Source organism: Lepidochelys kempii, chromosome 2 (assembly GCF_965140285.1).
Source record: "Lepidochelys kempii isolate rLepKem1 chromosome 2, rLepKem1.hap1, whole genome shotgun sequence".
Classification (NCBI taxonomy): domain Eukaryota; kingdom Metazoa; phylum Chordata; order Testudines; family Cheloniidae; genus Lepidochelys; species Lepidochelys kempii.
The window spans coordinates 255714501-256291216 of record NC_136381.1 but is presented as its reverse complement, the minus strand read 5'-3'; the positions used below and the strand labels follow the sequence as shown (position 1 = coordinate 256291216).

Genomic DNA, 576716 nt, shown 5'->3' with positions numbered 1-576716 from the left:
CGCTTTTCATGAAAAACATCATTTAGTCAGACAACCAGTTTTCCATCAAGAACAGTTTTAATGGAAATTTTTTGACCTGCTTTATTAGATACACTGACATTACAATCTTATAATTGGTCTCAATACATGCACACTATGAAATTCTCAGTGCTGCAGAAGGATTTCTATGCAAGCCCTCAGGAAGTGCTCTTGTCCAGTGCTAGTCTCTTAACTTTGCCCATTAGTTCTTCTTGTTCCGGGGGATAATATACTGTTCTAATAGTCTGAGTCACAGTAGGCATCCAAAATAGGACTCTCAGATAACTCAGTAACAACACACTGTGTGTCTGCAGAACTCTAGCTCTGAACGTAGAGCTGTACAGCAGTCAGAAATCCACACATTCAGGAAGGATATTGAATACTCTTCTGAAAATAGAAAAGGACGACTTGTGGCACCTTAGAGATTAACAAATTTATTTGAGCATAAGCTTTTGTGAGCTACAGCTCACTTCATCGGATACAGCTCACGAAAGCTTGTGCTCAAATAAATTTGTTAGTCTCTAAGGTGCCACAAGTCCTCCTTTTCTTTTTGCGGATACAGACTAACACGGCTGCTACTCTGAAACCTGTCTTCTGAAAATGTCTCTGCATGCTCCTCTAATGCACTGAATGTGGTACCTGCAAAGGAAAGGGGCCATTTTCCTATAAGAAAGAAAGAAAGAAAGAAGGGAAATAAAGCTACTACTTTTCAGGATATTTTTAAGTAGCCATAGGGTATTCCATCATAATTTGGCCACCTTAATTATTTTCAGCACGGGAATTGTCAAGCAGAATTTTCCTATACTAGCTATTTCTACTGATATCTATGCCTTAGATAGCACTTTGTTCTAGGGTGACCCTATGGCACTTTCAATTTCCAGAATATTAAAGATCTAAGGCTGGCAGTGAAGTCATCTTCAGTATCTTTTTCAGGGTCTTCCAGTGAACTGTTATGATCTGTTTCTATTTGAATGGAATACCTTTCTTTGGTTTACTTTAATGCAGGCCTCAGTTAAACTAAATCTGATGGAAGGAAAGTCCAGCTCAGTAGAGTTCATCACACTAGCAGCTGGCTTTTGATAAAAGCCCTACACGAATGCACTAATATTATTGTACAATATCTGACAAAGTACATTCAGACTACTGGACAGTACAAAGTCAGCTCCCCCATGCAGAGTTTTATTCTTAAGTCTGAGGGCTCTGCTACTTCATTTGATCACCGGGAGACTTCGGGAAACGGGAGGGGAATATAGATCCAGAGCAGCAAAGCTCCCTCAGAATTTTATAAAAATGTTTGGGTGGGTGAGGAGGAGGAAGGAGCTAAGTTGCACATTTAGTGGTTGAAATGTGGCCCTGTATTTTGACTAGAATATGAATAAAACCCAGTATTACTATTTTGGATATTCCAGGGGTGGATGGAGTAAGAGGGGAAGTTCACTTTCAGGAGTATTCAGGTTTAGATCTGAATTCAAAGCCTTCTCGTATACAGAGTCCCCATATCTCAGCTATCCCAACTGAAGCTACACAAATCCAGAGTGGAAATAAGGTATAAATTTTTAACTGCCAGAGCAATTAACCATGGGAACAATTTACTAAGGGTCATAGTGGATTCTCCATCACTGACAACTTTTAAATTACGATTGGATATTTTTCTAAGAGATCTGCTCTAGGAATAGAGGGAAGTCTCTGGACTGTGTTATACAGGAGGTCAGACTAGATGATCACAATGGTCCCTTCTGACCTTGGAATCTACTGCTGAATAGGGCTAGAAGTGAAGGGCTTAGAGGGCTAGCCCGGACCGTGAGAGACATAAATTCAAATCCCTGCTCCATAAGAGTCTTCCTGTATAACCTTGGACAAGTCACTTAGTCTCTCTTTGCCTCAGTTTCCCCAGTTCTGAAGTAAGTATAATAGCACTTTCCTATCTCACAGGGGTGTTATGAGGATAAATACATTAACGATTATGAAGTGCTCAAATAGTACGATAAGGGCAGGCCTACAAGTCCCTAAGGTAGACATAGCTTCTATTCATGAATTCCAAAGGTATGCATCATTATTCACCACTGACAGATGTGGAAAGTGAGTTACAGATGGTGGAAATGACTTGGCCAACGTCACATAGTAGGTGACTAGCGGAACTGGATATACAGCCCAGGTCTTTGGTGTCCTATCCATTAGGACATGTTGTCTATAATGAAGCAGAAAACCTCAATGAAAGCAAAAAGATGCTGAAGCCAAGCTTTCACGAGGGAAATGCATTCTAAACAATAAACGTGAACTATTTCCAGAGAGATAAGCCTTTGTATGAAGGATGCCATCAGTGTGTGTGACAGTTTTCCTGCAGCAAGAAAATGTAGCCAGACTTGCGTCAAAGTTGGTTAATATACCACCTTTTAATCATAGTTGATCTGATTAACTTGGTATATGCAAATATAAATGAGGCCACGTTTTCAATAACATGCTACATATAACATATGGTGGAGCTGACTGACTGCTGCAGAGATCAAGAGAAGAGACCAACGTTCAGAAAAGCATTTTAATTATTGAGCATTTTTGTTTATCAGGGGAATGAGGTGGGAAGATGAGCGATCAAAGTTTATATCCAAGGTTGTGTCTGAATCTCTGTATTTCAAGAACAATATAAATCAGGGCTTTTTATTTAGTCAGTTGTGTGAGATGCAAATTAACTTCACACTCATTATTAATAAGGCATGAATGATAGGAAGAAGAGAGGAAAGAGATAATCTACACCTTACAAGTCCCTGTTTCCATTGTTGTACATAAAATAGGATTTCTAATATCCCAGTTCTCAGCTTTACCCACCTCTCCTCCAGCTAAACCAGGGGTGGGCAAACTTTTTGGCCTGAGGGCCCCATCGGAGAATAGAAATTGTATGGCAGGTCATGAATGCTCACAAAATTGGGGCTGGGGTGTGGGAGTGGGTGAGGGCTCTGGGGTGGGGCTGAGGGGTTTGGAGTGCAGGAGGGTGTTCTGGGCTGGGACCGAGGGGTTCAGAGAGCAGGAGGGGGATCAGGGCTGGGGCAGGGGTGAGGAAGGGTTGCAGGTTCCAGCTAGGGGTGCAGGCTCTATGGTGGGGCTGGGGATGAGAGGTTTGGGGTGCAGGAGGGTGCTCTGGGCTGGGATCGAGCGGTTTGGAGAGGGGGAGGGGGATCAGGGCTGGGGCATGGGACTGGGGCATGGGGAGAGGTTCAGGGGTGCAGGCTCTGAGCGGCGCTTACCTCAAGCAGCTCCTGGAAGCAGTGGCATGTCCCTTCTCCAGCTCCTATGCGGAGACGGAGCCAGGCGGCTCTGCATGATGCTTCATCCACAGGCACTGCCTATGCAGCTCCAATTGGAGCGCCAGAGGGGGCCATTGGAGTTTGTAGGAGCCGGAGTGGGGCTATGCCACGGATTTCGGGAGCCACATGGTGCAGCCCCCGACCCAGCTGGAGCGCCTGATAGGGGCCGAACCGCACGGTGCAGCCCCCGACCCAGCACCCCATCTGAAGCGCCTTTATCCATTAGAACAAGGTCTAATAAAGAATTCCCTCACATTGGCTGTACCACTTTCTGCGTTAGAAAATTGTCATCTCTAATGTTTAGAAATTCCAAGGTTGTTTTAGTACTGGCAGCATGAGGCCGCCAGTATATATCACTCAACTTGAAGTCCCCCATGATAACACATTCCCCCCGCCCCCTCCCCAAATTGTAGATAGGTGTATAAGGCGGCAATCATACTGTTCCCTACTGTGATGTGGTGAATTGTAGCAGACACCAACTAGTACCCCATCGTGTGCTTTATCTGCTGGACATTGATCCATATGCATTCAAGACCATTTTCTTTGAGTTAGCAGTGACTCATCCTCCTTTCCTCCTCTATTTACTCCTGTGGCACTTGTTTTCCCTAAAGGTGCCCACCACCCTGATGTCTAATATCACCTAAAACAGAATTTGCTGCAGAAACCTTAAGGATGGCAACCAGTAAGTCAGTAACTGTGGCACCCCCTGGGGCCAGCAGAAAAAAATGCTATTGGGCCTGTGGCATTCTTAAATGATGCAGAGAAGAACACATGGATGGCTGGAGCTAGTTCCCATCACCCTGGGGTCAGGGGGATTCAGTATGCTTTGCTGTCAGTGCAACAATCCTATAAGAAAGAGTGTTAAGGTGTCAGGGAAGATCTTTTAGCAGATTGGAAGAGGAGATGGTGGTTATGGCTGAGTTTTTATTATTATATGCAGCTAGCCCACCCACACTCCAGCCTGCATTTGAAACACATCTTTAGGGATACTGGTGACACTGGTACAGTAGAAGGACCCTGCTTAGCTCAGCTAGTGTCAGACATCTCACCTTTGACCCTCTAATTTACAGCCCATTTGCCTAGGCTGAGCAGAGAGGCAGGAGGAAGGCAGGAGTCTCTAGGAGAACCCCAATCAGTTTTCATGTGCGGGGCAGGGTGGGGGGGGAAGGGCTCTCTCTTTCTCTGTGGAACATCTGTGGGGGAATACACACAACAATCTGCTTCTGGCTAGCTAGCAGGGAAATGCAAACTCAGACAGCAGTGAGCTGGATAGGCATAAAGTTACTGTGTGTGTCCATCACTGCCTATCCGTGGCACATGACAGTGGTTGGACTGAAAAGGGAATCTTAGAGGTCAAGAGTGCACAGCATGTACAAATGCACCATTCTGCCTCCAGGGGGCATTCTTTTTCACATCTCCAGAGTGGGTCTGCCTTTGTGCTTCAGCGCCCAGCAGCAGGGGCGAAGGCATCACCACTCGATGGTCTATCAAAGAACTTTTGCGGCACAACACAAACGTAGGGGATCTGTTTTTGACAGCGGAATCCGTAAAAATTGACATGCATGATCGTCAACTGAGACTGGAATTCAAATTGTGCCAAATGTATCCTGGGGTGGCAGACAGGAGAACTAAATCTTGTTAGTAGATTTCTATCAGGGATACGTTTGGCCCATTGTGTTGAAGTCTGCCTTTTCTGGTGTAGTGGCTTTTTAAAAAACAAAACATCAAAGCCTTAGTAAAAATCAAGGTGAGGTGGACACCGTTTTGAAAGGGAGTGAGCTTATATATCAAGTCGTTTCACAGCAGGATTTTTGATGTTTTTCAAAATGCCTGCTTTACAATCAGGCAAAAATAAAAATGATCACGCCTTTCCCAAACAACCCCACCAGCCACCGGAAAGGACCAGTCCTACTATTCAGGTATTTAGGAGGCAATATACCCCCATAGGAGCTAGGCAGCTCGCAAGCAGCGTGTTTAGCCTCTCAATCAGTGGCAAACTTAGAGTTAGTGGGGCCCTGTGCTCAGCTTCACTTTTGGGGCCCCTCCTTGGGACCCACCCAAGAAAAAGAACATTCTCTCTTATTTCCCTGCACCCCTGTTTTTCATTTTTTCTTCTTCATCCTCCTCCTCCTATAAGTAATAGGAAGTAAATGAAAATAAAGTGAGGTACCTTGATTGTTTTTGTAGTCTAACTTATTTTTCCACAGACTACTTGAAAATTGCTGAGGGTCTCGGTGGACCACTTAATGATCTTTCCAAATATTCTTTGTACCGTTAGCTAACTATTGTAAAAGCGCTTTGGATAAGAGTGCTTTATAAGTAAAAAAATGTTGGATGCGGGGTCTGGCCAGGACTTAGAGTGTGGAAGGGGGCTCAGGCAGGGGGTTGGGGTGTGCAGCGCTTACCTGGGGCAGCTCTTGTTTGGTGCGAGGGGTGCAGGTGGGGATGTGGGGGGGTGCAGGAGTCAGGGAGGGCAGATGGCTGAGGGTGTGTGAGGGGGTGCAGGAGTCATGGCTGGGAGCGGGTGCAGGAGTCAGGGAGGGCAGGGAGCTGGAGGTGTGTGGTGGGTGCAGGGTCTGGGAGAGAGTTAGGGTGCAGGAGCAGGCTGGGGGTTGGGGCAGAAGGTTGGGGTGTGGAGCACTTACCTGGGGCAACTCCAATTTGGTGCAAGGAGTGCAGGTGGGAATGTGGGTGTGTGTGCAGGAGCTCCCGTTTGTTGCTCAGGGTGGGGGTGTGCAGGAGTCAGGGAGGGCAGGGGGTACGTGAGGGGGGTGCTCCCAGCCCTCTGCCCCACCCCAGCCCCCTGCCCTGAGCGGCTCATGGTAGGGGAGGGTGTGTGTGTGTGTGTGTGTGTGGGCGGGGGGGGGGAACTGCCTTTGCTCCGCCCTGCCCCGATTCCACCCCCCCCAAGCCTCCTTCCCTGAGCATGCTGTGAAGGAGTACTCCTCCCACTCCTCCCCCTCCCTCCCGGAGTACCAGCAAACAGTTGTTAGGCAGCGATGGCAGTGCTGAGAGGGAGGGGGAGGGGCAGGGGGAGCTTGGCTGCTGGTGGGGACGGATCCTGCAGCAGGAACCCCAGGAGCTGGCAGGACCAAGCTTCTGCACCTGCAGCTGCCTGGCCTTGGGGCCCCCTGTCATTGGGGGGCCCCGTGCCAGGGCACCCTGTCTTTTACTGTAAATCTGCCTCTGCTCTCAATAGAGCTGTGATACAAGGATGTATTATCCCATATTTCACGTGAGACAAAAAGAGCTTAAAACAACTTACCCCAAGTCACAGAGGGAGTCTGTGGCACAGCTGGGAACAGAACCCAGGACTCCTGAAGCCCTGTTGAGATTGCCTTTCTGCTCTGTGTGGGACAATAGCTGGTTTGTTTCCAGCTAGCCACCATTATTTTCACCAATAGCCAACTGGCACAGGGAAATTTTTTCTAAAAGTTTTATAATATTTCTTCTCCTGCCTTCTGTACTACTAAACACCATTAGTAAGACACTTAGCAGCATCTTATGTCACTTCACACCTTTGAAGTGCGGCGCAAACATTCACTAATTAAATCTTAGCTTCAGGGATGCTGTAGACTTTGTGCTTGCAAAGGGACACCAAAAGGGAAGATCAGTGCTGGTGAGCAGCTCCGCTCCTTGCTTACACATTGTGAGGAGGATGCCCAAGGAATGAGTCCGTGGGAAAGATAGCACATTCTCCCTGAGGTGCTTGCTGCTGCAGCAGGGGGGTCAGTGGAAATGGTAACCCTTTCCTTAAGAGGATATTCAGGTCTCAATTGTCCATTTCTTTCACAGAGACCTCAATCCCAAAACAGAATTCAGAGCTACCTTTCTCTCCCAAAATAAACAAAACCAGCAGCAGTAGTTGGTAGTAGTGGGGTGAGGAAGGGGAATATGTGCAGCTGGAACAGGGACAAATTAGAAGTATTTGGGAAAAAAATCCATTAGCAGTAAAAGGAAGAGGATGTTTTAGTAGCCAGCAAGGAAATAATAGCTAATTTTGTTATCATTCGTATATCTCAGCCGAGCACGGGAGCAATGATGTCAATACCTATTAAATCTCCAAGAATGCCACCTGATTTGAACAGGACTTTCCCAGAGGCCTGAAGAGACTCAGAGCCTGAATGCTCAAACTGTTAATAAAGTTCAGTGCCTCTTTTCCATTCAGCCTAACTCCAGAGGGCTTATTGGGATAGTTCCCACCACTAACGGCAAGCACATACTGAGGGCAAAGGGGTGTGTGCGGTGGGATAACACTAGAGAGAGACACAATAGAGCAGCAGAGACTGTTGAGTAGCACACTGCATTGTTGACATAAAGGAGGGAGTGCGCCTTTTAGCGGCGACTACTGTGTGAATACAGGGACCACTGTAAAAACCCAGAAGCAACTTGCTTTGAAAGGTTGAATTCACTCAGGTTACATTTTAGAGGCAAATGGCAAACATTTTATGCTCAGTCCAGCCCTTTTAGTGCTGGCATTTTTGTCTAAATTGTGTTTGGATTAAATGAATCCCTCTCATCTGTTTCCTCTCTGGCTCTGAAATCTCCATTGCATCACTCTACAGAGCTCGGCAACACCTTGCCTGATCTTCCTGCTCTGTTCTGTCAGCATTCTGTTTTGACCCCTTAAATCAAGGGACATGGCTTTTATCTGGGAGACATACGTCTCAGGTGTCTAGCATAAGGTGCCATCCATACAAAGTAAGTGCAGTTGGGCCCGCCAGTAACACACGGTCAATCTAGATGTGGATAAACAGTTTCAAATGTATTTGCTCCCTACCCCGCAGTCAAAGCTAATAAGCACTGGGAATATGCTCCTGCTAGGCATGTGTAACGTTACTGGATTTTGCCCTCTGCACTGTACCTAGGAGACCTCAGATCAGATCCCCAGCTTCTTTATAAGACGCCACTAGGATTAATAAACCAAGAAGCTTGGTCACTTGGGCCTAGGGTCATTGGAGGTTGCAGACATGAGCTGGAGGATTTGGGGAGTGGAGGCTTTTATTCAGCACATTCTCAGTTGTGTTCTCTTGTGCAATTTGGACGGCAAGAGGGGGAACTACGACATCTCCATTAAGCAAAGATAAATGATTAGTGTTGAGTTGTTTGCAGAGAAGCAACCAAACATGGGTAGTTTTGCTTGTGACCTCAGAAAGACCAATATCCAGATCTCATATGCTGGAGCGAAAAAGTATTACTGTGAAGTCTTAACAGAGCTGACACACTTGCCATCATGAATGAAGCTGTCACTGCTCTGAAGAATTCAAGTGGCAGGGCACTGGATATGCTAATGCAAAATAAACTGATCTGAGCTGGTTGACGTTTCCCTGAAACACTTTTTTCTACAAAAGGGCTTTTCTATGGTCAGTGTAGTGGAAGAGCTGGGGGTGGAATTTTCTGTTCTTTCAATGAAAAATTATTTTTAAAAACAAAAACAATTTTTCTCTAAGTTTTCAGTGAAAACCAACATTTTTCTTCAGAAATTTTGAAAAAACAAACTTTTAGAAAAAGTTTCCAGTGAAAAAGAGATTGGCAGACCCATCCCTAAAACATCCTTTGGAAACAGGCTGAGTCCACAGAATTACAGATGGAGAGCAACTGAAATCAGGGAAGACCTACTGGGCCATCTAGACCACCCCCCTTATTGCTAATCCATTCACTACAGTACAATTGCTAGTGCTTTACGGAGTGTCATTTTAAGGGTTCCAAGGAACAGCATCTTCCCTAGGGAAATTATCCCACAGTCTAGGGAGAAGGTCTTTCCTGCGCGGTTGCCCCTGAAGTGCTGAGCTAGAAGCTAAAATGGCTGAAGCCTCTGGTGGGCAGAAAGATGTGCAGGTTTGTGGCACTGGTGATTTTACTCTCCAGTGCTGGGGCCGAGTCACCAAGTAAGACAAGTGTGGAGAAGAGGATGGGTCTGCAGTATTGGTGGCACCTCTGCCGCTTGATAGATAATTGGTGAACTCTTACCCCAGGGTGGTGTGTGTCTGGGGATTCTTTTCTTCTAATCCCTAGGCAGAAAAGCACAAGCAGAGTGCAGGGCAGTGGAGGAGATGACATGCCCAAGGTCACACAGGAAGTCTGTGGTATAGCTAGAACTCTAACCCAGATCTCAAGTCCCGGATGAGTGCCTTAATGAAGGCTGGAAAGAGCACAGTGATCCCACATTGCTCTGTCTTGGGCCAAAGCTTTTTCTAAATGAGGCTGTACCAAGGCACACAGAAACTGGGGTGCCTGCAAAAGCTGATGTCTTGAATCCTCTCAAATAAACAATGAAATAAAATGGGGTATAGACTGGCAAATCTCTTCATCTCGTTATTCCCCAATACCTGTTAGGCTGTACATTGTAATATTATCTAGAATTGTAATATCATAAAGGGAGGAGAGAAAGTCAACCTCTCTGCTATTGCAAACTCCTTTTTTGTTAAAAGAAAAGGAGTACTTGTGGCACCTTAGAGACTAACCAATTTATTTGAGCATGAGCTTTCGTGAGCTTCATGCTCAAATAAATTGGTTAGTCTCTAAGGTGCCACAAGTATTCCTTTTCTTTTTGCAAAGACAGACTAACACGGCTGTTACTCTGAATCCTTTTTTGTTAGTGTTCACTAAGGACTCAATGCAACCAGATGATCCACGAGAGTTTTTTGAGATGCACCCTGACTGTAGCTCAGTTCCAGGCCTCCTTAACGGAACACAGAAGAGCGGCAAAAAAGGGCAAGGCCAGATATTCAAATACTACTTGGCAACAGGGAAAGCAAGAATGCTAAAGAGGTCAAGGGTCAGAAGAGGAGAACTAGAAGAAAGGCCATCTAGCAACAGGCATAGCTTTCAGACAACAGCTCCAAGGCTAAAAAACTGCATGGAAGTAAAATAATGAAGTCAAGGCCCTTGCATGACTTCTGCTGTAGCTGGAAAATGCTTAAGCCTAAAACAATCATATTTAGACCAGGCACAACAACACTATACATTTCAGAGTGATTGATTCATAACCCCCAGGAGTTCTTTGCTGTATTCTTTCTCTCCCCCCCTCCCCCCCATAGCAGTTTGTAAGATCCAGCCCTCAAGACAGATGAAAGAGATCACTTCCCTACATTCTCCTTAACATCAGTAGGTCCCCACAGCATTTAGAAAGGAGCATTTTAATGCTTAATGCTCTAACGAGGAAATCCAACTGCCATCAGTAGAGCCTGTTTTGATGGCCTGGGTAAACAGGATATGCTGGTGACAGGTCATTTTAATACTGAACCGATTAATTCCAGAACACTGGAACAATGGGTTTCCTTCGGCTGCTGAATAATGCATGCCTGGCATTGCAACTGGCATCAGTAGGGTTCCTGGTTAGTGACAGAAATTCACACCAATGCTATTTTAATAAGCCATCACTGCTAAAGAAAGCTATTTACATTATTCATCTCCAACATTTGCACAGACATGTCAACTAGGGAGGTGGGGGAAAATGAGGTCAGAATAAAATACTGTTTCCTAAGTATTTAATTTCATGATCGATATAAATGGAACAAGGCAATGCTTATTTTAAGCATGTGATGTTAAAGGTACTGTCTCTGGTCTACAACTGGGACAGTGTAAGCGCATAAGAAAGTGACAGAGCTTGACAGACAAGGGAAAAGCCAGGCAACGATTGGCCAGTCAGCCAGACCAAAGCTGTAGCAGAGCTCTGCTTGATACACGTGTGTCAGCCAGGTGGCATTAGGACTGTCCCAGGCACAGTTGACTGTAACAACCCTTTTGGGCCATTATGGCAATCAGGGATCATCGGATAGAAGGCATTCTCTAGCCATGGCTCCTTATGTCTGGGGCTGCCATTATACTGACTGTAGGCCACTCAGGAACTGCCTAAGTGACTGGATTTGGCAAGTTTCCAGCTTCTTCATTGGTGCAATCCAGCCAGGGGTAGGAACAAGGATCCAGCCTGGAATTATGGAAGTGAGAGATGAAATGACTAGTTTGGTCAGATATAGTCTCTCCTTGCCAATGCAGGATTGTTCCACTTTAGTTACGAATGACTCAGACAGAGAGAGAAAGGGATGTTTTTGTGGTTAATACTGGATTGGAAATCAGGGGCTTTAGGTTTGATTACTGACTGTCAGACTCCTCATGACATCTTAGGCAAGTCACTTAGGATCAGATTTTCAAACAAGATCAGTTTCTATTTAGGCACCAGCTCTGTGGCTAAATTCTGAAAAACGATCATATTAAAGGCCAAGATTTTTACTCAAATTTAACCTAAATTATGGGTGCTGAGCACTTGAAAAATCTGGCCCTCACTCTCTCTAGGCCTCAATTTCCCATTAGTAAAGTGGAGGTAATACTTCCTGTCTCCCACCGTTTGTCTCTAATGTCTATTTAACCTGTAAGCTCCTTGGGGCAGGCCTGGTCTGTTACTGTGTTTGTACAGTGCCTAGCACAACAGGGGCCTGATCTTCATAGGTGCCTCTAGGCATTATCAAAACATTAAATAGTTTTAAGTGACTCAAGTAACAGCACTTCTAACAGTTGCGCCTCCGTGGAGCCCACTCAAGAATTCCATCTCACTCCTTGGAGTGTACACCCTACAGAGACCTGTAGATCTGTCCTCCTCCACTTCTGGAGCAGTGGGAATGTTTTCTATGAGCTTGTGTCTCCAATGTGGGACTTGCCTCCATTGTGATACTTTATTGTATTATTATTTGTATTCTTAATTCTTTCTTGGGAGCAGAGAGCCCACAGCAGATGTGTTTACAATCTATTAAGTCCAAAAAAAGCTAAACAAAGAAGCATGACCATTTCTTCTTGTTTTGCAAAAAAAAAAAAACAAACTAAATAATAAAACCCCCAAAACCTTGAGAACATGACACCATGGCGCATAGTAATACAATGTCAGGATCAAAGGCAGCTGCAGAGCTAAGTGGGAGAGGCTGCACCCAGCTTTACAAAGTGTAATGTGTTATTTCTATCTCTTGGGAGACCTATAATTGAGGCATATTGGAAAAAAAATTAGTTTCCGTATGGGGCCATTACACTGTATATTAAGAAGTCCAATTGACATGAAGTACTGAACTGAATTTTCTAACCTTTTAAAAAAAAGCCTTCACTTGGAAATTTCTCATGCATGTTCCAGATTAAATCTTCCTAACATAACTGGCTTCCTATTCTCTCTCCCCCATCACATGTAAGCTTCTTGTCCTTGCCTTCATAATTAGTTGTTGCACAGAGGACTGTAGAAACATATAGCAAGAGACAGCCCTTAATCTGAAGGACTTCTATTCAAAGAGATGAGTCAAAGTATCATCAACCTCATCTTTGACAAGTTCTAAGAGGTAGCTGGGATTTTTAAAAACATTTATTCCCTCCCCTTCCTACAAAGTGGGCAAAAGCAACAATCATTTTTTGCCTACAAAAGTCTCCACAATGTCATTTTTTCAATAAAATTTCAAAATGAGAGCCAATGTTTTCCGAAGTGGTTTTTGGTGCCTCTGTTTTTGGGGCTGCATCTTTTGGGTGCCTGGTTTTCAGTAATTCAGCTTCTCATAACAAGCACCCAAAAAGGCCTGAACTTAAAAAGTGACTGGTGACTTTAAGGCCCCTTAAGACTGTAAAGGCTGCCACACTCTACAATGGGATTTTCCCCAATAGCTCCTTGAAGATCACTCCTTCTTAGTAGGTTGGAGGGAAAAAAACCCAAGAAGCCATATTTGAGCACTGAGCCTCTAGGCAAACATAGCTCATGGAACCATCCCATTCAGTTCTAGTTCAGTGGTGCAGATCAATACTAATTATTTAATGCTAACACCTCAGGGTCCTCACAGAGCTCTAATGGTGATCTTTTACTGCTTGTTCTCTAGCTTTCCAGTATCAACCTTCATTACGGTGCACAGAGCAGGAAAGCATCTTTAGACAAATGAACACTGCACTAGTTTTATGGCTGGTTAATACCGCACCAAGCTCAAGTGACCCTGTACAGCCAATGAATATCATAGCCTGGGTGGACTCTGGCAGAGAGTGTTCCCCAAGATGTGTGGGCCTTTGGGGGAGGGTAAAGGGGGGGGGAGTAGAAAGGGCAAGGATCTTGGTTAGCCACGCACTATACCCCTCCCCAGCCTCAAAATAGCACCTGCAGCATTTGTGTTCCAGAATTGAAGGTTTCATTTTAGGACACCAGGTATGGCTCTAGTCCTCACAGCTGTGAAGCTAACCTTGTAAAGGTTTCAGAGTAGCAGCCGTGTTAGTCTGTATTCACAAAAAGAAAAGGAGTACTTGTGGCACCTTAGAGACTAACCAATTTATTTGAGCATGAGCTTTCGTGAGCTACAGCTCACTTCATCGGATGCATGCCGTGGAAACTGTAGCAGACTTTATGTATACACAGAGAATATGAAAAAATACCTCCTCCCACCCCACTGTCCAGCTGGTAATAGCTTATCTAAAGTGATCACCAGGTGGGCCATTTCCAGCACAAATCCAGGTTTTCTCACCCTCCACCCCCCCACACAGATTCACTCTCCTGCTGGTGATAGCCCATCCAAAGTGACAACTCTTTACACAATGTGCATGATAATCAAGTTGGGCCATTTCCTGCAGAAATCCAGGTTCTCTCACCCCCCTCCCAAAAACCACACACACAAACTCACTATCCTGCTGGTAATAGCTCATCCAAAGTGACCATTCTCCCTACAATGTGCGTAATTAAGGTGGGCCATTTCCAGCACAAATCCAGGTTTTCTCACATCCCCCCCACCCCCATACATACACAAACTCACTCTCCTGCTGGTAAAACCCCTTCAAAACTGACCACTCTCCAAGTTTAAATCCAAGTTAAACCAGAACATCTGGGGGGGGGGGGGGGAGGTAGGAAAAAACAAGGGGAAATAGGCTACCTTGCATAATGACTTAGCCACTCCCAGTCTCTATTTAAGCCTAAATTAATAGTATCCAATTTGCAAATGAATTCCAATTCAGCAGTTTCTCGCTGGAGTCTGGATTTGAAGGTGCCACAAGTACTCCTTTTCTTTTAACCTTGTAAAGGAGATCTTAATGTACACCCATGCAGCGGGGAAGGGGGAAAAAGGACACAAGCAGCATCTCTGTATGTCCTCTGCGCAGCCTTTGCAATCCCTGTGCCCCTCAAATGCAAGCACAGATCCCACTGATGCCCCTGTGGGTGCTGGCCACACTCCAAAGAAGGCAGGGAGAAAAGCATATTTCTCAGCCTAGCTGGCTGCAGAGGGGAGCGCGCAGTGCACCTTCCTAAAGTTATAGCAGCAAGTACACTCCCACTATGCAACTTTGCGCCACTCTCATTGCGGGACCACACTCAGGCTGGAGAAGGAGAGTCTTGTGGTTAAGGACGAGGAGATCAGGGTTCAATTTCCTGCTCTGATTCAGGCTGCCTGTGTGACCTGGGGCAAGTCAATTCCCCCCTTGCACCAATGGGATTATGGTGCATCCTTTATTATCCTTCTCCTTCTCTATTTAGATGGCAAGTTATTTGGGTCAGATTATCTTCCTATATGCACAGTGCCTCCAGGTGCTATAGTAGACTCAATAGTTTGTAGAGCTCTTGGAAGATTAGAATTGTTAGCGCAGTGCTAAGTATGCTATAAGATCAGAAGAATTTGTCATCAGCCTACAAAATTACCTTGAAAAGGAGCCTACACTCAAGGCACTGACACGTGCCTGCAACCTTGACACAGAGGCGTGGGCGGGACTTACTGCAGCACATATAAACTTTCTCCTAGATTTCCAACGGCATGAAACACACTTCAGGTGAAGCAGGCTCTCTCACAGTAACAACTGCTCTCAACACAAACTGCCTTGAAGGGTTCTATGGCCATATACCATTGCTGATCTTAGCAGACCCTGCCCGGAGAAGCAAAGCTATCCCAAAGAGTTCTAAATTCAAAGAGCTGTGACCTCAGGATGTCTTGCCAGTTCAGAACCAGATGACACAAGGACATGATCAGCAGGTAAACTTTTATTAACTGACACTTATTTTCAAATGGACACATTGCTCACTATCGATTCAGAAAGCATTTAGTCAGTCCAGTTTTGTTTTGTGTTGCTACTGCAAGCCGGCCTGCTTCTATAAGCAGCTATTTCAGAAATGGACACAAACTGCACGAGCCCTGAAAGCTGCCCAGAACCTTTAGAAAGAAAGTAATGTAAGCCTTCCCCCTGCCTCCCCATATCACTAAGGCCTTGTCTTCATTAGAGTTTTGTCAACAAAAGCTATGCCGACATACAGCCACCGCTTTAACTAAACCGCTCTTTCATGTCCACACTATGCTCTTTGGGTTAGCAGAGCACTAGCAGCTGTTGCATCAACATAGAGAGCAGTGCACCATGGGTAGCTATCCCACTGTGCAACTGGCTGCAGGATGCTTTGGAAAAGGTTTGCTGTGCCTCACGGGGCAGGTAGTGTCACATGATGCAGGTTTCTCAATCCCGTTGTTCCATGGGCATCCTACTAGATTGCCAGCTGCTTTTCAACCGAAATTGGGCAGGGGGAGGAGGAGGAGGAGGAGAGCGTGAGAGACAGGGAGAGTGTGGGGGGAGGAGGGGAAGACAGAAACAGAACGTGTGTTGGGGGGCGGAGGGGAGCATGTACATGAGCAGAGCAGTCACGGTGAGCATTGTGGGATACTGAGGGAGGACTGTTATGGCGACATAACAAATGGCAGCATCTACACGGATGCTTTGTCACTTTAACTTTGCTGCGAAAAGCTCTAGGTCTCTCCTCAAGGTGGTTTTATTTTGTTGGCAGAACAGGAGAGTTTTGCTGCCAAAAGTATCATTGCAGCGTGTACACCTCTACAGTTGCGTCGGCAAAAGCTGCCTTTTGCCAACAAAACCATGTAGCATAGAGAAGGCCTAAAACAAATTAGAGGATTGGGCCAAAAGAAATCTGATGAAGTTCAACAAGGAGTCAAAGGACAAGTGCAGAGTCCTGCACTTAGGACAGAAGAATCCCATGCACTGCAACAGACTAGGGACCGAGTGGCTAGGCAGCAGTTCTGCAGAAAAGGACCTTGGAGTTACGGTGGACAAGAAACTGGATATGAGTCAACAGTGTGCCCTTGTTGCCAAGAAGGCTAACAGCATTTTGGACTGTAGAAGTAAGAGCACTGCCAGCAGATCGAAGGACGTGATCATTCCCCTCTATTCAGCATTGGTGAGGACTCATCTGGAGTACTGTGTCCAATTTTGGGCCCCACACTACAAGAAGGATGCAGAAAAATTGGAAAGAGTCCAGCGGAGGGCAACAAAAATGATTAGGGGGCTGGAGCTCATGATTTATGAGGTGAGGCTGAGGGAACTGGGATTATTTAGTCTGCAGAAGAGAAGAATGAGGGGGGATTTGATAGCTGCTTTCAACTACCTGAGAGGTGGTTCCAAAGAGGATGGATCTAGACTGTTCTCAGTGGTAGCAGATGACAGAACAAGGAGTAATGGTCTCAAGTTGCAGTGGGAAGGTTTAGGTTGGATATTAGGAAAAACTTTTTCATTAGGAGGGTCATGAAGCACTGGAATGGGTTACCTAGGCAGGTGGTGGAATCTCCTTCCTTTGAGGTTTTTAAGGTCAGGCTTGATTTAGTTGGGGATTGGTCCTGCTTTGAGCAGGGGATTGGACTAGATGACTTCCTGACATCCCTTCCAACCCTGAAATTCTATGATTCTTCCGTCACTCTGGGAATTCTTCCTCATGGCTCAACAGAACTAAATTGGGGTCCCTTTAGTCTGCCAAATACAACAAGTCAAGGACTGTGAGCAAAGAACCACAAATGTTTTCTCAAATTTTTAAATGAATTTTCTCCATCCACTTTTTATATGAATCCTTCCCATGAACAATCCTGCTGACCAGTTTTACTGGCACAAATGTTTGCAGACAGCAACGTTCAAAGCAGCATCTGCTAGCTTTCATGGTAACTAACCTTTTAATATTACATATTAATACTGAAAGAGCTTGCAAACTCATCCAGTTAGAAAAACAAATCATACCTTGTGACTTAGCTGGCCAATCAGAACTCACAGGTTGGATTTCACATACGAATTATTCAAACAAAATTACTCGAGGCATTAAGTTTGAACAAATAAATTTGAACAAATGAATTCAAGCAATCACAATCTACTTAATACTCTCCTTCCTCACCACGTAGCGAGCATTCATTATGAGTGCTAGGAAAGCACATGCATACAATTAAGCACATCAAAAGACTACACACTGAAGGAGCTTTGGGCACTGGTGCACCGCAATCCCGCCTGTGGTACATAATAGTTTAGTCTCCTGGAGGCTGGAATACTTTGGTCCAGTTTTGGTTGTTGGGTTTAGCTAGCCTGTTTCAGAGAAATAGGAGCTTCTTCCAACAAACCCCAAAGCCTGTCTCCCGCCCTTTACTTCAGCTCTGAACCTGAATCCCGCCCACACTATCAAACCAGGCTCTACCATTCCTGTCTATTCTGGGCCACTATTTGGATGTCTTCTATGTTAAGTCAAGTCTCATACGTTTTCTCTCTGAGCACTGTTCAATGGAGGTCAAACACACATAAAATTAACACTGAGTTGGCCAAAGGACATTTTTACACAGCAATGGAAAGAAACAGTGACCCCAAATCTGAAAGAGTCAGGCTAGGCCAGGGCCATATTTATCAAACACATTTGTAACATCTAGAGTAAGCCTAGGACAGCATTGGGGATTTGTGCTGATCACCGATCACAGCTGAGAAACAAAGTGGGTGAGGTAATATCTTTTACTGGACCAACTTCTGTTGGTGAGAAGTTGGTCCAATAAAAGATTTTACCTCACCCACCTTCTCTCTCTCTAATATCCTGGCACCAATAAAGCTGCAACAATACCGCATGTTACAGCTGAGAACAGAGTACTACCTTAAAAACAGAGCAGGTAACTAAGCATTACCTCTTAATTCCCCCGCCCCCTCACCTTATTCATATCAAATGCATCACTCACCAGTTGCCATGCATTTTCTGTCTTACATTGCAATTGGGTATCCATCTTGTGGCTGCTGAATAGACATAGGGCACTGGGTCTGTAAAGTAAGAGTTTATTCCAGGGAACTGTTAGGCAGAATTTGCTCTGGTTTGATACCTGCAAGAACACGGCACAGCCCTCCCACCTAACAAGGAGAAGGTGGATAGCCTTTCAGATTGTGACAGCCTGTGTGGCCTCTCATCTAATTAGGTCAGATAAGAGCTTGTATGAAGAAGCAGGTGAAGTGCTGTAGATTCAAGGAAGATGGTAAATTAGCTCAGTTAAAATGAGAGAAGCTACCTCCACTCACAAGCCCTTGTCCAGAAATCAAGCCAAAACTTAAAAAAAGTTCAAAATAAGCATGTTTAAAGGCAGAGCCTCTTCCTTGGAGCAAAGGCAGGAGCAGGGTGTGAGCTAGTGAAGCAATCTGCCCTACCCTCGCCTTCTAGTGAGAATTGTATTTTCTGATCACAGGAAAAATATCAGAATACTTAACCTGCTCAGCATTTCTTACCCAGTACTTTCCAGGCAAGGATCTGCCTCTTCCTTTCTGTTCCTGGAACACCGGCCTTTAAGATGCCCTCTCTTGAGCATCTGTGTGAGCCTGAGTTGCTATTAACTCATTTACCAGGGTCAGAGCTATCACAGTCCCCGTCTGATGGCATGGGGCTTTCAGAGCCCTGCCAGTCTACTGAGGATGGCTGAGCTGGTCTCATCTTGATTTTGCTAAGTCCATTTTTATTATTAATACCACTTAGTTCTGATTAGTGCTTCTCATCTGTAGATCTCTAGGCACTTTAGAAGTTATCCCCAACAAACCAAGGAACAGAGAGATGAAGGTCACACATCAGGTGAGTAATAGAACTCAGGTCTCCTGAATCCTAATCCAGTGCACTATCCATCAGGCCACATGTAGCCCTCAGGCTTGATGTCCACTCATATAAGATTACTATATGTCAGTGTTTCTCCTATGATTTGTTGATATTTCAGGAGCTGCTTTGAAGGTATTTCAGGAGCTGCTTTGAAGATGTATGAAATGTTCCACTTCTTCATGTTCATGGTGAAAACATTAGGGCTTGTTCAAGATGTATTGCTGCACCATGGAGAATTTGCTCATTGTTTTACAGGAACAAACAGTCCGGTGGAATGAGTGTTCAGTGTGATGAACAGTGTTTTGAATCTAATGAGCGTTGACACTCATAGCAGAGCTTTTCTCCTTTGCTCCAAATGAACATCAATGGCCTGTGTTCAGGGGTCCTGCTAAATTCTTTTAGATACTACTTGGGTGGAAGACGTTCTCTGTTCCAAGAAGCTTGCACGTGTCATTGTTGAGACAGAAGCTGGCAATGGTGACATCTGCACTTATTTTAAAAAGTGCATTTTGGTCTTTTGTGTGACTGCTTCATGATCCTAAAAATGTCACTGCAAAACTGTCCTGGGTTTTCATGTTGAAAATATGGTCCCTCAGCTACCATCGCTCTAGCCTGCTGACTCCATTCTCATCCCTTTCACTCACCCTCATGGTCTCACAAACACAAAAAGTTACATTAATCACAAACAACAACTTTCTTTTCTGAGCAAGGAACAAAACATTTGAAATAGACACAAGAAGCAGCAGAGGAATCCTTGAAGATACATGGGTAATAATTAAGCCACCAAGTGCTCTTATCATTCTACCTTTGCCTTCCCTCACCGCTCTGCTGTTTGCTGTTATCGTTTCTATATTATGTTAAACGTAGGGGCTGATCCTGCAAACACAACTGCAAGTAGCGAGTTGTCCTCCTCATGTGGGGTAGTTGTGAGTGGAAAGTACTATGCAGGTGGTAAGAGTTTGCAGAACTGGATCTTATGACTGTAAATTCTTTGGGTAGGTCTATACTGCAGCTGGAAGATGTGTTTCCCAGCCCAGACAGACTCACATCAGCTCAGCTTGAGCTAGCATGCTAAAGTTAGCAGTGTGGACATTGTGGCAGAGGCAGAGGCTTAGGCTGGCCACCTGAGTCCAAGCCCATCACCCCTTCAGGTCCAAGTTCAGGCAGCTATCCCAAGGTGCAATGGCTACACTGCTATTTTTAGCATGCTAGCTCACGTCTATGTACCCATGCTGAGAATCACACCTCCCAGCTGCAGTGCAGACATATCCTTTGGGGCAGAGACCACATGCCAGCACTGGGACTGAAGGGAGGCAGCTGGCCCCTCTCCAGTTCTCCTGGGGCTAATTGGGTATCCACTCCAGGTTATGGCAGCCATAACTGGCAACCCTGTTACAGTAGCCTCCGTGGGCTATAGTGAGCATGAAGAATCACTGGGGTTCAGGACCATCTCTCCTGGTTAAAGTAGATTGGAACAGGAGGGGCTGCTCTCAAGGAAGAGGGGGAGCTGTGGAAGGTGGACTACTTATCCAAGCTGGGGGAACTCCATTCTGCCTTTAATTGTACTCCCCCATCCTTTAAACCCCCCAACTCCTGCCTCAGAGCCTTCTGTAGGAGGAGCAGAGCCAGTACTATGCTTGCTGCCAAGGGTCCAACCTGCTGAGGGATTTCACTGTTGGGGGAGAGGGGGTTGAGTTTCCATAACCAGTGCCCAAAAGTCCTAGAGAACACTGACTAGGGCGCCATGTATTTACTTGGTAAAAGCACCAGACACATCCATTATAAATCATATCAAATCCCCAAGTTTATTTAGTATAATTGCACAACATGTCTACTGCAGTAGCACCAACCAGGTTGGAACCCTATTGTGCTAGGTGCTGTACAAACATAGTAAATGGCAGTCCCTGACCCAATGAGTTTACAGCTTATAAAACTTCATTCCTGCTGACCATACCCCTGTCTCTACTGGTGGGAGTGGCTGTTCTCAGATTATAGTTCTTAATATGGAGAGTTTTATCTGACATTTTGACTACTGAAGCATGACGTTTGTCTGTGTTGTAGAAGCAGATTGTGCTCAGAAAGGATGAAATTCAGCTGCTTTTTTCCTCAGGCCTGTAATCACATCAATGCTCTGTTTTCACTCTTTTAAACTCCTGTAAAGCCACCTGTGAAAAATGTTGCTGATTTTGAGGAGAAACATGGATCTGACCAAGGCTAACGCTGGCTCTTTAAGAGTTGAAGGGGAGACAATTAGGTGAAGTGGCTCAGCTAATGCATAAACAGTTTGTAATTATAGGGCCAGGACAGGCACACATGCGCTACCTGGGGAATATTCTTATTAAATAAAGCAGAATTCTGTCATCTTCTTAATCATGAAATATGGATGAAGCTGTAAGCAGCCCATCTGAGGTTTTAGCCTTTGCCCTCTGTGTGGGCGTGTGTGCCCATCCTGCCATTCAAGAAAAGAAGGGGGGCAGAAACAAAACCCAGCAATGCATTCACAGTATACAAAACTATGCTCTCTGGTGTTGATGGATTTTTTTTGAGTTTGCATGGGCATACGGATTACAGAAATAAGAATTCTACATTATCTACAGCCAGGAGCTTCTTTTCAATTGATCATTAGTAGACAGATGGTTATATACTGTGTATATATATATATATATATATATAGGAAGGTCTTGACCACATTAAAGGGAGTGTTGTCTCAGAATTTTGGAGATATGTGGCCACATTCTGATCCCTTCACTCATGTTGAGTAGTCCCACTGACATCAGTGGGATTTCTGGTGGAATATGGTGCTACTTAGCATCAGAAGCTGGTCCTCGGAGCACCTCCAATGAAGAGCCAGCTTTAGCCCCCTATGCCCTTTCCTCCAGTGATTACAGCCCAGTGCCTCAAAGATATTTAGGTGCCTGATTTTAATTGAGAGTTATTGGGAGCTAGGTACCTAAATACCTTTGAGCATGTGGGGTTTTTTATTGCAGTCCAGACATACCCTTAGAGACCCAGTGTTCTGCAGTGGAGCGATACTTCGTGTCTCTAATCAGCCCCTCCTGCAATGTTGCTGGGCACTGTTTTGAAGGCTGCTCTGTGTCACCCCTTAAGTGGCTCCATTTTAGTGCTGTATGATGTAGCGCTCCCCTGTACGCACCCTGAAATCCTTCAGGATGACAGCTGCTATATAAAGGCTTTACTGTGACATATGGAGTTATTGTTATGTTTGCAGCGGGAGACCCACAGCACCAGCACTACTGGCTGGAGATATTCTGCCTACAGATGAGAGAGGCAATCCCCTCTGTCGGTGCAAGGGGAAGAACGCACAGGGGCAAAGGAATGTGCTCTCTTCTTCAGTGCTGGCCCCAGACTGCTGGCTGGTGGAGAAGTCAATAGCAGTGGCCCAACTACACCCAATTTGTGACATCTGGAGAAGCAGGGACTGTCTTTTTGTTCTGTGTTTGGACAGCACCTAGCACAATGGAGTCCGGGCTCATAGGTGCTACTGGAATACTAATTAATAATATGGGGGGGGGGGGGGAGCATACATTTCAAGACTTTCCCCACCTGGCTGTGCAGAGGGGTCCCTCTGTCCTCTCCATTCTAACCATCTAAACAGAAGCAACCCTTAATCTAGCCCTTAAGTACCCTCCTCCTCCTTGAAAGTACACTATAGTGATAGATAGATAAATAGAACTGACCTAAACCCGTTAATTATTCTCTGCTTTAATCCCCCTCATTCACTTGTACTGCTATCCTTCAGCCAGCCACTCAGTTTAAAGAAAATCAGCCAGCTTGAAAAATGGGGTGTTCTCATGTAAACATTACTCATATTGCTGCAGTGAATTATGCTGCCTTCTGATCAGCAGCCTCACCCACTAAAGCCCACCTGATACAATGTCACATAGCATAACATGGTATAATGGTGTGACTGCAGTGAAAGATGCAGTAGTTTACTACACAACAAACCTGCTTCCAGAAGTTATGCACAAGCCAAAACTCCTTCATAGCATGGCTGCCGTACTCATTTGCAGCACAGCTACCGTCCCAGGCAGATCTGAAAACTCAAAAGGGGGTGTGGTCTGAAGATGTGAAGGAGCCCAGGAAAACCACAAATAAGTTACCACAGCAAACTATAGAATACGTTAGTGCTGCCGTGAACAGTAGAAAGTAACTAAGAGCCAGATTCTGCCACCTTTCCATTGAGCAGAGCCTTACTCCTCCATTAGTTCCATTGCTTTCAATTCGAGCTTGAGGACTTAGGTACTACTCTATGCAAGTAAGAGTGGCCAAATATGGCCCTAATACCCTGATCTGATGCCCATTAAATAAACAGAAAAATTCTTATTCATTTCAATGTGTGTTAAATCAGACCCTAAATTATCCAAAATCCACATCAGTGTAGCCAGATAGTGTTTCCATGGCTGTCCAAGCATATAGATGGTCCAACTGCAAATGCTGGGAGTGCCTGGACTTAATGTCAGGTTACAAGGGATTTGTGAAATTTTGCTGCATCTTTCCACAAGCCATAGCCTGTTTCTGCAGGTTGTAGTAGTGCAGTACTAGACATCTTTCCCACAGGGCTTTTATCTCTCCAGTGGGTGTTTCTAGCCATTCCCAGTATACCACGAATATCTATTTCTCATGGCTGGATAGCAGAACACATTAATGTACACTGCTCAGGTTTGTAACACATTTTCAATAATCTTTACGTTTACCACTCCACTTTACTACAAATGGAGCATGCAGCCCAACATGAGAACAGATTAGAATTGGAAGAAGGAAACATTTGGGGTTAGATTGTGCCATCAGGTTTTAAAAACAGATATTTCTTTTGAAATCAGCAGGGAGCTAGCATGCCAAAACATCATCATAGTGCAATATGTCTCCTTGGTTTGGATAGCAGCTTTCATTTGTGACGAGTACAACAGTGTTCAAGAGCTGCCTTAAATCCCAACCAGTGAAATCCATGGTTTGCCAAACCACCCAAGTTCTTAAAAGATAGATCAGTAGGGGGCTAATCATGCTTTTATTTTGATCTGATCTTCTGCAATGGTTTCCATTAGATATGGACCTCAGGATCTGAGCACTTCCTAGACTACAGGGAATTTCTAATCCAGATCTGAATCAGAACTTTGCATCTCCAGGCCTGTCTCTTGTTTGAAATAAACTCCGATGTCTTTTATAATCTAGGTGGTTATCATCTGGTAACAAGCCATATGTATTAGCCCCAAAAGAATGATGGTGATGCAGAGATAAATTAAAGAAGTCCAGATTTAGGGTGGACAAGGGACAGTGCTTCATTTCTGGAAAACAGAATGCCTAGGTAGGCCAAGTTGTCAGCCAGTGGCTACTCAGGTCCTGATTCAGGAAAGCCTTTTCTGGAACTTAAAACACATGCTAAGTGCTTTCCTGAAATGGGCCCTCAAGGAACAATTAAGCAGCACTCTAGGAAGTAGCAAAAAGAAAGCCTTCTCTGCTTGAACGGCCTTATTGACCTGAAATCTTATACTCTTTCTTTGCCAGTTTTGTTCAGCTGGAGTTGATTTCGAACTATAGCATGTGTCTTATTAAACATTCAGCTGGAATAATCACATGCAGGCCCAGATCCTCAGCTGGCCTAACCAGACAATACCAATTAAACTTTCATGTATGTCACAACGTGCTAAATACTGTGAAGGGTAAATTATTTTCCCCAGGCAGGGTTAATAAATATTCTTAAAAAGGCAGTTACATTTTGTTTGAACCATCCATGCATTAGGTTGCCAATGACAATGTGATGACTTTACTCTAAATTCACCTCCAGGTGAATGAGTTCATAGATGTAATAATTTGTCACCTTGTTCATACTTTCTCTCATTTTGGCAAACATTTCAAAACAACCAATTGTTCAGTTTCTAATAGAAAAGAGAGGCTTTGTTTTGGTTTGGTTTTTTGCATCGAGTAACCAATGTAGAGAGCTTCTCTCAGCAACCTGCTTTAAAATGCAACCCCTGTCCTGTACCTACCCTGTAACTTTCTGTTCCTCTCCATGCTCTGATTTCGCTCTCTCTTTTTGTACGATCACATTATCCCATATTGCAATTGTAAAACCACATTATAAAAGCAGCCGATATTGAACTAATTTTATCACAGGGCTAGTAATAAAGTTTAACACCAACTATAATATTGTTGTACACCAGAAATATTGCAACAGAGCAGTAATATCCTGTTAAATTCGTTTTCCACCCAGCACCATCAGATCTGTTGAAAGATGTTAAGGGTGAAGCATTTTTTGTTTTTTTTAAGCTTTATTTCTGTGGAGCTCTATAAATGTTTAAATTTCATAAAAAAATAGATCAGCTGGTTTTAGAAGTTGGACAGTAATTGTACCGGTGATATGTCCAACACATTTATAGTCTGAGCAGTGTAATTGATGGTCAGTAACCACCCTGCATAACAATGTACATCATTAGAGCATGCCCACAGAAAGGAATGACTATAGAGATTTGGTACTTGTGTGGCTCCCATATGACTGTAGCATCTGAGTGCCTCAACCTTTAATGCATTTATCCTGTAAAATGGGGATAATAGCACTTCCCTGTTTTACAGACAGGCTACGTAACTTGCCTACAGCTATACAGGGAGTCTGTAGCAGAGCAAGAAATTAAACCTGGGGCTCCCAACTCCCAGTCTGGCACCCTAGCCACTGGACTGTCCTTCCTCTACATAGGAGGAAAACAGTGATGGATTAATGTTTTCTGTCACGTAGGGCCATGGCTAAAAATATTAGCCATCCTTCTAAGTAAATTACCCCTGCCCCTGAAGGCTGCATAGGGTATTATAACTAATAATTCATTTACGGTAGCAGCCAAAATGTGCTAGTGTTTTCCAACCATCTGTGAAAGAGCTCTTCTTGCTTGCAGAAGCTCAGAATCGGGGGCCCTGTCCACCTAGAGGTAGGCACTGGATTAATGAAAGGTGTGTGTTGAAACAAATTTACTTAAGCTGGTACCAGCCTGTGTTGACACTTGTTTCACTGAAATCTGGTTTTTAAAATAATTTAGCTTGCATCAAAAATATGCCAATACAATAGTGTCCACTCAGATTTGTGCCTTTTAACTAAATTGGTTTTTAAACTAATTTTAGTTAAATGGGTGCAGAGTCTGTGCATAGAAAAATCCTAAAAGTGGATTTGTCTAGAAGGACAAGTACACAAAGATTATGGGAAGAAGAGAAGAGGTCAATTCAACTAACTGTCAGAACTAAGCAAAATGTATTGCCATTGCTTATTTGTACAATGGTAGTCTCTATAAGCCCCAACAAAGACCAGAGTCCCATTGTACTGCACCCCGCACAAATAGATAGTAAGAGACTGGCCCTGCCCTGAAGAACTTAGAGCTCAACAGACGTTACAGACAAGGGGAAGGAGAAAAGAAATATTTCAATTTTACAAATAGGGAATTGAGGCACAGAGAATTTAAGCAATATGCCCAAGTCACACAGGAAGTCAGTGGTTAAGTTAGACTTGACCCTAGGTCTCCTGTCTCCCAGTCCAATGGATTAAGTACAAGGCCATCCTTTCTCTCAAAGTAGGATCTAGATGCGGGTCTTTAAGATGGTCTTAAATGAGGACTGGGTAGGGACCTTGGGGATGAGCTCTGGGAGGTCATATTATACATAAGGGGCCAAGCGCAAGATAGCATATGTTAGAGTGTCACATCTCATAGCACCCCCTCCTGGTGTGGCCCTGCACATACCCCGCCCGTTACTTCCCCCTTTCAGGGCTTCTCAAGAATACTTCTCCAACACTCTCTTAAGCAATAACACCCATTTCATGAGGTAATTTAGTAACATGGGACATCAGGTCACAAAAGAAAGTCCAGACCTGTAACTCAGAAGGTTTGGACTCCACCACCTTCTGTGACTCCAGGCTCTTCATCAATCTCACTTGGTCTTCAGGCTCAAAAGCTACCCCTCCCCAAGGGCCCTACTAGAGTTCAAAAGCTCAGAGCAATAATGCTCCTGCCCTAGGCATAATAAAAGTCTCCTGTCCCTCCAGGGTCTTTCCCAGCACTCTACCCAGTGTACACGACAGGGGCCACAGGTCCAGTCCTCTGGGCCTTCCTCTTGATTTAGTCTCCTTCTCCCACTAATCCAGGCCTGTCTGTCTCCCTATTCCCAGGGACCACCTATAGAGTTTACTACTCTCCGCAGATTCCCTTAGGCCCATGGCAAAAACCCCACCTCTGTTCTCTCTGCCTGGTTTTCCTGACTGACTCTCAGGCATGGCTCACCCAGTCTGCTTCCCTTTATGGCCCAGCTGCCTTCCCTTAAACCCAACTGGGTAGGGACCTCTGGACCTGGGAATACATCTGCTGCCAGCCTTGTGGGAGGGACCTCTGGACCTGGGAACCAACTGAATATGGGGGACAACTAATGAATAACAGGGTCAGGAGTGAAGGTCACACAGACCTCACAGGCACCCACATAAGCCTTCCTAATCAAGAGTTTCATCTGAAGACTCCCAGTCCCACCTGTGGGGAACCACAGTATCCTGATTACCCTCTTTTAAAGGACAAAGGGCCATAACAGATGTGCTGAGACCAGTGCCTTGTTATACCCACCCTTCCCTTCCTGGCCAAGAGTTTCTGGTGAACATCTATGGAGCATTTGGCCTCTCATAAGTAAGCCTCTAGAGCATCAGTAGTCAGCCCATGGGCTGCAGGCCACATGCAGCCCAATTAGCACACAGCTATGGTCCAGCTGTGTGCTAAAAAAATTCAAAATTTGCCGCTCTGATCTGATAGGGGGCAGGGCTGGCTGAGGGAGAGAAAGCATCTGGCAGCCTGCAGAAGGGCTCCTGCCAGCAAGGGGCTGGCAAGTGGGTCTATGGCAGAAGTGGGCAAACTATGGCCCGAGGGCCACATCCGGCCAGCGGGACCATCCTGCCCAGCCCCTGAGCTCCTGGCCAGGGAGGCTCGCCCCCAGCCTTTCCTCCCACTGCCCCCCCTCCCCCGCAGTCATGCCACTGCGTGGGCAGCGCTCTGGGTGATGGGGCTGCGCACTCCTGCAGGGCAGCATGGCAGTGTGTCTGGCTTCAGCCGGGCAGCACGGCTGCCAGACATGCCGCTCTGAGTGGCATGGTAAGGGGGCCGGGGGGTTGGATAAGGAGCAGGGGGTCCTGGGGGGCAGTCAGGGGTTGGGGAACGGGGGGGGGGGTTGGATAGGCGTGGGAGTCCCGGGGGGCCTGTCAAGGGGTGAGAGTGTGGATAGGGGTCGGGGCAGTCAGGGAGCGGGCAGGGGGGTGGGAGTCCTGGGGGGCCTATCAGGGGGTGGTCAGGGGAAAAGGAGTAGGGGGAATGGATGGGTTGGGGTTCTGAGGGGGGCAGTCAGGGGGCAGGAAGTGGAAGTGGGTGGATAGGGGGTGGGGGAGCCAGGCTGTTTAGGGAGGCACAGCCTTCCCTACCTGGCCCTCCATACACTTTTGCAACCCCGATGTGGCCCTTGGACCAAAAAGTTTGCCCATCCCTGGTCTATGGGCAGGTTGTGGGGGGAGGGGCTTTGGGTTGTGAGGGAATGGGGGATGCTGGGAACCAGGGGTTTGCGGCATGCCAAGTTTTATGTGGGGCTCCATGACTAGGGTCTTGGCTGCCAGCCCACGCCTGCTGCTCCACTCCTGGCCCAGTGCAGGGGTCCCAACTGCCCAGTGCTGCATAGCGGCATCCGGTTCTGGCTGCCAGCTGCCCCGCACCACAGGGTCCCGGTCCAGCTAGCTGGCTCAGTGTGGCAGGGTCCAGCTGCCAGGCCCCACATGGCGGGGTCCACGTCTGGCTGCCTGGCCCTGCACCACAGGATCCCGGGTTCTGGCTGCCCAGCCCCACACAGCGGGGTCTCAGTTCATCTGCCTGCCCCCCCCACCACCACAGGATCCCCTCCTGGCCCCCTCTGTGGAGGGGTCTCTGGGCGGGGTGCTGGGCATAGGGGACTGTAGGGAGTTGGGTGGGGGGGAAGCACTGTAGTTCTCAACCTGCCACCCACGTAACACATTGAAAACCACTGCTCTAGAGGCTGTTAACAATTATGACCACCACTGCTACTATGGCTTGGGGTCCTGAATTTCAGGGGTGATGAGCAGCGGCAGCTCCAAAAATGGGCCCTTTAGCCAGGATTCCCTAGCTACTCTTCACCTGGAACTTAGATTGCATTTGAATCCTTGTTCTTTAGAAATGAAAGACACAGCGTTCCACCACTGATCTCCCACCTCCCATCCTTTCCTTGCAATAAGTTGTTTTAAGTAAGAATGCATCAGAGATGACATCTTCCAGTCTTCCTTTAGCTCTCTAAATGTTCACCAGGAAGAGAGCAGCTCATAGATTTAGCAGGCTCCTGCTTGCCTGACTTCTTCCTGTGCTACTGTTGTTCCTCCCCTTTCAGTGGATTACATCCCTGTCAGGTGCATCCTCATGTTTCTTGTATATAATTAAAGGACAATATGAATATTTTCTTTGACCATTACATCCATTGACAACAGCAGGAGTTGAAATGTCCAAATCCAAGGCACGTCCACATGGTGCATTAATGACCAGCAGCACCAGAAAATCCATGCTGTTCTCCTCAAGGTGAACATATAAGGCATGAAAAGAAAGAAATCAATGCCTAATGTGGCATCTGCAGGTTAATAACAAAATGCAAGCTGTAGTGGAGGTAGGCAGGGAATTAGTGTGACTGGATAGTTTAAGGAGGGGACTGAGTTCGGAGACTGGAGTTCTAGTCCCAACTCGGCCTCTTCAGGTGCGTGACTTGGGCAAGCTGCTTAACTCCTCGGTAATTGTTTCCCATCTGTAAAATGGGGATACTACTTGCCAGCTTTTACAGAGTCCTTTGAACCCTGCTATGAAGAGTGATACGCTCATCCAAATATTTCTATTACTAACCCTCCAACAGCCCCCATCCTCAACTCAAACAGGGTATGAAAATAGAGGGTCAGATTCCTCAGGAACTCAGAGCTATGCTGATTTACACCAGCTGAGCAATTGGCCCATAATATTATCACAGAAGTAAACTTAAAACAATCTATTCAAAGCCCAAATCTACAAGGTGGCAGGGGCTTTCAGCTCACTGGTGCATGCAAGCATTGGACCAAAGGTTAACCGTGACCTTGATGTTACTGGCCAAGATGGCAGCATGCCGATAGGATGCAGTCTCAGCAATCATTATCCACAGTTGGCTCTTTGGATCAGAAGTACAGGAAACTCCCAGCTGGGGACCAGCATGCTGAGCAGACAGATATGAACTGGCAAGTGACTGCTGGGCAGGGGCACTCTCTGCAAGTGCAGAGTGGAAAGATGGCAAGACTGGCCACCTGGGGGAGTTTGCTGGGGGATTTTGGGAAGGCACTGGAGGACAAGCTTGTTTCAGTGATTGTATCATGGCACTGAACTACAGCCATACTGGAACTCTCTTGAGTGAGCAACAATCAATTCAGCATGGTTCAAGATCTACCCCAACTTCTATTATGCTCAACATACACTGAAGGGAAATTTGTGTTTCTACCTCCTCCTGGGTGTCCCAGACCAAGACAGAGACTTCAGTGCAAAAAGCAAAGGTCACAGTACAGGTTAAATCAAAATTCGATTAACCAAACAGAATGGAGTTTGCAGATAGATACCTGGTATATTATACCTCAGTCAATTATTATAGTTCTTCATTATGAAGCATTATGCTGCATACACTATTTACCATTGATGCTACAACGTGCTGGAAAGTGGACATGATTTTTCTGCTATTTTGAGATTATTCTTGTCTTTGTGCCATCTGTTCTTGTGCAGTATTTGACACCACCCAAACCAATCTTCTTGCTGCACTTTACCTTCTTTTTGGTGTTCACGTGGTATTTCCTGCACTTTCAATTTCACGTGCAAATAATGCAACTGGAGTTTAATCATCCCTCTCTTGAATTTTATTCTTATTCATTTTAGCCTGTCTGGCATAGTGGAAGTGGAGGACAGCTTTCAATTGACACCACAGAGGGAGTGAAGGAAGATGGTGTGTATATGTGAGTACAAGAGAGTGAAGCCAGGTCATAGATTTTCCCTAGAAGCGGGTAAACTCTTCTGAACAGCTGACCACAGGGTATGTCTACACTGCAATCAGAAGGTGTGACTGCAGCTTGGGCAGACATACCTGAGCTAGCCTTGTACTAGCCAGACCAAAGCTAGCTCCAGTAACAACAGTTGTGCTGCCACAGCAGCAGGAGCCAGCGGCTCGACTATGTACCCTGGGTCTGTACTGCAGGAGGCTAGCCCTGCTGCCATGGCTACACTACTGTGGCTACTTAACCTAGCTCCTGTAAACACACACTGGCTAGCTTTGAGCACAGGTATATCTAAAGGAGCTTTAACTGCACCTCCCATTTGCAATACAGACATATGTTAAGTGACTTTCCCAAGGTCACACAGAAAGTCTGTGGCAGAGCTGGAATTTGAACCTTGATCCTGTATAGCCTAGTCCAGTGATTTAACCACAAGGCCATAGGTCAATTCAAAATGTAATGCTGGGGTTCTCTTTTATATTACCTCATGTGTTTTATTGTGGGATCATTTTCTTTTTCCATTTTTCACATTGATCTCATTGATCAGTGTCACTACTAATGACTGTCCTAGTGCAGACAAATTAGAAGGGGTTGAAGAGATCAGAGAGAGAACCTAAGCGCTTGTGCAGTCTCTGCTTGTGAGCAGCAGTCGGATTCTCCCACCTTAGCATACAAATAACTCCCCTTGACTTCAGTGACTTCAAAGGGAGCAGGAACATGTTCTCTGTGCATAGAAGCTGAGTGTATTTTTCCCTAAAAAACAGTCATCAATCATTGCCAATGACACAGACTTATATCTTCCTCTATATTGAATCTAGGGGAGAGTCAGACGTTTGAGATTCCAACATAGCAATTCCATATTGAACCAGTTCATGGCTGGCTGAGTCCATGTTGCTTTCTTCTGTTTGTCAGAAAAGATACCACAAGGTTAGCTTAAATTAATTTGCCTTACCATGGTACCTTAGGCAAAGCCAATGCATTGCAATGGAAGATATAGTCCCCTTGGCTGCCACAGGTAGCCACTACCATGGAGAAACAATTGTTTTAAGCAGTCTCCCCCTCCTCTTCATCTTGTCTTGCAGATCTGTGCACTGCCTCTTCCACAGCTTTTCCAAGAATTCAGTCTTGCCTTCTTGTAAGAATATAATTGAGTAGATGGTGTCTTTTTGAGCAAGTTCAGTGGTTCAGGAAAGGACAGTTGTTTTAAAGAGTGTGGCTGGCTGGCCAGCACCCCTTCTTAATGCATTGCACACACACGAGAGAAGCAGTAATATGAAAGCACCAAGAAAAAAAATGAGCAATTTAAAAAATAAAAAATGATTCTTCCCCTCCTGCAGGGAAAGCAGAATTCCAGGACTGCACTCTGAACAACAACCTACAGTCCATCAATTTTGACAGGCTTCTCAAGTAACTTTTGCAAAAAATGTACTTAGACCCTGTACAGATATTGCATTGAATTTTCTAAGCTAAAGTCCTGTCAGGAGAACCTAGAACTTAATTTATCGTATATGTTTACCAGCTGTCTTTGGGAGTATCCATAATGATTCTCTTTTTATCTGGCAACAATAGAGGACAAAGGTGCAGTGATGCAAAGAAAGATACATTAGCTGTCAGAACATAGGTAACATATCTTGCTAACATACTCCATTCTATTTTCCCCACATTGGCTTGGAGCAGTGTTTTCCTTTAAAAGCATCCTATCACCTCTGACAGAAGCATTAAACATGAATGGCATCAATACCTTGGGAAAATGCTACCTGCTAGGGAGCTAGATAAAACTTTGTCATTCAAAAGGTTTTATTTTTCCTATAAGGTCCTTTTTCTTGGAAAGCATCAACCATTTACTTTAAACTTTATCTATTTTTTTTTCAGTGAACACATCTATCCTGACAGTGCTGAAAGGCATGGGCCATGCAACTGCCATGGGTCTTGCTGAAAGCAGGCTAATGGAGGGGTCTGGATCTATAGGTAGTTCTTTCTAGACACCTTTGCCAGCACTGGTAGAGGACGATCAACCTGGTTTAGATGAAATAAGGACCAACATGAACCTTCATCGCAAAACACTAATGGAACCCAAATCTTTTCTGGGATTTGGGAAAGAGCATGGCTAATTTATTATAAATTATTAATTCATTATTATTATGATGGTTATTATTATAACGGTTCTCTGCACAACTTGGTTTTGGTCAGAACCAGAACTACAAATTCTTATGAGAGAGGCTATTCTTGAGTTTTTCTCCAACACCAGACAATCTTATGAGAGAGCCTGTTTTCCAAACCAACCTCAAGGTTTGGAAAACAACAACACAGCATCCATCAATCCATGTTGCTTAAAACATTAGCTGTCAGAACACTAATATTGCTTAATTCCCAAGAAGGCTAAGAGGAATATTATAACAAGCCAGCACTAGAATCAGAACTACAGCCAAGCTTGTGTTACCTACCTAGGGTTTGAACTTGCAAGAGTGCTAAGTGCTCTCGACTTCCACTGAAGTCAGCGGGAGTCGAAGGTACACAGCACCTGGAAGAATCAAGCATTTAGTGAAACAGATCTACAACAAGGCAGGTAAGCAAAATAGTAGCTAATCTACCTGTAGCTGTACCTATATGTTGATAGAAGGAAAGTTAGAACAATTTCAGTCCTTTCTACACAGGACCCACTTGAGGGGTGAAATAAAGAGAAGAGAGGCAGAACAAAGATGAGAAGAGTAAAGACATGAGAAAAGTTGAGATTTCTAAGGGAAGGCCATGAAATCTACTGTACTATTGTTGCCTTAGGGCTCTGGTTAGCTCAACTGCACAGCGTTTACTCTATGCAGGCTCCAAAGCTAATTAGCTGCTGCTAATTTGGATCCAACCTCTAAGCACAGGGCCAGATTTGGATCCAGGGATTTGATTATAAAAACACTCCAAAACAGAAGAGGATATTCTGGATTGGGTTTAACTCTAATATCCACCTTTCCTTCAGTTTTGCGTTCAATGTGGGGGTTTAAACAGCGCAACACAAAAGAAACTCAGGTGATTCTGGCAAGGTTCATGGTGAAGACATGAAAAAAATAAATTCAAGTTTCAATGCAAAGCCATAAATGATCCCAGGCCTGGTTGAAAGCTTTACAGTCAGTCACTAATGAACCTTTCAACTCACCTGAGCTGCAAATTTCAAGTATTCAACGAGATTAGAAATCAGCCATGTTTCTCCTGGTTTCAGGTTCTACCGCAAACATTTCCACAGCTCTAATTTCTGTTTAGGATTCAAGGGGATGATAGAGAAATGCCCTTTTTAAATGACTCAATCTCATTTAGAAGCTACATCAACTTCTCCATTCTATTATCTAGATGATTGTAATGATTCCTAGGAGCATCTCTGAAATTGTAAGTGGCAGGAAATTACTTGTGTGGGATATAATAAAGGACCTAGGAAGAAGAGGAGCAATGTACAAGGGGAACCAGGGAAAATGGAAAGAAGAATCTCAGACCCAAGCATGATCATCATAATAAATTTATGAATGGATACAAATAAGAAACCCAAGGATATCTTATATTAATCATTGCGGGGGAGAGAGGAAATTATGAACCTCTGACTTCCACTGGTGAGCAGTCACTCACACAAGTAGTCCCAGTGAAGTCAATGAGACCACAGAAAGCAAAGCAATTTGCGTAAGGTCTCACAGCAGAGCCAGGTCTCTTAGTCCTATGAGCTAGTTAGTGGACATTTGCTAAACACTCACACCTACCCATTACCACTGTCCTCATGAGCAGGTGTGGAAAGACAGTTCAACTACTTCCTGTGTTAGGGAATTGCTTAGACAGAAGCATGAGCATTACAGAGGCAACATGCCAACCACACCTTATTTTGTAACATGCCACCTTTAGGGGACCAGCTCTGCACAGAGCAGATGACATGGCCTGGCTCTTACGCTGTTGTAAGGTTTCTTTAGAACTTCAGTTAACATCCTTCAACCCATTGTATTACTGAAATCCCTTAGGCCTTATCTACATTAGGCATTTGCTAAAAATATTCTCATCATCGCTAACACAACTTCAGCTTCTTCAGTGTTAGCCACGTGGGGAGTCTTAGGCCTGGTCTACACCTGAAACTTAGGTTGACCTAGCAATATTGTTCATGGCTGTAAAGAGTTTCACACTCTGTATGACATAGTTAGGTTAACCCCCACTGTAGACATAGCTATGTCGACGGAAGAATTCTTCCAACGACCCAGCTACTGCCTCTTGAGGGGTTGGATTTATTACAGCGACAGAAAAAAACCCTTCCACCACTCTAGCAAGCGTCATCCACGTAGCTGCAGCAGTGTAGCACTAGTCGCATAGACATTCCTTTAGAGGATATACAGGTCAAGCTGCCATGAACACAGAGTGATTCTAACTGAGAGAGCTCTTGAAAATGCCAGTGGCAGCTGGCAGCCCATCTATGCTTGGGCTTCCAGTGCTGCTAAGCATGATGGAGCTCAGCTGGTGTCAGTGAAGTTCGAATTTCCTAATGTTGGTAGGGCCTGTAGCTCAGATTTGTAATACTAAAAGGGATCATTATGTTCATCCAGTTTGACTTACTGAATTACACAGCTCATATAATTTCACATAGCGAAATCAAATTCTTCATCAAACTCAACAACTTCTGATTGATCTAGAGTACATCTTTTAGAAAGACACCCAAGTCTTAATGTAAAGATGGCAGTGGTAAATTACCAGCACCACTAAAAGTAATGCAGCTCTGACCGATTTCACCTTATATATATTAGTAAGAAGCTAGGAAGAGTTCTCGTGTGTACACTTTCACAAACAGGGGCTTCCCAAATAAGGTGCCTGTTGTTTTCCTTCATAACTAAGATGCATAATTTTATCAGTGAAGTTATTTTCTCTCTCTACCAACAGAGAAAAAATGATATACCAGCTAAACTAATATCACTAACTGAAATGACAGGTTAAGTATAAGTGTGTATGACTGCAGAATGCAGGATGGTAAAGCATATATCAACCCCTTTCAAATGTGACTATTTAATATTACTGTCATTCTTTTGGAAAAGTCTTTCTCACAATGAAAACGACAAGCTAGTAATACTCACTTTGGGGGCTAAATTCCACTCTCAGTTACACTGCTTTAAAGTGACTTTAATGGAGTTACTACAGATTTATGCTGGTGTACCTGAGAGCTGAATTTGGAGCTTTATGTATTACAATATACTGCTACTTCACTGTTTTATATTCCTGTAATTTTTCAGAATCATGTGAGTGCCCTGCATCTTCAAATCAGTGTGAATGTCTCCCTCCTAATCCTGTGCAAAGAATGAAGGTTAATTAAGCCCATGTTTGATTTATAAATGTTATCCCTTCTGGGGAGCAGAGCACAACTCAAGCTACAAGGCAGTACTATGTTTATTTTTACTGCCCCATGAGACACTCCTTGCATGCAATAATTTTATGGTATAAACAATATTTTAGGGAAGGGACTGTTATGGCTTGTTGAGCAACTCTGGTGAAAACTGTTCTCAAACAAGACCAGCTTTTAAAGAGATCGCATAGAAGAGCAAGCCAAATTTAGCAAGCATCCTTGAAGGGAGCTGTAGTAATTTGTCCTTTAGTGGGTAAGCCATAAACCAAAGACATATCACAATTACATCTGATGTACAAAACATGGGATTAAAGCAGGCAGAATGTCTTACTCAGAAATCCAAATTCTGACCATAGTTACATGGGTGTAAATCTGGAGCAATTCCATTTGAATCATTGTGATGCCTCTGGATTTACAGTAGGGTAAATGAGAACAGAATCTGACCCTTAAGATTGTATTGAACTCCTTTCCCTTCCCTCTAGAGAAGTCATCATGGGCCAGTTCCTAAATTATTGGCACCTGTGTGAATAAAAACAGTTACGGCACCTGCTGTATTCCACTTTCTTCAAGGGCTTCTTTGAGATTGTGGCCATCTTCCAGCTCTGCTTCCATCACACCATCAGCAGTAAGCGTTACTACATGGAGTGAGGTGTGGGGACAATGTGGAACAGTTGAAATCTCTCTCTCAAACACACACCTCCCTGTGAAAAATTTAAATTTACTAAATGCCACAAAAATGGCAGTTGAACTGCAAAAACCATGCCAAAATTCACCTATTTTCTCAATGAAAACAATTCCACTCAAAATGGGCCTGTTTCAGCACAAAAAATTCACAAAATCAGGCCCGACTTTGAATTCACAAAGAAATGGTGTGACAGGGTGGAGTAGGCCCTGAGGTCCCCCGCTGGTGGCCTTGTGGCCCTGTCACACCTTGCCCCAGAAAAGGGCAGTAGAGAATGTGATGGGTTCCTCCCGGGGTGCTACCTGGAACTGGGGTACACTGAGCCCTCCTGACCCACCAGCCTGGGCTCCCTCTCACACTGTGCTGCTGTGACAAGCTCCATAGCCCTCCAAGCTTGCACTTTCACCAGCATTCACACAAGTAGGGACACAGCCAGCTGCAGTTAATGCAGGCTCTCTAACCACCAGCCTCCCTCCTAGGACCCCAGAGCAGTACCATCCTGCCCTGCTCAAATCTGGCCAGTATATGGGTTTAATACCCGGTCCACCTCCCCCTCAGTGTGAAGAGGACCATACACACTTGTGGTAACCAAGCTGAGATTTGCCCCAGGCACCTTAGTCAAAGACGCACTGGTTTGGATTAAAACATAAAATAAGTTTACTAATATCAACCCTTGATATTAGGGTTGATATTAAGTGATTATAAGTGATAGCAAACAGATAAAAGCAGATTACTTAGTAAATAAACAAAACCTCAAACTGAATTTAACACACTGGATAGGTAGGATATGAATTAGCAAATTCTCACCCTGAGTGATAAATGGGCTGGCAGATTCTTAAGGCACACTGCCTTTGCTTTGCAGCTTGGGTTTTCTAGCCTGCGTATGAAAACTGGGAAACACCTTTAGCCTGGGACCATCACTTCCCCCAGTTCATTCTTTGTTCCTCAGGTGTTTCCAGGTGTGTTATTGTGAGGAGAGTAAGATACCATCAGGAAGTCATTTCCCCCTTTTATATCTTCTTCCCACTTGCTGGAGAACTGTGACCTGGGACAAACAGTTCCTATTGTGCTATCTCTGAGAGGTTTCTATTGTACACAATTCCTGGGGTAATCCTTATGCATGTGTGCATTTCCTCAATAAATCATTTATAGTGTTTGGCCTTTTTACTGTTGTACCTGAAAGGCTGCTTGTGGGTGTTTTCACCCTCACAACATGTTTCAGTAACACCTACACAGCCAAACTTCATAACTTCACATAGGATGACAGCACATACAATCCAACGAGATATTAATGTCTACCAGATCAAGACTTTTAGAATAATGCCTCACAAGACATACTTCGTGCAAAACATATCCTAATTATAGGATCACAGAAACCTTGTGAGCAGCACAGAGTGGGCTCAGGAGATTTGTTTTGTACCAGACCCTGTCAAAAGTTCTGAAACCTCAGCAAAGGATCTGGGTTGGATCAGTGTTTATAAGCAACTCTCAGTGGGCTGTTCTTGTGTTGGATCCGTGCTATGGTTTAAGCTTGTTTCCCCATCTCTAGTTTTCATCCTGCACCCTCTCCCAATGCAAACACTGGCCTTGGAAAAAAACAGGGCTGTGATGTGTATTGTGACAAAGTTCCTGCTCTACCTTGGTGGGTCTTGCACTTATTGGCAGATTTGCTTGCCTTGGAGCTTCACGGCAGCCCTCAGCTTGGCCGTTTTTCTGAACCCACAGTCCAGGTTGACTCCTCCTGTGTCTGACCAGGAGCTGGGAGTATATGGGGGGAACCCGGGCCCGCCCTCTACTCTGGGTTCCAGCCCAGGGCCCTATAGAATGCAGCTGTCTAGAGTGCCTCCTGGAACAGCTCCAATTCCTTGGACTACTTCCCCATGGCCTCCTCCCAACACCTTCTTTATCCTCACCATAGGACCTTCCTCCTGGTGTCTGATAATGCTTGTACACCTCAGTCCTCTAACAAGCCACATTCTCACTCTCAGCTCCTAGTGCCTCGTGCTCCCAGCTCCTCACACACCACAAACTAAAGTGAGCTCCTTTTTAAAACCCAGGTGCCCTGATTAGCCTTCCTTAATTGATTCTAGCAGCTTCTTGATTGGCTGCAGGTGTTCTAATGAGCCTGTCTTAATTGTCTCCAGAAGGTTCCTGATTGTTCTGGAACCTTCCCTGTTACTTTACCCAGGGAAAAGGGACCTACGTAGCCTGCTCACCTGCTGCTGCCCTCTGGCCTGGGCTTTCCTTGCTTTTTACCCCTGCTTTCAGCTTCCTCCTGACCGGGCCAGACGCTCTCCCCGCTTTCTTTTGATGTTTTTATTCTTTCTCCGCTGTTGCTAGAGTGCTGGCTGGCTGCCGGCCGGCTGTTAGCCTCTCCCCGCCCACCCACCCTCAGACGCTGCTGCCGCTCCAGCTGAAACCCCGCCCCCGCCGTGAGAGAGGGGGGCCTGCCGGCCCACTTCCCCAGAGGGGGGAGTGGAAGGACCCAGCCTCCAGACCCAGCTGCTTGCTGTTTGTCTGCGGACCCGTCTCTGGTTGAGAGGAATCTTATCACTTGCTCCAGCATTTCTGGAATGCAAAAAAGAAAACCCGGAACAGACAGAGGAACAGCTGTCTACCAGAGGAACATTGCCCGGGGAACTTACAAATCGCCGTGGAGGGGGCCTAAGGCTGAGTAACTTTCGAACTGTGCTCTCATGTGGGGGGAGGCCTTGACTGTGTCGTGACTGTGTTTGTAGGCACACAGGGGGTGTGGCATGGAGCTCCCCCCGATCCATCTGTGTCCTCCCAACCCCCACACTACCATCTTCACAACTGCCACCTCCACCGTCATTGCTGGCTGTTTAACATCTGCCTCTGGACTTAGCTGCTTGCCCTGATTCCACTGTGTGGGCCAGAAGCACCAGCCAACCAAACAGGACTCTCTGGACAAGTGTACGGTGGTTCATGTGCCCCCCCCGCCCTGAATTGCCCATCCCACAGCCTGTCCCTTTTTACCTGACCCCAACTCCTGTTAACCACCTGCCACCACACCCGCTGGGGCATCAGCAATGGAGGGCACCGGGGAGACCTCTGCCACTGCCATGCCCACCGCCTCCCCAGACTCTAGGGGAGCCCCCCCAGCCGGCGGGAAAGGCCAGAGCAAGAAGAAGGGGAAGGACCCTGCTAAAACCACCAGGCCCTCCGTGGCAGGGGCCACCCCCATTGCTGCGGCCCCACCACCGACCACGGCATCCCTCCCCCCTGCCTCCTTCACCAGCTCTGCGGGTGTCCCTCCCTCACCCCCAGGATGTATGCCCCGCCGCCTCGTCATCTCTCCTGCCCACCACCTCCGCCACCATCAACAGCGGCCGGGGCCCCTTCCCCACCATAACAAGGAAGCACGGTGTCCGCTGCCTCCTGGTGCCTGCCTCACCGCACGTGGAGACCTACGTGCGGGCTTTGGCGAGGGTGGTGGGGCCCTCGGCCATTGTGGTGGCCCCCAAAATGTATGGGAAGAGCGTCTTCTTTTTAGCAGCGGAGGCTGCCGCCCAGGAGGCAGTGGAGAGGGGCCTGGTGGTGGTGGTGGGGGGGTTGTCCCCCTAAAGCCACTAGAGGACCTGGGTGTCTACCTGGTCCTGACCTCTGTCCCTCCTTTTCTCCCCAACGCTGCCCTGTTACCCACCCTTTCCACCCTGGGGAAACCTGTTTCTGTCATCAGCCCTCTCCCGTTGGGCTGCAAGGACCCCACCCTCTGTCACATCTTTTCCTTCCGCCGGCAAGTGCAGTTTCTACTGCCGTCGGTGGCGCATGATGGAGAGGCGGTCGAGGGGTCCTTCCTAGTCCCCCACCAGGGGACCTGTTACCGGGTGTATTTCTCCACGGGGGAAGCCCGGTGCTATCTCTGCCGGGCGTCAGGGCATGTCCGGAGGGACTGTCCCTTAGCCCGGCAAGGAGGGGCATCTGGGATCCCCGAGACCCGGCAGGACATCGGCCCCATCATTGCCAACGCCCCTGGCTGCCCGATACCCAAACCCGCCCCCCTTCTCTTCGGACCACCACTTCTCCCGCTCAGGCCCAAGGGGCACCTCCCCTACAAAGCCCAGACAAGTGGGAGAGCCTTGCCCTCGCTGCTGACAATCTGGCAGGGCCTATGGAGGAGGGTGTGGCAGAAATACCACCAAGCATGGGAGAGAGCCTGCCCCAGGGAGAATCCTCCCTCCCTTATGCTGCCCCACCGTCCCCCCGCCAAGTCCCTGAGCCATCACCTTTACTACCTGACACGACCCCTGCTAACCAGCCCCCAGATGATGCCATGGAGGGCTGGGCCCTAGTCCAGGGGAAGCGAGGCAAGCGGAAGGCTTGAGCTCCACCTCATCTACCCAAGGCGGAGGCCCCCCCATAAGACCAGGAAGGGGGGCACGATGCCAAACCTTCCGCTTTGCCCACGAGTGCATCCCATCCACCGGTGTCAGCCGGGAAAGACGTGGTAGCACTGGAAGGTAGTGTCTCCCCTCCATGGGAGACCCTCCCCTCCGAGACCCTCGAGGAAGGCCCTTCTGTCCTGACACTACCCGAAGCCCCCGTGAACCCCGAGGCAACCGTCATGGCAGGTGCCAGCGGGGAGAACCCCGGGGCGATGGAAAGTGTCCTCTCCTCCATGTTCGAGGAGATTGAGGCCCTAGATCTGACCCCGGTCGCCCAGGGGGAGGACAACCTTTTGCCAGCAAACCTCAATTTGGGCGACCTCACTCCACCCCTCTTTTCCCCATGTTCCCTCCCCATAACTGCTGCTTCTGTTCCCACCTCCGAGGAGCCCCTGGACTCCTCCATCGACCCGGCCGCTAATGGCACCCTGCTGACAACCACCGAGCCTGCTCAGGTGACAGCTGGCACCACACGACTGGGACATGAGTCACCGGGGCACCCCCTGTTGGTGCGGAGCAATCGATTTCCTTCCCGGGCGAGGGCCCAACAGAAGATAATCCACCATAGAGCCCGCGCCTGGTATCACTGAGAGCTCCCTTCCCACCCCCTTAACCCTCGAGTCTGATTGGGAGGCGCCACCATCCAGCTGCTTGCCTCCCGAAACCCAGAACCTCACCTCTGCCCCTGCCCCTGCCCCTATCCAATTTACCTCCTGCAATGTTATTACCGCCACTGGGGCTGTCTCCTTCCCTTTCCCAACTGATGACCCCCAGGGAGCGGCCTGTGTGTTCTCCTGCCCTGACCCATTAGGATCTGCTATCTTCCCTCCACCATCCCTTATCGCCCCAGAGCTTGAGGCAGGCCTAGAAGCTCCAGCCCATCAGGCACCCCGTTGGGGGTCCGCACCCTGCTTGTCCATTTTAGTGGACCATGGGGCTGCACCAAGGGCCCCGCCAGGGAACAACCGGGAAACCGTAACCGCACCCCCCCATGAGCTGCGAGGAGAGCTGTGGAAGATTTTAGAGGATGTCCGTGGCTCCCGCAACAAGGTACAGCTTGCTCTCCAGCGATGGGGAGATATTTTTCAAATCCTCTGGGCCACAAGGGCCCTCATGGGGGAAGGTAAAGGGAGGGGGAAGCAGGATGCCGCGGCCTACTGGCGGGTCCACGTCTTCCGTTACCAATTACTCACCTACGGGATGGGTCAAGGACTATTGCGCGGCCCGCTGGGGGATGCGACCATCCCTGCCAGTGAGGATCCCCCCCCCCATGACACCTCTCACCATCACAACGTTGAACACCCGGAGTTGTAGGATGGCTCTCCACAGGTCCCAGGTGCTCTCCTCCCTTCGGGAGGGAGGGTACTCTGTGATTTTCCTGCAGGAGACCCATACGGATCTGACCACCAAAGACGGTTGGCAGCTGGAGTGGGGGGACAGAGTCTACTTTAGCCATTCCACGATTAGGCAGGCTGGATGGCGACCCTGTTCTCCCCCGACCTACGGCCCAAGGTGCTAGGGGTTGCCGAGGCCGTGCCGGGTTGCCTGCTGCATCTCCGGGTCTGTATAGAGGGGCTCATGGTTAACCTCGTTAATGTCTATGCCCCGACATCGGGCCCGGAGCAGCTGCAATTTTATCAGCAGGCGTCCACCTTCCTCGGCACCTTAGATTCTCACGAGTGCCTGGTCCTGGGAGGGGATTTTAATACCACCCTCGAGGAGCGAGACTGCTCGGGGACCGAGCAGAGCCCAGCCGCCACGGACACCCTCCAGGAGATAGCTGAACATCACTCCCTAGTGGACATGTGGCGTGACCACCACCCAGATTACACTTCCACGTTCACCTTTGTCCGGGTGGAAGCCCATCGGTCAAGGCACTCCCGGTTGGACCGCATTTATTTATCATGCTTCCATCTCTCACAAGCCCACTTCTCCAGCATTCAGCTGGCCCCACTTTCTGACCATCACCTAGCCACTGTGACAGCCTCCCTCTGTGCAGAGAGGCCAGAGCCGGCCTATTGGCATTTTAACAACAGCCTGTTGGAGAATGAAGGCTTCGTGATGTCCTTCCGGGAATTTTAGCTGGCCTTGCAAGGGCATCGACATGCCTTTCCCTTGGCGCAGCGATGGTGGGACCTGGGGAAGGTGCGTGCCCGGCTTTTCTGCCACGACTACACACGGGGCACCAGCCGACGGAGAAATGCGGCGATAGAACAGTTGGAACGGGAGGTCTTAGAGCTGGAGAGGCGTTTGGCCGCCAGCCCCGAAGACCCACTCCTCTGCGGATCATGCCGGGAGAAGCGGGAGGAGCTCCGGGCCCTCGAGGACCATCAGTCCCGGGGCGCCTTTGTTCGATCCCTGCATCTGCCTCCTTCGGGAGATGGATTGCGGCTCCTGCTTCTTCTATGCCCTGGAGAAAACAAGGGGGGCTAAGAAACACGTCACCTGCCTCCTGGCAGAAGACAGCACCCCCCTCCCAGAACCGGCGGAGATGTGCGGGAGGGCCCGAGCCTTCTACGCACATCTTTTCTCCCCGGATCCGACCGACCCTAGCGCTTGCAGAGTGCTTTGGGAGGAGCTCCCTATGGTCATCGCGAGCGACCGAGACTGGCTACAATTGCCTCTCACTCTGGCCAAGTTCTGGAAAGCCCTCCGTCGTATGCCCACTAATAAGTCTCCAAGCATGGACGGGCCGACCGTGGAGTTCTACCGCGTGCTTTGGAACGTCCTCTGCCCAGACCTAGTCACCATCTGGGCCGAGTCTCTGCAGAGTGGGGTTCTCTCTCTTTCGTGCAGGCGAGCTGTGCTCGCCTTATTGCTGAAGAAGGGGGACCTCCGCGATTTACAAAATTGGCGTCCCGTCTCGTTCCTCAGCACGGACTACAAAATCGTAGCGAAAGCAAACTCGCTGCGGCTAGGGTCTGTGCTGGCAGATGTGATCCACCCAGACCAGACCTACACCGTCCTGGACCGCAGTATCTTTGATAATCTATTTATGGTTCGGGACCTTTTGGAACTCGGGCGTAGAGACGGTCTGTCGTTCGCCCTCCTGTCCCTAGATCAGGAGAAGGCATTCGATAGGGTGGACCACGGGTACCTCCTGAGCACTCTGCAGGTCAACTGGGTCAAGAACTCTGGCTTGGCGGTAGGAGACTGGCGGCAGGCGAGCTCCCTCCCACCTGCGCTTCAGACCATCCGGTGGAGCGTGGGTCCGCTGCTCTACCTCAGCGTTTACCTTTCTGCCACGCATCCCTCTCCGCCGGAAAACTGGGAAAATTTAGAGGGCGGGGTGATAAAGTGGCTCCAGAAATGGACCGGACTACTCCGATGTCTCTCCCTCCGAGGGAGAGCGCTGGTGCTTAATCAACTAGTCCTGTCCATGCTCTGGTACCGGCTCAACACCTTGGTCCCGGCCCCGGGTTTCCTGACCAACCTCCGGACATCGATTCTGGGGTTCTTTTGGTCAGGAACGCACTGGGCCCCTGTAGGGGTTCTTCATCTACCCCTGAAGGAAGGAGGACAGGGCCTGAAGTGTCTACACACGCAGGGGTCCATGTCTTCCACCTCCAGGCCCTACAGAGGCTCCTCTATGGTGCAGGCAGTTTGGCGTGGAGCACACTGGCGCACACCATCCTGCACCACATCCGAGGGCTCCGATATGACCGGCAGCTCTTTTATCTCCGTCCAGGAGGTCTTCCGCGAGACCTCTCGGGGCTGCCAGTCTTCTACCAGGACCTCCTCCGGACTTGGAAACTGTTTTTAATGACCAGGTCCATGGCAGCCATCGAGGGGTAGATCTCCTCGCGGAGCCCCTGCTACACAACACCCAGCTCCGTGTGCAGGTGGCAGAGTCCCCCTTGGTGCGCCAGAGCTTGATCCTGGCAGAAGTCACGAGAGTCAGAGACCTCCTGGACTATGACTGGGGAGACTGGCTGGATCCCCTGACTCTCGCCTAGCGCATGGGGCTCTCCAGACCTCGCACCCCCCCGGCACGTACTTCAGGAGGCGAAGGCCGCTTTTCCGCCTGCTGCTCGAGCTTACCTTGACCGGGTCCTGCTCAAGGGCACGCCCCGCCCACCCTCTACCCCAGGCCCGCCAGACCTTTTAATTGGACCCCGCTCCGCAGACCCAATCGACCCCTTCACTGCGAGCCAGTTGCATGAACTGCAGCCGGTACGCTTCCAAACCGCGCCAAGGAAACATCTATACATGCTCGTGCTCCACACCCTTCACACCCTCACCCTAGTGTTCCGCCCCGACACAAAGTGGCGAGACCTTCTCCCACCTTTGGATGGTGAGTGGCCCCGGTGGGCCAGCCTATATTCCACCTTTGTTCCGAGGCCCGTTGGGGACATCAGTTGGCGGCTCCTTCATGGAGCTGTGAACACGGGCACATACGTGGCGCGGTTCACCCCCGTCCCAGATACTTGTCTCTTTTGTGGTGTGAGGGAAACCCTGGCGCACGTATATTTGGAGTGTGCCAGGCTGCAGCCCCTGTTCCGGCTCCTCACAAATCTCCTATTATGTTTTTGGTTGCATTTTTCCCCTCATCTTGTTGTTTATGCACTCCCCATCCGTGGCCTCACAAAGTCGCGGGATCTCCTGGCCAACCTCCTCCTGGCCCTGGCTAAAACGGCCATCTATAAAACCAGAGAGAGGAGGTTGGCCGATGGAGTTTCCTGTGACTGTGGGGCCATTTTCCGATCCTCAGTCCGTTCACGTATCCGGACGAAGTTCTTCTGGGCGGCATCCACTGACTCCCTTGATGCTTTTGAGGAGCAGTGGGCACTGTCCGAGGTTCTCTGCTCGGTGTCCCCGTCCGGGTCCCTTTGTCTGACCCTTTGATTGGGGAGAGAGTAAGGGACCCCAGCCCCAGCCATTGCTGCTGCAGACGACATCACCACCTTAGAGGGCTCCTTTCACATGTGGGTGCATGTGCCCCCCCCCCGGATTGTCCACCCCACAGCCTGCCCCTCTTGTTGGGTGCTTTCAGAGGAGGGAATTGTTGGTGACACTCGGGGGTGGTGCCAGGTAACTCGAAGGGGTGGAAGACCACGAGAGTCAATGAAGCCCACTCGCTCTGGGCCACCAGGTAACTCGGAAGGGTGGAAGACCATGAGAGTTGAGGAAGCCCCCCGCTCTGGGCCCAGGCAAGCTTGAACACTTCCCTTCCCTGAAGCTAATGAGAAAACAATTGTGATTGGTTGCTGTGTTACACATTGCATATGCTGCTGTTTTTACTTTGTAAGTGTGTTATGCAAATAAAGAAGACATCTTTTGCTTAAAAAAAAAATTACTCTCCTCTAGCCATCTGGCCTGACCCTGTCACAGTATGAATATGTAACCTTCTTGTAAAATGTCACTGCATCGCCATCTATGGCTGGTCCACAGAAGGCAGCTGTCTGCTACTGCTCCCAGCAAATCTAATTAGTCCTTCAGCTCAAATGGTAGAGGTCTGTTGTTTGGCACTGCTAGGCCCAGGGTGAAGTCCTGCTAACAGACAATGAACTCACTACTGATATTCTTGCAAGCCTATGGGGAGAATTCTTTTCTGAGGTCTCAGGTGTTTCATGTACCACATGCTGGATAGTAACAAGAGAGGACTCCAACCTTCAAAAACTCAACTGGCTCTTTATTAAGAGAACTATTTACAGAGGTGCTGCAACTACAGCTAGGATTCAAGCCTTGTGCACACAGACTGGCTTCCTGGTGCCTTCTCCTAACCCTTCCCTCTTGCAAACTCTGCTTCTCCCTCAAAGTCCTGTACAGGTTGTTACATCAGGCATGCAAAAGAAGAGTCAGCTGTAGCCCTTAGAGATCCATTATTGTTTACTGGGTAAAATGATAAATATTCTGTTTGCTTTTAAAAAGTAATACTTTTTCTTTTTCCCCCTTTCTTGGATAAACTTCTCCCTTAATATATCTCACTAGGGGTGTGTACTGTGCATTCCTTGACTGGTCCATTGACTCCACAGGGTAATACATATGTCAAATATTGGTCTTGTTCTTAGAGCCAGGATAACATCCATTGTACACACTTCCTGTTTCTTCCTTCCCAGTGCTGGGGCTACCGCACTTTGACATACCACCAATTGATTACGCCAGATCCAGTTGCTATTAAACAGATGTAAGCAGGGAATAAATTCTTCCCTGACATCAAGCTGGGAGGGGGAGAGACTTTGGCTGTGTTTATGTAAATATAGTTTGCTCCTGCTCCTAGATATCCAGCAAATAGAGCAGTGTTTTGCTCAAAGTAATCAGCTTTGGCTAATGCTGGGTTACAAATCACTTTAGTACTGAATGCAGGGGTAGTGAAATGCTGTTACCAAAATGTTGCAATTATTGTAGGAATACGGGGAAGCAGAACTGTGCTTAACCTGTCCCAAATGAGGTGGGGGTCACCTTCAGCTCAAAGGACCTCGTTAAGCCAAGGGCTTGAATGCCAGTGCCCTGTGAAAGTAAGAGAGGTGGGAACAGATGTCCTAGCCAGGAGATATGGATTCTCCCTAGGAGTGCCCAGGCTGGTTTGACCTATTCGTCCCCACTGTTCAAAGAAAGAGTTAAATAGACTTTATTAGGAGCCTCTTTTGTTATTTTAAATGCACAATCAGAGCTGAAATCAGTTGTGGGACTGTTTCTGCCCAAACTGCTAAGAACTAAATGTCACTGAGAGCTGAAATCACTTGAGATGGGGCAGTGTTTCTGCCCAGCCTGCAAAGAGCTGAAAATAACTAAGAGACTGATCTGCAGAGGTCACAGCAGAGAGGGCTGGCAGCAGAAGGTGACTGACAGTCGGCCAGCAAACGAGTGGCTGGATGGGCAGAGAGGGGCAGCGAGCAGCCAGCAGGGCAGCTGGCAGAGAGGGGTGGCAGATGAGTGCCCAAGCAGCAGAGCAAGTAAGGTGCCTCCTTACCTTAGGGTGACCAGAAAAAATGGACAAAATATCGGGACACATGGGAGAAGCAAAAAAAAAAAAAAAAAGCGGCCGGATTCGAATTGCTGAAGGAAAAAAAAAACTCGCCGGAGCGGCCAAAGCCGCAATATTGGGACATCGTGCATCGGTTGGGACAGGGGACAAAGAACTAAAAATTGGGACAGTCCCATTTTATCAGGATGTCTGGTCACCCTATCTTACCTCCACCCAGGGTGGGAGGTGAACTCTGCAGATGCACCTCTGAACTTTGGGTTTGCATTGACCAAGGACAGCAACTGTAAGTGGGGTGCAGAGAAGGGACTGGCCTGCTAAAAGGACTTTTGGGTTGCTGGACTTAAGAACCTGAGGGGAAAAGGACACTGCCCAAATTACTTGGGGGGTGGGTCTTTGCTCGTGGTTTATGTTTACGAATCCTGTTTGTGGTGTTTTCCCAAATTAATGCCGAGTTACTTAAATCCTTTTATTAAAAGTTTCTTTTCTACACTCAGACTCTGTGCTTGCGAGCTGGGAAGTATTGCCTCTCAGAGGTGCCCAGGGTGGTGTGTAATTTTCCCAGGTTACTGGGTGGGAGCTAAAGCCAGTTCTGTGTTGTATTGATGGAAAGGAACCTCTAGATATTGAGCCCATCCCTGGTTGCTGCTGGCTTCGCCGGGCAGAAGGGTTAAATAAATGGTGCCAAAAACCTTGGCCAGTACGATGCAGACCTACAAACCAAGCCCCTAATGCAAACCAGCTGTTTGCACCTGGAAGAATAGGAGTTACAGAATGGAAGAATCCCTGGGACCACTGCATGAGGAGCAATAACTAGACATATCCTTTGATTTGTGAACCTCACACAGCCACTTGCTGGCTGACTGATTCAAAGGGGGAAAATAAAGCTCCCACTAAGGCAGTGCAAGTGAGACCAGAAAGCTCAGGCAGCTTGGGCTGAGATTGTCAAATCAGCTCCATGTACTTCAGGGCCCAACTCCCATTGAATTCAATGGGCACCTACCTCCCTTAGATCTCTTTGAAAATCCTAACCAAACAGATCATGTGGCTACAGAGCCTCTGTAGGGTTGGTGGTGGGGAAATCATTAAAATATAAGATTTGACTCACTTGCTATGGAACCCTCCTGCCCCATAGCCATGAATAATCCATTCTCCACAGTTTCCATGGCCTAACACAGTGTGAAAAGCTGGACAAGTCTTTGCAAATGAATTGAGCCCCAGAGTAATTACACATTCCTGCAAATTAGTTGGTACTATAATTGCACTTAGTATTTACCATGTGACCTAAGCCAAAAATAATCATGTATTTACTTTTTATTTATATTGTAACTTGCCATATACTGTAATTATACTGCCACTCCATGGCACTTAACACATCATTGAATGTTCCACAATTATCACGTTAGTAAATAGTGCTTAGTGGGGAGATTTGTGGCCTGTAATTTTAGAGCCCTACTTGTTAAAGGTTTAGTGTAGCTCTGTCAAAAATACTGCATCTCTTGACAAATACATTTTGCATAAAGAGCACCAGATACCAGGAGAGCAAAAAATGAACATTTATAAATTTCAAAATGCATCCAAAATATAGCTGGATTCTTAAGGCTCTTATGTTGAAGTCAAGCCAGTAATCATATTAACAAAATTCTCTAAAGTCTTCAAGAAAAAGACCACCAAATAAATGGAGGTTACTTACCTGTAACTGGAGGTTCTTTGAGATTTGAGGTCCTTATCTCTATTCCACATGTGGGTACACTGCTGCACCATGTGCATGAATCAGGAGATGTTTAGTAAGCGATGTCCATTGGTCTGCAGGTGCACGGTGGTTCTCCTCATGCTCTGAACCAACGTTATAAGGGGATCTGCAGTAGAGGGGCTGAAGGACCGATAGTGGAATACAAATAGGGACCACATAGCTCAAAGAGCCTCCCGTTATAGGTAAGTAAAAAATGGTCATCTATCTTTCCATAACGGTTGTTCTTTGGGGTGTGTTGCACATGAATATTCCACTGGAAATGTAGTGCACACACTTCGTGCACAGCTGACAGAAATTTTTCTCTCAGAGGTACCTGTCAGGGTAGCTCAAGCATCCTCTTTTGCCACACATTCCTCTCAGTTCCTTCAAACTGGAAGATTCCAATAGAGTGGGGAAGGAATGTGCAACACATCTCGAAGAACAACTGTTACAGAAAGGTAGGAAACCATTTTTTCTTCTTCAAGTGCCTGCACATGGCCAATCCACTGTAGGTGATTCACAAGCAGACAAACATGGAGGTGGGCTCAGCGTCTACCTGAACATTATGAATATAGGACAAATCATCCAAAACATCCATAGTCCTGGACTAATGGGGAAACAGCATAATGAGAATCAGATATGTGGACTGATGATCAAGTTGCTACTTTACAAATGTCTATGATAGGTACCTGCACCAAGAAAACTGCTCTAGTAGAATGTGCCAATACTCTAGCTGGTGGGGTTATATTAGCCAATTGGTAGCATAAATGAATGAACAAAGAGATCCAAGATGAGATTCTCTGAGTGGAAACTAGTCAGCTCTTAGCTCTGTCCACAATCACAATAAACTGTGTGGAGGACCTAAAGGACTTAGTATACTCTAGGTAGAGAGCTAAAGCCCTTCTCACATCCAATGAAGGAAGTCTCACCTTATCTCTATGTGCATGAGGTTTTGTGAAGAATGTTGGCAAACAGATTGCCTGGTTAACATGAAGATTAAAGACTACCTTGGTGAGAAACTTTGGGTGAAGGCAGAGATAAACTTTATCCTTATGGAAAACTGTAGAGGGAGGATCAGACACTATGGGTCTCAACTTGTCCACCCTTCTGGCTGAGGTAAAGGCAACTAAAAATGTTACCTTCACAGAGGGGTGAAGCAGAGAGTAAGTTGTAAGGAGTTCAAATGGTGAGCCCATCAACTTTGCTAGGACCAAATTCAGATCCCTAGGAAGGGTAGTATCTTGCACATGTGGGTACAATATGACCCAGCCCTTCAGGAATCTGGTGATGATGGGGTTGGAGAAAAGGGATCTACTATCCACCGAGGCATAGAAGGCCGAGATAGTTTTATAAGAGTACATCTGGAAGCTAATAGCCAAATCTGATGTTTTCGGCATAGAAGATTGTGCAGTTTGAGGTGCAGGGGTGCATGTTCCAGAGATCCTTTTCTGCCGGGACCAAATGGAGAAGTGCTTCCATTTAGCTGGGTAAGTGCCCCTAGTAAAGGGGTTTCTACTATTCAGAAGCACTTTCTGAACATCCTTACAACAGGATCTTTTCAAATGCATTAACCATTAAGCACACATGCTGTCAGCTGAAGGGTCACCGGTTGGGATACAGCAGGTGACTGTAGTCCAGAGAAATCACATCTGGATCCAGAAGAAACAAAGGAAGTTTGATTGACAGGGTCAGTAGGATCACGTACCAGTGTTGTCAAGGCCATGCTGATGCTATAAGGATGAGACAAGCATGGCCTTGTTTGACTCTGAACAAGACGCTGGGTAGAAAGGGAATCTGAGGGAAGGCGTACAGTGGGTTGGGGTCCTTACAGGGCAGCAGAAAAGCATCCATCAGTGAGCCCGGGCTGAGACCTTGCTTGAAGCAAAACTGATGGCATTTTCTGTTGGGTTTTGTTGCAAACAGGTCCACTTGGAGAGTCTCCCAGAGGTGGAAGATTTATCTGACTGAATCTGGGTGTAACGACAACATGTGGTGATCAGAGATGGTACTGCTCTATCGATCCTCCAACATGTGCTGTTTCCCTGGAAGATAAGCAGCCTTAAAATGTATTGAATTGGTTATACACAAGTCCTAGAAGTTAATTGCCTCTTGGCATAGCTGAATAGATGGCACTCCCTCCCTTTCTGTTTATGTAAAACATAGTCACAGAGCTGTCTGTTAGAATTAACAAATTCTTTCCTACTATATGCAGGAGGAAAGCTGTACAAGCTAGTCAAACAGTTCTTAACTTCCTGACATTTCTATGAATCATTAGATTCTGAGACAACCAACCAGAGACCTTGAGTCAGCAGGTACCCCATATGAGGCCCCCAACCCAGGGATGGTGAATCTGTGACTACAGTGAGGGCTGGTAGTGGAGGGATAAACAGGACCCACACACAGACTTTCAGAGGGTCCATCCACTAATCCAGAGATGACAAAACTGGTATTGGCACTGGAATCACCTTGTCCAAATGATGAGAACTTGGGGCATATGCTGCTGCTAGCCATCCCCACAGCTTTCTCTGATGCAGCCTGGCATGTTGAACTACATAGGTACACGTTACCATGTAACCCAGGGGATTAACGCAGCAGCGTGCTATGAAGAGAGGATATGCTTTCAGTCAGGGAACCAGGCCCAGTTATGTTTTGAACCTGGATGGTGGGAGCAGGGCCTTGGCCTCAGATTGCTCCAACACACACTATTCTCTGTACCAGTTTTAGAATTGATTTGTCCCAATTTACTAGAAGCCCCAGTGCATCCAATGTGGACAGGACAGTGAATCCACTGGATAACACTGGAGCCTCAGACTTACCTCTGACCAACCAGTCATCCAGACATGGGAACATGGACTCCTAATTTTTGTAAATGTGCTGCCACCATATACTTTGTGAACATGCAAGGAGCAGCTGAGAGACTAAATGGAAGTAATGTGAACTGATCCTGGGACCCGTTTGCCACAAATCTGAAAAACTTTTGATGGTTGTGGTGTATCACAACATGGAAGTAAGCGTCCTTTAAGTTGAGGGCAGCATACCAGTCCCCCCTGTTCCAGGGAGGGAATGATCGAAGCTATGGTAACCATGTAGAATTTTATTTTCTTTAGGAATTTGTTCAACTCTCTTAGATCTAAAATAGGCCTTAGACCTCCTTTTTGCTTTGGGAATAAGGATGTAGTGAGAATAGAAGCCTTTCCCCGGAGACGCAATGGGACTTCCTTTATGGCCCCAGCCTGAAGAAGTGACTGGACCACCCAGTAAAGGACAATCCTGTGAGAGTGATCCCTGAAGAGGGATGGGGCAAGAGGGTGAAAAGGAGGGGTAGAAATGAACTGGAGGCCATATCCCAAGTCCACCATGCTTAAGACCCATCAATCTGATGTTACTTGGGTCCAAGCACTTAGGAAGCAGGATAAGTGATTTGTAAACAAAAGGTGGGAAACAGGTGGAACTACAGTAGCTGGTACATTGCCCTTGACCAACTCATCAAAATGCCTGTTTGGATGAGGCGGCTGGACAGGATGAGTCCACTGATGCTGAAGAAGAGGTTGGTGGAGGTTGTCTCCTATAACCCCTACCCTTTCTCCTCAGCAGATCTTGAGAATGGGGAGCAAATCCTTGGTATCTGTATGGCTGTTGTGGATGGAACTGTTTCCTCTTTGTGGCTGAAATATAGATTCCAAGTGAGTTCAGTGTTGTCCAGGAATCTTTGAGGCTATGGAGCCTATCGTCCATCTTATCCAAAAACAAAGAGGGACCTTTGAAAGGGAGGCCCCCGATGGTCTGCTGGATCTCTGTGGGGAGCCCAGATGACTGTAACCATCTTCTTATAGAAATAGCTGATGCCATGGCTCAAGCCACTAAGTCTATGCCATCTAAACTGTTCTGGAGTGCAATTCTGGCAACCATCTTGCCCTCTTCCACTGTTACTGCAAACTCCGGCCTACAGTCCTCTGGTAACCTGTCTTTACATTTTATAATGTTTTCCCAAAGGATGAAGTCATGGCGACTCAGGAGTGCCTGCTGGTTTGCAATTCTGAGTTGCAGAAGTCTAAGAAATAAAGTTTGTGCCCAAACAAGTCCAGTCTTTGAATCTTTGCCTTTGAGCATAGATACTTGATGTCTGTGTCTCTCCCATTCATTAGCAGCTGCTAACACCAAGGAACCGGGGAAAGGTGAGAGTATGAATGCTCATATCCCTTAGAAGGGAGGTAGAACCTCCCTTCAGCTCACTTTGATGTGGGAGGCAAGGAGGACTGTGTCTGCCAAAGTGCCTTAACCGGCTCCATAATGGCTTTGTTAATTGGCATAGTCATCCTGGCAGGTGCTGCCAATACCAGGATGTCCACCAACTTGTGAGAGCTTTCATGCTCCTCCTCTGCCTGAATATCAAAAACAGAGGCCACCATTTTCAACAGATCTTGATGAGATTTGTGGTCCTCCGGCAGCAGTGAGTTAGTTGCTGGTGATGAGGAAGAGGATGCAGCAGGCTTCTTAGGTGGTGGCTGCTTCATGACTTGTGGTGGGGAACCCACTTGAGTGACTTCTGGTTGTTCATTACCAATCTCGGTATCGAGTGTGACCTCAGGTGCCTCGGGTAGCCCACACTGAAAATGCCAAGGTGAGAGCAGGCTGTAAAAAGGAAAGCAGATTCTCCCAAAACTGATGGTTAACACTGTAGTTAGATTCACCAACCAGTCACAAACTGTGCTCCTGATCCCCCACTCTGGTTATCAAGAAGTTTAAAAAAAAGAAATCAGACAGCCCCCTGTATTGCATCCCAGTCTCTGGTTCCCAATCAGCCAATAGAGGTCCAGTAAAGTGAGAAGTTATTTAAAACTCTATTTACTATACAAAATGTTCTTCTGATCCCCAAAGGGCCAGCCACATTACCAGGTCATTATTAGTTTGGATCTTACTCGAAATACCACACTGCCAGCCAATTCTTTAGTATCTAAAACGTAAAGGGTTTTATTATAAATGAAAAGCAATCAGATACATACATATGACTTCAGAGTCCATATATCAGAGTCCAGCATTGGTGAGTTTGCTGGCTTTTAAAGTCCCTCCGGAACACATCCAAAGCTTGGATGGGTCTATCAGTCATTCGGTCAAAGCTTCAGTTTGTAGAGAAGTTACTCCAGAGATGAGATGGATTGAAGACAAAATGGAGAAGATGCAGATGTCTTTTTATGTCCTTTGCCATGTGGCTTGTAGATCCGTTGTCCCAAACACAAGATCACAGCACATGGGCATGGAAAAGCACTTGGAGTCCCCTGTCCACAGGCATGTCCCTACATGTCCTGCTGACTCACAGGTGAAGCCCCTGGCTTCTTTCAATAGGTTCATTGAATAGCTGATTGTCCTTGATGGGCCAATAAGCAGGCTGGATAGTGCTCATGCCAGTCTGTCTGGGGGTGTCACCAAGAAACGTAACACAAGTTTGAGATGCAGATATATCACACATTTATAACTCACGATACAAAGATGATACATATGCATAAACAAGATCATACTTAGCAAATCATAACTTTTTCACTGATACATTACATGGCACATCTTGTAAGATTCATTGCAATTTTGTAATACTGGTATCAATAATATTATAAATGGTCACCCATATACCTTACAGTGTCACACCAGGATCTGGAAAATGATGCCTTTGGTGCCGACTTCTTTTTGAGTGGTCTCAATGACCGTGAATGAGATGGTTGAGGGGAGGTCTGAGCAGAAAAAGGGGCTCCCCAAAGTGTCCAGAACAACCACTGATATAGGCCTTGGACCCATCCTTGACTGGGCTATTGCCCCCTAAAAGAAGGCCAGTGCTGTGATCAGTCATCTCCAGTACTCTGATGGAAGCTATGCTCTCTGTCTTGGATGCGACACAGACAAATGCACTTCTGACAATAGAGTGGGGGTGGGCAGAACAGGTTGGGACTGGGGATAGGTAGCCCAAGCCCAGAGAAGGTGATACCAGGGATATCATCAGAGGTTTGCCTTTCAGCTGCATTGATCTTTGCGGAAGCTTGAGAGTTAGTGGTACCTTAGTTTCCTGATGCGGTAAAAGTAGATGCCGCAAGCAGCTATACCAATTGTAAGCCCTCCTGGACCGTTAGGGAAGCAGGTCCATTGTGGCTGCGTATGCCTCCAGGATGGTTGGGAAAGGCAATAACTGATGGCTCTGCTGCAGAGATCGTTCAGGGGATGCCCTTGATGAACCTGGCACAGACCCCAGAGGTGGTGATCCCTTCTTCTTAGCTGAAGAGTGCTTCAGGGAGAGAGACTTCCCAGAATGTCTCATAGACTCTCTGCCTCTACTTGGCTTCAGTAACGACACAAGCAAGTGAGGTACTGAACCTAGAATCATAGACTTTAAGGTCAGAAGGGACCATTATGATAGTCTAGTCTGACCTCCTGCACAACGCAGGCCATAGAATCTCACCCACCCACTCCGGTCACAAACTCCTAAACTATGTCTGAGCTACTGAAGTCCTCAAATCGTGGTTTAAAGGCTTCAAGGAACTCCACTAGTAACCTCCTTCCAGCCTGACAGTTCACCTTTCAGTGTGACCCATTGTTCCTTATCCACCTTTCAATTTTCATATTGATCCCCATCTTTTCCAATTTAGCTAATAATTTCCCATGTGGAACTGTATCAAATGCCTTAATGAAATCGAGGTAAATTAGATCCACTGCATTTCCTTTGTCTAAAAGATCTGCTACCTTCTCAAAGAAGGACATCAGGTTAGTTTGATGTGATCTACCTTTTGTAAAACCATGGTGTATTTTGTCTCAATTACCATTGACCTCAATGTCCTTAATTACTTTCTCCTTCAAAATTTTTTCCAAGACCTTGCATACTACAGATGTCAAACAGGCCTGTAGCTACCCGGATCACATTTTTCCCCCCCCTCTCTTCAAAATAGGAACTATGTTAGCAACTCTCCAGTCATATTATACAACCCCTGAGTTTACAGATTCATTAAAAATTTTTGCTAATGGGCTTGCAATTTCATGTGCCAGTTCCTTTAATATTCTTGGATGAAGATGATCTGGGCCCCCCAATTTAGTCCCATTAAGCTGCTCAAGTTTGGCTTCTACCTCGGATGTGGTAATATCTACATCCATATCCTCATTCCCATTTGTCGTCCTACCATTATCCCTAAGATCTTCATTAGCCTCCATCCTCAGTGTTTAGCGGTCCCACTTCTTCTTTCTTTGTTTTCTTCTTATTTATATGGCTATAGAACCTTTTACTATTGGTTTTAATTCCCTTTGCAAAGGTCCAACTCTACATGGCTTTTGGCCTTTCTCACTTTATCCCTACATGTTCTGAGCTCAGTAAGGTAGCTTTCCTTGCTAATCACTCCCATCTTCCACTCCTTGTGGACTTTCTGCTTTTTCTTAATCACCTCTCTAAGGTGCTTGCTCATCCAGCTTGGTCTACAACTCCTGCCTATGAATTTTTTCCCCTTTCTTGGGATGCAGGCTTCTGACAGTTTCTGCAACTTTGACTTGAAGTAATTTCAGGCCTCCTCCGCCTTTAGATCCACAAGTTCTTCAGTCCAATCCACTTCCCTAACTAATTTCCTTAATTTTTTAAGGTTATCTCTTTTGAAATCAAAAACCCTAGTCACAGATCTATTTTTGTTTATCCTTCCATTTAGTTTGAACTGAATTAGCTCATGATCGCTCGAACCAAGGTTGTCCCCTACAACCATTTCTTCTATGAGGTCCTCACTCCTCACCAAAATCAAATCTAAAATGGCATCCCCTCTTGTTCATTCAGCAACTACTTGGTGAAGGAATCCATCACCTATCACATCCAGGAAAATCTGAGCCCTATTATTATTACTAGCACTTGTCCTCCAGTCTGTATCTGGGAAGTTAAAGTCTCCCATGACCATGATCACACAATTCCCATTAGTATTTACTTCATTAAAAACATTAAAGAGGTTTCTATCCACATCCAGATCAGATCCCAGCGGTCTACAGCACACCCCAAGCACTATCCCAGGGGAGGCTCTAGTAGCTTTCTTCCCCAATGTGATTTTTGCCAGACAGACTCTATCTTATCCATTCCATCACTTCTTATTTCTTTACAGTCTACCTCATCATTGATATACAATGCTACTCCACCACCTTTGCCTTTATTTCGGTCTTTCCTAAACAGCACATACCCTGTGGAGGGCCTAAGCCTTTTCTTTGGTACCAGCGAATGGGACCACATAGCTGCAGACATCCCTGATGGTGCACTGCATACTGAAGCTGATGTATTTGAGTCGCTCTCTCCACAAAATGAGTCCGATGGAGGGTGAAGTGCTGCCTCCACGAATATACACTTGAGTGTCATCACTCTACCTTTCTTGAGTGGGGCTTAAATCCCTTACAAATGTGACAGAATTGTTACTTTACTGGTTGAGGATAGTGTGATGTTGCACCCCATAATGCTTTTTGGAAATATGCTTATGAATGTAAATGACATAACTGGAATATGTTTTATGCTACGTATGCCATGTAACATCTCTCTGCAAAGGTTATGATCTACTGAATATATTCATCCTATTTGTATGCATGTATCATTTTTGTATTTGAAGTTATGAATATTGGCTGTGTACTTGTCTGATTTTAAGTAGCCTTAGTAAGGCATTCAGACAGCTTCTTTAGAAAGGAATTTGCAAGTTAATTGCCCAATCAAGAAACACTTAATGGACAACGGATCTTGGAAGGCTCCAATCCACATAAGAAGTCTACCTGAGGATGTTCAAGGTAGTATGTGAACAATGGCTGCTACCTGTAAGTTCTGAGTCATGCAAGGACATGTGACTTGCCCATGATACTCCAAAACCCCATCTTGTAGCTGAGATTCTACACAGGGGGAGGGAGGGGTGTCCACTCACAAGAGAAAGTCTATTTAAACCCCTGGGAGACTCCTCCATTTTGTCTTCAGCTGGCTCAAGAGATAGCCGCTCCACCCCAAAAGGATACCTAAAAGAAACCGAAACAAAGGACAGTAACCACGGGTGTGTGAGTGATTGCTGGACCCAGACTAGAAGGAGGCTAGTCTGTAAAAGAGGCTTATTGGAACATCTCTGAGGGTGAGATTTTATCTGTATTCAGCTTTTTACTCTATTAGGTTTAGACGTCCGTGTTTTATTTTGCTTGGTAATTCACTTTGTTCTGTCTGTTATCACCTGGAACCACTTAAATCCTACTTTTTGTATTTAATAAAATCACTTTTTACTTATTAATTAACCCAGAGTATGTATTAATACCTGAAAGGGGGGGGGGGACCAAACAGCTGTGCATATCTCTATCAATGTTATAGAGGGCAAACAATTTATGAGTTTATCCGGTATAAGCTTTATACAGGGGAAAAAGGATTTATTTGGGGTTTGGACTCCATTGGGAGTTAGGCATCTAATTGCTGGAGACAGGAACACTTCTTAAGCTGTTTTCAATTAAGCCTGCAGCTGTTGGGGAAACGTGGTTCAGACTTGGGTCTGGCTCAAACCAGGCAGGGCATTGAAGTCCCAAGCTGCCAGGGGAAACGGGCTCGGGGTAGTCACAGCACAGCAGTTGGCAGCCCCAAGGGGGTTTCTGTGATCCAACCTGTCACAGATAGATTGAACCACACAGGAACGTGAACACTCTACATCTGATGTCCATCCAAATACCAGGCCTTAAGTTTCAATGGTCCCCAGTTGTGTTGGATTAGCAGGTCTGAAAATGGTTGGATGTTGATGGGTTTATGGATTGAAAATCTCAGTAAGTCTGTGAACAAGAACTGTCTCACCCAGTTGGTCACAATAAGGATGACTCGAGCCTTGTCATGATGCATTTTCCACAGGACATGTGGTATTATTGGGATGGGAGAGAAGGCACATCTGAGGTGATCCCTCCATGGTTGCAGAAGGGCGTCTCCCTTGGAGCCCCTGCCTAGAGCTCCTCTGGAGCAGTACAGGGGAAGTTTTTTGCTCCAGTTAAGCAAGGAAGATGGCATTCTCCACTGGTGAAAGACCATGTTCAGGACCAAATCATGAATCTCCCATTTGTGGTCTGTGAAAAAATGTCTGCTGAGACTGTCTGATGGGGAGTTCTACACACTTGATTAGCATGCTATTGAAAGGGTTATGTGATGTTTGATGCATCAGTTCCAGAGGCTGACTATCTCTGCACACTGAGATAGAGATCTTATTCCTCCCTGCTTGTTTATATATAAGATGGTTGTCATATTGTGTGACATTATTTGTATATGCTGGGATCAGCTGAATGGAAGGAAAGCATTGCAGGTCCGATGGACCTCCCTTAGTTCCAGTAAATTGGTATGCATCCTGGTCACACAAGGGGTCCAGATGCCTTGGTCAGTATGGATTATCCATATGAGCTCCCCAACCTAAGAGGGAGGCAATGATAGTTGCCTTAACTGTAGGCATGAGGAAAGGAGTCCCCACTCAAACTTTCTCCAGCTTCATCCACCAGATCAGAAAGGCCAGAATCTTGGACAGAATTGTTACTTTAGAATTGATGTTGACTTTTTCTGGTGAAGATGGACTGAAGCCAGATTTGCAGGCAAAGGAGATTAAGCCTGGCAAATGGCATCATGAACATGAGACCACGTGGCCAAGGAGGGAAAGGCAAGTTCTGACTGAAGTCCAAACCCTGAAGTGACCTGTTTTATGAGATCACCAATGGCATGGGATCTCTCAATAAGTAGATAGGCTCTCGCTGTAGTTGAATCCAAGATCACTCCTATGAAGTTTATGGACTTTGTTGGGGTGTCAAAGTGGACTTTTCATGGTTGACAAATTCCTCGGGAAGGTAGTAGAAGGAGCAGGCATCAGGTTAGCAAATGGACATCCTTGTACAATCCACCCATCTGAAGCCAGTCATCGACAAATGGGAAGTTGCTATACCTATTTCTTCTCATCCAAGCTGCCACCACTGAAAAGATGTTTGTAAAGACCCCGGGTGCCATAGCTAGCCCAAGGACTCTGAATTGCTAATAGTTTTGACCAAGGAGGAATTGAGGAACCTTTTTTGGGCAAATATCTATGTGAAAGTTTGTGTCTTTCATGTCAAAAGCCACAAACCAGAAAAAGAATTATTGATGCCAATGTGACCATGTCTGAATTTTCATTTTTGGATGAATATATTTAGTTAGCATAGGTTGAGAATTGGTCTCCACCCCCCATTTTTTGTGGACTAAGACTATGTGGAGTAGAATATTTTCTCTGGATATTGAGGTGGAATTCTTTCTATGACTTCCGGCTGGAGAAAGGAGTTCAAATCTTGGTGCAGAATTTCCTAATGAGATTGGTCCCTGAAAAGGAACCGGGAAGGGTGTTTGTGGGTAGGTGGTAACAGAAAGTTAATCAGATAGCCATAGTGAATAATTTCCGGCATCCATTGTTTGTTAAAGCCTACCAGCTTTAGGCAAATTGGGTAAGGTGGCCTCCAAAAAAAACTGAGGGGAAGAATGATGTGGTATCAATAAAGGGACACAGGTCCCATCAAAAGAAATTATTTGACTGTGGGATAGAATGAGCTGTGGCAGTGAATGTTGTGAACCTGGGCCTTTGCACCATCTGATGTTTGTATGGTAGTTTGTGGAAGAGTTGATGGTAAAATGGTTGAGGAGGTGGTCTTGCTCTGTACCCCTGTTTGTGATGCCTTCTTTTAGGGGCAGGGGCATTAATACCCAAAGAACAAAGTGTTGTTTTTGAGTCCTTGAGAGAATGGAGAGATTCATCTGCCTTTTCACGGCACAGGCTAACTGTATCAAATGGCAGATCTTGATTGGTACTCTGCCCCTCTCTAGAGAAACATGAAAATTGTAACCAGGAATCTCTCCTCATGACAATGACTATAGCCATCCCTCTGGACACAGTGTCTGCAGCATACACGTCAGCCTGGAGAGAGGTTTTTACCACTAATTTGCCTTCATCAATTAAGGACTAAAACTGAGCTCTATCTTCCTAAGGGAGCTTGTCCTTAAAATCCAACAACTTTGCATAATTAGTGAAATCTCATTTAGCTAGACGGGCCTGATAATTTGAAATTCTAAATTGGAGAGAGGCAGAGAAGACCTTTCTCCCTAGAAAGTCAAGTTTTTGGTACCCTTGCCCAAAGGTGTAGTTTTGAGGTGTTGCAGCCTGGATCTTTCACTGCCTGCTCATACCATGAGAGAGTTGGGAGGTGGGTGAGAGACTAGAAACTCTGCCTCCTTAGGTGGAATGAAGTAGTGCTTCTCAGGCCTCTTCGGGGTGGGAGCGCAAGATGCAGGAGTGAGCCATCCTGTTCTAGCTCATGCTCGGAGGGGTGCTGCCTGTTGATTGAGGCCAATGTACAAGGGGGTCTTCCTCGCCTGGATCTGATTGTGATCTCATGGGCTTCTCCGTCAGATATTTTCTAAGTCTTAGGTCTCAACCCTCACAATTCTGGGAGAGAAGGAGCAGCAAATGCTGCACTTAGCCGAGATGTGAGCCTTGCCGAGGCACTAAAGGCAGTGTTGGTGTTCATTGCTCACTGACAAGGAATGCAGGCAGGAAATGCAATTCTTTGAACCCCAGGACTCTAACTAACTGACTACACTAGTGTGATGTTATCTAATTAAAATATGACAATATAGATTACTGTTGCAACAACTGTTCTATATTTGCAACAAATCTTGTACAAGATCTCGACTCACACCTTACGCCACCAGCACTTCCAGCTGTCTCCATGACACCACTGATTTCCTGAGAAAACTACAATGCATTGGTGATCTTCCAGAAAACACCATCGTATCCACCATGGATGTAGAGGCTCTCTACACAAACATCCCACACACAGATGGAATACAAGCTGTCAGAAACAGTATCCCTGATGATGCCACAGCACAACTGGTTGCTGAGCTCTGTGACTTTATCCTCACACACAATTATTTCAAGTTTGGTGACAATATATACCTCCAGACCAGTGGCACCACTATGGGCACCTGCATGGCCCCACAATATGCCAACATTTTTATGGCTGACCTGGAACAACGCTTCCTCAGCTCTCGTCCACTCACGCCCTTTCTCTACCTATGCTACATTGATGACCTCTTCATCATCTGGACCCATGGGAAGGAAACCCTGGAAGAATTTCACCACGATTTCAATAGCTTCCACCCCACCATCAACCTCAGCCTGGACCAATCTACATGGGAGGTCCACTTCCTAGACACCACGGTGCAAATAAGTGACAGTCACGTTAACACCACCCTATATTGAAAACCCACAGACCACTGTGCCTACCTTCATGCCTCCAGCTTCCACTCCGGACACACCACACGATCCATTGTCTACAGCCAAGCGCTGAGGTACAACCGCATTTGCTCCAACCCCTCAGACAGAGAACAACACCTACAAGATCTTCACCAAGCATTCTCAAAGCTATGATACCCACACAAGGAAATAAGGAAACAGAACAACAGAGCCAGACGTGTACTCAGAAGCCTCCTGCTGCAAGACAAGCCCAAGAAAGAAACCAACAGAACTCCACTGACCATCACATACAGTCCTCAGCCAAAACCTCTCCAATGCATCATCAGTGATCTACAACCCATCCTGGACAATGATCCCCCATTTTCACAGGCCTTGGGAGGCAGGCCAGTCCTCGCCCACAGACAACCTGCCAACCTGAAGCATATTCTCACCAGCAACTACACACCGCACCATAGTAACTAACTCAAGAACCAATCCATGCAACAAACCTTGATGCCAATTCTGCCCATATATCTACACCAGCGACATCATCACAGGACCTAACAGATCAGCCACACCATCACCGGTTCATTCACCTGCACGTCCACCAATTTAATATATGCCATCATGTGCCAGCAATGCCCTTCTGCCATATACATCAGCCAAACTGGACAGTCCCTACGTAAAAGGATAAATGGACACAAATCAGATATTAGGAATGGCAGTATACAAAAACCTGTAGGAGAACACATCAACCTCCCTGGACACACAAGAGCAGATTTAAAGGTAGCCTTCCTGCAGCAAAATAACTTCAGGACCAGACTTCAAAGAGAAACCGCTGAGCTTCAGTTCATTTGCAAATTTGACACCATCAGCTCAGGATTAAACAAAGACTGTGAATGGCTCGCCAAGGACAAAAGCAGTTTCTCCTCCCTCGGTGTTCACACCTCAACTGCTAGAAGAGGGCCACATCCTTCCAGATTGAACTAACCTTGTTATCCCTAGCCTGATTCTTGCTTGCATATTTATACCTGCCTCTGGAAATTTCCACTACATACATCTGACGAAGTGGGTATTAGCCCACAAAAACTTATGCTCCAATATGTCTGTTAGTCTATAAGGTGCCACAGGACTCTTGGCCACTTTTAAAGATATGGCATGTAAGATGTCTATGAAAAGGTTATGATTTGCTGGTTATAATTATGCTATCTGTATGCATGTATGATTTTTGTATTTGAAGTTATGAGTATTTGCTCTATACCTAGATTTCAAATATTTGCTCCTGGGGTAACGCCCACAAGGTATTCAGCCTGCACATCTTGGAGGGACTATTCAAATTACATGGCTCATCAAAAGGACATTTAACTGACAATGGACCATGGGAGATGCCCATCTACACTGAATGGACTGTCCTGCAAACGTGCTGTCTGGGGGATAGGTAATAATTTCCTGTGGTGACTAAGCAAAATTATTCATGGACATGTGACTTGCCCATGTGACTCCAAACCCCATCTTTTACCTGTAATTTCCCACTAGCTGTGCTGAGGGCTTTGTTTGAAACAATGGGTTTCCCTCCACACGGCAGAAGGTATAAAAGGCCCTTGAAACATCTCTCTCAGTCTAGTGTTTTCAGTGGTAATACAAGAACTGGAATGCCTAAGGAAACTGCTTTTCTGACTTCTTGTTAGCCAGTGTGGTGAAACAGAAGTTTACTTTTGTTGCTGGTTTGGGATATCCTATGGGGGATTAGCCACCAGTCTTGGGGTGCATCTGCCCTATTTCTCAGCAGTTTGTCCTGAATTTGGCACTCTCAGTTGTGGCCCAAAAAGGCACGGTTACAACTAGTACTTCCGACAAAAAGAATAAAATACTAAAACTTTGTACAATGTATTTACAGATTGAAGCAGTCGAAGGAAGAAGCTGTGGACACAGAGGATTCTGACTCAGGCCATGCAGCGGTAAGAAGGCACTGGAGAGGTGCCACTCCACACCTCCCCTTTTACTATCAGTTAAGAGCAGGAGGAGAACTACGGTGCATGTGCAGACCAATGGATAATGCTTACTAAAATCTCTGAACTCACATGTGGAATACACACAGAGACCATCAAGTGAAGAAGAACCTTAATTTATAGTAGATTAAAGCCAAAATTTTCAAACTTGACTGACTACATTAAGGTATTAATTCCACATTCAGGCACCTACAAAAACAAGATATTTTTGAAAATCCACCACAGATCCCATTTATTTCTGCTGGGATTTGTGAGTGCTCAGCACATATAACAATCAAACCACTTATATTAGATACCAGAGACTCTAGTCCTGAAGACACTTACTCATGCGTTTAGATTTGTACATACAGGTATCTTCCTTTGGATTTCTATGGGGCTACTCACATGATTAATTTAAGCATGTTTTTAAAAGCTTTTGTGGAGTGGGACTTAGCTTCATGCATTCAAGTTTAAAAATATTGGCCAAACTAAACTATTTACGGAGAAAAATTAAGTTTTAAAGTATTCTCAAATTTTCACAATTTCCATTTCAGCAGAAATTGTTTCTTCTTTAATTTAAATATAGATGGACCCCAGCTAAGATCCTGAATCTGAACACCCCCAAGCCTTGGTCAAATTCCAATCTGGATCTAAACTTTGGGGGTCAGCCACACTCCTAGTTTTCAAGGATTTCCTTTTAACAATCTATATGATTTATGATATAACAAAAAAGTTATTGGTGTTACAGATGAGCTACCCAAATTTTCCCACTTGCTTTAAAATGTTTATTTGTAGGTGTGATGCTCTGTACCTTGGGGGAATACCCTGCACCCCCATGTTCATCCTTATAATATGATTGTGTGGTATCCAGTGCAAAGTTTGTCATGTTGGATGTCTTCGGAAGGCTCATGATGCACTGAGCATTGTTGTTATAGTAATATAGTTAGGAGGCTGAAAATGTGTCCTCATGGCTTAAAACAAGTCGAGGCAAAAACTCTCCAGGCGCAGAGGGGCAGTTCACACCTCATCAGGCATGTATGGGACAAACCCAGCCCAGCCTCAGAAGAACAAAGGACACTGCATGCCTAGGTAGCAACAAAGGATCTGTTGGACTCTCAGGTGAGTCACCCCCCTTCCCTTGGTCAGTTTGGGACTGCAATGAGGTAATGGTACCTGACTCTGAAGGGGGAGGGCAAAGCCAAGGGGGAAGAAAGAATATGATAAAAGGGAGAGATTTGCCATGCTCTCTCTCTTCACCTACAGACACCACCACCAAGCGACTGAAGCACTGATCAAAGGGGAGAGCCTGGCTGAAGGACAACCAGCCACCCTGTGGTGAGAAGCATCTAAGTTTGTAAGGGCACTGAAAGTGTTAAAATCTGCTTAGAACACATTTTGCTTTTATTTCATTGAACCAAATCTGACTTCTTGTGCTTTGACTTATAATCACTTAAAATCCATCTTTTGTAGTTAATAAATTTGTTTGTTTATTCTACCTGAAGCAGTGCATTTGGTCTGAAGCGTGTCAGAGACTCCCCTTGGAATAACAAGCTTAGTACATATCAATTTCTTTGTTAAATTGATGAACTCATATAGGCTTACAGTGTCTAGCAGGCATAACTGGGCACTGCAAGATGGAGGTTCCTAGGGTTGTGTCTGGGACCAGAGATATTGGCTAGTGTCATTTGGTTTCACAATCCAAGCAGTGGCTGGCCAAAAGTGCTCGCTCATGTAGTTGGGAGCAGCTTACATGCTAGAGGCTGCGCGTGAACGGCCCGGGAGTGGGGGTTCTCAAAGCAGAGCAGGGTAAGGCTGGTTCCCAGAGTCGAGGAGTGGAGTGACCTAGCAGATCACTGGTCCAGATAACACCAGGGGAACGTCACAGTAGGTGAGCCTAGTGGAAAGACTCCATGCATCTAAACGGAAAACCCAGGTCTAGAAGGAGGAGTTTGTTGCATCATTCACTATCAACCACACTGACTGATTAAAGAATAGCAAAGATGGGCCATTAAGCTAAAATCCAAGAGTGGAATCCTTGCTCCATTGAAGTCAATGGGATTTTTGCCATTGATTTCTATAGGGACAGGATTTCATCCCAGAGCCTGAAGTTCCTGCTCAGACCTTGACCCTGCAAATACATACAAATGTGCTTAAATTTAAGCATGAGTATTCCCATTAACTTCATTAATTAGAACTGGATAAATAATTCCTAATGAATAATTTATTCAATGAATTTTACTTCTTTTTGTGTTGGTGAATTGTCTGCAAATAGATTATTGATTGGACTCTTCATCTAAAATTTGCAGGTTTTTTCCAGTGAATCATCATCAACCTGCAGGTCTCTGGGGAACAGTACATTGTGAACAGTTACTGTCTGCAATTCATGCTGTGTGGGTTGGCTATATAAATGGTGAGGGAACACGTCTGTTCCTTGACAGGAAAAATTGTATGTAACTAAACAGCAGCAGCATGAATTTCAAACTGCACATTCAAGTAGAAAACTCAAAAATTCACATTGTTGTCGACTGCTGTTATGAAATTCAAAATTTGCTTTCAGTCAATATCCAAACATTGGGACTTTCAAATTCCTTTCAGTGCGTGTTCACACTAGTAAGGCTTGAGAAAAGCCAACACAAGAGGCACAAATTCATTCAAACTTTGTGACTATTTCTTTAAGATTTTTTCCATGTGGCTCTACTCTTTGTTCAGGGCGGAGATGAAACATTGCTGAAGCCACAATCTTCTCAATCTTACCCAAGAAAGGGAAGTTAGAGATGGGCAGGAGTTGGTGAAGTCATAATGTCCTATGACTGCTTGTGCATGGGTCAATTCACTGCATTTCTTATAGTTGCAAGGATTAGGCTCTTATTGGGTGAGATGTTGACTTGGTCTTTCAGTAAGAGTCCTCATTATTCTACACTGGCTTTCACAAGCCAAGAAGAGGAAGAGTCCAATCCACCTATGATGGCCCTGGCTTCCACCATTGCTTTGAATATATGAGACTGACCAAAACTCAGCCAGGGAAGTTGCAGTGGTTTCCTCTTTTGGCCTTCAGTTCAGCATAGCACTTAAGCAGGCACTTAAAACCCTTTGACTTTGATGGCATTTAAGCATTTGCTTAATGTTAAGCATGTGCTTAAGTGGTTTGCTAGCTATGGTCCTTGGCTCTGGTTTGGGAGATTGTCGAAAATGCTCAATCTTTCCCATAAAGTAGCACTTCGCAGTAGGAGGCGTTTAATCTGGTATAGCCCAGATCAACATTCATGATGAAAAAAAGATAAATTGGTTACAAACAGGCCCTGCTGTCATAAAGCAATCCCCAAAGTGGGCAGATATGGAGTGGACTTTTAAAAATCAAATCATTGTTTTGTAATGAAAGAGAGAGAGGAAGCAATGAATATGATGAAAAGGTTGTCAGGCAGGCTGTAGATTCAACCATGTGACTGGATGCCCCTTTAATCTGCCTATCAGAATTCAAAGGAAGAGGGTAGTTTTAAGAGCTGTCTCAGAATACAAAGCAAACATGTCGACTGCTGATTCATGTAATGATAAACAAATGTGGGTTTTAGAGTGGAAGTAGGATTGAAGGTCATGCTATACAGATAGGAGAAGAACAAAAGCCGCTACTTAAACTAGCGTCATGTTGTGTACTGGTCCAGTTGGACCAATATAGTGTCCAAGAAGGACCACAAGTTTATGATTTTAAGAGAGTACCAACCACTTGAGAAAGGTTTCATTTGTTCTGTTTCCAGTTCTAGCTACAGTCAGTATTATCAGTCAAGAGAATGGATTCATAGCTTACCATTGCTTGTTCCTGTTACAGCCTTTGTCACAAGAAAGAAAGCGTGAAAAATTTGAGTAGCCTCATGCTTATGGTAAAGATTATAGTAAACCAATTCTCTAATAGCTAGGGCAGGTGTCACCAGATGGCGCTGTTACAAATATTTTTCCAAGTTCTTTCTCTTAGTATGTGAGCAAATGTTCAGTGTTGTGAAGACATGGTGTGTGCTGTTAGTTTTGTTATGCAAGGTTCTGGGGAGTGGCAACTGTATAAGCAGCAGGAGAATTTGCTCTCAGTTTTGGTCTCTGATTAGAGTCAGTTCTTGTGACAGAAGTGTTCCCTAAGAATTGGGCACTGGTGTTGAGCTGAGATTCCTGAAAGAGGGGATTGCCTGCATGCTGCTTGTGACCTCAGCTCCAGGACTGGTGTATGTATGTAAGTAAATAAAACAAGATATGCTGAGTGTATCTCCAGACTCCACATCACTGATTTCTCCTCTACTGGGAAGCCGACCTGCAAAGCCCTGGGCATCTGCTGCCATTCACCAGAGGGGGTAACCCTGGTGTCAGAATGGGACACAGATATTGGCAGAAAGGGCAACAATACAATCTATGGCTGCCATAGAGCTTCAGTCAAAGGAGACTTCAGGTTCCAGTATATAATCACTGATTTGATCCATGTGACTACAGTGTACAAGCCTCCATATTAATGATAAAGACGGAGAACAAGCATTTGGCTAATATGGTGATGTGCACCAATATAAGAAACTGGATAGATTGTTTCATTTGGTGCAAATGTAGTGAGAGCTATGGGCTCCTCTGAAGTTGCTAAGGGGCAAAATGTGAATAGCCCTCCTCTCCCCCCCGTGTGCTATAGTCAGCTTTTCTAGCCATTTGCAGTTTGAAAAGTATGACTGCAAACAGTACCATATGATGGGGGTCTCAACTCAAGATCTCCTATAAGCTTCTACCACTTGAACTAAAGCAGCAGCTTCTCTAGCCAGTAGCTGAAATAGATTCGTATCTTCTATGGACCAGTTACCAAAGGGGACAAGTTACCCACAGTTCATATGTGTTACATGGCCCCTTCTAGCATTTGGATAAGTCACAGCCACTCGCTTTATCCCATTAAGTCTTTCCCACAGCACAACAATCTGAACTAATGAAAATCTCGCATGAACAATGCAGCCAGTATTTATGCCCCATGCATGTGCCATTGATTAGAGTGGCTGCAGATGGTTGTATTTTAGATAATCAAGCCCAGATTTGTCAGTGTTGGAACAAAGGCATAGTTTCCTTGCTCGCTAACCAAATTTGTGGCCAAGACACTTGAACTGATCTCAGCTCTGGTGGCCAGTGAAAAAGTGTACATGGGGGGTGGGGAGAGAAGCAGCCTTTGCACATATCTAGGGCCCTACCAAGTTCACGGCCAGGAAAAATGCATCACGGACCGTGAAATCTGGTCTGCCCCCCTGAATCTGGTCTTGTGTGCGCTTTTACCCTATACTATAGGGATTTCACAGGGGAAACCAGTGTTTTTCAAATTAGGGGTCCTGACCCAAAAGGGAGTTGCAGGGGTCAACAGGTTATTTTGGGGAGGGGGCCACGTTACTGCCACCCTTACTTCTGCGTTGCCTTCAGAGTTAGGTGGCCAGAGAGCAGCAGCTGTTGGCCGGGCGCCCAGCTCTGAAGGCAGCACCCTGCCAGCAATAGCGCAGAAGGAAGGGTAGCAATACCAGACCATGTCATCTTTACTTCTGTGCTGCTGCCTTCAGAGCTGGGCAGCCAGAGAGCGGCTGCTGACTGAGGACCCAGCTCTGCGGGCAGAAGTACAGAAGTAAGGGTGGCCATACCATGCCAGACCATCCTTACTTCTGCGCTGCTGTTGCTGGCAGCGGCTCTGTCTTCGGAGCTGGGCTCCAGGCCAGCAGCTGGCACTCTCCAGCTGCCCAGTAACGTAACCCCTCCTTCCCCTGCCCTACAATAACCTTGCAATCCCCCCACAACTCCTTTTTGGGTCAGGACCCCTACAATTATAACACTGTGCAATTTCAGATTTAAATAGTAAATTTCAAGTTTAACTATTTTAAAAATCCTATGACTGTGAAATTGACCAAAATGGACTGTGAATTTGGTAGGGCCCTACACATATCTAGTCAGGTGTCTCATATCTTACCACAAACACTGCTTTCTTTCAGATCAGTAACCTTATTTTCTAGCTTCTGAAGGGAAAAAAAAAGGCTTCTATTTTTTTAAATATGCCTGTGATAGCTAGGGCAACTTCCTGCAGTATCTTAAGTATGAATAGCTTATGTATCATTGTGGACCAGGGATGGTACACATGTCATAGGAGAGGGTTACCACAGCTCCTCCAGGAAATGAAAACAGGAAGGGGTGATTAAAGCAAATCACGCTGGTTATAACACCTCCAGAGAGGTATCACCTCCTGGGGAGCCTCACCTATAGTACTTCAAACTGGATTCACCACAGGCCAGCCGACAGAGAAAAGACTTTTGGATTCAACTGACTCAAAGCCTTCTTCCTCCACCAGCAAACTGCCAGGACCTGCTGTCCAAGGTGAGCCCCAAACCTTGTGGCAGAATTGGAAAGACTTTGAGCTACTGGGTCCCCATAAGACTGATGGGTGACCTCCAGTAAGCTGTTAGCATGCATATAGGGTCATTTATTATTTGGTATATGTTTTCTCCGTTACCTGAAGAATAAATGTGCATGCGGTGTGGTAACTTGTAACTGCTGGCAATACACTGTTCATAGCCCCCACAGAGAAACAATGCACAGGCACCGGCCTTTGAAGGCAGACTGGCTGGCCGGGGCTATTGCAGTGTATCCAGGGTGCTGTGCAGCCTTAAAACCCCCAGTCAGAAGGGGTGAGAGAGAGGTGGATGGCTGGCAGCCAGAAACCCTCAAGTGGGCACCCTTCAGAGACCCTGGAGGGGGAAACACAGATGCAGTTACCCTGAAACTGCGACAATGTCATCCTGCCACATCTCACCACCACTCTGGTTTTAAAAACCAACAATCCCCCCTCTCCCTCAACACACACACAGAGAACAGAGTTGAAAGTTGTCCTGAGGGATGTTCTGGCCTGTCTCACACTCCTAATAGAACACGCTGCCTCAGGTACCACTTGTCCAGACTGCCACTGTGTTCATGTTTCAAAAGAGTCTCATTATTTACCATGCTGTTTGGCCTGGTGGGGCGGAGGGCAGAATGGGGGAGTATTATTATTTCTGGTAATGAAACATTTGGAAATAGACAAACTGACCCAATAAGGACCTGATCCTGTGAGGTGCTGAGCTCTCTCAGCACTCATTGAAGTCAATGAGACCTGTGGGTGGGTGCTCAGCACCTTTCAGGATCAGGCCCTTAATCCTGCTGTGTTTCTGAGACCTCTTAGTGCTAGACTTGATTCAGTCTATGTGCCTGCTTCAAGGAGTAAGGAACCCCCTTACGGGGGCTACTGGACCTTGGGTCTGGGTGTGTAGGTGTAGGCAAGGCTGATCACTCACTCGCTTGCTTGCCTGCCTGGAGCAAATGGGCAGGGAAAGGACAGGTAGGTGCAAGCAATTGACACAGGCTTGACTCTCCTCACCCCCATCACTGGCCAGAGTATCTGAGGAAGAATGGTTTGTCAACACCAAACTACTGCCCCAGGACCAGGAGGCAGAATTGTACCTTAGAGGTGTAGCCCAAGGTCCAGCATGCTTCAACAGCAGCCATGGGAACTACGAGTTGTGGACTACAAACTGTGGCATGTTGGGAGAACTTCCTGGTTCCTGCAAGGATGTACCCTCTGCCCCCGCCCCACCCAGCAGAAGGTCTTAGCACTGACTGAGCTGGGAGCATGTAGCAGGCAAGCAGAGGAAGCTGCTGGACTGTAATCCTGTTCTATGTTCTTGTTCCTGGTGGTTTGTCTGAGTGGGTCTGGTCTGAGGTGAACACACACTAACACACAGCGCAGACCACACAAAGGACCCTCAAACTTTCCCAAAGTTGTGTAAAAAGCTGCCAGGCAGGCTTCCCCTATCTTGAACACCCTTATACTGGGCCAGTGAACAGGAGGGGTAGCTACAGAGGGAGTAGAGTTATTTCTGGCATGAGGCAGTTTGGGCAGCCCCCTTTGCTCAAGATGTGCCTACAGTCAGAATCTAGCCCAGAGCCTGGGAAACCCAGCTTCCTTCCCTAGGTGTCACTGGCTTTGAGAACAAAGGACTGAGACCAAGGGAGGTATTGCTCTCGCAAATAGTTGCATCCCAGCCCTTTGTTTTAAGACACACTTTGTACAAATGAAACAAGTGGACTGTATGTTAACAAATAACTAAAAAATAGAGTATGTGTGAGAGAGAGAGAGATCAATAGAAAGCATTTAGCAGCCGAGGTGACATAGACAAAGTACATTTAGGACCACAGACACTTGACTCGAGGCTTTGATAGGGGCGTAGTTTATTTTTTGTTTCACTTCTTAATATTCTTCAGATTAATGGTTGCAATTCTCCACTGAGCTATAAGGTCCTAGAGGCAACTCCTGCTGGAGCATTTTGATCAGAGTAAGCCATGGCATTTGCAACAGACAGGTTTATGAACTGATTTACTGCTCATATAAATTTCACATTGCTAAACTATTTAGCTGGCCTCTTTCTCTCCCCCTTCCCCACACCTCTTGACAATTAATCATTGGAGAACTTTTTTTTTTGGCATGAAAACAGCTTCCAGGTAGTGTTGTACTGCTTCCATTCACATCTTATGTGTATGTGACAGTCACTGAGAGACAATTTTTTAGATTTACAAAATATTATTGCTATGGTGAACAGTGACATGGGGAGGGGGGAAATTGTGCTTGAAAAGTGTGTGTCATATCCCCAGCCTTGTGGGTAGTCTCAAAGATAATAGCCTACCACAGCTGCCAGTTAAAGGAGTTACTGTTTTGGCTCAAGTGGTAGAGTTTTGTGCTGAAGGTCCTAGTGTGATTTACATAAGATCTATAGATAAGCTGAACACTAGAGAAAACTCATCAATCAAGAAATGAGTCAGTCATTCTCCTATTCAATGATGATGAGAAAATGTACAGAGAGTAAGTATCACCTTAGATATTTAACCATCACTTTCTGTAATATGTATAATTCTTAAAGTAACATGTGAAATGAAAAAGGTTCACTGTAGGCAGATTGCCTAGGAAAACACGTATTTAAGTACATGGACTGGGTTTACCTGATGAAGAGAAAGTTTTTAAAAATTACCCTCATAATGGACAATATGCTTAATGTTGAACTTCCAGATTTGGAGGATTGGTTTTATGTACTCTGCACTACAGCTGGGGGAAGAAAAAAAAGAAAAAAGAAAAGAAACATTTTGTAAGAAGCTTTTCAAAATTCAAACATTCAAGATTTTGAATTTCCACCAGCTCTTTTAGATGATCAGAAAACAAGGCCAAGGAAGCTCTCTCTGTTTTTTGGAGTGATGATATTTCTAATTTTGAAACATTTCTCTTTTGCCCTTCTAGTAGGGCCTTCAATCCCAGGATCTGAAAGCACTTTACATACATTAATTAACATATTCATTCTTATAAACACCCTTGTGCAGTTAGGAGGTATTATCATTCCCATTTTATAGACTGAGATTAAGGCATAGAAAAGTAAAGTGATTTCCCTAAGGTCACATGGTGAGACACTGATGGAGCTGAGAGTAGCCTCTGGGTTGCCTGGATCTCTGCTGTCTGCTTTAACTGCAATATTATCCTTCATCTCCTAAAAGCTGCTGCAGCGAGACTAAAACTCTCCTTACAGTACGCACACATTTAAAAACTAAATCATTCCTTAAGCTTTCCCCATAATTAAATCTATACCAAACCCTTTCTGGAAGTTCAATGGAAGTTTACTTAATATTTGCATTTTTTTACCCTATTTGTATGTCTCAAGCAGGAGTGTTAGACTACCATAAGGAAAACCATTCTAGTGGTAATTCTGACCTCACTAGAAGCAAGGAACACTGGCCATCTTCCAAAATAGTCTATTATTGCAAAATCTCCAGCCTAAGTTTCTACAGAGGAAATGTCAATAGATCAAACTGGAAGCCAAACCTTGGCTTGCATGATACAAATCAACTACACATGATTGCCCGGTGTATAAGTTGATGCTGCATTTCTTCCAATCAGTTTACAAATATTTTGCTCATGGCATGGACCTTAAAAATGGACCTTACTAAAGTGTAAACTCATCTGACAATAAAACAAAGCCCCAGCTTTCTTCTTTAAGAGGAGTGTCAAATGAACCAGAACTGTGTGTTAACTTATATGACATACTCATTGTATCTCATTGAATACACTTTGCAGTCAAATAGAGACCAGTTACCTCAAAGTGACGCTCCTGGTCGTGGCATAGCGGCTTTTACCGGTCATTGCACTGGTTCAAATCCAGCTCAGGTGACCAAAACTTGTTATATCTGAAGGCCATTTGATTACCTATATCAAATGGACTGCAGGTCTCCATCTGGCTCCTATTGGACAGACGACCACATAACAAAATCTGTCCTCAATCTGAAACCATGGCTGGCAGCCTGAGCAGAGACACTTTTGATATAATGGGCATGAAGAATGGACTACCATCTCTTCCCCAGAGGTGTTCTCTCCAGAAATGGTCTGAGGCAGGTGTGCACTGCTACTGAACACACTGTATCTGTTTTAGTAGATAAAATGAGAACTTCAGTTCCCAGAGCTGTTATTTCAATGCCTTTTAATGTCAGTTTCCTTTTTAAGAAGAGTAGGGGGGGAAAAAAGGCTCTATTCTGAAAAAAAATTCAAATTCATTTTGTGACGTTGCACTCTATATGTTTATGGAAATATGCTTATGAGTGTAAATATGACATAACTGGAATATGCTTTGTGCTAGATAGGCCATGTACCATATCTTTGCTAAGATATTTTTATATCTGAAGTTATGAGCGTCAGCTCTATGCTTGTATTTGAAGTGTTTTCTATAGGAAACACATAAGGGAGGTGTAGAGGGGTGAGCACCTGCTCCAGCCCTGAAGGGGTTGGAAAAACCCTGCAGAGGGCTGGGGCTAGGGAAGGGAGTAAAACCCTGGCTGATTGGGAGAAGTGGCTGCAGCTGAGGGCCACCCCTAGTCAGGGCCCAGCTGGCTCTATAAAGGCTGTGAGCCAGAAGCCCAGGCACTCTGGTTTTTCCTTTAGCGGGAGAAGGGCCTGGCTGCAAGATGCTGAGCAGGACATCCAGATTGGAGCAGGGCTAGGGAAGGGCCAGAGGAGCTGGGAGCTCCGGTCTGGAAAGCCCCAAGCTGCAGCCCTGGGAAGGCCTATTAGGTGCGGGGGTTGCAGGGGCAGCCACGGGTAGGCAAAGGCAGCAGGTCCAAACCCCTTCACTTGGGATGAGTGGCTTATACTGCAGTCTGCCCCAGGGAGTGGGGGCTAGTTGGTGACTGGCAGTAGCCTAAGACTGAGATGAGATGGGGATAGTGGGTGGGGGTTCCCCTGGGAGGGGGAGACCCAGAACGGTGGGGGTATTGCCAGGGGGCAGCACCCAAGGCAAGGGCACCATGGTCTGGGAGGGACACAGGGGCTGGGGTGGTGAGACACTGGCCTGAAGGAGGTGCTCCAGAGGCTGGGTGTTAATTCCCAGATGATGACCAGCAGGAGGTACTGCCAGGTGAGTCTGCGCCCCGTGACAGGAGGTTTGGCTAATATATTATTAAGGGGCTGTTCAAGTAATTGGGAGTACTTAACTAACAAACAATGGACTTCAGGAGATGCCAATCCACATCTGAGCTTTCCTGGGAACTTTCAAATTAACATATAAAACAATGGCATCGTCCTGCAAAAAGCTGAATCATTCATGGACATGTGACTTGCCCAGGTGGCTACAAACTCCATCTTGTTGCTGTGATTTTGCACATAAGAACAAAGGGGTTTCCGCCCACAAGAGAATATAAAAAGCCCTGGAAGCACCTCCATTTTGTCTTCAGCTGGCTCAAGAGTTGGCCTCTCCACCCCAAAGAGATGCCTGAAAGAAACTGGAACAAAGGACTGCAACTACGGGGGTGTGAGCGATTGCTGGACCCAGACCATAAAACATCTCAGGTACATAAAAGGATTATACCTGAGATAACATGAAGGTGAGAAGTTAGTATTTGTAACTAGATCCTTAGTGTATTAAGTTAGCCTTAAGAAAAGGAGTACTTGTGGCACCTTAGAGACTAACCAAATTATTTGAGCTATAGCTCACTTCATCGGATGCATACTGTGGAAACTGCAGAAGACATTATATACACAGAGACCATGAAACAATACCTCCTCCCACCTCACTCTCCTGCTGGTAATAGCTTATCTAAAGTGATCACTCTCCTTACAATGTGTATGATAATCAAGGTGGGCCATTTCCAGCATAAATCCAAGTTTAACCAGAATGTCGGGGGGAGGAAAAAACAAGGGGAAATAGGCTACCTTGCATAATGACTTAGCCACTCCCAGTCTCTATTTAAGCCTAAATTAATAGTATCCTATTTGCAAATGAATTCTAATTCAGCAGTTTCTCGCTGGAGTCTGGATTTAAAGTTTTTTTGTTGTAAGATAGCGACCTTCATGTCTAATTGTGTGACCAGAGAGATTGAAGTGTTCTCTGACTGGTTTATGAATGTTATAATTCTTGACATCTGATTTGTGTCCATTTATTCTTTCGCGTAGAGACTGTCCAGTTTGACCAACGTACATGGCAGAGGGGCATTGCTGGCACATGATGGCATATATCACATTGGTGGATGTGCAGGTGAACGAGCCTCTGATAGTGTGGCTGATGATATTGGGGCCTGTGATGGTGTCTCCTGAATAGATATGTGGGCACAGTTGGCAACAGGCTTTGTTGCAAGGATAGGTTCCTGGGTTAGTGGTTCTGTTGTGTGGTATGTGGTTGTTGGTGAGTATTTGCTTCAGATTGGGGGGCTGTCTGTAGGCAAGACTGGCCTGTCTCCAAGATTTGAGAGAGTGTTGGGTCATCCTTCAGGATAGGTTGTAGATCCTTAATAGTGCGTTGGAGGGATTTTAGTTGGGGGCTGAAGGTGACGGCTAGTGGCATTATTTTCTTTGTTAGGCCTGTCCTGAAGTAGGTGACTTCTGGGAACTCTTCTGGCTTTATCAATCTATTGATTTCAGCCCATGCACGTCAGCGGAAGCACTCTTTGTAGAAGTCCAGTCTGCTGTTTCGACCTTCAGGAGGAGTCCACCCAGAATCCTTTTTTGTAATGTTGGTAGGGAGACCTCTGTGGATTAGTATGTTGTTCAGAGGTATTTTGGAAATATTCCTTGAGTCGGAGATGTCGAAAATAGGATTCTAGGTCACCACAGAACTGTATCATGTTCGTGGGGGTGGAGGGGCAGAAGGAGAGGCCCCGAGATAGGACAACTGCTTCTGCTGGGATGAGAGTATAGTTGGATAGGTTAACAATATTGCTGGGTGGGTTGAGGGAACCATTGCTGTGGCCCCTTGTAGCATGTAGTAGTTTAGAAAGTTTAGTGTCCTTTTTCTTTTGTAGAAAAGCAACGTGCGCGTTGTAAATGGCTTGTCTAGTTTTAGTAAATTCCAGCCACGAGGAAGTTTGTGTGGAATTGACTGACAGACAGCCCCCCAACCTGAAGCAAATACTCACCAACAACCACATACCACACAACAGAACCACTAATCCAGGAACCTATCCTTGTAACAAAGCCCGTTGCCAACTGTGCCCACATATCTATTCAGGAGACACCATCACAGGGCCTAATAACATCAGCCACGCTATCAGAGGCTCGTTCACCTGCACATCCACCAATGTGATATATGCCATCATGTGCCAGCAATGCCCCTCTGCCATGTACATTGGTCAAACTGGACAGTCTCTACACAAAAGAATAAATGGACACAAATCAGATGTCAAGAATAACATTCATAAACCAGATGGAGAACACTTCAATCTCTCTGGTCACGCAACTACAGACATGAAGGTCGCTATCTTACAACAAAAAAAAACTTTAAAACCAGACTCCAGCGAGAAACTGCTGAATTGGAATTCATTTGCAAATAGGATACTATTAATTTAGGCTTAAATAGAGACTGGGAGTGGCTAAGTCATTATGCAAGGTAGCCTATTTCCACTTGTTTTTTCCTACCCCCCAACCCCCTCAGACGTTCTGGTTAAACTTGGATTTATGCTGGAAATGGCCCACCTTGATTATCATGCACATTGTAGGGAGAGTGGTCACTTTGGATGGGCTATTACCAGCAGGAGAGTGAGTTTGTGTGGGGGGGGGCAGAGGGTGAGAGAACCTGGATTTGTGCTGGAAATGGCCCACCTTGATTATCATACACATTGTAAGGAGAGTGATCACTTTAGATAAGCTATTACCAGCAGGAGAGTGGGGTGGGAGGAGGTATTGTTTCATGGTCTCTGTGTATATAATGTCTTCTGCAGTTTCCACAGTATGCATCCGATGAAGTGAGCTGTAGCTCACGAAAGCTTATGCTCAAATAAATTGGTTAGTCATAGAATCATAGAATATCAGGGTTAGAAGGGACCCCAGAAGGTCATCTAGTCCAACCCCCTGCTCAAAGCAGGACCAATTCCCAGTTAAATCATCCCAGCCAGGGCTTTGTCAAGCCTGACCTTAAAAACCTCTAAGGAAGGAGATTCTACCACCTCCCTAGGTAACGCATTCCAGTGTTTCACCACCCTCTTAGTGAAAAAGTTTTTCCTAATATCCAATCTAAACCTCCCCCACTGCAACTTGAGACCATTACTCCTCGTTCTGTCATCTGCTACCATTGAGAACAGTCTAGAGCCATCCTCTTTGGAACCCCCTTTCAGGTAGTTGAAAGCAGCTATCAAATCCCCCCTCATTCTTCTCTTCTGCAGGCTAAACAATCCCAGCTCCCTCAGCCTCTCCTCATAACTCATGTGTTCCAGTCCCCTAATCATTTTTGTTGCCCTTCGCTGGACTCTCTCCAATTTATCCACATCCTTCTTGAAGTGTGGGGCCCAAAACTGGACAGTACTCCAGATGAGGCCTCACCAATGTCGAATAGTCTCTAAGGTGCCACAAGTACTCCTTTTCTTTTTTTGAGAGTCTGTGACTGAACCCACCACACATTTTCAGCCAAAAGACCTGAAGAGCTCTGTGTAGCTCAAAAGCTTGTCTTTCACTAAGAAGATGATCCAATAAAATATTACCTCACCCACCTTGGTCTGGTAAATAAAACCAGAAAGCCATCTCGAAATGCTTTCATCTGACATGCTCTGATCATCTGCAACCCACCTAGTGCTATTTTCACTAGAGAAATTAAATGCTGGGAGTTCTGCTACTGCTTTGAATACTATTCTTAAATACTTTACCATGGAATCTCCCAAAGGAAGTGGTGGAATCATTGCTTGGGACATGCAGTTTTAAGTCTCCTTTTCATCAGACCCAGACGGCATGGTGCTACAGAACTTGGATGAAAGTGAGCTGGCTGAGGCTCAATTCTGCAGAGACAGAGGTTATGTAGGTCAGTTGTAGATAACTAGGAATTCACACGGGACAGTGCATGCCAGTTGTAGAGGCATAAACCTGTACGATCAACATATTGGCTGACTCACAGGCAAATTGTAATTCTTCTATTACTGACTGGATTATATCCAAGTACACACTTTGTCCCCTTGGCTAAAATAAATGCAATCCCATTTTCTCTCTTTTTCCTCAGATCTTGAAAAGTACACTGCATATCTATCCATCATCATAAAATGACCCTTTGCCTTCCCATGCAGCTCTGAGATTTCATATATTTCTATCTTGCATCTTTCAAATACTTTTGTCACAATGGCAATTCCCTTCATACATATTCCTCACATTCCATGCTCCAACTCTGATGGTTAGTTTATGAAGCTTTGGCTCATTCTTCTCCTTGGTGCAACCATCAGACAACGTACTGCCTGAAGGTTTTGGTACAGTATCATCGTAACACTCACAGCCTGCACTCTTAATGGCCTCCCCAGTATAATCTGACATGCCTTCTGGCCTGTGGGTTTCACCATCCAGTGCCACATGTTGATGACATGATTTGAGTTCTATGAATGACTTGAAGAGACACTTCCTAAAACACAAGTTAAAGATATCACTTTTGTTATTGGGAACTTGAATGCAAACGTTGGATCTGTAAGCTATCCTAAAGAAGTAATGGGAAACAATGGCCTGTGTTTACAAAATGAGAAAGCAAGGTATTGAATTCTGCTGCCTTAATCACCAGGCCATTACAAACACCATATTCACCAAACATCTTAGACATTTATACACATGAAGGTCACCTGACACTATGGTAAAAAATCAGATTGACTATATAATGATACAGAAATACTTGAGATTGAGTGTGCAATGGACAAAGACTTTCCTGACTGCAGCTGAGACCATCTGCTGCTAGCCTCAAATTTAAAAAGTTACATTAGACAGGTCCACTGCATTTGGACTTGTCGAGAATCAATTAAAATGATATAATTTCTGTCCAGGTGAATGAGGACTACTACTGCAATGATCTTTGGCATAAAATGAAAACTATTATGCTTGAAACTGCCAAAGCACGCATTCCAAAAAGTCAGTGCTGAATTGCATCATGGTTAATTGAGAAGGTGTTAGAGATTGTGGGGGAAAATGACAGAGTGGCTTGGAAACAGAACATAGGAGATAATATAAGGAATCAAGCACACAGATTCAAAGGCAGTCGAGGCTAGACAAGAACAAATATATAAAAGGGCAAAATGTATGGAACATGAGAATTATAAAGAGTAATACAAAAGGGAGGTTCATAGTGGTCAGACTTCTTACCAATAGATTTTCCCAAGATCAAACAGAATAAAAGATCATGATAGCAGATTCCTTACTGAGGGTGATAACATTAAACACAGGTTGAGAGATTACCATCCCTATCTGTCTTCCTCACAAAGCCACTCATAATATAGTACGACAGAAAAGAGTATGGAGCTGGTGCCATCAATCCTGCAGGAGTACGTGATGCATGCTATTATGAAAATGAAGCTTGGGAAAACACCATTAGTAGATAACAAGCCTAGAGAATTGTTCAAAGCAATTGGTGAACATGATACTGATCTTATACGACCAATTTGTAAAGACCTATGGGTGACCAGAAATTGACAAGAGGACCGGATGAAGGGAATTTTTCTGCCCAGCCACAGAAGAGACGTAATAGAGTGTAGTAACGATTGTATTATCTCCCTGATATTGTACGTGAGCAAAATTTTGCTCTACAGGAAGTTCTGCTCTTTCAGGGTCACATGAAATGAAGTGTAGAAGCAGAACCACCACCACCTGGTTTCAGAGAGGGCCAAGGCACACATGACTAAATTGCAAATATCCATCACATCACTGAAAAAGGCAAAGAGTACGAACACCTGTTGATCATGTGTTTAACTGATTACTCGAAAGATTTGATACCATTCGACACGACCATCTGTGGAGGCTACTGGCAGACATGGGGATTCGAAAGCATCTCACTGAACTCATCACAAGTCTCTATCTTCACCAGCAGACAACGGTGCAAACCTCAGTAGGCAACAGTGACTGGTTTTCTACTGGCAGGGTGTGAAACAAGGATGTATTTTGTCCCCAGCCCTCTTTAATATATACATACATACTAAACCTTGGAAGGTTTTGGCAAGGCGGAAGGAGCTGGGATTTGCACTGGTGGACACCTCAACTAACCTCCATTATGCTGATGATATGGATCCTGTTTACTGCAATTCCTGATGTAATATAACAAATGTTGGTGTCTGTAAAAATAGTGAGGAATATGGACTAGTCCTAGATGTGATTAAAACAATTATGTATGTTGAGAATTAACAAAAACAGGATGCAAGTGGACATCACAATTAACAGAAAAGCTATAGAAGCAGTAGATTTAATGATCTGGGATCATATATATCCAGACAAGGAATCTGTTCCAAAGAAATTGGAAGAAGACTAGGGATGGCTTGCTCAGTTGAAAGACCATCTTGAAATGCATGAAGGTGTGACTGATGAAGAGCCTAATTTCTGGCATAGCAATTTATGGATATGAATTGTGGAAAATTAATGCTGCTGCCAAGAAGCAAACTGAAGCTTTTGAAATGTGGTGCTGCTGCTGGTGTATCTCCTGGATGGAAAAAAGATGAATGCCTATGTTCAGAATGATAGCTGTGTTAGTCTGCATCAGCCAAAAAAAAAAAAAAAAAAAAAGAAGTGTTAGTCTAAGGTGCCACAAGTTTTATTTGGGCATAAGCTTTCATGGGCTAAAACCCACTTCATTGGATGGGTTTTAGCCCACGAAAGCTCATGCCCAAATAAATTTGTTAGTCTCTAAGGTACCACAAGTACTCCTTTTGTTTTTTATGTTCAAAATATAACTGTCAGAAATCAATAGTCGCAGACTTATGTACTTTTGTCACAATAGGCAGAGAAAGTTGAGAGAGTTATTATGGATGGAATGGGGGAGGGTCCTCGTAGGGGGGATGACCAGTGAGGAAGTGGATGGGGTGTGACAGATCACTGGAAGGTCAGCTGCTGAGTGCTTAGCATTAGAGATGGATTGTGAAGGCTTCAGAAAATTCTGCTTTGCCGCCACTGATATTCAGAAATAAATCGATTTACTTGCCTCCATTATTGTGGTGTTTTGCACATCACTATTCAAGAAAGTTCAGTATTTAGGGATTAATTTTGGATACTCAATTGAGCTTGAAATCTCAGGTGGCTTCAATGGCCAACTGTGCCTTTTTCTCCTCTTTGCTTGGCAACCATTTTTAAGGATATGATTATGTTACAGTGCTCACCACTGTCAGGGAAGATGTGAATTTTGCCTTTTATATGGACTCTGCTGCAACACATTAACAATTTGTTCATTTTTTTATCTAGTTTTTTTTTTAAATGAGACTAGATCAAAGCAAGCTAACTAATCATTAGTGTGCAGCAGCAGGATCCAACGGAACAATTCTTTTGTTCGCTTTGATTAACAGTTCATTAGTTCGCTTTGCTTTATTCCTGTTTCAAAGAGGACTAGATCAAAGCAAACTAACAATGTGAGGGAGCTGACTTTTTCTCATCACTATAGCATGAAATTATCTATTGATTACTATGACTATGCCATGAATTATGCTTCATTTTACTGTGACATCATCATGTCCTTAACCATTTCCTTCTGATGTTGACATTGCCACAGTCATCCATGCCACTTGTGACCTTTGGATTAGCTTAATGCAATGCTTGCTATGAGACAGGGTTCTACCATCCTTGTGGAGCAGGGGGCTACCCCGTATAAGTAGCCCCAATGATTTCAATGGAGCCACTAGCACAGTGAGGTGGTGTTCAGTGGTAAGTCATGGAATCTGACCCTACATCAAATCTCCCTTGACAACTATGTAGAAGTTGCAGCGACTGTTTAGTACTTTTAACCACAGGAAGCAGATTCCATCAGTGCTCTCCATACTGCACGGGCTTCCTTTTCGTTTTGAGGTGCAATTCCACATATGCACGTTAATCTTAAAAGCCTTCCTTGACTCGGCTTCTAGACTCTTTAAGAACTTGTGAGAGTAGAACCTGGGACTATGGGGGTTTGGGCCGCCGATGCTTAAGTATTGCCATTGGAAGCTTAGGCCAGGTCTCTGCTGGAGGACCCTGTGAAGATAGACACTGCAGAAAGTAACACCCAGCAGGCCCTGAGGGGCAGCTGCACACGGCCCATTGATTGGCTCATTCTGGTATATGACCAGGAAGACATCATGGGGAGTTGTCTGAGCAACAGTGCAGACTGCTTGCTTGCCACATCTTGCTTTGCTGTGGGCCCTAAACTCGGGTTTCTTACCCTGGTTAGGGCAGCCATTCGTGCATTCCTGGAATACCGGACGTTTTGGTACTTCTGGGAATAGCGTTGGCCTGCCCTGTCAGCTTGACTCCTCCACTGCCATGACCTCAGATGCATGGTGTTTGTGAAGTCATGCTGCATAGGGGTGCCCTGCTTTGCCCTCACTTGACTGTGTGCAAGATCACACTGGCTGGAATGGAGCAGCATGCTCTTCAAAGGGGCATCCGCTGTTCTATATTGGACAAAACCACATCCGGTTTAGTCAGAGTATGAGATGGGAGGACCCCCGCCCCCCCCACCAAAAAAAGGACTTTCTGGTTTAATACCGGACAAGTGGCCTGCATAACCCTGGTTCATCCCTGACTCTGCTACTTGCCTGCAGTCTGTAACCTAGCACCTGATGGTAACTTCCTGGTATCCTGGCCCTGCAACCTTGACCCCACTATTCATCTTGTAACCACAATTTGATAACTCATTGGTACACACAGGCTGCCCACAGCCTGGCCCTGACAATTTACTCATACCACCTTTGCCCCCCTCCTTCCCCCTCCAGCCCCTCTAAAGATGATGGAAGGGACAGGCCACCCTCCAACCGGTGGATCCCTGAGGGCTTGAGACTGGCAGGACCAAGTCACCCATTTACCACCAGAGAATCTTATGCTACAGGCTCAAGCGATGCAGCTCGCGGTCAAAGCACAGACCCTACACTAGCACACACAGGGAGAAACTGCTACACTACGTACCTGAACAGACCACCCATCGCCTGAAGCAGTGCCCAGGGTTCTGCTGCCCACATGGTTTAACGAGGACCATCAGAAATTCCAGAGTTTCCTGAACCAATGCAGGCTACTCTTCTTGCTCTGCCCCTAAACGTACCCTACAGACCAGACAAAGGTGGGGCTTGTAGTCACCCTGATCCCCAGCAAAGTGCTTGGTTGGGCTTCCCCATGTTGGGGCAGAACAGCCTAGTGCTCTTTGACTGGGATGCCTTCCTACAAGCCTCCTTGGCCATCTCTGATGATCCACATTGCATCAGCTCCACAGAGGGTGTCCATTCGAAGCTTCATCAGGGGCAAGGGCTGCCCACTTCCTACACCACTCACTTCTGATGGCTTGCAGCTGATGTGGCATGGAATGAGGCAGCCCCATTACACCAATTCCAGTGGGGACTCTGAGGATGCAAAAGATGAACTATCCCTTGTTGAAAACCCCACCTACCTATAGGCCTTCGTTGTTCTCACCCTGAGCATCAACTTTTGGCTGTGTGAGTGGAAGGAGGAAAGGGGTGGCCCAATGCCCCCATGCCCATGAGCCCACCTGTCCTGAACCCATGCAGGTTGACATAATCACTGATGCCTGACCCCGGAAGAGAACGAATGTTGATGGCAGCTGAACCTCTGTTTTCACTGTGGAGCGCTAGGACAGGCCCTTGCCTGTTTAGGAAACAGTTTAGGAAATAGATCAGCCCAAGGCCTGGCAGGGGGGTAAAGCCTGGGCATCAGTAGTGCTCCACGCTCTAAACCACCTCCCAACCTTCAAATAGAACCCCACATTTTCAATCGTTCCTGTGTTTGTGGGTTTCGGAGCAAGTGAAACAGATCCCCCCACAGCTGGTGATGAGAGATTCCAGGGCTGCTGGCAACTTTATAGAGGCTAATACAGCCCAAATCCTCCAGATCCCTCTCTGGCCAAAATCCACACAATGGATTAGGTTTGCTCCTAACATCAAGACTAGTGACTCAAGAGACCATCCCAATAGTGGAAAGGCACCAGGAAATAATGTGTTATGGACTGGGATGTAGGTGGTCTGGACTAGTAGTCAGAGCAGGAGTCAGGTCTATTGGGTGGAGCAGGTGTCCAGGGTGGGGATAGAAGCCAAGGATCAACACCAGAGCCAACTGCCAGTTCCCAGAGCCAGGGATTGAGTCAGAACCAGGAATCAAAGCTGGGGGTCAGAGCCAAGGTCAGATACCAAATGCCAGAGCCAAGGGTCAAGCTGGACTTAAGAGCAGAAGTCGGAGGCCAGGGTCAGAGCCAGAACTGGTCACTGAGGATTGGAAGTGAGGCGTACAGGCAGGAGGAGAACCAAGGATTAAGCACTGACAGAAGCAGAGTGGGAACAGGAGTGAAGGTGTGAGTAAGGCAGGAGCCAGGAACAGGATTAGGTGCAGGAGGCAGGCACAAGCAGGGTCCAATGCAATCACAAAAGGAAACCACCTTGTTGCTCGGACAAACTTCCTGTTCCTCCTCCTGACTTAAATAGCGTAGGTGGACCAATCAGTGGAGCCGGGCAATCCCTATCAGCTTCCCAGTCCACCCTGTTTCAGTAGGTATTGGGTGTAGCCCAGGATGTGGCAGCTGTCTGGGTACACCCAGGCTTGGGTTCAACACCTGGGACATCACATGATGTAAGCTGCTCTCCATTCTTCCCAATAATTCTTTGCTTAGAGCAGCATGACCTATGTATCTCCTGATGGCAGAAGAGCATTGGATTCTCCTGTGAATATTTCCAGAAAGTTTGCCTCCAACAAACTGACCAATACCCAGAGGGCCCACATCCAGGCCTGAGGATTGGCTAAGACCCCAGATGGCAGGGGCTAACCAGAAGGGAGCAGCTCAAGACCGGAACCTCACCCTCCCTGACAAGTACTGAGACTACCTGGATGTGTTCTGAAAAGACAGATTCACTATCCCCACACCGGGCTGCAAGTGACCTTCAACATGTGACAAAGGTGCCCTATGAACAGACATACGCCTTGTCTGAACCAGAACTGGTCCACTATCAGCCTAGATGTCATTGTGGAACTTCCAGTGTTTAATGGCCTATCAGTAGTCTTAATAATCATGGACCATCTGACTAAAATATCCCAATTCATTCCCTGCAACCACCTGCCCCCGGATGAGACTACTGCCTAACTCCTGGTGCAAAACGTGAATCATCTTCGTGGACTTCCAAACCACACTATTTCAGACCAAAGGCCCACAGTTTACCTCTTGCTTGTGGCACAAAGTGCTTCAGTTTCTGGAATGTCACATATCCACTACCACTGCACACCACCCCTAAAACAGATGGGCAAACCAAAAGAGTGAACAGAGTACTAGAACAGTACTTGAGATGTTCTGTGAATTATCAGCAGGGTAACTGCTCCACATTTCTGCCATATGCAGTGTTTTCATTTTACAATGTCAACCATGCCGTTACAGGTTATAGCCCCTCCTTTTCAAATTACAGGTTCCACCCCATTTTCACACAGTGCCACCAGCAGCCTTCTTGAACCCAGCCACCACTGACTGGGTCCAACAGTCCAGGAGGAGCTCAAGAACAACCAAGAGGCGGCAAAAGAGGCTTACAAGAAACATGCATACCGTCAGCGACAGAAAGCACCCTCATTCACAGGAGGCCAGAAGGTGTGGCTCGCTGCAAAGCATCTCCAGACCAGTCAACCTTCCTGGAAACTGGACCACCACTTCCTGGGATTCTTCCAGATATGCAAGCAAATCAACACAGTTACCTTTAAACTACAGCTTCTCCAGTCCCTCAACATATACCCAGTTTTTCAAGTTTTCCTTCTGAAGTTCTATACTCAGAACCCCTTCCCTGACTGAACACCACCACTTCCACCAGTCAAAATCCAGGGTTGCGAAGAATATAACATGCATGCCATGCTTGATACCTGATGGACATGTGGCCGCCCGCACTACCTGGTGGAGTGGGAAGGCTACAGCATTGAGGAGTGCTCTTGGGAACCTGCTTCCCATGTGCATGCCTCTGACTGGGTGGGGGGATTCTACAGGACTCACCTTGACAAGCCTGGGCCAGCACCACCCCGAACCGGGGCCTGAGGAGGGGTGTAATGTAAGAACATGGGACCACTGGGGTTCTAGGCTGCTGATGCTTCTGTATCACCACTGGAAACTTAGGCCAGGTTTCCCCTGGAGGACCTTGGGAAGCTAAATATTGCAGGAAGTACTACCCAACAGGGCCTCAGGGACAGCCCCACAGTCCACTAATTGGCTCATGCTTGTATATAAACTTGGAAGCCATCAGGAGGAGCTGTTTGAGCAACAATGCAGACCACCTGCTTGCTTCTGCTCCAGACCTTCCAACTTGAGTGTCAATTAACTTCAGCTAACTAATGCAATTGTAAATGCTGCTCTAGACACACTGGTCTTCAAAAACACAAATGTTTGTTTGTAGGCTGAACAGTGATCAAGAACAAACATTTATGGATTTCTAGTTTAGCACTGAGTCATACGCCTGCTGTATATACAGTTTTTGGATTCATCTTACTATTTAATTTATGGGTGTGATTTTTTTAAAATCAGAAAGCTAGAACCCTGTGAACACAATTATCCAGTAAAAAGTGTAAAGGGTAAAAAGTGCCCTATGCTGGTCTAGTTTATTCCCTGTGGGATGAGAAGTAAACTATGCTGCTACAGGCATCTTTATACCAGCATAACTCCATCCATGCTAGGAGGATTATTCCACTTTACCAGGATCAGCATCACCCTGTTGCATTTCAGAGCAATAAACTTATCCTGTCAATGTCAAATGGTAAACTCATTTTGGTTTTGTGAATGCCATTTTGATTGTAACCTTCACTTTACATTGTAAATGCCATTTTGGGATAAGACAAGATGGGATGGCAATGAAAACCAGTCAAATCCCGAGAGGGACAATCTATGCTAGACCCTCTGTGCTCATATCAGAGGACTGGGACACCTCCTAGAGAGCCAACAATGAGAGTGCCATCAAGGGCCACCAACTCTGAATGACTCTTCCCTAGCTGAACAATACGTTTGCCCTTAGTAGGGGTCACTGACTTTGAATGGACTCCACACAAAAACCTGCCTTTGAAGAAGGGGGCTGAAATTCCTTGGTCTAAGCACATGGCTAGAAGAGCTGCAATTGCCCAGCCTGACTAAAGAGGAAAGATTTTATTTAGGGAGGCTTCTTCTGTGAGGATGGCAGCCATTCCACTGCCAGATAACACACAGGCCAATACGTGTGGGAGGGTTATCAGGTCTATGGACTTGGACCAAAACCTTAGGTCTGACAGGTGGTGGTGAAGTTATACAGAGGGAGCTGTGTTCAGGTGTGTGTTGATTTCCACAGATCTGTAACCCTTGTGTTCTTTTTAAGAGTAAAGGAGTTTTGGTTAAGAAATGCCTGTGCTAAGTCTGTGTTCCTTGCTTTACTGCCACATAGTCCTTGAAGTGGTTAGTTGAGAAATCAGAGCTTCCATAGCCAGCTGGAGTCTAAAATGGAATTTGTCTAAGAAACTGGGGGCTCAAGAGTACTGAGGCACTGGTCCTGGGATCCAGGTGGCCAGACTGCAGGGTCCCATTGCTCAAGAAGGGTGTCAAATATGGAGTCTGCACGTAGGAAGGTATTTGAGAGACCTAGAGTTGGGAACAGTTATCAGTCACTAACCAGGCCCAGGAGGTTTAAAGGCACATGGAATTCAGTGATTGGATCCCATCGTAAATTGCTGTCCATCCAGCAAGCAGGACAGGGCCAGGCTCTGACACTATGTAATTGCTGTCTTAGGGCTTGTCTACACCAACAATTAGAAAGCAGCAACCTGGGGTGTGAATCTATCCTGCACTAGCACGATCTAACTGTGGGTATGCACCCTGATGACACATGTTGACAATTCATTAGAGTGTTTGGAGCTAGTCCCATTTCAAAGAGGACTAGATCAAAGTGCTGTAACTAACTGTTAATGCATATCAGCAGGGGCACATGGACTGTCAGACTGTGACTACATCTACACTTGCAGATTTAGAGTGCTGGAAATTAAACCAGCTCTCAGAGACAGCAGCAGGGAAAGCGCTGCTGTGTGTTCCTTGTGACTGTAGAGCATGTCCACATAGCAGCTCTTGCAACGCCACAGAGAGCGGTGCATTGTGGTAGCTATCCCAGTGTGCAAGTGGCCGCAGCATGCTTTGGAAAGGGTTTGCAATGCCACATGATGCAGGCTTCTCAATTCCATTGTTCCATGGGCATCCTATTAGATTGCCAGCTGCTTTTCAAATGAGGGGATGGGGAGTGTGACGGGGAGTGTGTGGTGTGTATGTTGGGGGAGAGACAATGTGTTTTGGGGGGGCAGAGTGTGTCAGCATGCTATCTTGTAAGTTCAGACAGGGGAAGGGGGAAATCCGACAACACCCCCCGCCTCACACACACACCCCTCTACCTGACTCTGTAGCAGGAACATTCCACAGTAATGGTTTGCTTTATGTCCTGGAGCAGATAAGCATTCAGGCTGTCAGAAACAGAGCTTTGAAAGGGGATATCTGCATGCCTGCAGCAGAGTTCAAAACAATGACCGGTGTGGCCACTTGACTTCAGGGAATTATGGGATATTTCCAGAGGCCAATCACAGCACAGTAATGCAACACGTCATCCACACTGACACCCCAGTCCTCCGGCCAGGGTGTCACAAGCAAGCTCTATGCCCGTGGAGGTGGATTACCAGGAGTGCTCCAGCTAGAGTCCAAGCACTCTACGTGCCTTGTCAGTGTGGACACCTCAGGAGTTATGGCGCCTAGGGCTGATTTAATGCACTCTAACTTGCAAGTGTAGACAAGGCCTGTGATATGTTAGTGCAGGATAGATTCACACTCAACTTCCTGTAGTTTAATTCCTTGTACAAACAAGCCTTTTGACTTTCATCAGCACACAGTATCTGACTGCCTTTATCCTGCAGAATAAAATTCACAGGATGGTACATCCTAAGTTTACAGCCTGTATTCAAACCCATAGATCTCTGTGGTCTTAACACAATCCAAAACTAATACAGCAGACAATCTAATGCAATTTTGAACATTACACGACATGGTCAGTAAGGCAGCTCAGCTGGACAGCATCCTGTTTGCATTTGAAAAAGCAATGATCTTGGCATTGCCAGTTCATAAAGGAAAAAGAGCATTTGGTGGGGACCTGCTTTAGCAAACCTCATCAGCCACTGGGAGTCCTTGGCACTTCCTTCAAACCTTTACCAAAACTTCACAACATCACAGGCTCAAATGGCACACCGGGTGGAAAGCTGCAGAGCTAAAGCTTGCTCCTTGTCAGTTCCTAGAGCAGCTTCCAGCTGATGAAGCTGGTACTGTCACTACTTTGTCTGCCATTCAGCTAGGCCATATTCCATTTCTGTGGTGAGCTGTCATTTCCTAGCAGGTAGACTCCAGTTTGAACTGGTGGGTCATTTTCTGTTGAGATATTTAGAGTCTTACTCTAGAGATCCCCCTGTGAGGCTTATGTTAAGAACATAAGAATGGCCCTACTGGGTCAGACCAAGGGTCCATCTAGCCCAGTATCCTGTCTTCTGACAGTGGTCACTGCCAGGTGCCCCAGAGGGAATGAACAGAACAGGTAATCATCAACTGATCCATCCTCTGTTGCTCATTCCCAGCTTCTGGCAAACAGAGGCTAGGGACACCATTCCTGCCCATCCTGGCTAATACCCATTGACAGACCTATCCTCCATGAATTTATCTAGTTCTTTTTTGAACCCTGTTATGGTCTTGGCCTTCACAACATCCTCTGGCAAGGAGTTCCACAGATTGACTGTGCGATGTGTGAAGAAATACTTCCTTATGTTTGTTCATTTCTGCAATAACTGAGCAAAATGTTAAAGGAAAACTGAAGGAGTTGTGGGGGAGGGTGTAAATGAAGTACCAGGATAGACAGGGTGAGGACAGGAATTATTCAGGCAGCACAAAGGAGTATACCTGGGAGTCCTGGGATGAAGACCCTGATTCCACAAGGTGCCGAGTATTCTCATATCCCATCGACATTGGTATGTTTGAGGGACTTCAGCACCTTGTAGGACTGGGTTCAATTCCTGGACCTTGAGCAAGTCACTTAAACTCTCTGTGCCTCAGTTCTCTGTCTGTCAAATGAAGACAAAAATTCTCAGGGCTTGTCTACACATATAGTGCTGCAGCACTTAGAGAAGACACTATCTACACTGAAGGGAAAGCTTCTCCTATCGGCGTAGGTCCACCTCCCTGAGGTTGACTGGAGAAGTCCTTCCATTGACATGGTGCTATCTACTGCAGGAGTTTGGTCAGTATAAGTGTGTTGCTTGGGGGGGGGGGGGGCTTTTCCACAATCTTAAGTGATGCAGTGATACGGACAGAAGACTGTAGCATAGATCAATCTTTAGGCCACATCTACACTACAAAGTTTTGTCGGAAAAAGTTATGCTGTTTTAATTAAAAGCCCTTTTGCATGTCCACACTATCTCCTTGTGTCAGCAGAGCACATCCACACTAACGGCTCTTGCATTGACACAGAGCTGTGCACTGTGGGTAGCTATCCCACTGTGCAACTGGCCATAGGGTGCTTTGGGAAGGGTTTGCAGTGCCTCATAGGGCAGGTACAGTGTATACATGATGCAGGTTTCTCAAACCCATTGTTCCAGAGCTATCCTAGTAGATGGTCAGCCGCTTTTCAACTGAAGGGTGTGGAGGGAGGGAGAGGAGAGTGGCGTGTCTGGGGTGTGAGAGACAGCAGGGGGATACCTGAGACAGGGGGATACCCTCCCCACGTCCGCTCCGCCCCTGGCTCTGCTCCTCACAGCAGTCTCTCCCGAAGCAGCCCACTCTGCCTGCCTGCCTATGGCTCTGTGGTTCCTTCCGAGTTCTCACACAGCCTCCTGGGCTGCTGGGAGTGACATCCGCAGCAGCTCTATGAACTCTCCCTGCTGAGCGATATCAAAGCAGCGCAGCAAACAGCCCATCCCTCCCCCGCACCCCTTGCAGCAGTCTGTCTGCCCTGGTGTTCTAGTGGAGGGCAGAACAGGATTATTCCACCCCAGCGATTTGCTCTGTTTCCCGAGGGAGCAGCACGCTCAGCTGTCAGATACTTCTGGGAGTCTTGAAAGGGGAGGGGCACATGACTGCAGGGCAGCAGAGATCAAAACAGTGAGCAGAGCTGTCACGGCAGGCATTGTGGGACACTGGTGGGAGTCAGTTGTCGACAAAACAAACAGCAGTGTCTACACAGACGCTTTGTCGCTTTAACTGTGCCACAAAAAGCTTTGTGCCTCTTGCTGAGGTGGTTTTGTTGGCAAAACAGCAGAGTTTTGCCTCCAAAATTAGCTTTGTAGTGTGGACACCTCCCGTTATGTCGGCATAAGGCAGCTTTTGCCAACAAAACTTAGTGTAGACAAGTCCTTAGTTTCTCCCTTCCTTTGCCTGCTTAGATTGTTAGGACTTTAGGGTAGGGACGGTCTTACTCTGTGTGTATGCATCACCTAAAACAATAGTGCCTGGATCTGCTCCTGTGCTACAAATGAAAGTCATGCATTCCATCCCCACCTTTGCCATAACAAGGAGCACGTGACATTTTCAAACCAGTTCTGAGACATACCAGCCGTTAACCCTGTATCTGAATAGAGAGATTGATTTCCCAGTAGAAATGGCCATTGCACTGGTGCGCCTCACCAGAAGCTACAGTTCAGTGATACAGATTAGGACCTCATGGAACACCGCTCCTATTTCAAACCTTGGCAAAGCAAGGACTTTCAGCGTTGTTGGAAGGAAAGTTCTCTCTTGTTAATTTAACAAACCACTGCTAAATGTATACTTACATTTTTTCAAATCATACCCTACACTCTGAAAGTACCTGCTTTTTCCTGAATTCTAAGAGGAACTACATCTCCCAAGTCCTACTCTATGTAGTTAGTCTGCCAAGATTTCTGCTGCTCTTTGATGGTTAATCATTCCTTTCTTTTATTATATTTGACATTAAAAGTTGTTTAGTGTTTTACTCCTCTTTGTATTAAATGCAAAGATTAGAATGTCTTTTATATTATACCGCAGGTTTACTCTGAAGATGAAAAGTGCCAAGTATTATATTATAGCCAACCATGATTTATGGGGCTATTATTTACAGTGTGCATAACCTGTGCTTGAAATGCAACAAGATGGACATTCTTCATATTTTCTACAGTATGTCCTCATTGTTCTTTCCATTAAATTTTTGGAGGGAGAGAATCAATGGAACAGCTCCTCAGCTAATGTAAATCTGCAAGGTTACACTGAAGTCATGCTGATTCACACCAGTTGAGACTCTAGCTCTTTGAGGGAAAATTAATCCAATGTCCCAGTGTACTGGCAAAACAGTATGCACCCATTTTTAGGAGAAGATATGAAACTGTAGAGATCACAGATCAAAGCGGCTGGAAAGGCCATTCAGCAAAAACAAACAGGGAGAACAAGACCATCTGTGTCTCAGCCCAGATAAGCAAATGGTAGTTGGCACAGTCATTGACCAGCTGGGGTACCATTACCTTCCATTTCTCAAGAGACGGAGAGTGATTTAAACATCATCATTTAAGCACCAGTGGGTTTTGCAGCTTAACTGATATGAGCTAATAAACCTTTGCATTTGAAATATAGTGTAAAAATGGACACTTATTCTTCCTATATTCTTGTTGCTTTCTTATCTAACCTTCAGCTATTCACAAGTGCAAACCAACAAATCATAATTCATAAGCTAAATCCATCTTTAGTATTACTCTACTGTCTTCAGTTGACTTACACCAGGCATCAGCTTGTGATCACTGTTTTTCCACATCTCCTCTTTGTGATTGTTACTATTAAAGCTGGTCAAGAAGTTTCAGATTCTCAACATGTCAACAACATTTCACTATTTTTCACCCAAGATATCCATGTTTGGATAAGACTTCCTCCCCCAGCCCCTCACAGTTTCCATTTGATCCTGTAGGGTGAAATTCACCCCATATGCAAACATACATAAGAGCTATGGGCCATTTAAGTCCAGTGTTGTCAACTCTGGCAAGGTCATCACTAGGCTCACAATATTTGGAGCTTTGTCTTAAAGCCCCAGCTCCTGGAGTCATGGGATTATTTGAGAATCTCAGTTTTAACTGGAATAAATAAATCCTGGTGTAAGCAGGGTCTGAATGAATTCTTCCCTGACAGTTAGCTGAGAGGGGAAGAGACTTTAGGTGTGTTCATTTAAATAGTTTGTTCCTCCTCTGCTTAGCTAGAGTGCTGTGTTGCTCAAAGTAATCAACTTTGGCTGGTGTTGGGTTACAAATCACTTTAGTACTGAATGCAGGGGTAGTGAAATGCTGTTACCAATGTTTTTGGCAGTATTGTATGAATACTGGGAAGCAGGACTGTGCTTAACCTGTGCCAAATGAGGTGGTCACCCTCAGCTGAAAGATCTCATTATGCCAGGGACTTGAATGTCAGAGCCCTGTGAGAGTAAGAGGGGTGGGGACAGATGTCCCCATTTCCTGGCTGCGACCCTCCCCAAGGGTCCTCCCCATACTGGTTTAACCTGTTTCCCACACTGTTCAAAGAAAGAGCTAAATAGGCTTCATTAGGAGCCTCCTTGTTATTTTAAATAGGCCTGGTTTCCTAAACCTTTCATCATTTTTGTTGCTCTCCTTTGGACTCTCTACAATTAGTCCCCATCTTTGTTAAAGTGGCACCCAGAACTGAACACAATACTCCAGCTGAGACCTCACCAGTGCAAAGTTGTGTGGAACAATTACCTCCCATGTCTAGGAGTATGCTTACACTGAACTCTCCTTTTGGCCATGTATAGAGTACATGCACAACATGCCCCCTTAACATGGCTATAAACAGAAGTGTAGATGGCGAGGCACTGCTCCAGAGAGTAAAGATATGTCTGAACCCTTAGGGTATGTAAGAACATGAGAATGGGTCAGACCAATGCTTGATCTAGCCCAGTAGCTGGTCTTCTGATAGTGGTCAGTGCCAGATACATCAGAGGAAATGAACAGAACACGGCAATTGAGTGATCTGTCTCTGGTCATCCAGACCGAGCTTCTGGCAGTGAGAGGTTTAGGGACGTCCAGAACATGGGGTTGCATCCCTGACCATCTTGGCTAATAGCCCCTGACGAGCATATCCTCCATGAACTTATTTAATTCCTTTTTTAAGGTAGTTATACTTTTGGCCTTCACAACATCCCCTGGCAACAAGTTACACAGATTGACTATGCAGTGTGTGAAGAAGTACTTCCTTATGTTTTAAACCTGTTTCTTATTAATGTAATTGGGTGACCCTGGTTCTTGTGTTATGTGAAGGGATAAACACTTTCTCCACACCATTCATGGTTTTATAGACCTCTATGAAATTCCCCCTTAGGTGTCTTTTTATCCTAAAAGGAACTGTCCCAGTCTTATTGATCTCTCCTCATATGGAAGCTGTTCCATATCCATATAAATTTTTGTTGCCCTTCTCTGTACTTTTTCTAATACTAATGTATACTTTTAGAGAGTGGATGAACAGAACTGCACGCAGTACTCAAGGTGTGGGTGTACGGTGAACTTATATTGTGGCATTATGATATTTTCTGTTTTATTATCTATCCCTTTTCTAATGGTTCCTAACATTCTGTTCACTTTTTTGACCGCAGCTGCACATTGAGCAGATGTTTTCAAAGAACTATTTCCAAGATCTTTGAGTGGTAACAGCTAATTTAGATTCCATCATTTTGTACCTATACTTGGGATTATGTTTTTCAATGTACACTGCTCTTCATTTATCAACATTGGGCAAGAAAATGGCAGATGAAATTCAGTCACCCAGTTTTGTGACTGGGTCTCCCTATGTAAGTATTTGCAGTCAGATTTGGACTTAATTATCTTTTCAATAGTCTGCAAACTTTGCCACCTCACTGTTTATCTTTTTCCAGTTCATTTATGAATACGTTGAACAGTACTGGTCCCACTACAGATCCTTGGGGGACCCCACTATTTACCTCTCTTCCCTGTGAAAACTGACCATTTATTCCACTTTGATATAATAGGCATCACAGAAACTTGGTGGAATGATGATAATCAATGGGACATGGTAATACCAGTGTACAAAATCTTTAGGAGTAACAGAATAGGTCTGACTAGTGTGGGTAAGCACTATATTTAAAAGAAAGCATAAAGTCAAATATAGTAAAACATCTTAAATGAATCCAACTGTACCACAGAAACTCTACAGATTTAGTATTCATGCATGGATTTTCTGAGTGTAGCATTAGGAATATACTACTGACCACCTGACCAGGGTGGGGATGGTGAAATGCTCCGGGAGATTAGCGAGGCTATAAAAAACAGAAAACCCAATAATGATGGGGGAATATCAGTTATCCCCATATTCTTTGGGAACACCACCTCAGGACAGAATTCATAAATAAAATCTGTCAACATAATTAATAACTGCTTCTTGGAGCAGCTAGTCCTGGAACCCACAAAGGGAGAGGCGCTTCTTGATTTACTCTTAAGTGGTACATAGGATCTGGTCCAAGAGGTGACTATAGCTGACTCACTCACTAATAGAAACTACAACGTAATTAAATTTAACATCCTTGTAGGAGGAAAAAGACCAAAGAAACCCACCACAGTAGCATTTAATGTCAAAAAGGGGAATTACGCAAAAATGAGGAAGCTAGTGAAACAGAAATTAAAAGGATCAGTCACAAGAGGGAAATTCCTGCAAGTTGCATGGAAGCTTTAAAATCACCATAACAACTGCTCAATCGATATGTAGAACCCCCCCCCCAAAAAAAACAAAAAACAAAAAACCACACACAGACACCAGTATAAGGACCAAAAATGCCACTATGGCTGAAGAGAGTAAAAGAGCCAGTTAGAGACAAGATGACATCCTTTAAAAATTTACATCAAATCCTACTGAGGAAAATAGAAAGGAACATGAACTCTGGCAAGTCAAGTATAAAGGTACAATTAGGCAGGCCCAAAAAAACAAAAACAAAAAAAACCTACACAAAATAATTGAAGATCAATTAGCAAAAGACACAAACAGAAAAAATTTAAGTACATTGGAAGCAGGAAGCCTGCCAAACCAGTTGAGACCATGTGACAATAACTAAAGGAAGACAAGGCCATTGAGGAGGAGCCAAATGAATTCTCTGCATCAGTCTTCACTGCAGAGGATGTGAGGGAGATTCCCACACCTGAGCCATTCTTTTTAGGTGACAAATCTGTGGAACTGTCCCAGACTGAGGTGTCAATAGAGGCGGTTTAATATATTTAATTATATGTACTCTCTGTGGCTCTCTACATGCCTACCCACGTCTACACTGCTATTTTGAGCAGTGTACTGTACCATTGCCTCCCCACTGGTAGAGTCTTTCCCTGCCACAGCAAGGAAATGCTCTGGCAGCTTCCCACACTTGAAGCCTTTCCCATCTGCCTCCTTTATTGAATTTCATTTTATTGGTTTCAGACCAGTGCTCCAATTTATCAAGATCCTTTTGAATTCTAATCCAAGTCCTCCAAAGTGCTAGCAATCCCTCTCAGAATGGTGTCCTCTGAAAATGTTAAAAGCATACTCTCCACTCCATTATCCAAGTCCTCAATGAAAATGTTGAACAGTACCATTCCCATGACAGACCCCTGAGGGACCCCATTAGACACATCCTGCCGGTTTGACAGCAAAACCATTGACGACTACTCTTTGAGTACAGGTTTTCAACCAGTTGTGTGGCCACCAAATACTTTTAATCTACACCACATACCCCTAGTTTGTGCTTTAGAAAGTCATATGGGACCAGGTCAAAAGCCTCACTAAAATCAATTTACATCATGTCTACTGGATGCCCGCATCCAATCTCATGACTGCAGGGTGGAGGGGAGAGACTGATTCACGGTTTTGGGGTCGGCAATACTGTAAGTGGGGTTTACGTGGTGCATAATCTTGATATAGCCTTCTGCACAGGAGTGAATTTCCTTATAGTGAAGACATAAGTGTGTTGCGGGAACGTACCAATCTGACCCCGAGAAGCCACAAAGCAAGGTTCATGATTTAACTGCAACATCACATCAGATCTGGGCCTGGCCTGCAGGTTCCAGGACTATAACACACACAAGAAGGGAAAATGCACTTATTGTGAAAAGACCTCCCCCAGAACAAAAGTCTTTGTTCAATGAAAAGAAAGGAAAAGGGAAACAAGCTAATTCTGGCACTCTTGGTAAACGTAAGCCACTCACACACAGGGAGCTCATTTTACTGAGGGCAAAGAGGGATTTTATTGATGAACCACTCAGATTATTAATGAAAAAAAGATAAGCCGCTCACTTTTGCAGCTTGAGTCCCACAGGTCACTCTCTCAGATGGGTGGTAGCATCAGAAAGAAAACTACTGGTAATATTATTGATGAGCCCCAGCAAATATTAACCCTATATATATATATATATATATATGGTGTGTACTTCAGAGTCTGATCACTGGAAATAGAGAAAGTTGTTCATTCTACAAAAAAGAAGAATTTAACAAAGATAAATGGCTGTTGTCACAACCTTCTCTAATGACAAACAAAGCTGTCTGGCCAGGTCTTTGGCCTAAAGCATTTGCAGCCTAGATTAGGTCTCGTAAACTAATGCTCACCTGTTACTGTCTTGCAGTTCTTTCATTTGAACCCCTCTAACTGCAGCTGATTTAGGCACACAGATATTCTGGATGGTTTCATGATCAACAGTCAAGTTACTGTACTCCTCTCTCTTCCCAGTATACTGTACAATCAACCTTTCTACAACTTATTATCTCTATGCCTATCCTTTGCTAGAGGAGAGAGTACATAGAGGGTGATTATTTGATTTCACTCTATCACTTTTGAAACCAGAACAGCAGTTGAGAGCGAGACAAGCTCACATGGCTAGCATCAGAGCTCATGCTATGCCAGAAGCCTGTTTGATTAGCAAACACACCACAACGAGCTTCATAGGCCCAGCCTCGGGAGGACCACCAAGTATCCCAGTTCAAAAGGATGGTTCTGGTTTTGAAGAACTGGGCCAGTATCCAAAATGATTATATTAAACATTAGATGTGAGGATTTTAGCACTTCACCAAGCTCCCCACTGCCTCCACCATCTCACGCAACAGAGGGAAAGAAGGAAAGGCAAGAACAACCGTAGCTTTGAAAAATGTCAAGCTTAGATAGTGGAAAGTGGTGGGATTCTCCCAAGTTCTACCTACTTGTGAGGCCACTCGCAGTAGATTGTGCACATCTGCCTAACATGATCATCCCTCTCCTTCTGTGGATGTTTTAATCAGCAGTGAAATGATTAATATTGACATTCGTATTGTCATCACTGGGTTTTAGAGTTAACATCACTGTAAAAGAATATGGGCAGCTTGCACCTCCCTTGAGCTGTCAGGGTCAGGCTGTCTGCAGACTCAGGAACATGTCACTGCAGCAGTTTGCAGTCAGATTGCATTGTTCAGGTTAGGAGTACTTGTGGCACCTTAGAGACTAACCAATTTGAGCATAAGCTTTCGTGAGCTACAGCTCACTTCATCGGATGCATACTGTGGAAAGTGTAGAAGATATTATATACACACAAAGCATGAAAAAAAATACCTCCTCCCACCCCACTCTCCTGCTGGTAATAGCTTATCTAAAGTGATCACTCTCCTTACAATGTGTATGATAATCAAGGTGGGCCATTTCCAACACAAATCCAGGTTTTCTCAACCCCCCCCCCCCCCCATTATGCAAGGTAGCCTATTTCCCCTTGTTTTTTCCTACCCCCCCCCCCGACGTTCTTGTTAAACCCTGGATTTGTGCTTGAAATGGCCCAACTTGATCATACACATTGTAAGGAGAGTGATCACTTTAGATAAGCTATTACCAGCAGGAGAGTGGGGTGGGAGGAAGTATTTTTTCATGCTTTTTGTGTATATAATAAGATCTTCTACGCTTCCTACAGTATGCATCCAATGAAGTGAGCTGTAGCTCACGAAAGCTTATGCTCAAATAAATTGGTTAGTCTCTAAGGTGCCACAAGTACTCCTTTTCTTTTTGCAAATAGAGACTGACACGGCTGTTACTCTGAAACCTGTCATTGTTCAGGTTAGTTTCACAAATATAAGGGCTAGTGACTTACATGATTATTATTATTTTAAATGTGAACTTAGATTCTAGAGCTCAAGACGCAACAACCCGGGGAAAATCCAGGCTTGCCTACATGGGTCTGTGAATTGAGAAGGGGCCTAGCTAGCAATCTCTGGGTGCTCATCTGCAGCAGCTACACAAAATGGAAGACCGTGTGTTTAAGGACACAGGCTGGCTGCTACCATTGTCTCTGGAGCCTCTGCAAAGAAAGCAGGGCTATGTCCTAGTCTTCTGTCCACAATGAGAAGCAGAGCTAACTGGGCAGAGTGAGGAATGAAAGGTGTACGAGATGGAGCTATGGATGTACTGTAGTTGAGGCATTGTATCTGCCTGCCAGAACTTCCATGGGGCAGCAGCTGAGCCACCTTTAAAATGCAGGGCTGCAGCTATATGCCTGGAGAGTTTGCGTCTTTGCCCCTTCTAACCACAGGTTCATGGAAGAGGTTTTATGAATCTCCTACTGCTGCCAGCTGTAGGAATCCATCTTTTAGCTCAGAGGACAGAGGCTTGTGCTTAAGATCTCAGTTCAAACCTCACTGACAACTCAAGTGAGACTGGTTCCACACCATTAATTATTGTTATGATTTGTGTAACAGTAGTGGCCAGACACTCCATGCAGAGATCAGGGGCCTGTTGTACCTAAAGCAGGCTTTCCTGATGGTCACATCTCCAAAGATCAGACTCAGAGCTATTACTGTGGCCGCATGTATTCTAGTAAGGTCCTGCACTACATACAAATGCATTAACTTAAACAGACTAATATTAATTCAATAATTAGGCCTCCAAGTCTCATTTTGCGACTTGGCTGGTTGTTTTAAGTATCTTCTTGCATATATAATTGTCCCCCTTCACCCTAGAAACTCCTCTGTGTGCCTATATTTATGCTATATCTGCTCAGGAATAAGACAAGCAACTGTGTCTGGGTACATTTTAACTTGTTCTTTTACTTTAGATTTCTTTAAGCCTGGATTTTGTACCCCATGCTGTAGAATAAAGTAATAGTAACTTACACAGAGAATCCCAAAGCATCTTAGTCTCTGGGTCTGACCCTATTCCCACAGGGATCAGTAGGAACTGTCCTAACAATGTCAAAGAGGGAAGGTTTAGAAAGGAAGGAAAAGTGGTTTTGTCATTAAAGCAGGAACTCAGGAGACCCATATTCAGTCCTTCGCTCTGCCACAAACTTCCGTGGTGACCTTGGGCAAGTTGTTTAGTCTCTCTGTGCCTCAGTTTCCCCCCCCCATCTGTAAAATGGGGATAATGCTGCTTCCTTTGCCTATCTTCTGTACTTAGACTGCAAACTGTTCCAGACAGAGACTGTCTCTTATTGTGTGTCTGTACAGCACATACCGCAATGAGGCACTGTAATGGGGTGAGCACCCTCTCTCGTGCGTGCCCCCTTTCTCTCTGGCTGATATACTTGCAATCATAGTCTTTTACGTGGGGTGGCATCCACCTCTCATGAGCAGTCCCCTTTGGATGGTTGGGTTGGAGCCTGTTTTTGGTTTTAGTTCTTATATTGGGGTGTCACCCACCTCTCAAGACACCCCCCAGGCTGATGGTTCTCTTCATAGGTCTTCAGTGACTCAGCCCTCCAAACAAGCCACATACACTGTCCCCGCTTTCTGGGGTATATAGTCCAGAGTTCTTATCTCAGCCCTGGTATGGGGCCATAGCTCTAAGGCTTTTCCCAGAGGCACTGTCTTCTTCAACCACCCAGCCAGGGCCCATCTCAGTACCCGCAACTGGTGGTGTTTCAGCAGGCCTCCCTGGGCTCAGTCTTCAGCCAGACCAGCAGGGCCTATCTTGGTACCCTCGCTAGCCTGGCCAGGTTCTGTGCTCAGTCCCCCTGGGCTTCAGCCTGCCCGCACTGACCTTCTGCTGGTCCTGCTGCTCTTCCCACCAGCCAGGCACTCAGGCTTCAGTCCTGTCTACAGTACTGCTGCTCTTTCAGTCACCCAGTCTTCACTCTTTGGGCTCCACCCAGCAACTGAACTCTGCTCTGCTGCTTGTCTTATGTAGGGCCCTTCCGGCCCTGGATTGGTCACTCCATCAGCACCTCTGATTGGCCACTGTTCTGCAGCCACTCTAGGCTGTCTGGAGGACTTCTCTCTGCTCTGTTCTGGGGCAAGGTGATGCAGGGCTGCGAGGCCTCCAGCAGGGGACCTCCGGACCTAGTCCACCCTGCCACATGCCCCAGTAGTAGTTGTGGCCCCAAGATACTGTAACGTTAGTATAAATAAAGATAATAAGCAATGGCAGCAGAAGTCTCAGGCCCTATCAATATACTATACATAGAGCAAGTCCACGACATAGATACATAACTTGGTATGGACATAATTTTGTGCTTTCCAAGCTGCTACATCACATCCTGGCCTCAGATGCAGATGTATTCATCAGGATCATTTTAAAACACTTTTCATTTTATACTGCATGATTTTGTTCATACACCCAGAATGAGTTTCATTGACCCTTACCTAATTATGGGCCATTACTCTGTATTTAGAGAGATAAACTGGTTAGCCAGCTCACATGTCAGCTACAGATCATGCACCTGGAGATTCACTGTAGGCTTAGGTCCAATGGTTCATGTAGGAACCAAGTTTGGTTCAGGATGTGGCCATTAATTTTCAAGATGAATTCTTTGGCTATTGGATTAGCCATTTGGTATTATACACTCACTGCCATATGTAAGATACCTATAAATGAAAATCTAGCAGTTCCTCATTTCTGGTGAAGTAACTCCAACTAACTCACTTGTCTAAAGTCATGGTTCTTAACCTCTTCCCACGCAGCACCCAAAAACTACCCAGGGTTTCTTGCTACCACCTACCTAACTCTCACAATCCAAAAGCTGGTGGAACAGGGATTAATAGCACTGGGTGGTTTGGAGAGCTGGCAGGATGTGGGGGTAGTAGGTGCTGGTTGCTGGGAGATAGCTTGCTGATGCAGGACTCCAGTAGAGCAGATCTGCTGGGACATTGCTGCGTGCTGAGCTAGTGGGGTTACTGGTGCAGGAGAGCAAGTCTACTGCCTTCATGTGGTGACCCCGTCAGCCATGGAAAGCAAAGCTAAAACAGACAAATTGCAAAATCTGAGCTCAAGTTCTCATCATAAAAAGAAAAATACAGGCCAGTGGGGCCACTATGAGGGCTAGCATTATAAACTTTACCACTGGAGTCAGATCACAAGGTACTGCACCTCAGTATCAAGGGAATTTCAGTGGCCAAGAGGGATCTCCTCCTCCAGTTGGCCATAGAACTTGAAGTACAGGTCATCTTTCTTCAGGAAACAAATGCCACTAGTGTTACTTAACTATCAATTCCTGGCTTTGCTGTCATGTCTCACCTCCATCATAGGCAATACAGGATGGCATTCTATATCAGGGAAGGTATTCCAGCAGCTCCAGTCTCATCATCAGGTCCAAATGACATTATTGAATGGCAGGCTACCAAAGTGAAAGACCTGACTTTTATCAATATCTACAAACCTCCATCTGCCAACTGGCCACCTCTTGGCTTACCCATCATCTCAGAATCTTTAGTCTACTAAGCTTATTCAGACCACTCCCACTGGGCATACCCTGATGATGATGATCTGGATGGAGTAGGCTAGAGGACTGGATGTTGACGGTCAACCTGAAGCTTATGTATGCTCCGAAGCAGCCACCCACTTTTCTTAGTAAAATATAAACCTTGGGTTTGTCTCCTGACCTTGCTTTTTCTACAACTGGTCAACATCCTCTAGTGGTCACAGAGTGTAAAATTCTTGATATGCTTGCTCAATCCCACCATCTGCCATGCCTGATCACAACAGGCATGCAAATTCCAACTACAAGGGGCTTCCAGAAACCTCAGAGGAATTTGTGGAAGGCAAGGTGGGATCTGTTCCAATCCAAGTTGGATGCTCTTATGGATATAGATTCAGAATCAGACAGACATTCAGAACAACATCAGTGCCATCTACCAAAGTTTCTGCAATAAAAGTTCTGGCTACTGAAAAGAAATCTAGGCCTCAGGGACTTTGTCAACAATTCATTCCTGGGTGGTCATGTGATGCAACTAGACTATATCAGGAATTTAAATCTGCCAAGAATGAACAGCAGGTTTTTGACAAAAGTAGAGACCTTATTCACCTTCTAAGTCAAACTAGGCAGGAGCGATGGAAAGAAACTGGTTCCAAATTGAACTTAATGCATTCCAGTTGCAGAACCTGGCGAGCTATGAAGAGAGTGAGGAGAGAGTCTAGCCTTGGCAAGAGGGAGTACCCAGGCACAGCAGACTCCATTGCATCCCAGCTTGTGGCCAATGGCAGCGCTCCAAATGGAGATAAAGTTTTCAGCTGTGCAGTTAAAATGATGGTTGCTGAGAGATGACAAGTGTGGACACAAACCTGAAGGTGCCTTCTACTGATGAAGAGCGCGACCTGGTTATACATCAATTGCAGCTTAACAAGGCTTCTGATCTAGATAACATCCACAACAAGTTTGTGTCTCATTTTGGACCAATCACCAAAAGCGGGCAGCTTCACTATCTGAATTGTTATACCCAGGATTGCTGCATCCCAAAGCCTGACACAGAGCAAAGGTCACAGCTGCTCCCAAGCCAGGGAAACCACTGACAGACCCAAAGAGCTACTGACCAATCTCTCTGCTATTTGTTACCTACAAGATGATGGAGAGACTAATCCTGATGCAGATTAACGAGGTAGTTGATGCTCAACTGCCTTCCATTCATGCTGGATTCAGGATGGGCAATGCACTCAAGATGGGGTTCTTTGTCTGACTCAAGACATAACAAATGCATTTGAATCAGGACAGACAGTCGGTGCAGTCCTTATTGATCTGATGGCAGCCTTTTGCACTGTGTGGCATTTCAGATTGACTGATAAGCTGCTGCAATTTATTCCTTGTAGTCCGATGGTTCATCCAATAAGTGATTAGTAACTAAAGATTCATCCTGCAATTTGGGGAGACAATCCTAAATCGTTTCTGCGATGGCCTTCCACAAGGATCAGTTTTGACTCCTCTTTTGTTCAAGATATACACAGATGAGCTTCCTGAAATGCAGGCCAAAAAGTATATATATATGCTGAGGACATCTGTATTGCTGACACTGGAAACAATTTCCATAGGGCTGAAGGGAATCTCAGTCAACACATGGACATTTTGACTCTACTTCCAGCAGCAAAGACTAATACTTAGTGAAACCAAGACAGTGGCAACTACTTTACAGCTAAACAATCATCTTGCCAATCGACCCTCCTCGATCCACGTATAAGGACAGTTGCTGCCATTTCAACATAGGTGGGAATAAAATTCAACCATAGCCTGACATACTGGCCACACCTGGAACACCCAAAAATGAAGATCTCTTCCTGTACCACCTGGATAGGAAAACTATTGGGAACCTCCTGGGAGCAGATCCTTTGGTCCTTCATACATCTGTATTGGCCCTGGTGTTGGCTCCAGCTGAATGCTGGGCATTGGTCTGGAGGTGCAATTGCCACACTCATCTGGTCAACTTGGGGCTGAATTTTCCACTCCTATTATTAGTGGCTGCTTGAATAATAAGCCAACCTCCGATCTGTATGTGCTAGTGTCCATAGCTCTCCAGGACCTTCGACAAGATGCCATTACTTTTAAGCATGCCTGGAGAGCAGTGACAGATGAAACTAACTTATTTCAGTTCAGTGGTGCCCTGTTTTCAGACAGGAGACTACACACAGCACCGACCTGAAGGTCTGCATCTATTCAGGGGAGAAATTCCACAATTGCAGACTGTGTGTGACACTCATAGCTGGTTTCTCCACAAGCCTTTGCTAGGGCAGCTCACATACTCCTGGACAAGAGCACTACTGGTCCTTTACCATGCACAGATAATCAGTTCCACCAGGAAGCTATGTTCTTATAGAGGGGAAGCATTGGTGGGAAAGAGAGTCAAAGGGTAAGTTTACGCTGTTTTAAAACCTGCCGCAACAAGTCTCAGAGCCCAGGTCTACAAACTCCGGCTCGCAAGGCTCGTGCTACGGTGCTAAAAACATCTGAGCAAACATCCGGGCTTGGGCTGGAGCCGGGCTCTGAAGCTGTGAAGGGGAGTGGGTTTCAGAGCCCAAGCCCAGAAGTCTACACAGCTGGTTTTAGTACCATAGCGCAAGCTTGTGTCTGCAGACCCAGGCTTTGAGACTTGCTGCTGCAGGTTTTAGGATATGTCTACACTGAATGTTAACACACGACATATATACAGGAATCCATCACTGCACCTGCTTTCTTGTCTACTTGATCTTAGATCCTGAACCAGGTTCAACAGGCTACTCTGACTCACAGAGTTGCCACAGCTATGCACCAGCTTGGCCTGGTTTCCTCTCCAGGGTGTGACTGGGGGGCAGCATTGCAGACAACTCATGTGATGGAAGAATGCCCCCCTTGACATCTGGAGGACGATTTACAATGCCCGGCCCCCCTTCATATAGAGGCTATCCTCTGGTTATGCACCCTGGACACTGAGAGCTGGCGTCTGTATATGAGAGGAGGTGCTGGCTGCTGGTGGGGAGCTGGGCTGCTGGAAGCTGCACAGCGACTGAATGGGGTGGAGCTGGAGCAGAACAAAGGTGATAATAGTAGCAGGTTGGAATGGGGGAGTAAGTCAGCTGCTCCTTCTCCTCGCTGTCCATATTCCCAGTGGATTCTAGTAACTGGGATTCAGCTGCTTTTGTGTTCTCTCAAGCAGTCGAGTGAAAGCCAACGAGTGTCTGTAATGTGGGCTCTCAACCCTGCAACACCTCCTGACAGCCTGGTGTGGAACCACAGTTGTGTCTCTGCCTCAGTTTCCTCTGCTGGACTCTCAATAAGCTCAGTGAGGCTTGTATCCAGTGAACAATGCCTCTTCAGGGGTCTAGTTTATTTAAGCATCACCAAACATGGCATGTAAACAACCCTTCTCCTGCTGCTGTAAGTCCCCAGGCTTCTCCATTGCCTGGAGCTCTGCATTCTCTCCTCGGCTGACTCAGTTGAGCCTTCCTGGCTCAGTAGTCTCTCTCCTCTGGAGCTGACTCTCGTTGTGTTCTGGGGGCTGTTCCTCTCTCTGGGAGCCTCTGCTCTCCAAGAGACACCACTGGAAGTAGCTTCCTACCCAGCTCCCTGGGAGGGGCTTTCTCGCCTGAATCTTCCTTGTGTGTTCTGGGCTCCAGCCTGAGCGCTCATAATACTTTATACAGCCCAAGTGTTCCTTAACTAGCTAACTACAGCCCAGCTACTTATCCAATTAACCATCCACAGGTGGATCAGGGTTGGCTCATTCTCCTTAGTGGCGCCTGTCACAGAATGGTTGGGTGCCTGATCACCCAGAGGGCTAGTCCTCATGACGGTGCCCCATATTTACCCCTTGGCTGTCATGCCCCAAGGGTTCAGAAGTCCCATAAGAGCAATCAGAATCAACAGTGCGTGAACTGAGAAAGTGTAGACGATTTATCTGGAGCTTTACCAATCTACAGTGTCTGAACCTCTCGGGTCCAGACAATCTAGCTGGAAATCTAGCTGTCAGAAAAGACTTTTCTCATGAGATTTCCATTACTTGGAACACCTGGTCAGGCTAGAAATACCACAAAAGCAGCTTCTCTCAGGGCATAGCATCTTATTACTTCCAGTTTCAGCAGTAGTCCACAAATGCAGAGTTGTACAAAAGTAAGAAATAACAGGGGAGAAAAATTATACAGACCCCAAATCTCATAAAAGCTTCACTTTGGGCTAACTTAGAAGCACGAGCAGTGGGGAGGGGGCATGGGAAATCAGTGTCTTTGAATGGGATCTGCCCTTCCCCAGCCTGAATGCAGCCTTGCAATAAATGTGTCCACTGGGCAGTTGTCAGTCTAGTAATCACACAAAATAGCAGGTCATAGATTCATAGATACTAAGGTCAGAAGGGACCATTATGATCATCTAGTCCGACCTCCTGCACAACGCAGGCCACAGAATCTCACCCACCCACTTCTGCGAAAAACCTCTCACCTATGCCTGAGCTATTGAAGTCCTCAAATCATGGTTTAAAGACTTCAAGAAGCAGAGATTCCTCCAGCAAGTGACCTGTGCCCCATGCTACAGAAGAAGGCAAAAAACCTCCAAGGCCTCTTCCAATCTGCCCTGGAGGGAAATTCCTTCCTGACCCCAAATATGGCAATCAGCTAAACCCTGAGCATATGGGCAAGATTCACCACCCAGATACCCAGGAAAGAATTTTCTGTAGTAACTCAGATCCCACCCCATCTAACATCCCATCACAGGCCATTAGGCCTATTTACCATGAATATTTAAAGATCAATTAATTACCAAAATCATGTTATCCCATCATACCATCTCCTCCATAAACTTATCGAGTTTAATCTGAAAGCCAGTTAGATCTTTTGCCCCCACTGCTTCCCTTGGAAGGCTATTCCAAAACTTCACTCCTCTGATGTCAACATCAGTTTTCATTTGGGGACTGATTTTCAAAGGTGCTAAGCACCCACAGCTGTAATGGGATATGCAGTGGCTCAGAACCTGTGAAAATCAGGCCCCAGGAGGCAGACACAGCAAAATAAAAGGAAGAGAACTCTGTCATGGCATCACACATTTTCCCCATGGGTTTGCCTTGATGTCTATTTCCAGTACTTCCCTGGGCTTTTCCTTGGCATTTATCTGACAGCATGAGCCCATTCCCCTGAGAAAATAGTTTCTTCTCTGTTGACAATATCACTTTATTTAGTTTTATATTAGGTATTTTGTAACATTTAGCAGGGGTTAAATACTGTTGTCTTTTAACTAATTATGGTGGAGAAGAAAAAGATGGTCTTGTGACCAAGGCACTGGACTGGGAGGAGATCGGGATTCAGTCCCTGTGTGACCACATGGGCATATGACTTGGTCTCTCTGCACCTTAGCTCCCCATTTATAAGTTTGGGATAATATTATTATCCCATTCTCCCACCCTTTGTGTGTCTTGTCTATTGTCACCAAAGGTCAGTGGGCCTACTCAGGTCTGCAAAGTTAGGCATGTGTTTAAGCTTTTGCAGGATCTGTGCTTACAGGTACATCGACACTTATGGCGTCCTGTAGGGTACTGACACTGCACGCCCAGCTAGCCCGGGGATAAATAGCAGCGTAGACGGTGAGGCATGGCTTAGGTGAGTAGATTCTATGCACCTAACCAGTGCCTCCCACACTTCTACAAATAGTGTCGTGCCCCTCTGCTTCTCTGCTGCTGGAGTCTTTCCCCACTGCAGGGCAAGGCTCTGACAGGAAAGGACCAGCGGGGACAGGCAGAGCAAGACAAGGCTCTGACAGGGAGAAGGCAGCGGGGACATGCTCTGGCAGCAGGGAGGAGGCAACGGGGAAAAGTCTGTAATGAGAGGGTGATGCAGTGAGGAAAGGCTCCGACCGTGGGGAAAGGCTCCAGCAGCAGGGAAAGGCTCCGACAAAGAGGAGGCAGTGGGGAAGGGCTGTAGCAGCTCCCTGCTGCCAGAGCCTTTCCCCGCTGCCTCCCCACTTCAGGAGCCTTTCCCTGCTGTATATAGCTACACGCTTTAGCAACAAGTGTGGATGCAGCTGCCTTTTACTGCGGTGTGTAGCTACATGTGTACCGCCTGCACTCTACACGCTGCTGTAAGTGTAGACAGGGCCTTCAACTGTCAGCTTTTTGGAGCAGGGACTGTCTCCCACCCTGTGTTTGTACCGTGACCAGCACACTGGGGTCTGTAGGCACTACTGTAATAAAAAACTGATAATAACAATAATAGAGAGGAGACAGTAACGTTGTTTCACACACTTCCAGTTTGGGCCTCTTTATTATTATGACAGTAGCACCCCAAGGCCTGACCAAGACCCCCTGGGGCTATGTGTCCTACACTCACAAAGTGATGGACAGTCCCTGCCCCCAAATAATTTACAATCTAAATAGAGAAGACAGACAAAGAGCATGAGGAGAAACACACAGAGAGGAGAAATGACCTGCCCAAGGTCATACAGCTGGCAGAGGCAGGACTGGAACCCAGGCCTCCTGAGTCTCACTTGTATGCCTTATAAGTAGAGAGATAGTTTGATCTACTGGATATTTCTTATTTTTAGCCATAGTGAGATGCCCACTGACCACAACTCTTCCGGATATTATATAGGCTGCAGTTAGCTGGAAATAACTTACTTTCCACAGGATATCCAAGAACTATATTCACTGCAATTTCACTCTGCGGCATGTAAGCAATAGCCATACTTATCTGAACTATTGCAACACTGACAGCCAAAGCACGCTAAGTTAATCACTGGTCTATCTGTAGGCTGCCAAGTATATAATAGCGTGATAATGAATTTGTATAACCAGTCCTATAAAAACTTTGCTTTTTGTACTCAGGCATTTTAATTGACATAGAAACACATTTTAAAAGAGAAAGCAGGCTTGATGAGGTCAGCTTAAATTCCTTGGTATAATTACCAAGTCCATTGAACACAAATCTGAAATCATTTATGGTAAGTTAATAACTTATGCCTTTAGTTTATAAGTGCTGCATTATATTTCAGGCAGCTCAGATCTTGGCTTTGCTAAAATGACCCAGCCTTTAATAAATACCTCCCCACGTTTTTTCTGTTATCGTTCTTTTACAATTGTGGTTTTGAAATGGTGATGCAGGTATGGTATGTTTAAATCACCATAAATTAGAATATTTTTTTTTCTGGCTGTTGCATCCTTACCGTAAGTCACCTGGTTTTCTTTCCCCAAAGAAATGTATTGCATGTAGGGTTCAGAAATGAAAAAATACTCCATGTGCCATCTATGAAGGACCCATGCTAGATTCCTCCTGGATCAAGGGCTCTTTCGGAGTCTCCCTAGGCAGGTAATTGAGTTGAGGTTTTTTTAAAATAATACTTTAAGGGCTTGACCCTGCAAGGTGCTGATTTACAATCTTTGGATTTACAATCTAACTAGATGGACAGACACACTATCTCTAGAAATGTTATATGGCCCCCATTACAGTGGTATCTAAGTGTGACACTTTGGGGTTCACCCAGGCCAGTAAGGGGTTCAGTCAACATCTGCCTTGCAACTCTTGCTGGCTTAAATGCTGTGTTGCCATGGTTCACAGCCAGAACACCAACAGCCAATATACAAGCACCCTTCTTGCCCAGTTACTCTTTGCAGGGGGACCTCAACATCCTTTCATCCCCAAGTTCTCCCCAAAAGTCTTTCTCTGCAGTGCTCAGCTCCCCTCTCCGTAGCGCACACAAAACGGTCTCAAGTTCACTGTTCCTTTAGCGCCAGTACATAGCAGCCTCTTAGCTTAACTGCGGTAACACACCCTCCACTTCAATACATAGCACTGAGTTGGTTTCTAGTTCAACAAAGGTTATTAAGAAGAGAACACAGATTTACGTGATACCAAGCAGAGGGGACAGGCATAGAAATGGTTACAAACCAACCAAAGTAAAAAATACGCTTCTAAAACTAAAGTCTAACCCAACCAATTAGAGTCTTTTGTTCAAAGTTGTTTTCTCACCAGTCAGTCATTCGCCCAGCATGGCTGTCCAGTCTTTAGCCAGGATCCAACACAGAGCCCAAAGCACTCAGTTTCTTTGTGGTGAAGGATGAAAAAACGGCCTTTTGCCATCACTTATATCATCCCAAAGTTCACTGGCCCTGTTTCAGGAGGCAGGAGGAAGGCTTCCTGGGGGTGCAGTCTCCATCCCACATCTCGACTGTTATGTGGTCATCTTCCCTCACTTGCCTGCCTGCTGGCTTTGTTTACCTTGCATGTAAATGTGTTTTTCATTGTCTTAGGTCACACCTGGCTTAATTTACACTGGAGACAATGGAGTCAAGCCAGTGAAAAAACATTCCTTTGTCTAGGATGGGCTGGGCTTAGGCACGGATTGCCAAGCACATTTGAGACCTATTTCCAGCATATCTGTTTAGCTTTTTGCATGTTAGCTGTACACACATCACACAAGAATATTTCTGATCAGCGAGTTACTAGTTTTACAGTTATATAGCACAAGACACCTTTTAAACAACTGTCATGACAACAGTGCGTGGGATGCCCTGAGCTGGTCAGACCAGCTGAGACTCACTGCTACATACCAGGGAGTCCCTTGCCCTCAGGCACTGTGGTGCTCTTAGAGTCACACTGAGCACCTCACAATCTTCAGTGTATCTATCCTCACAACAACCAGTGGAGGAAGGGAAGTGCTATTTTCCAGATGGGGAACAGAGGAACAGGGAAAGTAAGGGTCAGATTTTTTAAAGTACTTAGGCACCTAGCGGGATTTTCAAAGCATCTGCGTGCTTGACTGCCAATGACTTCAATGGGTATTAAGTGTCTAAGAGGCTATGGAAAATCCCACTAAGCACACATACCTTTAAATGTCTGTCCCTATCCAGCTTGCCCGCAGATTACACAGGAAAGCTTGTAGCAGAAAAGGGAACTTGAGTCTCCTAAATCCCAGGCTAACACCATCCCCCCTCTGCAAGTCCCAGAGGAAATTGATAACTTAGAGTATCCTTTCCTTCTATACACACCTCTTAATATCCTGGCTAGTGGACATCTTTCCGGGACCACACTCCTAGCGCTTTCCCAGCAACATCTCTTACAAGCTTGTACAAGTGCCTTTGAACTTGTTAATGTGAAAACATTCATTCATCAAATAGAATATTTTGGATACTATCCCACCTGGAAAGAGGTCACTGAGAGTGTCTCTTTCCATTCAGAGCTGTGGAACAGAAAAGAAATTCCTTTCAGCTTCAGGAGACCAGACTACTTCTGCTCTGCAGCCCCTTCCCTTTCTCCCCTCCCCCAGCCTTTCAACCCGGCTCTCATCTCACACAAATCAATCTTTCCCAAGGATGTCATCGGATCCCCGTGCAGCGTATTAAGAAGAGCAGGGAATATTGCCAGGAGGAATGTGCTGAGCCAGCTGGTCCTTTGCACCCGGTAGGATGCACAGACCAAAGAGGCATCTGCCACACATGTCACACAGATGAAGCCAACTTTACATTCAACAACGGCACTAGACAAAAGATAAAAGCAGCTTCAACATAATCTATCACTCCAAGGGCTCTGGATCCACCCCCAACCCTTTCTCTCCAGGTTGTTTACCCAAAGCTGAATCTTGTTTCCAATTAAAGGATTTCTAAACAACGCTTTATTATTAATTATTATTATTGCCTGACAACTTTGATTATCACAGTGGCTCATTCTCATTCATTAATCCAATCTAAAACTGTAGTACGAACAGTGTTTTCCTGTGATACATTCCTATGGTTTCTTTAAATGTTTTGCATTTTGACATTTTGTAGAGCTATACGTAGCTTTTTGGGGTATTTTTAAATGACTCCAGGTTTGTACCTTAGTTGCTGTCAACCCTCGAGGGAAAATAAGGGAGCAAAATAAACAAAAAAAATCACTCCAGCCATGTTTCCTGGAATCGGCTATTGTCAGAGAAATACTAGCATCACAGAAAGAGTCCAGGGAGTACTCTCATGTTTAATATGCACAGGCTACCACTAATACAGTAGCTTCACGTGCTACGAAACAGAAGTACAGTAATTGCAGCATCTTGTGGTGGTGGTTAGAATACTGGCGCTTTCCAGACTGCCAGCCATAATGAATTTCCCTGGAGGATGTACCGCAGAACCCACTTACAATGAAGCCAGATAGAGTGACAGTTTGTTTACAAAAAGAAAAGGAGGACTTGTGGCACCTTAGAGACTAACACATTTATTTGAGCATAAGCTTTCGTGAGCTACAGCTCACTTCATTGGAGGCATCCGATGAAGTGAGCTGTAGCTCACAAAAGCTTATGCTCAAATAAATTGGTTAGTCTCTAAGGTGCCACAAATCCTCCTTTTCTTTTTGCGAATACAGACTAACACGGCTGCTACTCTGAAACCTGTCAGTTTGTTTACAATGAAGCAGAAAAAAAAAGTGGAAAATTGTTTCTATGTAGTACAATGTGAAAATTGAAATTCTAGTTTGCTCCGTTCGTACTATTTAGCCAAGATATTTATATAGCATCAACCACTGTAGTATCTAGCTGTTATACACATGGGGGGAGATTTTCAAAACTAACTGCTTACATGCCATTTGTGCCTTTGAAAATCTCAGTCATACTGTATCATATATGTTAAATACACACACATGCATTTTGCACATATGTAGCCTTTCATTAGAGGATCTCAAAATCAGTATGCAAACATCAATTCATTAAGTCTCACAACAGTCCTGGCCAGTCGGGGAAGTATTATTAATAACCAGTTGTATTATGGTAGTTGCCTAAGGGACCCAATCACAGACGAGGACATGCGAGGTGCTGTGAAAATACAGAGCAAAAGATGTTTTCTGGCCAAATAGGTAGAGACAGACAGACATCACAAGAAAACAATGGACAATACGGGTCAACTTTTTTGTTTTGTTTTTTGTTTTGTTAGGGACATAGAAAATAAATGTTGTTATCCATTTTACATTTCTACATTGTAGTTGCATCACTAACCATGATCCTAGGCAGTGGTCTCAGTATACCAACCTTCTAACCATTATTATTATTCTCATTTTACAGACAGGTAAGTTGAGTTGCAGAGGGATTTTTAGTGACTTTCACAAGGCTACTCAGCAGAGTCAGTGACAGAGTCAGGAATAGAACCTAGAACCTGGCACCAGTCCTGTGCTTTAGCCACTATACCATACTGCTCACGGATACAGTCATCCAAAGGTAAACTACTCACATGGTGAAGTTTTCACAAGCACCCAAGTGATTTAGAAGCATAAGTCCCATTGAAAATCTCACCTGCAGTATAAGAGAAGAAATAAACTTACCTTGTTCCACCACTGTAAATTGGCCTCATCATCCAAATCACTTTCCAACATTAGGGGAAGAGGAACTTACATTTGAGATTTTCAGATGCAACATTTTACCCTACTTCACAATTTTTACACTCAGATGGGGAATATCTTCCCGCTTCTAACGATCTATGCTAGATTTGATGAGATGTTGAATAATAATACAAAAAGACTGCCCTATTGTTACAAATACTGTTTAAGAATCAGCACCCCCACCACCATTTTGGTGAGTCTTTCCTAAATCAATGTGCTGTGCTCCCTCTGCTGGTTCTGTGGCAGCAGCTAACACTATTCCTAGGGCTGACCTGACAGGTCATTCCAGTGCACTAATAGAAATGCTGTTAAACCCCAGAGATACCTTTTCAAAGGCACTCGATAAAATGAGGCTGTGGTAAACAAGCAACTGTGTCATTTTCATCTCCGTTCAAAACAATCGGGGGGGAGGGGGCGGAAATCAATGTTTGTCAAGTGAAAAAAAGATAATTTCAATAGGAAAAATATTTCCATGCTTCTAAGATTGTGAAAAATATCAGAAAACTGGAAAAAAAGTCTTGAAATTCTTCTTTTAAACAAGTGTTACACTGTGCACAGAAAATTCTATAATCGATGTTAAAACATTTAGTCAGGATGGAAACTGCTTTAATCGGGATGGAACTATGTCATGTATAGTTTCCTACACTGGGGTTTTGGGTAAAAATATGTTTTAGGTGCCTAAGTCCCATCTTCAAAGGTGACTTAGGCCACGGATGGCCTGATTTTAAAGGTATTTAGGTGGCTAATGATGCAGATAGGCATGTAGTGGGATTTTCAAAAGCATCTAGGCACCAAATTCCCATGGGCATGTAGGCACTTTTGGAAATTCCACATCTGCATCTTTAGGCACCTAAATACCTGGTCCCTAGGGGGGCCTAAGTTGCAATGATATTCACTTAGGCTTCTAAGTACCAGAGATTTAGGCTTCTAAATGCCTGTCTCTTATGAAAATGGGACTTAGACACCTATGAAAACTTTCCCGTAGTCACAAACAAAGCCACTTTTCTGAAAGCTGACTATTAGGTGAACAAAAATGCGAACGACACTAAACCTTAATTTGTCCCTAATTGAAAACAAAGATGATCCAAACCTTTTCTGAGTTTGAAAAAGGCTGGTTAACTTTTGAAACAATTAGGTTTCATTTCCACATTGCTCTTCTGCGTTCTATTAGAGAGCAGCAGAGAATGGGACTTTCAATTTTGATTTTTTATAAATTTAGTAAAAAATTTTAAAAGTCATAATCAGAATGAAATGTTTTGCGTTTACTGAAATGGAACTTCTGAGTGACGGGAAACTTTTTTTTAAAAAAAGTTCTGTTTCACAGAAAATTTTGAATTGGGGGTGGGGGGACGGGGTTATTTCCCCAGATGAGGAATGAAAACAAATGTCAAAATCTCAGGATTTCTTGTGAAACAGAAATTCTGATTCCCAAACAGCTCAAGTAACAAAATATCATGAGCCAGATGCTCAGATCGTGTAAGTCAGCATAGCTTCATAAGTCAGTGGTGCCACATTGATTTACATCATCCGAGGTCCTAGGCCCTGTTCTAAAACTTTTCCACATGTAAGTGTTTAGGGAGGTTATTTGTCAACCTTTTCTACACTGAGGAAGTATAACATACAGCACTAAAGCACACTTAACAAGGAATTCCTCTGACTGGTGGTTCCTCTCAATCTGTACTGTACAACTATCCTTGGCATTATCATGGCCGAGACACAAAATGAGAACAGTTCATATAGCTAATGACCTAGGGATTGATCAGAAGCTCACTGAAGTCAATAGATGTCTTTCCATTGACCACAATGGGCTTTGGTTCAGGGCCTTAGACACCAGAAGGTGTGCTAAGCTTGTCTTAGCTAGAAGCTGCTCTTTCCTTATCTAATGTGTTCTAGCAATGGGGATGTGCAGAAAATTCTACCTGGAATACGAAAAATGTAAGACACTGAGATTTTTCACCGCACCTCGGTTTTCTGAAAAGGCATCAATTTTATTAAGAATTTAAGATATTTTGCCATTTTTTCACTGGAAAAATATCAGATCTTGGAGGGAAAAATGGACTTGTATTCCCTTTGGAAATCATTATTAAGCCAATGACTGAATAAATCCCACAACATTTCTGATGTGTTACATTTCAGAATTCTAAATTCCTTTTGCCTGAAAATCCACTCACATCAAATACATCAAAAACTTCATATCACATTCGTTTGTGATATGAGCCATTTCCAGAACATACAGTAGCAAAGGATATTTGGGGGCTGTATAAAATAGGGAAAAACAAAATGATGAGAAAAGCATCTCTTGGAAATTATGGTCACTCTTGAACAGACTTCTTAGCAAGTCTGCCCTGAGAGTCAGAGTCTGCACCACTCTGAATCAGGAATAACTTCACTGAAGTCAATGGAGACTCACCCGCACAAAGGCTGTGTCAAGTGAAGCAGTCCCTTTCCTGTCAATCTACTGTTCTAGTCTGTTCCCAGCGACTGGCAGCCCAGGAGATGCGCCAGTCTGGAATGTGGCAAACAGTAAAGAGAGTAAAGCATGCTGACATTTTCTCAGCTATTAGGTGTAAGCAAACAAACAAAAATACAAAGGAAGGAAAATAAGCTTGGCACAGATGGGCTTTTTGCACATTGCTTTCCACACACAGAGCAACTGAATCTTGAGTCAGCATAATAATGACAGGTCGTTACAATTACAAGCTGCTTTGGACGTATTACTATTAGGGCTGCTGCTGGTTACGTTCGTATTGTTATTGGTGCTATTCATGCTACTTGGACAAGCATTTAATGTTCCCGTACTCACTTAAATCAAATCTGGATTAACGGCTGAGATAACAACATTATGTGAAACGGTTTAATGGCTGAAGAAGTAGTATTAAACTGGGGTCACATTTCAGCCTTATTGACCTGGGGGCATTATGGATTCAGACTGGGAGCCAATAGGAGTTTTTGTGTGAATAAGGATCCCCAGAATTCCCTTTTTGAGGGGACACAGATGACATGACTGGAGAGGCAGCAGACGTCTCTGTTTTCTTGTTTGATGGACAAATTTGCAGACGATCTCACAGCAAGTCAGTGGCAGAACCAGGAATACAATCCAGGAGTTCTAAATCGCAGTCCTCTGCACTAATCACTAAGAAACACGGTTCAGGAATTCAAAGCAGCCTTCCCTCGATGATTATAATGTTCTATAATCCATGGTACCGAGCTCTGTACAGTCTCTGATTTAACACTACACCCTCAAGCCATCTTTTACTCCATTTTGAGGTTGTTTGTATTACAGTGGCACCTTGACAACCCAGCTGAGATCAGGGCCCCATTGTGCTAGGCACATATACAAAGTAATAGTCAGTACCTACCCCAGAAACCTCACACACCTAATAGACATAGGAAGCATGATCATCCCTAATTTGTAGATGCAAAGCTGAGGCCCAGAGAGATGAAGTGATTTGCCCAAGATCATATGTGAAATCTGTGGTAGACAGCTTTTCAGAGCCCAAGTCCAGTACCTGGGTCAGAGCCTGGGTTAACTCAGGGTGCAGTGAAATCATACCCTTAATGGGAACACAGCAACTAGTGAAACAGACCAAGAAACTCTTGAAGTCACCTAAGTTTGCAAGACTACATAATAATGTTCCAACTGCACAATATTAAAGCAAGCTGCTGTGCATGGACAGATCCATCTATTCATACTGAACCTCACCAAGTTCTTTAAAATTGGGCGTTCTCTTCATATTTAAAATGACCCCCTTAATGACCCCTGGACTAGATGACCTTCTGGGGTCCCTTCCAACCCTGATATTCTATGAATTCCCTGTAGGATTCTCCATGTTTTCCCAGTTTTCAGATGCTACCTTCTCACTCTGAAAGCTGTTAATTCAGATGAGGCATTCAGATACTATGGGGAAGTCAGTATAGATCTCCCCAGGGAAAGGGGTTTGTCCACATGGAGCAGCTCGCAGGGACAGAGCCTTAATTTGTTCCTGACCCCCAACCGGCAGATACCCTGGAGCCTGAGAACTGATAGCTTTGTAATTTGATCCTGCTGTAACTGCAGATACAACTCCTGTTTATATACATGTAATCCTTCTGCCAGGTGGAGTTGGCAGCAACAAGGGCCAGGTTCAATATCTATGGGCTCCTCTTAACAATACAACACAGAACTTAAGCAGGCCCCCACCCAGTAATCTGAGGAAAATTAACACCACCCCTAGACACCTCTAAGAGGTAATACTTCCCCTCTTACAAGCATTGAGCCTGTGTATAACAAATGAGAACTTTTATTAAAGAAGAACCAAGCATTAGATTGATAAAACACCCTACCCCCTGATCTCCACTGGGATTTGGCATCCCTATCCCCAGCTTAGCGAGTGAGCTTCAGTTTAGGGTGACCCCCTCAATCAGGGCACGCTAAGTACAGTTCTGCTTCCCTTCACTCACAGAATAAGGATAACAACAGTTCATTACCTCGGCATCAAATACTAAAATGATTAGTAACCCAACACCAGCCAAAAGTGATCATTTTGCCAAAGCAGCTCCACCATGCTGTGCACCTAGGCAGAGTAGGCATGTCTATGCAAACACAGTCTGCTTCTGAAGTCTTTTCCCCCAGCTCATCACTAGATGTCAAGGGAAAGCTCATTCAGACCCTGCTTACATACATGTGCAATTATTTGAGATACTTCTCAGTTCAGAGAAATAGCATATGATCCCCATCCTAAAAAGCTTGCAATCAAATTTCACACTCTAACATAACAAAGGGGCCAATTAAATGGGAGGGGGCAGGAAATCCAGGGTTGAGAGTTACAGGAGTAGGTAGATATATAGGAAAGGCCAGTGCACACCATGGTTGAACCAATTTTACATTGTATACATTAAATATACACACACAAATAAAATAGTCTCTGACAACTTCCTTCTTGTAGGCATTGGCAGAGCTTGTTGGGAAAGTTTTTGACAAAAAAAATTTTTGTCAAAAATACCAATTTGTCAAAACCAAAACTTTTCAGTTTCAACAAATTTTTCAACTCAAAAATTTTTAAGAAAAAAGGTTTCAAAATTGTCAAAATATTTCACATTTTCTCAACAAAAATTTCCATTTTTCCAGCTCAAAACAACTTTTCATTTCAATATTTAAACTAAAAAGTTTATTCAAAAGATGAAACTCTCAGGGAAATATTTCGATTGCTCTGAAATGATTTTTTTTCCAGATTTTTGGTTCACAACATTTTTTGAGATTGACATTTTGTCCTAATTGGGCAAGGAAAAATGTTTTGATTTTTCAAAAAATCTTGTGGGACAGGGAAATGTTTCCCACCTCGTTCTAGGTTTTGTGCTAGGAGTGGGCTAAAGAGTTGGAAGAGGAGAGGGCACAGACCTTGGAAACTTGTCCAGTTCCAAGCTAAGGGGCAGCTTGGATGAAGGCACTAAAATGATGGTGGGAGAAGCGGTTGAACAGGGCACTGAAGTTGCAAGCGGGGTGTAAGACAGACAGCACAAGAGATTGGATAAGTCAGTGGGGGCAGAGTTATATATAAGACCACACCCCTTGCAACCACTGGATCATCAGCAGGGTCAAACTCAGGACCTACTAGTGCTAGAAGCATGAAGCATTACTGCTTGAGCTACAGGAATAAATTCCATTACCTTCTACCTGCAGTATACTCTCAACCTCTAATGTGAGCTAACAGCTGTAGGAGGGACAATGACTCTCCCTTTGCTCAGATGGTTTGCATATGCAGAACTTTGAAGGTGAGGACAAGTTTGAACTTGATGCAGTGAAGAAGAGGAACAAAGGAAGGGGTTTAAAGAGAAGGGGGATGTAGTCAACCTGTTGAGTCAGGAGGAGGATTTCAGCAATTAGATTGTGTAGGGAGAAAGCCGGAGAGGAGTAGGATGCAGTAGTTAGCCTAGGAGGTGGAACCGGCCCAGCAAAGGACTTTTCCAGTAGTTCTGTATTATTTTTTTTAAACTCTCTGAGCTGTCTGCCTTAATAAGATTCTGCTGCAGCGAGATCCACAGCTTAATTATGTGATACTCAAAGTAGTATTTTGCAAGTCCACAAGTAGCTCTCCCCAGTCTGATGCAACTGAACTGGGTATCTCGGAGCCTGATTCTAAACCCACTTACCCCGGTGTAACTCCACTGAGATACACCTGATGTAAACAGATGCGAGATCAGTGTTTGTCCCTTATTTTACAAGTAACTTTCCCACTGGGAGAATCTGGTCAGAGGGTTAACTACGCTGATTTATGCATTTCAGGTTGAGTGCTTCCCTTGTGCAAGTTTATCTTGAAAATACCAGACGTAGGGCAGGAAATCCAAGTAGAAGTAAAACAGGCCTTACTGTTTGGAACAGGACACATTCTTGTTCCAGATGATACACATGTGGCTACTCAAAGGATGTCATCAATGGATGTCAATTGTTTCCACTTCTTTCTTTCTTATAAGACACCTGCAGACAAGGACAGAGGAGGAAGTATGAAAAGGACTACTCCAAATCCTTTATTCCACTGATTTCCAGCAACAAAAATCTCCCTACATAGCACATTCCAGTGTCCTTTGTTTAACTCCCCTGCCCTACAAAGATTAGAGCACAAAACCTTTGCTTTCTGGTGCTTTGTAGGCTAACCTATAGGTTACTCTTTGATAAATATCCAGCCAGTCAAGGGACCATTAAGGTGTTTTCTCAAGCTGTGAAGTTGATATTTTGTTCAGTGTTTGTTAACCATTACAATGTTAGCCATATATGGAGGGGCTTACTGGCTTCCAAGCTTAATTTTGCTATCAGTTTTGGCAGGCTAGGTTAACTAGTGTTGATATTTTTGTCAGTTTTAGCCATTCACATCATCATCAAGTGCTTTATAGTTCACAGTTCTGACTTTCATATCTCATGGGAGGAGGCAGGAGGGTTTCACACTTATCAGAACAATTGTATCCTTGGGGTTTGACACACACACACTTTGAAGCAAACAGAAACCCACCAGGAATGGATTTTAGTGCTCTGGAAGCAAGCATTGACTAGATCCCAGTATAACATAAGCAGGTACAGGGCAAATTTCCTAACAGAGCCATGCATATGATACCTGCAGTATGACAGTCTTGAGCACAAGTTAACAGTCTTAAGAAGTTCCACCATTGTGCACTGGGTTGAGGTTGTGAACCAGCATCCATCATCAAGGCAAATCCCAAAGGAATGTAGCCTCCTTGCAGATCAAGCACCACCTGGATCAATATCTAACTAAGGGTATGTCTACACTATAAAATTAGGTCGAATTTATAGAAGTCGGTTTTGTAGAAAGCATTTTTATACAGTTGATTGTGTGTGTCCCTACACAAATGCTCTAAGTGCATGTAGTCAGTGGAGTGTGTCCACAGTACCGAGGCAACCGTCGACTTCCGGAGCGTTGCGCTGGGGGTGGCTATCCCACAGTTCCCGCAGTCTCCGCCGCCCATTTGAATTCTGGGTAGAAATCCCAGTGCCTGATGGCGCTAAAACATTTTCGCGGGTGGTTCTGGGTACATATCGTCAGGCCCCCCTTCCCTCCCTCCCTCCCTCCGTGAAAGCAGCAGCAGACAATCGTTTTGCACCTTTTTTCTTGAGTTACCTGTGCAGACGCCATACCACGGCAAGCATGGAGCCCGCTCAGGTAACTGTCACCGTATGGCTCCTGGGTGCTGGCAGACGTGGTACTGCATTGCTACACAACAGCAGTTTATTGCCTTTTGGCAGCAGACAGTGCAGTATGACTGGTAGCCGTCATCGACATAGTCCTGGGTGCTCTTTTAACCGGGTGCCTGGGCAAACATGGGAATGACTCAGCCAAGTCATTTCCCTTTTAAGTTTCGTCTCGTGGCGATTGAGTCCTACCGGCAGTGCACTGTCTTTTAATCAGCAGCCAGCAGAAGATGTTGGCCAGCAGTCATACTGCACCGTCTTCTGCCGAGCACCCAGGAGATGACAATGGCTAGCAGTCGTACTGCACAGTCTGCTGCCAGCAAGATGTATAAAGATAGACAAAGTGGCTCAAAACAAGAAATGGACCAGATTTATCTTGTATTCATTTTCTCCTCCCTCCCTCCACGAAATCAATGGCCTGCTAAACCCAGTTTTGAATTCTATCCTTGAGGGTTTGAGTTCTATCCTTGAGGGGGCCATTCAGTTTCTCACAAAGCCACCCACTTTGTTGATTTTAATTCCCTGTAAGCCAACCCTGTAAGCCATGTCTTCAGTCGCCCCTCCTTCCATCAGAGCAATGGCAGACAATCATTCCGCGCCTTTTTTCTGTGCAGATGCCATACCACGGCAAGCATGGAGCCCGCTCAGATCACTTTTGCAATTAGGAGCACATTAAACATCACACACATTATCCAGCGGTATATGCAGCACCAGAACCTGGCAGAGCGAAACTGGGCGAGTAGGCTACGTCAGCGCGGTGACGAGAGTGATGAGGACATGGACACAGACTTCTCTCAAAGCACGGGCCCTGCAATGTGGGCATCATGGTGCTAATGAGGCAGGTTCATGCGGTGGAACGCCGATTCTGGGCTCGGGAAACAAGCACAGACTGGTGGGACCGCATAGTGTTGCAGGTATGGGACGATTCCCAGTGGTTGCGAAACTTTTGCATGCGTAAGGGCACTTTCATGGAACTTTGTGACTTGCTTTCCCCTGCCCTGAGGTGCAAGAATACCAAGATGAGAGCAGCCCTCACAGTTGAGAAGCGAGTGGCAATAGCCTTGTGGAAGCTTGCAACGCCAGACAGCTACTGGTCAGTCGGGAATCAATTTGGAGTGGGCAAATCTACTGCGGGGGCTGCTGTGATGCAAGTAGCCAATGCAATCAAAGATCTGCTGATATCAAGGGTAGTGACCCTGGGAAATGTGCAGGTCATAGTGGATGGCTTTGCTGCAATGGGATTCCCTAACTGTGGTGGGGCTATAGATGGAACCCATATCCCTATCTTGGCACCGGAGCACCAAGCCGCTGAGTACATAAACCGCAAGGGGTACTTTTCGATAGTGCTGCAAGCTCTGGTGGATCACAAGGGACGTTTCACCAACATCAACGTGGGATGGCCGGGAAAGGTGCATGATGCTCGCATCTTCAGGAACTCTGGTCTGTTTCAAAAGCTGCAGGAAGGGACTTTATTCCCAGACCAGAAAATAACTGTTGGGGATGTTGAAATGCCTATATGTATCCTTGGGGACCCAGCCTACCCCTTAATGCCATGGCTCATGAAGCCGTACACAGGCAGCCTGGACAGTAGTCAAGAGCTGTTCAACTACAGGCTGAGCAAGTGCAGAATGTGCATTTGGACGTTTAAAAGCACGCTGGTGCAGTTTATTGACTCGGTTAGACCTCAGCGAAATCAATATTCCCACATTTATTACTGCTTGCTGTGCGCTCCACAATATCTGTGAGAGTAAGGGAAGACGTTTATGGCGGGGTGGGAGGTGGAGGCAAATCGCCTGGCTGCTGGTATGCATATCCAGATACCAGAGCGGTTAGAAGAGCACAGGAGGGTGCGGTGTGCATCAGAGAAGCTTTGAAAACCAGTTTCATGACTGGACAGGCTACGGTGTGAAAGTTCTGCTTGTTTCTCCTTGATGAAACCCCCTGCCCCTTGGTTCACTCTACTTCCCTGTAAGCTAACTACCCTCCCCTCCTCCCTTTGATCACCACTTGCAGAGGCAATAAAGTCACTGTTGCTTCACATTCATGCATTCTTTATTCATTCATCACACAAATAGGGGGATAACTACCAAGATAGCCCAGGATGGGTGGTGGAGGGGAGAAGCACCAGGAGGGGTGGTGGAGGAGGGAAGGACAAGGCCACACAGCACTTTAAACATTTAAAACTTTAAAACTTATTGAATGCCAGCCTTCTGTTGCTTGGGCAATCCTTTGGGGTGGAGTGGCTAGGTGGCCAGAGGCCTTCCCACCGCGTTCTTGGGCATCTGGGTGAGGAGGCTATGGAACTTGGGGAGGAGGGTGGTTGGTTACACAGGGGCTGTAGTGGCGATCTGTGCTCCTGCTGCCTTTCCTGCAGCTCAACCATACACTGGAGCATATTGGTTTGATCCTCCAGCAGCCTCAGCATTGAATCCTGCCTCCTCTCATCGTGCTGCCGCCACCTTTCAGCTTCAGCCCTCTCTTCAGCCCGCCACTTACTCTCTTCAGCCCGCCACCTCTCCTCCCAGTCATTTTGTGCTTTCCTGCACTCTGACATTGTCTGCCTCCACGCATTCATCTGTGCTCTGTCAGTGTGGGAGGACAGAATGAGCTCAGAGAACATTTCATCACGAGTGCATTTTTTCACCTTCTAATCTTCACTAGCCTCTGGGAAGGAGAAGATCCTGTGATCCTTGAAACACATGCAGCTGGTGGAGAAAAAAAAAAAAGAGGCAGTGGTATTTAAAAAGACACATTTTCTAGAACAATGGCTACACTCTTTCACGGTAAACCTTGCTGTTAACATTACATACACAGCACATGTGCTTTTGTTCCAAGGTCACATTTTGCCTCCCCCCACCACGTGGCTAGCCCCTCCCCGTGGCTAACAGCGGGAAACATTTCTGTTCGGCCATAGGCAAACAGCCCAGCAGGAACGGGCACCTCTGAATGTCCCCTTAAGAAAAGCACCCTATTTCAACCAGGTGACCATGAATGATATCACTCTCCTGAGGATAACACAGAGAGATAAAGAACGGATATTGTTTGAATGCCAGCAAACATACACTGCAATGCTTTGTTCTACAATTATTCCCGAGTACGTGCTACTGGCCTGGTGTGGTAAAGTGTCCTCCCATGGTGGACGGAATAAGGCTGCCCTCCCCGGAAACCTTTTGCAAAGGCTTTGGGAGTACATCCAGGAGAGCCGCAAATGCCAGGGCAAATTAATCATTAAACATGCTTGCTTTTAAACCATGTATAGTATTTTAAAAGGTACACGCACCAGAGGTCCCTTCTCCACCTGGCGGGTCCGGGAGGCAGCCTTGGGCCGGTTCGGGGGGTACTGGCTCCAGGTCCAGGGTGAGAAACAGTTCCTGGCTGTTGGGAAAACCGGTTTCTCCGATTGCCTGCTGTGAGCTATCTACAACTTCATCATCATCATCTTCCTCATCCCCAAAACCTGCTTCTGTGTTGCCTCCATCTCCACTGAAGGATTCAAACAACACGGTTGGGGTAGTGGTGACTGAACCCCCTAAAATGGCATGCAGCTCATCATAGAAGTGGTATGTTTGGGGCTCTGACCCGGAGCGGCCGTTTGCCTCTCTGGTTTTCTAGTAGGCTTGCCTCAGCTCCTTAAGTTTCATGTGGCATTGCTTCGGGTCCCTGTTACGGCCTCTGTCCTTCATGCCCTGGGAGATTTTGACAAATGTTTTGGCATTTCAAAAACTGGAACGGAGTTCTGATAGCACAGATTCCTCTCCCCATACAGCAATCAGATCCCGTACCTCCCGTTCGGTCCATGCTGGAGCTCTTTTGCGATTCTGGGACTTCATCATGGTCACCTCTGCTGATGAGCTCTGGCCAGTGTGGCAAGCTGCAGGTGACCATGCAAAGAGGAAATTGAAATTCAAAAGTTTGCGGGCCTTTTCCTGTCTACCTGGCCAGTGCATCTGAGTTGAGAGTGCTGTCCAGAGTGGTCACAATAGAGCACTCTGGGATAGCTCCTGGAGGCCAATACCATCTAATTGCGTCCACAGTACCCCAAATTCGACCCGGCAAGGCCAATTTAAGTGCTAATCCCCTTGTCGGGGGTGGAGTAAGGAAATCGATTTTAAGAGCCCTTTAAGTCGAAAAAAAGGGCTTCGTCGTGTGGACGGGTGCAGGGTTAAATCGATTTAATGCTGCTCAATTCGACCTCAACTCCTAGAGTAGATCAGGGCTAAGAACTTAAAGTTGTAAGCAATTATCCACTATGGACTAAAGCAGGGGTTGGCAACCTTTCAGAAGTGGTGTACCGAGTCTTCATTTATTCACTTTAATTTAATGTTTCGCATGCCAGTAATACATTTTAATGTTTTTTAGAAGGTCTCTCTTTATAAGTCTATATATTATATAACTAAACTATTGTCGTATGTAAAGTAAACAAGGTTTTCAAAATGTTTAAGAAACTTCATTTAAAATTAAATTAAAATGCTGATCTTACGCTGCCGGCCCGCTCAGCCCATTGCCAGCCTGGGGTTCCATTCACCTAGGCCAGCAGCAGGCTGAGCAGGGCCTGTGGCCGGGATCCCAGCTGGCAAGGGGCCAGCAGCCAGAATTTCAGACCGGCAGTGGGCTGAGTGGGGCCGATGGCTGGGATCCCAGACCAGCAGTGGGCTGAGCGGCTCAATCCGCTGCCACTCAGCCCACTGCCAGTCTGGGGTTCCGTCTGCCAGCTCCTGCCAGCCAGGGTCCCAGCTGCCGGCAGCAGCCCTGCTTAGCCCGCTGCCGGTCTGGGATCCGGGCCCTGCCCACATGGAGTGACTACCTACCTTCTCCCTGGTTCTAGCCCATTCTCTTCCTCTCTCTCTCTGCACTGAGCTGAAGGTGGGAGTGCACTGAGCACAGGGCTGGGGGTGAAGGAGCAGGCTGGGTGTTGGGGTGTAGGGTCTGGCCAGGAACTAGAATGAGGGAGGGGGCTCAGGGTTGGGGCAGGAGGTTTGGGTGTGGAGTGCTTAGCTGGGCACCTCCCACTTGGTGCGAGGGGTGCAGATGGGATGGGGGGGTGCAGGAGCTCCCGTTTGGTGCTCAGGGTGGGTGTGGGAATGTGGGGGGTGCAAGAGTCAGGGCATGGGGTGTAGGGGGGCTGGGTATGTGTGGGGGGTGCAAGGGTCAGGGCAGAGGGCTGGGTAGGTGTGTGGGGAGGAGAAGGGATCAGGGCAGAGGGCTAGGGGTGTGTGAGGGGGGTGCAGGGGTCAGGGCAGGGGGCTGGGGGTGTGGGCTAAGGTCATGGGGGTGCTCCCAGCCCCCTGCCCAGAGCGGCTCATGGCAGGGAGCTGGAGGGGATATGCCCTGATTCCACCCCCCTTCCCCAAGGCCCTGTCCGCACCTCTTCTCCGCCTCCTCCCCAGAGCAGTGCACGCACTGCGGCTCCACTTCTCCCCCTCCCTCGCAAGGGCCATCAGCTGATCGGTGGCAGGGAGAGGAGGAGGGTCAGGAACAAAGCACGCTGGGGGAAGAGGCAGAGGGGGGAGCTTGCCTGCCCTGCAGCAGCAGCCGGCAGAACCAAGCTTCTTCACCCTGCCCCCGTGGGAGGGGGGCAGAGAAGAGCGGGCAGGATTTTTAATGGCATGCTGCTGCCTGCCGGGGTCCTGGCCTGGGTTCGGCAGCAGGCTGAGCGGGGCCAGCAGCTGGGACCCGGCAGGCAGCAGCGTGCCATTAAAAATTGGCTTGTGTGCCGTCTTTGGCATGCATGCCATAGGTTGCCAACCCCTGGACTAAAGTAAGACAATCTTGTTGTGTGTTTCTAATACTGCCACCAGGTGATGAGGGTGCATAAGGCATGAAATAAAGATGGCTAACTAGCAAGAAGCTACTGTGTCTGTATTATAGACTTTGACAACTAGTAAGGAATGAAAGGGCTGGCATGCTAGGTTTGGTTTGGATAAATCTGAACAAGACACAGGAGATGATGGTGGGTAAAGCTAAACCATAAGGAGGAATCTGCAGGGGATGTGGCTGCTCTCTCAATTGAGGGTGTGTCAGGAGGTGGAGATTGGGGTCCAAGCCTGGCAGTATCCAGCGGCGAGAGTCTGTGGTCATATTGCCTAGTGGTGAGAGTCAATAGCTGGAGGTATGGGAACCTGGGCCCTCCTTGCTCCACCAGGTTCCAGTCCAGGCCCCAGTGAAACAATAATTCAAAATGTGCAGCCTAGAGATGGGTGCCCCTAAATCAGCTCCTTGGGCCACTTCCCTCTCTCGCTTTGGTTCCTCTATCTGTGTCACTGGTTTGCCTCTGGGTCCCTCCTGGAGTCCTCTCTGTCCCACGAGGTATCCTCTTGCAGTCACATCTTGACCTCTGCAACAGAAAGGCCTGGGGCAGCTTAGCAGTGAGGCCTGGGCCCACCCACATCAGGCCTCAGAAGTTTCTTGGCAGGAGCCTGCAATACAAAACTGCTCCCCTGCTCCATCCACCCAGACTGAGCTGAGCTGCTCCCTTCTGAACTCAGCCTCCACTGTGAGCGTGCCCAGCAGGGTCCCTGGGTGGGGCTTTCTGGGCCCAGAGCTGCTCCTTAATCCTTTCCTCACCAGTGTGGGGCTGATACACCCCATCACAGGGTGTATGACCTAGAACCTGGCTATTTTGAAAGCACCTCTCACTCTCCTTGGGTTTGTCATTCTTTACTTGTGCCCTAGTTGTCCAAAGATGAAATCCATGCCACCTTGTGCTGTTAGCCTGTCAGATTTCACACATGCGGAACTGGCTTGGGCAATATGTGGATAGCGTGAGAAACACCCAAAGGACAAAGGAAGTGGTGATTCAATAGGTGGTGCTGTTCCCTGAAATCATCTATGCTACCTGCCCAGTTTTAGAGGACATTGTGCTGTTACGAGTGCTGTCTTTCAGATGAGATGTAAAAACAGAAGTCCTGACTACTTGTGGTCATTAAAGACTCCAATTGACATAACAGAGATTGTTGTGACCACATTCCAGCCCAGGTCATTATACTTTGCCTACCTAACTTGCAATTTCAGTTGGACACAGGATTTTATTTAACTTCCTGTCCAAAAGTTCCTCACTATAAATAGCTGCACTTCAGTGGTGGATGACATGATTCCTATCCACCACTAATCTCACAGCGATGTCATAAGGTTTAATTAACATTTGAAAAGCACTTTGAGATCCTCATTTAAGAGATGAAATGGCAGTACAAGGGTTTATCAGTATTAACCCATGGCCAGGCTACCTCCCTGCTATACAAATGTAACCCTTCTGTCAGGTGGCACTGGCAGCAACAATATCTAGGGGTTCCTCTTAACATTACAAAACAAAACTGGCTCAAGCCCGCACCCAGTAATCTGGAAAAACTAAACACCACCTGTGGGTACCTGTAAGAGGCAATACTTCCCTCCCCCGCTTGCAAGCACTGACTCTGTGTATAACAAAAAAAACCCCAGAACTTTTATTAAGAGCAGAGGGAAATATGGCATTAATTTGGGAAAACACCACCACAACTGAAAAGTAAGTAAACAATAGTAAAGTAATAATAAGTTAAACCTTCACCCTTCAGTATCATGGGCAGTAGTCCTGTGTGTCAGTTTCCCCCCTTGAGGTGTGAAAATCCAACAGAGGCCACTCCATTTTCTCTGCAGCGCCCAATGTATGGTTTGTTGTCCAACATCAGCAATGTCCCAGAATCAAGAAGTGTGTTTGGGTGAATCCACCTTATGCCTCCGGGGGACAAGGGGTGGTCAAGTAATACCACTGTCTCTCCTAATTCATGCCTGAAAATTTCATTCATGTGGCCAAGACCTCACTCTACAGGAATTGTTTTCTTACTGCAAAATAAATAAATAAATAAATAAAGCCAAAACATGCCAGTAGATTGTGGTTTCCCTGATCAAAATTAATCTTTGGGCTATGGGAATCCAATCTCACTTTCCAAAAGCCATTTCCGATTGCTGCCTATGTGCTTGACCCTGACTTCTGCTGATCGATGGGGCACTTGGTTTCAGGCTCCAATTGAAAATTACTTCTTTGGATTGCCTTTGTTTTCAAAGCCAGGAAAGAATTGTTCACAATTCTGAAGGCCACTTGGCTATAGGCAAAGTACTGAGCAGCTCATAGGAGCACTAATTGGATCCAGTATACTGACTGACCTGCCTTGACACTAAGGGTATGTTTTTACTACAAAGTTCACTCTGGTGATCAGCACTCAGGTGCAAGCACTAGGCTGGCCTCGCCTGGATGTGAGGAACCACACTGCAAAGCCCTACCTGAATTTCCATCTCCTCACTGGTGCTGAATGCCACCATGTGTGTTACTAGGACTTCTGGAGACTTATCTCATGGTACTTAGTACTGCAAGAAGCCGAGCTGCTCCATGATTCTTTCCCACCCTGACATCTGGTGGTGAGCTGTGGAAAAGGACTTCAGGGGCTGATCTCGTTTGCATGGGCACACCCACCCTGCCTAGCATGATGGACTGCTTGCCCAAATGGTCACTTTGGCTGCTGTGGGATCCCCAGTCTCTTTGTTATTGGGGCAGGAGTAATAAAGGGTTGTTATCCTGGTTATGTGAATCAAGGGCAGTAGAACTGTACTTGGCATTTTATGATGGAAGGACTCGCCCTCAACTAAGTAGCGCTCACTAGGCAAGGGACATGGGTTCCAAAACCCAGTGACTTGAGAGAGGCTGGGGATAGGCATGTGTACCTGGGAGTGTGGGGGCCTTACTTTGACCTTGGCTCTCCCCACTGTGTAATGACAGAGTTAATTTTGGCTCCATTAGGAGTCTTGTGACATGCTGCAGAGTCGAAATCACTAGTACCTAGATCGAAGCATGAGACCTACTTTGGGCTAGTGGTGCGCCAGCACTGAGGCTCCCCCCTACTACCAGTTAAAAAAATCGCTGAGAGCTGTGTTAAGTGAGGGGGGGCCCTGAAGACAAGTTGGTGAGTGGCTGGCGGAGAGGAGCAGACAGCAGGATGGCTAGCAAAGAGCGGAGTGGATAGCTGGTGGTGAAGACTGCAGCAGAACCCCATGGAGAGGCATGGCACTTGGCCATTGACCCGAGCAGCGGAGCATGTAAGAGGCCCCCCATATCTCCCTCCACTTCCACCCAGACTTGGAAGTAAACTTTGCAGATGAACTTCTGAACTCTGGAGGGCGGGGCGGGGGCTGCACTGATCAAGGACAGAAACTGGGGTGGGAGGTCGGGGACCATTGGGTTGCTGGACTTAAGACCCTGAGGGGAAAAGGACACTGCCAAACTTACTTGGGGGTGGAGCTTTTGCTCATGGTTGGTGTTATGAATCCTGTTTATGGTGTTTCCCCAACATACTTACACATTGTTTTCCTCCTTTATTAAAAGGCTTTTGCTACACTCAAACTCAGTGCTTGTGAGAGATGAAGTATTGCCTCTTAGAGGTGCCCGGGGGGATGGTATGTAATTGTCCCAGGTCACTGGGTGGGGGCTCGAGCCAGTTTTGCATTGTGTTATTCAAATGGAACCCCTAGATACTGAACCCGGCCCCTGTTGCTGCCAACTCTGACAGGCAGAAGGGTTATATGTCTGTCCTCTGGCCACACAGGGAAACTGTGGGAAGGCACTGGAGGATTATCAATACTAAAGTGGTTCAGCCGATATTCAGAGTGGAATGTGAGTGGGTTACTAGCCTGCGTGTAAGCAGCACTTGAGCGTTAGTCTACAACCTAGGATGGGCCAGCGAGCCTGGGCATAAAGCACCACCACACTCAGGTGACAGGGGTGAAGGTGTGTATGAACAGGAGCTGGGTTAGGGGCAATACCAAGTAAGAACCTGAGTTAACTCTGCAATGAAGACAAGCCCTAATTGCACAGAATACATTCTGTCCTTGCAAGGTGCAGACTGTGTTTCTGATCACAGTTTTCATTGGCCTACATGCATTGATCATGTGGAATGATCAAACTGGTGGAGTGCCCAGAACAATCCTTAAAACCCTGCTGCACAATATTCTTTAAGCTAATTGTGGCTGCAGTTGTATGAGAAGAGAGAATAGGGTCATGGGATAAGCTATATAAGCCTTCCTTCACCCTCTCTGTAAATTAAAATGAGGTCAAGTTCCTGCGGGGTTAGTTGATTTCTTCACTTGTCGAGCTGTTCTTTGCACAGCTCACTGTGCAGGAGAAAGAGGGACTGAAACTTTGGATTAGAGCAGGTTGGGATATTTGAATACCCTTTTTTGTTGGAAATGTGGATGCATTGAAATGGAAACTTTTCACAGAAACGGTCAGTACTAGGGAGCCCATGGAATGATGGGATGGAGAAAGCTGCACCATGGGACACTGAGCCTGCCCCCATGAGGCATTGCAAACCCTTCCCAGAACACCAGATGGCAGCCAGTTGCACAGTAGGATAGCTACCCATGGTGCAGTGCTCTCCCTGTGGATGCCAGAGCTGCTACTCCGGACACGCTCCACCGACACAAGAAGCGTAGTGTGGACATGCACCGGCAATTTAATTACAGCGGTGGCAGTACGTCAGTGCAACTTAAGCCAACTTAAGTTTGTAGTGTAGACATACCCTAATTAATTATTTATTGGGTCTGAGAGAAAGACTGACTCTGCAGCCTGGTGGTTCAGCCACTCACCTGAGACAGGGCAGATGTAAGGTCTTGCACCTGGTTTTCCCACATCCCCTTACTACTGGCTATTCTCAGGTTCTGCTCTCAGTTTCAAAAGGTCTTGGACAACCTGTTTGTAAAGCACAAGGAAAGATACCTCAGTCAGTACATTAACATTTACCTAGGGCATGGACCACAGAGAGGGCTATTCACTTTAATATTAATACAGGAATCTGATGAATTGATCTATCTTTTATGAGCATTTCATACAGCTACAATGAGCTCGATGGTGCAGAGCTCTTGCCAGCTTCTGTCTCCCCATATCAGCTGAAAAATGCTCATACTTGTGACACCACCCAGAGATGGCAAGAGACTTAAGAGCTGGCTTTAACCTCTAAGCACCGAGCATACAAGACGGTGCAGTGAGAGGCATGCACTGCTTAGGAGAAAGCCCTTCCCACTCTGTACAGCCACCCTGTGCCTCCGTCTCCCCAGTTGCTAATAATGTGGGAAGGGAGAAAAAAAAATGTAGGAGGAGGAATGGACTTGGCCACTGGAGCATGTTACTAAATTACAGCTTCAGACCTCAAACGATGACCCAAGATAGAATAGTGTAAAATATTATCAGTAAACTAAGCTGTACTAAGCCCATGCAATATCTTGTAAGTAATTGTATAATAAAGATATCCATAAATCAATCGGCACCTGCAACTAGTGCAAAGATTTCTTTTTAAATCATAAACATTCAAATGGTATAAAAGAAACCCAAGGCCCAACTTACAAACAGGGTGTCTAGTCCCACGTCCAGCCTCCAACAGTGACCAGTGCCACCTGCTTCAGAGGAAGGAACCCTGAATCCAGTTCTGGGGCTACTTGCCCCCAGGGAAAGCTTCCTCTTCTCCCTCAATAGCTGAAGGTTGGTTGCAGCCCCAAAGCTGGTGGGTTTACATCCCTTCCCAAATTCTTCTTCGTATACTCTTGATTTGCTATCCTAACAGTTAGGCACCTACATCAAAGGGGCTGATTTTCAGGAGGGCAGAACACGCTGAACCCCAGTTGAGGTCAATGGGAGTTGCTGGGATCCCAGCCCTTCTCAAAATCAGCCCTCCTACTTAGATGCCTGACCTAGGGTACCCAGATGTACAAATTTACTACCCCTTCCACAAACTGCCCACATTTTGCCCAGCCTAGGATATATGCAGGGTATCAGGCAAACCAGTCATTAAGGTACAAAATCAGCGAAGTATGTAAAGCTCATGTTGAAGAGCTTTCATGGATTGGGGCCTCAGGATTTACAATCTTCCAAACTTGAAGTATTCATTATTTCCAGATGCAACTGAGACCTCAACCTGGTGGTATTCCTTGCACTGTAGAGACAATCTACCTGCAGAATGTCAATGCTTCCTAAAAGATGGTGGACCAGACTGTGGCCAAACCTGAATAGGTGTGCAAGGTTTGGGGAAGAGTATGAGGCACATTCTCTGCCCTCGCACTCCTGTGAATCAGAGCTACAGGTTTACAAGAACCCTTATGTACCAAAAACATTGCATCAGGCATGGTCAATCATCGTAGTCTTCCCTCGGCATCAGGTCAGCCAAACCTATGATTTTGTGTTTCTGTAGGGCCAGATCTGGACTCCTCACAAAGCTCAAGTAACCTGAGGAGGAAGGTTTGGTTCACACGGTCAATGGTCACATTCCCACCCTCCCAAGGCTCTTGCTCAAAGCAGTGTTCGATATATGCAGAGAGTGGAATCCACTTGGACAACCTTTCCTTGGCCTCACCCTATGCAGCTGATCCACATGGGACCAACAGCCCTTCAGGTCTTCCACAGGATTTAGCTCTTACATTCCATAAAGCTGATGGTCATCATCCAAGTCACTTGCTGTGCAGCATAAATTGCCGAGTTGGGTTTCAGACTGAAAGTGTAATTCTAAAGATATTCCAGTTTATTTTTAGTTTACCTATGCTATGTGCACAGACAAGAGAAAGCTCCATTGGCCAGATTCTGATCTCAGCCATGCCAGTGTAAATCCACTGAAGTCAACTGAGTTCTTCTGCATTTACACTAGCCTAGCCCCAGTCAGAGTCCGGTAGCACAATGGAGTAACTGATATCGGCACCACATTCCTGATCAAGAACACTCACTCTCTTGCTGATCTCTCTGAGTTAAGTTCCAAGGGGTAAAATTCCCAAATGATAACCACAGGATATGTGTGCGGTGGAATATTCAAATTAACACAAAGCCATAAGAGAGTATAAAGCTGAAATGCAATGCTATCAGAACCCGCTTAAAAAAAAATAAACCAAACCAACCTTCCTCATTAAATAGATGCTGAAAGGAGAAACTGAGGAACAATGCAGTTTGGCACCCTTTAAAATAATTAGATCTACCTACTTGGCCCTAATGTTTTTTACCATCAGGAACATCAAGGCGGGTGTCAGCAAGGCTCCTTCTCATTTCTTAGGTGAACTGCATTGAGGGATTTACAGTCTATTGAGAGGAGTCTGGAATTCTTTAAATTCACCGAAGCCAAAGTAATTCTTTCTGAATGCAGCCCCTGAAGGTGATTGTGCAGCTTAGAATAAGGATGTCAACATGCTGCTTTCATCATTTGATCGCAGAACTGGTACTGCACACGGAGTTTCTCTTGACCATTTAATTAATGAAGGGACTCACACAGCTGGAATTAACGTGAACTTTCAAAGCATCAAAAAGTCCAGCTATGGAACAAGCTGATATTTTCATTTATATATTAGCTTATTCTGGGTCATTGTTATGTACTTCATTCACAGGATATAGCAGCCTCTTGTTCACCCCCTTTTACTTGAATATTCCCTTTCACTTCACCTCTCTAGTGCTTCTGCATGAAGGAGGCTATCACCAATTAACAGGGACAATGGGAGCTGGAAGGGAATTTTAGCAAGCTCAGCAGGAATTCTTTTCTCCCAAAATCTTTGAGGAAGAGGATTATCCAAAAATGGGCAGGATCGATGCCAAAGTTTTTCCCTTTCTGATTTCTACTTGCTTTAGCCCTAACTTTAAAAAAAAAAATCAGACAATATCAAAGACGCTCTTTCAGAAATATTTGTTTGCTTATTGAAGTGAATTGACTTCACTCCTGGTAGATCACAAACCCACTACATTTCCCAGAATTCCATTATATGCTATAAATTAGATCAAGAGTTTAATACTTATTACCTCATGCTAGTGGAAACACTACTTTCACCTTTGTTTTATTGCCAAATACCAATGGTTTCAAGAAATGTAATAAAAGAACATTTGATAGCGCATGGGGCTATTTATAGATTCAACACTAGCAGCTTAATTCCTACAGCAATCAGTCAGATGTGGCTTCTGGATAATGCAATGGACAAGCACATTGGCTAGATGCTATGAATCAAGACTAGATGCCTTTCTGGAAGATACGCTTTAGCCAAACACCCATACCCAGACTCAATAAAAGGGGTCATTGGGTAAAAAGTGTTGGCCAGTGTTATGCAGGATGTCAGACTACATGATCTAATGGTTCCTACTGGCCTTAAAAACTACCAATCTAAATGTTGCCAGTACAATAAAATAGTTAAACATAATGACTTTTAAGAATCATAATTAGGCTTCTTAGTTAACACATCAATACAATGAACCCAGGGAGTTCAAATCTCTTTTGGGGCTACCATTTGAGACTGTGTGGTTGCAAATTCAAAAAGGACAGTAGTACACCTGTTTCTAGTATCAAGGAACCTGAATCCGGTGGCAAAGCTAGTAGAAATAGGCTTTAAATGAAATCTTAGAATCTGGGGAACACAGCAAAATGCAGAAGAAGATCTTGACTCCTTAAAATTCTTTTATTTTCCTCTGAGCAGCTGTGATGACGTGTGTGTCCTACCCTGGCCCTGCTGGCACCTTGCACAGGGTGCCTGACTCAGTCCCATTGTTACACAGCACTGATGGAGCACAAGAACTGCTGTCTTACACTCCGGCGGTAGCTGCCTCTGAGCGTGGAGTGAAGCAGTGGTGTGACCTATACACCATATGTAGTGGCACCCCTGTTTATAAGCAATGGTTTAGGAGCCATCATAAGCGTTAGATAAAAGATGTACATTAATGGGCAAATAATTCAAAAGCGGGGACCTAACCCAGTGTCACTTAAGGGGGAGTTTGGGGCAAGCAGTATTCTTCTAATGTGTACTCACATGAATGTGTATCTAAATAAAACACAGGCAGCTATGTGGTATTAGAATGAGCACAGGCTTGAGAGCCAAGAATTTCAGATCTGCAATCCTGGCTCTCCCACTGACTTGCTGAGAACCTTGGGGCAAGTTATTTCACCTCTATGTAGCACAAAATGGGGACAACAATAGAAACTCTCCCATGCTGTTGTCAGGGTTAATTAGCAGCTGTTATTAAAATGTTCTGCAACTGCTCAGTTATCACAGTAAAAGTGCATATATTTAAGTGGGTTAAGTGCTTTGGGATCTTTCTGGACAAAAGGCTTAACACGTGTCCATTCTACAGCTCCACCCTTTACCCAGAGCTCACTGGTCATTGTGAGTCTAGATTCAGTATTATGGTAACGGCACTAGTTGCTCCTGAATACAGCTTGACAGATATTCCATATTGGTTGCATGCTTTATGGTTGGAAGAAATCCCAGCCTTGTTGACACTAACTTCACTCAGCTTCAGAGGCTCTCTTAACTCTGCTTTTGGGCTTGTCAACACTTGGCGGATTGAGACACCCTGTCAGTGTGTGGTTCCTTATACAAACCATGACTAGAAGCCAAGTAGTCTCCAGGGCATTTCTTTTTAACATCCTGTTGTGTGAGTTACATGCTGGTTAGAAAGGAAAATCTGGGTTTATTCCTTCACTGTTTATGTTCAAAGAATTTCCATCCCACAATGCCTACCCCAATAAAACAACCATAGCACGTCCTCCTACTGCAATTGGTTTCCATACCATAACATATATCCAAGCCTAACATTGACGCTGCTGAATAATGACTGTACATGAGGCTTGCTGTACAGGCTAGCTATTTTAGACTGTTTATAGTTAGGAAACTAACTCTGTCGGGGCATTTTCAAAATGTATATTACACTGATTGATGAAATGCCGTTTCTGGATTCTGTGACAAAGAAAGCTGCCAGGCCCCCCCTAGCCGGCCGTACACAGAAGCAAAGCACCACCTCTACTTTTACATGGGTATCAATATTTAGCTCTTTTTAATCAATACACTGCTGGGGTTTTCAGCTTAGATCACTTTAAAAATACTCCATCACTTTCCAAATAACACAGTCCCTAGGAAACTGCCACAGCACAAATTCCAGATAATTTTTTCCCTTTATTCAAAGGGGAAAAAATAGCTTCAAAGAGTGAACTTTGTTTAATGATTCTCTCGGTGCTTGTCAGACCAGAGCCTATTTCTAATATAAGTCTGTTTCATCATAACAGGTTTATGAAGTTCTGACTGAACACATTACATTAAAGGACCTATTATTTATTTGTATTACATAAGTACCTAGAGACCTCAGTGAAGATTAGGGCTCCTTTGTGTTAGGCTCTGTACAAACACAAAGTGAAAGATAGCCCCTGTCCCAAAAGAGTTTTCAGTCAAAACAGACAGATGAAGAGTGTGAGTAGAAACCAGAGTCATAGAGAGGTAAAGTGACTTGCCCCAAGTCACACAGCAAGTCCAGGAATAGCACTCACATCTCTTGACCCCCATCCAGTGCTTTACCCACTGGACCACACTGCCCTTTAAACATCACATTGAAGGCACTCTGACTGCACAGTGCAGGTTGGCTGAAGTTTATGGTGGACATGTGGGATCCTTTCCCTTATGGTTTTTGTTCACTGGTCTGGATTTATATTTGGTTGGATAACTGGCCCCCTTTGCTTGTAAAAACATAATCAGGTGGTCATGGCTGGGGACCTGGCATGGTGACACATCACTTCCTGTCAACATTATGGAGTTGAAAAGCAAATTCTGTCCTTCAGCCAGATCAGCTCTGCCTCACCCATGTCTCCCCTCTTGAATTCAATTTAAGGGCTCTGCTCAGACAAGGTGGCTGTCATGTGGGTAAATGACAAACACCCTGAGGAAGCAGGAATTGAAAAGATACTTAAAATAAATGACATTGATTAGTATGCCGATCTCAGGTGCAATGGCAATGGACAAATGCCTTTTGCACTTATGCACACAAAGGGACAGCAACCTCTTTTATAACTAAAAGAGTAAATCATATTTGCTTCTGTTGCAGAAAGCTATAGAGTTTCATGTCAGTCTGTGCCTAATTTGGACAAATCTGCAATCACCACTGTCAATGCTGGCTGAAAAATGTAAACAATTCTACAAAACATCTTACATTTTTGAAGTCATTTTATCTTTTCACAAGATTTAAACTGAGTCCATTTAATTTTTCAATCATTTTCTATATTTCTTTTGCCTTTTCCTGTTCTAAGGTCCTCTCCTTTTTTCTCTTCATTAAAATTGGTTTGGAAAATGACTGCGAGTTTGAAGCAAAGAGAGAAAGAAAAAGTGAAAAATGAAAACACGCAGAACATTTTGAAAAAAGAATTTTGACAAAAAAATTTAAATGGGCAGGGGTTTTTTTGCAAACATTTTCTATTTTGAAAAAGGTCATTTTTGATCCTCAAAGTGTTCATCTAAAAAATTTCAATCATCTCTAGTCACTACTATCGTTTCATCTAGCCCTCCTTGTAGTCTGTAAATTCTTCCCTTGTCCATCTTAACTGTAGTCTGCTGTACTCAGAACACCTTATTGAGGCAATGACTCACAATCATCTTGCTTTGACTGTGAGTTTAGGCCATGACCTTTCTTTTATTTTAGCCCCCAGGGTCAGAAACAGATTTCTTTCTCAGGAGGTGCCAGCAATGGTTGACCTTCACAATCTTAATTCCAGATACCATGGTGATGGACACAATATAAGTACCTCGACAGATAAGGTTGGCTTAATTAAAATTAATTTGTTAATGGAAAAACTAGAGATAATAAAATCAATGGTAAGTAAATGCTTCCATCTTCTATTACTCACAATGTTGCTATAGCTATAAGTAAAGAAGGCTTTAAGTTAGAACAGTGATACAATATGACTGCAAAGAGATGCAGGGCCAAGAATGTAAACATGACTAGTGACTAAACTGTCTCAAGTTTGGCATCCAAAGACAGACACACAAAAATAGTCACTTTTGAAAATCTTGTTCCTGTCCCTTGCCTTTAGGTTGGAAAAGGGTCTTGTCAGTGCATCCAACCAAGTTGGATCTTTGTCCTTTGTAAATCCTGGCCACACCTCTCTGTCTGGTTGCTTATCATTCAGGTAGAGATTCCAGTTAGCAAATGGGAGTTTGCATCAAACCTACCACAGAGACTGATCCTCCAAGGTGTAGAATATCCTCAATTCCCATTGCCTACACAAGGAGTGGAGGGCACTCTCTACCTTGTGAGGTTGAGGTGTTAATGAATAATTTGCAGTGAATAATTCTCTCAGTGGAGACAGTCTCTCCTCCTGCTTGTGAAATACCCATACACACAGACTGTTGTTGACTCAAGTACATTTATTGCACAAATTCACTCCATTAATTTTTTCGTGATCTTCTTTATTTCTATGGACCTGGCCATTGTTGTTTATTGTGAGTCTTCAACATTCAAGCTGTGCTGCTTAGATGTTATTCATCACATGGCATTCTGTCCCCTGATTTGACAATTAACTTTTATGATCATGGGAAGGGCCTGAAGAGGTCAATGGAGGTTAGGGAGCAGAAAGAGGATTAGACAATTGTTGGATTGAAGGTTTAGGGAATGCTGGGCCACACAGGTCTTGCCTGAGGCCTTGTTCCTAGAAAAGTTAAGCTTTGGTAGTCTGATGGTACTATATTCTCCATCTTCTTCAGAGTCTAAATTTGCAGGAACAATGATCCATCTAATTTTTACAAACGAGCTGCAACCGAGAAGTACCTAGTTTAAAATTAGAGTTGCACAAAATGGCTTTTATAAATAAGGATTTTTCCAGAGTAAGAAACGTAATTGATTATTAATAGTCAGAATAATACTTTGCAATTCTATCCAAAGAGATATTATGGCTAGGCAAACAAATATGGGTTAAATCAAGTTAGTCCAAAGTGCTGTTTTATTTATTTATTATTTGTATGATAGCATCCAGGAGCCCTAGTCTTAGACCGGGATCCCTGTTGTGCTAGGCACTGTACAAACACATAATAAAAAGATGGTCCCTGCCCCAAAGTGATCAGAGAAGAGGCCTGGGAGTCAAGACTTCCAGCTATGTCACTGATTCATTGTGTAACATTCAACAATTCACTTATGGCCTTACTTTTCAGAGATGTCAAGTACTTGGAGTTCCATTGACTTCAGTTGGAGGTGTGGGTGCTCAGAACTTCCAAAATTCAGTCTTAACCTCTGGGTCTCAATTAGCCATCTTAAAAGCCATCTTACCTCCTTGATAAGGGATTCTATTTGCAAAGCATTCTGAGATCCCTGAATCAGATGCTATAGAAGTGAAAAGTATTATCATGATCTACCTAGAATCCTAGACCAATCCTTTTAAGGTTATTATGCAAAGAGCATGGTTAGCCAGAGAGCTGAAAGAGTAAATGTGCCCATAGATATGGCGTCAGGCAGCCTGGCAGGCTAGTTTTTAACACAATCAGAAATGTTTTCTTCAGCATTGTTCTATCCAAAAATCAATAAAGGAACCCTTTTAAAATTACACTTAAAGAAATGCAATTGTTTTGTTCTTTCTCTGTGTACCTTCCGTACTATATGCCAACAGAAGAACAGAGCGTTCCCTCTAAATAGATGACAAACTCAAGCTTCAGAAGATAGATTTGATTTGGGCCACAAAATGTCAGCTTTAATGCATTCTAAAACCAACAGCAAAAAGATAGAGTGCATTCTATGGGGCACATTTGGAAAATATTAGCAATCCAAATGCAAGAATACCGATACCAGAAACTATGCAGAAGGCAGGGCCAGTAATTGTGCAAGCCCAGTAGGGAAAAGGGGTTTAAAAAAAGTTTTAGATGATTGCCTTTTATTGGTCTAACAATAAAAATAAATTGGGCAATCTCCTGAGAATTGCACTTGTTTAATCAATCATGGAAAACAGAGTGAGGCAGAGGCACTGAGCTAGTAGCAGGGTGTTAATTCAGGATGCATATTGAACAGCATCGGACAAATAATTCCTAACAAATCATTTCCTGGGAAAGGCTCTTTGCTTCTTTTTCCCCCCCTCTCTTTGCAAATTGACTCCCAACAGCTTACTACTGTCTCAAATTTATTTGCTGCTGGATATTATGTAACAGTTCATTTCTGTTGGTCACTTGTGCTCTATGGCTTGTGGGGAAAGCAGTTCTTTGATAGGAATGGTTGAAATTTGTAATTTTCATTGCAAATTTTAATGAAATTTCAACAAAAATAAAACCTTTGCCAAAAATGTTGTGAATTGCTTTTTTTAACCTGCTCTATTTATTAAGACTATTTGATTATCAAAATATGAGCTGCGTTGGTTTTGACTGGAATTATACCCCTTACTAGCTTAGTTAAAGCAGTATAACTTTCTAGTGCAGACAAGGCCTTAGACTACAAGACTGACTCTCACTATGTATTTCTGAAATAAATAGGATGAAATTCAATAAGGACAAATGCAAAGTATTCCACTTAGGAAGGAACAATCAGTTGCACACATACAAAATGGGAAATAACTGCCTGAGAAGAAGTATCACAGAAAAGGATCTGGGGGTCATAGTGGATCACGAGCTAAATATGAGTCAACAGAGTAACACTGTTGCAAAAAAAAGCAAGCCTCATTCTGGGATGTATTAGCGGGAGTGTTGTAAGCAAGACATGAGAATTCTTCCGCTTTACTCCGTGCTGATTAGGCCTCAGCTGGAATATTGTGTCCAGTTCTGGGCTCGACATTTCAGGAAAGATGTGGACAAATTGGAGAAAGTCCAGAGAATGGCAACAAAAATGATTAAAGATCTAATAAACATGACCTATGAGGGAAGATTGAAAAAATTGCGTTTGTTTAGTCTGGAAAAGAGAAGACTGAGAGGGGACATAACAGTTTTCAAGTACATAAAAGGTTGCTACAAGGAGGAGGGAGAAAAATTGTTCCCCTTAACTTCTGAAGATAGAACAAGAAGCAATAGGCTTAAATTGCAGCAGATGGGTTTGATATTAGGAAAATTTTCCTGTCAGGGTGATTAAGCACTGGAATAAATTGCTTAGGGAGGTTGTGGAATCTCTGTTGGAGATTTTTAAGAGGAGGAGGAGAGAAAGCCATGAGTGCAGGGGACCAGACTAGATGACCTCATGAGGTCCCTTCTAGTCCTACAATTCTACGATTTGTACAGCACCTAGCATAAGGGGACCCGGATCTTGGTTATGGCTACTGTGATACCAATAAATAATAATAATGTTTCTGTTCACAGACTCGAAAAGTGTAACTCTTAAAAATTAGGTTTCTGCTGGGAATAAAAAATTCACATATTCAATATTCGTCAATATTCGCTTGTTTCACTTCTACCACCAGTATTCCTGCCCTTTAATTTGTTTGCTAGGATATTCAGAGGAAGCTAAGATGCAAGGGGCATGAAGACAGGCAAAGCTAAATCATTTAAAAAGTCAAGAAAAATTCACATACATTTTTTGCATGATTTGCCCAGCTCACTATTTATAGTTTGAGATACAATAGAGTCAATGGGGAAGTTTGTTTAAACAAAGTCAGATGCACGTATGGCCTGCACTTCCTTTCCTTAATAGATCTGCTTAGATGAAAAGGGCAAGAAGGTGCTACAATCTGAATAAAAATGAAGAGTGAAGATATTTCTGTTTAAATGGGCCATATTGAGCCCTGGTGTAAGTGAGTTTAATTTATTAACGTTGATGGGAGTTGCACTTGGGAGACCTGGGTTCACGTCCCTGCTCTGCCAAAGACTTCCTGTGTGGCCTTGGGCAAGTCACTTAGGGTACATTTACAGAACCCATGGCCATGAGCCCCCTAGCTTGGGCCAATAGACTTGGGCTCCTGCCCCAAAAATAGTTGTGTAGATGTTGTGGCTTGGGCTGGAACTCGGGCTCTGAAGCCTAGGGAGGGGACAGGCTTCAGAACTCAGGACAGGACTTCAAAGTGCTCTCCACACAGCTATTTTAATAGTGCTAGCATGAGCCTCACAAGCCCCAGGCTGTCGACCCAGGCTGGGAGTCTCATGCTGTGTAGACGTACCCTTTGTGCCTCAGTTCCCCATCTGTAAAATGGGGATAACAGCACTTCCCTACCTCTCATGACCGTTTTGAGGACAAATATATTAAAAAAAAAATGAATGCCAAGCACTTTGCGATCTACTGTGCTATGTGAGACCTAGGTATTATTATCTTATACCACAGCTGTAGCTGACCCCATAACTTTACTAGTCTGTACATAAGTGTTACCAAATTGAAATGAAAGCCCAGGTTTTCAAAAGTGACTAATGACTTTGGATGCCCAACTTGAGACACTTTAATGGGTCCAATTTTCAGAAGGCAGGTGCTAGGCACTCCCCTCTATAGTCTCAAACTGGGCACCCAAAAAATTAAGTATCCCAAATCACCAGTCACTGCTGAAGGCCTTAGCTTAAACACTGCCTTATAGGACAGGTTTTAACAGTAGCAAAAGGAAGATAGAAAAGGTTCAGAAAAGGGCAACTAAAATGATTAGGGGTTTGGAACAGGTCCCATATGAGGAGAGATTAAAGAGGCTAGGACTTTTCAGCTTGGAAAAGAGGAGACTAAGGGGGGATATGATAGAGGTATATAAAATCATGAGTGGTGTGGAGAAATTGAATAAGGAAAAGTTATTTACTTGTTCCCATGATATAAGAACTAGGGGGCCTCTAAATGAAATTAATGGGTAGCAGGTTTAAAACAAATAAAAGGAAGTTCTTCTTCTCTCAGCTCACAGTCAACCTGTGGAACTCCTTGCCTGAGGAGGTTGTGAAGGTTAGGACTATAACAGGGTTTAAAAGAGAACTGGATAAATTAATGGAGGTTAAGTCCATTAATGGCTATTAGCTAGGATGGGTAAGGAATGGTGTCCCTAGCCTCTGTCAGAGAGTGGAGATGGATGGCAGGAGAGAGATCACTTGATCGTTACCTGTTAGGTTCACTCCCTCTGGGACACCTGGCATTGGCCACTGTCAGTATACAGGATACTAGGCTGGATGGACCTTTGGTCTGACCCAGTATGGCCATTCTGTGTTCTTAAGATGGCTTTATGCAGTAACATTAATATACAGTATAGACAAAATGCATTAAAATAACTATTGCACACAGGGTAGTTTTCTGTGGATTGATGGCAGTGCTAAAAGAAATAATGCAGGCATGGTGTGACAATCTTTATATAGAATACATAAATTGAACATTTTGGGTTTGACCAACATGGCTACAACAACACTGCAAACAAAAATTCAGGGCAAGACAGTTATCAAATTACCTTTTGGAATTGCAAGGAACAAATGAGAAATGGAGGAATCTCACTGTGAGGGATGTGAACATATGTTGACAAAAAATATGTTTTCTGTATATTCACAAAAAAGTGTGTCCATAAATACAAGAAACTAAGCCAGCCTTCTGGTCTCAACTTATGTATTATACACACACACACACTCACTCTAGTTGCTCAGAAAGGGCACCCTATTGTGATTATTAACTGGCATGGCTAAGGCAGGCCTGGGGCTGATTATTATAATTTAAACCCTTGGATGACTGAGAAGCCCTATATAAAACTGTGCAGTGCAGTTTAACAGACCCTCTCCTTTGCCTAACTAGAAAATCTGTTTCAAAGGGGCTCCATGAATTGTAGGGTACAGTCAATTAACTTGAATATTAATTATCTATAATGAATGTACCCATCTTGAGGGCTTGAGAAGAAACACATTACTTGGAGAGGGACTAATTACGATGATGTAATCTTGACCATGAAGAATAATTCCTTCCTAGTGATAGAAATGATCTAATTGAAGTATCTCATTAATTAATGTCTCCTGAAACTGACTGATAAAATGCCTCTATGAATGCCATCTGAACTCTGAGCCAGCAGAGCACTGTGCCACATACATTCCTGCTCCAGACCTTATTGGGGACAATATAATTAAAGGCCGTAGAAGCGTGCTGCGTTCAGAAGGATTTATAACTCTGCAACGTGTATAACCTACAAATGCAATGTTAAGACAATGCAGTTTTCAAACATCGCAAGACATCCGAGGTCAGCGAAAGAAAATATAAATCATGTAAAAATGTATTGGATTGGAGTGAATCCACTCCCCCACCCCCAACCCACACCAAGTCAGTCTGCACTGAGGGACCAATCTTGGGAGGTGCTGAATGTTCCCACCTTTTATTGGCTTCCCGACTCCAACTCACCTACTCCACAGCTCTCTGCACTAGATCCCCATTGAATATAGAGTCAGATGCCAGAAGTCTCATTTTCGGTTTACACCAGGTTTACACTAGCATATATCCATACACTTCAGTGGAATTGCTCTTTATTTACCCCAGTATAAATGAGAGGAGAGTCAGGCCACTTCCTATGCCTCTTATGTTGCCTTTTATGCCCCGGCAAAGAGGGTTGAACCGCCATTTGGACTTGGTAACGTTACATACTTGTCACAGGGTGAGCTGGCCATCTAAAGGAGTTGACCTGTGTCTAGTTAGCTACTTCTCAAGTGATTGGTTTGAAGTCAGGGGTCAGGTGATAGTCCTGCAGATCACCGGATCCCCAGATAAAAGTAGGCAAGCAACTCAGGCAAAGGGAGGCCTGCATGAGATCCAGGGTCAGGTGAAAGGATCGGTGGGAAGGGGGATCCACCACAGCAAATAGGTGGAAGGCTTGGCTGGAGATACCTGCTGTGTGGACAGGGGCTTAAACCTTGTCAGGAAAATCTTGAGGTGGGTCAGGCAGCAGAACCTGGCTTGTCTATTTTGACTGCTACAGGGCTGGACAGAAAGAGATAGAGATCCCTAATGGGTTTATTTTCAGATTAGTAAAGTGCTAAAATACCAAGGTGATGAGTGCTGTATAAATGTGTAGACAGACAGATTAGGTTGGTGATAGAGGAGGCACTCTGCACCTCTCGGACCAGTCCCTAAAGTGATCATTTTGAAAATTAGACCCTTAACCTAACTGTGCCTCATGTTGTTATCCTCGTGGTACAGATAATTAACACTAACCTATGGCATAGGCTTGTTGGGATTTTGTTTGCAAAACATGCTGAGACCCTGGAATAAGGCTCAATATCCTGATTGAAGTTTCTAGATTCCACTGTAATATAATCAACAATCATGGGATAGTGAAACCTGAATTAGGGCTTGTCTATACAGAGACCGGGTGTACAGAAAGCCAGGGTGTAAATCTACAGCATACCAGTTTGCCATGCACTAAGTCTCCATATAGACCTGCCCTTAGAATCCCAGAGCTAACAGTAATCAACTACAATTTAGTACAAACATTCCAGCACTTAACATCACATAAGGAAACCTTGGAAACAGTAAGTAAGTTAACAGGAGATATATGGGCCAGTTCAAGGACACAATTGTAATGTTACACCCTATATTCTTCATAGAAATATGGTTATGATATGAATATGGCATAACTAAGATATACACTATGCAAGATGGCTCATGTTAGATATCATTAGAAAGGTTATGATTTACTAAATGTGATTATCCAGTTGGTATGCATGTATCATTTACCTATCTGAAGTTAGGAATATTGACAATGTGACAGTTACAACTGTGTGTGTACTTGGGGAAACACCCACCAGACAGTAAGCAATCAGCTTTAATGGGCCATTAGAAAAAGACAATGAGTCTTTGAGATGGATCTGCCATCTGCCTGGAGTTCCTTCCTGTGGACATTGCAAACAAACCTGGTTTCATAGTTGCTTTGACACTGCAAAGTCAGTTGATAAGATCACCTGATACAAAATACTACCTTGGACACTGCTGGTACTTTTCCTCTGTAGGGAATGGGGATCAAAGGTTTCCCACCCTAGGTAAATCCTTTTAAGGCTGGGGAGGGGGTTAATCTAGACTCTTCTCCATTGCCTACCCAAGAAGAAAGACTGCTAAAAGTACCTAAAGGGACAAAGGAACTAACCTGAGGGGAAAGGCAGGGGTGAGTCCAGACTGAGACAGGAATCCAGTCTGTAAGAAGAAATAACTGGAACTCTAAGCTACAGAAACTGTGCAACTTGCCTAAAACAACATTTGGGGGAGAAACCCGACTCTTTAAGATCTTAAGCTTAGTATGCATATTTTGTTTTATTTGTTCAGTAATCTGCTTTGTTCCGTTTGCCATCTCTTATAATCACTTAAAATCTGCCTTTTGTGGTTAATACATTTGTTTTGTTTATTATTAAACCCAGTTTGTGAAAGTTCTAACTGGGGGCAAGAAGTTGTGTGTATCTCTCTTTACACAGAGAGAGAGCGCAAATTTTTATAAGCTTGCGCTGTGCAGATCTTTCTATACTGCACGAGACAGTATTATTTTGGGTTTATTCCCCAAAGGGGGTGTGCACGTGAGTCCTGGGTGAATCCTCTCATACAGAGCTGACTTCAATCTGCGTCAGCTGATGTGTGGCTCTACCTCTGTGTGTGAGTGTGCGTGTTCGTGCACGCGCGCACTTAAGCTGCAAGAGGCCGGAGAGCCTAATTCAGCAAAACAGGGAGAGGGAATCCAGGCTGGTGGAGCAGGCTGGGCTCAGTGAAATCCCAGTACATCAAATGGCATTCCAAAAGGGGCAGGAGGTCTAACCCGGGATAACAATATCGTTATTTGTTTTTGGTTTTTTGTTAAAGTGATTTAAATGTCTACAGCTGATAAAAGGTTCTTCTCCAGACTCCAGAACGCCTGGGTGTCACATACCATTCCAGCACTAATTACATTTCATAAAGCTACCATATACACCATAACTAACATTTATTGGCCCATGAAATGTTGCTCAGAGTTAATAATTACAGATTTGTGTAGACAATAAAAAGCGGAGCATCAGCCTGGAAGCACGACGGGAGATTTAATGTTTCAGTTGTTAGTGAGTATGGCTCAGTCGCTAAATTTATAAACTGGGGCCATATTGCCCCAGAAAATCCCACAGGAGGAGAAGAAACACACCTTTGGGGAGTTTCCCCCACACATCATTATGTCTGGGGAGCGGCGTGCATGAGCTGTAGGTCTGGCCCTCAGCACTCATAGACCTCCGTATCCATCAAAGACAGAGTCTTTATGGAGGCCCTCAGTCCTATTACCCCTGCTGCCCACTCCTGGGTAGAGATTTCCCTAGCCAAAGCTGACTCAAGTTACAGCTACACTACAGAGCCTATGCCAGCATAGCCCCTAGCGTAGAGGCAGCCTACACCGACAGGAGTTGTTCTGTCAGTGTAGGAACACCCCCCCCCCCGTCAACACAGCTGCCCCTACACTGGGGGCTTTGTCGGCATAGCAACATCAGTCAGAACTGTGAGTGTTTTCATACCCCTGGCTGACACAGCTGTGCCAACATAAGTTTTAAGCACAGACCAAGCCCCAGGGAGTGTTTCCTCTTCTGCTGTGGCTCCTGTTGTGAATTTTCCCAATGCAGTGGGGGTGCCCAACAGGTAGAGAGCCAGCTCTGCCCCGGCCCTATCTCATGGGGTAATGCAGGTTAGGTGGCACATCAGGAGCAGGCTGGAGGGGGGCCAGAGTCTATCCAGAGCACACTTGCAATGCTCCCTATGAGCCATCGCTAGTGCCCAACAGAGGCGCACAGGAGAGCATATCTCAGGCCTTAGACTTTTGCCATAGGTTGAACTGGCCCCTAGCAGCCCTATATGGGAATGGGGACTGGAAGCTTCCTTCCTGCTGGTGCTCTACTGGTGCCAGGATGAATTTGTCCCTCAGTCCTTATTCCCAAGGGAGTCAGTGGTTTATTATTATTCCTGCCCCCCATGAAAATGAGCAGTTAAATCAAGATGTAGAGAGGGAGAAATCAGCCTCCTTTTATGCCATTTTGTCATTTGCTTGCTAGTTCATATCTTCTTTCAGGTCGATTCCTATATAGCCAATCTCCAGATTTTTCACCCTATAGCACTTGAAGCTTTATTTGAGCTGGCCACTAGGGTGCAGATTCTCCCTCTAAGGGTATGTCCAAACAGCAAGAAAACACACACAGCTGGCCCACATCAACTGACTCAGGCTCATGGGGCTCGAGCTGTCGGCTATAAAACTGCAGTGTAGATGTTTGGCCTTGGGCTGGCGTCCAGGCTGAGGCCCTGAGAAGTGGGAGGGTCCCAGAGTCCGGGCTCCAGCCCCAGACTGAATGTCTACACTACAATACCACAGCCTGAGCCAGTTGGTACAGGCCATCCGCAGGTGTTTTACTGCAGTGTAGACGTACCCTAAAGTTCTTATTTGCTTATTAAATGAGATTAGCACAGACTTACAGGAGTAGCGAGGAGATGAGGAAGGTCACATATATCATTCACTATCAACAAATGCTCCATCACTCTGTGTGTCTGTAACCCTTCTGCCAGTGGAGTCGGCAACAAGAAAGCCAGGTTCAATTTCTCAGTGGCTGCTCTTGACAATATGACACAGAACTGGCTCAAGCCCCATCCCGTAATCTGCGTAACCCTACCACCACCCCTGGCTGCCTCTAAGAGGCAATACTTCCCCACTCGCAAGCACTGAGCCTGTGTGTGTATAACAAAAAAGATCTTTTAATAAAAGGAAACCCAGCATTAGTTTGGGGAAAGGTAACAACCACATTCAAAAGCAGACAACCGTAAGCAAACCTGACCACACAGTGCCCTGGGTAGTGTCCTTTGCCTCAGTTTCCCACCTTGTGGTGGGAAAGTCCGACTAAAGCCTGTTTGCCAGAAGCTGGGAATGGGAGACAGGGGATGGACCACTTGATGATTACCTGCTCTGTTCATTCCCTCTGGGGCACCTGGCACTGGCCACTGTTGGTATACAGGATCCTGGTATACAGATGGACCTTTGGTCTGACCCAGTAAGGCTGTTCTCATGAATGCCTATCCCTGGAACACATCACTCCCCTCTCCCTTTGCTGCACCCCACTCACAGTCGGTTGTCCTTGGTTAGCAAAGACCCAGAGTTCAGAGGTGTGTTCATGGCGTTCACCTCCCACCCCAGAAAGAGACAGGGCATCAAACAGTGTCTCTGCTGCTGCCTCTGCAACTGGCTCAAAGCTACCGCTATTTCTCTGCTGCCGCCACTCGCCACTGTCTCACCGCTGCGACTTCTCTACCACCACCGCTCCTTGCGGCGTCTAGCCACCGCTGCTCGGTGCTCCCACAACATCATATTCTGACGTTCCACCACTTAACCCAGCTCTTCGGCCATTATAAACTTACTTTGGTATAACTGCCTTGCTCAGGGGTGTGAAAAATCCACACCCCTCAGTGACACCGTTATTCCAGCCTAACCCCTGGTGTAGACAGGGCATAGCCACCCTCTCTCACAGAGATAGATTCGGCTATTTCAATCTTCACTGAAGCGCTACAGCAGAGCAGTGTTTTAAGTGCAGGCCTGTCGTTAGTGATTGAGCGCTCAGTGATTTCACCAGGGATTCTCACCGCCAGTGCCACCTCTGTGTTGTCTTTCGCTGTCCCCACACAAGGTCTAAGGTCAGCTCCTAGACCTCCTCAGCAGCGCTGTCAGCTCTAGGAATCACCAACCAGAAACAAGAACTCTCAATAGATCTAATTCGCTCTATCTTTAAACCTAGGAAATAAAAAGGTCAACTGGGGGGGTCTAGGACTCTTCAGGCAGAGTCCCCACCAACAAACAGGAATACCTGCCCCCCACCCATTCTCATCTTCACTGGGATTTGGCACCCCAACCCCCTGCTTAGCAAGTGAGGTTAAGTTTAGGGTGTATTAAGCACAGTTCTTCTGCCCTTTACTCGTACAATCAGGATAACAACATTTCATTACCCTGGCATTCAAATACTAGAGCGATGTGTAAACCCAAACCAGCCAAACTTGATTATTTTGGCAAGACAGCTCCATCTGCTGCTTACCTAGGCACAGTAGGCACGTCTACACAAATATGGTCTGTTCCTGAAGTCTTTTCTCCTTGCTCATCACCAGATGTCAGGGGAGAGCTCATTCGGACCTTGCTTACAGGTATGAAACCATCACAGAACCTAGGAACCTCATTCATGGACAGGACCCCATTGTGCTAGGCATTGTACAAACACAAAATGATGATCCCTACAAGGATCAAGTGGCATGATGCTCTGCATGGGACTACCTTAAACACTGGATATAGACAAACACTCAAGGCCCAGTTCTGTAGGCGTTACTCAGGCAAAATTCCCACTTCGGTCAATGAGAGTTTTGCCTAAGCGAAGCTAGCAGGATCAAGCCTATGCTGTGAATTCTGAACCAAGTGGTTACATTTGATCCAGACAAGCATGCCTGGAGGAAAACATTTAAAAAGGGAAAGAAATAAAGTTCTATAAATGGTGAGAGAACAGCACTGGGCATATGTGAAATACTGGAAAGTGCCCTAATTCCACCCATAGATTTTTCTCCACTGTCAACACACTAGGCTATTCTAAAGGAGATTATTTTAGGTTTGTGCTGATAATATTAAAAGGGGGCTTGAAGTGGGGTCGTGTATAAATAATGGATATAAAATAAAACCACTGCAACATTATAATTAAAGCTGTGACTGTACCTTTAAACAAAAAGAAAAGGAGTACTTGTGGCACCTTAGAGACTAACCAATTTATTTGAGCATAAGCTTTCGTGAGCTACAGCTCACTTCATCGGATGCATACCGTGGAAACTGCAGCAGACTTTATATATACACAGAGAATATGAAACAATACCTCCTCCCACCCCACTGTCCTGCTGGTAATAGCTTATCTAAAGTGATCATCAGGTGGGCCATTTCCAGCACAAATCCAGGTTTTCTCACCCTCCACCCCCCCCCACAAATTCACTCTCCTGCTGGTGATAGCCCATCCAAAGTGACAACTCTTTACACAATGTGCATGACAATCAAGTTGGGCTATTTCCTGCACAAATCCAGGTTTTCTCACATCCCCCCCACCCCCATACACACACAAACTCACTCTCCTGATGGTAATAGCTCATCCAAACTGACCACTCTCCAAGTTTAAATCCAAGTTAAACCAGAACATCTGGGGGGGGGTGTGTAGGAAAAAACAAGAGGACACAGGCTACCTTGCATAATGACTTAGCCACTCCCAGTCTCTATTTAAGCCTAAATTAATAGTATCCAATTTGCAAATGAATTCCAATTCAGCAGTTTCTCGCTGGAGTCTGGATTTGAAGTTTTTTTGTTTTAAGATAGCGACCTTCATGTCTGTGATTGCGTGACCAGAGAGATTGAAGCAAGGACTGGCCTGTCTCCCAAGATTTGACCTATCCTAAAGGATGACCCAGCACTCTCACAAATCTTGGGAGACAGGCCAGTCCTTGCCTACAGACAGCCCCGCAACCTGAAGCAAATACTCACCAACAACCACATACCACACAACAGAACCACTAACCCAGGAACTTATCCTTGCAACAAAGCCCGTTGCCAATTGTGCCCACATATCTATTCAGGGGACACCATCACAGGGCCTAATCACATCAGCCACACTATCAGAGGCTCGTTCACCTGCACATCCACCAATGTGATATATGCCATCATGTGCCAGCAATGCCCCTCTGCCATGTACATTGGTCAAACTGGACAGTCTCTCCGTAAAAGAATAAATGGACACAAATCAGATGTCAAGAATTATAACATTCATAAACCAGTCGGAGAACACTTCAATCTCTCTGGTCACGCAATCACAGACATGAAGGTCGCTATCTTAAAACAAAAAAACTTCAAATCCAGACTCCAGCGAGAAACTGCTGAATTGGAATTCATTTGCAAATTGGATACTATTAATTTAGGCTTAAATAGAGACTGGGAGTGGCTAAGTCATTATGCAAGGTAGCCTGTGTCCTCTTGTTTTTTCCTACACACCCCCCCCCCCAGATGTTCTGGTTTAACTTGGATTTAAACTTGGAGAGTGGTCAGTTTGGATGAGCTATTACCATCAGGAGAGTGAGTTTGTGTGTGTATGGGGGTGGGGGGAATGTGAGAAAACCTGGATTTGTGCAGGAAATGGCCCACCTGATGATCACTTTAGATAAGCTATTACCAGCAGGACAGTGGGGTGGGAGGAGGTATTGTTTCATATTCTCTGTGTATATATAAAGTCTGCTGCAGTTTCCACGGTATGCATCCGATGAAGTGAGCTGTAGCTCACGAAAGCTTATGCTCAAATAAATTGGTTAGTCTCTAAGGTGCCACAGGTACTCCTTTTCTTTTTGCGAATACAGACTAACACGGCTGTTACTCTGAAACCTGTACCTTTAAACAGTAAATGTCAAGGCTGTTATACCACATGTTTACAGAGGGCTCATAGAGACCAGATTTTCTTACCAATTACTCCAAATTCTATCACACACAGTGAGGGTTGTCCTCTAGGTCGGGGTCGGCAAACTTTGGCACACGGCCCATCCGGGTAATCCGTTGGTGGGCCACAAGATATTTTGTTTACATTGGCCATCCGCAGGCACGGCCCCCAGCCGCTCCCAGTGGCCGCGGTTCGCCGTTCCTGGCCAATGGGAGCTGTGGGGGGGGGCCAGGCTTGCCAACGGTCAACGTAAAGAAAATGTTTTGCAGCCTGCCAGCAGATTACATGGGTGTGCCGAAGGTTGCCGACCCTTGCTCTAGGTAGAACAGGGACCTAGGAGTCAGAACTCCCATATTCACTTCCCAGTTTTGTCCCTTGTTGTATGACCTTGGGCAAGTCATTTAGAGCCTGATTTTCAGAGGTGCTCTGCATCCACAAATCCAGTTGAAGTTGTGGGGAGCAGCAGCTGCTCTGCACCTTTAAAAAAATAATCAGGCCCCTAAGCTCTGTAACATTCATGTCACCCATCAGTAAAATGGGGATATTGATACCCACTTCAGAGGGCTGTTGTGGGGCTCAGTTAACTATCCCCCATATCTCACTCATCTGGTCTCAGAGAAGAGAATATAGCATTCAATCAGAGCCCAGCCCTGCAGCCTGGTACAAAAGTCCTGCCTCTGTAGCATCATTCCCCACTTCTCCCAGCCCACCAAAAGCCTCTCCATAGGGTTCTAGAGCCATATGCAGGGAAGCGTCTGGTCTAGTTTTAAATGCCCCAAGTGATGACGTTCCTATCACCCCCTTTAAACTATTCTACAGCCTAATATATCTCACTGTCTAGAAATTTTACCTAATATTCAACCTAAATTTCCCTTCTCAGTTTTATCTCATTACTCCTAGTTGTACCACCTTGTACCAAATGTTGTTCTTCCATAGAAATTATACCTCATAATGTTTGCAGACCATCACCACATGGCTGATTCACCTGATTTACAAGATTGTAAATGAGAGGAGTTAGTACATTACACATGGGCATAAGCACAGTTGGGAGTTTAAGATTAGACTTATTTCAATACAACAACAAAAGTTTAGTAAATACATTGCAAAAATCTTATTGTTTCCCCATTTGCACTCATATCACAGAGTGAATGTGAGCCCAATTCTTCACTCCATTAACACTGGGAAAGAGAATTAGCTCCTATATGTAACCATGGCACCCAAAATGGCTTACTGGTGTTGTTACGAATTACACCTAAGAGGACACGCACACAACTGCTGCGACCAGTGTTCACTGCTTTCAGATCAGCTGCAGCACATTGACCCCCACTGTTTGCAGGTAATTTCAGTACCATAACTGATAAAATGAGATGTCAGACATAGGGGCATATTCTCCTGTGAATGCAAGCACATAACTCCCATTAGTGTTAATGGGAATTATGCACATGCATCGTGTAGAGAATATATGCCCTGGGTTAGACAGCACACTCAGCAGACTTGAGTAATCTGTGGCTGATTTTATTTTTCTCCTCAGAGAGTTTGAGATGAAAGGGAATGCATAGGGAAACTGGGGTACAAGGCATTAAAATTGAGACCTGAGCGAAAGAGCGCTTGGCGGCCATAGTGCTTATGTTGTGTGAGTAATGGGTGGAGTCCTACAGGAATTCTTTTCTCTTAAAGGGCCTGATCATGATCTCTCTCTCTCTTGCTCGAGTGTAAAAGAGGAGCGAGGGTTAAGGGGAAGGGAAGCAAAGCTAAAACCAGAGGAAGAACTCCCACTTTTCCCCTTACTGTGGTGGTCTGGGGGAGTGCCACTTCCCCTCTCCCCATTCTCCAATGGTCTGAAAAGAGTCTCTCATGATGCCCTCTCCCCAGTTCATTTTTATGAGTGGTTCCCTTGTTCTTTATTGCTAGCCCCCATCCTGTGCACTGTCAGAAGCTGTCCAATCAGGCCCTGGGAAAACTGGAGAAGAGCGGAGTTTTCACCAACAAATGTGATTTAAAAAAAAAAAAAAATTTACAAGAGACAGTAGACCAGAGAGGAATGACATAACTGGGCCTTGGTCCTCTCTAGCTTCTTCTGTTTGCTTAAAAGACAGCTCTCCTAACTCTGAAAATGGTACTGTTTTACTTGACAGACCTGCTATCTATCTAAGGCACTCATATAATCCCCATCATTTTAGTATGCGAGTGCCTCATAATCTCATGTATTTATCTGCACACAACACCTCCGTAGGATAGCACTTTCCCATCATCCCCATTTTATAGACTGGGACATGAGACACAGAAAGGCTAAGTGCCATGCCCTAAATCTGCAATGGAGCTGGGAATTGAACCCACGTCCTACCTAAAGCCTTAACCACTAGACCATCCTTCCTCTCCTACTCCCTGTACCTAGTCAGGGTCTTATCCACACACTGCTATAACCAATATATAGTTTTACTGGTTTATCTTACAGAGGCATCATAGTCCAGCAGATAGGGAACTAAACAGGGAGTCAAGGGTCTTGGGATCTATTCCCAGTTCTGCCACTAACATACTATGTGACATTGAGTAAATCACTTCACCTTTTAGTGCCTCTGGTTTCTCCCCCTGTAAAATCGAAATAAAGATACTTGCTGTACTTAAAAAACCAACAACCCTATATTAAAATAATGCTCCCAGCAACGTGGGCTGTGCACAGATCTGCTGTGACTGATGGGATTATCACTACAGTGCAGACTAGGATTCTCTCCCCCTACAATTTATACATTCTTAACAGTAATCAAGGTTCTGCAGGCTGAACTGGTGCCTAATTGATTTCTGGTGTTAGCTTTAAAAGTGAACTCAATTGAAAAACCCCAAGTTGCTGTAAAATGAACTCGCCCCTTCTGTAGGGCAGGTGGAATGTTAAGGCTCTAGGATCGTCTAGGGGTGATCAAGAGTGGGAATTCTTTTAACTGTGAACTTGATTGCTTCTCTACTTACCAACACAAAGCATGTGCACAGACTGGAGGGGAGGAGGACAGTTTATATCCTATCTCCATACTAGAAACCCTGGCTGATTTTGCTTATCACCCATTAAGGGAAACAGTTAGAGGTTGTGCCTGTGATCAGCTAACACCCCGGGGCGGGGGGGAGGAGGGATAAAACACAGTGAGGGGGTCACAGAGTGCAGCAAAAAGTAAAACAAGCCCACCTCTCATTTTTGTTTTTCATATTACTTAAGTTAACACAGTGCACTGTTAACGTTAACTCATGGCCATATCTCACTATATCGATAGGCAATCAATATCACCACTGAAATATGATTTTGTTAAAATGTCTAGAGGGCTGTACACATTTAGCTCTCACACTATTTTCAGAAAATGAACATCAATATAAAAAATAATGAGGCTATAAAAATAAAGCCTAGTTCATGCAGCTGAGCTGGCTTTTAAGAAATGGGGCAGAGATTTATATTAAAAAACCTCAAAGGACACAGGCTAGAACAACAACATTTAGCATCTCTTTCAAACCCAAATGAAGGATGTTCAAGGCTGAAACTCAGTTTGCCATTGCTGATAATACTTGGATAGAACAGTGTTGAGGAACAACAAAAAAATCTCAGGCAGATAGATGAATAGAAACCGTTTAAACTTAAGACAAATAAATAGGATACTATAGCTGATATGACAGAGCATCACCTCATATTCACAGACATTGTAATGTCAAGGCATGCTTCTGTAACTCCCACACCTCCTGCAAGTGGTGTTCTGTCCCATCTAGTAGCACCGAGACCACTTAGAGAGAGAGAGAGAGATTAAGGAGTTTGCTCTACAGCCTTAGCTAACAGGAAGTTAGCTTTTAGCTCATGAGGTAGAGGCTCATGCACTAAGCTCCAGAGGTCCCAAGTTCAATCCCGCCCACTGATAACCAGGGTCTGTTGGCATTACGCTTCCATTCATAGTCAGACCTCGTCAGGCTAGAATATCATGAGAATTCAGACATTAAGCACCATCAGGCCTAATTAGTTCATGGATGGCAGACAATGATGAAAATGATTCTAGGGATACTACAGGGATTGGTATTGGTGACGCAGTAAGAGGCATCCCCTCCCTTCTTATCCAAAGTAAGCTAATGTCCCACTATGGTGGTAGGAGGCTGTTGGACATGATACTTGGTCAACTGCTATTTTTGTTTATTTTTCTTTAGGGTTGCCAACTTTCTAATCGCACAAAACCGAACATCCTTGCCCTGCCCCTTCTCTGAGGCCCCACCCTGCTCACTCCATCTTCCGTCACTCGCTCTCCTCACCCTGACTCACTCATTTTCAGTGAGCTGGGGAGGGTCCCTTTTTGACCGGGTGTTCTGGTTGAAAACCGGACACCTGGCAAAGGATGTTTCCAAGGGGCAGATAGAAGCAGGTTGTCACTTGACTATCCATATGATGTAACACAGTCACACACTGCACATAAAAAAGGATTGCAACTGGGGCACAAACAGGTCCAAGTGTTACACGCACAACAGACAGTGTTCAGAAAACAGCATGCTAAGGGAGGAACAGCAGCAGCAAAGTCATAAAGAACCAAGAATAGTATTTTCAGACCCCCCCGCTCCAACTCCCTTATATTTGTCAGGCTCTTCTCCTCCCACCCATCCTAGATCTTTTATGCATTTTTCATTTAATGAACAGAAGCCAATGTCCAATAAAGTACCATTGAAATGAAAGCATGTAAAATATCTAAGCGTCAGCAAGCTGAATTCAAGGAGACAGAGGACAGTTCCTTTTAGAACTACACCCCCACTAATGCATTTTCAGGGGCTCTTCTGTCTGCTCTAAAATGCTTCAATGGGGAATGTCCCTCCACAAATGAAAGTATACAACCTTAGGACCCATCCAGTGGCTGATATAAAAGTTCTCTGGGATACCCCCTGCTCAAGGCCCCCCCCGGGCCCACTCTAGTTATAGAGAAAATGAACATTTATGGGTCCAGGATGTCTCCCAAGCAAAGATTAGATAGAATGCAGTTTGACTGGAAGTTACTAGTTAAGACCCCAATCCTGAAGCAGACTCCATCCATAGAGAGTGGTGTTGGCTTCAGTGGGAGGGAGGGATGCACCCACAGGGAGCTCAGAATCGGGACCTAAATGGAGACATGTATGAACCCATCAGCATTTGCTTTTCCACCAAACAATGGATACTGGCTCAGAATCTGGCTCTGAACATCCTCCAAATTCAGGAGGAATTGGACCTAAAATGGAATTTCAGATCCATCTCTAACACCAACTAGCTATGCCACGGCCAGCCAGCTTAGAAGGCCAGAAGGAGCTGACGCAAATTCAGTTGTATTTCATAGGCTGTGGGAGCTCACACTTCATTGTATATAAATGGGCTTCTGTTTTTTTCATGCTATTGGATACTTGGGGTTCTTAGAATTTTTATTTAGCTTCATTTCACTTCAAACTCAGCATCATGTATAGTGGTTTAAAAATATCCACATTTAGAGTTTTCAGTTACAGCTGTGCATAGACTGAAAAATGTACCACCCTGCACTAAGAGCAGTAAAGATTTAAAAACATTCCCCCCTTGCAGGTACTATACAGTACCAGCCTGTTTCTGCTTGCCTCAGGGAAAATTCTTTCATCTTTCACATGTTCCTGTATGGCTGGATTATGTCACATCAAATCCAATTACCTCATGTCATGTCAGTTTCTGACATAATGCAACAGTACATACTGAAGCAACACAACTCAGCATAACAAGATGTGTCTGAAATATTTAAAACATGCATTATTCCATGCAGTAGTCGAAGCGCACTGGCTGCTTAAATGCCTTTGAGCAGCTATATTATTCGCATGCCTTGTACGAGCAAAATCTGACCTATCTTCCAGCACTGAATAAACTCAACTGCACAGATTCACAAGGCTCCCCAGTCCTTCTGTGCTTGAATTCTTCAACACCACTCTGCATTTCCCAGTTGTGCAGCTTAAGCAGCAGGTAACCTTACATCAACTAGTCACAGCTCCAGAGAGCACCTTTTTAGATATATACACACACACACAAAAAGTATGTTTTAAAAACCATGTGCATTGTGTTCAGTACAAGGGGCAGGATGGAAAGACCTGGACTGTGCAAGAGAGTCTCCCAAAGAAGTGACTTGGGGGTCACTCAAAAGTGGGCTGGATGGAGTACAAGCCTTGGGAAGTCAAGGTTCTAAATAATCACACAGATCTTCTAATCTTTTTAAAGTGAAACATCAAACAGCAAAAGTCCCGCTACCACCCCAGACGCTTTGAGTCTGTATGCATAAACTAACTTAATATGGACCACGGAGCTGGTTCAAGGAGATTGCTCTGCTGAGAACTCACATAAAGAGGAGAGGGATAGCAGCATAAATAAAGGAAAAAAGAGGCTCCGCAAAAAGTAGACAGCCAGAAATAAGTAGAGACCTACATATATGACTCCCCCAAGAGCTCATCATGCAAGCAACAATCCAGTTGGGTAGCTTGTCTATTTAAGATGATTTGTTTACCTGCTTCCCTTCCTTTCTTATTTATCCAGGAAAGGACAGCTCCCAGGGAATGAAATCACCTGCCACCCCTTCTTTCTTGTTTAAGGACACCTCCAAAAGGAGTTCATGAGGGGGCAATAGCTTGTCCTTCCCCTCTCCAAAACTGCGGAGGCATTGTCCCTTTAACAAACAGGTCTTATGCTGTCCTGGGTAGTCTTTTTCATAGGGGTGCATGGATATGAATGAACATGATTCCAACAGGGTGTAAAATGGCATTACCATTCTTTTCCTTTGTAAACCTCTACAATGTTCTAGTTTACCTTTCCCCCAAGTCAGAAAGAAAGCCATATTCTCTTTTCCTATACAAAGAGGAAATTGAGTGGTGCAGTGTAGACAAAGCTCACCTGAAATCAACAGGAAAGATTAGGGCCTCCCAATAATAAAAAGCTCTGAAAGAGTTTGTATTTTTATTTATCCCCTTACATAAAGTTATAGCTGTGCCCAGGGCGGGAATAAATCTACTAGTTATTTCCTGGCTGGTAGCAACCACTTGAACCTGCCTAGTCCAGCTGTGGCTAATTGAAAGCCACAGGTGCAGCAGTTCCCAATTAGTGGATCCTGAGGCATCATTGGGGTTTCTGGGATATTTGAAATCTTGAGGCAAACACCTCAGAAGCTTTTTGTCTGTGCAGATAGGATTATGGGGGAGGGTGAATTCCAAAATGGAATACATGAGAGAGGAGGTAGCTATAGAAACATCTGTACTGTTCTTGAATAATTCTAGGTTTCTTTTAGTATTTTCTTATGGGGAGCAATGATAAATGTTATTAAATCATTTTGCTTTGCTCTAGAGCACAAAGCTGTTCTGTCTGCTTTTGCTTGTGGCATCCGTGAGGGGTTGCCCCCTCCCCCTCTGTCTGATATGCCACCTGATGTACTGGGGTTTCACTGAGCCCGCCTGCTTCACTAACCTGGGCTCCCTCTCCCTGTTTTGCTGAATCAGGCTCTCTGGCAACACACACACACAGTCTGCAAGCAGCTGTGTATGGGAAGATTCAGCTAGGAAAGTGCCCAGCACTCAGGTGCACACCCCCTTTGAGGAGTAAACCCAAAATAATATTGTCTTGCGCGGTATAGAAAAGTCTGCACAGTGCATGCTCATAAAAATTCACCTTCTCCCTCAATGTGGAGAGAGATATGCACAGCTTCTTGCCCTCCCCTCCCCCCAAATATGAATTGCACAAACTGTGTTATGTTATAAACAAGAAATAATTTTAACCATCAAAGGTAAATTTTAAGTGATTATAAGGGATAGCAAACTGAACAAAGCAGTTTACTAAGCAAATAAAACAAAACATGCATACTGAGCTTAAGATCTTAAAGAAATGGGTTACAAGTAGTCATTTCTCACCCTAAATGTTGATTTTTGGGCAGGTTGCAGAAATTCTTGAAGGTTAGCTACCCTGCTTGCAGCTTAAATCTTCAGGTATCTTATTCACTGACCAGATCCCTTTTCCAGCCTGAGATCAGTTCTCCTCCCGCTTTCCCTTCTTCCTAAGGTGTTTCCAGCGCTCATCCTGGGTGGGGATTCAGTGAAGAGTGAACCAAGATCAACTTACTTCCCAGCCTTAAATAAGATTTATATAAGGCGGGAATCTTTTGTTTCCCAGTCTTGACCTCCCCCTCCTTTTAGTGGAAAATTACTCGAAGTCCAAGATGGTATTTAGTACCAGATGACCTAGTAGTGTCACAGCAATATCCCAGGATGCCTCTCAGGAAAGAGAGAGATTAGTATCTTCAAAGTCTTATTGTTTCTTCCTAATGGCCCACCAAGGCTGATGGCCTGTTGTCTGGTGGGTGTTTCCCAAGTATACACCCAGTTGTAATTGTTACATAGTCAAATTCCTAACTTTAGATACAGAAATGATACATGCATACAAATTGAATAATCACATTCAGTAAATTAAAACCTTTCCAATGATACCTTACGAGACCCATTCTGCATAAAATATCTCAGTTATGCCATATCCATATCATAAGCATATTTTCATAAAGAATATGGGCTGTAAAGTCACAGCACCATCTCACCACACTGCCTGTACAGAGGGTTGCCAGAAAAGGTTACATTGAAGAATCTGCTCAAACCTCCTTTAGCTTGGTAAGTTCATTTGGGAAACCTAGGATATAGGTCCTGGGAGGAAGAATGCCTCAGATCTATCATGGAAGCTGTCTCTTCAAAGCCAGCAATGTCTTCCATGCTTCCTGGCTTGCAAATGCTGTGGGGCAGCAGCTGCAACTTCATATGTGTTTGTACAGCACCTGGCACAACAAGGCCTTGGTACTGTGTGGTGCGGGGAGGGCTCTCTGGTTGCTTCTAGAATACAAATATTGCATAATACTATCAATCCTGAATCAACAGGGGCTGTAGATCCTTCCAGCCACAGATCATTAGCCATTTGGCATAGAGATGGACAATGTCTAGCCATGTTTCAGGAGGCCTCTGCTACATATATGATATTGCTCGCATCTTGTGAAATGGCCAGTTGCAGAATTCTAGCAACATCAAACATGAGGTCCCTGTGGGACCAAGCATGGTATTACACGCATTCCCTGCCTTCATCCATAAGTTTTGGCTGCCTGCTTGGAGCAGGATAGCTCATGCCATAAACTCAGCATCAGTCTCTCCACAGTTAAATAACAAAATAACCCAGGCCTTGGCTCTCTGTGCCTTTAAATAAAGAAAGAAAAAACTCAAATGCAAGCACTAAACACAAGGTCTTGACCTGATTCTGCACTAGTGCAGAGGAGGAGGAGATGCTGCATTCCAGTCTCCCTAGCTCTTCCACTAGGAAGATGCAGGCAATCTATCTTAATTGGCCTGCTGGCTCTTGATTGGACAATATTTTTCCAAGCCCTTCTAGGCTTTAGAGGGTTGTCTTGTTGGTAGCCTGGACTGAGTGGATTTTCCTTGAGCAGGGCTGCTGATGCCTCCAGAAGGGGACACAGAAGGCCTGATCGATCCCATCAGATCCCCCAACAAGGGCATAAAAAATCTGCTTCCAATAGAGTGGAAATTTTGGCACATATTAACAATATTATAGCCAGCATTAGTGCAGTGCCAAGGTGTGACCTCAGAAAAATCAGAAAAGTAAGATAGAAAAGACCTTTCTGATTGTCTAATCCGTCATCCAGGCAGTGCTATTGGATGAGACTACCTTAGGTAGATGGTGATTTGTGATTACTTCTCGTGACTGGTTAATTGCACACATTCTACTTTTGTTTCTGTTTTCTCCCCTTGCCCTGACCCATCCTGGTGCATTTGTTTGTCATTCACCTGTTGCATTTTGTCTTCTAAATTATAAACTCTCTGGGGAAGGGACTGTCACTTACTAAAAGAGAGGCAGTTTGACTTAATGGATAGAGCATGGGGCTAGAACGTAGGTTCTATTCCTGGCTCTTTCATGAGCCTGCTGAGTTACCTTGGGCAACTCCCTTGACATTTCTCTGCCTCGGTTTCCCCATATTCAAAATGAGGGTAATGACACTTCCCACCTTCGTAAAGCACTGGGGGTCTATGGACGAAGAGTACAATATAAGCGCTAAAGATTATTATGATGTTTGTACAGAATGTAGTACAATAGGACGCCGACACAGTTGACCTCTAGGTGCTATCAGAATATAAATATTACGACACACACAGTTGTTCCTCAGAGACAGAGCAAAGAAGTCCGCAGAGATCCTGAGTGCATCTGTTAAGTATTATAGGTTCTGCTCGTTTGAGCTTTTTTAGATCCTAGGAGAACTAACTCTTCATGAATAAATTCTCTTTGTTCCTGTGCATCAATTAGCTCAGAAAGCCAGAAGAGCCATTACTCAATGAAGTCCAACTGCAACGTTAGCTTAATGCAGGAGCTCTCAACCTTTTTCTTTCTGAGGCCCCCCCAACATGCTATAAAAACTCCACGGCCCAGCTGTGCCACAACAACTGTCTTCTGCATATAAAAGCCAGGGACGGTGTTAGGGGGTAGCAAGCAGGGTAATTGCCATAGAGGGCCCTGCAAAGCTAAGTTGCTCCGGCTTCGGCTTCAGCCCCGGGTGATGGGACTTGGAGCCCTGGGCTTTGGCTTTCTGCCCTGGGCCCCAGCAGGTCTAATGCCAGCCCTGCTTGGCAGATCCCCTGAAACCTGCTTGCGGTCCCCGGTGGGCCCCGGGCCCCTGGTTGAGAATCACTGGTTTAATGCACATCTTGTTTCCAGTGCCCATCGAGTTGAGATGGCCTCCAGTTGTGTCCCTCTATGGGTGTTCCAGTTCCACATCCAATGAACATTCCTGTCCTCAAGAACTCAGAATTGTGCATGAGGCAATTTCCAATCAATTTACCTGAAATCCTGAAAAGGTGGTGATGGCTCCAGCTTTATAATGGGCTTTCTGATCTCTTGAAGGCATATGATGGAAGACAACTGTGCATGAGGCATGAAGAAGGGATTGTTAATGAACTGATCCACCATAAGGGGAGAAAACAAATGAGACAAATTCAACAAAATACAATAGACATGGAGTAATTCCAATGATTTCCTCTAACTACCCTGTCTGCTGAGTACTCACCAAATACTGCAGTATCTAGAGGTCTTTCATGTGAGTCACATTCTCATTTAAATATCTAATGCATGCACTGTCTGCCTGCTCATAAGACAGCAAGTTCACCTGAAAATATAGGAGCCAGATCTGCAGCTGCAGCTTAGCATAGGGCAAGGAGGACTGCAAGGCTGGTGTTAAGCCACCTTAATGCTCCCCATCTCATGGGGCAAACTGTGTGCAAGTCCAGTCCCTGGCATAAATTAGAGAAGCCTGAAGCCTACTCTAATTTATGCCAGTTGTAAATACCCCTAAGGAGATTACCAGTATGGACAGATGCCCCAAATGCTGCTGCTTGACCCAGTCACACCCTTTCTACTAGCTGCCAGGAGGGATGGTGGTGAAGAAGTCATTACAACAACTCTGGACCACCCAAGGTCCTCACCACCCAGAGGGAATCCTACAGTGGCCAGTTAAGCCCCCTTTGTGCCAGAGGAGTAGCACAAAGTTGCCTTCACGCCACCCTATGCTCTTACAGAAAAAGTTCTCCTAGGTCGGGCATCTTCTTGGCTCAAGTTACACACCGGCTAGATGTCTAAGGGCCTCTGCCTCAGCTCTTTTTCTAATTCCTAGGACCCACCTTTGATCTCTGGATGACTTTCTCCTCATTGGCCCTGTAATTTGGAACTGCCTTCCAAAACCTCTCAGGAAGGCTCAGCTATGAAGGGAAAGGATGGACTTCCTCACTCATTGAGCTCACAGTTAGGATCATCTAGAACTTCTTGACAAAGAGAGACAGACAAATCAGCTCTGAGTAAGAAATATTCAGGCTAGTTCTTTCTCTTCCCCTCCTTTGCTGTCCAAAGGATCCAATTCCAGACACTCCCTCCTAGATGGCACTATTAATCCCTCTAATGACAATCAGCCCAACCTCACCACTGATACCCCTGCACTGGTCCCCTCTCTCCCAGAGATACCTGGGGCAGTCTGAGGCTGGAGTAACAGAAAGGCCCTAGAGTCCACAAATGCAGGGAAGTTTGAAACTTGTGGTGACCAGAAATCCCATCCAAGAGAAAGTTTGCAAGACTTGCCATCCAAATGGCCCAGATGCTCGAGGCTGTGACCTCAGTGCAGACATAGCTATGTACACCAGCTAAAAGTCTAACGCAAGGACTTGAATGGCAGAAGAAAGGGAACAAGAATTGAATGTATTAGGAAGGGGGATATTCAGCACTGGATCTGGGCTGGGACAGAGCAAGGGATGAATGCGGGGTAAAGCCAGGAGAGTTAGATTCAGACTGATATTGACCCTTATCTGACCCTCCTAATCTTCTAAGTTGCCGCTGTCGCTAACAGTGAAGGGTTCTCTGCTTTAGATCAGATAGGATTGTTTTTAAACACATTTCAGCAGGAAATGGTACTATTATTTACAAAGTCCTTTCTTTCCAGTGGAACAGTTGGTGCTGAGACTATGGGGTTTTGACAGGATCCATATAACATTAAAGCAAACAGTAAGATAATAGGAATCACATTTAACTGCCAATGAAGAAGAGAGAAAACCCAGAGTTCTTATCTAAGCTTTATCGGTCCCTGTGCAGTACTGTTAGCTTTTACTGTTGTTGATGCACCCAGCATCCATTCCTATAATTTGTGCAGCATTAGTCTTTGCCTGGACGGGAACATGAGATGAAAAGTGAAGTCGGATGAGCAGAACATTAGAGCAATTGGAGAGGGAGCATCTCTACTTCTGAGTTCTTGTGACGGGTAAGAATTTGTGACAATCTAGTGGCATAATTTCATGCAAGTCAAGGTCCCCTTCAATTGACTTTGTGTAAATCTAATCTCTATACATATTTCCCTCCCATCGAACAACTAAACCTCCTCATTGTAAATGCCATAGTGAGCCCTCTAATACACAGCTGGTGCTGCTGAGGTGGCCTATGGAAAGCAGATATTAATGGATATAATTTTTATGAAGACTCTGTAATTAACTGTGGGGGGCAGTGAGGGTTCTGTCCTGTTTTCCGATGAAAGAGGTAAGAATATAGGTATGTCTGGGTATACTATTAACTAGTTGGTAAACTAATTCCTGCTTGTAGCAGGGCAGTCACCCCACTCCAGCTCAGAAGGGGTTAAAATCCAGCCCTTGGAGAGGACTGGGGCTGAGAGGAAAGGCTAAGCTGATTGGGGAAGCAGCCACAGCTGGGGCCACACCCCAATCAGGGCACAGCTGGTCCTATAAAAGGGAGAGAAGGACCTAGGTTCTTGGGAGTTGAGCAGGGTACCTGAGTAGAGAAGTACTGGGGAAAGGCAAGAGGAGCTGGGGAACTAGCCTGCTAACTCCCTAGGCTGCAGGCCTTGTGCAAGGCCTAGAGAGGTACTGGGGCTACAGCCCAGAGGTGTAGCCTGGGGTTAGGCAGAGGCAGCTGGTCCAAACCTCCTTGCCCGTGATGAGTGGCTTACAGACTGCAGTCTATCCCAGTGAGTGGGGGCTAGATGGTGACTGGCAGTAGCCACTGAGGCAAGGTGGAGCTAGAGGGTGGGGGCTCCCTTGGGAGGCAAGACCCAGAGTGTGGGGGCACTGCCAGGGGGCAGCACCCCAAGGTAAAGGGGGTCTGGGAGGGATCCGGGGGCCAGTGGCAGATGAGACACCGGCCTGCACAGGGCTGGAAGAGCTAATTCCTGAGACAACCAGCAGGAGGCTCCACACCAGTGAGTTATTGCCTTGCTACACTGCTCTATTGAGAAAACCATAGGGGTAAATTCTCTCACCTTTACTCACAGGAGTAGTACTTAGTCTGCCAGTATTCCCATTGATTTCAAGCACCTTTTTCTAGAATAAGGTGCTACTGAATGTGAATGAGGCTGGCAGAATCTAGCCCATAGAAATTTGCCATTTCAGGGCCTGGCTGTAGTTTGTTGGCTCAGCTCCTTGATGGGGGTCTCTGATGGGGGTCAAACCTCCACAGCAGGAACTCCAGGAGGTATGATGGGCCCTGAGCTCTGTGCATTCAGGGGAAGTATTGCTGCTTCCCTTAAGGAGATGAACCTGAGCCAGAGGTGCAAACGGCTTCAAGGTGTCACCCCCCTCCCCACTCCTTTTGGGGGGTAGCTAGGAGCAGTAGCCACGAGTATTCTTTGTACTCAGGGGAACACAAGGACTCCAGTTGTTTCACGCTCCCCATGTGACTTTGCATTCATGGCTCCTTATACCCATGTTTGGGGCCTGGCTACAGTCTGGCATTTTCTAGACAAGTGTGTGTTTATACAAGTACTATACGGGACCCAGAGAGAATGAATGAGAGTGGCCCATGTCATACACGTCAGTGAAATAAGACAGACAGTACCACTTCTCCATGTCAGAGTACAGACACAGCGTGCGGTACCAGGCCTGGGCAGCCCACCCACTGATATAAACTTTTAGAGTTGTTCTCAGCCTGTCATGATCTACCTGACTCCGACTCTGTCCTATGATGATTCTTGGGGATCTACCCACTTGACTTCACCTAGCAGGATTCTAGTGAGCTGTAGTCCTTTGTCTGACTACAAAAATGGATCAGATAGACATCAAAAGGGGGTGGGGGTGGAGAATGAGGAAATACAGACATCTGTGCCCCATACATCTGAGACAGCAAAGAAAAACTGTGGTGTGCTTTGTTGGTTGCAGGGTCACAACTAGTGTACTGTGTACTTATCACACACAATAATTTTTCAGTTCTCCTATAAAAAACATATCCAACTCTGAAGCAGCAGGGTACTGAGAGTAGAGATTACTCATCGGTTAAGAGAGGTCAAATATTTCTCAACAGGGTCCCTTTTAACCTTTATAGCAACAGGCTTATTTCAAACAGTAATCTTGCAGATGCTCTCCTAAGGAGAGCTAGCTGCTAGATTAGTTTTCATTTAGATATACTGCTACAGCAGCATGCTGTCCATGAACTTTATGATCTGATCATTCTTGGTTAGTTCAGGGAGCAGGAGATGTTTGGGTTTCTGTTCCACCAGGAAAACCACTTAAAAAAAACAACAATAAAATCATACCACTTTAAACATGCAATTAACGTGATGGCAGCTGTCCTGGTTCAGATGTGATCTCTAGATTTCTAGAAATGATCAGCTCCAGGACAGCAGTTTCGTTTAAGGCTAAATTGAATCTGTAAAGCTTTGAACAAAGTGGCTTTTAAATCTGTACAATAGCTACAGCAAAGGGAAGCCCTGGAAAGTCAACGTCACCGAAACCATTATTATAGCTGATAGGCCCCAATACCGCTCCCCAGCAGTCTCCTCCTTGTCTATTGCAGCCACCCCTAGAGGCCCCATTGTTCTAGGTGCTGTACACACATACAGTAAGTGACAGTCCTGCTGGGAATAGTCCAGTCTCTATGCACAAGACAGACAAAAGCAGCAGCAGGATCTCTAGTTTGCATACAGAAGCACATAGTGATTGAGTCACTTGCCCTGAAGTCATGTGGCAAAGCCAGGATTGGAAACTATATCTCAAGTCCCAAACTAGTGCCTTAAGCAAGGGATCGTCTTTCCTGCCAAGCAAGATCATCTGGCATCTTCCCACACTGTGGAACCGTACCACTTCCACTGCATTTTGAGCCTGGAATGCCCACAAGGAAGGAGCAGCAGTCAGCTCCAAGCATTCATGCTTGCCCCAGGGGCCTGGAGCATTCCACCATACACCTCTGACACTACACGCTGATTGACAGAAGTGATGTGTTATCAATGTGTTATCAATGTTTTTGTCCCACATCACAGAGGAGGTAACTCTATATAAGCAAACAGGAGCTTCAGTTATCTAAACTTGGGAGCTTAGAGTTAAGCAGGTAAATCCATATTTTAGACATCTAAATAAGTAGCCTGGTCTGCTGAGGTGCTGTGCACCCAGCTCCCCATTTGACCTCACAGGGCAGTGGGGACACTCAACCCCTCTGAAAATCAAGTGCAGGTTATGCATTTAAATCCCCCTCTAGGCAGCTAACTTTAGGCTCACAAGTTTGACAATTCTGACCCTATTGTGCTAACAGCTACAGAAGTGTTAGTATATTAATATATGCAACTTTAAAATATCTAGGCATTTATTTTATTATTACAGTTGACTCATTGCACAAACATATTTATCACTGTGCATAGCCATCCTGAACAGTTACCTTCAGGTTAGCATGAGTGCACCAGCTCTGTATTGCTCATTTGTCAAATATCATGCTCATGGATCTGAAGCTGGTTAAGCGGTGTTTCCTCTTAAAGTCAATATTTATTCATTAACAACCTTTTAGCTAGTTAATTGAAAGTGACAGGATGCATTTTGCCTAATAGATTGCATTTTACAGAGTAATTTCTGATTTACAGTAAATTTGATTGAAGATAAAAGTTCATTTCTGGTATCAGTTTAAAAATGATTTGCGCATCTAGCAATTTTCCCTTAGGAAAATGCTGTGCTCTGATTTACTTGGATGTGTGTTTCCTGGCTTGCAACAACACCTCAGCCAAGTTTTTCCTCTAAGTTCTAGGTATCATAGCAAAGGGACCGTGTGATGAGCAGGACAGCAAATTGTGTTAAAGAGCAATTATTCTGCTATTTCTCCTTCAGGGTGGTTTTTAAACTGGATTAGATTCCACCCCCCCCCCATCTCTTCTACATTTAAAACTCAAGCACCTGGGAGTAATATGCTCCAGATAGTAGGATCAAGTACATTTGAAAAACAAATCAGACACAGAATGTATCAACATTACTTGAATTGTGGAAATCGTTATGAGCGGACAGAAACACGAACAGCGATTTTATTCCACCCATAACAGGAACGCTCGGCTAGTAAGCATTCTAAACTCCTGGCTTTCCCTCAATCCCTCTTACTTTTAAAGGTGAAGAATGATTCTGCTTTTCCAGGAAGGGTATATTAAAGAGCAGGTGACATGGGGTCAGGATTGCTGGATTCTGTTCTCTTTAGGTGTATGGTACTGGTCTGAAAAGTGACTTTGTAAAGACGGCCATGTGTATTGTCTCGAGGCTACATCTACACTACAGCTGGGATCGAAGTTCTGAGATCGATCCACCGGCGGTCGATTTAGCAGGTCTAGTGAAGACCTGCCAAATCAACAGCAGATCGCTCTCCAGTTGACCCCGGTACTACCCCCAGCGAGAAGAGTAAGGTAAGTCGACAGGAGAGTTTCTCCCATCGACCCCCGTGGTAAGTCATCCGAAGGTACGTAGACTCCAGCTATGTTATTCATGTAGCTGGCATTGTGTAGCGTAGGTCGACTTACCACAGTAGTGTGGACATCAGTGACTCCAAATCAAATGCACTCGCTTTACAAGTGAAAGGATGGTAGTTTTTTCCTGCCACCCTTGCAAACTCACCCTGGAATCTAAGTGTCCACAGCTGAGTTACTTCTGGCCCATGCATCAAACAATAAAGAATATACAGCTAGAAATTAGTTAACAAATCTGCTGATGATACATAAGCCAAAATAGAATCCAGCTGCCTCTCCTGTTACTATATTGACCGTGCAGGATTAACAGGAGTAGAGAGCAGTAAAAACTTATGGCCCAATTCTCCTGCTTTTATTCATGTTGAGTAGAACCTTAGTATGAAAATAATCCCAGAACTCAATTGCGTCTTCCAGATAAATCAATGGAACAACCTGTGTGCTCAGGTGGAACTGTGGCCCTTAGTCTACAAAATAAGCAGATAGGCCGCTGACTACACTTGGATAATCCATCAGTTGATTAAGAAGGTGACATTTTTACCCCGATACTTTTCAGAGGAAGACCACACTTTTGAACACCATGGGGATGAAGAACACACAATGGAGGCAATACATACCTGCTTCACTGCATTATTATGAAGCATAATTAAATGAAAAAACATTGTGAAACACTTTGAGGCACTTGACTGGACAATGTAATAATTACAACTTCTCCTTACTTACCATCAGAGATCACTTAGGAATCACGTTCTGACACTGTGATGGAGCATAATGACCTTGCACTCCCATCACTGCATCATGCAGGGACTTGCAGGATAGATACTTGAGTGTCAAATTTTTAAATATGTCCCCACAGTTCAGGGATGAAAACCTGGTACCACTAAAGTCAGTGGCAAAACTTCTATTGTCTTCAATGGAGCCAGGATTTCACCCCAGATGTTTATTCCACATTAACTGAACCTTACCAGGTCTTGATCTTCCCTCTCCTCTTTGTTCAAACAACAGGACATATGCCTTCCCCCTTGACCACATCCATCTTCCACTTACCCCAACTCCACTTAGTACAGATCCAATCAATCCTAGAGGCATACCCTCCAGCTAGTTATGGAAACATGGTGCAAGGTTCCCCACGCTGGCTTGCAAATGCCACTGCTTATATTGCATGAGTCCTGTGAACAAAGAAAAGAATATAGTCTTCAATTTGTCACCCAAATATTGACCAAGTGGTTAAAATATGGGGAAAGAAAGCGATAAGTTACACCACTACTATTGTTTCCCTGCCTACTAGTGACAGTTTTCTGTCTACTTTGACTTAACAGGTCAGATTCTGAGAACATTACTCCACTGAGTACTACCTTACTCAAGTTTCACAGAAGTCATTAGAAGTGTTCATAGAATAAGGGACCACTCAGGGTGACAATCTGGCCCAATGCTGCTGGGGAGGGGAGTATTTTGTTTAGTATCCTTTACAGATTAGAGAGGAGAAATTTCATCCTTTCAGTGTGACACTATGGGAGATTGGATAGTAGATAAAAAACAGAATGTTGTACTCAGTGGACAGTAGCACCACTGCCAAATACCATTGTGCAAGTCACAGCTCAACTAGAAGATGGAATGTTTGTGTTTTAAATCTCTCTGGCTGTATTCTCTTCACTAAGATGCTAGCCTCAGAGCAAATTAAAATACATAGTATTTTCTGCTGTTGTGTAAAACATGCCATTAGAAACAAATGGATCATCAGAGAAACCAAAAAATAACTAATTTTAAATATTTTATTGCTGGTAAAGTATGAACTGCATGGTCATTTGGGTGCTCAGACACTGTTCCTGATCTGCAGTAACTCATCACAATGTCAGACACCTGGCACTGTTTGCTACTTTTGCTTGTTAAAGCATATTTATATTACATCAAGATGAGTTTCTATCTTCTATGCTGAGTTTTGAAGAACAAAACACGCATTTATGCCTCAGTCCTATGAACCTGTACTCACATGCTTACCTTTAAGTATGTGAGTAGTCCCATTGACTTCTGTTCCTCTTTTTGCTGCTCACAATATGGAAGGGATCCAGCAAGAAAGAAAAAGAAAGTCAGAGGCTCCTCTAATCACAGGACAAATTCTATCCACAGCTACTTCCACACCCCCATATCAGTAGGGTTACATGCTTGTAAGGGGAGGAAGAATTTGTTCCATGTTTTTAAAGCAGATGTTGAGAAAAGGTTTGTTCGTTTTTACTAATATCATCCTTCCCAAACAGGAGAGAGGAAGAGCTATTCTCTGGTTAGATTGTTGGGCTGAGACTCAGGAGACCAGGGCTTGTTCCCCTGCTTCATCAGAGAATTCCTGGGTGACCTTGGACAAGTCACTTAAGCTATCTGTGCCTCACTTCCCTCTCTGTCAAAATGAGGACAACAGCACTTTCCTATCTCACAGGGGTGTTGTGAGGATAACTACATCAAAGACTGTGAGGGGCTCTGATTCCTTGGTAATGGGAGCCATGCAACTACCGTAGATAGCAGGGGAGTCCCAATGAAAAGGAAAGGAACTACCCCAAAGCAGGGGGAGCTTCCCATTCTCCACATTAGTGCATAAAGTGATCACATGATAGGACTCTGGCAAATTCCAAAACAGAGTAGCTTGTGAAAGGCTTCAGATCTCCACAACACACCAGGGCTAAGTTACACCCTCTGCATTCAGGCTATTCTGTACCTCGGAGTTTCAGCCCCATTATTTTATTTTTAGAAATGCTTGTCATTGTCATACATAAATAAGCCAACATCAGACAAAGGAGCACCCTTAGGAGGGTAAAAGAGCTGGTTGCAGGTATGGGAAGAAAAGTGTTATGAGGAAAGACTTCAAAAAGGAAACAAGTTCATTGTAGAATGATTGATTTACAGAGACTTTAGGTTTACAAATGCCTGACTGGAAACACCATAAGAAAGAATGTGTAAATGCTACACAATGAGATTGAATAAAGAGTTACTTAGGTTGGCTATCAGAATGGGATTTTCACTAGTCAGTCATTAACCCTTAAAGAGGCACTCATCCTTCAGGACTCCACACATTCATTTTTCTAACTGCCGGTATTTGTGCCTCCAATTTAGACCTCTTCTAGGCAAACGGAACTACTTGATTTCAGCCACGTCCCAAGAAGTAAGGGGAATAAACAGGAAGAACTGGAAGTCTTAGTATACAAGCTAAATTATGACTTAATTGGCACCAGAGATTTGGCAGGATAAATCTTATGACTAGAGTATTGGTATAGCTCGTTCAGGAAGGGCAGGCAGGGGGGAAAGGGAGGAGGTGTTGCATTATACATCAAGAATGCATACACTTTTTCTAAAGTGGGGAAGAAGGTGAGTGGCAGACCAGTTGAAAGTCTCAGGGTAAAGATAAAAGCGGGGGGGCGGGGAGAAACAGGGATGACATTTAGGGCTTTACTATAGTTCACAAAATCAGGAGAAGGGGACATTTCTAGATTAACAAATACTCAAAACACAAGACCTGGTAAAGGGGGACTTTAACTATCCAGCTTGTGACACTGCACCCCATATTCTTCAGTGATATTATTATATGATTATGGCATAATTATGACGCATTTTGTACATGATGGGTCATATGAGGTTTCATTGGAAAAGTTATGATTTGCTGAATATGATTATCCTATTTGTATGCATGTACCATTTGTGTATCTAAAGTTAGGAATATTGACTATGTATCTTATTTCAATCATACTTACCCTGGGTAACACCCACAACTAGCCTTTCTGGTATAACAATGAAAAAGCCATACAGGGCTGATGGCCCATCAGCAAAGAACGTAACCTTCCTGTGAACATTTTGGCCAGCCTGTAAGCAATGGCTGCTATGACTCTACAAGGACATGTGACCAGGCCACATGATTCTGGACTCCATCTTGGGATGTCAGTATTTTTCCACAAACCGATCTGGGAACCACGTTTTGAAACAAAGGATTCCTGCCATATGCTAAAGCTACATAAGGCAGGGAGTGACATCATCTGTTGTTCTTCACTCCCCACACAAGAAGATTCCTGGAAACACATGAGGAACAAGGACTGGAGTACTGTCATGGATGGTTATAAACTGTTCAGGAAGGACAGGCAGGGCAGAAAAGGTGGGGGAGTAGCACTGTATGTAAGGGAGCAGTATGACTGCTCAGAGCTCCGGTACGAAACTGCAGAAAAACCTGAGTGTCTCTGGATTAAGTTTAGAAGTGTGTGCAACAAGAGTGATGTAGTGGTGGGAGTCTGCTATAGACCACCGGACCAGGGGGATGAGGTAGATGAGGCTTTCTTCCGGCAGCTCACAGAAGCTACTAGATCGCATGCCCTGATTCTCATGGGTGACTTTAATTTTCCTGATATCTGCTGGGAGAGCAATACAGCGGTGCATAGACAATCCAGGAAGTTTTTGGAAAGCGTAGGGGACAATTTCCTGGCGCAAGTGCTAGAGGAGCCAACTAGGGGGGGCGCTTTTCTTGACCTGCTGCTCACAAACCGGGTAGAATTAGTGGGGGAAGCAAAAGTGGATGGGAATCTGGGAGGCAGTGACCATGAGTTGGTTGAGTTCAGGATCCTGACGCAGGGAAGAAAGGTAAGCAGCAGGATACGGACCCTGGACTTCAAGAAAGCAGACTTCGACTCCCTCAGGGAACGGATGGCCAGGATCCCCTGGGGGACTAACTTGAAGGGGAAAGGAGTCCAGGAGAGCTGGCTGTATTTCAAGGAATCCCTGTTGAGGTTACAGGGACAAACCATCCCAATGAGTCGAAAGAATAGTAAATATGGCAGGCGACCAGCTTGGCTTAATGGTGAAATTCTAGCGGATCTTAAACATAAAAAAGAAGCTTACAAGAAGTGGAAGGTTGGACATATGACCAGGGAAGAGTATAAAAATATTGCTCGGGCATGTAGGAATGATATCAGGAGGGCCAAATCGCACCTGGAGCTGCAGCTAGCCAGAGATGTTAAGAGTAACAAGAAGGGTTTCTTCAGGTATGTTGGCAACAAGAAGAAAGCCAAGGAAAGTGTGGGCCCCTTACTGAATGAGGGAGGCAACCTAGTGACAGAGGATGTGGAAAAAGCTAATGTACTCAATGCTTTTTTTGCCTCTGTTTTCACTAACAAGGTCAGCTCCCAGACTGCTGCGCTGGGCATCACAAAATGGGGAAGAGATGGCCAGCCCTCTGTGGAGATAGAGGTGGTTAGGGACTATTTAGAAAAGCTGGACGTGCACAAGTCCATGGGGCCGGACGAGTTGCATCCGAGAGTGCTGAAGGAATTGGCGGCTGTGATTGCAGAGCCATTGGCCATTATCTTTGAAAACTCATGGCGAACCGGGGAAGTCCCGGATGACTGCAAAAAGGCTAATGTAGTGCCAATCTTTAAAAAAGGGAAGAAGGAGGATCCTGGGAACTACAGGCCAGTCAGCCTCACCTCAGTCCCTGGAAAAATCATGGAGCAGGTCCTCAAAGAATCAATCCTGAAGCACTTGCATGAGAGGAAAGTGATCAGGAACAGCCAGCATGGATTCACCAAGGGAAGGTCATGCCTGACTAATCTAATCGCCTTTTATGATGAGATTACTGGTTCTGTGGATGAAGGGAAAGCAGTGGATGTATTGTTTCTTGACTTTAGCAAAGCTTTTGACACGGTCTCCCACAGTATTCTTGTCAGCAAGTTAAGGAAGTATGGGCTGGATGAATGCACTATAAGGTGGGTAGAAAGCTGGCTAGATTGTCGGGCTCAACGGGTAGTGATCAATGGCTCCATGTCTAGTTGGCAGCCGGTGTCAAGTGGAGTGCCCCAAGGGTCGGTCCTGGGGCCGGTTTTGTTCAATATCTTCATAAATGATCTGGAGGATGGTGTGGATTGCACTCTCAGCAAATTTGCGGATGATACTAAACTGGGAGGAGTGGTAGATATGCTGGAGGGGAGGGATAGGATACAGAAGGACCTAGACAAATTGGAGGATTGGGCCAAAAGAAATCTGATGAGGTTCAATAAGGATAAGTGCAGGGTCCTGCACTTAGGACGGAAGAACCCAATGCACAGCTACAGACTAGGGACCGAATGGCTAGGCAGCAGTTCTGCGGAAAAGGACCTAGGGGTGACAGTGGACGAGAAGCTGGATATGAGTCAGCAGTGTGCCCTTGTTGCCAAGAAGGCCAATGGCATTTTGGGATGTATAAGTAGGGGCATAGCGAGCAGATCGAGGGACGTGATCGTTCCCCTCTATTCGACATTGGTGAGGCCTCATCTGGAGTACTGTGTCCAGTTTTGGGCCCCACACTACATGAAGGATGTGGATAAATTGGAGAGAGTCCAGCAAAGGGCAACAAAAATGATTAGGGGTCTGGAACACATGAGTTATGAGGAGAGGCTGAGGGAGCTGGGATTGTTTAGCCTGCAGAAGAGAAGAATGAGGGGGGATTTGATAGCTGCTTTCAACTACCTGAAAGGGGGTTCCAAAGAGGATGGCTCTAGACTGTTCTCAATGGTAGCAGATGACAGAACGAGGAGTAATGGTCTCAAGTTGCAGTGGGGGAGGTTTAGATTGGATATTAGGAAAAACTTTTTCACTAAGAGGGTGGTGAAACACTGGAATGCGTTACCTAGGGAGGTGGTAGAATCTCCTTCCTTAGAGGTTTTTAAGGTCAGGCTTGACAAAGCCCTGGCTGGGATGATTTAACTGGGAATTGGTCCTGCTTCAAGCAGGGGGTTGGACTAGATGACCTTCTGGGGTCCCTTCCAACCCTGATATTCTATGATTCTATGATTCTATGACTGAACTGGGGGAAGTGCTGAACCCAGACTAAAGGGATTTCTAGCCTGTGTTTGAAGACCTGAGAAACCCAAGCTGTAAAGCCAGTGCAGCTTGTACCTTAAGAATCTATGAGTCTGCCCGTACCATCTGTTAGGTTGAGAATCTGGTATTAATATCCAATCTAGTATATTAAGCTTAGGTTGTGTTTTTGTTTATTTGCTAGGTAATCTGCTTTCTATTTTCTATTTCTGGTCTATTTGCTATCACTTATAATCACTTAAAATATATCTTTTGAAGTTAATACATTTATTTTATGTTTTAATCTAAACCAGTGAGTTGGAGTGAAGTGTGTGGGAATCTTAGCTCAGAGATGTTGTTGCATATTGAGGCGGAGGTGAACTGGATAATAAATTCATACTGGTTGGGGAGTTTGGGACCAGGACAGGACAGTACCACTTTGGGGTCCTAAGCTAGAAAGCTGGGGGTTATTTTGGCTGTAGCCTCTCCATTGTTGGTTCACATTCAGTGGCTGGTCAGAGAGCCTGCATATAACTGCAGCTGGGTGTATCCCTACCTGTGTGTATGCTGGTGGAAGTGCAAGACCAGGAGCATATCTGCAGCTTGTCACAGCAGCACAGTGTGAGAGGGAGCCCAGGCTGGTGGGTCAGAGGGCTCAGTGATACCCCAGTTCCAGGTGGAACCACGGGAGGAACCCATCACACAGATATTTGTTGGGAAAAACAAACAAACAAAACACAGAATGTCCAATAAGTTCTTGGAATGCACTGGGGGCAACTTCTTGTTTCAGAAGATGGAGGAAGTAATCAGGGAGACAGCCATTTTAGACTTGATTCTGAGTAACAGAGAGAAGGAATTGGGTGCAAATCTGAAGGTGGAAGGGAACTTGGATGAAAGTGAACATGAAATGATTTCTTTATTCTAAGGAAAGAAAGGAGTGAGAAGAGCAGAATAAGGAAAGTGGTCTTCAGAAACCAGACTAAAACTCAGAGAACTAGTAGGAGAGGTCCCATGTGAATGGGGAAATCTAAGGAAAAAGGAGTTCAGGGGAGTTAGCAGTTTCTTAAAGACACAATATTAAAGGCACAGCAACAACTATTCTGATACAAAGGAAATATAGGAAGAATAGTAAAGGGTCAATATGGCTGCATCAGGAGTTCTTTAATGACCTGAAAATCAAAAGGTATCTTGCAAAAACTGGAAACATGGATAAATGGCTAAGGAGTACAAAAGATGCACAAGTATATAGCACAAGTATATAGGGATAAAATCAGAAAGGCTAAGACAAAGTGAGTTACATAAAAGGCCACTAGAAGAGGTTCTTTAAATATATTAGGAGCAAGAGAAAGACAAAAGAAAGTGTAGATCCACTACTTAGTGGGCAAGGAGAGTTAATAGATGATACCAAGAAAGTTGAGGTGTATAAGGCCTCTTGTGCTTTAGTCTTCACTAAAAAGGTCATAGAACATAAGAATGGCCATTCTGCGTCAGACCAAAGGTCCAGCTAGCCCAGTATCCTGTCTTCCGACAGTGGCCAATGCCAGGTGCCCCAGAGGGAATGAACAGAACAGGTAATCATCAACTGATCCTTTCCCTGTTGCTGATTCCCAGTTTCTGGTAAACAGAGGCTAGGGACACCATCCCTGCCCATCCTGGCTAATAGCCATTGATGGACCTATCCTCCATGAATTTATCTAGTTCTTTTTTGAACGCTGTTATAGTCTTGGCCTTCACAACATCCTCTGGCAAAGAGTTCCACAGGTTGACTGTGCATTGTGTGAAGAAATACTTCCTTTTGTTTGTTTAAACCTGCTGTCTATTAATTTCATTTGGTGACCCCTAGTTCTTGTGTTATGGGAAGGAGTAAATAACACTTCCTTATTTACTTGCTCCACACCACTCATGATTTTATAGACCTCAATCATATCCCTCCTTAGTAGCCTCTTTTCCAAGCTAAAAAGTCCCAGTCTTATTCCTCTCTCCTCATACGGAAGACGTTTCGTACCCCTTATCATTTTTGTTGCCCTTTTCTGAACCTTTTCCAATTCCAATATATCTTTTGGGAGATGGGGCAATCACATCTGTACCCAGTATTCAAGATGTGGGCATACCATGGATTTATATAGAGGCAATATGATATCTTCTGTCTTATTATCTATCCCTTTCTTAATGATTCACAACATTCTGTTCATTTTTTGAACTGCCACTGCACATTGAGTAGATGTTTTCAGAGAACTATAAACAATGACTCCAAGGTCGCTTTCTTGAGTGGTAACAGCTAATTCAGACCCCATTATTTTATATGTATAGTTGGGATTATGTTTTCCAATGTGCATTACTTTGCATTTATCAACATGTATTTCAGCTGCCATTTTGTTGCCCAGTCACCTAGTTTTAAGAGACCCTTTTGTAGTTCTTCACAGTCTGCCTGGGACTTAACTATCTTGAGTAGTTTTGTATCATCTGCAAATGTTGCCACCTTACTGTTTACCCCCTTTTCCAGATCATTTATGAAGATGTTGAATAGGACTGGTCCCAGTACAGACCCCTGGGGACACCACTATTTACCTCTCTCCATTCTGAAAAATGACCATTTATTCCTACTCTTTGTTTCCTATCTTTTAACCAGTTACCAATCCATGAGAGGACCTTCCCTCTTATCCCATGACAGCTTACTTTGCTTAAGAGCATTTGATGAGGGGCCTTGTCAAAAGCTTTCTGAAAATCTAAGTACACCATATCCACTTGATCCCCCTTGTCCACATGTTTGCTGACCTCCTCAAAGAATTCTAGCAGATTGGTGAGGCATGATTTCCCTTTACAAAAAACATGTTGACTCTTCCGCAACAAAGTATTTTCATCTATGTATCTGACAATTATGTTCTTTACTATAGTTTCAACCAGTTTGCCTGGTACTGAAGTCAGGTTAACCAGCCTGTAATTGCCGGGATCACCTCTGGAGCCCTTTTTAAAAATTGGCATTACATTAGCTATCCTCCAGTCATTTGGTACAGAAGCTGATTTAAATGATAGGTTACATACCACAGTTAACAGTTCTGCAATTTCACATTTGAGCTCCTTCAGAACTCCTGGGTGAATTCCATCTGGTCCTGGTGACTTATTCCTGTTTAGTTTAGCAATTTGTTCCAAAACCTCCTCTGACACCTCAATCTGGGACAGTTCCTCAGATTTGTCACCTAAAAAGAATGGCACAGGTTTGGGAATCTCCCTCACATCCTCAGCCGTGAAGACCGATGCAAAGAATTAATTTAGTTTCTCCGCAATGGCCTTATCATCTTTGAGTGCTCCTTTAGCATCTCGATCTGTCCAGTGGCCGCACTGGTTGTTTAGCAGGCTTCCTACTTCTGATGTACTTAAAAAGAAATTACTACTTTTTGAGTCTTTGGCTAGCTGTTCTTCAAATTTTTTTTTATAGACCAAACTTCTATACATGGCAAGATTTTGGAACAAATTATTAAACAGGTTGCTAAATAATCTTGGAAGGATAACATTTTTTTTAAAAAAAATCAGCAAATGTTGGCAATCAATTTCACTGTATACACACAAACTGATGGGAAAATATTTCCATCAATAATCATCATCAACATTTATAGATATGCAGAATAAGAAAAGTGTTGCTTGAGAACTTCAGAGCTTGATTTAAGGATCTTTACTTTGAATATTTTGACATGTGAGGTTGACAATTTGTGTTTTAACAGTTATAAAACTAACTCTTTGAAGGTCAACCTCTACTGTCATTAAATAAATGTCTAACCCCTCAAAAATTTTCCACAACTGTGAAAATATAAAAAAGTACTTAAAATAGATGTCTGTCAACATTAAAAATCGATTTCTGACAAGCTGAATAATAAGTAACAAATCATACTAAACCAACTTAATTTCCTTTTTTGATAGGATTACTGGCCTAGTGGATGGGGGGCGGGAAGTAGTAAACGTGATCTCTTGATGTTACTAAGACTTTGAGACACAGTCCCACATGACAGTCTCATAAGCAAACGTGGTATAGAGATGAAATTAATATAAAGTGGATACATAACTGGTTGAAAACCCATACTCAAAAAGTAGTTATCAATGGTTCACTGTCAAACTGGGTTGATGTACCTAATGATGTCCCACAAGGTTCTGACTTGGATCTGGTACTATTCAATATTTTCATGAATAATTTGGATAATGTAGTGGAGAGTATGCTTATACAATTTTGGAAGATCCCAAATTGGGAGAGATTGCTAACACTTTGGAGGACAGGACTAGAATTCAAACCACCTTGACAAATTGGGGAATTAGTCTGAAATCCATAAGATTAAATTCAATAAAGACAAGTGCAAAGTACTACACTGAGGAATGGGGTGCCAGAACAATTTGTGTTGGGGGGCGCTGAGAGCAGTTGAACAAAACTGTAAACCCTGTATATGATGGAAACTACTTCAAGCCAAGGAGTGCAGCGACACCCCCAGCCTTCTTGGCAACAAGGGCACACTGTTGACTCATATCCAGCTTCTCGTCCACTGTAACCCTTAGGTCCTTTTATGCAGAACTGCTGCCTAGCCACTCGGTCCCTAGTCTGTAGCAGAGCATGGGATTCTTCCACCCTAAGTGCAGGACTCTGCACTTGTCCTTGTTGACCCTCATCAGATTTCTTTTGGTCCAATTCTGCTGTCTCTGACTGATCTTCAGGCTCAATAGATCCATGCTTGTCTCCCGCTACAGCCCACAGAGAACTGCTTTCCACAATTCCTCCCTACACGCCTCTGCCCCATTCCACATGGCATCCGGAGCCACTGCAGTACCCCTACTGCTCCACCCCGGGGGAGAGTGCAGACAATCACAGCCATACACACACTGACCTGTGAGAGACATGGTTGGTGAATGTGTTAGTGAAATGGAAATGACTGTTCTTTCCCCTTCAAAGATTATTTTCCCTGTTGTGATCGGGGGCATGGTGCAGGGGGCTTCTGCCTAACAGTTTGAGTTTGAAGTGGTAGCAGTCCTGCCTACTGGTTACAGTGCAGATGGCAGCAGCCCTGCCTAGTGGCAACAGTTCAATGTGGCAGCAGCCCTGCCCAGTGGCTATAGTGCAGGCGAGGTAGGGAAACCTGGGCCCACCCTACTCCACCGAGTTCTGACCCCAGGTCTCTGTGGGGCTGGTTCAGCTGCTCTCCTATCTCTGAATGGTGTCAGCCTCCATCAGACTGCCTGAGCCACTTCCTACTCCAGTCCGTATGCCATCCAGCTGTCGCTGGTTTCTGGTGAACACTGCCTTCTGGGCTTCCAGCCCTTGTCCCAGTCTCTGGATGCTGTGGTTCCCCTGTTCCTGGCTTGCTGCGGGTTCAGTTCTGGTCCTCTGTGGGCCCTCCCAGGGCACATCCTCTTCCTTGGCTTTCCAGCCCTTGTCTAAACTGCGTTGGCGTTTAAACACTGCCTCCAGCCCAAGTATGTTCCTCAAGGGTGTAGGGGCGGGTCCTTAGCCCACAACTGTTCTTTAACCTCTTCCTGGCCAGTGAGGGGTTTATACACCTCATCACACCTGTATTGATAAAGTTTTGTTCAGTTTTAAATATGTCTGTATGTGTTCAGAATAAAAGTCTATTTATGGAAACTAAATTCACCTTTATTAGTTCACAAGATATATTGGCTGGGGCTGACATCATTCACTGATAATAGCAACAGATGCATTTGCAATGTTATATTACCACATACACAGCACTCATCATAATGTAAATACCAGAGTGCAAAAAAAAAAAAAAAAGCACACTACAGCAACACACATTACTGTGGCTCATTGTTAAAATGGTTCTTCAAAGCCTCCCTGAGCCTTATAGCCCCTCCCCTCCCCCCACGCGCAGTTGAGCTCTTCTTACAGCCCTGCTATCCGGCTGCTCAAAATCAGCAGACAGCCGTTCTATCTTCCCCCCCGGATTAGCAGATGACAGAACGAGGAGTTAGCAGATGACAGAACGAGGAGTAATGGTCTCAAGTTGCAGTGGGGGAGGTTTAGGTTGGATATTAGGAAAAACTTTTTCACTAAGAGGGTGGTGAAACACTGGAATGCGTTACCTAGGGAGGTGGTAGAATCTCCTTCCTTAGAGGTTTTTAAGGTCAGGCTTGACAAAGCCCTGGCTGGGATGATTTAACTGGGAATTGGTCCTGCTTCGAGCAGGGGGTTGGACTAGATGACCTTCTGGGGTCCCTTCCAACCCTGATATTCTATGATTCTATGAAACTTCTCCCACTTTGCTTCAAAGACAGTATGAAGCACACAGCAAACAGTTATGACCATCGGGATTTTTTTTCCACTGAGGTCTAATCTCGTGAGTAGACAGCACCAGGACCCTTTCAAACAGGCAGAGGCACATTCAATTGTCATTCTGCACCTGCTGAGCCTGTTCCTGAAGTGCTCCTTGCTGCTGTTGAGGTGGCCGGTGTAAGGCTTCATGAGCCATGGAAGGAAGGGGTAGGCTGGGTCTCCCAGGATCACTATGGGCATTTCAACATCCCCAGTGGTAATCCTCTGGTGTGGAAAGAAAGTCCCTGCTTGCAGCTTTCTGTACAGGCCTGTGTTCTTAAAGATGCGTGTGTCATGCATCTTCCCTGATCAGCCCGCATTGATGTTGGCTTTTCAGAAATGATCTGGACAAGCTTGTTTGGATATAATAAAAACTACATTAAGAAGCTCCCCATCGCTTTAGGGCCTTCTCCCATATTTCAGGATTATGCTAAACCTTTTCTGGAGGTTCTCAGGGAACTTGTTGAATTCATTTCTGGTGTCTTTGTGCTCCCAGATCCTACCAGTGCTGGAAAGCTTCACTTCAGCCCACTTGTGCAAACTCCCAAGGTTTGATAAGCATCAGAGAAGTAGCTGAGCCTTTTGGACTCACCCCAAACTCCATCCAGTTGGAGATGTCCCTCCATCGCCAATCAAAACACATTCAAAATGACATTTGTGTGCACGCACAATTCAGGGTTAAGGCTGAAAAATTATGCTCAACTCTTCCCCATTGTGGCTGGCATTTGTGGTACTTACTGGGCCTGATTCTCCCCTATTACACCCTGTGTCATTGTTTAAATCTATGTAGAGCAAGTGAAAAATGGGTATAGCAGGCTGCCATTTTGATTGGGTACATTTCTGATGCTCATGTTGCACAGGTGTAAGTGACTCCATGAAGTGCTGTGCAGCAGAGAACACGGCCCACTGTCCGTATTACAGGACATTTAGTGACCTCTGCAATACAGGGCTTGACAATACAATTCCTAGCCACCTCCTCCCTGCACCGTTACCATATGTTATAAAGCTATTAAGACGGCAAGAACACTGTATGTTAAAGGAAAGGCATTCAAAAGCCACTTCTATAACATGAACAGAATTAAAAAGTTTCTCTATGCACTGTTGTAATATGGAAAAAGCGAGCACTTCCAAATCTACAGACCTTGTTATCTATGTATCTATTTTGTTATTGCTCAGGGATTAGAGCTGCTCTTCCTTACAAGCAGGCCTTTCTTTCACAAAAAGCGCCCAAAGAGATAGAACTCTGTCAAAGGACACTCATTTATACAGTCATGTGACTACACCACATGATTGTGATTGAAAGCTACAGCATCCTCCTGAAATACAAATAAGTGGGCATCACATAAGTCCTGTTGTGGATTTGTGAAATCATTGTTTCAGACCTCTGGAATGACATGGGGTGTCACAAGAGGGAGGACTAGCAAAGAGAGTGGCTATCCTAGCTGGGAGCATACGCAGGGCAAAGGAATGGGGACTGAGAGAATTCGTGCTCACGTGAAAAGAGAACAGTGCAGGATTCTGCTCGTTCCTGTTACTAATGAGGATAGGGTTAAACTGAGAGATTACAAGAGATGGCAACCAGAACAATAAGATTAATACATTGCACTTAAAGAGCCCCGTCTGCAGAAAGAACACAAATCAATTCATAAATATTAAATATAAATAAGCCCCACAGTACCCATGTGAGCTGCTTAAGTGCTGTGATTAGCGATGTGATGAGTCCACATTTTTATGGCTTCACTAGATACCAAATATTGGGCTCTAAATTTCCAAAGATGTCAAATGCAATGTGGCTGATAGGACACATCCTCTCATTTGCTGAAAATAAATGTCATATTTACATAGCAGCCACAATGTACCCTACCATGGGTACAATCTCCATCAACGGCACTAGCATTAACTGGCATGAATCTTCGATGGACTGCATAGGATGCAGAAGGAAGGGGTTAGGGGGTGGGGGAGAAAGCTTCTTCTAGGTGCAGCACCTCTCACTCAGACAGAGGCTGCTGATCCCATTTTGGTTCTGTGAGGTAAGTCATAGAATCATAGAAGATTAAGGTTGGAAGAGACCTCAGGAGGTCACCTAGTCCAACCCCCTGCTCAAAGCAGGACCAACACAAACTAAATCATCCCAGCCAGGGCTTTGTCAAGCCAGGCCTTAAAAATCTCTAAAGATGGAGATTCAACTACCTCCCTAGGTAACCCATTCCAGTGCTTCACCACCTTATTAATGAAAGTCATGTAGGGCCTGGTCATCTCCCCTAGCTCTGCACACAGCTCTATCCCTTTAAATACTGAAGGAGAATCAGCTGCCTTTGAAGTGTAATCCCACATCCCCAGAAGCCAGGGGGAGCCCTCTACAGCAGTCATATGCTAGACTAGAGTGGGATTTCCGAATGCACTCAGCATTGGCCTAACTCTGCTCCCATTGAACTCAATGGGAATTTTTGCCATGGACCAGAGTGGGGGCAGAGTTAGGTCAGTGCTGAGCGCTTTTGAAAACCCCACCCTAAGTCTTTACCTATTCTAGCCTAGGGATCCAAATCTTCAGTGTCAAACTGCCAGTCATAGCAGAGGCTGGAGACTCCAGGCTGATGTTTGCTCAGGAGAAGGGCTGTCAAGCGATTAATAAAAATTAATCGTGATTAATCATGCGATTAAACAGTAATAGAATACTATTTAAATATTTTTGGCTGTTTTCTACATTTTCAAATATATTCAATTACAACACAGAAGTATGAAGTGCTCACTTTGTATTTTTTTTTTGCACTATAAAAAACAAAAGAAATAGTATTTTTCAATTCACCTAATACAAGTACTGTACTGAAATCTCTTTATCATGAAAGTTGAACTTACAAATGTAGAATTATGTACAAAAAACCTTCATTCACAAATGAAACAATGTAAAACTTTAGAGCCTACAAATCCACTCAGTCCTATTTCTTGTTCAGCCAGTCACTCAGACAAACAAGTTTGGTTACAATTTGCAGGAGATAATGCTGCCTGCTTACAATGAAAGTGAGAACAGGCATTCACATGGCACTGTTGTAGCCAGCGTTGCAAGATATTTAAGTGCCAGAGGGGCTAAAGATTCATGCTTCAACCACCATTCCAGAGGACATGCGTCCATGCTGATGATGAGTTCTGCTCGCTAATGATCCAAAGCAGAACGGACTGACACATGTTCATTTTCATCTTCCAAGTCAGATGCCACCAGCAGAAGGCTGATTTTTGTTGTTGTTGTTGTTGTTTCGGGTTCTGTAGTTTCCACATTGGAGTGTTGCTCTTTTAAGACTTCTGAAAGCATGCTCCACACCTCATCCCTCTCAGATTTTGGAAGGCACTTCAGATTCTTAAACCTTGGGTCGAGTGCTGTAGCTATTTTTAGAAATCTCAAATTGGTACCTTCTTTGTGTTTTGTTAAATCTGCTGTGAAAGGGTTCTTAAAATGAACATGTGCTGGGTCATCATCCGAGACTGCGATAACATGAAATATATGGCAGAATGCAGGTAAAACAAAACAGAAGACATACAATTCTCCTGCAAGGAGTCCAGTCACACATTTAATTAAAGCATTATTTTTTAATGTGCATCATCAGCATGGAATGGTGGCCGAAGCATAAAGGGGCATACGAATGTTAGCATATCTGGCACGTAAATACCTTTGCAACGCCGGCTTCAAAAGTGCCATATGAACACCTGTTCTCACTTTCAGGTGCCATTGTAAATAAGAAGCAGGCAGCAGTATCTTCCATAAATGTAAACAAACTTGTTTGTCTTAGCAATTTGCTGAACAAGAAGTAGGACTGAGTAGACTTGTAGGCTCTAAAGTTTTACATTGTTTTGTTTTTGAGTGCAGTTATGTAAGAAAAAAAGCTACATTTGTAAGTTACACTTTCACAATAAAGATATTGCACTACAGTACTTGTATGGGGTGAACTGAAAAATCCTATTTCACTTATTTTTACAGTGCAAATATTTGTAATAAAAATAATATAAAGTGAGCATTGCACACTTTGTATTCTGTGTTGTAATAGAAATCAATATATTTGAAAACGTAGAAAAACATCCAAAATACATTTCAATTGGTATTCTATTGTTTAATAGTGTGATTAATTGCAATTAATTTTTTTAATCACGATTAATTTTTTTGAGTTAATCATGTGAATTAACTGCGATTAATCAACAGCCCTACTCAGGAGATTTTCCTCCTGATAAATTTAAGACTCAGACTAGGCTCGCAACTCAGAACTTTTTGCTCATAGAATCATCCTGATTATAAAAAGTGTACTTGATCAGAGCTCAGCATAAACTTGAAAGCCTTGTGTCTCTCACCAAAAGAAGTTGGTCCAGTAAAAGATATTACCTCACCTCAAAGACCAGTACATGAAATCTATGGCCTGGGCAGCAGAGAAGGGTTGCATTCTGGGTTAAACCTACATGATATGTTCATGAAATCTTTACTATTACCCTATATAGCCTACAGACTTCATATCACCATCACTGTCCTCCATCCCACTGGGTGGAACTGAGACGCCTTCAGACCGCTGTTAACTCCATACTGATTGAATATTTCAGCTTTCCTTTTGTCCTTACTCCCACCTGCTCAAGGAGAGAGAGAGACCAAAGACTCCAGGTCAGGTTTCCAACTTTGTTGCATATAAACTATATTGTAGTCCTAAACTGCTGAGCCCTAGGATGAAGCCATATCCTGGACTCATTGATGTCCAACCTTGGGGCTAAACTCTGCTCTCAGTTACACCAATGCAACCTCATTGACACCAATGCATGTATGTAACTGTGAAGAGAATGTGGCCTTTAATATAACATGGAATACATAATTGTGTATATTCTGTGTTGTTAACAAACAAGTAAAAAAGGCGATGTCAAATCTCAGCATGCATGTGTATGGATTGTGGGTTATTGACATTAAGATCTATTGGTGCACGTTATTTGGGATACTCAAGCTACAGATAATTAGCAGAAGAGACCACAATAGTTCTCTCTGAATTGATACAGTCTATGCAGTCAATGCTAACTTAAAGCCAAATTCAATAAAGCCTCCGTCTTAAGCACCATAAAAACTCACATCAGGCTATGTACTAAACTCTGAAAAATAAAATATCCAAAACATGCAGGGTTCAGAGGATAGATAAATCTGACCCTTACTGAATGTTTAAATCAAGAAAGATTGAGCATGCTTCTTTTGATTTATTAGGACTTTAATCCCTCTTGTAGAGGCAGCACGATTTAGAGGACTGAGAAGGAGACTAAAATCCTAACAACAGCTGGAGTGAAATCATGGCCCCACTGAAGTCAATAGGAGTTTTGTCACTGATGTCAATAGGGCAAGGATTTCAACCCTGGTTCTCAGATAGGGTTATGCAAAATATTCACAGCAGCATTTGAAAATCTTGACATGCAGGCTTAGTGATTGGGGGGTGCCTCCATTCTTCACTGTCCACATTGGGACACCTTGAATGGGCTGGATTTTCAGCGCTAAGCAGCTGCCCTCTGAAAATCAGAGCCCCTTAAAGTGTCTCCAGATGGGCACGTAAAACCTGAGGCACCCAAAATCACTCGCCGTGTCCTCTGTCTAGTCAAATTTTCAAAAAAGGGTCCAATTTTGTAAGAAACATGCAATATTTTTTCCACTTGAAAACTCATACCCATTTCGAACACTGATCTTTCTGACACTGCTGCTAGTGGGAATTGGTGTGATCAGAATATACACTTAGATTGCAGACTACACATATATCATGTACACTAAACTAATGTATTAAAATTCCTTATTTGTGGATGAGTAGCTTTTCCAGCTGAATAGTTCCTGTCTTTCTAAGTGAGCTCACTAACGTAGCAGTACTACTAGGTAGTCTAAATAAACCTATACCCACTACGGGAAAACGGTAGGGTTCTGTGCTGATTCTGTACATGGGGGATGGTCCTGCCACATTTATTCATACATAGCTCCCTTTGAGTGGCCAGAGGAAGGAGGATCAAGCACTTGATGAGCCCTATTGTAACCGTAATGCCCTTCTTTCTAATTGCTCTCTTCCCCAATGTTTGCTAACACGGATATTATTCAGCCTGTTAGTTTATGATAAGCACCGATGCAGCTAAATGCTGACAAACTCAGCTATACTGTAACCCTAGTGATATACTTTTATTGCTGCCTTTGTACAGTGGCTCATTTACAATGCTGTACAAGAAATTAAAAAAAAAATTAGTCTGGAGCTCTGTTCTTCTCACTCTGCATTTTCCATTAACAAGCCCCGCATGGGAAAATGGGTGCCCCCTCTACAGTTATTTGCACTCTGGCTGCGTATCAATCCCCCCTCCCCAATCTGCATTTCTCAATCCAGCCTGTGGATTAGTGTTGTTACCTCAAACCCGCCTTGAATTGCTCCATTTTGTCACCCGTATTTGAGGACTAAGGGAGAAAGCGAATGAAAGGAAAGCTGCATCTCTAATAGTATATTCAGTGGGCCTAGGGGTGCCGACTTTCTACTCGCACAAAATAGAGCTGGGGATGAGGGATTTGGTGTGCAGGAGAGGGCTCTGAGCTGGGATTGAGGGGTTCAGAGGGTGGGAGAGGGATCAGGGCTGGGGTTGGGGAGTGGGAGGGGGTCAGGGGTTCAGGCTTCGGGCGGCACTTACCTCAAGCAGCTTCCAGAAGCAGCGACATGATCCCCTCCAGCAGTGCTGACCAGAGCCACCAGGGTCCCTGTTCGACCAGGCATTCTGGTCGAAAACTGGACACCTGGCAACCCTAAGTGGGCCTGATTCTCTTCTCATTTAGTCACTCCTGATTTACACAAGGGCACAGGGATGCAGTTCCAATGTGTGGGCCAGATCCCTGTGTTTGGATGTGCTGTGCTCAGAGTATGATCTAGAGTGGAAGAGGGTCTAAGCAACCTTTCCACTACTCTGATCCTTGGAACAAACCAGCCCTTTGTGAAGCACCACTCTCCACTAACCATGGATCTTTGGAATGCAGTGTACTCTGGCTTCCCCCTCCCATTCAGCTTCCCACTCCCGCACCCCACGCCCCCCGCAGCCTAGGCATGGAAGGTGGTGGAGTGGTGGCTATGTCAAAGGAATCTCCAGCTGTAAGACTAGAGCAGCACTCATCCCTTTAGGGCTGCTGGAGCAGTGCAAAAGGGACAGAGCTAGGCGGGGGATAGGCTCTGGCCCATTATTTTCAATGGACCTGTGTCCCTCTGCACCAGTGATGCATTCAACTCCTTTACATTATGTTGACAAAGGGATAGAGTTTCTATAGGTCTGGAAACTGTACAAATGTACCACAATCTAAGATCCATCTGCTTCCCAAGGCCCAAAAGTGAAATCTGCTTCCCATCTTATGTTTTTATCTTTACTGACGCCCTGCTGTTTATACACTCAAATGCTGCACATTCTAATTTTGTTTAACATACACAGTAACTATGTACCAGCTGCTGAAACGTTGTTGACTTACGGCCTCTTCCTTCTGTCCACACAGTGAAAAGACAATATTAAAAATGCATCTTGCTTTCAATATAACGGACGGAGTATGAACACAGGAGAAGCTCTATGAAACAAGCATGACATGTATTTGGCCCCAGTGTACCAGACCCTCAGCTGGTTAACTCAGAGGAGCTCTGTTGGTGTCAATGGGACTACACTGAGGTGCAGCAGCTGAGGACCTGGACATTTGTGTCTACATTTATCCCAGTTACTTGTTGTTTTGCTGAGTCAAGGTGATCCATCCTGTGGTATATTTCTAATGCACAGATGCTATGTTGGCCATAATAATATTTGCTTTAAGAGATCAGGATGAGACCTACAGTAGAAACCGCAGAGTTACAGACACCTTGGGAATGGAGGCTGTTTGTAATTCTGAGGTTCTACTGTATGTGAGGAAGAGGAAAATTATCCCATAGTATGCAGATTCACCTTCCTCTGAAGCATCTGTCACTAGTCACTGTCAAATACAGGATACTGGCTAGATGGACGTTGGGTCTGCTGTGGTGCGGCAATTCCTATGTTCCTGTGTGTATTCTAGTTATGGTACGTTTTAAGATTTGACTTCACTGAGTTATTTTCCCCCCCATGTGACATCCAGTGGTGAGCTGGAGCCAGTTTGCACCGGTTCGCTAGAATCAGTTGTTAAATTTAGAAGCCCTTTTAGAACTGGTTGTTCTGCGAGGGACAACCAGTTCTAAAAGGGCTTCTAAATTTAACCAGCCAAAAGTGGCGCCTTAGGCACCGAATCCATGAGTGCTCCAGGGCTGGAGCACCCAAGGGGAAAATTTGGTGGGTGCAGAGCACCCACCAGCAGCTCCCCACCCCACCCCCACCCCCAGCCCCGGCTCACCTCTGCTCCGCCTCCGCCTCCTCCCCTGAACGTGCTGCCCCACTCTGCTTCTCCGCCCCCCCTAGGCTTCCCACAAATCAGCTGTTCCCGCGGGAAGCCGGGGCAGGCTGAGAAGCAGGCCACGACTTCCCGCTCAGGCCCTGGGAGGTGGAGGTGAGCGAGGCGGGGGGAGGGGCGCGAGGAGGGTCACCCGCGCCACAGCAGGTAACCCGTGGGGGGGGTGCATGCAGGGGAACCGCTCCCCACCCCAGCTCACCTCCGCCACCCTCCGCCTGAGCGGGAAGCCGCTGCCTACTTCTCAGCCCTCCCAGGCTTCCCGCCGAACAGCTGATTCACGGGAAGCCGGGGGAGGGGGCGGAGAAGCAGAGCAGGGCGGCGTGTTCAGGGGAGGAGGCGGAGGCAGAGCAGAGGTGAGCTGGGGCTGGGTGCGGGGCAGGGAGCTGCCGCTGGGTGCTCTGCACCCACCAAATTTCCCCGTGGGTGCTCCAGCCCCGGAGCACCCAGGGAGTCGGCGCCTAAGGCGCCACTTTTGATGTGATCAGTGAGGCGAGCGGCCGCTCCCCCTGCTCCCCCCCAGCTACGCTCCCCCGCCCCTAGGAGCCAGAGGGACCTGCCGGATGCTTCCTGGGAGCTGCCCCAGGTAAGCACCTCTGGGACTCCCCACCTCGCCCCCCGACAGGTGCCTCTGGCTCTGAGGGGTGGGATGGGCACCCACTACAGTGGCCCACGAGACCCTCCTGCCCGGTTCTGGGGGAAGTCAGGGGACAGGGGAGGGGGGTGGATGGGGCAGGGGTCCTCGGGGGGCGTGTTAAGGAACACGGGGGGGTTGGATGGGGCAGGAGTCCCGGGGGGCAGGGGTGGGCAACGACCCCCTCATGGGGTGAGGAGGGAACCCGTTAAGATTTTGGCAGCTCATCACTGGTGCCATCCAGACAACACTTGATGTCAATGGCTCACATGTTTAGACTCTTTGATGATGATGTTCCTCTTTGTAGAGGTACAGTCAAACCTGAATGTGCTGTGCAAGGATTAGGTCTGCATGCAGTTCCTATTAAAATTAAGTTACCTATTGTAATTCTGTTCTGAAAATGCACTCCCTTGCAAATGACCACAAGAAATAACTCCTGGCCGTGAAAGTCGTTACACTGGTGACCAAAGCCAAGATTGAAATTGATCTGCAAAAGGAAAGCCACTGCAAAGCCATTTCCTTCTGGAAACCCAGAAATGCAAACCAGTTATACTCTATACACAAAAACAGCAATACCAGTCCCTCAATAAAGTGCCATCTACTTCTTCAAGCAGTGGAACCCAGGAGGTAGAAATTATATTGGATCTTCTCCATTGTTCCCAGAGACAGAAAAAGAAGGGGAGACACCGATAAGTTGATTTTAAATGCACAATGTGGACTGCTGTTAGAAAACAGATAGATTAACGCCAGCTCCTGCCATGCTAAATGTACCAAATTAGGAAAGAATTAAACTGAAATAACCCAACATTCCATCCAAGAACACAGAACCTGAAAATATTTTTTCCCCATGTAAATCTTTGTAAAGTAGCCACTTCATTGGCTTCCCAGCACTAAATCTCATGAACACCCCACCTGGGAGCAATTGCACCAAAAATGGTGGCTTGGCATTTTGAAACTGGTTCTATCATGCATTGCTAGGTCTTCCACTGATTTAGGGATTTTGAGATATACCAATAGAGCTGGGAAAGGCAATCTAGGCACAGAAGCACATACTGTACAAACTCCAAACCAGAGAGGGAGGAAAGCCCATATGGGAGGAAGGATGGCCTGGCAGACAGGGACCTAGCCTAGGACTCAGGAGACCTGGGTTCAATTCCTGATTTAGCCACAGACTTCCTGTGTGACTTTAGGCAAGTCACTTAATCCACACTGTCTCAGTGCCCCATCTCTAAAACTTGGGTAATGCTTCCCTCCCTCATAGGGGTGTTGTGAGGATAAAATGAGTGTGAGGTGCTCACTGTGTTATGATACAATGGTGATAAAGCTAAACAGACCATGTGCCAGTGTCCTGGCTATAAGATGACCAACAAAAGTCGTGACTTGCTCAGGGCAAATTTGGAAAGGGACACCCCCCCAGTTTACATAATTCTTTCATGTTGGATTCTCCTATCTGTTGGAACCTCAAGAATCATACTGTGCCCTATTGTTGCCAACTACGATCCTTTCTGATTTGGCAACTCCTTTTAGAGCCAATCAACGATACTCTGTGATTCTTCTGACACTATATCATGCTCATCACTGTGCATATAATCAGCCATGGAAGTCACTAGAAACAGGACACTTTCTTTCTACCATCTGAACACAAGTCAAGTGAACAGCTCCAAGGAAGTGGTGCAACTGATTATACCAGCTGTGATTGGGCACATTGCTTCCATAGCATTCACAGTTCCTGCCAGACTCTGCGGAGTGAGAAACTGGTGGTAAGAGCTGAATGTAGGCTCATGGCTTTGGCTTCGTATTGGCTGCACACAGATGGTACCAGAACAGTACATGACTCAGCACAATCAACTTTCAAATCAAACTCACTGGTCTTGGTGGCACAAAATGAGATCTCAAAATCTGGAAAATGAAATGAACAGTAACTCGAAATGGGATAAGAAATAGAGTAACAAAAGTGAGGCGTGACAGGCAAACAGCATCTTAAGTAAAAATTATATTAAATAAAATAATAATGATAAAATACTGCTGCTACTTCTACTACAAGGATTTGACCACTTCCGCTAACATGTTTGAATAAAGAAAACCGTATCTCAGTACTTTTACTTCTGGCCAGACCAAGGGATGGGGAAGGCTGCCACACAAATAGAAGTAACACAGAGACCAAAAAAAAAAAGAAAGTCAAACCAACAACATTTCTTAAATCTACAAAACAAAACAAAACTTTCTTTAACTTGAGTTTGTGGTGGAGCCCCACAGCCCGGCTGGGATCCCACGGGTTCTGCAGGACCTGCTGCCATAATAGCGGGAGAAGGGTAACAATTCAAGAAACAATGCGGGAGCGGGTGGGAGAAGGTATTGCGGGGCAAGAGTGGAATTAAAAAAAAGTAGTCTTCCCACAACACAAACAACATGAACGCCCCAGCCAGCAGCTGCTGCTTTCCAGCTGCCCAGCTTTGTAGGCAGCGCTGCTGCCAGCAGCAACACAGAAATAAGGGTGGCAATGGGGACTCTCTCTGCCTGTGCCTGAGGATGGCAGGGCATGGGAGCTTCCTGTCCCCTTTGCATGATGATGCAGGAGCTCTCCAGCCATTTGCATGGAGGGTTAGAGATTTCTAAGCCCTTTGCATGGGGAAGGGGAGACTCAGGGGTTGCTGATCCCCTTGTAGCAGTGCATGAGGACGCCAATCCATCTGCATGGGTGAACTGGGAGTGTCGGGAGTTCCCATCCCATTGCATGGAGGTCCAGGGAGTGGGTGGGTGGGGAGACATCTGCTGAGAGCAGTATGTCCAGCCATTGCTGGGACAATTTTAGAGCCCTGCAGTGGGACTAGGATCCCACAGTTTCCGCAGCCATAATAGCAGGAGCAGATAAAAATTCAAGAAACAATGCAGGAGTAGGTGGGAGTGGGAATTGCTGGACGGGATGGGAGCAGGAATAAAAAATTGTATTGCACAGGGTTCTAGTTTGAAGCAAAGGTTCCTGATGGGTCTTAATTTATCCAAACTACTAGATATGGAAACACCTAGATCATCAGCAGGGAAGCTGAGGTTACCAAAGCCATCTCACTTAGACTCTCTGACATCCACAGATTTCATACAATCACAGTTAACCTGTGGAACTCATTGCCACTATATATATATATATATATATATATATATATATATATATTACTGAAGCCAAGGATTCAAAAAAGGATTGGGTGTTTATATGGATAACAAGAATATCCAGAATTAAACTAGTAAGGATTAAAAACAGAATTAAGAGTTTTGGAAGGGATATAAACCTTCATGCTTCAGGACACAAGCTAGCCTCTAAAGGGAATCTGTCACAGATCTGCTCAGGCTCCCCTTGCCAGTGGCCACAGATTGCTGTTAGGGGAATCTAGTCTCTAGATCCCCAGGTGTTTTAAGCTTCAAGAATCTCAACAGAGCCCAGGCACTGTCCCAGCCTTGGGGTCTGGAGGCACTCCCTCAGAGCACAGACCCTCTGCCTGGCGTTCCCTCCTGAGAGCTATGACCATGCGGCCCAGCTGCCCAGCCCCTGGATCCAGTGCTGACTCATCAGGCTGCCCCCATACTTTAAACACTCCCTCTCTCAGCATCCCACCAAAGCTGGGAGCCTTCTGGGTTACAGTTTAGCTCTCCTGGCAGCTCGTAGAATATTACGAACAAATACTTTGCACAGAACACTGCCCCGCTGTTGCTCTTAGCTCAGTCACACAAGAAATACACAGATCTATACAAAAATAATAAATCCTACATGCATTTCCTCTCTCTAGTTTCCCCTTCTCTTGAGAGTCTTTTGGGGGACTATCTGTAGTCAGATAGGCAGGGTATCCTCCACCCCTCTTGCCTGATCTGGCTCCTGCAACAGCTGCCTTCATTTTATGCTGGTGAAAAATAGTCAAAGAGAGCAAATAGAGCAGCTTCTGCCCTTTCATAACCTTCCAGCCTCTCCATCAGGTGACTCCCAGGTGACCAGAGCCCTATCAGGTGACTTAGTTGCTAGGCAACCTCTCCCGTGATAAACCAGTTCTCCTGGCAGGGGTCAGCCTTTTATCTAGGGTGCTTCCATCTTGAATAAAGGACCACCCCCTTTTAGTGACCCCCTGTTGTTAGGCCTTCGTCACTGCTCCTGTTGGGATTACTGTTCAACATGGAAGTTAAAGGACACCAGAAGAGACAAAAGGCTTCATAACGGCTGTAGCATAGACATAGCCTTCATGAATTGTACAGGCAGACCCCAAATCATCACTGAATCTAAAAGAAACTTTCCCTGGGGGCAAATTATCCCATAACTGTCACTACAGAGTTTCTTGCACCTGCCTCTGAAGCCGCTAATCCTGACCACTGTTGGAGACAGGACAAGAGGCTACGTGGACCATTGGTCTGGCTCGGTATTTCTGCGTTCCCTTAGAAACTAGCATTCATTTAAATAGAAAAAAGAAATTTAACTGGAAGCCCTGAGGAGCTTTGTCCACTAATTCCCAGTACTTCCCTTGCCCTCGCTCTGCATGACAGTGCTACAATTTTTTAAACAGAGAGAATCAGAACCTTATTTTCTTGCTTTTAAAACCAGAGCCTGCTGAGACCATCAAGCAACTGAGAAACCTCCATGGTTCTTGACACTGTGTATTGATTTAGATATTCCGGGCAGGTTTCTGGAAGATTTCGTGGGAGATGTGCTCACAAAACCTGTTAAGGTTTTATAATAACAGGTGTTGTGTGCATACATCCCCTGTGCTCCAAGTTTCTAGCTCAAAAATAGCAAAAAATGAGGTCAGTTCCTGAGACCGATGTCGTCGGGCTGGAAAAGAAGTGACAAGAAAGGAGTTGGAAAGACATTGTATTATCACGAAAGCTCCTCTCTGGGATTGCATGTTCTGGCAGCAGTGCTGTAAGCCTTGCTCGTGTCAGAATGTGTCAACATTGACAAGACCCATTGGAACAAAAAGCACGATTGGGTCAACCTGAAAAAACCCAAGAGGGTTTTGTAGGTCCTGAGTCCACAATTGGATCTATGCAGATGGACTGTGCCTGTGCAGAGACCCACCGTGCACTGCATGTGCACAGGGTCCCCCCACATGGATCCAACTGGGGAGGGTGCATTATTCTTGGGGAGGGTGCATTATTTTCTTGTGCGGCGGGGGGGGGGGATTCCTGACAATTCCCTTGTATTTGTGCTATTTTGTGATTATTATTTATTTAGCACCAAGTGTTCCTGGCACTTTACCAAGTAGGATAGAACTTGTCTGTAATTATATGGAGTCTGCCTCTATGGCATCCAACAGCCTGTATGAAGAGAAGGGCTCTGCTCCAAAGACCTCACAAACTAAGGCCAAAATTTCAAACTCGGGCACCTAAAGTTAGACAACTAAACCCATATTAAGCACCTGATTATATGACCTAGGTTTCAGAGCTGCTGAGAATCCACAATTCCTACTGGCTACAATGGGAGCTTTGGGGCCTCAGCACTTTGGTGCCGAAACAGGGATTTAGGGGCATGATTCAAGAATTGAAAATACAACAACAAAACAGACAAAGAAACACAGTTAGTATTTCATGAACTACAAGGAAATACTCAAGGGGTTCAATCACACCTAATGCCTCGCTAGTCCTCTAGCGCCCACCAAAGAAGACAGGATCTTTAGTGAAAGCACAACTACTGTTGCTTTCCAGAAGTAGACAGCTTCACTGGGGATAACAGAAGGGGAATTTTCAATATGCCCACCATTCAGAATCTGAATCTGGGCACAGCACACGGACCAGTTTCTAACTTTCTAGTTTTACTCTAATCCGTCTTTTCAAATTTACCAGTACACACCACCGTTTTCAAACCAGCAGTTACCCGTGTCCTTCTGCCGTAGCCTGTAACTTACTTATCACTGCCATTTAATGGGACACATTCCCTGCTGGTGTAGGCAGACATGATGCCTTTGCAGCCAGCTGAGTTGCATCTGCTTTCACCAGCAGGGCAAAATCTTGCCTTTGGCAAAGGGCCAGTCCAAGGCCTAGGTACTACACAAACCCTATTCTGAAGGCTTCACTCAGAGTGGAGTGGTGCCTAGGCCTTGTGGGAATTTCACCCATAATGAATCCGGCAGCACACTACATGTATTGCTAGCCTGACTCCAGCCAATCTTTCCTAGGATTAGGGACCACCATTTTCAAACCATCACCCACAGAGGTGAAATTTATGATCCCCGTTCCCTCTTCCTACCTGGTATTGGACATGATGAAAGGCCTCTTGCTTTCCTATGGGGGAAAAAAAATCTGGTCATTCTTTCTCAGACTCACATCTCTACCACAAGCACATAGCCCGCCATTATTCTGATATTTCAATTGATTCAAATGAAAGGCCAAATGAAAAGCTAATCATTGCCAGCTTTGGCGCCCCCCGCCAACCAATCACCAGTTATGCCCAAGGAGTTTAAGGGAAGCATCTGAACTGTGGAGTCGTTATCTGGACTACAGCAAATCTCTTAACCTCTTGAGATACCACCACCACCAGAACATGTTCCTAAATCACTAGAACATGTTTCTGCCAAGCTTGTCTTCTAAAAGGATTATGACTGGGGTGGGTTAGGGTTAAGCTACAAACTCCTATAAAATGGCTGGTGAAAGCAACCACCTCGGACAGCTAATTCCCCATCTTTTGCCTTCATGCAGTGGAGGTATTTCTACTAAAAGCTGGGGCGCAAAAAGGGAACGTCTGCTCAGGACAAGCGTGGCTCGTCAGCCTTGGTAAACAGCCTGCCTAGGAGAAGGAACTCCTAATTCGCTGGTCCTCATCCTGTTCTGTAATAGCATCAGGAGGTGCTGCAGCTGAGCCTGGGGACTAGCTAGTTCAGCATTCAGGCAGACTAATGAGCCCAGATCAGCTACAACAGAATCGCCTGATTGGCTGAAGGGAACCGGCAGCTGTGCTTCTAAGCCTAGCAGTACCACCAGGTGGCCAGCTGCTCAACACTTAATGCCTGCAGCTGCAATTGCTCCCATGCCTGCTTTGTTCCCAGACTTACTCCAGTCCTGCTCCTTCCGGGTCCCTGACCCTTGGCTTTGACTCCTGGTTCCACCTCTGACCCTTGGTGGTGTTCCTGGCCTCTGACTCCAGCTCTGACCACTAGACCTGACTGCCAGCTGCTCCAACCAGTAGGCCTACCTGTCCACGTCCCAGTCCTGATAAATAGCTAGAGACTGGCTTAAGACATAAAGCATGAAGTGTGTTATCTCTTCCCAATTTTTTCATTAATTATGATAACTCTGGATAGTCTTGATCTCCATATAAATTTCAAACCCCTCTTTGAATCCTGCTGCAGTCTTATACAACTATATACGGTCTTGAAAAATTGAAAGTCAGTGCCTTTTTCACCATATGGCTAGAAGGAATTTGTAGTTCCTTTCCCGCTTTAGACTTGATACTACTCATTGGAGCTCAGAGGTAAATGCTAGACCTGCGGTCAAGGCCCTGGACTAGGAGTTCAGTTGCCTTTCTCTAGAATACCTGTCTATCACAGCCTCTCTCTAGGATATCTTGGGGGTAAGTCACTGATCTCTCTGTGCCTCAGTTTCCCATGCGAGGAGTGGGAATAACAACACTCTTTCTTCCACCCTTTTGCCTACTTGACCATAAGTTGTTTGGGGCAGGAACTGTTTCTTACTAGGTTTCTACAGCACCTAGCCCAATGGGATCTCTGACCTGCTTGGGATACTATAATACAGATAACATTAACAAACTGTTACTGGCCTGAGGGAGCTGTCGTCTGAAAAGTAAAATAGTTGGATGGACTAGAAGGATTGTCAAACTTGAATCTGTGGGTCTTAAGACTAGTTTCCTTGGAAAAGAGATCTTTGCCACCAGCCAAGCGGATAGCTAATGACCCTTGTCTGAAATCAGACCTGTGCCGAATTGATATGAAAGGGAGCCATGCAGCTAAATGGACTTGCGAACTCAGAACCAGATTGAGATCATGATGAAGTCAAACAGGTGATGTTCTGATGTGATGGGGAGTTGATCCTTCAAGAAGATCAACACAGGAGCCAATCAAAACTTAGTTATAACCAACATAATCTTCAAACTGCAAAGCAAGAAATGACCTGCAAGTACCTTCAGAGTCCATTATAAGGTTCACACTCTTAAAGCCTGTGAAACACAAGTGAAATTAAAGAAGACAATTGAACAAAAGCCACAGACCTCTGCACAGCAAGCATAGATCAGATATAGGACAACATCTCCTGCTCCATTATAGACACTGCGGGTGAACTCCTGCAGAAACAGATCCTAAAGAAGAAACCTTGGATTGTGGAGAAGATCATCAAGTTGAGTGATCAAGGAAGGAAGCTAAGAGCACAAAGGAAGATGAATGAAACTGCAAAAGAGCAATATTCCTGTATGATGAAAAAAGAATAGATGCACTAATTAAAGTGGCAAAAGACGACTGGTTTGAACAACAGTGACCTGATATACAGAAATCTTGTGGCAAATGCCACCAGGAAGGCCTACCAAACCATCAAGACTCTTTTGAAAGATTTTTATGACAGGAAAAAATAGTTGCCCCAAGTATTGGTGAAAAGGTATTTCCAATCATTTATAATGCTTTCTAGAGGAGCCGAGAACTATGCGTGACCTTGTTACCACTCTGCCTTAGCAAAAGAGAGACTTGCTGGAGCTAAAAGAGATAACAGCTTCCTGTCACCCCGGTCTGTTAACCACCCCAGACAGATTTCTCAAGACTCTGCCAGCTCTTACTTGTTGCACCCGAGTTCCCAAGCCCTCCAGAAAAGTGTTCCCCTGTACTGTCCGGCCTATCAATGGACACGCATAGAAACTACCTAGTTTGCTACCTCCAAAGAGACAGTTTACACACCAGCTTGTTTCAGTCAACTAAGAATTCATACTATGCTTCATATTGCAGCACTGAGATTTACTGATGATAAAACAAAGAGAAGCTTATAAACAAAGTTAGAGTTTTAAGTGATACTGAGTAAGGAGAGTGGACACAGAATTGGTTACAAATAAAACAGAAGTGTAACATGCTTCAATGCTTTGGCTAAAGCAGTTTTCTTACCCTCCAAGTCCTTTTGCAGAGTTTGCTGATTTTCAATCAAATCAGGATCCACATTTTTCATGAATTGTTCTCCTCCATGATAACCAGTCTTTTTGTTTCACCTTACATTTCCCCAAAACTCACTGTTTTGACCCTAAAGGCAAGACAACTCCCTATTGCCTTGGTCTCCCATGCTGATTTCACATCCCTCCCCCGTCAACCTGTTTTCCTGTTGACTTAATATGCAAATAGCACTTCCTTTGTGTTTGACATATGCTGCTTCATTTACCTTAGAGATCTAGGTAGACAGTTAAATCAGCATTCCTTTGTCTGGGAAAAAGTTGATTACTGACCCTGCCTGGTTACGTTGTTTATACATATTTTTAATACATACCTACAACTTCTTGAATGACATCCATACATACATACATACGTCTTGCAATGCTTATGATGACCAGTATGATATAAGCTTTTACTTGGTACCTTACATGAGGTTCTTTCTAGATAATAAGCGCAAAGTGTTAGAGGTAATGAGTTTGTCAGGCCTGATAGTTGTTACAGAGCAGAGAACTCATTGCCAGTTGGCACTGAGGGATTCTTAGACTCCTGATGAACAAAATTAATTCTAAGTTCGAAGTGAAAGAGGCAGAGGAGATCTACGTGAGAAGCTAGACTTACTCTGATGAACTTCCTTCTACAACAAAAGAAGTTGCAGATGTGGTTTGGACACTGAAAAGCAACAAAGCCCCTGGAGTGGACAACATACAAGCAGCACTAATTTAAAGTGGTGGACAGGCACTCATCTGGGCATACCATAAGCTTGTCAATGTGATTTGAAAGTCTGGAAGATGGCCCAAGACTTGGGTACAGTCCCTGATGGGTCCTATTCATTAAAAGGGGGATGCAGCTGTTTGTGGAAATTACCGCACAATCTCTTATTGAGCAAAATACTGCTGTGCATCATGCTGAGGAGAACTGTGCCCCAGATAGAGAACTTTCTGGCTGAAGAACTAGCTGGGTTTAAACCCAAAGCATTAAATTGAAGCAAATATTCAATTTGCATGTGCTATACAGAAGAATCCCATGCACTGCTACAGGCTGGGGCCGACTGGCTAAGCGGCAGTTCTGCGGAAAAGGACCTGGGGATTACAGTGGTCGAGAAGCTGGATGTGAGTCAATAGCGTGTCCTTGTTGCCAAGAAGGCTACCGGCATATTGGGCTGCACTAGTGGGAACACTGCCAGCAGATCGAGGGAAGTGATTATTCCCCTCTATTCAGCACTGGTGAGGTCATATTTGGAGTATTGTGTCCAATTTTGGGCCCCCCACTACAGAAAGGATGTGGACAAATTGGAGATCATCCAGCAGAGGGCAATGAAAATTATTAGGGTGCTGGGGCACATGACTTATGAGGGGAATCTGAGGGAACTGGGCTTATTTAGTCTGCATAAGAGAAGAGTGAAGCCCTGGCTGAGATGATTTAGTTGAGGTTGGTCCTGCTCTGAGCAGGGGATTGGACTAGATGACCTCCTAAGGTCTCTTCCAACCCTAATCTTCTATGATTCTGTACAAGAAAGTGCTGGAGAACAATGGGAAGGTGGTCCATCTTTTTGTGGATTTTGCTAAGACGTTTGATAGCATGTGGCACAAACGTCTTTGGGCAATCCTGTGGCTGGCTGGAGTGGTGAAAATGTGTTAAGTCTGATACAAAATCTCTATGGAAGTACAACAGCTTTGATGTTTGTGGGGTATGAATGAAGTAGTTGGTTTGACTTGAGGACAGATGTCAAAAAGGGCCTCTTGCTATCACTGACCCTCTTCAGCTGTTATCTTGAAGAAATATTAAGAGCTATTGTTGGAAATCTAGAGGGTGGCGTATCCATCAGTGGATGGAAATTTAGCTATTGGTCCTCCACCAATGAAATTGACTTGATTGGATAGTAACAAGAAGAGGTTCAAAAATTACTAGAAAGGTGGAAGCAGAGAAGTTAGGTTTAAAAGTATCATATGAAAAGACAAAGATAATGGTGACATCTGAGTCTGTTGAAAAGGCAAAGATATTCCTACACAAATCTGAGGAGGCACTGGAGTACAATGAGTATTTCAAGTGCCTGGGTAGCATGACTACAAGAGACACTAAACATCACTTAGATATTTGACCTACAATGGGACGTGTGACTACTGCTCTAGCAACATTCAGCTACATTTGGAGAAGTAAAAGTATTACTATGAAGTGTGAAATGAAATTGCTGTAGTCTCTTGTCTTCAGCATCTTGCTGTACACAGGTAAGACATGGATGTTAAGGAAACAGGACATTAAGAGGCTTTCTGCCTTCAAATTGAAATGCATCACGTGATTGCTGTGCATTAGTTATACCTCACACATGAATAACAAGGAGGTAATCACCCAGATTTATAGCATGACCAGGATGATAACTGACATGAAGACGATCAGATGAAGAAAACTTGAGTTTGTGGGCCATGTGGGTTTACTTCTGTGAAAATTCTGTGACACTGCACATGCGCAGAATTCATGTCCCCTGCAGATTTCTTTGCTTCCCCACAGAAAGTGACAGGGAAGCAAAGGGAAGCCGCAACAGTGGGCATGCACCCCTCCCCAGTACTGTGAGCACATGATTTCCAGCACCCGGAGCAGCTAGCAGAGAGGTAAATCACCCCAGGGGAGTGGCTGTGGACACCCATGGGTGTAGTTTGGAGGGGCAGGGGGCATTGCCTCCCAAACACAGGCAAAATGTGATGGGGCTTTTGGGGGCACATTCCACTGCTCCCTCCCATTTCTGTGAGCGCAGAGCTGACTGGGTGAGGGAGGGTGCTGTTCCAGCTAACTGACTGCAGCTGGATGCTGCCTCCTGGGTCCTAGTGTTGGTCATGTCCCCTTCTATGTATGCTGGGAACCATCCTGTTTTCGGTACAAAGGTGAGTGCCCACGGTGAGGCAGGAAGGGGATGGAATAAGGCAAGGAGAGGGAGAGGGGGAGGGGATGGGGAAGAGAAGGGATAGGGCACAGAAGGTATGTGTATGTATATATGTATGAGGTTTAATATGAGGCAGGTTATTTCACATCTGCCTATGGCAGGGTTCCTGCACCTTTCTCTGAAGCATCTGGTACCAACCGCTGTCAGAGACGGGATACTGGCAATTCCTATGCACCTTTGAGCTCTTTAGGGCATGGACCACCTTTTCATTATATGTGTGTGTGTGTGTGTGTACAGAACCTCGCACAATGGGCCCTGATCCTCAGATTTGCTTTTAGGTGCTACCAAAATACAAATAAAAATGATAGACAAAGAATAACTGCAAACATCCACTGAATGTGAGCTCTTCATAATATTTTGCCTTCGAACCAGAGATCTCAAAGCACTTTACAATATCCTACCACTACTGCAGATGGAGGTCAAGTGACTTGGCCTAAGTCACATGGGAAGAGCAAGGAATAGAAACTATATCTCCTGACTCCCAACCCTGTGCATTAACTACACAGCCATGCTTCCTCTCTAATCTTTGATTTACCCTCTAAATGCTGGAAGCTGTTTAGTGGGTCCTTTTTCCCCCTGTTCAAATATTTTACTAGCTGCACTGGAAAGAAAAAGATACAAACAGCAGGGGAGACTTTCTCATGGATAGAATACAATGAATTGCATGAGTGTGAGGGACTGCCCCTTACAATGTTCAAATGAAAGATAAATGTGAAAGGAGCTATATCCTTACAGCATAAAACATAGCAAGCACTGTTCCTGGGGGAATAGTAACGCCTTTTACAAATAAAACAGCAACCCAGAGGTCAATGCATTGTAGTGAGCAATATTTGCCATCTGGTAACTCAAATCCCTGAGATTTGCTGGCAAACAACTTTTGGGAATAATAACCATACGTTGGATTCACTGCATATATGTCCCTTCAGCCAAGGACTTCAAAGCACTTTCCAGTTATTAATTAAGCAAGTCTCATAACACTCCTGCCAGGTGGCAGAGTATCATTACACCCATTTTGTAATGATACCGAGGCTGAGGCCCCCCATCTCCAAACATAGCACCTGATTTGGGTGCCTAGCTTGAGACATCCTTCGGGGGCCTGATTTTCAGAAAATGCTGAGCTCCTGCCCTATGGAAATCAGCCCCCTTTAATGTGTCTCAAATTGGGCTCCCAAAAAACAAAGGGGCCCCAATCACTGGTTACTTCTGAAAATATTGGCCATAGCAGCAAATTCATCATTGTAAATCAGTGCAAAGGCATAGATGGCAAACGTAAGTCTTCACCCCAGTAAATAGCACCATCACAGGGGGCCTTTCAACCTTCCCTGGAGCCAGCTTTGCACCACCTCAGCAGAAGCCCCCAGTGCAGGTTGCATTTGGGGTGAGTGGCAGATGGGCACAGTTATGTATCCCAGTGATTCCCCACTGGTGCAAGTTAGGATGGCCTCAGGGCTGCTCTAACCTGTTCTGGAGGCTAAAGCAGCTCCCCCACCCAGGAACCAAAGAAGCACAAGCCACTTGGGAATGGGCAACAGGGGATGGATCACTTGATGATTACCTGTTCATTCCTTCAGGGGCACCTGGCACTGGCCACTGGCGGAAGACAGGGTACTGGGCTAGATGGACCTTTGGTCTGACCCAGTAGGGCCATTCTTACATTCTTATCTCTGCACTGGGATTAATTTTACCTCTGAGAGCTTGATTTTTAGAGGTGCTGAGAAGCCATAACTCCTTCTGAGGTCTGTGAGAGCTGCTGAAGGCCCGATCCTCCTCTCCCTTACACCAGGTTTACACTGATATCATAGGTGCAGGAACTATGGGTGCAGGAGATGCTGCAGCACCCCCAGGTTTTATTTGGGGCTCTGCTCCTCGCCCCGCACCCAGGGTCCTGGCTGCTGGCCCCACCCTTGTCCCCCTTACCCCTGTCCGGGTGCCCTCCTCCTGGAGACACGGCCCTGCTCCGGGTCCCAGCTGGGGGGGGGACGGGACGGCCAGAGGTAAGGGGGCTGGCTTTCAGCACCCCCACTATTAAAAGTGTTCCACCATCACTGACTGATATGGCTCTATCAACTTCACTGGAGTTGTCCCGATTCACACCTGCGAGACGAATCAGGCTATCAGAATGGAGATTCAATGGTGTAAATGAACGGAGGATGAGGCCCGAGGTACCTAAAACCAGACACTCCAAAAAAAAAATGAAGCACCCAGAATTAGTGGACACATTTGAAAAATGTGACCGGACTTTGGCTGCTGAAGAAACGCACCTGCAACCTTCCTAACAGTAGGAGCATTTCTTTGCCAGACTCCTAAGGGTTAAATTCTTGCAGACCGGCTGAGAGGGAGTGGTACCATGTATAGAACACGGTACAAGGAGCTGAAAGCATGAGGCCATTCCTGGAACCCCCGGCATCTGTTGTCAATGACCATGGCCTCTCAGTGCAAAGCGTTGCCCTAGGGGAGATGGAGGGCTGCTGAATATTTATCATGGATCCAGGAATTCTGCCTATAACTGACTGGTCCAGTAAAAGTCTGTGTCAAGGCTCTGCCAGTGCAGGAAGCTGCATGTAGAATCAGGGCTATGCATATACCTACAGTATTGCTTTGCAACTGCCCTGCAGCAGGGCTCATGCTTGCGGGCTCTGTTGCTGGTATCAGTAATTATATTCAAGACCAAGATTCAGTTTTAGGAGGGAGCAGCAGGGGAAAGGTCCGTCTTATACAGAAGCAACAGCATGCTCCATGGCTAGAGGCAGAACATTAGCAGCACCAGCTGTTAGTAGGGGTGGATGAGCAGAAAAATAAAGAAGAGACCAGAAAGAAAACAAGTGACTCCAATAAACTGCAAAAGCCTTAACTGGAGTTGAGTTACTTTATCTGGAGTTCAGGCATCATGTATAGGTATCTAAAGGGGAGAATCATTTTTCACTCATGTGTTTAACCTTTTGAGATTTAAAAGAGAAGGGAGCTTAAATTCCTAACAGGAATATGCTACGCTTTCAATATGCTAAGTTAGACCCACACAATGCAATTCACTGTATTGTTACTGGATTTGAAGAATTTTTGTGTGTGTCTTGCTTAAAAAGAAAAATCAAGGAAGGTCTGATGATATTTTTAAGCTGTCGTGACACTCTCCTTGGGCCTCCTGAAATCAATGGAAAGGCTGCCATTGACTTCAGTGGGTTTTGGCTTGGGGTCATTATGGATGTTTGGGGATTTCTAGTCTAAAGAGAGGTTCAAGGTTTACATAACACTATGAAGAAGACTCTGCATAGAAATGTGGCAGCTGTAGAGTGGGGACAGGATGGTCACTGGTTCAAGGAATCAGTACTAGGACAGAGAGCATTTTGACTTAGGTCACTGGACTGATTAGAGCCCAGTTGGATAGCAATGATCGGACATTGTTACCTGTCATCTGATCACTGCTCAGGTGGTCTTTGGGAAGCAGTGTGGTTGGTGTTTCATCCAGTTCCTAGTACACGGGGGCTGAATCACCAGCTTCTTTCATGGGTTGACAAACCTCTTACCCCTGAGACAGAAGGATTAAGAGAAAATGACACATTTAAATATGTTTCCCAAATATCCAGCTAAGGAGTGCATGGGCCCATTATTGTTGTTAACTCTATAGTAGCCCAAGTGTGCTAAGCACTAAACCCTCTTAGTGTGTTTCCTAAAGCATCATTAACCATGGCTAAAATACAGAGATACAGTATATACAACCAGCTACTTTGCATGCCCTAGAACTAGTTTTTTCTTAAGAAGCTTTACTGTACGTTTGGTGCCTTGGAGCTGTAACATGCGTATGTGCTGTTCTTCTCTTAACACTCCATGCAGGGAGTGATGGGAATGTGCAATTGGTTATCAGACATGAAACTCAGCTGTATCTAAAAGCATCCATTTCAAAAGCAGACACCAAAGCATGTAAGGGGCACATTACTAGTGATGTTGCCGTTGTTTTTAAAAGAGCACCAAGGAAACAAAGCTACAAAAAAAATTCATTCACACAACGTCAAAGGGATCAGACGTCAAAGCATGAAAGCAAAGCAACTCCAGAAGGCGGCAAACGCCCTTGCTGGAGGTCACCCACCCATACTGCTAACAGACTGCCGGGCTCCCAAGTAAGTGCAGGGATTGGAAAGAAGAAAAGATTTTCCATGGTTCATGTGTCAGACACGGCCTGATGAGGCCAATCAATTTTGCAGCAGGGGCCAAAAGAGAGAAATTCAGATGTTTAGAAGGGGAGAGGATCTCTAGATACTTCCTGCTACCAAAAGTTTTATAAACCAACTTGGCTGCAATGCAATACCTAGATGAAAGAGCAAAGCTCTTCATCTCTCACTTGTTTAAATCTGGAGCAATTCCACTGAAATCAATGGAGCTACACTAGGGTACGTGAGAGGAGAATCAGGCCCTTTATGTTTAACATGATAATGCTGAGTTCTGAAATGTAAGCCAAAGAGTCGGATTCTCCGCTCACCTACCCCAGTGTAAATCAGGAGTAACTCCATTAAAGTCAATCATGTTAAAGAAGGAGAATTTGGCCCAGAAACTATATTGTTCCCTGTCTGCATTTTTAAATACACTGCACATCCATAGGCCAGCTTATTCCCTGTCAGGTGTTGCAAGATCTAGGTATAAAGGCCGATGGGGAGGGAGGCAGGTAGGTTAGGGATGTTATTTAGCCTTTAACTTGGGATTACCTTGGTTAATTTCTTGTGGCACTGCTCAGGCCCATTACCGGTTTCTCTAATGTATTTCTCTCTCTCTGTGTATGGTATTAATTTTCTGTTATGGTGGAAAAGAAAGGATAATTTTTCCAAAAGGAGATGAGCGGTGACAAAGGATACAGCTTGCTGACAACATACTTAGCCACAAGCCACTTTTACACCCTTTTACAATAAATAGTAGCTGGAGGGGGCATTGCTTTTCCCACTCTCCTGCCAACCTCTCATTGTTTACTCTACCCTAGCAGTTCAGGAGCTCTTGTTAATGCACTGTGATTGAGTACCTCAGAGAGGATGGGGTTTGGGGGTTAGCTCACGGTTCCCTTTGAAGAGCTGTTTACTCTTTAGTGATGCCTATGGCCCATTGAAGATAGTGCTGCCTCACCCCTGCTGGGCCCATCTGCTTTGTCTGCCTGGTTTCCTGCTGCCGCAGGCAGGCAGCTGGCCTGCGCATTTCAGCGAACATTTGTAAACCCCTGGAGGGAAAAAAATTAACCCCATAAAGAAAGGTGGGAAGGGGCAAGAATGAAACAGAACGTTCTTGCCTTCTAACCCCAGCCCCTCTGCCCCAAGCCCCGCCCCCATCTGTTTGATTTCCTCTTTAACAAGGAAATGTGCGTGTCTGTTCCTACAGTTAGACATCCACATTGGGCCATTTCCCCAGCTGGGGTCAAAGGGTGCTGCCAGCAGAGCGACAACCATTTACACCAGCCAGGGAGCTGGCCTGGTATTTGTTGTTGTAGCACACACGGCCTGCGAGCCATGCTCATGCTGTAAAGACTTAACAAGCGTTGCTATCTGCTGGGTGCCATTGACCCTCAGACTCTGCTGCCTTTATTTTATTTGGTTACTTTGTGAAACCTTCAGCGACGGCTACTCGTACATCCTCCTGATGAGGATGCTGCCCTTAGCAATTTGGTCCTCATCAGTAGCCCATCCTTCCTTTCAGGTGTTGTGCAGTTTTCACCTGCACTAAATTTTCTCTCTCTCTTTCTCTCACGCACGATGCAGTTTGGGGTCAGTTACATGGAATTACCTTTAAATGCACATTGGACTTAAATGCACAAGAAACCAGAGTGTTGCCGGCACCCGGTGCCGAGAGGCAAAACAACAGCAGGGGTTCGTTACCCGGTGTGCATCACCCAATAATCACAACGGGGTAGAGAAGCAGAAAAGTTTATTTGCAGCTGCAAAAAGGTACAGGGAGAATAAGATCTCAAATCCTGCACACAGAGCAGGAAGTTACACAGGCTTTTATACATCCTTTTTCCCAGCATACTTATCCAATAGCAAGCTGCCCTAAGTATCCATATAGCCAGCCAATCCAGTTACCAGCTAGTTCCCTTGTTTTTTGTATCATTTGTTAAACTATACATAAAGCTGCTTTATTCAGCATTGTTCTGCCATATCTGCCTTGTTTCGTTTCAGGCAGTCTGACTCTGCAACATATTGTTGCAGATCCTCAGCATAACTGCTGCGAGTGCCTCCAGGCGGGGGGGCCAAGGACACTTGGGCCTAGTACGCAGAGCTGCTGCGAGTGCCTCCAGGCGGGGGGAGGGCCCAAGGACATATGGGCCTAGTGCAAGGGGGCTTCATCGATACTCGTGGTCTTCCATCCCCTCGAGTTACCTAGTGGCCATGCCCCAATGTCCCCAACAACTCCCTCCTTTGAGAACACTCAACAGCCTTGGCTCTGAGTTTGCTCACTTGGGCTACTTATTTCTTTACAATAGGATTTTGCATAAGCACTTTATGATAGCCCTGAAGAGAATGACTTATTAACTTTTGCAAAAGGGCCCTGACACATGATACTGCACAGCATAATACCATTAATACAAGCAATACAGGAAAGAGAAGTTTCAATAACAGGCTAAATAAACCACCAAACCAAAACGACAAACCCCAGCCTGAAAACAAGGTTTGCAACCAATCGCTCTCAGGGGCAGTATAGGCAACCTGTGCTCCGGCTCAAGCATGGGCCTCAGCCTGTACCACCTTTTCACAGATTTCATAACTGCTATCATTTACATATACACAACATCGGGGCCCGACGAGGGCACAAACCCCTCCTTGGGATGCCAAGAGATAGTCCAAAGCCAGCCTGTTTTGGAGGGAAAACGTCCTGAGCTGCTGTACCTCTTTATTTAATGTTTTTACTGCTGACCCTAAATCACTAACCGAGTGCTCTAACTCTAAAGCAACTTTCTCAAGTACCATTTGCAGCCTTACAGTATAGCGGCCTATGCATGCCATGGCTGGCCCGGTAAACAGTGGCACTATTTCCAGTACAGAGCACCCTACAAGCTTTTCAGTTGTGAGGGAATTTTTTTATATTGCCCTCCAATGCCATAGTCAGTCACCGCAGGGTCTTTTCTTGTGACTTAACAGAGGTGTCACGGGCATTTCTAATCTTTCCTTTGGGCAGTGTGGCAGTTATTGACAGATGAGGAACTCCATGAGCTATATAACAGCTACCTGTCCAGTTGGCTGGCAGCACCTTGTAAGCCTTTCGGCCACATACAAAATAGTGACCCTGTAGGGCCCAGTAAGGACTGTTTCTTAAGGGGATTCCTTGGATATTTAAGGCTGCTTTGGCTGTTTTTCCAAACAGTTCATATGCCCCTAAGGGGGCATCCCATCCTCCTGATTGGGTACAAGTGGAGGCGTTTCTAATTGTGCTGTTCAAATTACACTCACCATAGGGACCACTACAAACCCACCATTGGCTTGCTACATTGGAGATATTAACTGGACGGCAAGTTACATTTCCAAACCTTTATTTTGTGGTAAGATTATTTGTAAGAGTTTTCCTAAAAGGGGAGGAACCATTACACCCACACTGCTGGCCTCCCCTTTTGGTCTTTATCCAATACCCATTAGCCCACTGTGTAATAACACAGGAGCTTTTTCCCACAGGACGCCCATAGTGATCAGATTGGTTTCGGGTAAAACATAACACTCCCTCAGTGAGTACTGCAACTGAATACTCCTGGTCCTGATAGGTGGCTTGCTGTAAAGAGGTCTTGTTCCAGAACAACGAGTCCATTCTTTCCTGCTCTTTGGTGGTGGCTAATTCTGCTAGGGTCAGGGGCAGCATGTCAAGGGGCATTCCCGTTTTGGGGGACAGTGGAGTCGGAGCACATACCCAGCAATCAGTCTGGTTTGTTAAAGTAGCAACATGGTGCGCAAGCGAAACAAAGGAGTTATGCTCCCGATATGCACAGTTTGGAAATACCAATACAGAGAGTAACAATGTTACCCAATTAATTATTACCAGAGTCTTCCCAACCCAGGGTCTCCAGTGCCTGGGTGGGCCCATTTTAGTGTTAAGGTGCCCGCTATTTGTGTCTTTTAAACAGTAGCTTTAGCCCAAGATCGTCACTAGATGAGGAGTCAGCAGGTTGGACGGTCCACTGCTCTGCTGACGAGGGGGCAGGTACTGCCTTCAGACGAGAGTGATGGATCCAGTTCTTGTGTCCCTCGATCTTTGCCGCTGTATGGGAGATCAGCAGGACGGTATAGGGTCCTTTCCACTTTTCCTGGAGAGGCTCGTCTTTCCAGGTACGAACAAGCACGGAGTCACCGGGCTGTAAGGAGTGGACAGGAGAGTCCAAGGGGAGAGGCTGGGAATCCTTGGTATACCTGTGAAGAGACAAGAGAACAGCAGACAGGGAACACATATACTGTGACAAAAAAACATTACCCAACTCCCATTCCCCTAACAGAACCGGGGTGCCATTCATAGGCCATGCCCTTCCGAATATAATTTCAAAGGGACTACGCCCTAATCTACCCTTTGGGAGAACGCAGATACGAAGTAGGACAAGGGGCAAAGCATCAGGCCATTGCAGTGAGGCTTCTTGGCACACTTTTGAGAGATGCCGTTTAAGGGTCTGATTGGTACGCTCCACTACCCCACTGGCTTGCGGTCTCCAGGGCGTATGGAGTTTCCAGGGGACCTGTAAGGCATGTGAGATGCTTTGAATGATTTTTGACATGAAGTGTGTCTCGTTGTCAAATTCCATCCACAGGGGGAGTCCAAAGCGAGGAATGATCTTCTTAACAAACTTGAGGGCCACTGTCCTGGCAGTGCAGTTACGGCATGGGAAGGCTTCTGGCCATCCGCTGAACTGATCCACTATAACAAGGAGATATTTGAACCCTTGGGTCCGGGGAAACTCGGTAAAGTCTATTTGCCGCACTTGTCCGGGGCCCGGAGTGGGTTCTAGGGCAGCTGGTGGCACAGGATGTCCCGGTTGGGGGTTATTTTTTTGGCAGACTAAGCAGTCCGCTTGTACCTGGGCAGCCAGGGGTCAGAGTCTGGAAGTGATAAAGTATTTTCCCATTAGCTGGATAAGTGCTTCCCTGCCAGCATGAGTGGTTTGATGTAGTTTCTGCAGCACCAGCTGGATCAGGCCCTTTGGTAGGAGGACCTTCCCTTCCGGGGAATGGAACCATCCCTCTTTTTCCCAGAGACCGAGTTTGTCAGTTAGCTGTGTCTCCTCCCCAGAGTACTGAGGGGTTGGAAGCTCCCCTACTGATGGGATAAGGGCATGCATATGGGCGTTCTCAGTCTGAGGGGATGGCAGGGTGGCAGCATGCTTAGCCTCTCTATCTGCCCGGGCGTTACCTCTGGCCACATCTTGATCCTCCCTTTGATGGGCTTTACAGTGTACCACCGCCACTTCCAAGGGAAGTTGTACGGCTTCTAGGAGCCGGAGGATTTGGGGCCCATACTTGACTGGGCAGCCTTGGGCTGTCAGCATTCCCCTTTGCTTCCATAGGCCAGCATGAGCATACAGCACACCAAAAGCATACTTTGAATCAGTAAAAATGTTGACCCGCTTTCCTTTTGACAGTTCAAGTGCACAGGTCAGGGCTGTTAGTTCGGCAAGCTTGGCAGAGGTCCCAGCAGGCAAACCTTCAGCTTCCACAGTGTCATGGAGGGTCACAACAGCATAACCCGCCCTCCTTTGCCCATCTATTACAGTACTGCTACCATCAGTGTACCACTCATAATCTGCAATTGGGAGGGGTACATCCTTTAAATCCGGACGGCTGGAGTACTGGGCATCTGTGATCTCTAAACAGTCATGTTTCTGTTCCTCTGTTTCTGGCAAGAGAGTGGCTGGGTTAAGGGATGGGCAAGGCTGTAAGGTGACTTCAGAGTTCTCTAACAGCTTAGCCTGGTACTGAGCAATCCCTCCCTTTGCATCCAATAAGGCTTGGACCATATGGGGAGTATAGATTTGCATAACCCCTCCCAATGTTAGCTTCTCGGCTTCCTCAAGCACTAGGGCAGTAGCTGCGACTGCCCGTAAACATGCCGGCCAACCCTTTACAACCTGATCCAGTTGCTTAGAAAAATAAGCCACAGGATGTCTCCATGCTCCTAACAGCTGTGTGAGCACTCCTAGGGCCACCCCCTTTCGTTCATGTACATACAATTGAAACGGCTTAGAGAGATCCGGCAGGCCCAGAGCCGGGGCTTCCATCAACTTCCTTTTCAAGATTTTAAATGCCCTGTCAGCCTCTGGGGTCCAATAGAAGGGGTCATGATCTGCTCCTTTTACACAGTCGTACAGGGGTTTAGCCCACAGTCCAAACTCTGGGATCCATATCCTGCAAAAGCCTGCCATACCCAGAAATGCCCTGAGCCGCTTACGATTACTTGGGGTAGGAACTTGACAGATAGCTTCCTTTCTTCTTTTTTTTTTCGCTTGAAAGCTGACGCTCCCCTTGCCTTAGCTGTAACCTGATCCCTCTCCACCTCAGACAGCAGGGTTCTCAGGAGGATATTACAGTCGTCTCAGTCCGGCTTGTGACTACTGAGGCACCCCTCAAAGACTGAAATAAACAGGCTTGGGTTCATGGAGAATTCCCCAGCCTGTGTTTTAAAAGCTGCTAGGTCTATTGGATTGAATGGCACATGGGTGTAAACTTGCATAGTGGTATCCTGACCTCAGTCTGCCCCTGGGCAAGCCACAACAGTCTCAGTAATCAAAGGATAGAGTCCCACCGAGGGGGCAATCTCTGTAACCCAAGGCATCCTACCCTTATAAGGTGGGGGTGTGGGGGCCAAAGGGGACACTGGCTCTGCCATTACAGTGGGGGTGGGGGTCTGGGGACTAACATTAGCTACTACCGAACCAGTCGGAGTCAAATTACAGCTCTGCAGAATTACAGCTCTGTTCTATTTCTTAAAGCCATAAACACTTGTGCATACAAATGTTCATTCCATTTACCCATTCACTGACAAAACAAAACTAATTGGAGGATCGTGTTGTAATTAATTGACCCTCCTGGTGAGCACCACTACTGGTCCTCTAGTTGATATTGAGGCCAGTCAACTGTACAGAATTGTTTTAATTGGCTCTTGGTCATTGGATCCGCACCAAATACCTTCCAGTTTGCTAGAATGCACTCTAGGGGCGTACACCGTGCCCTAACTCCCGAGCTCTGTCCCTGTCCCATACCTACTGGGTAACTCTGGGCATCCCCAGGTTCCAACAGAGCATACAATCCGGATTTCAAAAAGTTCCTACCTTATCCAAGGGACCGGTTCCTCACCGTTGCCCACAGCTGCTTCTCCCCTATATGAGTGCGTTGCACCATTGTACCCTCCGGCGTCGATCAAATCGCTTCTCCTCCGAGGCCCCCGATGAACTCACCGGTGCGCGCTGGGCGTCGGTTCTCGCCGCAATCCTCAACCTCCAGGAGGGGTCCGGCCAAGGCTAAATAGCAGCCTCGTCACCCACCCAGGGACGCCAAAAGCTGTTGCCGGCACCCAGTGCCGAGAGGCAAAACAACAGCAGGGGTTCGTTACCCGGTCTGCTATACCCAATAATTACAACAGGGTGGAGAAGCAGAAAAGTTTATTTGCAGCTGCAAAAAGGTACAGGGAGAATAGAATCTCAAATCCTGCACCCAGAGCAGGAAGTTACACAGGCTTTTATACATCCTTTTTCCCAGCATACTTATCCAATAGCAAGCTGCCCTAAGTATCCATATAGCCAGCCAATCCAGCTACCAGCTAGTTCCCTTGTTTTTTGTATCATTTGTTAAACTATATATAAAGCTGCTTTATTCAGCATTGTTCTGCCATATCTGCCTTGTTTGGCCTTGTTTCATTTCAGGCAGTCTGACTCTGCAACATATTGTTGCAGATCCTCAGCATAACTGCTGCGAGTGCCTCCAGGCGGGGGGGCCAAGGACACCTGGGCCTAGTGCGAGGGGGCTTCATCGACACTTGTGGTCTTCCATCCCCTCGAGTTACCTAGTGGCCATGCCCCAGTGTCCCCAACAAGAGTATTAGGGATAACTTAGAATGGGTGACATTGTATAGGGCCCTTTCTATTTTTGCTTTGTTCTCCTTTGAAGCTATATGCAGCAAATGAGATGCTGCTTTTCACACACAGCACTGCCAGCTAATAAGAAGGGTAAAGTGGAACCAAAAGCTAGTTACAGTTGTCAAGCTGCTGTTGTATGGTAGGGAAATTTGCAAGAAGCACTAATCTCCAGGAGAAAAATTGTAAGCTCTTGTGCAGCAGCCTTCTATTGATAAATGGGTGGATGGGAACTGGCGTACTTCTGAGACCCTGTCCAATGAGTCCGCTCTGTGTCTGGAGAGCATCTCTTCCCCCTTCTCCCTGCCACCCCCGTAATGCTGCTGAGCACCCAGAGCCTTAGTCTCCAGTGCTTTGCATCCTGCATTATAGTTTACTCCTGTGCAAAGGAGTAAAAGGCTGCCAGATTGGAAGGGTAGCACACTGTAAAAGAGACTGCCAGCCAGGCACAAGGCAGTGAGGACTCAGGCTCTGCATAGTCTCACCTGTTCACTGCTCTTTACTGAGACAGAAAACAAATAGAGTAAAAAAAACCCCAACCTGTGCACAGAATCCCATCAGAGAAGAGGCTTCTCTGCTATGGCAGCTGGGAGAGGTGGCTGTGTTGCCTACATGACACACTTAGGGCTATGTTCTCCTCTCCAGGCATGTATATAGCTCATTAATATTAACAGAAGGCTCACACAAACTCACAGGAGAATATATACCCCTCTGTGTTTGAGACTTGATACAGGCTGTATTTATAGTAGTCAGGGTCTGCGTTAGCTGCAGTTATGTTGATGTTCTGCCACTGGCCTGGATCCATTACAGACACTTATTTTTCTTACCCTCATTTCCTCTCTTCTCTCAAGTAATAGGCTTTTCTGATAGTTTCCATACCGCCATCCATTGGAAATAATTGGAGACATGAGAAGCTGATTATACATGAGAAGCTGATTATCTATCCCCCTATGTCTTATACTGTAGAGCAAGAGGAGAAAATGCCACCTGCTACCTGAGGGTGACTAATTTCCTACTAGGAAAATTTGGTTGCTAAACATCTGGCTTGACAGGATAGTGAGATGATTTCCAACAGAGGTGCGGGAAGGCCCAGGAAAATGTTTACACTAGCCTAAGGATGCTAGGCCCAAGTCCAGCACTATCAACCTACACATCAAGGCAGTAAAAACCTCCTGGATCTCCACAGAATATTTCCTCCAAAAGGATCCCAAAACACTTTGCAAACTATAGGCAGAGCACAAATGAAATGCATCTACCCCTATGGGGGAAGGTGCTAATAAACCAACATGCAGCATAAAAGTGTGAGCAGAGGAATACTGGCAAATATACAAAAGAGAAAGCCATTTCCCTTATCAGAAGTACCAAGATATCTTTAATGTTTTATGCAAGTCGGACAGGACCTGCTCAATTTCGCCACAATGGAAGCATAATGGTAAACGGGCTTCTAGGATTTGAACTTGCAATTCATAGAATCATAGAATATCAGGGTTGGAAGAGACCTCAGGAGGTCATCTAGTCCAACCTGCTGCTCAAAGCAGGACCAACCCCAACTAAATTATCGCAGCCAGGATTTTGTCAAGCTGAGCCTTAAAAACTTCTATTCCAGAGAGTTTAGCAATGTCAAACCAGATGCATACAACATACACATGACTCTTCTAACCCTCTTTTGGTTAGTGTATTAATGATCATTTGCGTTCTAAATATATACTAATAAAAACTGATTTGTGCATGTGTGTGTATGCACGCGTGTGTGTGAGCACTACTGTCTCTACAATAAAAATCAGAATTGCCCAACTGTGCATCCTAGGTCCTGCAGTGGTAACAGCTAATGTGGGGATTCTCCTTACACTGAAGAGGTAGAGACCTGCTTTTTCAGCAAGTGGATCCTAGTTCTAGCCCTGCTGTCGCTGAGAAGTTCAGAGTGGCCATGCTGTGCAGCATGTGACATCCCTGAGCTCCCTAAATAGCCAAGGGATTGTTATTACATATCTGAAGCAGTGAAACAGACTAGGAAATAAATGAACCTTTTGTCACACACCAAGGTGTAGGCGGTGCGACCTCGTGATTAGCGCATGAGTCTGGCCTAGTCATCAGAGCAGAACCGTACAACAGAACTGAAGGCGTGGTCAGGAGACAAGCCAATGGCTGGAGTCAGGAGCCAGAACAGAACCCAAGGGCTGAGCCGGAGTTGTGGTCAGGAGACAAGCCAATGATTGGAGCTGGGCATTCAGAGGTAGGAAGGGATGAGGGCTAAAGCTCCACAGGCAAGGGTTGGAGCAAGGGCTGGCTAGGAAGCAAACCGGGCATGGCTGTGGGTGTGGAACATACTAAGCAGCCACTGTTCTGCTGTTGCTACAGGGCTATGTAACTATAGCATCCTCGTGGGCAAGATGGAGTCTGCTCTGCAGGCATCTCTGGCCAAGAGAAGGCACACGCAGAAACGCAGCAGGGAAACTCCCTTCTACCTCAGGGGCACCTGTCCCAAACCCCTGGAGTAAAAACAGCCACACACTGGAATAGTGCAATGGATATAGGAAAGGGAAATATTCATTGACAGAGGGATAAATGGAGAAAACAGCAGGGGGAGAAGATGTGGGGGGGAGCAGTAAAACAGGGTTACAGCCCACACCAGGCTCCATGGGCCCAGTAGTATCACAATATGAAAGGGCAGATGCTGAGCACTGCGTCTATACTCAGAGTTCAGGAGTCCTGGGCAGAGTTCCAGTCCAGCAGTGAGTCTTGGGTGCTCCAGGTCATCTTCGGCGCCAGTAAACTTCCCCCTCTTCTGCCCTCTTCTGCCGCTCTCTGCAAACCCACACAGAGTAACAACCTCCCCACTTAGCTAGCTACAGCCTCCCTTCGTATTCCCAATGCAAAGTCACAAGCCCCAGTATTCATGGCCCCATACAGCGCTGGGCAAAAGTGATACTGGGTCTGGCTACTGTTTATCCTCATGGTGCCCTTCCCAGCTCCTGTCCTGAGATTTCCCCTGTCAGCTGCTCTGTCCTTCCTGGGCTTGAGACTGGAGTGTTGAACAGGATAGATTTTAAGTGACTATAAGTGATAAGGCATAAGTCAGAATTGGTTACAAAAGAAATAAAAAGATAAACCCACAATCTAATTCCTAAATTTTACCAAGCAAAGTAAGAATTGAAAGCAAAAAGGTTTCTTTCACCCCAAAACTTTCAGCAGTCCATACTAACTGGAAAACCTTTCAGCTAAGACCACTCCCCACAGTTCAATCATGCTCCTATTGTCTTTCAAGTAATCTTGCTGCCGTGACTACAGATAGGGGAGGAGAGGTAATGTGTAGGTCTGTATCCCTTATTTTATATGTGCCTTGTCTCTTTTAGGATTGCCCTCTGCAACCCACTGGGGTGCAGACCTTTAATCTGTGGTGTACGTGAGTTCCAAACTCTCCTTTAGATGAATTGTAAATTTCTTGTTTACTCCTTCTGTGTATGTGAAGTTTGAGCTGTCTCAGAGGTGTCTCACTCTTCCCAGCTGGCGAATGGGTTGCTTCAGCAATTAATAGTTTTCTAACACCTGTGGTCAGTTCTTTGTTGTCTCTGAGGAGCTAGTCTGTGGGCATTCCCACAATTACAACATATTTCAGTAACAAACATATGGTAAAATTTCACAGTTTTACACAGATTGTTGTTAATCATTTTAAGAGGATAATGATGTTCAACAAATTATAAGTTTTCAAATGATACCTCACAAGATATACTTTGTGCAAAATATATCCTAACCATATAAAAGTGGTGCATATGGGGTACAGGGTGTCACACTGGCATAGTGAGTTTTTAAATTACGGAGAAGGAGAATAGAACACACAGCAAAATCCTATACATTGGGAAAGAGCAGAGTGTCATTGTTATGGAGAGTAAATGGAGCACATTAGCTTGTATGCAGAACTCCATCTTGAAGCTCACCTTTTATGAAAAAAACGCTCCTTATAAGTAGCAGAATTTGAGAACTCTGACAAGAAGTAGGAAGTGGTAACAGTATCAAGTTACAACAAGAACACAGCTTCTTCATTGGTCACGGAGGCACAATAACACAAGGAACTTCCTCTGAACAGCTCTGAGCATATTGTCCCTCCATCACTTTCTCCCTGGTGAGCCAGTGGAGCAAAAGACCATATCAAGAAATTACACCTACACCTCACACATGAGAGTGAAAGACACTAGTACGAGGCAACCAGTCTGACTTGAGTTTCATCTAATTTAGATTTATTTTAACCCTAAAAATGTAAGGCCTGTTTTTTAATCTGATGGTAGGTGCTTAGTATTGTCATCTCAAAGCATTCAAAAAAATCACAGTCAAGCCCCGCCCCCGCCAAATCACAAGATGGGCTTAGCAATCATGAGATTTTAAAAATAAATTTGGGTTCTGTTTATTTGACTTCTGGTTTTTGAACAGTTAGGGTTCAAATTCATCTTTGCAACCATAAGGAATAAAAACATACTTTCCCCCAGTACATGAAAGCAGAGGCATTCACTTAATCACATGATTCCAGGAGCTGGGGCTTTATAGAAAAAACACCAAATATCATAAGCCTCACTATAAAATCATGAGAACTGGCAATACAGTTGTCCTGGGGCTCACTCATTGCTATCAGCACCTCCTGTTGGCCATCCTGGGAATTAGCTCTGCCAGGCATTGTGCTCCCCCTCTGGCATTGTCTTCCCGCGTGCTGTCTCGCCATATGGCCCCTTTCACTCCAGGGACTGCAGTCTCCTCTTCATGGCTTGGCACTATGGCCCGGTCACTAAAGTCCTCCTGTTCTGGGGAATTCAAAGTCCTTCCAGACCCACTAGCTGGCTGGCCTCTGCAATGCCTTGCCACTCCCCAGTGGCTGGTAGGGGAACCCAGGCACACCCTGTACACTGGGTTCTAGCCAAAGTCTCTGCACAGTTCTACCCCTTGCCAGGGCCGGCTTTATGCCTTACACATCCCTAGACACAGCATCTTCAGTGCCCCCCGTCACGGAGTATGGGGGACTCCAAGCCCTGCACTCCTCTTCCTGGGATTCACTGTGACTCTCAGCCAGCCAGTAAAACAGAAGGTTTATTGAACAATAGGAACACAGTCTAAGACAGAGCTTGTGGGTACAACCATGACCCCTCAGTCAAGTCCTTCTTGGTGACAGGGAGCTTAGACCCCAGCCTTAGGGTTCCCTGCTTTCCACCACCCAGCACAAAACTGAAACCAAAACCCCTCCAGCAGGCTCTCTCCTGCAGCCTTTAACCAGTTTCCCAAGCAGAGGTGTTACTTCCCCCTCCCCCTCCTGGCTCAGGTTACAGGCTCTCAGGTATCCCATCTCCAATTAAACTCCCCTGCCACATTCCCAGGTCAACACTCCCCCATCCCTGCTTTGTCACATCTCTCCCCCCTTCCAGACTGAACTCAGCGGGTCACTCTGACAAGTGACCTGGGGAAGTTCAGAGCCCCCTCTCCGGGACAACGCATCCGCTATCATGTTGGCACTTCCCTTTACATGGACCATGTCCATGTCATAATCCTGCAGGAGCAGGCTCCACGTCAGGAGTTTGGCATTGGCTCCTTTCATCTGGTGTAGCCAGGTCAGTGGAGAGTGGTCAGTGTACACGGTGAAGTCGCCCGAAGAGATATGGCTCTAGTTTCTTAAGGGCCCACACCATGGCCAGGCATTCCTTCTCGATGGCCATGTAGTGTTGCTCCCGGGGTAGCAACTTCTTGCTCAGGTACATGATGAGGTGTCTCTCCCCCTTTTCATCATCCTGCATTAACACCGCCCCCAGTCCCATGTCTGAGGCATCGGTGAACACCATAAAGGGCTTGTCAAAGTCTGGGTTTGCAAGAACTGGGCCACTGACCAGAGCCTCCTTCAGCACCCGGAAAGCCTCCTGGCACTCCTCGGTCCAGACCGCCTTGTCTGGCTTCCCCTTCTTGCATAGCTCAGTGATGGGGGTTGCTATGGCGCTAAAGCGGGGTACAAACCTTTGATAGTATCCTGCCAACCCAATAAAGGGTTGGACCTGCTTTTTGGTTTGGGGAGCAGGCCAGTCTCTGATCATCTCCACCTTAGTTGATTCCGGCTTTAGGCGGCTGCTCCCCACCCAATGTCCCAGGTAAGATACTTCAGCCACCCCCACCTTGCACTTCTCAGCTTCTCCAGCGCCCTGGAGTTGGTCCAGCACTTGTCTAATCTGGGACACATGGTCTTCTTTGGTCTGGCTAAAGACAAAGATGTCATCAATATATGCCACGGCAAAACTCTCCATCCCCCTCAGTAGCTGATCCAGCAGGTGCTGGAAGGTGGCCAGTGCTCCCTTGAGGCCGAAAGGCAGGGTCAGGAACTCATAGAGCCCCAGAGGGGTGATAAAGGCCGATTTCAGCCTGGCATCTGCATCCAGAGGCACTTGCCTGTAGCCCTTTGTAAGATCCGTGGTGGTAAGGTATCAGGCTCCTCCCAATTTGTCTAGGAGCTCATCAGGCCTGGGCATGGAGTAGGCATCAGATACAGTGATGGCATTGAGCTTCCGATAGTCCACACAGAACCGGATCGACCCGTCCCTTTTGGGGACCAGCACCACCGGCGAGACCCAAGGGCTGGCAGATGGCTGGATCACCCCCAAAGTCAGCATGTCCCTGACCTCTTTTTCCAGGTCCTGAGCAGTTTTCCCTGTGACTCGGAAGGGGAAGCATCTTATTGGCAGGTCTGAGCCTGTCTGCACCCGGTGGACAGTCAGATTAGTGCATCCAGGCTGGTTGGAAAACAGCTGTCCGTACAGATGTAGCACCCCCCCTGCTCTCAGCTTGCTGGGCAGGGGTTAGCTGATCTGAGAGGGGAATTGTTTCCAGGGGGAAGCCAGCCCTGGTCTCAGGGAATATATTTACCAAAGGGTCTCTCCCTGCTCCTCCCAATGTCCACACACGGCCAACACCACATTCCCCCTGGCATAATATGGCTTCATCATATTCACATGGTACACCCGGTGGTGGTGCGCCCAGTTAGACAGCTCCACCACATAGTTTACCTCATTTAGCTGCTTGACAACCTTGAAAGGGCCCTCCCAGGTGGCCTGTAGTTTGTTTTTTTTCAAGGGGATGAGAACCATCACCTGTTCTCCGGTGGCATAGGCGCGGGCCCACACAGTGCCGTTATACCAGACCTTCTGCTTCTTCTGGGCTCTGGCCAGATTCTCCCTGGCCAGGCCCATGAGTTCAGTAAGATCAGGACATACTCCACCACTGACTCTCCATTGGGAGTGGCCTTTCCCTCCCACTCGTTTCTCATCAGGTCCAGGGGGCCCCTTACCCTCCTTCCATATAACAGTTCGAAAGGCAAAAATCCGGTAGACTCCTGGGGCACCTCCCTGTACCCGAACAGCAGGTGAGGTAAGTACTAGTCCCAATCCTGCGGGTGCTGGTTCATAAAGGTTTTCAGCATCATCTTTAGCGTCCCATTGAACCTCTCCACCAGCCCGTTGGACTGGGGGTGATAAGCTGAGACCCAGTTGTGCTGGACCCCACATTTCTCCCACAAGCACCAGAGCAGGGCCGACATGAAGTTGGACCCTTGCTCTGTCAAGACTTCCTTGGGGAACCCCACTCGGCTGAAAATGGTCAGCAGCGCATCTGCCACGGTGTCTGCTTCAATGGAAGCTAAGGGCACTGCCTCAGGGTAGCAGGTGGCGAAATCTACCACCGCCAGAATGTATTTCTTCCCTGACCGGGTTGTCTTTCTGAGAGGTCCCACTATGACCATGGCCACCTTCTGGAAAGGCTCCTTTATGATGGGCAAAGGTTTCAAAGCCACTTTCCCCTTGTCCCAGGCCTTTCCCACCCTCTGACAAGGGTCACAGGATCGGCAATACTGCCGGACAGTGGTAAAGACCCCGGGCCAGTAAAAGTTCTGTAGCAGCCTCTGCCAGGTGCGCCGGATTCCCTGATGCCCTGAGAGGGGGATGTCATGGGCCAGGTACAGTAGCTTGCAGCGATACTTCTGGGGGACCACCAGCTGCCTCCGGATCCCACAGGACTCCACTTCCCCTGGGGGAGTCCATTCTCGGTACAGAAACCCCTTTTCCCACAGGAGCCTCTCCTTGCAACCTCTCCTCATAGTCTGTACCGCACTGAGGTCGGCCAGGTCCCTTAGCTTCCGCAAGGGGGGATCTTTCTGCAACTCGGCCTGGAACTCAGCGGCTGGGGAAGGGATGGGGACCGGTTCCCTCTCGTTGGCTGGGTCTGAGGCCACAGCCTCTCTGAGCCGTGCCCCTCGGTGCTCCCTCCCTACCAGGGTAGGGTCCTGTGCCTCCAGTGTGGTATCCTCCCCAAGGTCGGGGCACAGTGTCCCTCGCCAGCTCTGGCTACGGATCACAACCAGGGCATTCTGGGAGTTGCTTGGCCAGTCCTCTAGGTCCCCCGCATCAAAACCTCAGTGGGCAAATGGTAGTGCATCCCCACATCCTTGGGGCCCTCCTTGGTGTACCCTTGCCACGGGCACCTCGAATGGGGTCCCGCCCACCCCCATCAGGGTCAGGTATGTGTCGGGCACCACCCAATCTGGGGCCACCACCTCGGGCCATGCCAGCGTCACCTCCGCACCCGTATCCCAGTATCCATTGACTTTCCTCCCATCCACCTCCAGGGGAACAGGGCACTCTCTCCGGAGGGACAGCCCTGCGCCCACCCCGTAAACTGAGGGTGCAAATTTGCAAATTGGATACTATTAATTTAGGCTTAAATAGAGACTGGGAGTGGCTAAGTCATTATGCAAGGTAGCCTATTTCCTCTTGTTTTTTCCTACCCCCCCCCCCCCAGATGTTCTGGTTTAACTTGGATTTAAACTTGGAGAGTGGTCAGTTTGGATGAGCTATTACCAGCAGGAGAGTGAGTTTGTGTGTGTATGGGGGTGGGGGGGATGTGAGAAAACCTGGATTTGTGCTGGAAATGGCCCACCTTAATTATGCACATTGTAGGGAGAATGGTCACTTTGGATGAGCTATTACCAGCAGGATAGTGAGTTTGTGTGTGTGGTTTTTGGGAGGGGGGTGAGGGGGTGAGAGAACCTGGATTTGTGCAGGAAATGGCCCAACTTTATTATCATGCACATTATGTAAAGAGTTGTCACTTTGGATGGGCTATCACCAGCAGGAGAGTGAATTTGTGTGAGGGGGTGGAGGGTGAGAAAACCTGGATTTGTGCTGGAAATGGCCCACCTGATGATCACTTTAGATAAGCTATTACCAGCAGAACAGTGGGGTGGGAGGAGGTATTTTTTCATATTCTCTGTGTATAAATAAAGTCTGCTGCAGTTTCCACGGCATGCATCCGATGAAGTGAGCTGTAGCTCACGAAAGCTCATGCTCAAATAAATTGGTTAGTCTCTAAGGTGCCACAAGTACTCCTTTTCTTTTTGCGAATACAGACTAACACGGCTGTTACTCTGAAACCTAAAAAATCCCAGCAACTGACAGCTAAAAATAGCCCAGTTGGGCTAGAAAAACCATTTACCTGGGAAACTTTGCACCCTTGCAAGTGCCGGTGCCCCTAGCATATGCTTACTGTGCCTAATTAGAAATCCAGCCCTGTCCCTTTCTGCTGTTTCCATTGGCTTCTTCCTAGTTTTAATGGAAACTGATGGCCATTTTTACCCTTAAAAATTGGGGAAAATTGCTCACGTTCTTTAATAAAGGGCCTGATTCTGAACTGGTTTTCCCTGGTTGTACTCTGCTATAAACTCCCTGCTGACATCAGCAGGCATGCTCCTGATTTTACACCGGTGTAACTGAAATCAGAAGTAGGCCTGAAGTTTTTGCAAAAAGTATTTGATTTGATTTTTTTTCCCCCTCTCAGTGGCTGTGGCACATTGTGAAGGACTGTCAGTCACAGGGCCCACAGTGAAGCACACTACAACTCAAAGCACTTTTTCATCATAGTGTTTGGAGCAATGCAGTAATTCTGGGAATAGTTTTCCTAGCAGAAACAAACATAAACCCCACCGGGGTACAGGCTGTCTGCATGGGCTTTGTATTTTTCTGGCCAGAAATCTGGAGCCAGGTATCCAGATTTGTTTATGCATTTGCAAATGTTTTAAGGCAGGGGGACATCCTCACTTTATGCAAATAAAAAGCAAGGGCCTGATTTTCAGGCACATCTACTGCCTTATGTAGCTGAATATGCACATTCAATCCTCAGTTTATATGCATGCATAGTTGTGGCATATGGATATATAGCCACATGAGCACTGTGTACGTGTGTGCAAAATAGATGTGCATTTACATGCATGCAAATGATCTACTGTTGTGATGGGGTATCCACCCCACATAGGATTAGAAGGGGTTAAGATGGCCAATTAACTCCCCAGGCTGCACCTGGAGGAGAAGCCAGGGAGCAGGGAACTAATTGATTGCATGCAGGATCACCTGTGCAGAAACGGGGGGCGGGGAATAAAGACAGGAAGCTGGCTCTATGATGGCATGTCATGTGCCAACAATGAACATTGGCCAAACCGGACATGCCATCATGTGCCAGCAATGCCCCTCTGCCATATACATTGGCCAAACCGGACAGTCTCTACGTAAAAGAATAAATGGACACAAATCTGACATCAGGAATCATAACATTCAAAAACCAGTAGGAGAACACTTCAACCTCTCTGGCCACTCAGTAAAAGATTTAAGGGTGGCAATTTTGCAACAGAAAAGCTTCCAAAACAGACTCCAACGAGAAACTGCTGAGCTTGAATTAATATGCAAACTAGATACCGTTAACTTGGGTTTGAATAGAGACTGGGAGTGGCTGCATCATTACACATATTGAATCTATTTCCCTAAGTTAAGTATCCTCACACCTTCTTGTCAACTGTCTAAATGGGCCATCTTGATTATCACTACAAAAGTTTTTTTTTTCTCCAGCTGATAATAGCTCATCTTAACTAATTAGCCTCTCACAGTTTGTATGGTAACTTCCAATTTATCTGTATGTATAGATAGATAGATAGATAGATGTTCCATTCTATGTATCCGATGAAGTGAGCTGTAGCCCAAGAAAGCTTATGCTCTAATAAATTTGTTAGTCTCTAAGGTGCCACAAGTATTCCTGTTCTTAATGAGATTGATAATCTGGTAAAAGTATTTACCATGATTATTAATGAGAATCAGAGGGCACCAGAACGAACTTGGTTTCTTGACTGAACCCACCCCAAAAAATTACCAGCAATAATAAAACCTTTTCACCTGAATGCTGAACAGACTACCATCAACAGAAGATATGACCAATATGCAATGGATTATGCTACCCTGAATAGTTCTACAAGCAAAGGACCACTTTTAATGGCAGTACAGTAAAGTTTGCATTTCCTAATTCATGTACACACACACACAAAATCTATATAAGGAGTCAGGTTTTAGCCCAGGACACTCCCCCAGATCCAAATTACAATAAAAAGCAGGAATGTGCCATGCAACCCCAGTTAGTTTCTTGGCCGGGCTCAGGGCTAAGGAAGCCTGCAGTTAATCAGCTTTCTTTCTCCACTAACTGTCACTGCAAACAAAGGAATTAGCAGTGAGGTCTGCAGGGAACACTGAGATAATTTGGCTCAAAAGCAAGGTGGGGGAAGAAAGCAAAACAAAATTACCAACAAATTTACTCACACTGACCGCACCATAAATATTTAGATATAATCATCATTATCTTAGAGTAAATTAAGTTATAAACAGGCTTACATGACAAATGCCTGTCAGCACAGGAAAGCACTTTATTGCAAGTTAATGTGGAAATGGAGCACTTCAATCAATCAGGAGGCAGAAGTGCTGTCTGATGATATCAGCCCATAGAAACCTATTCCTATTGGACAGCATATGCTCATACCCACCCTGTACTTATTATACTGAACAGTGATAGATAGGAACAGGTATGGGTGTGTATGAAACTGAAATAATGAAGTACTTACACCCCCTTAGGAGTTATTACTGTGTATTACACTAGCACCCACAGGCCCTGAGATAAGGGGCCCATTGTGCTAGGTGCTGTACAGACACACAGTCAGAGACAGTCACTCCCGTAAAGAGCTTACACTCGAAACGGAGACCAACAAATGGTGGTAGTAAGGAATAAGTATCATTCAACCCTGTTTTATAGATGGGGAGCCCTTCCAGCATGCCCCAAAGTCACCAAATTCAGGCTATTTCACACCAGGGGAGGGTGAAATTCTATGGCTCATGCAATAAAGGAGGTCAGACTGGAGGATCTAATGATCCCTTTTGACCTTAAAATATATGAAAGCCTTTGCCTTAGAATCAGCCCTCATTTAGCTCGCCATGCTTATAGGCCCCAATTCAACAAGCTCCTTAAGCACATGCGCAGTCCCACTGAAATCATTAGAATCACGGACAAGTTTCAGGGCCTTGCTGAATCAGGCCTTCATAAAGAGTTGAAAATGCTCCTTGCCAGAGATAGTTTCTATTGTCATCGCTATTAGCCTCAGAATAAGGCAAACTCCCCTTGTCTTCAAGATGAGCCTTTGTTTCCTTCGAGTATTTTGTATGTTGTGTCAGAGTAGGTCTGCTCCACTGTTGCAGCAGCTGCTGTTACTTTCTCTGATTTGCGCGTGGGAGGGAAGGGAAGTTTATACTTTGCAACTGAAATTATTTAGCCAACTCCCAATGTCTGTCCTTACACCGGCCACAGTGCTGTGGAGTTCACGGTGTAACCCATTCTGCCTGGGCCAGCAGCAGGGTTTGAACTGGTGCCGTGTGAGCCGAAAGTTTGAGTCTCCTCCGTTTGGGCTAAAGGAGTAATTCTATTAGCTTGCAACTGTAGCCGGCTCCTATTATTAGTAACTATTGCCTGCGGGACCCTGGTAGGACTGGGGCTGGGGCTGCTGTTCAGTGGCTTTGTTCTTTTCAATCACAGATCTTAATGGGTAGTCGTGGGATTTTGCTCCTCTTCCCAAAGCGCTCCCCGGGGTGGGGTGCTGCAGGTTGCCATGGTGTCATCCCCTTTGTTCAACATCTGTATGGGCCCTTATGAGGGTTAATAAGGAGCCGGGAGATTCGGTGTTTCCAGCGTGCTGATGACACCCAGCTGTGTGCCTGATTTGGACGATGAGGTTCCATGCCTTACCGAGTGTAAGGTTGATACTGGGCCATGGATGAGAGTGAGGTGGCTGAAGCTTGAAGTCCCAGACAAGACTGAGGTGGTGATGATGGGTTGGGGGAAGCAGCCAGAAGAGATGGTGGAGGTAATATCAAGGAGTATGTTTGCTATTAATTATTAGTATTCACAATTTTATGTTTGTTTTAGGCTCCCAGCTGCTGTTTGAGGATCATATTACAGCAGTGACCCAGTCAGCTTTCTATCATCTGCACCTGGCCAGGCAGTTGCAACCTTTCCTTGCAGACCTTGCCACTGTTATCCCTGCTTTTGTCCCCTCAAGACCAGATTATTGCAATGCTCTTCACATGGGGCCACACCTTAAAACCATGCGGAGACGAAAGCTGGTGCAGAATGAATGCAGCAGCTCCCTTACTGATCACATGACCCCAGTGCTCCAGGATCTGCATTGGCTGCCCATTGGTAGGTGTTGATCTTGACTTACAAAGCCCTAAGTAGCCTGGGACCAGACTCCCTGAGAGATTATTTCTCTCCCCACACCATACTGCCACAACTGTGGTCAGTGGGGCGCGTGAGCTGGATCCCTCTCATCAGAATGGAGAAAGGGGCTGGCACAGCATTCTCCGTGAGGGGTCCAAGATTCTGGCCCTTGCTCTGCCTCCTTCCCTTCCCCCAGTGTGAAACAGCCCTAATTTGTTTTGTTTTCCCCCTGTTTTGAACCCACTAACTTGTGCTTGGCTAAAGAATTTCTTCCAGAAAGGCACCCAGTCTTCATCTGAAGATTCAACAGATGGAGAATCCACCACTTCCCTTGGTGGTTTGTTCCAATGCTTGATCACCCTCACTGTGAAAAATTTGTGTCTTATTTCTAATTTGAATTTGTCTGATTTTAACTTCCAGCCATTGCTTGTTACGTTTTTCTCTGCTAGTTTAAAGAGCCTTTTAGTACCTGGTATTTTTTTCCCCAGAAAGGGGAGAATTTCCATCCCCCAGGGACCACTGCAGCGTTTCCTCAGTTGCCCAGGATGGTAAATCTCCTAGCTGCCCATGAACATTAGTTCTGCTTCTAGATCTTCAATCTATTCTTTCATTTGGGTGAATATCACTCTCTCCTGTGGCTCGTATCTCCTCCCATATAAAACTCACAACATCAGTTTCTACAGAATAGCTGTAAATCTCTTTGTGAATTCGTCATTGGAAAGAAAAAAAAAAGAATCAACAGATGAAGTGACAGAGAAAATAATTAAGATAAATAAGATTCTTCTCAGAAGCGTATGTTTATAGAGAGAGGTGGAACCTAGACAACTCTGTGCTGTCTGCCCTTTGCCCCACTATGAAGTGAAAACTGAATACTCCTTTTCTTCTTTCTCCCCATGAGATGTCCTGCAACTGGCCTGCTAATCACTAGCCGAAGCAATGGAACCTTCTAAAAAGAAAGAGACATCTTTGGATGTTTTTTCATCTCTGAAATATTCCATGTGCCATATGAACCAGACAGTTTCTTTTAACAAAATGCTGTTTCTCCCCCCAACCCTATCCTTAGAGCAATAATGCACCCCGCACCACAATAATCCAGCCCACTAAATTATTGCAATTAAACTCCAATTCCTGTCACACACCAAGGACAGAATCCCAACAGGGTTTGTAATGCATTCATGCGGATGGGCAAGCAGAAGGCCAAGGTACATTTTGTTAAATGGTGTCTCACTCTCACTGAACTTCTGTGTGACTGAGAGGGGAGGGAGGAAATAAATTCACTAAATCTTTTGACTCAAAATAAAGATTTCTATAGATACCAAAAATCTGTTGACTGGCTCAAATAGAGAGCTTTGTAATTGAGTGAACAATGTTAACTACTGACTTCTCCTAAATCCTGCAAGACCAAGAGGGTTTCAGATTTCAGGTATTTAGCTAAAATTCCGTCCTCAAAGTATGCCACCCTAAACAGCAAATATTCTAGCAGTTAATTTGGGGTTATTAGACTGATGGGGCCAGTCAGGTGGCTTTATGGGAATCAGGCATTGCTCCTCTTTCTTTTAGGGAAATCCTAAGGGAATTATAAGTGGCTTTTTTATTTTAAAGGTGTGGAAAGGTAAAAAAAGAACAAGGTGTTTCTAGAAAATAAAAAGACCAAAGCAAAAGCGTTTGGATGGATAAAAGGTTGTAGAGATTATTACATTTTAACATATAAATTACTCAAATCGCACCCATATGTCTGCACTCTGCTGCCGCATGAAAAAAGGAGACTGAGTGCTTAGTTCCCAATACATTAAATCCTAATAAATCCACCTCTGTTTTAAGTTATAATACATGAAACACTTTTCTCTGAAAATTCATCTGTGGTGCCATGGAAGTAGAGGCTGGAGCTGTAAAACGTGTTTGTTATGGAATCAGAAAACAAGGGATAACACTGCAAGGCAAAGGAACATATCAACAGCGAGAGATTGCTACAAAGGCAGAAACTAAGAAAGTAATAATGGTGTGATATGAAGACAGGAGGAATCAGTTTACCTAAGGGAGCAGCCTTGCTGGGGAAAATACAGCACAGACTACGGTCACGCAGTTTATTAGATGAGTAAGTTGGCGGAGTTTTCTGGGGAGAAAAAAAGGAGTTTGAGTCTTGTAATTGTTTTGAGCCAGATCCTCAGGTGACGTAAATTGTCACAGTCAATGGGAGTTATTGAAATCAATGGAGCTGCACTGATTTTCACTTGCTGAAGATCTGACCTTTATTTTTAATGTTCACTGATGTTTTTCTATTGGGAGATGCTAAATCTTTTCTGAAATGTTGATCACATTTCTCTTATGCCAAGCTGCATCCTACTATCCAACTAGTCAATAAGCATCGGTTGAGACGCCCTTCAGAGACATTCAGCAATGTTCCAGTCAGCCTCAGGTTTCATGGGTCCAGCTCTCATTCATGTTAATGGGAACATCTTCACTGACGTTTGTGGGAGCTGGTTGGGACCTGAGATGAGCCACGAGAAACTCCCCAACAATTCATAGAAATCATAGAAATGTAGGACTGAAAGGGACCTTGATAGTCGCCTAGTCCAGTCCCCTGCACTGAGGCAGGACTAAGTATTATCCAGACCAACCCTGATAGGCATTTGTCGAAGCTGTTCTTAAAACCCACCAATGACAGAGATTCTACAACCTCCCTAGGTAATTTGTTCCAGTGCTGAACTACCCTGACATTTAGGAAGTTTTTCCTAATGTCTGACCTAAACCTCCTTTGCTGCAAAAAGCCTGTTATTTCTTGTCCTGTCCTCCATGGTTAAGGAGAACAATTTATCACCCTCCTCTTTATAACAACCTTTTATGTACTTGAATACTGTTATCATGTCTCTCCTCAGTCTTCTCTTCTCCAAACTAAACAAAACCAGTTTTTTCAATCTTTCCAATAGGTCAGGTTTTCTAGACATTTAATCATTTTTGTTGCTCTTCTCTGAAATTTCTCCAATTTGTCCACATCTTTCCTGAAGTGTGATGCCCAGAACTGGACACAAAACTCCAGTTGATGCCTTACAAGTGCTGAGTACAGTGGAAGAATTACATCTCATGTCTTGCTTACAACACTCCTGCTAATACATACTGGAATGATGTTTGGTTTTTTTGCAACAGTATTACATTGTTGACCCATATTTTGTTTGTGATCCACTATGCCCCCCCAGATCCTTTTCTGCAGTACTCCTTCCTAGGAAATAATTTCTCATTTTTGTATTTGTGCATTGGTTATTCCTTTCTGGGTGTAGTACTTTGCATTTGTCCTTATTTAATTTCATCCTATTTAATTCAGACCATTTTTCCAGTTTGTCAAGATCATTTTGAGTTCTAATCCTGTCTTCCAAAGTGCTTGCAACCCCTCCCAGCTTGGTATTCTCCACAGATGTCATAAGTGTACTTTCTATGCCATTATCCAAATCATTTATGAAGATATTGAACACAACTGGACTCAGAACAGATCCCTGCTGGACCCCACTTGATATACCCTTCCAGCTCAACTGTGAACCATTGATAACTACTCTCTGGGAATGAAGAAAAGGAGTACTTGTGGCACCTTAGAGACTAACCAATTTATTTGAGCATAATTGTACACTATAGGTACACTTATCTAGTACCTTTCATCCAAAGAATGCAAACTTTGGTCTGAATCATGGCTGTCCACATGTGGGCGCACTAGAAGGGAGAAAAAGAGCAGAGAGTCCTTCCCCACAGTTCACCTACTCAGGGGGCAACTGTAATTTGGCTCTCAGGGATCAGGTGTGCGAAGAGGGAGTTGGCCGGTAGCTCTGGTAACATGAGCAGCCCAGAGAAATTGTGTGTCTGGATGGAGGCACAATTACACACACACACACACACACACACAGATGATTGCTCTGGGAGAAACATTAGCTACACCTTTGTATAGGTTACCAAACACATATAGACAAAGAAGGAAAAATAAAGCCTCACTCACCACTGCTAGGCAGCCACCTCCAGGGTGCAACATGGCAGCTAATTAACAGCACTCACAGCAACTCTGTGTAACAGTTAAGGATGGGAGAGGAAGGAGCGACGTAGGTGGGCAGAATGTCATGACCTCCATCAGACTCTGGCCAGGCTTAACACCCCTGCTACGTGAGAGATGGCTTAGTATCGCTAATTACTTCCAACATTCAGTGCATCCATAGGACGACACATTACAGCAGCACAGCACCCCCTAATGGCACGCAGGGGAATTGATTTGGTACAGTCCTCAAGGATGCGCTCCACCAACTGATCAACTAATACAGTAATACAAGTGCAACACAAAGGTGGAGTAGAGCCCTGGTAAGAAAATCAGCTTTATTTCCTGGCACTGGTACAAAAGCTAATACCCCTATCCCTAGGGGATCAATATTCACTAACTGCAGTGGACACTCTTACAAACACCACTGTGATAAGTGCCTTAGATGTGTTTCTTGTAGCACTTGAAAAGGTCCCATCCAAGCACTAACCAGAGCCCATTTATCAATTCTCACAAACAGTGTAAAGATCACGGCCTGAGATGGCATGGCTACATGCCATGGATACACAGAGCCTGCTTTATTGGAATCCTTCCTATTAATCTGCTTGTTATTCTTGACCGTAACAAGAGAAAGCATTTATTCAGGGTCACCTGAATGTGACATACCAAAAGATCCTTGCTAGGCAGTCCAGCTTAATATAGAGTTAAAAATGCAAGGGCAGCATTCCCTACACTGGTTCTCAGTCTTGAATCTTACTTTACATCTTGAATGGTGTATGAGACATCTGCACAGCATGCTGGGAGAACAAATCCGCCAGTAAAATGACCACCCGGGGATAAATCCATCCCTGTTATAACAGCAATGGAGTTACACTCGGGCATGATTTTGGCCTGTTGCTTCCCAGAGGGAGAAAATGGATTCAAAGCAAGTAAGCCTTGATCGTCTACCAAGGAGACAAGTGAATGACTAAAACAGCATAGTTGTTGTAACTGTATGGTTTCATCTCTCTCACCAATAGAAGTAGGCCCAATAAAAAATATTACCTCACCCACCTGGTCTTTAAAATAGTGTAAGTAGAAACAGAAGTGCCTATTCAGTATGCTAAGATGCATTGGCCAGACCACGGCTGTGGTCGTCACACCGTGTTTGGATTCAAATTACCACTGATCAGTTATGCCCTATCCAAATCCTTCCCCCATAAAAAAAAAAAAAAAAATCTTAAAACCTATCTTGTGTTATGCCTTCTGGGCAAATTTGCTTTTATAAGCATGAATAATTCATGCATGTTCATTTATTATTAATTAATATGCCATGAACATGCATGGTTTATTCACCCAAACAAAAGCAGCACACCCTTCACACTCTCTGGCAGCATTAGATTAACCATTAGTAGCCAGTCTGACCAAAGCACGTGGATCTATTTCATTTTTCACCCCTTTTTCTCTGTGTGTAAGTGAAATTGTTCTCTGTCCTTCTCCCTTGTCAATGGCTTTCTCCATTCCATAGTGATTCCTGGAGTGGGGCCATTCAACTTATCAGAGCTTAAGCCTTTAGGATCATTTGAAAATAATACATTGTTGTTGCTACAAGGAGGAAAGAATGGTAATTATTAATTTGCAATATACTGTACACTTAAATACCATGTTATGTACAATTTCACACGCAAGAATGATGAAGATAACTCTGGAAACAGCTGACTTGGCTACCTCATAAGTAGGCTTACTGTTCAGCAGCATTGCGGAGGGGGTTTTATGCCTGAAACTGTATAAAAGCTACTATCACTTATGGCAGCATTTTCCAGATGGAAATATCTCCCGGCACTGTTGAAATGCCCCCAAAAGCTTCTGCAAATCACAGCCTCACACTTATTATAATTACTGTAATAATTTGTACCATGGTAACCAATTGATATCAGGACCCATTGTGCTAGGCACTGTACAAACACGCAGTAAGAGACAGTCCCTGCCCTGAGGAGCTTACAATCAAAACAGACAAGGAAGTATTCTTTCCTTTTTTTAGGTAGATAAAGAATAGAGGCAAGGAGAGATGCTGAGTTACACTAAACCCCTTAACACTGCAGTAAAATGACCCTAGTCTTCAAGCTGAAGTGACTTGCCTAAGATCACACAGGAAGTCTGTGGCCAAGCCAAGATTTGAACCCAGACCTCCTGAGTCCCTGAGCCTTACCTGCAAGATCATCCTTCTTCCATTGCCAGATACCAGTGTCAGTCCATACCATGGACAAGATGTAGTAGTCGTCTCTTATCAGTATTGCCCAAGAAGTACAAACTTGGTTAATTTGTTTTCCCTTTATGTCTGTGGCTCTAGTACTACAAAATGGCATCTCAGTTTAGGAAATTATAAACTAATTCCAATTCAATAAAGCCACCTGGTTTGAGACCTGCGATCCCGAACTTACAGTACTAACTATCCTAGTTTAAGGGATAGCTCAGCAGCAAAGCTCCATTCATTATATGCTTAACTTGAATCCCTATAAGAAAGGCAAAGTCTGCCAATCAGCTACTCTATACCAGCGGTTCTCAAGCTGTGGGCTGCATGCAGCCCAATGAGCACACAGTTGTAGTCCAGCTGTGTGCTAAAGGCTTTGCGGCAGGGTCCAGGTTCCCCGCTGCCCAGCCCAGCGCAGCAGGGTCAGGGTCGCCGGTCTGGGGCTGCTGGCCAGCCCCACAGGGTCAGGGTCTGGGCTGCTGCCTGGCTGCCCTGCCACTTGGCCCCATGTGACCAGGTCCAGGGTCATGCTGCTGCCCAGCCCACCCCCGCTCAGGGCTCCATTCCTGACCCCACTCTGTGGAGGGGTCTCTGGGCAGGAGGCACTAGGCATAGGGCTCTGTGGGGGGGGAGGGCACTGTGGTTCTCAACCTGCAGCCCAGATAACACATTGTGGGCCGCATATGCTGCCCACAATGATAAATAGGTTGAGAACCACTGCTCTATGCCGTAATAGACACACACACAGGGTAACTGTCTTTGGTCATTCCCATTGCCAAGGACCAAGCAGACACAGACCCATGCTGAATCCCTGAATGAACCAACTCTGCTAGACTTCGGGGAAGTCTGGATCCAGACTGGTGCCCTGATATGACATGCACCAGCCTCACTTGGCACTAGTGTCCATGCAAAACCCCATGCAAAACTGTGGTCAGGGTGGGTTGGTGGCCATAGAGACTAAATCTGCAGCCTGGCCCATCTCCAGCTCCGAGGAAATAAGCAACTGGTGAAGTACAAAGTGGTGAAACAAACTCATTTGGTTCAATATTTTCAATGTCCCCAGCAATTCTGACTGTCATTTTAAATACTCCTTGCATTGTATAAATGGCCCATTGTTTTAGACAGAGCTTTGATCTTCACTTTTTAGGGGTGACCTGTTGCAAGACACTCAGGTCTGTGCCACTCACATACAGCATTATGATTTCCCTAACTCGCAGAGACAATCCCATGTAAGACACAGTGCAGAGATGTGGAGAGACCTATATATTTTAAGGTCATACTCCCTTATACAACCCCTTATTTCAAGCATGAGGACAACAAAAAGGGGTCATACAAAAATTCCAGTGACAAATACACTACAGCTGCAAATCAGGCTTCAGTAAAAGCAATCGGAGGAGGCGCAGAGCTGGTCACTGACCGAGGCCATGTCTATACAGAGTTAGGTCACAGCAAGCTGGAGTGTAAGTCTACAGTGCTCCAGCCTGCCATGCACTAGCTGGCCACGTGGACCCTGCTTTTGCACATTAAAAGTTCCATTGTGTGCTTTGACCTACTGCTAGTTCACAAACGTTTCAATAGCACTATGTCAAAACACATTACAAAGCATTTAATGTACAACAGCATGGTCCACATGGCCAGCTAGTGCATGGCAGGCTAAAGCACTGTAGATTTACACTCCAGCTTGCCATGTACTAATTCTCCATGTATACAATCCCTGAGAATGGACAAAAAAGGCTTTTGGAGAGAGAGAGTGTGCAAGCAAAGACTGTCATTTAGGATATTTGTACAGCACCCAACACCACGTGGCCCCAGAAACCCCTGGATTTGGTTGAGGCTCTAGATGTTACCTACAGCAACATTAATGGAGACGAGTGAATGGAGAGGAAGAGGGAGACAAAAAAATAACTCAAGAACTAAACTGTTCAGTCCTCTTAAATAGTGATGTATCCAAAGCACAACTCAATATCCAAACCTCCCTCCTCTGTTGAAGAGGGAGGGCAGGGGGAAGGGAATGATTTGGAACTCTACTCAGATCCGGGCACAAATTGTACGGTTTCCTATGTAATGATCCAAACCAAGACCCCAAGTCCATACTCCCCAGCCATTGGTGTATTCCAAAACCATATCCAAAACAGAATGGCATGTCTCCCACCTTAAATGCTTCAAACATCCTCCCATTAGGTCAGATTGCTTTATAAACAGAGAGATGTTCTGGAACACGAACACTTGGAGAGTTACAGCCAATTTAACACACAGGGACTGCTCTGGGAAAACTTAACACTGTCATAATTCATCCTTCCCCTCCCCCCAAGTCCAGAGATGAAAGATGAAACCTCAGAAGATTTATTAAACTGTCACTTTAATAGAATTTTTAGACTTTCTCTGTTAATAGTTTAAATTTAATTGAATTCCATCAAATGTGGGGGAGGGGGAAAGGTTGACGTTTCCCCCCAGCCGAAGAACGTTCTGAAACAGAAGCAGAGCTCCAATGCATCTTTTAGGCTTATTTGCATGGCATAGAACTGGATTGGACAAACAACACACATCTCACTAACAGTGACAGAAATGCCTCCACAACCAAACTTCAGAACTGGCTCAGTTACCATGCCACAAACTGCCCTGAGTTCCAAACACGAGACAGACGACGCAAAGGAGAAAGAATAAAACATGTCACCCCTCGCTTCTCAAGGAGAGGGAAAGAAAGAGAAACAGAAGGACTAGGATGAATAACTCTAGCACTTGACACGGCAACAATTAACTTGCTGAGGGCAGAATAATTCTTATGGTACGTCTCCGGCCTTGGCAAGTTCCCAACTTGGGTAAGGGAGAGATGTAATGAGCACAACGGACTGCCAAAGAATTTTCATAAATCCCAGCTGACGTCAGTTTTGATTTATGAGATTTGTGTGAAAAAATGGAAAATCCAGGTTTCTCCAAATGCATATGTCATCAGCTGCCACAGCCCTGCTGGTCTCCAGAGGTAACTCATCACACAGACAGCAGTAATCTAGTGCTTCATAATCACACCGAGCTTCTGTACTGCATTCTTAAAGGTTAGACGTTCATTCCTAATCAATACCCGAAGTAGCAGACTCCCCCCATCCAACTACATTGTCTTACATTATTTACAACTCATCAGCTTTGTCCAGTAATTACTTTCAATCCCATCACTTGGGGACACAAAGCAGAGTCTCTTCAGACATTGAAAAGAAGCGGGCACCAAGCTGGCACAGCCAGTCACTTTGTTCTTCACCTAAGGAACAGTCACAAGCCAGGCTGCAATATTCTGAGATTCAAATGTATCTTGTTTTCCCATTCAAAAGAAAGGTGCTATCAAGGGATTTAAAACCCAAGTTCCCACCCCAGTGAGCTCTATTTGGGAGCGTGGAGGAACAGGCATTAGGAACACAGAGGCGATCTGCAAGCTGCGCTGAAGGCTGAGTTAAGAGCTTTATGTTAATGTGAATGGGTGCAGTTTAATATCACAGCAGCTGGAGGACATTCTAGCGCCGAGCTTTCACCCTCCCTCGCGTTCTGATGCACACAGGGTGACCAGATGTTCCGATTTTATAGGGACAGTCCCTACATTCAGGGCTTTTTCGTATATAGGCGCCTATTACCTTCCACCCCCATCCCGACTTTTCACACTTGCTCTCTGGTCACCCTAAAGACACACCATGCTCAAAGGGGAAGCAGCAGCAGCTGGTATTACCCTGTTTATGATTTTAACACCACTGCTGCTGCAATACAGAACATGCAGGAGTCTGCCCCTGGAATACACCACTACAAACAAATGCACCGTCCACTTCCATCCACAATGGCACCATGGGTAACCTATGCCTGCTTGATATGGCACCTTCTATCCCCTTCGATGGGGCACCTAGACCAGCGTGATGAGTCTACCACAGCCTTAGTTAGGAGAGATGCATCTTTTAGCTCATGGAATAGAGGCTTATGCATTAAGCACCAGAGGTCCCAGGTTTGATCCTGGTTGACGATAATTGGGGTCTATCAGCATTATACATGCACTCTACCCCACTCCTGAGACTACCCCAGCACACGCACAGACCCAGCCTTTGTATTTTTTTGTTTTGTTTTAAGCTTCGCAGTGTGTCTTTAAATGAGGGCATGTACCCCCCCTTACCTACCTCACAGGGGTTTTGGGAGGCTTAATTAATTAGGGCTAGGCCAGAACAGGTGCTGCAGGAGGGGAAAAGGGCACCTGTGCAGTGCTCCTGTGCAAGAGGCAGCCCTAATACTGTTGCAAAGTGTTTGGGAGCTCAAGGGGGAGGCCAGCCTGTAGTGTTCAGTGATAACTCAGTACTTAAGGTGCATGCAAGAGCTGTGCTGTACTCTGTTACAGGTTCCCCTGGGCTGTGCACAACAAGAGCTTCTCAGGGCCTCACTCAGCCTCTCCATCTGGGAAGCTTAGCCCTTAAAGGCAATCAAATTCCACCGCTTCCAAGCCAACCTTACTATAGCAGACATTTACAAACAGTGATAACCAGCCTAATAACCAGTGGTGAGCTGGAGCCAGTTCACACGAACCGGTTGTTAAATTTGGAAGCCGGTTTAGAACCAGTTGTTAAAGGAGTGGGCTAACTCCCCATGTGGGCCGCGGGACCGTCCTGTCCGTCCCACCTGAGCTCTCAGCTGTGGAAGCTCCCCTGAGAATTTTTACACACCCGGTGGCACTTTGGGCCTTCTAAATGTTTATCAGTGTTCAGTTAGGCTCTGAGGTGCCCTGTGCTGTTGCTTGGGACCTGCAGGACTCCCTGGAACATTAGCACTACTGCTAATCCTCTTCTTCTGGTTGTGCCCTATCCTGGGGCTCTGTTGTCTCAACCTGCTGTTGCCTGTCTGAGACCATCCCAGGTAAACGGCAGAGTCAAGGCCCCTTATCTCCCTTCCATTTGGGATTTGGAGAAGGTGTCACTTATTCCTCTGTGGCATGTGTCCATCTGGTTGACAACCTCATATGATCATAGGGCAACTTCTTGTGGAACTACAGGCCAGTCAGCCTCACTTCAGTCCCTGGAAAAATCATGGAGCAGGTCCTCAAAGAATCAATCCTGAAGCACTTGCATGAGAGGAAAGTGATCAGGAACAGCCAGCATGGATTCACCAAGGGAAGGTCATGCCTGACTAATCTAATTGCCTTTTATGATGAGATTACTGGTTCTGTGGATGAAGGGAAAGCAGTGGATGTATTGTTTCTTGACTTTAGCAAAGCTTTTGACACGGTCTCCCACAGTATTCTTGTCAGCAAGTTAAGGAAGTATGGGCTGGATGAATGCACTACAAGGTGGGTAGAAAGCTGGCTAGATTGTCGGGCTCAACGGGTAGTGATCAATGGCTCCATATCTAGTTGGCAGCCGGTATCAAGTGGAGTACCCCAAGGGTCGGTCCTGGGGCCGGTTTTGTTCAATATCTTCATAAATGATCTGGAGGATGGTGTGGATTGCACTCTCAGCAAATTTGCGGATGATACTAAACTGGGAGGAGTGGTAGATACGCTGGAGGGGAGGGATAGGATACAGAAAGACCTAGACAAATTGGAGGATTGGGCCAAAAGAAATCTGATGAGGTTCAATAAGGATAAGTGCAGGGTCCTGCACTTAGGACGGAAGAACCCAATGCACAGCTACAGACTAGGGACAGAATGGCTAGGCAGCAGTTCTGCGGAAAAGGACCTAGGGGTGATAGTGGACGAGAAGCTGGATATGAGTCAGCAGTGTGCCCTTGTTGCCAAGAAGGCCAATGGCATTTTGGGATGTATAAGTAGGGGCATAGCGAGCAGATCAAGGGACGTGATCGTTCCCCTCTATTCGACATTGGTGAGGCCTCATCTGGAGTACTGTGTCCAGTTTTGGGCCCCACACTTCAAGAAGGATGTGGATAAATTGGAGAGAGTCCAGCGAAGGGCAACAAAAATTATTAGGGGACTGGAACACATGAGTTATGAGGAGAAGCTGAGGGAGCTGGGATTGTTTAGCCTGCAGAAGAGAAGAATGAGGGGGGATTTGATAGCTGCTTTCAACTACCTGAAAGGGGATTCCAAAGAGGATGGCTCTAGACTGTTCTCAATGGTAGCAGATGACAGAACGAGGAGTAATGGTCTCAAGTTGCAGTGGGGAAGGTTTAGATTGGATATTAGGAAAAACTTTTTCACTAAGAGGGTGGTGAAACACTGGAATGCGTTACCTAGGGAGGTGGTAGAATCTCCTTCCTTAGAGGTTTTTAAGGTCAGGCTTGACAAAGCCCTGGCTGGGATGATTTAACTGGGAATTGGTCCTGCTTTGAGCAGGGGGTTGGACTAGATGACCTTCTGGGGTCCCTTCCAACCCTGATATTCTATGATACCACAGCTGTTTGCGACCACTGTTGCCCTCATAGAGACACACGGCATCATTTTCATGGAGTGGTGGCAGCTCCCAGACCCCAAACTGTATTGATTTTTTGTTTTGCCTTCTCTCTCTCTTTATACACCTTCAAGAGAACTCCTCCTTAAGGTGATAATCAGGGCGGGGAAGATGCTGTTTCAGCCACTTTGTGCTAAAAGCTTTAATTACTTTCTGGAGGTGTCATCCTGAGCAGTAGCTCTGGCAATGACAGTCCACATTTCATCTGAGACTGGACAGATTTTTTTAAATCTTATTTACCTATTCAAAATCTAGCTCTAGACTTTGCTCCTCTGCACTTTTGTCAAATGCTCTAAAGAGTGTGTTTGCAATCACCACATCTCTCCCAGATTTTCATTCAATTTACAAATCACAAAGCTGAAACTATAATCTCTGTATTCTTGTGGGGGGGTATTGCCAGGCCTCTTTTGGCAATGGCAATAAGTGTTTTATGATCAGTTTCAACTAATGCAGACCTCCCATAAATAAAGACGGGAAACTCTGTACAAGCATGGACTAACGCCAAAGCCTTTTCCTCCTCCATTTGAGCGTATTGACACTCAGTTTTTGTTAGTGCCCATGACACATAAGCCCCAGTCTCCAGTTTTGGCCATGCTGCTGTAAGAGAACTGTGCTAACACCCTCCTTGGAGGTGTCCGAAGACAACTTAGTTTTGTATTACTGTCATAGTACCTTAGGACAGGGGCCTCTTCAACTCCTTTACTTTCTCAATTTGCATCCCATGTCCATTTGGACATCTGTGCACAGTAGTGCTCTCAGGTTCCTGGTTTGAACAGCTGGCATGGGCACAAATTTCTCTACATAGGAGATCTTTGTACTCCCTTCCTCTCCTGTCTTTTGGGGCAGGCATATTGGTGATGGCCTCAGCCTCATTGTGCCCAACCACCTTTCACAGAGACAGTTACCTAATTACCTAGTTATCTAATTACCCTGTAAGGTATTTACCACCCTGATTTTACAGAGGTGATTCTTTTTACCTTTTGTTATATTAAAATTCTTCTTGTAAGAAACTGAATGCTTCTTTTCATTGTTCTTAAGATCCAAGGGTTTGGGTTTGTGGTCACCTATGCAAATTGGTGAGGATTTTTATCAAACCTTCCCCAGGAAGGTGGGGTGCAAGATTTTGGTGAGGATTTTGGAGGGAAAAAAAGTTTCCAAATGGCTCTTTCCCAATAATAAACCCGGTTAGATGTTTGGTGGTGGCAGCGGAAATCCAAGGGCAAAAGGTAAAATAGTTTGTACCTTAGGGAAGTTTTAACCTAAGCTGGTAAAAGTAAGCTTAGGAGGTTTTCATGCAGGTCACCACATCTGTACCCTAGAGTTCAGAGTGGGGAAGGAACCTTTCCCCATGTTTATTCCACACACACACCCCCCACTGTTCCTCAGAAGTTCTTGTCACCTGCTGGAAATGGCCCACCTTGATTATCACTACAAAAGGTTTTCTCCCCCTCCCCCCCCCCACCCACTCTCCTGCTGGTATTAGCTCATCTTAAGTGATCACTCTCCTTACAGTGTGTATGATAACACCCATTGTTTCATGTTCTGTGTGTATATAAATCTCCCCACTGTATTTTCCACTGAATGCATCCGATGAAGTGAGCTGTAGCTCACAAAAGCTTATGCTCAAATAAATTTGTTAGTCTCTAAGGTGCCACAAGTACTCCTTTTCTTTTTAGAGACAGTACAATTATTCAGCACAAGAGCATTACATAAAACAAAGCATCATAAAACTACAGTCTACACACACGCGAGCTTACCACCCTCTGCCTGGGAGCCTGCTACGTCCATACACAAGTTTGTCAGTTCGTTTTTCAAGAGTGCGTCACTCCTGGGTCAGCTCAGGCTGGCCCTTTGTACAGCTTGAGGTCTTTGTTCGCTAGCTGTCGTGACCCTGTTCAAAACCAGTACGTGCATCCCCCTGCCCCCCTCAGAGGGTGGTACTTCTATAGCTACGAGTAAGCGCAATCAAGAAGTGCTGGGATGTAAGTACCAGAAGTGCCAGAACAGCATCCCAGCAGGACTCCAGTAAGGTTCTACAGACCTGTTCACCAGCTAGGGATTTACAGTAATTTCCCCCCAGTGATTCCAGATTCCACAGGAAACCCACCCAGCAAGCCAGCAATACAAAGATAGATATACCACTTATTGATATAATCATTGAAGTTTCCACATTTCCAAGATCTCACGTCAATCAGACTGCTTATCTCATCATCACCCTCACTGGCACTCAGCAGCCATTCTGCCTTACACAGCACTTGGGGATGGACTGTATAATGAAATGCTAAACTGTATTATACATTCAGCCACTCGGTGGTGTTGTGTATAATATACCTTATTTAAGCTAGTCTCAACCATACCTGGCAGTACACTAAAGGACCTTATAGTGAACATTTCTGGTGTATCTCTCTGGGAAGGAAGCTCTGTAGACAGTCCATATTTGGTACAGGAGCTTGGCCTGCTAGTAGCAGCCCTGCAACCTATCGTGTACAAGATGCACATGACATGGTGTCAGGAGTAAACTAGTGCCAGAGGAGAACAAAACTTAAGGAAAGCGCAACCAAGGTTGTAAACAGAAGGAACAAAGCTTGCAGGATTGATCTTATCATCATGCCATTCTTCAATGCCCCAGAGAACTTCATTTTTGATAGACCTACAGAATGGACAAACTGGAAACAACATTTTCCAAGTTTTTGCATTACAACCAAAGTCCACAAGGAAGCTGGAGACATTCAGATATGCTCTTTAATTTATGCTCTGGGGAAGCAGGCCGAGCATATCTTTAAATATTTTACCTTTACTGAAGAGAGTCACAAAGATTAAAGGGGTCTGGTGATGTTTGATGCATACTGTATACCTCAGAGAAATGTGGTTTATGTAATGTCATGTTTTCACCTGAGAATTCAAGGACAAGGGGGAAATGTTGAATTTTGTACAAGAGCTCTACATACGTTGGATAAAAACTGTGATTTTTGAGACTGCAAAACATTAAAATACCAGAGACAAGCTCGTTATTGGGATAACAGATAAAAATATTTCACAGTAGTTACAATTAAAAACAGACTTAGCCCTAAACACAGCTATCCAGATAGCAAAATAGACAGAATTAGTGAAACAGCAGAACAAAAAAAGACAGGAAGCAGTAAAGAAACTCAGCATGACTGCTAGAAGTTATTATCATAAGACCCCTGAAGCTAAGAGGGACAAATTTCAAGCAAACACCAAAGCCTTTCAGCCTAAGTGTACAAGGTGTGGAAAATTTCACCGCTGTCCAGCTAAAGGTGAAAAATGTAATAAATGCACAAAATGTAGACATATTTCAGCTGTTTGCTGCACCAAAGCAGTCAATATTAGTTGACTAATATTTCAAACAATCAAGAGCTATCGTTTCTGGGCTCTATCACATGTGATGACACCGAGTCTCCCTGGAGAGCAAAACTGAATATTCATGAAAGGACTATTGACTTTAAAATTGACTCAGGAGCAGATGTCACAGTCATCTCAGAAAGGACTTGCAATCACCTTCAACTCCTCCCTGAGCTGAAGTCAACAGACACAGCTCTGACTAGCCCTGTAGGTACTCTGAATTGCATGGGCCAGTTCACCACAGAAAACGACATACAAAGACAAAAGCTATGCATTCAGCACGCATGTGATCAGAGGATCAAAGACTGATAACCTTCTTAGCTATAGCGGGGCAACCATGATGAGCCTACTGAGAAAGGGAGGAAAACTCAGAGGCTTTGATAATATTGGACTTTTAAAAGGAGATCCAGTGCAAATAACCTTATGAGACAATGCTCAGACTTTGGAAGAGTCTAGCTGCAGATTTATGCAAATTCAAAGGACATCATTACCTGGTCATATTCCATTTTCCAGGTATATAGAAATAATGTACTTGAAAGACATAACATAAGATGTCACAGAGTTATCGAGAAACTGAAGTGCACTTTTGCTCACTTCGGTAATCCAGAACAAATAGTGACTGACAAAGGATCACATTTCACTGCAGCAGAATTTAAGTCATTCAGAACAAAATATGATTTTGATCATATTCCTAGTAGCCCACTTTACCCACAAGTGAATGGAGAGGCTGAGAGAGCTGGACAGACAGTCAAGAAAATCCTACCACAGAAAGATCCATTCCTTGCTCTTCTGTGTTACAGATCAACACCAACAGCAACTTCTGGATATAGTCCAGCACAGTTCCTGATGGGAAGACAACTCAGAACTACTGTTCTGACTTTGGAAAAGAATCTATCTCCAAAGTGGCCAGATGTGAACAGAGTAGCCAAATTAGATAAAAGGAGGGGGAAAAAAGCTTACAACACTTGTGTAACAGAGATCACGGAGTTAGAGAACTTCCAGGTCTAGAACCTGGTGACCATGTTTGTGTCAAACTGAATGGAGAAATAAGATGGACAACTTCAGCTATCATAAAGAAAAAGAATTCAGAGCCCAGATCATATATGACCGAGACTGACAATGGAGAGTTTAACAGAAACAGTCGACATCTACAGTTTGTTCCTCAGAAAGAAAAAATCAACAGAGCAAATTCTATAGGTGGCAGATGCAGATCAAGAAGAAGACGACCCAAAGATTGCAGACTGACCACAGCCATTTGTTGCAACTAATGGACAGCCAGATAGCCAAGCTGTTACCTATTTGGGCTGTGTAATTAAAAAACCAGTATGATTCAGACACACTTAACAGACTGATATGTACTGAACTTCAAATATAGCATAATAGCGTAAATTTTGTAAATGGTAGGAATGTAAAAAACTTAAAAGGGGAGATGCAATGCAATAGGAAACCTCATTATACTGTTCAGCCACTAGGTGGCAATGTGTGTAACATACAGTACCTTATTTAAGCTATACCTGGCAGCACATTAAAGACTCTTTCGGTGAATACATCCGGTGAATCTCTCTGGGAAGGATGTTCTGTAGTCAGTCCATATCTGATATGCTAGTAGCTGCGCTGCAACCTACCGTGTACAAGGTGTACATGACAGACTGTGCATCCTGCCCCAGGCTCTCTAGAACCAGAAATGTAGTGGGTATATGGTGCTTGACGATCCCCAGAGAGATGTATAAATGCTTATAGTATTGTTATCTTCCCAGTCTCCACTTGTGAAGGTTCTGTGCTACAGTCCTGCTTGCTCCTCACTGGATGGAACTTTGTCACCAACTCTCCATGACCATTTGCTATAGGCCTTTCAGAGCTTTTCAGGCCATTTTCTAAAGTGCCTTTGTATTGGAATGCTTCAGTTTTGGAGTCCTCAGCTTTAGAGACACAGCATGTTCAGAGATGCTGAGCTGTGTGTTCCCCCTGACTTGGAGTTATGGGTACTCCAGACTGCTGGTAATCAGTCTTTAGCGAACCAGTTGGGTGCCCAGAAATAGAGGCCACGTGAATATTTGTCATCCAAAATCAGGTGCCACTTTTGAAAAATCTGTTTTTCTCCTCCCTGTGCAATGCAGCATACCCTGAGTTCAGCTGACTATGCTGGGTCCGCTGTGTTATTGACATACCAGCTTTCATCGATCTACAAATCAGGATTCTTCAGCCCTTAGAGTAAACTCATACAGCCCAAGAATAAAATCCTCCTCACCCAGGTAACCAGTCCTTTCAGGGATCCAATGTACCAGAGGATTCTCCAAAGGCTCCTCCAGAGACGAAGTAACTTGCTTCTCCAGTCCCCACCACTGGTAAAGCAAGACGTACACGCATTTGTGGTGTCATACCAATTCATTGGCAACGGGAAGCTGATGAATATCCACTTCTGCTGAGTTAGAGGGTCCCCTGACAGTTACAGAGCATGAATAACATTTTATGCAATTGAGTGGCTGCGTAGGGAATTGTGGAACTCAACTAAAGTTGAATATGAAAGAGGTTATTCCTAAGGCACATTTGAAACATCTGTTGATTGTCTCTAGTTTAATGCTGATGGCGGGGGGGGTGGTGGTGAATAGCTGTGTCAAAGCCCAGTGAGCTCATCAGTCAGCATAGGGCGACGTGTCACTCTTCCGATCTCCAGTCTGATCTTGCTGTGATAAAAGGGAACGGGGGTTGGGGGGAGGAGATAGATGTGTCTCTGCATACAATAAGGGCTGCAAGATTCACATCATAAGCTACTCGGTTTGTCCAGCAGTTTCTTTTTGTTATGGTACCTATGCAAGTAGATCTGGCTGGGGGTGGTTTCTCATAGAGGAATGCTTTCCCCACGTATGGCCAGTCTGTTCAATAAGACTTTCTATTATTGTTTACGGTAGTGCCCAAGGTATGGTAGGTGCTTCCCAGACATTCAGGAAGGGATGGTCCCCTGTCCTGAGGACCACATACTCTTAGCGAAGAGCAGACAAGTAGACACTGGTTAAAGGAAAGGCAGAAACAAATAGGAAACATTTATACAGACCAACTGATTTTCACTGTAAGCAGCATGAGAGAAGCAGGTCTTTAAGAGGACTTAAATGCAGGCCAGATATATATATGCTTTGTCTGCTGCGTGCCTTATTCTACTTGTGCATTTCTTATGGCACTGGGTGTTTCTTTACAGCTACCAATAAGGAGTGGAATGTGCTCGTGGTTAGAGCAGAAGACTGGGACCCTGGAACTCATGGCTCTGATGCTTATGGATCTTGGCCACATCTTGTGACCTCGCTGCCTTGATTTCCCCATCTGTCAAATGGGGTGGGCTAGCAGTCAGTTTGCAGCCTCCCAAAAGTGGGGGTGAGGACTGGCTGACTAATGGTTTTTAAAGGGCTTTGAGAAGGAAGGTTATTGTTGTTTGAGAAGGTTATTGTTACAATGTAACATCGGCTGTCAGGATAACCGGGATCAGCATCATATGAGAAACAAGCAATACTCAGATACACACAACTCTCACCGCAGAAGTTGTCCCACCAGGCCAGAGCTGAGACACATTGTCAGGTCAGCATGTAGGAGCGTTTGCCCAACTGTAGTCCATCCCGTGTCTGTTCTTGGGATAAATAGAAGGCATCAATCTCCAGCCGGGTTGCACAGCCAGCCCTTCATTCACTTTTAACAGTTATAAAAAACCAAAGCAAAGCAAGTGCCTTGGCAACAGGTCACGTCAGATGGTACAAATGCCACATCAAGAGAGTGATGCTGGTTCTGTGCTTATCATCTCGATAGCACTGGGGGTAGCCGTGCATGTTTCGTTACCAAGGCTTGTTACAAATGCACCAGCGACAATGTACAATGTACAATGTACAATGTACAGCGACTTCTGTTTGCCCAGGCAAAAAAACCAAAAGACAAATTAGTCACTATAGATGCTGATCATTTCAGGCAAAGGAAAATAAAGAGGGGAGAAACAGGGACTCAACCTGCAGCCTTCATCGAAACTGAATCAAAATGTCAGCTGCCTCACAGCAGCCAGGAAGCCGCTCTCACATTTACAGGTGCAATCAGAAGGAAACAGAATCACCTCTCATTTCAGTTACATGGCTACATACACCACAACCAGCCTCCTTAGCAGGTGTTTTCATTTTCCTCTTAAGGATCAGGGCTTAGCTCTCTGCCAGATGTAGGGTTCCAGACTCAGTGGGCTGGGCACAAGACGGATCTAGAGTGCCTTGTATCCTATATTCTTAAATTGACATGGATGACAAAACACACCACCTACCAAAGCCTGCCATGAGTATGACGGGGGTGGGGGACAAGACTCAGGGAAATGCTGTAATAATGGAGATTGGCCCCGACAGCGGAGTTCAAAAATTCAGGGTCACGGTTTCGGAACCAATGTTCCATTTCAGATCCATCTCAATAAAGAAGAGACAAGAAGAGACGGTGAAGGGAGGGTTCCCAGTTAATCCCTGGGTAGTGTAAATGCTCTGGAGCTAAACTCAGTGCTGGCATGAGTGGGTGCAAGTCCATCAGTGTGGCCCTGTACTTTTATTCTTTCTATGTTTGTAAATTTTTGGAGAGACAAGATGGGTGAGGTCACCCACCTCGTCTCCCCAGTACAGCTACAATTCTGTAAGCTTTGGGGTTGTCCCATGGTCCTGTGTCCTGGGAATTGACTTTGGCTGACCTTTCTCAGCAGCCTTACTCTGATCAGCCAGACACTGAGCTGGGCTACTGTATGTTTATTTTCTCGCAACAATTAAACATCTCTGATCAGCTCAATTAATTAACTGTACACTAGCAGTTACTCACTGACAGCACCTTCGGCACCTTTACCACCTGTTACCAGACAATCAAACAAAAACAACTGAGCAAACAATGGATCCATGTCTAGTTGGCAGCCGGTATCAAGCGGAGTGCCCCAGGGTCTGTCCTGGGGCCGGTTTTGTTCAATATCTTCATTAATGATCTGGAGGATGGCATGGATTGCACCCTCAGCAACTTTGACACTAAACTGGGAGGAGAGGTAGCTATGCTGGAGGGTAGGGATAGGATACAGAGGGACCTAGACAAATTAGAGGATTGGGCCAAAGGAAATCTGATGAGGAAAAGTGCAGAGTCCTGCACTTAGGATGGAAGAATCCCATGCACTGCTACAGACTAGGGACCAAGTGGCTAGGCAGCAGTTCTGCAGAAAAGGATGTAGGGGTTACAGTGGACGAGAAGCTGGATATGAGTCAACACTGTGCCCTTGTTGCCAAGGAGGCTAACGGCATTTTGGGCTGTATAAGTAGGAGCATTGTCTGCAGATTGAGGGACGTGATCATTCCCCTCTATTTGGCATTGGTGAGGTCTCATCTGAAGTACTGTGTCCAGTTTTGGGCCCCACACTACAAGAAGGGTGTTGAAAAATTGGAAGGAGTCCAGCGGAGGGCAACAAAAATGATTAGGGGGCTGGAGCACATGGCTTAAGAGGAGAGGCTGAGGGAACTGGGATTATTTAATCAGCAGAAGAGAAGAATGAGGGGGGATTTGATAGCTGCTTTCAACTACCTGAAAGGGGGTTCCAAAGAGGATGGAGCTAGGCTGTTCTCAGTGGTACCAGATGATAGAACAAGGAGTAATGGTCTCAAGTTGCAGTGGGGGAGGTTTAAGTTGGATATTAGGAAACACTATTTCACAAGGAGGGTGGTGAAGCACTGGAATGGGTTACCTAAGGAGGTGGTGGAATCTCCCTCCTTAGAAGTTTTTAAGGTCAGGCTTGACAAAGCCCTGGCTGGGACGATTTAGTTGGGGACTAGGACCTGCTTTGAGCAGGGGATTGGACTAGATGACTTCCTGAGGTCTCTTCCAACCCTAATATTCTATGATTCTATGAACTTTCTGGGAAAGATACAAAGAACTAAGAAATCTCACAACAATTATACCCACCTTGAGGGCTAAAATGCACATAAAGAACTAAAAATTAGACAACCTACCTGGTTACCTTTGCCCCAGTCTATTCTACAAAAACTTAGCTAGAATCCTGCAGTAGTGAGACATTCCCTGGTGTGCTATAGGAGAGCTTTAGCTTTTGCAGAGAGAGGAATTTAAAATACATTTAAATAACGTAGGGATGAGCCTGGAGGCAAACATCCTTGTTTAGCTAGAGAATAGTATACTTCTGACTCCAGATCCAAACATAGCTAAACATGGGATGAACTCAAGCCCTCAACCTTCCCCATCTCCTCCCACCCCCCACCTCCCACACACACACACCAACAAGCTCCAGCACACCCAGGTTTGGGGAAAGTTTGGCTCCAGATCTCAACTTTTGGGCTTAGGTCCATCTCTAGAGAGAGAGAGAGAGAGAGAGGTGCGTAAAGCCCGACAGGTGCATAATTGCCAACATGGGCACTAAGACTTTCACTGGCACCTTTTCCTGCAATCCCTGCGAAGGGGCCCAGAACTGGAGGACCCCTGGACTCCGAATTGTCTTCTCAGCCTTCCAGGCCCACGTTCACTCCTGCCAGCAAGGCAATGACGAGAAGCTCGCTCCCCGGCCTCTCATGCTGAGGGAAGTGCTGCATTCTCCAGGGCACTCAATCCAGGAGCATCATGGACAGGACTTTCAGACGTGCCGGTTGGTTTGGGAGCCTCCATTCTCGAGGACCCATACAATGTAAAGGCCTGTCTTTCAGAAAACACTATGCACTCACTCTCTGAAAATCATTTCCTCTCATGGTGTCTCAAGTTGGGCTTCCAAAGTCAACAACCACTTTGGAAAATCTCAGCCTAAACGTACACACACAAAAAACCAAACACTGCAGAGGGTATAAATTGCAGGTCACATACAAATCAACAAGCCAAACCAAAAATGCCCCCAGATATACAGGATGGAAGAAGGGATGGTATTAATTCCTCTGAAAGCAGGCTGAACAAAGAGGAGCTCCCAGTATGTGCGAGAGAGCCCTGAAGTGCTGATGTAAAGTATCGTGCAGGTTCTTTCATTTTTGCAAGAAAAGAAAAAACCCTAAATTGAACCATAAAAACCTTGTGTTACAAAGAACTGATTAACATTTGACTCTGCTATAGAACCTGAACAATGGCCAAGGCTGTGAAGTGGCTGCCCAAAAAGGCTAAGCGAAACAATACAATAATACAAAGAGCCCTTGTGCATGGCAGGAAGCGTAATATACTATCTATCCTCCTGGTCACTGAGAGTGCTTTAGTGTTCATCTTAACTAACCAAGCCACAAGAATTCTCATGCTACATATTTTGTTAAAAAATCCCTGGGTAAAGAGGGTGCACAACAAAGTCATATTGCACATCCTAAGTGTCATAAGTGTTTCCTTGGTTACAATAGACAGTTAGCACTGTGGAACCAAGCTGTTCCTATGTTCCTTCTTCCCATCTTCAAAGCACTTCACATCCATCAACTAGTTCTCACAACGTTTCATGAAGTCAGCCAATAATATTATCCCCATGTTACTGGGAAACTGAGGCAGAGAAAAGATGGACTCAGAGGGACCACAATTTGAACTCAGGAGTTTTTGGTCCTTAGTCACTTTCTATGGTTAACAAAATGTTAGACAATTAGACCCAAATACTCAACTGATCTAAATCAGCCTAGCCTCATTGACTTCAATAGAGATGTTCCAGCTTACAACGTCTGAGAATCTGGCCCTTGATCTGTCTCCTGGGGACAAACTGAAATTTTACTTTTGACAAGGCCCCTCATCAAATGCTCTTAAGCAAAGTAAACTGTCATGGGATAAGAGGGAAGGTCCTCTCATGGATTGGTAACTGGTTAAAAGATAGGAAACAAAGAGTAGGAATAAATGGTCATTTTTCAGAATGGAGAGAGGTAAATAGTGGTGTCCCCCAGGGGCCTGTACTGGGACCAGTCCTATTTAACATCTTCAGAAATGATCTCAAAAAAGGGGTAAACAGTGAGGTGGCAAAATCTGCAGATGATACAAAACTACTCAAGATTGTTAAGACCCAAGCAGACTGCAAAGATCTACAAAAGGATCTCACAAAACTGGATGACTGGGCAACAAAATGGCAGATGAAATTCAATGTTAATAAATGCAAAGTAATGTACATTGGAAAACATAATCCCAACTATACATATAAAATGATGGGGTCTAAAATAACTGTTACCACTCAAGAAAGATCTTGGAGTCAATGTTGGTAGTTCTCTGAAAACATCCACTTAATGTGCAGTGGCAGTCAAAAAAGCGAACAGAATGTTGGGAATCATTAAGAAAGGGATAGATAATAAGACATAAGATATCATATTGCCTCTATATAAATCCATGTTATGCCCATATCTTGAATGCTGCATGCAGATGTGGTTGCCCCATCTCAAAAAAGATATATTGGAATTGGAAAAGGTTCAGAAAAGGTCAACAAAAATTATTAGGGGTATAGAACAGTTTCCATATGAGGAGAGATTAATGAGACTGGGACTTTTCAGCTTGGAACGGAGATGACTAAGGGATCTATAGAGGTCTATAAAATCATGACTGGTGTGAAGAAAGCAAATACAGAAGTGTACTTACTCCTTCCCATAACACAAGAACTAGGGGTCACCAAATGAAATTAATAGACAGCAGGTTTAAAACAAACAAAAGGAAGTATTTTTTCACACAACGCAGAGTCAACCTGTGGAACTCCTTGCCAGAAGATGTGATAAAGAACAACACTATAACAGGGTTCAAAAAAGAACTAGATAAGTTAATGAAGGATAGGTCCATCAATGGCTATTAGCCAGGATGGGAAGGGATGGTGTCCCTAGCCTCTGTTTTCCAGAAGCTGGGACTGGGCGACAGGGGATGGATCACTTGATGATTATCTGCTCTGTTCATTCTCTCTGAAGCACCTGGCATTGGCCACTGTCAGAAGACAGGATACTGGGCTAGATGGATCTTTGGTCTGACCCATTGTTGCCGTTCTTATCAGAATGTTGTAGTAGGAGAGGTGCTGCCTCCTGCCAGTGATCATATTCAGGAAGGAGAACTTCACGACTAGGCAGAAGCTGGTGAGACTGTTTCCAGGAAGTGCTGGCTTTTGAGCATAGGTTGTGAGTGTTCAAGGACTGTGTGTTCAAGGGCTGCTGGGAGTGCGCCTTGTCTGAGTGACACACTGGCAATCTCTGCCAACAGCAGTCCTTGGAATTCTGTGTTGGCTTCCACTAGCCACAAGCAACATGTGTCTGTTAGGACACTGCCGGGAGCTCAGCCAGGGAAGGTGGTAACACAAGGAAGGGAATGGAACAAACAGACATTAGCATATTTATTTTTCTGCTCCAAGCTGAAATGGAGTTGAGGCCACTGGCCTTTGTGACTTCCATGCACCAGATCATAGCGTGGGCTGAAAATGTAACATGCTGTTTTGTCTCTGTGTGTGATATTTGGCTTTTCACTTCCTGAGTGTGTCTCCTATGCAGTGTTTTTCTTTTGCTGATAAATATTTATGTTGTATGATTTTGATTTATATTTTGGGGGTTAAATACTGTGGAGCTGGAAACATCCAAAGTAAAACAACATAAAACAGAAAGAGAATAAAAGGGAACGACTCTTTGCCAAGGGTTCTGCTTCCTCCAACGGCGGAATTTTTCCATAGAAATGACCCCCAAAAGAGGCACAAAACTCATCCCCCCGGTCTATGCTTTATGATCATGACTCCAAAAACGTGTGCAGCAAATCGGAAAGGTGTTTGCAGAATCACCAAGGTTACTAGAGTGAAAACATCGCAAACAGCATTTGCATGATTGTCCTTCCAAATCTCAACTTGTAGCAACAGTGCATTTTAAATGAAGGTGATTTATAACTCAAACCAGCGTGCTAATCATATTCTGGATAATAGGATTTATGAGATAAAAAACAACAACCTATCTTTGGAGACAATGAGCTGTGTCTCTAGAAAGGGAGGCAGCTGAGCTTCAACCCCACCCCCACAAACATTTTGGACGGATTCAGAAATATACAGGAAGGTTATCCGTTTTCAGTATGATTCACAGTCTAGCAGGCATTAGCCCCTTCCCTGCTGAGGGACGAAGGGTATATCTTTTCTGCAGTCATGGGGCAGCTCGAGTAGACATACCTGAGCTAGCTTTAATGGAGCTAGAGCGGGGCCCAGAGGGGTGAAGCCACAGCAGCGTGCACTTAAGCGTCAGCTAGCCACTCAAGTAAATTACCCAGGGCTCCGGGCAGGCTTGTAAAGCCTTCACTGAAGCGAATGCTGCCACACCTTCACTGCTCTGGGGCTGAGTTAGATTACAGCTAGCTATAGTATGCCTACTTGAGCTGTAACCACACCCCATAAGTAGGGTTGCCAGGCATCCAGTTTTCGACCAGAACGCCCAGTCAAAAAGGGACCCTGGTGGCTTGGGTCAGCACCGCTGACCGGGCCGCTAAAAGTCCGATTGGTGGCGCAGCAGGGCTAAGGCAGGCTCCCTGCCCACCCTGGCTCTGTGTAGCTCTCAGAAGCAGACAGCATGTCTAGCTCCTAGGCATAGGGGTGGCCACGGGGCTCTGCACGTTGCCCTAGCCCCGAGCACTGGCTCCACAGCTCCCATTGCCTGCTAACCGCAGCATGGGCAGTGCACAGAGCCCCCTGGCCCCTCCGCCTAGGAGCCGGACATGCCAGCTGCTTCCAGGAGCCACCTGAAGTAAGTGCTGCCCAGCTGGAGCCTGCACCCCACACCCCCTCCTGCAACTCAATCCCCTGTCCCAGCCCTGAGCACCCTCATGCACCCTAAACCCCTCATTTCTGGCCCAGAGCCCAGACCCCGCACCCCCAGCTGGAGCCCTCACCCCCTCCCACACCCCAGCCCCCTGCCCCAGCCCAGAGGCCCTCACACACCCTGAACCTCTCATTTCTGGCCCAGAGCCCGGAGCTCGCACCCCCAGCCAGAGCCCTCACCCCCTCCCACACCCCAGCCCTCTGTACTACCCCAGTGAAAGTGAGTGAGGGTGGAGGAGAGCGAGCGACAGAGGCAGGGGGGATGGAGTGAGCGGGGGCAGAGCCTCGGGGAAAGGGTTTCAGTTTTGTGCAGTTAGAAAGTTGGCAACCCTACCCATGACTGCAGTACAGACATACCTTAAATCGAACACCCCAGCCCACTGAGCGAGTTCAAACAACTGTCATTTTTTAAAAATTAACCTGTCACAAAAAAGGCCAATTGTAGATCTCTACAACCTGCCCTCTTTACAACAACTGTAGAATTCCCAGCCCCCAAATACGCTGCATGAGGTGTGAGACAGACAATGTTCATTCCTGCACCAAGGATAGGGTTTAAGGTCCAATATCTTGCACCAAAGCAGAACTGGAAATGAGAGCTTTATGCCATTTGAAAGCAGATGCCCATGTTCCCAATGAGCTCAATAGTCCTGGATGCTCCTAAGATAGCTAACTTTACAGCCACGACACATTTATGTGGCGAAAAGCTCATTGAGATCACACTTTTGAAGGTGTATTGGCCCAAATCCTCAACAGGTATAACTTGAAATATGCTGATTTACATCAGCTGAAGATCTTGACCCTCAGTTTTAATTTCTCTCTATGAGCCTCATACAATTGGACTCATAATAACTAATCACCAGGCTTGACAGGTGGAAGGATACAAGAAATTGTTCTGAGAACCAAACTCTCTAAAACATTTGTAAAATAGATTTTCTGTGCAAGATGCGGTTTACAAGGAGCACACGATAGTATGGAGTGGTAGAAATGTCCTAATCGATGCTTGTATGGGACGGTCAGGCTGATTCACTCAGGGATGTGCCCAAACTCATCTCAACAAAATTATGTCACACCACCTTATGTATTTTCTATATATATATATATATATATATATATATACACACACACACACACATATATACACACAATAAACATTCATATAAAATATGTCACCCTGTAATCTGTCAAATAAATCTGACATAATAAATATGTCAATTTATTTAACAACTGGTGCTGAAGAGAAATAGGCAGAGTGAAAGAAATAAAGACAGGGCTTAGTAAAAACACTGAGGAAGGCAGAAATTAAAGCAATCAATCAAATCCTCATGGAATGCCTACATCACTTGAAATAATATTTTATTGTCAGCTATTGATTGGCTCCCACTGAACGAAATTGCAAACAATGAATCTGGGGTTATAAACAAGAGTCACAATAAGAATAACTTATTTCAAAATCTTGGTCGCACATCAATTTGTGCTTTGCAGAATGAGATGTGCAGAGAGAGTCACCGGTAGCCCTTGGGCATTTGGCTGTTTTGCCATTTTAACCTCGGAAGCCATCACCATTCAGTAACAATGGAAATGTTTTTATGAAGCACCAGTAAAAATAAAAACCCACTCTCCCCCCTCCCAGGTTTAAACTTTAATTTGTCAAGTGTCCAAACGTCTCTCGGATTAGCGCTAAGGCATGGGATGAAAAAGAAAAGTAGCATTTGTTTCAGCTGGTGAGATTCCCTTTCGGAAGAGGGCGGGGGGGGGGGATCTTGACATTCAGTCTCATGGCACCACCAGTGGGATTGACATTTTGCCCAAAGCAAAATAAAATAAATCAGAGGTGCAAAGAATGCTTTAGGAGCGATTTGAGCAGCTGGTGCACATTCCAGGCCCAGATCATTAATGATCTGGAGGATGGTGTGGATTGCACCTTCAGCAAGTTTGCAGATGACACTAAACTGGGAGGAGAGGTAGATACGCTGGAGGGTAGGGATAGGATACAGAAGGCCCTAGATAAATTAGAGGATTGGGCCAAAAGAAATCTGATGAGGTTCAACAAGGACAAGTGCAGAGTCCTGCACTTAGGACAGAAGAATCCCATACACTGCTACAGACTAGGGACCAAATGGCTAGGCAGCAGTTCTGCAGAAAAGGACTAGGGGTTACAGTGGACGAGAAGCTGGATATGAATCAACAGTGTGCCCTTGTTGCCAAGAAGGCTAATGGCATTTTGGGCTGTATAAGTAGGGGCATTGCCAGCAGATTGAGAGACGTGATCGTTCCCCTTTATTCGACATTGGTGAGGCTTCATCTGGAGTATTGTGTCCAGTTTTGGGCCCCACGCTACAAGAAGGGTGTGGAAAAATTGGAAAGCATCCAGCGAAGGGCAACAAAAATGATTAGGGGTCTGGAACACATGACTTATGAGGAGAGGCTGAGGGAACTGGGATTGTTTAGTCTGCAGAAGAGAAGAATGAGGGGGGATTTGATAGCTGCTTTCAACTACCTGAGAGGTGGTTCCAGAGAGGATGGTTCTAGACTATTCTCAGTGGTAGCAGATGACAGAACAAGGAGTAATGGTCTCAAGTTGCAGTGGGGGAGGTTTAGGTTGGATATTAGGAAAACCTTTTTCACTAGGAGGGTGGTGAAGCACTGGAATTAATTACCTAGGGAGGTGGTAGAATCTCCTTCCTTTGAGGTTTTTAAGGTCAGGCTTGACAAAGCCCTGGCTGGGATAATTTAGTTGGGGATTGATCCTGCTTTGAGCAGGGGGTTGGACTAGATGACCTCCTGACATCCCTTCCAACCTTGATATTCTATGATTCTATAATCTTTGTACAGAAAGGGGAAACAGTTTCCATTGCCCCTTGACTAGCCCCTTGGCCCCAACTCTCCTCTCTCTTGCATCATTCTTACCCGGGTGTAATTCCACTGACTGCTGGTTTACACCAGTGGAAGAGAGAGGAGAATCAGGCCCTGAATTTTCCCTTCCCTGCTAGAAAATGATGTGTGCGATTAGCCTTGAGTTAAACTCTTTCTGACCTGGATTCTGTTATCCTTCGTCATTCCTTCCTTCCCAAGTCGCCCCACTGAAATGAATCAGACTGCTGGAGTAGTTGGGTCTTGTGAAGGAGCAGAGAGACTGCAGCTGGGCACTGCACGAGTTAAAGAAAACCTGTGGGCTTAGCTAGCACCGCCCCATTATACCTTCAGCCAATGCCAGGCCTGGAGGGAGTAGAAAAGAAAGGAGCCTGGCTCGGTCAGGAGCTGACTGGTGAAGAGGCAGGAGCTCTCTGTATCCCTGCCTGAAGAGACAGATCAGCAACCTGCCTACCAGCGCAGCCACTGGAGGCAAGTAAGTCTCCCCTTGCCAAGGGGAACCTGCAGACAAGTCCCAAATGCGGGGAAACTGCCCCAAATGAAAAGGTCTGGCATAGAGAGCAGCCGAGGAAAACAGGTCCTGAACCCCCTCTCACGGCTGGGAGACAGGTCCACCTCTCCAGTTTAGGGGTGAGCAACAGGATCCTGGGCCCGGACCTGAGGAAGAAGGAGATGTCAGGTCCCCTTTCAGTCCCCCCTAACCACCGATCTAGCCACGAGGCTGCCCAGCCACTGAAGGCCCTATCACAGGTCTACTCAGAATGAGTGAGGGTAACCGAATCCGGCCCCATCAGATTGAACTGAAAAGAGGAGCATTAACTAATTATCACTTATTACCAGAATTGCAGTAGCGCTTACAGGCCATAACCACATAAGGACTCCACTGGGCTAGGTAGTGAATGGCTGTTTTAAGGAGATATACATTTTTGGCAGGCTTTGGGAGAAAAAATCCACTTCTTTCATTCTCCTTCGGCTTGCTGACTAGGAAGGTTTGACTCCAAGGGTGTTTATCAAGTTAAAATTAAAGGATTTAGAACCAACCACACTGGTCCCTTTTCTAGCTCTCCCTCACACTTACTCATACTCCCCACCTCCAAGGAGAGCTCCAGGCATAGGCGCCCACTCCGTGGGTGCTCCAAAAATGGTGGGTGCTTAGCATCTCTCCCTCCCCCCACTGCCTCCTGCCCACTGGCTACATGATAGGTCTCAACATGTAATTGTAAATTGGGAATCATCATCGAGTGGGTGTGTTTCTAATGGGGTCCCGCAAAGATCAGTTCTTGACCCCATGCTATTGAATATTTTATTAATGACTTGGATGAAAACATAAAATCATCACCAATAAAGTTTGCAGATGACACAAAAATTGGAGGACTGGTAAATAATGAAGAGGACAGGTAGCTGATAAAGAGCAAACTGGATTGCTTGGTAAGCTGGGTGCAAGCAAATATTGTGTGTTTGAATATGGCTAAATGTAAATATATACACCTAGGAACAAAGAATGTAGGCCATTTCTACAGGATGGGAGAACTCTGCCCTGGGAACCAGTGACTCTGAAAAAGATTTGGAGTCATGGTGGATAATCAGCTGAACATGAGCTCCCAGTACAATGCTGTGGCCAGAAGAGCTAATGTGAAACTTGGATGCATAAACAGCATAATCGCAAGTAGGAGCAGAAAGGATATTTTACCTTTGTATTTGGCACTGGTGTGACTGCTGTTGGAATACTGTGTCTAGTTCTGGGGTCCTCAATTCAAGAAGAACGCTGAAAAAATGGAGAGGGTTCAAAGAAGAGCCATGAGAATGATTAACAATTAGAAGACATGCCTTCTAGTAATAGACTGAGCTTGAGTCTATTTAGCCTAAGAAAGAGAAGGTTAAGGCCTGACTTAATTACAGTCTATAAGTACCTGCATGGGTAACAAATGTTTGACAATGGTCTCTTTAGTCTAGCAAAGAAAGGTATAACATGATCCATAGGCTGGGAGTTGAAACTAGACAAATTCAGACTGGAAATAAGGTGTACATTTTTAACAGTGAGAGTAACCACCATTGTAACAATTTACCAAGGGTCATGTTGGATTCTTCATCACTGGAATTTTTAAAATCAAGATTGGATGTTGTTCTAAAAGATCTACACTAGGAATTATTTTTGGAAAGTTCTATGGCCTGTGTTTTTCAGGAGATAAGGCCAAATGTATCCATAGTGTAAATTCATTGATTTCCAATGGGGCAGTATTAGGGGCTAATGTAGCTTTAACAAAGTTCTAATTTACATTTCTGACGGTGCTTAGCATCACTTCTAAGCTCTCTATAAGTTACCTTGCAAGGGGAGAGAGCTAATGTACACGCTAAGGTCTGGTGCAAGGACGACAGCAGTAACATATTGCCCAAGACTAAAAGTAGTTCCTGCACCTGTAGAATCGAGTCGATCTAGCCTGAAGCAAAGCTTCAAGCAATATTCCCCCATCGAGGACATTTTCCCCCGCTACTGCTCTTGGAGTCAGTTAGTATTTGTTTTACCATCAGGTAGATCTCTCTCTCTTTGTCTTAGCATTTTATACTGCTACCTGTCATCTGTGCACCTTCCCCATAAAATCAAGAGCACAGTCCCCAGTGAGTTTCATGGAGTTTCTGGCACTTCTCTGTCTGTGGGGTAAAATCCCTGCTTGGGGAAGGGGGCGGTTGGTTTTGATTTTTTTAGATCTGTATTCGCTAGATAAATGATCCCCTCTCCTACATTCCCCCACCGCCAAACCCCTTCACATGTTGTAAGGTCTCCTTCCCCGCACTAGGTTAGCAGTATCAACCTTCAGGTCCTCTATTCAGCAAAACAGAAGCAATTTTTGGTGTGGTCATCGGCCCACAGAAACCAACCAATGCTGGTCTCCAACCAGGACATTTTGCACTACCTGCTGTACCTCCAGCCGTTGGGGCTTGCTTTTAGTTCACTGCAAGTGCATCTGGCAGTAATATCGACATTACAACCCCTCATTCAGGGAAGATCAGTTTTCTCCAATGCCATGGTTGCAAGATTCCTAGAAAGGCTCCTTCATCTACATCCTATGGTCCAAGAGCTGGTTTCTCTGTGGGACCTTAACGGGACCTCCGTTCAAGCCCGTGGCATCTCATCCCTTTCCGCTTTTGTGTCACAAAAGACCTGCGTTCCTCGTAGCAATAACATGCACAAGGAGAGTGCGAGAGTTGCAGGCTTTGATGGCGGAGCCTCCTTAAACACAGTTCTCCAAAGACAACATGATTTTATGACTGCATTCAAGATTTTTGTTGAAAGTGGTTGCTCGGTTTCATTTGAATCAGGCGGTATTTTTACCTGTGTGCTTTCCCAGGCCACATTCATCTCCGGAGAAACAGCATCTCTATACATTAGATGTCAGGCGATGTCCAGCCTTTCAATCTGGACAGGATTAAATCATTTTGTGCTTCACCTCATTTATTTGTGTCATATGCGGATCACAGGAAAGGTTAAGAGGTCTCTTTGCAGCCGATCGCCAACTGGATAACATCCTGCATCAGGACTGCATATGAAACATCTTCTGCTATGCCTTGTGAGAGAGCATGAGCTCATTCTACGAGGGTGCAAGCTACGGCCACAGCGTTCTTTATTGACATTTCCACATTTGCAGGGCTGCTGCATAGTCGTCAATACATACATTCACAAACCATGACACCATAACTGCCTCTTCCAGGGTGGATGCAAACTTCGGGAGACTAGTCATGCAGTCCTTGTTTGGGTAGACTGCGAGCCCTGCCTCCTGGGGTGGGTCCTGCTTGTGAGTCACCTAAGTGGAATACACAGCTGCATCTACTCGAAGAAAAAGAAACGGTGATTTACTATAACTGTGGTTCTTTGAGATGTGATGGAGACTCGTATTCCATGACCCACCCCCCGTCCCCTCTGCACTGAAGTCTCATTTCCATGTGTTTGGGCTGAAGGAACTGAGGGAGGGTTAGGGCAGTGCCACCTCATATAGCCAGGGGAGGGGCTACGACCACTAGGCCTGAATGCTGCCCCTCTATGGGTACTGCTAGTCAAATTGCTCTGGCTCCAGTGCACTAGGCACACCCCAGTGGGATGCACAGCTGCATCTACTCAAAGAAGAACTAACCGATCACAGGGCTCAAAACAGTTAAAAGTGACCTATTCTCGGGACAGCAGGGTGATCAAAAGGACCAAGCTGCTTTTAAAGGGGACTCTCACTAAAGCAGGGGAAAAGAACTGGTTTGGGAGTTGAGGGAATGGACTCGGCCAACCAGACACTCGAGGTCTCATGGAGGGGTGGGGGTGATATGAAGGTTAGCGCTCCGAGGATTGCCATGGAGAAGATGTCTAGACACCTAGTAAGCCAGACATGTGTACAGACTGTTTTTTGTTGTTGTTGTTGTTTTAAGACCCATTTTCATTCTAACAAATACTTTGCTTTAAAAAGGCTGTTTGGTTACTGCTCCAAGAGGGAACAGACTTGCAGGTGCTGGATTAAAGTCAGCCCTGCTGAAGTAATCACAGCTGATACACAGGGTACTTCAGCCAGGGCCCAGTCGGAGTAGGAGACTCATATGATTCCCCCACAAGCCAGGTGACAGCTAGGGGCCTGATCCCGGAGAGGGGGTGCAGTTAGCTCAGTAACTCACAGAATGCGCCAGCATTTCTTCCCCTCCCACCACACTTGCCAAGGCCCCTCACATCAGCAGCCCATCTCTACTTCCGACCAGGAGGCTGCTATATTTGGAGTCCATCAATGCTTCTCTGAGTGCAAAGTCTGGGCTGGAGGGGTGCTTTCCTAAATGTATAATTTTCCTACTGATTTCTGCTTTGGCTAAGAAAACAAAGCACATCTCTGCTGCAAGGAGGAGCTCTTAGGGTGGATGTGTCATGGAGTTCTGGGCATTCACCGCCCTGCTGAAGACCAATTAGCAGTGGGTGATTAAACAGTAATGCAGCATACATAATGAACCATTCAGAGGAGAGCAGAATGAGTGATCAAGATGTACAGAGCAGATCCCTTCAAACACAGAAGTGAGCCCTGCAGAGAAAGGGGAACAGCAGCTGCTGCATGCTGAAGGGAAGAAAAGAATCCTTGGAACAAAGCAATTGGGTACCCTCTAGTGGCACAAGCTGGGAAGCAGTCTTCCCTTTGTCCTGACCCCTTCATTGTATCTCATCCGATTATATTTTACTATACAGTTACAAACTCGTAGGCTTTACATGCCCCCAGGCTCTCTCTCTTTAACCCACTTTAATCACCATCTTCTCTATCAACACATCAGATCCATTAGCGTGAGCAGTAACGAGTCACCCTGAGCTTGTCAGATGTTTTTATCATGAGATCATACCATATGCCAGGCCCAGAGCTTAGCAGACGCACACGGAGGCATGGAGGGACCATGAGAACCTTAAAAAAATCACAGTAATTTTGGGGGATCATACACAGTGAAGACTAAACAAATGCTGAACCTCCTGACACTGCTGCCTAGAAGCAGCAGGTTAATCTCTGTCACATGCAGTGACATTTATATTGAGGAAAAAAGAAACCAGAGGTGGTTAGGTGCCAGTTTAGGGGTGCAGCGTGAGCGATGGCAGGGCTGACGATAGTTTCTCTATTGAGCTTTGGTGATATTGCTGTCCTTTCTTACAGAAAATAATCTGACGGTATTAGCTGAGTTAGAATGCACGATGGCCACCATCTTGGTGGGCACACTGGGGACTGAACTGGGGGACTTCCAGAGCTAAAAGCACAAGCTGCTACAGCTTGAATTAAAGAGCCAAACAACCTTTGGACTCATATCCTCCATGGAAAAGGCACAGAGGGCTCCTATAACACACTCATCAGCAGGTTACATAGGCACCCTTTATTAATATTTGAATTATAGCAGGACCTTCATGCCTCCACAAAATTGAGGCCTTGCTATAAGAGGCTGTGTATGAACAGTGAAGTCCCTGTTCTGAAGAGCTTATGGTGTAAATGGAGAAGACCAAGAAAAGGCCGGAGAAAAGCAGCATCACCATCTCTGTTTGACAGATGGGGAGCCGGAGGAAGGAGAAAAAGAGTGAAAATTTAGTCAAAACTCTTCTCCTTACTTTTTCCTCCATCTAAAAATAGAAATTTGGAAAATTTCAAGCAGCTCTAGCTTTAAAGCTGGTCTGGGTGAGATGGTGACTGGGTTCTCATTGACATTTTTAATATACAAAATCTTGTTTTCAAAGGTAAATCATTCAGAGCCCAGTACTGTGTTGGACTATTGGTCTGAGAACAGAGGGTCCCATCCTCTGCTTGGTTGTGCCCCTTCAGTATTTGTGTTCCGCTCTTTCAGGGATCTTGCTCCCCAGCAAATACACTGCATATAGCAAACAACAGGGGTCCCAGCAACAGCAGGAGGAGAGAGAACAACACAGGGCCAAAATTCTCTGCTGGTATTGCCCAAGCCCCTGTGGGAAATTTACTGCCGTGCCTTTCTCAACAGAGCTGGATGAAGACTGCCCTTCAGAGAAATCAGAACACAGCTGTAAAAGAATCTGTCTCCTTTTATTACTTGGCTCTCAATCTGTTCAAAGAAAAACAACTTTTTTTCCTTCTTAATCACCTTCATCAAACTCCACTGAACTTTGGGATAATGTATGCTGTGTCATTGGTGCAGCACTGCTCAGAGAATGGTAAATAGGCTCCCATGTATTTCTTAGGATGACAGTTCACATTATCATTGAGAGCGAGGAAGCACTGTGCCGCACTGAACAAAAGGAAATCAGAATACCTGCACCCCGAGTGTGCCTTTCCCCCTGAGCCTCACAACATGGCTGTGGGCTAAGGAAGGAAGATTATGTCCCTGTTTCAATTAGGGGTAAACTGAGGCACAGACTTACTCAAGGTCAGACTGTAGTTGAGGCAGAAATAAAACCCTAGAGTACCGACTACCAGTCCCCTGCTCGAATGACTAGCCCCTTCTCCCTGCCTCTTACTTGCTGCTCTACTGCAGTTAAGGTGCTCGCATGGTATGTGCCTCTGGCCTTTATAAGGAATGACAAAGAAGAACAGGCTCCAGCCCAAGAAAGCAAAGAATAAAAAATCTCATTGGAAGCAATGTTTTTACCTATACAAGGGAAATTAACAAAGCCACCAATGGGAGTTAGACACCTAAGGGAATTAGGCATCTAACTGTCATTTGTTTTTGAAAATCTCCCCTCTAATGGTTATTCCTTTGGTTCCTGAATCTTTAAAGCCCTGAGGGCTCTGCTGTTTGCAGAGAGAGGCAGCCATTTTGTGTTCAGTTAAGAGCAGACTGTCACACAAAGTCATGCTGTGCTCTTTCATGATGACTTCAATTGTGTTCTTTCTTGTCACCTTAGTCTAAAATAAAGGTAATTGTGCGCAACTTCTTCAGGGAATCTACTTTCAATTTATCTCCTCGTCCCTTCTTTTGTCCCCAGTTAACTCCCTTCTGAATGTGTTGCTGCAGCTTTCTTCATCTGACAGAAATTTTCAGTTAAAGGAAAAAGGTGTCAGTAATGTAAATCACGACTCGTGTCCCTTCTCCAGTTCTGGTTAGATCTTCATTCTCTTTATAAAACCCATCTAACAAGGAAGTTCACCATCCTTAGATAAATACAAGAGGCCATGACACTTTCCAGGTGTGTGAAAGGAGAGGAACTTAGTTACACAGATTCACTTGTTGCCTCAAGTTAGTGCTGATGACAGAGAGGAGCACAGAGGACTAGCTAGACCCTGGATGATGTAAGCAGGTGCTATGCAAGCTTCTCCCCACCCCCAGATCAGCCACTGGAACCCCTTTGTGACCTTTAAGCAGAGACTGCCTGTCATAGTAAATTGCGTGGTCATTTTGTAATGTATATACATGTCCACAAGCGACTAGGACAAGACCATCACAGTGACAGATTATAGCTCACGTCTCCTAGAGACTTGAAATTCAATAGGACATGCAGTTTATACTTTCAAATACAGAAAATGGATAAACTGAATGTCTTGGGCTAACGTTTTTGGAAATGGCCAATCAATTTGTGCCTTGAATATTGTGTTTACAAATAAACGCCCCAACTAGGCCAATTAGGGGAAATGTCTCATGCCCTTTGGGAAGTGAATGTCTAAACTGCGGAATTGCACACACACATAGGCAGGGTTTTCTGATGCAGCTTCCAGCTTTCCTTGTGGGTACAAAATAGGCGTCTTTCTGAGCGAGCACATAATTGCAGTAATCTCTTATTTACCATCCAGCTCATCACATAAGGAGCTCTTGTCAGGATGCAGCTTAAAAAGGGGTCTGAGCACATGATTGTCACCTAAATTAAGGACCAGGACCGTACTGTGCTAGGCTCTGTACGAACTCAGAACAGAGTCCCTGAAACCCTCTCCTATTTTCCCTCTACTCCTTCTTAATTTTACCCTATAACAAATGTGCAGCTAAAATTAATCACCCCAGAGTTGAACTGTCCAGAACCCCAGAGTTGAAATTGTTCTGTTTCTCATTGTCTAAGCTTTTCAGCAGGAAAAAATAAAAAGCAACCAAACATCATCCAGGGCCAGATTTCCAATTAGGCACAGTAGGCATGTGCCTTGGGGCACCAGCCTTCTAGGGGTGCATTACCTCTCTAAAACTGTGTGCAACATGAAGGTCAGCTGTAGGCAGGGGGAGCGCTGAAGATGCTGGGCCTAAGAGCACGTAAGGTGTAAATCTGGCCCTGATATCATCATAAATGTAATAAAAAGTAAACTTTAAAATTAAATCATTTATTTTAAAATTTTATTAGTAACAGGCAAAGTTTTAAAAAATATTTTATATTTATGACGTGTTTTTACTAATTTGTTATTTAACCATCAATTAATTCAGGCTCTGAGCCAGAAAAGCACAGAAGACCATGCTTAGTTTTAAACATATGCTAAGCCCATCTCTCTTCAGCAAAGCAATTAAGCACAGGCTTAACTTTAAGCCTGTACTTAAATCCCATTTAATGAGAACCACCAGCTTAAGTGTTTTGCTGAATAGGGCCCCTCAATCATTTTGAATGTTGTAGCTCTTTTCAGTATAAGAAAACTGCAACAGCATAATTGAGCAACTATGGTAAATCAGTGGGTCTGTCTGGCACTCAGCAACCAGCAAGGAAAAAACCAACAGAAGTGCAAAAAAGCATTCTTCTCCCAACTTGCCCCCTTCCTTTAAAAACAGCCAACAGGAAAAAGATGTATAATTTAGTGGAATGGTTTTATTTGTGCACTGGATTATTTTAAACATCAGCTGAAGTTATGTTCTCGTCTTCAGAGCTACTGGGTGTTGCTTCAAAGTCATTCTGAGTCACTGCTCTCAGTCTTCATCTGCTGATGGGCCCGCAGGTAGTGATGGAAATATAACTTCCCTTGACACAGATAACCTCCAACAAATGAGCAAGTTCCCTTTTGACAGGGTGATTATAATAAATGGGGTGGGGGTGGGGGAAAGAGATCACACAGCTCTTTAAAAGGTAAGAAAATGGGCCATATTCTGCTCTCAGCTTCCACCGGGTCATATGGGTTTAACTCAAAGCAGGATTTACTCCAACATGTTTGCAAAGCAGCAGAAATCTCATTAGTCTGTTTCTAAGACCACTGATGGAAAAGCAGTTTTTTACCTGCAATTGCTTATTCTACCGCAAATGGATAACACATTGGTACATGCCAGTAAACCGTAGGCCTTGGAGACCTGTGTATCTAGGAGTCTGACTAACTGAGGTACCTGGCCTTTCTCAGAGCCCAGTCAAAAGCCAACGCTTCTGATAATCCGGAGATTAAATACTGGCCCCAATTCTGATCTCAAAGGTTTTACATTAGTGTGGCTCCACTGACTTTAGTGGAGATACTACAGGTTTGCAGAGGTGAGAGATCAGAATCAGCCCCTAAGTTCACAAGATATCCTTCAACCTGCTTTGCACAAAAAAGGCTTTGTACACCCAAAAGTTGAAGTGAGTATAAAGGGCCTGATCCAAAGCCTGCTGAAGTGAATGGAAAGATTTAGTTACTTCAGTGAGTCAGAATGCAGCCTGGACTTCCAGGAAGTATCGTCTTTGCTTTCCAAAGGGTTCTTAATGCCAGCCAACCCCTACACTCTGACCACTGCCCTCTTATACCATTCTGGGGTGACTTGATTTACCGCAGTTCACCCTGCCCTGCTACACTGATGGTGCCTCTCCTTAGGGCATGTGGCCCTGGTCTTTCCTTTCCCACGAGAGAGCATTGATTAACCCTCTCTCTGCTAGCCCCTGTATGCAGTCTGTGCTCATCACATGTATTTTTCAGATAGCACCAAACATGGTCATTAACACACACAAAAAGCTGAATTCAGCACTCTTTCTGTAAAACGGATGGTGAATCCTTAACAATGCTAGTCTCTCCTGGGAATAATAAATTATGAGGACAAATGGCAGAATCATTATCAGTTTCAATAGCCAGTCATAAATAGTCTTATAAGAACACTGAAATGATGGGGTTTTATTGAACTAGGTATCACTTGCCATTAATTACAGCAAGAAACTTTTGTACTTTGATGAAAGGCATTTTAGCCAGCTGAGTTATAAATTTGAAATAATCTTAAAACAAAAGTCACCTCAAGTATTCCCCCCTCCCCCAGACCTGAATGCAAAATGGCTTTTTAAGCCCATAATGACACAAAGTTTTCTAAAAGCTTTCTTATTGCACTCTGCTTCAGTGCTTACAAGAGACATTGAGTACAGATGGCTATTTTATTTTTCCTATTTACAGTGTTTTGTAGTTCTGCTTCAAATATTTTATCTTTTGGCTTGGTCATTTATGCTACAGCAGCCCATAGCATCTAGAACAGAAAAACCCACCGCACTAATTTAAAGTCAATGGGAGCTGTTGGAGCTCAGCACCCGTGAAAGGTAAGGACACTAATTGAGCCGCACTCCAGCAACTTCGTACACATGTGCACTTAACCTGAGTCCAGCTGCCTTCAGTGGGAATGGACCATATGAGCATGTGTGTGTCTGTAAGCAAACAAGTATTTGCAGGATCAGGGCTTTGGATGCCAAAGGCTCTGATCCTTCACACACTTCTGCACCTGAGTGGCTTTATGCCTGGGAAGCACTATTGAGTCCAATGGAATTACTCTGATATGTATTGGCAGGACAGGGGCTGAATAGTTAACTTCTGGCACCCAGGTTTGAAGATGTTGACCTTTGTCTTTATATTTGACTGCAAAGCACACCTATTATTCTCATCATCATTGTTATTTATTATGTGTATTATAGAGCCTAGGAACCGCACTCATGCACTAGAGGCTCAGTCCTGCAAGATGCAGCATGCTCTCGGCTCCTGTTGAGGTCAGTGGGAGCTGAGAGCAAGTGACATCATAGGACTGCTCAGCACCTTGCAGGATCAAGACCTAGATAAACAATAGGAGAATGGTCCTGTGGTATTACCATTTGCTTCTTGTTGCCTTAAATGACCTGTTTATATTTTTCCTTGTGCAGGCATCATGGTTTTTTCCTACTGCCTATCCAGTTAAGACCTTATTTGGCAATCTGAGAGTTTAGCTCCCCAGTGCACTTGCTTAAAATTTAACAGATGGCCTCTAATAAGTAAATTGAAAAGAGCAAATAAGGTTAAAACAATTTTTCTTTATTGAATATCATTAACTTCACGGCTGCTCACTCCAAAATGCTAATTAAACTACAATTCCTTTTGTAGGGTCCTAGTGAAGAAAAATTGCTGTGGGGTAAATTAATCTTGGTTGCAGAGGCCTGGACCAGAAGGTCTGATGCACAGATGTTTGTATTGCATAACCTTGCAGAGACTATTTGAAACTTTCCACTGATCATACTTTGTCAGACTAGATCCTTTCCCAAAATAATATAATCAAGAGGGGAGTTCTGGAGGGTCTGATAAGAAACTTTGGTCCTTTCCACAGTATAGTAAGGAACTGGACAAAACGACAGGGTCTATAAACAATGGTGCTGCTAGGTCGCCTCTAACAGATTGTTTGACTAGTGTGGATGAGGATTTCTAAGAACCATGTTATAACCTTGTAAAAATCGTGCTTCAAACCAAAGGTACTTGGCTGCTGTCTCTAGAACCACATACAGCTCTTGACAAGAAGAATGCCTTAACCACAACAGCAGTGGACTCATGAGCTGTGGGTTCAGTTCTCTCTCTTTCAGTACTTACATAATTCTCCTAACTGGAGTATCTGAGTACCTCACAATCATTAAAGGACTTTATCCTCACAACACCCCTAATATGTCAGTAGGTCTTACTCCATTTACAGACAGGGACGTGAGACACAAGGGGTTAAGAGACTTGCCTAAGGTCACAGGAAATCTGTGGCAGAGGAGGGAACGGAGCCACAGTCTCCTGACCCTCACTCCAGTCCCTGTTCACTTAGGCCAAACTTCCTATGCTCCTTGTCACAGATTGGTCCCCTGAGAATCCTTTCAGGACTTAATCACAGACCACAACCACTCCAGGTCTCCTTCACCACCATCACCACGTTTTATTTCATTCTCCCAGCAGGCCGCAGCCCGTAGTGTTGTTTACATGTATTTACAGCCCCTCGCCAGCTTCCCCACTTGTGTCTGGAGAAGGGAACAGGTAGGCAGCATCTAGTCCTGCCTACTTCAGCCTTCCTTCAGGCTCCCAACTCTTCCAACACTTCCTTCCTATCAATGTATATACCCCCAACAGGCTGGGGTTGCTTCTCCCTCAACCTGTAGCTCTTCTCAGTTAATTAAAACCCTCCCTCAACTACCTATTTTCCAGTTAGGTCTCAATTACTATATACTGGTGGGTACTAAAGTGAGACAGTGCTGAATTAGCTCCGACGCAGCACACCCTGTTACACTCCCTGGGCAAGTCACTTAATCTCGGTGTGCTTCAGTTTCCCAACTGTAAAATGGGAATAGCATGACATTCTCAGACTGTCCTATCTATTTAAAGCTGTTTAGGGCAGGGATTTCTCTTATTATATTTGTGTAATGCCTAGTACAAATGGGGCTCTGATCCCGAATGAGACCTGCAGTTGCAGCTGTAATGCAATAATGCTAATAGTGATATATATGGACCTGAATCAAGTTCCACACACTCTGCTTAGTTTCTAACAGGGTGAGCCGAGTGCTGCCCCCAGGCACACTGCCAGATTGACACAATGAGGCCAGAGCTAGAGCAACGAACACGAGTCACCAAGGTCCTATCCCATTCCTGGGTGCAAAGGGTAGAGAAGAGAGAATCTCTTGCTCTCAGCACCCAGGAAAGGTGGGATTGTGATGAGGGAGAGAGAAAACATACAGAATGCCAACAGGAATCATGGCAGGGCATTCTCAGGAGTATTAAGGCTTTTAGAATGGCACCTCAATACCACAGAGAATGGTGCCTATAGTTAAAACTGTTAGAAGCAATTGCAGCCAGAGTTAGTTGGAGACTAAACCAAAGAATGAAGTGGACTGACTGCAATTTATAACAAGGACCTGTTTCATTGTTGCTGTCATTTTCATCCACTCAACATCATTGTGGTTCAAAGGCAGGAGTGGTTTATTTGGTTCTGAAGCCGTAACAGTATAGTGTCAACTACAACAGGGACAGAGCCTCAGACTTTCCATACTGCAAAGATATTGCAGAGGAACTCTCTTCTCCTTTAAATATGCGATTCCACTAATCTGAAAAGTTGGATTTGCTTCTACACTTAAAGATTCGGAGTATAAATTGTAAACTTTAAAAAATGGGGAATTTGACGTCAATTATCTGGCCAGTCTCACCATAGTCATTTCTAGTCTAGACAACCAGACTGAATATCAACATCTTGGCATCTGCCTCTCAGCCCAGAATATTCATTGCAGGGAGCACCCACTGTCCAACACACCAATTGCAAAGTCATTCTAACTCCAAGAGCAGCCATTGCATCCATGATGGTTAGAGAGAGTGGAAGTTGTGTTGTGACTTTCATTCCAGTCTTTAGATGAAGTAATCAGAACAGTAGCAGATTTTTCTTTTAACTATGGAAGCTACTGAATCAAATTCCTGTGCCAGCTTGTAGCCATCCCTATCCCCACCCCTGTTGGGTTCAAGCTGGCTGAGGAAGTTGTTAACAATAGTTGTTTTAAGAATAACTGGTCCACTTATAAGTGGATCTAAAATGCCCACAAAACAAATCAAAATGAGACTCTATTCACTGGGCAAATGGCAAAATGGATCTAGTCAGAAAGCAATTCTGCTTGTGACTCAAGTGTGCTGTTAAGGCAGTGAGATGGAATCAAGAGAAACAGTGTACCATGTTTCCTGAGTCAGCCATTCCCAGAAGAAATTGGTTAAACATCAAAGAGGGGTCTTGAAGTGCAGCATATTTGCTAATTCGTTTGGCTGACCTGTCTGACTAAATTGCATATTGGATTAAGTACCACTGATGGCAGGAATCATAATAATTAGGTCAAGAAAGGGAAAACATATTGTCATCTTTCAAGGATATCTTTCTTGATCAAAGGAGCATTTCTGCTATAAGCTACTATCCTCAGACTGAGTCAGTTAGGACGGGAATCTAATGAAAGGAATGAAACCGTGAGTGACATGGGGAATGTCCCACTCTGACCTAACAAGCTACAGCAGCAGTATCAAGAGATGCTCTCAGGAGACATAAGCAGTGACATCAAGGTTTTGCGAGAACTCTTTGCTTATTTGTTTTCTGTAACTTGTATTTCATTCTAAGATGAAAGCCTAAGGTAGGAAGTCATCTTGCGGTGACTGTATAAGCCCTTTCATAGCATGGTTTATATTTTTAAGAGTATTCCATCTGCAAATAAAGCAACATTTACCAGCTATAGAATGTCTGGAGTTCCAGACTGCCTCTCACTCCCTGTCCATATGAGGAAGTGTTAGGAGAGTCCCCAACAGCTGGTAAAGCGGTGCACATTATATTATGCAACACCTGTCAAAATCTCAAGGGAGTCTTGTTTTACCTAACCCCAGGAACTGGGCTTGCAGGCACAATATGAATGTCTGGAAGAGTACAGCTGAGCTGCAGTGGTAAGCACAGACAAGGGCACACAGCAGAGAGAGAGAGAGAGAGGGCAAGATGATGTAATAACAAAGTAACCTGTCTGTATCTGCAGGATATCCCTGTACAAATGGATTAAGAGGATTTTCTGATGGGAGTTTGTGACATGCCAGGTGAGCCTGAGGAAGGTAGGAAGCAAATCCCACCTAGTTAGGAGGAAAAATAAAGGAGTATTGGACCAAGCAGGAATTAAATGAAGTCTTCTGGAGCTTCTGTACAGCTAGCTACAGAAGAATATCCAAGTACCTCATGGGTGGCTTCCTTAAGCCCAAGGCCCTCCTCTTCCTGAAACACATGGATCAAACATAAACCAGGCAGGAGGTTTCTGCTAGCCAGGGCATTGACACTTTATCCCCTGTCCTAACCTCTGAGCCACAGGCTTCACAGGCCCTGAACAAAATGAACTAGCATGCACAGTGGTAAAGAAAGAGCCAGCATTTCTTAAAGAACAATTGCAAAAGTTTCATTATATTTGTCAAGGACTTGTTTAAGATACTACAGAACGGCAGAAAGACAAGGCAAGTAAAAGCAATATCAAGAATGGGTCTTAACCAGAGGAAGGTTCATGCAATGAAACGTCAAACAGAAAGAGGCGTCTTCGTGCCTATGAAGAAGTGGGAACAGCAGCCCATTTCCAGCAAACTCCAAAGGTGAAAACAGCAGCAGAACATGCTTAAGTCCCGGGCAGACTGCGAAAAGCTACAAGCGTCTCTCAAAACTGGGTGACTGGGCAACAAAATGGCCAATGAAATTCAATGTGGATAAATGCAAAGTAATGCACATTGCAAAGCATCATCCCAACTCTACATATAAAATGATGGGGTCTAAAGTAGCTGTTACCACTCAAGAGAGAGATCTTTGAGTCATTGTGGCTAGTTCTCTGAAAACATCCATTCAATGTGCAGCGTCAGTCAAAAAAGCAAACGGGATGTTGGGAATCATTAAAAAAGGGATAAATAAGAAGACAGAAAATGTCATATTGCCTCTATATAAATCCATGGTATGCCCACATCTTGAATACTGCGTGCAGATGTGGTCGCCCCACCTCAAAAAAGATATATTGGAATTGGAAAAGATTCAGAAAAGGGCAACAAAAATTATTACAGGTATGGAACGTCTTCCATATGAGGAGAGATTAAGACTGGGACTTTTCAGCTTGGAAAAGAGACTACTAAAGGGGATATGATTGAGGTCTATAAAGTCAGGACTGGTGTGGAGAAAGTAAATATGGAAGTATTATTTATTCCTTCTCATAACACAAGAACTAGGGGCCACCAAATGAAATTAATAGGCAGCAGGTTTAAAACAAATAAAAGGAAGTATTGTTTCACACAACGCACAGTCAACTTGTGGAACTCCTTGTCAGAGGATGTTATGAAGGCCAAGACTATAACAGTGTTCAAAAAAGAACTAGATAAATTCATGGAGGATAGGTCCATTAATGGCTATTAGCTAGGTTGGACAGGGATGGTGTCCCTAGCCTTTGTTTGCCAGAAGCTGGGATTGAACAAGAGGGAATGGATCACTTGATTACCTGTTCTGTTCATTCCCTATGGGGCACCTGGCATTGGCCTCTGTCAGAAGACAGGATACTGGCCTAGATGGACTGGTCTGACCCAGTATGGACATCCTTATGTAACATATTTACTCTCAGAGGCAGAAGTTGTGGAACTCTTGATAGACAAAAGAGATCAAGTCTCTGGAAAGAAATCTTAAATTCTGATAGGATCACTCAAAGCGAAACCACTGTGGACTACATGGGTCAAAAAGCCCTGACTTAAGGAGTGCTGAAAGCATGCAGAGTGGATAGAGGCTGTAATTATTACTATCCTAAGCCAAGAGAGGTACATTACATAGATGCATCGGAAAAGATGTGTTTAGCTATAAGCTTATTACAGAAATACTTGGCCTGATTCTCCACTGCCTGGCACATTGTGTTGTCACATTGTGTTGTCATTTATGCTTATGCAATACAAAGCAATAGGGACTACGATTCGGATTTGATAGCATTTTATGCCCACTTTACACAGGTGTAAATCACTATGCTAGGGGCCTGGCTTTGCAAAAATCAGGCCCACTGTCTATGGGTATCTTTCTTTAAATGGATTTTGGCCCCTCATAATGTGGATGTAAAATCTTAACCACAGTTTCTGTTAAGAACTTTTCATATAGGCCCAGAGTCCACAGCTTGGCCTGGGGCATGAGGGCTAGCTAACAAAGAACAATACATGGCTAAAAGAAAGCTGGGGTAGACAGACAACCTTGTGTGTTTCAAGTCGATGAGCGGAGTCAGCATAACTCCAGATGGTGAGCCGTAATTGGGTGTCCTTATCGCGTGTTACAGACACATGAAGCGCTGAGAAGGTCCTCCAGGTGAACTCCCTGATGAAGGAAGAAGATAGTAGTACAATACCCCTCAGATGCCAGACAGAGGCACAGCATGATTGGCATGAGTTATGACATCCTCCCCTCACAGATGTATGCCAGTCCTAGTTCACAGAAATGCAAGGGTAAAACTATAAACAATTGTTATTGTTAAATACTAATTACTGCTTCTTTGCTTTAAATCTCCAGGAATGTACCCGTTGGTCAACCAGGAGAGTTGCCACCTCATTCCCTGGGACCCCAAAATTAGGATTTAACCTATACACTTTAATAGGAATAGTTTGAGGGTAATTCCCTGTGTATTAGCAATATGTTAACCTGAGTCACGGGTGGAGCCATTATGTAATCTTTTAGACTATTGGCTTCTTGTGCTTATCTTGTCTTGCTGCTAGAACCTATCCAGGGTGCTCGGGAACTCCCACCCTGTCGCTTCTCTCCGCCCAAGGAGCACCCTATATAATCTACTGTAATTAATTGTTCTGCAGTGTCTCTGAGCCTAATAAGCAAAGTGACACTCCAGCAGCGCTGTGCATAATAAACCCTTGTGCTTGACTCTACACCAGGGATTGGCAACCTTTGGCATGCAGCATGCCAGTGTAAGCCGCCTGGCAGGCCAGGCCGGTTTGTTTACCTGCCGCATCCGCAGGTTTGGCTGATTGCAACTCCCACTGGCCGCGGTTCGCTGCTCCAGGCCAATGGGGGCTGCGGGAAGGGCAGCCAGCACATCCCTCAGCCTGTGCCGCTTCCCGCAGCCCCCATTGGCCTGGAATGGTGAACTGCGGCCAGTGGCAGCCACGATCGGCTGAACCTGCGGACGTGGTAGGTAAACAAACCTGCCAGACCAGGGGGCTTGCCCTGGCGGGCCGAACGTTGCCGATCCCTGCTCTACATGGTGTCCATTTCTATTCCTTCAGTTTATATATCATATCATTATTGTGAGACTTTACTGACTGGTTTCTTTATTTGTATTTTGAATCTTTCAAATGTTATACATTGCTTCCATTCCCCAGCCAACTGGGGCGCAAATGGAAATAAAGGCAAAGCATGTGCGTGAAGTGCACTTTTGGCTTTTCTGCTGCTTTAGACACGTATCCTGCACTGTGTTACTGTTTAATTTGGTGAATTTGCCGCAATTAAAAATGAAAAGTAAAAAGGATTCCACAGGGGTCAAAAAAGGCGGTATTTGGGTCAACTACTACTTAAACCATGGACAGAAAGTAGATGTTTTCAGTGTATTATTTATTCAGTCAGAGCTCTACCTCTTTGAAACTGAACCTTTCAGCAAACCCAAACATCTTTTCTTGTTCTTTTCCACTTGCACCATAAAGTGCTTTTTCATTGGATCACTTTATTGGAGAGTCATACCTTTCTCAGATGGATTGAGACTACAGTTAGGGGGCCATTCTTTTTAAGGGCATGGCTGAAGCCTCGGTCTTTCCTTGTACTCCATGACCCATAAGGCTCCAACCTAGAGGGTCTTTGGCATGGGAGTGAGAAGTAATGCAAGTCAAACAGCAGCAAACCCGTTCCCCACAGCTAGCAAACTTCACTGCTGTTCCAATGGCTGGGATCAGTCTTCTGTGCAGTCTCACTGGGTTTGTCTAGATTAATAAAAAGGTTGTGGATTGGTCAGGGTTATTTAATACAATAGCTAACCCTGACCTTTCCTTAGTTTAGCTGCAGGTTAACATTTTGCCTGTATTTAGCTAGTCAAGGTCACTGTAGCGAAGGAACCTAGGGTCAACCTCAACCAAATAAATCCAGGTAGAAGGTGTCAACCTGCAGCTAAACTAGGGGAAAGACTGTGGGTTGGCTGGGATTAGCTAGTGTGTTAACTAACTCTGACCTCTTTCCTAATCTGGACAAATCCACTGTGATAAACAAGGAGCCTGAACAATGTGAAATAGGGAATCTGGTTGGAAATTCAAATGCAAGACACATTAAATTTGAAGAAAAGGGCCCCACATTCCTGCATCAGTGGGTTTTTGGGAAGGGATGTGTACATATGAGACCTGCGAGTCCTTGCCAGACTAGCCTGTATGCCTGGAAAAGAGAAAACAAAAGGGAGGACTGAGTCTTACAACAGCATTTCTTTACAGGACTTTCTTGATTTACTGAGTCTTATTCCATCTGACACTAGTCAGTGAATAGTTGTGACTTTGGTGAGTTGGAAAAAAAAGAGCTTGTCTATAAATTCTTATACACCAGACACCAATCCCTAGAGGTCACCCCTAATAAACCCATCACCACAGCAATACTATAACTCAGTGGTGCTCAATCTGCAGGCCCTCACAGCCTTACATGCTTCTCTCATCTCAAGGTTGCGTAAGGCTTCCTGCAGCAACCTGACAACGCAACAGTCGCCTTGAGGAAAATGACAATTTGAAACAAACACCAAACGGCAGACATACACACGCATGTTGGAGCCAGGATTGGTACAACCAGATTTTTTATCCCAGGTGACATACATCAAATGCCAGGTTTCTCACTCACCCAAAGGGATATTGCACAAAGTGTTCCCTTTCATTACCGACTTTGAGTTATTAATGTACAAGACCTTTTCTCCATACACTTCTGAATTCCAAACATACGAATACTTTGCAGTTCCACAGCACTTTCCATCACAGAACCTCAAAGCACCATCTCATAAATGAACTGAACTTCACAGCACCAGTGTGAGATAAAGCAAGTATTACCCATACACACAGAAAAGGAGGCACAGGGTGGTTAAGTGACTTGCCCCATGTGACACAGCATGTCTAAGGCCAGGTTTCAGAGTAACAGCCGTGTTAGTCTGTATTCTCAAAAAGAAAAGGAGGACTTGTGGCACCTTAGAGACTAACCAATTTATCTGAGCATGAGCTTTCATGAGCTACGGACGCATCCGACGAAGTGAGCTGTAGCTCACGAAAGCTTATGCTCAAATAAATTGGTTAGTCTCTAAGGTGCCACAAGTACTCCTTTTCTTTTTGAGAATGTCTAAGGTAGAGCTGGGAACAAAACTAAGAATTCCTGATTCCAAGTTCTGTGTTTTAACTACAAGACATTGCTTCCCCTCATGTATAATTAATATTTTTAATTCTTCTGCAGCTCTGTTGGACAACAAGATGGCTGTTAAAGGTGGAGGGCTATTGCTATAATAATTGGTTCATGTTATAGCATTGTACTTGGGGACACAGACTAATGAGCACATAAAAAGAGAGGAAGGAATGCACAGAGATAAACGTGTACTTATGCCACTTTTGAAAGCAATTGCTCAAAACCCCCCTTTTAAAAACATGAACGTGTAATCCCGAGCTTGTTAATATCAAGAACAGTTCTAATGGTTCAATCATGAACAAAAATGGCATTGTTCATATTCACAGATGAAGTATTTAAAACACAAAATGAATAAAACAAACATTCCTTTATAATGCACAATGGACAATATTTTGTTGAAGCTGCTCTTTACACAAAGTCAGATGCTTGCGTCATCTTCTAGTAACGTTCTTGTATTGAAATTTACTAATATGGGGCCCAAGTCAGGAAAACATCCTGAATTCACTTAGGCATGTGCTGAACAAAATGGGATGTAAATACATACCCAAAGATAAATACATGCTAAAGAAATGTCAATATGGACGGTGTCATGGGATTGCTGGCCCCGCTAAGGGGAGTCCAAGCCAATGCCACCTCTGAAGAGCTATCTTAATCATAGAATCATAGAATATCTGGGTTGGAAGGGACCTCAGCAGGTCATCTAGTCCAATCCCCTGCTCAAAGCAGAACCAATCCCCAACTAAATCATCCCAGCCAAGGCTTTGTCAAGCCTGATCTTAAAAATATCTCAGGAAGGAGATTCCACCACCTCCCTAGGTAACGCATTCCAGTGTTTCACCACCCTCCTAGTGAAAAAGTTTTTCCTAATATCCAATCTAAACCTCCCCCACTGCAACTTGAGACCATTACTCCTTGTTCTGTCAACAGCTACCACTGAGAACAGTCTAGATCCATCCTCTTTGGAACCCCCTTTCAGGTAGCTGAAAGCAGCTACCAAATCCCCACTCATTCTTCTCTTCCACAGACTAAACTATCCCAGTTCCCTCAGCCTCTCCTCATAAGTCATGTGTTCCAGCCCCTAATCATCTTTGTTGCCCTCTGCTGGACTCTTTCCAATTTTTCCACATCCTTCTTGTAGTGTGGGGCCCAAAACTGGACACAGTACTCCAGATGAGGCCTCACCAATGTCGAATAGAGGGGAACGATCACGTCCCTCGATCTGCTGGTAATGCCCTTACGTATACATCCCAAAATGCCATTGGCCTTTTTGGCAACAAGGGCACACTGTTGACGCATATCCAGCTTCTTGTCCACTGTCACCCCTACGTCCTTTTCTGCAGAACTGCTGCCGAGCCATTCGGTCCCTAGTCTGTAGCGGTGCATGGGATTCTTCCGTCCTAAGTGCAGGACTCTAAGGAGCCACCTAGGCAGTTAAATTGTATAACAAGCACCAGGGCCTGATGAAAGGCTTCCAGGGCTCACTTACTTGGGGTGCTCATCTTGAAAGAAACTCTCCCAAGGGAGAGGAGCTCCCAGGATTGAGACCCATAGGCCCCAAGGTTGAGGGCTGTGCAACCTCTGAGCCAAAGGGAGGGTTAATTCAAGTGTATTTTGAATTTAATGGAGTAGAATCCCAGCAAGGATATTATGTCTTGCATCGGTTTGGAGTGTGAAGTTCTTAAAGGGTCCTGAGAAAAGGGAAACAGAGGCAGGGGGTGCCTGCGGCACCGCACCAGCTCAGCAGGGGACACTACCGGCAGGCATGTCCTGTGATAGATGGATTTAACCATGTGCGTGAGTGCTTTCCTGACTCACACATGGCCTTAGATACTAGGAATGGCTTTGAAGCACAATGTTTGGACAGGTTCCAGTTCTGGGTCTGAAGTACAATGTGTTCAGTTTAACTGGTCCATGGCAAGGATCTGGATCGCTATTATTTAGTTATAGGCGCGATTGGTAGCACTACCTTTTATTAAACTTGCCTGACACTTCCCTTTTTAAGTTAGGCCCTATATAAATCTCAGGGTGTTTTAAAAAAAAACAAAAAAACCTCACCACGTCACAGCCAGAGCCCAGGCATTGGACTTTCACAGGATAGCCACAGCCACCAAGACCCCACTCCCACCCCTCACTACTGCAACCTTTTCCAGTAGCTGGGAGGTGAAACCAGGCATATCAGCTCACGCCTCCCTGCTGAGGCCATGGCTGCTTGTGGGGGGTTAGTGGGCTGCTCCAATCTCAGAGGGGACCAGGTAGGTAGCAGGCCAGTCCTGTCCCAGGGAGAGGGCAGGGCAAGCGGGGTGCATCTCACCGTCAGCCAGGCTGCTGCAGCTTCCTGGTCCGACCAGCCAGTGGGGAAAGGGGGTTGGTGCTGACAACACGCAGCCATTAGGAGCCCAGGCCTGGACCACCGCACAGTGGCCCCCGAGGGCCCTGCAGGAAAATCGGGGTTTTCCAGGTTCCATCCCCCAACCCTAATCCCCCCACCCTAATTCCCACACCAGGGCAGGGCCCCTCTCACCCATGCTCATGCTCCAAGCCACAGATCCTCATCTCAGCTCCTGCAATGTCTCCCCTGGGCCTCCAAATTGCAGCACATTGTCAGCACTGCCCCCCTCTCCCTGCCAGTTGGCTGGACAGAAAGCAGCAGTGGCAGCAGCCTGCGCTGGATGGTTGGTGCCATGTGGTGAGACATCCTCACCCCCCGGAGCAGCAGAATTAGCCCAATACTGTGATTTTTCCAACAGCGGGGAGGCAGAAACAGACATTCCTACTTCCACCTCCCCACTATTGCAAACATCACAGTATTGGACCAATTTCACAACTCCTGCGCAGTCTGTGAAATCATTATTTACACAGGGCCTTATTTATAAGGTCCTGTTTTCAGTTGCTGCTAACTTTGCCAAACTTTAACCACTTGGGCTGAAATTTTCCATGCTGGCGTCTGCCTAAGTGTAACAGGGTTCACTCACCATTCTGGCACCTCCTGCTGGCTGTCTTGGGGATTAGCTCTGCATGTTAATGCGCCCTCTTCATGTGGTGCCTCGCTGCTGTCAGTCCTGCTCTAGGACCCACATCTCTCCAAGGACCGTGGTGTCCTCTTCAGCGACACAGTCTTCTGGCCGGGCCACACACTGTGCTCCCCCACTGTCAGGGACCTGTAGTCTGCTATTCAGCCACTTCGCCTAGTGCCAACTACAGCAAATTGTCTGGCCACTTCCTTGTGGCCCCAGCATCCTCTTTACCCTTGCCTCAGGCCCTCAGCCTGCAAACCCCAGCAGCCAGCCAGGATGGTCTCTTGCTCCCCTGGTCACAGCACTGCTCTGTCCAGAGTGCGGGCACTTCTCTTAACCCTCTAGAGACACAGTCCTTCCTCCCTCGGCTCCCAGCAGAAAACTGCCCTCCCCTGCCCTGCAGCTCCCTTTTTATATGGGCCTGTTTGGCTGCTGCCCTCATCCCTTCTCTGATTGGCTGCCTCCTGTGCAGCCTCCCTAGGGCTCTATTAACCACTTAGAGCCCAGGGTGGGGCAGGGACTTCAGCACACATTTTTGGAAATATGTCACCAAGATGGTTTGGCCATTTCCAAGAAAAAGGCTGGGGAAAAATGTTTTCCCCTCATTAAAAAATTCTCCTCACCTTTTCTTTAAAGAGTTCTAATGCCAACATGCTTTGGAGCAGGGACTTTAAGTTTGGGAAGGGGATGGGCCTTTGTGTTGGGGATGTGTCTCTTGCCCCACAAGTCGTCATAAAAATCCATCCAAATTTGGCCAAGTTATAAGCCTTTGAAAAATTACAGTTGCATGTGCTGAGTAGAAACAGCTTATATTTTAGCAGCTATATTCCCTGAAGATTCTGTCCACATTGGATATGCTCCAGTCTGGGATTGAACAGGACTTTCCCTGCAGTTACATCTCTGGGCTTCTGTGGGCCATGCTGGACCCAGGTCCAGGAACCTGAACTGTGTGCAGAGAGACTGTCTCTAGAATACTTTCAATGATAACCCTGCTGACCCCAGGCAGTGTGGAGGAGGAAGCTGACGGATTAAAATGCAGAGTTGGACTTGCAAGGGGTAGGGGAGTAGATTGGGACAAGGAGTCTGTGGGAGGGGAGATTCTGGGACTGCCTGGACAAGGAGACTGGGTCTGGTAGCCACGGGTAGAAACTGGAACTGAGATGGTAAGAAGACTGGAGCCAGGGGACTATGCGATGGTCTGAGCAAGGGGACTGGGACATAGTCTGGGACAGGAACACGGGGGATTGGGAGCCAGTTAGAGCTGGCACTAGGCATAAGCAGACTAAGTAATTGCTTAGGGACCCAAGCAGCACAAGGGGGCCCCCTATTAATTATTAGTATGTGTTGTGTGTGGGGGGGAGGGGAAATATTCTTGCTTAGAGCCCCCAGCATGCTAGCACCAGCACTGGAGCCAGTAGCTGGGGGACAGACTAAGGTCAGATGAGATGGCAGGAGGAGACTGGGACTGGCTGCGTAAGGAGATTGCGACTGAGAAACAGTGGGATGTGGGGAAGAAGAGGGCAGGAGGGGACACCAATCTAATGAGGAGCTGGGTCATGGGGAGGAGAACCAGCACTGTCTAGGTAAAGAGCCAGGAGGTGGGGACTGATTGGATGAGGAGACTGGAGGGGGAGATTGGGACTGAGAGCCAGTGGCGCTAGGGAATGAGGGGAAGATGACTGGAGGCCAGGGTGGGGAAGGAAAAGAAAGAGATCAGATGAGGAGCTGGGACTGGCTGTGCAGAGACAGGGTGGGAAGACAGGGAGCCCCAAAGGATGAGACCAGGACTTGCAGAGACTGGAAGGAGAAGCCTGAAGAGTGCAGACTGAACTAGAGGAAGAATATAGGACTGGGCCAAAGGGATCACGCTTGGGGAAAATGGCAGAAGAATCTACTCACCAGAGCACAAAGCCCTCCACATCCTGAAATGGAACACAAGATTCCTGAGTCTTGCCCTTCTTTTGCTACCAGCAAATGCCTGTTAATATACCACACAAGTGTCTCGTTCCCCTCTAGTGCTGGTCCGCGTAGAGGATGACACCCTACTGCTGTTATCGGCTACTCAATGAGTCCAAGCAACAGGGGTCTGTGCAGTGGAACTAAAGGTTTCAACTCTGATAGCCAATGGGGTGTCAAAATAATGTCACATAATGGAGGTTGGTTTAAGTGGCATGTCTAACATCACACAGGGACACAGGCAGGGATAGAATCCAATTCTCTAGGGTGGCATTCAACTGCCTTAACTTTTTGCTTCCTTCATTCTCCTGCCTCATTCCCTACACTGTTGCAACAAACAAAGCAGGGGTCCTACAGACTACAGTTTCTTTCCCTATACAACTCTGATTCATCTCCAGACCAAGTCCATCCTATGCACTGAATGAGGCAGGGATCCTATGTGATGATGTAACTGCAGACTGTTTATAACACATATGCACAAAACGGACGAATGAAGGTTCCACAGGGAGCCTGAGTTCTGGCATTTCCCAACTCTGGAGTGCTTGATTTTGCAATCTTAATGCTCTTTTAATAGTTTTTTGTTTGTAATATGTATATATTACAGTTGCTGTGCACTGTACAAACACATGCCCTCAAAGGATACAGAGATTCAGATTCAATGCTCTGACTTGTGCTTTTCTCTGATAGGAAGATCTAGTGGTTTGTATTTATCTGAGAAGATTCTCTTAGCTTAAGTTTATTGGGTTTGGTATAAAAATATTGGAGGTGGAAGAATCGTAGTTCAAATAAGACAGTGCTGGAACAATGTAACCCAGAAATATTCATGGGTGTCATCAAAATGGGAAAAGCTGGTTGAATCAAGTATGTGGGAGACAGGAACTGCGAGGGTAGGGGTGAGGCTGAGCTGCACTGTTGAGCCTCACTCTCTGACAGGGAGTCTCGAGCAATCACTCCAGCTCCTGCCCAAACACTCATAACAGTGAGCGGAGCTGAGTGCAGCCAGAACAGCCAGTGCAGTGGTGGGCACGAAGGAAACAACATTCCCCAAAGCCAGTGAGCTGGGGGAACTATCCCTCCACTTTTAGCAAAGGTTCCACTTTAGCCCCCTTTCTTTCTCGTTTTGGAAACTCTACTGTCAAACACCATACAGTACAGAGGTGATAAGTGTACCTCACAGGTCAAGTTCAGCCAAGGGAACTGCAAAGCAGCCTGCACGTACGCTGCTCTATACTATACGGCAGGCTTCGCTGACGTGGAGAGGCCCAAGTTAAGACAAAACACGCCTGAACAAGTAACTGCTGAACAAGCTGCTCATGGAGTTCACTCACTGCTGTGAGTGCCTCCTCCTGGCAGTTCTGGGGATTAGCTCAGTCAGGCTGACACTCCTTCCAGCAGGTTACACCCTGAAAGTTTCTCCTCTGCAGCCCCTCTCTTGCTCCTGGAACCATAGAATCCCCTTTGTGACTCACCCTCCAGCCAGGTCACTCTTGTGGTTTCCCCCTATGAGGGAGGGAGAGTGAGAGCGTGTGTGTGTGTGTGTGTGTGTGTAGCAGGGAGAGACAACAATCAAAGCTCCTGCTCTCCAGCAGTCTTCCACTTCACTGCCTCACAGTAGCACTCCCACAGCAGTTGGCAGGGGAACCTGCGCCCCCTCCAGGTTCTGGCTCAGGGACCCTACACAGCAGCCAAAGTCCATTCCCTGCACCTGGCTGCTTCTCCCTGAGCCACTTCCATGTCTCCTAGCTCTCACTACTCCTCTGGGTTTCCCAGTCTCTTCACTGATCTCAGCAACACCCCCCTGGCATGATTGCAAACTTCTCCCTACCACCCCTCTGCTTCCAATGTCCTGTCTTTTTTTCACCTGTCCCTCACTGATGAGCTTCTCTCTAATTAGGTTCACCAGCCTAAAGCTCCCCCACAACCATTTGCAGCCAAATTTAGCTGACTGGGTCCAGCTGGCCCAATTCAGCTCTTGCAGGGCCAATGTGGGGAGCACTCCCTATCAAAGTCTGAGCAAGTAATTGCTGAAATAACTAACTGTTGTGACAATGTTTATATACAATAAGGAAGCAGAAACTAACTAAACTAATTATTGTAGGTATGTTTATAGTAAACTAAATAGGCAGAAATACCCTGAAATGATAAGCTTGCCTTACACAATCTCCAAAGCAATTGGTCTGTATGCAATCCGCAAAGTGATTGGTCTTTACATGCAAGAAGTACAGAGGTTAGTAGCTAGGCAAGATGTGTATAAACTGTATGGTGTGTGACATGAATTGGAATTGTGGTATCACCCTGTACCTAAATCCCCTGTGTCTGGACCTGGCCAGAATGGGCAAAGAGCTGTTGCAAGCCTAATAAGTAACCTGAGTGACAAGCTAGAGTCAAATTGAGTTTTTTGGATCCCATAGAACTGGATGAAGTGTTCTCCCCGAACTGGACAAGGTGTTCTGGAGGATAGGTCCATCAATGGCTATTAGCCAAGATGGTCAGCGATGCAACCCTATGCTCTGGGTGTCCCTAGCTTAACATAGAATATCAGGGTTGGAAGGGACCTCAGGAGGTCATCTAGTCCAACCCCCTGCTCAAAGAAGGACCAATCCCCAACTAAATCCTCCCAGCCAGGGCTTTGTCAAGCCTGACCTTAAAAACATCAAAGGAAGGAGATTCTACCACCTCCGTAACTAATTCCAGTGCTTCACCACCCTCCTAGTGAAAAAGGTTTTCCTAATATTCAACCTAAACCTCCTCCACTGCAACTTGAGACCATTACTCCTTGTTCTGTCATCAGCTATCACTGAGAACAGTCTAGAGCCATCCTCTTTGGAACCCCCTTTCAGGTAGTTGAAAGCAGCTATCAAATCCCCCCTCATTCTTCTCTTCCACAGACTAATCAATCCCAGTTCCCTCAGCCTTTCCTCATAAGTCATGTGTTCCAGTTCCCTAATAATTTTTGTTGCCCTCCGCTGGACTCTTTCCAATTTTTCCACATCCTTCTTGTAGTGTGGGGCCCAAAAGTGGACACAGTACTCCAGATGAGGCCTCACCAATGTCGAATAGAGGGGAACGATCACGTCCCTCGATCTGCTGGCAATGCCCCTACATATACATCCCAAAATGCCATGATGCTCCAATTGGATACAAATGGACTTCCAGTAACAGCACCTAATAAGAATGTACTTCCTCCAAGGATTTCAAAGAGCTTCTACAATCATTAATCAGCTTTTATAAATATCTAAATGGTATTAGACCCATGTTAAAGATGGGTATGATGAGGTACAGAAAGGTGAAGTGATTCAGATCAAGACCTATATTTCCTACCCATAGGATGCATCCCCATACCAACGATATGAGCAGTTCCAATCTGCTCCATTTTCTGTAAATTAGATCAGACTTTCAGACATTTAATAAGCAGACTATATAGCACTCAGCTAGACATCGTTTGGGCACCCCCAGATGTAACACAGTGTAAGCACATACAGGCACTTTCTACAAGAAGACTCATTTCCAACAGATCCTTTACTTGTTTTAACACTCTTTATTGTCTGTAGCACATTTAGCCAGAGGCCACAGCCATTAATTACAGATAAACGGCAAAAGCACTGAGTTCACATTTCAGACAGTGGGCCAAACTGCCCTCTTAGTCATACCCAGGCAACCCTTCAGTGTGCTTGCACAGGCATAAGTTATGGTGGGATTTGATCCAATGCAGCCAACACAGTACTTTGTAATAGCAGATAATACTCACTAAGGCATTTCCACAAATGGAAACAGAACATCACTGGGACTGAAGAAGGGAAAATTAAGAAGTACTCTCTTTAATATTAATAACTGCTTTCAGAGGAACATAATTCCCTGGATATTCATACACCACCTTCTGTTTTAGAATAATCTAGCAGCTTCATAAAATACCTATATGTTAAGGAAAGAGAATCCAAAATCAATGGTGCTTAGATTTTTGTGGACTTTACGTAATTTCTGTAAGGCAGCACCATAATAAACATGGTATAACATGGTATAAAAAACAGACAGATTAGAGACTTATAGAAAGATAGTTATGACAGATAAATGGATATAACAGACAGATAAAATAGATACGATACAGACAGACAGAAATGGTAGACATACAGATAGAGACAGACATGTAAGCAGAGAAAGACATGGGTAAATGGATAGATAGAATTAACCTGACTATTGTTACCCAGCTATTACAAAATACCAATTACAATGCTGAAAAGGATCTGAGAAAAAAAATGATGCTGTGGACACAAAAAAACACTTGAGTGCTTTAAGTAAGATTTCAATCTTTCAGCAACTTTTCCAGAAACACCTTTTTAAAAAAACATTTTAATATGTATTAGACCTTGTTTTGGGCACAAAATACGAAGAATGCCTTAAACAACTGCAGTAAATTCTGTCAACTTTCTTCTGATCTTCACCCTGGCAGTCAATTCCTTGGGCTAGTGTTAGATTTTTCTTTTTCTTGCTATTTAGCCAGATGAGAGGAGACTGGACTGTAGAGAATCTTTTGTTCAAGCTCTGCATATCTTTTCAGAAGGGGCTGGTAGAGCTAAAAGAAAGAGAAAGTTACATGTGTATGTTTAAAACATGGATTTTAAAATTTTGCATTTCAAACCACCCCCAGAACCAACCAGAGTGTTAGGAGTCTTTTAGAAATGTCCTCAAGAATATGCACTGCTATTCTTCATTCTGTTTTTAATAGCCCTTGCTAACAGTTCTTTTACAGCTTTAATTTTGACACACTCAGACAGTTTCTATTGTAGTGGTGTGATAAGATGTGTACATGTTAGTTCAGTGTTCTTGTGATGAGCATAATTCATTATGTCAAGGGGAAGTAAGCAGTCATCTCTATTAAAATCACTGTTTTCTCGCAATTTGACACATCCTTCTCTGTAACATTTCTAAAACCCAGCCTGGTCTTCCTAGCCACACAGCCAAAACTCTTGTCCCGGCCTTCCTCATCTCCCCCAGTATTAATAATAACTGCATCATCCTCAACCTCTCCGGCCTACATGCTCCCTGCACTGATGCTATTCACCAGCAGGGCGGTGTTATGCCTGCCTGCTGGCACTAAGGGGCCATAAAGCCATAATAAATCAGGCCCAATAACTGGAAACCCTTATCCGTAGTAACCAGTAAGTAAGACCCAGTATTTAAGTGAATGTCACTGTTTCCCAAATAAGGACTCCAGTTTGCAATCCTTACTCAGACAAAATTCTAAATGGCTTCACCCTGAGTTTTTCATGAGTAGAAGTATAGGCTTTGTGAGAGTACAGAAAATCAGAACTGCCCTTTATTCAGCTAAAAGTACAGTACCTCATGGCATCAGTGTTTAATACATACTCAACTGGAATAAAATACAATCTCCCAATATGATCACATCTTCTCACAAGAGAACACATTTATAGTTTTTGTAGGATGTTATCACCTAACATCCTACAAAAAAAAGTGATGGTGTTTTGACCTTGTGTTTCCATTCATTTCAAAATCTTCAGTTTCTGAATCCCCTTCTCCCTGAATAATTGTTTCGAATTGAAATTCTCTCTTTGTTCCTGGAATTTAGTCAAGAATTGTTGACTAAAGAATGGAATTATTGGACAAATTCAGCAACAGAGGAGTATGCTTTGATTAATTCTACCCATCACTAATAAGCGGTTAACAGCAGTTAAAACAAATTTCTATACTAAATTAAAAATATCAGGTGAAAGTCTAAGGAATATACAAGGTAAGTATACAATATATCTATGATATGTGAGAATATACATTGTACACTTCACTGAAGCCCTGTCAAGTACATGAAAATAGGTGTTTTAATACATGGTAGCTAATAAATTTTAACATTTTTAAACACTCTCTTCCAGTGACAGAGCTCAGACTAGGAGACAGGAGACCTAAGTTATACTCCTACCTCTACTGCTGACTGACTGTATGACCTTGGGCAACTTGTTTAATCTTTGTGCCTCAATTTCTCCTGTCTGTAAAATGGAGATAGAGATCTACTGACAAAAAGGACATGAAACTGCAGAGTACTGTTATGATGAGAGTCATTCAGAAAGCATCTAGCCTGACCTATTTAATTATACAGTAGGGCCCAATATATTTCACAGACCAAAGTACTGATATTTTGTGTTTCTTTGTTTGCAGACATTTTTCCCCATGCAGAACTTGTACAAGGATGTGTTGAAGTGAGTAAGCACCGAAGATTTGAAAAATGGAGAAGAATGAAGTCATAGAGGTGATCAAGTACCTCTATAAGGCTTGAGTCCAAAGAAAATCCCTGAGGACATGATTGCAACACTGGGGAATGATGCCCATATGCCACAGTAAAAAAGCTGGGCTGATGAATTGTTGAATTTAAGCAAGAGGGAATCAGCACTGAGGATGAGCCAAGGTCAGGATGCCCTAGAGAGGCCAGAATACCAGAAAAAGTTGATGCAGTCCACAGGATGATGATGAATGACATAAGATGAACAGTCAGGCACATAGCTGAGACACTGGGCATCTGCAGTGGGTCAGTGCATGCCAGCCACCGTGAAGACTTGGGCCTGAGAAAGGTTTCAGTAAAATGGGTGCCCAGAATATTCAGCACTGATCAGAAAAGAGTGTGATACATTTCCAGGAAACTTTTTGCTTCTCCAGGACAGTGCATCACCGCACACATCCCAGACCGTAATGACCACAGCAGCCAAATGTGGCTTTCAGCTGCTTCCCCGTCCAGCCTATTCAACATATTTGGCTCCTTCAGATTTCTGCCTGTACCCCAACTTGAAGGAAGACCTTTGGAGAAAGAGTTGCAGTGATAATAATGAGGTGATCATAGAAACTGAGGAGTTTCTGGGCATGCAAGACAAGGACTTCTATTAGACAAGCATAGCCAAACTGCAGCTGTCTATTCTACAGCTGCACTGGACCAAGTGCATTGATGTCATGGGGGACTATACTGAAAAATAAACAAATGCAAATTATGACTCTCTTTGCCAGGCTAGAAACTTTCTGAACACTCCCCATAGCACATCACAGAGCATATGATTTTAACTAACTACATGAATGCCTTAGGTGTGTTGTGTGCCAAAGTGCTGTCAGTACCTGTGAAATACCGGAATTGCCATTACACATCCTGAAGAATGCTATTGTTCCTATTTTTCTTAAATATATATATAGAAGAGTAAACAAAATACTGAGCAAACACACATGGGCTGTATTAGGAGCATCAATATGTCAGACAAAAATAGATCCTTCATTTACTGAAACATCTATAGTTATGCCTCACTAATTCTTGCCTTGCTAACCTGTAAACTTGATAAACCCTGGCTGCTTTACCAGACTCCTCAGCAAAGATTTAATAGCAGAGCGCTATATTGCTAAGACTGCTGTATTTCTAAGATAGCGTTCTCATGTTACTACATGACATTTGTACAATATATACTACTGCACGTTTACTAGCACAATATGAAGTAGTATTGTGAATATATCACTCTAAATTAAAAAGCGTCAAAATCAACGAACAGCCACGTCAACTGATAAGTGTCCTTGACTATTTTATTGGCCTTGAACACTTAACTTGCCAATTTGCAAAATCCAGGCACCTGCAGTGGGTCTCCCAGCCATCAGTGTGAATGAGTGCTGTAATATATACTGCATGCACATGGGAAAAATCAAGACCATCCCTCCTACTTTATTTCCGTACAACTTGGGTGAAATTCACCCCCCTGTGCAGAGGCCCAGCACAAAGTCTGTGAACTATATATGTTCTTCTTACCCCCTTTTTTGACTTCATTGGGGAGTTCTGTTTAAATACTAGTGGCACAGCATGGCCCCCTATTACTGCAGGCTGTAGTGATTGGTATTTTATATGCAAACACACGCACGGTGAGTCAGAACTTCAAATGGTGTAAGAAACACTTACTTATTGTAACTGTGGTTCTTCAAGATGTGATGCAGATGTGTATTCCACTTGGGTGTGTGTGTGCCCAGCACACCAGAGCCAGAGAATTTTGCTTAGCAGTATCCGTAGGAGGCGGAAATGGCACTTTGTTCTCATGGTCCCTCTCCAGCAATACGAGGCAGCACCACCCAACACCCCTCAGCTCCTTCACCCAGAACACCTGGAAACGAGACTCCAATGCAGAGGGGACAGAGGGTGGGTTGTGGAATACACAGCTGCAACTCAAAGAACCACAGTGACAATAAGTAACCATTTCTTCTACTTCAAGTAGACGCAGCCATGTATTCCACTTAGGTAACTCACAAGCAGTACCCACCCCAGGAGGCGGGGCTTGGAGTCTATCTAAACAAAGATTGCAGGACTGCACTACCTACATTTGCATCCGCTCTGGAAAATGCAGTAATGGCATCATGGTTTGTAAACATATGTATCAACAACCAGGTGGCAGGCCTGCAAATGTCCAATATTGAGATGACACTGAGGAACCCTACTGACATAGCTTGCACTCTTGTAGAATGAGTTTGCACCCACTGAGGAGGCATGGTTGAAGCTCTTTCATATGCAGTCTTGATACAAGATGTTATCCACCCAGGGAACAGACTGCTTGTCCGTTCATACATCTGCATATAACACAAACAGACAAGTCGATGCATGAAAAGGTTCAGTTCTATCCAGGTAGAAGGTTAGACAATGTCTCACATCTAAAATATGGAGATGCTGCTCCTCCAGAGATGAATGTGATTTAGGAAAGAACACAGCTAAATATATTGCCTGGTTCAAATGAAAACTGAGAAACCACTACAGACAAAAAATCATAGTAGCTGGTTTCCATTGACATTACCTTGGATAACTCCTCCTTAGAGATTTCAGGAGCATTTTTCCAGAGGCAATTATATGGATTTATTTTTATAATTGATGTCCACATGGAATAAAGAACACTCAATGATGCACAAAAGCTCAGGAACATAAATTTCCTCTTTGTAATACCCTCAAAAAGTAACGTATCAAAGAGTGATATTTTAAAAAAGTAATTATGTGTGTTATAATATGAAGCTTGTAATTGCCTATAACGTAACTGTCATCAATATATTACTGACCAATCTCACACATTACCAGGGCTCAGCACGTAAATAAGAAAACAAACGATAACAAATTGTTAAAACAAAATACAATATAACCTAGACTGAGACTACTACCTTCCATGCAAGAAGTGCTCACATCAGTATTACCTTGTCCTCCGTTCCCATCCGTCTGTTGCATCCTGTTACAAACCTAGATTGTGAACTCTCTAGGGCAGGGACTATCGTCTTATCAATTGTTTGTACAGTGGAGCCCTGACCCAGTCCCTGGGTACTACTTAGGGTGACCAGTTGTCCCGATTTTATAGGGACAGTCCTGATATTTGGGGCTTTTTCTTATATGGGCACCTATTACTCCCCACACTCTGCCCCAATTTTTCATACTTGCTGTCTGAATACTACTAACTAGACGACTACTAACATTAATAAAGTCAACAATACAAACAGCCCCCTTGTCACACACCTCTCATGTATTATATAAGCCAATGCTGACTATATCAATGCAAAATTTATGAATTAAATAGATGTAATTAAAACCTATGCACTTAAGGATGCATAGGCACTTCCCTGCACCTTCCCTACACAAAATCCTATATAACAGCACTAAACCAAATCTTATACCATTGCATAGGTACATGCCTTGTAACACGAGAGATGGGATTATCTCCAGATAATCATATTCTTTCTCATGCCTTTTTGCTTAATTAGCCAATAAGCCAAGCATCTCCGTTTTTAATAGACTTCTAAAACTGAGCTGCATTTTAATGCTGTAATAATGGTTTCTTACTGTCAGTTAGCATATACATATTGTTATAAGGTCTCCCAGTTATTTCTGTCATGCCTAGTGGTTCTGTCAGGCTGCAATCTAGGAAACTTCAGTGTCTGGAGCTCTATTGTGCCTTTCCTGCACAATCCCAGTTCCTTGCCCCAACAGGAACTATGGAAGGCATCACGTTCCCCAATGTGAAGGGGGGCACAGCTATTGCTCTCAGTATGGCTGCAAGTCATTGCTGAGGGATAGGCAAGTTGAGGGCCCATGCTCGTCCCTGCCCCTCCCCCTCTTTGGGACGGCTGGCAAGTGAGTGCAAGGACTGGTGATGGTCCTAAGCCCCTGCACGGAAGCACAAAAGGAAAGTGGTTCCATGCACCCTCCCCACATCCTTCACATCCACATGAGGCACTAGGCCAAATCTGACCCTACAATAATAAAGAACATATTAGGATAAAAGTTGTACTTCTGATTCTTGAAATTCTATTGTACTTATAGACCTTCACATTCAGGATTCAAATACAGCAAGCTGTAATGTTTTATTGCAGTCAGAAACAGGCTTTCCCCCCCTCTAGTGATCTGGTCCTTGTTGCTTCCAACCTATACTGGCAAAAGAAGGAAGCCAGACTAGATTCCCTAGCTATGACCCGCTTTCCGTACACTGCGAAGATCTGGCTCTTGCAGTCCAAAAGTGATATAGGCAACTTCACATTGGTTAGCAAAGCTGCTCTACAAGAGCTCCTCAGCAAGACAGAGCTTAACCTCAGGATGACTTTGAAGTTTATAAAAAGAACCATCATTTAAGCGAAAGCCACTAAACACAACAGAATGAAACTGGATGAACAGGGAGATGCAGCCCTGTAAAAAACAGAACCAAACTGACTCATCACATTATGAATTTTCAATGCACTGTTCATGCTAACCCACTGTATTACTGACAGGCCCTCTGGCTTTCTGCAGTTTCACAGCCATGAAACTAGCCAAGGAATCCACTATCAACTGTAGAATTATAGAACAGGAGATAAAAAATTGAGTGGAATTTATAATGGAAAGAAACTGCTTTTAATGGGATGCAGCTAGCATGCTAAATGGGGGTGCAGAAATGGTCATTCCTCAGCTTGTTGTTTAGCTGCTATGGTCTCTTTAATGACTCCGTTTCAACAGGAGCAATAATTCACTGCCTCGATATCATTTAAGACCAATAAAAAGATGTGCAATGATAGCCAGGTCTAACCAAGTGAGAAAGGAGGAGAAAAGTATGGAGACAGAGACAATTATTCTTTTCGTTGTCAGGACATTGTATGCCAGTAAAACGTAAAAGACAAAAGAATTCACTGTTGATACTTTGAGCCAGGCAGTGTCTACCCCTGCACGGAAACAAGGATCTCACCCTCCCTTGCACACCTTTGCAAGCGGAAACTAGAAGAGCACTAGACAGCCCAAAAGAAGTGAACCGGTGGTTCACCATTCCACAGAAGCCAGCAGAGACAAACTGCACAGGGAGCACATATTACACACTTTCAAAGGGTGTCGCAACTCCCACTGGTACCATGTCCCTCACTCCTTCCAGAGACATTGTGGCTGAGTCAGATGTCACTGTGGACTGCTACTGGGGCAGAGTGTTTCTCCACCCTTCCCATATCTCCTGGCAGCTCGGATTATAAAAACCAGAACACAGATCTTTTAAAACAAGGGGAAACAGGTATCACAAAGTTGAGCAAATGAGATCAGATCATCTGATTTTAAATTGACTGGCTTAATATTTCTGATCAGGACTTGTTTGATCACTAAGATTTTCCAGTTCTGTAATAATTAAATAATATGCTGGTATGTAGTGTGCCACTATGTAGCATAATCATTTCCATTACTAGTGTTGCTGATGTCTGGTCCTCCAATACCCTTTTAGCTGGAAGCTAGTAATTTTGGCAGTTTCCAAGAGTTTAAATAAAAGCTTAAAAGCCTTGATGTCTGCATTTATGGTGTGTGATGTTCTATGAGTGAAGTATGACCATTCATAAACTTGATATTGCCACTGCAACAAATCTTGTACACAGTATGTCATGTAAGGTGTCAATGGAAAAGTTATGATTTGCTAAGTCTGATTATCCAATTATATGCATGTATCTTTTTTTCTGAAGTTATAAATATTGACTATGTACTGGCATACATATATGCTGTATTCCTGGGTAAAACCCACCAGGTAAAATCTACAATGAAGCCAGACAGCTTTGCATTGATGACCCATTAAAGACACTTAACTGTTGCAATGGGCCACAGAAAAAACTCATTCCACCAAGATATCTCTTCCTACAGATGCCTCAGCCTCAGCTACCATCTGTAAATCAGCAAGCCATGAAAGGACATGAGATCTGCTCATGTGAACCTTGACTCCATCTTGTGCCAGTAACTTTCCACAAACTGGACTATGAACTTTGATTGAAATAGAAAATTTTCAGGCCCATGGTCAAGGGTATAAAACATCCATTTTGTCTCTTTCCTGCTCTGATTCTCTGGACTGTGCATTTACAACTAAAAGGAGCATACTGAACTATGGACTGAGGACCTTCCAATACTTTGGAAGTTACCAGGGAGACTTTACAAGCCAGCAATCTGTAATATCACTGCTACAAACCAGATATAAAAACATTGCCATTATTGTATGTATATGATCTATTCACCATTATAATGCTCTTTTTTAATTAATAAAGCTTTATATTTTAGTTACTAGAAGACTGGCAGCAGCATGATGATTATTGGATAAAATCTGAGTTATGTATTGACCTCACTAAGTGGCTGATCTCTTGAGATTAGAAGGACCTTATATGTGATGAAATTGGTTTTCAATAACCACTCCTCAGAGTCCAGTGTCTGGGAGGTGAGATAAGGGCTGGGATGCCGAAGGAGACTGCATTTCTTACTTCCTGTTAACCAGTGTGGTGAGACAGAAGTTTACTTTTGTTACTGGCTTGGTATAATCTAATGATAGAATAACCATCAGTTTGGAGTGAGTCTGCCCTATTTCTCAACAGCTTGTCCTGAATATGGCATTCTCAGCTGTGACCCACTGAGGCAGTGACATGCTGCATCCAACGTATTATGCAACATGCCAACAGACTAAATTAATGTAGAAGAAATCTGTACATAATTAAAGTTAGTGGAAGTAGAAGGTATTTAGATCCTAGACAGCTACAACTAAGTTACTATTGTACAGTATTCTTGCTGCATTATACTGTTCATTTATTGCATGATATTAAGTTATATGTAAAAAGCTGTAATAGAGCTACAGTCTTATGGAACTCCAAATGGGAACAAATTGCCTTTAATGGGAAATTGGAAGTCCCAAAGACAAGTTCTTTCCTTGGTTTACATGAACTATGTGGCTCTGTTGCCTAATTGGTTGTTTAGCCACGTGGTCCCACAAAACACAAGTTTCTTGTTTTGGGAGAATTGTAGAACTTTAGAGGATGTGTATGTATGTAGTGAAAACTGGTTCTAGTAAGCATTATTTCTAATTAGCGACCATTTGGCTGTTCAGACTGGAAGTTATCAGTGAAGATGTGTGTGCCTTTCATAAATGATTGCTGATCAATATTAAGAATCAGGCAGGCAGGGATATTTCTGATGTTTTCTAAACAGAGAAAATAACTTCATTAACATTTTTCCAACTAGCACTTTGCTGGAAGTAAAGACTACTTTGTCAATATTACCAGTCAGAACCCAAATGACCAGCACAGGCATTAAACCCAAGTTATAACACTTTCTATCCTTGAAAGATGACAGTTTTTCCTCTCTGCATGTATCTGATTGGGGAAATTTACTCTTTTATGGGTCTGAATATTGTGATCACTCAGATATTGTATCATTACAAGAACAGAGATTTCCTCAAATCAATCCTAGTGCCTCCCAAGTTACAAATACATCCATTTTATTTGCAAAAAACAAACCAACAAACAAACCAACAAACAAACAAACCATTTTTAAAACATACAGAAAATAAAATGAAATAAAATTGAAAATGCTGAAATTCCAAAGCTACTCACCTGGTCTGCCCCAGTGGTTGGTGTAACAACTAATCTAGGTTCTGGTGCTAATTTCACTACATCTACCAAGGACACACTTGTTTCTGCCACAAGCCCTGCAGAGAGAATCACAATACTGATCAAAGCTCAAAAACAAGATGAGGGATGTGCCTCGACTCACTGGCAAATTAATACATTATATTGATCCTCCATCACCAGGTCAGCATTCAAAAGTGAAGGATAAATGGCAAAGGTCTTAGATTCCAATGCACTAATCTGGAAAGTGGGGACTCTGAGATTGAGTTTTTGTCAATCATTCAATTTGTACCTTATGGTGGAATAGCAGCAGAAATGCAGTTTCAAAAAATATCAGTAATCATTTATAGACACCAATAATACAGTAAGCCGCAGTGAAAATTTGCAGAAGCAAGAAATCCAAGGACAAAGTGTAACCAAAATAAAAAGCACAGCAAGAAAGATAGGGATGAGCTGTGAAAACCGTATTAAGAAAATATGTACTACAAATACTCATTAAACTATGATGATATATAAGGCAGCTGAACAGTCAGAGGGAATCCCATTACTACAGCATTCTCCCTTGCAGAATAAGCTACAGCATTTCAGGTATTCTTTGTTATTCCTGCCAAACAACCTAGACTAACCATGGAATACTGTATTTGTAGATTATAAATTGTAATGTTGTTAAGGGGCCCTTATCATCAATATTTCATTTATATTAGCAAGTCTTCATTTTTACACAATTCCTCTGCTCAGCCAGAGGAGTGAGCCAGCTGAACAGCATCAATCAAAAATGCCACTGAAAAAAAACACACAGCATGCCCGAGGGGGGTTAGGCAGCAGCATACCTGAGCAAAGATTTCATATACCATACTGACAGAGGGAATCCCCATCTTCTGGCCATATGAAATATCTGCATAAATCTTAATGGAAGTTGTCACCTCAAGCTATATTCAAGGGCAGAGAATCCAGCATGTACGGGAAAAGTTCAGGATGATTTTGAAGTATAAGGCACATTCTGAGTAAAACAGAGGAAGGATTTGGTCCCTAAAAAGTGTAAAAATGTTCTCAGCATACTTCACTCCTACTGATAGTCTGGTGCTGCTATTTCCACTCTCCTAAATGCTTTGCTGATGGCATCATTGCATCTTCTTTGGAAACAAAGTAGTGGAAGCATATTTTGTGTGTTAAAATTACTGACTCCGGTTCTCTGCTGCACAGAGTTTCTGCTTTGTCTTCAGACCTGTGAGTGCAGTCAATGTGGGTGTACCATGTAGCTGAACGCAGAATTTTCTTCTGAAAATGAAACCTGGATGCTTTTGTGATGATCAGCACTGTCTTCACCATGCTTCTGTCTCAATGTTATGACCCTGCATGAACCTGGACACAGGCTGTCCATTGCTAAAATGTCTAATTGAGGCCTATGAGAATTTTGCCTGAGTAAGGACTTGGCCCACAGCTTTGAACTTGTTTAACAGTAAAATAGCCAGGAAATGATGCTATTAAAGCATTCCAAAATACGTGAAGACCACCTTCCTGGGATTCAACATCATTTAACCTCTGAGAACCTGTCATTAACATACAAGTTTTTGCATCAATACGCAAATTAATTAACACCTTTACTTCTGGGACTTTGGCTGTTGCATTACAACTGGTGATGTACTGCAATAAATGAAATGACTGAGCAAGAGATTTATGCATTCACAACATGAAGCATACACAGCTTGAACGTGGAGCACAGCACAGCTTGTATATGCTGATAGATGGTTTGTCATTTAAAAATGCCAAGATTTACACAGAAGCTTTATTTTAATGTCACCCATTTGGGCAGTATTTATTACTAGGCTGGTTTTCTCTAACTCCTTCTCTCTTCCTCTGTGGGTTCAGTCAGGAGAGGGGAGCTTTAATTAACAAATGGGTATCTGTTGGTGGAGGATCAGCGCATCAAAGCTGCACACCCTTCCCAGCAAACCTCATCCACTTCTAGAGATGTACCTGCCATCTGTCCAGGTCCCACTCCTGTCTGAGAGGAGGTTGCTGTAGATTGTGCTGCTGTACCCTACGTTACCCTCTAGGCAGACAATCTGCCACTGGGAGCCCAAGCCTAAATTCTGCTGCAAGAAGTGAGAGTGAGTGAAACCCTAAAAATTCACTTTTATTCTTATTGGGCATGATCCAAAACCCACTGATGTCAGTGGAAATACTCCCTTTAACTTCAGTGGGCTATGGATCTGGTCCACTATGCTTTATATACCCTGCACTTTTTTTCAGAAACTTTAATCATGGCTATTGGGTGCATGAAAATTAAATGTTCAGGTAGACCAAAGGACTTTTCTTTACAGCCTTACCATGAATTGCTCTGTAAGCACATCCTAAACAAGCAGAGTTGGCGGTGTCAATAGTATACACTGGTGCGCTAAACACATCAGACAGGACCTGGGAAGTATAAAAGCATCTGTTACATATGACTGTGAAACACAGGGCAAATAAGTAATTCCTTATAATTGCTGAGGCAAGCAAATGGTTCCTGCACATGATAGCAAAATGTTTGTGCAGGCTTTGTACCAGTTACCTCAGGGGTCAGTGTGTACTGACCCTTTTCATGTGACACAGTACTAACCTTTGGCAAACTTGACTCAAGTCAGGTGACCGGGGCCAGGAAATAAAGATACATTTCTTACAGTGTTGTCACTCCTTTATTACAAAGGTTCTGTATGCGGTTATTATCTCTCCAGCAAGTTCTCAGAGTCATCCCCCAAGACTTGTAAGGGGCAGATCTGTTCACTCCTGAACCAAGAAATGGGGGGCCAGATTCTCTGCTTCACCGAGTTTATGCTCAGCAAAGTAGAAGGAAGGAGGGGAGAAGTGAGGGAGTCAGCTGCAACTCCCCAATTCTCTGCTCAGACATGACCACGGTTAGAGCAGCCTGGAGGCCCAGAGCATTCCAGCTACTCCTCCTCTCTCTCCCCAACATAGCCCTTGTTCTGGGGTCTACAGGGAGGGTGGTATAGGAGTCATGTGATCCTAACAGTATCCCAATGCAAGAGGACAGAGGCCTAAGTGGTATCTTGTAGTGAGTTTCAGCTGGCCAGATCAGTTCAGTGTACATCAACTCACTTTAAAAAGGTATAATGTAAGACATCAATAGTAAGCTAATAACATACTGATCATTAATAGTATTGTGTGGTGTATGCACAGATGACAAATTCAAAATTACAAACATATTGTGAATTATGTTTTTAAAGTGTGTCTGCTGGGCAGGGCTGAAGTTACCCCACTCTAGACAAAGGAATGTGGTTCTGCCACCTTGAAGGTACTTCCAAGGTGCATTAAGAGACAATGGAAATGCAATTTACAAAAAAGAAACAGAACTATCAAGGCAACAAGGGGAGGAGATAATCACTCAGCATCACGGCACAGGGAGGAGACTGCAGAAAAACAGATTAATTGGCATTTTAGCAAACACCAGCAGAGGAAACCAGCATGAAGCTTCCTTCACCGCAAGACTATGTCCCTTCCTCACAGCTTGACTGAGCTTTGCTTTAGGATAACCTTCAGAAGAATCGATTGCAAAGGTTCACTGCACTATAAAAGAGAGGGGGAAAAAGCCCCAAGTTATCTTCCACCTAACAAGATAAAGGAACCAAGCACTTTGGACTTTGTGGAAGATCCTGACCTGAATGGTGGTCAGCCATCTTGCTGGAAGGTAGATTGGTAAGGAAACTACCTTGAATAAAGGCTGTAGCTTGTTGGTGTTAAGCCTCAGCCACTTGAAAGTGTTTTTCACTTTTATTTGCTTGTACCCATATTTAACTCTATCCCTTACTTGAACTCACCTAAAATCCTATCTTCTGTTGTTAATAAACTTGTTTTACATTTAATCTAAACCAAACCAGTGCCGTGCTCCCTTCAGGTAGCATTGTGAAGTAAGCATCTCTAAGTATCCATCTATATCAAGCATCACGTGAAACTCTATTTTAGGGGACAAATGGAAAATTGATCAAGACATCCTTTCCATGGCTTGGTAATCAAATTTAAGCTTATTCATAAATTCATATATATAACAAATCATTTAGAATATGTGATTTCTTCCTCATGAGTGACTTCAAAAGTAACCAATAGAACTTTTCAATGTCAAAAATAAAGAACAAATATTTCACCACATGTTTCATGCAGTCATTCATCAAGAGCCAAAGATGTAAAAGGAAAAACTCCCTAGTTTAGACATTAAGGATTATATTTTGAAACAAGAAAATAGAAAGGGGCATAAACTCTAGCAAATCAAGTGTCAAAGTATAATTAGGCAGGCCTAAGCCACCAGATGGTATTCACCCAAGAGTTCTGATGGAACTCAAATATGAAATTTCAGACCTGTGGTTTGTAACCTATCACTTAAATCAGCTTCTGTACCAGATGACTGGAGGACAGCTAATGTGACATCAATTTTTAAAAAAGGTTCCAGAGGTGATCTTGACAACTACAGGCTGAGCTAAGTCTAACTTCAGTACCAGGCAAATTGGTTGAAACTATAGTAATGACCAGAATTATTAGACACATAGATGAACATGATTTGTCAGGGAAGAGTCAACACAGCTTCTATAAAGGGAAATCATGTCCCACCAATCTATTAGAATTCTTTGAGGGGGTCAAAACATGTAGACAAGAGTGATCCAGTGGATATAGTGTACTTATCATAGAATCATAGAATATCAGGGTTAGAAGGGACCTCAGGAGGTCATCTAGTCGAACCCCCTGCTCAAAGCAGGACCAATCCCCAATTTTTGCCCCAGATCCCAAACGGCCCCCTCAAGGATTGAACTCACAACCCTGGGGTTAGCAGGCCAATGCTCAAACCACTGAGCTATCCCTCCCCCTTTAAAAAAATTTTAATGGCTGGGGGAGGTTTGGAGCTGTGTGTTCTGCGGTGAGCCCTCTCCATGCTCCCGGGTTGCCAGGCTTTCTTGAGACTTTAAGAAAGCCTTTGACAAGGTCTCTCACCAATGGCTCTTATGCAAAGTAAGCAGTCATAGAATAAGACAAAAGGGCCCCTCATGGATCAGTAACTGGTTAAAAGACAGGAAACAATGGGTAGGAATAAATGGTCCATTTTCAGAATGGAGAAAGATAAATAGCAGTGTCCCCCAGGGATCTGTATTGGGACCACTGCTGTTCAGCATATTCATAAATGATCTACAAAATGGGATAGACAGTGAGAATGCAAATTTTGCAGATGATATTAAATTACTACAGATAGTTTAAGTCCAAAGCAGACTGTGAAGAGCTAGCAAATCTAAGGGGAAAAACAACTGAAGACAGTTGGCAGTTTTTCAAAGAGACATTATTAAGGGCAGAAGAGTAAACTATCCCGTTGTGTAGAAAAGATAGGAAGTATGGAAAGAGACCATCCTGGCTTAACCAGGAGATCTTCAATGATCTAAAAATCAAAAAAGAGTCCTACAAAAAGTGGAAACTAGGTCAAATTACAAAGGATGAATATAAACAAATAACACAAGTATGTAGGGACAAAATTAGAAAGGCCAAGGCACAAAACAAGATCAAACTAGCTAGAGATATAAAGGGTAACAAGAAAACATTCAAATACATTAGAAGCAACAAGACTACCAAGGACAAGGTAGGCCTGTTACTCAATGAGGAGGGAAAAATAATAACAGAAAATGTGGAAATGGCAGAGGTGCTTAGTGACTTCTTTATTTCAGTTTTCACCAAGAAGGTTGGTGGTGATTGGACGTCTAACATAGTGAATGCCAGTGAAAATGAGGTAGGATCAGAGGCTAAAATAGGAAAAGAACAAGTTAAAAACTACTTAGACAAGTTAGATGTCTTTAAGTCACCAGGGCCTGATGAAATGCACCCTAGAATACTCAAGGAGCTGATTGAGAAGATTTCAAAGATAATCATGAATGGCTCAGATAAGTCATGGAAGACAGGAAAGAGTCCAGAAGACTGGAAAAGGGCAAATATAGTGCCAATCTATACAAAGGGAAATAAGGACAACCCAGGAAATTACAGACCAGTCAGCTTAACTTCTGTACCCAGAAAGATAATGGAACAAATTAAGCAATCAATTTGCAAACATCTAGAAGACAAAGTGGTAAGTAACAGTAAGCATGGATTTGTCAAGAACAAATCGTGTCAAACCAACCTGATAGCTTTCTTTGACAGGGTAACAAGCAGTGTGGATTGGGGGGGGGGGGGCGGCAGACGTGGTAAATCTTGACTTTAATAAGGATTTTGATACTGTCTCACATGACCTTCTCATAACAAACTAGGGAAATACAACCTAGATGAAGCTACTATAAGGTAAGTGCATAACTGGGTGGAAAACCATTCCCAGAGAGTAGTTATCTGTGGTTCACAGTCATGCTGGAAGGGCATAATGAATGGGGTCCCTCAATAAGGGCAAATGCAAAGTACCCCACTTAAGAAGGAACAATCAGTTGCACACATACATAATGAAAAATGACTGTCTAGGAAGGAGTACTGCGGAAAGTGATCTGGGGTCATAATGGATCACAAGCTGAATGTGAGTCAGAGTAACACTGTTGCAAAAAAAAAAAAGTTACAGAAAAAGGGCAACAGAAATTATTAGGGGTATGGAACAGCTTCCATATGAAGAGAGATTAAAAAACTAAGACTATTCAGTTTGTAAAAGAGATAACAAAGGGGGGATATGATAGAGGTTATTATACCATGAATGGTGTGCAGAAAGTGAATAAGGAAATGTTAATTTATTTCTTCACATAACACAAGAACCAGGGGGTCACCCAATGAAATTAATAGGCAGCAGGCTTAAAACAAAACCAACAGTCAACCCATGGAAGGTGACCAGATTTTCCTATTTTACAGGGACAGTCCCGATATTTGGGGCTTTTTCTTATATAGGTGCCTACTACCCCCACCCCCACCCCGATTTTTCACACTTGCTGTCTGGTCACCCTACATGGAACTCATTGCCAGGGGATGTTGTGAAGCCCAAAATTGTTTCTGAATTCAAAAAAGAATTAGGTAAATTCATGGAGGATAGGTCCATCAATGGCTATTAGCCAAGATGGTCAGGGATGCAATCCCATGCTCTGTCCCTAGACCTCTAACTTCCAGATGGTGGGACTGGACGACAAGGGATGGATCACTTGAGGATTGCCTGGTTCTGTTCATTCTCTTTGAAGCATCTGGCATTGGCCACTGCCAGAAGACAGGATATTGGGATAGATAAACCCCTGGTGTGACCCAGTATGGCCATTCTGATGTTCTTCACAGATATTCCTGAGTGTTTAAAATAACCTTTGGTATGTACAAAATGAGGGATTGTGAATACAGTTTATTAAGTGGCAGCTTTCTATAGCCCCAGAATGAATTATCCAAAAGCGATGACAATAACTTGAAAACACTTTGTTTCCCGAGGTTTTGATTAAATATTAAAGAATCCAATTAACCAGTGATTAAATTAAAGTAATGGCACTATATTGATCATATTATTTTAAGACACTTCTAAAAAGTTTTAACAGCAGCTTTATTATACTTAAACAGCAAGTTCTGTAACTTTATTCCCCCTCTCTAAGTTTGTTTCACTGTGTATAAATGTATTGTGAAAAACATCCAGCTCCTTGCCTAGATATAACAGTGAGGAGGTTCTACAAATGGCTCTAGGGTGTATATATATAGCTTTAGAAATTAAGGTTTCACTCCCACTAAATGTACTGGCCCAAGTTCAACCCTGGTGTTGCCTTAGTGGAATTACACAAGCACGGATCAATCTGGCCTAGTTTTTAATCTTCCTTATGTCAAGTTATCGACTAGAATAACCAGAGCAGATACAACAGACAAAGAGAAATAACAGCAACAAGCAACATGTGTCAATTTTTTCTCTTGCCCCAATCCACTTTAAACACTATTGTCATACAAAACTGAGAAAAGGGATTCTGGATGACTTGGGAAATATAGAGCCTTTCACTTCTAAGTCATGAGCTCAAATCTGGATCAATTCCGTAATGACCAAGTCTGTGATGGGGTGTACAAACACCACACCATGCAAAACTGCCTATACAACAACTTTGAGCTCAGGCAGCCTTGCTTAACCACCCCTGAGAGGCATGCTCATCTTGCAGGAGCCCAGTTCAGAAGGTCCCAGCCCTGGGAGGTAGAGAGACCTCTCTTCACTGGCTCCCAGGAAGGGAGGATGAAGCTGGCAGAGGCTTCCTGCAAACACTGTGCAATAGCCCTGAGGACACTGAAAAGAGGGAGGCCAGGGACACGTTTGGACTGTTGCTGTATTGTGCTTTTCCTTTGTTACCTTTCCTCTGAGGCCTGGAAGGGGTTGTGGAAGAAGGCCTAGAGGCAGACTGCAGTAGGTAGAAGCCCAGGGAAGAAGCAGGAGGTCTGAAGAAGCAGATCTCAATAGCCTGGTACACGGGCCCTAGGCTGAAACCCAGGATAGAAGGATGGACTTGGTTGTCCTATAGGCCACCAGCGAAAGGACTGGTGAAAGGCCTATAGGCCACCAGCAAAAGGACTGGTGACCAGACAAGGGTCAAAAGGTCTAGTGGGCCTAGAGTCAGGCTGGAGCCTTGGCACAAGGTTGCCAGACTATATCTGGACAGGACTCTCACTTACCTCGAAAGTGGTGAGACTAAACCATGGCCTGGCCAGAGAGTTGAGTCACAAGACAAAAGTGGCACCCAGCAGACCCCAATGGTGTGTCACCGAGACGACAGTGAGGAAAACCCTAACTCTGTCGCACCAAACCACAAGGCGGCACATTGGCTGGTAAGTCATTTTGTCAAAGACCTTTGTACTCTCAAAGCTGTTCTGGTGTTAGTGTGAAGTAAATTAGCAAGATCAGTCCACTTCCTACTGGACAACTGTCCTTGTCACAAATACTACCACCACAACTAGCACTAACAATCAAACTCAGGAGAGAGGTTGATGACTAAACGGGCCAGGGAGACTAAATTACTTTATCACCTAGAGGTTGTCCCTTCACAATGCGACTGAGGTATATTGGTGGGGCAGTATGCTGTAGATTGCACTGATACTGCCTATGCTGTATGTGTCCTGTGGGTGAATAGAGGACTTCCGCCTCCAGCACTCCCATAGGCATTACAGCTGAGATTTTCAAAAGTGTTCAGCATTGGCCTAACTTTGCTCTCATTGACATAAATGGTCCAACGTTGAACATTTTTTAAAATCTCACTTTAAATGCACTCTTACCAACAACTCTTTGGTTTGGTTGCTGAAATGATGTGACTTAAGTTATGAGACTTGGAGATCATCACCATTTCAGATACTTTCACAAAACTAGTAAGTTGTAAATACTCTTCAGAGAACTCAACTTGAAATTAGCATTGGATTAACCTGTAAAACGTGGAGAAATTATTATAATTTTGTTAATATACTCCACACAATATCTCAAAATTTGAACAACTCTTAAAATCTCAAATACTCTCAATCTTATGTGCAGCTATAGAGGCGGCAGACTCAGCACACGAATATAAAACTCTACTGCCAAAGCTGTTAATATCCAGTGCAATGTAATTTTCTTAACAAACTCAGCAGTCTGCACTTACCTGTAAGATCTCTTTATTATATGATGCTCCACCAGTGGCCAAAATCCTTGTTCTTGGCACTACAACACAATAGAAAGGTCAGTTAACTAAGTATCATCAAGATATATGCTATTTAATTGGGCAATTAGAGCACGCAAGTGGGAATAAGACTACATGGTTTCTGTCACTGACTTTACCACTGGCTTACTGTGTGACTCTGGGCAAATCCATAACCTACCTCTCCCTCAATTTTGCCAGCAGTAAAACGGAGGATAGCGCTGCTTAGCCACTGTTATAAAGCATGTTACAATCCATGGATAAAAAAGGCAATATAAGTAATGTAACTCTAATATTGTGGTACCAAAATCAGTAAGCTCTACTGAAGAGGGATACAGTAACAACGGCAAGATGATATTATGCTATAGTTCCGATTTGAGGTCAGCCTCAGTTTGGATCTCAGTTATGTACGTGCAAACTGACAGACAGCTTACAAAATCAGCAAAATTCTCAAAACACATCTCTTTGTGATGTTCACAATCACTAATCAGAGAAATTAGTGGCAAACTCCCTCTGCCTGAATGATAAGAATGTGTTTCAAAGAATAATAATAAGGGAGTTACTAATAGATTCTGATAAAATAGTCTTTCTGAACCTTCACCCAAAAAAGGAAAGAATGGTTACTTACCTTGCAATAACTGTGACTCTCCATACATATTTCACTTTGGTGCACATGTGCCCCATGCATTCAACACAGCAGTGTCTGTGGAGGCCGTGCCTGCCCTGGAGTTCCCTCTCACTTCCCATAGATGAGAGCATAAAGGGCAGGGCAGCCAGAACCTGCACTCAGGTCCTTTGCTAATAAGAATCCCCCACAAGCAGGACACCTATCAGTGGGGATGAAAGGCAAGATTCAGAATCTCTGTGGAAAACCCATCTGGAAGAATCATAGTTACTGCAAGGTAAATAATTCTTTCTTCTTTGAGAGGATTGTCCACACAGTTTCTACTCTTGGTGACTAACAAGCTGTTAAACCAGTGATAGGAGGCTGGTAAGCAGAGGCCCATTTCAAGAGTGACTGTAGGATACCTAACTGAACTAGCAACTGCTCTGAGAATAATGAGTAGTACCAGAGAATAATGAGTAGTAAAGGCCTGGATAAAACTTCACATTGCTGATCTACATATCTCTGCTGTGGGGATGCTACCCAAGCAGGCTGTGGAGGCCAGTCACCTGAACTCTGGTGGAATGAATTCTAATCTGTCCAGGTGGCTCTTTCCTAGCCATAACAGAGCAACTCCTGACACAGTCCAAGACCCACTTCATCTCTATGAAGACACAGGCTGCCCCTTATCCCTTCCAGCAAATATAATGAAGTGTCCAGGTGTACACCTGAATGGATTGGTCCTATTCAAGTAAAAGGATAATGCTCTCACAGCATCCAACATGTGAAGTCTCATTTCACTTGCTGTGGAATGTGGTTAAGGGCTTCAGGGCTCCACCTTGCAGCCATGGGAGGTAAGAAGGAACTGAGTGAAGATTATGGCTGCCCTGTTCTTTATGCGCACTGTTATGTGGAGCAAGACGACACTGAGAGCACAGGCATAGCCCCCAACAGACACTGCTGTTGAAAATAATCCAATCTTATGCTCATGTGCACCAAGAGCAGAATCTGTGTGGACAATATCTTGAAGAACTGAGCCCATACCTTTTGGGATATTAAAAATAGCACCCTATTCATCTTTGAATCAACATTTCAAGAAATGGCTCCTTCTCTTCATTAATAATTCCCTCACTGTCCTGTGTCTTGTCATTTGTTTTAATGCTTGTCAAAGCACACAATCTGTCTTTACGTCCATAACCCCAATTCAGCAAAGTACTTAAGTATATTAGTAGTAGAGCTGGTTGCAAATTTCACAATGAGACAGTGTTTCATTGAAAAATGCAAATTTCTCTAAACCAAAACTTTTTTTGGTCCATTTCACCAAAAGTATTGTTGGGAAGCTCTCTCAGGTTTAGGATGCGATTTCTGGGCAAAATGAGAGCAAGAGACTAGCCCACCTCAGACAGCCTGATGGTCAGGGCACTCACCTGGAATGTGGGTGACCCAGGTTTAAGTCCCTTGTCCTCAACAGGCAGAGCAGGGACTCAAATCCAGGTCTCCCACTTCCAGGTGAGTGCCCTGCCCATGGGGCTATTCTGGGCATGCTCTATGGTTTTTCACATAAAATTTCATAAGGTCTTAGTTTCACCCCAATGCGGAATGGGAACATTTTTGAAACCTTGAAAATTTTCAATGGATAGGAAAACCATTTCCTGCCCAGATGTGGGTAGTCCCATTGACTTCAAAAAGACTATTCATATGCTTAAAACAGGCAAATATTTAAATACCATTGCTGAAGTGGGGTTCACGTTTGTAATGTGCAGCATGAATTTATAGAATTAGATGTTTTGTAATAATCAATAGTAACTACTATTGTGTTTGGTACTGTTAAATGCTATAATGCTGAAGATCCCTCCCAAAGAGATATTTCACTGATTACATCTATATATCAGCCTCAATTTGGCCTGAGCTGAAGACAAAACACAATGGAAAAGGTGGTCAAACAGCTCTGGAGGCTACAAACCACTCTTTATATTCTACCTTTTAGAGAATTTGTAGTCAAAGCCCTGAACATAAAAAACAACAACAAAATGAAGATGTAGATTGCATAGGGTTCTCATACAATTCCTGAGCCTACAGTGACTTGATCAGGTAGAGACTTTATGACACAGCCAAAGCACTGCAAAGAGAACCTCACTTTACCAATACATTAATCTTATTTTCCTTTTGGTGCATATTCAGTGATGCACAAATTGAGTTTTAAAAGCCATTAAGATCTCTGTCAATGTCAGTAAACAAATCAACCAAATGGCAGAGTGATTCCTCGGGGGAAACAAGTTTCAATTATACCTACATAGAGTGACAGATCCCTGCCAAGATTATCAAAACAATATAATGCTGAAACAAATGAAAAATAACCAATAAATCACTGTGCCTGGAAACAAATCTGAACTCTTTATGGTTTGCCTATTAGTTAAATTTCTCTTTTGCTACACCTTCGGCATGATATTCTCAAAAAAACATCACATCCAAGATAAAAGCACCACATTTGAAAGTCATCCTGCAAAACAGACAGAAGTGAAAAACAGAAATAAGTTTACCTCACTTTGCCGCATGACAGTGACCAATTCAAAGAATGAGACTGGCTTCTGCCTCCAGCCACATGGGGAATGCATCATACAATGCCACTATACCAAGATCATGGAAGAACAAGTAGAAAATAAAGGTGATAAGGGCAAATAGGAGTCCAAATGAAAATTACAACCACTTCTTGGGTAAATTGCTTCTTTCAGCTACTTCTACCCATGCACACTCCAGCCCTTTGTCCTTTTCTATGCTTTTGTTATGCAAGCATCCAGCTTTGGATCACTGTAATAATATAAGAATATGTTGCTGTATATTTTAATTGACCAAGGTAAACATTGGACTACAAATTGCTTGTTTTGTGCATTATCCAGATTTGTATTAAGTGACGTCAGTATCTATACAGAAGACAATCCTTCAGTGTTGGCTCAGGGTCTCACGGCCATCGTGACTCATCGCTGAGTTACCTCTGAGCCTGAGCCTTCTCAAATGCAATGAGTCATCAATTACCCGCAGGGTTCAGCCAATCCACAGGTGAGGTTCCATCCTTGTGATCCCAAGGCAGGTATATAGGCTCCTGAGGGACACAGTCTCTCCAGTATGCTCGTCACTAACTGGCCAGGAACACTCCCCCTGCCAGTAGTTTCAACAGACTACCTTTGCTCCTGCCCATGTCTGTTCCCACTCCAGCCAGACCCTATTCCAGCTTTCATCTGCTTCTGCCTCACCTGGCCACTCTGACCATTTCACCAAACTGCCCTTTTCATGCTTGCTGAGATGGAAGCCTCTGTCACACCTGCTACTGAAATGTTGGAGTTAATTCAGTGCCTCCAGAGTCAACACCCTCTCTGCTCACAGATCCCGACAACCTCAGTACCCCCAGTGCAGCCAGATGCAGTACCTTTAGAACAAGGCCTGAAGGTCCTGCCACCAGGGAAGTTGGATGGGAACCACCAGAAGTTCTGCAGGTTCCTCAACCAATGCCATCTGTTTTTTCTGATGTGCACTGAGATGTAACGCACTGATCAGGGCAAAGTGGGGCTTGTTATCAGTTTATTGACTGGTAAAGGGGGGGGGAGGAATAGCTCAGTGGTTTGAGCATTGGCCTGCTAAACCCAGGGTTGTGAGTTCAATCCTTGAGGGGGCCATTTAGGGATCTGGGGCAAAAATTGGGGATTGGTCCTGCTTTGAGCAGGGGGTTGGACTAGATGACCTCCTGAGGTCCATTCCAACCCTGATATTGATATGATTCTATGAAGCTCTAGACTGCACCTTGCCTCTCCTAGAACAGTCAAGCCAGGTCCTTGGCAATTTTGACAAGTTCCTCCATGCCTTCTCACTCATATTCGACGGCCCAAATCATACTCATACCGCCAAAGCTGCCTTGCAGTTTCTTAAACAAGGTGTTGATCCATCTTGGCATATGCCACCCATATTCAACGTTTGCTCACTGACATGCAATAAACAAGGAGGCACAGATCTATCATTCCTGTCAGGGTCTAATAGATGACATAAAAATGAGTTGGGCTGAGTAGACCGCCACACCCTCCCCCCCCAGACCCCTATGGTGCTGAACTCAGATACTGAACTATGCATACAGATTGAGAACCAACTGTTCAAATAGTGCCAAAAGAAAAAAATAGTGCCATGTTCTACCCCAGTGTAGTCTGGTCCCATTCCAGCCACTACCACAGCCAGTCCCAGTGTGACAGCCTGTGAAGATCAAAGTGATGCAAAGACACCTCATGGACTGGGAAAAGGAGTATCAGCAACATAACAGCCTTTACCTATACTGTGGTGGGCAAGGCTATTTTGCCACCAAATGCTCCCTCAAATCCAGACCTGCGGCAGATCAGAGTAACAACCACATACAGCCCCTTTAGAAGGGTCACAGCTGGACATAATCACCAGATTGGGTGCCCCAAGCCAACCCCCTCTTCTATCAAAATGTATTTTAACAGCTGTGGACTGTTGTCATCCCCACCTGCAAGTCTTGCTCCATTTCTTGTCCTGTCTACACATGAGGTGAACTGCTCCCAATTTGTACTTGTGGATTCTGAAGTCTCCAGTAATTTTATAGATGCTGGATTTGATAAGACTAATCAACTTCCGGTACAGAGAAAGCACACCTCAGACCTGGTGGAATTGATTGATACTGTTCTCTGGTCCTGTTACCAATGAATCTATGCCCCTTTGGTTTGAAATCCAAAACCTCCAAAAAACCCTGTAATGTAACTTGATCAACTCACTCTACTTCCACGTAATACTTGGCATCCCCTGGCTCATGATCCAAATATCTTTTGGAAGATTTGAGGTACAGTGTGAGTCGGGCTACTGCCAGCAGTGATGTTTAGCCAAGTCAGGCACCAAGGAAACAAGAAACAGCATGGGGAAGGCCACTTCCTTCTGTGTCCAGCAAATTCAAGGAGGTAACAATTTACCAATCCCTGAAAAATATTGAGATTTTGCCAATGTGTTTGACAAAAGAAATGCTGATATCCTACCCCCACATCAGTCCTGCGTCTGCCCCAATGATTTACAGCCCAGGGCCAAAATTCCATTTGAATGGATTTATCCCTTGTCAAACCAGAATTCCAAGCCCGACAGGAATACCTTGATGAGAACCTGGCAAAAAACATTACCTGTCTTTTGTCAATGTATAGGTGAACAATGATTTATTGTCTCTTGTGAAGTCTTTCCTGCCTCAATCCATTTGCGGTATTACTGTTGTTGACCACTATACACCTGGCCCCCAACTCAAACTTCACAGTCAAGAATGGGGTTCTCCCATTAAAAGATCGGATCTATGTCCCCAGTGGCCAACCACATCCAGCTCTACTCCAGCTATGTCACTACTCATCCCTGGCTGGCCATTTCAGTCACTGGAAAATGATGAAGTTAGCCTCTTGTAATTTCTGATGGCCAAAAGTACATCAGTCTATGAAGTCTTACATTAACTCCTGCAACATGTGTGCTTTGACAAAAACCTGTGCACTTTGGTTTCACTGATGGCTCTATCCCAACGCTGGTCATCTCTGTGGACTTTATTATTGATCACTCCAATTTCCAAGGCCATGTGGCCACAATAGTTATCACTGACCTCCTCATAATGATGTCTTTTTTTGTGCCCTGCAGGAAAATCTCTACTGCAGAGGTGACAGCCCAACTATTTTTAATCACATCTTCAAGCTCCATGGTTTACCACTGGACATTACATCTAACCAAGAATCGCAGTTCATTTCCCATTGTTGGCAGGAACTGTTCAAGCTCTTGGATGTTAATTTATAAGCCTCCTCAGCCTATGGGAAGACAGAACAAGTAAACTAAATTCTGGAGCATCATCTCTGCTGTTTTATCAGTTACCATCAGAATGATTGGGTGCCACTTCTTCACTTTGCCAAGTTTACATACAATAATTCTGACCACAAATCAATCCACCAAAGTCCTTTTTACACCAACTATGGTTTCCAGCTTTGGTTTCACCTGTCCATACTACCAGTTTCTCACATTCTGACAGCCTCTAAGCACCCGCACCACAACCATGAAGAATTAAAAACCCACTCAGACTCCACCATGACTCCACCAATGTACAAACAATACACGGACCTCAGTTGTCAGAATACCCCTCAAATTGTGGTCTGGGATAAGGCATGGCTCTCAAAACAAAAACACCTTGTACCAGCCCTCAAGGAAGTTAGGACACCAATATCTCAGCCCATTCCAGGTCATCCAATAGATTAAGCTGGTGGCTTTCAAATTCCAGCTACCCAAGATGACAAAGGCTCCTATAAGTTCCATATTCCCGTGCTGAAAAAGTGCAACTCCTTTTCTGGATGGATGAAGCCACCTCCTCCCCCTGTCATGATCCAGTGGCAGGAAGAATGCCTGGTGAATCAGATCCTGAACTCCAATATTCTCCAAGGGAAGCTCCTATTCCTCACTGATTGGGAGGTCTATGACTCAGTTGATTGCTCCAGAAAGCCAGCCAACAACATACATGCTCAACCTGCTTTTGGAATTCCATTGGTCACACCCCAACAAACTGGGCCCCGCAATGCCTGGTATGTATCTTTTGAGGGTGTGTGATGGGATGACTCATCCCTAAGTTATCTCTGAGCCTGCTTAAGTGCAATGAGACATCAATTACCTGCGGGCTTCAATTAATACACAGGGAAGGTCCCACTCAGGGAGTCCAGATGACTCAGGATCACCAACTGGCCAGGAACAATCCCCATGACAGTAGTTTCAACAGACTACCCTTGCTTCTGTTCCAGCCTGCTCCTGCTCTAGCCTTTGACTGTTTCTATTCCAGCCAGCCCCTGTTGCAGCCTGCATCTGCTCCTGCCTTAGCCAGCCACCCAGTGACTGACACTCTGTATAGAGAGCTGGTGACTGAGAGTGAAGATTACACCTTTGCAATTACCTCTTGCAGTATGAAGTTAACAGAAACTTCTACTCCTTTTGGATCAGAGGACGTATTTCATTTGTAGAGACTATTAGATCTGACTGGGATTCAGCCATTAAAGGAAAATACACTTCCAATGGTAATCCATTCTATCAGTGACTTGGTAGAACATAAGGACCTTTGGTTCTTGAATAATTCAGTAGTTCAGAAGTATAAGCAGGTTGACATATTTCCAATTAAATGTTTTTAAAATAACAAATGGTCTTTCAAAAATATTTTTAAGTGGATGTTAATTATTTTTCTTTTTCACTTAATATTTCATACCTTCTATGCCTTTTCATATTGTTGTGATTCCCCCACACACACACACAATTGATATTTTTGGCTTATCTAAAACCTTCTGTGAAAACGGTTGATATCTAAATAGTTTTCAACAATTTTTGATAAGCCAAAATGTAATTGTTTTTGAAGAAAATGTCAATAAAATATTGTGAAATTTTGAAAACGTAAGAAAGAAAGAAAAATGGCTGTTTTGAATACTTCAAAATAAAAACCGAACCAACATTTTGAAATTTTTGCAGAAACTATTTTTGGATTTTTCGACCTCTCTATTTCAAAGAGTTCTCTCAGGTCTCCTTGCTCTATAGTTGATTTATAGACTAAACCAATGTAATGTATGGAGTGAAGTTCAGAGACCATGTGGCACTTATCAGAATGTTTCTAGTAGTTGACAGCCTGGTAAATTCTAGGTGTCTCCAACAAAGTCTGATCTACTTGTCTATCTATATTGCAGCAAGATGGATCAAAGTAAAATCTGCTTGGCTGCTTTTGTGGAGGCAGATCTGTATATGGAGGCAAAGACTACCCTTCTTGGGTTTCAGCAAGTTATGCTCATTGAGGAGGTAAAGGTTTCAAGAGAATGGGTCTGAAAAAGCCTGAGTTTTGATGACTTTTAGGTTATGACAGGTTTCAGAGTAACAGCCGTGTTAGTCTGTATTCGCAAAAAGAAAAGGAGTATTTGTGGCACCTTAGAGACTAACCAATTTAACCAACCATCTGGACCCCATGGAAAAGAAGCCCTTGAGGAATTCCACCATGATTTCAACAATTTCCATCCCACCATCAACCTCAGCCTGATCCAGTCCACACAAGAGATCCACTTCCTGGACACTACAGTGCTAATAAACGATGGTCACATAAACACGACCCTATACCGGAAACCTAATGACCGCTACTCCTACCTATATGCCTCCAGCTTTCACCCTTACCACACCACATGATCCATTGTCTGCAGCCAAGCTCTGTGATACAACCGCATTTGCTCCAACCCCTCAGACAGAGACAAACACCTACAAGATCTCTATCAAGCATTCTTACAACTACAATACCCACCTGCGGAAGTGAAGAAACAGATTGATAGAGCCAGAAGAGTATCCAGAAGTCACCTACTACAGGACAGGCCTAACAAAGAAAATAACAGAACACCACTAGCCGTCACCTTCAGCCCCCAACTAAAACCCCTCCAACGCATTATCAAGGATCCACAACCTATCCTGAAGGATGACCCAACACTCTCACAAATCTTGGGAGACAGGCCAGTCCTTGCCTACAGACAGCCCCCCAACCTGAAGCGAATACTCACTTGCAACCACATACCACACAACAGAACCACTAACCCAAGCACCTATCCTTGCAACAAAGCCCGTTGCCAACTGTGCCCACATATCTATTCAGGGGACACCATCACAGGGCCTAATAACATCAGCCACACTATCAAAGGCTCGTTCACCTGCACATCCACCAATCTGATATATGCCATCATGTGCCAGCAATGCCCCTCTGCCGTGTACACTGGTCAAACTGGACAGTCTCTACGTAAAAGAATAAATGGACACAAATCAGATGTCAAGAATTATAACATTCAAAAACCAGTCGGAGAACACTTCAGTCTCTCTGGTCACTTGATTTCTGATCTCAAAGTGACTATCCTTCAACAAAAAAACTTCGAAAACAGACTCCAACAAGAGACTGCTGAATTGGAATTAATTTGCAAATTGGATACAATTAACTTAGGCTTGAATAGAGACTGGGAATGGTTGAGTCATTATAAAAAGTAACCTATTTCCCCTTGTTTATTCCTCCCCCACTGTTCCTCAGACGTTCTTGTTAAACCCTGGATTTGTGCTGGAAATGGCCCACCTTGATTATCATACACATTGTAAGGAGAGTGATCACTTTAGATAAGCTATTACCAGCAGGAGAGTAGGGTGGTGGGAGAGAAAACCTTTTGTAGTGATAAACACCCATTTTTTCATGGTTTGTGTGTATAAAAACATCTTCTGTATTTTCCACAGTATGCATCCGATGAAGTGAGCTGTAGCTCACGAAAGCTTATGCTCAAATAAATTGGTTAGTCTCTAAGTTGCCACAAGTCCTCCTTTTCTTTTTAGGTTATGGTCCATCTCTTCTCTCAGTCTCTCTTCTGAAGGTGAGGTGGCTGGGTTGTTATTTATTTTAAAGATTGTGCTTTTTTTATTTGTACAAACTGTGTATTTTAGTGAATGATATGCATGTAATTGGGTACATGTTATAAACAACCACCCAATCATTTATGTACAAAGAGACACAACGACATCATTCATCCATCATTATCAACTGTTTTCAGCTGACTATGGTTGAACTTCTCAGGGGCTGCCATCCGTCCCTTATGGCAGTGCACAAAAGGTACTTAAATGAGTGCTGCTGAAATAACCTAACAACTGTAACAAACATAATTCATGGATTAAATCTTTTGACAGTTCATGGAATTGGTTTAAACATTGTTTTAATTAAAGCCGCACCTACAGTACACACACACTGATGTGAAGAGCTGTAGCTTTGTAGAGGGTTGACACACAATATTTTCCCCTACTGTGTGCGTCCTAGCACTGCTAGGTGTAATGTAAGATCTATGAAAAGAAGGACTCCTGCAGGGTACACATCTGCTACACATATCTTATCTGCTGTAAGAAACATATCGGCTTTGTTTTAATATTGGTTAAAACAGTAATGCCTGTAGAAAAAAGAAAGAAGCAAAAATAGCATCAGTTTACTGGTGCAATAGGTAGGAGTGACACACATTTTCCTATACAAGTTCTGTCTGCATCTATCTACTTTGAATGGAATCCTACTCTGCCTAAGGAATGCCCTCTCGGACCTCAGACCTCTAGCCGTCATCTCTGAGGGCAGGGACCTACGTCCCTTCTCTCTGCAGACTGTGGTTTTAGGCCGCAGTCCCCTTACAGTCACTGTGATGCTCTCCAAGCAGGTCTGACTAAGCATCTAGCCTCTACACTTTGCTTTGTGTCCAAGGGCTACAACCAGGGAATGCCAGTGACTACAAGTAACCCAAACAGGTTTTTCAAAGCAGAGTACATTTAAGGACAAAAACATGCAGCGAAAAAAACACAGAACAAAATAAATGTCAAAACACATACTAAATGTGCCAGAAGTCACTCATTTTCCACAGAGGGGAGTCTGGCAGGCTGAAGTCCTTCCAGCCCTCCAACAGATTTGGGGTCCTTTTATTGAATCAAATAGAAGGCTTCTCTGTCAGCCTTTTAAAATAGAACTCTTGCTTTGTAACCCAGCTTTTAAAACTTTTAAAACTTCTTTTAAAAACTCAGCCTTTTAAAATAGAACTCTTGCTTTGTAACCCAGCTTCCTGAAAACAGGTAAACACAGTCACAGCCCCTTCTTCCCCAGAGGTCAAGCCTCAAAAGGCTGGGTATAACCAGCTTTGGGATTTTGCATTAATTATCTTCTAATGATTCCAGATTCCACAGGAAATCCTCCAGTGAGCCAGAAACATATAAATACATACAACATGTATTGATACAAAAGGCCGTGAATATTCTAAAGGCTCACATTTTTCTGGCCCATTTGAATACAATGGTCTTTGAAGTGCTCATGCTTTCAAAGCTGGCTCAAACATTCAGATAACATTCCTAATATTAAATACAATAAATAGTCTCAAGATAGGCCTGTGTTCATTATATCTGTCACAGTGAGCAGATCATTGAATTAACTATTACGAATATGTACTATGGGCCTAATCCAAAGACCACTGAAGTCTATGGAAAGACTCCTGTTGACTTCAGTAGTCTTTGGATATCAGGTCCTATTTCAATCATGGCACAATAATGTGTCCAAATCTGTCCTAATTATGCTCATAAGATCTCAATGAAGTCAGAGGGCAGAATTTGATCCAACATTTTTAAGTTTAAAACCAATTTCAATCCCTGAATATAAATATCACAGTTAGGCTTAGATTTAGTTTGCGCCCCAAATTCCACACCCACGGTGTCATTTGAAACTCTGGAGAAGACAGTTTCCTTTCCTTAGTCCAAGTAGCTCAGCAGTATCTACACGTTCTAAAAAGTTTTATGGAGTTGGAACTTTCTTCTCCTTCATGGCTCGGCCCCCTAAATAAAATAGCATGATGAAACAAGCATTCAAGATGCAACATCACCTCATTCCAGCAATAAATGTGATTGCAAATAACTGCAATTTATGATTTACAAGTAAAGGCAAAAATCAATCCCTTCTTTATTTTCCTGATTAAACCCCAAACTCTGCAATTTAATGAAAAACAAAAACCGTGAGTTTATATTTGTGTTATTTTGTCTGATTTACAAAACAAACCCTTGAGAATTGTTCCTACCTATAAATCCACATACACCACCTCCAAAAATCATGTTAGTCTGTCTTATTATTACAAAGTTGGCAAAATTAATCTCATGCTCTTTAGTGAACAGTTCAAGGATTCCCCTTGCCATGTACCTTAAAGCCTGATCACACACACAAAATACCAATTGCCCCTTTGTGCCCCTCCAAAAGGTACTCAGCAACTTGCAGCGCCAGACCCTTAGTCACAAGCATGTCTGCCAGACTGTGGTATAACACAGCTTCACACATTCCATTCAGTTGTGAATACTTTAACTCACAATAAAGACAAAATACTGCTGCAAAACAGGTTTCACTGCAGTTTAGATCTAGCTGAAGAGGGCATAGATGGCACTAACTGGAATAGCCAAGTTCTGGATCTGGTAAAACAGTACAAACAATCTGCCTAAAATGATTCTGAACCCTGGTTTAAAGACAAATGGATAGAATTCCGTCATCCCTGCTATACTAAAAAGCGAAAATTGAAAAGCTAGGTCAAGTGTTATTTATTTTTATTTCAAAACGATAGCCACACTGGAGAAAACATGGGAGGAACGAACAAGTGCATCTACTTCAAAAATTTGCAAACCGGTCACTTGGTCTACAGTTAACCTCTTCATTAAGCACTACAAGGTTGATCTTTTATCTTCTCCTTTGGCAGGAAGCTGCTGCAGGAGGTGGCCCAGAAATAATAGACGTTTGAGCAAGCTCACAAAAAGAGGTTACTTCTTTCCTACAAAACTTTTATTTCTGACGTAAGTAATTTTAAATGATATAAAAAAAAAAGATAACCTCCAGGGCCTAATCCTGATGAGCTCACCAAGACAAACTGCCACTGACTGAAAGAGAAACATTTGCTTGCTGAAAGCAAGGCTACGAAAACAAGGGAATCTATTCAAGTGTTTTCCCATTTAAACAAAAAAGTTCCATGTGAAGCACCAAAGATGGAGGCAGCACTACTGGGCAAGCAAACATATCAAGCTTGAAACATTCATTCTCTGCTTCTGGACAATGTAGGGAATATATTGATCGTATAGAACAGCGTTCAGCTCTTCACTAACCTGCTATGTGAGCATGGGCAAGTCACTCCACTTCTCTGTGCCTCTTACTATGTGTACATACAGCACCTAGTATAGTGGCGTCCCGATCTCAGTTGGGCCTATGAGACACTGTTACACACACACACACACCCTCTCTTTGAAAGTGAATTTTTAACAAGGGTCTCTTGTGGGCCCCAGGAACTCCCTCCATCCCATTACTGGTAAAATTAAGACCTGTTGATATGTATGATGTTTTTAATTTAACTGAAAAATAATCACAGACAAACTAATAGGCCGAACGATTTTTTTTTTTTTAAGAATTGCCCTAAATCAGGATTAAAGTGTTCTGACTCTCAGTGTATCTTAACAGGCAAGTTCTAGGTAGCTAGCCATTCACTGGGCTGGGGTCTTATAAATTGGATGCTGTTGCCAAGCAACAGTAGGTGCTAAGGAATGAAATACAGTCTGTAGAGACCTAATAGCCTGAAGAAAAACAGAATCACAATCCAAGATTTATGGCGTATTTAAAAAGGAGACAGAGAATGTCACAAACACAAATACACACTATTAATTTATTGTAAATATAATTAGTATGTTTTCATAACGCATAATTAACTAGCAAAACAAAAGAAAACTGTTAGGTGAAATGCTTTATATTTTTCTTTATTAAGCTTAAATAGACAGTCAAAAGATTCTTAAGAAATTAATCCATTAAGACCGAGCCCTGACATCTACCATGAAGAGATTTCAGAAAAAGAATTCTGTGTTGATAAAGAACACTACAATTGCCAGTGGTTTATCTAGGATATCTACATATCTGTGTTTTTCTGCCATGCTCATTGACATGGCATCTGCACATCAGAAAATTCTGTGTAAACCTATTAAGATTTAAAAATATTTTTAGCAAGTAAATTAGAATACATTAACACAACTCATCTGTGTTCACCCATCATGCATATTTTATACTACTCAGGCAAACTGCCTTTAAATGATATACCAGAGCTATGCAGGATACACTGTAGCATAGTGAACAATGTAATCCTGTGATAAAGGTAACTGTTTCCATAGATGTAATAGTTTATTTGATGGACTGTGTATTTTAATCTGCAAATACACAAGGAAGATTGGGCCAAAAGTTTTGGTTGTAACCAAGAGAAGGGGCTAACTGAAAGCCTAACAAGATCAAGTTGACCCAACAGAAACAAAAGAAGCTGCAGCAGCAGCAGCAGGATTGCAACTTTGTTGTGACCTCCTTCCAAGTCTCAATTCCATGGGCCAAATTCTTCCCTGAGTTAAGGCCACTCCGGTCCCTTTCACTTTTGCAGAGTGGCCTTAAATGCTGCATAGTTGTCCACAGAAAAAATATAGAGGGATCTCTGGTAGCACAGAACTGTCTTAGTGGCTGTTATATCACCATCTGTTTCTGCAGCTATATTGGGGGTGAAGGAAAGTGGGCATGACTGGATCTTCCCTGCACCTCAGTAACCTCTGAAATACCATAATTGCCCCTTTGAGTCACTGGCAGTCAGAGCATTCTAATGAGCTGCCATAAATTATACTAAGTTAAGACAGGGGACCAAATTGGTGCACAGCCAGACATGAATAACTTTGAAGACACCTTCCTCTGCACCTCTGGTACAGATATAATACAACAGCTTTTCAATTTTAATGACTCTGGATCTAACATGTCTTATATTGACATAGTCTCTAATAATATCTTTCCATGTCATGAAACCACTCCAAGTAGCAATCTCTTTTCAACAGAAGCTCAGGATTGACATAACAAGGGTTTATTTCAGGTCTGGATTCAGGTACATTAGACAGAACTAAGTGTGAAAGCATACAAGGAACAAGCCTGAAATAACCTTGGCTTTAACTAGGGTTATAAATTGCTTGTTCTAATGTGCAATAAATGTCCAAATTCAATCACACAGAATTAAACAAGGGTTTATGGGGGAAAGGGAGACAGTGAAGCTGACTTTGTATATCTTGGATCTGTATTGTACCATTTATAGAACAGTCACAAAAGGGCTCAACTCTAGTAAGACTAAGTCCATCATGGGGCACTGGTAATTGATGGCAATAAACAAAAGGGAACCCAGGGCTCTTCGGAACCCTGTCATTCATTCACTGAGTCCAATCAAATCCTGTATGTTGTATTTAAAACTGTTTCAGTCCCCTTTTGAGCCCACCCAATTTTCCTATCAAAGGAATATTGGAGATTCACGCTAAGTTTATCAATAGACCTTCATGTTAAGCAATGTTAGTTTTAAAGAGTTCCATAAATTAAAAAAAAAAAAAAAAGACAAGAAATCTGCCACTCTTCCTGGTTGAATCAAATTTTGCAATCTATAATAAGCTGCCCCTACCTCATTCCACTCTAATTAACATCTTACAGGTTTCAGAGCTGATGTATTTGAGTCACACCATAAAAAAACACAAAACAAAACAAAACTAAAAGCTTTAAAAATCAGGTTCTATTCTTAAAAACCCACAATTTAGATTTTATGGCACAAAGCGCATCAAAACATAGGTGCTCTACATTTCGGTCATCTGTCATACATTTTGATGGTGTGTGTCATATGCATTAGTGCGTTTGAAGGCTGAGAGGTATGGTCCTTGTTATAAATCCTTCTACAATGCTAAATAATTCCTTTCAATCCTTGGTAGTTACACCTTTCCAATATTAAGCACTATTAACCCATGTTCTAGATATTTGCTCTTGTAATCGCTTCATCCCCTTAATCATTTTTGCTACTCTGCTATGAATTTCTTCTATTTTTGCTACAACATTCTCAAGTAGAGGTGCCCAGAACTGAATGTATTTAGCTTCAGTGTACACAGCACAGTAAAAAATTAACACAGATGGACAATTCACAGGCTATTCCAAATGCCAAAATAAAAGAGAACTGCTGAAACAGCTGAAAAATGCATGCAAACAGATAGAACTCCAAACCTTCTCTGAGTAAAATCCACATAAATTGCAACAAAAGTATAAACACCAATCTGAGCTTTAACCCAAAGCTTGACAGTTCCTACTGTTTCCCTGCACGGACCTCTTTGTTTCTGCCCAAAGAGAGGATTCCATCTCCTTATATCCAGGATCGAGTTAACAAGCTACCTCTGCCACATAGCGCTAGCCAGCATCTTCCTACAGTGTTCCAACACATGCTAACAGGTAAGGAGACCTGACACCCTGTTATATGCTATTAAAGAAGAGAAGATGTATTCGTTTATTTTGTTACATTTAGACAGAAATGTGACTTCTTATGAAAGAAACCTATTGAGCTAACTCTGTAGAGTTCTAGTAATATCTATTAGGCAACTAACAGAGCTTAGATGAGCAGTAAAAGAGAAAATTAACATTTCTTAGAGACGTGGTGTAGTGACCAGAAACCCTACACTACATCTCTCAACTAAGAATGTCTACCACCAAAGGAGGGAGAAGGAGGGTATCAATCAAGACAGCAATAATGAAACAAAAGGATATTTAACAAAAAGCTTATTTTGTTACAGTATTAAACTACCACAGTGAATCCAGATTATTCCTCAAATGGAAATGGTGACTGGATTATCCATTCCAGTTACTACCCATTACCAGGTATCAAGCATCAGTATTCAACATGAGACTCCCAGAGTGTTACAGCTACAGCTGTAAAACTCGCCTTGCTTGGAATTTCAATGAGAACCTGAAACTCTCTGAAATTCAAACCAGCTTCAGGCCAGCTTGGAATCCTTTTACCTCTCAACAATTCCTCTCCTCTCAAAATGTCTCTGAATTCTGTTTCCTCAAACAGACTCCACTTGTCCTTAATGAAAAGCTACATGCTTCATACGTAGTTGTTGGAGATTTTTCTTTCAGCAGTACCCGTCAGGGAAGCGCAAGCATGCTCTGGTGCCTTGTGTCATTGCACACGGGCATGAAGAGCCATGTTGTCCCGATCTCCTTCAGTTCCTTCCTACCACAAAGACTCTGACAGAGGCGAAGGAAGGTAGTTGTGGAATGGACTCATGCAACACATCTTCAAGAACAACAGTTACAGAAGGTAGGTAACCATTTTTTCTTCGAGTGATGACACACGTCCATTCCTCTATAGGTGACTCACAAGCTGTTCGAGCTGGACATGGTTTCAGAGTCTATTTGAACAGGGATTGTAGGACCACCCACCCAAATCTGGCATTGTCTCTAGACTGAGAGGTAAACATGTGGATTGAACGACTGCTGCCCTACAATCCACATGTTGTGCAGGATGAGCGCGTGAGCCAGAAAGTCCATGGAAGCTACCTGTGATTTAGCTGAATGAGCCACCACTTCAGTTGGAGCTTCCATATTTGCTGGACAGTAGCATAAACAAATACAGCTGGAAATCTAGGAGGACATTCTCTGAGTGCACACTGGGTGGACCTTTACACTGTCTGAAATTGTGACAAATAGCTGCAGAGATTACCTGAAAGGCCTAGTCCAATCCAGATAAAAAGCCAACACCCTTCTAATATCTAGACAATGGAGATTCTCTTCCCACCTACCTGAATGAGGCTTTGGAAAGAAGAAGGTTGGTAAGTAAATGTCTTAATTAATGTGAAAATCAGGAACCACCTTAGTCAGAAGCTTTGGATGAGGTTACAGGAAAACCTGGTCCTTGAAAAATATTGTATAGGAAGGTTCTGACACTTAAGCTCATATTTCTCCTGCTCTCCTAGTCGAGGTAACAGCAACCAAGAAAGCCACTTTCATAGATAGGTGTAGTAGGTAACAAGTCGCTAGTAGATCAAAGGGGGAAACCATCAACATTGCTAGAACTAAATATGATGGGATAACGTGATTTTGGTAATTAATTGATCTTTAAATATTCATGGTAAATAGGCCCAATGGCCTGTGATGGGATGTTATATGGGGTGGGATCTGAGTTACTACAGAAAATTGTTTCCTGGGTATCTGACTGGTGAATCTTGCCCATATGCTCAGGGATTAGCTGATCGCCATATTTGGGGTCAGGAAGGAATTTTCCTCCAGGGCAGATTGGAAGAGGCCCTGGAGGTTTTTCACCTTCCTCTGTAGCATGGGGCACGGGTCACTTGCTGGAGGATTCTCTGCTCCTTGAAGTCTTTAAACCACGATTTGAGGACTTCAATAGCTCAGACATAGGTGAGAGGTTTTTCGCAGGAGTGAGTGGGTGAGATTCTGTGGCCTGCGTTGTGCAGGAGGTTGGACTAGATGATCATAATGGTCCCTTCTGACCTTAGTATCTATAAATTCAAGCTCCACTTTGGAATCAGGCTGTGCATATAACCTGTCCAAACCCTTTAGAAATCTGATGGGCATTGATTGACCTTTTCATACCCTGTTGTCCACTGGCGGGTGGAAAGCTGAGACAGCCACCAGGTGAACTCTGATGGAACTATGGGCTAGTCCTTATTGTTTCAGGAACAGAAGATAGACCAAGATATGGGGAATTGAAGCTTGCAAAGAGGCATCCACCCAGCCCATAGATCAAATCGAAAATCTCTTCCATCTAGCAAGGTAAGTAAACCTACTTGAAGGCTTCCTACTGTTAGGAGAATTTCTTGTACTCCTTTAGAGCAATCTCATTCCAAGTATGTTAGCCAAGAAGCATCCACACTGTCAGGTGGTTTGAGCATTGGCCTGCTAAACCCAGGGTGGTGAATTCAATCCTTGAGGGGGGTCATTTAGGGATCTGGGGCAAAAATTGGGGATTGGTCCTGCTTTGAGCAGGGGGTTGGACTAGATGACCTCCTGAGGTCCCTTCCAACCCTGATATTCTATGACTGGAGCTCTCTTCCCCATAAGACTGTTACTTGCAGTCTGCCAGTAGTGAGGGACCACTACACCCTCTTTCTCAACAGGTCCTGATTACAAGGCATGAAAGGGTGGAACCACTGGGATTGCTGGGGTGGAATGGTTTTCTCTTTGTCACCAGTATATAAATTTCCAATGAATTAAGGGTTGCCTTGAATCCTTAACGCTATAAATCCTCTTGTCCATCTTTTAAGAGAAGAGTGAGGGGAGGAGGAATAGGAGGTCTTCTACAGTTTGTTGCACCTCCAGGGGACGACTCAATGACTGCAGCCAAGATGAATGCCGCATAGTAACTGTAGAAGCCATAGCTCGAGCCTCAGAGTCTGCCACATCTAGGCTTACTTGTAAAGCTGATCTGGCAATTAATTTGCCCTGTCATAAATATAAAGTGAAGGGCAAACCCCTTTGAAATCCCTCCTGGCCAGGGGAAAGCTCCTCTCACCTGTAAAGGGTTAAGAAGCTAAAGGTAACCTCGCTGGCACCTGACCAAAATGACCAATGAGGAGACAAGATACTTTCAAAAGCTGGGAGGAGGGAGAGAAACAAAGGGTCTGTGTGTCTGTCTTATACTGGTTTCTGCCGGGGATAGACCAGGAATGGAGTCTTAGAACTTTTAGTAAGTAATCTAGCTAGGTATGTGTTAGATTATGATTTCTTTAAATGGCTGAGAAAAGAATTGTGCTGAATAGAATAACTATTTCTGTCTGTGTATCTTTTTTGTAACTTAAGGTTTTGCCTAGAGGGGTTCTCTATGTTTTTTTAATCTAATTACCCTGTAAGATATCTACCATCCTGATTTTACAGGGGGGATTTCTTTATTTCTATTTACTTCTATTTTTATTAAAAGTCTTCTTGTAAGAAAACTGAATGCTTTTTCATTGTTCTCACATCCAAGGGTTTGGGTCTGTGGTCACCTATCCAAATTGGTGAGGCTTTTTATCCAACATTTCCAGGAAAGGGGGGGTGCAAGTGTTGGGAGGATTGTTCATTGTTCTTAAGATCCAAGGGTCTGGGTCTGTAGTCACCTAGGCAAATTGGTGAGGCTTTTTACCAAACCTTGTCCAGGAAGTGGGGTGCAAGGGTTTGGGAAGTATTTTGGGGGGAAAGACGCATCCAAACAGCTCTTCCCCAGTAACCAGTATTAGTTTGGTGGTGGTAGCGGCCAATCCAAGGACAATGGGTGGAATATTTTGTACCTTGGGGAAGTTTTGACCTAAGCTGGTAAAGATAAGCTTAGGAGGTTTTTCATGCAGATCCCCACATCTGTACCCTAGAGTTCAGAGTGGGGGAGGAACCTTGACATGCCCTCATCCATCAGAGCAGTGAACTCCTGCTTAGCTTCATCCAGAAGCCCGTCCTTAAATTTTAGGACATTATCCTACAGGCTAAAATTGTACCAACCCAACAGAGCCTGCTGGTTTACAATTCTCAGTTGTAAACTTCCTGTGGAATACATCTTCCAGCTGAAGAGGTCCAGATTCCTTATTTCTTTCCCGTTTGAGGCTGATGCCTGATGTCCCTATCTCTCCTTTTCATTTGCAGCAAACACTATCAGGGAACCCAGAGGCAGGTGGTTGTAAAAATGTTCATACCCCTTGGAAGGGATGTATTATCTCCTTTCCACCCTTTTAGAAGTCAGAGGAAGGGAGAATGGAGTCTGCCATAAACTCTTAATGGGATCTAGGATAGCGTTGTTAACAGGGAGAGCTATCCTAGAAAGGCCCACAGTGATCAAAATGTCCACCAATCTGTGAGACTTTTCTTGCACCTCCTCTGGCTGGATATCCAGAGCTGTAGCCACCCTTTTTAGTAAGTCTTGACAGGCCTTGAAGTCATCTTGCAAGGGTGAGGTAGACTGCATGACTACCGCCTCATCTAATCATGAAGAGGCTAATGGCTGTTGAGGAGGTCCCTTGTCCAACTCTTGCACAGGAGAGTCCTGAGTAAATAACTCCTCTTGTGAAGTCCCAGTCCCAGGAGAGGGGGAGTGGTGACCCTGGTGCACATGTTCCCAATACCTTCTCGATATGGGAGGGCTGGAAGGGAGTGGGGATGTCTGAGAGCATGGGGGGAAGGTAAGAAACACTGATACAGAGGTGGGACCCAGCTATATGCCAGCCATTGGTCCTTGGGTTGAGATCTAAACCATAGTGGGTAAGAACCCCACTGGGGCTGCTCAAGTCTGGAAGCATAGGATCCAACCTCAGAGTCTAACGAGGAAGATGAGTCTGTTTTCTTTGACGGTTGGGAAATGACCCCATTGGTACTGGGGAGAACAATTGTGAGTCTAGTGATGGAGGCACTGGTGAGACCATCACAGGCTTCCCCCTTGATGGAAGCCACCAAGATGCAGCAATGTATCCACCAGCAGTACTGAACAGTGCACCGGTGATTGAGCTGGCAGGAAGGATCTAACACATCCAATCCTGGTACAGGACAGGAATCTTGCACTGCAGGTGAAACTGGTACCAAGAAGATCAATAGCTCGCAAGCCGTCTTGAATGCTTCGGGTGTAGATGGCGCCATCAAAGGCCCCGACCCTGGGGTACAATGAGCTGCACCAGTCCTGGGATCAGTCTCAACAGGTCCTTCCTGAGCTCCAAAGTCATTAATCCCTCTTTGCATGCAGGCTGTATCTGGGAATCTCTCTTCTTTGACTTCCCCTCAGTGTCCTTGCCTCCACTCAGTACCTTACCTGCAGATTTTGAGGGCATCAAGGACTTATGAAGTCTTTTCTTCAGTATGGTAAGGAGGGTCTGCCTATAGAGTCAGCTAGAATGGGCAGAGCACTCCTGATAAACTCGGTACCCGTTCCAGGTGTGAAGGTTCTGATGGAGGGTGACAAGCAAACTCTACGAGTAAGTATTTGAGCCTGCCAGCCCTCTCCTTTTTGGAACAAGGATTGAACCCTCTACAACTGTGACATATGTCACCTATGCATGCTTTCCCCAGACATTTAAGGCAGCTGGGGCAAGGATCACTCACTGGCATCGGTTTGCCACAAGAGTGACAGGCCTTGAAGCAGAGAGAATGTGGCACCAGTCCAGTACTGGACCTGGTGCCCAAACAGGCATTGGAGACCAAGATTCACTAAGAATAAAACTAAACTTACACTAGTCAGTAACTATGTACAAAATACACTACTCTACACTAAACTAACACGACAGGCACTATACACACATGAAGGGAGGAAAGACTTGCAAATACAAAGATCACAGCTCCAACAACCGACACGGGGGAACTGAGTGGGCAGGGATAGCATAGCCCTTTATACCTGCCTGCAGTGGCACAAGGCACCAAAGGGCACTTATGCTGCCCTGGCAAGTATTCCTGAGGGGAAAAAACAACAACTGTGTACAACGTGTGCACACTTACATGTGCAATCACTCGAAGAATTGTGTGTTTTTCTGGAGAGTCCAACATCTTCAATCAACTGGCCTGCTCCCCCATCTGGTGTCTTTGGAAGGTTGCTGATAAGCCACTGACTCCACCAATCCATGGTTAACATCTTTACAAAGAAGGAAACTGCTTACCTGCAGGACATTCAGCAGCAGGACGACCAGGAAATGCTTTCCCTGTCTTATTTCTGCCCCTTTAAAAAGCCTTCCCCTTTTTCTTGGGTCTGGTGCACTCCAGAGTACACAGTATGTTACATTCCAGGTTTTCTGCTTTGCAGTATATCTAATTGTGTATAAGTGAACAAAAATGCACATCTTTTGTAATTCCTCACACTTAACACATTTAGCAGTAATAAAGGACACAGTGACTTTCCAAGGGCATGTACCTGCTTAATTATTCAAAAGAAAATGACTCAGGCACTGTGGTATGAAACACTAAAATATGCAAACAAGGTAAATTATGGGGGAAAGTGACAAAAGGAAAAAATACAGTTCATGGTGGAAACACCACACAGGACCATATCCTGATCACCTTACCCATTCATGCAGCTCCATTCACTTCAATATAAGGTGAAACAAATGTGCCACTTCAGGTGAATTATTCTGTATAGCACTCAGCAACTAGCCAGTTTCCTAAAATAATCTGACCAACAACTGGCCACCTCTAGAGCATCTGCAGTATTTTGACTTAATGAAGAAGGATGTTTAAGAAAGGACAACAGGGAACTGTACTTCATTTAATGGGGTCAAATCCCAATGCAGGCAAAACACCCTTGACTTCAATGGAAGCTTTGCATGAGTAAGGACTCAGTGAGATAGGAATTCAGGATTTCACCCTTGTGTGACTCTGGGCTATCACAAATGAAGGATCTGAACTGATGGAAAAAAGAGATTAGTACAGAGACATTGCAACATTGAATTTTATCTACTTCTCATAACACACACAAAGTCCACTCAAACAATGAGCATCTGATTTTAGCTTGGACCAAAAGAAATGTCTTTCCAATCAAGACATCTATTAAACTGAATGTCTCTTGTAAGCAGGTACTGTGTTATATATATTTTCATCAAAACTGCTGAGAATAAGCAAGAGGAAAATGACTAAGTGAACTGAACAAGAAAGTGTCTGATCTTGATGAATAATTCAAGGATGAAATGCAACAAATGCTGATTTGTTTTTAAAGGCAGAAGGCAGGATACAACTGTCCTTGGGTTTGAAAAATGACCTTTTCTATGTAATGATGCTCTTGTCTTTAGGCATTGAACCACAAGCTCAGCATCTGTAATTCCAGTTTACAGCTCTGTTGTTTATCTCAAAGCTTATCACTCCTTGTAATATAATTTAACCTTTACTTAACAGTGTAACCCAATTATTGCAGGTGACTAGACTAGATGATCTATCAAAGTCCATCCAGTCCTACATTTCTATAATTCTATGCTTACCTGCTTCACAGTACTGTTGTGATGCTCAGATACAATTTTTAGATGTAAGCACAAACTTTTTATTATTACCACAGTATACCTATAAGTCAATAAATAACTGCAAAAAAAACCTTGTGGTTATCTATATCAGTGGTTCTCAACCTTTCCAGACTACTGTATCCCTTTCAGGAGTTGGATTTGTCTTGCATACCTCCAAGTTTCACCTCACTTAAAAACTACTTGCATACAAAATCAGACATAAAAGTACAAAAGTGTCAGCACAATATTACTGAAAAATTGCTTACTTTTTCATTTTGTCTGTATAAAATTTTAGTTTGTACTGACTTCGCTAGTGCTCTTTATGGAGCCTGTTGTAAAACTAGACATATCTAGGTGAGTAGATGAACCCTCTGGAAGACCTCTGCATATCCCAGAGGTACATGTACCCCTCGTTGAGAACCACTGATCTGTATGCTTCAGTTCCGTACGTAAACTCCACCACTGTGGTCAGATGCACTTCTAGGTTATGCTAGCTACTGTAGTGGTGGGGAGGTGGCAGCGGTACAAGGCAGCATGTAACTTCTTCTCTGTTGGGGTTGCAATAGGAGCTTAGTACAGCTCTGTAAATGGCTAGTCATGGCCTTGGTAGCCAAAGGATCTGCCCTATTCAGTGCATCCTTGCTGGATCCTCTCACTAGCACCCTCTCCAATTCATGTCTTCTTTGTGGTTCTCTGTGTCCTTTATGTTCACCTGACCACAGCCTGTTATGAAACAGCTGATAGGACAGGACACCTTTGTCAGTGGCCTTCCGACCAAAACCTCCAATTGAGTGTAAAGTTCCACAAACCCTTCACCACCTCTTATTAGAGATTAGGGGATTTTTGGTCTCTGGGGTAGACTGCAAGAAATTACAGTAACTCCTCACTTAACGTTGTAATTATGTTCCTGAAAAATGTGACTTTAAGCGAAACGATGTTAAGCAAATCCAATTTCCCCACAAGAATTAATGTAAATGGCGGGGGGGTTAGGTTTCAGAGAAATTTTTTTCACCAGACAAAAGACTATATACACATACATACATACACACACACACACTGTTTTAAACAATTTAATACTGTACACAGCAACGATGATTGTGAAGCTTGGTTGAGGTGATGGAGTCAGAGGGTGGGATATTTCCTGGGGAATGCCTTACTGCTAAATGATGACCTAGCACTCGGCTGAGCCCTCAAGGGTTAACTCATTGTTGTTCATGTAGCCTCACACTCTACAAGGCAGCACGAATGGAGGGCGGGGAGACGGCATGGCAGACGGAGGGCGGGGAGACGGCATGGCAGACGGAGGGCGGGGAGACGGCATGGCAGACGGAGACACACACCGTGTGAGTGAGTGAGTGTGAGAGAGAGAGAGATGCACATTGTCCCTTTAAGTATACTGACCCCACTCTAAGTACACTGCCTTGTTAAGTGGATCAGCAAGCTGAGACCGCAGCTGCTGCCAGAAAGCTCCCTCTGTCCTAAGCCCTGTCCCTGTCGCGTGTCCCCCCTGCTCTATGGAAGATGGGGTAAAGCGGGGTGCAGGAGCAGGAGGGAGGGGGACACCCTGACATTAGGCCCCCCCTTCCCCCTTGCACAGCAAGCAGGAGGCTCAGGGAGCATCTCCAAGGCAGAGGGCAGGAGCAGCACATGGCAGTGAGGGGAGGGACAGCTGAACTGCTGGCAACTGATAGCCTGATATGCTGAGCGAATATATCAGCATTTCCACAAAGTATTGTTTGGGGGAATACAATCTCCATTTTCCATACAATGATTATTGTCCCTTCTCTCTGCTAACATCCCCTCAACTAGGTCTGGATGAGTAGGCAATTTTCCTGATTCCAAATTCATTAGTTTGTATTTCAAAAGCCACTTTGATCTACAAAACTCAAGGTGACTGAATTCTGATTTGCACGCCCATGTCCGTCTGTATTATTCTGTATGTTGGTCCCTCAACAATGCAGAATGTATTTTCCTCATTATAAATACATTTAAATTATAAATTTTGCTTGCTATGGAACATCATGAAAGATACCAAATTCTGTCACATCTTTGCTTGTGGGTTTCCTGTGGAGCCCCAAGAGGCAATTCAGCTGCCATCTCCCAGGGCAATATATAAGAAAGGGTAGTAGATGTGATTCCATTTATCATTGCAAGAGGCCAGGCTGGAGTAAGGAGGTGCAGTTTCAAGCTCCCTGCAACAACTGACAACCAGGGTTAATCTGGCTCGATATTCCTTAAATTTTTAGCATAATAATTCACACACAGTATCCAGGACTCTTTGTGACTCATGCCTGAGATACCAATATTGGTGGAGGGGAAAATAAGTGCTTCTTTTACTAGAAAGTCATGATTTTAAAATTGCTCAGTTTTCCCAGTCTCGGCTTCTCCATAAATTGTGTTCTAAGTCCTTTTCCTGGACTGATAACTTGATTAAACCAAAATTGTGCTGGAATGAATCCACTTGAGAGCAGATGATCACTCAAGACAGATAAAAAAAATGAGAAGAAAAACAACCTATCCAACTCTGATACTAGGCAAACAAACAGTAAGACTGGCTTAAGCACAGACAGAGGCCAAGCACTAAGATGCATACTTTCTGTCTCCTGAAAATCCACCAGCACCCCTTGCTCATGAATACTCAGATTGTATTTGGCTAGTTGGCAGCACCATTTAGCAGTCTAAAAAAAAAAAAAAAAAGTGCTTTTTCTCTGTGGTAGACAAATCTTCTCACCTTCATGCCCACCTTGTCATCTATAAAACTTACAATTTATTCAACTATTTTATTTATAGCATAATTAACCTTTTCAATATCTGAAACCTTCTGTGCCTTTTAAAGTATTAATGAACAAAGAATACTTTTCTGAGCCAATGTTTAATACTATTTCTGGGAATACAGAGTATGATACTAAAAGAGAAATATATATACTGTACTTAATACAGGATGTGGCTAGAAAGAGAGACTTCTCTACTGAAGGTTTTTAATTTCATAGCATGATGATTGGTTTGCATGGAATTGCATTTTGGGCACATTCTGATCTCTGTATACCAGGGAAAATACACTCAAGTTAATGGTTACTTTAGATTTACACTGATAAACAACAGATCAGAATCTGGCCCAGACAATCATGAGAAAAAAAGTCCCACTTGCCTTGGTCCCTTGGAGACCCCAGGATGGCTCACAAGAGTAAGGGAAACAGGATGTGGTCTCATGAGTTTCAGATAAAAATGCAAAAAAACTTCAAGCTTATATGTAAAAGCAAGTTGTGGGAATGATTCTGATCTCACCCTCACTGGTGCAACTCCATGGATGTCAATGGAGTTACTTTCTGGCTTACACTGGTGTGAGATCAGAATCAGACCCTCTAGGCTTGATTTACCATTGCCAGGCACTTTCTGTCATCATTTACAGCAATGCAAAGTGAATACAAAATGCTACCAAATCAGAACAGTAGCATTTTACATTCACTTTGCCCTGCACCTTGTGTAGCGATTTATACCACTGCAAAAGGCAGAATGGACCCTATATGTTTAGGTCCAGTTAAGTGAAAGAATACATCCAATTCCTCAATAATATGGCTGTTGATTAGTCTCCTGAAAGGTAACTGAAGTCTTCTACGTGTCAGATATTTAGCTTTAGTTACACCAAAAACTATCTTCAGGGAGTACAAACATTTCCCCTCTGGCAACCTGTCTGCCACAGCAAATCTGTAAATAAACTGTCAAACGATTGCAATCATTCTTGAATCTGCAAGGGAAAAAGTAGTAAAAATGGTGCAGCTGGCTCTAGTCCCTGTAGAACTGGACTGATTTCACAGCTTTAACATGGTTCACTTCTTCACAGTAAATCCAATCTGATATACTGTGTGCAGAAATGAGTGACACCTTTGCTAATCATTTTCTTTAACTTATCATATTCAAAGGTAATAAAGGATGCAATGACTTTTCAAGGGCATGGACTGGTTAATTTTTCATAAGTAAATTGACTGCAGCTCTGCAAAAATCTACTAAGACATACTGTAAAGCCATCTAAAGTATGAAGACTCACATGTAAAAGGGAAAACAAAGGCACTGGTACTGGGAGAGATGATGTTAGAATGCTTCCTTATATTGACAAATGGAAAGTAAGAGTAACAAAGCTGCAAACAACCCAAGGAGCTAGCCAGGGGCGCTGACTGTAAGACTAATTAGATATAATTGCAAACTGGACAAACTGTTAAACAGAGAGAACTAACATATTTGTTTTTATAATTTAATGGTGCAGATTAAGGCTTGGGATTCACCTCCCTCCCTTACCTTATGTACTTAACAGAAAGCCAGCTAATCAGGCGAGCAGGGTCTGAGGATGCAACCTTATTGGACAGGCACTAACCAAACATCTGGACCCGTGAATATGGGGATGTGAGAAAGGCCTATCTGAAAAAGACAGTGAGTTTCATAACAGTTTTGGCAATCTGTAAAAAAAAATCTTTAACTGAGGGCTCTGCGCAGTGCAACTGGTCACTCCAGAAGGCTGTGCTGAGGAAGTAGTGTCCAGGAGATAAGTCTTGGTGGTTTTAGCTGGAAAAGTGACAAAGAGACCTGGAAGAAGAGCAGCAACTGGAGATGAGGGCTGCCCCCAAAATGCTGTCTGTAGAGAGTAAAGCCTCCATCCTGGTGGCCCTGAAGAGGAAGAACAGAACAGGGGAAGGAGGATCACCTGGACCGCTCTTGCTCCTCCGGAGTGGGCAAAGCATAGGAGATAAAAGGACGTACTAACAGCTTATGCACTGAGCTTCATCAAGATAGCCTTGGAGGGCTACAATGAAGCAGGACTTCCACACTGTTCCCTGGTCAGGACCTCCCCAGTGGCAACCTGGTTTCCTGGAGATCCAGGCATCCATGGTCTCCCTGCTGGCAGCTCTACAAACCCACCTGAGAATGGTTGAATATACATCAAGGAAGCAATTTAAATAAAGCTGAGGTCAGCATGATCACACTCTTGAGTATCCCAATGGACTTGAAGGGGGGGAAATTATACCATCCCCCTGACACTTCCCCTTCCCAGCCTATAGAGCTCAAACCCCAACTACAGAAAGGGTTTTGCAGGAGAGATGATTGCAAGTCTTTCCACTGACTTCAACGGGTTTTGGTCAGGCCCCTGTGGAGGAGGGATATAGGGGCCTTAGCTAGGAGACCCCGCATCAGAATATTAACCACATAATAAATTGAGTTATTTGTTCAGCCATTTTGAGTTACTGGCATGTGTGTGGTGGAACCCCCATATGGACCTGAATCTGATCTCTCTTACATTGGCGGTGTGTGTTTATAGGTCTCTTTATGGCCGAAACAATTAATTTATTCTCAACACTCTTATGAGATACAGAAATATTATTGTCCCTATTTCACAGATGAGGAATTGAGGCACAATAGAGAGATAAATGTTCATCCAGGAAGCCTGTATTAGAACGAGGAACAGAAACCAAATCTCCGGAATCCCAAGGCAATGTATTATCATAAGACCATCATACCTCACTGGTGTGATTCAGGATTTACTGCATTTATACTGGAATAAAAACATTGTGAAATCAAAATAAAGCCTGTGCATTTCTTTTCATCTGAAAAAATGACTTTTTCCCCCCAATCTCCCCATAACAAAGAAATAGCTAATGGGATTTTCCTCCCACTATAAAGAAAACAATATCACCTCTGGGTTGAAAGGTGTCAGCCCCACAAGCCATTATTTTTTTTAAAGTTGTGGGCATGTGAAGGCAAGAGATTCTAACAGAAGTCTGAAAATGAAATCAGCCTCCTCTGGCATGCAATACAACAGAGCAACAAACATTAGGACAGGATATGAAGACTAAGACTGTGTCCAATTGAAAGTACTGGGGTATTTTAGGTAGAGAAAGTAATTACCCCAACTAGAGTTGCTCCAGGTCAGCAGTGTTAACTCCCTGACCCTTGCCAAAAGCGCTGTGAGTCAGGTCAACAGGCTAAAGCCTGCAAAGTAAAGTGTTTTTCCGGAAAGTGTTTAGCGTGTAAGATAAGGAGAGATACAAGAACAATTAACAACTGAAGAAAAATGTGTACTACTACCTTTGTTTTCATCCAGGCTGAATTTCCCCTGAAACTGAATCACTGGGTGGGGAGGAGGGGTGGAGGGAAGGATTTGCTAACATCCTGAACCACAGGAAGAGCCTGCCTGGGAAACCTAAACAAAAAAACTCACAACTGTGTTTTTTCAGTGAAAAAACACACACGCACAATAAAGCTTGTTACATATACCATGAAAGAGCATATTCCTAAAATAATTACAACCTAACCCAGCTCAGAAAAGGCAAGTATGTTTAAACAATGACAAAAAATCCTAAAAGATCACATCCCTGTTTGCTGAACCAGCCTATACAGTATAAAGATTTCCCGCACCCCTTTCTCCCATCTCCGGGCACCCGGGTTCTGTACAGTCAAATAAATTGTAAGCAGAGACAGGGTGGGCTCCACCCTGACATCTGGTGGTGAGGTGTGGCAAGTTGTGGAAAAGAACTTCAGGGGCTGATCTCATTTGCATAGGCACACCCACCCCGCCTAGAATGAGGCCATAACTGCCCAAATCGTCACTTTGGCTGCTGTGGGATCCCCAGTGTCTCTGTTATTGGGGCGGGAAGAATAAATTGTTAGTACCCTGATTATGGGAACTGTGCTTGGAACTGTACTTGGCCTTTTTGTTATGATGGAGGACTCACCATCAACTGAGTAGCACTCACTAGGCAAGGGACATGGGTTCCAAAACTCTGTGAATTGAGAGAGACTTGAGACAGGTATTAGTGCCTGGTGGTGTAGGCCCCTTTGTGAGGGCCTGAAGCACCAATTGCACCTCTGTCTCTCTCCACTGTGGAATGTCAGAGCTAATTTTGGGTCTATTAAGAGTTTTGTTACAGGTACTGTGCTGAATTCACTTCAGCCTTATAGTGCACCAGCACTAAGGCTACCACTACTATGAGCTGAAATCACTGAGAGCTGAAATCACTGAGCACTGTGTCAAGTAGTGGGGAGCCGGAAGATCTAGTGTGCAGTGGAGCCGGTCGTGAGACAGCGGTTTGTTCATGAGACGGCGAGCTGAGCGGAGCCGGTCGTGAGACAGCGGTTTGTTCGTGAGACGGCGAGCTGAGCGGAGCCGGTCGTGAGACAGCGGTGTGTTCGTGAGACGGCGAGCTGAGCGGAGCCGGTCGTGAGACGGTGAGCTGTGCAGAGCGGAGCCGGTCGTGGTGGAGCGGAGCAGAGCCCTGTGGGGCAGTCAGCTTCAGGACACGTAAGGTGCCCCTTACCTCTTTCCCCCACACCCAGGCACATTTTAGCCAGATTGGGGAGTAACACTCTGCAGGTGAACTTTTGAACTCCGGGGCTGGACTTTTTTTGGACTTTGGGTGATTTGTGGATTGCTGGACTCAAGAGACGTTTGGGTTCTGGGACTCAAGAGCCTGAGGGAAAGGATGTGGCCCAATTTTTCTGGGGTGGGTCAGTGTTCATGGTTTGGTTAATGAACACTAGTTGTGGTGTTTCCCCAATTTAATGCTGATGTTGTTTGCCTCATGTTATTAAAGATTCTCTACTACACCAAGACTCTGTGCTTGCGAGAGGGGAAGTATTGCCTCCTTGAGGCGCCCAGGGGGTGTGTAAGATTTTCCCAGGTCACTGGGTGGGGGCTCGAGCCAGTTTTGCATTTGCTTTAATGAGAGGGAACCCCTGTGTACTGAACTCGGCCCTTGCTGCTATCAACTTGGCCTGGCAGAAGGGTTACAAAATAATTGAATCAGAACACAATATAAAAAACTCCAATAAAATATCCAAACCAAACAGTTATGAAGTGGACAGTCACACATAGAGGGTCACAAATACTGTATTCAAGCGGCCACCACAGTGGAGGCTTGATCATATGCTGATTGTAGGTTTAATAGTGGAACCCCTAACAACAAGCAACTACCCACTGAATTAGGCTCAGTACTTTGTGGAAATGCTGAAATCGCCTGACCCGGATAGAATAATGAACTCTTAATGTTTGAGATTAGTCTAATCCCTGACTAGGTTCTTGGGTCAAAAAAGGAGAGGAGATCATTGGGGATACAAAGGAAAGTGTGTCTCATGCTATTTGACCAAGAGGGTCATGGGGAAAAGTTAGATAACATTTTTCCTTTATCATATGAATACAGCCAAGTGTTTGTTCACGGAGACTAATTCGACTCCCATTGACTTCAGTGGGCATTAGGCTGGGCCCTAAGGGTGAAACTGCAATTTTACAACCAGCCTTGAGTAAGGGGTTGCATGTAGCAGTGCTGCCCCAGGAGTGGAGCAGAGACCTAACTGTGATTCAGTCCCTCCCCTGCTCTCGTCTCACAGTGGCGGAGTAATTTACTTTACCGCTTCCCCTGGGGCAGCTTATTTCCCAGAGCCAGCAAGCAGGAAAGGGTGTAGCTATGGCTCCTTCCACACTCAGCCCTTCTATAACCACTTCCTTGCAAGAAGAGTATCTGGTAAGTAACTCCTGCTCTCCCAACCCTGGCAAGAGTAACAATCTGCACAGAGAAGTAAATGGGTATTATTCTCTCTCACTCCCTCTATAGGCAAGTAAGGGACATGAAAAGTAAGGGACATGCCAATCTAGCACTAAGGCCTTTAGCTCGACCAACAGGACCTAAAGGTAATTTATTTACACCAAACTGGTTGAGATCAACTCTCTATCTATCCCCCACTATAACCACAAGAGGCTTTTCAACCTTTTATAATTTCTCCCAAAACATTAACACAGCTAAATTGCACATCTTACATGTATTATGATATAGATTAATATTATAAACAACTATATGTTCAACAAGGAAAAAGAAGAATAAAATACATATTTGCAATATGGTCAAGTTAATTTTTGGAATCTCCTGACTTTTGAGTGTCTGACACTGAATGTTGCACTAATACTAGGGGATGGTATGGGCATCATATTTAATTGCACTTATTATTTCACAGGGGAACAAGAGGAGGAAACACTCAAATGCTAGAGAGAGAGAAATCCAGAGTTATTTGACATGCACACCTTACAAGCTCTGCAGGTTTCATCAATGATGCTTGTAAGTTCTTTGAAGTGTAGCTATTGCACAGCTTGTAAGTTTCCTTGCTCTGGAGCTAATGGGCTTGTGGAACTATAAGCTCCTTAAGCTCCTTAGTCTAGATCTAAGCGAACAGCTTGCTACAGTTACAAAGCTTCACTACCCCTTGCTCTGAAGTTGTTAAGCTTCTTAGTTTACACTCTTCTCCTGCGTCATCTTGTAAATTCCTGTAATCTGTACCTGTACTGAACTCTACTATACAACTAAACTACCATCCCATGCACATGCATTGCATCCACCTTTAGCACCTCGCAAGATGTGCTTAGCACCTCACAAAAATCAGGCCCAAGTCAGTAGCTACAAGTTAAATGGAAATTGCTTTGGTTCATGATCCACCTACATTTTCCAGTGCCATAATTTTATTGTAAACCCAAGTTTTTTCTATCCTAACAAATCTTGACTTCTCAATAAAAACCTATTTCATACCAGTTTTGAAGTTTCAGGGTGAGATTTTCAAAAATGTTCAGCATCAGCCTAACACTGATACCACTAAAGTCAAAGGGAGTTTTACTATTGACTTTAGTGGGAGCAATGTTCAGCCAATACTAAACACTCTTGAAAATCTCACCCTCAAAGTTCTGAATTACACCCATAAAAATAATGTTGGTCAGAATTTCCCCTCTCCTTTCCTATTCCAAAAAAAGTAAAGAAAAAATTCATTCACAAAGTGAACAGGAACCAATTCTGGACCTCGGGCAACGTGTAAAGCCAGTGACTTTGTACCCACTTACACCAAATTTGGCTTCAAGTATGGACATTTTCATCCCTGAGTACAACTATTCTGAGAAGTTATGATTTGACAGTGGAAACTGTCTTGGCAACTTTAATTATAATTATCATGACTAATGTTACAAAAACATTGTACCTTTTTCATGTGCAAATGCTATCTCAAATTAATCTACTAATTGCATCATTGTTGCTTTTTGGCATGCAAGCTACCAGTTTGATTGCTGAAAAAACAACTCTTTCAAGGAGAGCACCTAAGCATGTCCTTAAGTCCCATTACTTCAGTAAGACCTAAGCACATGCTTAAGGGCTTTCCTGAATAAGGGCCTTAATCCTGCCTTCACTTACCATTAATGTGAGTTGCATCCCTGCATTTGAGAGCTGTACCTGAAACCCAAGATCTTGTAACACAGCAGCCTAATCAAAGGGCTGCTGGCCAGGCCACTACTCTACACTTCTGCTATCATGAACGACATAATGCAATACAGCTAAAAGACTTAAGCATTCTTCATTTGTCAAAAGTAATTAAACATATTACTGACTTTCTGCACAACTCCAAAGCCAGCTGGGAAAAGAGAAGTATGTCTCTAGATCCATTTGAGTGACAAGGTCACATCATCCCTCTCTCCTTTAGTTACATCTCCATCACTGAGGGTGTGCATCATGCTGTAAGTTAATCTGTAAAACTCTGGACAGTCTATCTAATGTAATTAGGTCTAGCTGTCCAAACAAGACAAAATAATATGGGATGGCATCTGAGGGTTCAGATTGGCTTGTAACCACCAACTGACAGAAATAGGTTAATATACAAATGTAATTCAAGAGGAGAACATAATAGTAGGCTTCTGTATAGTTACATTTTAAGAGAGAAAAGATTGGAGAAAAGGTTTCAAGACCTTCAAATTGCAGGTTAAAGAAATGCTACGTGCACTCGTTAAGAGCCTGATGTGGAAACGACATATCTGCTTAAGGCTGGGTTGTTGTTTTTTCTCCTGTGACATAAAAAGCTCATAAAATGTAATTTTCCCAATGTAGCTTACAAGAAATTGCTATTCAGTTCATCAACACAAACTAGTCATCACAAGGGGACACTCAGATGATTGTGAAAAGAATTAAGCATGTAAAAATGAGGACTAATTGGCTGAAACAGAATTTAGTAATGGGATACAGAGCCTATCACCGATAGATATTCCCCTCCCCCCACCGCCTTTGTCTGTCATAGCTGTTTATATTGGAAGCTCTTCAGGGCAGAGACATTCTCTGACCACACACACACCCTGCATCTAGGCACAATTTTGGGTGGGACTCTAGGCAATACACTAATAGATCACTGGTATGAAGAACTTGGCTCAGGACAGTAGTGGCCAAAATTTGTTAATATCCAATAATAGCTGTCCAGTGAGGTGTCAAAGAAATTGGTGGACAGTGTCTATGTCACCTTGCTGACTCTCAGCAGAAAGGCCAACAACTAAGATTGCAAATTCAGCACAGCTAATAACTTGGAAGTATATGAATAATCCCACTGACATTAGAGAGTCAATGGGACTACTCATGTCCTTAAAGTTAAGCGTGTTCTTAAAAGCTTTGCTGAAATTGGGTCTAAACTGGCAGAGAGAATGAACCAAGCTCATTTCTACAGGAGGTTCCTCAAGGTCAGGACTGAGCCATAATGGTAAAGCAGCTTTCACTGCTGTTGCCTATGCAATACCTCTTCTCCAGATAAGCAGAGGATTTCAGTTTCTGTCGCCATCAATCCTGCAATAAATGTGCTTTGTCTTGCTTTTGTTTTTTTTCTAACCTCCTGTGAGCTCTTGAAGAAGCACAGAAACCATTCCCACCACTGACTGAATCAAATGACAATGCTATATGAAGCAACAAAGCAAGCCCTGTTTTAAAATTAAAAAAACCCAAAAGAATGACAGTGTGAGAGGGGGAAAGAGACAGATCTGGTGTGAAAGGATATGAGAGACATTCATAAATTTATTTTTTATTAAACTGGATATATAAGTTAAATATCTCCCAAGATAAAATAAGTTTTACCCCTAAGACCAGTTCTCCAAGGCACCAATGGCCTCACAGGCTTTAAGGGGAATGTTTTTATTCCAACAAACTGTTTGAAACAACTTCTTCAATGTACTACATTAGGCACACATACTGCACATCAGACATAAGTTTCTCCTCCCACCCTCGGCCTTTTTAAAAACAATTTTATTATAGATATGCCAAGGGTAACCCCATTTTTAAAGTTATGTTTGAATTCCACTTGTTCTTGGAAGATCCCAAACTATTTATTGAGTAGTTAAAGATATTCTTCCATAAACATGCATTTCTTTTTATTCGCTTTCAAGGCCACAGAACAACTGAACTGAGACCTCGAAATGCCCATGGGTTTTTCAGGCATAGGATGCACTACAAGAGATAAGCAAGGGTCTAAGGAACATAGATATTGTACTCTGACGGATAAGGTACAGTAACTCCCCACTTAACGTCCTCTTGCTTAACATTGTTTCGATCTTACGTCCTTGCTCAATTACAGAACATGCTCCATTGAAAGTTGTGCAATGCTTCGCTATAACGTCGTTTGGCTGCCTGCTTTGTCCACAGCTGGCAGCCCCCCCGCCCTACCATCAACTCTCCTAAGCCCCCGCCACAGTGCCTCCCGTCCACTGGCAGACCCCAGGGATCAGCGCCTTATCCCTCCTCCCGCGGCAATCAGCTGGCTTGAGGCATTCTGGAGGGAGTAGGGAGAAGCAAGGACTCGGCGTGCAGGCTCCCCCTCTTGAACTATGCAAACCAGCTGATTGCCACAGGCAGGGGGGAGGCTGCGCTCCGAGACCTCACTCCTCCCCCCTGAAAGTCACAAGCTAGCTGATTGCCGCGGGCAGGAGGGAGGAGCGAAGACGTGGCGGTGCAGAGTAAAGGGGAAGGATGGGGGGTGAAGAAGAGGTGAATTAAGGGTGGACTTGGGGGAAGAGGCAGAGTGGGTGGGCTGAGGGTTGAGCCCCCCGCCCCTGGTGCTTGCAGAGTAGGGGAAGCTGCTGCTGCTGCACAACATGGTTCTCCTAGCCTACAGCACCTTCAGCCTCCTTGCCTGCCTCATTGTCTCCTCATTGCTGTGCCTGTGTGGGGTAAGGCAGGGGCACAGTACAGTACTATAGTTGGGAGGTATGTACAGTATGTTTGTGAACACACAACACGTGCACACTCCCCCCCCGGCAGCAATTCACTGTTGCTTTATGGCCCAGTGGTCCTGCTTGGGAATAGGGCTCTACACCAAGTGCTTGCGAGGCCACCAGCTGCCTGCAAAGCAGCTGTGGGTGGTGCACAGCAGAGGCCCTGCCTTGCTGTCTTGCTACAATGATGATTGTAGTATTAAATTGCTTGTTTAAAATGTATATAATGCCTTTTGTTTGGCAAAAAAAAAATTTCCCTGGAACCTAATTGCCCCTCCCCCCCCCCTTTACATTAATTCTTATGGGGAAATTGGATTTGCTTAACATCGTTTCACTTAAAGCTGCATTTTTCAGGAACATAACTACAACGTTAAGTGAGGAGTTACTGTATTCTGGACCGTGATGGTGGCCAAGAGACTCACTACCTTCTACATGTGGCAAGGAAAGTAGCTTACTGCATGTTCCCTAGCTTAGCAAATTGACTTAATTTTATGATCTTCAAATGTGAGGAACCCTAAGAGGGAGCAATTCTCAGTGTGTGTGGGTTTGTGGAGGATGAGTGTCTTCAAAAGATCTGAAAAAGCCCTTCTTATGCTTCACGAAATGCAGCAAAACAATTTCAAACATGGTCGTAAGGGAATATTTATGCCAAGCCTGCCCTGAAGCTTATTCCTATGTTAATCAAGATCCGAAATGTAAATTTACCTCTCAAGCATCTTTCACTTCAGTCCCAAATTTACCTCCCTTGCACATAATGTTGATGTCATCTCACTGTTTATTACTGAAAATGATTGACACTTGAAGTGCTGAATCATGAAATTGGGGTTGTACACTAGTTTGTTCACTTTAAAGCAATTGATCCCACATCATTTCAAGATTCCTCTTCTGCTGTTTTTCATTGTGCTCTTCATCCTGTCCCTTTGTCACACTGTGGCAGGGATGTGCTCCGCTCCTGCCTCTTTCCAGACAAATTTGGAGACCTTTCTTCCGGGAAAATACCCAGTGATTTATTTACATTTTTCATTCCCACCACCTTGACAGATTGTGCAGCAGCTTTAGCAGTATTCTGGGACTCTAAAGCTCCTGAGCCAGGCAGAGGGGAGACCTCCTGTGGCCTTGACTTAGAGTGACCATATTTCCCAAAGAGAAAATGCAACACCGCACGGGACTTGCCCAACCCTGCCTCTCCCTCCCTCCACATAGGATCCGTCCCAACTACCTGGCATCACCGTTCACCCGAGCCCCTCCCACCCCACACGGGGCTGGCCCAAACCCTCTGCCCCCCAGTACAGTGCCGGACCAATTCACCTGGCATCACCACTCGTCCAACTCCTGCTGCCTGGGGGCTGACTGCCTGAGCCCCGCACCTGGCACCACTTCTTCCACCCCCTCAAATGTTCCCCTGTGCCCACCTAGGAGGGCATGCCCCAATTTTTTGGCAAAACTGGGCATTTCGCATTTGCTCTTGCCAGCTGATGATCAGTTGGCAAGAGCAAATGGGACAAATACCCAGATTTGCCCAAAAAATTGAGACATCCAGGACAAGGCTTAAAAAGGGGACTGTCCTGGCCAAAACAGGATGTATGGTCACCCTACCTTGACTCTACCGGTCTATAGCTTTTCACCTTTTTGCTTCCCCCTTTGCACTTCCTTCCTGTGCCCTTGTACCTAATGAGCTTTTAACTGTCTCCAGCATATCCTCAGTCTGGCACAGTTCTCATATTCAGGTGTACATGAGGCAACTAATTGAAGTTGCAGTGATCAGAGTGCTGGATCAGCTGCTGTTGCCCACCATTCTGTCAAACACACACTTATATAGGTTGAAAGCTATCAATGAATCCTAACAATGTAAGGCCAGATCCTGCACACCTCTCAAAATATTCTCAGGCAACTGGATCTGATTTCAATGGAAAGTTTATCTGAGTACAGTATATAGGATTTGCCCCAAAGTGATATTATGAAAAGTGGTTACAAATACTAACAGACTGAGTCACATGTGGGTTATCTGTAAGATTCTGGAATCTGGACACCTACTCTGTTCCTATTTACACAGACTATGAGCCACATTCCTCTCTTAGTTACACTGTTCCTCTCCATTAAAACAAACAAAATATTACTTGTGTAACTAATAGCAGTTGGGCCTAGCTGTTTTCTATCACCATTCTGGTACTGTTTTAAGAAAACTATATTAGCTTCCAAAAGAAACAGGGGCTTCTGAACTAATGAGTCCCCTAACCATTTTGTTCAAGGTACAAAATGGTATCACCCGTGATTGACACATTTATTATGTTCTTCTTAAGGCTCAGATCCTCTGAGATGTTGTGCCTTCAACCCCTATGTATTTCAGGCAGAGTTTAGAACACCTGGCACCCTGCAGGAGGTGCTCAGCACCTCACAGGACTGCATCTTAAAAATGTAAACTAAGGCATTACTATCAATTTGGTATAAAATCCATTTCTTATACTAGAGTGCAGGCTTTATTTTTAGGTGTTTTGATCAACTATAGATTTATATCACTTCAAATTGGCATTTCTTTTTTACTACCTACTAGTATTTAAAGTTGGCATAGCAGACCACATTGGACATCTAGTCAGGTAAACCTATATACATAATGGAGTTGCTCTGGCAATTCTCCTTACCTCACAAAGTCTCCTGTGATTGTTCCCCCTACAGTTCAAATTTATCTTCCTCTGATGATCCCAGCTAGGTAAATCTCCAAACCTAAAGTCTCAAAGCCTGCATAATTACATAGTGCTAATAATCCAAACTTCTATTGTGACTAAAAAACAGAAGAGGCAAGAGGCTTCTAGTAGTGGTACTTTCTCCAATTCTCTCACAGAGCAAAGCATTTAAGCTAATGTATTACATTTAATGAGGAGTCAGGAACTTGTACTGCAAATAACAGATCAGATATAATTGGAACTTGTTCCACCCCACTAACCTACAGTATATCAATAAAAACAATATTCACATTGGATATTGGGTTCACTTCATTTGCATTTCTTAATTTAGTGTTTAAATAATTTAACAATAGTAACGACTTAATTCAAATTAAAATCTAGGGCAAAAATAAAACAATTTTAAAAAGCCATTAAAGATTTTTTTACATTCCATCTAAATTAATATTAGCCTTAATATTTTCAGTAAATGCTTTTTTATCCTCTTCCCACTGAAACAAACATGAAGTTTTCTCTGTGCAGCCAAGCTTTAGACAAACCTTGTTAGAGCTATTGGCATTATTTCAGGCAATTAATTAATATACATTTTTTTAGGAAAAAGTGCAAAGAGTGGCAGTAAAATGGATGAAGCTGTTTTTTAAAACACTGCATTCAATTGAGATAATTGCTCTTATTCAAACACATTCAAGAATGTGAGCTGGCTAGGGATATCCTATCCATTAGTTACACATTTCCTAGCCATTCTTGGCACTGCTCTTAAGTGTCAGAAACTCAAATCGCACAAACTGCAACAATAAAGCAAGACATAACTTCCTATATCTCAAACGGTAGTGGTAGATTGATAATTAACATATGTTCCCATAAAAATAACTTAATTAAATTAAGGTTGTAAATATGTATGTATTAATTTAGAACAGTATTATCAAAACACTATTAAAATGTTTGAAAGCCACAACATTTGGAGTTAAGGTTCTGCAAACTACCTCAGCTCTGACCTTGTTTTCACTCCCGTTATTGACAACCCAGTGAGGGCCAAATTTCAGACCTAGTATAAGTAGGCACAACTCTATTGCCTCAGTGGAGTTATACCAACTTACTCCACATCTCAGTTTAGTGCATCATTTTTTAGTCCATTGATAGAAAGTGAATAAAGTTCCCCGAGGAGGAGCTGTCTAGTAAATTTTTCAAGACTGCTCAAGGGTTTGGAAATTAAGACAATCCTACTGTGACACATGTCCAGAAAGGGTTAAGCATCCTGCAGGATAAATCACTCAAATTCAACCCTTAAAAACATATGGGGAGATAATATTGGTGTTTTTGTGTTTACACATATACACTGGTAGAGGTCAACAATGTAATCAAACGGTCCCTGTCTATGCTGCATTCTGTTAATTCACAGATCAAAACAACATCTTAACATTTAAATGAACTGTAAACATAGGATACTGCTGCATTCACCTCTCTTTGAAATGTATAGCAAATCGACAAATGGTGGAAAAAAAACAGGCAATTGCCTTATATTAATTCGTGTAGCTCAGTACCGGTGATGCTTAGGAAATAGGCGAAACAATATGCAATCAGGGTGACTTTGAAGTAGGTCTAAGGACTCTGACCTGTCAAAGAAGGCCTGGACCTGTATAAGACCCTTGGGTCCTGATCCTGTTATCTCAGGTTTCATGCAAGGGAAGCCTAAGCCATAAGGACTGAGATCCCAGTTCTGACTGGACCGCCCTGAATATAAACATGGGACTATAACCTATGGACTATTTCTGAATGAACTCTTTGCATTTACAACACTCCATTTCTGCTATGAAACTGAATCTCAAGGTTGACTCATGCCTGTATGTATACTGCTCTTTTAACCAATTCTCGCTCTCTTTTCTTTAATAAATGTTAGTTTAGTTAATAAGAATTGGCTGTAAGTGTGTATTTGGGAAAGGTCTGGAATATTCATTAACCTGGGAGGTAATGTGTCCAGTCCTTTGGGTTGGTAGAACCCTTTTTTATATGAGGAGTAAGATTTTCAGAAATCCTCATCATACCTGACTTTGGTGTCCAGGTGGAGGCCTGAGGCTGGGTTACTTTAAGGGAACTGTGTTGTTGACTTCTGAGTAACCAGTGAGGTATAATAGAAGCTGCTTTGTGCTGGCTTAATAAGTATTGGAATATCCACCAGCTTTGGGGGTTGCCTGCCCCATTCTTTGCAGTTCACCCTAATCGAGTGACCTCAGCTGGCTCCTCTGGGATTCCAGTCACACCTACACGCTGGTATTCAGATGAGAAAGTGGTCAAATCAGTGGGAAAACTCTTGTAATAATTACTCGTGAGTAACAGTTTGGCAGAAGTTTGTAATTTATAGTGTGTTTGAGTTTGCATCAGAACTTGTAGCTGAAAGAACTTCAAAATACTTAATTATGAATCAAAGGGGTCTAAAAGAGAAAAACAAAGACAAAAACCCACCATGTACTGAGAAAAGAAGATTACTTACATGTAACTGGAGTTCTTTGAGAGGCGCCTCTGCATATTCCCACCTGTGGGATCAAGGCAAATGCACCACAAGCTTCCAGAATCTTCTGGAAAGTAATGTCCATCAGATCCACTCAACCTTCCCTTCCCCAGATCCCAGAGGACTCAGAAGGTATAAAGGAGGGGGTGGCCCCAACAGCCCCTTAGTTCTTTCCACTAATTTGGATATTCCTAACCTGATAGTTTAAGGAAGCGGGGAAGGTGGGCAGGGAGCGTGAATATGCAGAGGCTTATGTCAAAAAACTCATGTTACAGAAAAGTAACCTTCATTTCTTCTTCAAGCAGGTTCTGCACATTTCCACTTGTGCAAGTTTAGTGAGTAGTACAATACCCAGGAAGATGGGCTGAAAGGTTCTCAGTAAACATGGACAGCAGAACTGCCGAAAGAAACATCAACTCTGGAAGCCACACCAGAGTGAATAGAGGTGACTCAACTTCTTGCACTCCAAAAATAAAAAAAAGTATTAATGATGGTAATTTGTTTGGGAATGCTTGCATACAGCTTCAGTATCAGTCATGCAACATGCTGTGGTGAAGAAAGCATGAGGGTATGCCATGGATAAGGACCAACAATTCCAGGAGGTTGAAGTCCTGTCAGGTGGTAATAATTGTGAAACAGTGCATTTTACATGATGGACTGACTCCTCCATTGTCAGCTCCATTTCTCCAAGGGTTTTGGGAACTTGTAGATAAGTTTGGGGGCCATATAAAAAAATGAAATATGCAAAGTATGATATGACTCTGCATATGCAAAGTATGATACCTGCCTCCCTGAATGTAAGTGAGACTCAGGGACAGATAGACATTTCATCTCTTTCCGACTACTACTAGAAAGCCCAAGCATCTTAGACAGTTAGGATGGAGCTGTAGGAAGGACCACCTAATCATTAGGCTTGTATCTCAGTAACCATAAGCTAACAAGAATGGTATCTTCATAGTGATATAGTACAGAGACTAATATGACCAATGCTTAAATGGGAGCCTATGAGCTTTATGAAGATACACACTACAGAATACTAGACACTGTGTATGTCATGTACACGGTAGGTTGCAGGGCTGCTGCTAGCAGGTCAGGCTTCTATACCAGATATGGACTGGTTACAGAGCTTCCTTCTCAAAGAGATACACCAGCTGTATCTTTCATTATATCCTTCAATGACTACCAGGTATATCTGTTGCATGCTCAGATAAGGTATGTTACACACATTAGCAACTCGTGGCTGAACAGTATAATAGTTTAGCATTATTTTACAGTGTACTCCATGGTGCAGGTGGAAGTGGACATAAAACGTCTCCTTCCTGGCTTAGAACCAAAAGCTAGTTATAATTGAATGTAGGTAGCCAGGAGCCCAGTAATGTTATAATAAAATTTCCTCCCAGGAGAGGAATCCATCAGCATATTTAGGGAATATCAGAGTAGTTATCACAGCCCCTCATACAGCTCTAAATCTAAATAGGACCTACAGTACTCTGTATCTTCTCTGCAGAACCTTCACAACGTGTCTTTTAATTTCCTGAAGATGAAGAAAAAGGATTCCATCCATCTCTTTTTTTGCCTTTGTATTTGCAGGTTACAAAGAGGGTCAGAAGCCAATAGGCAGTCCTTTCTGAAGCATCAGATGTATCCTGTAACACCTTAATCTGTTTCTCTTACAAAGGTTGCATAGGAGAGAAATCTTCAGATCAATGACAGGTTTCAGAGTAACAGCCATGTAAGTCTGTATTCGCAAAAAAGAAAAGGAGTACTTGTGGCACCTTAGAGACTAACCAACTTATCTGAGCATGCTCAAATAAATTGGTTAGTCTCTAAGGTGCCACAAGTACTCCTTTTCTTCAGATCAATGAGATCTCAGAATCAATAGGTCTGAGGTAGGTACAGTAGCACATTGTAAGGGAGCTTCTAATCCAAACATCAGTTCTTGGTCTGTCAAATCTTCATATATATTCTCATAAATTTGGTCCTGGGCAGCTGAATTTCTGTTAGAGCAGTGCTTCCCAGCCTGTGAACCATGGCTCCCTGGGGGAGCCACAAAGTGTTCATGAGAGAGCCTCAAGTATCTGGCAAAAATATTTAATCAATATGCCCACTTTTTCTAATTAAGAGACTATTAAACAAGGCTTAAAAATCATCTGTGTCTTATATTATGCTGTTGCTGCTGCCAGGGATGGGTGCCTCTCTGTGCCCTCCGCTCCAGCAGGAGCCTCCAGCAGAGGGACTTCCTTCTGGAGGAAGCATTCAGCAGGAAGCTTCCTGGAGTACAGGGCAGAAAGAAGTTCCCAATACTGGTAGCAGCAGCAGTACCAGTAGACAGGAGCAGAGGACTAAGGGAGAGACAGAAGCATGTTATCTTTATAATGGAATGATTTTTATGAAGTGCTAAGCCTACATGTAGAAAACATTAGGCTAAAAATGATTATTTTAATAAAGTCAAACAGAAAAGGAAGAAAAGTAGACAATATGGTAATTACATTTTGTCTGGATTTTCCTGTTTTGGTATTACTAGGGAAAGTCCACAGCCCACATTGTGTCTCCTGTTTTCAAGTGTTAGTAAATTAAAGTACGAGGCCAGGGAAACTACGGAGACACTTAGAAACCCAACAAATTGAATGTACTGAACCTAACACTTCTAGGTAGGAATACTAATATACTAGATATGAAAGAAAAAAAAATCAGGAAATTCATGAAATAGCCTTGTCTTTGGAGATGCCACATTGAAAGGGGAAAGGAGGACTTGTGGCACCTTAGAGACTAACAAATTTATTTGAGCATAAGCTTTCGTGAGCTACAGCTCACTTCATCGGATGCATATAGTGGAAAATACAGTGGGGAGATTTTATATACACAGAGAACATGAAACAATGGGTGTTACCATACACACTGTAGTTACTAAGATATTTCCAGTGTTATCAGACTTCTTAAAACAAGAGAATGAAAAAGATCAAACTGCTATTAAAGACCTACTACTAAATTCATGTATCTGTATTGTATTCCCATTTTGATCAACTTTTTCCTGGAGTTGAACGTGAGTTTCCATGAACATCAATCTCTGTCTGGTTTCAAAACCTGTTCTCAGGAACAGCTGACTCCATTCCAACTTTGAGTATCTCACCTCAAGAAAATCTCTAGAATCATCAAGTACTTATACGCTAAGGATCAAGTTTTCAAATCTAACAAACAAAGAATTCCAGTGTCCAACTTGAATCTAGTGTCCTGAATCAGTATTTAAAAAAAAAAAAAAGGTACTTGGTTGTGGGGAGCCACCAAGTTTTAAAATATTTGTAAGGGAGCCGTAGCTCCCTTACATTTGGGAACCACAGTCTTAGACAACTTAGTCCTTACAGAAACCTCAACAGTCCCTACCCAGAACCAAGGGAAATGACAGTTCCAGAACCAAGTAAACTGGATTCTAAGAATTCTGACAGTAGAAGAGTCTAAGAATGGATGGTCCTTCTGTCCCCACATAAAGGGCAAGGGTCTCATAGATGGAGCAATAGAAGGAGGGAAACACTCTCAGACTAGCAGGGCATTGAGTGTGAAAATGCCAAACAGGAAGCACAATGTAAAAATACTATCCACTGTCCAGATCTGATCTGATCAAAAACTTGTAATGCATTTCCCATTTCAACTGTTGTAAGGACCTCCACACTGGCCCTCCTTGCTCACACTACTATATTGAGCACAGAATCAATAAGCGAGCAGTTCTGCAAAGATTATGGTGGTGGAACTGCAGTACCATATTCCACTGACCTGACAGAACCACTAGAAAAGTGACAGAACAATCGAAGGCGTCAGATCCTCACGTTTGCTAGATCCGAGGCAACCTGATCCCTTCTTGACAATGAAGCTTGACTCTGCATCCAGGTTCTCACCCTGGATCCATGGTTGGCAAGCTAGCTAGATCCAGACTGGTTAGAGGATCTGGATCTATACTTGTCAACAAGAGATCCATGCTAAGCTTTAAAAAAAAAAAAAAAAAAAAAGCTCTTGATCCTTGCTCTGTTGTGGATCCAGGTTCTGCAGCTCCCGGATCCATGCTTGGCTGCCAGACCCAGATCTTGCAACTCTGGAACCATGTGTGGCTGCTGGATCCAGATCTGGGTATTGCAGCCACAAATCCATGCTTGTCTGAAGGTTCTAGGATCTGCAGATCCAGATCCTTTGGAAACTGGATCCAATAGCTAGAGAGCCATGTTAGGCACATAGCTAGGTCTCCTAGGTCAACCTGGAGAGGAACATTGATGATGAACAACATGAGGAGCTTTCCCTGTCAGTAGGGGTGTATGAGGCAGCCTTCCCATTCCTGTGAGTCCAGACAAAGCCTGTGACAGACAGGCATCTCCTCTTTTCTTTTAAAAAACAAACTGGACAGACTAAATGACAAACTATAAGCCAAATTTGATCTGAAAGGACAGAGAATAGGAATAAACCAGGAGGAAAGCATTGAGGCCATTGTGTGAGATCCCAGCTCACTGCACTCTTGACGGTTAGAAGGAATTAAGACCACTTCCCCTTTTATACCCTCAGAACCTCCAAGATGAGTGAGGAGGGAAGGGTGAGTGATCCCAATGGACACTGCTTTTCAGAAGGTTTCATAAGCTTGTTGTGCAGGCACCTTGATCACACAAATGGGAATATGTAGAGGCCACTTGAAGAACGTACAGTTTGTCTAAAATACAATTCATTCTCTTCAATAAACATTCCAGAAGTACTTCATTCTAGCGTTCCACCACTTTAAGGGCCAAATTCTGGACTTCTGTGGGTACCCAATATCCACATCCAAGGGCAAAATTCAACATTTAGTAATTAGCTTTGATGTCACACTGTCTGGAGCACAAGTGTTCAGTCCTTGGTAAATGTAAGTTATTTAACTAGAAACACTTAATTGGACAAGCTCCTCTGGCCTTCCCCCAGCCCTGCTCCACCTTAGGTATTCAGGTATGCTCCCCAGCAGCCAGGCCCTTCTCCCTCTAAAGGCAGAGAGAGACTCTCTGCTCCTGGCCCACTGCCCTCTTATAAGGGCCAGCTGAGCCCTGATTGGGGCATGGCCACAGCTGATGCTGCTTCCCCAATCAGCCTAGGAGCTGCTTGCCCCCAGCCACAGCCCTCTCCTGGGCTGTTTTAAGTCCCTCAGGGCAGGCGTGGGGTGACCACCCCGCTACAGTGATTATCATCTTCTCTCACATACTGTTCACAGAGTTCCCATTACGTAGGTTGATTCTGGGTGTTAAACTACAGTACTATTTTGTATGTTCCAAGATGACCACTGAATAGACCACAATAAGTTACCTTATTTTCAGAATTTCTGTGCGTCCAGCAGCTCCAACTGGAGATCACTTATTTAGGTGCCTAAATAAGGGTTCCTACATAAGGTATAAAGACTCACCTCTACTTCAGCCCCTATACATTGGATAAAGGGGCTGGAGTAGCGAAAAAGAGCTCTAGCAGCCCTGGTTCTGACTGGGGGAGAATCTCCACCTTATAGCCCCCAAAGCCTGCATGAGCTACAGGGATTCTCATTTGTTGCAAATATTCTGAGCAGTCCATTAGCTGCCCACAGGGGAATGCTGTAAATTAGACCAGCTCTCAGAACTGGTGGTGTCTTTCCTTTTACAAATTAATATTGAACATAATTAGAGATTCTAAATAATAAGCATTCATTATAACTATAAACAGAAAACACTATTATATGCCGGGTAACAGATTAATTTATTTGAACATAACTTGGGTATCTCTAGAATCTAAAATTATGGTCAACTGATTTATCATTTAGTAAAGCTCCAGGATATTTATATATGTGCCTTATCACTGGTAGAAGCTTTCTGCAGCGTTACTGTTCCAATATGTTGTGTTCAGTAAGTTCATATAGGCTTAGGGAAAGATTTCTAATCATTTTATAGTTGATAGTTTGTCAGGGATAAATCAATTTTTAGGACCACCACTCTGCCACTGACATAAGATGACAGAACACAATAATTGGCATGGCAAAAAACATCCTACTGTGTTAACCTACTGAACACAACATATCAAAACAATAACACTGCAGAAAGCTTCTATCAGTGATAAGGCACATATTTAAATATCCTGAGGCTTTACTAAATGATAAATCAATTGACCATAATTTTAGATTCTAGAGATACCCAAGTCATGTTCAAATCAGTTAATCTGTTACCCAACAAATGCTGCTATTTGCTATTTATGTTTATAATGAATGTTTATTTTTTAGAATCTTTAATTATGTTTAATATCAATTTGTAAAAAGAAAGACACCACCAAGTATCCATGTGTAAGACAACACAGATTTTCTGATAGACTATTCAGTACACTATGATCCCCATACAACTGTTCCTCTTTTAGTTTATCTCAAATGCAATAAAGTAAATAAGTAAAACTATATATATAGACCCAAGCCAGCTGGGTATAGCAAAGTAGCCCTATTGGGATCCAGGAAGTGCTAAAGGATCACCCACAAGCCTAAGAAGGGGGTCCACAGGACCTGGAAACCAAATAATTACAGGGGACAACTAATGAAATAACAGCAACAGGAGTGCGGTCAAAGGGTCAAACGAAGGGAACCAGACGGGGACACCGAGCAGAGAACCCCAGACAGCACACACTGCTCCTCAAAGGCGTCAAGGGAGTCAGTGGACGCCGCCCAGAGGAACTCTGCCCAGATACATGAATGGACGGAGGATCGGAAATAGGCCCCACAGTCACAGGAGACTCCATCAGCCAACCTCCTCACCCTGGTTTTATAGATGGCCACTTTAGCCAGGGCTAGGAGGAGGTTGACCAGGAGGTCCCGTGACTTTGTGGGGCCACGAACAGGGAGTGCACAGATAAGGAGGTGAGAGGACAAGTGCAACCAAAAACGTAACAAAATATTCGTGAGGAGCCGGAACAGGGGCTGCAACCTGGCGCACTCCAGGTAAACATGCGCCAGGGTCTCCCTCACGCCACAAAAGGGGCAGGTGTCTGGGATAGGGGTGAACCGTGCCAGGTACAAGCCCATGCTCACGGCCCCGTGAAGGAGCTGCCAACTGATATCCCTAGCGGACCTTGGGACCAGAGTGGAGTATAGGCTGGACCACTGGGGCTCCTTACCCTCCAGAGGTGGGAGGAGGTCCCACCACTTTGTATCGGGGCAGGACACGAGGGTGAGGATGTGAAGGGTGTGGAGCACAAGCGTGTATAGATGTTTCCTCGACGTGGTCTGGAAGCGGACCGGCTGCAGATCTTGCAGCCGGCTCACGATGAAGGGGCCGGGGGGCCTTCAGGTCCATGGGGAAGGGGACTGATGAAAAGGTCCGGAGGGCCTGGGGTGGAGGGTGGGTGGGGCGTGCCCTCTCTTAGGACCTGGTCAAGGTAAACCCGAGCAGCAGGCGGCAAAGCAGCCCTCACCTCCTGAAGTACACGCCGGGGAGTACGAGGCCTGGAGAGCCCCGTGCGTGAGCGAGCATCGGGGATCCAGCCAGTCTCCCCAGTCGTAGTCCAGGAGGTCTCCGACTCTCATGACTTCTGCCAGGACCAACCTCTGGCGCACCGAGGGGGACTCCGCCACCTGCACACGAAGCTGGGGGTTGTGTAGAAGGGGCTCCGCGAGGAGATCTGCCCCCATGGTGGCCGCCACGGACCTGGTCACTGAGAACAGTTTCCAGGTCTGGAGGAGATCCTGGTAGAAGACCAGCAGCCCAGAGATGTCTCGCAGAAGACCTCTCGGATGGAGATAAAGGAGCTGCCAGTCACATTGGAGCCCTCAGAAGCGGCGCAGGAAGGCGTGCACCAATACACTCCACGCCGGACTACCTGCACCAAAAAGGAGCCTCTGCAGGGCCTGGAGGTGGAAGACATGGACCTGAGTGTGTAGATACTTCAGGCCCTGTCCTCTCTCCTCCAGGGGTAGATGGAGAACCCCTGCAGAGACCCAGTGCAGTCCTGACCAGAAGAACTCCAGAATCAATGTCCGGAGGTGGGTCAGGAAACCTGGGGCTGGGACCAGGGTGTTGAGCCGGTACCAGAGCATGGACAGGACTAGTTGATTAAGCACCAGTCCTCTCCCTCGAAGGGAGAGGCACCAGAGTAGTCCTGTCCATTTCCGGAGCTGCTCTATCACCCTGCCCTCTAAACCATGCCAGTTCTCCGGCGGAGACGGATGTGTGGCAGAAAGGTAAACCCTGAGATAGAGCAGCGGACCCGCGCTCCACTGGATGGCCTGAAGCGTGGGTGTGAGGGAGATCGCCTGCCACCCATCCCCTACCACCAGGCCAAAGCTCTTGACCCAGTTGACCCGGGCAGAGGAGGCTGCCGAATAGATGGTCTGGCAAGCCTCCACCCATGCCAAGTCACCCGGGTCCTGGACCACAAGGAGCACATCGTCAGCATACGTCGACAAGACCAGCCACAGCTCCAGCTCTCGCAGCACCAACCCCATAAACCTCCTACAGAGGAGATAGAGGAAGGGCTCGATCGCCAGAGCGTACAGCTGGCCTGAGAGGGGGCACCCCGCCGTATTCCTCGCCCGAAGCTGACCAGTTTGGTCAGGGTCCAGTTGAGCCTGACCAGACACTCTGCAGAGGTGTACAGCACCTGTAGAAAACCCACAAACTGGGGTCCGAAGCCAAACACTCACAGAGTGCTCAGGAGATACCCATGGTCCACCCTGTCAAATGCCTTCTCCTGATCCAAGGACAGGAGGGCAAACGACAGACCATCCCTACATCCGAGCTCCAAGAGGTCCCAGACCAGATACAGGTTATCAAAGATGGTGCGGCCTGCGACAGCGTAGGTCTGGTCTGGGTGGACCACATCCACCAGCACGGACCCTAGCTGCAGTGAGATGGCTTTCACTACAACTTCGTAGTCCGTGCTAAGGAGCAAGACGGGATGCCAATTTAGTAAATCGCGGAGGTCCCCCTTCTTTGGCAATAAGGCGAGCACGGCTCGCCTGCACAAAAGAGGAGGACCCCGCCCTGCAAAGACTTGGCCCAGACGGTGACTAGGTCTGGGCCGAGGACATCCCAGAACACGTGGTAGAACTCCATGGTCAGCCCGTCCATGCCCTGAGATTTATTGGTGGGCATGCGGTGCAGGGCTTCCGAGAACTCAGCCAGAGTGAGAGGCAGTTCTAGCTGGTCTCGGTCGCCCACGCTGACCGTAGGGAGGTCGTCCCAGAGCACTCTGCAAGCGTTAGAATTTGTCAGATCCAGGGGAAAAGGGCCTGCGTAGGAGGCCCTGGCCCTCCCACACATCTCTGCCGGATCCATGAGGGGGGTGCCATCCTTTGCTAGGAGGCATGTGACATGCTTCTTTTCTTGGGCCCCCTCTTTTTCTCCAGGGCATAGAAGAAGCGGGAGCCGCGATCCATCTCCCGAAGGAGGCAGATGCGGATGTGGGATCGAACAAAGGCACCCCGGGCCCGATTGCCCTCGAGGTCCTGGAGCTCCTCCTGCTTCTCTCGGCATGCCCCGCAGAGGGATAGATCCTCGGGTCTGGCAGTCAGATACCTCTCCAGCTCTAAGACCTCCCATTCCAACTGCTCTATCGCCGCATCCCTTCGTCGGCTGGCGCCCCGGGTGTAGTCACGGCAGAAGAGCCGAGTGCGCCATTTCCCCAGGTCCCAACACTGCTGCTCCGAGGGAAAGGCACACTGCTGCCCTCACCAGGCCAGCCAGAACTCCCAGAAGGACTCCACAAAGCCCACATCCTCCAACAAGCTGTTGTTGAAATGCCAATAGGCCGGCCCTGGCCTCTCTGCACAGAGAGAGGTCATCACGGTGGCTAAATGATGATCAGAGAATGGGGACAGCCGGATGCTGGAGGAGTGGGCCCATGAAAGGTGGAACCTTGATATATAGATGCGGTCCAACCGGGAGTGGTGCGACCAATGGACCTCCACCCGGACAAAGGTGAACATCGAGATGTCGTCCAGATGGTGGTCGCACCAGACGTCCACGAGAGAGTGATGTTCAACTATCTCCCGGAGGATGTCTGCAGCAGCCAGGCACTGCTCGGTCTCCGAGCAATCCCGCTCCTGGAGCGTGTTATTAAAGTCCCTGCCCAGGACCAGGCACTCGTGAGGATCCAAGGTACCGAGGAAGGCGGACGCCTGCTGATAGAAACGCAGCTGTTCTGGGCCCAATGTCGGGGCATAGACATTGATGAGATTGATCACGAACCTCTCCATGAGGACCCGGAGGTGCAGCAGGTGACCCGGCACAACCTCAGCGACCCCCAGCACCTCGGGCCGTAGGTCGGGGGAGAACAGGGTTGGCACTCCAACCATACGAACTGTGAGATGGCTAAAGTAGACCCTGTCCCCCCATTCCAGCCGCCAGCTGTCTTCAGCAGCGGGATCCGTATGGGTCTCCTGCAGGAAAACCACAGAGTACCCCCCCCAAAAAGGAAGAAGAGCACCTGGCACCTGCGGAGAACCATCCTACGGCCCTGGGTGTTCAATGTTGCGATGATGATAGGTGCCATGAGGACGGCTGGGGTGGATCCTCGCCAGCAGGGTCACTCGCGGTCCCCGTCGGGCCACGCAACAAACCGTGACCTACCCCGTAGGTGAGTAAGGAGTCACAGAAGAGGTGGACCTGCTGGTAGGCCGTGGCGGCCTGCTTCTCGGTCCTTTTACCCTCCCCAGTGAGGGCCCTCGTGGCTCGGAGGATTTGATGGAAGTCCCCCCATCGCTGGAGAGAGAGCTTCACCTTATTATGGGAGCCACAGACATCTTCAAGGAACTCCCGCAGCTCTTCTTGCAGCGTATGGGGGGCCAGGGTCACTGGCCCCAGCTATTCTCAGGAGGGGCCTCTGACACAGCCCCGTGGCCTACCAAGACAGGCAGGCAAGGGGCAAATCCCCGACGTGGCGCCCGATGGGCCAGCGCCACGCGGCCCACCTCAAACCCCAGCTCAATTGCGGGTGGCGGAGGGAAGATAGCAGCCCCTGGTGGGTCAGGACAGGGAAACACAGAGGCCGCTCCCTGGGGGCTATCCTCTGGGAACGAGGAGGTGACAGCCCCAGGGGCAGCAATGGCATCACGAGAGGTGGAAGGGATAAGGACGGGGTTGGCATTAGGGGCAGGACAAGGATCAAGAGCAGGGGCCGGGTAAGGATCAGGAATAGGGGCAGGGGTCAGGAGCAAAGTCGGGGAGAGGAACAGAGGCAGGATCCTGGGCCCCAGTAGCTGGGCCATTGGGAGGTGGCCCCTCTCGGTTGGGCTCAGGGATCTTAGGAGTGGGAAGGGGACCCCCAATGAGGCCGGGCTCTGGCTCCATGGCTGGCGTGGAAGCAATGGCATCAGGAGGTAGACAGTCTGCAGTGGGGTCCCCGCCCAGGAAGGAGGTCGGTTGCCCCACACCTACGAGGGATACCCCATGGGACTCGGGTCCCGGCCGCAAGGCACCAGCCGTTGCCTCAGTAGGCTCGGCGGCTGTCAGCAGGGTGCCACCTGCAGCCGGGCTGATGGAGGAGCCCAGGGGACCCTCGGGGGCTGGAGCAGAAGCAGTGGTTAGAGGGAGGGATGGGGAAAGGGGGGCGGGGGTGAGGTCGTCCTCCCCCTGGGTGACTGGGGTCAGACCCAGGGCCTCGATCTCCTCATAAATGGAGGGGAGATCACCTTCCACCACCCCGGGGTTTTCCCCGCCGGCACACGAAGCGACAGTCACCTCGGGGCTCACATGGGCTTCAGGTGGTAATGGGGCATGAGGGGCTGCAGCTGCACTAGGGGAGGAGGGAATACAACAGCATAGGGGGTGTAGTTAAAAGGGGTTCAAACTAAAATGGGGAGGGGCACAAGCCCATGGGAGGGGGCATGGGCACACTGAGCAAGGCACTAATCAGGGCAGGGGAACCGCATGGGAAGCGGGGAGAACCAGGCTGGAAGTAGGACAGGGAACCAAGGGGCTAGCTTCAGAGGCTGGGGCGGGGCAAACAAACAAAAGCTGCAGAGGGAAAAGGGCGGGGCAGGCAAACAAACTGAAGCTAGTATGGGAGGCTGGAGAAAAGGGGAGGGGCAAAAGGCTGCAAGGGGCAAATGGGGCAGGTAGCAAGGCGCAAAGCTGTGGGGGGGCACGTGCGCCTGCACAAAAAGTCAGTGTGGGCTGGCTGCTGCTTCTGGCCCAAATGGTGGTGAAAGGGTGTGGCAAGCCAGGTGAGCAGCTGAATCCCAGAGGCAGGAGCTGAAGGCAGATGGTAAGTGTCCAGCGATGGTGGTGGGGGTGGGGGCAAAGGGGGACACACGGATGGACTAGGGGGCAGGCTCCACACCACACCCCGTGTCCCCACAAACTCAGTCAAAACTCCCATCACAAGAGCACAGTTCAAAAGTTAATCAGTCTAGAGAGAGAAGGGCTACAAGGGTTGCAGTGTGCCTCTGAGAGTAGCATAAACTACCTGGCAGCACGGGACCCAAGGGAACAAGGTTGAAACTCTGCCACAATAGTTTTATCTTGTGGGAAAGCTAGTTAATTTGTGCAAATAGGCTCTATTTAGAAGCTGATCCAACATAATAAGGCACCTTCCAAATACAGTTTGCATTTTACAGGAACCAACACAGTTGATAAGCATATATCAAGATGGAACAGGAAGAAGAGCTAAAGCATGATTTAGTGACATACTCAGTGTGACAAAGTTCCTCCTCTACCTTGGTGGGTCTTGTGTTTATTGGTGGATTTGCTCATCTTGGAGCTTCACGACAGCCCTTAGTTTGGCCGTTTTTGTGAACCCACAGTGCAGGTAAACTCCTCCTGTGTCTGACCAGGAGTTGGGAGGATTTGGGGGGAACCCGGGCCCGCCCTCTACTCTGGGTTCCAGCCCAGAGTCCTGTGGAATGCAGCTGTCTAGAGTGCCTCCTGGAACAGCTGCGCGACAGCTACAACTCCCTGGGCTACTTCCCCATGGCCTCCTCCCAACACCTTCTTTATCCTCACCGTAGGACCTTCCTCCTGGTGTCTGATAATGCTTGTACTCCTCAGTCCTCCAACAGTATACTTTCTCACTCTTAGCTCCTAGAACCTCTTGCTCCCAGCTCTTTACACGTGCACCACAAACTGAAGTGAGCTCCTTTTTAAACCCAGGTGCCCTGATTAGCCTGCCTTAATTGATTCTAGCAGCTTCTTGATTGCCTGCAGGTGTTCTCATCAGCCTGTCTGTCTTAATTGTCTCCAGAAGGTTCCAGATTGTTCCCCTGTTACCTTACCCAGGGAAAAGGGACCTACTTAACCTGGGGCTAATATTTCTGCCTTCTATTACTCTCCTGTAGCCATCTGGCCCGACCCTGTCACATCAGCTAAAGATTGACAAATACATTTATCAGTTTATTTGCACCATATGTATCCTCTAAAAACTGATTTATCCCTGACACACTATCAACTATAAAAAAAATAGAAATCTTGTGTGTGTGTGTGTGTATGTGCATGCGTGCACGCGCGCACACACACACACACTTCTCTTCTTCAATTTAATTGCAGCCTTCAAAATTTCTTGAAATGATTTTACTAAGCACAATGTTTTTTACATGTATGCCAAATTTTTTATATGGATGCACTAACTGCTTGGACAGTACCAGATGTATGAAGTTCAGTAGGGGCTCCTAAGTTTCCTAGAATGATCTATTCTTTTCCACTTCCTTTTGGGTCCCTGGGCTGGAACCCAGAGTAGTCAGTGGACCCAGGTACCCCTACCAGCCATTGGGGAGGTGGCACAGACCAGTCAATGGAGCAGAAGACTGCCTAGGACAGTCATCCAATGGGACTTTAGTACCCCTGTAAGGGAAGGACTGTGGTGACCTGGCTGAAGGGCCAAGACACGAGGATGGAGTGTACTGAGTCCCAGAGAGCAAGAGGACAGAAGAGGGCACGAGACCTGGTGACAGCTGATCCCCAAAGGAGCCACAAGGAGATGCCACCTCCCATGAGTGGACCCCATTACATAAATGCAACATACTTACACTTAGAAAATAAAAATTAAATGCACAACTAGGAAATGAGGAATAACTGGCTAGGCAGGGGTACTGCTGAAAAAGATTTGGGGGTTTTAGTGGAGCACAAGTTAAATATGAATCAACAGTGTGATGCAGTTGTGGAAATGGCTAATATAACTCTGTGACGTTACTGTCAGGAACTGTGACCATATAGATCAGGGGTTCTCAAACTGGAGGTCGGGACCCCTAAGGGGGTTGCAAGGTTATTACATAGGGGGTCGCAAGCAGTCAGCCTCCACTCCAAACCCCGCTTTGCCTCCAGCATTTATAATGGTGTTAAATATATAAACAAGTGTTTTTAATTTATAAGGGGGGTTGCACTCAGAGGCTTGCTGTGTGAAAAGGGTCACCAGTACAATAGTTTGAGAACCACTGTATAGATCATTGTTGCAACCAGGGTCCTATGGCTGAACCAGATCTTGTACAGAAGAGGCCAAGTGGGGTGTCTATGGAAAGGTTGAAGTTTGCTGGTTATAATTATGCTGTCTGTATGTGTATCATTTTTGTATTTGAAGTTATGAATATTGGCTATGTACCTCTTTGATTCCAAGTAGCCTCAGTGAAGCATTTTGTCAGCTTCTTGAGAAAGGACTCTTCTAAGTGAGTGCCCAATCAAGAAACACTTCACTGACAATGGACTTTGGGAGATGCCAATCCACATCTGAGCTTTCCTGGGAATGTTTAAACTAACATGTAAACAATGGCATCGGCCTGCAAAAAGCTGAATCATCGATAGACATGTGACTTGTCCATGTGGCTACAGACTCCATCTTGCTGTGATTTTGCACAGGAGAACACACGGGTTTCTGCCCACGAGAGAATATAAAAGGCCCAGGAAACCCTTCCATTTTGTCTTCAGCTGGCTCAAAATATAGCCTCTCCACCCCAAAGAGATGCCTGAAAGAAACTGGAACAAAGAACAGTAACTATGGGGGTGTGAGTGATTGCTGGACCCAGACTAGGAAGGAGTCTAGTCTGTGAAAGAAGCTTATTGGAACATCTGAGGGTGAGATTTATCTGCATTTAGTTTCCTACTGTATTAGGCTTAGACTTGTGTGTTTTTGTTTTATTTTGCTTGGTAATTTACTTTGTCTGTCATTACCTGGAACCACTTAAATCCTACTTTTTATACTTGATAAAAGCACTTTTTGCTTATTAATTGACCCAGAGTAAGTAAGTAATTCCTGGGGGAGCAAACAGCTGTGCATCTCTCTCTCTCTCAGTGTTATCGAGGGCAGAAAATGTATGAGTTTACCCTGTATAAGCTTTATACAGAGTAAAACGGATTTATTTGGGGTTTGGATCCCATTGGGAACTGGGTGTCTGGGTACTAGAGACAGGAGCACTTCTTAAGCTGTTTTCAGTAAAGTCTGCAGCTTGTGGGGGACGTGGTTCAGGCCTGGGTCTGCGTTTGTAGCAGGCTAGTGTGTCTGGCTCAACAAGACAGGGTACTGAAGTCCCAAGCTGCCAGGGGAAACAGGCTCAGAGGTAGTCTCAGTACCTCAGGTGGCAGTCCCAAGGGGGGTCTCTGTGACCGAACCCATCACGCATTCTGTGGTGTATTTACATGAGTATCGAATGTAAGATATGGGAGGTAATTGTTCTATTATACATGGCATTGGTGAGGCCTCAGCTGCAGTACTGTGTCCAGTTCTGGACAACACACTTTAAGACAGATATGGACAAATTGGATGGAGTCCACAGGAAAGTGACAAAAACAATAAAAGGCTTAGAAAACTTGATCTACAAAGAAAGGTTTTAAAAAAACTGGGCAAAGTTAGCCTTGAGAAAAAAGACTGGGGCAGGGGGATACGTGATAATAGTCTTCATATATGTTAAGGGCTGTTACAAAGAGGACGGTGATCAGTTGTTCTCCATGTCCACTGAAAGTAGGACAAGTAGTAATGAGCTTAATCTACAGCAAGGGAGATTTAGGTTAGATATTAGGAAAAGCTTTCTAAGTGTAACAGTTAAGTATTAGAACAGGTTCTCAGGAAAGGCTGTGTAATCCCCATCATTAGAGGTTTTTAAGAACAGGCTAAACTAAGGCCTCTCAAGGATGGTCTAGGTTTACTTGGTTCTACATCAGCACAGGGGGCTGGACTAGATGACCTCTCAAGGTCCCTTCTAGCCCCACATTTCTATGATTCCATAAACCACATCCCAATCTCAGGGAACAAAACCACAAATTCATCTAAATTCCAGTGTATACATAAGGAAATACAGCATATGGAGGGAGGGGTATGATTCCCTGTCATTCTAGAAAGACATTCTATTGGGCCAAACCTGGGCTGATGCAGTTGTAAAGCACTTTGAGATCTATAAATGAAAAGTGACATATAATGACAAGTGTATAAGAAAAGCCAGGACACCTAAGACAAGTAAATGGAGAATTAACTCCGACCTGTTTGTGACAATTGGAACAACAGGAGAATCTCTGGGGGAGCTGACTGGAGTCCAATCTCTTCGTTCATATGTGAATAACCAAAATAGAAAAATGGAGGGACATAGGAGGAAAGTTTAAAGTAGTAAATACGTACAGCTTAGCCAAGTAACAACAATAATAACTGTAGTATTTTGATAATGCTACAAGCACTAAAAAGGGGAGGAATTTACAGTGATATGGAGAGGTTTAACTAGAAATAATGGATTTAAACCAAAGACAAGAAAATACAGGGATATCGGGAAAGCTTCCTAAGAGTGAAATATTTTATGCTGTGAAATAGCTTCGCAAAACAAGGAATAGGAGCCACATCACCAGAGTCAGTTAAAACTTGACTGGAAAAAGCACTAGAAACTATACTAGAGGAAATAGTCCCTCACTGGATGACCTAATACATTTTTAACATTTTTAATTTCTATGATTCTATGCAGCTTCCTAGTAGACCTAGTACAGAGATAGCCTGATCATTTTTTAGGTGGCTATGTGAATAGTATCTCCACCGAAAAAGAATAAAAAATCATCTGGGCACAAGAATCACATTTAAATACTTGCGGACTAAACATTAAAGCCATTGTTCGGACAATGACAGCATCTTATCAATTTTCAAAAGAAAGGCAGATAATGCAATTTCCAATCTCTTTAAGTGTTCAGATTTTCTGTCTTAGCTGTGTTTCCTTTATGATGATAACAAGAGAACAACAACAAAATTCCAAGAAGGACAATGCATGTAAAAAATTCTAGTGCACGTAGGCTGCTTCCTTATAACACATTAGGTCACTTCCTTTGGAGGCATTTTATCTGTAAGTGCCTAAAAAATATTAAACTGATTCTGTTACTTCCCTCTGCCAGATGAAAAAGCAGCTCTTTGTGTGGACTAGATGGCTCGGCTAACAAACCTTTAACCTCCAGGTCACTGGTTCAAATCCAAGCTCTGGTCAATCATGACTGGAAGTCATTGCTATCTGATAGATGTTTGCTGGTTTGTGTGATATAAGATGAGGTATGCTGAAAAGCTGGTCCCCAAATCACAACTGGGACCCTTTTAAACAGTTTCATCTATAAGGATTTGGGACCCTCTGGAGTTCTGACATTGACTTTGATCATGGCTTTAATTAATATGAAGGTAAAACTAACCTCTCTCACCTCTAGAGCTAACAATCCTCTCCCCACAGAGAAAGGTTGAGGTGTATTGGTAAGGGGCATTGTAGGAAGCTTGCCCTGCCCATGTGGTGGTTAAATAGAGGCCTTGGTTGCTGTCAAGAGCACTACATTATTTTAAGCTGTTTTCATATGCTTCATGAAGCAATGGGCTTCAAACAGAGGAGCCGCCCGCACTCATGCTGCTGAAACAACATCAGAACTCTGAGCAACAGCTAGAAACCAGCAATCAGCCAACACAACATTTTAGTATTGATTTTTCTTTGAGAAATTTAAATCCTTCAGGGCAAAAATGTCAATTTAATCTGTATGCAGCTACACCATGGCTCCTTCAAAGGTTCCTTTTTTCAACTAGGAAGGAAGGTGTAACGTAATTACAGCTCAAGTAGCCAGATTCTTGAGCAATGAATGTAAAGAAGTTGATAGAATAAGCTTTCAATACAGTACCTTTAGGAATTAAGGTTTCCCAAAAGCTTGTAATAATTTATCAAGTAGGAAGTTAGATACTGGTTACTATAAGCAAGACAAGTGACGGTGACTATAGGCAAACACAGAAGCCATTGAAAGTTTTACCAATAATTCACACTGAACCATTAGCAAGATATTCTGTTTTATGGGCTGAGGGGGAAATTGTGAGATGAATGCCCCTAGGACTAGTGGTCTCTAGCTTTGCAAAGCCAGGGAGTTACCCCATCATCAAATGGACTGACATTGCATCATAATGTCTGCACCATAATGTCACACTGTTGGGACTTAATGACATAGCATCGTAACACAAACAATGATATGCCTAAATGTCAAATCTCCACCAGGAATATTTTGTGAACCTCTCTGACTCCAATATAATATCTTTTCCCTCCATTTCCCAGCTAGCTGCTGGGAGGGAAGATGGATCCATTTGGTTTGCTTAGCATTTTTTCAGCAATTTTACACCAAGAAAAACCAAGGAGAGAGTAAAATAGTATCTGAAGGAAGGAGGGAAATTCCACTAGATACACTGGAGTTTGCTCTCACACTGATCTATGCTTTGGTTTCTTTTTAAATATAGGATCTCAATCTCATTGCTGCGACAACAATGACAAGGTTAAACCCTAGGAAGGGCCTAGACTGGCACTCTCTCATTTTTTATAACTAGTATCTTGGGATTGCAGTTTTTAAAAAGATGTGGCTAACCTCTTAACTCAATCAGAAGAGATGCACTTTCACACACTTGAAATACTATTAACACATGGCACTTTAGAAAACAAAACCTACCGTATTCTTAGCAAGAGAGCAAAAAGGTGGGCATGCCTGGTACTACAGCCATTAATATTTAAGCATGCATGTGTACTGTCCACACAGTTAGTAGGGTAACATAAGCAATGGATTTCCACATGTAGGGGACAATGTAATATGTAATAAATACAGACAAAGGGTTTTAACGTAAATGTTTTAGCCTATAAAGCTCAGAACATTATATCCATCTCCATTACCCTTTGGATGACAGTTAGATGGTGAGAATCAGACTCCTAAAAACCTAAACTAATAATCACACTAGCACAATGTCAGAAAGCTACAGCATTATATAGTCACTGATGGGTACTTTTGAATACACAGAAGTTATTATACTGATTGGGTCTGTCAACATCACAGTAACTCCCCCACCCTCCCTGTCCCATGTACAGTTTTCCTTCAATGTCCAAAATATACTTGACTCAGCTGAAGGCAAGCATACGGTTCACTCCCTCGATTACTTATTTTGGGGCTAGTGACACTGTCATTAACACTGGATTCCCCCAAACCAGGATAAAAACCCTGATTGGGGTTCCCTAACATGTAAGATCCCCAGCCAAAGTAAAGGTCTTATCCTGCTTCTATTGACATTAATGTAAGTTTTATAATTGACTTCCATGGGAACAGGATAAGCTTCTAAGCAGCTGGGATTATGTGTGTCAGGAGGCTACTTACACCATAATTTTCACTATAAAGGTGTCATGGTTTTGGTTTCAGAGGACATATAAGAGGTGCAGGGCTTTATCACAACAGGTCCCCAATCTATACATTAGACAGGTCTAGGATCTGATCTCTGAATTCTTAATTGTTGAGCAGAAATTAAATTTCAGAGGGGATGGCCATAAAAATAGAGAAGTGACAAAACAGAAGATGTTTATAGTACATTCAAAACCCAGAGAAAAAGGGAACACAAAGCCTTCACCTTATCTCTGCAGATCACTGAATCAGACGATATAAAGAACAGGAGCAGAGCAAGCTTCATTTGTTTGTTCCGGGTTGGCAACACTCTACCTACCCATCAAGTAAATAATCATAACAGGATATAGGGTGTTGCTCAATCATTTCCCTTGAAATCTGATTGAGAAAGATTGGAACAACTGCAACACAATGACAAACACATTAAAGCCTTTAAATCATGATTTATACAAGGTCTAACTTTTCTCACAAGTACCATCTGGTGACTTTGCCAGTTTTAAAAACAGGGTTGAGACACAAAAAATATATATCTTGGTTTCAGTAAAATAAATAAATAAATAAATAAAATCATGAGATGGAATCTACCGCCCTCTCCTGGTAAATAAGCAAATTGTTTTCAGGAATGTGTATATGTGCACACATGAACATATACACATGGCAAGTACAGGGTTGTTTTAAGATTTTTGCAATTAGACTTTTGCCAAAGATTTTTTTTAAGTATGAAATGCACCTAGAGTTTTCGATAGCTGCAACTGGAAACACAACTAAATAAACAAACTATGATTTCGCTGTGTCACTATGTTTTTTCTACTACAGAACCAGTTTCTATAAATAAAAGCGATTTTTAGTTTTTCTATAAAGTTGACAAATTAATTCATAAAATGACATTAAGTTACAGTAGATTATCCAATGTTTATATTGTTTGTTACTCATCCAGGCACTCTAGCAGACAGGAAATATCCTTAAACAAGTTCCCTTCAAACTCTGAGGCTTTCTGGCTTATCCATCTTCCATTGCATTTAAGATTACAACCCAGATTCTTGGGTCCAACCAAGCTGCACTTGGCACAGGATCTGAGGGGCAGGGAAGATCGGGGTACAAAAATGGTTTTACATACCCTTTGTGACTCCCATATTCTGGGGCTGGATGGAGAAATTATCAGGTAGCCAGCTAAACCAGTTTTCTGGTTCATTTGTACCACCAAGAATTGGTTCCTATAAATTTCAAAACACCATATAGAGGTGTAAATTGTACTAGATCATGTCTACCCCATCTCCTACTAAGGCCTTGTTTAAATTGAGGAATTTTTCCCAATTCCAGGAATTGGCAGGAATTACCATTGTAGCTGCACCTGTGCAAAAGTGTCGATTAAGGAAAGCTGCAGTTTGCACTGATACAACTACAGTAGTGGATGTAAATCAACTCAATTCCTGGAATCTGGGCAAATCCGCCATGTATACAAGGCCTAAATGTGCTATATTTAATGAACACAAGTGACTATAGTTATATACTTCTTCCAAAAGATAAACAGACTTTTAAACATCTCATCAAGAATCACTAAAAATAAAAACTGACAGCTACCAAAACAAACAAGAGAAGGAGTATCTTGTGTGCAGGGGAACTAAACATATTTATAGTACTATGATCATATCAGTACCCTAAAACACACTGTATTTTTTCCCATTTCAGAACTGTTTTACCAAAAAAAAAAAAAAAGTTGAGACAGTGCCATCACTACCGAAATAGAGCATCACATTTAAATAAATAACAGCATTGAGGAAAAAAGCAGGAAATGCATAAAATTAGCAATAAGGGCCAGCAGTTCTTTTTAAACTCATCTTTTAGTAATTACATAGCTGAAAGTTTATCTTGATGCAACAAAACAAGAATCAAAATGTTCCATAGCATCTGTTGGGAAGATACAATTTAAGGGACAGTGTCACACTCAGATATTATAGTCATCTCAGGAATGAGGTATAAATGGACATTTAAAATACAATGTATTTTAATGTTGCCACCAATAAGCAGGTGTGTTGTCTCCACGACACAGCATCTTTTTTTTTGTGTTTACAAAGCAGTATTGTCAAATCTTGTGATTTTTTTCATGAGTCTCGTGATATTTGATGTTTTTCTTGAAGCCCCAGTTCCTATTGTCACATGCTAACATAAAAATCTCAGCTTTCATTTTTAGAAAAAGGTATGAGTCCTCATGGCTGTAGAGAACAGCTTGAAAACATGACCCAAGTGGACCCTAAAGGTAAACCAGAAGGCAAAGAAAAAGATCCCAAAATATAGTCTTTTAAAAAAAAATCTTATTATTTCTAAGCCAATCTGATGACTTTTGGGGACCTGACTTATAATTTTGGAATGTTTGGGTTGACAACACTGACACGGTGCCAAGTACAATGGAGTCCTGATCCCTGACTGAGGCATATAGGTTCTGCCACAACACAATTGATAACAATAGAGTTTAACATGTATGTTGGGGTATATTCAGCTGGAGGGAGCGGGGGAGTTATGTTGTAATAAGCTAAAGTATTGCTTTAAAACAGAAGTCATGGGATGTTAAATCATCAAAAAAAAGGCCAGACTAATGGACGAGCAGTACTGCAGTGCAGGAGACCCAGGTTTTATTTCCAGATCCAGCCTTTCAATTCAGTGTTGCCAAAGGGCACCCTGGAAGACAGGGATGCTTTCTGTAGCTCAGCAGCTACCCCTCTAGTTAATTGAAGAGTAGTATTTGTAGGGTCTGACCAGGTCCAATCCAGTCTGCCTCAGCAGGAGGACTGTGATTGCAATCCAAGGTTCAATGGCAAGGGTGATACAGATCTAAATTCATAACAGCTGATATCAGCTGAGACAAGGTGAGTGAGGTAATATATTTTATTGGACCAACTTCTGTTGATGAGAGACAGACAAGACGACCAACAGAAGTTGGTCCAATAAAAGATATTATCTCACCCACCTTGTCTATGTAATATCCTGGGATCAACAGGGCTACAACTACATCGAATACAACAATGGAAGATATCAGCTGAGATGTTCTTGTGAAAAGTTCTTAGATATGAATGTCAGATCTGGTGGGGAGGGCTTGGAGGCAGGTGTTCTTGGTACATCATATTTCCCCCACATACGTAAGATAGCCCATAGTCTATTGACGGTTAGAGAATGGTAAAGGCCCATTTTTGCCTGACAGGGGTGATGGTGACTTATGTTTACACTTTAATTTATGGAGACAGTCTATTATGTTAATATTGAAGCTGGTGGCATCAGACATGCCTCCCCATCACCCACTCAATATCCCCCATTTAAAAGTGGATCTACCACTAGCTTTTTCACCTGTCTCCTATGTGGCCTTTGTTTTTATATAAATCTTTAACTGTACCCTGCTAAGCAAAAATACAGGCCATCCTGAGCCAGTCTGTTCTCAATTGTACTGATACAAAGGGATAACTGTGAGGGATGGATTTTAATTATTTAGTTTTAAATTAATAGAGTACTCTTGAAAGAGGCATGTGTCTCCAAGATAAACATGACGGAGAACAACAGGCAAAAACTTAAGCCCATGATTTTTTAATGTGGTTACCTTTTCCTAAAATTTACCATTTATTATTTACATTACAATACTTACCAAGATTGGTGCTTCATTGTGCTAAATGCTGTACAAACAAAGTAAGAGAATTTTCCTGCCCCAAAGAGTTTACAGTTGAAATAGACAAGACAGACAAAGGGTGAAAGAAAGGAACTATCATTATCTCCACTTTGCAGATGGGGAACTGAGGCACAGACAGATTAAGTAACTTGCTCAAAGTCACACAGAAATTCCTATGACAAAGCCAGGAACTGAACAAAGATGTATTAATCTCAAGTCTAGTGTCTTAACCACAAGACCATCCTTCCTCTCATTTAACAAAAATTCTAGTTTAAAAGTTATTAGTGAAGCCTAATACATTGAATTAGCCAGGATACCTCAAGAAATAATCTACAGCCTGATTCTGAGAGACTTTCATCATCCCCAATTAAATCAGCATCTGCTAGAATCAGGCTCCTTTTTGCATAGTCAAGAATGGCATTTAACAAGAGCCTAAGTCAAAACTCACAACAGTTTCAGTACCTGTCAGGCAAGATAACAACCTTACCATCTGCGTTACAGTCAGAACCACTCTTGTTAGTGCTTGATCTTAGGTTCCATTGCCTCTGCTGTTTTTGTTTTTTTTTCAGATCACACTTACTGATTTTATATCCCAGCTTTTCAGCATGAATCCTCTTGGCCATGAACTGTCCTTCGATCAGTGCTCGTATCTCCACCTCCTTTGGAAAGTCTGGAACCTGTATCACAGGAATAAATTAAATTAACACACACCTTATGTAGTATACAACACAAGATTGGAGTCTGTTTTTTTAAAAAAAAAAAAAACAGATTTATAGTTCATTATCCTTGTCTTCACCCTGATGCTTGCACTCACAACTGTTCTTCAATCACATACACATCACTTCTAAAAGCTCATGACAGACAGAATATAGCCCATAACCTTGGCACTCTTGGCAAACCCTTTAATCCTGAAATCAGTGCATGATGGGTAGTGTTTCTAATGCCAGTTGTAAATTCTTCTACATTTATCCCACAACACCAACAAACTGCTTATGAAATTGGCCTCAAGTACATTATCTCCTCTGGGGTACATTAGAGAAAATTCACTAAGTACTAAGTAATGTCATACACAGAAGAGTTTAAATTTGTCCTTTTGTCTACAAAAATAGGAAACAAAAACTAATCCTTTTCACTGATTTTCATTCACTGTGGTAAAGAGAGATTACTCCCTTGTAAAAACCGGTTATTTACCTTACAGTAACCATTGTTCTTTGAGATGTACTGTGTATGTGGATCTCACTCATGGTGCATATGTACCCTCTGCACAGGAGTTTGGCAGTTTTATCAGTTCTGTCCACTATGGATCACATATGCGTCTTTCACACCCTTGGACTCCCTCCCCAGGGTATAAAGCAGAGGTGGGCAAACTACGGCCCGCAGCCACATCCGGCCAGTGGAACCATCCTGCTTGGCCTGTGAACTCCCGGCCAGGGAGGCTAGCCCCCGGCCCCTCCCCTGCAGCCTCAACTTGCCTGTCAGGCGGTCGGATAGGGGTCAGGGAACGGGGGGTTGGATAGAGGGTGAGGTCCTGGGGGGGCAGTTAGGGTCAGGGGGTCCTGGGAGGGGGAGGTCAGGGGACAAAGAGCAGGGGGGATTGGATGGGATGGGAGTTCTGAGGGGGGCAGTCAGGGGGTGGAAAGTGGGAGGGGGTGAATAGGAGGTGAGGGGCAGGCTGTCCGGAGAGACACAGCCTTCCCTACCCGGCCTTCCATACAGTTTCGAAACCCCGATGTGACCCTCAGGCCAAAAAGTTTGCCCACCCCTGGTATAAAGGATAGACCCTACCATTCAGCTCCTTCACCCCCCAGAATACAGATTAAGATTCTCTGAGGAGCAGGGATGGAGGGAGTTGCGGGGAGAATGGGGAGTCATGGGATCCACATGCACATCTCAAAGAATGAGTTACTATAAGGTAAGTAATTGTGGTTTTTGCCTTCGAGTCTGTGTCTGTGAGGATCTCGGTCATTGTATTTAGCTAACAATTTGGTTCCAAGTGGTGGGAGCTGGGAACTCATCTGAATAAAAATTCCAGAACTGCTTTCCCGACTTGTGCATCAGCTCCTGATGCTGACACCAGAGAATGATGACTGGTAAATATATTCATTGAGAACCATGTGACTGCTCTAGAGAGCTCCACAATTAGTTTTCTACTGAAACATGCCACCAATGTAGCCTAGGCTCTCATGGAATGAACAATAACATGAACTAGAAATAGTATTTTTTTAATATCATGCGATATTCTAATACTGTCCACAATCCATTTGAAAGTCTTTGAGCAGAGATCAGGTTGGTCTACCTCTAGATGTACTGCCACATGTGATGAATAGTCTAAGAGATCTTCTGAATGGTGCTATAATACAACACCCTCCTCTTAACATCCAATGTATGAAGTTTAGATTCACTGGAAGATTATCTGTAATTTTCCAAGACATCACTAAACTGAATATATCAATTAGCATGAAAGTCTGAAACCACTATTGGAATAAATGTAGGGTGAGGGCTCAGTCACTATGTCTGCATGTAAACCATGGGGGATGGAAGATGATATATGTGCATGAAATTCACTTACTCTTTATGCAGAAGAACAGCCACCAAAAATATAGCTTTAATAGATAAATGATGAAGGGAACAAGAGGACAGAGGCTCAAATGGAGGTTCCATTAGAGAGGTAAGGATTAGGTTCAAATCCCATGAAGCTAGTATCTTTCTTACTGGTGGAAACATCTGCAATAGATTCTTATGGAAGAGACGTGAACAGGCAAATGACAGGCCAAAATCACTGCAAGTAAATTATAATGAAGCTGAAAGATAAACCAGAGAGTCCAGAATTGGAATGGATGATTGAAGAGTGTCACGTTGTCTTGCCCTCACTCCTAAGGAAAAACACTTCCACCATATATGATTTTCTAGTTGAGGGTTTTTTATTTTCCAAACGGATTCTCTGGGTCTCTGCTGAATGCTCCCTACCTGCTGACATTAACCAGAGACTCTCCATGCCATCAGATGGAGAGATGTTTAGTCTGGATAAAGCATGAGTGATGGTCTATACTATTACGTTCACCACTTTTACAAGACTATGATAAATTTTGTACAAAGTATGCTTTGTGAAGTATCATTTGAAAACTTATAATCTGCAGAACATTATTGTCCTGGTAAAGTATGTGTTATCAGCACCGTATGTGAAGTTAGAAGATTCTATTATGTATCCTTGCTGTAACATGCTCAGTTTAAAAAAAGCAGGCCCAAACCAGTTTTTCAGAACAAAGAACAGACTAACACCCAGCCAGGTGTTAAAGAGCTATCACTTACTTAAGCAGTCATTCTCCAGTAATGGGAAGGTGTAGACAAGAAATCTACATTTCCTCTCAATGACAGTTCAACCTTTACCTCCACCCAGCCGGGGATAATCCTCAAAGTGGGGGGAGTGGTATAAGAATGAGAGACAGTGGCCTCCACTTCATCTCTCTCCTCCTTCATCCCTGCTCATGTCATGAATGACCCAAAGAACTGAACTGCGGGGAGGGGTCCCCGGCTGAAAGGAGACCCACCCTGTGAAATTTACCGCAGCGTATGGTGAGACAAAAACTGCTTTTAAGTTCACTTGGCTTGTTAAGTTAGGTACTAGCTTGTGTTTTATGTTTTTATTTTCTTTTGTAACCAATCCTGACTTTTATGCATCATCACTTGTAATCATTTAAATTCTATCTTTCTGTAGCTAGTAAACTTATTTTTTGCTTTATCTTAATCAATGTGTTTTGATTACTGTGTGTTGGAAAAACCATTTTGGATAACAAGGCTGGTTCATTATCATTTTCCTTTGATGAAATGATGGACTTTCTGCGAGCTTGCATTATTCAACAGATTGCTGGACAGTACAAGACTCAAATTTCTGGGAGACAAGGCTGGGACTAAGAATATGCAGGCATTGCCCTGTATGTAATTAAAGAATGACTGGTCAGGGCGCTCATGTATTTAGCTGGGAATGAATTTGCATGCTGAAGGCTGTCTGAGTAGGCCAGGAAGAGAAGGTTACTCACTTTGTGCAGTAACTGAGGTTCTTCGAGACATGTGTCCATGTGGGTGCTCCACTTCAGGTGCTGGTGTGTCCTGGCACTGTCAATCGGAGATTTATGGTCGCAATGTCCGTGTGGGTCATGCGTGCACAGTAGGCGTCTTGCGGTGCCATTGGTGCCGCATCTAGTGCGAGTATAATCCAAGCCCTCCAGTTCATTCTCTACCATAGAGTCCTAGCAGCAAACTTCAAAGTAGAGAGGAGGAGGATGGGTAGTGGAGCACCCACAGGGACACACATCTCAAAGAACCTCAGTTACTGCACAAGGTGAGTAACCTCTTTTTCTTCGAGTGCTGTCCCTGTGCATGCTCTACTTCAGGTGACAGCAGAGCAGTGCTCCTCAGAAGGCAGGAGGGTCTTTGGGTTCATGTGAGTCACAGAGGTAAGTACGGTTAGGCCAACTATGGTGTCAGCTCTGGAGTCTTGAATGATTGCATAGTGCTCAGGGAATGTGTGGACAGAGGCCCAAGTGGCTACCCTACAAATCTCTAATATCAACGAGGGCGATGTCGTGGTGGGAGTCTGCTATAGACCACCGGACCAGGGGGATGAGGTGGACGAGGCTTTCTTCCAGCAACTCACGGAAGTTACTAGATCGCAGGCCCTGATTCTCATGGGAGACTTCAATCACCCTGACATCTGCTGGGAGAGCAATACAGTGGTGCACAGACAATCCAGGAAGTTTTTGGAAAGGGTAGGGGACAATTTCCTGGTGCAAGTGCTGGAGGAACCACCTAGGGGCAGAGCTCTTCTTGACCTGCTGCTCACAAACTGGGAAGAATTAGTAGGGGAAGCTAAAGTGGATGGGAACCTGGGAGGCAGTGACCATGAGATGGTCAAGTTCAGGATCCTGACACAGGGAAGAAAGGAGAGCAGCAGAATACGGACCCTGGACTTCAGAAAAGCAGACTTTGACTCCCTCAGTGAACTGATGGGCAGGATCCCCTGGGAGAATAATATGAGAGGGAAAGGAGTCCAGGAGAGCTGGCTGTATTTTAAAGAATCCTTATTGAGGTTACAGGGACAAACCATCCCAAAGTGTAGAAAAAATAGTAAATATGGCAGGCGACCAGCTTGGCTTCACAGTGAAATCCTTGCTGATCTTAAACACAAAAAAGAAGCTTACAAGAAGTGGAAGATTGGACAAATGACCAGGGAAGAGTATAAAAATATTGCTCGGGCATGCAGGAGTGAAATCAGGAAGGCCAAATCACACCTGGAGTTGCAGCTAGCAAGAAATGTTAAGAGTAACAAGAAGGGTTTCTTCAGGTATGTTAGCAACAAGAAGAAAGTCAAGGAAAGTGTGGGCCCCTTACTGAATGAGGGAGGCAACCTAGTGACAGAGGATGTGGAAAAAGCTAATGTACTCAATGCTTTTTTTGCCTCTGTCTTCACGAACAAGGTCAGCTCCCAGACTACTGCACTGAGCAGCACAGCATGGGGAGGTGGTGACCAGCCCTCTGTGGAGAAAGAAGTGGTTCGGGACTATTTAGAAAAGCTGGACGAGCACAAGTCCATGGGGCCGGATGCGCTGCATCCGAGAGTGCTAAAGGAGTTGGCGGATGTGATTGCAGAGCCATTGGCCCTTATCTTTGAAAACTCATGGCGATCGGGGGAAGTCCCGGACGACTAGAAAAAGGCTAATGTAGTGCCCATCTTTAAAAAAAGGAAGAAGGAGGATCCTGGGAACTACAGGCCAGTCATCCTCACCTCAGTCCCTAGAAAAATCATGGAGCAGGTCCTCAAGGAATCAATTCTGAAGCACTTAGAGAACGGGAAAGTGATCAGGAACAGTCAGCATGGATTCACCAAGGGCAAGTCATGCCTGACTAATCTAATTGCCTTCTATGACGAGATAACTGGCTGTGTGGATGAGAGGAAAGCAGTGGACGTATTGTTCCTTGACTTTAGCAAAGCTTTTGACACGGTCTCCCACAGTATTCTTGCCAGCAAGTTAAAGAAGTATGTGCTGGATGAATGGACTATAAGGTGGATAGAAAGTTGTCTAGAGTGTCGGGCTCAACGGGTAGTGATCAATGGCTCCATGTCTAGTTGGCAGCTAGTATCAAGTGGAGTGCCCCAAGGCTCAGTCCTCCGGCCGGTTTTGTTCAATATCTTCCTTAATGATCTGAAGGATGGTGTGGATTGCACCCTCAGCAAGTTTGCAGATGACACTAAACTGGGAGGAGAGGTAGATACACTGGAGGGTAGGGATAGAATACAGAGGGCCCTAGATAAATTAGAGGATTGGGCCAAAAGAAATCTGATGAGGTTCAACAAGGACGAGTTCAGAGTCCTGCACTTAGGACGGAAGAATCCCATGCACCACTACAGACTAGGGATCGAATGGCTCGGCAGCAGTTCTGCAGAAAAGGACGTAGGGGTTACAGTGAACGAGAAGCTGGATATGAGTCAACAGTGTGCCCTTGTTGTCAAGAAGGCCAATGGCATTTTGGGATGTATAAGTAGGGACATTGCCAGCAGATCAAGGGACGTGATCGTTCCCCTCTATTCGACATTGGTGAGGTCTCATCTGGAGTACTGTGTCCACTTTTGGGCCTCACACTACAAGAAGGATGTGGAAAAATTGGAGAGTCCAGCGGAGGGCAACAAAAATTATTAGGGGACTGGAACACATGACTTATGAGAAGAGGCTGAGGGAACTGGGATTGTTTAGTCTACGGAAGAGAAGAATGAGGGGGGATTTGATACCTGCTTTCAACTACCTGAAAGGGGGTTCCAAAGAGGATGGATCTAGACTGTTCTCAGTGGTAGCAGATGACAGAACGAGGAGTAATGGTCTCAAGTTGCAGTGGGGGAGGTTTAGGTTGGATATTAGGAAAAACTTTTTCACTAGGAGGGTGGTGAAACACTGGAATGCATTACCTAGGGAGATGGTGGAATCTCCTTCCTTAGAAGTTTTTAAGATCAGGCTTGACAAAGCCCTCACTGGGATGATTTAATTGGGGAATGGTCCTGCTTTGAGCAAGGGGTTGGACTAGATGACCTCCTGAGGTCCCTTCCAACCCTTATATTCTATGAAAGGACACTTTCATGGATAAAAGCAGCAGGGAACAGGGTTCAAATAGCAATCTGGTGAGGCATTTCAACACGAGATTGAGGTCCCATGTTGGCAAACTTCTGAGTAAATGTTCTGGAGACCCGTGAGGAAGCGTTTAGTAATTGGGTGGCCAAAGATCAAGTTCCCGTCAATCTCATGATGGAATGCAGTAATGGCCACAAGATGGACTTTGATCGAGCTCATTGCTAAACCTGATCGATTCTGCTCCAGTAGGTATTCCAACACTAATGTTAATGGTGCTGTTGAAGCTGTCATGTGTTTTTCTTAACACCAGGAGGAGAATCACTTCCATTTTTGAAGGTAAGTGTTATGCATGATCACTTTTCTGCTGTTTAGTAACATGTTTAACTTGTTCCAAGCAGGCTAGTTTGCCATGATGGAACCATGTACGAGCCACGCTTGCAGGTGGAGTTTCTCTGGGTTCGGGTGAAGAGTGTGACTGTTGTTCTGAGACAGCAGGTCCAGATGACGAGGGAGAGTTAGAGGGGCACATATCACCATGCACATCAAGTAAGGGTACCATGCTTGTCTGGGCCATGTCAGGACTATGAAGATAACCTTGGCATTGTCTGTTCGTATCTTGTGTATCACCACCGGCAGAAAATGGAGAGCAAGACTCTCCCATTCATTTCCCACGTGTGGTCTTGAGAGAAGTACCCATTTAGCGTGTCCGCCATCACTTTCTGATAGCCAGCAAGGTAGAAGGCCGAAATGTTTATGTTGTGGTGTATGCACCAGTTCCATGGTTACATGACTTCAGTGCACAGTAAGTGAGATCGAGTGCCCCCGTGTTGATTGATGTAAAACACGCAGGCAATGTTGTCGGTCATAATGCGAATGGATTCATTCATTATGTGTGGTAGGAATGTCTGCAGGCATTGTGGATAGCACATAGTTCTAGTAGATTGATGTGTAACTGAGTCTCCGAAAGAGACCATTTGCCTTGAACTGTGTGCAGGTGCATAAGGGCACCCCAGCCTATCAGCGAAGCATCTGTCATGATTATTATTGATGGGGGTTCCTGTTGGAACGGTATGCCCCTGCATACATTGTCTGGTCTTGTCCACCAATGTAAAGAGCTCAGAACATGGGGTGGTACTGTAAGTCGTTTGTGCAAGCTGTGCTTGCTGGGTATGTATACCGAGCTCAGCCAGCCCTGTAGGCAGCACATATGTAGTCTTGTGTGTCATACCATGATTGTTGTGGCTGTCATGTGTCCTAGCAGTTACAGGACAGGACGAGCCAGTATTTGGGGGCTGACTCTTACCTGTGAGATAAGGTTGGTCAGAATTGTGAATCTGTTCAGGGGCAGGGATGCCTTGGTTTCTATGGCATTGAGATGTGCCCCAGTGAAGTCTAGTTGTTGAACAGGGATTAGAGTGGATTTTCATTCATTTATCTGTAGCCCTAGATCCCTGAATTGTGTGATTGTTGTCTGGACTGAGTCCAGTGCTTCTTGTTGAGTTGGGCCTTTGAGAAGGCAATCATTCAGGTAAGGGAAAATCATTATTCCTGTTTGTGTAGATGTGCCACTACTATCACCAGGGTTTTGAAGAAAACTCTTGGTGCAGTGGATAGGCCAAAAGGTAGTACTGTGTACTGGAAGTGATCATGTCCTACTGTGAAATGCAGGAATTTCCTGTGAATGGGGTATATAGTAATATGAAAATAAGCATCTTGAAGGTTGAGTCCTGAAAACCAGTCCCCCTTTTGCAGCGCTGGAAGTATCGTGCCCAGTGTCACCATTTTGAACTTCTGACTGTGTATGAACTTGACTTTCCTGAGATCCAAAACAGGTCTCCATCCCCACTTCTTGTTCTGGGTCAAGAAGTAGTGGGAGTAGAACCCCTTCCCTGTGTACTCTGAAGGTACTTATTCCACGGCACCTAGTTGTAGAAGATGATCGACTACTTGTCGTAACAGGTGCGTGTGAGAAGGGTCCCTGAAGAGGGACAGGGAGGGTGAGAGGGTAGGTGGTCAGGAGGTAAAGGGAATGGTATATCCCAATCTTACAATCTCTAACACCCATTGGTCCGTTGTTGTTGACATCCAGATGTGGTAGAATGGGCAAAAGCAGTGTCCAAAGCATGAGGATGGATTAGGTGAAAGAGCTGCCTGGTGAGGGAGATCGACCACACCCTCGACCAAAACTTCAAAACTGTGGCTTGGGCAGAGCCGATTGAGAAGTCAATGGTTGAGTTTGAGGTGTTCTCCGTCGCTGCAACCATTGGTGATACGTTTCGTTCTCGTATTGTCACTGTTGTTGTCAGTTGGAAGAGGAATCCCCGTTCCCCTGATAAGGCTGGTATCATCTTCTCTTCACAGGTGGAGTGTACATCCGCAAAGTGTGAAGGGTGGCTCAGCAATCCTTCACTGAGTGGAACCCCTCGTCTGTCTTGTTCAAAAAGAGCTTCTCTTGGTCAAGAGGTAGGTCCTCGACCTTGTTTTGGAGTTCTTTAGCTATGCCACAGGATTGCAACCAGGATGGCCAGGGCCTGACTACGGCCATGGCCGTGGTTCTGGCTGCCATGTCTGCAACGTCCAAAGATGCTTGGAGGGCTGTTTTGGCAAGTAAGAGTTGACCCTCATTTACAATGGCACAGAATTGTGATTGTTTCTCCTTGGGAAGCTCCACTGTCAATGAGCTGAGTTTCCCATAATCATCATAACTGTATTTGGCCAGCAAGGCCAAATAGTTGGCGATTCAGAATTGTAATGTCGCTGAGGAGTAAATTTTTCATCCAAAGAGGTCGAGCCTCCGGCGTTCTTTGTCTTGTGTAGTTGATCGAAACTGTAGTTGTTTGCCAAGTTGGTTAGCGACATCGACCACCAAGGAGTTGGGAGGCAGATGTGAGAAAAGGAAGTCCACCCCTTTGTTGGGGATGTAATACTTTCTATCTGCCCTTTTGCATGTTGGCAGAATTGAGCCCGGTGTCTGCCCGACTGTCTCTGCTGGTTCTAAGATCACATCATTGATTGGCAGAGCAATTTTGGAAGTGAATGCAGGTTGTAAGATTTGTACCAGCTTGTGTTGGTTTGTCTGCACTTCCTCCAATGGGATGTCCTGGCTTTGGGCTACCCACTTAAACAGTTCCTGGAACTGTATGAAGTCATCCGCCGAGGTAGGCGGCAGTGGCATAATTGCCTCAGCCGGGGAGAAGGAAGAATAGTGAGCAGGAGATGTCGCTTCCTGATCAGCAGCTGTTACTGTGTTGTCCCCAACATCCTGAGCCTCTGTTGGTTGCGGGGTGGGAGACATGGGATTAGACCTCAGCTCGCCTCTGAGCCGTGGGTGGCCTGGATTGGGGGCCCCAGTAAGTTGCCCAGGGTTCCCAATGTGCCCATTACATTGGTAAGGCCATCGGTGTATACATCCATAGTGGTCCGTTACCACGGTTGGGCCAGCTGGTTATAAAGGTATTTAGGACCCATCTGGCTCCAGGTTGGGTTGTCGGTCTTTTAGTGATGAGTGGTGAGGCAAGACAGTGCATGGTTCCCGCACATCATCATCATCATCACTGGACAAGTGTACCACGCCATGAGAAGTATGGGGATCTCTTCTATAACTTAAGGGAGAGCCCTCGGTACCAAGTAGTGAAGACTGCTGTGTTGATGACACAGCCAAGACTCTCTGTTGCACTAATTTCTGTGGCAGTTCTGATGTCAGTGCTGTCAGCGCCAATGGGGGTGCTCTAATCGGTACCTTCAGATGGGATGTTGAGTTAGTCAGCGCTGACTTGGTTTTCTCAGCTACTGCCAATGGCAATGTCAGTGCCGGGGGGCGGAGACATGGTGCCTGAGGAGATGCTCAGCACCAGTCCCTTACGGGTGAATTTGGTGCTGTGAAAGAGGCATGTTGCCATCTGTGCCTCGACTCCATCTCCTTCGCTCGGGACTCGGCAGTGCCAGAGGTGCCCAGAGCGTCGTAGGTGCTCATCCAAGCATGTGTCGGCATCAGGGGTAGTGACCTGGCAGGAGACCACCTATGTTTCTGCGGTGTTCTCTGCGGAGACGTCTGCGCCCTCTTCTTTGCTATTTTAGAGGAAGACATGTCTCCTGTCTCTGCAGCGGGGGTGCCTGGAGAGGAGGTCCATTGGCCTGGCTGTTTGGAGAGATTTCTCCATCAATATCATTTTCAAGTGGAGATCATACCAGGCTCTCACTTTCAGATTCCTGCAGTGGGTGCACATAAAGAGTGTCCATCCGAAACGGGCATTGCTTCACAGCAAGAGCTGCATCGCTTAAAGCCTGGGGAGCCAGGCATCTCTGACAGGTAACTGACCCCGGTGCGGAGAGGGTAAATAAACTGGAAAAGTAAACTTTTTAATTCTTAAAACTATCACTAACACTAACTATAACTTTTAAAAGACTAAATAACTATTTAAACTGCTATCTTTTTTAAAGGTTTGGCAAGAGTAATAAACACCGCCCCTAAACTCCATCTTCAGCCGAGGATGGCTGAGAAGGAACTAGAGGGCTAGGGTCGTGCACACACTAGACGCACCAATGGCACTGCGAGATGCCTACTGCACGCGCGTGACCTGTGCAGACATTGCTACCATTAATCTCCGATTGACGGTGCCAGGACACACCGACAAATGAAGTGGAGCACCCACAGGGACAGCAGTTGAAGAAGAATGGATGTTCTGACAGCAAAGCTGTGTAAAAGGTACCCCAGGCTAGAGAGTTAAGGGGGACACAGCTGTTAAACAGTCCAGATAGTACCCTGGGAAACATCATAGTATGCAACTGGAATTCTGCGAAATTATATCCATCGGAAGTAGAAGAGCTATGAGCTGATGACTGAAGAGATGCAGCAGGTCTGAACACCAAAACTGACAAGGTCATGCTGAAGCCACCAGGATCATCTGAGCTTTGTCTTGTCTCACTTTCCTTAACAGTCTGGAAACGTAAGGAACAAGAAGAGCAGTTGATCTGACCATGGAATCAGAAAAGTAGCCATTATTGACACCTAGCTGTGACCTCAGGGCTGGATTACCCAATAGGCAGACTAAGCACATGCTTAGGGCACCAGCAAAGCAGAGGGCACCAAAATAATATATATATATTTTTAAAAAAATTAATATTTGATATTTCCAAAAAAGCATCCAAGTAGTCATCATGGGAAAAATCAGAACTTTGTTAGACTTCCTTACACTCCACTACACACTCTTCCCCCGTTTTTCTGTTTTTTTTTATTACTTAGCCCCACCTAAACCAGGGGGGCGTCCCACTAACGTAGATCAAAAAATGCGAGGAAATCAGATCCTGTCATGTATTGCAATACATTTGTTTTATTATTGATATATTCTTCTGAGTTATATGTACTTGATTTCATATATGCATATATATATACACACACATACACACACATAAAAATAGTGTACATTGTATAATTTGGTTTTTTTTAGTTCAGATAACTGAGATAGGGGGCAGGATGAAACATAACCAACTGAGTGGAGCACAGAAACGTAAACTGGTGGAAGAAAAGAAACAAAAAACTAGTGAAATTTTCCAAAATCTTCCAAAGTTGACATCATTTTACGAAGTGAATCCATCAGAAGCAACATCTTCTCTCAGTAGCACAGACATCGTTCCAAACCCTGTAGGTGTTTCAGAGACTGACCCTTCTTCTGTTGGTGAAACAAACACCATTCCAGAACATGTGGATGTGTCAGAAACTGTAACTGATCATCCTACTCCTGGTGGTAAAACAGACATTGTTCTAGAAGGTGTGGATGTGTCAGAGACTGAACCTGCTTGTGCTGTAAATAATGGGAGAAAAGATCCTGGTATGTGGGTTGATTTCAGTACCTATGATTTAGCTTACTGGATAGATCATGTACCAAATGACTGTCAACACCACACTGGGTCATTTGAGAAACCACGTTGGACTTTTACCAATGGCAAACAAGCAAGATACTGTCCACAAAAAATATTTTTCAGCATGAAAGTGAATGGTGAGAAATACACTCGAGAATGGCTACTGTATTCACCATCAACAGGATCTGTGTACTGTTTTGTTTGCAAACCTTTTGCATATAAGCCTTCAACATCCCGGTTTGCTGCCGATGGATTTAGTGACTGGCAGAATACTGTTTTAATTGAACAACATGAAAATAGCACTATTCACATAGATTCAATGTTGACATGTTTAAATCGAAGACAGGGCTTTGGATTGACACAAAAATTGGAAGAACAAATTAAAGGGGAGCGTGAATACTGGCAACATGTCTTGCAGCGTGTTATAGCTGTTATTCAAACATCAGCTGAACGTGGTCTGCCTTTCCGGGGATCAGATGACACATTTGGATCATTGCAGAATGGAAATTTCTTGGGATTGTTGGAGCTTATGGCTCAGTTTGACCCATTTTTAGCAGGCCATATCTCAAAATATGGGAATGCTGGCAAAGGTAACCCATCATACTTATCCAAGACAATATGTGATGAACTCATTGGTCTAATGAGTGACAAAGTTCATTCAGCTATTGTGGATGAAATAAGTACTACTGGGTATTTCAGTTTATCTGTCGACTCTACACCTGATCTTTCACATATTGATCAACTGAGCATTGTACTAAGATATGTGTATCCCACAGATGGAAAACCAGCTGAACGATTTACGACATTCCTCAATTTGAAAAGCTACACTGGTGAAGAAATGGCAAATCAAGTACTGCATTATCTGTGCCAAGTTTGCAAAACAGATTTCTCAAAGTGCAGAGGTCAATCTTATGACAATGCTGACAACGCCAGGGCGTTATCAAGGAATGCAGAAGCTTTTAGAACAGAACAAATATGCCATATTCATACCATGTGCTGCACACTCTCTCAATCTTGTTGGCCGCAGTGCTGCTGATTGTTGTCCGGTGGCAGTAAGTTTTTTCTCAACAGTCCAATTACTTTATACATTTTTCTCTGCCTCAACACACCTATGGGCAGTTCTTAAAACACATTTGGGCAATGATCATGTGTTGAAATCTCTTTCTAATACTCGCTGGGAGGCACATGCAGTGGCAACAAGTGCAATTCTGGAGTCCTACTCAAAGATTGTGGATGCATTAGAAAGTATAGCTGAAGACCAATCACAAAAGGGAGAAACTATACAAGAGGCAGAAAACATTGCAAACAAGATGCAAAAACTAGAGTTTGTATTCATGTTGACCATGTGGAATGAAATTTTACAACACTTTTACCACACAAGTCAAGCTTTCCAAGAAAAAGAATTGATTTGAAAACATGTGCAGACCTCTGTCAATCATTAGCAGACCACTTACACACTTTGAGGAATTATTTTGAAAGATTTGAAGACACATCAAAAGATATCTTGCCTGATACTAACTACGAAGAAGCCCAGTCCCGCAAACGAATCAGGAAAAAACATGCAGATGATAGCAGTGCAACAGAAACAGCACTGAATCCTAGAGACAAATTTCGCGTATCTACTTACTACACTATAATTGATACACTTGAAGCTCATATGAAGAGGAGAGGTGAAGTGTACAAAGAAGTATCAAGTAGATTTTCTTTTCTAAACGATATGTACTTATCTGATGAACAACATTCACAAGGTTCCCAAAAGCTAGCTGACTCATACCCTGTTGACTTGAACATGAACCTCTGTGGGTTTCTTAAGTGCTGAGGCCAAGGGCACCAGTAGGGCCAAAGTTGAAAACTGCATGGACAGGGCATATTACACCAAAGTGGTGGACCCCAAGGACCAAAAGATAGTTCCTGAGATGGAGTCTTAAAAGCAGTGGTCCAAGAGGAACTTCCTCTGTCATGTTTTCTATCCATTGATGGAACCACTGAGAGTAATCAAGGCTCCAAGGACTCTTCTCTACTGGATGCCTACAAAGATGAAAAATCTTCCAAAATTGGTACTGAAGGAGCCTACCACTCACCACTCATTAAAGAGTAGAAGGCATTTCCTTTTCCTTAACCTGAGGTCACAATGATATCTTCATGACAGATACTCTGGGTTGCACTGGTGGAGATTCTGACCTGCCCAATAAAGGAGAAAAGTACAATAATGGAAACTCTAGTTCAGGAGTTATCCTTGTGTTAGTCATTTCTATAGATGAGACAGCAGTAAATGTCCCTGGGAAATATATTATTCGGCTAAAAAATTTCACCCAGCTCTAGTCCTAATTAAACAGCAACTGAAGTACTGCCCTACCAAATTGTGCATTGGACCTGGAAGCTAAATCAAGAGCATAATTTTCAGAATGGTAGTCATGTTAGTCTGTATCAGCAAAAAGAACGAGGCATACTTGTGGCACCTTAGAGACTAACAAATTTATTTGAACATAAGCTTTTGTGCGCTAAAACCCACTTCATTGGATTCATACAATGGAAAATACAGTAGGAAGAAATATATATACACACACAGAGAACATGAAAAAATGGGTGTTGCCATACCCACTATAACGAGAGTGATCAGTTAAGGTGAACTATTATCAGCAGGAGAAAAAACCCTTTTGTAGTGATAATCAGGATGGCCCATTTCCAACAGTAGACAAGAAGGTGTGAGTAACAGTAGGGGGAGAAAATAAGCATGAGGAAATAGTTTTACTTTGTGTAATGACCCATCCACACAAGAGCATAATGTTTCATGAATGTATGTATAGAGTTCCAAGTTGGTGCTTTGCACACTTCAATAATAGGGCCATGTTTATGGCACTCAGGAGGGACTGACTTAGCCCTAGTGGAGTGTGCCTTAATCTTAGCAGGAAGAAGGACTGAGGCTAACTTGTAACTCTCCTGAATACATAGCCTAATCCACGTGGATAAGTGTGGGAACCAAACACCCTGATCCTCATGATCATCTAGTCTGACCTCCTGCACAGTGCAGGCCACAGAGCCTCAGCCACCCACTCCTGTAATAGATCAATAGCTTCTGGTTGGGTTAATGAAGTCCTCAAATCATGATTTAAAGACTTCAAGTTACAGAGAATCCACGATCTACACTACTTTAAATCTGCAAGCGTCCTGCGCCTATGCTGCAGAGGAAGGTGAAAACCTCTCCCAATCTGACCCACCGGGGAAAATTCCTTCCTGACCCCAAATATGGCAAGCAGTTAGACCCTAAGCATTTGGCCAAGACCCACTGGCCAGATGCCTTGGAAAGAATTCTCTGTAGTAACCCAGAGCCCTCCTCATCTAGTATCCCATCACTGGGCATTGGAGATATTTGCTGCTAGGAGTCGCAGCATGGCTACATACTATTATAGGCATCTCATCATGCCATCCCCTCCATAATCTTATCAAGCTTAGTATTGAAGCTAGATAGTTTCTTTTGCACCCACTGCTCCCCTTGGAAGCCTGTTCCAGAACTTCACTCCTCTGATGGTTAGAAACCTTCATTTAATTTCAAGACTAAACTTGTTGACGGCCAGTTTATATCCATTTCTTCTTGTGCCCACACTGGTGGTTAACTTAAATAACTTTTCTCTCTCCCTCCCTGGTATTTATCCCTCTGATGTACTTGTAGAGAGCAACCATATCTCCCCTCAGCCTTCTTTTGGTTAGGCAAAACAAGCCAAGCTCTGAGTCTCCTCTCATAAAGTAGGTTTTCCATTCCTCAGATCATCCTAGTAGCCCTCCTCTGCTCCTGTTCCAGTTTCAATTCATCTTAAACATAGGAGACCAGAGCTGCACACAGTATTCCAGATGAGGTCTTGCCAGTGCCTTGTATAATGGACACTTCCCTATCTCGACTGGAAATACCTCGCCTAATGAATCCTAAGACTGTATTAGCCTTTTTCACAGATGTATCACATTGGCGGCTCAGTAGTAATAAACTAATGAACTTTGGTCTTTCTCCTCCTCTGTCACTTCCAACTGATAAATCCTGAGTTTATAGCAAAAATTCTTGTTGTTAGTCCCTACATTCATGACCTTGCACTTTGCACTATTAAATTTCATCCCATTTCTATTATTCCCATTTTCAAGGTCTTGCCCACATGCTCAGGGTTTAGCTGATTACCATATTTGGGATTGGGAAGGAATTTTCCTCCAGGACAGATTGGCAGAGGCTCTGGGGGTTTTCGCCTTCCTCTGCAGCATAGGGCACAGGTCACTTGATGGAGGATTCTCAGCACCTTGAAGTCTTTAAACCACAAGTTGAGGACTTCAGTAGCTCATTCATAGGTCAGGGGTTTGTTACAGGAGTGGGTGGGTGAGATTCTGTGGCCTGCGTTGTGCAGGAGGTCGGACTAGACGATCATAATGGTCCCTTCTGACCTTAAAGTCTATGAGAGACTGTTACTGGCTTTCAGGAGCTGTGTCACAATGCTCCACACTGTACTGCTATGACTGAGCAGTGGGAGAAAGACCAAATGGAAGAACCTTGTCCTGATAGCAATCTTCCCCAAACATAAAATGGAAGTATTTGAGATGAGAAGGTCTGAGATACATATGTATGGAAGTATGCATCTTTGAGACAGAGTTCTGAACCAATCTTGGGTGGGTAAAGAGTGAATTGTGAAAGCATAGGTCATCATAGGAATCTGAACTTCCTGATGGAAGAATTAAATGTTCTGAGGTCAAAGATGGGCCTCAGTCTACCATCATTTTTTGGGATCAGGAAGTATCTTAAATAAAACCCCTGCTCCTCTCAGCACCTCCCTAATGGCCCCTGCTTCTAGAATGGAGAGAACCTCTGTTCTTACTAGATTCTCGTGAGAGGAGTCACTGAATAGGGAGGGAAGGAGTCAAACTGTGTCCAACAGCATTCTGGCACTATCTCTGGGGTTCACTTTTCATGGAGATGGCACTCTATTGATGGAAATAGTTGGAATATCTATCTCCAAAGGAAAGGAGTACTTGTGGCACCTTAGAGACTAACCAATTTATTTGAGCATAAGCTTGAGCTGTAGCTCACGAAAGCTTATGCTCAAATAAATTGATTAGTCGCTAAGGTGCCACAAGTACTCCTTTTCTTTTTGCGAATACAGACTAACACGGCTGTTACTCTGAAACCTATCTCCAAAGGAAGAGTCAGAGGTTGATTGGAAATTGGATTGTAGTTCTCGCTCCTCCTGTGAAATCTAAGGCAAGAGGATGAGGCTGTCTGCCTTCTCTGGGGACAAAGTTTGTGGTTCCTTTCTCCTTTGTTGTTGCTGAGGAACAGGCTGCTGTTGTTGATAAGGACACCTATGGGTAACATATAAGGAGGAAAGTGAAGAAGGATATTTCTGTCTGTGGTACAGATTCTAAGGCCAGAAGGGATCACTATGATCATCTAGTCTGACCTCCTGCATAACAGAAGCCATATCTGAAGATGATCTTCCTCCCTAAAGTGTCTAATTTTCCACCTTCCCTATCAAACAGAGCAGAATGCACCTCACTATCTTTTTGCTTGTTGAACAGCTGCAGCCACCACCAGTGAGCTTGGGAGCAAGGTGAGTGTGAAACAGCAAGAACTCTTCATAGGGCAGCTGCTTTTTTCAACATGACCAGACTCATAACTGGATTAAATCAAATTATTTTAGGTGGCTTCAAAAGTACTTCCAATACTGTTAGAGTGATCTTTGAATTAGAAGGAGCCCCCAAGTTATAAAAAATTAGATGAGAGATCTCTTTTATAGAGACTGATGGTATATTCAAAGTGGAAGCCCTTCTAGAGACCAAGCCATGGAACTATACTGTGACTTCAGACAGTGAAGATGCTATGCAATTCCTACATTATCACCTGGAAAGATTTGGTCTCCAGTCTCTAAATCAGTGCCCTAGAACTCTACATTGGTTCTTCTTCTGAAAGAGTATCTGGGACCACCACTGGAGATTGCTGTCTATACCTGCTGATGTAGACAGATTTGGGGGCACCCAGAGGTCTCAGAGGGGACAACTCCCCGTATGACTACATATGTTCAGCTTCCTCATAATATCTAGGAGACAGCCAATAGGACCATCCAGCTCAAGAAGGACACTGCCAGTCTTGGCAGTACTCAGAATCAGCTTCTGTATCATGGAACCCACCTGGATGTAGGTGTGTTCTGTGTGAGTATGGGTCATTGAGAGTATATGTTTTGTAAGCAAAACAGAACCAAGGTAGAAAGTAACCTGTCTGTCTGATGCCACACTGGAGTGTGGATCCAACCTTAGATCTCAGGTAGTTGGAGACAGTGACACTAGAGGTCTAGGCAAACTTAAAAACTAAAAAAGGGGAAGATAATTTTCCCAGAGAGCCTGTACGAGATGTAGGAGAGGGAAGAGACAGTTCAGGAAGATTTGGCTATGCTCCATAACCTTTTGTCTTTTCCCCACAGGGGAAAGCAGAGAAGGTGCCTCTATTACTTCCCTTTTATCCTGTAATTGTTAGTGTCTTCTGGATCTGAGGCTATTTGAGGATCTGAGCGATGTATTGGGCTATAATTGTTAACTTTGGCACAGGTGGCTCCTCAGCACTGGAGATGATTTTTGGATTGGTAACACTCATATCACCTGCCTTCATTTTAGGATTTGAGGCTGACATTGGAATTAATCCCAAATAATATGAAAGGGATTCCAGACAGTGCTTGGACATAAAAATGGAGGCAGCATCACGCAATACCAGTCTGCTCCGAACCAGGAGAGTCCGGGCTCTTTTGAGAGGGCTGGCTCTGCTAACAGAGGCCTACACATGTACCATTCTGCTACTCTTGGAACTAGGATCTGACAACTTAAAATCTCTCAATATCAAGAGTTCTACTCTTTTCCATGGATTGGAGGACAATTCATTTTGTAGAACCTTAGGCTGCTGGTTCTTAGTTCTCAAAGGATCCAGACCTAACTTTACTCACAGAACCAAACTGATTAGCACCGGAGGGTCTGGCCACTAGGTCCTTCTGTAACAGAAGAATTGGTAGCCAGTTTTGCTGCTCCTTTTGGGCTCTTGAAGTAAAGGTGCTATAAACTTTGCACTAAGAAAGAATGTGTCCTTCTCCTAAGAATGATAGACACCTCGTAGGGGTGCTGGAGGCAAGGAACACAGCAGGAAAAAAAGGATTACTCTTAAAACCTGGCTGCTTTCCCTTTGGATCCACCACAGAATCCATAAGACTGCACTGAGGCGCAGAACCTAAAGGGAGTCTCAACATATAAATAAATAAAATACTTTTATAAAATAAAATACTGTACTCTTAACTAACTATGGCACTATTTGATTAAAGAAGTGGATCCAAGTCAGATCTGGAAGCTTCCAATCCATCTGCAACTGCACATGGAAGGAATTGAGGTGGCCAGTGTGCTACATCCCCTGTCATAGCCTCACCTTCAGAATATTCAGAACAGTGGGGAGGGGGGAAGGTCAGAAGAGGACATGAGAGCACTCCAACAGGACCTGCTGTGAAGCATTCTATTATCAGAGCTGCAACGGCAACATATACCAAGAACGGGAATATGTAAAGGCCACTCAAAAGAAATTTTTTTTTCTTCCTTTAGTTATGTTCAATATGAGAAAGGCAACTAAAATAAGAAACCAGCCAGATACAAACCTGAAGCAAGCTACATTTCACAAATAATTATTTATTATCTGTAGCATTTTCCCATGCAATGTAATAACTGCCTATGATTTGGATAACAGTAAGAGAAAACTTTGCAAACACTTAATCAGTAAGAGTTTAAGAGATTGGTGAGGTTATAAAGATAAACTGTACCAATTTCTGTTCACTCAACAACGATTAATCACAATTTCCAGTCATATTGTTTGAGTCTCATTAGCATCTTTACTGATAGACCTGAGAAGCCAGTTAACATCCATTGCCCGAAAGAGAAAAGGAATACATAAATCCAGGGGTGAAAGTAAGCCGGTGCAGGCTGGTACGGCATACCGGTAAAAAGTGGCCGCCAGAACCAGCCCGTACCCAGCTGACTTTAAAATCACTGCTGTGGCAGCGCTTTAATGTCATTGCCCCTTTTGCCCCACCACAGCTGCCGCCGACAGGGAGAGGCAAAAGGAGCAGCTGCCTCGGGGATATAAAAGGACCCAGGGCTCTAGCCGCCACTGCTGCTACCATGACAATGGCCAGAGCCCCAAGCCCTTTAAATCGCAGCTGGAGCCCCGGGCGGTGTGGGCTAGGCAGTGTGGAAGGGCTGGCTGGGGGACTCTGACCTCCCCCAGCCACGCCCCTTCTGCCCAAGGCTCTGCCCCTTCCGGGGGCCAGAGCTGGCCCCCATACCAGTAAGTCTTTGTCTTTACTGTCATCCCTGCATAAAACTTTTCTTTCCATAAAATGTATTCTATTTTCATTCCAGTTTGATTTGGTCCAGTGTTTCATTACAGCCCACCACATGGCTCTCAGATCATTTGGTTAGAGACACAGAGAGGCAGGAAAAGTTCTTTACTTTATATATTTAGGAGGAGCTAGACAAAAAAAGTAACTTTAAGGCCAAAATTTCAATTCATCCTTAAACAAGCAATTATTTGTGCCCATAATTTGTGCCACTAAGATACGTGCACCTCTGCCTGTGTATGCAAATCAGGGACTTTGGCCTGGTCTACACTTAAAATTTAGGTCAACATAGCTATGGCACTTAGGGTTGTGAAAATCCATACCCCTGAGTGCCATAGCTATACTTACCTAACCCCCAATGTAGATGTAGCTAGCTTAACAGCAGATAGCTTCTGTCACCCTAGCTAACTTTGTTCAGGGACGTGGTGTTCTTACAGTGACAGAAAAACATGTTCCATTGCTGTAGGCTGTGTCTGCACTACAAGGTTATGCTGGCATAGTTACAGCACCATAGGTGTTCCGCAACAGTCCCCGTAGTGTAGACACTGCCTTAGACAAGTGATTTATTTGTGCCCACAGAAAATGGATGCCAGTGTACAAAAATCAAACCTTTAGTCTCAGCTTGGCAACAGCTTATGTTAACCTAGCACTATTTGGTTTGCACTGCACTCTTCAGAGCACATCAAGTCCCCTAACCCAGGTGCACAATAAATAGACATTGGCCAGTTTATAATGAGCTAGCTGGGGTCAGAGTCAGTACTGTGGATATCTCCAAGCCTGGGACACAGACCAGAAAATGCCTTCAGAAAATCACTCAAAGGATCACATCAGTATATGAAATCCAGAAGGAATAACCGCAGATGCAGAAGAGAGCAAAGTTCTCAGGCCTTGATGGGATGAGCCTCCTTTAAGTCATGAACACAACATGATTTACTACAATGTGTTAAATAGGTTATTACTACCTTGTTGTTGTCTCTGTTGAATCTGTGAATCCCAACAGCTTCAGGAGTAATCTCTATCACATCAAAATAGAAACCTTAAATCAAAACAAATTAAAGATAGTCATGTTTTCTTCTGGCACAAAAAAGTATTAGTTTCAGCAAATGGCTAAAACAACAAGTGTATATAATGCCCATAAGAGTACAGAATGGTAACAGAGTGGAGCAAGACAAAGTAATTTGATTTATTAGACAATAAATTTAAATTTTGTATAGCATCTTACATGCACAAAATAAAATCACGGAATGTTTCTTGACCAATTCCAGTCCACACGTTTATTGAATTTATTCTATTTCCACTGATTTATAAGAATGTGTTTTTTAAAAGCATCTCTGACTCCAGGCACCTTTAATACTTCAATAGAAACACAAACCATATAATAAAAAAAGATAAATCCAGCAACTCAGCCTCACTATATAACAGAAATTACCAACCAAATACATGCGTATACAAATAGTGTATGTAGGTTACAATAAATCTTAGCGGTAGCATGAGTAGATACAGGGCAAGTGGGAAAGGGAGAGAAGAAAGAAACAAGTGATAGGAAGCTACTACCTATGAAATAATGACTGTATCCAAGTAAACCCTGGAGTTCCCAACTTTGTCAAGGTTCATACCTAGGTTTCCATTGTTTCCAACAACAGTACATTTTAGGGCTTTGGAGAATTCGTCCCAGGAGCCTGAAGCACAGTCATCTCTGATCCTCTCTCTTATTAGAGAGCCATTCTTAAAACTAAAAACAAACAACAATACTAACTATATATTCAAAAGCGGCATTTTCCAAATCATTTGGACCTCCCAGATTATTAAAGAGGATTTTGAAACACTAGAGGATTTAGACACACAACGGTCACTAACATTAATGGAACATATATCTAAATTCCTTAGACTGCTTCGAAAGTCTCAATCCAAAGTACTATAACTCAGTGCAACTGAGGTGGGAGAGACAAAGGTGGCTCCAAACCTTTTCTCCTACTTTGACCCTGGTGGTGCTTAGGAGACAAACTATCTCCCTGGGCAAATTAGAGCAGCCACATGGCTATCCTAGAGACCACTCCAGGAGCTGAATATCATAGGATGACGTGTTCCAGCTACACACCCAGCATGTCCCAGAACAGCAGCAGTTCTTCCCCTCTATGAAAGAGGAATCTCCAGATGCCTCTTTAAAGGTACCTTTAAATCCCTTTTGTACTACTAATGCAAAGGTTATATATTTTAGGACAAGGATCTAGCCCACAAACCATCACCATTCACGTGATTTCTATTCCTCTAAATTTAATACACTGCCTTAGATTCATGCTCACCAGCCTTAAATTATACAAAAATGAACCCCATCCCTTCTATTGGCACCAGAGCTTATTCCTCACAATTTTGCAGCTCCTGCTCCCCAAATTAAATAATGGGGATGTCATAATGTTGATTGCAAATATTGCCATATACTGTACATAATATTGAATTTTTTATTCATTAACATTTTGCAAAGGAAACAAGAAAAAATATCTTGTTGACTCCAAATGTAAGAGAAAAATCATGTAAAAGGATGTTACCATAAAAGTGCCATATAGGCTCGAGAGTCAACAGGATTGCAGAAAATATGACCTTCTAATGCAGGCGCTGGTTCTTTAATCCAAAGAAACAATGTGTCGCTTGTGCCAAGGCTAATCTGGAGAAGAAAATAATTGTTATAATAATAATTGTATCACATGAAGGCAATACAGAAATTAAATTAAACCCATTTATTATTACTGCTAATTGTTTTTAAATCACACATTTAGTGAACTGGATTCTTATTATAGCAAGCGGTGATTCAGGTTGTCACCCCAATTAAATATGTTCCAGAGATAGAGATCCAGCAACTTATAAATTTGGGGCATTATCTTAAAAATAGTCCATGAGTTTGATTAAAATCCTACATCCAGCTCCAGGAGGAACTGAAATGAGAATCAGTCTGACTCCAGTACACAGAAAATCAACAAATTCTCTATTTTGGTTTAGTTGAGGACCAAAGGTTATTGTCCAGGGTCCTATTTTACATTCTGTAGTAGCTCTAATTTTATCACAGTGATGTGAACATTTTTCATGAATGTGTATTGACTTACCGCAATGTCCCCTTCTTCAAGTTTCATTCCTGCAAGTGAAGCTGAAAACATAAATCAGATAGTTCAATTAATAACTAGGCATTCAAGGTAATTATGCTGCACTGGAGAGGACATTCTATTCTGTGCAGAAAGCCAGCACAAGGCCCAAACATAACCTCAAAGTGGATTTAAGTGGTGAGTAGGCCTTGTTTACTTTGGAGAAATTCACCCTAAATACTGAAGTTAGTCATTATAGGGCATCATAGAATCAAAGGAGTTGGAGATTAAAAATTTTATCATGTCACCTGTTTCAGAGTAGCAGCCGTATTAGTCTGTATCCGCAAAAAGAACAGGAGTACTTGTGGCACCTTAGAGACTAACAAATTTATTTGAGCATAAGCTTTTGTGGGTTACAGCCCACTTCATCCCAAGCATAGAATGGAACATATAGAAGATACATATATATACACATACAGAGAACATGAAAAGGCGAAAGTTGCCATACCAACTCTAAGAGGCTAATTAATTAAGATGAGCATATTATCAGCAGGAGAAAAAAAAACTTTTGTAGTGATAATCAAGATGGCCCATTTTAGACAGTTGACAAGAAGGTGTGAGGATACTTAACATGGGGAAATAGATTCAATTTGTGTAATGACCCAGCCACTCCCAGTCTCTATTCAAGCCCAAGTTAATGGTATCTAGTTTGAAAATTAATTCCAGTTCAGCAGTTTCTCATTGGAGTCTGTTTTTGAAGCTTTTCTGTTGCAAAATTAAAAGGAGTACTAGTGGCACCTTAGAGACTAACCAATTTATTGGTTAGTCTCTAAGGTGCCACTAGTACTCCTTTTCTTTTTGCGAATACAGACTAACACGGCTGCTACTCTGAAACCTGTCGCAAAATTGCCACCTTTAAGTCTGTTACTGAGTGACCAGGGAGGTTGAAGTGTTCTCCTACTGGTTTTTCAATGTTATCATTCCTGATGTCAGATTGTGTCCATTTATCCTTTTACATAGAGACTGTCCGGTTTGGCCAATGTACATGGCAGAGGGGCCTTGCTGGCACATGATGGCATATACCACATTGGTAGATGTGCAGGTGAACAAGTCCCTGAGGGCGTGGCTGATGTGATTAGGTCCTATGATGGTGTCACTTGAATAGATGTGTGGACACAGTTGGCATCAGGCTTTGTTGCAAGGATAGGTTCCTGGGTTAGTGTTTTTGGTGTGTGGTTGCTGGTGAGTATTTGCTTCAGGTTGGGGGGCTGTCTGTAAGTGAGAACTGGTCTGTCTCCCAAGATCTGTGAGAGTGAGGGATCATCTTTCAGGATAGGGTGTAGATCTTTGATGATGCGCTGGAGAGGTTTGGGGCTGAAGGTGACGGCTAGTGGCATTCTGTAATTTTCTTTGTTGGGCCTGTCCTGTAGTAGGTGACTTCTGGGTACTCTTCTGTCTCTGTCAATCTGTTTTTTCTCTTCAGCAGGTGGGTATTGTAGTTTTAAGAATGCTTGATAGAGATCTTGTCGGTGTTTGTCTCTGTCTGAGGGATTGGAGCAAATGCGGTTGTATCTTAAAGCTTGGCTGTAGACAATGGATTGTGTGGTGTCCCCTGGATGGAAGCTGAAGGCATGTAGGTAAGTATAGCGGTCAGTAGGTTTCCTGTACAGGGTGGTATTTATGTGACCATCGCTTATAAACACTGTAGTGTCTAGGAAATGGACCGCTTGTGTGGACTGGTCCAGGCTGAGGTTGACGGTGGGATAGAAATTGTTGAAATCATGGTGCAATTCCTCAAGGGCTTCTTTTCCATGGGTCCAGATGATGATGAAGTCATCAATGTAACACGAGTAGGGGCATTTGGGGATGAGAGCTAAGGAAGCGTTGTTCTAAGTCAGCCATAAAAATGTTGGCATACTGTGGGGCCATGCGGGTACCCATAGCAGTGCCGCTGACTTGTAGGTATACACTGTCCCCGAATGTAAAATAGTTGTGGGTGAGGACAAAGTCACGAAGTTCAGCCACCAGGTTTGCCGTGACATTATCAGGGATACTGTTCCTCATAGCTTGTAGTCCATCTTTGTGTGGAATGTTGGTGTAGAGGGCTTCTACATCCATAGTGGCCAGGATGGTGTTTTCTGGAAGATCACCGATGCCACCTGTTAGCCCACGCACTCCTACTTTCCACCAGTACAGGATTGTTCTCTATGATATATGTTCAAGTGTTTTGTTCTCTCAAGTTTTAAGTATCTCAGACCCTGTTTTGGTAAAGTACTTAAACAGACAAGGTGTCCTACTGACATCAGTGGGACTATTCACATGCCTAAGTCCTTTGCTGAATTTGAACCTTATAGAAGGATAGTCTTGCAGTTGAAGTACCCATCTGGGATCTAGAATGTCTTGGTTCAATTCCTGGCTCTGCCACAGACTTCCTGTGTTCCTCTGGGCAAATCACTTAATCTCCCTCAGTTCCCCATATATAAAGGGGGGCCAATGACAGTCCCTTTTGCCAGTCTGGTCCATTTTGACCATAACTCTGTCTTTTACTATACATATGTACAGTGCCTAGCATAATGAAGCCCCTATCTTGGTTCAGACATGTAAGCACTACTGTATACAGATAAATAATTTTAAAATCTCAAGAAATGGTGCTTCTGCACTCTTGTCCATAGGAGTTTTCAGAACTTCCACAAACATCCCTAAATTTAGCACATCTTGGATATCTGGGAATTTTGAAGCCCCTTCAATTATCTCTTAATAGAATTTTAGTAAAGGGCATCATTAAAATTTCAGCACCCACAAGATTAATGAGGGTGGGAGATTAAAAGAATAAAAACAAACTTTCAAGCACTTTGATGCCTGACTTCCCACTGTCTCTTTCAAGTAAGGCTTACACTGTATCTCGTAGTGATGAAGTTTGTCTTCTGTCACTGTGTTATTCCTTTTTAAAAAACTATGGTATTTATTCTACACAAGTAACTGTCTAAAGCACTGCAGTATCATTAAAGCAAGTGCTAGTGTTTTGGATTATTAATGTGAAATTGTGCACTACTTTTTTAAGGGTTTCCTGTTTATAGAATTTTTCTTTTAAACCTTTTTTCAGGTTTTAACGGGTGATTTCTTTTTAAAGGTTTGGGAATAGGTTTATATTAATTTAAATATATGTTTGTTTGAACTAGGTTTTATCTTCTTCATACCCAGGACTAACAGCCTGATTGAAGAAAAGTTCTAGTAGTTAGAGTGAACCTCTGATCTCAGTTTCCACCTTCAGGCTTGGAGGAGAAAATGCAAGTTCTTTAAACAATAGATTTTTCTCAAGCTAAAATGGAAGTGTTCATTGGCAAAGGAAGTTTCTCAGGTGTGGACAAACCAAAACCTAAATTATCAAGGTGCAATTTAGGTGCACTATGATTATGAGATGCATTTGGAGTCCATATGCAGTATATATCCCATACAAAGTATGTATCTCAGAAGAATCAGTGACAAAGGCTGCTGGAAAAAGGTGCCTGTGTGATATTCTTTCACCATATATAGATCATCTAAGAATTAATGAGATTTATTCAGTGAATATGATAATACACAAACACAGAACTATGGAAGCATATTTGTTTATTATCTCACCTGGATTGTCCCCGGTAAATGTCACTACTTTACAGTCTGGACTAAACCCATAGCGCTGAATATAATATGGAGAAACAGAGCCCTAAGGAGTAAACAACACATGAAGAAAGCTGAAAAGTGCAAATTAATCCCAGAGTGTCAAAATACGTCTATAACACAGATATCCAGCTGATTCTACAGTACTTCTACCGTAGCTGCAATAATTATTTACATTTGTTTTACATTTACATTGCAGCGCTTGAGCTAACGTTTTTGTAAGATACAAACAAGAAAACCTCCTGAAAACATCCCTCAGATCAGATTCTGAAACAGTAAAGACAGCAGCAGCATTCTGACTTCAGATCTGCCTCCAGTTATTCACAAAATATACATACACTTGTGTTCCACACCCACATACATATATATTACTATTCAAAATTAGATAGGAATACAGATTGATATGCAACCAAAAAAACACATACAGCTAGTATGCATCACTATGTCAAATGTGATATGAATGTTTATCATCGATTATCTTTTATTTCAGGGGTCGAGGATTCCATTCTTTTATGTCTCACCAACAACAAACGGTAGCAAGAAGAGATTACTCTTTAAAATAAGAGGACACTTAAAATGACTTCTAAAACGCTGCTCCTGTTTTCACTGCCAATACCAGAAGACCAGCACTTGGCACTGGAATCACAGCACACTCCCAGATGGGTCAACCATGTTCACTGGTGCTTATACAGTGGCTGGGTGTCTGCTATCCCCATTCCCACGCATGCACATCTCTCATTTTGTGGTGCTGCTCAGACCACAATCTTTTTCAAAAGGTATTCAACCTGATTTGTTTTGACAATATAACAAAAAGATACGCTAGGCGAATTGAGGGGCTTTTAATAAACCTGATAACTGATAAACTTTATAACTACCACACAATACTGCACTTGAGAAGCTTAAATGTCAGGCTCTATTTCTTCAGTGTTACTGACTGATGATAAAAGGAATACAGTAAACATTGTTCTCTCGTCTAAAGTCAAACAAGTGTTTGTGGGTGTGCAAGGAGAGAGAAGAGACTTTTATCATTTGAAGACTGCCAACAGGGTCACCACAATCTTAGTCTTTGTATCCCCAGCATGCAAAAACCAGAGGAATCTAGTGATGAAGGTAGTGATAGCCACCAGCCACCAAAGTAGGGCTTGTGCATCCTTTCAAAGAGGTCAGCACTCCTGCTCTGGAATGCACTTACACAGCACTCCCGGACATATTAGTCAGCCAGAACAGCTCTGGAGACTACCCCTAGAGCACAGCATCTCTGTGCAAACATACACCAAGAGGGACCCTATCTGTTACACACAGAGCATAGCACCAAAATCTTCCAATTACATGTTCATCAGCAGTTATCCTCCACTGGCACATACCAATACTGAGCTGGATGGCACAACAGGTCCCAGCTTTTCTTCTAATCCAGGCGCACAAGCATTGAGGCAGGCGGTGGACCATATTTTATCATGAATCTGCAGTAAATTCATTCCAGAACCTATGAGACAACAGTATTCAAACACAAAATGTAGATCTTGGAACATAAGAATAGATTAATGAAAAGAAAAGAAAAGAAAAGAAAAGAAAAGAAAAGAAAAGAAAAGAAAAGAAAAGAAAAGAAAAGAAAAGAAAAGAAAAGAAAAGAAAAGAAAAGAAAAGAAAAGAATACTGCATTAGAGGATTTCACCTGCCTAAAGGCAGAAAAGAAACTATAAATAAAAGTGGACATTTAATACTGAAATGGAATGGTCTCAGCTCAGCAGAGCACAGGGATGCTGTACAGTTACTGACTCACAGCTTTGTGGTAGCTTTCATTTTGGAAAGGGGATGGGGGCAAGGAATCTTCCCCACTGCATAGGAACTGAATATAGTCAAAGTCCTTGCACTCCAACCAGTGATGCTAGACTCCCAAAATAAATGGGGAGGTACAGATAGATCCTGCAACCCCTCAACACTGGCGAACAGAAAATGAAGCCTATGCTGCACCCAATCAAACTGCAGTCCCTCTGCATTCGAGGGAATTGTGCTTTAGGCACAATAGTGCAGGAATTCCTACTAAGGAGGTATGCACCTTTGCACTGCACCCTAGTTGGGCTGTGGTTTTAGGCCATCATTTGTCTGTAACTAATCCTCCTAAGATGCCTGTGAGGTTATGTTTGTATTATCACCCTCCTTTACAAATGGGGAAATTGACCAAGAAAGGTCATGGCCCAAATTTTAAAAAGTAACCTCTAATTTTGGGTGATACAAGTTTTGGGTGTCCAGTTTTATACAATTAAGACATGATTTTCAGACTGGTTGAATACCTTCAAGTCCAGCTGAAGTCAATGAGAGTTGTGGATGCTCAACACCTCTAAAAATAAGGTTCAATGTGTGTATTACTGGACACATTTAAAATTTGGTCTTAATGATTGGCTAAGGCCACATAGGTGAGTCAGTGTCAGAGCCAGGATTAGAGCTGAGGGGACTCTAAATCTGAACCCTGCAGTTAGCACACTAGATTAATCAGGCCTTCTGAATGAACAGGGCTGCCTCAACAGCTCATTGCATTCCCCTCTATGTTTACACTGCTCCAGCTTCTCCTCTAGTTAAAAAGAACAAACGTTTTTAAAACCCATGATTGACTGAGCACTAACTGTGGAGATGTTGAATACCATCAACTCTCATTCCCTGCACTGGTCTAAGATATATTTAATTAGACATTTCACTTTACTTTTAATAACCCAAGGTGAATTCTCTTAACTTAGTAATAATATTATCCTGGGCTAAAAACACTTTTGATTTTATATCTAATTAGCCCAGGACCTGTTTATCTCACTGACAGAAACTCAGTCATTGTCCAAAGTGACTGGGAAGTCTGAAACCAATGGAATTTTGTTCAGTGCTACTGACCTTTAGACACTTCAACATATGTAGGGAGAGTGAAACTCACCCTTGGCACAGGGACTGTGAGATCAGGCTGTCCATGGAGTTTTGTGGGGCATGGGGGGAGGAAATGTAGTCCACCCCTCAACCTACTGGCAGACCACAAAGCTGCAACATGGCCCCTAATCTAAACAATGGGGTAGCCCTTCTGCACCCCTATACAAGTATTTGAAACCATTGGATATGCAAGCACTGAGCTACATGCCACACCCTGGATTAATTCCTAACAGCCTCCTCTGCTCCAAGCTATTTCAGGCTACTGAAGAGCCCCCATCCTGAGTGCACATAGGGTACAGAAACAACACCCATTCCCACTGCAGCCTCTCTTTCAAAAGCACTCTCTCACACACACTCACAGAGGGATTAAGTGGCACGGTGGGACTTGTGCTAGACCTCTGCACTTTGGTAGCTTAACGTTTTATAGAGAGGTCCAACAATGAGTATGTATGGGATATTTACACCAAAAAACACACAGTCCAGTGTTAAGACATAACAGAGCCAGGCTCCAAGAGTGAATGCAGCTTTACAGAATATATTATACACCTCTGAGACACTAACTCAGGCCACATAGTAGGAAATTTAGATTACACCTTACCTGAGTTAATGATGTATAAATGAAATTAAATGTATTAAATTCAATCAATCTCATTTCATGCAAATTAAATTCACTTAATACATTATATGCTGGTTAATTTGCCCTATGATTCAGCAGTAGGAATTCGACATAGCACAGCACACTTCCCATGGACAAGAGATGTATTGCTCTTTCCCGCTGTCAATCACACCCACCACCACCAAAAGCAATAAATACAACAGGATTTAATCAGATACAGGGACATTCCAGCTTTTCCACGTTCTTGAAGGGACCATTTTTAAAAAAATCAGCCACCACACTCTTCAGGACAAACTACATGCAACACCAGTAGAAGTTCACAAGAGAGACAGAGGGTGCAAGGAACCCCTTCCTACCACTTAACGCCCCTGTACATGGTCTAGGCATAATGGGAGTCCTTGCACAAGGACTCTGCAGCGATGGCACAGTGTCTGGACAAACCTATACAAAAGGGCCAAAGAGGAATGTTTTGTGGAAAAGCTCTATCACACATCTAGCTTCCTAGAGTAAAATGCCAAGTGTCTAAAGGTTTAATTATTCAGTGAGCAATAAAAGTTTTAAAGAAACATATAGTGATTTTGTGGGTAGATTCCTTATCTAAACCTAGAGACACATTGAATCAGACTTCTCTTATACCATTTTGAAAAATGTCATGACAGTTCCAGTCTTTAAACTCTATCATCATTTGTTTGTATGCAATTTTCTAGTCCCTTCTATGCAAAATGCAACTGGCAGAGCATTAAAACCTCCCACTTTAATCCTGTTCTATGGACACAGGGTGCACAAAACTGATTTTTTTTAAAATAAAATTTAATTTAAAAAAAATTAATCATATATAGGTTTCTTTTTAAAAGTAAACATTTTTAAAATTAAATTTGAAAATTGACAACCCAGGTTAAAGCCTAAAATTACTATAATCTATTAAAATAATTTAAACTAAATATAAAAAGTAATATTAATCAGCACAGGTCTGCTGTCAAGTTTCAAAGAAAGTCAAACCACAAAACTGGTGGAACCAGAGTTTGTTGAAGTGCTAACCAGGCTTTTGACAGCTGAAGCCTCTTCTGCAGGTGCAGAGAGAATATCTTCTTCATATCAATTTATTCAACTAGTTCAGTTCAATGACTAGCTTGTTCAAAGTTAAGAAACCAATTGCAAGTTGACAAAAGCAGGAAAGTTTATTTTCCCCTTCCAGTCTACAAATAAAAACTAGGTGTGAAAGGATGAAATCTACTGATTCTAAAATCTTGAAGGACATGGTAACTAAAAACAATCAGTTCAGTTAATTCATTACAGATAATACTTCCTTTGTATAATAAATTGGATACTTTTAAATATAAAACATATTCTGATAAACTTTTTGATCATTTTTTACTTTGTATCCAGCACATTTAAGGTAGTTTTATTTAATAATAAATTAAAATGCTGCTTTTGAGCATTTTAATTTAATTGCATTTCCATCCAACTAAAAGCTTGATACAAATCACAAATAAACAAATTAATTGACTAGTAAATAAGAAATGCATCATTCACCATATTCTACCATAAACAAAAGAAACAATTAAGAATCTGAATAAATGTGTTAACTTATATAGTTTAAATAAATTTGTATAGATATAGTGTATCCTCCTTGTTAGCAAAAAGAAGCAACAAATTTAGTATCAAGGCTATATATAGTTGCAAATCAACACACTAAAAATCAACATGCTTTCATAAAAATCACACTTTCTTTAGGCAAATAACTAAAGTAAAAATGCAAAACGCAACTAAAATTGAGTATAACAAGGTTTTCTGCTTGCTGATTAAAATCATGATTAAAATGGGTTATTTAAAGTGCTTTGATTTTAATCAATCCACTCTGTATGGACATAATATTATTTATTGAATGTCAAATAGCTTTCATATATATATTATATGCTCTGACAGTGTTCACAACACCACAAAGCCAGTTAGATGGGCAAAACACCAACCTTTGCAATTCAGTCTGAGCTCCTACAATGAAAAGATGATGGTTCAATTCCCCCAGGCCACCAATTGCTAATAAATGTTCAGATATGTCTATACTACTCAAGGATGAAAGGATCATTTCATTTACCTTCCCATTCAGAACTCAGTTGAGAAATGGAAAAAATATTTTAAATGAACTATTAACCTATTGGAGCCTATAGGGAGAAATTAATATTTTACTTATATCTATCTTTACATATAAAAGACAGGTAGAGTACACATACCTTCCTACATATTCATCTAGATGGCAGTCTAAAGATTGCCAGTACTCCAAGGGTTAAAATCTAAGTGAGTCAAGCCATACAAAGCAAAGGCAGATCTTTGAACTATCACTTCATATGGACACTCACTCAACAATAAATGAATTCAATATCAGAGGTCATGGTCCAATGGTGATTGAGAAGAGGATCCATATGTGGATGGAAGGGATTCAGTATCTCATTCCAAGTACCATTGATTGATAGTTCAAGATCACCATCAAGTGCAGTAAGGATCACCAAATGTTAATTACTGATGCAAAAAAGCCTAAATGATTCAACACTGGGGGAAAAAAACAAAATTCTATTACAAAGGACCAAAAGACATTGCCTAATTGGATTTATTAATGGACTAAAAGTGAAAAAAATATCCAGAGATCAATACTGTAAAACATATATATAACATCTAGCGCAGGGGTGGGCAAACTTTTTGGCTAGAGGGCCACATCGGGGTTGCGATATGTATGGAGGGCCGGGTAGGGAAATCTGTGCCTCCCGAAACAGCCTGGCCCCCGCCCCCATCCACCCCCTCCCACTTCTTACCCCCGACTGCGCCCCTCAGAACTCCCGGCCGATCCAAACCCCACTGCTCCTTGTTCCCTGACCGGCCCCTCCCAGGACCCCCTGACCCGGACCCCCTGACCCTAACCCCCCCCCAGGACCCCACCCCCTATCCAACCCCCCCTGCTCCCTGTCCCCTGACTGCCCCAACCCCTATCCATACCCCCACCCCTGAAAGCCCCCTTGGGATTTCCACACCTATCCAACCCCCCCTGTTCCCAGTCCCCTGACTGCACCCCACCCCAGAACCTCCGCCCCATCCAATCACCCCTGCTCCCTGTCCCCCAACTGCCCCCCAGGACTCCTTGCCCCTAACCGCCCCCCCAGTACCCCACCCACTATCCAACCCCCCCGCTCCCTTACCATGCCCCTTAGAGCAGCAGGAGCTCGCAGCCCCGCCGCCCAGCCAGAGCCAGCCACGCCAACGCACTGCCTGGCAGGAGCAGTGGGCCAGAGTCCTGGCAATATGGCGAGCTGAGTCTGCTGGGGAGAGGGCTAGCCTCCCCTGCCAGGAGCTCAGGGGCCAGGCAGGACGGTACCGCGGACTGGATGTGGTCCGTGGGCCGCAGTTTGCTCACCTCTGACCTAGTGTATTTGTGTCAAAGCTCTCTTCTCGGTTTCTTGGTGAGTCAAATTCATAGCTAATATATCGCCATTGGCACCAACAGAGCTGCATCAGGATGAATTTAGGCCAATATGCTTTCTCTTGACAAAGGCCTTAATTTAGTATGTTCTTCTTTGATAGAACATGAAGTATGCTAAGCTATGGTGTGCCTAAGGTACTTACAAAACATTTCAAAACATAAAAGTCTCTCCATGTCAAGAGCTGAGTAGCCGTTCTTTAAGGTGTTTTATAAAAAAAAAAAAAAAAAGTAACAATGCCTCAAGGTGACACACTCAAGTATTTTAGGTCCCAAATGTACAGGAACTCCTCACTTAAAGTCGTCCCAGTTAATGTTGTTTTGTTATGTTGCTGATCAATTAGGGAACATGCTCGTTTAAAGTTGTGCAATGCTCCCTTCTAATGTTGTTTGGCAGCCACCTGCTTTGTCCACTGCTTGCAGGAAGAGCAGCCCGGTGGAGCTAGCTGGTGGGGGCTGGAACTAGGGTGGACCCACAGCCCCTAGCAGCTCCCCGCTTCCCCTAAGTTCCCTGTGCAGCAGCTGCCCAGCAGGCTATCAATTGTGGCAGTTCAGCTGTCCCTCACCCAGTGTCATGCGCTATTCCTGCCGTCTGCCTAGGAGCTGCTCCCTGAGCCTCCTGCTTGCTGCGAGGAGGGGAAGAGGGGGGCTAATGTCAGGGTGTCTCCTCCCCCCCTGCTCCTGCACCCCACTTATCCCATCTTCCATAGAGCCGGGGGGGGGACGGGACACAACAGTCCCGGAGGCGACAGCTGAGGTGGGTGATCTCTTGCTGATCTAATTAACAAGGCAGTGTACTTAAGACAGAGATCAGCATACTTAAAGGGGAAATGCACATCTCTCTCTCACTCACACACGCACACACACACACAGTGTGTGTCTCTGTCTGCTATGCTGTCTCCCCTCCCTTCATTCCTTCTGCCTTGTAGAGTGTGAGGCTACATTAACAACGAGTTAACCCTTGAGGGCTAGTTCATCATTTAGCAGTAAGGCATTCCCTGGGAAATATCCCACCCTCTGACTTCACCACCTCAACCAAGCTTCACAATCATCATTGCTGTGTACCAAAGTCTTTTGTCTGGTGAAAAAAATTTCCCTGGAACCAAACACTCCCAATTTACATGAATTCTTACTGGGAAACTGGATTCGCTTAACATCGTTTCGCTTGAAGTCGCATTTTTCAAGAACATAACTACGAAGTTAAGTGAGGAGTTCCTGTATCTTACTTTTAACATCTGCACAATATACATGGAAATCGTTCCTCTTTCCCCACATTGTAGTTAATTTTTTTTAATCAATCAAACGAGGGTGTTCTGCTGCTTATGGATAGCGAGTCATGCCTTATGAGACTGGGCCTTAAAAAGGAAACATTTTAATTGGAGTAAGTAACATTTCCTTGTGTAATCTACAACTTTAAAGACATAAGTTGTTTAGTCCTCTAGTGTAACTTGACAGGGTCTTTTAAAGCCTATGTGCCCTGAAGTTAAACCTACAGAAATGAAGAATAGAAGTCTATTATATGAACATTATTTTAAGAGATGTATTTCCAAATGCGATATACAGGATTCATGGAAAGAGATCAGGTGAACTGCAGGAAATTGTAGAAGATGAGAAAATAACAGGCTTTTGTAATCAGCAGCAAAATAACTATTGCATAATAATTATTTTTTATTACTGGAATTAGAATGATCTCCCATTATGTTAATGGAAGACAAGGGAATGGAAGATAGAATGTAACTTAAATAATACATGATCTTCAGTCTAGTAAAGACTGACACTGTAATTTCTTACTTCATTCTCTCATCTTTTTCACATAAATATTTAATAATTGTATATCCTCAGGACTGAATATTTACTCTACATATTTAAATGTCCAGAGGAGCAACAGAATTAGAAGGGCATCGTATGTGTAAGTTAGAGCTGGTTAGAATGCTATATGTTATCTGTGAAAAATTTCAAATGAAACAAAAAATTTCCCATTTTGTTCAAAGTTTTTCACAAAATGTTTTGTTTTTTTTGACTAAACCAAAAAACATTTCCATTTCAAAAACTGAAAAAGTTGTTTTTCCTTGAAGCGGGGTGGTCACCCCACTCTGGCCCTGAAGGGGTTGAAAGCAGCCCTGGAGAGGGCTGCAGCAGGGAAAGGGATTAAGAACAGCCAGGAGAAGCTGACTGCAGCTGACCACAGGTGTGGCTGGCTTAATCAGGGCCCAGCTGGCCCTTATAAGAGGGCTGCGGGCCAGAAGCAGAGGAGTCTCACTCTAGCCCTGGAGTGGAAAGGGCTAGCTGTCTGGGAGCAAGGTACCCAGAGCAGAGCAGAGCAGTGCTGTGCTGTGCTGGGGAAGGGCAAAGGGAGCTGGGGAGCTCCAGCCTGATAAACCTGGTAAAGGCCCAGAAAGGTACTGGGGCTGCAGAGGGGTAGCCTGGGAATAAGCAGAGGCAGCTGGTCCTAACCCCTTGCCAATGATGAGTGGCCATTACATTGCAGTCTGCCCCAGTGAGCAGGGGTTAGATGATGACTGGCAGTATGGGCCACACTGCCCGGATACTTGGGGCAAGTTACATGGACTCTGGCAGATAGGCTGCACTACCTCGCCAGCCAGGGGTGATTGTGTGGAAGGAGGCCATTAGGCTGCAACCGGCCGCCCACAGAGAGACAGGCACGGGAACTTGGGAGTGGTGAGGTTCCGACTCCCTATCCCACCCCTGCCACAAAGGGGCGGTGCAGTGCCAGAGCCGCTACATTCCTCCCTATCTTCTCTCTCTGAAAATAGTTTTCAAAAACCAAACCGTTTTAGTTTTTCATTGAAAAACAAATGGAAAATTTCAACCAAAATGAAATTTTTCTTTTCATTTGAAAAGTCATTTTTTCCACACACACAAAAAATCCAAAAGAGTTTTGACCAGCTTTAGTTTAGTATGTTGGGGTTAATCCTCCAAAGTGCTGAGGCACTCTGTGAGGGACTAAGCACCCTTAACTCCCAATAAAGTCGATGGGTTCACTTGCTGACTATCCATAACCTGCACTAATGATCATTGGAGCGATGGGTGCTCAGCATCTTTCAGAATATGGCCCACTGGGAAATATGGTGCAGACCCGCAAAAATTATTACTGAAGCTTACTGAAACTTAAAGGTAACCTGCAAAGAAAAAAGTAATTGGGCTAGTCACCTTTTTGCCTGTGTTATGATGCAAAAGAAAGCCTGTTTTGGGTTGGGGTTTTTTTTTGGGGGGGGGGAGGCTGGTTTTTCTCTTTAAATTAGCAATTAAGACCCTGTCTTGGATCACTTTGATGACTGAAAAAATACCAAGACAATGTCATCACAAGAAAGTGATGACATCAAGCAATTGAAAAGGGAATGGATTTTTTACTTAGATCATTTAAAACCCTTTCATTTTTTGCTTTAGTTAACATCTATTTAACAACATCAGCTAACAAACATTTTGGAGAAAGAAAAGGAGTACTTGTGGCACCTTAGAGACTAACCAATTTATAAGGTGCCACAAGTACTCCTTTTCTTTTTGCAAATACAGACTAAATACGGCTGTTACTCTGAAACCTGTCATTTTGGAGAAAGGATGTTGTTGTTATAAATTTGTCCACCAATTAAGGTGAGAAAGCTCATTTACATGCTGAGAGACCCAACCCAAACAACGGAAGAATAGAAATATCAGGAATGTCAAGTCTAAGGCAACAAAAAGCAAAATTATAACTGACAGACATTTCAGATGTGCACATGTGGACAAAGGGCTGACAGAATTAAGATGAACACTAAAATGGGAATAATTAATTCAGTGCAGAGCCACAAGTTCAAATACACTCATCATCAGAGCAGTAAGACTTAAACATGTAGGAAACATCATGCCCCTCTCCTACTCATGATGGGGAGACAAGGGGAACTGCCATGCTAGACTGTCGTCCCCCCCCCGCCGAAAAAGAAGAGACACAACACTTACCATCACAGTAATCGATGGGTGCATAAGCACTTAGAAAAAGAGATGCTGCAAAGCTACTAACCAGAGAGATTCTCTGAAACAAAAAGATAACTTGAGATAGTAACTCCCCTCAACATTCATGCCCAAGCAAATGCAGTTTGAGTAAACAAAAGCAACAAAATATTAATAAAATCTCAGCAAGGGGTACTGCCTACCAGAAAAAGAAGTACTACAAGGATTATCCAGTAAAATTTTCCTGCCTGGGCTTTTAGAAGACATCCATATAAAAAGGAACCTCATAATAAAAGCTTTTAATAGCTTTTAGCTCTGAAACATACAAAATACACACACTATATTAGTGTACTCTGCCTTAGCATGAATTACTGCACAGCCATGATGTACCCAAGGGCCACAATTTAATAAAAAGAAGTCTGCATACAAAAAAAACAGGGAGACGGAAAAATCAAAGCATGGATGACAGCACAGAAACCATACCAACACCATCCATCAGTGAATCCAAAAGGAAACCAAAGCTAAACAAGGAATAGATCTTATAAATTTCTCCTGCCTCTTCCGAGAGACTCTTCCATCACCCCTACATGGGCTCTTGTCTTCCTGAGTCCATTAACTTCTTCCTAAGTCAGGCAACATAGACCATCCTTACAACCCTGCCCTCTGACACCAATCAGCTATGCATTGCAATGCTACCTGCTACTATGCCGCAAACTAACTGCTCAGAGATAGATTGTAGATGGAATCATGAGGACAGTAGGGTTTAATGACCCTCTATCTCTTTTTGAGACTCTACCCAGGAACACATCTCAACATGGCTGAGGAACACAGGCCATGCCCTTCCTCGTGCTCCAGTGGACACTAGCTGCCTGAAAGAGAATGAGGAGTGTTGGGCTAAAGGTTGGTTCTGGCTCAACTCTAAATCAGCAAGCAAAACAGGCTGGCACAGTGGAAGGAACGCACTGCATCCTCTATAAAGTAGTGAGCTGCCAAGCTAGTGTGTGCTGCCTGAGGGTCCTCAAGCGGAATTCTTACCAAGACAGAATTCCTCCTGGGGGCTCTGGTTGTAATATGGCACTGCCACATCCCTTTCAGCACAACTGGGGATCCCAGTTTAATTCACTTCTGTATTTGGTCTTAATTTGGGACCAGAATATATAGTCTGTCTTCCATCCATTCCACTCCATCCCACACTAGAATAAGAGGTGTCACAATGACACTCATGCAAATACAGACAGAACAATATTAAAGAAAACATTTCTTTACAAAGGGTATATTGAACCTGTGAGACTTATTGCTGCAGGAAGACAACTGGTCCATATTGATAATGGATTTTAAAAGCCCTGGAAATTTTATCAAGTGCAGTAATAAATGCGAAAACAGGAGTCTCAGACAGATCTCATGCTTCAGGATGTAGGTCCTTCCCTCACGTACAGCACTGCCAACATGCATTACAGGGGTTTATCACCTTGCTCTGAAGCATGAAGTATCAATCACTGCTTTAGGCAGAACATCAGATTTTCAGCTTTGAGCAGTTAAAATAATAATTGTTATTGTTGATTCCTGAAATGTCAATAAAAAAGGAAACTTTTGTTTGAAATGTGTAATTCATTTTATAATTAGAGAGATCAAAATAACCTTCAAGGGCCAATCTGTTAAAAAGGGCTCAACTCAACCTCCAGTTTTTCCTGGGTAACACTGCCTGGCACCTGTTTTGCATCAGCAAACATTGCACTGATGCATGCAAATAGCCGTTCTGTGTGTGTATCAACTGTGTATAATCACTGCTTTCTGTGACCAAATGTGGCAATACCTGCACAAACTGGTGCAAATGCAATTTTGTGCAGGTAAAATTAAGGCCTACTTTTTTAAAACTTCGATTCAAAATGTTGTGACCCACAAGTATTCACAATGTTAAATGCATCATTCTAAAAGGATCTGATATTTGATTTTCATCTGCCAAATAACTGACCATTTAAAAAAACCAGACCCACTTTATAAAATCATCACCTCTATATTACCTATTTTGCATTATGAAAACTAATTCAATAAACAAAATGTACTTCTGTTTAGCAAAAACATTTTTATATTTTCTTTAAAAAATTAAAAAGATTTTCAACTGTGATTTCCAGTAAGTGGACTGAAGTTGAGCCAACCTCAGTTTGTACGTAGACCTCAGGATTCTGGCTGTAAATCTTTGCGATCTGGTTTCCTGTAAAACGCTGAGAAAGAAATGCAAATGCTTAGGAATACAAACACTAAATGGAGTCAATAATCATTAACTCTGTGTAATGAGTTCAGTACATTGCACTCTGGATATTTAATTTGCCAGATGCATGATGAAAGTCAGTGCACAGCAGGCAATCTGCACTAAACAGGCTATAATGCATAGTTTCATTATGAGAATTTTGCTCACCTTTTGGGAAAAGGCTGTGAAAAAGCATTACTATCCATAATTTATGTTTCAGAAATGACAGTTCAATGGAATGAATCATACTGATTACATACAGAGGAACCCAATACAATGCAAACATTGGCCTCCAGAGCCTTAAAAGGTTCCCAACTTATACAACTTTGTATGGGTGGGGTAGATGGGGGACAGGGTATTTCAAGCCAGAAATAACTAATGGCTAAGGAATAATTATTTCTCATATATGTATTAAAGAAAAATGCTTAAGATTCACTGATTTTTTTAAGTTAATTCATTGCCTGTTATAAGTTAAAAGAAACATTTTTGCACTGTTTAAAGTTTCATTTCAACTCAAATGAGCACACACTCTGCACAATGAATCAAAAAGAGCTATGCATATGGATAGGACTATATTTTGATGAACTCACCATCACTAACAAACTGACAACCAGGTGCTATTTACATATGCTACTTGTCTAAAACAGTGGTACACAAACTGGAGGGGTGCAAGAGGTTCTCTGGGGGGGCGCAAAGAAGCTGGGATCCTGCAGGCTCCAAAGGACCCACGGCCATAATAGCAGGAGTGGGATAAAAATAGAGTGGGTATTGGGGGCGGGACAGGACTAGGAATAAAAAAATTATCCTCCCGCACCACAAAAAACATCAATGCCCCAGCTGCCCAGCTCTGAAGGCAGCACTGCCACCAGCAGCAGTGCAGAAGTAAGGGATTCCTTCAGATTACAAGTGATGAATGGGGGAGACATAACAAATTCCGTGAATGGTAATGGGGGGGCAGGACTGGAAAAGTTTGCTCACCACTCGTCTAAAAGACTCCTCTCACTTCATGACATATTGTCACAATTTTGGTAGGAGGAGGTGCCTGATCTGAAGTCCCACTGCAATAAAAAGGGTGGGGTGATGGGGCATTCTCTGTTATGGCCTCTGGAACTTACTTATCCCCAGGTCCACAACCGTCTGAGTTTGTTTGCCTCCACAGAGCACTTGAAAGGCCCATTTTTTCTCCCTTACCTATGAAGAGATGGGTGTTGGGTAGGGCTGGATAGTGGTGTTGCGGGGCTCCAGATGTCTTGTTTAGAGACATTTATTAATTTAACTAAAATTAAATTTAGAAACACTCTGTAATATATTTTATTGCTATGGGCATCTGCATGAAAGCAAAAATTGAAATTAATCTGCTCCTGCATCTTTTTCCTCACTTGAACTCAGAGACAGGTCCTCAACTTGTGCAAATTAGCATAGCTCCACCAGCTGAGGATCTGACCCACAGAATTACAGAAGTAACTTACAGTAATAATTCATCCAGTCACTCTTTCTGCCAGTGCAGGCTTGCTTCATACAGTGCATTTTCTACTGCTTTGACTAGTCTAATTTTACAACTCCCAAGCAATAGGACATCACCCCTTCCTTTGTGACGCTATTCCAAAGCTTAGTACATTTCACTGCCAGACAGTTTTTGTCAATATTCAGACTAAACTTACCTTTTCACGAGTTTCAGCCTCATACAGATATCACACTTAGTGGCTGTGGACAGAATTATTTTCTAAGTTTGCCATGAGGCACCAGTGCCTCTATAAGAATTTTCATTCTTTCCTCCTCCAGTTCTCACCTCGCATGCTCGTGAACCAGTTATATTAGCTAGGTTTTGTGCCCCTCCAACAGCTTTCTCAAGCGATAAGCACTGGGTATTAGTACTGGAATCCATCCAAACAGGGCTGTCACTGACAGAAAAACAAGCCTGGGGAAAAAAATAAATCATCAAAAAGATTATCACTCCAGGAGGGACTTTCATACTAATGACCAAATCCTGAGAAGTTATCTGTGCCTGTATTAGGCCCAAATACAACAGAAAATAAGAACGGCCATAGTGGGTTACACCAAGGGTAATTCTAGCCCAGTATCCCTGTCTTCTGACAAAACTACTGTAATTTTCACTGCAGACATCTGAAGAAGAGGGTCATAGCCCACGAAAGCTTATGCTCTAATAAATTTGTTAGTCTTTAAGGTGCCACAAGACTCCTCGTTGTTTTTGCTGAAACAGACTAACAAGGCTACCCCTCTGAAACTTGTCTTCTCACAGTGGCCAATGCCAGATGCTTCAAAGGAAATGAACAGAACAGGGCAATTATCAAATGATCCATCCCCTGAGGCTGTCATCCAGTACTAGCATCTGGCAGTTAGAGGCTTAGAGCACGTTAGAGGACACCAAGAACATGTGCATGGAAATGTCACATTGTTGCACTGAAGATCCCCCACTGTCAGACACTACACCCATCTACAATCCATATAAGCCAGCATGTTGGAGACATAGCCAGTGGATTCGCAAACAGTGTGAAAACCCCAGGCCAAACCTCACATTGGAGAGGAGAAACAAGCTGTGTCTGCCACTCTTTTACGTATTTTGCAGTAGCTAGCCATGGGCCAGCTATGCAGTTTACCAGGCCCTGAAGCAGATGCTGGGGCTAAGGATTCCGTTCCTGAGCTCTGCTTTACTTCAGCATAGTTCTCTCACAGCATAGTCCTTTTGTTCCAGTTTTCAGGATTTATCCCTATGGATAACTACTGTTGTTCTTATTGGGGTTGTACTGACATTGTTGTCTCCAATGACTAGTTATGGTCTTTTGAGAATTCTTCATTTGACACTCAGAACACCACTTTGCAGTATTTTAACCCAGTCCCCAGATGGTTCACATGTTCATTGCAGACAATATTTTCATTTGGGAATCAGGATATACACATTTAAGATTTGAATAGACCAGTTGTACAGATGTCTTCGTCAAATGTTTAAAAGTTCTTTCTGATCTCAAGGTGGGAAAGGCTGGTTTCAAGATGAAAAGGAGGACTTGTGGCACTTTAGAGACTAACAAATTTATTTGAGCATAAGCTTTCGTGAGCTACAGCTCACTTCATCGGATGCATGCAGTGGAAAATACAGTAGGGGGATTTATATACACAGAGAACATGAAACAATGGGTGTTACCATACAGACTGTAACAAGAGTGATCAGGTAAGGTGAGCTATTACCAGCAGGAGAGGGGGGAAAAAAAAAAAAAAAAAGCTTTTTGTAATGATAATCAAGGTGGGCCATTTCCAGCAGTTGACAAGAACATGTGAGGAACAGTAGGGGGGAAAATAAACATGGGGAAATAGTTTTATTTTGTGTAATGACACATCCACTCCCAGTCTTTATTCAAGTCTAATTTAATGGTGTCCAGTTTGCAAATTAATTCCAATTCAGCAGTCTGTCGCTGAAGTCTGCTTTTGAAGTTTTTTTGTTGAAGAATTGCCATTTTTAGGTCTGTAATCGAGTGACCAAAGAGATTGAAGTGTTCTCCAACTGGTTTTTGAATGTTCTAACTCTTGACGTCTGATTTGTGTCCATTTATTCTTTTGCGTAGAGACTGTCCAGATTGGCCAATGTACATGGCAGAGGGGCATTGCTGGCACATATCACGTTGGTAAATGTGCAGGTGAACGAGCCTCCTTTGCTTATACCTTTAAAGGAGAAGGCTTTTCAAATCTATGTCCACAAGCCACAAAACAACCCCAAGCAGCCACCCTGTGCACAGGAACTCCTTGGACCATAGTTTGAACCTTCAGAGATAAGTCTATCACGTTTCACGTAAGTATTCTTGCTAATAAAATCTTGTGAGTTGAATGGGAAATCAGATCTAAACATATTATCCATAATGGCAAAGATGTTAAAATAATATTAAGCTTTATAAAACAATAAATAGATCACTTGTCATACATTGTGGTGCTCACTGGGCGTTGCATGTTTTAACAAAATTGTATGCTGTCATGCCAGGGGAAGATGAAATACTGAAACCCCTGGGATATAGGAGAAAAAAAAGTATACTGCAGTGGCTTCTAACACAAACAAGCAAAGGGAATATTTTGGAAGGAAAAAGCAACTGTTAAGTGTCAGAAAGAGGAGTGTGTGTGCTCACTCTCCCTTCAAAGCTCTTCATTGCACGTATTACCTTTAGTAGCTGATGTAAAGGAAGATCAGGTGATAAATTCTTTAAAATTTGGCTGGCTCCTTCTTTCCAATACACGCTCCCATGTTGCTGTAAAGGATATACATTTTTAAATTAAAGATGGCACCCAGGATGTCAAATACAGATTCCAATCTGGATTTCGAACATTAAATGGAGGAGAACCATTTTCAAAGTGAGACACAAATTTATTGATTAATTAATTCATTAAACAGTTCACCTTTTTTGGAGACATCCAGGCCAATTAGATCATTTAATTACACTTCAAGAATGAGCAATGTATGTGCCAAATCATCAAATACAGGAGTTTGTCTGGCAAAAATGTAGACCATTAATTAAAGCAGCATCTAGTGGGCGCTTCTATAATATTGCTAGTTGCAGCTATTACCTTACCCAATGATTCTACCACAGAAGGGCAGCTATAAAGTGCAGCCAGGGCTCCACAGAATGACTTTCTGTCATTTTGGACCCGGCACACAGGGTTAGACTCTTTGTCTACTGATTAAAGCAGAGAAGTGGGAATCAAAATGCCTGGGTTCTTTAATCATATTCAAGGTACTTTGTCTGTCACTAATTCACTGTGTAACCCAGAGCAAGTCCCTTAGGCACCACTAATTTGGGGTATTCAACTTGAAACATATAGCCCCTGATTCTCTGAGCATCCAAACCTTTAGCTGAAGTCCATGGAAACTGCAAGAGTTCAGCACCTCTGATTAATCAGTCCTAGGAGTTTGAAGCTGAGCAACTGACAACTGATACACCAAAAATTAGTGGGCACTTTTGATAATGCCTGCCTTAATCTCTCTGCACTTCACTTTACACAACTGCAAAATGGGTCTAAGACTTGCTTACCTTACAGGCATGGTGTGAGGCTTAATTGATGAATGAATGTCTGAGCACTTTGACATCTTCAGAAGAAAGGCACTATGCAATATAGGCTAAATTAGAGAAGCCCTACACAAGTGCCTAAGCAAGAGGCACAGGGGGAGACATCCCCAGCACATTTACACACAAGGCAGCCATCGTTTGGTTTCCATTATTCCTGAATATGGTTTCCATTATGCCTGAGGATGCACCACCCAGCAAATGAAGAGCTCTGATTAGAGGGATGCTTGCTACACCTCGAATACATTTTACATGTTCAGCTCTTCACTACATTCCCCTCTCGTCGAGCGCCTGTGGAACAATCTTGCAGACACAGCTGCTCAAACTCCTCCATCATCTCCAAGCACGGCTCAGATTTGCAAAACCATAATAGAACCCCGTAAGTGTGAAGAATTTAAATGACTTGAAACCATCTAGTTGTACACACAGCTAGTCTATGTAACCATACTGTTATCCTTGTCCTCTCTGTCCTATCTCTTCGTGCAGTTGTATACAAGTTGCATCTTGTATTAAATTAGCTTTTAAGATCTTCAGGCAGAGTCTGTCTCTTATTATGTATTTGTACGGTGTCTGGTACAATGAAACTTTGATCCTAATTGAGTCCTTTAGATGCTATTGTAATACTCCTAAATAATAAGTATCATTATTCCTTAATACTCTGTTGAGGACATACAATATAACTAATTTTTCCCTTTAAAAACTAACCTGTCCAGCTCCAGAAAAAGCTCTCACATGAGAGAACTTAAAACCAGAAGACTTCATCTTTTCCAAGATCATATCCAGAGCCTACAAGAACAAACAGAATCAAGAGTGATTGTAATGAGCTACCAAATTATGCACACTCACAATCCTCAGAATTAAATTGTAAGTATCTGTCATCACTGATAAGGGTTCAGTAACAGATAATGAAAAATTAGCTAATGACTAGGGATTTTTTGAGAAATTGAATGCATTAGTTTATTAAGCAGGAGCCCATTTTAAAAAAGAGAACTACACAAAAAAAATTCTTCAAACAGGTTGAATCACAAAGGACAAATCATTACATCTTGGCTCTTGTTTGGTCTTCAGTGGGTTCCAATATATGAAAGAGACATTGTTGAGGTTGATAGATGAAAAATGGGACAATTTATTTGTTCTTACAGTTGGAAAACCTATGCAATTCTTTGTGGGGCAAAGTCCAATCTTGGAAGATGCTGAGCATCCTCAACTCCCACTGATTTCAGTGGGAGCTATGGACGTTCAGCACCTCTGAAATTCAGATGATTTATTCAGATACCTAAATATGGATTTAAATGCTTAACCTTTAGACACTCAAGTCTGAAAATTTTGCCCTTGCCATGAGATTTTCAAAGGACACTCTGAAGTAATTTAAGACCAAAAATTAATTTACCTTTACACTTTCATTGCTGTGACCTAGATTTTGCCACCCTTACTCATGACGTCACTAGACAAGTTGCCTTAGTAGGACTACTTACATAGTAAGATTCTACTCAATGTGAGTACAGGTTACAGAATCTGGACCTACATGAGTAATTTTTTTCTGGATCATGAATATATGCTTTTAGAATACAAAAAGAAATCATCAGTATTTTAAGCTAAACATTTTCTACCATTATCATAAAGGGCCTGCACTACAAAGTTTTATGATCAGCTGCTGCAGAACCAGCCAGCCAACCAGCAGAAGGAAACAAAAACTGGCTAATAAATCTTATTCTCAGAGGATGAAATTAACTCTGATGTTGCACAAACGAAGAAGTAAACAAAGCAAAGCCAGACTGGCTCCTCTTCCATATGAAACAAAGACAGCAAACAAAGAATGTTTTCCCAATTAAAAAAGAAGGAAAATTAGCCAAATTCTATCCAGCAGATGCAATATTTATTCATGGCTGGGCTGAAATCCGTTCAAAATCAGTGATGAAAGAACTTCTATTTTTCATGTATCTAGTATTAAAAACAATGGAGAGTGAAGAAACAAAAGCATAACAATTTAAGAACTCCAGCTTCGCTTATTCATGATGTGAAAATTTGCATTTCAATGAGATAGATCTGCATGCAAAAGAAATAGAAAACAAGCAAACGAAACACCTTAGCTTGAATGACAATCTTAATGGCTGCTCATAATTATAATCCTGAGTTAAGAAGATGAATCATAAGAACACAAATATACTCAGGCAACCAAAATTAAAACATGTTCTTACCTTGACCCACATTAACACAGGAGAAGTCACTGTCAGCTTATCACTGTGGACGTGGACACCGCAATGAGTCCTGCAGAAAGACAGTATTTTCTCTTGAGATGGGAGGGGAACCTGTCTTTTTTCACATTTGGTTCATTTTTCACCCTCCAAGCAGTTTTTTCAAATGATCATTTATGATCAAAGAACACACAGTACTATTTAGTACACAGCAAGGATAAAAACAAAGTTAGAAAATTCAGCCTGCTCTCTGGAACTAACATTTTGATATTTTGACTAGTCACAGAGAAAAAAAAATAAAGAAGTCCCTGATCCTGCAGTGAGATCTAAGAGGGTAGACTCCTACATTTGCTCAGTACTTTGAAGTCACTGAGGCTCTGCATAGTTGGAAGGGTCCGCCTGCACAGATCTCATGCAGCAGTAAACTCTTGGTCTTTTATATTCATGCTAGTGTCCTACAAGGCAATTTGACACTAAAAGCCAAATATCACACAAAGACGATCCAAAGTGAGCCCTTGTCTACACTATAAATTACTTCGGTACATCTTACATCACTCAGGGGTGTGAATAATCCACACCCCGAGTGACATAATTTATACCGACCTAAGAGCTGGTGTAGACAGTGCTGTGTTGGGGGGGGCACGGGGAGCTCCCCACCAATTTTTCCCAGTTGGTGCTCCAGCCCCGGAGCACCCATGGAGTCGGTGCCTATGATGGCTGGCGCCGGAATGCTGCCCCTAGAAATGTGCCGTCCCAAGCAAGTGCTTGCTTTGCTGGTGCCTAGAGCCGGCCCTGATAGCTGGATCAGTGCAGCTGCACCACCGTAAATGATGTAGTGCAGACAAAGCCTTAGTGTGCAAAATGTGTGTGTGCATGATACTTTATGTCACAGTTCAGGGCAACTGCACCTGTATCTCCCCTCGGTGGTTCAGCAAAGGCACCAACTCTCAGTCTTCCAGCTCCCCACTTGTTGCCTCTCTTGGATGCAGACATCTGTCTCTCTCCCTTCTGACCTACAGTTCCCTGCCTTCACTGCATAATTCCCAGCCTAAACATTCTTCCCAAACAAACCTGCTTGCTTTCTCTTTAGAGAATGATAAGAGTGATTGCTACAGATATAAGTGCCACACAGAGTTTTCTAAGCAGGCCTACTTTATTCTTAATGTACAAAGCAATAGAGAGAAAACATACGAAAAACAATAAAAGAATCTACATGCATGCTAATTAGCCTACCAGAGTACATCCCAATTCTAACATGGGTTCTGGCAGGATAAGTCTTTCAACACCCCCACCCACTGTAAGGAAGTCCTTTTGGTTACAAGTTTCAGAGTAGCAGCCGTGTTAGTCTGTATCCTTAAAAAGAAAAGGAGTACTTGTGGCACCTTAGAGACTAACAAATTTATTAGAGCATAAGCTTTTGTGAACTACAGTTCACTTCTTCGGATGCATACAGTGGAAAATATAGTGGGGAGATTTTATATACACAGAGAATATGAAACAATGGGTGTTACCATACAGACTGTAACAAGAGTGATCAGGAAAGGTGAGCTATTACCAGCAGGACAGCGGGGGCGAGCGGGGATTGTAGTTGTAAGTATGCTTGATAGAGATCTTGTAGGTGTTTGTCTCTGTCTGAGGGGTTGGAGCAAATGTGGTTGTATCGTAGACCTTGGGTGTAGAAAACAGATCATGTGGTGTGGTCTGGATGAAAGCTGGAGGCATGTAGATAAGTACAGCGGTCAGTAGGTTTCTGGTATAGGGTGGTGGTTATGTGACCATCGCTTATTAGTGCCATAGTGTCCAGGAAGTGGATCTCATATGTGGACTGGTCCAGGCTGAGGTTGATAGTGGGATGGAAATTGCTGAAATCATGGTGGAATTCCTCAAGGGCTTCTTTACCATGGGTCCAGATGATGAAGATGTCATCAATGTAGCGCAAGTAGAGCAGGGACATTAGAGGACGAGAGCTGAGGAAGCGTTGTTCTAAGTCAGCCATAAAAATGTTGGCATACTGTGGGGCCATGCGGGTACCCATAGCAGTGCCACTGATTTGAAGGTATACGTTGTCCCCAAATGTGAAATAGTTATAGGTGAGGACAAAGTCACAAAGTTCAGACACCAGGTTTGCCGTGACATTATCGGGGATACTGTTCCTGACAGCTTGTAGTCCATCTTTGTGTGGAATGTTGGTGTCGAGGGCTTCTACATCCATAGTGGCTAGGGTTGTGTTTTCAGGAAGATCACCGATGGATTGTAGTTTCCTCAGGAAGTCAGTGGTGTCTCGAAGGTAGCTGGGAGTGCTGGTAGCATAGGGCCTGAAGAGGGAGTCTACATAGCCAGACAATCCTGCTGTCAGGATGCCAATGCCTGAGATGATGGGGCGTCCAGGATTTCCAGGTTTATGGATCTTGGGCAGCAGATAGAATACCCCTGGTCGGGGTTCTAGGGGTGTATCTGTGCGGATTTGTTCTTGTGCTTTTTCAGGGAGTTTCTTGAGCAGATGGTGTAGTTTCTTTTCGTAACCCTCAGTGGGATCAGAGGGTAATGGCTCAGACAGAGACAAACACCTACAAGATCTCTATCAAGCATTCTTACAACTACAATACTCACCTGCTGAAGTGAAGAAACAGATTGACAGAGCCAGAAGAGTACCCAGAAGTCACCTACTACAGGTCAGGCCCAACAAAGAAAATAACAGAAAACCATTAGCCATCACCTTCAGCCCCCAACTAAAACCTTTCCAATGCACCATCAAGGATCTACAACCTATCCTGAAGGACAACCCATCACTCTCACAGATCTTGGGAGACAGGCCAGTCCATGCTTACAGACAGCCCCCCAACCTGAAGCAAATATTCACCAGCAACCACACACCAAAAACACTAACCCAGGAACCTATCCTTGCAACAAAGCCCGTTGCCAACTGTGTCCACATATCTATTCAGGGGACACCATCATAGAGCCTAATCACATCAGCCACAATATCAGAGGCTCGTTCACCTTCACAACCACCAATGTGATAAATGCCATCATGTGCCAGCAATGCCCCTCTGCCATGTACATTGGTCAAACTGGACAGTCTCTAAGCAAAAAAAATAAATGGACACAAATCAGACGTCAAGAATTATAACATTAAAAACCAGTGCCCCCGCCCGCCCCCCCCCAGTGCTCTCCTGCCGGTAATAGCTCACCTTTCCTGATCACTCTTGTTACAGTCTGTATGGTAACACCCATTGTTTCATGTTCTCTGTGTATATAAAATCTCCCTACTATATTTTCCACTGTATGCATCTGATGAAGTCAGCTGTAGCTCACGAAAGCTTATGTTCTAATAAATTTGTTAGTCTCTAAGGTGCCACAAGTACTCCTTTTCTTTTGGTTTCAAGCTCATCACAGCTACAGCTGAGAACAAGCACACTCATACAATGTTCAGTTCCCTTTTAGTTCAGGGGTCTCTGAACTGGAGTTTCCAGAAGCAGGTAATTAGTACACAATGGGTCTCTCCCTCCAGGGCATATCTTCAAAAGGTTGGCTTCAGAGTATGAATTTGCATTCCCATCACCCCAAGCGATTTCCTAGGGAATCCACATTTTGTTCCAAAAAGACTTTCTGAAGTTCCTAATATCTTCCAGATATTGCATTAATCTTGTCTTCCTGATAAAGAAGTCCCATACAATCTCACAATAGTACATAAACATTTGCATTCTAATACAATGTACCCCAAAGTTATTAACATTAATTCAATAAGGTTTAACTTAATTCAATAAAGTTCACTCAAGATATTATAGGACATTGTCAGTCTGCCACACTGTACACCTACTGCAGCTATTTGTGATTATTAAGTTTACTCATATAAACTGAGTAAGTGCATATGCAAACAGCTAATCCGGCACCTAAATCCTGTTCTTAAATAAAGGACATGGAGTTTTTGATGCACCAATTAAACTTGGTCTGTCAGTCATAACACCTTTTTAACTTCCTAATGTTTACCATCAAAGGTTTCATATCACAGCATGGGTGAAATCCACTTCTTGTCATATAAAATTTGAGCAAACAGGTTTTGTGCGAAAAGTCTGTGAGCTTGCAAGATGGAATGTATACACTCCAGACTACAGATTGGAGTAGCAGGCACTACCCTCCTACATCCCGAGAGCATTTTTGGTCAATGGATCTACTCCAGCATATTCCGAAAGGTCCTTTCCAAACCTTATTTGGTGTTGGCATGGCATCCCCTTCCCAAACACAAAGGCAGTATTGCCAACCCTCAATTTTCAAAATTCATGAGCCATCCCCAAAAAACTCATGAGATTGGCTTAAAAATCAGGAGCTTTTAAAAAAAAAAATGATAAATTAGGGGGTACTTGGTATTTGCTTTTCAGTTTCTGGTCTTTTAGAATGCACTCATTTCATGTTTTCAAGTTTTTTGCCACAATCATGAAAGCTAACATCTTTCTTTCTTAAATGAAAGCTGAGATTCTCCTGCAATCAGAGGATTCCAGGAGCTGAGGCTTTAAGAACAGCACTAAATGTCACAAGCGTTTACATCACCTTTGCAGTGTGGCCAAATACCACACACAGAGACAAGCTGGAAACTCTGTTCATGCCTCCACACTCAGTAGATCCATGGGGTGTAACTGGGGTGAAGGCCCTTCAAAGGTACACCACATTGGACTGAACATCACACTAACTGAATAAAATTCAAAAACATACCCAAATTCCGGAAGGTCTTTGTCGAAATGAATGTTATCCTCATAGATGACTCTCAGCTGCTCATCAATGGCAATAACTTTAAGCTGAAAGAAATCAAAAGTGAACAAAAATGTAGGCCTACATTTTCAAAAGGAGGATCGTTTGTAAAGAGTGGGTTCTCAGCAATTTCTGAAAACCAGGCTCCTTCAAGGTGTCTCAAACTGGGTACCCAAAATTACTATAAGCACTAGCGAAGCACTGCAGCTGGCTAGCTTCAGAATCAGGAAGGCAATGCTATGTCAGTAATATCTGGTTCACATTTAGAAGTTCATCTTAGCAACTGTAAAAATGAGAAACTTTTTTAAAATGACAGCTTAAATTATGCAGACGTGAACAGCTTAGGCCCCACATACATAAGGAAGAGCTTTCCAGTCACTGATGGGAAGAATTTTTTTTTCTGGACAATTGTCATTTGTATAATACCAGCAAGGTTCAGAAACAGCCAATGTGTGTCCATGCACCATATCAGCACTTCTCTGAAGTGCTACCTTGCCCTCCAGAATCTCAGATTTCACTTAAAAACAAAAATGTAAGGCCTTGTCTGCACAACAAAGTCAATGTAAGGCAGCTTACATGGACCTAACTATGGAGGTGTACACACTACAATGCTCCTCCCACCGATGCAACTCACCCGCTACGCCGACCTAATAAAACCACCTCAGCAAGAGGCGTAGCGCTTAGGTTAACATAGTTAAGGTGATGCATTGTCAATGTAGACACTGCGTTGCTTACGCTGACTCAAGTGGCCTCCAGGAGGTGTGCCACAACGCCCACCATGACCACTCAGGTCACTGTTTTGAACTCCACTGCCCTGCAGCCAGGTAAACAGGTATACACCCCTCCTCTTTTAAAGCCTTGGGAATTTTTTAAATTGTTCTTCCTGTTTGCTCGGGGTGGAGAGCTAACATAGCTACTGCCCAGTGGACTGTGCTGGCTCCATGCAGAAAACATGGTTCTGCCTGGTGTATGCTGGAGGTGGTGGATCTCCAAGGTCTGTGAGGAGAGGAGGCTGTGCAGTTACAGCTGTGCTCCAACTGCAGGAACTTTGACATCTACTGCCAGATCACTCAGGACACTCGGGACAGCTCACTTCATCGGATGCTCAAATAAATTTGTTAGTCTCTAAGGTGCCACAAGTACTCCTTTTTCTTTTTGCAACGTTAACTATTTTCTCATAAGAGAGTGAGAGGGAGGATCACAGATCCAGAATTTACAGTGTGATGTCTCAAGTTTCTGACTTTTTTTCTCCAATCACAGAGCCTAGATCATACTGAAGCCCAACCAACAGGCAGTCAAACTTAAGTAGCCTAGTGGAGCACACATGATCATACTTTTAACATACTTTGTACAATGTACAGAGAGTGGCATATTATTCTGGCAATTCACATGGACTGAGCTTATTTTGAGGGTGGAGAGATGAAGCATGTCACCATCGATGTCACTCCACTGCTGTTGCACTAACGCAAATCATTATTGTGTTGCATCCGATGAAGTGAGCTGTAGCTCACGAAAGCTTACGGCTCAAATAAATTGGTTAGTCTCTAAGGTGCCACAAGTACTCCTTTTCTTTCTGCGAATACAGACTAACACGGATGTTACTCTGAAACCTGTGTAGATACACTGCATCAGTGGAAAAAGTGACTCGCACTGGTATAGCTTACCCTGATTTGGTAAACTATGCTGGTACAAATCACTTTTTACACTGCTGCAGCACATCCACAGTGATAGTTTGCACCAGTGCAGCAACATCTGTGCTTAAATCTCCAGTGCAGACAAATGTTACATATCTTCATTAAATTAGTTCCCCAGATTTCTCAACTAGGCATGACCCAAATAAGTAAACTCTGCATACTTCCAAGCAAAGAGAGACCCTACATTCTGTGGCATTTCTCTGTTGGTTAGTAACACAATAATGTTGGAATGTCATATCCAATCAATTCCAAAAATTCAGAGAATATTCTATGCATCCATGGGCACAACCCCATTGATTTTGGTGCTAATCAGAACACCAAAAAAGCCTGATTCAGAGGAAAATTAGGGTCCCCAGACTGCTTGGTGCTAAGGAAGAGAAAGTTCTCTGCCATCACCTACTGCTGCTTACACATATCAAAGGTAGAAGCTTAATTTTCTGCATGGGGAAACTGTAGCCTGGATTCTAACAGAAATAAGAGAAGCGGGCAATGGGGGGGAACACAAGAAGCCACTGCCATGGCAGAGGGGGATATGAGGGGGACACAACCTCTGGCATAAGAGAGGAAGTGGCGGGAGTAATAAAAGGGCATAGAAAGGTGACACACAGGGAGTTTGGGGGAGAGAGAGAATGGAGGAATACAAGAAGCCCCTAGCGCGTGCAATGAGTTCAGCCTACAGAAGCTAGGAAGTGCACAACCTTCAAGTGTGTATGCATGTTGCTGCACACATTAAAGCACAGGAGACATAAAACACCTGTGACGAGACAGAAATTTAACTAGTAGTTTCTACCCCTTCTTCCCTTTATTTCCCTCTCTTCAGTTTGAAGGGGGGCAGGATAATGTAAAATCAGTGGGCCAAATTTGGACATTAGTACTATTGACCTTTGATTTGTAATTCCAGGAACCCAGTGAACCGAGAATCCAGTCAGAATTTCTACTGACTTGCAGTTTTCTGGAGATCAGCAGTTTCTATTTAGATACTGTTACTGCATATCAGTGAAAATATTTTGCTTATTATCAAAAATATATTGCTAAAAACAAAGCAAGGAAAATACAGATGAGAAAAGCAGACGTTACTCTAACCATTGAAGCCCCGAGTTTCACAGGCGCCCGGTCTGGAAGCATTGGATACAACAGCCAAAGTCATCTGCCAACAGCACTATGGGATGAAGCGCAAGAAACGTGGACAGACTTTGTGCCTGCCCCCACTAGGGTGACCAGACAGCAACTGTGAAAAATCGGGACATGGGGTGGAGGGTAATAGGCACCTATATAAGACAACGCCCCAAATATCGGGACTGTCCCTATAAAATCGGGACAGCTGGTCACCCTAGCCCCCACCCTCCATGAACCAAATCAAAATCCTGGCTCCAATCTAACCCCAAATCTTGCACAGGTCCAGCTATGAACTCTGCACTTCGCCCAGGCACGCAGTCGGAGTCTCCGCCTCACCTGCCCCCACCCACGCCTCTGACCCTACTCCTCCCGCAGCGGGGGCTTTTTTCCACCCGCCAGCAGGGCCCACCTCCTAGCCCAGGGGGCGACTACGGTAGTCAGGCTGTTGCGGCGGGATCCCCATCCGGCTGCCAGGCGGACCCCACCCCCTTACGGCTCACAGACGGGCCCCTTCTACAGAACGGCCCCTGCTCCCGGACGAACCCCCTGCCCCACACGCAGAGGGCCCGGGGCGGGGGGGGGGGCTAATGACACTGACTGGGGAGTAGCCCAGGCTCTGCCTCCCCCGGGCCGGGCGCCCTCCCGAGCGGCTGCTCCGTCAGGTCACTGCGAAGGGGGCGGAAACCGGGGGCTGGGCTCGGGCTCTTCCTCTCACAGCCGAAGCGGGTTGTGCACAGCCGCCAGCGCCTCCTTACCCAGCCGCCGGGGGCTCGGGCCTGGCCGCTCCGCCCGGGGAACGGCGAGAGCCTCGGGGAGGCGGAGCCGCCCGCCGCCCCCGTACCTGCTGGGTGCTGAAGTCCCATCCCAAGTACCAGGGAGCTTCGGAGGCGGCCATGCTGGGCTGGATTTCCAAGAAGGCCAGGCGAAGAGGCTGCAGTAACCGGCAGCCGGCCTCCCCCCGCCCGGCCCCTCCGCGCGCGCGCGGGTGTGGTGGGGGGAAACTGCCCGAACAGCCCACGCGGAGCCCGGCCCCTCCGCGCGCGCGCGGGTGTGGTGGGGGGAAACTGCCCGAACAGCCCACGCGGAGCCCGGCCCCTCCGCTCGTCACACTCAACAGGCGGGGGGGGGCGGAACTGTCCTAACGGCCGGTCAGCGTGTGACACAGATGGGGGCGGGGAGCGACCTGCCCTAACGGCCCCTCAGCATTTGGCACTGACGGGGGGGTGGGAGGGGAACTGCCCTAGCAGCCCCTCAGCATGTGACATTGACAGGGGGGACTTGCCTTAATGACCCCTCAGCATGTGTGACACTGATGGGGGGAGCTGCCCTAATGGACCCTCAGCAAGTGACATTGACTTGCCCTAATGCACCCTCAGCATGTGACACTGATGGGGGGGGGGGGAGAACAGCTGAGATAGAGGGAAAGAAATTTTACACTAAAAAATCTTTTTAAAAATCTAAAGTTGTGATCCTGCAATCAAACCTGCATCTAAGCAGCGTTACCGTGTAGTGATTGGGTCTCTGCACAGATGCAGAGGTCTCATATACAACACAGGTAGGGATTTTTTTTTAAAAAAGCATTAATTTTAACAATAATTATACAGTGTTGCCAATACTGCTGATTTTGTCATTACTTGGAATAAACGGTATTTTCTTAAAGCCCCATCTCAGTAAGTAAAATGATCTTAGTTAGCATAAGAATCTGAAAAAAGAAAAGGAGGACTTGTGGCACCTTAGAGACTAACAAATTGATTTGAGCATAAGCTTTTGTGAGCTACAGCTCACTTCATCGGATGCATGCAGTGGAAAATACAGTAGGGGGATTTATATACACAGAGAACATGAAACAATGGGTGTTACCATACACACTGTAAGGAGAGTGATCAGGTAAGGTGAGCTATTACCAGCAAAGGGGGGGAGGAACCTTTTGTAGTGATAATCAAGGTGGACCATTTCCAACAGTTGACAAGAACGTCTGAGGAACAGCAGGTGGGGGAGAAACATGGGGAAATAGTTTTACTTTGTGTAATGACACATCCACTCCCAGTCTTTATTCAAGCCTTAAGTTAATGGTGTCCAGTTTGCAAATTAATTCCAATTCAGCAGTCTCTCGTTGGAGTCTGGTTTTGAAGTTTTTTTGTAGAAGGATTGCCACTTTTAGGTCTGTAATCAAGTGACCAAAGAGATTGAAGTGTTCTCTGACTGGTTTTTGAATGTTATAATTCTTGATATCTGATTTGTGTCCATTTATTCTTTTACATAGAGACTGTCCAGTTTGGCCAATGTACATGGCAGAGGGGCATTGCTGGCACATGATGGCACATATCACAGTGGTAGATGTGCAGGTGAACGAGCCTCTGATGGTGTGGCTGATGTGATTAGGCCCTATGATGGTGTCCCCTGAATAGATATGTGGACACTGTTGGCAATGGGCTTTGTTGCAAGAATAGGTTTCCTGGGTAAGTGGTTCTGTTGTGTGGTTGCTGGTGAGTATTCGCTTCAGAATCTGAGTTATCATTTTTAAGTAACTTTGAAGCCCTCATGATTTCAGAAAAGAGCTTGAAAGCCTGAACCCTAAATACTCAATGCCCAGAAGATTAAAAAAAACTCAAATTTAATTTTAAAAAATCTCATGACTTTTATCCAATCTACTGATTTTTGGAGACCTGATGCATGTTTTTTTTTAATGCCTTGGGTTGACAGTACAATTATTAAAATCTCAACTAAATGCACCCAAAAAATCTTTAAACAAAAAAGAGTAACATTTAAAAGCTACCTGAAATTGTATCTAAAATGAGGGATCCTCTCTCCAAATGAATGAGAGAATTGGCAACCTGTGCCTTAGGACCTGATTCTGCAAACTTTTATTTGCATAGTCCTGGGAAGTTAGGAGTTAAATTCCTTTGAGGATCTGGGTCATAGTGTTTACTACCTGCAGAAGTCCCACTGAAGTGAATGGGACTATCACAGTTTAAAGAGACAACAAGCATGATCATAAGTAAGGCTGTGTGTCTGTCACAGAGGTCATGGATTCCTTGATTTTCCATGACTTCTACAGAGGCCGGTGCTGGCTCAGGGGCCCCAACTCTGCCTCCCCTCCCCACACACACACCAGCAGGGGTCCCAGGCTGCACGCTGCCACACCCCCAGCACAGGTCCCGGGCCATCCCGCAGTGGACCCGCGGTCCCCCGTCCCAAATTTTAGTTAGGGGTATATAGTAAAAGTCTTGGAGAGGTCACGGGCTGTGAATTTTTGTCTCACTACTGCCCGTGACCTGTCCATGACTTTTACTAAAAATATCCGTGACTAAAATGTAGCTTTATTCATAAGCATAAGATCATGAGCAAAGCACCCTCCTCAGAGTGCGCTGGGTAGGCTTTTGTCTCACGTTCTCCCCTTGTGCAGGGGCTACTTAGGAACCTGAAAATTAAGTGTTTTTTTTTTTTTTCAGATAATAATTTAGCAATTAGCTGATAGGAATACTGTATCTAATTCCTATATAAAAAAAGAATTAAATAAATATTAGACCCACTCAGCTCTAATACTAATATATTCACATCTTGTGTCAAGTCACTTAAGGTACATTGCTTAGGTTTAAAATTTTAATGTATATTCTTAGTTTGTTACTAACTCTTGAATACAGCAATTGAAACAATTGTAGAAAAATCTAGATTATTTTCTATCACTTTTTTTGCAGTTCACCAACCGTCGAATAGATCATTTAACTTTAGAAACATCCTACTAGGGCAAGGCCCCCTGAGTTTATACTGCACCTGCCTGGGGCTCTAGGGATGTTACCTCACTACAAAAAATAGACTAGAAACTGACCTTAAACAGGAGTGAAACTGACACTTTCAAGTCACTTTCATAGTATTGGGAATCCCAAATGTTCAAAAATCATGAATCAGGCTCACCAAAATCAAGAGATTTAAAGCCAATCATGAGATTAAGTAAAAATAATAGATTTGGTGTTCTTTTTATTTGCCATCTGCTTGTTGAGCCTCTAGGGTGCACTGGGGTCACATTTCAAAGCTTCTTCTACAGCTACGAGGGCTAGAAACTTCATTTTTCTTTAAGAATGAAAGCTGAAATCATCACATATCCACTTGACTCCAGGAGCTGGGGCTTTAAGGAAAACAATAATTATCATGAGACTCATGACAAAATAATGAGAGTTGGCAACACTACTTTTGCTTCTATATAAAGGCTGGTTACTTTCCTGAAGGCTCTTAAGCACAACACCACAGTGATTAAGTTGCAGTTCTCACATGCGAATATTTAAAACCAAACACCAAGAAAATTCCACATTTTAAAATTGAGGAAAAAATTGAGACTGTGAGGTATATCAGGGCACTGCAGGTAGGAAAGGAAAATAAACAGGCACAGGAGCTCTGGGCAGCTCTTCCTCTTGAAAAAAAGTTGGAGGGTCAAATCTTCCAGTCCTTAATCCAGTAAAATTTCTATTACCATCAGCGTCTCCACTCATAGATATTAACATGTGTTCAATAACTACATACTTCATACTTAAATATCTGAGCCATCTTAACTAGGGCTACACATTTTATACACATTGGCTTAGGGACTACATTTTCTGGCATATTCTGAACAGTGCTGTGCACATAGATGGTGCCCAGTGAATAATACAAATAATGACAATAATTGATGACTTTATGGACTCTGAGTAACAGCCGTGTTAGTCTGTATTCGCAAAAAGAAAAGGAGTACTTGTGGCACCTTAGAGACTAACCAATTTATTTGAGCATAAGCTTTCGTGAGCTACAGCTCACTTCATCGGATGCATACTGTGGAAAATACAGAAGATGTTTTTATACACACAGACCATGAAAAAATGGGTGTTTATCACTACAAAAGGTTTTCTCTCTCCCCCCCCCCGCCCCACCTTCCTGCTGGTAATAGCTTATCTAAAGTGATCACTCTCCTTACAATGTGTATGGTAATCAAGGTGGGCCATTTCCAGCACAAATCCAGGTTTTCTCCCCCCGCCCCCCAAAACCACTCTCCTGTTGGTAATAGCTTATCTAAAGTAATCACTCTTCTTACAATGTGTATGATAATCAAGGTGGGCCATTTCCAGCCCAAAGTGACTATCCTTCAACAAAAAAACTTCAAAAACAGACTCCAACGAGAGACTGCTGAATTGGAATTAATTTGCAAATTGGATACAATTAATTTAGGCTTGAATAGAGACTGGGAATGGTTGAGTCATTATAAAAAGTAACCTATTTCCCCTTGTTTATTCCTTCCTTCCCCCCCCCCCCCCAACTGTTCCTCAGACGTTCTTGTTAAACCCTGGATTTGTGCTGGAAATGGCCCACCTTGATTATCATACACATTGTAAGGAGAGTGATCACTTTAGATAAGCTATTACCAGCAGGAGAGTGGGGTGGGGCGAGAGAAAAACTTTTGTAGTGATAAACACCCATTTTTTCATGGTCTGTGTGTATATAAAGTCTGCTGCAGTTTCCATGGTATGCATCCGATGAAGTGAGCTGTAGCTCACGAAAGCTTATGCTCAAATAAATTGGTTAGTCTTTAAGGTGCCACAAGTACTCCTTTTCTTTTTATGGACTCTGTGGACGCAGTTTCTGTTCTTTGTTCTGGACTTGGCCTAGATACAGCTGAAACCCTAAGAATTTGAGACATAGACACATCCGGATACTTATATGACACTTTCTGATTCTTTCCTTCTCTGGAACTCAGAACAAAAAAATGACAAAATGAAATGGTTTTCCATTAAAATGTAAAATTTCACAGCAGCCATTGCTCTACAAACAGCATGGGGCAGAACCTGCCACCCCTTGGGAGTTAAGTGATCTCTTCTCATCTGACTCTCATTTTCCATCCTTACTGACCTCTGTGCTGCTTTTCATGCTGTCAACCATGACATTCATCCCAACCTCCTGGGGCTGTTTGGAGTCTCAAAGAACTAGCCACCTAGGTTTTGTTCCCATGTATCAGAGTCCTCCTTTTTTGCAGCATGCAGCAGAGAGATAGGCTGTTCTGCTAGATAGAGAGTGAGCTCTGAAAGGTCTGGGTTTTACTCCACCCTCACATGGGCTTCTTGTATAGCCTCAGGCCAGTGCCTTAAGGACAGGGTTTCAAACCCTTTTAGGCACCCAAAGATGCAGCTAGGTATCTAGTGGGGTTTACAAAGCACCTAACCTTCTAGGCACTTTTGAAAATCCCACTAGGTGCCTAAATACCTTTGAAAATCTGGCCTTTAGTCTGTGTGCCTCAGTGCCCCATCTGTACACTGGGGATAACAGCACTGCTTTACTTCAGAGGGGCTGTGAAGAAAAAAAAAGGTTAGACCTTGTGAGGCGCTCAGATACTACGGTGATGGGGCCTTGTAAGTACCACAGGTAGAGTGGGAACTTTCCTATACCACTGCTACCCCTTCCTTTGGTTTTGGCCTCTTCTTTCACCTACACTCCCAAATCTCCCCCTTTTCTGAATGTAACCTTGGCTCTGAGGGCTTGGCTGTATTTTTTCCTGAGTCCCATGTGTTATCTCTAAAACAATCCCTCCTCCTTACCCCTGCCCAGGAATTCCTGTTTTAGAGGCTAGACTTTCAGATCCTTATCTTAATCACCCTGCCTCTGTTTGTAAACAAAATACTGACTCCCGGCCCCAGGGGGACACATCCTCTGCAGAACTTACATTTCACATTAATGCCTTGCTGTTCTTAAGAGCTCCACATGGGAGCTTGCACACCTCCTGTATGAAATTCGGGGGGGGACTCCAGCCCCCCCCCAAATGGCATCCCTGTCCTGTTGGTGAGAACGTTCAAACAAAAGTTCCTTTAACATGCCCGTCCATCCCTCTCTCCCTCCCCCTCACCCCACTCACAACTGTTGTCTTTGGTCAGTGAAGACCTAGAGTTCAGAGGTACAGTCATGTGAGTTCACCTCCCACCAGGAGTGGGGTGCAGGATGTAAGGCACCTTGGTCGCTCCACTATCCGGCTGCTTGCTTCACCAGCCATTTGGCAGCTTGCTTTGTTTGCTCCATTTACTGCTCTGCCTGTTACCCCTAAAATCAGACTTAAGGCTCCCCCACAACAGCCTGCCTATATCAGTAATTTATCTGTTTTTTGGTAGATGAAAGGGGGTGGCCCACCCTAGAGGAACTGACAGGATTTTACCAGGGAGTTTCCCTCCAACCTATGGAGAACTCTCCAGAACAGATTAATTATGTTAACCCCTGGGAGGACATGGATACAGCCCTCCGCTCAAAGGATTGACACTTAGGAAGCAATTCTTTGAAATCAAAAATAACTTTTATTTAACACAACATGTCCTAATACAGTAAATCTAAAGTATATATTTGGAACAAAAAATAAGTTCTTACAGTTTATAAGACACATAAGATAACAAACTAATCGCAGATACATGTTAAAGTATTTAACATGATGATATATGACTAGAAAGGCTTTTCAGTGGTTACATTCTATATGCAATGGCCACTCACGTATAGAATGCTGGCAACAAGTTACTTATTTGAAACATTTAAAAACATAATAACAAACATACACAGACATCCAACTTTATTATCTCAAACACACCCACTCATTCAATTCATTATCAAAATCACTGTGCTTACTTTTCCCATAGTCTTCTTTTCCTCTGAAAAGGTCCTTCTGTTTTATTTATATTCTGCTGTCCATTGTTCTGTTCCTTTCTTCTTTAGTGATTTTGCTCTTTTAGATGTTTTCTTCCCTCCTGCATCTGCTCCCTCTCACTCACACCAGGACTGGCTAAAGCAGTGGTGGGCAACCTGCGGCCGCTAATCCACTGGCAGGCCGCAAGACAGTTTTTACATTGACTGTCCACAGGCACGGCCGCCTGCAGTGGCCGTGGTTCGCCATTCCCGGCCAATAGGAGCTACAGAAAACGGCAGACAGCAGGTCCCTGCAGCCCACGCCGCTTCTCGCAGCTGTCATGGGTCAGGAATGGCGAACCATGGCCACTGGGAGCTGCAGGCGGCCGTGCCTGTGGACAGTCAATGAGACCTGTGGCACCTGGGCTGCAGGTTGCCCACCACTGGACTAAAGCCTGTCAGCTCTCTGCCTTATATACAGATTTCGGCATATTCTGATTATTTTTACAATCCTGAGCATTCCCACCAATCAGATTTAAGCCCTCTGTCAATCAAAGCTGGATCTGACTGAAGACCTGTGCCTTAGGAGCCAGACCTGATTGAAGACCTGTGTTATGCTTCACTGACCCCTCCCTTCAGGGTTTTGGAGTGACCTCTATTTCACCTCAGCTTGCTTACTTACTATTGGCCCAATCTCTCCCAGACCTCAATTTTGGATTTCTCTGACTCTGACTGCTTGCCACCACCATCTTGTTATCAGCCATAACCATCTAAAAGCATCTAAAATATATTAATTATTAAACCTCTATAATTATAAACAACTATCCATATCTAAGTGTACCCTAACACTATGATTCACTATCACCACTCTATTTTTTAATTATTTTAAACAAGTTTAATTTCAATCTCTCCCTGCTTCAGCTAGTGATGGCAGTGCAGCATTCTTATTCCTTGCACAGAACAGAGCAGCTGAAAAATCTCTTGTACCATGCCATCCATTCACCGCTCCACTGCTGTCTGCTCAGGGATGTCTTGAGGTCCCACCACTTAACACACCTTTCAGCTCTCAGTGACTGCAGCTGTTAGTGGGGGAAGCCTCACTGCTAGCACAGGCTGGGCATTCTCTTTCATCAGAGATACTGTCCCATAGTAGGTCTAATACTAAGACCTACTTATCAGTGATTTCAGCTCTATTGATCTGCACCAAACGACTGTCAACTGAGTCTTAATCAGCTCTTCCATTACACACTGGAGAGGGGGAGGATCAAATGATGTCTAGGACCCTTAGGCAGAGCCCACACCACCAGGTAAAAACACCTATCCCAACCCTCTCATCTCCCCGGCCTTTGGCGCTCCTGCCCTCAGTTTAGTGAGTGCAGTTCAGTTGAGGGTGAGTCCCTCAATCATGGCATGACAAACACCATTCTGCTGCCCATTTTTCACACAACAAAGGTAACAACACTTTATTACCCCTGCCCCCCAGTAACAAAGTGACTTGCAATCCAACACCAGTCAAAAGTGATCATTTGGGCAACGCAGGTCCATCATGTTGTGCAACTAGGCATGTCTTATGCAAATGGTGTCAGTTCCTGAAGTCTTCTCCTGCAGCTCATCCCTAGATGTCAGGGAAGAGCTCATTCAGACCCTGCTTACATTCTTTTGGCAACAAGGTCTGGATAAAAGGTAATGGAATGAAGCTGCTGTAGGGAGTATTAAAGAAAGTTATATGGGCCAGATTCACCAGTAGTGAAACAGGAGATTCATGCAGCCTTGTTCTACCAAGCCCTGTTGAGTGAGAGGGGAATTTGCCCTAAAGGACAGTACAAAATGTTACTGCTGCTGCTCTGGGGCCTATCTCCACGTCAAGAATTATAACATTCAAAAACCAGTTGGAGAACACGTCAATCTCTTTGGTCACTCGATTACAGACCTAAAAGTGTCAATTCTTCAACAAAAAAACTTCAAAAACAGACTCCAACGAGAGACTGCTGAATTGGAATTAATTTGCAAACTGGATACAATTAACTTAGGCTTGAATAAAGACTGGGAGTGGATGTGTCATTACACAAAGTAAAACTATTTCTCCATATTTATTCCCCTGCCCCACCCCGCACTGTTCCTCAAACATTCTTGTCAACTTCTGGAAATGGCCCACCTTGATTATCACTACAAAAGGTTTTTTCCCCCCACCCCGCTCTCCTGCTGGTAATAGCTCACCTTAAGTGATCACTCTCTTGTTACAGTGTGTATGGTAACACCCATTGTTTCGTGTTCTCTATGCATATAAATCTCCCCACTGTATTTTCCACTGAATGCATCCGATGAAGTGAGCTGTAGCTCACGAAAGCTTATGCTCAAATCAATTTGTTAGTCTCTAAGGTGCCACAAGTACTCCTTTTTTTATTTCAGTATATGTGAACCTTTCATCCATCATCATTATCATCATCATGGCAAATCCCAAAGAGACATATCATCCTTACAGATTGAGCACTGCCATGTTCAATGTCTAGCTAGGTCATTAAGGTGGTCTGGCTGGATATTCAGTGTATGTTCATCATTGATGATATTATCACACCACCAAAGCTTTTTGTGACACTTTAATTGCTGGCCTTGTAATAGCAGTCCATGGCAAATATGCTTCATAGTCCATTGGTTTTCCATCCTCATAACATGTCCATATCAAAAAGCTGCCAAAACCAAACTAATGCTGATGACCACACTGTTGTTGAGTAACCCAACTGAAGTCAATGGAACAGAGAGTGTAAAATTAGCATATGCGAACACAGAAAAAATCCCAGCGGTCTCATCCAGCTCCCACTTAAGTCAATGGGAAATTTTCTGTTGACTTCAGTGGAAGTTAAATTGGGACCCTAGTGTGTTATAGTCAATGTCTTTTTTTATTTAGAAAAATAGGGTTTCAACTGATTAACACATTGAAATACACACAGATGGCTATATAATTAAGAGCATGCAATGAAGAAGCCATTTAGCTTTTTGTCAAAACAACACTTTTTTCTCATTTTAATCATGTTAGTTTAATCCATAGGCAAAAGGGTCAATGGTATCAGAAATGATACAAGAATTTCTATTGATGTTTTTTATTATTTTATTTTTATTATTATGTGTATTACTGTGGTACTTAAGAGGCCTAGTCACAGACCAGGACTCCATGAACTTCTTTTTTTAACCTTCAATTTTATAAATCCCAACACTTTTATATGAAGTCCTGTGCAAATTCCTCATGAGGTTTCTATGCAAAAGGGAAAGGAAGGATGGGTATTTGAGACTGGTGAATTTTTCCAACCCTTTAAGAGTTTTTTTGGAACACCTCCACAGGCACTTTCTTTGCCCATATTGACTTTACCCATTATCACCACCTTGGCACTTAACAAGATCTTGGGAGAAGAGTGCCCTAACTGGTTTCAGACAGCAAGTTTTTTTAAGGCTGCTTTCTACATCTGACACATTTGACCTTGTAGTGAAAACTGACCTAATTTGCGTCCTTATGCTCAGAGGACAATAGCTCAGCAAAATAAAGCTGTGATCTAGATAAAAATAGAACTAAGATTAACTATTGTTAACAACAGATTAACCAGATCTCTCACTCTACACTTTATTTTTATCAAACTCCACTTGAAGATAAATGTATTTGTATTGATTAAAAGCTATCAAAGACAAATTCATTCCTATTCAAACAACCATCTGATGTGAATAATAGCAAAGCTTTGCACTTCCATATCACATTTCATACAACGATCTCAAAGCATTTTACAAACAATACATTAAACTCAACATCTCTGAGCAGTATGTGTTATCCTCACTATTTTGCAGATGGGGAAACGGAGGCAGATAAGTGCATCTGGCCCCAGTCCCGCCCCTTCCGCTTGAGGGCCCACTCCTTCCAGGGGCCCAAAGCCATCCCCCACACCTTGCCCAGGAGCCCGGCCACCCTGAGTACTGGTAAGTCCATTTAAGTTACTTTCACCCCTGGTATGAAGTCATCAGATTTTGTCACTAAAATATGTTGTAAGTTTGATAGTCTCTACTGTTAGTTCACCAGTGACAACAAAGGAGGTAATCCACTCCCAGGACCCAGGAAGGTATTAAGCAACCATTAATCAGCAGGGGAGTTGTAAACAAAGGATTTACAATGCTGTAAGAGGGATGGACAAGCAAAACACAGTGGGGGATTGCTCAGCTATGTGACACAGCAAAGCCCACCAGGACATGTCTGGGTTAGTGTTTTCCAGGCACATGGACTGAGGATATAAAATAGGGGACAGTGGTATCATTCTTTTACCTTTACCCGCCATCTACTCTGGAAGCAACAATAACCATGGGAAGACAAAGACTTGAACTGAGGAAACTGGTCCCAGGCTTAAAGGGAAAGCCAGTGTATTAAGAGCAATAACATACCTGCAACATCCAGTGGGGTGAAAAAAACCAAATACTAAATCCAAATACTGCCTAGTCTAATAAGGTTTACGATTTAGACTCTGTGCTTACCTTTTATTTTCTTTAACAACTACCTCTGACCTTTTCTGCCTACCACTTATAATCACTTAAAATCTATCTTTCTATAGTTAATAAATCTGTTTTATTTACAGTAACTCCTCGCTTAACATTGTAGTTATGTTCCTGAAAAATACTACTTTAAGTGAAACGATGTTAAGCTAATCCAATTTCCCCATAAGAATTAATGTAAATAGGGGGCGGGGAGGGGTTAGGTTCAGACAAAAGCCTTTTTAAAAATTATTTATATATACATTTCAGTATAAGTTTTAAACAAACAATTTAATACTGTACACAGCAATGATGATTGTGAAGCTTGGTTGAGGTGATGGAGTAAAAGCATGGGATATTTCCCAGGGAATGCCTACTGCTAAATGATGAACTAGCACTTGGCTGAGCCCTGAAGGGTTAACACAGTGTTGTTAATGTAGGAAACACTCTACAAAGCAGCACGAAAGGAGGGAGGAGACACAGCATGACAGGGAGTGAGAGACAGACACACACGGTGGGTGGGTGTGAGACAGACAGAGACACACGGTGGGTGGATGTGAGATGCGCATTGCCCCTTTAAATACGCTGACCTCACTCTAAGTACATTGCCTTTTTAAGTAGATCAGCAAGTTGAGACAGCAGCTGCTGCCAGCAAGCTCCCTCTGTCCTGAGCCCTGTCCTGTCCCCCCTGCTGCTCTGTGGAGATAAGGTACAGAAGTGGGGGGAGGGGGACACCCTGACATCAGCACCCCTCTTCCCTCTGCATAGTAAGCAGGAGACTCCCAGCAGCAGCTCCAAGGCAGAGGACAGGAACAGCACACGGCAGTGGGGGGAGGAACAGCTGAACTGCCCTGCAATTGATAGCCTGCTTGGCAGCTGCCACTCAAGGAATTTGGGGGAGCGGGGAGTTGAATGGGGGTTGCCGGTCTACCCTAGTTCCAATCCCCCACCAGCTAGCTCCAACGGACTGTTCTTCCTGCAAGCAGAGGACAAAGCAGGGGGCTGACAAACAACATTATAAGGGAGCATTGCACAACTTTAAACAAGCATGTTCTCTAATTGATCAGCAAGGTAACAACATTAACCGAGATGATGTTAAAGGAGGAGTTACTGCACCTAAAATGGTGTAGTTTTAGTTGAAGTGCTTGTGGGATCTCAGCTCAGATTACAAAGGCTGGTGTGTGTTCACTTTCCTTTGAAGAAGTGGCAAACTAATTAATGAGCTTCCACTGTCCAAGGGTATCTTGAGCAGTGTAAGACGGGGTGAAAGGCTGGGAGCTACGATGACTGGCTGGTGCCTCTCTCTCTGTGATACATGAGAGGCTCAGGGAGCATTCATGCAATTTAGCTGGGTGTGGGGCTCCACATGCGAATGGCTGAGTGATCACAACTCCTGGTGGGGTTTCGCTGTTTGTCACTGGCACGGTATTGTGCGAGACAACCCAGGCTGAAGAGTTAAGGGAGCACAGTGGTCCTACAGTTCCAGGTTGTACCCCGGGGACCCCATCACACCTTCACACTTAGAAGGAACTGAAGGATGGTTGAGGTCACTTCCCCTTACATATCCTCAAATTCTTTATGAGAGGAGGTGGGGGAAGGTATGAGTGGCCCCATTGGAAGATTCTGGAAACTCGCAGCACAGGTGCTGTGATCCCCAAGTGGGGCCAGCTGAAGTAGAATCAGGAGTCCTGAAGGCCAGCCTTGTGTTCTAACCATTGCTAAATCCCTAGTAACTATCATGCCTTAACTAGGTCTCAGAGTTAAAGATGTATTTGAAATCTGCATACGCTTATCAGATATCTCATGAAAAAGGAAGTAAGCAATTACTATTGACTGCCAATATTTTCTGGAACCCAAAATGTGTACAATTAATCAGACTATAGTAGACATCCTGTTTCTTTCTTCTCTTTGTGTGTTTTACCTTTATTTGAGTCCTCTGGCATGTGTTTATCTTTTGATGTAATAGTCTGCTTTTAACCTTTCAAGGTTGTATAAAAAGGAAAATTATAGGAAGGCAGAGGATTATGATAATACCCTTGATTTTGCTTCCTAATGCTAATTAAAAAAATTGCAAGATATTTGGAACCTATCTCTGTACCCCAATCGAACTATGTGGAGTATATCATCCAACACTACCCATATAAACAATGCAAATAACCATGTACGCCACTGTACAATCATGCGTATCATTGAGTCTAAACATCATTTTGTGCCAGATCTGCAGACAAATATAATGATACAGGTGACAAACACAGATGTAATTAACCATTAGGAACATTGTTTTTTTCTTCTGTTAAATCAACAATAATTATTGCCTAGAGATTCCCAGAAAAATTCAATTAATCAATTAATGGACTTTTAGATAGCAAATTATTTTTACTAGATAAAATTACGTAGATTCTCCTGATGAGAGGCTCTGCAAACAAGGTCAAGGAAAGTAAATGTCTACCTATGGCAAAAGCCAGTGCCTTTGCATTTTGAAGCACCCCACAATTTTTTACCTCTAGGAAATGAAAAATTGCTTCTGCCGTGTGATGTAAAACAGACTTTAAAGAGAATATTGCACTTCAGATTTCAATCCATAATCAAATTGTCACTCAGATCAGACATTTTGACAGTTTGTTAATTGAGACAAGCTTGCACAGATACTCTACTAAGTAATAATGTCTCAAAGCCTACATATGTGCAAAAATATGTGTACCAGTGCAAAGAAATGTTTTTTGTGCTTGTTATTAATATTATTTATTACTATTTATTATTTGTATTACCACAGGACCTTGGACCAGGATTCCATTATGCTAGGTCAGGGGTGGGCAAACTACGTCCCAGGGGCCGCATCCAGCCCTCCAGGCGTTTTAATCCGGCCCTCAAGCTCCTGCCAGGGAGTGGAGTCGAGGACTTGCCCCACGCTGCGCAGCTCCCAGAAGCAAAGGCATGTCCCCCCTCCAGCTCCTACGCATAGGGGCAGCCAGGGAGCTCCGCATGCTGCCCCCGCCCCAAGCACCACTCCTGCAGCTCCCATTGGCTGGGAACCACGGTCAATGGGAGCTGCAGGGGTTGTGCCTGTGGACATGGCAACACGCAGAGCCGCCTGGCCAAGCCGCCGTGTAGGAGCCACTGCTTGTAGGAGCTGCTTGACCCAGAGCTTGCACCACTGACCCCCCTCCCATACTCCAACCCCCTGCCCCAGCCCTGATCCCCTTCCTGCCCTCCAAACCCCTCAGTCCCAGCCCAGAGCACCCTCCTGTACCCCCAACCCTTCATCCCCACCCCTATCCCAGAGCCCGCAATCCCAGCCGGAGCCCTCACCCCCCCTGCATCCCAACCCCCAATTTCATGAGCATTCATGGCCTGCCATAAAATTTCCATACCCAGATGTGGCCCTCGGGCCAAAAGGTTTGCCCCTGTGCTAGGTGCTGTACAAACACAGAACAAAAAGATGGTCCTTGCAATATATGGGCCTAATCCTGGGCCTGTAAGTTTCTAACATTAAGACAAAAAAAACCCAGACCAGCCACACCAGTCCCATAGTGCCACCTCCTGCATTCTTCAGGGAGAACACAATGATGGGAATTCAGAGTGGATCTAAAGAAATTATCAGAATTAGACCTACAAGGAGGGTATTAGCTGCTCTTCTCTCAGAAGTGTCACCTGCTAGCTGATTTACAAAGCACAAATGGTGACAATGCCAGAAAGGAGCATGTATCCTGCCTTTCTGACCAAAGATAAGCAATTCCAGTAGTGTCTGTATGTCAGTGAGAAAACAGATTTTTCTTTTTACCATTAATACATAAGTGAGGCATGAGTACAAAGCAAATCCTTCTATTGTTACTCGCTCATATTGAACTTTGGTGGGAACAGAAGCTGCAGGTGTTCCATTTCAAAGGATTAATTGCATCAGTTTACTGAACATCAGAAGCACAATTAAATCCATTTGCTGTATTAACTTCTCTAGGTTAGACCTGTAGCTTGTTTCATGGATCACACTCTAGTTGCATATTAGTGTTTCCAAAAATAATCTATATTCCTACCTCTGGAATTTTAATCAGACCCCCTAGTCATTAGTTTACTTTAGAGCAGCATGTTCCAGTGGATAGCACACAAGACTGAAAGTCAGGAAAGTTGGTTTCTGTTCCCAGTTCGGCTACTGACCTACTGTGTGACTTTGAGCACTAAGTCACTGTGCCTCTATGTCTCTTCCTTATTTGTGTTTTTCTATTTAGACTGTAAAGTTACTGCTACCAGACATTATTGCCTCATATAGACTTTAATATACTTTAAATGCCTTTTTATTTAATAGGTAGATGCACATCTGTTAGAGTAGAACCTAAATTTAACTTTCAAGACATGCTGTCAAGGCTATTGTTTATGCAGCATATAGTCAAGTTGTGCAATACACGTTCACAAGTGGTCAATGAGTCAAATACTGGTGTTTGATTTTAGAAAGGGCTGGGTAACTTTATGACCATTAATAATGTTTGTATCTAATGCCAGCTAAAACTATTAGGTCAATCAAATCTCATGCTTCATTGTATAAACGGATAGCCTGAGGGTGTGGAGAAGGATACCGGTTTCCCCCACAACTCAGAGCAGCATTGCAAAATCGGCCAAGTGCATTATGGGAGGAGGAGCTCACTTTCCTCCAAAGCATCAAGTACCAGTCATTCTTGGAGACAGATTATCAAATTAGCGTACCAAAGGTGTGATCCATGTGACAACTCTTATGAGTCATATGCTCTCTTCCAGTGTCAGTAGCAGGGAGCTTACCTACAGGAAGGATCCACATCTCCTGATCAGCAGCTGTTTTGTCTTATCATCCTCTTGGTAATGTAAGATAGACAGTATGGCAGATTAGGCAGGGAGCAGGCCTGCGTGTCACAAGTGTGCTGAGGATCCCTAAAGAATGATGAGGCTTGGCAGAATTCGATTTTTTTTAAATATAATTTTGACAGATAATATTGATATTTATTTTTAATTTTTATTTATTTTAATTTTCCCAGTTGAGCAAAATTATGAGTTTTAAACATTTTTTATATTTAATCAATTTAAATTTTCACAACTGTGGGAAATTATGGGGGAAACTGACTATAGGGGGTCAGACAATAATTATTTAATCACAGTAGACATAGAGATTCAAAAAATTAAAGCTTTATAACAGTTGGAACACAAACTGTCAACGTCACGTGTGTGATACAGTGTACAAACCCCACATTGGTGAAGAAAGGGTTAAGAAGCAACTCTGTGCCCAGAAAGGCCCACCCAGACACCTGTGCTGGGCATGCTCACAGTACAGACTGAGATCAAACGGGAGCAGCTCAGCTTAGTCCGGTTGGACGGAACAGGGGAGCAGTTTTGTGTTGTAGGCTCCTGCCGAGAAGCTGCTGAAGCACCAAGCTGCCCCAGGCCTTTTTGTCACAGAGGTCAACAAGACGTGACAAGACTCTGACAAGACGTTCCCATCCCTGAAGCACTAGACTACACCCAGGTAAAAAAGCCATACTCGACTACCTAGATATCAACCCCAAGACGTTCCGCCAGAGGTTTTGCAAAGACAGTAACTGCCTGGAACCCTGCCCCAGGTGGTGGGCCAACAATTGAAGAACCAGTGTTGGCGCTGGTTAGATCCATAAAAACAGACGTGACACAGATGGTGGAAATGATCATGCTAGAACAATTCACCCAGATTCTCCCAACCAAGGTGAAGGAGTGGGTAAAGCACCATTGGCTGTCAACACTGGCAGAGACCATGATCCTAATGGAAAATTATGTGTCCACAGAGGGTCCAGCCTCACTAATGCCAAGGGAAGGGACTCCTGGAAACAAGACTCTGACCCCTAATGAGGGCCGGGCAAGGAGGGAAGACCAAGGACAGCTAAACTGGCTGTTACCCTTTGGGGTGCCCCCGGATGCAGGGAGCAACCTCACCACAAAGGTGGAATGGGGGCGGGATCGGGGCCCTTGAAGAGGGGGATACGCCCCACAAGGAGGACCCACTGCCCCAGAGGTGGACCAAATAATACTGACCCCAAAGGGCAATTTCTTTGAGTGTGGACAGGAGGGGCATTTCAGGCAGGAGCACCCCTTTATGAACTGCAATTATGGGCAAGCATGGACGGCAGATACCCAAGGCCAGAAATGGGGCACAACTAATATGCTGCTGCCAGTACATGTCAATGGCATCACAGTGACGGGCCTGGTGGACTCTGGATGTAGTTAGACCATCGTCCAGACAAGCCTGTTGGAGTTCCCTGACAAGCCAGGGGCCCCTATCTAACTCTAACACATCCACAGGGATATGCAGTCCTACCTCATATGACAAAAGTGCAACTTAAAGTAGAGGGCCACACAGATTTGCTGAGTCAGCTTAGTGACCACCTTGCCCTACCCAGTAATATTGGGACGAGACTGGAGATAGTTTGGAGAACTCCTACAGCAGTGGAACAAAGAACCCCGGCAGAGGTCGACCCAAACCCAAGAACGAGGGGTCTTATGGGACAGGACAAGGTGAAAGGTCCTGGCAGGGGTCGCTCAGGCCAGCCAGGAACACTGGCCCAACAGCCCACTAGTCCGAGGACATCCAAGGAAGCAAGCCATGATTGGCTACCTTTAGAGGAAGACTTCATGCAGGAACAAAGGGAGGAAAAGACTCTGAGCTGCACTTGGGAGTAGGTAGCTGTCCTGAAGGGGGAAGAGGATAAAACCCAATAGGCAAAGCAGTGGCCACACTTCAAGCTCTGCAATGAATGGCTATACTGAGTGATGAGAGACACCCAATCCCAGGAAAAATGGCACCAACTGCAGGTACCAAAAAAGTTCTGCCAGAGGCTACTACACCTAGCCCACTCGGTGCTGTGTGCCAGGCACTTGGGGAGAGAAAAGCTGCTGGAGAGGGTGGCATGTAGGTTCTTCTGGCTGGACATCCACCAAGAAGTGCACAATTTCTATGCCTCGTGTCCTGAATGCCAGTTGGCAGGACCCAAAGGGAGGTCTAAGGCCCCCCTGATTCCACTCCCGGTGGTGGGTGTACCCTTCAAATGGGTAGGGGTGTATTTATTGGGACCTTTGAGAAGAATGCATTGGGATTCTGTTATATACTGGTGATAGTAGAGTAAGCCACATGGTATCCCGAAGCCGTCCCACTGTGCACCTATGGTAGTAAACGAGCTCATGAAGGTCTTTGCGAGGGCTGGGATACCAAAGGAAATAACTTTTTATAAGACTCACAATAACAGAAAACATAGAATCATAGAAATGTAGTGCTGGAAGGGACCTCGAGAAGTGATCGAGTCCAGACCCCTGTGCTCAGGTACGACCAAGTAAACTTAACCATCCCTGACAGGTGTTTCTCCAACCCATTCTTAAAAACCTCCAATGATGGTGTCATAAATATAAAGGGAAGGGTAACCACCTTTCTGTATACAGAACTATAATATTCCTCCTGGCCAGAGGCAAAACCCTTTCACCTGTAAAGGGTTAAGAAGCTAGGATAACCTCACTGGCACCTGACCAAAATGACCAATGAGGAGACAAGTTACTTTCAAAGCTGGAGCGGGGGGAACAAGGGGTCTGTCTGTCTGTGTGATGCTTTTGCTGGGAGCAGATCAGGAATGCTCTTCAGAACTCCTGTAAAAAGTTAGTAAGCAATCTAGCTAGAAATGTGTTAGATTTTCTTTTGTTTAAATGGCTGGTATATAAGCTGTGCTGAATGGAATGTATATTCCTGTTTTTGTGTCTTTTTGTAACTTAAGGTTTTGCCTAGAGGGATTCTCTATGTTTTGAATCTGATTACCCTGTAAGGTATTTACCATCCTGATTTTATAGAGGTGATTCTTTTACTTTTTCTTTAATTAAAATTCTTCTTTTAAGACCCTGATTGCTTTTTCATTATTCTTAAGATCCAAGGGTTTGGGTCTGTGTTCACCTATGCAAATTGGTGAGGATTTTTATCGAGCCTTCCTCAGGAAACAGCGTGTAGGGCTTGGGGGGGGGATATTTTTGGGAGGGAAGACATCTCCAAGTGGGCTCTTTTCCTGTTCTTTGTTTAATATGCTTGGTGGTGACAGCATAGGGTTCAAGGACAAGGGAAAGTCTGTACCTTGAGGAAGTTTTTAACCTAAGCTGGTAAGAATAAGCTTAGGGGGTCTTTCATGCAGGTCCTCACATCTGTACCCTAGAGTTCAGAGTGGGGAAGGAACCTTGACAGATGGGTATTCCACAGCTTCCCTTGGAATCCTTTCCCAAAACTTAAGTACCCTAATAGAAAGTTTTTCTTAATATCTAACCTAAATCTACATTCCTGCACATTAAGCCCATTGCTTCTTGACCTCTCTTCAGTGGACATGGAGAACAATTGTTCACTGTCCTCTTTATAACAGCTCTTAACATATTTGAATACTGTTATCATGTCTCCAATCAGTCTTCTTTTCTTAAGACTAGATATGCCCAGTTTTTTTAACCTTTCCTCATAGGTCAGGTTTTCTAAACCTTTTATTATTTTTGTTGCTCTTCCCTTGACTCTCTGCAATTTGTCCACATCTTTCCTAAAGTGTGTTGCCCAGAACTCAACACATTACTCCAGCAGAGGCCTCACCAGTGCTGAGGAGAGTGGGACAGTTACCTCCCGTGTCTTACATACAACGCTCCTGTTAAGACACACTAAAATATTAGGATTTCTGCAACTGCATCACATTGCTGGCTCATGTTCAATTTGCGATCCACTATAAATCCTACACCCTTTTCAGCAGTACTACCACTTAGCCAATTATTCCCATTTTGTATTTGTGCTTCCTGAGTGAAGTACTTTGCACTTATCTTTACTGAACTTCATTTGTTGAATTCAGACCAAATCTCTAATGTTTCATAGTCATTTTGAATTTTAATCCTGTCCTATAAAGTGATTGCAAACCCTCCCAACTTGGTATCATCCACAGATTTTAGAAGGATACTCTCCATTCCATAATCCAAGTCATTAATGAAAATAGTACCAGCCCTAGAAAGGACCCTAGGTATAGTATCAGCCCTTGGAATGACCCATGTGGGACCCCACAAGATATGTCCTCCCTGTTTGACAGTGAACCTTTAATAACTACTCTTTCAGTATAGTCTTTCAACCAATTGTGCACCCACTTTATAGTAATTTCATCTAGACCACATTTTCCTAGTTTGCTTATAAGAATGTCATGTGGGAACTGTGCAAAAGCCTTACTAATACTTCACACTTCTAACACATTTCATCAATAGACTCATAAACTTTAAGGTCAGAAGGGACCATCATGATCATCTAGTCTGACCTCCTGCACATTGCAGGCCACAGAAGCTCACCCACCCACTCCTGTAATAGACTCCTAACCTCTGGCTGAGTTACTGAAGTCCTCAAATCACGATTTAAAGACTTCAAGTTACAGAGAATCCACCATTTACACTAGTTTAAACCTGCAAGTGAGCCAGGCCCCATGCTGCAGAGGAAGGTGAAAAAACCCCAGTCTCTCCCAATCTGACCCAAGGGAAAATTCCTTCCTAACCCCAACTATGGCAATCAGTTAGATCCTGAGAATGTGGGCAAGACCCACCAGCCAGATACCTGGGAAAAAATTCTCTGTAGTAACTCAGAGCCCTCCCCATCTAGTGTCCCATCTCCGGATATTTGCTGCTAGCAGCTGCACATCAGCTACATGCCCTTGTAGGCAGTCTCATCATACCATCCCCTCCATAAACTTATCAAGCTCAGTCTTGAAGCCAGTTAGGTGTTTTGCCCCCACTGCTCCCCTGGAAAGGCTGTTTCATAGGTCTCAGAATGTTTTACAAAGGAGAGCAGGTAAAATTTCTCCCCATTTTACACACAGAATAACTGAAAGGCAGGAAAATTAAATGAGGTAGAGCCAAGACCAGATTCCAGAATTTCCAACTCTTGACTCCCAAGCCTATACCTTATCTACTGGAGCATGCAGCCCCTATGGTTCACAGTTTACAGTCCCAGGTGCACACACACTGAAAGGAGATTGATGTGCACAAGTTTCTTCGTTGTGAATCTTACCTACTTTTTAAAGATATTTGGCAAAGATGCAACAATTAGATTGGGAGGGCTGAGTGGAAAATGCATAGAATAATCCTGAATGTAAAGTCTGGATGGAATTATTTTCATGACCGATCAACATGATGGCGTTCCTTTAAAATTTAAGATTACTACATAAACCAATATCATCCAATCCTTTGTTCACCTGACTGTTTTGTTCAATGGTGTTTTGTACTTCACTGTGTTTTTTGGCAAAGATTCAATTGCTCAACCTTAAGTAAACATTACCTTCAATTGAACAGTTCTTGTCATTAAATGTTTTCTGAAGTTCAGTACACACGGAATGTATCTTAAAACAAGTTGATCGAAATCTACAACTCTGCATGCACCAAGCAGTGAAGGGGGCTGCTATAGGTACCAAAAAGTTATTATTTCACTTAGGAACATTTTAAATGTTGCGAACTTGATTTTCTTCTTTGCAAACATAATGAAGGACGTCTCTTGCTTCTGCCTATTGTCTTCCTTGTGGAAACAGATGGTGCAAACTTACAAATATATCTGTGGTATTTTCTCAGTGACTCATACAGCAGAGCAACAGGATTCAGACTGTGACAGGCAGCCAACCAAGATGGATGTAAGCTTACTTGAGGAGCAGTATGACTGTATAAAACAGAAGCAAAAGCTGCAAACACACATTATTGTGTTTAAAACAGGTATGCTTCAGATTCATAGGCCAAACCTGACAAATGTAGAGGGGTAAAGGGAACTCCTTTAAGTCTTCATTAACTTAAGATACTTTTGAATGCTTATGCACAGCTTGCAAGGAAAGCACAAAGTGGACTGCTTTCATGTTGCGGATGTCTTTGTTTCTTTGTTAATTCCACTGAAAAGTAGTCTAATGGTTAACAAATATATTAGAAGAGGAAGCAGTGAAACACTTTTTAATGTTTGTTTGAGGTGATTTTATGTATTTTAAGATAGTGTTATGTAAGTTGCATGCAATTCTTGATATCACAAATGTTAATTTTCACACGTACTAATTAATTAGTGTTAATTGACGATAATATTTGCAGCATATAGCTCTTGTCAGATTTCTGCTTTCCTTAATGCTTCCATATGGTTAACCTAACAATACCGTCTTGCACCTTTTGTTCTTCCTGTTTTAACCTGTTCCATGAAGCCTGTCCTAAAAGACTAACCAAGGCAGCAGCAAAAATCAAATGCCTAGCAGAAGTTAGGCTTTAGTTTAAAATGAGCTAAATTATACTTGGAATCACCGGCATAACTTTAATGTGCTAGCTTCAGACAGAGATGTGCCTGGTGGAAGTGGTTTCACTGTATATTATTTTGAATATGAGCCCACAGGAAAACAAATGACATGTGACACTTAGCTGCCACATCAGACGGGTTTTGGTATAACCAGTATTAGCAACATTTTTAAAGTTTATATTAGAATACTGTTTACAAATATTATATTGCTTTGCTTCTCTTTTCTTTCTAAGCTGATCGGAAGAGCCATGAAACTAAACAAAATAATTTAAGTTTCTTTAGTTAAATAGTTGCAACATGAATAGAATTAATGTGATTTAACAGAGTTTAGTGTTTATTTCAGAGGTGAGTAAAATAAACCTGATGAACTCATAAGCCCCAAACCTGTGTCCAAACCAAATTTGGTGTGTGTCAAAATAATTTAGCCTATTTCTTACTTTACATTTTCCTGTGCATTTTTCTGCAGTTCTGGATTCTGGCTGGATGTAGAAGTGCTGAAAAAATTATAAATTAAATAATAATATGTAATAGATGCAGTTCTATATCTCCTTTCATCCAAGGGCATTGAAACATAAATATTAATTAACCCCATGAAGAGGAAAAGTATATACATACAGAAGAACCAGTTTATCCAACAATACAAAACAGTCTAGGAGGGGAAGTGAAATGCACTGTATCCAAATGAAATTCCAGAAAGACTGCAAATAAATTGACTGTAATTATATGAGTTAAAATTTGGCCAGCACACCAAAACACAATCATTCAGACACAGGAAACTGTTGATGGAATAACTTTTGAGAGGGCAGCAAATTTATATTACAGAGGATGGCTACACAGGTGGCTCTGTTCCTTTTTCTCTGAGAGATCCCAGGTGGTAACATTGGGTAACTTCTTCTGTCTAAGAGCACTCTCCAGCAGGGTACTAAGCTTTTATTTAATATTTATGTTACAGTAGTTCCTAGATGCACCAATCAGGTACTAGACACTATACAGAGGCACACACCCTTACTAAGCTTTCTTGTTTGACATATATATAGGGCTATTAGGAGGGTTAGTGTTACTGCTTGAGGCACCTTTAAAGTTCCTTTGCTGCATGGATTTTGGCAGGGCTGAGGTTCTGGTTCCATGTTTTTAAGGTTAACAAACTGGGGAGCTTATTGAATACCCAATTGCTTATGAGTATTCAGGTAGCAGTAATTTCCATCCGTGCATGGAAAGATTGCTGCATTCTTTTTCAAATGTGGACCTTGCCACAATTATCCACACCTTTGCTACCTTGAGGATGGGTTCTGCTACTCTCCATAAGGTTACATATTCCAGCCACCAAAACACAGCTGCTAGAGCAAAAGGAGGCAACCTACTTAGCAAGCAGTGTTTTGCACCGACAGCAAAGTACCCCGACAGGCGATCTCCATGGTAATCAGATGATTTCCAGGAGAAGTTTAAGTGTGGGATTTTCAAAGGAGCATACAAGAGTTAGGCTCCCAAATCCCACTGTAGTTCAGTGAAAGTTGGGCACTTAACTCCCTTATGACACTTTGAAAATCCCAAAATAAACAACATTTATTATGTTGCCCAATAAATCCCTAAATTGTATGGATCCTGCCTATTTGTTCCACGACACACTCATAAGAAAATTAGGGAAATGTCTAGCTGAGATTACTATCATGTAGGTACACAACTGTTGAAAAACCGCACTCAGAGAATAGTTATCAATGGTATTCTGTCAAAGCAGGAGGGCATATCTAGAGGGTTCTCAGAGCGGTCTGTCTGTCAATAAGTACTATTCAATATTTTCATTGATGACTTTGATAATGGAGCAGAGTATGCTTATAAAATTTGCAGATGACACCAAGCTGTGAGAAATTACTAGCCCTTTGGAGGGCAGGATTAAAATTCAAAAGGACTTTGAATAATTGGAAAATTGATCTGAAATCAACAAGATAAAATTCAATACACATAAGTGTGAAGTACTTCACTTAAAAAGGAAGGACAAATCAAATGCAGAACCACAAAATGGAGAATAACTGGCTTGGCAGTAGGATTGCTCCAAAGGATCTGGGGGCTATAGTGGATCACAAATAGAATATAAACCAATGATGTATTGCTGTTGCAAAAAGGTTAATATCCTTCTGGAGTGTATTAACAAGAGTGTTGTATGTAAGACATGAGAGGTAATTGTCTCATAGACTTTAAGGCCAGAAGGGACCATTGTGATCATCTATCCTAATCTCTGCACATCACAGGCCACAGAACCTCACCTACCCACTCCTATAACAGACCCAACTGTCCCGCTCTACTCAGCACTGGAGAGGTCTCAACTGGACTACTATGTCCAGTTTTGGGCAACACATTTTAGGAAAGATGTGGACAAATGGGAGAGAGTCCAGAGAAGAGCAACAAAAATAATAAAAGGTTTGTAAAACCTGACCTATGAGGAAAGGTTAAAAAAACTGGGCATATCTAGTCTTAACAAAGAAGACTTATTGGGGACTTGATAACAGTTTTCAAATATGTTAAGGGCTGTTATAAAGAGGACAGTGATCAGTTGTTCTCCATGTCCACTGAAAAGAGGTCAAGAAGAAATGGGCTTAATCTGCAAGAAGGTAGATTTAAGTTAGATATTAGGAAAAACTTTCTAGCTATAAGGGCAATTAAGTACCGGAATAGGTTACCAAGGGAGGTTGTGCAATCCCCATCATTTGAGGTTTTTAAGAACAAGTTGGACAAACACCTGTCAGGGATGATCTCGGTTTATTTGGTCCTGCCTCAGCATGGGGTATGGACTAGATGACCTCTCAAGGTCTCTTCCAGCCTTTTATTTCAATGATTATATTTGAGACTGCCTCTCTTCCCATGATAATAAAGTAATTGTGATCATCCAAAACTTCCTCCTGGTTTAGTCGGGATGGGACTGGCAGAAAGACATTCTGTGATGAGTCTTGGCTCTAGATGGTCACTTCCCACCTCTGTTGGCCCAAGCCCTGATCTGGTGACTTTTAGAACACTTCTAGATTTACTGGTTCTCCCAGGTTTTCAACTAGTGAGTAAGTGGGGGAGTCATCTGATAATGTAACTTTCTTCTGTTCCTTCCCGTGACACACACAGTGACACTTCAGTCTCCTTCTGATATTCAGGAACAAGAGGTGGCTGGCTTTGAAAATCTTCACTCAGGGGAAGAATAGGCCAATAAATTCATTATTTATCGTAGACTGCGAAATGAAAGTGTTGCTTACTCTGGGAATTAGTCTGAGAGTGGCACCCAAAGTATACAGTAGGAGACAGTCACATACAATAAGCATATGCCTATAGAAAGCTTCTTCAGAGAGTTTCTAAAGCTCCTGTGAAACGTGATTAACCTATGTCACTCAGAAACCTTGAAAAATGTAAAGACCCTGCAATCATAGTTCCTTTATTATGAAAGTGCAAGTGAAAAGGCCTAAACAATAAATACACTTGCAATAAAACCATTATATGCACTTGTTAAATAGAAAAAAAGTTCTATTCAGTGCAAGAAGATTTAAATAAAGAACTTACCTTGGAACTTTGGAGAGTATGTAATAAACTGCTAATATAACTTACTGCATAACCTCCACAGTTCTGATCACTACTGAGTTCTATGGACTACTGCAGATCCTGAATGTGGGAAAGTGGCATGGCATGTGTATCTTCAAAGCAAAAACTTTACACCCTCTCTCTGTTTATGTTCAGAGAGAAGAACTTTTAAAAGAAGTATCTTGAAAAAAATAGAGTGTTTTGTTGTTTTGAGTACTACCAGTGAAACAGGTGGATCTGACATACCTTCAAGTATTTCATTGTAAAGACCATTACACCAAAGGAAAACCAATTACAATATTTGTAAAAACACAATCCTGTTCTCTTTCAACAACACTACTTTGATTTCAAATCCAAGGCTGAAAGGTCTCATTGCACTATCTAGTGCTGTGATCTATTTTAACTGACTGTTTGGATGCTTTTTTGACAAAATATAATCTACACTCTTCTGTCCCCAAATTTTCCATTTGAATAACCTTCAGACTCTTTACTTCAGCAGACACACCTACTGCTAATCATTACAGTAATATAAGACAAGCACACTGCACAACTCCCATGTTAAACATTTACACCAACTGAAAATACATTTAATGAGAACTTGTAGAGATGTCAGTAGGAGCCATATGTTTTTAAGGGCTCAACTCCTAGGTCATTTTAAATGTATAGCAGACCATGGGTTTTCAGTAGTTTGATTGCTGTATGCTAATAATGCCTTTGCTTTTGCAGTAATTCTGTTCCTTATATCTTGTATGTTACTAACAGTAGTACTTACATAATGCTTTACAAATATTTATTAATGGATCCTCACAACACCTCTCCATGAGATTAGCTAATAAATATTATTCTCTATTTTATAAATGAGAAAACGGAGGCACTGATGTTCAATGACTGGCCCATGGCCTCAGTCAGTGGCAGACACGTTAGGAGAACTCATTCCCAGTCCCTGGTTCAGAAGCTACACCCCGTCATTTTGCTTTAAATAAACACTGTCAAGTTCTTCCGTGACTTTGTCCCCTGTGCAATCTCATTAAATTTGGTGGTGTGCAGGAGTAAAGTCAGGGCAGAAAATGGCTTTAGCTGTCTCATTAACTTGAGGCCACAATATGTGTAATGCTGCTTTCTTGCCACCTACCTGATTTAAAACAAACATGTTTCTGTATTAGGTGACTGTGGAAGGCATTTATTTTCAGCTCCCCTTCTTTGGGTCGGGGAACAGCAAAAAAGGAAATCCATAGATGAGAGAAAAAAACAAGATGGCAGATTCTTTCCATTTCAGCCATTTTGTGCCACTCAGATGACACAAAGTGGCCAGAATTTGGCCCTAAATGGACAGGTGGGAATTTCCTTGGCAGAGGTAAACTGTTTATCTTGACCAGCTAACACATGTTAAAACTACAACTGCCTTGTCTACACTAGAAGTTTACCATGTGATAGATATGACCTGTCAGCTAACATATGGTCAAAATATATTTTTTCCTAATGTAGATGAATGCACGGTTGGTAATATAAAGCCTATGACACAGTTGTGCAGTTCCAATTCAATCCGGGAGGGGGCAGCAAAGCACACACACACTAGTCCGTTCGTTATGGTATTTTTAATTCGTATGAATAGTTACATCAAAATCATCAAACAAATAGAACATTTGTATCTTTGTGACTACAGATCTATCTTCAGCTGAAGAGATTCCATGTTCATCATAGGAATTCTTGCTCATTGATGATTAAAAATTGAAGATAATCTAATTTATTATTGGGTTTTATGCTAATATCAGTATTTCCTTTATAAGTCTCAATTATTATTTGATTGACTGATGGAGCACCACTTGGGTACTCAGGACTTTGAAACATTTCCCCTCTGCACCCACATACTAAAGGAACTTGCACTCTAATTAGCCACAGAGAAAAAGTGCAGACACATTGACCCCTTAGAGCTCCTAAGGTTGAGTTTGTGGCATGGAAGTTGGATCTTTAATTTTTGCCAATGTAATAATGTAGAAATATGCATTTTCTTCACAGGTGAGAATCAGCCTGTTCCTGGGGAATCAATGGTCAATGGCATTTTAATAAATAAGAAAATAAGGAAACCAAAAGAATTTAAAGAACACATTCCTGTCAGAAAGGTCACACTGGACTTAACTTCCAATGGCAATGTACAAGACAGTTCACCATGGCGTACACACCTGGGAATCCACCGTCTAGTACAAGCTGATTGTCAGAAGGTTCCAAGTGATCTTGCCCATTGCAAGAATGAACAGATTAGTTTTGACAATGAGAGACTGACTGTGAAGGAAAATGTCATGCTGCCATATGAAAAAACACTAACTGCAAGTGAACATTCCACAGTATCACTCGATGAACTGGGAAATTCAAGTATGTTAAACAGTCCCACTGAAGAGAATAGCAACTCCATTTCAGGCATCTGCCAGAAGCCTCCTTTGAAGTCAGTCTCTTCAGCAATTTGGACACACCAACAGATTTCATCCACAAAATGTACACCCATATCCAGCAAACTAAGCTATTACCCTTTCCCTCGGAAAAAAACACCCAGGATCTCAGAAGCTGCAAAAAGACTTGGATTATATGTCTCACCATAAAGAAATTTCAGTAATGTGTAAAGTTTAGTTAAAATTTAAAATAAAATTTCAGTAAACTAATTTTTCAATTCAACTTTTGACTTACTAAGTAAGGGGTCAGTACTTTATATAGTAAGAATTTGCATGGGCCAATCAACATGTTTTAGAAGTTCACAGAGTGAAAAGTCTGTTAAATGAGTTGCAATGTCATAAAGAGTATTGGACAATAAAGAATTTTTATACCTAGAGCAACATCAGGATTATCCATACCCATTTTTGTACCTTCAAATATAGGAACACCTAATGTTAACTCATTTTGCATTGATTCCTTTTTTTCCTTCTAAATCCAAACTACTGATTTTTGAGGGACAAGAATTCTATCATAGTGAGATCACAAATCATTTGAAAAAGCTGTAGCAAAGAGTAGGATTTACAAAAACTGCTGATGAAGCAACTGGACTGGATTTCAGTACTGCATAATTCGATTAGCTGTCTGAACAAGCAACAAATGAAGCAGGTTTTAGAACAACAGTAGCAAGGGTGATTAACGCGTTCTAGTCAACATGAGGTTTTATTATTCATTTACTTCCACAAATTATTTGATTGATTTTCCTGTGTGTATCCTAAAACAGTGAATAAAACCATCATAGCATATTTCTGTTGCTGTCCTTAATGGCATTCAATACAGTAAATATCCAAATGCTTTTCCTATTCATAAATCCCACATGCTGTTAATTGTTTCTTCCAGCTGTGAATTAGAAACACACCTGTGCCTTGTGTTGTTGCTGCCACAGTAAGATGAATTATTCAAGTTGTGATATGGTTTTCAATGAAAGAATTGGTGCTAGCTAACATAAACATACAAGATAAATCAGATGTACAGTATGTACTTCCAAGGGACATGGTGAAGAAACAATTTTTTGGGTCATTCTGAGATGGAATGAGCAAAGCCCTAGAAAATACTGAACACTATGGGGAATTATTTTACAGTGGCCAGGGGATGGACTAGAAAACTTAGAACATCTTTCCATTTCTCACTTCTCATTCTTTGGTACTCTGTGCTAGTAAAAACGTTCTTCACCTTCCAAAATAAGCTATTATGTGCTTCAGTATTAGATTTGGTACTGAGATGTAAACTTTCCATTTGACTTGTTACACAGCCAAAGCTACTAAAGGACTTATCTGTACAGGGAAATTGATCGGCACTTATTTATTAGACTATTAATTTCATATATCTTAGAGCTTTTATAGCTATGCCAGTATAAATCCCACATGTGGGCACCCTATTCTGGAAAAAAAATAACTTTATTCCATAATTATTCTAGAATAAAGTCACACTGATTCTGGAATGGAGAGTCCACACACAGACTGACATAGCTATAGGGGAATACCAGTTGCCTGTCAACTTCCCCTCTAGACAAGTCTTAAAATAAGTTCTGAGTAAGTGGGGCCCCTGCTTTATGAGACAAACTTCAAGGAAATATAGTTTCCTAATAACCAAAATAATATGATAGCACTTTTATATTAAAACTGGTCTATAAATATTAATATACTACACAGAATTAGTTGCTCCAAACTTTTAACAGGATCATCTTAACTGCGCAATATGCTTTGGGATTGGGGGGCGGGAGGGAGAGCTCAGTGGTTTGAGCATTGGCCTGCTAAACCCAGGGTTGTGAGCTCAATCCTTGCGGAGGTCATTTAGGGATCTGGGGCAGAAATTGGGGATTGCTCCTGCTTTAAGCAGGGGGTTGGACTAGATGACTTCCTGAGGTCCCTTCCAACCCTGATATTCTATGATTCTATGATTTTTGGCCTAGTTCTCCAATCAGTTTACAGTTAGGGATGGTAAAGACAGACGTTAAAGCCGAGGGCAAAAACCTCACACAGTTATCAGTGTTTAAGAGCCTGATCCAGCTAAATTAAATTCAAAGGTGGGATAACCAATGACTTCAATGGTAGTTGGACTGGGCAATAAATTAGCCAGCCTCACACAATAGAAGCCAAGAAATCTCCAGTAATTTATTATTTATTAATGTTTTGATTTTTTAAACAATGATCAATTGAAGACAATCTATTTTTATTAGGTAATAATTAAAAGGCACAGAAAATATAGATGCAGCAAACTCTGAGAGGAGGACATAGCTATGCCAGCATACATTTTAAATGTAGAGCAAGACTTACTCTTTTTAAATTTAAATCTTTGTAGACTTCCTTGCAATTTAGGAAAGGGCAAATTACAACTAGAGACTTTAATATTGTACTTAATACCCTTTTGAGCTGAATGGACAGATCATTTGTCTTGGAGCTTTTATATTAAGTTGTATTCATCTCAATAAGGTATTCTCTTTGAGTTGCAAACACTCCATTGAGATAAACTGGTTGCTCATACCTTAGAGCTATTGAATCAGGCTGTTGGCAGAGATCATGGATTAATTTCTAAGGCCTGGTCTACACTTAATCTTAGGTTGACACAGCTACTGCTCTCAAAGGGTTGAAAAATCCACACATCTGTCTGATATAGTTTTGCCAACCGACCTACAGCAATCCTGGAGTTTGTACAGCGATGGAAAAAATCTGTTCCATTGCTCTAGCCTGTATCTACACTACTATGGCACCATATGCACAGAACCGCATAGCTATGCTGGCATAACCACAGAGCATATATAGCACAGAGCAGCCTACACCAACGGAAGATGCGCCCAAGGTGCCTTCATCCTCTACCCCGGGTTGACTATGCAGAGGACCTGGAACAAGACTTTACATTGTGGGAAGTAATGACCAGACTTACAAAAGACCAAAAACACAGACCCAGAAAAAGATGGCATTTGCTATAGCTTCCTGAAAAAACAAGACCCCAGTTGCCTGGTATTAACTGCCATTTTCAACAAATGCAAACACTTCTACAGTCCTTCCAGCTTCTGAAAGAAGTCCATGACGGTGTTCGTCTACAAGAAAGGCGAGTGAGACAACTCCAGTAACTGGAGACCCATCTCTCTCTATTCCACCATGTACAAACTGTATGCCAGCTGCCTTGGGGCTAGGATCACAGACTGGTCAGTGAATGGAGGAGCCATCAGCTCCATCCAGAAGGGCTTCAAGTCCTGCGAAGGCTGCTATAAACACAACTTTGTCCTTCAGACTGCCAAACACCTGTCAGGGATGGCTCAAGTATAGTTGGTCCTGCCTCAGCACAGGGGGCTGGGATTTGATCACCCCACAATGTCTCTTCCAACCCTGCATTTCTATGATACAGTTGTTAGGGGGCTTATTCCTTCACCCTACTTTCCTGGTCCTTCTCGCATGAATAGAGAGCAACAATACCCGAAGTCCAAAGGTGCAAACAATTCGATGTTTATTGGGGTGAACTTCCAGCAAGCATGATTCCAGTTTCCTTCCTTAGTATCCTCCTTCCCAGCTCTGACACCACAGAGCCTTACACCTGTGTCCCTGTTCCCATTCCTACCCTTAGCCAAACATGATTCCAACTTCCTTACTCCCATTCCCTGTTCCCATTTCCCCCTTTAGCAAAACATGATTCCAATTTTCTTACCCCCATTCCCTGTTCCCATCTCCCTTACCCCTAGGCCCACCCCCACCCACTAACTTCCTCATTGACTACAGATTATATAGTAAAACTTGAGTTCTGCTTAGCTATACCTTAACCAATCATTTTCCTGAAATTTAACTAACCAATCCTAACATATTGTAACATGATTATGTAACCAATTATATCCCACCACCTTAATTAGTTTACACCCAGCAAAATTAATTATACAGTAGACAGGAACAATCACAGAACCAGACAGAGATTATACAGACAAACAATAGCAAAGTGGGAACTACAATGACAAGACAACACAGAAGTGAGGATTTCACATCCCAGCTATTGATAAGTGAGTTCTTGCCAGACAGGATGCTATCAAACTAAGTTTCCTTTTACATTTTCTAGGCACTTCCCTTTCTCTGGAGGTGATAAGAATATAGGACAGGATTGTATTCCTAACAGCCGAATAGCACCTTATTTCAGTGTGACTAGTTTGGAATGTGAGGATGTGACCAGTCGCTTCCCAGCTTATGGCTGCCTCTGCTGCTTAGCCAAAGGCCTTAGCCTAAGAACAGGGCCTCAGACTGTCACAGTAAGAGAAGGCCCTTACACCAGCAGACAGTGATTTTGATTCTTTCTTTTATACCTCTATCACTAGCCAAGTGATAAGAATACACCTAAATTCTTAGAGTATAGGCCTTTACAGACAGGCCTGAATATCTATATCCTAACAACAGTATACCTCTATTATATCTTTATACTGATATAACTGTGTCCACACTCAGGTTTTACCAGCATAGCTAAAGTCATACAATTGCATGTGTAGACAAGGCCTAAGGTTTTCCTACAGTGCACATATGCAGCTGCAATTCTGCTGAGGTCTTTCTGAAAGGGGAAGGTATTCTGATGCCTGGTCTACACTTGAAAACCTAGCTACATCACTCAGGACTGTGAAAAATGTCATGCCCTGGGCACAGTAGGTAGCTTTAACTATCTCCTGGTGTAGACATGGCTAGGCAACAGAAGGATTCTTCTGTTGACTTAGCTAACTCCTCTTGAAGAGATGAATTAACACCACCAGGAAAAACCCTTCTGAGGATGTAGGAAGCATCTACACTACGGTGCTACAACAGAAGAACACAGCTGCTGTAGCACAGACATACCCTGAGGCTATGTCTACACTACAGAGCCTATACTGCCATAGCTATAATGACATAGCCCCCTAGTGAAGATGCAGCATACGCTGACGGGAGTTTTTCAGTATAGGCTGGTCTACACTATGGGGGTGTGTGGGGATTGATCTAAGTTACGCAAATTCAGCTACATAAATAACGTAGCTGAATTCAATGTACTTAGATCTACTTACCGCGGTGTCTTCACTGTGGTGTGTCGCACTTCTCGTTGAGGTGGAGTACCGGAGTTGACACTAGAGCAATCGATGGTCGATTTATCGCGTCTATGCTAGACATGATAAATCAACCCACGCTGGATCGATCGCTGCACGTAGATCCAGCTGGTAGTGTAGACAAGCCCTATAGGAACACCACCTCCCTAAAGGAAATTAGCTATGTCAACAGAAGCACTCTTCTGTTAGCATAGTTGTGCCTACGCTGGAGGAGGGGGGTTGTCAGCATAGCTATGTCACCAGGGGTTGGGGGGTGTTTTTTCTTGTCCCTGAATGACATAGCTATGCCAGTCTATGTTTTAAGTGTAGACTAGGCCTACCTTCCATTTTCTCTGTGCCCACCACAACTTCAAATCACTACTCATTCATAAACTTCCACTGAGCCTTCCTATGCTCGATGGAGCAGTGTTGAGCCTGGGAACGTTTGCAGCTGGTTGTCAGAGCTCATGCTGCCACCTCAGGAGACTCATAGCTGCAGCTGTGCACCACGGGCTGCTCACATGCCCATGAAGATAACAAAAACAGCTGGGAACATCATAGTATTTTACCCCATCCTAACAACTCCAGCCATTTTCTCTGTGTCTCTCCACAATCCCACATCTGCACTCATAATTACACACTGCCATGGCCGTCACTCTTCTCTTTACTATACCATTGACCTGGGCAGGACTTGTAGTGGGCTGGCAGACACTGCTCTCTCAGCAAGGGGTAATGCAATCTCCCTGAGAAACACCTTAGGAGAACAATGAGTTTTAAAACTGCTAAACTTCTTAACAGTTGCCCCAGCACTGCACTTCTCCCTCCCTGCTGAACTCCATTTCTATCCGTAAAATGGGGATAATGATGTTTGCCTCCTTTGTAAGCACTTCTGAGATCTACTGATGGAAAGCACTATAGAAAAACTAGGGATGGGTATGGGACTACACTGCAATTTCTGAGGTATTCATTAGATCTGCAACCCAAAAGAACGGTGTGAAGTCTGTGTAGCTTTGCCAGCATAGCTGTGTCCACACTAGGAATTCTTTGCTAGTATAGTATGCCAGTATTCCTATAACAGTGAAGCATTCCTAGTGTATTCATAGCCTTCGCTCTTGCATAGAGTCATAGACCTATTTCTTAAAAAACAGGTAAATATCCTACAGGTCAGGAGACTGAGGCAATTTGCCCAAGGTCACAAGGCAGGTCAGTGGCACAGCCAGAGCTCCTGAATCCCAGTTCAGTGTCCTCTTCACTGCACTGTGCTACCTGTGGGATTCACATTTAAAAGGTTGCAGGGTGCAGCATCAGCTATCCTGGTTACATTCACAATTGTTGCCGGCACCCAGCGCCGAGAGGCTGAACAACAGCTTGAGTTGGTTCGTTACCTGGTGTGCTGCACCCAATAATCACAACGGGGTGGAGAAACAGAAAAATTTATTTGCAGCTGCAAAAAGGTACAGGGAGAATAAAATCTCAAATCCTGCACACAGAGCAGGAAGTTACACAGGCTTTTATACATCCTTTTTCCCAGCATACTTATCCAATAGCAAGCTGCTCCAAGTATCCATATAGCCAGCCAATCCAGTTCCCAGCTAGTTCCCTGATTCTCTGTATCATTTGTTAAACTATACATAAAGCTGCTTTATTGAGCATTGTTCTGCCATATCTGCCCTGTTTGGCCTTGCTTAGTTTCAGGCAGTCTGACTCTGCAACATACTGTTGCAGATTCTCAGCATAACTGCTGTGTGTGCCTCCAGGCGGGGGGGCCAAGGACACTTGGGCCTAGCACGCAGAGCTGCTGCGAGTGCCTCCAGGCAGGAGGGGGGGCCAAGGACACCGGGGCCTAGTGCGAGGGGGCTTCATCGACACACGTGGTTTTCCATCCCCTCGAGTTACCTAGTGGCCATGCCCCAGTGTCCCCAACACAATGTTGCCTAAACAGGGATTGTCTACACAGGGAAATTACCCAGCCTCGCTATTCTGGAGTAGCTCAATTACACCATAACAAGGATGTTGGAATAGCTAATGCTGGTGCCACCTTCCCCCATGCAGACAAGGCCAGAGAGAATTTTCACGGGGAGAGGATCCCCCGGGGCTCCCACACGCGCAGATGGGGCCTATGAGAAGAAGCTGTAATGGCCTCCCCTCCTCGCAAGAGAGGAGACACGAGCAGCGGGAGGGAACCTCGGCAAAGCAGGGCACGTCAGAAGAAGGGAAATGGCTCTTTCCCGGAGTCTGTCCCGTTCCGGCCGCCGCCCCACCTCTTTTTTACCACGGCGAGGGCTGGGCCTCACCAGACCCCCACCCTCGGCCCCAGCCAGATGGCGCCCCCTAGGGGAGCGCAGGGATATGAGGCTAAGAGAGTTCACGTTCCCCGCACCCTTCGCCGCTTCCGGGCTTCCGTAGGGAGCCGGCTGCCCCGCCCCGCTGGCCGTGCGAACGCAGCGTAAACAAACGGCCGGGAGCCCGCCGCGTAGCGACAGGTGCACAGGTGAGCGATCCCCGGCGGGTGGGGGCGGGGCCTTCCCGCCCCTGGGAGAGACTCAGCCACGCGCTGGCGCAGCCGGGCCCCGCCCCCGCCCCCTCCTCAACTGTCCCCGCCCCCTACTGCCTCTGCCGCCGCCGCGGGGGGACGCAGGCGCTGTGTTGCCCGGTGCCCCCTCCACACACACACGCACGCGGCTCCTCCCCCTCCCCTTCCCCCTCCCCCTCCGGGAGGACCCCGCCCCGTGACCCACGGACCCTGCAAGGGGGTCGCGGCACCGGCCACTGAGAAGCAGCCGCCGCTGGGGCCCCAGACGGCAGCTGGGCTGGGGGCTCGTCTGCACTAGTAGAGGACGGGCCCATCGCTCGCTCCCCGCGAGTGGCTTTACCGCTGTGACACCCGGTGTTAGGCAGGCGTGGTTAGGTTAGAGGTGGGGAGAGGCTTAGGTGGGTCGGTAACCCTCCCCCCGCTCGGGGAGTGAGCTGCAGACCTGAGGTCTAGATGGTGCTTAAAAATTAGATCGACACTTACGTGGCTCAGGGCTGTGACAGATTTCTTGCTCTGAGCGGCGCCGTTAGGTCGACCTAGGGCCCAGTGAATTCTTTCGTCGATGTAGGTACTGCCTCTTGGCCCAGCTCTACGCTGCCTATAACTACGTGGCTCGGGGTGTGGAACATTCACACCCATAAGCGACACAGTTACACCGACCTAATTCCCCGTGTGAGCAGCGCCGGGTCGATGGGAGAGCTGCTCCCATCTACGTAGCTACCGCCTCTCCGGGAGCTGGAGGGCCTATGCTGACGGGAGAAGCCCTCCCGTTGGCCTAGGTAGCATCTTCACTGAACGCTAACAGCGCTGCTGGGGCAGTGTAAGTGTAGGCGAGCCCTTGGAAAGATGGATTAACCACATCAACGCCAATGCGCTTTGCATCACTCTTGGAAACGTCTGCACTGTGGCACTGTAGTGGTGCCCGTATGGTGGCTGTAGTGTAGACATAGTCTGAGCATTTTACTAGTGTATACAGGACCTTACAGAGCATAGCATACTACCCTACTCTTACTATATTTGGATACTTTTTATTTAAAAATACACCCAATTTCTGGAACTGGTAGTACTTTTTAGCACGATAGCTGCATATCCTAAAGACAATGACAGTGCCATTCTCCCCCCCACCCAACCCCCCTAATAACTAATCTCTCATTTCCATTAGGCTTGACTCCGTGGCATGGTTAAGTAGATCAGTGCCACAAAGATCAAGTTGCATTTGATTATCTGCGAATGGTTACGGGCAGGATTAGCCACTGCCACAGAAAGGGAGAATGTAGAGCTATAATTATTTTAGTACTTACATACCTGTCTGCACTTATGAAATACCCATCACTGCTGTATCATTCTTTCACTGAGGCGGGGATGCTAGATTTGAAGGAGCAGTGGCTGTACAGGCCAGGCTTCTCTGGGAAAGTCCAGGTCTGCATGCCTAGTAGAGAATCTGCAGTGTATGAGTCCAAGTCCTTCCATGGAACTTCTAACATTAACCACCATGACACTACTGTGGTCTCTGGGTCCCAGGAGACCATGCCACATCAGCTTCCCCCTTGAGCTGGCCATGCCGCCTCACTTTGAGGAAAGCCCAAGTTATTGTGTTTTGCTCAGCCAGCTTTCACCACATAGCCCCTGCTCCCCTCCCTCTATGTGGCTGCCAAATCTCATTTCTTTACCCATTTGCTCTTGTGTGTCATCTAGAAGAGGGGAGCAACTGATTCTGTGACTGCTTTTTATTCATAAACATCTGATGTTACATTCAAAACATCCATTGGGAAATACCCCCACAGTTTTATTGAAAACAGCTTTGGGAAATACCCCAAAGCTTTTAGTGACGCATCACGAAAGTGAAAGTTGAATCATTCCAGGAACATTAATGTCGGACGATGGAGAGGTATGTCTAAATGTTTTATGAAGGATTCTGTTTTGAATACTGCAGTTTACTAGTCATGAATGAATATTAATAGTAAGATCAGAAAATGGCTCTCAACTTTCTGTTTAATAAACATGGATGATTTTTATAGGTTAAAAAGTTTGCTTGAACCTTTGCATTTACAAAAATGAAACTACTTTGTTTTTTATAGAGATATTCTTAAGATAATTTGTTAGAACAGGAGTAAAATACATTTAACTTAGGATTTTTCAGTCCCTTTTTTCTGTTTTAATAGTTTAATAAAAATCACAACTAAGCTTGATTTACAAAACTATACCAAAAATTGTTGATAGTATAGCCACTGTATGTATGATCAGTTTTCAGATTCAGTTTGTATTTAAAATTCTGCACATTGATGTTAGTATATGCTCCAATGTGACAAGTATATTTTGAAGACTTAGGGAAATGGAAACTGTTACAAAAAGAACATATCTGGAGTTTTAGTAAAACATCTAAAGGAGGTTTGCATGTAGATACAGTGTAACAATTTGAGATTTTTAATCTGGTCTCAACAAACGTCATAGTCTCTGTTACTTGGATAATTTATTATTTAGGGCAATATATGTTAAGTAAAATATCTGCTATAAAATGATTTCCAGAATTCAAAAAAGATAAAAATAGTAAATAATAATGGGGTAAATGAATTAAAAGCTGCCTAAAAAAGAATTGCTTGTGTGCGGATGAAAACATAGGGAGAAGAAAAGGAGTACTTGTGGCACCTTAGAGACTAACCAATTTATTTGAGCATAAGCTTTCGTGAGCTACAGCTCACTTCATCGCATCCGATGAAGTGAGCTGTAGCTCACGAAAGCTTATGCTCAAATAAATTGGTTAGTCTCTAAAGTGCCACAAGTACTCCTTTTCTTTTTGTGAATACAGACTAACACGGCTGCTACTCTGAAACCTGTCATAGGGAGAAGACTGTATTAGTAATACCCCCAGTGCTTTATTCTTATGTGACTGTGTTAGGCCCTTTACTCTTAAGCCTGGAGAAGGGCTACTACAAAATAATAGAAACAAAACGGACAGGGCAGCTTACGTCAATTTCTGCACAATTTACTTTTCTATTTAAAAACAAAACAGTTTCTTGTCTTTGTGGTTGCAAAGAAGCTTCCAAATGTCATCCAAGTGTAAATTGATTTAGTGTCTATCAGATTACAGGGAGACTGTCTCCTGGCAAGGGTAGCCTTTGCCTACAAGTTAGGTTTTTGTTTTTAGGAAGGGAGGACCTTTTCAAAATCAAATATTAATAGAAACGTTTCTAATTTTTTCCCCATTTCCCATGAACTGTTTCTAGCACTGCCCTAATATACAAGATCGGAAAGTGAAGCTATCTACAAGCAAAGGAGAAACTGATCAATCTATTTTTACCATCCAGTTTTAGAGGAATGAATGTGTAAATGCCAACATTTAAAAAAACTTTCCATGTAAGCTGAGGAATACTTTTTCTAAATAAGCTTGGGTGTCTAGGGTCCAAAAGTCACCCACCAGAAGCCTTCATGTGCATTCAGGTTTTTCCCTTGTATCTCCTCCATTTCTACCTCCTACCTCTCTCCACTACCTTGGTTTCCTATTTTACCAGGATGTGACTCCTCTAACTTGGTAGGTCAATATTAGCTGTTCAAGAGTTTTACTCCCCCACCCCACCCCACCCCCGGGCCTGCTTTCACTCTGCCTGTTCTGGCTGAGGCAGAGATAGAGTGTTAGAGTCACAAAGCAATTTATTAACACAAAGTAAAGGTTGCCTGGCAGTATCTCATGCCTTTTCATAACATCAAATTCAGCAAAACATAACTCTTTATTTGCTGGTATTCAGAGGCTAAGTTACACACTAGTGGAATCTTAACTCTGCCCCTCCTGAGGTTGACAATAGCCACTGCGGAATTATCGGCATGCGCTTCAGCTGTCTTTGTTTTTTTTACATGTAGCTGTGTTGAATGGTGGAGGGATTAGTGGGATAAATTTGTCAGAGCTGTGATTGTGATATGAGGTAATCTGCGGGGTCCTGCCCTTTGGGAGCAGAGTCTCTGAGTGCCTCTGCCTGCCCCTCACCTTGAGTGTGTACACTGAGGGATGCAGTTTGCCTCATTTCAGGGCTGAGTTGTGTAGAGTGTCAGTAGCTGTGCCCAGGATTGTCACCAGTGAAGTAGGATGCATGAGTGGTATGTGAGTGTTATGGTGGGTAAATGAAAGCATAGTAGTGGTAGATGAAATCCTGTTCGTTAGGGTGAAGCGGGGGGTGTAAAATGGATTAGGCATTTGAGTAGCAACATGCCCAGCAGTCATTCTCACGTATCAGCGTAGAGCATGTGTAATTCATTATCTTTCAGAAAATACTTGGAGCCCTTTCTAAATTATCTGTACAAATTAGCAGGACACATTTCCCAAAAGTAGAAAAATCCCTCAACACAGTCAGGTGCAGCATGACTAAAGGTCATTCTCAGGCTTCTGCCAAGGGTAGGGTTTGAATTTATAGTGTACGTGTGAAGCTCAGCTTCAGTGATATCTGCACTATGTCCCCTGGAGCCACCAAATTACTGTGACAATGGATTGCCTACACACCCTCATGCATAGACTTGCTGCACATGTGCGTTTCAATCTCTGGCTTGTGAGTTTTATCACATACTGTTCTAGGCAGCTGAACTCTTCCATATTATCTTTGTCAGTATTGCTTTGCCAAAGGGACAGTGGGTGCCAGGCACCAGCTGAGATAAAATGTCAAGTGAATGAGATCAGTGGGGGGACAAGTAGAGCCATGGTTTGAACTCCGGGTATGTGGAAAAAAGAAACAAAAAGAACCTGTTGATTTTGTAAAATGCTGGCTTTTTTGGAGGGCTGTATCTCAGGAACCCCTTGCTGAAGTGACCCCAAATTTGGACCACTAACGCTACCCAGCACCCTCATGAGGCACAGAAATTTTCAAGACAAGCTGAGTAAGCGTGCCGATTTTAGAGTTGATCTTTACACAGAAAGTGCTGCTCGACCTTCAGTATAGCAGAGTTGGCACTTCAATATAATGAGTGTTCTGATTTGGTTCAGTGGGGGCGGGAGCTTAGCTGGTGTAATAGCCTCCTGTTTATCCAACCAGTGAGAGAGTGAACTCCAGCAGAGAGCAGGAATTGAAACTATTCCTTAGCTTCCTGCTGTTGCTACAAGCTGCCAACATTCCAGAATGGTAGCTAGATAGGTTAGTAAAGACAGAGCAGTCATGGCCAAAACCAGGACTGTTGGCAGTTAAGAAAATGGAGAAAAAATAGAACATGTATGGTTAAAAAAGTGATTTAAAAATTCTTTTAGTTTTTATAATCTAAGATGTCACTGGTAACCTAGAAAACATTGGGCCCTGGTCCTCCAGCTAGCTCTGTGGAGACCCAGGGGTTAACCTGCATGGAGCCAGCAGCAGGAGCAGGGTCTTTGGTTTTTTTAATATATTATTTTTAACCCATGAATTTTCCTTATAAACAGTGAAATTACAATAAAGAGAAGTATATAAAAGCAAACTAAAGAAAATACTGTACAATTGTTAGCAAATTTCCATCTCCAAGTTTAAATGAAATTTGCAGAGTTAGTTCATTTATTGGTTTGATATTGTACTTCACTTGTTTGGTTATTTATATTTAAAAACTGCATTACTGATGTTTTGCTGGCAGCCATTATCTTGCTGAAATCAACACTTGCCAACAAAGTTCCATCCTCCTGTGCAACTGGCGTAATGAAAAGAAAAAATGTTAATGTTTAAATAGAAAAGTTTTCCCAATTATTCCATAATTATCAGAGCACAGTAAAAATTGAATTAGAATCTTTGTAAATTTGGTTTTAGTGTATTTTTAAAATACTATATTAAATGCAGTCTTCCTACAGAACTTTAAATAATACAGTGCATGTTCCCTGAGGCCCAAATCCTCAAAGATATTTAGATGATTTAAGTAAAAATAGTGGGAGGTAGATGTCAAAATATCTTTGAGGATCTGGGCCTGAGTTAAACAAGGTCTTTTGATTCATCAGAGAAACAACCATACAAACAGATTAATTAGTTTTTTCATTTTTCCTATTGTGTTTTGTATTAAAGAATGGCGCAAAAGAAATACCTTGCAGCAAAACTTAAAAACTGTTTAAGAGAAGACAAAATTCAGCTTTGGAAACCTCCATACACAAATGAAAATAAAGAAGCTGGTCTGGAGTTGAAGGTACGTATTCTGCCTCACTGTTCTGTGGTCATTTTTTTCACTTTTATTTCATACATGGCACGTTTTACTATTTTATGTTTTACTAATGTATGTTCTTTTATTTTTCTGTTAGGAGCTTGCACAGAAATATTCAGCCAAGGTGAATCTCAGTGAAAATGAAACAGAGTGCATTCTTGAAGAAATAAGATGTGAAGCAATTGAGCGTGGAACAGGAAATGAAGCTTATAAGACAACAGGGGTTGCAAAACTTGAAGTGGTTTTGCCTCCTAAGATGAAAAAAGTAAGTCTGTATACATTAAAGTTATGAAAAGAAGCATAACTAAAATCTATAGTAAAGTCCATACAACTTTAATTCTGTATCTGGTGCAAAACATTTCATTGGTGCAAAAAAGCTAAATCGGTTGGAGGAGGAGGGAATTCAGTTCAGTCATAAAACTATCTAGAAAAAAAATAAAGAAAACACATTGCAGCTTCTCCCTCATTACGGTCATTCAGAAACAAATTCTGAATGGAGAAAAATGAACCAAATTTAACTTGATCTTTTCTGATCTCACCATCCAAGTTAAAAGTGAATGTATGGTGCTCATTCAGTTTTACAACTTATATAAAACATCAAAAATTGTCAGTATATGGATATTGTTCTTTGTTTAATCACAGTTTTAATTATAAACAAAATCCTTATTTAGGCACAGTAAGTAACCCCAAAACAACACCATCTTTTGTCATGTAAAGGACACTTATGACAACTGTCTTCACTAGGGCTGTCAATTAATCACAGTTAACTCAAGCGATTAACGCAAAACAAATTAACTAGATTAAAAAAATTCACGATTAAACAATAATAGAATGCCAATTTAAATATAAATATTTTGGATGTTTTCTGCATTTTCAAATATATTTATTTCAATTACAATTCAGAATACAAGGTGTACAATGCTCGTTCTATATTTTTGTTTAAAATACTTGTGCTGTAAAAAAGATAAACAAAAGAAATAGTATTTTTCAATTCCTCATACAAGTACCATAGTGCAATCTCTTTATCGTGAAAGTGCAACTTACAAATGTTTACGTCGTCACCTGAAAGTGAGAACAGGCGTTCACATGGCATTGTTGTAGCTGGTGTTGCAAGGTATTTACGTGCCGGATATGCTGAACATTCATATGTCCCTTCATGCTTCGACCACCATTCCAGAGGACATGCTTCCATGCTAAATTTAAATTTTGTATTCTCTTATTGTTTAACGTTGTGATGATCACAACTATTTTTTTTAATCTTGTGATTAATTGAATTTTTTTTTAATTTAACTATGATATACCTGGGTAATACTGTAAATTATAAACTTAGCTACTTTAAATGGTAGGTGTCCGGCTTTTAATGATGCAACCTGCAGATGTGCTTGCATTGGTTAAACTATGGGTCAGCTAACTACTTTCCCAAACTAGCCATCTAAGGCAACTTAGGTTGAACTGGCTAAGTCCATTGCTTGAACTTGACACAGAGTGGAAAAAATAATTTGTCTAGTGTGTCCTGTACACTTGGCCATGTTACAAAACCACCAGATAGGTGACTCAGCATATTTGAGAACTTTTCTTCAAGAAATATCAGGTCAGAACTGTATTACTGTAAATGACTATATAGCTGGGTAGATGAGGACATCCATGGACACCATGCTCATGTGCCTGCCTGAAGTCAGCACAGTTAGTCCCTGGTTTTCACGGTTCCAGACAAAAATGACTAAATTTTCCTCAACATTTAAAAAAAAAATCATCTTATTTTATAGACACACCAGTTGCAGCTCCATAGTTAAGGCTGAGTTCCACACTTTAAAGCAGGGATTTAAGCTCTTGTTTTATGTACAAAGAACAATTGCTATCTCTGTTTAAAAGAAAATTTACTCTGTTTTCTGAATGAATTTTCTTTTGCAAGTAAATCTGTTGATATTTACTAAAAAAAGGATTATTTTTAAAAAACATTTAGCACCCTCTGTCAGACCTTTTCTTGTTCCAAATGATCTCAGCTCAGAAATTGTTTCTTGACTAGATGTAGTACAATGGATAGCTTTTTTTATTAAAGAACTTAGAATTAGTCTTCATGACTGAAAGTTTATCATTCAGCAGAGGCTGCACAATAATCTTCATAGAAATTAACAACAAACTCTTTCAAAGTGGCTGCAGTTTCCTATTTTTAATGTGATTGAGGCCACGGGTTGCTCTTAGTGGGGCTTGCCTGCATGGGGAAATTTACTGATCTATTTATGCAGCTATAAAATTGTACCACTGTCATTATATTGGTATAATTCCTTTTGTTAGTCCCTAGACACTTTTATTCTGTAACATATAGTGATATAATTTCCCAGATAGACAGACCCTTAGCAAAGATGACCACCACCTCCATTCAGCAACTTTCTGTTTCCTGACTGCATCATGGAGTGGGTCAAGATCACTTCACTCCCACTGATAACAACAGAAGGCAGTTTCCATCACTGCTGAGGGCAGTCTGTGCTCTTATTCGTATTGACAACAATGGCGTCCATTTTGAAAGATGCAGTACTTAGTGTTTCTGAAGGAGATTTTATGTGCCAGCCTCTGCTGAAAGATAAACTTTTATGAAAAATATTGGGGGGGGAGGGGAACCTTAATGGTAAAACTTTATTTGAAAAAAACTGCGTTGGAATAGCTCTACTCAATGGCGAGTGCGGTATGGGTGCAGGGTATGCACCCTAAACAACCTTAACTCTGCTCTGTAGCATCACTGTGAGGAAAAACAGTCTAATATGTCTCTATCTAATCTGGATCCACGAATGTTAATAGGCTTTAATTATAATCTGACTATTCTGTGGCATGACAAAAAAAGCAGAGTTAAGGTTGAGTGCCTTAATTGTGCATTTCAATAACTTAACTTGTTTGGATTTGAGTTAACCATAACTCTGAATTTCCTGGCTTTATAATGATTATTTGGGGTAATTACAGCATCCCTGTAAATCATTACTATGTGTATTCTCAACGTTACTGCTATTTTAACATAGTTTTTGTCTGGAAATAAAGAGAGAAATTGTGGCTGCTTTAAATTAGTTAATTAAGAAAATGCCCAAAGTACCTGTATACCATAACTTTTAAAAAATATTTACATTAGACCAGAAAAAACATGCTGGAGACTAAATTGATCATCACTGGCGAGGAACTGAGATCCCAGTAAGTATTATAACCTTTGTCTTTTTTCCCTTTTAAATGGTTAGTGTCCTCTTTTGGTTTTGGCTCATCGTGCTTTATTACAGTATGTCCTAGATTGGGGATCTCAAACTTTCATAGGGTGGAGCACATCTTTATAGTGTGTGTCTCATGAACACATCTTGTTTATGACTATATAACATCTGTGTAGTTACTATGGCAATTGCTTACGTGGAAAAGTCTTGATTTAACATGAAGAAACAAGGTGAAAGGTTAGCACCACATGACAAGCTAGTTTGCCATGGACCACTATAGGCCATTAGTGGTCCATGGACATAGTTTGAGAATTGCCATTCTAAATCAATAACTACTAGAGCTTCTGAGATTATAAAGTGTTTTCCCTTACAATATATGCCATGTACGGATGCCTTCCAACTACTTGGTCTATCCTGTCCACTTTCCTGACTGCTCTGCTCTCCCCTTCTCAATACTTTGGGCTTCTGTTTTTCTGGGTTCATTGATTTCATTTTTCAGGGTTTATTTTTAGCAATTTTTGAGTTTCATGTGAATGCCCCAAAATCAGGTTTTTTGGGGGAATTTCTCTTTATATATACTGCAATGAGTAATGTATATTATTTACATTACTCATTACATAAGATATACTGTAGTAAGTACTCTTCGCATTGTTTCCTATTGCAGTTTAACACAGTACTGTTTAAAGCACACTATGGGACCTTTAGTGCACACCAGCGGGGTCTATGTGGACCAATTAATGAGCCACACATTAGTGCCCTTTAGAAATCACATCCCTGTAGTTTGCATTACTGTTTAATGTAGACAAGCCCTTAGATACAAGAAATGATTTCTACTGTTTTTCCATTGTTTATTGGATAAACATGTTTTTTTTCTTTTTATTGGGGGTGTTCTATTGCTGTTTATTGATTCAAATCTAAAATCAGAAACCATATCAATAACCTCTCTTCTCCTCACTTGCTATGGTGAGTTTGTGTCCAGTTACTAATAATGTAATTTTATCTTCAAGCAGACTTATAGTAAAAGTTTGAAGCCAGTTACAAATATATAACATTTTAATTTTTATTGCAATATGTTGCCAAAATATTTCATATCAAAATGAGACAAGAAGGTGTTTATACTTTGGAATTAACTACTTTATTTCACAGGATTGCACAGATGAATGGATTTCAAGAAAAATGTATCAAAATAATTATAAATAAGAAGCAGCTTGACCTTGGTATGTATCACCAATTGAATATATGTTTTATTTATTTTGTAATTATGTCTTTCTTAGAAATCATCTTTCTTGTAATTTTGTCAGTCGCAGAAACAATATTAATAGCAGGGAAATAAGAGCTAGAGCGGTTCGCAAACTGTGGGTCGGGACCCCAAAGTGGGTCTCGACCGTGTTTTAATGGGGTCACCAGGTCTGGCGTAGACTTGTTGGGGCCCACCGCCTGGGGCTGAGTGAGGCTCAGGCTTTGGCCTCAGCCCTAGGTGGTGGGTCCAGGTTACAGGCCCCCCACCCAGGACTGAAGCCCTTGGGCTTCAACTTTGGCCTCCCCCATGCCAGGACAGTGGGGCTCAGGCTTTGACCCACCTCCACCCAAGGCAGTGAGGCTTCGGTCCCTTCCCCACCACCCACCCCCCCGTCATGTAGTAATTTTTGTTGTCAGAAGGGGTTTGCAGTGCAATGAAGTTTGAGAACCCCTGAGCTAGCCAATAACAGCAGTCATGCTTGTTAAGTTCTACTCTAAAGGAAGGCTGAGATATTGTGATGGTCAAAATCAAAGGAGAGAATTATGGAAGAGGACAGCTTTGTGTGTTTTAAAAGCTCAATGTGCCACATTCTCAGATTTAAATCACATAATTTACCAAAACCTCATGCTGTAAAGTGACATGTTCTAAACTTTTCTTTGTTATCTTTGCCATCTTTCTTGATTTGCGAGACATTTGTGTGAACAGAAGCTTTGTCTTTACAAATTAACGTTCTTCTGTTCATTCATTCATTGATGTCCTAAATTCAGTGTCTAAGACACATTTAGCTACCTTGGAAGAAATCATGGTGTAAATGGAGAGAAAGGGTGGACCAATGGTTAGGGCAGTAGCTTGGGCCATCAGGAACCTGGGTTCAGTTTCCTGCCCCCTTTTACCACAGACTTCCTGTGTGACCCTGGGTCTTAGTCTCTCTGTGCCTCAGTTTCCCCATCTGTGAAACAGGGATAAAAGCTCTTTCCTACCTCACAGGAGTGTTGTGAGCGTAAATACATGTAAAAAGATTGTCAGATGTCTGACGTGTTTTCCCCCGGTGTGCCACTTGGAACTGGGGTACTACTGAGTATGCTTGACCCACGAGCCTGGGCTCTCTTTACACTACTGATGAGGCAAGCCAGCCAAGCCCTCCCTCAGGCTTCAGACTGCACTTAACCAGCACTCATACAGGTAGGGACACACCCAGCTGCAGCTTTACACACAGATGCTGAGATCAGCTCTGCCTGGGAAGGCTCAGCTAAAGAACTGCCCAGTACTCCAGTGACCCCTCTGGAGTGAAAACCCCAAATTAGAGAACTGTACAGCATAAGCATGTGAAATTTGCCTCCTCCCCCAAGGTGGAGAGATATGCAACAGCGTTTTTGCCCCCCAGTTATGAATTCCACACTCTGGGTTTTACACAAAACAAAAACAAGTTTATTAACTACAAAAGATAGATTTTTAAGTGATTATAAGGGACAGCAAACAGATCAAAACAGATTACCTAGCAAATAACACCAACACACAATCTAAGCTTAATATACTATAGAAACTGGTTATAAACAGCAAATTCTTACCCTAAATATTGTTCTAGGCAGATTGCAGAGATTCTTGAAGACCCTTGCTTGCATCTTAAAACTCCAGATATTCCTTTCACAGGTCAGAAACCCTCTAGTCTGGACTCAGCCCTCCCCCCTCACCCCCCAACTCAGTCTCTGTTTCTCAGTTGTTTTCAGCTGCCGTCTTTCTTGGGCAGGGAGTTAGTGAAGAACAAGCCACAATGATAAGGAGTACTTGTGGCACCTTAGAAACTAACCAATTTATTTGAGCATAAGCTTTCGTGAGCTTCAGCTCACTTCATCAGATGCATACTGTGGAAAGTGTAGAAGATCTTTTTATACACACAAAGCATGAAAAAATACCTCCTCCCACCCCACTCTCCTGGTGGTAATAGCTTATCTAAAGTGATCACTCTCCTTACAATGTGTATGATAATCAAGTTGGGCCATTTCCAGCACAAATCAAGGTTTTCTTACCCCCCCCCCCACCACCACACACACAAACCCACTCTCCTGCTGGTAATAGCTTATCTAAAGTGACCACTCTCCTTACAATGTGTATGATAATCAAGGTGGGCCATTTCCAGCACAAATCCAGGGTTTAACAAGAACGTCTGGAGGGGGGGTAGGAAAAAACAAGGGGAAATAGGTTACCTTGCATAATGACTTAGCCACTCCCAGTCTCTATTCAAGCCTAAGTTAATTGTATCCAATTTGCAAATGAATTCCAATTCAACAGTTTCTCGCTGGAGTCTGGATTTGAAGTTTTTTTGTTGTAATATAGCAACTTTCATGTCTGTAATCGCGTGACCAGAGAGATTGAAGTGTTCTCTGACTGGTTTATGAATGTTATAATTCTTGACATCTGATTTGTGTCCATTTATTCTTTTACGTAGAGACTGTCCAGTTTGACCAATATACAGGGCAGAGGGGCATTGCTGGCACATGATGGCATATAGGAGGAGAGTGGGTTTGTGGGGGGGTGGGGTGGGGGAGGCTGAGAAAACCTGGATTTTTGCTGGAAATGGCCCAACTTGATTATCATATACATTGTAAGGAGAGTGATCACTTTAGATAAGCTATTACCAGCAGGAGAGTGGGGTGGGAGGAGGTATTTTTTCATGCTTTGTGTGTATAAAAAAGATCTTCTACACTTTCCACAGTATGCATCTGATGAAGTGAGCTGTAGCTCACGAAAGCTCATGCTCAAATAAATTGGTTAGTCTAGGTGCCACAAGTACTCCTTTTCTTTTTGCGAATACAGACTAACACGGCTGTTACTCTGAAACCACAATGATGTCACTCCCCTGCCTTAAATAGTTTTTGCATATGACTGGAATCCTTTGTCTCCCAGTGTGGTTCCCACTCCCAGTTAGTGGAAAAATACTAGTATTATCATGGAGTCCAGTACCAGGTGACCTGGTCACATGACCCTCCAGCCATAACTCAGAGGCTGTTTGTAGCATCTGCAGAAAGACTTTTCAGTGGGTGATTAGCATCTTCAAAGACCTATTGTTTTCCCTAATGGCCCTTCCCAATGGGCCATTCAAACTGATTACATTCTGTCCAGTGGGCGTTCCCCAGGTGTAAACACATTTGTAACAGATGCATAGACAATATTCTTAACTTCAGATACAAAAATGATACATACATACAAATAGGATAATCATGTTCAGTAAATCATAACCTTTTCAATGATACCTCACATGACCTATCTGGTATAAAATATCAAAGTTATGCCATAATCATATCAAATATAATAATATCTCTATGAAGAATATGGGGATGTAGTGTGACAAGATGCTCAGATGCTACAGTAATGGGAGCCATATGAGTATCTTAGATACATAGATAGACAAACACAGAACTGTCTCATCACTTTGGTTGCAATTTTTTTCCCTCGTTGAAATTGTTAACTGTTAACTTCATTGGGAGCAGGAATTAGCCCTGCATGTTTTGAGTAAAAGGACTAGGGTGTTTTAAAATATGGAAGCTTTGGGGGATACAGACCTGATCCTGAAAGATTCTGAATGCCTTTAATTCCCACTGAAGATTTTGGTAACTGAGGTTACTTAGTTGCACGTTGCATTAGTCAGTACTTGAGCCATTCAGTTTAATATTTGAACAGTAGAGCATGAAATGTAAGACATTTCTGTGAATAATAAACATATCCACACTTAGGCTAGCTAGAATAAATGTATAAGGGGTATCACCCATCACATTAGAGGACATAAGCCAACCACCAAATGTTGGCTTAGGGAAGAAGTACCAGATCATGCAAGTGTTAATATGGAAGAGCTGTATTTAGAGGGATGAGTTACCCCTATGCTTGTGAGGGGGAAAAAAACCACTTCGAAGTGCTAGTAAAATAGCAAATAGTTCTACAGTAATGGAGGGTGTTTTGGAAAATGCATTGTCTTAGGGCTTGTCTACACTGGCAATTAACAGCGCTGCAACTTTCTCACTCAGGGGTGTGAAAAAACACCCCCGTGAGCGCAGCGCTGGGTGCTACGCCTCTCGTGGAGGCGACCACACAAGGCACGTTACACAAGGCGACCACACAAGGCACGGCAGCGCTTTAGCATTGCCAGTGTAGACTAGCCCTTAGGTGGTTGCTCCTTTTTGAAGTCTTCCTAGCAGGAATAGCTGTTTTTAAAATGTAAAAAGAAAAGGAGGACTTGTGGCACCTTAGAGACTAACCAATTTATTAGAGCATTATGCTCTAATTGGTTAGTCTCTAAGGTGCCACAAGTCCTCCTTTTCTTTTTGCGAATACAGACTAACACGGCTGTTACTCTGAAACCTTTTAAAATGTAGTTATCTAGCAGTACAACATGAAATGTACTGTCTTCATAAATGTAATTTGTTTTGCCTATTAATCATGCTCTGTTTTTCAGAAAAAACACTTGAAGAGCAAGGTATAACGCACAATGTAAAGGTCATGGTGCTTGAGCTAAGACAGAGTGAAGAGGATACCAAAAAAAAAGTTCAGGAAGAAGAAATGCAACATGAAGAAGAGACCATGAAGGAGAAAGAAAGAAGGGAAAGGATGAAAAGAACTAAGAAAGGTTTAGAAATACTGGCAACGAGAGGTATGGGATTTTTACTCTTACGTGCAGTAGAAAACAGCAGAATGAGTTTTAAAAAAAACCCCACTTCTATTTAAAAAAAACAAGGCAAAGTGGAAAGATTAGTATAACTTTGGGTTGTGATCTAATCACATCTAAACAAAGTCAAGCCTTGTCAGTACTTGGATGGGAAACCTCCAAGCAAAACCCAAGCGCTGCAGGAAGTGGACTTGGTGATTCATTCATTCCTAAATTGATGCGAAACAAATCCATTGTCATGATCCTAGGAGGCACCATGCTACTTGAAGGTGCCATCTTGCAGATGAAATGTGTAAAACCAGTTTGACCTCTTCTATTTGATCTTGTGAATCTAAGGGTGTTAAAGCCAATGAACTGGCCAGATTATTACATTCTGCCCACTTGAAAATTGGTTTCTCCAGTTGGTTATAGTACTCTTCTTCACTTCTTAAAAGACCTTATTTGTATAATGCTTGTGTTTCCATAAGAGAGACAAGGTGGGTAAGGTAATATCTTTTATTGGATTAACTTCTGTTGGTGAGAGAGACGAGCTTCCATGCTTACAGCAAAATTTTCTTCAGTCTGGGAAATGTACTAAGTGAGTCACAGCTGAATATAAGGTGGAACAGATTGGTTAGCCTAAGTTGTTAACACATATTTCAAGGGACCATTCAAGATGAAGTGATTCCTTAGAACATTTTGAGTTTTGAGAAAGGTACTGTATGAATCTGTTGTTAAATGGGGCACTTGAGAGTTAAGATACTGACAGCTCTGAAAACGTGCTTTGTATTTATTGCAGAAATAGCTAGGCCAGAATGATATATTGTGAGTTGTTATGCCCTTCTCTGTCAGTTACCTCTGTTATGACCATAGATACCCATGATTTCATTATGCAAGGTAGTTCACGTGTCATTCTGGTCCACAGTGAGGCCATTCTCTTCTCCATGAATTTTGATGGAGGCTGCTGGCAACTGTGGACCAAGTTAAAGAACCAGTCAATTTGAAAATAGTCATTTTCAAAATGTGAGTTAAGAGTAGTTTCAGGCACTACACCTGCCCAGGATGCCCTTTTGTTAGTTTGAAGTTTTAAATCATTACTATTTTAAAAATGCTTTTATTTCCTTAGTTTCTGCTTGAAAGACCCACAAATAGAAAACTTAACTGGACTATTCACTAAAGTCCTGTCAAATGTAAAAGTATACAGACGAGTTTTCTCTAATCTTCTCTTACAATGGGTTGCTTACAACAGTATTAGGTTGTAACAAAAAATGTAAGTAGGTGGAAATGCCCCTCTGTATTGGGCCTGTTAGGCAACTTAGATTTCAGTTCTTCGGTAAGCTCTTTGCAGGTAGATCTCTGCACCTGCATAGACGCCCATAAGCTTAGTTCCAGAAATACTGAGCAAGTATTGGAGAACGATAACAAACTGTCATTGTACAGTTACTCCTGGGGGAATTCTGTGCCACTGCGCAATGCAGAATTTTCCAGAAATTTAATGTTGTGCGCGCAGAATTTCCTTTCCCCCACAGAAATGGGCTGCAGTGCTGCTAGTGGCCACTGGACTCAGCAGAGCCTAGTTTGCACATAGAAGACACTGCTGGACGAGGTGGGAGAGGGAGCTAGAGGGTTCCTGGCAGCTGCAGTTCCCACCATGCCCTGAGGGAAACGGAGGGTGGCATACAGCACTGGTTCTCAACCAGGGGTCCGAGGCCCCTTGGAGGGCTGCAAGCAGGTTTCAGGGGATCCACCAAGCATGGCTGGCATCAGACTTTCTAGGGCCTAGGGCAGAAAGCCAAATCCCCACCACATGAGACTGCAGCTGGAGCCCCCGAGCTCCACCACCAGGGGCTGAAGCTGAAGCCTGAGCAGCTTAGCTTTGTGGTGCCCTCAGTGTCATGGTGCCCTAGGCAATTGCCCTCCTTGCTACCCTCTGACAGCAGCCCTGGCTTTTATATGCAGAAGACAGTTGTTGTGGCACAGGTGGGCCATGGAGTTTTTATGCATGTTGGGGGGAACCTCAGAAAGAAAAAGGTTGAGAACTCCTGGAATGCAGAAAACTGTGCAAGCCTGGGACCAAGCATCAGGCTGTTTCTCCCTCTAGATCTCTGGGCTCTGCAGGGGAAGGGTACGGGTGTCTGGGTAAGGGAGTCCCCACAGCTGGACTGTGGGAGGGAACAGGGACAGGTATCTGTGCTGGGGAGACCCGGCAGCTGGACTCTGTGGGGGACAGGGTGCGGGTATCTGGGATGGGGGGGGGGGGCGCTGTTGGGCTCTGGGGAGGAGGGCGTTTGGGTGTATTGGCTGGGGGGGCCTGCAGATGGGCTCTGGGAAGAGGAGTTGTGGGTGTCTGGCCCCTTGGCTGGGATGGGGGTGTTGGGATGGGGCCAGAGAAATAGGAACTGGGTTGTCATAGGGGTTTCTTTAACTCTATTCCCAGGGGAGTTTTTGTGTGTCTGTATTGTTACAGACGTACTTGCTGACAGGTATTTTAAAATAAATTAGCAAAATAATTGAAACTAGCATGATTATGTAGTGTTATTTTGACAAATAAAATTTGCAGAATTTTGCAGAATTTTAAAACACTGTGCACAGAATTAATTTTTTGGTGCAGAATGCCCCCAGGAGTATACAGTGCAGCACTAGAGTATCGAGGATCCGTGGGAAGACTTCACTGGGTCCATTGGCAGGCTCAAGGATCAACCCACACAGCTCATTGCTGGATTGGGGCAAGTCAGTGAATATGAGAGAATAGGAGGGAGTTGAGAACTCGGTTGCCCGGGTTGAAGAAAGTTACAAGACAGAAACTTTGCATATCCGGAGATTGCAGGGCTTTCCCTGAATGGCACTGGTATATTGGCAAAACATCTTTTCATGTTAAGTCAAACCACAGCAAATAAGAAACAGATCACTGCGTTGCAAGCACCAAAGGGAAACTGAGGAAAATGAATATATTTAGTTTTAGTTGATAAAACCATAGAGAATAAAGCTCATTATTTTGTATTTCACTGTTACCAGTCTATTAAGTGAACTGCATTATGCACCATTGGATATGCAGATGCTTTCCTCTCCTGAATAAGTTCTTTACAGCACACACAATTTAGAATTTCGTTCAGAAATTCAGGCTTGAGCTAGGGAGAGGCCCAGATCCTGCAAAAAGCTCCATAAAGGCTGTTAATGGATCAGATTTCTCATTACACAATTGGTGCCATAATAGAGAACTCTCTCTGGAAGCCACATACACTATTCTACTTCATTTTATTTACAGTTTTTCTTAACAAGATGCGTATTGATATGGTCTTAAGACCACAATCTTACTTTGTTCTTACTGTTGAAGGCATTGATAATGAATTAGTGGACACTCTTTTTTTGTTGCAGATGATTATTTAGATCCAGATACCACTCCATATCTAGATATAGCTAACCAAACTGGAAGATCTATCAAGATTCCTCAGCAAGCCAAAAAAGTAAGTATAACATTTAAGGAAGATATTTAGTGACCTTTTAAATAATCTTCACATGTGGTAATTTAAGTATTATATTGAAATGGTCAAAACTGTTTCTTAAACAACCTCTGTAGATGCCAGCAAAAATTGATTGCTTAATAGAAGTGGTCTTCTGATAAAGGTGAAGCAGAACTGTGCTCCTGTACATTTGGGAATACTCTGATGGTCTCAGGACAGGCAGTTGTCTAACGTCTGTGATTTCTTGTAGAATCTTTTGTAAAAGGTGTTTGCATTTTGTCTTCGTGCCTAGAGCTATACATTAATTTATGTATTTTACGCAGCGCCTATTGTTGTAGCTTCTGGGTGTCTTAGTTAGAACAATATAAAACAATTTCTTCATTAGATCTCAGTCAGTTTAAATCACAAGCTACAGGAAATGTGTTAATAGTTAACTCGAAGTATTATTAAACAAATATGACTTCTTTTGTGCCCGGAAAGTCACCAAGCCTAGGTTCTGGTAGACTATTAGAATGAGAGAATTCCACATCTGGGAGCCTTCAAGTGAGAATGCCTTGCTAGTGGTCCTGGACGATGAAATTCCAGTAACCAACAGCAAGAGCAACTCACTAGATCTTGACCACTAAGACAGAACAATAGAGGAAGAGACAATCTCTTAGATTACTAGATCATTCAGAGTTTTAAGAATCATAGCAAACACTTAGAATCACACCCAGAAGCAAAGAAGTAGTTAGCATGGAGCACTAATTCAATGTGTTAATTGTGACCTGATTTCCTCACATGGTGCACAATGTTATTCTGCCCCAGCTGATATTCCTGTATACTTTACAAAGGTAACCCCAAATAGCATATGTACTGCATGTTCTGATGCAACAGTGCAAGAAATGGAAAATCACTGTAAGGATTTTATTCAGTGCTGAGCACAAGACATTAAAGGTACATGGAGAAATCTTGTAGAATGTTTAGATAAAATAATGTTATTTATGATGCCGTTCATTGTCATAGTGCAAGAACCAGAAAGTTTTCAGCAACCTTCACTACTTCTGTCATTTAGTTTAGTAGAATTGAAAAAATGAGATTAGATTTTTGGCAAGTGATTCATGGGATTTTATCATCTATTTGGAAATAGTAGGGTTAGTTGGTTATTTATGAACACTGGCTGGATGCTGTTCTGTACAGTTATGCTCAGTAAGAGACTTATCCTGTTTATGAGTAAATTCTTGAAAACATATTTAGGGTTGCACTTTAAAAGTAAGGCAGGTGAAATATGTCATGTATCAGTAGCAATCATTGTTTTCAATAAATTGGACAACACAAATGACAAATACATGGGTAGATTGGTGAGAAGAAGTGTTAAATGATGGGAGATAATATGGCTTGATGAAGTGTTTTTCCATGGACAACAAATAATGTAAGTTATTTTCTATGACATTTCTTTTTAATTGTGAACATAATAAGGGTTTAATATATTCTTAATCCATTTTCATAGTCCCTTCTATTAGCTATGGGCTATCATGAAAAAGGCAGAGCATTCATGAAGAAAAAAGAATATGCCGTAGCACTGCCATTCTTGCTGGATGCTGATAAACACTTCCGGTAAGAACCTTTCTGAATTGTCATGTGGCTTTTCAGAGTACCAGCCAGTTGTGGGAACAGCATAAGTCATACCACACAGCGTACATTTTACATCAGTGGTTTTCAACCTTTTTTCATTTGTGGACCTCTAAAAAAATATCAAATGGAGGTGCAGACCCCTTTGGAAATCTTAGACAGTCTGCAGAGCCCAGGTTGAAAATCACTGTTCTATAGTAACAACAACCACTATTTTATATGGTATTCTTCCACAAGCATGCCACTAGTGGGCAGCGTTTGATAAAATTGCTTTAGTCTAGTCTAATGCAGCCCCCTTTGGTGTCCAAAAAAGTGGTGGTCTCCCCGTATGTTTCTGATATGCCAGCACATTCTGAGGGACTTCCCAAGGAGCACAATTTGGATCTTTACATGCCTCCAATGAAGATAACTGATTTCTATGCCCTCCCAAAAGGTTGGAGTGTTGTAACTCCACTATACTTTTAAAACTGCAGTATCATATGTAGAAACAAGATAAAGTAAAGATAGTGTAGATTTAAGTCAAATGTAATATACCATAATATGATATACCTGGGACTCTCATGACATGAGAGCAGAGCATATTAGTTTGATAAATTAAAAAGTAATTTTGTATGTTACATTTATATCAGTGTGATGGTCAGACTGTAGAAATTTTCGGAATACACATGATATATATGTACGCATTCACACACGTTTTCCTTTTCATGTTTTCCTGTCCCAATTCTTCAATGCAGTAGGGAATGAAGAAGGAACTTAGTTAATATTTTATTGCTGTTTTGCAGTGATTGTGGTAATGAACTTCTGAATACAGTTGATAATTATGCAGTGTTGCAGTTGGATATAGTATGGTGCTACTTCCGTCTGGGACAGCTGGAATGCCTTGATGATGCAGAGAAAAAGCTCGCCACAGCCCACAAATGCTTCAAGAGGTGTTATGGGGAAAACCACGAAAGACTTCTCACAATAAAAGTATGCTGGCATGATTTTACTGAAGGTGGTTTTGTTTTAGCAAATATTAATTCTTTGTTCCAGTATTTCAAAACTTTTTTAGGAATATAAAGTTCTCATATGTCCCCTTTAACCTTTACTTTTCACTCTTTCCAGATGTATAATTGTCAATACTGTAAAAGCATTGGACATGCATTGTGAGAATTCAGCATAACTGCTTTTCCCACCTCTCTGTATTATTAATGACATTTTCTTCAAACTGCATCACATTTCTGTCTGATGGGGAACTAATGTTAACTGGCTAATTCAGTATATATATATCACCTATGTTGGAATTCCTTCTTAAGTATTACATATTTAGGGTGACCAGGTGTCCCAATATTATCAAGATCATTCCGATATTAGGGGCTTTGTCTTATATAGGCAACTATTCCCCCCCTCCCCCATCCCAATATTTCACAGTTGTTATATATCTTTTCACTGAGTTACATTTTGAACATGCACACTGACAGCTGTCTAGGGGATAGGTCATTGGACTGGAACTCAGGAGAACTAGGTTTTGGTTCTGCCACTGGCCTGCTAGGTGACTTTGGACCAGCCATTTCGTCTCTTTGTACCGCGGTTTCCCTGTCTGGAAAATGGAGGAAATTATACTTCCCTCCTTTGTAATGAGCCTTGAGATCTATTGACAAAAAAGAAAGGTGGTGGTGGTAACATGTTGCCCTAGTTCTTGATCAGAATTTGAAGACTGTTCATATAAATTGGTTAGAGGCTTCCGAAATACTGCTTGAAGTAGTGTTAAACAAAGGAAAGTATTTAAAAAATGTAATTGTTACCCTAAAATTGGTCTCACATTTTGTAGCTTTCTTCTTCTACTCCAGTCTTGAATTATTTGAGGCCTGGCATCATAAAATCATAGAATATCAAGGTTGGAAGGGACCTCAGGAGGTCATCTAGTCAAACCCCCTGCTCAAAGCAGGACCGATCCCCAACTAAATCATCCCAGCCAGGGCTTTGTCAAGCCTGACCTTAAAAACTTCTAAGGAAGGAGATTCCACCACCTCCCTAGGTAATGCATTCCAGTGTTTCACCACCCTCCTAGTGAAAAAGTTTTTCCTAATATCCAATCTAAACCTCTCCCACTGCAACTTGAGACCATTACTCCTCGTTCTGTCATCTGCTACCACTGAGAACAGTCTAGAGCCATCCTCTTTGGAACCCCCTTTCAGGTAGTTGAAAGCAGCTATCAAATCCCCCCTCATTCTTCTCTTCCGCAGACTAAACTATCCCAGTTCCCTCAGTCTCTCCTCATAAGTCATGTGTTCCAGTCCCCTAATCCTTTTTTGTTGCCTTCCGTTGGACGTTTTCCAACTTTTCCACATCCTTCTTGTAGCGTGGAGCCCAAAACTAGACACAGTACTCCAGATGAGGCCTCACCAATGTCGAATAGAGGGGAACGATCACGTCCCTTGATCTGCTGGCAATGCCCCTACTTATACATCCCAAAATGCCATTGGCCTTCTTGGCAACAAGGGCACACTGTTGACTCATATCCAGCTTCTCATCCACTGTAACCCCTACGTCCTTTTCTGCAGAACTGCTGCCTAGCCATTCGGTCCCTAGTCTGTAGCGGTGCATGGGATTCTTCCGTCCTAAGTGCAAGACTCTGCACTTGTCCTTGTTGAACCTCATCAGATTTCTTTTGGCCCAATCCTCTAATTTGTCTAGGGCCTTCTGTATCCTATCCGTACCCTCCAGTGTATCTACCTCTCCTCCCAGTTTAGTGTCATCTGCAAACTTGCTGAGGGTGCAATCCACACCATCCTCCAGATCATTAATGAAGATATTGAACAAAACCGGCCCGAGGACCGACCCTTGGGGCACTCCACTTGATACTGGCTGCCAACTACCAGTTGAGCCCAACAATCTAGCCAGCTTTCTATCCACCTTATAGTCCATTCATCCAGCCCATACTTCTTTAACTTGCTGGCAAGAATACTGTGGGAGACCGTGTCAAAAGTTTTGCTAAAGTCAAACACGCCCACTGCTTTCCCCTCATCCACAGAGCCAGTTATCTTGTCATAGAAGGCAATTAGATTAGTCAGGCATGACTTGCCCTTGGTGAATCTATGCTGACTGTTCCTGATCACTTTCCTCTCCTCTAAGTGCTTCAGAATTGATTCCTTGAGGACCTGCTCCATGATTTTTCCAGGGACTGAGGTGAGGCTGACTGGCCTGTAGTTCCCAGGATCCTCCTTCTTCCCTTTTTTTTAAAGATGGGCACTACATTAGCCTTTTTCCAGTCGTCTGGGACCTCCCCCGATCGCCATGAGTTTTCAAAGATAATGGCCAATGGCTCTGCAATCACATCCGCCAACTCCTTTAGCACTCGGATACAGCGCATCTGGCCCCATGGACTTGTGCTTGTCCAGCTTTTCTAAATAGACCCGAACCACTTCTTTCTCCACAGAGGGCTGGTCAGCTCCTCCCTATGCTGTGCTGCCCAGTGCCCATGAGTTTAAGAATAAAGGAGTAGCCTTTCACTGCAGCACCACAGTTAACCACACAGTTCTCATTAACAAAGGAAACAAGGCTGAATCTTCTCTTAAAAACACAAACCCCAATACACAGGCATTTAGCGACAGGAGAATGATTCTGCAGGCTTCAAGGAGGTTCATGCTGGCATGAGGCAGGGACGACCAGATGAACCAATAGACATGAAAGATCTGTTAAAGTGAACTCTTCCAGCAGGAGGATAGACCAGGGGAATCTTTCACATCACATTATGATGTGAGAAGGTATTCATGTTTATAAATAAATATATATTTAAAAAACCAAGAGTTGTGTGTGTGTGTGTATGTAATGGATCCAAAAGAGACTCAAATTTGAAACTTTTTAAAAAGTTTCTTCAGTTTTGATTTTAATTTTATATAAAATGTTTTTCTGAATGCCTGATTAAGAGGTTTTCTTTGCTTCTCAGTTTGTTTTCCATAGCATAGTGCAATACATAACAGGATTTAAATAGCTTTTCAGACTTTGATCCCATTATTGGATCCCTGCACCTGTGTGGAACCCCGCTGACTTCAGTGGGGCACCACCCATGTGGATCTGACTGCAAGAACGGGGCTAGCGTCTGTAAATTTCACATGCACAAATCTGTAATCCTTTTAGAATGTAAGATTTTTCACCTGCTTGTTGAGTGCCATGACAATTAGCATGTAATGGACTGATGCTCTGTTATACACTAACTTTTTTCTTTATTGAAAATTTCTTTAGGGAAGTTCTGGGAGTGAAAAGGTTTTATTTCTAAGGCTTTACCTCCTTCAGGGAATAGGAGACTATCATAACGGCAAAGAAAAAGAGGCTGTTGAACATCTTCAGAAGGTAAGGCATTGCACTAAGCAGCACATCACATTATAGGAACTCATTTGGAAACAGAGCTCACATGTTTTGCCTGATCTTGCATTCTCTACCCCCTCTTCTTGCCACCTCCCTCCCCCCAATGCACAGGGAATTTGGGAAGGGACCTTTAATATATATGCCAGTGGTGGCATTGATTTGATTGTTCTGTTCTTTCTACATCTAGGCAAATGATTTGTATCAAGAGCTCTCCATAGATCCTGAAAAAATCAATAATTTGTTACTCCTGGGATTCTCTGCTCAGGAAGCTCGTCTTGGTCTACGAGCTTGTTATGGGAACCTGGAGGAGGCTGCCAGTCTTATTACCAGCAGAAGAGAGGTACGGTGCTGGGAAAGTATTAAACAGGTCTGAGTACTTATGTTCCAGAATGTACATCTTACGTATGTATTGAGACATGAGACAAAGCCAAGAGCTTTCATCAACTCTACATTGGTATTCACGGTGAAACTGAACAGTTTGCAATATTTTGTTGCAAGTATGAAATAGAAATTTAAAATTCTAAGGGGCAAATTCTCTCCCACCTGGCACAAGTGTGCAAGGCCTGAAAAAGTAGAACTGCCATGATATTGAAGAGGTACATGAGGATACTTTGCATCAGTTTTTACCACTTAACTGTGCTCTTTGGGAGCACAGATGGGGAATCCAAACTACATAGATTTACCAGCCAAAACTCCCATTTCAGAGTTGGCTGGTATGACACCTCAGAGGCTGCAGTTGTGGCCACAGAGTAGCTACTCACAGTGCTGCACATTCTGGCTTTGGATTGGGAATGCGGGGGAGAAGAATATTTGCTTTGTAAGGGAAGGGGGAGGATGGGAATTTGGCACAATATGTTTCTAATTTTAGACCGTTATTTAAACTATGATACAGGAGTAGTCAAGTGGAAAGGGACTGAGCTGAACTCCTTGGTTAATTTGCTGGCTCTGATACTGATTGTCCAACCTTGGGCAAGTCATTTTACTTACCTGTGTACCCATCTGTAAAACTAATAAAATATCTACCTCACAGGGATCTTAATATGCTTAATAAACTCAGGCCTGATCCTGAGACAATCCAAAGCATAAAAAAATGTAACATCATTCTGGGATGTATTAGCAGGAGTGTTGTTAGCAAGACACGAGAAGTAATTCTTCAGCTCTACTCAGCGCTGATTAGACTTCAACTGGTGTATTGTTTCCAGTTCTTGGCACCATATTTCCTTAAAGATGTGAACAAATTGGAGAAAGTCCAGAGAAGAGCAACAAAAATGATTAAAGGTCAAGAGCACATGACCTATGAGGGAAGATTGAAAAAATTGGGTTTGTTTAGTCTGGATAAGAGAAGACTGAGAGGGGACATAACAGTTTTGAAGTACATAAAAGGTTGTTAAAGGAGGAGGGAGATAAATTGTCCTCTTTATTTTCTGAGGATAGGATAAAAAGCAAAGGGCTTAAATTGCAGCAAAGGCAGTTTAGGTTGGCCATTAAGAAAAACTTATTGTCTGGGTTGTTAAGGACTGGAATAAAATGCCTAGGGAGGTTCTGGAATCTCTGTTGTTGGAGATTTTTAAGAGCAGGTTAGACAAACACTAATCAGTGATGGTCTAGATAATATTTAGTCCTGCCAGGGGACTGGACTAGTACAGTATGGCTACAAAATGGTGAATTAGGATTACAAAGTTTGCTAGTGTATATACAACCTTATATTGGAGGAGGGAATGTCTCTTAAAGATCATTGAGCAGCACAAATTTGTTTAAAAAAAAGTTTTCTTCCTCCCTGGAAGATTTGTAAAGATTAAAAAAGTATACAGAAGAAACCACATACACGTCTATCAAAGAAGTAATGGATCCATCTTCTAGTAGAAAGCTGACAGTATTCTTCTACAATACTTAGCTTTGTAATGACCCTGCTTTTATAGGAAAAGGCACAAATAAGGAGAGAGGAGAGAGCTAAGAGGAGGAGGAGATTGGACGATATAAATACCTTGAAAACTATGGGCTACTCAGAGCGAGCCGCTAAAAAAGCACTTCACCAGGCACAAGGAAACTTGGACGACGCCTTTAAGGTAAATCGCTTTCAAGAATGGTACTCTCATACAGTAGACCTTTTCCACTGGAAGCCATAGAAATACAGCTACCAAAAATGCATGTTTTCTAGACATTTTCTTTTTCTCTTTTTCTATTACTGACTCACTATGTGATTAAACTTTCACTCTCTAAACTGGTGAATCAGGCTGTCATACTGTCTGGGGTGGCCCATGAGCAAGAATGCCACCCTTCGAGCAGTTTGATAAAAAGCAGGGCACAAACCCCAAACTGGTTTTGAGTTCTGTATTTAGATTTCACCAACAAGTAACAAGTGTAAACTCCTCAGGCACTCTACAGCCTTAACATGGAGTCACAGACAGTCCCCTTGGGCATGCTGATCCATTTTGCCATCCAGGCAAGCTTGACTTTGTGATAGATGGTCACTTTACACAAAAGATCACAAAATATTCAGGTTACTTCTCATCCCAAAGGACCAGTCACTTACCCCAAATCAATTTGCACCTTAGATCTCACACCAAAGACAACACCTGTAACCAGCCCTGTAACAAACTAACTAAAGGTTTATTAACTGGGGAAAAGAAATATTTACAGGATTAAAGCAGGTAAGCATACACACACCAAAAAGATGCAATCTTAAGTTCAAAAGGTAATAGAAGCTTCTATAATAAACAAGCTTTTATTCCTTTAGGGCTAATCCAAGCCAAGCAGCTTGGGGAATCTCTTGTTTATGTTTAGGAGTCTTTGCCCCTCAGAGTCCATAAAGAGACCCTAATTCCTTAGGGTCACGAATTTTTATCCTCACCTCCCTAGCGTCCAAGCTGATGGGACAAGTGCTTCTGCGTATAACCTCTTCATGAGTAGGTGTGGGGAACAATTGACAGAATCATTGTTCTACAATGGCCTATTTGGATTCAGTAGTCCTTCCTGATGAGCAGGAGATAACACCTTTTGTAGAAATCCAGCATTTTGCATTAGGTCAAGTTTTTTTTTTCCTGTTTGGTGAGTTACATAGTTTCAGAACAGATATTTTACAGTTACAGAAGAAATACTTAAGTAGCACCTTATAGAGGTGAATACAGATAGTATAAGTAGGATTAATACATGCAGCATCCTACAGGCATTCCATAAAGTCTAGATACATCCTATAACAATGATATTTGTTTGACTGTAGTAATCCACAGATAAGCCAGACTGGTTTCCAGCTGTGCATTGGTCAGGGTTCAGTGGTGCCTGGGGCCCTGGCATCAGCAGGCACCTGGTCTGCCAGCATCACATAGGCTCACCCGTTTTTTAAACACAAGTATTTTTTTGTATATTTACGAAGATAAACGCCTGTCCCAACTTCTAGACACTCGACAAAACTTCTAGAACACAAAGGAATACAAAAGTAAATTCAGCAGGCTAGTCTCACTCACATATCAAAAATTAACCTGCTAAACGACTAAAACTTACAAACGCACTCCTGCCCCCAACATACCAGCCCCCATCCATTTCCCCTTCCAAGAAAGCCAATAAATTATGGCTACTCTGGACCAAGGGGAAAATGAAAAACAAAGTCAAAGGCCCTTTAGATGGGGTTCCATTTGAGTGTCGCTGTAGTAGTATTGTACTAGGAGAGGAAGGCCCAGCTAGGTAAGTCACAGCCAACATCTTAAACAACCTGAAAACTAATAGGCAGCCCATGCAGAGTCATAGAGCTTAAGACCAGAAGAGGCCAGTTTGATCGTCTAATCTGATCACACTGGTGTCATTTTCTCTCTCTAAAGAAAGGATGACTAGTAGCATTTTTATTTAGACAAAGGCTAATACCTATGGGGACCCTGTTTCCTACATGTAAATTACTATAGGACACTAACTTTCAGTTTATGGACATTCCCATGTCAGAAAGAGTAGACATACTAGGACAGAGGTCAGACAAAATCAACAAAACAAGATTTTGGGGCAGGGCAGATTCATTTATGTGGAAAGAACACAAAATACTGAAACTTAGCATCTACTGCTCTTAATTTGTTTAACCAATTGTCTTTTAGTATGGGAAGGATATAAACTAGATTCCACTCTCATAGTACAAGTGGGCAGGTACTAGGAATTCAGGCTGATAATCTGCCTAAATTTTCAACAGTGAGATCTGTTAAACACTGAAACAATCTTACAAGGCAAGGGGTGAAAGATGCGAGATACAACATGAGCTATCACAAGATAGGTAAGATAAATTTACTCTAAGGAACAATATGATGAGGTATTAACTACATGAGCTAATGAGTCTTTTCCAGGTTCTGTAATTGTGTGTACATCTCTTTTGAGGAATACTACAACCTTTTAACTTATACTAATCACTGTCTCTTTCTGCTTTAGATTCTTCTTGATGAACCTCAGTTATTCTTACTAAATGATGATGATAACGCTGATCCTATGGCCCCACACCAGTTTCAAGTTCCGAAGGAAAGTGTTGACCAAGTAAGTTACATGTTTTTCTTAAAGATGGAGTGTAGGGTAGTTGTTTTTTTTTAAATCAAACCAGTGTAATTCTGAGGGCTCATTTCATCCCCTTAGCTGTTTAAATATACCATATTAGATCTTCCTTTGCAAAGCCACAGTCGTGTTCTACCCCCGCCCCGCCTCTGGCACTCGTCGAATCCCCACTGATCTTCACCTACCACTTGGTGCAAAGTCATGCATGCTACTGAGTAATCCTGGGATGTGAATGCAGATTCTAGAGGACTTGGGTTCTTCTCTGATATGGCATGTTTTAAAGTGGAGATAAAATTCTCTTTTAATGTTCTGGCTCAGGGATAGGGAATAAGACTTAAAAAAAAAAAAAAAAAAAAAAACCCTAAACATCTTGCAGTATTTGGAGGGGTCAGGGAGAAAACCCTGATCTTTCTTGTGTAGGCAGCTGCCCTGCTCTGGAGCTGTTCAGTATTCAGTGTGATGTCACCAACTGAGAGCATGCTGGGGCATCTCCGTCAGTACATGCCAAAGAGGAGGACAGCACTTCAAAGAATCCGTAATAAGAGGAAATAAACAGGCACATTCAGATTGCTGATGTGGAATACTCTAGACTGTACAAACAAGTCAGTCTCTCAGACTTAGGGGTTTTTTGTTTTTGTCTAGTTGATGTACATGGGTTTTAATCGTGAGTCAGTGGAGGAAGCTCTGAAAGTCTTTCAGGGCAACATTCAGTTAGCTGCACAAACACTTGCTCATTATGGAGGAGTTCTTCCTGCTGAGTTGCAGCTGTCAACCGAACAGACCACTCCATCAGAAGAATCCATTTCATCAAAAGATTCTCCTACAGAGTCTGCAGGTAAGACTTGCGGCATATGACAGATATGGAGGGGGAGATGATTGCTGAATATTGAATAGATTGGATGATTACCTCAAATATCTCAAGAATCGCTCAAGCTTTTAGTAGCATAGTATCTATTGGATAGAAGTTATTAGGAGCAGGCTTTGGGCTGTGACAGTGTGCTATCTGCTCAGCAAAAATAAGGAAAATCAGAGGAAAACAGAACACTTACTGAGTGAGAGAGAGAGCAAGAAATGCAATCCATAGCTGCTAGGAATGAAATGACTGCTTTAAAACGAACGAGGAGGACTTGTGGCACCTTAGAGACTAACAAATTTATTTGAGCCTAAGCTTTCATGGGCTAAAACCCACTTCATTGGATGCATGCAGTGGAAAATACAGTAGGTAGATAGATAGATACACAGAGAACATTAAAAAATGGGTATTGCCATACCCACTACTATGAGAGTGATCAGTTAAGGTGAGCTATTATCAGCAGGAGAAAAAAAACCTTTTGTTGTGGTAATCAGGATGTCCCGTTTCCAACAGTTGACAAGAAGGTGTGAGTAACAGCAGGGGGAGAAAATAAGCATGGGGAAATAGTTTTACTTTGTTTAATGACCCATCCACTCCCAGTCTCTATTCAAGCCTAATTTAATTAAACTGTTTCCCCGTGCTTATTTTGAATCCCAATGCTAAAGAATCTCTTGCCCCCTACACTCCACCAATAATATCAGCTTCCACCATCCATTTGTACCATCAAAGGGGAGATGTGGAAGATCACCCTTCCCAAACTAGTCCATAAAACAATTATCCTTTCCTCCTTCAAATCCTTCCTTGAGACCTTTCTTCTGTGGAGCCTACAGGAAATTGCCAACTGTTAATGGCTACATGGGTGGCCCATGGGACTTGCCAATGTCTAGTTACCAAACTTTTATTTTTTGTAAAAAGTCTCAGAACCATCAGTCTGAGCCTATAGCTGGCCATTTTAAACCCCTGGTTCAACTGTAGGCTTTGTCCTCCTTCCCCCCTTCCATAGTAGTGTTTGTTACACCCGCCTGATGTGTCTTGTCCTAAATTAGATCGTAAGTTCTTCAGGGCAGAAACCATGGCATCTTATGTGTTTGTACAGCACCTACCACTATGGGAACCCCAATCCTGAATGGGGCCTTTGGGTACTACCATCATAGAAGCAATGGTATGCTATGGACTTCATGTGAGTTATGGTCAGAACAGTGATGAAAATAGCACATCCTAATTAAGAGTATGTCTATGCTTAAAACACTACAGCGGCACAGCCGCAATGCGTCAATGTAGACACTCGCTACAGTGACAGTAAAGCTTCTTCAGTTGCTGTAGGTAATCCATCTCCCCAAAAAGCGGGAGTTAGGTCAGTGGAAGAATTCTTCCATGCCCTGTCTACAGTGGGGGTTAGGTCAGCCTAGCTACATGTCTAGGGGTGTTAAAAATCCACACCCCTCAGAGAAGCAGCTATGCAGATGTAAGTTTTTCAGTGTAGACCAGCCCTAAGAGCTGCTCCTTGCTGAGACCTATCTCAGGGAGTACAAGGACTAGAAATGTTATTAGGCCCTGTGCAAAGGAGGGGAGAGAGCTTACATCATCTCTTCTTTTTCTCCCCTCCACCATCTCCCTAAGTAGTCACAGTTTAACCCCAGCTTATTACAATGCTACCTAATGTACAATTAAGGCTTTTCTTACTGCTTAGAAGAATTAGTGCATCTCTCCCCAGACATCCTTTGATGCAAGATAATTTTAAACTAGTTCTCCAGTGAAAGGTTTATAAAATTAGTGGTGTTGGCAAAAGAGAGTTTCATGGGAAGTTGACTTTTTCAAAGAAAAGATTATTTTTATTTTTTTGTTTTGTTTGTTTGTTTAGGTACTTCTAGTTCATCAACGGATGAAGACATGGAAACAGATGTAGTCAATGAAATCTTAGAGGATATTCCAGAACACGAGGAAGATTATCTGGATTTAACTCTGGAAGAGGAAGAACAGGTTATTAAAGAATACTTAACCTATATGCATGAGGAACAACCCTGAAAACTCATTACCCACCATTCAGTTACATTAAATTACTTTGGCTACATATTACATTTTGGACTCTTGAGTTTGGATTTAGATACCTATATCCTCAAGCTTATCTTTTGCCAAATGCCTTACATTCAGTTAAATTATAGATGAATTATTTAATTATCAATTAATTATAACAGTGCTCAAAATCTGCTTTTTTGGGGTTTATTATAATTTGTCATAATCAGCATAAAGATGAAGCAGAAACAAATATTTTTCTGAAAAACACTGTTTAGTAGAGAATTGAATATATATTTATATGGGTGTGAAATTAGCCCATTTAATTAATATAGCAAATAAAAGCATTTTACAGCATTTTGCACCATCTGTTTTAAAACAAAATCTACGTTTGTAAATCAGAAACCTAGTTAATACATTTATAGAGCTGTCAGTTTACAAAACCAATTTCCTTCTCTTTGAAGTACTGTTCTCCAAAAATCACTTACAGATCTGTTGTGTATGAACTGATGATATCTTTTCTTGTCTCTGTTCATGTCAGATGTTGCAACAGCAACTAATAAAAATAAACATATGGCACACCTTGCTTTTATTGAGATGTTTTCCATACTTTAAACATAAAAATATTTTTAAAAGGGGGGGAGTTGGAAGCAGCTGGGGAGGTCCTGCTCCCATCCTTGCCTCGTGCTGATGGGGCTGATTTAAACACTTTTCTGTAAAAAAAAAATTGGTGGGCATGATGTAGGGACACATTTTGCAATTCATAATTGCACACATTCTCAACAAAATCACCCGTGAGAGCCAGACATGACCCATGGACCATAGATTTGACACTCCTGTCTCTATCTCAATTTTTAGATAATTTAAACGTAAGGAGGAGGAAACAAAACACTGGCCAGCTAATAAAGACAGAAATTGGGCCAGGCTCATTTCACCTGTCACTTTGTTGCCTTCAGAAATTTAGCTGAATGTTCCTTCCCAATGCTCTTTATCTTCCTTTTGATTCTAACACTTAGCCCTCTTCTTTTTGGTGTCCCTCCAAATGCAACTGCTGAACAGAGATGTTCCATTTTTGAGATCTGTGGTGATGCCGTAGCCCTGTTGGTCCCATGAGACTAGAGAGACAACAATATCTTTTACTGGACCAACTTCTGTTGGTGAAAGAGACAAGCTTTCAGGCTTAAACAGACCGACCTCTTCTTAAGGTCTGGGAAACTGAAGAAGAGCTCTGTGTAAACTCAAAAGCTTGTCTCTCTCACCAACAGAAGTTGGTCCAGTAAAAGATACTATCTCACCTACCTCTTGTGTCCATTTTTGAGAGGCTGTTTTGGAACAGAGATTGTGGTATAATATTTTTATTAACTTTATTCAAGCAGTAGAGGGACTCAAAGTCCCATCCATTGTGTCGGTCCATTTAGATGGCCCTACTTCAATGAAGAAAACAGTGATTGGGAAAGGAGGGAATATGACAGCAATGTGTGGTGTTCATAGTCATCTGTATCTAAACCCAGATGAAGCCCCTTCAAAGGTTAGTTTACTGCCTAAGCGGTGTACACAAGTTATTCAGGGGCCTGCTTTTCAGTTTACTCCAGTTAATTCATATGTGCTGGAATTCTAATGAATTAGCCTTCTCTAGAAAACACAAGGACAGTGGCACCTTATGGTCCAGTTAGAACAAGGAGGAAACATGGAACTATAGTTTGGTCCACCAGTATAACAATCTGGAGGGGGTACCTGGTTAGAGTTTTGTCTGCATGAAATGCCGTCTGATAGAGCTAATGGAGGAAAAGATCCGAGGTTTGGAGATGCAGGTGGAAGGTCTGGTTGAGTTTAGAAAGGAGTTTGAGCAGATTATGGAGCAAAGACATGAGGTATCTGAAGGGAAAAGCTCAGACTTGCAGATGGAAGCAGGACTGAGGAATTCTGAGGGGAGACTGGGTGAGGAAAGTGGTCATTGGAAGCATGTGACTAAAAGAACCAGGCAGAGGAAAAGACGGGCTAGTGAAGGAGAAATAGAGCTCAAGAACAGGTCTACAGAGTTGGAAAATGAAGGAGGGGCTCAGCAGGTAGTCACTGAAGGTGGAAGGGCAAGGAAGAAGAGAAGAGCAGCTAGTCCTATAGGAAAAGGGGAAGAGTCAATGGAGATTACACCAAATATGAGCCCCAGGAGGATACAGGATGGGTTGAAGAGGATTACAAGGGAGAATAGGAATGGAAAGAACTTGCAGCCAGAGGGAACAGGGGATAGACTGGAGAATAGCACCATCACCAGGAAAAGGCAGGTCTATGTGATCGGGGATTCTTTACTGAGAATAATAGACAGGCCTGTAACCAGAGCTGATCCAGAGAATAGAAGGGTATGCTGTCTTCCAGGTGCTAAGATACGGGATGTAGACCTGAGGTTGAAAAGGATCCTAAAGGGAGCAGGAAAGAATCCCCTAATTATCCTTCATGTGGGAACAAATGATACCGATAGATTCTCGCTGGAAAGTATTAAGGGAGACTATGCTAGGCTGGGGAAGACGCTTAAGGAAATTGAGGCTCAGGTGATCTTTAATGGGATTCTGCCTGTTCCTAGAGAAGGGCAACAAAGGTGTGACAAGATTATGACTATCAACAGATGGCTTAGGGAGTGGTGCTATAAGGAGGGCTTTGGGATGTATGGCCACTGGGAGGCATTCATGGACAGAGGACAGTTTTCTCTCGAGATGGACTTCATCTGAGTAGGGAAGGAAATAGACTTCTAGGATGGAGGCTGGCACAACTGATTAAGAGAGCTTTAAACTAGGAATTAGGGGGAGATGGTTGGGAGATGTCCAGGTAATCTCCACGCCAGATATTAGCATTGAGAGGGAAGAAAACGAAGTAAGAAAGGATACAGCCGTGGGTAGGAGAATGTATACAAGGAGGAAGGGCAGTGTGGACACCAGTCTAATAGGTTATACTGGCTGTAGAATGACCGTGCCTAATAGGGTACAGAATGTGAGCGAGGCCAAACAGCAAAAATTAAGATGTTTGTAACCAATGCGAGGAGCCTGGGTAACAAAATGGAGGCACTAGAGCTACTGGTGCAGGAAGAGAAACCAGATATTATAGGGATAACGGAAACATGGTGGAATAGTCGTCATGACTGAACTATGGATATTGAAGGGTCTGTGCTGTTTAGGAAAGACCGAAATAAAGGTAAAGGTGGTGGAGTAGCACTGTATATCAATGATGAGGTAGAATGTAAAGAAATAAGAAGCGATGGAATGGATAAGACAGAGTCCGTCTGAGCAAAAATTACATTGGGGAAGAAAACTATTAGAGCCTCCCCTGGGCTAGTGCTTGGGGTGTGCTATAGACCTCTGGGATCTAATCTGGATATGGACAGAGCCCTCTTTAATGTTTTTAATGAAGTAAATACTAATGGAAACTGCATGATCATGGGAAACTTTAACTTCCCAGATATAGACTGGAGGACGAGTGCTAGTAATAACAATAGGGCTCAGATTTTCCTAGATGCGATAGCTGATGGATTCCTTCATCAAGTAGTTGCTGAACCAACTAGAGGGGATGCCATTTTAGATTTGGTTTTGGTGAGTAGTGAGGACCTCATAGAAGAAATGGTTGTAGGGGATAATCTTGGTTTGAGTGATCATGATTCAAACTGAATGGAAGGATTAACAAAAATAAATCTTCAGCTAGGGTTTTTGATTTCAAAGGGGCTGACTTTCATAAATTAAGGAAATTAGTTAGAGAAGTGGATTGGACTGAAGAATTTATGGATCTAAAGGCAGAGGAGGCCTGGGATTACTTTAAATCAAAGCTGCAGAAGCTATCGGAAGTCTGCATCCCAAGAAAGGGGGAAAAATTCATAGGCAGGAGTTGTAGACCAAGCTGGATGAGCAAGCATCTCAGAGAGGTGATTAAGAAAAAGCAGAAAGCATACAGGGAGTGGAAGATGGGAGGGATCAGCAAGGAAGGCTACCTTATTGAGATCAGAACATGTAGGGATAAAGTGAGACAGGCTAAAAGTCAAGTAGAGTTGGACCTTGCAAAGGGAATTAAAACCAATAGTAAAAGGTTCTATAGCCATATAAATAAGAAAACAAAGAAAGAAGAAGTGAGACCGCTAAACACTGAGGATGGAGTGGAGGTCAAGGATAATCTAGGCATGGCCCAATATCTAAACAAATACTTTGCCTCAGTCTTTAATAAGACTAAAGAGGATCTTGGGGATAATGGTAGCATGACAAATGGGAATGAGGATATGAGGATACCATATCTGAGGTAGAAGTGAAACTCAAACAGCTTAATGGGACTAAATCGGGGGGCCCAGATAATCTTCATCCAAGAATATTAAAGGAATTGGCACACAAAATTGCAAGCCCAATAGCAAGAATTTTTAATGAATCTGTAAACTCAGGGGTTGTACCTTATGATTGGAGAATTGCTAACATAGTTCCTATTTTTAAGAGAGGAAAAAAACGTGATCCGGATAACTACAGGCCTGTTAGTTTGACATCTGTAGTATGCAAGGTCTTGGAAAAAAATTATGAAGGAGCAAGTAGTTAAGGACATTGAAGTCAATGGTAAATAGGACAAAATACAACATGGTTTTACAAAAGGTAGATCGTGCCAAACCAACCTGATCTCCTCCTTTGAGAAAGTAACAGATTTTTTAGACAAAGGAAACGCAGTGGATCTAATTTACCTAGATTTCAGTAAGGTATTTGATACCATGCCACATGGGGAATTATTGGTTAAATTGGATAAGATGGGGATCAATATGAAAATTGAAAGGTGGATAAGGAATTGGTTAACTGGGAGACTACTGCGGGTCCTACTGAAAGGTGAACTGTCAGACTGGAGGGAGGTTACCAGTGGAGTTCCTCACGGATCAGTTTTGGGACCAATCTTATTTAATCTTTTTATTACTGACCTTGGCACAAAAAGTGGGAGTGTGCTAATAAAGTTTGTGGATGATACAAAGCTGGGAGGTATTGCCAATTTAGAGAAGGACCAGGATATCATACAGGAGGATTTGGATGACCTTGTAAACTGGAGTAATAGTAATAGGATGAAATGGAATAGTGAGAAGTGTAAGGTTATGCATTTAGGGATTAATAACAAGAATTTTAGTTGTAAGCTGGGGACGCATCAATTAGAAGTAACGGAGGAGGAGAAGGACGTTGGAGTATTGGTTGATCATAGGATGACTATGAGCTGCCAATGTGATACGGCCGTGAAAAAAGCTAATGCGGTCTTGGGATGCATCAGGCAAGATATTTCCAGTAGGGATAAGGAGGTTTTAGTACCGTTATACAGGGCACTGGTGAGACCTCACCTGGAATACTGTGTGCAGTTCTGGTCTCCCATGTTTAAGAAGGATGAATTCAAACTGGAACAGGTACAGAGAAGGGCTACTAGGATGATTCGAGGAATGGAAAACTTGTCTTATGAAAGGAGACTCAAGGAGCTTGGCTTGTTTAGCCTAGCTAAAAGAAGGTTGAGGGGAGATATGATTGCTCTCTATAAATATATCAGAGGGATAAATACCAGAGAGGGAGAGGAATTATTTAAGCTCAGTACCAATGTGGACACAAGAACAAATGGATATAAACTGGTCATTGGGAAGTTCAGACTTGAAATTAGACGAAGGTTTCTAACCATCAGAGGAGTGAAGTTTTGGAATAGCCTTCCAAGGGAAGCAGTGGGGGCAAAAGATCTATCTGGCTTTAAGATTAAACTCGATAAGTTTATGGAGGAGATGGTATGATGGGATAACATGATTTTGGTAATAAATTGGTCTTTAAATATTCATGGTAAATAGGCCTAATGGCTTGTGATGGGATGTTAGATGGGGTGGGATCTGAGTTATTACAGAAAATTCTTTCCTGGGTATCTGGCTGGTGAATCTTGCCCACATGCTCAGGGTTTAGCTGATGGCCATATTTGGGGTCGGGAAGGAATTTCCCTCTAGGGCAGATTGGAAGAGGCCCTGAAGGTTTTTTGCCTTCCTCTGTAGCATGGGGCATGGGACACTTGCTGGAGGATTCTCTGCTCCTTGAAGTCTTTAAACCATGATTTGAGGACTTCAATAGCTCAGACATAGGTGAGAGGTTTATCACAGGAGTGGGTGGGTGAGATTCTGTGGCCTGCGTTGTGCAGGAGGTTGGACTAGATGATCATAATGGTCCCTTCTGACCTTAGTATCTATTAATCTTCAAATTCCAGTATGGAGCATGTTTATTTGATTTAGTACAAAGATTTCTTTTAGTCATGGCAAATATGGATCAGATATTACAGCTCACAGCAATGGTGTAGACAGTGGTATTATTTGTATGGTTTTAATATTTGATATTATTTACAGCTTTTGTACACCAATAGAATGGACAGTACAAAAGTTAAATACAATAGTTATGCATTTATGGGAATACTAGTAGCATACCAAAACCCAATAAAGGGTGGCTGGAATGAAACAAACCTGAAAAAGATCAGCTCCGGGACTACCTAGAAATAAACGGAAGAAATATGATGTCCTCCAAGACAGCGGTACAAAGGAAGGACAAGGAAGTGGTTTGGCCCTGAGGGATTTGGGCTTGAGCCTGTGACCAGCTGAGAACTCTCAGCTCGTATTAAAACCAGTGGGAGTTGAGGAGGCTTGGTGCCTGGCAGGATTTGAGCCCTTATTAAATTGATACTGTGTTACCGGATAGAGCTTCCCACCAAATGATGTAGTTGGGGTAGATGGACTCTATAGCTTGATACAGTGCAGAGTGAATAGCAGGAGTGGGGGGACAATTGAGTGTGCATCAGTTTTGATGGAACTGTTCACTTCTCTTGCTTTGTGCTTTCCTTAAGCATTGAAGCTTTGCTTACGCAAGACAGTACAATTTAAAATGAAATGCTTGCCATAGGGAAATTTAAAATTTACTATTGAATGTGTAAGGTCATTCTAACAGAAACAGTTCCACCTGTCATGTAACTAATCCAAATAGCCCATGTGGCAAATAGTGAACAGCTGCCACTGGCAAGTGAGCTGCAGAGTAAGAATTACACGTTGAAGTCTGAGAGTAATTTCAAACATATGTTTGCTACTGTGATCTGCTTACAAGCAAGAGGCAAAACTCAGGTTACTCATTCACCCAACTCTGATCCAAGGGATCATCTCCACCATTTATCGTTCTTTCCCAGCACCATGTGCTGCTGCAGGGCAGCCTGTTCAGTTCATGTAAACATACACAATATTGTTTTCTTTTAAATTTTCTGTACGGGTGTAGGTGCACTTTACCCAGCAGAGAAAAAACTAAGCCTTTACCTGTCCTCCAGCCCAAACTCCAGTGTATTCATCTGAACTCCTAACACACATCACTGAGCTCGCAGACAGCCTATGAATAGAGTGAGCCTCCTGGCTGTTGAGGAGGGAGCCTGGTAAGAGCCACCATCTTATAAATGTGTCCCCTCAGGACCAATGGTTAATAGCGAGCTGCATAGCAAGATGGAGTAGTGCCTGGCCGGGGTAGAATATGGGGCCAGTCCTCCTTGCAGGTATGTTCCTAAACCAGCACTTCTAGATGTGTTCACACGTCAAGCTGTAATTTCAAGCTGGTGGAGACTGCCCCAGGCTAGCTCTGGACAAGCAAGCATAGGTCATTCACCTGGAGCTGGACATTACACCTCTAGCTTGAAGTGTAGACTTACACCTAGTATGAGTTAAACACACAAACTCCAGTCCCAGCCAACAAAGTGGTGGGGTCACCTGCTGGACATAGAAAACAACTGGTAAACAAACACCTGCATAGAAAAGCAGGACCGTGCATGTTTAGTCAAGCAAAAGGAAGGCGGAGAGGGGCAATGATTGCCCTCTATAAATAGATTGCGAGGGACAGGAGGGGTGCTAATAGCATGGTAGGTGACAAGCAGAGGTGAAAGTAAGCCGGTACACCCTGGTACCGGTAAGGCTTCCCCAGGGGGCAATTTAAAGGGCCTGGGGCTCCCAGCAGTGGCTGGAGCCCCAGGCCCTTTAAATTGCCTCCAGAGCCACGCTGCTGGAGCCCTGGGGTAGCGGCTGCAGGGCTCCGGCGGCTATTTAAAGGACCGGGGCGGTAGAAGCAGGGGATCCGCGGGGCCCTTTAAATAGCCCCCGGAGCCCCTAGTGGGGGGCTCCGGGGGCTATTTAATGGGCTGGGGCTCCAGCTGCCTCTGCCGCCCCGTCCTTTAAATAGCTGCTGGAACCCTGCCACTTCCCCAGGGCTCTGGTGGCTATTTAAAGGGCCAGGGCAGTAGAAGAGGGGAGCCCTGGGCTGCTGCTGCTATCCCGGTGGGGGGGGCACTTACCTTACAGGGTGGGCTGGGGCTGGCTCTGACCCCCTCAACCCCGCCCCATCCACCCTAGGCCCCGCCCCTTCCAGGAGCCAGAGCTGGCCCCAGAGTACCGGTAAGTCACTCGACTTACTTTCACCCCTGGTGACAAGCTACTTAAGCTAAAGGACAATGTTGGCTCAAGGGCAAATGGGGGGGGTCAACTGGCCATGAACAAATTCAGGCTGGAGATTAGAAGAAGGTTTCTAAGCAGTAGAAGGTTGAGTGAGCATCTTAGTTTGTGTCAAGAACAAGCTGGACAATGTTATGGGTGTAACTGTATGAAGGGGTTACTTGTGATGGTGGGGGGGCAGGGCTCACGTCCATTTTATGCTCATAAAAGCTCATGTTTCAGGCAGCCCGCTGGAGGGGGATCAGGAAGGATTTTTCCCCCACCCTCAATGTAGTCTGGCAGGTTGGGGTTTTTTTAAAATCTTCCTCCGATGCATCTGCGATAACTCTCCCCCCACCCCGCTTCCTGCTTCTGGCGCTCCTCAGCCTTGGGGGTGGGGGGGTCATTGTATAGGGAGCGGCTCCCCTGTTCATCTGGGCTCCTCCACACCCAAACACACACCCCAGCTGAGCCTCACTCCCCCACCAAGCACCCATACACACACCTGAACTCCCACCCGTCCTGCACCTGGACCATGTCAACAAGCTCCCCCTGCACCCAGACCCTCCCACCCGCACTGAACCCCAACTTGCTGCACCCAGACCAAGCCTCCCTCCCTCAGCACCTTCACCTGGACACACACACAGCCACCCCACAGAGTCCCATTCCCTCTGTACCCAGAACCCCCCAAGAAGCCCCTGTGCATCCAGATTTTCCACTTCTGAACGGCCCACCTCCAGCTTGCCCTACAGCGAACCCTCACCCCACACCTGGATTCCCACACTGAGCCCCTCCACACCTGGATCCTGCAAGGCAGAGCTGCTTGCCTCATACCTGGATCAGTGGCCAGGGCTGGGCATGCAAGTGAGACGCTGTTCTTCTCACTTACTGTCTTGGCACCTGGCATGGAGGGGCAGGGCCCTGGGCTGTGGCTCTTGTGCTGGGTGAGGCTCAGGTGCAGCCCCACTGCCAAATCTGGAGGGGGGCACAGGGTGATCTCCTACCTTTGTGCAGCCAGGGCCCTGTGTTCTCCCACAGCCCCTCCCCCAAGCCATGCTGCAGTCTCCACCTTTATTTATTGAGAAAATATGCAGCATTTTAAAATGTTGCAGATAGAATTTTTATTTTTTGGTGTAGAATTTTTTGGCACCAGAATTCCCTCGGGAGTATTAGGTGCTTGGCTGGGTCTTGTTCAGGGTCTAACTGCTCACCATATGTGGGGTGGAAAGGGACTTTTCCTCCAGGTCAGGTTGGCAGTGACTATGGGAGTGTTTGCTTTCCACTGCAGTACATGGGTAACCAGAATTAGCTGGGTCTATCTCAATCATTTCTCTGCCACTGCAGCACCTTGGCACTGGTGCACCTCAGTCCCTCTTTTCTCTGCCTGCAGCACCTAACAGTCTCCTGTGGGTTGTAATACTTCACGCTAACGTGGGGTGTTGGGTATAAAGGGCTGGTCCTGGATGGCACTGGGGGCCTGTGCTATACACAGGGTCAGATTAAGTGATCTGGTGGTCCCTTGTGGCCTTGAAATCTGAGTAGAGCTGTACTGGTCCTGTCACTGGGCAAGGCTAGACTTTCACCACTGCATTTAAGAGAGAGAGAAAAAAAGATAGGCCTGTGGCAGCTTGTTTAACTCCTTCTAGGACAACCCTCACCGTATGAGACGTGCTACTTTCCCCCACAGTGTGAGTCAGCAGGCTTTGACCCAAGACCTTCTGATCCCCAGTCGCCAGCTCGACTGCTTGCACTACAGGAACAACTGGTCGCAATGTCGGCTGTTATCCTTGTGGCCCAGGCACGATGTGTGGGGTTCAGCGTGGCACAGACTTTGCCCCAGTTCACACACCTGTTTGCTAGACAGTATTAGCATTGTAGGCGTAAGGCTGCCGTGGTTCACTGCTGTGCATTGGGAGGACAGCGTGCTAATGGTTAGGCTGAGCCAAGCCCTTACAGGCAGTGTGACTGAGGAGTGGCACTGTGCTACCGAAGAGCTAGGTTCTGGTCCCAACTTTGCCATCCGTGACTTTATTTGTAAAACGGAGGGTGTCACATTCTCCTGCTTCGGGGGGGAGAAGGGGGGATGAGCTCCCTCACTTACTAATAAGGGTTGTGAAGTGCAACAGCTAGTGCAAGCCAAGATGTGAAACCAGGGTGTCCTGGCTCCCAGCATAACATACCTTGTGCCAAGGCTGCAGTGTATTTTGTGGCTTTGTCAGTCAAACTCAGTGGATTAAAGCGTTGAGATGTTGGCATCATACAGCTGTAGCAGGCAGGGCATAAGAATTTAGGGACCGTCCTTCTTCACTAGTAACAGACTTGACTGCAGCCCAGGGGTGACCAACCTGAGCCTGAGAAGGAGCCAGAATTTACCAATGTACATTGCCAAAGAGCCACAGTAATACGTCAGCAGCCCCCCAACAGCTTCTCCCAACACCTCCCGCCCACCAGCAGCCCCGCCGATCAGCACTCCCCTCCCTCTGCATCAGCTGTTTCGTGGCGTGCAGGAGGTTCGGGGGGGGGGTAGGGGGAGGAGTGAGGGCATGGAGTGGGGGGCAGGGCGTGTGGCAGAGCCGGGGGTTGAGCAGTGAGCCTTCCCCCCCCCCCCCCCCCCCCGGCACATTGGAAAGTTGGTCCCTGTAGCTCCAGCCCCGGAGTCGGGGCCAATCCAAAGAGCCACATGTGGCTCCGGAGCCATACGTTGGCCACCCCTGCTCCAGCCCATCTAAGCGGGAAAAGTGAGGACATGTTTGTAAAGTTCACATGATTTTTTCCCTATGCTTCTCCCCTTCTCCTCCCTGTCTGACTGCCATTTGTCTGCAGCCAATCCTATGTATGCAGCAAGAAAATAAAGGATTCAGTTTCATCTATAGATGCCATGTGTTTATTACCCACTCGCAGAGTATTACAGCATTTATCCGCCACAATACAGAATAAATAAAGCCACAAAAATAAAAAAACATGGTTACGTATCTGTTTCATTGATTCTGCAAAGTGTGCTATATCAACAATAAAAATATAAGGACACTTGAATATTTATGGCTCAGTGATTATCAAGGAGCAGTGAACCTGGACAAGACGAGTGCGCCACCCCTAAATTTAGATCAGCTGTTCTCAACCTGCGGCCCAATTAGCGCACAGCTGTGTACTAAAAAAAATTCAAAATTTGCTGCTTTGGTCTGGTGGGGGCAGGGCTGGCTGAGGGGGAGACAGTCTTGCAGCCTGCTGGAGCACTCCTGCCAGCAGGGGGCTGATGAGTGGGTCTGTGGATAGGTTTGGTGTGGGGGGGGAGGCGGCCACTGGGCAGTGAGGATGTGGGGGTCACTGGGAGCTAGGGGTTTACCAGGGTGCTGCAGAACCCCAGGTTTCAGGTGGGGCTCCGCTCCTGGCCCCCCTTCTCAGGTCCTGGCTGCTGGCCAACTCAGCTCCTGGCCCAGTGCCAGGGCTCCCAGCTGCCCAGCCCTGCATGGCGGGGTCCAGGTCCAGCTGCTGCCCGGCCTGCACCCAGGGCACTGTTTCTGGCCCTGCTGTGGGCAGGGGTGCTGGGCATAGGGGACTGTGGGCAGTTCGGGGGTGGCACTGTGGTTCTCAACCTGCAGCCCACATAATACACTGTGGGCCGCATAAACAGGTTGAGAACCACTGATTCAGATGCTTTTCCAAACCTACTGCACCCCTTTCCTTCAGGCACACCTAGGTGGTCTCTAGCAATTTCACTCTAGATCTTTACACACCACCACCTCCCTTCCAACAGGTCCCCACCTTCTTCCATGGTAACACCCTTCTACATTCCCATGCTCTTCATTTCAAAGCCTCTATGGTCTCCAGGCACTCTCTAGCTTTTGTCTGGCTCCTATGGCACCTGTCATGGAATGGGCAGCACCGCTGCCGGGTTAATGAGATGTGAAGGGAGCCCAGGCTGAGCAGAGACGCCAGAGAGCTACTGGGTGGCTGCATTCACTCAACCCCCCCCTCCATCACATCCTTCAGAACCAGCATCCCTGAAGCCTGTTGACCTGCTTTCCAAGCTCCACAACAAGGAAACAAGGCCCTCGCCCCACCGGGTACACCCACTGCCATCCTGCTCTCCCACTCGAGCTGTATGGGGAGGAACTGGCCTGAAGTTCAGGTTGGTCGTTTGCCGGAGTTTTTTAAAGCCCATTTAAATCTCTGCTCTGTTGCTGTAAGCTCAAGCCCCAGAGAGACTTCAGGCATCTGTGTGCCTCAGCCAAACTCTCCTACATTAAAGTCACTCGGATCAGCGAGAGGCAAGGACATTATTACCCCAAAGGGAGCTGAGAAAATTCAATTCAGAGTCATCCTGCAAGGCAGCTTTCGCTTGCACATTCTGCTCCATCGCAGTGTGTTGTAACAGGCAATAAGAAGGGGAGGGAGCCTATTGGCTTATTACTTATTCCTGCCTCTCCTCCTGTCAGGGACCAGCATGATACAGCAGTGGGGTCAAATACCACTGTACAGGGAGGAACTGGGAAAAGGAGACTTAAATACAAATTATAATTACAAACAAAAATACAGGGGAAGGCATATCTCATGGACTGCTTTCCACAATGGCTCCTAACCCCATATTGCCCCTGGTCTGTAAGTCATCCACGTAAGTTTACTTTCCATTACAATATACTGTGAGATGCGGCGAGACGTCAGTAATAGTCTGAAGAGAGTAGTTTCATGATTCACAAGAATGTGAACTCTTGATTGAGCACTTTGGGCAATATAATTTCCCACCCCTTTCCACGGTCTGGCTTATCTGCACCCAGTGGTACAGCAGATGGCTCAGAAAGTTTGTTCCAGGCAATCACATTAGTTCAACAGCCTCAAGTTCCCCATTCTCCTGTTGCATTGTGCAGCCAACTCTGTTATTGAAAAGACGAGACAGGCTTCCCTTCTGAGAGCTCTTGCCCGGGACAGACCGCTCCGTCTTCAGGCGATGCTTGTTTCGCTTGCAGATTCCTTGTACATCCCAGATCCTTAGCGTGCCATCATGGGAAGCTGTGTACAATAATTCATTGTGAATCTGGAACAATAGGGTCATATTTAATCCCATACTGCACATTTCAGGGTCACCACAATCAAAATACAGCTTGGAGGTTTAGTCCTTTACATTTAAAGCCCTCCTCACCTGAATGCAGTTGATGATGAACTTGTGTCCTCGGAAGACCCTCTGCAGGACTCCTGTCTTTGAATTGAAAGCTCGAGCGCTGGCATCACCACTTCCTGTAAACACTAACACAAAGAAGCAATGAGGCCTTTTGAGGATAGCCATGTGACCCATCATAAAGGATGAGTTATTCGAGAAAAACACTTTTTGGGCCCCATTCTCCACTTGCTCATACCAGTTTAGCTTCATGGACACCAGTAAGGTTGCTCCCAATTTAGTCCTGTGTAAATGAGAGAAGGGTCATTCTGGAATGTATTAGCAGGAGGGTTGTAAGCAAGACACAAGAAGTAATTCTTCCACTCTACTCAGCACTGATAAGGCCTCAACTGGAGTACTCCAGCCAGTTCTGAGCACCACTCTTCAGGAAAGATGTAGACAAATTGGAGAAAGTCCAGAGGAGAGCAACAAAAATGATAAAGGATCTAGAAAACATGACCTATGAGGAAAGATTAAACAAACCCTTTTTTTTTTCAGTCTGGAGAAGAGAAGACGGGGGGGGGGCATAACAGTCTTCAAGTATGTAAAAGGCTATTATAAAGAGAAGGATGATAAATTGTTCTCCTTAACCATTGAGGACAGGACAAGAAGTAATGGGCTTAAATCGCAATAAGGGAGATTTAGGTCACACATTAGGAAAAGCTTCCTAACTTTAAGGGTAGTTAAGCACTGGAACAAATTACCTAGGGTAGTTGTAGAGTCTCCATTAGTGGAGGTTTTTAAGAACAGGTTAGATAAACACCCGTCAGGGATGGCCGAGATCATACCTTGTCCAGCCTCTGTGCATGGTCCCTTCTAGTCCTACATTTCTATGGTCTTTCCCACCATTGCTAAGCATTCTGGAGCTCCAACAGCAGAGTAGTGTAGACAATGCACCAGTAGCCACTGATGTTTTAATCACCATGAAATACAGGTTTGCGCTGAGCAGGGTTAGATGATGTGGGGCCAGACCCTCAGCTAATGAGAGTCAGCAGAGTTCCACTGAACTTCAGTGGCACTATCTGGATTTACTGGAGCTGATGATCTGGTCCAGAATGCCAATGTACATAATCCACTGGGAGGAAGAAGTTACTGCACATAACATGAAATGACGGCAAAGGACCCTGTTTTATTAACATGGGTATCTTCCTCCAGGAGATGCTGCCACGCCTCAGGTTCATCTAACCAGCTCCCGACTTTACCCCTGAAATGTTCCCCACTCAAAAACATTCGTTTTATTTGTAAAGCAAGCAGTTGCTGCTTCTGTGGCTACATTTGTTGTTCCATGCTACACATTCATTACACTCAGCCTAAATTCCTTCTGGGCTTTGTTTCCCTCACACACACCTCTCATTTTTCAAAGTACTGAGCTCCTCCTCAAGTCTATGGTTCCTTCTCATGTTAAGTCTACCCGACCACGTTAATTGCACACATTTAGGTTTCCCTTCCTTCTCTCTGTATGTTTCCCTGTCTATACACATGCTTTGACAGTCTCTAGAGTTTCAAAGATTTTTCTGAAGCCTTCATTATCTTTGAACACCATACAGTTCCAGGGGCCCATTCCTTGCTGTAGTATCTTCACCGGTTTCTTCTATTGCATCAAGCAGCGGAGGCAAATACCCTTCTGATTTTGAAAGAAAAACTGCAAACCCCAGTAATTAAGTACGAGTCTAACACTTTCTCTCATAATATATGAAGCACGGCTTTACCACTGTTAGAATAAAGCCTGGGCTTTTCAACCAAAAAAGCTTATTATCAACAGGTAGGATTCCTCTGTGCAGAGATATCACACAAAAGAAAATCCTTTTTCTTCAGCAGTGAAAATGCATCTTCAAGCAACTCTACACATTTCCTTTCAGAAGAGCTGATTTTTTCAATTAACTCTTGTAGCTTAGGATCCTTGAAAGCAATACATCCTTTGAGTGATTTAAGCCACAGGTTAGAGCTGGTATTCCATTACAGTATAGGAGTTTATAGAAATGATTGAAAGTGTGTGTCATGTCTATATTGTATATCACATACTATATGAACTATGGAAGGTTATTATAAATTCAAGCATGATTAGTGATTTTGGGTGCCCAACTTGAGATACTTTCAAGGGGCCTGATTTTCAGAGGGTATATGCTCAGCGCCTTTAAGGAGTTTCAGGTTGGGCACACAAAAATCACAAGACTTTTTTGAACATTTCAGACTATGAACAACTAGCTATTAATACGCACAGTAAGGACCATATCAACCAGCTTTAATGGTTGGGGAACATTCTCTTCTAATGGCACCACTTTTCTTAACTATTCCCAGCTCATTGACTTTTCCTACAGATAGAAATTTCTGAACTAAGATAGAAAATAGGTGAAATCAGTGATCCTTGTATTTCATGCCTCATCATAAACTGCCAGTGTGGAAAGTTTTGTGAAACAGAAGGGCATCCAAGGATTCACATTCTGTCTCCAGCCATCTCACCCCTCAAAACAGATGACAAGGCATTGATTGACTACTGAAAGAGAGGAAATGGACAAACGTGGTAGTTCAGTATTATTTACTGGTACACCGAGCAACCTGTCACTGTACATCTAGTGGCACAAGCTTTGCAGATCTCAAATTAAGCAAGGGAAGGCTGGAGCAGCAACTGCATTGCTCTTAGCAAGTACATTTTAGTTCACTCTTTCTTTCAGGATTTGCCTTTTGACAGGTATCCTTTATTTCCCTGTGAACTGTCATTTTGCATTTAAAGAGATTATTTGTATAACTGAGCTTCAACAGGGCAATGTAAAATCAAGTTTGGGCCAACATTTAGTTTGTATATAAATAAATTTGTATCCAAACCTACCTACAAACCCAATAGAAACCCCTTTTATGGAGGGTGGAGGGGGTTGGAGAAGAAGGGGTTAAAATTCAGTGCAAGGAGCAGTTCTTAAACAAGATTCCCTGGCAACCTTTGCAACACAAAAACTGCAGCACAGACATCTGAGTTGACTAAATTCATTTTCATTGTCCAAGCCCAAAAATGTAAGAGAGAAACAACAAGCATAACCCGTGAAAGAGAAATTGCACTGAAAAAAATCTAGTTTTAATAATCTGTGGTGTTATTAGTTACAGAGGCAAAGAGAAGATGACGCATGGTTGTGTGGTTAGGATGCTAGCCTGGCCTTCAAGAGATTTGGATTCAATTCCCAGCTCCGCTGTGGACTTCCTGTGTGACCTTGGGCAAATTGTTTCTTTTCTCTGTTCCCCATCTGCAAAAATAATACTTTGTCTGGCTCGTCTTTTTTCAGCTGTAAGCTCTCTGGAGCAGGCAACGCCTCTGACAATGCATGTGTACAGTGCTGAGCAGAGTGATGCTCTTATCTCTACTGGGGCCTCTAGGCGCTACTGTAACAAATCATATTGTAAACAAATTACTGGTTGTAAGGGGGCAGTTTCTCTTTTACAAGGTTAGAATGGTGTGTTTATTCTTCCCAAACAGGTCCCTAATGTTCTTCATTGCCCACTTGATGTTCTATTTCCCAAATGGGACAAGTCAGCTGTCTCATCAATGGCTGTGATCAATGGCTCCATGTCTAGTTGGCAGCCGGTATCAAGTGGAGTGCCCCAAGGGTCGGTCCTGGGGCCGGTTTTGTTCAATATCTTCATAAATGATCTGGAGGATGGTGTGGATTGCATCCTCAGCAAGTCTGCAGATGACACTAAACTGGGAGGAGAGGTAGATATGCTGGAGGGTAGGGATAGGATACAGAGGGACCTAAACAAATTGGAGGATTGGGCCAAAAGAAATCTGATGAGGTTCAACAAGGACAAGTGCAGAGTCTTGCACTTAGGACGGAAGAATCCCATGCACCGCTACAAACTAGGGACCGAATGGCTCGGCAGCAGTTCTGCAGAAAAGGAGCTAGGGGTTATAGTTGACGAGAAGCTAGATATGAGTCAACAGTGTGCCCCTGTTGCCAAGAATGCCAATGGCATTTTGAGATGTATATGTAGGGGCATTGCCAGCATATCGAGGGACGTGATCGTTCCCCTCTATTCGACACTGGTGAGACCTCATCTGGAGTACTGTGTCCAGTTTTGGGCCCCACACTACAAGAAGGATGTGGAAAAATTGGGAAGAGTCCAGCAGAGGGCAACAAAAATGATTAGGGGACTGGAACACATGACTTATGAGGAGAGGCTGAGGGAACTGGGGATGTTTAGTCTTCAGAAGAGAAGAATGAGGGGGGATTTGATAGCTGCTTTCAACTACCTGAAAGGGGGTTCCAAAGAGGGTGGATCTAGACTGTTCTCAGTGGTAGCTGATGACAGAACAAGGAGTAATGGTCTCAAGTTGCAGTGGGAGAGATTTAGGTTGGATATTAGGAAACGCTTTTTCACTAGGAGGGTAGTGAAACACTGGAATGCGTTACCTAGGGAGGTGATGGAATCTCCTTCCTTAGAAGTTTTTAAGGTCAGGCTTGACAAAGCCCTGGCTGGGATGATTTAATTGGGGATCGGTCCTGCTTTGAGCAGGGGGTTGGACTAGATGACCTCCTGAGGTCCCTTCCAACCCTGATATTCTATGATTCTCTTGTCAAATCCTTTTAGCTTTTATTATTATATTAAAAGCTAATAATACCCTTGTGAACACCTCTGTCACATGTTTCTCCCAGGTCTGGCTAAATATATCAATGGTGACTGCTTAGTCACAGAGCGTGGAGTGCTATGGAAAGAGAAGGGAATGAAAGAAAAGACGGCAAAGTGTGCAAAATCTAGCAATACTGGGGTGGCAGCTTGGAAAGTTTTATTTGAACTGTGTGTAATCTTTCAAGTGAGCCAATGTCAATTGATTTCCCAGCTGAGCTACAGAGCGGGAATTGTTCTGAGACTTTCGTCTTTCTCATGCTCTCATTAAACAAAGAAAGACCTCCCACCCCTTCACCTCTCCTGTCCTCCTCCCCAACAGGAAGTAGGAGTTACAATAGTGGATCAGACCAGCAGTGTATATAAAAAGAAAAGGAGTACTTGTGGCACCTTAGAGACTAACAAATTTATTAGAGCATAAGCTTTCGTGAGCTTCAGCTCACTTCATTGGATGCATGCCGTGGAAAATATAGTGGGGAGATTTTATATACACAGAGAACATGGAACAATGGGTGTTACCATACAGACTGTAACAAGAGTGATCAGGAAAGGTGAGCTATTACCAGCAGGAGAGTGGGGGTGAACCCTTTGTAGTAATATATAGTGTATATAGTTCAGTATCATGCCTCTGGGCTTGTCTACCTGAACACTTTTTAAGTGCCCCAGAACAACTATGAAATCAAGTTAGCTTACTTGATTCTGATCATGACCAACCAGCCAGTGTGGACCAAGGAAAACCATGTTCAGCATCATGTCAGCTAATCATTGTTTACCCATGATCTGTATGTCTGAGTAGCTCATATTATTCTTTCCAATGTGCATTACCTTCTATTTGTCAACAGTGAATTTCACCTGCCATTGTACTGCCCTTTCACCTATAGGGATGGACCGTTAGTTCCAAATTACCCTACAACAATGCAGTTAGAGTTATTTGCAGGTATCCTATTTGAGGCAGATGTGGAAGAGGGAGCTGAAGAGAGAGCAGTGGCCTTGTGGATTGGCTCAGGAAGGGCATTTCTTCCATGTTGCCTGTATGCAAGAAGGTATGGAGACATTTATTGGGCAAATAGCACACCACAGCTACATCACTGGCAGATCAGGCCAGAGGATGATACATAAAAAGGCTCAGGATCAGTGGTGAGCTGGAGCCGGTTTGCACCAGTTTGCGTGAACCAGTTGTTAAATTTTGAAGCCAGTTTAGAACCGGTTGTTAAAGGGGTGGGCAAATTCCGGCCCATGGGCCACATCCAGCCCGCAGAACCATCCTGTCCGGCCCGCCTGAGCTCCCAGTTGGGGAGGCTCCCCTGGCTTGGAATCTCTTTTTAATTTTTACTCACCCGGCAGCGCTCCGGGTCTTTGGCGGCACTTCGGCGGCGGGTCCTTCGCTCGCTCTGGGGCTTTGGCGGCACGTCCTTCAGTGCCGCTGAAGACCCGCAGCGAGTGAAGGACCCGCCGCCGAAGTGCCGCCAAAGACCTGGAGCGACTGAAGGAATCGGTTCTTCAGATTTTGGCAGCTCATCGCTGCTCAGGATGATGACTATCTAGGATCAGCGTTATACATGATCCTGAAGCCAAGAACAAGAAGTGTAAATGAGCCATGCTAGAAGAGATAGCCTACAAAGGGATTCAGAGAGCGGCAAGGATATGGTGAGAAGTCTAGGCTGTAAACTCTCTGAGGCAGGAACTATCTTCATTGTTTGTAGTGCCTACCACAACGAGGCCTTGATGGGGTTTGTAGACACAAGACATTACTTATTTGCAGGAATCAGTATGGGAGATTATGAAGGTCTGAATAGGAGTTTTAGCTTTCAGGTCAAAGTAGACAGAATGTTTTGGAAGGGGAAGGAGCCAGGTTTCACAGATGTACATTTTAGTTTGAGAACAATAAATTGTGCATTACACAAACCCAATATCTTGCTATACCTGCATGCTCTAGTCAGTAGCGTAGCCAGAGGGGAAGTGGGGGGAGCAGCCACTCCGCCTCTGAGCACAAGTGGTGCCCTTTTAATTTATAGGCACCTTTTAAAATTTTTACTCACCCGGCGGCACTCCGGCCCTTCGGCGGCGGGGGCCTTCGCGCGCTCCGGCTCCTCAGCGGCCCTTCGGCGGCGGGGGCCTTCGCGCGCTCCGGCTCCTCAGCGGCCCTTCGGCGGCGGGGGCCTTCGCGCGCTCCGGCTCCTCAGCGGCCCTTCGGCGGCGGGGGCCTTCGCGCGCTCCGGCTCCTCAGCGGCCCTTCGGCGGCGGGGGCCTTCGCGCGCTCCGGCTCCTCAGCGGCCCTTCGGCGGCGGGGGCCTTCGCGCGCTCCGGCTCCTCAGCGGCCCTTCGGCGGCGGGGGCCTTCGCGCGCTCCGGCTCCTCAGCGGCCCTTCGGCGGCGGGGGCCTTCGCGCGCTCCGGCTCCTCAGCGGCCCTTCGGCGGCGGGGGCCTTCGCGCGCTCCGGCTCCTCAGCGGCCCTTCGGCGGCGGGGGCCTTCGCGCGCTCCGGCTCCTCAGCGGCCCTTCGGCGGCGGGGGCCTTCGCGCGCTCCGGCTCCTCAGCGGCCCTTCGGCGGCGGGGGCCTTCGCGCGCTCCGGCTCCTCAGCGGCCCTTCGGCGGCGGGGGCCTTCGCGCGCTCCGGCTCCTCAGCGGCCCTTCGGCGGCGGGGGCCTTCGCGCGCTCCGGCTCCTCAGCGGCCCTTCGGCGGCGGGGGCCTTTGCGCGCTCCGGCTCCTCAGCGGCCCTTCGGCGGCGGGGGCCTTCGCGCGCTCCGGCTCCTCAGCGGCCCTTCGGCGGCGGGGGCCTTCGCGCGCTCCGGCTTGGCAGGGGCCTTCACTCGCTCCGGGTCCTCAGCGGCATTTTGGCGGCGGGGACCTTCAGTGCCGCCGGGTGAGTACAGTGGGTGGCACCTTTTTTTATGTCCACTGCCCCTGTACACTCCACCTAGCTACGCCACTGGCTCTCGTGCTAGCTGGTGCACATGAGGATGGAACCCAGCCACGCTTCCAACCCATCCAGATATACTGTGAGATGTGCAGAAATAAACGGATCCCGCTGCAGCCAGGGAGTAGAAGCAGCTGCATGCACCTGCACTAATGTTCTGCTTGGGAGAAGCGAAGGTGCTCTCAGCAACCGCTCACCAGCAGAGTGAGCGCCATACTTTGGTGCTGAATCTGGTAGCACTAGAGCAGGAGGAAGAGTCAGTGAAGATTTCACAAGATCTCACTCCTCACAGCTATAATGTTACCTTTATTATTCACTTTTAATCAAAGGAAAAACATCCATAAATAGCAGGGAAAATGAGACAAAATTTCTGGAACGGAAACTTACAGATTCCTGCATGGTATTTCAAAGTGCTAACGCTGTGTTTGTGAGTCTTGTATGTTTGGACTTGCTCCCCAGTGTCTGCTAACCAGCACTTCACCGTCTTGTCTGCACTCCCCGAATACAAGTATCGATTCACCAGCTGAAGGGGAAAGAGAAAAGAACATCGGGAATAGCCTCTTGGGAAAATTCAGAGAACTGCACTCAAGTGATTCATCCTCAGTCACATCTTCGAACTGAAAAAAAAAGCAAACAGCTTTTAGAGGGGAGTTTCATCAAAACAGTTCTCTCAGAGCTGAAACAGAATTGCCTGATCCTGTATTCTTTGCACAGCCACGTCCCTCATGGGACTGCTGGGCCCTAAAAATGGTTTCCAAATTTCAAACAAGGGAGAGATTAAGGGCCAGATTCTCTTTTGGTGAAAGTGGGCACATGTCTCTTGAAGTTTATGGAGCTGCATCCACTTGCAGTAGTAGAGAGTTTGGACTAGTTTGTCAGTTTATAAAAGCACTAGACTAAAAACAATTGGGAAATATGTTATGAGATCACAAATTTCAAATAAAAAAAAATGTCAAAGAACAAATCCTAAGTAATAAAAAGGCAAATTTAAAAAACCCAAGTCAGAGGCTAATGCGATAACAACGGACAAGGTCAGCGTTTTGAAATACTGTGTTTTCTTTGTAACTGTTTTGGATGTGTGTTTCCAGTATTGTTCAATGATGCAATAACATTTTTTAAAAAGCTCTTTTCAGACAGGATCCTAGAAGTGTTTCATAAATTATCTTAGCAATGTAGCAATTAAAACAGTTTCCAATATTATTTGTATTACAGCCATACTGCCTAGAGGCTTCAGCTGAGATCAGGACTTCATTGTGCTAGTCACTGTAAATCCACGTGGTAAGAGACAATGCCTTACAGTCTAAACGGACAAGACAGGAAGGGCAGGAAAAGGGAAGAGTTACCTCCACCAGACAGATGGGAAACAGAAGCAAAGGGAGATTAAGTGGCTTGTGCAAGATCATGTAGCAAGTCTGTGGCACAGCTGTGAATTAAACCCAGATTTCCTGAGTCATAGTCCAGTGCCTTAGCCACAAGGCCATCCTTCCTCTCATCATCCTTCCCTAATATGGGAAAGATTTCACTGAGTTCTTCTAACATACAGATAAGGAAATAAACCAAGACAAAACAGGCATCATTAAAATACTAAGATTGTAAACTCTTCAGAACAAGGACTCTGGCTGGGCGCTTGTCTGTAAAGCGTCAAGCATGCAGTTGGTGCTACATGAAAAAAAAGAAATTTCTCTTACCAAAAGTTCCAATTCAGGAGCCAGGGTAATCACAGTTTCACATATCAGGTTTTTAAGGGCTAGTAGGAACCACCTTGGGACTGATTTAAATACGTAAAGAAAAGGGAGAAACAGGTGTTGATTGGAAGAAAAACAGAACTTGCACAAGGAATAATGGCTTATTTTCCCTACGAGCACACAGGTTTAAAGGCTGTCATGTCCAGAAGCATGGCTTAAATTCAGCTGGAGCTGACTGGAACAGAGCACCGGTAAATATTTTCAAAACTTGGCTCCTGTCTGAGTTCCCAACAGTTCCCAATGGGGGGGCTGCAAGCTGGTTTCAGGAGGTCCATATAGCACCTCTTGTGGGGCTGAAGCCCCAAGTCCCTGGGCGCCTCCCATGAGGAATGGGGGTCGGGGGCTCTGGGAAATACTCTGAGAATTTAAGCCCTGTCCAGAAGATAACCCCTCGCCTGATCAAATTCTCTCTGATGTCAAGGGGAGTCCTGCAGAGAGACTGACTGCAAGATATGCACTAACCCAGCTTGACATGGACTTCACTTTTAGGCCATGTCTCTATTCCTATAAAATCACCCATCCCTTCACCATAAAGTAAGTTATTTAAAACACCTCTCCCCCTCCCACACACACACACTCCACGTGGCTATTCAGCCCCTTTGCTCACCTCTGGATTTTGCAGATAAATTTGATTTCCTTCCTGCCCAAAATCCCATTTAGTGTCCTGAGTCAGCTTTGTAGCAAAGGGGTGAATCATATCTTTACTGCTTGTACAGTATTATGAGACCCTCTAACGAAAGATACTTAAAATATTTATGATGGAGCTGTGCTGCACTGGACGAGAGTAATGTGACAAACTCACACAGAAGGACAAAGATGCCCTTGAAGACACATGCACAAACCCCACCGAATTCAAGAGTAACTGTGCTCATGCAACTCACTGCAGGCAGAACTTGATACACAGGACCTCTTCCAAGGCCATGTCTCAGAAGCTCATAAAACACACAATTGCCCAAAAACTAGTAGTTTGAAATTTCACATCTCATTAAATTTCTGATGCATCAGCAGTGGCATTACTATTACATCTCAAGAAGGGAAATGAGGGAGTGACCTGCTGAATAAACAGACTTTGAGCTACACAAATAGCCTGACAGAGCTAATCTGAGCTCTAACCTTAAAACCCAACCTAAGTGGGCATCGAAAACATTGTCACATTTCACTGCTAATTGGAAAAGGATGGCTGGAGTTTGGATCCTGCTGGATTGTTCTTGGCCAACTCATGGTATTTCTGTTCCAAACATCTTACAGGAGGCAGAATCTACTCAACAAGAACAAACACTAAGTTACAGCCTCTTACAGGTACATGCCACTCTGCATTAACGGTACATTAGGTTATAGTACTTGAGTTCTCCATTTAAGCGGGTGTGAAAACATTTAAGTCAAGCCAAATAACAGCTATGTGCCTTGGTTTGCTCTCCATCTTTATTTCTCTGCTAGAAATACAATGTGGCAAATGAAGGGGGCTTAGCTGGCTAGTCAATGGAACCCACAGTGTAATGGCAGTGAAAACTTTCCCTGAACAGTCCTAGCTGTGATATGAAGGGATGAACTCTAAGAGTCTTTGTGAACTCTAGTTTAGTCTTTATTCAGTCTGTAGCCTCTGTAACAAGAAGGGTACCAGTTGTACTGATTTATAGGCTTTTCTATGCTGTTCACAACTACAGTGTATGGGCATCACACCAACTTAATGAAATTAGACCCATAATACCCATTTGATATAGGAAAGTATTATCAGCCTCATTTTACAGAGTGGAAAACTGAAGTATCAACACGTTAAATATTTTTTTGCCAAAGGTCACTCAGGAAGTCTGTGGCTGAATCAGGAACAAATCTCTCAAGTTCCAGTCCTTAACCACAACATGATCCTTCCTCTCATTTTGATGCTGTTTTTGCAATAGGAACTGAACCCACCATCTCATTGCACCTAGGGCACCTGTCAGCCATCAGTTGGTGATAGCTTTCACAAACTCCCACTGGATTTGAAGCTGTAACCTATGTGGCACTTTGCACCCCAAAGCACCCCATATTTATCATGGTGATGTAATTATGAGATGTTTTGTACAAAGTATGCCATGAGAGGTATCATTCTAAAAGTCTGGATCTGCTAAACATTAATATCTTGTTGGACTGTATGTGCTATCATTGCATGTGAAGTTATGAAATCTTGCTATGTGTGAGTTATTAAAATATGATGTGAAGCTGGAAATACCCCAAACTAGCCTTTCAGGTACAACAATGGAGTAGCCAGACAGTGTTAATTGCTGTCATCAACACCCATCAAGGGAAGAATCCACTAACACAGGAACTCGGTATAAGGAAGCCTCCTCCCAGGGAGCACGGAGACAATGGAGAATGTTTGGCCAATGGAGGCGAACCCCTTCCTTCCTCCCACCCTACCCCCCTTCACATTTATAGACTTTCCAGCAAACTGGAAGAAACTATAAAATACAGGGAGTGACATCTTGATTTGTCTTCACTCCCCCACAACTCAACACCTGAAAGAACCTACGGAAGACAAAAGACTTTGAAAAGTGGAGGGGAACCCAGGCTGCCAAGCAGATGCAGCCTGCATATCAAGAATCTGTAAGACTGCTTGTACCATCAGTCAGGGTGAGATTTTGCTGATTCAAATCCTATCTAGTTTGTATGAGACTTAGATTGCGATTGTTTGATTTCCTAAGTAACCTGCTTTGATCTGTTTGCTATCACTTATAATCACTTAAAATCTATCTTTCTGTAGTTAATAAACCCGTTTTATCTTAACCAGGGTGTTTTTGAGTGAAGTGTTTGAGAATCTTAGCTGTGTTAACAAATGCTGGGGCATATCTTCCCCACAGCAGGGGGGAGGAGGACAGAATAATTAATGAGCTTGCACCGTACAAATGCCTGTGCAGTGCAAGATGGTATAATTCTGGGTATATGCTCCAATAGGGATGCAATGCTGGGGACCTGGGAAATTGGCTGGTGCCTCCATTGTTGGTCCATGAGTGGCTTAGGTAAAGCACTCAGGTAACTTAGTTGTGTGTGTGGTGCCACCTGCTGTCATGTTAGGGTGATAACAGGGCCCAGAGGGACTGGCTGTGTGTCGCCAGCAGACCATGGGGAGAGGGCAACCCAGCTGAATAGTTAGGGGAACACAGCGGTTCCAACAGTTTCGAGGCTTCACCTGGGGATACATCACATCACAACCTAGATCTACCTATAGTACTTGTGTGACACCCATCCCTTTACTATCTGAGTGTCTCTCAACACTCCTGTGAGGCAAGGAATTAATAATATCCCTATTTTATAGATGGGGAATTAGGGAAGAAAAATTAAATGATTTGCCCAAGATCATACAGGAACTTTATGGTGAAGCAGGGAATTGAACGTGGGTCTCAAGTCTCAGGCTAGCACCCTAACCACTAGACCATTCTTCCTAGATGTGAAAGACTCCATATACCATTACTAACTCTTGACTTATCCAATCCTGTTCCTTTATTAAAGCAAAATCTATTTTCATACAAAAACAAACCGTACAGACCAAAGAGAGTGAACTTTAGGGTGATCAGATGTCCCTATTTTACAGGGACAGTCCCAATATTTGGGGCTTTTTCTTATATAGGCACCTATTACCTCCCACCCCCTGTCCCAATTTTTCACACTTGCTGTCTGGTCACGCTAGTGAACTTTCTAGTTTAGTAAGGCCTCACCCATTTGTTTTTCTGAGTAATATTTGTTTCCAGGGTATAAAATATGGAATAAAATACTTTAGGCAATCTCCTAAAAAACTCATTGGGCTACTGAAATGGAAAAATGACTGCGGCCTCAGGCTTGAAATAGTCTATATCATACAATGCATATCAAGTACACAAAATCCTACATTAGGTCTTCACTTCAAAATGTCAAATATTCTAATTTTAATTTATATTTGTTTCATTACAAAGATACAGATGCCTTATGCTGACAAGAGTGCAAATTAATTTCCCATGATTTAGGTGGGAGAGGGGAAAAAAAGAAAAACTTTACACAACAGCTTTTTTAAATATACCCAAGTCTGTCAACTCCTGATTTATAAGTGATCAGAAGATACAATTACAAATTCTAATCTGTCACTGCCTGGAGAAGCAGTGATAGCCTCAGAGCTGTACTTTCCTTGGCTGACTTTGGAGAAGCTTTGTTCGTTTTGGCCAATTTCCCAAGAGAGCTCCTGTCGGGGAAAAGCATAGCAAACCAAGGAGACTTCTAATAGATTAGAGAGCACAGGCTGGGATTGCAGCTCTGATATCAATGAGAAAAGTGGACACTGAAGTCCCTAATTCAAAGAGGTCTAAACATCTGAAAACTAGTTAGCTAAAAAAGGAGATGGCAACCAGCTGCCTGGTTTTAAAGCCTTATTTACAAATTAATTATATGGAGTGGCTATCACTGCATAGCTGGCCAGAACTCCAACCCATTCACTTGTCCCATTGCTGAGAGAGGCATTTCCTCTGCACTCTGTGCTAGCTGAAACACTAGCTCTCACCTAGGACAGATGAATAAAACAAATTTGAGCATACAGGCCACACCATTTTAGATATACTATTGCATGAGAAATTTCAGGCAGACCAGTTTAGTATTAGCAAAATTAGGGCAGGAGCAAAACAAATTATAATGGTAACATTGTTACAGCTTTAGCTATGGTGAGGTCATCTTCGGGGTGGCCCTGCTCTTGGTTGGGGTCTCTAAGACACTACTTTACTACAAACAATACATGAACAACAATGTTCTCACCCAGGCAGCTCTCAAGACTGAAGAGGCCAGTAATGGCTTAATGTTCAACAGTTTGGTGGATCTGAATATGCACAGCAGCTCAAGATTTCCCTTCTCTTTGTATGACGGCCAAAAATATCTGCAGTACAACTGCCTGGCTGGTACTTATGCCAAGGCTCATAGACATGTGCTTTCCTCTCACAGGTACATCTCTGCCAGAGGAGAACAAGTTCACGTCTCATCCCTCCAATCAGATTTGGACAAATATTATTGGTGTCAGTGCATCTACATGTATTCCCAGCCACTCCTGTGTCTCTTCGCTTACCAAATTCCCAATTATCTGCTTACTCACCACTTCACTGGGCCGCATTCCCCAAACTTTTCCGCAGGAGACTCATTTAAACTGAGCTTGTTAAATTCAGAATCACTAATGGGACCAGTTCCTGAGGTCCAACTATATGAGCTTTCAGCTGAGCTGGCCTTTCAAGATCCTATTCCAACCACATTCATTTTAATGAACAAAAAAAACTCTGCAGACAAGAGGTTGTTTTCTGACAATCAGACTATAGTTATGCTGGCTGGAGTCTCAGAAAGAAACAAACAGTCCAACCCCTCCACTGCAGCTTGATCTCTTGGATTGGTGCTGAAACTATGCTTCTCTAGTACCCCTCAGGTACTGTACAAAAGTACATTACACTGATTTATATGTGTATCACCTGACTAGTTATAAAATAAATATTAAGGCAAATTACAAGATTTAAGAATATTTCAAATCCACTTAACAACTGGACAAGTCGTTCCTCCTCTTGTGATCACACTAGGTCAGGAAATGGAGTGTAGGTGACAATTTAGTAGGTGGCACTCCTCCACTCCTTGCGTTCTAAAATTCAATACATCTTTAGGGGGACTGCTCTACTAAAGGTGCCATATTTTGGAAGAGACCCAAAGCTAAGTTCCTGCCTGTTTGTGGTCCTGTTGCACTTTTCACCACAGTAGGAATATTTCCTCTGGCTTCCAAGCTAAATCCCAAACTGCATAACTTTGTTCTACTAACCTATGTTCTCAGAAGAACATAGGAGATTCCACACTGGTCAGACCCAGTGGTCTATCTAGTCCAGTATCCCATCTCCAACAGTAGCCAGCACCAAAGCTCAGGGAAAGTGTACACAACAGGGCAATTTTGGAGTGATCCACCCATCTTTCAGTTCTGGCTTCCGTCTGCCAGAAGTTTACGGTCACCTCAAGCATGGGGTTGAATCCCTGACCGTCTTGGATAATACCCATTAATGGACCCATCATCAATGAACTTATCTAGTTCTTTTTCTAACCCCGCTATACTTTTGGCCATCACAACATCCATGGCCATGAGTTTCACAGGCTAATTGTGCCTTGTGTGAAAAAACATTTCCTCTTGTTTGTATTAATCCTGCGGCCTATTAATTTCATTGGATGATCCTTGGTTTGCATATTGTGGGAAAGGGTAAATAACACTTCTCTATTCACTTTCTCCACTCATTCATGATTTTATAGACCTCTATCATATCCCCCCTTAGTTATCTGTTTTCTAAGCTGAACAAACCTAATCTTTTTAGTCTCTCCTCAACAAAAGCCATTCCATATCCTTGATCATTTTTGTGGCCCTTCTCTCAACCTTTTCCAGTTCTATTATATCCTTTTTGAGATAGGGCAATCAGAACTGGACACAGCACTGTAGGTGTGGGCTCACCATGGATTTATATAGTGGTATTATATTTTCCATCTTATTATCTATCCCTTTCTTAATAGTTCCTGCCATACTGTTAGCCCTTTTGACCACTGCTGCATATTGAGCTGAAGTTTTCAGAGAACTATCCACAGTGACTCCAAGATCTTTCTTGAGTGGTAAAAGCTAACCCATCATTTTTATATTATATATTACTGTAGTTGGAGTTATTTTTTCTCCACTGTGCATTACTTTGTCCTTATCAATATTGAATTTTATCTGTCATTTCTTGCCCAGTCACCTAGTTTTGAGATCCACCTGTAACTCTTCACAGTCTGCTTTGGACTTAACTACCTTGAATAATTCTGTATCATCTGTAAACTTTGCCACCTCACTGTTCACCCCCTTTTCCCAATCATTAATTAATATGCTGAACAGCACAGGTCCCAGTACAGATCCTTGGGAGACCCCACTGTTTACTTCTCTTCATTGTGAAAATTGACCATTTATTCCTACCCTCAGTTTATCATCTTTCAGCAAGTTACTGATCCATAAAAAGACCTTCCCTGTTGTCCCGTGACTACTTAGTTTCCTTATGAGCCTTTGGTGAAGAACCTTGTCACACACTTTCTGAAAATCCAAGTAGAGTATATCAACTGGATCACCCTTGTTCCTATGCTTGTTGACCCCCGCAAAGAATTCTAGTAGATTGGTGAGGCATAATTTCCCTTTTAAAAGCCAGGTTGACACTTCCCCACTAAATCGTATTTATCTATGCATCTAATAATTCTGTTCTTTAGCACAGTTTCTACCAATTTGTCTGGTACTGAAGGTATGTGTGCCAGCCTACAATTGCCAAGAGATTGACATTGGAGCCCTTAAAAAAAATCCATGTTACCTTACATACCTTCCAGTCAGAAGCTGATTTCAGCAATAGATTATGTACTACAGTTAGTAGTTCTGCAGTTTCATATTTGAGTTGCTTCAGAACTCTTGGGTGAATAAACATCGGGTCCTGGTGACTTGTTAAATTTTTCAATTTGTTCTAAAACTTCTTCTATTGACACATAAGTATGGGACAGAACTTCAGATTTGTCACCAAAAAAGGAAAGGTCTGATGTGGGTATCTCCTGCACATCACCTGCAGTGAACACTGATGCAAAGATTACCTTTAGCTTCTCTGCAATGACCTTGTCTTCCAGGAGTGCCCCTTTAACACCTTTAACACTGAATGCATCCGATGAAGTGAGCTGTAGCTCACAAAAGCTTATGCTCAAATAAATCTGTTAGTCTCTAAGGTGCCACAAGTCCTCCTTTTCTTTTGCAAATACAGACTAACACGGCTGCTACTCTTTAATACCTTTGTCATCTAGTGGCCTTGCTGCCTGTTCGGCATACTTAAAAATATTCTTGTTAGTTTTTATATCTTTAAAGCAAGTTGCTTCTCTGGATTGCATTTTTGTACTTTTACACTTAACCTAACAAAGTTTGTGCTCCTTCCTATTATCCTTACTAGGATTTGACTTGTAAATTTTTGCCTCTACTGGCCTCCATTACTCTGCTATTTAACCATGCTGGCATTCTTTTGGTCCTCTTATTGTCTTTTCTGATTTGTGGTATACATTTAGTCTGAACCTCTATGATGGTGTTTTTTAAGTAGTCCAGCATGCTGTCTGCAGGCATTTAACCCTTGTGGCTGCGCTTTTTAATTTCCATATAACAAGCATCCTTGTTTTTGTGTACCCTTTCCCTTTTTAAAATAAAATTTTACCATGGCAGGTTTTTCTGTATTATCCCCCCCCAAGGATATTAAATTTAATTACATTATGGCCACTATTACTGAGCAGTTGAGCCATATGGATCAGATCCTGTGCTCCGTTTAGGTGTAAATCAAGAATTGCCTCTCCCTTTGAGGGTTCCAGGACTAGCTGCTCCAAGAAACACTCATTTATGGTGTCTAGAAATTTTATCTGCATCATGTCCTGAGGTGACATTTACCCAGTCAATAGAAGGATAGTTGAAATCACCCATTATTATTGTATTTTCTGTTTTTAGTCAAGTATGGAATTTCTATCTATAGATATCCTATGGTACAGTTTGTTTCATTTAAGATTTTTACTAGGGCTGTCGATTAATTGCAGTTAATTCATGCGATTAACTCAAAAAAAATTAATCGTGATTAAAAAAATTTATCACAATTATTTGCAGTTTTAATTGCACTGTTAAACAATAGAATACAATTGAAATTTATGAAATATTTTGGATGTTTTTCTACATTTTCATATATATTGTATTCTGTGTTGTAATTGAAATCAAAGTGTATATTATTTTAATTACAAATATTTGCACTGTAAAAATGATAAACAAAAGAAACAGTATTTTTCAATTCACCTCATTCAAGTACTGTAGTGCAATCCCTTTGTCATGAAAGTGCAACTTACAAATGTACATTTTTTTGTTACATAACTGCACTCAAAAACAAAAAAACAGCGTAAAACTTTAGACCCCGCAAGTCCACTCAGTCCTACTTCTTGTTCAGCCAATCGCTCAGACAAACAAGTTTGTTTACATTTACAGGAGATAATGCTGCCCTCTTCTTATTTACAATGTCACCAGAAAGTGAAAACATGTATTTGCATGGCACTTTTGTAGCTGGCACTGCAAGGTATTTACGTACCAGATATGCTAAACATTCATATGCCCCTTCATGGTTCGGCCACCATTCCAGAGGACATGCCTCCATGCTGATTACGCTTGTTAAAAAAATAATGCATTAATAAAATTTGTGACTGAACTCCTTGGGGGAGAATTGTATGTCTCCTGCTCTGTTTTACCTGCATTCTGCCATATATTTCATGTTATCGCAGTCTTGGATGATGACCCAGCATGTTGTTCATTTTAAGAACACTTTCACTGCAATTTGACAAAACACAAATAAGGTACCAATGTGAGATTTCTAAAGATAGCTATAGCACTTGATCCAAGGTTTAAGAATCTGAAGTGCCTTCCAAAATCTGAGAGGGATGAGGTGTGGAGCATGCTTTCAGAAGTCTTAAAAGAGCAATACTCCGAGGCGGAAACTTGTAATAAAATATAAATATAAAGTGAGCACTGTACACTTTGTATTCTGTGTTGTAATTGAAATCAATATATTTGAAAATGTAGAAAACATCCAAAAATATTTAAATAAATGGTATTCTATTATTGTTTAATCGTGCAATTTTTGTAATCGTTTGACACCCCTAATTTTTACTTTATTTGACTCTATGCTTTCTTTCACATATAATGCCACTCCCCCACCAGAGCAACCTCCTCTTGCAGTGTCATTTTGATAAATACCCACAGAAGCTGTACATCAGTAGTAGATAAAGTAACCTCTGGGGACAGTTGGTAGAGCACCTTGGAAATTCTCAGGTTAAGAGGTACTGTATATATTTAGGGAAGGTTGTCCAAACTGTTGTGGTAAGGAAAGCATGTGTGTTTGGTTATGAATTGAACATGCTCCCTTAGGCATGCCCTGACATTTTTAAATGTATAGGTCTGAATCAGCTGCATCACTACATCCTCCCCAGCTGTCTCCAAGCAGCTGCTGTACCTTCCCTGATGCAGCTGCTCAGCTGCCACGCTGCTTATGTGTTGCACTGCAGGGAGAGGAAAGAGTGAGTAGCTCTAGCTGCTCCACAACCTGGTTAGGTAACAGGCAATGGAAGTCTCAGAGGGAGCAGGTTGGAAGCTTGACTGGCTCTGCGTAATCCAATGGGAGCACCTAGCAAAGGACAGCCCAAGAAAGGGGGAGAGGGGGGCTGAAGAGGCAGTGGGGAAGAAAACCTAAGAACCAACCACCACTCACGGCTCCCTGATTCTACCCCCAGAACAGCCTGGAGGCTACTCTAGCTTGTGCCAGCTGACAGAGATACTCAAGAGACCACATGCCAACTGAGGAAATCCAGAACACAGCCCAATCCTGCCACTTCACTGTCCCCACACCCCCAACATGTCTTTTGCACCTGGAGCCACGGGAAATGAAGTATAAAACCTGGGTATTCCAGCTATATTCCCACCAGACACCACCCTCCATATGCCAGGGGAATCTCTGGCAGAGCCTTGCAGGAGGTTTCTGCTCCCTTTTCAGCACCTGAAAAGTGCAAAGGGAACAAGACAGAAAAATCTGCCCCAAAGTACTCACTGTCACCCCTTGATCTTTCTGAAGCAATATGTCTGGCCCTCAGATTGAAGAGGTCTGGCATGACAGATGAATGGTATTCTAAGGCAGGGCCCATGCATGTAGTGCTGCCTATAGCTAAAACTACCTACCACTTTTCATTACAAGTCCATTTTCATTTGCTTACAACCTTGCCGAAATTTAACCGCTTGGACTGAAATTTTCCAGGCTTGGTTTCTGCCTCAGGCCACAGATTTTTGTGAAGTTTCAGCAAAAGCAGCTCAGTTACTTTTGAGAACAAGACTCAGGAAAAGTAGGTTTCTTGAAGAGCTGTAGGGTGAAAACCTGGCTCCATTGAAGTCAATGGCCTATAACCCGTTGAAAGAAATGGGGCCAGAAATTTACCCTACTGCTTAGGGGGTCTGAAGCAGGAATTAAGCATATTAATCATTTTGTTTATTTTCCCCACTTATTTTTGCCTTCTGATTATACCTTTAAGAGCAGTAATTGACTACTAGAGCATCCTCAAAACATATTACTGTAATAGTAGCACAGAGGGAGCAGAGAAACAACCTTTAACCCCAAAAATGTATCCAAACAAAACAGAGGTTATTTGGTGCCTGCATAATTCAGCTTTAAGTTTTCCCTCTAAGAGAGAGGGACGCTCAAATTCCCATGTTACAATAGCTTTTGGGCCTGTAGGACCTAGCAGCAACCGTCTCCTTTACGAAACAATGGCAACACTTATTAAACAGCGACTAATATATTTTTGCCCTGCAAAGGAGCAGCAATCATTTTATACACCAGTAAACAAGGAGAGAGTTGACTGCATGTGTTTTCCCATGGAAGCTAACACAATACATCTATTTAAGACCATTTGGGCTTGAAATCCCTTAAGTTACAGCCACCAGAGCATGGAATTTCTAAAAATATCCTGTTAAAAATGACCTGTTATCTCAACTATACACTCAGAAGAGAGGAGCAATTTTATCCAAGCCTCTTCACGCCAGATGTCCCCCAAACCTGCCATTTTGTGGCTGGGGGGGGAGGGGTTGCCATAGAAACACAGTGAAATATAGACAGCAAGATGTACAAATGAAATAGGATTTTGCTAACCTAAAAACTACACCATGTCTTTTCTTTTCTTCTTTACCATTTCCTGGTTTTCTTCTATCAGTCTGATCAAGCCCTCGGACCGCTACCCCTTCCTACTTCTCCATATGGGCACCAATGATACTGCCAAGAATGACCCTGAGCAGGTCACTGCAGACTACATGGCTCTGGGAAGAAGGATAAGGGAGTTTGAGGCGCAAGTGGTGTTCTCATCCATCTTCCCTGTTGAAGGAAAAGGCGCAGGTAGGGACCATCAAATTGTGGAAGTAAATGGGTGGTTACCCAGGTGGTGTTGGAGAGAGGGCTTTGGATTCTTCCACCGTGGGATGTTGTTCCAGGAAGTAGGATTGCTAGGAAGAGATGGGATCCATCTAACGAAGAGAGGGAAGAGATCTTCACAGGCAGGCTTGCTAACCTAGTGAGGAAGACTTTAAACTAGGTTCGATGGGGTGTGGTGACCTAAGCCCTGAGGTAAGTGGGGAAGTGGGATACCGGGAGGAAACACAAGAAGGAGGGTAACAGGGGAAGCCTCCTGATTCATACTGAGAAAGTAGGGCAATCGGCTAGTTATCTTAGGTACCTGTACACGAATGCCAGAAGCCTGGGAAACAAGCAGGAAGAACTGGAAGTCCTGGCAGTCAAAGAACTATGATGTGATTGGAATAACAGACTTGGGGGGTAACTCACATGACTGGAGCACTATCATGGATGGGTATAAACTGTTCAGGAAGGACAGGCGGGAGAGAAAGGGGGGAGGAGTTGCAGTGTATATAAGAGAGCAGTATGATTGCTCAGAGCTCCAGGATGAAACTGGAGGAAAGCCTGTTGAGAGTCTTTGGGTTAAGTTTAGAGGCGAGAGCAACAGGGGTGATATTGTGGTGGGCATCTGCTATAGACCACCAGACCAGGAGGATGAGGTAAACAAGGCTTTCTTCGGACAACTAACAGAAGTTTCCAGATCACAGGCCCTGGTTCTCATGGGGACTTCAATCACCCTGACATCTGCTGGGAGAGCAATACAGCAGTTCACAGACAAGCCAGGAAGTTTTTGGAGAGTGTTGGGGACAACTTCCTGGTGCAAGTGCTGGAGGAACCAACTAAGGGTCATATGCCTCTTGACCTGCTGCTCACAAACAGGGAAGAATTGGTAGGGGAAGTAGAAGTGGGTGGCAACCTGGGCAGCAGTGACCATGAGATGGTTGAGTTCAGGATCCTGACAAAAGGAAGAAAGGAGAGCAGCAGAATACGGACCCTGGACTTCAGAAAAGCAGATTTTGACTCCCTCAGAGAACTGATGGGCAGGATTCCCTGGGAGGCTAATATGAGGGGGAAAGCAGTCCAGGAGAGCTGGCTGTATTTTAAAGAAGGCTTATTGAGGGCGCAGAAACAAACCATCCCAATATGCAGAAAGAATAGCAAATATGGCAGGCAACCAGCTTGGCTTAACAGAGAAATCTTCGGTGAGCTTAAACACAAAAAGGAAGCTTACAAGTGGAAACTTGGACAGATGACTAGAGAAGAGCAGCTAATCCTATAGGAAAAGGGGAAGAGTTAATGGAGATTACACCAAATATGAGCCCCAGGAGGATACAGGATGGGTTAAAGAGGATTACAAGGCAGAATAGGAACAGAAAGAACTTGCAGCCACAGGGAACAGGGGATAGACAGGAGAATAGCACCGTCACTAGGAAAAGGCAGGTCTATGTGATTGGGGACTCTTTACTGAGAAGAATAGATAGGCCTGTAACCAGAGCTGATCCAGAGAATAGGAGGGTGTGCTGTCTTCCAGGTGCTAAGATACGGGATGTAGACCTGAGGTTGAAAAGGATTCTAAAGGTAGCGGGAAAGAATCTCCTAATTATCCTTCATGTGGGAACAAATGATACAGCTAAATTCTCGCTAAAAAGTATTAAGGGAGACAATGCTAGACTGGGGAAGACGCTTAAGGAAATTGAGGCTCAGGTGATCTTTAGTGGGATTCTGCCTGTTCCTAGAGAAGGGCAACAAAGGTGTGACAAGATTATGACTATCAACAGATGGCTTAGGCAGTGGTGCTATAAGGAGGGCTTTGGGATGTATGGCCACTGGGAGGCATTCATGGATAGAGGACAGTTCTCTTAGGATGGACTTCATCTGAGTAGGGAAGGAAATAGACTTCTAGGATGGAGGCTGGCACAACTGATTAAGAGAGCCATAAACTAGGAATTAGGGGGAGATGTCCAGGTTATCTCCACACCACAATTTAGCATTGAGAGGAAAGAAAATGAAGTAAGAGTGGATACAGCCGTGGGTAGGAGGAAGGGCAGTGTAGATACCAGTCTAATAGGTTATACTGGTAGTAAAATGACCGTGCCTAATAGGGTACAGAATGTGAGCGAGGCCAAACAGCAAAAATTAAGATGTTTGTACACCAATGCGAGGAGCCTGGGTAACAAAATGGAGGCACTAGAGCTACTGGTGCAGGAAGTGAAACCAGATATTATGGGGAGAACGGAAACATGGTGGAATAGTCGTCATGACTGGACTACGGGTACTGAAGGGTCTGTGCTGTTTAGGAAAGACCGAAATAAAGGTAAAGGCGGTGGAGTAGCACTGTATATCAATGATGAGATAGAATGTAAAGAAATAAGAAGCAATGAAATGGATATAACTGAGTCCGTCTGGACAAAAATTAAATTGGGGAAGAAAACTATTAGATCCTCCCCGGGATAGTGCTTGGGGTGCGCTATAGACCTCTGGGATCTAATCTGGATATGGACAGAGCCCTTTTTAATGTTTTTAATAAAGTAAATACTAATGGAAACTGTGTGATCATGGGAGACTTTAACGTCCCAGATATAGACTGGAGGACAAGTGCTAGTAATAATAATAGGGCTCAGATTTTCCTAGATGCGATAGCTGATGGATTCCTTCATCAAGTAGTTGCTGAACCAACTAGAGGGGATGCCATTTTAGATTTGGTTTTGGTGAGTAGTGAGGACCTCATAGAAGAAATGGTTGTAGGGGATAATCTTGGCTCAAGTGATCATGAGCTAATTCAGTTCAAACTGAACGGAAGGATTAATAAAAATAAATCTGCAGCTAGGGTTTTTGATTTCAAAGGGGCTGACTTTCAAAAATTAAGGAAATTAGTTAGGGAAGTGGATTGGACTGAAGAATTTATGGATCTAAAGGTAGAGGAGGCCTGGGATTATTTTAAATCAAAGCTGCAGAAGCTATCGGAAGTCTGCATCCCAAGAAAGGGGGAAAAATTCATAGGCAGGAGTTGTAGACCAAGCTGGATGAGCAAGCATCTCAGAGAGGTGATTAAGAAAAAGCAGAAAGCATACAGGGAGTGGAAGATGGGAGGGATCAGCAAGGAAGGCTACCTTATTGAGATCAGAACATGTAGGGATAAAGTGAGACAGGCTAAAAGTCAAGTAGAGTTGGACCTTGCAAAGGGAATTAAAACCAATAGTAAAAGGTTCTATAGCCATATAAATAAGAAAACAAAGAAAGAAGAAGTGAGACCGCTAAACACTGAGGATGGAGTGGAGGTCAAGGATAATCTAGGCATGGCCCAATATCTAAACAAATACTTTGCCTCAGTCTTTAATAAGACTAAAGAGGATCTTGGGGATAATGGTAGCATGACAAATGGGAATGAGGATATGGAGGTAGACATTACCATATTTGAGGTAGAAGCGAAACTCAAACAGCTTAATGGGACTAAATCGGGGGGCCCAGATAATCTTCATCCAAGAATATTAAAGGAATTGGCACAAGAAATTGCAAGCCCATTAGCAAGAATTTTTAATGAATCTGTAAACTCAGGGGTTGTACCGTATGATTGGAGAATTGCTCACATAGTTTCTATTTTTAAGAAAGGGAAAAAAAGTGATCTGGGTAATTATAGGCCTGTTAGTTTGACATCTGTAGTATGCAAGGTCTTGGAAAAAATTTTGAAGGAGAAGGTAGTTAAGGACATTGAAGTCAATGGTAAACAGGACAAAATACAACATGGTTTTACAAAAGGTAGATCGTGCCAAATCAACCTGATCTCCTTCTTTGAGAAAGATTTTTTAGACAAAGGAAACGCAGTGGATCTAATTTACCTAGATTTTAGTAAGGCGTTTGATACCATGCCACATGGGGAATTAATAGTTAAATTGGATAAGATGGGGATCAATAGGAAAATTGAAAGGTGGATAAGGAATTGGTTAAAGGGGAGACTACAACGGGTCCTAATGAAAGGTGAATTGTCAGGCTGGAGAGAGGTTACCAATGGACTTTCTTCAAGGATCGGTTTTGGGACCAATCTTATTTAATCTTTTTATTACTGACCTTGGCACAAAAAGTGGGAGTGTGCTAATAAAGTCTGCGGATGATACAAAGCTGGGAGGTATTGCCAATTTAGAGAAGGACAGGGATACCCTACAGGAGGATCTGGATGACCTTGTAAACTGGAGTAATAGTAATAGGATGAAATTTAATAGTCAGAAGTGTAAGGTCATGCATTGAAGGATTAATAACAAGAATTTTAGTTATAAACTGGGGACGCATCAATTAGAAGTAACGGAGGAGGAAAAGGACCTTGGAGTACTGGTTGATCATAGGATGACTATGAGCCGCCAATGTGATATGGCCGTGAAAAAAGCTAATGCGGTCTTGGGATGCATCAGGCAAGGTATTTCCAGTAGGGATAAGGAGGTTTTAGTACCGTTATACAAGGCACTGGTGAGACCTCACCTGGAATACTGTGTGCAGTTCTGGTCTCCCATGTTTAAGAAGGATGAATTCAAACTGGAACAGGTACAGAGAAGGGCTACTAGGATGATTCGAGGAATGGAAAACTTGTCTTATGAAAGGAGACTCAAGGAGCTTGGCTTGTTTAGCCTAACTAAAAGAAGGTTGAGGGGAGATATGATTGCTCTCTATAAATATATCAGAGGGATAAATACCAGAGAGGGAGAGGAATTATTTAAGCTCAGTACCAATGTGGACACAAGAACAAATGGATATAAACTGGCCACTAGGAAATTTAGACTAGAAATTAGATGAAGGTTTCTAACCATCAGAGGAGTGAAGTTTTGGAATAGCCTTCCAAGGGAAGCAGTGGGGGCAAAAGATCTATCTGGCTTTAAGATTAAACTCGATAAGTTTATGGAGGAGATGGTATGATGGGATAACATGGTTTTGGTAATTAAATACTCATGGTAAATAGGCCCAATGGCCTGTGATGGGCTATTAGATGGAGTGAGATCCGAGTTACCCAGGAAAGAATTTTCTGTAGTATCTGGCTGATGAATCTTGCCCATATGCTCAGGGTTTAGCTGATCGCCATATTTGGGGTCGGGAAGGAATTTTCCTCCAGGGCAGATTGGAAGAGGCCCTGGAGGATTTTCGCCTTCCTCTGTAGCATGGGCACGGGTCACTTGCTGGAGGATTCTCTGCTCCTTGAAGTCTTTAAACTACGATTTGAGGACTTCAATAGCACAGATATAGGTGTGAGGGTTTTTTTTGTAGGAGTGGTGGGTGAAATTCTGTGGCCTGCGTTGTGCAGGAGGTCAGACTAGATGATCATAATGGTCCCTTCTGACCTAAATATCTATGAATCTATGAGGAGTATAAAAATACTACTCGAGCATGCAGGGGTGTAATCAGGAAGGCCAAAGCACAATTGGAGTTGCAGCTAGCAAGAGATGTGAAGAGTAACAAGAAAGATTTCTACAGGTATGTTAGCAACAAGAACATGGTCAGGGAAAGCATGGGACTCTTACTGAATGGGGGAGGCAACCTAGTGACAGATGATGTGGAAAAAGCTGACATAGAATCATAGAATATCTGGGGTTGGAAGGGACCCCAGAAGGTCATCTAGTCCAACCCCCTGCTCAAAGCAGGACCAATTCCCAGTTAAATCATCCCAGCCAGGGCTTTGTCAAGCCTGACCTTAAAAACCTCTAAGGAAGGAGATTCTACCACCTCCCTAGGTAACTCATTCCAGTGTTTCACCACCCTCTTAGTGAAAAAGTTTTTCCTAATATCCAATCTAAACCTCCCCCACTGCAACTTGAGACCATTACTCCTCGTTCTGTCGTCTGCTACCATTGAGAACAGTCTAGAGCCATCCTCTTTGGAACTCCCTTTCAGGTAGTTGAAAGCAGCTATCAAATCCCCCCTCATTCTTCTCTTCTGCAGGCTAAACAATCCCAGCTCCCTCAGCCTCTCCTCATAAGTCATGTGTTCCAGTCCCCTAATCATTTTTGTTGCCCTTCGCTGGACTCTCTCCAATTTATCCACAATGCTTTTTTTTGTGGATAAATCCACATACTCAATGCTTTTTTTGCCTCCGTCTTCACTGACAAAGTCAGCTCCCAGACTCCTGCACTGGGCATCATATTATGGGGAGGAGGTGAGGAGCACACAATGGTGAAAGAACTATTTAAAAAAGGTGGACATGAACAAGTCCATGAGACTGGATCTAATGCATTCGAAGGTGCTGAGGGAGTTGGCTGATGTGATTGCAGAGCCATTGGCCATTATCTTTGAAAACTTGTGGCAATCAGGGGAGGTCCTGGACGATTGGAGAAAAGGCAAATATAGTGCCCATCTTTAAAAAAGGAAAGAAAGAGAATCCAGGGAACTACAGACTGGTCAGCCTCATCTCAGTCCCTGGAAAGATCATGGAGCAGGTCCTCAAGGAATCCATTTTGAAGCACTTGGAGGAGAGGAAGGTGACCAGGAACAGTCCACATGGATTCACCAAGGGCACGTCATGCCTGAATAACCTGACTGCCTTCTATGATGAGATAACTGGATCTGTGGATATGGGGAAAGCAGTGGACATGATATACCCTGACTTTAGCAAATCTTTTGATACAGTCTCCCACAGTATTCTTGCCAGCCAGTTAAAAAGTATGGATTGGATGAATGGACTATAAGGTGGATAGAAAGCTGGCTAGATCGTCGGGCTCAATGGGTAGCGATCAACAGCTCAAAGTCTAGTTGGCAGCTGGTATCAAGCAGAGTGCCCCATGGGTAAATCCTGGGGCCAGTTTTGTTCAGCATCTTCATTAATGATCTGGATGATGGGATGGATTGCATCCTCAGCAAGTTCGCGGATGACACTAAGATGGGGGGCAAGGTAGATATGCTGGAGGGTAGGGATAGGGTCCAGAGTAACCTAGACAAATTGGAGGATTAGGCCAAAAGAAATCTGATGAGGTTCAACACGGACAAGTGCAGAATCCCATCTGGGGACAGAGTGGCTAAGCCGCAGTTCTGCAGAAAAGGACCTGGAGATTACAGTGGACAAGAAGGTGGATATGAGTCAATAGTGTGCCCTTGTTGCCAAGAAGGCTACCGGCATATTGGGCTGCATTAGTAGGAGCATTGCCATCAGATAGAGGGAAGTGATTTCTCCCCTCTTTTCGGCACTGGTGAGGCCACATCTGGAGTATTGTGTCCAGCTTTGGGCCTCCCACTACAGAAGGGATGTGGACAAATTGGAGAGTCCAGCGGAAGGCAACAAAAATGATTAGGGGGCTGGGGCATGTGACTTACGAGGAAAGGCTGAGGGAACTGGGGTTATTTAGTCTGCAGAAGAGAAGAGTGAGTGGGGGATTTGATAGCAGCCTTCAACTACCTGAAGGGAGGTTCCAAAGAGAATGGAGCTAGGCTGTTCTTAGCGGTGGCAGATAACAGAACAAGAAGAAATGGTCTCAAGTTGCAGTGGAGGAGGTCTAGGTTGGATATTAGGAAAAACTATTTCACTAGGAGGGTGGTGAAGTACTGGAATGGGTTATCTAGGGAGATGGTGGAATCTCCATCCTTAGAGGTTTTTACGGCCCAGTTTGACAAAGCCCTGGCTGGGATGATTTAGTTGGGGTTGGTTCTGCTTTGAGCAGGGGGTTGGACTAGATGACCTCCTGAGGTCTCTTCCAACCCTAATCTTCTATGATTCTAACTCATATGAATTCCAAGCTCAGAGAGGATCTAGGTAACAGATCTAGGAAAATTAGATCTGCCTTTCCTTTAGCCATACAGAAGCTTAGGAAAGACAGAACAGCTTCTGTGGAAGAGGAGTTGTTTCAAGGTTACAAAATGCCATTATTTCCATTACTATTTATATTTTAACGCCTGGCCAGGGACAGACCCATCTCCCCAAATTAAAATTATGCTCTCACCCCATTTGCTAAACAAAAATATTACATTAAGAGTTAAAAATAGATTTGATAAAAAGCTCCTTATTACCTTTCATAGAAACATAAGACTGGAGGGGACCTCCCGGGTCATCAAATCCAGTTGCCTGCTACTGGAGACAATCGTGTCATATAACCCCATTCATATTTTTATCAAGCTCTATTGTTAGATTAAGTTGATTGCCACCATTACTCCTATTGAAGGCTGCTCCAGAACCTCACTCCTCTGATGTTTAGAAATCTTCTAATTTCTAGCCTAAATTTATTCATGGCTAGTTTATACCCATTTGTTCTTGTGCTAACTTTGTCCTTTAGCTTAAACAGCTCTTCATCCTCCCTGGTATTTATCCCCTGAGGTATTTAGAAACCAATCATATCCTCTCTCGGCCTTCATTTTTCAGAGCTAAACAAGCAAAGCTTTTTTAGTCTCCTCTCATAAAATAGGTTCCCCATTCCCTTGATCATCCAACTAGCCCTTCTCTGTAGCTGTTCCAGCTGGAATTCCTGCCTCGCTTCTACCTGGCTTTTTATCCCAAACACCAGTTTCTGGCTACTTTGTGGTCTGAGACTAAAGCTTGTGCTTCTTAGTCACACTTACTGGAACATTTTGTTTCATAGCTTGTCAGTACTGAAGCTTTTTAGCCACGGACGAGGCAGCAACTGGACAGGTTTCCTGCATGTTATTGCTGTACACTGTCTCAGAGGAACCTCTTCTGAGTATAAGGTGGCAGCTCAGTCCCCTTGGCCTATTCAGTTCTTGGCCAAGAATGGTACGATGTGGATAACCACCTCCAGGTGGCAGTATGAAACATACTGGTTCTTACCTCTAGACAGATAACCGATCCTTGATGCTCTTTGAACACTTTTAACTGCTCGCCGGTTACAATATTCCATGTTCGGATGGTATAATCTGTGCTGCCAGAAAATAGCTCCCTGTTTGGAGCATCGAGTATAAGGCATAAAACAGCCCCAGTGTGCCCTAGCAGGGTCTGGTAGCAACGCCCACTCGACACCCACCAGACCTTAACAGTGCAGTCTGTGCTTCCTGTCACCAGGAAGTCTCTGCTCAGTTTCTCCTGCTCCTCCTCTGACTCATCATGAACATCCCTGGAGGAGTAGTGAGCCAGAGTCAGAACACAGTTCCGATGGCCCCGGAATTCCTGGATTTGCTTCTCCTTATCCACACTCCAGCACCGAGCTGTCCTGTCATAGGAGCCGCTAAACAGATAGTCTTTGGCAACCAGGATCCTGTTAAAAATAAAGAACTAGTATACACATTGTTGCTTTGTGCTTTAACTGCCGCCCCCTCACCCCCGGTGACTGCATAAAGGGTACTGTACCAAGACTGCAATGAAGCACAAGAAGCAACTGTCCTTCAAATAACTGTTCAACCATCAGATATATTAAATATATCAATGTGAGCACCTCATTGCCACACGCAAGGACATGGCACAGTCCTGCAGAGACTTACCCAGTTACAAGTGAAAACAAACACATTACAAGGCAGAAGACTACTCCATTCAGGGTTCATCCAGGTTTTGGCCTTTGGTATTTGATTCTCTGCTGCTTAACATTTCCATTCCAGTTTAGGACACCATGTTGCTAGCAAGCAACTCTAATTCCCCACTGAACCTGCAAGACGTATCTAGATTTCTGATACACTGACAATGGAAGATTCCCAGGATCATAAGACTTGCCAAACCAGATCAGAGATCCATCTAATCTGCTATCCTATCTTCAACAGTGGCTAACACCAAATGTTTCAGAGGAAGATACAAAAATCCCATAGTGGACAATTATATATGAAATAATTTGCCCACAGAAGAGATTTCTTCCTAATTCCAGCTAATTAGGGGTTATTTATACCCTGAAGAATGAGGGTTTAATCCTCTTACAATTTTTTATCCTCATTTAATTGCTGATCTTTTCATTAACTATATGAATTACATGTAAAAAACAGGATAAAAAGAATGTTAAAGTTACAAATATAAGCATTCGGAAGTTAGGAAATCCCAGTATTAAGGTTGCATGTGGAACCTTAATTTGGCCCTTCTGCATATACATAATCACATGTTATCCTTCCCTTCCCTCTCCTCTACCCCCCCCCCTCCAAAAGCCAAAACAAGCCAAAACAAAACCTGCTTCAGCATTCTGAAGTCAGGTAACTTATTTAGGTACCTAAAATAGACTAATTTGGGGCACCCTTTAAAAAATAACCTTGACTAGCAGCGCTACCATGTGTTATTCATTAGTTATCAGTTGCTTTTATAAACTTATTTAGCAGCTCATTTTTCATTATGGCTATTTAGTTGTCCAAAAGCCAAAGAAAATAGCCAACAATAACAGCAATTAAACTAATCGAACATTTAGTTTCCAAGAACTTGGAACCACAGATGATGGTTCCTAAGACCAATTATCACACAACTGTCAGACAAACAGGCAGGTTAAAAACAACTTTTAAAAAAATACCTAGTCAAGGATCTCACAAAAAGAGGATGATCATCATTATCCCAGTTTTACAGATAGAGGCTACGGCTACATGAGAGAGCCGTGCACTACAGCGGCGCAGCTGTAAGCTCTCTAATGTAACTGCTCTACGTAGATGGGAGAGAGCTCTCTCAACAGCTTCACTACTTCAGCCCTGGTGAGCAGCTGCTCCCTATGCTGGCAGGAGAAGCTCTGCCATCGACATAGTGCTGTCCACACCAGCGCTTATGTTGGTGTAATTTACATCACTCAGGGGGGTGGTTTATTCACACCCTGAGCAACATAAATTATGCTGACAAAAGCTGTAGTGTAGACATAGCCAGAGAAACTGAAGAACAGAGGGGTTAAGTGACTTCCTTAAACTCTCAAAGGGAGTCAGTGACAGATGTAGGATCAGACACCCAGTCCAGCACTCAGTCCACTGGACAACAGAAGATCTGATCAAAGAGCAGCATGCAGCCCATGAAGTTCTACCCTGCAGTTCATAGCACCTTCACCTTAATGAGGAAAAGAAGGTTGTCCACTTAGATCAAGAAGCCAAATGTCCAAATTACAGACAGGGCAGGGTGGGTTAGGGTTAGGAATACTTCTAACCACCTTCTTTTCCGTAAGTTAGACATGGCCCTTTGGCACCTGTCAGGCTGCAAAGGCAGCCATCTAAAATGGGCAATGTTTTGGTGTCCATTTAATTCAAGATGTCATGAAAACTGGCTGACCCAGTATTTGAGCTGTCTCCTCCAACTGTTTACATATTCTGTTACATGCGTGTATTTGTTTTTTCCTTTCAAAACAAATGCTTCAATTGCTCTATTCCTAAATAAGTAAATATTTTCCAGCAATCAGGAGAAACCCTAGGATAACAAGCTAGGGAATATGCAAGTTCAGTAAGAGGTCACAGTGTAATTTTAAACTTAGTTTTAACAATAAGGAATAAATCATTCAAACAGGACCATGTCCTTTTTGCTAACAAGAATGGCTGACACGCTGCTTTTAAAATCTATTTATTACAGGTATCTGCTTTCAACTGAGCAATTTCTCCTAGAATTCCATTCCCAGTGGCAGATTCACCATACTGTGAGCCTTTTGCTGTTCTCCCATCTCCAGTCTATAGCTGTGTCAGCACCGTTGCTAGGATAACTAATTATTACCGCAAAGAACATGAGTAGCAGAGAGTCAAAGATTTACACAACCCATTTAGTTGTATAATGGAGATTACCAGATAAATTGTCTTTCTACCAGGATACAAGGTGGGTGAGATAATATTTTTTGTTGGACCAACATCAGTTGGAGAGAGAGACAAGCCTTTGAGCTACACAGAGCTCGTCCTCAGGTCCCACAAAAAATATTACCTCACCCCCTTGTCTCTCTAACATCCTGTGACCCACAGGGCTACAACAGCACTGCATACAATTTATCTTGTGTACAGTTACAGAAGCACAATGGAATGATCCTCTTAAATGAAAAATCTGTAGTACCAACCTGTTGACAATTGATGTGTGCCCTCGGTAAATGGCCAGACACTGGCCTGTCATCACATCCCACTTTCTAATTGTGTGATCTGCACTACATGTGAATGCAACCTCATTTTCTAAGTGGCAAAAGGTGATGTAGCTTTCATGTCCTAGGAACAATGAGGGAGATAAAAAATATTCAATATGTTTCAAACAGAACAGGTCGGGCAAGCTGTGACATGCTTTCTTTAGTTTAATTTAAAAAAAAAAACTAGTTTGAAATTGGCCTGATCCAAAACCCCAGACCCTAATACTTTTGCGGCTGCAGTTTAAAAATCCACAACTGAGTTCATCACAAGCAGGAGCTCATGGAAAACATGGCACTTTTAATTTTAAAAGCATGAACTCCATCTTTGATTTACTGCTTCACTGGTATAAAGAATAAATTAAACAGAGGCATAGGTGCTGGAACTAGGGGTGCTGGGAGTGCTGCCGCACCCCAGGGCTTGGAGTAGTAACAACACAAATACATGGTTTCCGCATTCCCCCACTATAAAAATTGTTCAAGGACCACTGAACAGAGGTATGGTGGACCATTTCAATGATTACTGTCAACCAATTTAAGGCCCATCACTGAGCTTCTTGTTGTTTTAAAGGGTATTACGGAAACAATGAGCCAAATTCATCCTTGGTGTAACTCAACTGAAATCAACTGAGTTCAAATGAGCAATGAATTTGGTTCACTATATAAATACAAGTCTTTTCTCTTCTCTTTTTTAATTTGGTGAAAAAAGTGTATTTCAACATTACCCTCTGGTTTTTTAGACAAACAGCAGCACTGGGCTAGTGCAGGAAATTCTGAAATTCAAAAGACTAATTGGAAAGTTTCATTACCCAATCTAATTTAATAAGGTCCAATGTGAGTGAAATGCAAGCAACTAAAAGAACATGAGTGATGAAAAATAAATCAGCTGTATTCCCCCCCCCCATTATTTCTAATAACAAGTAGAAATATTAAATATGCTTTCAATGGCAACAGTATCTCTTTAAGCAAATAGAGAGAAAGAATAAAGGCATTGTCATTACTATTTATACAGTGATCAGAGCGTAGTAGGCTTTATAGTCAGATTAAAAACAGACATGGTCCCTGCCCTAAAGAGTTTACACTCAAGCAAAAGTGTGGGAATAGAGGCAAGGAGGAGTAGGGTTACAACATTTAGGTTGAGTTGTTATTTGATTGTACCATTAAGTGTATTTTACTAGGCCTCTGTGAGTTCAAGATTCAATTCCCACCAGCTCTGCCATAGCCTTCCAATTTGGCCTTGTCACAAGATCTCTCTGGGCCTTGGTTCCCCATCTGTAAAACAGGGGTATAATACTTTCTCTCCTTCCCCCCACCCACCGCTTCATTTTATCTGTTTAGATTGCTTACTCTTGGGGTAACATCTCTTACTATGCGGCTGTACAGTGCCTAGCACAATGGAACCCCAGTCTCAGCAGGGGCCACTAGGTGCTATGATTATTATTCCAGTAGCTTTGGGGTTTGTTTGGAGGGGTGGGGGAAAGAGGTAGAACATGACAAGCAGAAGAGGATGGAGGGAAAGAGGAAGGAACAAAGATATAGGGAAAGGAGTGGTAGAGTACGGAGAGTTATGCAGAAGAGGGAAATGGGAAAGGGTAGAGGTAAGGATCATCAGGAGGAGAGCAGATGGTAAAATGAGGCAAGCAGTCATAGTTAACTGACAGCATTAAAAATATGTGACTTAAAACAAGTGACTAAAGATAGTCAATTAGATATCAGGGGGTAGCTGTGTGAGTCTGTATCCCCAAAAATAACCAGGAGTCCAGTGGCACCTTAAAGACTAACAGATTTATTTGGGCATAAACTTTCATGGGTAAAAACCCCACTTCTTCAGATGCATGGAGTGAAAATTACAGATGAAGGCATTATATACTGACACATGAAGAGAAGGGAGTTACCTCACAAGTGGAGAACCAGTGTTGACAGAACCAATTCAATCAGGGTGGATGTAGTCCACTCCCAATAACAGATGAGGAGGTGTCAATTCCAGGAGAGGCAAAGCTGCTTTTGTAATGAGCCAGCCACTCCCATCTCTATTCAAACCCAAATTAATGGTGTTAAATTTGCAAATGAATTTTAGTTCTGCTGTTTCTCTTTGTAGTCTGTTTCTGAAGTTTTTTTGTTCAAGTATAGCTACTTTTAAATCTGTTAGCTACTTTTAAGATTTAAAAGTAACAGATTTAAAAGTAGCTATATAAGCTCCTAGTCAAATACTTATCTAGAAGAGGGACACACGCAATATACTGTCAGACTAACTGTAGACCATGCTGTGCACAGGAATTTGTTTATTGTTAATCTGACAGCATATTGCACATCTTGTCAACTAGAGCATAAATTTTTGCAATGAAACGAATATGTGGCTGACTTCCAGAAAGTCAGAGTCTTTCCAGATGGTATCACAAGTAAAGGTAAACTGAAATGCATTTTAAGTAAATAAAAGATGGCTCTGGGGATTAGTAATGTGATATAGCACTCTTCTAGCTGCTGGCTGAGTTCCAACCTAGGTCACATGACCAAAAGTTGTTACCATCAACAGCCAATGAAAAGTGAGCTTGATGGCCTCAGTCCAATTACCCAGGGACTGTAATGTGCACCGAAAAAAAACCCCACACACACCAAAATTTGGCACCCTTATAAGCAGACTCAACACACTGGTCAAGAATCAGGCCATCTGATCTATACTATGAACCCTTGTACCTATGCTGAGGTTTTGTGAAAACCTTCCACCAGTGCTAGCAAATTTGGGAGTGTGAATGTAGACATTCACCAGCATCTTGAGCACCATGCTACATAATTCTGCTCTGAGCAGCTCTAGACCAGTGGTTTTAAAACTTCGGGTCACGACCCAGTACTGGGTCATGGAATGCAAGGCACTGGGTCACCTTCCTCAGCACCCAGGTACCATGGCGCCTGGCCAGTAAAAACTAGTGGTTCCTGGCAATGGGAGCTAGGGCAGGCAGGGGGTGGTGCCTGTGGGTGAGAGCTGCTTGCGTGCCTCCGCCTAGGAGGCAGCCCTGCTGCTGGCTGCTTCTGTGGCGCAGCGTGGTCTGTGGTGCCAGGACAGGCAGGAAGCCTGCCTCTGCACCCCGGCTGTGCTGCTGACCGGGAGCTGCCGGAGGTAAGCCTGTGCCCCAACCCTGCACCCCGATCCCCCAGCTCGGAGCCCCCCCAAACCCGAAGCCCCCTCCTGCACCCCAAATGCCTCATCCAAGGCCCCACCCCAAAGCCTGCACCCCCAGCCCAGAGCCCTGACCCCCCTCCCACACTCCAACCCCCTGCCCCAGCCCAGAGCCCCCTCCCACACCCTGAATCCCTCATTCCTGGACCTATGCCAGAGCCCTCACCCCAACCCTCTGCCCTAGCCCTGAGCCCCGTCCCACACCCCAAAGCCCTCATCCCCAGCCCCTTTGGGTCATGGGCATCAACAATTTTCTTCAACTGGGTCACCAGAAAAAAAGTTTGAAAACCACTGATCTAGACAACCTGGTGGCTGAATCACTTCACCACTATCTACATTAGTTACTCTTGGAGGAATTATGCACCACTGCACACATGCAAAGTTCAAGTCCCCTGCAGATTTTTTCCCCCCTGCAGAAAATAGATTCTGCAGGTGAAGTGCTGCAATTACACCTTTCACCCACCAGGGGCTACTGTTGTGCCAGAAGAGGACAGTTGGCTCATGGGCAGGAGAGGCTGCTTTCCTCACAGTGCCCTGCCTATGGGGACAGGTGAGGAGGCACAGTATATGTGAAGCACTTAGAGGAGAGGAAAGTGATCAGGAACAGTCAGCATGGATTCACCAAGGGCAAGTCATGCCTGACTAATCTAATTGCCTTCTATAAGATAACTGGCTCCGTGGATGAGGGGAAAGCAGTGGACGTGTTGTTCCTAGACTTTAGCAAAGCTTTTGACACTGTCTCCCACAGTATTCTTGCCAGCAAGTTAAAGACGTATGGGCTGGATGAATGGACTATAAGGTGGATAGAAAGTTGGCTAGATTGTCGGGCTCAACAGGTAGTGATCAATGGCTCCATGTCTAGTTGGCAGCCGGTATCAAGTGGAGTGCCCCAAGGGTCGGTCCTCGGGCTGGTTTTGTTCAGTATCTTCATTTATGATCTGGAGGATGGTGTGGATTGCACCCTCAGCAAGTTTGCAGATGACACTAAACTGGGAAGAGAGATAGATACACTGGAGGGTAGAGATAGGATACAGAGGGACCTAGACGAATTGGAGGATGGGGCCAAAAGAAATCTGATGAGGTTCAACAAGGACAAGTGCAGAGTCTTGCACTTAGGATGGAAGAATCCAATGCACCGCTACAGACTAGGGACCGAATGGCTTGGCAGCAGTTCTGCAGAGAAGGACCTAGGAGTTACAGTGGATGAGAAGGTGGATATGAGTCAACAGTGTGCCCTTGTTGCCAAGAAGGCCAATGGCATTTTGGGGTGTATAAGCAGGGGCATTGCCAGCAGATCGAGGGACGTGATCGTTCCCCTCTATTCGACATTGGTGAGGCCTCATCTGGAGTACTGTGTCCAGTTTTGGGCCCCACGCTACAAGAAGGATGTGGAAAAATTGGAAAGAGTCCAGCGGAGGGCAACAAAAATGATTAGGGGACTGGAACACATGACTTATGAGGAGAGGCTGAGGGAACTGGGGATGTTTAGTCTACGGAAGAGAAGAATGAGGGGGGATTTGATAGCTGCTTTCAACTACCTGAAAGGGGGTTCCAAAGAGGATGGCTCTAGACTGTTCTCAGTGGTAGCAGATGACAGAACAAGGAGTAATGGTCTCAAGTTGCAGTGGGGGAGGTTTAGGTTGGATATTAGGAAAAACTTTTTCACTAGGAGGGCAGTGAAACACTGGAATGCGTTACCTAGGGAGGTGGTGGAATCTCCTTCCTTAGAAGTTTTTAAGGTCAGGCTTGACAAAGCCCTGGCTGGGATGATTTAATTGGGGATCTGTCCTGCTTTGAGCATGGGGTTGGACTAGATGACCTCCTGAGGTCCCTTCCAACCCTGATATTCTATGATTCTATGTGGGGGATGGACAGAGTAGGGCACATGGGGCTTCTGGGGGGTCATGTAGACTGGGGTTCACAGGGGGTAGTGGGGGGACAGACTGGGGCAGGAACACAGGAGCTAGTGGGTGATAGCATTAAGCCAGGGAGTGGGAGTGCAGGGCCACATGGGAACAGTGGAGGACTGGTGGCTGAGTGGAGGTGCAGGAACACATGGGGACAGAGGCAGATGTGCCTGACTGAATGGGAGAGGCTTGGGGTCAGCCAGGGACTCCATGGGGGAGGCTCCCCAACTCCCTAACAACTCCTCCCAAAAACAACTATTCCACACTTCTCCCACTCCAACCCACACCCAACAACCCTCCACGTTCACTCCTAGGCTGTTTCCCAGCAATTACTTCCCTCTCCCTCAGCTCCTCTCTTACCCCTGACTCCCACAAGCTTTTGCACTGTTTCTGAGAGGTGCAGGAAATTAACAGAGCCCTGCAAATCCACGGGTATCTGTTTTATATCCATGGACCATTTTTGCAGATAGCCACTCGGATGCAGATACAAATTTTGTATCCGCGCAGGGCTCTGACGGTAAGAGTCAGGCAGGCAGCTGTGAGAAACCATGGCTCGGACTCTCCACCTGCCCCGGGCAGGGCGCCTGGGGTACAGGGACACAGACTGGGGCTGCTCAGGCCCCACGCAGGGCAGGTGGAAGGTCTGCTGCGACTCCCCACAGCTGGCTCTTAGCATGGCCAGGCTGCGGCTCAAAGGGCCAGTCCCCCACTGGCTGGAGCTGGGTCAGGGAGAGCCATGCTGGCAGCTGTGGGAAGCCGAGGCAGACCCTCCACCTGCTGTGGGTGGGGGACCCGAGCAGCCCCCGACCCGTTTCCCTGACCCCCCAGATCACCTGCCCAGGGCAGGTGGAGGGACCCAGGCTCCCCACAACTGCAGCTTCCCAACCCAGCTCCGGCCAGTGGGGGACAGGCAGCTGTGGGGAGCTGCAGCGGACCCTCTCATTGGCCATGACTCCGCGGCTCCTCACAGCTGCCCGGGTGGCTTGTATCATGGCTAGGCTGTGGCTCCAAGGCCCTACCCCCCGGCCAGAGCTGGGTCGGGAGAGCCGAGTGGGCAGCTGTGGGGAGCTGGCATGAAGTCATGGATCTCCACCTGCCCTGGGTGGGGGGCCCGAGCAGCTCCACAGGTCACCATGCAGCAGTGACCAGTAGCACTGGAACAGGGGACCAGGAGGGGCCTCGCCCATCCACTCTTCACAGGGGTGGACCCCTCCTCCTTCCCTTCTTCTTCTCCCACCAAGGTCCCACCCACCCTTCCCCACAGCCAGGCCAGCTGGAGCCCACCTGGGGAGCTGTGGGGAGCTGCAGCAGACCCTCCACCTGCCTGTGGTGCAGGGGAGGGACTGACAGCAGCCCCCAGCCATGTCCCTGCCCCCCAGGCTCCCTGCCCAGCCAAAGTCAGGTGAAGGGTCCATGACAGCTCCCCACAGCTGCCCACGTGGCTCTCCATGACCCGGCTCTGGTGCGGGAGGGGTGTGCCTCAGAGCCTCAGCCAGGCCACAGTAAGTAAAGCCATGCAAATCCGTTGATATCTGTGGATATCTACAGACAACTTTTGTGGATCACAGCGCAGATACACAGATGCAGATCCAAGCAGGGCTCTCGAAATATGTTTCTTTATTGTAGTTTAAATGAATTATTACTCAAAGTTCTGTATTAATATGCCTATTAAGGAATCTATTTGATAAAAATATTTCCTGAATCTTTTTTGTTGTCTATATTGTTACAAAAAGAAAAGGAGTACTTGTGGCACCTTAGAGACTAACAAATTTATTTCAGCATAAGCTTTCGTGAGCTACAGCTCACTTCATCAGATGCATTCAGTGGAAAATACAGTGGGAAGATTTATATACATAGAGAACATGAAACAATGGGTGTTACCATACACACTGTAACAAGAGTGATCACTTAAGGTGAGTTATTACCAGCAGGAGAGCAGGGGGGTTGGGGGGAACCTTTTGTAGTGATAATCAAGGTGGGCCATTTCTTGGACGTTGACAAGAACATCTTAGGAACAGTGGGGGGGAGTGGGATAAACATGGGGAAATAGTTTTACTTTGTGTAATGACCCATCCACTCCCAGTCTCTATTCAAGCCTAAGTTAATTGTATCCAGTTTGCAAATTAATTCCAATTCAGCAGTCTCTCATTGGAGTCTGTTTTTGAAGTTCTTTTGCTGAAGTATTGCCACTTTTAGTTCTGTAATCGAGTGACCAGAGAAACTGAAGTGTTCTCCAACTGGTTTTTGAATGTTATAATTCTTGACATCTGATTTGTGTCCATTTATTCTTTTATGTAGAGACTGTCCAGTTTGACCAATGTACATGGCAGAGGGGCATTGCTGGCACATGGTGGCATATATCACATTGGTAGATGTGCAGGTGAACGAGCCTCTGATAGTGTGGCTGATGTGATTAGGCCCTATGATGGTGTCCCCTGAATAGATATGTGGACACAGTTGGCAACGGGCTTTGTTGCAAGGATAGGTTCCTGGGTTAGTGGTTCTGTTGTGTGGTTGCTGGTGAGTATTTGCCTCAGGTTGGGGGGCTGTCTGTAAGCAAGGACTGGCCTGTCTCCCAAGATCTGTGAGAGTGATGGGTCGTCCTTCAGGATAGGTTGTAGATCCTTGATGATGTGTTGGAGAGGTTTTAGTTGGGGGCTGAAGGTGATGGCTAGTGGCGTTCTGTTATTTTCTTTGTTCGGCCTGTCCTGTAGTAGGTGACTTCTGGGTAATCTTCTGGCTCTGTCAGTCTGTTTCTTCACTTCTGCAGGTGGGTATTGTAGTTGTAAGAATGCTTGATAGAGAGCTTGTAGGTGTTTGTCTTTGTCTGAGGGGTTGGAGCAAATGCAGTTGTATCATAGAGCTTGGCTGTAGACAATGGATCATGTGATGCAATCTGGATGAAAGCTGGAAGGCATGTAGCTAGGAATAGCGGTCAGTAGGTTTCCAGTATAGGGTGGTGTTTATGTGACCATCACTTATTACCACCGTAGTGTCCAGGAAGTGGATCTCTTGTGTGGACTGGTCCAGGCTGAGGTTGATGGTGGGATGGAAATTGTTGAAATCATGGTGGAATTCCTCAAGGGCTTCTTTTCCATGGGTCCAGATGATGAAGATGTTATCAATGTAGCGCAAGTAGAGTAGGGGCATTTGGGGACGAGAGCTGAGGAAGCGTTGTTCTAAGTCAGCCATAAAAATGTTGGCATACTGTGGGGCCATGCGGGTACCCATAGCAGTGCCACTGATTTGAAGGTATACATTGTCCCCAAATGTGAAATAGTTATGGGTGAGGACAAAGTCACAAAGTTCAGCCGCCAGTTTATCCGTGACATTATCGGGGATAGTGTTCTTGGCGTCTTGTAGTCCATCTTTGTGTGGAATGTTGGTGTCGAGGGCTTCTACATCCATAGTGGCCAGGATGGTGTTTTCAGGAAGATCACCAATGGATTGTAGTTTCCTCAGGAAGTCAGTGGTGTCTCGAAGATAGCTGGGAGTGCTGGTAGTGTAGGGCCTGAGGAGGGAGTCTACATAGCCAGACAATCCTGCTGTCAGGGTGCCAATGCCTGAGATGATGGAGCGTCCAGGATTTCCAGGTTTATGGATCTTGGGTAGCAGATCCCCAGGTCGGGATTCCAGGGATGTGTCTGTGCGGATTTGTTCTTGTGCTTTTTCAGGGAGTTTCTTGAGCAGATGGTGTAGTTTCTTTTGGTAACCTTCAGTGGGATCAGAGGGCAATGGCTTGTAGAAAGTGGTGTTGGAGAGCTGCCTAGCAGCCTCTTGTTTATATTCCGACCTATTCATGATGATGACAGCACCTCCTTTGTCAGCCTTTTTGATTATGATGTCAGAGTTGTTTCTGAGGCTGTGGATGGCATTGTGTTCTGCACGGCTGAGGTTATGGGGCAAGTGATGCTGCTTTTCCACAATTTCAGCCCGTACACGTCGGCGGAAGCACTCTATGTAGAAGTCCAGTCTGTTGTTTCGACCTTCAGGAAGGGTCCACCCGGAATCCTTCTTTTTGTAGTCTTGGTAGGAAGCTCTCTGGGGTTAGTATGTTGTTTAGAGGTGTGTTTTTTACCTTCAGTCCTTTTGGTATGATGTCCATCTGTTTGCATTTGGAAAGAAAGATGATGTCTGTCTGTATCTGTATGAGTTTTTTCATGAAGTTGATAGATTTCCACTCCATACAGCTAAATTCAGTGCCTTGCATAATGACAGGTTTCAGAGTAGCAGCCGTGTTAGTCTGTATTCGCAAAAAGAAAAGGAGTACTTGTGGCACCTTAGAGACTAACAAATTTATTTGAGCATAAGCTCGTGAGCTACAGCTCACTTCATCGGATGCATTCAGTGGAAAATACAGTGGGGAGATTTATATACACAGAGAACATGAAACAATGGGTGTACATTGGTCAAACTGGACAGTCTCTACGTAAAAGAATAAATGGACACAAATCAGACGTCAAGAATTATAACATTCAAAAACCAGTTGGAGAACACTTCAATCTCTCTGGTCACTTGATTACAGACCTAAAAGTGGCAATACTTCAACAAAAAAACTTCAGAAACAGACTCCACGAGAGACTGCTGAATTGGAATTAATTTGCAAACTGGATACAATTAACTTAGGCTTGAATAGAGACTGGGAGTGGATGGGTCATTACACAAAGTAAAACTATTTCCCCTTGTTTATCCCCACCCCACCCCACCGTTCCTCAGACATTCTTGTCAACTGCTGGAAATGGCCCACCTTGATTATCACTACAAAAGGTTCCCCCCCACACCCCCGCTCTCCTGCTGGTAATAGCTCTCCTTAAGTGATCACTCTTGTTACAGTGTGTATGGTAACACCCATTGTTTCATTGTCTCTGTGTATATATATCTCCCCACTGTATTTTCCACTGAATGCATCCGATGAATTGAACTGTTGCTCACGAAAGCTTATGCTGAAATAAATTGGTTAGTCTCTAAGGTGCCACAAGTACTCCTTTTCTTTTTGCAAATACAGACTAACATGGCTGCTACTCTGAAACCTATATTGTTACAGATATACTTATTGACAGGTATTTTAAAATAAATTAACAAAATAATTGAAACTGGAGTGTTTATATTGTGTTATTTTGACTAATATAATAATATAATAATATATGCTGAATTTTGAAATATTTTGAGCAGAATTTTTAATGTTTGGGCACAGAATTCCCCCAGGAGTAAATAGTGCTCTGACCATCATGTACTAGAGTAACAGTGAATAATTCACAAAAACCTCATTGTAGATGAGGCTTCACTGATGGGTTACGGTTGCGGCACCTTGGTTATGTTGTGGGTGAAGCTTGCAGTGGTGTTTGTTCTGTTGGCAGAGGGCTGTCAATATGGTGACTTTCACAACACCAAATTTATATGATTTTTTTCATTAAATATGATAAACTGTTTCATGTAGATTTGAAACTAGCCAACATCCTTAAGGGAGATTATGCGTGGGTAGAGCCCCAAACCCTAGCAGTAAGTAGGCCTGGTTGTGAATACACCCAACCCTTATTGAGTGGATTGAAAAAGAATTATAATCCTAAAGGGGTATGCAGGAAGTTATCTAAAGGGCAGCTTTTACACTGGAAATTCAAGATTTCAATTCACAATCCCCTCCTGCAGGCTTTCTGCATTCTTTAATCGTTTTGAGGTTAGTCTAGGGATTGTGTACGAAGATGTAAATCTCATTAAACAGGCAAAAACAATTTCAGAAGTAAAAGCCTAGCAGTTTGCATTAGACACATGGAAATGTTTTGTTCTACTGAAGAAAATCCCATTGTTCACTGAGGCCTGTTTCTCAACTGTAAGGTCAAGAAGTTCTGAATAAAAAAAAAAGTCTCCTGGAAAAAGTGAAGATTTTAAAAGAAAAAAACAGTTACACTTGGGTGAGCAGCTGAGGACTGCAGTGAGGAAGCAGAAGTTAAATTGCTGTGTTCTACTCCAGAGGCCAAGGGATTCCTCTGTGCGGTAACATTTGTAACTTGCTTTGGGATGAAAGAGCTTCTAGTTAATATTACTCTTACTGATTCTTAAGCACGATATTTGGCCACTCAACCTGCTCCAGAGACTGGAGAAGATGGAACATGCTGTGTCAGGTTTGTCCCATACCTTAGAATAAACTGTACTTGAACTCAGAACCTAGATAAAAGGGACACATACTGTACCTTGGAAGTGGCCATGGCACTGGCTATCTGCAGTGCTCCAGAGACGTGCAGTGCCATCTTCACTGCCCGTCAGCAGGTGCTGCCCGTCTGGGCTCAGACTGAGCCAGTTGATGCCTCCTCGGTGATCAGAACAGACCTTCAGTGCCGAGCCACTGCTCCCCATCCTGCTGGCCTCAGCACAGGCCCCAGCAAAGGCAGAGGACCCAGACAGGGGTTGACTCACTGATTCCACACCACTTTAGAAAGGTAGTATGAGCCTGCAGCGGGCTCCCAGAGACCAACTTCAGCCATTACTATGGCCCTGAGAAACCAGCAGGCTAGCCTAGTCCCCTGCAAAAATGCACAAGGTCACAGAACAGGACACACATCCATCCTTAGCATGGATAGTTACCCTTTTCCCCTCCCCTGGTCAGGACATATTAAACTAACTGATCCTTGACCCTTCATGAGTAAACATGGGAAATGCAGCAATTCTCACTGCTATAGGCATGGGGCTGAATCTATGTTGCCACCCTGCCCCGCACACTTTATTCTGGTTATAAGAAAGGGCTTGATTTTCTGCAGTAAAGAACACTGGTAGCTCCCACTTCTCCCTCTGGCTGGCTGTAGTGTCCATAATCTGGTGTCCTGACCACCCCAGAGGATTCTAATGTACCCTTGAAAGGTTTAAAGCCAGGTCTGACTAAACACAGGGGATTAACACCTTAAAGCAGCACAAAACCCGGCCCTGAACAGAAAATACCCCCCACCCCCCGGACAGAGATCTGTCTCTTCTACAGTTTGCAAAACATGTGTAGCTTGTCATGCCAATGCAGTATTATCAAACTGACCTGACTGGACATGATGTCAGCCCAGGGACCCTTACCCTGGCCCCACAAAACCTGCCCTTTCTAAGCACAGCTCTCTCACACCCCCTTGGGAACTAACTCTGCTTTTAGCCCTTATTCATCACCTTCATGCCAAGTCCTGAGCAGACACATTGGAAAAGAGGTTATATGCCAAAGAGAGCAGTGAGAATGCCCACACCACCTCCTCTCACGTCCTAGGAGCAGAGGCCAGGGCAGGTTTGTTCCCTGTGGTACAGTTCCTAGTATTGCTATTCAGTGCCCCTCCTCTGCGGTACAGGCCCACAGGTTTCTGCCTGCACCTCCCACCGAGGGGAGATGGAAACCAGGCAAGGGCTCTCCCCTCTTTCCCTGGATTATATCCTCACCTTCCCCAACCCCCCAAAAAACCTCAACCTCTGTGTAAAATCAAACAGGATGATAAACCCTGAATGGTTCCTGCCATCAGAGAGCAAACCCCTCTCCATGCCCATCGCTGTGCTCAGCCCCCGCCCCTCCACCGCCTCCTGCCCCCAGGAGAGAGAAAATCCCCACCCCCATCTCTGTGCTCATCCCCTCCCACCCCATGGCTGTGCTGCTCTCCTTCTGCCCTTCCCCCCAACAAGGCGGAGCCCCCTCTCAGCCCCCCCCCATGGCTGTGCTGATCCCCTCCTGCCCTTCCCCACCCCCAGGGAGGAGCCCCCTCCCAGCCACCCCCCCCCATGGCTGTACTGATCCCCTCCTGCCCTTCCCCACCCACAGGGGGGAGCCCCCCCCAGCCACCCCCCCATGGCTGTGCTGATCCACTCCTGCCCTTCCCCACCCCCAGGGAGGAGCCCCCTCCCAACCACCCCCCCCCATGGCTGTGCTGATCCCCTCCTGCCCTTCCCCACCCACAGGGGGGAGCCCCCCCCAGCCACCCCACCATGGCTGTGCTGATCCACTCCTGCCCTTCCCCACCCCCAGGGAGGAGCCCCCTCCCAGCCACCCCCCCATGGCTGTGCTGATCCCCTCCTGCCCTTCCCCACCCACGGGGGGGGCCTCCCCAGCCACCCCCCCATGGCTGTGCTGATCCACTCCTGCCCTTCCCCACCCCCAGGGAGGAGCCCCCTCCCAGCCACCCCCCCCCAAGGCTGTGTTGATCCCCTCCTGCACTTCCCCAACCCCAGGGGGGAGCCCCCGCAGCCACCCCACCATGGCTGTGCTGATCCACTCCTGCCCTTCCCCACCCCCAGGGGGGAGCCCCCTCCCAACCACCCCCCCCATGGCTGTGCTGATCCCCTCCTGCCCTTCCCCACCCACAGGGGGGAGCCCCCCCCAGCCACCCCACCATGGCTGTGCTGATCCACTCCTGCCCTTCCCCAACCCCAGGGGGGAGCCCCCGCAGCCACCCCACCATGGCTGTGCTGATCCACTCCTGCCCTTCCCCACCCCCAGGGGGGAGCCCCCTCCCAACCACCCCCCCCCCCATGGCTGTGCTGATCCCCTCCTGCCCTTCCCCACCCACAGGGGGGAGCCCCCCCCAGCCACCCCACCATGGCTGTGCTGATCCACTCCTGCCCTTCCCCACCCCCAGGGGGGAGCCCCAATCTGAACTGTTCCCCACCATGCCTGTGCTGCTTTTCCCCTCACGCCTCCTTCTTTCCCAGAGGAGACCCCCTCCCATGTTCCCCCCTAGAGAGCAGGGGTCCCTCCCCCATGGCGGACCGGTGCTATCTGCCTCGCAGCGATACCTTCCGGCTGTGTGTCCTGAGCCCCCCCCCCCGCCCCCCGCATGCCAGCGCCGCTTCTCTCCTGCCAGACACCCCCCCCCAGGACAGCAGCGTCCCCCTCCCCCACGTCTGTGCTGCTTCCCCCGGCCCCCTCCCCCCACGTCTGTGCTGCTTCCTTAACACTCCTCTCCCCCTTTGTCTCTGCCGCCCCCTCACAGAGGTGCCCCCCCCACTGGCCAACCCCCAGCAGCTGCTCCCCCCAGGGCTATTTTGCTCCTAATGCCCCCAAGCACCCACCCTTCCCCAAATAGTGCAGCCCGACTCCCCCACATACGACCCCCCATCTATGTTGTTTCCTTTGACACTCCCCAGGGAAGGAAACACCCCCCTCCCCCCCTCCCCAGAGCTGGACCGTCTCCTTGTCACCCCAGCTCTTCCCCTCGCCTGTGCTTCCACCCCAGCCCCATGCAGGACACCCTCCCTCCCGCCGTGTCTGTGGTGCCCCCCCCGCCCCCGCTCACCCCCAGTCCCGGTTTCTGACCTCATTGTAACCCGCCAGGGCGGGCGAGGAAGATCCCGCGTCCCGGAGCCTGTGGGGCAGAGGCACCCACTTGCTGGAGAAGAGCGGAAAATAAAGCGCCCCCGGGGGGCTCGTCTGCGGGGGCGGGGGGGGCCGAGACACGTTCCCGCAGCCGCGAGTTTTCTCCTTTTAACCAAGGGACTTTCTCCCCGCCCCAAGGGAGAGGGGCAGGGAGAGGCACCGAGCCTCGCGTGCGGACAGACCCACGTCCCTGCCTGCGGAGGGGCAAGGGGGCAACCTGGGGCGAGGAGCCCCCCCGCCTAGCAGTCCCGGGAACCCTCCACGTTCCCACGCGTGGGTCCTGCTGGGAAGATGCTCGTGGGGATGGTCCTTCGCCCGGGCTTAGCCCCCGGCGCTGTGGCCGCCGCTGCCGTGCAGGGAACAGCGCTGCGAAGAGGTCGGATTCAAGAGGTTTCACGTTCAGCACGATGCCTTTTGTCCGGGTCCCGGCCCCCCTTCAGCTGCGCCCGGCTGAAGAGCTTCATCTGGGCTTCGTGCCGAGGCCCCCACAGGCATCCCCAACCCATTCGCTCTTCAGCCCCTTCCAGCGCCTTCGCCCTGGTTCTCATTAACGCGGTGGTTCAGAGCTCAGCTTGTCCGTCCATCAGCTGCGCAGGGGACCACACCACCCCCCCTCAGGCTTCCCCTAGGTCCTAGAGGAAGTTGTCTTCCTCACGAGACTTTTTTTTTTTTTTTTAACACGTCTCTAGCACTTTCCATACTAGGAATCCATGCACTGGTTGCCTCACAACACCCCTGTGACACAAGGAAGCATTCTTTTTCTTACCGTGCCCATAGGCCCCCAACTAAGATCAGAGCCTACTGTGTTGGGCACTGTATAAATATGTAGAAAGAGACCGTCCCAGCACCAAAGAGCTACAGTCTTAGGCCATGTCTACATTAGCACTTATGCCGGCAAAACTTTTGTCGCTCAGGGGTGAGACAATTCCCCCCCCCTCCCCCAGTGGCATACATTTTGATGAATGTATCCAATGAAGTGAGTTGTAGCTCACGAAAGCTCATGCTCAGATAAATTTGTTAGTCTCTAAGGTGCCACAAGTACTCCTTTTCGTTTTACATTTTGCTGGCATAAGCAGTGCTGTGTCATGGGATGGCATCCCTAGCCTGTGTTTACCAGAAGCTGGGACTGGGTGACAAGCATAGGGTGTGCTCAGCACACACCAGCCATGGTTGTTTGGCAGGGCCATCAATCAGTTGTTTTGCGGCTGGTGGAAGGTGCTAGAGGGAGGGCAGAGAGCAGTGATTGGCGGGTGAGGGGCTGGAGGGAGGGAGCACAGCTGGGGCAGGAAGAGGCGGAGTGAGGGTGGGGCCTCTGGGGAAGGGGCAGATTGTGGGCGTGGCCTTGGGGTGGAGCAGGGGTGGAGCACCCACCAGGAAAAATAAAAGTCAGCACCTCTGGTTAAAGCAGATGGATCACTTGATGATTACCTGTTTTGTTCATTCCTTCTGAAGCACCTGGCATTGGCCACTGTCGGAAGACAGGATATTGGGCTACATGGAGACTTTGGTCTGATCCAGTTTGGCCATTCTTAAGTTGGTGGGAGACACTGTCCGGCCAACATAGCTACCACTGCTCATTGAGCTGGTTTTATTATGTCGACGGGAGAGCTCTCTCCCATTAGCATAACACGGCTACACAAGCGATCTTACAGAAGCACAGCTGTGTCATACAGCTGTGCCACTGTAAGCTTTTAAGTGTAGTCATGGGGAGAGAAGGAGAAACAGAGATACAGAAAGGTGAAGTGATTTGATCCAAAAAGTCACACAGCAGGTCAGTGGAGCAATCAGGAACAGAATCCAGATTTTTATGTAACAAATGGGCAACTGAGATGCAGAGGATAAATGACTGCCCAAGTTCACTCAAGACGTCTGTGGCAGAGGTGGGAACTGAATGCATTTCTCCTGACTCCCAGTCTTTTTAAGCCACACAACCATCCTTCTGGTGCTAGGCAAGATCTCCAAAATACTGTCGGGGGCAACCCACTTTATTATTGTGATTGTATTTAGTGACAAAAATACACTAGCCATTTTACAGATACATCAGAAGATAAGTTCCCGGCCCCAAAGGGTTGCTATCTGTATAAATTATTCCAATGTAAAGAAATGCACAGATTAAACATACTTCAGAAGGAATCATATTCAGTGCAGCACATTATGGCTGACACAAAACAGACCTAATACATTACGCCCACAAAGAAGAACATATGGTTAACTTCTGCTTCTTCTGCTCTCAGTTAGTTACAGTAATGTAAATCTGGAGCAACTCACTGAAGTTAATGTTAAGTTACAACAATGTAAGCCTGATGTGAAAGCAGAATCAAGCCTAATGGCCGTTTTCTGATGACACACATTTCAACACATTCACCAGGACCAAAACTGGGACCCAATTTTTTTTAAATGACCAGTGATTCTGGATGCCCAACTTGAGGGCTGATCACTAGTCCTCTGAAAAATCAGGCCTCTTTAACATGTCTCAATTTGAGAATCCAAAATTCAAGACACCCCAAATCACTAGTTACTTTTGAAAATTTAAGCCTGACAATCTTTTGGGCTAGGTATAGTTGCAGAAGGTATCCCAGGTTATGGGGAAGCACTGCTTTACTATACTGCTGCAGTGTGGATGCAAGGATAAATTCAGGTTCCAGGCATAGACACACATTTTCATTACACAAGTATAAATCTCCTGCTTAGACTGGGCCATAGGGGATCCCTCTGTTATATCTCAGGTGGCCATGTTTTGGCTTTTGGTGAGCCCTTGGGTGTAGAAATTGATCTGCCACTTCCTATTTTGAAGAGACATTTCAAGGCTCTATTTCAAAGGTGGTTTTCCCCTGTGATCATTATTAGTTGTGATGGATAAAATGTTCAAAATTGTCCAAGCTTTTGAACATTTTGCCCTATTTTTATTACCTTCCCCCAGCCCCTTTCATCTTTTTCTATTGCTTTTATCTGTTTGATTTTTAGGATTTATTATATTTTATTGTATTTTGTTTGTATACCACACTGCAAGGGAGGAGCAGGAAAAATATCTGTTTGGTTTTGCTATTTAAGGCCCTGATCCTGCAATGAGCTCTATGTAGGCAGATTCCCTCCCTCTTGCTCAGAGCCCTGTTGAAGTCAGCAGGGATCTTCAAGCAAAGAACTCACTGTAGGTTCAGGGGCCAAGCTGGTAAGAGTTTTTAATGCAGATCAGATATGCCTACAGCCTTTAGACGTGGGTTTCTTAATGTTTTTTCTGGAGGGGACAATTGTACCAGGGCCCCAAGCTCAGGGTCCCGTCCCCCCCCCCCCCGAACATCTGTAACTGGGGAGGAATGGAGGTTAAATGGAATGGGATGGGGTAGGCCCCAAATTTCTCTGAAGGGCCTGTGACTGGCTCACTCCCCTGATCCTAACCAGAGAGAGCAGGATCTAGGAGGATACTATAATTGGCTGGGCTCCTCCTCCCCCACAGACACAACAGGATTGTATGGGTGGAGAGGCCTCTGGTAGTGTATTTTCTTCTGACTTGTGTGAAAGCATGATCTTGCCTGCCTGAGCTTGCTTCCTTCTAACACACAGAACAGGCTTCCAGCCCCAACGTAAGCTTCATTTGGAGCAGCACTGAGGTAGACTCAGAAAAATAGCATTTTACCTCCTTAGCTGTACTCTGTACAAGATTTGAAAATGTTGGACAAACTGCTACTCTTTGTTGATGTTATTCACTTTTATTCTGAGCAGAAGAGAGGGGAAGAGATTATTGCCCCCCTCCTTATTTATATGAGCCAAATCCAAACCTGGTGTAAGCAGATGGAACGACCACGGACAACAAAGGCTCTTTTGTTACATCAAAGAAGCAGAGCCAATAATGCTCTAAAGTAGTCAGTACTCAAGGCTCCTCTCACCCAACTAAAAACAAAAGAATAAAGTGTCTAGCAATACAAATGAACTTCCCTAGAGGATTAACCCCCTCAGCAATCCAGCTCTCTCTCTACACATTCCAGCAGAGAGGCTTGTCTAGATACCAGCTAAAAACATCTTTCTACTGCATCCTATCACTCTGCTTTCTAATTCAAGCTGTCAAACCTAATCCATGTCAGAACTGCTAACAATTAAATATTACCTCCCTTCTTCCCCAACCCAAAAGATTTCACAAGCCAAGCAAATCTCTCATGGAACAGCTGCCAGGACCCAGGAGACTGGTAATGGCATATGACACCTTCCACACTTAGCTCACTCTCTTGACAGCAGCCACATCATGTTAGTGAATGAAAATTGTTACCTTCTGAGGTGTGTTAGGTGGAGTCTCCACTGACATAGCCCCTCAGCAGTGAGGTCTGGTCTAGGCTAGAAAAGTTGCACCATCGTAATTACATTGATTTCAAATCACTCTAGTCACGCTGGTTCAAACCCCTAACGTAGATGCACTTAAACCAGTTTCTATCTTGCTAAAACTGGCTTAAACCTTGTTTAAATTGGTTTTGCTTAATTTAGTATGTTAGCAAGAACTAAATTGGTTCAAGTGCATTAGGAATTTGCATTGGTGAAACTTCTCATGGACCAGGCCTTAGAGATGGTTCTTATAGATAAGAGAAGAGGCATATTGGTTGAGCAATAAGGAAAACCCAGCTCCGTATTTGCTTTATAAATGCCAGTTCCTTAATTTCTTGCACCATCAATTCAAATCCTTTTACCAGCATTAAATTCACTAAAAACTAAGGAAAGAAATAGTAACAATCTCTGTAGGGCCTCCAACCACATCAAACCTCTAACAGAAACTGCTCTTCCTTCAAGCCCCAGTGGGATCTGAAAATATTTGTAGGTCAAGAGTGTGGACTCACCTCAACTAATATGTGGAGCAAACGTTCACATTACTATGCAATGGCATAGGGAATGTAGATCAGGAACTTCTGATCTCCCTCTCCCATAACACAAAAATAAGGAGACATTCAATGAAAGCCAGCAAATTAAAAATGATAAAAGGGAATACTTTTTAGACAATGCATAATCAGATTGTGGAAGTCATTGCCACAGGATGTTGTTGAGGTCAAGAACTTAGCAAGATTCAAAGAGGGAGATATATATATATATGGATAACAGGAATATCTATAGTAATTTTATGAGATACCAAAAAAAGTACTAGAAAGGATATAAAACCTCATGTTTTGGGGCGTAAACCAGTCTCTAACTATTAGGGCTTGTCTTCACTACCGGGAGATCGACACTGCTGCAATCAATGCAGCAGGGGTTGATTTAGTGGGTCTAGTGAAGGCCCGCTAAATCAATGGCAGAGCACTCTCCAGCTCCCTGAGAAGATTAAGGTAAGTCGATCAGAGAGCATCTCCTGTCGACGCAGCTCTGTGAAGGCACCAGGATAAGTCGACCTAAGCTACGTCGACTCCAGTTACATTATTCATGTAGCTGGAGTAGCGTAACTTAGGTCGACTTACCCCGGTCATGAAAGCAAGCCCTTAGAGGGGTTAGGAGGAGATGCTCCCTCTGCTGGGCAGATTATCCCATATTTGCCTGGTACAGGGTTTCCTGTACTTACCTCTGAAGCATCTGGTGAGAGACAGGACACTGGACTAGGTGGACCACAGATCTGGTCAAGTACGATAATTCTTAGGCTTCTGTACAGTCACTCTGTCCAGGTTCTTTGCAGGTAGGCATGCCCCAGCTTCCTCATGAGCCTTGCTTGAGTAGAATAGTTTTGCAAATTCCATGCACAGTCTAGCAGGTTAAAGCCCTGTTGGAGACAATTTCAAAGACTAGGATTTCCTGTCAGTATTCACAAAGGCCCTTCACTTTTTTTGATGAACTCTAAAGAAGTAGTTCCCAACTAGTGGTAGTTTTTATCACTGGTATTCTAGGTTCCTTCTCCCTATTTTAATGATTTAAGTTATCTGCTAAACTCCAGCACTCCACTGCTACACATGCCACACACTAAAGGGATTTAAAACTAGCTGATAGGTCTCCAAAGGAACCGTAAATCAGGCATCATCATCAAGCAGGTTGTTTCCAGTGGAGTCCTGCAGGCAGGGCCAGCTCCAGGCACCAGCGAACCAACCTGGTGCCTGGGGCTGCAAATGTAAAGGGGCGGCAGGATGTCGGGCTCTGGGGCGGCAATCCGCCCTTGGCGGCGGCAGGAATTCGGTGGCCACTCTGTCACAGTGCTTTTCGCACTCGGCGGCAATTCGGCAGCGGGGACGCGACTTCTTCTTCCTTAGAAGTTTTTAAGGTTAGGCTTGACAAAGCCCTGGCTGGGATGATTTAATTGGGGATTGGTCCTGCTTTGAGCAGGGGGTTGGACTAGATGACCTCCTGAGGTCCCTTCCAACTCTGATATTCTATGATTCTTCTTTGGTCGCTGGGGGCAATTCGGCAGCTGCACCATCACACCACCTCCATGTTTGGCGGGCAGGATTCCGCCTCCCCATTTGGCGGCAAGTTTGAAGTTTTTTTGCCACTTGGGGGGGCAAAAATGCTGGAGCCGGCCCTGCCTGGAGGCATCTGTTTCTGGCCCTACACGAGTTAACACTTTTATCAATGACCTGAAAGAAAACATAACATCATCACTGATAAAGTTTGCAGATGACACAAAAATTGTGGGAGTGGTAAATAATGAAGAGGACAGGTCACTGGTTCAGAGCAATCTGGATCACTTGGTAAACTGGGCACAAGCAAACAACATGTGTTTTAATATGGGTAACTGCAAATGTATGTATCTAGGAACAAAGAATGTAGGTCATACTTACATGATGGGGGACTTTATCCTGGGAAGCAGGGGTCTGTGGTGGATAATCAGCTGCATATGAGCTGCCAGTGCGACACTGGCTAAAAGAACTAATGCAATTCTGGGGTGCATAAACAGGGGAATCTCAAGTAAGGGTAGAGAGGTATTTTACCTCTGTATTTGGCATTGGTATGACCACAGTTTTAATACTGTTGATAGAAGTTATGGTGCCCACAATTCAAGAAGGGTTTTGATAAATTGGAGAGGATTCAGAGAAGAGCCACTAGGATGATATTACCAGCAGGAGAGTGGGTTTGTGTGGGGGGGAGAGGGCGAGAAAACCTGGATTTGTGCTGGAAATGGCCCAACTTGATTATCATACACATTGTAAGGAGAGTGATCACTTTAGATAAGCTATTACCAGCAGGAGAGTGGCATGGGGGGAGGTATTTTTTCATACTTTGTGTGTATAAAAGATCTACACTTTCCACAGTACGCATCCGTTAAGTGAGCTGTAGCTCACGAAAGCTTATGCTCAAATAAATTGGTTAGTCTCTAAGGTGCCACAAGTACTCCTTTTCTTTTTGCGAATACAGACTAACATGGCTGCTACTCTGAAACCTAGAATGATAGAAACCATGCCTTATAGATATTGAGCTGCTTGAGTCTATCTATTTAGCTGAACAAAAAGAAAGGTAAGGAGTGACTTGATTACAGTTTATAAGAACCTACATGGAGAACAAATATTTAATAAGGGGCTCTTCAGTCTAGCAGAAAAAGGTATAACACAATCCTATAGTTGGAAGTTGAAGCTAAACAAATTCAGACTGAAAATAACTTAAGTTGTAAATTTTTAACTGTGAAGTTAATTAACCAGTAGGACATTTTACCAAAGATTGTGGTGGATTCTCCATCACTAACCATTTTAAAATCAAGCTGGATGTTTTTCTAAAAGATCTGCTCTAGGAATTATTTTTTGGGAAGTTCTATGGCCTGTGTTATACAGGAGGGCAGACTAAATGATCACAGTGCTTCCTTCTGGATTTGGAATCTGTGAATCTACCTAGCCATGTGAGCACTAACTCTTGGTGCTTGGTCTGCTTCAAACTCCAGTCTAGTAACTGTAAGAGCAGAGTCTGGAGAAGCACAGATTCCCAGGCAGATGAGAGCTGACCTGAACAAGAGACCATGGGTTTACTGGGTGCTACAAATGAGGTCTTTTAAGATCTGACCCAAAGCTCACTGAAAGCAATGGGAGTCTTGCCATCAACATCAATGGGTTCAGACCCTTAGTATGTTGAATGGATAGAGTTGCCCCAATAGTTTAGGAACTTCTGCTGTATAGTAGACTTCTCTCTCTGCTAACAAACCAATTATAATTTCCAAGAAACTTTCAAGATTATTTTTCCTGACATATAGCCAGTTGTGATCACAGCTGTTCCAGGAAAGGTTATTGCCATCAGCTTCTTCCATTCTATTCTCTGCTAGGACAGGCAGCAGACTTCCCTGCAATATTATTGTATTTCTGGAATGTTACAAAATAACTCAAAATTACAAAACTTTACAAAATTACAAAATATCCTGGAAAAAAACCCTCATTCAACCCTGTTCTACTTTGATAGGAGTCCTCGCTTTCCTTCCAGACAGTAAACTGGCCTCTTGCCCAGACCATATATCTCTTATGACAGTCTCCTTAAGGGCCAACTCTAAATACAAGCCAAAAGAAATGTTTCAAAATGTGATATAGGGGTAACACTATAGGCCTGATTGTGACCTCACAGTGGTTTTGCAGCATTGCAACTCCTTTGATTTTGGTTGAGTCACTCCTAATTTACATCTGTGTAAGAGAAAAACTGGGCCTCATGGCTTTGAAATAGGTAATAAAATACATTTTAAAAATAAATAAATAAATAAATAAATAAATAAATAAAAAAAAAAAAGCCAAGTTGGCTATTCTCATTGCAAATGCTGATCTATACAGTATTTTAACTAATGCATTCATAATATGGAAGTGGTGAACTCTGAAAGCTGCCTCATTACTTTTTTGCCTTACTTAGTAAGTAATGTGTCCTACAAGAGACCTTGCCTCTTAGGCAGGGGATGCAAAATGAGCAGCCCCCAGAGCCCTAAATGTAACCCACCATTACCTTCTCCTTGTAACTGATCATTGCTGACCTCCTATCAATTTTCAATGCTGGGAAAGTCAGACGAGCTGATCCAAAACCCATTGATGACAACGGAAAGACTCCCACTGACTTCAGTGAACCTTGGATCAGATCCTTAAGGCTGGATTGTTCCTGCTCCCTAGCACAGCTTTCCAAAAAGGAGTACAAAATGTCCCAAAGACGTTGGAAGGGGCAGAGAGGAGCTGGGATCAGTGTGCTCCAGTGGGAACAGGCTGCACCATCCCAAAAGATAGCAATGCTTGTCCACTGCTCTGCATGGCATGGAGCAGGATGGAGGGCTGTATTTCTATCAGACTTCTGCCTTGGTCAGCATAATTCCCCACCATCCTTCTACGCAGAGCTAAATGTCACAGACTGGTACTTGGCAAGGAGATACAGATACCAAAAGAGATGAGCATAAGCCCAAACAATCAGACTGGAATCAAAATTTGAGCTGCTTCGATACAGCAGGCTGGGTTGAGTCCATATAGAAATAATTGGGTCATTTATTTTGTCACAAGAGGTCCATATGATTTTATATGCTGGTTAGACATTCCCCCCCGGCTCCTAACAAACCGGCAACGTGACCCTTAGTATCACAAAGGTCAAGTGCCCCTAGTTTAAGGGAAACTCAGGCTGCCCATTTGATTAGGAAATCCAGTGATGCGCAGCCAACATTTTACTGAAAATTTTAACAAAAGCCCTCCCTAAAGTGTCCTTCCTTTGCTGGTCCATGCGACATGGGGAGGGTAAAATACTTTCCGACGACCCAGCCTCGCACCCCATCCTGACCGGATGTGGCTCCCATACTGCCAAGTGTTCATCACAACAGCAGCCGCGTGACCTGCATACTCTGACTGTGGAGTGGGTGCTTGTGTGGCGATTGGTTTTCCTTTTGCACCTGGTCTGAGTGGTCAGTTGGGAGATGGGTCGTTTTTGGTTTGTGAGGTGGGTAGGTCTGCCCTCACTAGCTGAGGTGGGAGGAAATCAGAGTGGGGAACAGGCCTGCTCTGGCTGACACTGTCTGGGAGCCATGGGAACACACACTAGCATTTCAGTGAAGTCCTTTTTGTTGCTGTAACTACCAGTATGGCTGCATGTTTTAAGATGAGTGTCATGTGAGTATTCAGCATTATGCAGTTTGTCTGCTTGTGTAATCTGACAGTAGATTATGGGGCAAAAATCACCCTTTGCTGATGCACAGGGTGTATAAATTGTACTTCCTTGCACTAGCCTGATTGCTGTATCCCTGAATGGAAGGACCTCCAATGGAGGGAAAGCAGCATTTCCACATGCACCCCTTCCCAGTTTCTGCCAGGGACAGCTTTGTGTGTGGGGTTCTGTAGGAGCCCCACTGGTTAAGATGGCTGAGATGTCACTGAGCTTGCCATTACTCTTTTCCAGCTGTTGCACCCCGTATTTGGGTTTGCACTGGCAGGCTGTGCTTTCCACCTCATCCTCATGCAGGGGAGGTTGCAGCCACCTTAGACAGCTGTAACTTTCCCCCAGTAGACCTTCTGCCACCCAGAGCCGTTCTCTAGTAGCTGGCACATAACCTAGGTGAATGTGACTCCCTCAATCAGAAATCTACGTCTGTCTCTTACAACCAGAGTCACAAATCCTTCTTACATGTCTCAATGGCTTGGCCATATGTTCTACTGAGCTGAGTGTGTCTAGAATATGCCACATATCCATTATAGATTCCATCATGCCATTCTGAAGCAAAACCCCATTGAATTCAAAATCTTAATGTAAGTGGCAGAAAAAACATAGGGATGAACATTCTGCATCTGAATGGAACACAAAATGGCAGATACCTCACAGCTAACTTTGCTATAGCAAGGAAGTCCCTCTATATTTAAAGGCACAGTTCACAGATAACAAAATGACAGATAGACATTCTCTCAGTTATCGTACATATATGCTACATCCCCCTTTGTCTGTAAATCCTTTCTCTTCCTCCCCCAATTTTCAAAGGCTTTCATCATCTTATTTTTTAAAAAAAGCAACCCAACTCCTCCCTCTCGTGTGAGGTCAAGTGTAATTCAGATGATCCATAAGCATCTGTTTCTTCATCCAGAGGTTTTCCAGTTGCCCACGAAAATGATGCACTGACATACTCCAGGTAGATTTGAACTGAGTCCAGTGGAGGGTGGGTCTTAGGGAGTGTTGTGTATACAAGATCCCAGAGCAGATACCAAGATGACATGGTGTGAATGATGATTGTCAGGGAGCATTGCATTGACTGCATCAAGGCCAAGAATGGAACAGCAACCGCAACACGGTAGGATCTGACATATTGCTCCCCAATGATCAAATGACAGGATTCCCACACCCAAATGTTCAGACATCAGCCGGAAAACCAAGATAGCCGTCCTGCAGCCTAATCTGATTGCACTTTCACTGCTATAAATCATGAGGAATAATGGACCTCTTCTGAAGTCAATGGAGTTACACTGGCATAATAGCCAGGGTTGTTCCTTTCTTGTTTATTTACTTTTGTCAAATTCTCTCTCCTTTTATCTTCCTTATCTTTTTATGGGGAAGAAAAAGAATAGTAAAAAAAAAAAGGATGATTGCACAACTTCTTGATTTATACCTTTGCTGGATCTCAGCCAAACTCCCCCAATGATTTCAAGGGAACATTCTGGTAAAAACTGATGAGCTAATGGTAGAATAAACACCACCTAATGTCATGATGTCAATTGTGGTGTAAAATCACACCATGTGTAAATTGACCAGAAAATTGATGTAAATGGCAATGTCATGCAATTTACGCCAATTTGACTCAAAGAGAAGATGCATGAAAGGATTGGCACTCTCACCAATTTGGCATTTTCTCTAGACAAAATTCATCCCCCATTGTGAGTTGCAGCAGCTCCCATGGAAGTCAATGGGAATTGCTGTGCCTGCTTAGACCACGGTCAGAGTTTGACTCCTAAGAGTTCTACTTCATAATAACGTCTAAGTTAAAGCTGGTTGGGGGCCTATTTTATCTTATGCTTTTGTGTTAGTTACTTTCCCTACTACACCTCTACAAAGTATTGCCAAACCCAAGCATTCAGTGAGGCCTCCTCAAAATTATGAGATGGGCTTAAAATCATGAGATTTAAAAAAAAATAATAATAATAAATTTGGAATTCTTTTTATTGACCTTTGGTTTCTCAGCCTTACGTGTGCACTGAGATCACATTTTCAAACTTTTCTTTGTAACAATGAAGGCTAGAAACACATAGTCTTTTTAAAAATGAAAGCTGAGATTTCCACATAATCACAGGACTCCAGGAGCTAGGGCATTTTACAAGACAAACAAATATTGTGTGATGCATGATAAAATCTCAAGCATTGGCAACACGTCCTACAGGCCCTTTGTCAGCTAAATCACACTGCTTTGCCAGTTATACCCACTTACATCTGTTTGCTAATCAGTTTACACCCAATGGGCCTAATTTCCCCCTCACTCAGATAGGAGTAAATCAGGAATGTCTCAGCTGAAATCAGAAAACTTTCACCAGCACAAAGCAAGTGTGGAAGGAAAGTCAGACCCAATGTTTAGCATCCTACTGCCAAGTGAGCAGCAAGCAGCAGCTTACTTCAGGATGCATTTGCCTGAATTTATCTCCTGGCATGTGGCTCAGCCAAAGTTGTGCTTTTGAGGTTTTGGGGATTGATAGTTTAATAAAAACAAAGTGTAAAAAAAATCCCTCTGAGAG

At 44.3% G+C, this 576716-nt stretch overlaps 4 protein-coding genes across 25 annotated transcripts; 2 read left to right on the top strand and 2 right to left on the bottom strand.

Moving 5' to 3' along the window:
• Positions 1-129266: 129266 nt before the first annotated feature.
• NUB1 (negative regulator of ubiquitin like proteins 1) lies at positions 129267-503512 on the top strand. Of its 11 annotated transcripts, none has more exons than XM_073334635.2 (18): positions 470777-470885; positions 472623-472815; positions 474152-474281; positions 476924-477041; positions 477154-477321; positions 480175-480233; positions 481391-481461; positions 485932-486126; positions 489496-489584; positions 491071-491177; positions 491975-492161; positions 495417-495524; positions 495727-495879; positions 497459-497605; positions 499944-500045; positions 500703-500895; positions 502010-502093; positions 502775-503512. In XM_073334635.2, exons 3-18 carry the CDS (start codon positions 474247-474249, stop codon positions 502936-502938), a joined length of 1980 nt encoding a protein of 659 aa, XP_073190736.1. In that variant the 5' UTR covers positions 470777-470885; positions 472623-472815; positions 474152-474246; the 3' UTR covers positions 502939-503512. The 11 variants fall into 11 exon arrangements, with proteins under 11 accessions (XP_073190745.1, XP_073190746.1, XP_073190744.1 ...); XM_073334636.1 differs by having other exon boundaries at positions 470778-470885; positions 502010-502075; XM_073334637.1 differs by lacking the exon at positions 474152-474281 and having other exon boundaries at positions 470778-470885.
• On the bottom strand, positions 292489-435054 carry XYLB (xylulokinase). Of its 9 annotated transcripts, none has more exons than XM_073334647.2 (21): positions 434773-434828; positions 433899-433974; positions 431086-431168; positions 426379-426448; positions 424886-424966; positions 423281-423367; positions 420907-421035; positions 419026-419091; positions 416879-416951; positions 407297-407415; positions 405897-405978; positions 402300-402340; positions 401748-401863; positions 400818-400933; positions 400164-400237; positions 378412-378508; positions 312406-312464; positions 305170-305257; positions 302825-302919; positions 297311-297556; positions 292489-293540 (listed from the first exon to the last, which is right to left on the bottom strand). In XM_073334647.2, the coding sequence occupies exons 2-21, from the start codon at positions 433938-433940 to the stop codon at positions 293457-293459; spliced, it is 1848 nt and encodes a 615-aa protein (XP_073190748.1). In that variant the 5' UTR covers positions 433941-433974; positions 434773-434828; the 3' UTR covers positions 292489-293456. The 9 variants fall into 9 exon arrangements, with proteins under 9 accessions (XP_073190748.1, XP_073190751.1, XP_073190749.1 ...); XM_073334650.2 differs by lacking the exon at positions 434773-434828 and adding an exon at positions 434687-434702; XM_073334648.2 differs by lacking the exon at positions 434773-434828 and adding an exon at positions 434530-434665.
• C2H9orf152 (chromosome 2 C9orf152 homolog) lies at positions 434346-464126 on the top strand. 3 transcript variants are annotated; one of them, XM_073334657.2, is made up of 6 exons: positions 434346-434593; positions 435395-435486; positions 436195-436390; positions 445383-445511; positions 456642-456779; positions 462907-464126. In XM_073334657.2, the coding sequence occupies exons 3-6, from the start codon at positions 436342-436344 to the stop codon at positions 463482-463484; spliced, it is 894 nt and encodes a 297-aa protein (XP_073190758.1). In that variant the 5' UTR covers positions 434346-434593; positions 435395-435486; positions 436195-436341; the 3' UTR covers positions 463485-464126. The 3 variants fall into 3 exon arrangements, with proteins under 3 accessions (XP_073190758.1, XP_078707984.1, XP_073190759.1); XM_078851858.1 differs by lacking the exon at positions 434346-434593 and having other exon boundaries at positions 435135-435486; XM_073334658.1 differs by lacking the exons at positions 434346-434593; positions 435395-435486; positions 436195-436390; positions 445383-445511 and adding an exon at positions 456392-456480.
• Positions 503513-514245: 10733 nt separating the features above from the next.
• Positions 514246-564705, bottom strand: WDR86 (WD repeat domain 86). 2 transcript variants are annotated; one of them, XM_073334633.1, is made up of 7 exons: positions 564067-564705; positions 560990-561319; positions 549663-549804; positions 546521-546944; positions 524451-524586; positions 516522-516625; positions 514246-516416 (listed from the first exon to the last, which is right to left on the bottom strand). In XM_073334633.1, exons 2-7 carry the CDS (start codon positions 561150-561152, stop codon positions 516198-516200), a joined length of 1188 nt encoding a protein of 395 aa, XP_073190734.1. In that variant the 5' UTR covers positions 561153-561319; positions 564067-564705; the 3' UTR covers positions 514246-516197. The 2 variants fall into 2 exon arrangements, with proteins under 2 accessions (XP_073190734.1, XP_073190735.1); XM_073334634.1 differs by having other exon boundaries at positions 516269-516391.
• Between the last annotated feature and the right edge of the window lie 12011 nt (positions 564706-576716).

What these genes read in the sequence shown, in the direction of transcription:
- NUB1 (XM_073334635.2), top strand. Translation starts at nt 474,247, where the DNA reads ATGTGTAAATGCCAACATTTAAAAAAACTTTCCAT. An exon ending in TAAGAAGCAGCTTGACCTTG is followed by an intron (nt 481,462 to 485,931) that starts GTATGTATCACC and finishes TCTGTTTTTCAG; the next exon opens with AAAAAACACTTGAAGAGCAA. An exon ending in CTGTTGAACATCTTCAGAAG is followed by an intron (nt 495,525 to 495,726) that starts GTAAGGCATTGC and finishes TTCTACATCTAG; the next exon opens with GCAAATGATTTGTATCAAGA.
- WDR86 (XM_073334633.1), bottom strand. Translation starts at nt 561,152, where the DNA reads ATGGGGAGCAGTGGCTCGGCACTGAAGGTCTGTTCTGATCACCGAGGA. An exon ending in CACACATCAATTGTCAACAG is followed by an intron (nt 546,945 to 549,662) that starts GTTGGTACTACA and finishes TATTTTTAACAG; the next exon opens with GATCCTGGTTGCCAAAGACT. An exon ending in TCATCATCAACTGCATTCAG is followed by an intron (nt 516,417 to 516,521) that starts GTGAGGAGGGCT and finishes CTATTGTTCCAG; the next exon opens with ATTCACAATGAATTATTGTA.
- C2H9orf152 (XM_073334657.2), top strand. Translation starts at nt 436,342, where the DNA reads ATGTGGACACTGTTGGCAATGGGCTTTGTTGCAAGAATAGGTTTCCTG. An exon ending in CCCGGCCACCCTGAGTACTG is followed by an intron (nt 445,512 to 456,641) that starts GTAAGTCCATTT and finishes GTATTTTCTCAG; the next exon opens with TGACTCATACAGCAGAGCAA. An exon ending in CATTATTGTGTTTAAAACAG is followed by an intron (nt 456,780 to 462,906) that starts GTATGCTTCAGA and finishes TTTTCTTCACAG; the next exon opens with GTGAGAATCAGCCTGTTCCT.
- XYLB (XM_073334654.2), bottom strand. Translation starts at nt 434,826, where the DNA reads ATGGCCGCCTCCGAAGCTCCCTGGTACTTGGGATGGGACTTCAGCACC. An exon ending in ATTTACCGGGGACAATCCAG is followed by an intron (nt 402,341 to 405,896) that starts GTGAGATAATAA and finishes TTATGTTTTCAG; the next exon opens with CTTCACTTGCAGGAATGAAA. An exon ending in TGCTTACAGAGCAATTCATG is followed by an intron (nt 302,920 to 305,169) that starts GTAAGGCTGTAA and finishes TTCTCTCTGCAG; the next exon opens with GGCTTGTGGCAGAAACAAGT.